At 50.9% G+C, this 568,661-nt stretch overlaps 13 protein-coding genes and 1 long non-coding RNA gene across 42 annotated transcripts; 7 read left to right on the forward strand and 7 right to left on the reverse strand.

The window, feature by feature from the left end:
- Positions 1-5,434: 5,434 nt before the first annotated feature.
- Positions 5,435-111,636, reverse strand: ACOT7 (acyl-CoA thioesterase 7). Of its 3 annotated transcripts, none has more exons than XM_048824965.2 (10): positions 111,526-111,636; positions 94,335-94,452; positions 87,061-87,217; positions 75,332-75,423; positions 64,403-64,517; positions 59,750-59,764; positions 58,365-58,451; positions 41,784-41,900; positions 25,625-25,809; positions 5,435-7,573 (listed from the first exon to the last, which is right to left on the reverse strand). In XM_048824965.2, the coding sequence occupies exons 1-10, from the start codon at positions 111,576-111,578 to the stop codon at positions 7,469-7,471; spliced, it is 1,044 nt and encodes a 347-aa protein (XP_048680922.1). In that variant the 5' UTR covers positions 111,579-111,636; the 3' UTR covers positions 5,435-7,468. The 3 variants fall into 3 exon arrangements, with proteins under 3 accessions (XP_048680922.1, XP_074977083.1, XP_048680923.1); XM_075120982.1 differs by lacking the exon at positions 111,526-111,636 and adding an exon at positions 98,169-98,203; XM_048824966.2 differs by lacking the exon at positions 59,750-59,764.
- An 18,661-nt stretch (positions 111,637-130,297) lies between these two features.
- Positions 130,298-132,712, reverse strand: HES2 (hes family bHLH transcription factor 2). The gene is made up of 4 exons (XM_048825234.2): positions 132,474-132,712; positions 132,213-132,308; positions 131,211-131,304; positions 130,298-130,859 (listed from the first exon to the last, which is right to left on the reverse strand). Exons 1-4 carry the CDS (start codon positions 132,567-132,569, stop codon positions 130,579-130,581), a joined length of 567 nt encoding a protein of 188 aa, XP_048681191.2. The 5' UTR covers positions 132,570-132,712; the 3' UTR covers positions 130,298-130,578.
- A 21,093-nt stretch (positions 132,713-153,805) lies between these two features.
- On the forward strand, positions 153,806-231,410 carry ESPN (espin). Its single transcript, XM_048825235.2, has 14 exons — positions 153,806-154,299; positions 160,586-160,779; positions 182,004-182,190; positions 182,904-183,086; positions 184,112-184,243; positions 187,020-187,239; positions 190,186-190,457; positions 202,779-202,940; positions 203,604-203,811; positions 218,185-218,330; positions 220,246-220,521; positions 229,965-230,044; positions 230,137-230,148; positions 230,353-231,410. Exons 1-14 carry the CDS (start codon positions 154,006-154,008, stop codon positions 230,498-230,500), a joined length of 2,514 nt encoding a protein of 837 aa, XP_048681192.1. The 5' UTR covers positions 153,806-154,005; the 3' UTR covers positions 230,501-231,410.
- LOC125624489 (espin-like protein) lies at positions 222,485-230,044 on the forward strand. The gene has a single exon (XM_048825230.2). The coding sequence runs from the start codon at positions 223,899-223,901 to the stop codon at positions 225,600-225,602; it is 1,704 nt and encodes a 567-aa protein (XP_048681187.2). The 5' UTR covers positions 222,485-223,898; the 3' UTR covers positions 225,603-230,044.
- A 2,091-nt stretch (positions 231,411-233,501) lies between the features above and the next one.
- TNFRSF25 (TNF receptor superfamily member 25) lies at positions 233,502-250,241 on the reverse strand. 3 transcript variants are annotated; one of them, XM_048825231.2, is made up of 10 exons: positions 250,101-250,241; positions 241,787-242,018; positions 241,279-241,410; positions 240,910-241,062; positions 239,789-239,867; positions 238,122-238,180; positions 237,457-237,543; positions 237,258-237,295; positions 236,485-236,650; positions 233,502-236,277 (listed from the first exon to the last, which is right to left on the reverse strand). In XM_048825231.2, the coding sequence occupies exons 1-10, from the start codon at positions 250,128-250,130 to the stop codon at positions 235,991-235,993; spliced, it is 1,263 nt and encodes a 420-aa protein (XP_048681188.1). In that variant the 5' UTR covers positions 250,131-250,241; the 3' UTR covers positions 233,502-235,990. The 3 variants fall into 3 exon arrangements, with proteins under 3 accessions (XP_048681188.1, XP_074977169.1, XP_074977170.1); XM_075121068.1 differs by having other exon boundaries at positions 237,436-237,543; XM_075121069.1 differs by lacking the exon at positions 241,279-241,410 and having other exon boundaries at positions 237,436-237,543.
- A 1,773-nt stretch (positions 250,242-252,014) lies between these two features.
- Positions 252,015-385,289, reverse strand: PLEKHG5 (pleckstrin homology and RhoGEF domain containing G5). 10 transcript variants are annotated; one of them, XM_048825215.2, is made up of 22 exons: positions 384,833-385,289; positions 335,350-335,426; positions 284,963-285,092; positions 284,377-284,479; positions 283,623-283,683; positions 278,145-278,236; positions 277,039-277,175; positions 275,962-276,125; positions 264,930-265,115; positions 263,663-263,833; positions 261,383-261,478; positions 260,847-260,897; positions 259,818-259,967; positions 259,611-259,721; positions 259,382-259,531; positions 258,864-259,001; positions 258,657-258,776; positions 258,259-258,391; positions 257,520-257,635; positions 256,621-256,778; positions 255,416-256,354; positions 252,015-255,079 (listed from the first exon to the last, which is right to left on the reverse strand). In XM_048825215.2, the coding sequence occupies exons 1-22, from the start codon at positions 384,876-384,878 to the stop codon at positions 255,070-255,072; spliced, it is 3,339 nt and encodes a 1,112-aa protein (XP_048681172.2). In that variant the 5' UTR covers positions 384,879-385,289; the 3' UTR covers positions 252,015-255,069. The 10 variants fall into 10 exon arrangements, with proteins under 10 accessions (XP_048681172.2, XP_048681174.1, XP_048681175.1 ...); XM_048825217.2 differs by lacking the exon at positions 384,833-385,289 and adding an exon at positions 339,281-339,470; XM_048825218.2 differs by lacking the exon at positions 384,833-385,289 and adding an exon at positions 338,904-339,231.
- Positions 385,290-387,674: 2,385 nt separating this feature from the next.
- Positions 387,675-401,486, reverse strand: NOL9 (nucleolar protein 9). 4 transcript variants are annotated; one of them, XM_075121080.1, is made up of 12 exons: positions 401,379-401,486; positions 399,210-399,432; positions 398,002-398,129; positions 396,820-396,958; positions 396,096-396,192; positions 395,150-395,247; positions 393,720-393,881; positions 393,151-393,445; positions 390,395-390,506; positions 389,785-389,962; positions 388,437-388,570; positions 387,675-388,020 (listed from the first exon to the last, which is right to left on the reverse strand). In XM_075121080.1, exons 1-12 carry the CDS (start codon positions 401,484-401,486, stop codon positions 387,907-387,909), a joined length of 1,788 nt encoding a protein of 595 aa, XP_074977181.1. In that variant the 3' UTR covers positions 387,675-387,906. The 4 variants fall into 4 exon arrangements, with proteins under 4 accessions (XP_074977181.1, XP_048681186.2, XP_048681185.2 ...); XM_048825229.2 differs by lacking the exon at positions 401,379-401,486 and adding an exon at positions 400,204-400,515 and having other exon boundaries at positions 387,675-387,962; XM_048825228.2 differs by lacking the exon at positions 401,379-401,486 and adding an exon at positions 400,204-400,515 and having other exon boundaries at positions 387,675-388,017.
- Positions 401,487-401,525: 39 nt separating this feature from the next.
- Positions 401,526-412,873, forward strand: TAS1R1 (taste 1 receptor member 1). Of its 3 annotated transcripts, XM_048825225.2 has the most exons (7): positions 401,526-401,847; positions 403,523-403,641; positions 405,398-405,704; positions 406,243-407,037; positions 407,769-407,981; positions 408,624-408,744; positions 410,307-412,873. In XM_048825225.2, exons 2-7 carry the CDS (start codon positions 403,550-403,552, stop codon positions 411,227-411,229), a joined length of 2,451 nt encoding a protein of 816 aa, XP_048681182.1. In that variant the 5' UTR covers positions 401,526-401,847; positions 403,523-403,549; the 3' UTR covers positions 411,230-412,873. The 3 variants fall into 3 exon arrangements, with proteins under 3 accessions (XP_048681182.1, XP_048681181.1, XP_048681183.1); XM_048825224.2 differs by having other exon boundaries at positions 401,526-403,641; XM_048825226.2 differs by lacking the exon at positions 401,526-401,847 and having other exon boundaries at positions 403,556-403,641; positions 405,403-405,704.
- Positions 412,874-419,103: 6,230 nt separating this feature from the next.
- Positions 419,104-431,673, forward strand: ZBTB48 (zinc finger and BTB domain containing 48). Of its 2 annotated transcripts, XM_048825005.2 has the most exons (11): positions 419,104-419,230; positions 420,382-421,086; positions 422,282-422,562; positions 424,859-424,970; positions 425,920-426,012; positions 426,665-426,751; positions 427,145-427,299; positions 428,018-428,154; positions 429,249-429,413; positions 429,997-430,085; positions 431,313-431,673. In XM_048825005.2, the coding sequence occupies exons 2-11, from the start codon at positions 420,385-420,387 to the stop codon at positions 431,607-431,609; spliced, it is 2,118 nt and encodes a 705-aa protein (XP_048680962.2). In that variant the 5' UTR covers positions 419,104-419,230; positions 420,382-420,384; the 3' UTR covers positions 431,610-431,673. The 2 variants fall into 2 exon arrangements, with proteins under 2 accessions (XP_048680962.2, XP_048680963.1); XM_048825006.2 differs by lacking the exon at positions 429,997-430,085 and having other exon boundaries at positions 431,313-431,491.
- Positions 431,674-435,499: 3,826 nt separating this feature from the next.
- Positions 435,500-459,180, reverse strand: KLHL21 (kelch like family member 21). Of its 4 annotated transcripts, none has more exons than XM_075121029.1 (6): positions 459,077-459,180; positions 456,359-456,440; positions 448,216-449,240; positions 444,711-445,116; positions 440,283-440,355; positions 435,500-438,455 (listed from the first exon to the last, which is right to left on the reverse strand). In XM_075121029.1, the coding sequence occupies exons 3-6, from the start codon at positions 449,231-449,233 to the stop codon at positions 438,162-438,164; spliced, it is 1,791 nt and encodes a 596-aa protein (XP_074977130.1). In that variant the 5' UTR covers positions 449,234-449,240; positions 456,359-456,440; positions 459,077-459,180; the 3' UTR covers positions 435,500-438,161. The 4 variants fall into 4 exon arrangements, with proteins under 4 accessions (XP_074977130.1, XP_074977131.1, XP_048680960.2 ...); XM_075121030.1 differs by lacking the exon at positions 459,077-459,180 and adding an exon at positions 458,731-458,742; XM_048825003.2 differs by lacking the exon at positions 456,359-456,440 and having other exon boundaries at positions 459,077-459,174.
- Positions 459,181-459,424: 244 nt separating this feature from the next.
- On the forward strand, positions 459,425-468,766 carry PHF13 (PHD finger protein 13). 2 transcript variants are annotated; one of them, XM_048825011.2, is made up of 4 exons: positions 459,425-459,628; positions 462,982-463,083; positions 464,001-464,553; positions 466,129-468,766. In XM_048825011.2, the coding sequence occupies exons 1-4, from the start codon at positions 459,590-459,592 to the stop codon at positions 466,353-466,355; spliced, it is 921 nt and encodes a 306-aa protein (XP_048680968.1). In that variant the 5' UTR covers positions 459,425-459,589; the 3' UTR covers positions 466,356-468,766. The 2 variants fall into 2 exon arrangements, with proteins under 2 accessions (XP_048680968.1, XP_074977132.1); XM_075121031.1 differs by lacking the exon at positions 459,425-459,628 and adding an exon at positions 462,517-462,817.
- A 212-nt stretch (positions 468,767-468,978) lies between these two features.
- THAP3 (THAP domain containing 3) lies at positions 468,979-473,792 on the forward strand. 3 transcript variants are annotated; one of them, XM_048825014.2, is made up of 4 exons: positions 468,979-469,124; positions 470,454-470,646; positions 472,380-472,475; positions 473,233-473,792. In XM_048825014.2, the coding sequence occupies exons 1-4, from the start codon at positions 468,994-468,996 to the stop codon at positions 473,524-473,526; spliced, it is 714 nt and encodes a 237-aa protein (XP_048680971.1). In that variant the 5' UTR covers positions 468,979-468,993; the 3' UTR covers positions 473,527-473,792. The 3 variants fall into 3 exon arrangements, with proteins under 3 accessions (XP_048680971.1, XP_048680973.1, XP_048680972.1); XM_048825016.2 differs by having other exon boundaries at positions 469,018-469,108; XM_048825015.2 differs by lacking the exon at positions 468,979-469,124 and adding an exon at positions 469,783-469,995.
- Positions 473,793-474,267: 475 nt separating this feature from the next.
- On the reverse strand, positions 474,268-549,869 carry DNAJC11 (DnaJ heat shock protein family (Hsp40) member C11). Of its 4 annotated transcripts, none has more exons than XM_048825007.2 (16): positions 549,735-549,869; positions 537,282-537,411; positions 531,011-531,084; positions 524,863-524,964; positions 501,736-501,864; positions 498,937-499,059; positions 492,644-492,717; positions 490,286-490,475; positions 488,580-488,665; positions 482,239-482,355; positions 480,724-480,879; positions 480,364-480,433; positions 479,277-479,334; positions 477,591-477,733; positions 476,658-476,787; positions 474,268-475,960 (listed from the first exon to the last, which is right to left on the reverse strand). In XM_048825007.2, exons 1-16 carry the CDS (start codon positions 549,804-549,806, stop codon positions 475,935-475,937), a joined length of 1,680 nt encoding a protein of 559 aa, XP_048680964.1. In that variant the 5' UTR covers positions 549,807-549,869; the 3' UTR covers positions 474,268-475,934. The 4 variants fall into 4 exon arrangements, with proteins under 4 accessions (XP_048680964.1, XP_048680965.1, XP_048680967.1 ...); XM_048825008.2 differs by lacking the exon at positions 549,735-549,869 and adding an exon at positions 549,140-549,344; XM_048825010.2 differs by lacking the exon at positions 549,735-549,869 and adding an exon at positions 549,122-549,344.
- Positions 476,784-497,595, forward strand: LOC142069535 (uncharacterized). The gene is made up of 2 exons (XR_012665408.1): positions 476,784-477,106; positions 496,645-497,595. It is a non-coding gene; the product is annotated as an uncharacterized LOC142069535 (long non-coding RNA).
- Positions 549,870-568,661: the final 18,792 nt, after the last annotated feature.

Genomic DNA, 568,661 nt, shown 5'->3' on the forward strand with positions numbered 1-568,661 from the left:
AAAAGGAGTGGATTTCTTTCCCCTTTCACTCACGCTAGTTGTCCCAGGCTGGGTGTGGTTTGCCTCTGGCAGTACCATCCCTGCTGTTCTCAGGTTACTCTGTCCTCAGTCTGCATCTACTGGAGTAGGTTAAACACAAAGAGAAGAGATACATGCTCCCTGCCGTGCCACTGTATTTCCGTTCCATTGCTCAATACTGCTCGAGCACCTGGCACTGCACTGGATTTATAAAATGCCAGCACTTGGACTTCTTGTCCTTTTGATTTTTAGTTTGAAGGCTGCAGCCTGTATTTCTCCAGGGCCTGTCACTGTTACTTTTGTAGTTTAAAGCAAAGGAACCAGACTATGTAATATGTCCAGTGGGCCAAAATTATCCTTGGTGTATTTTCATTGACTTCACTGGATATACAGGCCAGAGATGATTTTGTCTCCAGGTTTAGATTTACTGTTAGCAACAGCTGGCTCTTGTTTTATCCTCAGTAACATATTCTGCAGCACAAGGCATTGTGTATATTGTGCACTGGCACTGGACTGGTTTCTGCAATGTGTTTTCCTGCTTTTGCATCATCACCATTATTTACTGATTTAGGGTTTTTTTCAGGGTCTATCCCAGAATTAGGCTTTATTAAATCTGCAGCCTCTTGAATTGCCCACACCATGCACCCGCTCCCAGGAATCCCCACACTAAACCAAGCTCTCCGGACGGCCCGCTCCCCAAATCCCAGAAAGAAAAGGTGAGCTTTGCAGCCTGCCTAGAAAATTAACAAATCTATTTGGATGACACTTTTCCCAAATGCAAGAACTGTTACATGTGTCAATAGACCTGCTCAATACGTATAGTGATTAACCCCCGTTCTGCAGCACACAGATATTTACAGCGTACCATAGCTTCTGTGTCTACTACACGATCACTCTTCTCTACAACAGCACGACATGCTGAACTGCGCAAGTCCTGCATTGACTGGTAATCCTCCCTCGAGAGAACAACCTTTAATTTAATACTTCCAAGCCTCTGGACATGCATCAATTGGCAATTTTATCCTGATGCATCTGCAGGAAAATATTGACATGGTCTTAGACTGCTCATTTTGTTCTATTCAGTTCCGCAGATCCCTGTTTCCCCAGCACTCTCGCTGAAGTTTTTGTATCTCCCTGCCTTAGTTCATGAAATGCCCTGGCTTCTGGTTTACTTAGTAACAAGCACTGAGATGTCGCCTTTTAGACCTTCTAATTTTTTCCATAACCTACTATAGCTATTTAATGGGGTCTTTCCTCCAAAGGCTCAAATTGTCCCAGCCTAGTTAGCGTGCACTAGATCTGAGCCACTTCCAAGTCAATACACACAAGTACAAGGAGAACCCAACACTTCAGGACTGCAACTTGGGCAAGGATCCTAACGGGGTCTGGCTGATCCTAAATGAAGCAGGTGAGAGCAGCAGTGAGCACAGCCAAGTTCTCTGTTCTGCTCCTTCCTGCATCAAAGGTATCCGCGCCAACCTCTCCATATCTTCTTGCACTGGCCTCAAATCCTTATGTATCCTGGGGATTCACCCTAGTTAAAACCTCATGGCCTCATTCAGTGCCTCAAGACAGCCATATTCCACTGCATTTATGGAGCTTCTTCATGTCTGCATCCTTCAGTCCACTCACCTCGGTTGTTTGGCCCAAATCTCATGGAGCTGGACTCATTCAAAGGCTTTTCCAAACCCAGGACCACAGAGTTCCCACCCAGGTATAGGACTCTGCAGCCAAGCCATTAAATGAGCCCAAATGAACCTGTTAGGCCCTGCTTGGCCTGTCCAGGGGTGGCCATGGCTGTCCCTGGGACATTCCTTGGGTTTTAAGAAAAAGGAAACCATGGGAACAAATACAAGTCAAATACACAAGTGTGCTTTAACAGCAGAGTTAACTAGGTATTGAAAACATGCATGGTAGCAACTCCATCTGCAAACCATAACCAGGTGCTATTGCATTACAAGAGTGCCATCCAGGCCCAGAAAACAGTATTAATTCTGAAATTACAGTAAGGTAACTGTAAATACTTCCTCACTTGTTAGCAGTAGCTATTAATGCACCAGATAGTGGCTGTCGTTCAACAGAACACCGTGTCAATATGCGCCATTTGCAGCACTCAAATGATTTCAGCTAGTGGAGTTGATCCCATTGCTTACTTGTAATGTGTTAACATCCCTGAGGGCTCGCCAAGCCTTGCTCTTTGGGTGTTGATCCTACTAATCCTTGTATAAAAGTGACAATCACGGTTTACACAGCAGCTCAGCTGGTTGTCTAGATTTGTTTCTTATGATGCTCCTGAATAAATCCTGGCTTAACAAAGAGAGACTGCTGTATTTATCTGGAAGGTATCTGTATCTTACCCCAACTGAGTTAAAGAATCCACTCCTTTATTTAGCCAACCTGATGGCATGACCCCCTTACACGCCTGCTCTCCATTTCGGGTCATGCTTTGTGCAATGTGGAATGATTGCTCCTAATGGCAAAGCAATCAATCAGTGTGGAACCTACCCAGTTTTTATACCGAAAATTCATTCTGAGGAAAGCACATGATGACAGTCACCTTGTAGAAAGCTAGCAGGTGCCTCTGGGACAGCTATTAAACATTTTGGTAAACTGTTCAGTGATCACTAGAGAACTAGAAAACCCTCTTCTCCAGCCAGAGATATAGATAAGGGCCAAACGTATTGAAATGAAACATTAAACTGACCTGAAATCGAACTGCCTCTTTTAAACCATTTTTGATGTTAAAGAAAAATCACGTATGATTTCTCTTCATCCCCTGACCCTCCTTGTTTGTAATTTACCTGGTTCTCTTCACTCCCCGGCTCTGGCTAAATGCCAATGGGCACAAACAGCCCCTGTTCAAACAGGTCTGAAGATCTCTCATGATGTTCACTCTTTGCTCACGTTAATGTTGAACTTGAATGGAATTCGGATGGGTATAGAATAGATAAATCCGCTCTTAACAAGAGCTCTGGAGTCCCTATCTCAAATTGCTAAGGAAAAATGCATTAATCTAGGACAACAGAAAATCCAGGGTAACATTCATTGCCAAGGAAGCCAAAAAGTTTGATGGAAGAGTCTCTCCAACATGAGATCTGGGCTACTTGAGATGAATGTACAGTAACATGAAAATACTGAAGTGACATTGGTACATGCTCAACAAAAAGTAATGCTACTGTATTTCAATTGGCTTAGGTCATAATTTAACTTCTGACTCATTCACTTTAATTGGCATATAACTTCTGTGTAGCAGTACTGCAGGGCTTCCATAAAGCAGTGAGATTTATTGTGCTCTAGACTTTAGCTAAGGATACGCCAGGCTTTCCTGTGTAACCTGTATATATATATGGGCCATAAAAATTTGCTCTGAGCTGTGACTCCCTATGCAATTGATGTACTAGTCATTACCTCTGTTCATAATTCTGCTATTACATCTCTCTATATTAACGTCGGCATGGTTCATATCCTTGATCAACAGGACAAATAAAAATATCCAGTAATTTCTAGGAATGTATTGTGGACAACTTTTGGTTTCAGAAGGTGGAGGAAGTAATGAGGGGGACAGCCCTTTGAGACGTAATTCTGATGATCAGGGAGAAACTGGTTGAGAACCTGAAGGTGGCAGGCAATTTAGGTGACCAGGTACTTAACAAAATTAATATTAATAACAAGGAAGGAGGAATGCAACCAAAATAGGGAAAGAAGGGGATAAAAGAGCATTTTGATAAGTTAGATGTATTCAAGTCAGCAGGCCCTGATGAAAGTCATCCTAGGGTACTTAAGGAACTAGCTCAAGCAACCTTGGAACCATTAGTGATTATCTTTGAGAACTTCTGGAGGACGGGTGAGTTTCAGAGGACTGGAGAAGTGCAAACATAGCACCTATCCTCAAAAAGGGGAACAAAAAGGACCTGGGAAATTATAGGACAGCCTATAATTACAAATTATTGCAACAAACTATCGAACAATCATTTTGTAAGCACCTAGAGGATAACAGGATTATAAGCAATTGCCAACATGGATTTTTGTCGAGAACAAATGCCAAACCAACCTAATTTCCTTCTTGGACAGGCTTACTGGCCTAGTGGATGTGAGGAAGCTTGATTTTAATGACATTCTCAAGGACAAACTAGGGAAATGTGGTCTAGATAAAATTATAAGGTAGGTACAAAACTATAAGTCCATTCAAAGAGTAATTATCAATGGTTTGCTATCAAACTGGGAGGGGTACTGCAGAGAGCTGTACTGGGTCCAGTACTAGTCAATATTTTTCATTAATGACTTGGATAATGGAGTGGACACTATTCCTATAAAATTTGCAAAATTTACTTAGGAAATTTACTTAAGAAAAAATCAAATGCACAGCTGCAAAATGAATAACTAGCTGAGTGACTACTGTTGAAAAGGACATGAGGGTTACAGTGGATTACAAATTGAATGAGCCAACAATCTGATGCAGTTGCAATAAAGGCTAATATTCTGGGGTGTATGAATGGGAGAGTTGTATGTAAGATGGGAGGTAACTGTCCCACTCTACTCAGCACTGGCGACGCCTCAACTGGAGTCCTGTGTTCTGGGTGCCACACTTTGGGAAAGATGTGGACAAATTGGAAAGTCCAGATAAGAGCAAAAAAGAAAAGTGATAAAAGGTTTAGAAAACCTGACCTATGAAGAAAATTGTCTAAAACTGGGCATGTTTAGTCTTGAGAAGACTGAGGGGGACATTTGTTAAGTCTTCAAGTATGTTAAGGGCGATTATAAAGAAGACGGTGATCAATAGTTCTTCATGTCCACTGAAGATAAGACAAGTCATCAGCATAATCTGCACCAAGGGAGATTGAAGTGAGAAATTAGGAAAAACTTTCTAACGCTCAGGGTAGTTAAGCTCTGGAACAGGCGTCCAAGGTAGGTCGTGGAATTCCCCACCACTGGAGGTTTTAAGAATCGGTTACAAAAACACCTTCCAGGGATGGTCTAGGTTTACAGGGTCCTGCCTCAGCACAGGGGGCAGGACTAGATGACCTCTCAAGGTCCCTTCCAGCCCTACATTTCCATGATTCTCTGACTGGCACACTCACCTGTCAAGGCTATGTGTTTTCACCTCTTTTACCTGGTTTATTGAGGAGATTAGAGTTGTAATTTCAATGCAGCTTCTAATGAGAGCTTCTTAACCCTTGGGGGGGGGTGAGTGACCACAACACTAATGACACAAATGAATTCCACGGGGATTATCCGAAGACACTCAGTATGAAGAGCACTGCACATTTTAGTCCTGCAGCTCCTGTTCCAGGGGCATTTCCCATTCAATCCAATGAACACATTAGCCCAAGTCTAACCCTGAAGAGAACTCCTGGGACACCTTGGAATGATTATTTAGACCACACACAATTTCTGAAAAGAAAAAAATGACACCCTATTTCCTTCAGCTGAAGACTGACCGACTTTATTCATGTCACAGTGCACCCTAAATAACTTAGATGTGCACATAAATATTACATAGATTTGAATGGAATGAACTGAGAGTCCCATACAATACTGAGTAGCATTTATACTTGAGTAATATAAATAAGCTTTGGTGTACATATTTTAGGACATACTGTAGATCAACACTGCATTACAAAAAGTCATGGCCCTGTGTATTCTTTGGTATGCCCGTTGCTTTCTGTGCCACTCCACCTATGGCAGACTGGAGTTATTTTATTGAATGGTGTTGGAATGAATAATACACGGTGTACAGTAACCTGGTAGTATTTACTTGGACATAAATTCAATTTTATGCTGCTCCTACATATTCAATGTGCCTTTTAGAAACATAAAACACAGCTGTATTGCAGAACTTGGCCTTTGGGAAGCTAGTGGTTTTGGGGAGTAGGCATGGGCCTTTGGCATCCAGAAAGGCACAGTAGTTTGCCTGGAATTATGGAACAAATATTAGACTGGATGTTTCTGCTAAAACTGCTCAGTAGTTTAACAAAAAAGTGTGGGCTGGATGAATGGACGATAAGGTGGATAGAAAGTTGGCTAGATTGTCGGGCTCAACGGGTAGAGATCAATGGCTCCATGTCTAGTTGGCAGCCGGTGTCAAGTGGAGTGCCCCAAGCGTCGGTCCTCGGGACGGTTTTGTTCAATATCTTCATTAATGATCTGGAGGATGGTGTGGATTGCACCCTCAGCAAGTTTGCAGATGACACGAAACTGAGAGGAGAGTTAGATACGCTGGAGGGTAGGGATAGGATGCAGAGGGCCCTTGACAAATTAGAGGATTGGGCCAAAAGAAATCTGAGGAGGTTCAGCAAGGACAAGTGCAGAGTCCTCCACTTAGGACGGAAAAATCCCATGCACTGCTACAGACTAGGGACCGAATGGCTAGGCAGCAGTTCTGCGGAAAAGGACCTGGGGTTACAGTGGACGAGAAGCAGGATTCGAGTCAACAGTGTACCCTTGTTGCCAAGAAGGCCAATGGCATTTTGGGATGTATAAGTAGGGGCATTGCCAGCAGATCAAGGGACATGATCATTCCTCTCTATTTGACATTGGTGAGGTCTCATCTGGAGTACTGTGTCCAGTTTTGGGCCCCACACTACAAGAAGGATGTGGAAAAATTAGAAAATGTCCAGCGGAGGGCAACAAAAATGATTAGGGGACTGGAACACATGACATATCAGGAGAGGCTGAGGGAACTGGGATTGTTTAGTCTGCGGAAGAGAAGAATGGGGGGCAGGATTTGATAGCTGCTTTCAACTACCTGAAAGGGGGTTCCAAAGAGGATGGTTCTAGACTGTTCTCGGGGGTAGCCGATGACAGAACAAGGAGTAATGGTCTCAAGTTGCAGTGGGGGAGGTTTAGGTTGGATATTAGGAAAAACTTTCACTAGGAGGGTGGTGAAGCACTGGAATGCGTTACCTAGGGAGGTGGTGGAATCTCCTTCCTTTGAGGTTTTTAAGGTCAGGCTTGACAAAGCCCTGACTGGGATGATTTAGTTGGGGATTGGTCCTGCTTTTAGCAGGGGGTTAGACTTGAGGTCCCCTCCAACCCTGATATTTTATGATTCTAATTCAAAAACTGATTTAAATTGGCATCATTACGGTTCAGATTTAACATTCAATTGTGACGAATGGTGGCACAGCTCAGACTTCAGAACGATTGTTTCAGTTTATGTGTGAACGCAAAAAGACAAACACTCCATCTCAACGCTTGAGTCATATCTGAAAGGCTCACTTTAAAAAAAACAAAAAGGAAAAACTTATCTTCTGGAGTACAATTCTGCCGCACAGAATGAATTCTGCCACCATTTGCACAGGTACAGGATCAATGAATACACAGGGCCCAATGAACACTTCATACAACACGAGTGAAAGGTTAGTTTTATTTGTCCAAGTAAATATTTCTAAAGTGGATATGTTTATTTCTAGGCGGCTCTGCCATAAATATTTAGGTCCAAGATGAAGGGTCATTGTTGAGTGAGCGGTTGCATCTGTGCCTGCCTTTTGGCTTTCGTTTGAAGATATCTCCCTTTTCCATCTTCAAAACGTCTCTTCTCATCTTCACTTTCTACCTGTTGATCAGAAAATCAAAAACCTGAATATTATTTCTGTTCTCTTTTGGATGCTTGCGAGTCTGACAGCGAGCTCTTAGCTTACTTCATAACAATTCAGTCAACATTCTAGTCTGCCTTCCAGCCTGAAAGACCCCAAGGACTTTGCAACTATGGGACAGATTCTGACCTCAGCAGCACCAGGGCAAATCTAGGGTAACTCCACTGAAGTCAAATGGAGTTACTCCCATTTACTGCAGCATAACAGAGTAGAAACTATTGACAGGAATCCGATCATCCACCCCAGGGAGAACAAGCATAGGAAATGGCTTGGAGAATTTATGCAGGAATTTAAGATAAAAAAGCTCTTCCATGAATCTTAGGGGTGAGAAATGAGTGCACTGCAAGCCCGAGTGGCCACACGTAGCAGCAGACAGTCTCTGCCCGGCAGACATGCTTATTTCTCTATAGTTCAGAGATGGAGGATATTCAGCAAACTGACCCACAGCCAACAAGTGCTAAAAGGAGATCACCTTCAAGAGACGCTTCCAACTGAATGGCACGCAAACCGCAGGAGCCATGGAAGGTGCCCTAGTGTCATTAAGAACAGCCCTCAGCCTCCCGTGCAGGCCACAGACACACCTTTTGTAGGAGGGGAATGTTCTGTTTTGAACGAAGATCTTTTCTTAGTTCAAAAGCTGTGGCCCTTCATTGCTTTTTAAAAGTCGATCACCAAATAAAAGCCCTAGGAGCCCTGCAGCCGCAAGGAGGCCAGCAGCCTGAGATTCCTTAAGTTAAAAGGCAGCAAGAGTGGAAGTTTGTCAAACGTTACAGGGAATTCACTTATTTATGCACAGAGATGTTTGTTAAGTGGGTTAGCCAGGAAGGTAAATCAATTTCTCAGACACGTATGGCAGCTTTTAATTTCTTAGCCAAGTACACACTGCCAAGTCCCTTATGGGATAACATCTTCATGGCCATTCATTTTTATAAATTACTGAATTTGTTACACTTTAGGTACAATTTACATGGTTTTATAACCACTCTGCAGAACACTTGGCTGTAGGTAACCATGCTAATAGGATTTGGATGAACGAATTCATTTCACAATGAAGAAATGCATCAAAGTTATCCGTGATTTTGGGTTACAATCAGAGGCTAGCAGCAAGAGAATATTAAAATCATATTCTCTCTCGTTTAGACAGCACCAGGGTGAATGCTGCACTTTCCAGACAGAGCCCGGCACAACCCCAGACTTCGGGAACTTGCAGTCCAAGGACTCAAGCCTGCAAACCTTTATGCACATGTGTAACTTAGTAGTATCATCAACCCATAATGCCTCCCCAGAGCACCCACCTTTGGGTCCATCAAGTCCTTTAGGACCGGATGGTGAGGTCCAACACATTGACATTTCTGCTACTGGCTCTAACAGAAACAAGTCAAACCTCTTGGAGCCCAAACAAATAGGTTTGTGTATAGTGAAAATATCCTGCAGGAGCTAGGAGACCAAACCAGAGCAGGGAGTCTTTACTCCCAGATGTTTCAGAGTAAGAGGCTATTGGCAAAAATGACTAGAATGAGCTTTTGAATGTATGGTTATAGCAAACCCTTCCTCTCACAGACATCTCAAACTGCTCTCTACATGCCCCCAGGTCCCAGCCTGGCAGCCTCCCAGCCAGCAAAACAGCAGCTCTGGCACAGTTCAAACGCTGGGGCGAGTTCTCTTCTGAAATGGGCAATAGAACCACACAGCTAGAGTTGGTTTTTCCAAGTCGCTTTATTACGTTCCCCACCCCCCCCTTTCTTCAGTGTTGTCTATGGGATGGGCATTTTCTTCAGGCTGCTATGCCTAGCCTGGCCCAGTAAATGGGAGTTGAGAGTGGGGCAGAAGGAGGTCACTTATTTATAAGCTACTGAGTAAAAAGCCCCTAAAACCTTTGGCTTAAGTTTTCAGCAGAAGGCTCATCTATAACGTGTGTCTGCAATCCCTTGTCACTTGGATAAACTCATGAGCTTCCCCTCAAGGCTACGTCTACACTGCACACCCCTGTCAGTGGTGTAGCTCCATGCTGCAGTGAAAAGCAGGCTAGCTACACATGTCCGTGAAAGGCTCTGGCAGGGGGGAGGCTGAGCTTTTCCGCACCTTGGGAGTCGTTCCCCGATGCCATATTCTTTTCCTGTGGTGGGCAAAGGCTCCAGCAGTGCGGAGACAGCAGGACACTACACAGGAGAAAACAGCAGCACAGATGGGATGCACAGCTTAGGCAACTGGGGAACCACATAAGTTACATACCGTGTCCGTACTTTACTTGTCTTAAGCTATGCCTCACTGTCTATACTGCTACTTAAACCCGTGCTTGGGGCTTCCCGAGTACATGCTATGCATGCCACCAAAAGAAGCGTGCAGTGCGGGTGTAGCCCAGCAACCAGTGAAATCTTAGACTGGAGACTCACACGGCTTTCCCAAGCAATGTTCATACCAAGATTATCCAAACACCACGTGCAGAGACAAATCTCACATGCCAAGCGTGCCCTGGCTTAAAAATCTGTCAGTGCAAGAGACATGCAGGCCAACCCTTCATGGCTTAATTGCAACCAGCAAAGGGGACGTTCATGGATCACATTTATTTATTATGCATCATCTTGGTCCTGTTTTTCAGCCACAAGAACAGCAGTATGAATGGATTGTCGCTTTCAAGGATGCTCCTTGCTGAACCATTAGCCTACATTCTTTGTAAACAATGGGAAGCTTTACTAGCCATACAGGTAGTAACAGCGCACTAATTGACAAGACAACGGCCCTGTTGAGGAAGAGGAGTAGAGAGAAGCTTGTTTTCTGCGTGGGCTCCACTCTCCATTATTGGTTTTCCTGGCTGTAAATGACAAACAAGTAAACAAACACGACTAATTTAGCTGAAGTGCTCTGGGAGGTGAACACCGCTCCCGAGGGAAGGACGTGATTCTCTCAAAGCGCCCTGTGTATACACCATGGATATCCAGCAGATCCAACTGGACTCGGTACCTACAGTTCTTCCCGTCTGGAGCGTGTGACCAGCAGTAAATGCAGGGGCTCAGAACAGCCTTCTTAAAACGAAAGTACTGTTAGTGAACCACAGGAGCAAAGCACTAGATGAGACGAAAAGGATTTTAACAAAAGGTTTTTTTATTATTATTATTTATATGCTACAGCTTTATTTCAGTGTCCACTTCACTTTTCTGGTTTGGGCATACAGGCACATCGATCTTACCTAGAGGCTTGCCATTCCTTAGCAGAAACTCTGGGCAGGTCCCACTTCCCAGACACCCCACACTCCAGAATCTGGGTTCACCTTGGCTTTCCTTTGTCCTTAAATCCAGACAGCAGCCCTCTGACGCAGGGTTTGTATACACAACAGTTGTGTCAGTCTAACTAATGTGGCTCAGGGCTGTGAATCAGCCTCTCTCAGGGAGGTGGTTTTATTGTGCTGCCGACAGCCCTATTCTGTGCTCTCCCAACAGCAGAAGGCAGCTGCACGATGTGGCGCTTCTCATGTAGACTAGCCCTTATTTTCCAGGGTGGGACCTGTTGCCCCAAACCCGTTTGCTCACAGGGGGTAGAGTCAAAGCAAAAGGCTCCTGCACTGACTCACACCACCCCTAATATTTGCTGAGAGAGGTCTTATCTCACGTCATTGTGTTGCCTTCCTGTTCGGTTCCCAACCCCCCTGGGGGTTTAGTCCAGGACAGCCATACAGTAAATATCCCATTAACCAAGTCAAGAAACCGTATTCTTAGCTTATTACACAGCAGCTCCATCTCTCCCACAGTGGGATCCAAATTAAGTCCTGATTTCAGTCCTTTGCCACCAGCCTCATCTGTCTAGCAGTTGACTGTACATATCCCTCTGTCAACACTGCTCATACAGCCATTGTGCCTCTGATGGCCACTTACAATTACTTCCCAGGTTGGGACAGGTGAGGGAGGTTGGTAGGGCTTGACAGGCACTCAGAGGAGTGCCTTCTGTCCCTGCTGCCATCGCCACTCTATCAGGGGATGGGCAGGAGAAACAGAAAGGCCATCTCCCAGCTGGAAGGGGCTCAAGAATCCCGCTGGAGAGACCTTGTGTTGCTCTTAATTCCCTGTGCGATGATTGATGGGAGCTAGCAGAACACACAAAGGCAACAGAAGCTACTAAAACACTTTCACAAACTCAAGTAACTGTTACCCCAGAACAGTGGGGCTGCCCCAGGGCCAGGGAGCCCACAGCCCACATGGACAAATGACCATCCGCACGCTGCTCACCAGGAGGCTTTTGCAGAGCCGGCACAGAGTTTGCGTTAATGCTGAACAAGCAGCGACCTCTCCCCCGAGCTGAAGTTGAGGGGACTAGCCTCCGAGCAATCCTGGAAACATTTCTTCCTACCACTTGACTTATGGAAGGAACTGCCAAGGGCAAAAATATAACCATGAATCATCCGTTCAAGGGGGAATTGGAGGGGGTGGAGGCGACTGACCTGACTGAACAGGAACTCCGATGCATCCGATGAAATGGGCTGTAGCCCACGAAAGCTCATGCTCAAATAAATTGGTTAGTCTCTAAGGTGCCACAAATCCTCCTGTTCTTTTTGCGGATACAGACTAACACGGCTGCTGCTCTGAAAACTGAACAGGAAAAGAAACTCCATCTCTAAGGGGAAAATAGTGCACTAGTTTCACAGAGATGAAGGGCAGAAGGGACCATGAGATCATCTAGTCTGACCTCCTGCCTTTCACAGGCAGGAACATGTCACCCCGATGTGGAGCCCAGTGACGAAACTAAAGCAGTTTAGTCAGCAGGAGAGTAACTGTTGCGTGCCCCAGGCTGAGAACAGGAGAGACTGAGGCCTCTGGAACAGCAAGGGCTCAAATAGGTGAGAGATGCCTCGAGGATCCCAGCCTGTGACCCGGGCCTGTCACTGCAGAGGAAGGTGAAAACCCCCAAGGGTCCCTGCCAATCTGACCTGGGGGGAAATTCCTTCCTGACCCCAAATCTGGCGGTCAGCTGGACACTGAACATGTAAGCAAGACACACCAGCCAGGCCGCTAGAAATAGGATTCTCTGGACTAGCCCAGACAACTGGCCCACCCCAGCTGGCATCCTGTCTCTAGCTGTGGACAATCTCTGATGTTTCAGAGAAAGGTGGAAAAAACAGCCACCCAGATTGCAAATGGGTGTTTGGGGGGTGGGGTGGGGAATTCCTTCCTGACCCCTGCAAGTGACATGCTGAAGCTCTGAAGCTTGAGACTCCAAGGCCAGATGGGACCACCACAGACATTCAGCCCGTACCCACGTCCACTGTCCCCAGCCTGCAAACCTCTCCCAGACACAACTTTCAGAAAGATATCTAATCTTGTCATAAAGACTCCAAGAGCTGGAGAGCCCACTGCCTCCCCAGTAAACTGTTCCACTGTTTAATCACCCGCACTGCTAAGAAGCTGCATCTTATATCAAAGTTGAATTGAATCTTGTTGCGCCTCTGTCAGCAAGGTTGAAAAGCTTCTCACGATCAGATCTCTTTTCCATGCGTCACGATCAAGTACCTCTAAACCTTCTCTTCAGTACGCTGAATACATTTAACTCCTTAAGCCTTCCAGCCCCCGGACCACGTTTGTGGTCCTCCACTGAACTCTCTCCAATATCTCCACATCCTTCTTGAAGTGTGGTCACCAGAACTGGACACAGTATACAAGCAGCAGTCTTACCAGGCAAGACCACTTCCCTATCTCTATTCGATGTTCCCCTTTTTATACACCCAAGGGCCCCATTAGCCCTTTTCGCCACAACACTGTACTGAAAGCTCACACTGAGAGGATTATCTGCAATGACACCCAAGTGCTTTTCTGAATCACTGCTTTCTGAGACAGACTTCCATCCTGTATCTATAATTGGCATTCTTTGTTCCCCGATGCACGTACCTGGCATTTGCCTGTATTAAAGTAAAAGGCTAATGGAGTGCCCATCTTTAAAAAAGGGAAGAAGGAGGATCCTGGGAACTACAGGCCAGTCAGCCTCACCTCAGTCCCTGGAAAAATCATGGAGCAGGTCCTCAAGGAATCAATTCTGAAGCACTCAGAGAAGAGGAAAGTGATCAGGAACAATCAGCATGGATTCGCCAAGGGCAAGTCATGCCTGACTAATCTAATTGCCTTCTATGACGAGATAACTGGCTCTGTGGACGAGGAGAAAGCAGTGGACATGTTGTTCCCTGACTTTAGCAAAGCTTTTGACATGGTCTCCCACAGTATTCTTGCCAGCAAGTTAAAGAAGTATGGGTTGGATGAATGGACACTAAGGTGGATAGAAAGCTAGCTAGCTAGTCAAGCTCAACGGATAGTGATCAATGGCTCCATGTCCAGTTGGCAACCGGAATCAAGCGGAGTGCCCCAAGGGTCGGTCCTGGGGCCAGTTTTGTTCAATATCTTCATTAATGATCTGGAAGATGGAGTGGATTGCACCCTCAGCAAGTTTGCAGATGACACTAAACTGGGAGGAGAGGTAGATATGCTGGAGGGTAGGGATAGGATACAGAGGGCCCTAGACAAGTTAGAGGATTAGGCCAAAAGAAATCTGATGAGGTTCAACAAGGACAAGTGCAGAGTCTTGCACTTAGGACGGAAGAATCCCATGCACCGCTACAGACTAGGGATCGAATGGCTCGGCAGCAGTTCTGCAGAAAAGGACCTAGGGGTTACAGTGGACGAGAAGCTGGATATAAGTCAACAGTGTGCCCTTGTTGCCAAAAAGGCCAATGGCATTTTGGGATGTATAAGTAGGGCATTGCCAGCAGATCGAGGGACGTGGGGATTGGTCCTGCTTTGAGTAGGGGGTTGGACTAGATGACCTCCTGAGGTCCCTTCCAACCCTGATATTCGATGATTCTATGATCCTATGATCATTCCCCTCTATTCGACATTGGTGAGGCCTCATCTGGAGTACTGTGTCCAGTTTTGGGCCCCACACTACAAGAAGGATGTGGAAAAATTGGAAAACATCCAGCGGAGGGCAACAAAAATGATTAGGGGACTGGAACACATGACATATCGGGAGAGGCTGAGGGAACTGGGATTGTTTAGTCTGCGGAAGAGAAGAATGAGGGGGGATTTGATAGCTGCTTTCAACTACCTGAAAGGGGGTTCCAAAGAGGATGGATCTAGACTGTTCTCAGTGGTAGTAGATGACAGAACGAGGAGTAATGGTCTCAAGTTGCAGTGGGGGAGGTTTAGGTTGAATAGTAGGAAAAACTTTTTCACTAGGAGGGTGGTGAAACACTGGAATGCGTTACCTAGGGAGGTGGTGGAATCTCCTTCCTTAGAAGTTTTTAAGGTCAGGCCTGACAAAGTCCTGGCTGGGATGATTAGGTCGGGATTGGTCCTGCTTTAAGCAGGGGGTTGGACTAGATGACCTTCTGAGGTCCCTTCCAACCCTGATATTTGATGATTTTATGAAAATACATTTTATTGGATTGTTCCATTTAACCAGGTGATTCAAATCACTAACAGTAAGCTGTCCCCCTCCTAGAAACAGTCCTGCTTATTGATACTTCCCTATTGTCAGCTACATTCTGGGATTATCTGTGAGACAATTTTAAATCCAGCTAATGTGTTAATTCCATAGAATTCAAATTTTTTAATCAAAGTATCATGTGGTAGTAGGTCAAATGCCTTGGAGAAACCCAAGTATGCCATATCAGCAGTTACTTCATCAGCCAGATCATGTTTTATTTAAGACTATAAGGTGGGAACAGAAAAGCACTCACTCAGATGCACAAAGGAACAACAAAGACTCAGGAGAATATTGTGTGTGGTCCCACCTGTGTGACTCTGGGATTTTAACATCAAACACTAGGCGACTGAGAATCACAGGACCTTAAAGGCTTATAAATTAAAGTTCTAACTAGTAATACTAATGGTGGGCATGTTACCAACCCCCGAATTCCCTCAACTAGCACATGGCAAAAATTAAAGGCAATGCAGCACCTGGTGCAATTGCCTGGGGGAATCGATTAAAAATGTATAACCCTGAACTACATGGGAACAATACAGATTAATTATTAAATTATTGCCCAGAGATACACAGATGTATCTGCCAGTCAGCTCCAGGAGCTGCATCTGACATGGCTGCTCTGGGCCTGCCAGGGACGGGAGCTACTCTGCAGCTGAAACATATGGGGCTGAGATCAATGTGGAATGTCAGAGCCCCCAACCAATGACCCTAGAGTGACTCAGGACACTGCTGTCTGCTACAGCACAAGGGGACTTGTCATCCTTTTGATGTTAAAAGTATATTCACCCACATATTTTGCTGATGTTGCATCATCTGCCCACACAGCCCCTAATGACCTAGTATGGAAACTAAATCATGCTCGACGGAACACATGGAGGTGCTAACTTTTGAGTGAAATGAGACAAAAAGTTAACACCAACTCCAACCACTGTTTTGTTTTTATCTCTTTGGGCACGTTTCATCTTGCATAGCAGGGCAAGTCCCATATCAGATCTAAGGTGAACTCCAGAGGTTTTAAAAGAGACTCAGTGGAGATTTGGTGCAAGGACCAGCATCACCTCATCAGCTGAAATAGAAATTCTGGCCTTGGGGTTGCCAGTATCTCTAGTTAAACTGTAAGCACTTTAGGGCAAGGACAGGAGGATTGAGATAGAGCAAGAGACATGCTTCCTACACAGACTGCTGGCTAGCAGTGAACACCTGACCTGGAGTGGCAAACTCTGCTTCCCTTGCCCGGTAACATGCCATGCTACTATGCCATGCCAATAGAGTCAGCCCTGTCCACTCCAGCACTAGATGGATCACATTCACATTCTCTGCAGTACACAAGGGTTTTGATGTCCCTTTCCACTGGACAGAATAATACGGATGTAAAAACCAGCTGTTTTCTAAAAGCAATTACAAAGTAAGCAAGAACATTCCTTTCCAGAGCAGATGCTCACTACTGGGGAGCCAAAAAAACCTGGCTCGCCTCCGGATTCAGCATCCTCCTGTGACTGGAGTTTCCGCAGTGTTTCTGAAGCGTCTGGCACACGGGGCCAGCTATGCTGCACTCCAGCAGGCTGCTGCTCAAGAGCGGCACAAAGAGCTGGTGCACACACCTAGACAGGCACCCTGAAGGCCGAGTTTGGGCTGGCTCTCAATTAGTAACGTGCCATTAAAATACAAGCCCTGCTGGAGTGTCCCTGATGCCCTGGTGGTATCAAGGGGGTAGAAGGACACACGCAGCCAGGGTAAGGCTGAGTCCACACTTCCATTTTTCAGACTTGAGGGGGAAAGGCCTGAGCTGGTAGTAGCCTGGCCTACAGCTATATCCAATGGGAGCGAAGGGCCTGAAAATTCCAGTGCAGGCTAGACCAAGGTCTTCAAAGGCAGCAGGCTGTTTCGTTCCCCTGGACCGAACAGAGGAAAGATAGCAGCCCTGCGCCCTGGCCAGGGCCGCCTGTTTCGCCTTGCTGTCCTCCAGGGAAACGGGGGCCAGAATCTGCCCTGTGGGAGCAGAAAGCTTGGCCTGCAGCATGGACTACATGCCTGTTAGCACCTGCAGATATTTTACATTATTCAAGTGACGCTCAGAAGCCACCACTCTGCTGCTTTTCTCTTGCTACACTGACAAAGTAATGGGAGACGAAGTGCCATCTTGCAGCCCCCCACACTCCAGCTGGCTCTGGGAGGTCACTCCCCTCCTCCCTATAAAACACTTACTTTTCAGAAGACACATGCATTTTTAGAATGCCAAGTACAGCTGCAGAGAAAACAAGCGAAGGAGTCTCTGGACGAGTCCGAGTGTGTCTGGCTAACAGTGCCATGCAGCAGACAGCACAGCTCATCCACTTTACCACAGACCATCTGAGCTGGCTACCATTTGGCAGTAAATACACCAGGGAAAAGGAAGGGAGTGGCGGGCTGGATCTCAAAGCAATACATGGAAATCTACAATTTCACAGACTTTAAGGCCAGAAGGGACTATTATAATAAGCTAGTCTACCTCCTGCATAACACAGGCCAGAGTTTTACCCAGTGATTACTGCATCAAGCCCAACTATTAATGGACAAGATACAGCATCCTTTAAAGAGCAGCCCATCTTGACAGACTCCAGGTGGTCAATTTACCACCTCCCTAGGTAATCTGTTCCAATGGCAGATTTACCCTTGCTTAATCTGCGTCTTATTTCCAGTTTGTCAAAGTAAGGGTGGGTAAAGAACAGAGCTCCACAGAAAGGCCACAAAACTGTCCAGAGTCACAGGACCTAGTGCCAGGAGTGGGCTTAGAACAGGGGTCCAGACCCAGACCCAGACCCAGACCCTGCCCTATCCACTCAACTAAGCCGCCAGCCCAGACTTCCAGGCAAGCAGGGCTGGAGGTTCTAGTATCTGTTGGTACTGCCTCCTACAAAGGTCCCTTGAGAGGGCCATTAAATGCTCCCAGCTCTGCCCCAGGCCTGGAAGGCAGCCTGCTTAGTGAGAGCAGCTGAGTTTGGCCCAGAATTCTCATCTCCCATATGGTCTCCAGCCTGGCCCCACTGCGTGTGGGTGTAAGACTAATCTACAGTGGAAAACATTGTTCTCATTTTCCAATAGGAAACTTGCAAACAAAACGCTTTGGCATTTGCCTTTCCTGTGTGTGATTTGAGAACACACCCTGATAACTTGGCATATGAAATAAGTAATGAAGTTCACAATTAGCAGAGTCAATAGCCTGTCTGTTTTAGAATGAATGGCTGTCTAGGCTGATCAGGGCTTCGAGGGGTGGGCAGAACAATTTCCTGTAAGCCTGACAGTTACAGACCTCTTTAATTAGTGAAGTCATACAGAGAAACCTCACTTGAGTTTATAATGGGAAACATAAGGCGTCTCTGGATGATAATGAGTGCAATTAAAACTTGTGTCCAGATTATTTTAGATATTTAATTGAGCAGGGCAAGCGAGGTACTGCCGAGCTCTGCAATGACTTGCACCCTGTGCAAACCCACTGTGCCAGGCAACAGCCAGGGCAGAATTCAGCCCTATGGCCACAAACATGTATGGTCACGAGGCATGTGAAATGCACTGATATTAGCGTCCGGGGGACATAAGCACGTTAGTGATGGTTAGCTGCTGGAAGCCACCATTCCCAGCCAGGACCTATGTGAAAAACTCTGGGCAGAAACTGCCCAAGGCCTTTTGTTTAGCATGTGGTAAAATACCCACTCATGTGCACCGCTGAGGTACAGCAGAGTGGCACTGGACAGTAGATGCCACATCGCTGCCTGTTAAGCCACCAGAATTGACATGACTTTGCACCAGCTAACATGCTGCACTTCCTATAGGTACAAGGCTTAATGAAGCAACATCTCATGGAAGATGCTGGAACTCACTGCAAATGACATTACTGCACAAATATCCCAGTGCGCATCATCCCCATCCCATTCCCATCACTTTCTAAAGGTTGAATTAAATTGCTCATATTGGGGACTTTCAAAGCAGAGGAAGAGGCTGATCTCACCATCAGCCCAGTTCTTAAAATAAAGATGCTCTTATGAGTGGTAACTAATCTCATAGGCCTTATCAGCAACTCTTTTTAAACCAAGCAGACCCATGTGAGAGGCCGATGGAGAGAATATGCTGCTGAAATATGAACTCCCACAATAATGAAGTTGCTATTTATATTTCACAAAACAGGCTCCTAATCTGAACATTAAAACCCAACAGACTTCCTGCTCCTCTTCTGGGGCTTTGCTAAATGAGTTCTGCTCTGAGCTCTGCCGTTACTGGATAAATGTGCCGGTAGCTCCATGCAATGCTCATTTACAGCACACTGCTCTTAATCACACCCAACGAGCCTGCAGAAAGGGAGTACATCATCTCCAAAACCCTTTCATTTTTAAAGTAACGTGCTTTGCATGTTTCCTTAAAAGGTCTTTGTGCTCCAAGGTGGTCCCGCTATCAACAATCCCAGTGGCTAAGCACAGTCCAGCTAAACATCTCCTCTGGGACTTGGAGGAGGGATGTTGCACATTAAACAACTCAAACACTAGCCAAATACTCCCAGGTGGTTAGTCTTGAGTCTGTGTGATTAATTGTTCTTTCCATGGGTAGAAAGAAACCAAATATGGGCACAGAGTGAAATCCCCCCAAAGCACTGCTTAAATCCCATGTGAGCCCTCCAAACAGGGTTTAAGGAGAGCATGGGTCATGTGCAGGCCCTCTGCTGAGGAGGTAATTCCAGCTACTCACCAAGGATAGGGAATGTCTGCTTAGGGGTCTGGGCCAGGATTGGGAGTCAGGGATCCCTAAAATTCTAACTCAGGAAGTGGGGCATGTAATACAGACCAGCTGCACAGAGTTTGTCTTCTGATCAAATCAGATAATGGTTGTGAAGTACTATATAAATGCCAACTATAAGCTTGATAATGACTCCATTTGCTATAGACCTGAGCGGACTCGGGGGAGAGAAACAAGGATGGGAGGAGGATAGAAAGCTCAATGTTCCTAAGTCAGCTACATTTTAAAATGCCTGTTTCAGAAGTTTGAGGGCAGCCCTCTGCTGCCTCATGACACACATCAACAGGATGCAAAGAAAGTAACTTGACAGACAAAGGCAAATTCATCCAAATGAAGATAGTTGGTGCCTAAAATCTCCACAGTTGATATAAAAGTATTTTCCCTGTGGGAAAACACTGAAAATGTCTGTGTGAGAAGGACAGCCACATCGGACACACATGTGATGGGCACACTGTGAAAACACAAACAACCTGAAATGGCCCCTTTACAATGTAACAGGACAGGCTCACTAGAGCTGGCTGTGCCTCAACAATCTAACAGAAGCTTCAGGTGCCCCAGTTGGTGGATTTTAGATGAATGCAACTCCTACACAAATCATATTCTTGATGTATTTTGAACAATGTCTGTTCACGTCATTAGCAGAAAAGGGCTGCAGTCAATGATTCTATAAGGGTACTAGTAATTGTCTGGAAGAACAAGCAGCCAAAACTCCAGCTTAGGGCAGAAACTCCCTTTCACTCACCTCTGGTGTGCTTCTGTATCATAGGACACCATGAGATCATTCCGATTCTCCTCTCACCTTGGGGCAACTCCCTGACTTCACTGGAGTTACTCCCTCCAGACATACACCACTATGGACATGTTCCAATCAAGCCGCTTATAGCTCACCGTAATGCTGGATTTGGACAGATTCACACAGCCCCTGAACAGGATTTTAATATACAAGCACAGTGACAGAAATCTTTTATTTTTAAATCTCAATTGGAGAAACGCCTCTCAGTTCTGCCTAGAAAGAATTGGCTGATACAGTGCCTCACACACCCACTTCCTTTAATGTCCAGCAGGATTTCACCTTTGCACAACTGTTAATAAGCATAATTTTAGGAGACCCATTGTGGCTGACAGTGTCAATATATATTAAGGTCACCAGCGCATATGGTTGCGCATTAAAGGCTTTGCTAGGTAAAGCAGTAAAGACTATCCGTATGAGTTGATGGTTTTGAGGGGTGATCCTGCTTCATATACCCCTGTCTACTCAACAGTCTGCAATCCAGAGCTCAAGCAGGCAGGATGAGTATGGTGCTGTTTCCCCCAATATCATTACAGCCAGCTATGCTTTTCCAGCTGGAGGGAAAACAGCACTTCTTTTAAAAGCATTCAATATGCAAAAAGAACTTGAAGTGGGAGATAAGTTTGACATCATCAAAACCAGCATGGGAATCATGTTCTGTGGGTGTTGATACAGGCATCAGGATGATGCTCAAGGTAGCACAGAGCAAATCATGAGCTTTGTGATGTCAAAATTCTACTAAGTTACTCTATAATATTCAAAGGAACAAGTTCACAAAAAATAGCACATTTCATTCTAGTAACATTCGCATTCCTTCAATTATTCAGCAATTTGAAAAAGACCTCATGGAGTTTAATTTCAGCTAAAGACGGTAACCAGAACAATGTAAAGGTCTGAAGCAAAAACATGAGTGCAACTCTCTGCAAGCAAACCAGAGGATTTTTGCAGCCCGTTACGATAAAATTGACCCAATTCTCCCCTCTCACACACTACTTTTCACCAGTGTAACACCACTGCAGTCAGTGGTGAAAATCTTATGGCTCATTCTTTAAGCCATACAGTCCTCTACCCTCTCTAAAATTGGGCAAGTTAAACATGCAGTATTGTATCTTCAAGAGGCAAATACATGACTGCAGGATGTCTCGCTACCAGATACTTGAATGTGAGTGTCTGGAATTATATAAAGCCTCTAGATTTAGAGACTGGGAAATGACTTCTTCACTCATTGCCTTTTCTTTCTGACGGACAGGATCCCTGAACTGAAAGATGTACAGCTGGCCAGACTACAAACACTTATTGCCCCATAGAAATGGAGTGTTTTTATTAGTTTGTTGTTGTTCAGACTTTCTAGCTGTGACTTTAAAAGCCATAGCACCCAGGAATTGTAACAGGTGACTCACCTCGAGGAGCGTGGCTGGCTCTGAATGAATCCAGGCAAGATGGAAGTGATGTTTGGTGTCCCAGGACACCAGGCGAGTGTCATTCAGTATCCAACCACCCCACAGTGGGTCCCCAGCTACAAGCCGCTGTATAGTAAGTTACCAAGTGAGACAGTCATTTCATTGTTTGTTTTTTTCATCTTTCAGATAAACAAAGAGAATATATGGACCCTACAGAAACTAGCCCAGAAATACCATGCAGGGCCCCTTAAAAATGTATGGGATAAGAGTGATAAACAAACAGAGACCCTCAGACCTGTCAATATACAGCTTCCACTCAAAGAAAGCATTAAAGAGCAGCAGCTATCAGGAATTAAAGCTTCTTCCAAGCAGCACATTAAAAATGTATACAACAGGTAAATACAGGTGTGTAAAAATACATAAATGCTACTCTGCTGGCTAAGTTATAATTAGCCGACAAAATGCTGGAGTGCAGAAGGGGATCTACATGGTATAAAATATTAAATCAAGAAATAACTCCAAGTCAGCAGTGCTGCATTATATGTCAAAGAACGGTGGATCAGGGGAGCTAAAAATAGACGGGAAGGCTGAAGCAGAATTGACAGTAGCAAATGGGGAAAGGGGTTCATCAGCAACATACAGACATGGGATGAGCTACAGCTCGGGAGGTTCCAGGGGGCCAGATTCCTTGCTTCATTCATAAAACATTCAAATCTCTACATAAGCTTTTACAATTAACAAAGGAAGAAACGTGAATGAAGCTGAATTCAACATGAAACAATGGATGTTACCATTCTCTGTATATATAAAATCTCCCCACTGTATTTTCCACTGAATGCATTCGATGAAGTGAGCTGTAGCTCACAAAAGCTTATGCTCAAATAAATTGGTTAGTCTCTAAGGTGCCACAAGTCCTCCTTTTCTTTTTGCGGATACAGACCAACACGGCTGCTGCTCTGAAACCTGTCAATGTTCATACTTAAATCTATTCATTTTGAAGGCTGGCAAGACTGACACTTGCTTTGGAAACTCTTATTTATGCTTATATTTTTCTGATGAATAACTGAAGGAAAGAGGTCTTGTTGGACAACAAAACCCGAAGGACAGCACATAAAAAGCTGAAGTCTGTAAGATACTTGGTCTTTAATGAACAAGAAATGAGAAGCTTGTAACCTTGAAGCAATGAGCCGAACATTTGTTTTTAGAAAGACATGTTTGCAAGTGCAGTTTGAAGGCTTTGTGTTAGCTGTTTACTAAAGACAAACCTCCCCACAGCATTTCAAGTGAAAGGAACAGCTACAGACACTTCTAAAACCCTTTGTGCTGTGGCAGCGACCCTCCAAGGAGCTCTCGCACCCCTGGAGTCATCCAGATCACGACAGAAAAAATCAAACATTTTGCAAAGGTATTTTGGGCCTTGCTCCCCAGAATTAGGGTTAGGAGCCATGTCATCTTTGTCCCTGTGTGTTTGTACCACTGGTGAGCTGGTATCTATCAATGAGATGCAGGAGCACAGAGGCAGGAATTCAAGTACAGGTGAGGTTTCCCCAAACTACAAAGGGCAAAAAGTTTGCCTTTCCTTTCCCATGACTCTGAGGGGGAATTTGCCCACTCCAGTATTTATAAAGCAGTCAGCGACAGCTAGGAGAGAACATGGAAATGGAAGAATGCAGGACAAGAAGTGATATGGCCAGTGATGTTCTGAACTCATTCAGCTACTGCTCCCCAAAGAAAAGCAGCCGTGACATTACTGGCTCGCTCCTGGTTCCCCCTGGCTCCAGACCAGCTGAATCACCCAGAGCGCTGGGGACAACTACTCCCTTGCCCTCTCAGGGTAGCATTCTCTGCCCTAGGAGCTATGGCCATTTTAAACAACAACAGTAGAATACTGAGGTGTAACTGCATTAACAGATCGGACAGATGTAGACAGTTATCAAGGCTAAATGAAACTGGCACAGCAGAGCAGAAATGCAACACTGGACAGCGAGCGGACGACAGCAGCCAGAATTTGGCAAGTTCACATGCTAGCAAGTAACTCACATTCACATACCTAAGGCAGCGGTAACATTTAGGGCGTAGGGCAGGGGCAGGCAAACTTTTTGGCCCTTGGGCCACATCTGGGAATGGAAATTGTATGGTGGGCCATGAATGCTCATGAAATTGGAGTTAGTATGTGGGAGGGGATGAGGACTCCGGCTGGGGATGAGGGGTTTGGGGTGTAGGAGGGTACTCCAGGCTGGGACCGAGGGTTTTGGAGGGCGGGAGGAGGTCAGAGGTGCAGGCTGTGGGTGGCGCTTACCTCAAGCAGCTCCTGGAAGCAGCGGCATGTGCCCCCTCCAGCTCCTATGTAGAGGCACAGCCATCCGCAGGGGCCTCCCCTGCAGCTCCCGCAGCAGCATGTCCCCCCTCCAACTCCTATGGGGAGGCGTGGCCAGGTGGCTCTGCACGCTGCCCTGTTGGCTGGCGCCACACCTGCAGCTCCCATTGGCTGTGGTTCCTGGCCAATGGGAGTGTGGGGGTGACGCTTGGGGCAGGGACAGCATATGGAGCCCCCTGGCTGCCCCTACACATAGGAGCCGGAGGGAGGACATGTCGCTGCTTACGGGAGACGCGCGGAGCCACAGCATGTGCAGAGCAAGGCAAGACCCTGGCCCCACTCCCCAACCACAGCACCAGAGCAGGGCAAGCTCCAGACCCCGCTCCCCGGCAGTAGCTCGAGGGCCAGATTAAAATGTCTGCTGGCTGGATGCAGATGCCCAGCTGGCACTGGGAGAGTCATCTATAAATAACCCCTTTCTTACCTTGCTGTCCAGGGGCTCCAGAAGCTGCCCATCTGTGTGTGTGTGGGGGTGGGGGGGTGGGAGAGAGAGACTACCTGGAGTTGGTTGTGTGTGTTAGATCCCCTTAAAGAGGGATCAAAACCAAGCAGAGAAACACCCAAACACCCTGCAGACTCAGCTTTGGAGAACTGCACAACCCTGGCGTGGCTCCTCTTGGCACGTCTCAAGGCAGGACAGTTGCCTTTTGCCTCCCCTGGGCATCCAAACTGTGACAGTGAATCAGCCTGCTGGGACATTTTTCTTGTGTACTCAGTGGTTTCCTAGCAATCACTGTGGCTCCGCAGGCCAGACAGCCAAAGCTGAGTCAAGGGCTCCAAATGTGGTCATAGTCTATCGCTGATCTCCTGTGTTATTCTGCAGCAAAATTACAGGCTTAAGATGGGGAGATGCCAGGAAAGACGTGTGGGCTTTTGACCAGACCTGCTCAGCCCAACACAAATACGAGTCTGACCAGAGTAGCTAAGAACAGGAAACGTACAGGAAACATGAAGCCCACTGGCCAGGCAGGCTCCATCCTCCCTAACACCATGACTCTCTTGAAAATTGGCTCATTCGAGTGATTCTAGCCTCAGCACAGAAATAGCCCAAATCACCCTTTTCAGAGCAACGGGGGCGACCAGAAAGCACTGGGTAGTACCTTCTGTTTGTGAAAGGAGCGAGGCCTTACAACAAGAAGTTATTCTTGTGCTGCTCCACAACCCGGGGCTTCACATAATGCAGCACAAAGGTTGAGCTCTTTAAATGAAGAATTCTTACCACCAGCTGTGGAACAGGTAGAGGCTTCCCCTCCTTGCTCAGGGATACATAGGTAAAGAATGCACTGACAGCGCGATATCTTTCTTTAGGCTCATCAACAAAAGGATCAGCATCAACGAAGACCTCAATCTCCATGGATTTATTGCTCGTGAAGGTCATGCGTCCGGAAATAGTAATGATACAACCTGCAAAACACAGATGGCTTGGTTAATCAGTGGCTCCCACAGTGGCAGCAGGAAACAATAGCCATCCATTACTTAGACTGTTAAAACACTATACGGCTAAATGGGCTAACATTAGGGTTAGGAGCAACTGAAAGGCTAGACCGATTTTTTGTTAGGTAACAAAAGAGGAACGACAAGTCTTGGAATATTTCTTTCCAACTGTCGCTGTTATTTTTGTTTCCCTTTCTCTGGTTGTGGGAATTTCCACACTCCAGGATGGCACTAGCCAGCTGAGAGGAGTAACTGATATCTTGTCTAGCCAGGCAAACTCAGTCTCTATCTGGAATGTCTGCAACCAAATGCCAGTCAACCTACAGTACCATATCCTTTATTAAGGTGTCAACAGTCAACCTCCACTATGGAGCACCTTTCACAACAGGCTCTGACTGCACCCCGAGCACCCGTGTGAGCTAAGAGACATAGCGATTTCTCCCACCACTGAAATGCATCCATCTCTCAGGCAGAACATGGCTGCTGTTAGCACAAGAGCAAAACAATACCAGTTTAGGACAGGAAACGAGGAATACAATTTACAACGGGAAGCTCAGGGGGAATTTAGGGAGGTAAGATATTTGGAATTTGGTCATATCATGGCAACTCCACTATTCTACTAGCAGTGCCACAGGAGCTACAAAGGACGACAAGAGATCGGGATTTTGGTTTTGTATCTTCTCTGTAATACAGCATTGCTTCCCATCACCATGCTGGGGCAATGACTGCAAGGGAAGAGTAGCACCAACCGAATCACAAAAACACCTTCCTGGAGCGTCCAGCCAGGCAGTTTCCCTTCAGTGCACAGCTCTGAACAGACCCAACTAAGCCTGAGAGATCAGATAGGATCAAAGCACAGGGGGTATGGAGTATGGCTGGAGGAGTTCACGTACACGGAAACTAGAGCAGAACAAACATTGGCTGCATAATGACATTTGTTGAAATCTGCCTGTAACCTGCTGACCTGAAATGTAACTATTAATTCTAGGGCCAATCATTCTGGATTTTAACCGAAGGCATAGTAGGTAAACCACGTTCCACCGCATGCACGGATATCAAAGCGAGTTAGTTGGGATGTGGAGCTGGATACTTCAGCAGAGAAAATGGAGCTGAGCTCTCCCAGGACTGGTACGAGGAGAGGTTTTTCTGGGATGGGAAAGAAGCTGTAGTAGTGTGAGGGACCTTGCTATGTAGTATATTTAAATATCAGTCCTGTGCTTAAAGGCAGGAAGGGGTTCTTTGCCATATCATATTTCGGCAATGGGTCAGGGCGACAGGGGCTCCACGGCACTGAAAAAGGTCCATGTAGCTTTAAGATCTACCCTGGGCTGATACTCAATGTTCTGTAGCAATAGCAGGAGAGATGGGGCATGAAGGCAGCCTTGGACAGGCTGTTGCACACACAGCTGTAATGACAGTGCGTCCAACATCAAAGCATTGTACAAACGTTAGCCAATCCTCAACCGCCCACTGAGGCAGGTGAGCATGAACCTTCTTTCAGAGACAGGAAACTGAGGCACAGACACACCAGGTATGTCCAGCTCCCCAGAGTTCAGGCCTAAAACTTAGGTGTTCCTGTTTCCCAGTCCTGAGCTCAATCCATTAGATCACAGTGCTATGAGGTCTGGCAATGGGGGAGGTTTAGGTTGGATATTAGGAAAAACTTTTTCACTAGGAGGGTGGTGAAACACTGGAATGCATTACCTAGGGAGGTGGTGGAATCCCCTTCCTTAGGAGTTTTTAAGGTCAGGCTTGACAAAGCCCTGGCTGGGATGATTTAGTTGGGATTGGTCCTGCTCTGGGCAGGGGGTTGGACTAGATGGCCTCCAGAGGTCCCTTCCAACTCTGTTATTCTATGATTCTTTGATGCTAGAAGAGGAAAGAGGAGATGCACTGTTTGTATACCAGGACTATGGATGGACTCCCCTACACACTTTAGGCCACGACTGACTGCCTCAAGCAATGAGCATGCATAATATGGCAGCTTTTGGGGGCACAGCCCCATGGAGAGGCCTAAAGTCCTTCTACCCCATCGCCCTGAGAAAGTGTTCTGTTTTGAACACACTTCCCACATTAGGGACATTCCTGAAAATACACGTCTATGTGGAACAAAACCGAACAGGCGGAGTCTCTGGCAGACTCAGGAGATGGTCTCCACGTGCTATGCAGACAGAACGCATTAGTCGTAACTAACGGTTCGCAGCATACGGGTCTTTCGGAAAAGTTGCAGTTCACCATAGAATCTGAACTTGGAGTGCTGCAGCGAGTCTCTCTGTTCAGTCTCCCGCCGAACCTACTCCTCATTCGCGTTGGCTTAGCCAAATGCAGATGCACTTCACATTTTTAACAATTAAACTTTTTTTTGAAGTGGGATTGCACTTTTATTTCAGTACAAAAATACAGTCTCTGCCCCTTAAGTGGAAGAACCAATGCAGCACATGGACTAGTGACTAGTAATTTAGGAGACAAATAGTTAAGGGAGGAGATGTGCAGAAAATCAGCGACGGATAGATTCACCTAATGAGTTTTGATATTTAAAAGAAAAACCAGCAGGCTCCCCATGCTAATCATTGCCATGACCTATCATTTGAAACCTACTTTGTAAGATGAATAAGTAGAAATGAATTCCAATATATTTCACTTATAATGGAACACAAATACGGTCAAACTCCACAATGAAGATAATCACATTTTCTCAGAACTGTTACAGAACAGCAGAATACATACCAGACTGCAGTAATGTAACTTAAATAGCAATCAGTGCTAGTTTGGCTGTATGATAAACGTACTGCAGGTCAATTGTATTAGAATCTCTTTCTGGACTATGGGGCTCCTGTCTTAGCTTCTTTGTTTTCTGGGACTCCATTACATCCTGTTACTGTAACATTTCTGTGCACATCTTGAGACCAAATGAAGGTAGGAACTGCCATATTAGAGCAGGCCAACGGTCCATAATATCCAGGCTCCCATCACAGGCCACAGTCAGTAGCTGATGCCTCAGAGGAAGCCAAAGTTCAAACCGAACGTGCACTGTGCTTCACATGGGGGACCAAGCCAACTCTCCAACACATCCCATACGGAAAGAATGGCTGCACTATGGTACACTGCAGCGCTCCCTCTTTCTCGGGTTCTGAGGTATGGAGAAGGACAGAGTGCCTTCAGGGTAAACCTAATCAGAAAGGGGAAACACCACAAGGATGGACACCCACAGCCTTCAGCCACAAGCCCCTTACCTAAATGGAGAGACGTCATCTTGCCTAAATCAAACGATTGCCAGCTATAAAGTCCAATGGAACAGCACTGCAGAGCTTACAGCACCAAAGTAACACTCAGAACCTTTCACCAGGGAACAGGGACAATGTTTTGGGCACGTACAGCCCTTTCCCTGTGCATCGTGCCATGAAAGGGTAGGCACAAATTGCCACCTCATTTCTACCATGCTAAGGTGCCTCGGGGCTTGCCAAATCATTTAGGTGATTATGAAGTGCTTATTGAACCTATAACTGTGAACTCTCTACAGCTGTCACTGAGTTAATGCAACCCACCAGCATGAAGAATCCTACACACTGACATGCCGAAAAGGATATTTCGCTTTCAATACATGTCATTAACAAGGGTCTCATTTAGGGATTTATACTCACTGCATTCTTGGTAGGATGTTCCAGAAATCCCCCAACAGACAAATCACAGATATTGAGGGGGGTGAACTTTGCTTTTTCCAAGTGCCAATCACACCAAAATGTCTGGCATCAAACAAGTCCTGACAATGGCTAACCAAACCTTCACAAGGGAGATACAATCCCAAGAGTAGATTTCTTGAAGTATTTGCTGCTTAAATTACCTTGGCCCTATAGGAAAGATTTTTCTCTGTGAATAAGGGGTATGGTAAAGTTACATGTGTCTGGAGCTGCTGGATTAACATCAAAATTTAATATAATCAACTGCCAAACATTTCAAGACTGCCTGTATTGCTTGACTAAGATTGCAAATAGCTGTAGGAGATCATGCGTGTTTACACAACACCTTGAAACCACGCACCAGACTACACAATAGAGCACCGTAAGTATGTTATCCAAAATAGTTACTATAAAAGGTAGTAAACTATTCCAAAGGCATTCAAGAATGCATGTGATCTCACTTAGGATTGAACAAAGGAAACCTACAAAGCCACAGAATTAAGTCCTTACTTCCTGTAGGAAACAGAGACCTCGCCATCTTCCACTCCAAGGGCAGGGCACACTTCAACTGTCCTTCAGCATGAGCACAGAACACCACGTGTATGACGTATTTACCACGCGAAAGCCCTACCAGTACAAAACACTCCACTGCACATACAATTCTCCCCCTGGGAAAACTAAGAGAAAGCAAACCACCCGTAACAGATGGCAGTCGCGTTGCTTGATGAGCTACTGGAAGCTCGTTGATGAGGTGGCTTAGACCCCAAATGGAACCAAATTAGGCTGCCAGCAGTAGCAGCTGGAAAAGGAGCAGCAGCTAAAACCGTGAAGTCTGCTTCTCTTCCAAATGACACAACTGGCGAAGTATTGATGGCATATCACCAGGTATAAATGCAAAGAAAAGAGTGTCGCTTCTCTCAAGCTGGTACAGTCGATCCCTACGTAACATGCACATTACGTGCACGAGGGGATCTTGTATACTTCAGACGAAAAAAAAACTGCTTGAGCCAGAGGAAACAAAGTTAGGAATTCATTGAAAATTACAAAGCAAAGGCCAACTGAAGTGGGAAAACATGTCGTACCCTGCACTGAACGAGCCGGACCCAAGTTGGTCTCATGTGACGCTCGTCAATGTAGAGTCATTACTTGAAAAATCGTTACAGTATAAGCCCGTCCATGGTGGAGCTGCCCCTCTAAATTTATGTAACTTTAAACTCAGCTGTCCAAGCTGCCACCTCGAGGGAATCCCCGCCGGGTAACAGTCAGTCTAGCACAAACAGGTCTCGGGAAGAAGGGGCAGAAAATGGCCACCATTTTTTCCCCCCTTACCCTCACTCAGTGAGACAGTGTCTCTCATGCTCACACATACAGAACAGCAGCACTGTTAATCAACTAAGCAACGCAAGCTCTGTCTTAGAAAGACAGTTATTTGGATCAAGAGGTGAATTCACGTTCATTCCTTCCGGTTTGAAAATTACGCTGTAAAACACCCCGCTTCCAAAACCCACAAACATTCTGGCTTAGGAGAGGGAGGAAGGAGAGAAAATGGGCAATATTTTTTTAGGAAGTTTCTCTGTGGGTAAAATTCATCCCTCCCTGTGCAGAGGCCAGCACAAAACCTATGAACTACTGATGTCCCATTTATGCCCTACTTTGGAGGACTTAATCACAGTCCAGGACCTCTGCATAGGGATGAATCACTAAAATTTGCAGGGCCTGCAAATATCTGGGAGGAGTGAAACTAACTGGAGCTAACTCTGAAATAGACAAAAGTACATAAAAAGCTGGTTTACTTTTCTCCCCCTCCTCCATGGTATTTTAGGGACCAGAGTGGAGAGAACAGAGGAGGGGGAAGAGTTTGAGGTTTGATTACTTTTAAAAAGGAGAGTATGAAGCTGGCAGCATCTCTCGCCCTTTTAGTTTGCTGGAATTCTCTCTCTTCACTCACAGATAGCTTGGAGGGTCAGCAGGGCTATGACTGTAGGCTCAGTAGTATCCAATTCTAAGGTCTCTCCACAAGACAGAGCCTCAAAAGGTAGCTGTGCAAACAGACCCTTCATTTTTGGTTCTCCAGCTAAGTCTAAACTGCATGTCCTGCTTTAACCTTCCCATCCATCTGGTATCTTCACTGCTTTACGATTCCTTTGCAGCACTGCAAGCAGCATCATTACTGAGACTAGAAACAAGGAGTCCACACAATGAATAATTCACAGTCCCAGCGAATGCAGACAAGCCTTCTTGGGAACCCAGCCTCCCCTGTGAACCTTTAGCCAAAATTCTCCATTTGTGACACTGGAATCACGTTCCCAGCTGACAAGTCAAACACAGGATTGTGACCTCAGGTAGGGAATAAGCAGGAGATGAACCTCTCAAAGCACTGAAAAATCACATGCTCCTACAAACGGGCCTACAGGGAAGAAACAAAGGAGGCACTGTAGGAGGTAGAGACCACTCTGAACAGAATTTTTCTGAACAGACTCTTCTGTGATATTAATAATCTGGGATTTTATTGCTCTTCCTGGAAAGTTTCTCTGCCTTCATTTTGTTTATTTCATTATTTTGTATTACTCTGCACACTTTGCTCCTCCTTCAGCAAATCCCGACTGTGCCAGGCTGCCCTAAATATTGCATGAGGGAGTGACTCAGATGTGCTAGCCGTTTGGTCAAAGCACTGTAAGCTTTCAAACTTGTGAAGAACATAGGATAATAAATAAAGCTGTGTCTCCCCCTGAGCACCCAGGAGATGAATGAGCATTCCAGATAAGGCCCAGCCATAACTGCCTGGATCCTGCACGAACCCAGACCATACTCTTCCAGATATCTGCTATGGAGGACAGGAGAGGGGGCACACCATTGGAGGTGGCTATGGGTGACGGAAAGGGAATGCTCCACCAGACAATACAAGGCTACTCCAGATTAAAATAGTTTATTTACAGTTGTTAAAAATCAAGCCCAGGCTCACATCAGCAGCCAGCACTTCACAACTTCCTTCCTCCAGTCCAAACCCCAGTGGTCCTGAGCATTTGTCACCTGCAGCCAGCTTGAAGGAGCATCAGTCTGAAATCTAGGATTTATTTAAATAAAGTTACAAGCAGTTTCTGGTACCTCACCAGCCTGAATCTACCTGCCTAGGAAATCTGTTGTAAAAGCACAAGCTAGTTTTTAAGAGATGTTTCTCTCTCCTCTATTGATGGATGACGAGACTCATACAGGAAAAGGGAAACTACTGACCAACTACCCCGGGGAGAGTGTGAAACTGGCTACACAAAGTGCTGCCAAATGCAGAGTAAACTGAAAAGAGAATTTTTTTTCTTTAATCCTGTAGGAATCTCAGGACAGGGCTACACTTGCAGATGTAGAGCGCTTTGAGGTAAACCCACCTTCGGAGAGCACCGTAGGGAAAGCGCTGCAGTCTGTCCACACTGACAGGAAGAAGCACACTAGCGTGGCCACATTTGCAGCAATTGCAGCGGCATTGGGAGCGGTGCATTGTGGGCAGCTATCCCACAGAGCACCTCTTCCCATGCTGGCACTGTGGCTTGTGGGAAGGGGGGACAGGACCCAGAATGCCCTGCACCAACGCCCCGTGATGCATCAGTTCACATCCCAGCAATCCCTGTGCTTCCATCCACATATGGCGCCATCTTTCAACATTTTTTGTACTGCGCGTGCTGTCTTCCCTTTCGGTGTGCGGGAATGGAGCCCGAACTGCTGAGGAGTACGCTGACGAGTCTCGCCAGCACGTCACGTTTGGCAGTTGAGTTATTCCTTAAGATCCAAAGTGACAGTGAGGACTCAGACGATATCGACGCAAGTAACACATACGACACAAGATTGCTTTTGGCATTCACAGACATGCTCACCACCGTAGAACACCACTTTTGGGATCGGGAAACAAGCACTGAGTGGTGGGATCACATAGTCATGCAAATCTGGGATGACGAGCAGTGGCTGCAGAACTTTCGGATGAGAAGCGCCACTTTCATGGGACTGTGTGAGGAGCTCGCCCCCACCCTGCGGCGCAAGGACACGAGATTGAGAGCTGCCCTGACGGCGAAGAAGCGGGTGGCTATTGCCATCTGGAAGTTGGCAACTCCAGACAGCTACCAGTCGGTCGCTAACCAGTTTGGAGAGTGGGGAAATCGACCATTGGAATAATGTTGATGCAAGTTTGCAGGGCCATTAATCACATCCTGCTCAGAAGAACCGTGACTCCTAGTAATGTGCATGAAATTGTGGATGGCTTTGCACAAATGGGTTTCCCTAACTGCAGAGAGGCGATAAAAGGCACACATATTCCAATTCTGGCACCAGCCCACCTAGCCTCCGAGTACATTAATCAGAAGGGGCATTTTTCTATGGTTCTCCAGGCGCTTGTGGATTATTGTGGGCATTTCATTGACATTAACGCAGGGTGGCCCGGTAAGGTGCATGATGCATGCATCTTTCAGAACACTGGCCTGTTCAGGAAGCTGCAAGCCGGGACATTTTTCCCCAGACCAGAAGATCACTGTAGGGGAAGTCGAAATGCCCACTGCGATCCTTGGAGACCCCACTTACCCTTTAATGCCATGGCTCACGAAACCCTACACAGGGAGCCTTGACAGCAGCAAGGAGCGGTTCAACATCAGGCTGAGCCGGTGCAGAATGACTGTGGAGTATGCTTTTGGCTGTTTAAAGGGCCGCTGGCGCTCTCTGTATGGGAAGCTGGACCTGGCCGATGACAGCATCCCTGCGATTATATCCGCATGTTGTACCCTCCATAACATTTGTGAAGGAAGGGTGAATGATTCACTCAGGCATGGAACTCGGAGGTTCAACATCTGGAGGCTGAATTTGAACAGCCAGAGAGCAGGGCTATTAGAGGGGCCCAGCGTGAGGCTGCAAGGATTAGGGTTACCTTGAGGAAGCAATTTGAGGCTGAAAGCCACCAGTAATGTCTGGTGCCCTGCACGGGAGTGGTTCCATGGTAGTGCTCTGCCTGCATGGCTACGAGTGCCTGGATAGAGTCCTCTTGGTGCTTCATTATGCTTATCAGCTGATCCGTGCTTTGCTGCCGGAGCACCGTGCTTTTGTGCTGGCGTGACTCATTCTGCTGGCAGATCCTCCTTTCACTGTCCCACCACTCCTGCACTTTTTGATTTTCATTACTTGAATGCTGCATTACTTCATGCAACATGTCTTCCTTGCTTCTACGTGGCCTCTTTCTGATTCTTTGGAGTCTTTCGGCAGGTGATAACACAGTCAGCTGAGATCTCAAGGTTGCATCTGTAAAGGCAAAATGCAACACTTGACAGAGGCAGCATTGTTCACAACAGACAGAGCAATGATTCCCCCGTATTTAAGGGCAAGCACAGTCTACACAATAGCATAATTTGCCCATCCCAAAGCAAGCGCACATAACCCACGGGAGCCCCAAAATGGTGAGTAAGCACAGGGTCAAGCGTGACTGATTGTTTCATGGCTGTACTGTCCTCTGGGTATCTGTGCCTTGTGGAGAGCCAACAGCGGCAGGGGGCCCCTATACTGAACACTGTCCCCACGTTTTCCACAGGAGTTCATCCTGGAAGATCTCACTGCTGAGGGTGACCTGGGAAGCAAGGGACAGTCTTCTACTGCAATGCGGCTTCTGCCCTGGCCCACCTGCAACTTGCCTGTGTGCAGCAATGGTCCTCCCGCCCCTCACGGCACAGTGGCATGGACAAGTTAGCCTTATTGGGACAAGGAATAAAGCGGCTCTCCCAAGAAACCTGCACAAGCACATTGCCCAAGTTCTGGATGAGACCTTTGAAAAGATCACTGAGGCCAATTACTACGATGCGAGAGAGCAAATCAACGCCCTATTCCGCATCTAGGCATGCATGCAGCCCTAACCCTCCTAGCCCCAAGAGCCCGCACTTTCTCCCCAAAATAAAAGCCGCTTACCGGGAACCTCCTCTGGTGTTTGTCCTTGTCCAGGCACCGGCCACTGCGACTGGCTACCTTCCTCCTGGCTTGAGAACAGCCCCTGGCTGCATGCATCTAGGGATTCTGGGGTGTCTTCCTCCACCTCAGCACCCTCGCTCCCCCTTTGCTCCTCCTCCTCCTGCCTTGTTGAACTGGGCTCTGAAGTGTCCATGGTGGTACTCAGAGTGGAAGTGGGGTCGGCCCCAAGTATCGTGTCCAGCTCTTTGTAGAAAGGGCAGGTCGTGGGGGCAGCACTGGAGCGGCTGTTTGCCTCGTGGGCTTTGTGGTAGGCATTCCGCAGCTTCTTCATTTTAACCCTGCACTGCAGTGCGTCCCGGTCATGGCCCCTTTCCATCATGGCCCTTGATAGCTGCCCGAAGGTATTGTAATCCCTACGGCTGGAGTGCAGCTGGGACTGGACAGCTTCCTCTCTCCCAAACACCGATGAGGTCCAGCACCTCGCCATTGCTCCATACTGGTGCTCGCGTGGCACGTGGAGGCATGATCACCTGGAAAGATTTGCTGAGAGCACTCCATGCCTGGCTGAGCAAACGGGAAGGGGATTTTCAAAATTCACAGAGAATTTAAACGGTGGGTCTGATGGTTGGTCACCTGAGGGCAGGGCAGTAGAGTTCAAAGTGATGACCAGAGTGGCTAGAACTGGCATTGTGGGACACTTCTGGAGGCCGATCAGAGCGCACTAATAGACCAGGGAGTCCACACTGGCACCATGGCGCTCCAGCGGGGTGCACCAAACGTTATTCCACTCACCGAGGTGGATCACCAGCAACACTGTAGCCGCGGAGTCGGAGCACTCTACGTGCCTTGCCAGTGTGGATGGGTAGTGAGCTAGGGCTCCCGGGGCTCCTTTAATGTGCTATAACTCACAAGTGTAGCCAAGCCCTGAGGTGTTAATTGTAACAATAGTAGGTAAAAAGAAAAGGAGTACTTGTGGCACCTTAGAGACTAACCAATTTATTTGAGCATGAGCTTTCGTGAGCTACAGTAGCTCACGAAAGCTCATGCTCAAATAAATTGGTTAGTCTCTAAGGTGCCACAAGTCCTCCTTTTCTTTTTGCGAATACAGACTAACACGGCTGTTCCTCTGAAATAGTAGGTAAATAATTTGCAGGAAGAGGTGCGATTTCCCTTGGGGCTGTCCCTTTTACATAGGGCAACAGCTAGAATCTCTTGTAATGTTCTAAGTACGACTTCTCTTGCTCCTGGACTGAAACGGCGACATTTGCCACAGTGCTGGCACACATGATACAGAATAGGTAAGGAACAGGTGGGTTTCTTGAAGGGAAGGATGCTCACTGTCAGCATGTGGAAATCATTTAATTTGATCCAACCTGCTTCTGAAATGTCAATAGTTATTTCTGCCTCATGTCTCCTACTGCACCCCCCAAAAACAAACTCTGACAGAGTCAGAGCACTCATTGGGCACGTTTTCCAGGTTCTCTGTAGCTCTTGGAGACTTCCACAGTGCTCAACAAAGACATACTGAGACACTTTCAATCCTGGTGTAAGTGGGAGCAAATCTATTCGCGTTAGGGACACTGCAGCACCATTCAGCAGGTCTGAATTCGGCCAACTGCTTTTATTGAACTGGCCATTGCACCGCCACTGAGGTTCTCCATTTTAAAGCACTGGGCAGCAACACATGAAGAGAAGGCAATTGCTATAGTCCTGAAGGTTTCTCTAACCAGATGGGGATGTCCCCTTTGGGAACTCCAGCTAGAGTCTCCATGGAGCGACAATATGCCAAAGGGATGAAGCAGCAAAAAGGGTAAAAAACATTAACTTGCCCTGACCCTGGCCTGATGTTGTACATTACAGACATCTAACAGCCCATTATTTAAGCTAGATACGCTTCAAGGAATTCTGTCCCAGGAGATGGCTACGAAACACAAAGGAATAAGACTGTTCTGTGTTCACGCGGGGACTCTTTCAGTCTGAATTTACAGAAATTTTCCACTACGTCCAAACTGTTAATTGAACTGGGAAAGCCTGGGTTTTGGGAGACAGCTTCTCTCCACTCAGGGATGAGGCAATCTGACCCACATTTTCTCCTGTAAATGGCTTAAAAGCTATTTAATGAAATTTAACCTTTTGTTTTTTTTAAACATTCCTATGCAATTTCAGCTCCTTAAGGAAAAGAGGTGTTTTTCTTTACATTTCAGATTTTAAACCAACTGAAGCCAGAAGCAGAGCAAGTGACCTGTATACTAAGTTTACATTTTGTAGCTTCATGCATTTCCCTTAGGGAAACACATTATAAAAACAGAGCGTGGAGTAAAAGTGATCTCTGAAAAGAGCCATGATACAGTAGTAGAAAAAACAAAGGAAATGCCCAAGATGGGGTTGAGTTTAAAGGTAACATTTTCTAAAAAGGGACATTTTTCTTTAATCATACGAGTGCGTCCACAAGCACTGGGCCTGACTCTGGAAGCAAAACTCCCCTTGACTTAAACAAAAGCCCACTCAGTCCTGTAAGCTTAGGCCTGGGTTTTGTGGGAGGTTAAATAAGAGCTTCTTTTCATTTTCATGAGAGTCCTGAGGGTGCTGCTGATTGGATGGGTCATGCACTCCACATGAAACCCTTGAGTTAGGGAGAGGGAAAGACAGCCAGTTGGCAACTTGGGAGGTGTTTTATACTTTGTTATTTAAGGACATTACTCAATGAAAGGAGCTACAGTAGAAGTCCTCGTTTCCATTCTGATTTGACACATCAATTACTAAAATCCAAGAAACCGCATGTTCAGTTGGCACCAACAAATCACAATGTACCAACCTAAAAATGTTAATTTGCCCACATTTTGGGGAGAGAGGTAGACTATTCGGCCACTTCCATTCAGATGTAGAAGTGTACGTTAACATAAGAATGGCCATACTGGGTTACTCCAATGGTCCATCTAGCTCAGTAGCCACTGTTGGGAGACAGGATGATACCAGATGTTTCAGAGCCAATGAACAGAACAGAGCAATTATCATCGAGTGATCCATCCGGACGTCCAGTCCCAGCTTCCGGCAGTCAGAGGTTTAGGGACACCCAGAGCATAGGGCTGCATCCCTGATAATCTTGGTGCCACTGATGGACCTATCCTCCAGGAACTTATTTAATTTTTTTGAACCCACATACATTTTTGGCCTTCACAATGTTCACTAGCAACAAGTTCTATATGTTGACTGTGCATTATGTGAAATACTTCCTTATGTCTGTTTTAAAAACTTGCCGCCTATTAATTTCACTGGATGACCCCGGTTCTTGTGTTACATGAAGGGATAAATAGTTCCCTATTCGCTTCTGTCTGACCTTCATTTGGTAGGGGGAGAACTTGTAGGTGACACACACATTGGTGATAGGACCTTTCCGGTCACACCAAAAAAATGCTATCTAAATTAGGGTCTCATAAAAACTCTGGGCAGACTTTGATGGACACACTCATTTGTTACGCCAAATCCCCAAGTCTTTACTCAGGCGATGGAGTTTTGGTTTCAGAAATGAGTAAAGACTTCATAATTTGGACTCTACTGGTGGTAGTTAGGACTTCAATTTTATTAGCTTTTAAAACAAAGATTTGCTTGAGTTTGTCTCCAAAATTACTTTTCTGCACTGAAAACAGTCTGTGTCCAAAGCAGCTCCTGTTGGAGGAAGAATCCTATTACAATCCTGATTTTTAAAATTAATTGCTGGAGAAAGTTCCTTACTCTCTTGAAGTTTGTATTCATAAAGATTTCCTTTAAAAACCCCAGCACACTGTGTAAGTTCAGTCTGAAGGCATCTGCAAACTTTCCCTGGGATGTAACTTTAGCCAAATCATACTCTAATGACATGAGTTTACTGGCTATCGCATGTTCCTTTCCACTCATTTTTAAAGCACAACATTGGGTTTCTCTGCATTGTTTTTATTGCAGGATATTTTAAAAACTCATTTTGGCTAGAACCCTAAAAACATCCTGTCTCTTCTGAGCAGCTGGATAAAATTTTGCTATGGATGGAATATTTTCTAACAAGAACAAATCACATTAAGTTTACCATCTGCACACTATACATTCTAAAATGGTTGTAAAAATCAAGGCTACTAGAAAAAAAGATTTTGATTTCATTACTTGTTTTTGAATGTGCAGTTTCTCTGCTCACTGAGGGAGCTGCATAATTATAGATTAATGCTGACATTAATCATGCCCCTCTGAGCTGGAATTTTGAGAAGCTGGTATTTCAGCCGTTATGTAATTTTCTGAAATTCCCCACCAGCTCAGACCTGAAGAGCTTTGTGTGTCTCAAAAGCTTGTCCCTCTCACCAACAGAAGTTGGTCCAGTAAAAGATATTACCTCCCCCACCTTGTCTCTCTACCAGTTCAGAGTAAGATATGAATGGCTCACGACCAACACTTATACACGGTAAAGAAACTGGATCCCTCCAACTTTGGGATTCCATTTCACTTACAGACCAACAACAACATAGGCCAACTACTTTTACAAATGAGCTAACAATAAACTTGGGAACCTTAAACTCAACTGGGCTAGACACTAAAAATCATGGTATTAATAAAGACACTGGATTTATTGCATATTACACAACAATCTGTAACCCACTAGCCTCCCTTTTTGTCCTGTGGCTGCAGGGTTAACCCTGAATGACCCCTAAGAATGCGTTAACTACCCATGCTAAACAATCTGTTCCACCTTGCATGTAGCATTGATGCTGGGAGTACCCTTCCCAGACCTGAAGAAGAGCTCTGTGTGGCTCAAAAGCCTGTCTCGTTCACAAACAGAAGCTGGTCCAACACAAAAGATATTACCTCACCCACTGCTGCAAATATCCAGCACTCATTTCCAAAGTAACAGAAGGCAGAATTCAGAGTAACCACTGTTTTAGTCTGTATTCGCAAAAAGAAAAGGAGTACTTGTGGCACCTTAGAGACTAACCAATTTATTTGAGCATGAGCTTTTGTGAGCTACAGCTCACTTCATTGGATGCATCCATATGGATGAATATCACCTACTCCCTTCACCCCTATACCAGGTTGGACAGTCAATGAGCTTATACATCGTTTTATGTCAGCAAATCAGATTTTGGTAAAAATGTGTGTCCTGAAGTGACAACTCAAAATCTCAGTTATCCCAAACAACAACAAAGTCTGCAACTTGGGGGGGACTGGTCACACTGAGGCCTTGACAGCCTGTGCAGCAATACAGAATATCCAGGGTTGTCAATTTTAGACAGCAAAGGTGAGTGTTAGGCAGACACAGAATTTCACTGATTCTGACTGAATACGTACTTCATGGTGCATTTAGCAGTGTCATTTATTTAGGTAATTTGTAACAAAACTGCACGATGTCAGGCGTTCGTTTCCTTTAGTTTAGCACTGGCAGGGAGTACCTGCTGTGTGCAAGATGGGAACCGAACCGCATGAACTAAATGTTAAGTCGTCTAGGGAGCCCATACCAAGCTCATACCGCAGACATTCTGCTTGCTTTTAAACCCACATGTGCTGCTCCATTCAAGCAGATTGGGTTGCATGCATGTAAATGAGAGGGAAACCGGCTCATTTAGTCTTTTTCTGCGGCATGCTTTCACCTCAGGTCAAGAAATGCTGCAAGCCTGACTCCCCACACGGCAAGGGGGAAACAACTTCATAAATGCTTATGTAAGCCCAAGTGCCCAAAAGGTGGGGGGGCCTGTCTGAACAGAACGCCCACAGAGCTCTGCCTCCAGCATCCATATCCCTAGAACCGGAACTTGCCCACAGGAGTACTGCAGTGTGGTCAGGAGACTGGGTTTCCTCGTTGACTATTTTTATAAACAGGAAACACACCAGGAACACAAGACACAAGTTAATTTGATAACTATGGTTAATGAAGTTCTCTTTTCTCAAGTAGATAAAACATATATTGTCTGCCTGAAACATGTCTATGAACTGTTTTTATCTGACAACAAGTAGTCAGAATGACCATTACCGCTCCTTGTGACAGGGACGCCATCCCTACGCATGTATAGATTACCTATTATGGCCTTGGAATCCAATGGAGTGGGATAATATTTCAAGATGAACATTTTGGCTCAGTTTTACCAAATCAAATCCACTGGGACCAGTCTAGCAGCTAGGGCGCAGCACCAGACTGATTTCTCCAACCCGGTCTGCCTGTCTCAGTCTCGTTTCTCTGGCCACAGACTGGGCTTTCCCTTCACTTGGCTCCCTAGCAACCAGACGGGTGTCATGGTGGTGTCATGACGGTGCTTCAATGCAACACTAAGAACGTCCAAAACATTTAAGGAGTGGCTTATCCCCTTATGCTTAGGGCTGGTCCTTTACCTTTTTTGATCTTCTCATGGAAGTTAATAGCATCCACAGAAGCTGTGACAATGTTGGTCTTACAATGGCGAGCAGCTACAATGCCAGCTACCTCATCCATTAACTTCATAGTGACACCTGCAAGGGGAGAATTACAGATTAGTGAACAAACTGAAGACAGGGTGATGTTCCTCGACTCAACGTTCTTCTGAAAAACAACAGCAAGATACATTTCAAAGAGGACAAATTGTAAATGAAGAGTTAGCTACTGCCATGTTTCCTGCACTCTGAACGGGCATTCACTCTACCCCCATTCTGCAGGAGGCTAAACTCACTCGAGTGGGTGGGGAGTCGTCTCTCTGGGGCACAAAGGGCAGCAGACTGCGCTCTCCTCTCCATTGAGATGCTGGGAAAAGCTGACCAGGGTTGGGTTTGGGTTTGGTTTGAAATGAGGAAGATGTGAGCAATAGAAATTCCACTAACTAAACTTTTACAGTCTGTCCTCCAAAGAGGCCAACATACACTTGGCTTTGGGAATATACTCACTAGCATCTCTGCATCGTTTATTAAGAGACTACTGTACCAACTAGACACTTCACAGAAGTAACCGACTGGCATGGCCCCTGCCCACAGGCACTTAAATTGTCAGTGTAGCCACGAAGCAATGTGTATGGTTGACAAACCCTAGAAAGGATGGATTGACAAGGAAGCAGGATAACAGGAATACGCCCCCACAGCCAGCCAGCCTGAAGGCACAGGTACATTATAATAAATATCTATAAACTGCGTCACTGACCCCTTTATTGCAGGCATCCCACAAGGCATGACTGTCCAAGAGGGATTCAAATGGTACTGGGTTGTGAAGCAGGTCAGCAAGGGCATTCCACAGCCGGTTATACTCTGCATGTAGCGCACGTCTGCACTAAAAACTTAAGTTAGCCTAGGTTAGGTTGACTTACAGCCACCACAGCAATTACTGCGTGGTTCACGTCCACACTACCCTCCTGTTGCTGGTGCACTTCCATTGACTTAGAGGGGCGGTGTAGGGGCTGCCCTGAGGCTCCTGGCTTCCTGCCAGGCTGTTGCCTGGGCTCCCTGGCCCCCGCAGGAGAACTGCAGCCGCTGGGGTTCTCTGCTCCTGTCCCCATGAGCCCGGCAGCCACCCAGCAGGGACCAGAGAGGGGCAGCCATGCTCCTGGCAGGGAGCAGAGAACCCTGGCAGCTGCGGTGCTCCCGGTGAGGAGCTAAAAGCCTCGGGGGACAGGCCCCTGGCTCCCAGCCGGGAGCCTCAGTGTGTCTGGGTTCCCAAGGGGAACGGGGAGCTAGGCCCCTGGGAGGCAGCCCAGCTGGGAGGGAGGAGCCTGGGGGCAGACTGGCTCTAGCTGGAGCCCCTGCCCCACCAGGCTTTCTTATCAATTTCACAGCTCTAGTATGGAGCCATGAAATTGACAAGAATGACAGCCCACAGCCAATGTAAGTATCCCGCAGTGTCTACCCGGCCACTGCATCGCCCTCCTACATCGACATAAGCCTTACACCTCTCGTGGAGATGGAGTTATGTCAGTTTAATAGGGCGCTTACACCGGAGGGAGCAAGGCTGCAGTGTAGACACTGACATAATTAGGTTGAAGTAAGTTGCCTTTTGTCGACCTAACACTGTAGTGCAGATCAAGCTTAGACTTCATTACTAAGCAGTTCAAGCTTTAAGGTCTCATGTGGCATAGTTGTATACTGCTCCCCAGTTATCAGAAATCTAATATGTTAAGAACACAGTCTCTGTTGCCTTTCACGGGCCGAGGGATTGTTCATTACACTCGCAAAAAACAAGTGAAGGAAGCACTGATCATTTGCTTGTCTACCCAATGTTTAGCCATTACAGACACCTTATTACGTAGCCTTTTGGCCTGACAACACGGCTTATAACAGCAACAGAGTCTGTGATTGAAAAGAACAGAGATGCAAAGGAGACCCCACCCTGCTAATGGATTACAGTTTATTTTATTAATTCAACTCGTATCAAATGTGACCTGTAGGGCTCCATTCTGTGGTGATAAAGGCAGACCACCACCCAGCTTCTCTAAGCACTGCTCCGATGTCTGCATACACCAGGGATATTCAGAAGCAAATGGTCTGTCCTAGAATATGCTACAAGGACATATAGTCTTTAAATCATAAATTGCAGGTTTCACAGCCATCAATTGCTAAAAATACTGTCGCGGTTTTGTTAAAAGGCACTGAGGCAAAAAAAAAAAAAAAGCGGTACTGAGCATCCTGAAATATATTTAGCACAGTCTTCAATCAAAGGTAACCTGCACTTCACCTCAAAAGCTCTTATTCCCACTATACCCAATGGATGCGAAAATGAAACTATCAATCTGCTGTTTATCTGCAAGTCGGGTAATTTATGCCTTTTACTTCATGTTTTCACACAATCAGATGACAGATTTGTGACCCAGTTGTACAGTACTGCAAAGAACGGGCAGAGAAAATTTTTCAGGTAATCCAAGCTGAATCTTCGAGTCACTGCCGGCAGAATAACCATGTGAACCAAATGACAGACAGAAAGATGGACCAATAAACATGGAGGATCTTTGTCTAAGGTATTTTGTGAGAGTCAGCACTGTGCTGCATGCTCATTTTGGGATAAAACTACAAAACAACCGGAAACTTAAGGGCGCAATCCTTTTGCCAGAGACCAATTACCAACGGTCACGGCTGTTCTCTGCTTTGGACACGGACACACTGGCATCCTCCGACTCTGGGGACAGAGGATAAGGAATTATTTGTATTACCCTGATCCCACTGAGCTAGGCCCTGTAGAAATACCTGCAGAGATCTCCTGATCTGAAAAGCTTGCTGTCTCACAACTGAATGGTTTATGATGATAGAATGGAACAACAGCTAGCAATGCACAACTGTTTGAAGTGCAAACTCCCCTAACCTTACAGGGAATTCAGCAGAACTGCTCAGTTTTCTGCTGTCCAGTGTATACTAATAGAGAGGGAAATCAAGTAATGAAGTAAAATGAACTGTACCTTTTCAGACATCACCCCCCCGCCCTGACACGCTCACCCCCAATCCCAGTGCTCCTCATGCTCAGTTCCAGGACATTTCTTCCTTCCTGCAGATGCTGACTGCTCTGCAACCACTTACAGTCTTTCCAGATGCTGGTGCTTAAAATAAATTGTTCCCAATGGATTTCTACCAAAATTCCATTCCTGCTCATTTAATTTCATCCAACACATCCCTTCCACTAGGAAGCTTTTCAAACACACCGCGCCCAGGAAAGGCCTAACAGCGTTTCCACTAAAAGAAGGTTGCCACTGGTGGCTGAGACTCCTGCACATTGAAGGAGTTGCAGAACCAAACTCTGGGGCACCAAGCTCAGATCCTTAGGTCTCTCTTTTAACCTCATTCCCTTGAGAATTCCCTCAATTCCCCATCTGTAACATGAGGATAATACCACCCCCTCGCCTCATGGTGGTGTTGTGAAGGTAAGTGTTTGCCAAGAACTCAGATACTATAATGATGAGTGCCATACAAAAAACCCTTGATGAAACTGATAATTCTGACTTCAGAGCAGGGCTTGAATACTACACAATAAATAAGGTGCGCACACTGAATCATGAGGATAAAACAAGATACTGAATATCTGCTCACTGGAGTAAGCACCATCCACCCTGTGCACTTAGTGAGGCAACCTTAATTCTTGCATCTCCTAAATTTTGAGTGCTTGATTGTGTAAGCTTAATACTGTTCTTTTAACAGTTTTTGCATCAGATTTCGTGGATTTTTTAAAAAGCAAACTGAAAAAAAAACAAACAAATTCCTTCATGTGGAATCATACCGACACACCCACATGGTTCATCAGCAGGGTTGGAACCTATAGATCCACTGCACAGACCTCTGCCACCTGAACTGAGTAACTGATAGCAGTAGTAGGCTGTCGCCCACTTTGTGTACCAGCACTACTGGGAGAGGAGACACTGCCACTGGGTCTCACAGATATTTTTAATAGCAGAGGAATGGAGACACTCAGGAATTTTGGGTTCCATTTCAGGCTCTAGTGGGGAATGTGCTCTAGGACAGACTTCTGCCCTTTCCTGCCAAGCTTGATCCCTCCTGCACCCTCCCCTCAAACCTCTCCAGTCTCTTCCCCACCCCCAGCTCCTTGCGCCAGTCCCATTCTCCTTGCCTACCCAGTCCCAGGCCTCCACTCCCAGCTCCCGGCCCAATCGGTCTCTCCTTTCCCCTCCCCTCTAATCCAACACTTCCTCCCCAGGCTTCTCATTCACTCAGTATCCCCTAAGCACATCCCCAGCTCCTCCCTTCTGGCTCCTTGCCTCAGACTCTTTGCCCAGCCAGTCCCAATTCTCCCCCAACTCACAGGGGGACATTCAGCCTGGGGCACACACAGGGCATGCCAAATTTCAGCCCAAACAGCTACAGTTTGCTCAAAAGTTATAAGCACCTGGAAACAGAGTCTTGTAATGGAAGGTGTCAGGCAACATTGAGAGGCAGTGGTACCAGCCCCTTCTCTAGCAGAAACCTGCTGCCACCCTATCTGTACTAACAGCGCAGCAGGTACGAGACATTTCCTACAACCCACTTCCCACAGATCAAGGCATTTAAAGCACGTTCCCCCTTCTTTCGAGAAATGAGCGCTAAAGTAATAGTGAAGTCGGACCATTCATTCTTCACGGCGGTCTGGATGTCTGGTGAAGGGAACTCACCTTCTGTGGATAAGCAAGCTGTTTTATACAGGCTGCATTTATCATATTCTATTGTATGTAAGATGCTATAAATAGCTTAAAGATTCACTAACACAAGGCAAGTCTGCCAAGTACAGTTTATTAAATATGTCATTTTATTCCACTGAGATTTAGCCCTGCTTGGCCTAAAGCAGAGCACATTGTAAGATTCCACTGACAGAATATCTAACGGTTACTAAAAATAGCACAGCGCTGCAAGCATGCGAAAACGGTGACATCCTCTCCAGCTCCTTTTACTGCTTCAAAGCACAGGATATGAGCTATAAAGTAATAAAATTGCATTTTTCTTCAAACAATAGTTTTTCTACCAAATATGGACAGTTCAGGGAGTAACATGGAGGTTTAACACCTTTATTTCCCCACCTCAGTATCTGCAAGCTTCTCAGCAGCGCTGCTGGAACAATTTGTATAGTGGGGATGCTGAAAGCCACTGAACCTGTAAATCCTGTATATAATGGAAACCACTTCAAGCCAGGGGATGCAGCAGTGCCCCCAGCACCCTAGTTCCAGCACCTATGCTTCTCAGAACAAACAATATTAATCCACATTCCTGACAGCATTGTGGGGATCTTTGACTAAGTGCGGAGGAGAAGTATTTGTGCCATTCCTCTTCTAGTCAATGAGAAATTCATAGGAGAACTCTCAGTATCTCTGATTAAGCACTAGACCAAGATTCTGAGAGAAACCCAGAATTTACTGTACGCTCTGTACCATAAGTGCTGCTATGTGAACTGTAAATGTGCGTGCAGCTGTAGATGTTTTAATCTGTTTTCCTATTTTGTTACGCACATTTGTAGAATGCTTTGGGATCCTGCAGGATGGAAGGTGATGTGTACAGTTACACAAAGCCACACACTGATCTATGAGCAGTCCCAGGATAGAGAAAGATTTTCCCCCAAGGCCAATATTCTTCTGCCCCAAAAATCTCTCTGCACTTTGGATTATGGAACCAGAAACCCAATATTATATTCCGCCCCCCTTCATACAAGCAAAATCCAGAAAGATACTAAACTACTTGCATCTCTGAATTTGACCCAAAGTGGAAGAGCTCTCCTTTTACATCCAAATTCAATTACATTCTCTATACCCACTGCTCTCATTACAACTGTCAAACCTGGTTAGAGCAGAAAATGCCATATCAAGAAACGGAGACTTAAAGAAAATATTTATTCTTATAAAATAAACAATCCCTCGCTATTTTTCACGTCTTCATTCTGGATCTTTGGCTTATGCTGCACCCTCTGTTAGTGCCAGAGGGTTGAGGGGTGTAGGCTGGATGTTACCTACGCTTTTGTCCACTGCAGTTGGTATTGATCTGACCTTTTTACAGTGTATTTGGGAACTCTTATCTACTTTCCCTTTCTGTACACACCTCTTTCCAGGTTCACACTGTAAATCCTTGCCATTTTCTTATTTCTCAGACAATGGATGCTGCCAACCAGGGGAACATTACTTCAGCAAATTACAGTAATTGCATGTTCTGTATTTATAATCTGAGATTTGCAACTTAAAAGATAACATAATTGTAGGATTTACATTACTCAAATGTTCACTTTGTTCTTTCCCACATTAAAAAAAGCAGCCGTGCTTGGCCTAAATGTGAATCCAAACATCTGGTACTGCAGATATTTTTGAATGTAACATTTAACTGTCTGTGGATCTTAAATTTTGACAGCATGTTGACTACCTTTGAAAACATTGTTAAAAATAGATCCTTAAAACAACTTTTCAAAGGCATCTGATGTATGACTAGGTCATGTTTTTCTACAAACAGGAGCTACTGGAGCGTTCTGAACTCATGAGCAATGCCTAACCTTAATTTGCCAACACAGTGAAGAAAATCTTCCCCTTTTACTTATCAAAAGTTGGGTAACTGATGAATTGGGAAGAGTGTGTCTGTATTATCTGTATTCTAGCAGTGCTTAGTCATTCCAGTCCTGGCCCTACAGTCCATGCTGCCAGGTGCTGTACAGACAGCACACAGTCTTGGTGTCAGATAGGAAGACAACACAGATGAATGGAGTGGGGGAAAAAGAGGTAACAGTGAACAGAGCTTAGTGGGGAGGAAGAGGGAGAAGTCTCAGCTCAGCACTTGCCAAAACAAATGCCAGATGGGAGTGATTTGGAGGCATTATGCCAGGGGTAGGGTTCAAGGAGAGAGAACGATCTAACGGTAAGCATTATAAGACTAAAGAGTAGGACTGGGAGAGGAGAGTATTTCATTTATTTTATTCCATTTTTGATTGAAGGGTTTAGTTTTTTTTAATTAATAGCCTGATCCAAAGCCCACTGAAGTCAAGAGGAACACTCCTGTTCATGTTAAAGGGGTTTGGATCAGGCCATAGAATAGGGAACAGCATGCAAAAAACCAAAATACCTGCCCCTGATTCTAACACTACACACCAAAAGGATTTCAGATTACTTTAAGGCACCCAAAGTGCCTTCTAGGCTTTTAATGGGTGAGTTAAATAAGCCCCTCTGAATTGGGGCTAAAAGTTTATAAAAAATGTAATTATATTTTATATATAGATATTTTTAAAGTTATCAAAATATCTGTATCAAAAGACTTCTTGTGAATTATATATAATTCACAAGAAGTCTTTTCTAGCATATTCTCACTGCTTGCATCTAGGGGGAATACTGCAGCACGTTTGTACCTGTATTTTACAATTAGGAGCCTCGCTGCACTTCTCTATAAAAGGCTAAGTGGTGCCTGTTCGTGCCATTAGCAAGCTGAAGATTTCTACTGCTACAGAGAGGCCACCCCACCAAACAACGGTTGGCAAGAGTGGGACTTGGGATTTCACTCAAATGCTGAATATCTAGATTAATTTATTCCAGGTTATCTCTCTCCCCTCCCCCCCCCCAACACACCCCTCCTCACAACAGGAGCTGCCATCACAAGATGGATTGCTAGATTGACTTAGTTTCATTTTGGTAAGTGCCTCCTTAAACTCAAACTGCCAGTCTGTAACTGGTTACACTGATACCCCCATTCTACACTTGTTACAGCAATGGTACAGTTGGGAGATTATTTTACCTTTCTTCAATAGCAGACCACCACAGTGGTTAGAGCTGGACTAAACCCAAGCTCTGACTTACTCTATAAATACCATCTGATTCTGCTTGAAGTGTATTATACTACTTGTCACTACACAGTGTCACTGCCATTTGCTGTGCATGATATTCACTGTGCATCCTCTTAACTTACTTTTAAGGGAGATTTGGGGGGGGGGGGAGGGGAGACTTTGCTGAGTTTTCCTTAAACCCAAAATAATCAGGAGAAGCATATTGATTTAGGCACCAAAGAGCTGCCAAGTGCTGACAAAGCTTTGGGCAGGAAAGCATTCTGTTGGGGAGAATAGAGACACGGTAATGCAGTTTTTACTTCCAGGAGATACGGAAGTCTTGTCTTCAGGCTTCCCACACATCCATAAAATGCACCAGAACTCAGCACCTCTGGAATGAAATATCAAGCCAGACACACTAAGGCCTCATTCAAGCGGCAAGGACATTCACTATGTGAGTTTAATTAAAATGGCTAACAAGGAGTCAAAGCCCAACAAGTACTTATACATGAAAGCTTCCAGGGAAACAGGTGGCCCAGAGACAATACATATGCATGAAGTGTTAGCTGGTTAAACAGAGGATAGTGTGTCTCAGGAACTGATCACACACACCACACTGTTCAAGAAGAATCTCCTGCACCAGATGAGACAGAAATGCCAAACTCTGCATATGCAGTCACTGAAGAAACCTATTAAGGAAATATGGTTGAAATTAGCAATTGGGTGGATTGCTGAGACTCACTGCCACTGGTCAAGTGGTCCACGGCAAGTGTGTAATGGAGTCTGTCTCCTGCGCTAGACAGGTGTCCATGTGCCACAAAAGCCACGCTCACAACTGTCACCAGAGGTGGCTCTTGTATTCAGGCTCTCCCAGCGTAGCTTGCAAGGATGAAGAGGGGTGTCATAATGATGAATGGCTTAGCACTACAGCTGTTTGCTTGCATCCCATCCTGTACACTGGAGTTCCAGTTATGAATTCGCTCCACTTCTCATGCCAAGTGATTTAAGTTCTCTCCCACAGAAACACCAGTGTTACGGGTATAGTTACTGATAGCAGCAGCAATGCACATGTCCTAGTTGTGGGAGAAGCAGATCCCCTATCCCACATTCTGGTTCTCATCTAACTAATCTCCTTGATCAGTCAGAACAGGCTTCATTTCCATAGCACAAGGATTGCTCTGGAGAGGGAGATAACAGTTTAGTACAGACTAGCTCTGAAAGAGACATATGTGCATGTCTCTGCTTTTCCACGTTAGCCATTATTGCTAGCCTGTCAGAGACAAATGAAATCACATTAACCCTGATTTAGAAGAGGGCTTTAAATGCAGCATCCCATTACTCTTTAGCTAAAGCCAATTAATCACACCCCCAAAGGGCCCATCAAGTCCCTTGTTCAAATCACAACAGCTACTTACTATGACCAGCTACACACAGAAATCTCAGCCAGCGCCTGTGTGCAAGCAGCTCTGTGTAAAATGGAGACACTGACACTTGCAGGCCAACAATGGCTGCACAGAGACAAGTGTTCCAAAGCTGAGCTTTGTGACGTAAAGCATTTACACAGTTTATGGGACGTCACTGACACCCAATACTTACTGTTCAGCCTCTTCAACCCCATCAAGGTTGGGGAAGGTCAGCATTATAAGACTGGACCCTTATTACATAGAAGTCTACATTGACTTCTTCTGTGTAGTGCAAAGCACCCAGCATACTGACCAACAAGGAATGGGTCAGCAGACCCCGCTTCTTCGTACCTGACAGGCCTTACTCTTTCCCTGATCACCATCAGCCCGCTCTCTTTTGACACTGTTAAGGAAGCTGTACCTGCTGGAGCCAGCACTTCCTCCCTTTGATTTCTAACAAAGTGGACTCTGATGGGGTCTGGCCAGAGTCTCAGCCACTCCCTATAGACATGGGATTTCCTTCTTCTAGGTGCTGGTGGAGTAAAAAGGAGATGTGTCCTGTCTGAAGGGGGCCAAATGGGCTTTATGCAGCAGTTTCTCCTCATGAGCAGGCTCCAAACACCAACAACAGGCAGGAATCTGCCTCTTCTCTCACAGTCCGAGGGACTAGCAATGAGAGAGACTTAACTCAGCTAGTCCATCTGCATGTAACTCCTCCCCTTTGCCCAAAGGAAGGCTATTTCCTACAGTGCGTTGGCTCGAGTTAGACCATCAAAGCAGCTAAAAAGTCAAAGTGCCCCCAAGCCCTGGTAATGATGTAAACCTTCCACTCGGCTGCCAAGAGATCGGGACTGCCTAAGCAGCAGGCTAGAACCCGTGTTTGCTGAGAAAGCATTTGGAAAGCAAGGTTCAATTTGTCATCGCTGTTACGGTTGAAATGTTCTTCAGGGATCTGGCCCCTGAATAACCCCCCGAAGGCAGGGGCTTAATGCACAGCAGAGTATTAGTCACTGTAACGAGAATGGCAGAATTCGGCTTCAAGTTTTGCTCTTTTCAGGGCTCCCTTTCCCCCTTGCTGACTACACACAACCCAGTCATATTAAAAGTATCCACAGGCAACAGATCATGTGAGGCCTCAACGGGAAATCAATATCTGTAATAAGCCTGGGAGACAAAAGCAACCAAAAGCAACTAGACTAACTCTGCCCAAGTTTAACTCGACTCCAAAGTCACCGTGCAGGGCTATCAACTCAAAGAAGCCTGGCAGCCTTCAAGCTATGCCTGCCCTATTAGAATTAATGTGATAATGCCTGCCCCTCTAGGAGCATCCCCTTTACTTTCCCCACTTCCCCCCCACCCTCCAAGGGTTCAGTGTGCAGCAAGCTCCCTGTGGAGGAAGCCATTCCACTGTGCTCAGCATGTCCGCCAGGGAGGTAAGGTCATTTAACCAGTATGCATTCTTCCCTTCAAACCTCCGAACTGAACCAACTGTTGGCATGGAGTTCTCCGTCACCATTGGCTGAAGAATAACCCGAGACCCAGTGCTGCACAGCCATAAGGCTGTCCCCAAACCAGTCCACCACGCACAGCTGAAGTAGCTGTTCTAGACTGTTTTGGGGGGTGGACAGAGGTAGGATGTTGCCAAGCTGTGTTACATCCTGAAGCAAGCAGCCACACAATAAACAGGGCTTTTAAAGGGGACCCTGACCTGCCTTCCCTTAAATGCCAACATAGTCACTTTATAGGAAGTGCTTGTGTTCCCCAGACTGTTTTAATTACATAATCCCAGGCGGCAGAGGAATGCTTGGTAATGACGAGTTACTATAGTAATCACTCATTTTATTAGCATCACAAATGGTACTGACTCACCTGCCGGAAGATACAATATTTCTTCCTTTTTGATTAAGGAAATCTCTCAATAATGGAACCACCACCACCACTGCTCTAATTGTTTCAACTTTTACATACACAACTGCAGTTGCACTGACGAAATCACAGTTTGATGTTAGTGACTCCAAGAGAGCACTAACCACTGTGACGAACACAGCATTAACTCGGTCAACTGCAGACCTTACAGTGGCTAACTCACTCTGTCATACACAGTCCAGCAATATTGCAATCCCAGTTTTCAAAGGAGTCATGATGCAGGCTCCCCCAAATTGATATTAGCTTAAAAAGAATTTTAAGTTTTCATTTGCCTTCTGTTTACACCTTTCAGCGTCCCTCAGATCACATCGTGAAGCTGGTCTTTACCACCAAGAGTGCTCGAAATGGACATTTTTAAAAGGAAAGCGGAGCTCCATCAGCAACATCGTTCTGCATGGAATGGTTATTTATTCCATTCGCCGATCGCTCCTCCTTGACATCAGGGCGGAAAGAAAAAACACAAACCTTGCAAGGGTTGGCACCACCACGTAAGGCGCCCAGAAAAATCAACGTTCCTGCACGCAGTTCCAGAGCAACAGCTCATTTCTCCACTAGCTACAACTGATCGTGCAGTGAAGAGTTACTCCTACAGAAGTGATTACACTAATGCTCTGTTACAAGCTCCCAGCTGCTCACTGAATGCTTTATATGTGTTCTCAAACAAGACTTCGCGTTCACAGCCCAACAGGGCAATAGAGGGCCCCTCGCTTGTCCCTATATGTAGCTTGTTGCTACTTATTTTGACTTCAGAAAGTACAGAAAAGAGCTATCCGTTCCCTGCTCTGGTCCCCTGTGCAGGCTTTCCTGAGGATTCCCATTACTCAATCCACTAATTCCTCAGCCCTTAAGTACATGGCAAAGGGGCATGGAAAAGGAGCCAATTGCTATGGTGAGCAGAATCAGAAGCAGGCATACGAAGGAACCCTTCTATTGAAGAAGCCAGCAAAAAAGGAGGGAAAGAGCACTGCCTGCTTTAAGTTAGTCTGGGTTCCAACTCACTCCCTTTCATCTGAATTTAGTTACTCCTTTGAGCCCTCAGAGCCCTCCAGCAGCTGGGCAGCATAGCTCAGTATTTCAGAAAATGGATGAGGACACCAGGACTGGTCAGACAGCGCAGAGCAAACCCTTGATTTCAAAACCTCCATGCTCACCAAGGCAGAGACTGGAGCAGAAATTCAACCTCCTATGGAAGTATCCAATTAACATTACATGGGACCCAAATTCTTGTTGAACAAGTGAATTGAGATCCAAAAACTCAATGGCATGTCTGGTTACCTAGCCATAATGCGATAACTTCTGAATCCGGTACATGATCAACTCCTGAGTACCAGGGAATGTTCTAGGCATCAATGGAAAGGAGCCTGTTGAGTTTGGTGACAGATTTTCATAGCTCCCATTTGATGCGGCAGTCATAGGAGCACTGGGAGAAAAGAATATGGCCAGTCACCACTCACTCCCTCAAGTTTGTTTGCATACTTCACTCCCATTTGTTGAAATGAGTCAGCAAATGAAACTGCAGGTCAGGACTGTGGGCTTCGGCAGCCGTGGGGGGCCGGGGTACAGGACTGGAATAGCAAGGCCTGCTTCAGATTAGGATCTACGTTGGCTGAGTAGAATAAGGCTGGAAATTTGCATGACGTCTCCCTTCATACTATGACTGACTTAAGCAAGATCATTTACCTTTCCCAGCACTAACATTAACACGGTTGCATATGAAAGAGAAATGAGAACCAAGTGCGGTGTTGGCTTTCACTCCTTTCGAAGTGTATGGAGATGTCTGACAGACAAAGGTAGAGTTAGGAAGGGGAAGCGCTTATATGACAACTTCTTACAAACAGAGAAAAGCCATTTCAAAAACTCCTCATTTTAATGAGCTTGGGGAAAATGCCTTCACTTCCCATCTATTAATTGAGTAAGAGCAGCAGCTGAAGACGTTTGAAAATGCAAAAGCAAATTAGAATGAATAAGTAAAGTTTCAAATGAATTTTAAGGCAAAAACTTGTAAGCACAGATTAAAGCTAGAGTTGAATTTAAACAAAGGTTCACACAGTACACTGAACATCACATTTTCACAGCAGACATCACTCCACAGCTTTAGTGGGATTTTTCCAGGACCCTGTGACTTACACGGGGTTTTAAATAGAACATGGTGCTGTGTTTGCTGCAGCATCTGTTGCTTTATGCCACTTAACCCTCACAGCTGCTAATTATACCTTGATTTCTGGGGATGATATCCCAGTTATATTTTTGTTTAGAAGAAGAGCAGGAAACTGGATACATTTGCCTGTACAACCCTTTTGAAATTGCAGGTGCTCAAAACTGAAGGCTTTCATTTCACACGTTCTGGAATCAGACCGTGTGCATCTTCCACAATGTGCTATCAGCAACACCATTCTGCTTGGAATGGTTATTTACTCCTGTAACACTTCCATATTCTCTGATTACTCTCGTGACAAGATCCAGAATGAGCAATGAATTGGGCCTGATTACATCTGCATACTGGAGAAAGTAGAGCCATCAAGTTGGTTTTGCTTACTAGCAGGTTGGACTTAAATTTGTAAACTCAAAAGTAAGGGTGTTGCTTTCTCCCGCAATTCATCCAAACAGTTTTATTCTCTCTTCCTTTACGTTAAGACAGATTTGATTTGCTCTTATGTGATCAGTATTTAAGGGCACACCTCTCAATTTAAAAACTAAACTCTGCTCTCATTTATTTCCCTGTCAGCTATCAAATTCTCTTCTACATGGGAGAAACCAAAAGTTTAATTATTCACTATTCACATCAATTGAATGTGGAGGTATGTCTGGCTGCATGTTTCTGCCATATTCTAGAGCTAGATGTTAGTCACCTCACCTTTGAGTTCCATCTATACAGATGGCGTACACATTTTAGATTACAGCATTGGCCGTACTATGTCTGGTTAAGACGTGACTGTGCAGAGCTTTTGTTAGCCAAAGGCACCAGACTGTTTCCCCCCCTCAGTGTATACTTCCTTTGCCAGAACCCTTATAAATTAATATGCTATAGTTTATATGCAGAGATTTCCAATGGACAGGCATTGCTGATGACACTGCGAGCGGATCTACCCATTATAAAAAGTTTTTAAACTCTGTTTAAGAGCTGTACAACAGATACTGCCGAGGGATTTGGAAGATGACACATGGCAGGGAGATTGCCCTGTGAGAGTTGTTGTGAAAGTAATTTTGACTTGGCTAAGTTATGACACACAGAACCCTATTACATAGCCAGCCCTGGTGACCCATTAAAATGGGGGCATGACCCACTTTTGGGGTCCTGACCCACAGTTTGAGAACCACTGCTCTAACCTCAATATACATAACTAAAGCTACTCTCTGGATGCCTGATTAACTAAAGAGCATATTAAAATGTAGTAGGAAGGTCAACAATAAGTGAGGCTAAGGGCTTCTCCATTTCTTCAATGTGGCTATGCCCCAAATCTTTAGGGCTGGTTCCAGTGGCTGCAACAGGAGGAAGACACCTGGTTCCCCACACTAGAGTGAGGTAATGAAGACATTTGCATAACATGACACATTAGCAAACAAAGAAGCTAACTGAATATCCCCATGCACTTTAAGACTTTACAAGGAGCAACGCTGCACTCCTTCCATGTAAATAAAGGGGCATGACCATTTAATGGCTCTGCAAAGAAAGCATTTATTGAATTACTGCTTCACTAGAGTGTCTGATTTATTTAGTTTCAGATTCCTTTGTAGGTAAATGAGAAAATTGCACCATTCCATTATCTTGAGACCATTACTCTGTTTATCCAGTCTCAATACTCCTGCACGGCATGCGCTGTTCTCTACTGTAGTAGATGACTGTGCTTGGTGTTATTAGGCACAGCTTATGAATCAATTGTATGTATCACACTAAACAAGGAAATGGTGCATTGTGAAGCTGCTGCTAAACAGATCCCAATTACCAGTTGAAAAGGGAGCATATGTCAGTAGAGGCTTTTTGCATAAATTGACAAAGATGTTGCAATTATAGAAAGTTGAAGTAATTTAGCATCTAAATATTCCTTTCTAGTCTGAATGTGAGTTAACAGGCACTTGAATGTTATTGATCCTTCCAGAATACCAACAGGAGTGGCTCATGCAGATATCAAACTCCGAACTAGTGAATAAGTTTCACACATTGGTACATTAAAGTTGCACTCATTTTTGCATGCAAATCACGTTATAAAACTACTGTTTGAAGTGAGCCGAAATCCAAAAACCAAGACGCACGAGGGTAAGGAGAAAGTGTCATGCAACAGCATCCAAAGCAACAGGGTCACCATTTAGGTGATTTTATTGCAGTTAAAGTCACTAAAACTGAAGTACTAGGAAAATCAGAGCTGGAAAACCAGTTCCTTCAATACAAGGGAAATACTTTACAGTACAGGCGTTAACAAATCCAGTTCCTATAGAAGTACATACCACACACATATATTTAATGATGTAGCAAATCTGTGCATATGCGTTTAGAATTGATGCAGCACCGTGGGTACGCAATATACTCTCCTTGGGCAGCACTTGCAGAGCTGGTATCACACATGGTTACAAGCCTCACTACCAAAGTAGATGGGAATTTAGACACTTCTCTCTGAAAAGTGCTCCTAGTATCTCAAACAATTCTCAGCACAACCTAATCTAGTCTGGCCTCACTGACTCACTTTGTATCTTCACACAGTGCCTAACATAAGTGCCTGGGCCACAACAGGGGCTCCTAGGTGCTACCACCCTACAAATAAAAAAAATATGATATTTTCCCACTTCTGTTCTTCTGTAAGAGCCCCCAAGGGCCTGTTTACACAGCCCACGGCAACGAGCCTCCCAGCCTGGGTCGACTGACTCAGGTTGGCAGGGCTCGCACTAGCGGTCTAAAAATAGCTGTGCAGACCGCACTTCGAAGCGGTGGCTGGGGCCGCAGCTCAGGCTCAGAAGCCTAGGGACAGGGCTAGCTTCAGAGCTCAAGCTGCAGCCCACAGCTTCAAAGCCCCATTTACAACAGTTTCTTAGAGCGCTAATGCAAGCCTGCCAACCCAAGGTTGCTGACCCAGGCTGGGAGCTCACTGCCACGGGCTGTGTAAACGGAACCCAAGTCAGAGTGTGATTACATTCAAGGCTCTTAATACCCAGCATAAATTTATTTCGGAGTGGTAGCCGTGCTGGTCTGCATCAGCAGAAAGAACGAGGAGTACTTGTGGCACCTTAGAGGTGAACGGAGATGCATCTGATGAAGTGGGCTTTAGCCCACGAAAGCTTATGCCGAAATAAATTTGTTAGTCTCTAAGGTGCCACAACTACTCCTCGCTCTCTCTTTAAATTTATTGTATTTTAGTTCTTGCTAAACAACGGCTGGGTGGTTGAGTTCTAAAGTTACACATCACACACCGATGCAACAGTGGTAAAACCAGAGCCACTCACCTCCATGTACAAATCCATGTAGAGTGCAGTCTGAGGGGCCCACCAGATGGATCAGGCTGGACTGGCTATAGCCCACAGTGTACGGTTCTACGGAAAGAAAAAACAGAGGTCAGACCTACTATATATAAAGGATTCAGACTCTAATCATCAGAATTCCCACTGACCTACAAGAATGCCATTAAGAGCCTGAACCAGACTTTTTAGCTCACCTTGTACGGGACAAAAATCTTTGTGCTACCTTATTAAAAACTGCGATGTACATTTAAAGTCAGCAAGTCTTTGAAAAGAGGAAATGGCACGTGACACACACAGGTTCACTGTGGTCAAATGAAACCTCTTTCTTTAAGCTACAAATTTGGCTTTATTTTTAGTCTAGATCTTCAGAATAAGCTAACATTTGAAAATCAGTAGTTTTAAAGTTACTCCTATTTCCGTTTGGCAATTGCATCCTGAGCGGAGCCACCTTAACCAAAGCAGCCCTGAATCGAGCCCATTCTTGCCTGCCTGCAGCCTCACAGGATACTCCTGCTCTCAGCCCAACCTCTACTGCCCTTGCTGTTCCACCAAACTGCTTCTTGAAAGGTCTTCCAGTTCAAAAGGGACCAAAGACCTGCAAAATGGCTTCCGCAGCCAAGCCCAATGTAGAAGGGATTAACTTCAACATTTCTAAACCTCAGTTTGGTGGGAGAGAACAAGAGATTGGGGGGGGGGGTGCCGCTGATTTCAGCGTGCGCGCGTTTGTTTCAGTGCCATAGATCATAGAAAGGATTCTGAAAATGTGCTGGGAAACCAATATGTTAAAGAACTCCGCTCGCAGCCCAGCATTAACATTTCCTAGTCTTGTACCCACTTGTCACTGCAGCTGCAACTGGTATCTGAACTGATCACTGGTGCGCCATACGCAGCTGCACTCAAGTGTCTAAGTGAAAGCTTTTGCCCATATACGCTGGTTAAAAAAATGGCTTTTCAAAGCCTATGTTCAGTGAGAAGTTTGTATGAACTTTGGCTTATACTGAGAAAAAAGTAAATCTGGTAGACAATTGCCTGCCATTATGGCCTTCAAAGGGAAGCTCGATAATTCGAGTAACAGAAGAACAAATAGAAAAGGAGGACTTGTGGCACCTTAGAGACTAACCGATTTATTTGAGCATGAGCTTTCGTGAGCTACAGCTCACTTCATCGGATGCATAGCTCAGGAAAGCTCATGCTCAAATAAATCGGTGAGTCTCTAAGGTGCCACAAGTCCTCCTGTTCTTTTTGCGAATACAGACTAACACGGCTGCTCCTCTGAAAGAAGAACAAATAGTATTTAAAAATCTCCCCTTAATGTGTATTTGCCAGCTACAGCCACACGACACAGCGTCAATTAACTGAAATAGCCTTACCTTTAGTCTGTCTATCTGTGAGGCAAGGAGAGCAAAGAAAAAGGGTATATAAGCAGCTTTCATTATCTAGGTACCCTCTTTTAGCAAACAGATATGGACGTCAGCCCCCCCCCCCCCCCCCAACGTGAGCTAGAACTGCAGGTCTGCAGAGACAGTTGCACTGTGACGTTGCAGAATTCTATCTTCATGGGCTCGAACAGCAAAGGAATTCAGTGTTGGTAACAGACACTTTATTGGGAGCCCCAACCAATGACGTCTATCCACAGAACAGTTACTGCACAGCAGACAGGCAGGCTTCTCCATGCCAGCCCAATGTGGAGGAAATGCCCATGAGTAGGAAGACAAGTCAGCCGTCCGCCTTCATGCCCATTCAGTTCTACATCTGTTTCAACTCAGGATTGTCAGTGTCTATTGTGACGGTGACGTCTAATGTAGACACTTATCCAATTTCACACAGGCAGCCAAATGATAGTTAATGGCTTTCCATCGCTGCCAATGTGGGCCAGATTTGAACCGGGGGCTAAAAAGCCTATTTCACTGTGAATCCCCTAATCTACCCAGCTCTTCACCTTAGACACTTTTTGGAACAGGTGTTGATACCAGTGTTTGAGCATGTCGCTGCCCAACTTGCATTTCCCGCTGCTGCCATTTGGGACAGGAGCTGCGGGGAGGGGGAGTACAAAGCCTGGGCAGGCCAGTTCCCCCATCACCTCCGAGCACAGGCAGATATCATTAGGAGTATTCAGGCTTTCATGCAGCCAGCTGCGGTGCCAACGTTCACACTTATTAAAAAGTTACGTTTTCCTGATCTTTATTGAGGAAAGCTTGTCACTGCTGTAAAAATTAAGCCATTTCATCTTCACCTGGATATAGACATGTGGCGTAGCAAGCGAAACGGTTTATAAAACCTTTCGGGCTCCGGAACGAGACCAAAGGAACGCAGTTGCCCCTTGTGACTTGTTGCTAGGCAACTACTGTCCAAACGCCTGAAACCTTGTACTGTTCTCAAATTTTAAAGGTAGTTAAAAAATTAACAAGCTGAAGAGAAAGAGCCTCTATTCAAAATGGCAAAAATAGTCTGCATGCCATCTCTTTCATAACTCCACCTCAGAAAGGGACTTACAAGTTTACTTGGTCACATGCTCTAGCAGCTTCTCAAATTAGATTTCAAATCTCACAGCGTTATGTTCGAGTACAGACTCTCAGCCAGAGCCCTTGAACAAAGCCAGAATTGTCTTTTCCAATCCACAGATGCACACTCTTGGATTGCACATGCTAGGCTACGTGAGGGCTATAAATAGTCGAGTGCAGCAGCTCAGCTCCTCAGTGCTCTGAACTTCCAGCGTCAAACCCAACAGCTCCCTGAAGACAAGCAAGGCAGACGGAGGGGCGGTCTCTGAAGGGGCAAACTCAGGAGGCCTCAGGCTACAGGTAAGTAACCTAGTTTAGTCTATTCGTTTTCCCACCTGGAGACTAGTGGTCTGGGAGACTGGAAACCACTGCCCTTTTACAGTGATGGGCAGACACACTCCTACCCAAGTGCATGGAGAGTTCTGGGTTTCTGATTACAAAAAAGGCATGAGTCCATGGAAAGTTTCCTGTTGGCAATAACGGAGGCAAGAATGCCAAGAGGATAATGGCTTCCTTAAAGTGAGCTCTCTCACCTGGGAAGCAGCACTTTGCAGGAGCGAGGAAACAAGCAGCTCTTATAAATCACTCACTAAGGACACAGCGGGGCAGAGCCTTTTAGAATGGCATGACAAGTCACCTGGGCAGCAAGAAATCAGACATGGAACCCAAAGCCGGCTGGCAAGTCAGAATTTCTAAGCCAAAGGGACAGCCAGTATGATCATGTCCCTCATGGAATGCCAGGAGAATTCCAGATGCTCTTTGACGATCTCCAGACACACCTTGACAACTCCAGCCAAGAGTATTTGATCTCATAGCTACACACTGGATCTCCAACACTGGTTAGCCAAGTCCAGGAGTTATGTTAAGTGGCATACAATGGATTTCTTCAGCAAGTACACGCAGAAGGAAACCTGATTCTCCAGCAACAGATGAGTAAGATGCATAAGTGAGGGAGGCCATTCAACCATGCTATGGGAATGCCCAACACACAGATTCAGACAGAAATGAAAGTTTTTCTACTGAAACCAAACTCTAGGTATTGCAATTCTCACGATTTTATGACTAGCAATTGTGGGGCATTTACCACCTGTCTTATGAAAACATGACGACAGACCCAACTCACGAATTTTCCAACTCACCAATACTAAAGGCGGTCACCATCTCCCATTAACAGGACTGGGGTTGAAGCCAGCAGGATGGCTGGCTGCCACCGCCCACTGATTTCAGTGACATTGAAGCCCTGGCCACAGGCAAAATGGCTGCCACTGCACAGTTCAGGCAGCGAACAGGACAGTCCGAGGAGCAGCAGACACAGTGAAAGATGAATGAGGCGCAGGGGACATGATGGGTAGTGGGGGAAGCTGAAGAGGGTGCAGAGAACAGTGATGGGATGGCAGCTCCCCCATCTTGGGGGTAGTGGTGGGGAAGGGGACTCCTCTCCAAACAGGCAGGAGAAGAGGCAGTGTTTCCAACTCTCAGGAACCGATTGCAAATCATGGGATTTTGGCACCTGCAGGAGACACCGTTACGGTGATGCAAGAAGCTCCTCAGATCCCACAATTTTCAGGGATGGGCATAGGAGCAGAACTCTGAATGACAGCCTTGTGGTGGAGCGGATAGATCTGCCCTGCCGGCATGCATGGCACTAGATCAGAGAGGGCCCTGGGGCAGCAGGAGGCAGGGGACTCAGGGCAGTGGTGCCCCTGGGAGACAGGCAGAGAAGACACTGGGCAGCAGGAGGTAGAGAAATGTTGTTGCGAGGTGAAGACAGGAATGTGAGAAGTCAGCTTCTCCTATCTTGGGGCCAGGAGGGGGTAAGGGAAGTCTTCATCTGAGCAGCCAGAGAGAGGTATGTATTTTTGTGCACATTAAAAGGTTGACTTTTCAACCTGAAATTCTCTCTCACACATCGGCAGAGGAATAGAGGAGAGTTAGAAGTCAAGATGATTTAAAAAAAACTCGTTTTTTAGTCTGATTTTTTGGGGCCAATCATGACTGATAGCCTGAGTCATGAGCTTTGATCTCTTGAGGTTGGCAATACCTTATCTTGACAATATCCAGGGAAAGATCAGCACATCCTGGTCTGAACAGCCTTTAAAAAGCAGGAGGAATGAGCAGGGAATCATCCTTAAAAGGTCAGGGTATGCAAGGAATAGAACTAGTAATCTCGAAGGTCAGGTACTGATGGGAATGTCTGGGGCCCGGGCTGTAAGAGGCCAGTCTGTCAGGCATAGCTACAAGTACATCTGAGTGGAATGGGCAGCCACAAGGCGTGTGATTAACACGTCAGGGTGGGAGCTGAACATGGTCTCTTACAACGCCAGCCTTGCAGAAACAGGAAGAGAATGAACTGCAGGGCTGCCCTTCTTGTAGCCTAGAACAGCAGCCTGTCTATTTGCAGGCATTCCCAGAGCACACATCACCTGCGGGGAATCACAAGGTAACAAGAAGGAATATGGAGCAGTGGTAAGTCCAGGGAAAGTGTTCTACGACTCCTGGGTTTATGGACTGGGAAGACAGGTCCCACCTGCAGTTTGAGCAGGATCTTACATGGAAAAAAAAAATCTATGAAGAACAAACATGCCAATATTAACCCTAAGAACCATTTTCCTCTATCAGTAAGTCATGGAAGAAGTTCCTCCTGAGCCCTTCTACCAGGGACAGGAGGATGAGGTGAGGGGAAATGGAAAGGTGGGATGAGGCATACAAGTGAGAGAGAGAGAGAGGGGGGCGGGGGGGTGCTTGGCTAGCCTTTAAAACTGTACTTCGTTCCACGCCCTCCGAGCTGGATACCTCACAGTCTGAGGAGGGCAGACAGTGTTGCCTAGTGGATAGAGCAACAGAATTTGACTATCCCTGGCTCTACCACTGGCCAGCTGGGTGACCTTGTGCAAGTCACTTAACTTCTGTGCCTGAGTTTCTCCACCTGTAAGATGGCAGATCTGATCCTTCCTCCTTTGTAAAGAGCTGAGATCAATGGATGAAAAGTGCTCTTTAAAGACTTACTGGCAATACACTGGGTAATGTGTCAATACACGTTCTAAGCAGTATGAGGGTAACAAAACAAGGCTGAAAATTCAGAGGAAATGTGGGTCCCTATCAGTAAAGTGCAGATCTCCACCACAGCCCAAAGTCAGCATGTTATAAGAACTTACAGAACAGGTTTTTCAGTTTCTTCCCCAGAGTCCTAAGTTAACTGCCCCACAGAGATGGAGGCCTAAGTCCGACTCTGGGGCTCTCATCCTGGAGTCTGCAAACAAGTTTTGGGGGTTCCAGCCAGTCCCACCCTCTTCTTTTAGGCAAACGGGAGTGGGACCCAAAACCTTTTTTGGTTACAACATGGAGTCTCGGGACGGACAAGGTGGAGAATTCGTGTTTTGGTGCAGTGAAGACCTTGTTCTACCAAGTTAATACTCTGTCTTATCCTACTAGTTTGGAAGCCTGAGATAAGGAGTGTGTGAAGAATTTTGCAAGCTAAATAAGGATTTCTTAAGAAATCACCACTCTGGCTGACTGCATTACCTGGATTGATTACAGGGAAGATGATGTCCCCATTTCTCTGTTTAGTTACCAGTCGTTCCAGTTTCTGCTCTTCGTAGCGTTTTTTTCCTTCCTCTTCCAGCTCTTTCCATGCATACTGAAGGGAAAGAACACACAGGTCACACAGTTACACCACAGAGGAAAGACCAAAGATGTGTGACTGGGGATCCACAGATGAACAGGTACTGACCTCAGTACTCAGCCAGATGCTGAGAGATTCCATGGCTGCCCTAGTTGTCACATAAAACCAGATCTGTCCAATTACTATTAGTGCAGGGCCAAAGACGCACAGCGCCATGCTGGTTTGTGAGGGGGGAAAATGGGTGTGTGCACAGCCATTCGCTTCCTCCTCTATGCCAGAATCTCTAGTGTTCATCAGTCACTCGCTGCCAGGCGTTCCTGCCCTTGGAGGTGTCACAGGTTGAAAGATTCAGCCACCTTCAACGCAGCCAGTCAGTTTAGTTAGCCCCTAACCGAGGCCATGCACATCTTGTTCACAGAATTCATTCGCTCCTGGGTACACATATACCTTGCTGGTTTTCAGACTGATCGACTTCCTTGCTTCATTTAGGGGACAAAAACTTTGCTACTTTCTCTAAAGAGGACCAAGGCAAGTAAAAAGGAAGCTACACCTGGTGTGCCTGCAGACAGACCACAACAGTTCATTTCTATAAGTTATGTTTTCCTAGGGTCTACAAAACAATGCAGCTGTTTCATTATGGTAACACACCGTCTTTGACTGAATCACTGACCTCTCCAAAGTACTGGAATAACCTGAGCACACCTTGTACATGTTCTAATTAGAGCTGTCGATTAATCAGTTAAATCAAGTGATTAACTCAAAAATGAATCGCAATGTTAAACAATGGAATAGCAATTGAAATGTATTAAATATTTTGCAAGTTTTTGTATATTTTAAAATATATTTCAATTACAACATAGAATACAAAGTGTACAGTGCTCAACTTTATATTACATATATTTGCACTGTAAAAAGAAACAGTATTTTTCAATTCACCTCATACAAGTACCGCAGTGCAATCTCTATCATGAAAGTGCACCTTACAAATGTAGATTTTTTGTTACTTAACTGCATTCAAAAACAAAACAATGTCAAACTTTAGAGCCTACAAATCCACTCAGTCCTACTGCTTGTTCAGCCAATCGCTAAGATGAACAAGTTTGTTTACATTTACAGGAGATAATGGTCACCTGAGAGTGAGAACGGGCACATGGAACTTTTGTAGCTGGCATTGCAAGGTATTTACATGACAGATATGCTAAACATTTGTATGCCCCTTCATGCTTTGGCCACAGTTCCGGAGGGCATACTTCCATACTGATGATGCTTGTTAAAAAAAAAGAATGTGTTAATTAAATTTGTGACAACTCCTTGGGGGAGAACTGTATGTCTCCTGCTCTGTGTTTTACCTGCCTTCTGCCATATATTTCATGTTATAGCAGTCTTGGGTGATGACCCAGAATGTTGTTCCTTTTAAGAAAACTTTCACTGCAGATTTGACAAAATGCAAAGAAGGTACCAATCTGAGATTTCTAAAAAGGTAGCTACAGCACTCAACCCAAGGTTTAAGAATCTGAAGTGCCTTCCAAAAATCAGAGATGAGGTGTGGAGCATGCTTTCAGAAGTCTTAAAAGACCAACACTCTGATGCAGAAACTACAGAATCCAAACCACCAGAAAAGAAAATCAACCTTCTGCTGGTGGCATCTGACTCAGATGATGAAAATGAACATGCATCGGACTGCACCGCTTCGGATCATTATCGAGCAGAACCAGTCATCAGCATGGACGCATGTCTTCTGGAATGGTGGTTGAAGCATGAAGGGACATACAAATCTTTAGCACATCTGGCATGAAAATATCTCGCAACACCGGCTACAACACTGCCATGTGAATGCCTGTTCTCACTTTCAGGTGACATTGTAAAGAAGAAGCAGGCAGCATTGTCTCCTGCAAACATAAACAACTTGTTTGTCTGAGTGATAGGACTGAGTAGACTTGTAAGCTCTAAAGTTTGACCTTGCATTCAAAAATAAAACCTTTTTTTGTGCATAATTCTACATATGTAAGTTCAACTTTCATGATAAAGAGATTGCACCATAGTACTTGTATTAGATGAATTGAAAAATACTTATTTTTACAGTGCAAATATAATATAAAGTGAGCCCTGTACACTTCATATTGAAACTGAAATCAACATATTTGAAAATGTGGAAAACATCCAAGAGTGTTTAAATAAATGGTATTCTATTACTGATTAATCGTAATTAATTTTCTTAATCGCGTGACAGCCCTAGTTTAACAAATTTTCAGCAGCACATAGCTACAAACAGTGAGACAAGTGTACCTTTCAGGAATCATTCATTGTTATAATGATGAAATTCTTAAGTATTTTGCTGCTGACATTTCATTTCAAAGTTGAAAGAGAATAAGTCTTAATTATAGACCTGTCAAGTACAGTTACTTCCAACTCTTTCCAAAGCGTTTACAGTACAGAACAAATAGTTATCCATTTCAAACAGCAAAATGTCTCTGTAAAATCCCTCAAGCTACATTCAAGCATTTTCCTCATTGCATCTCCCCCACCTCCCCCCCACAACTAGAGCTAGAAAACCAGCTTCTGACTGGACAGAATTAGAAGCACTATCAAAAGGCATTAAATGGAAGAGGCACCAGTACACAGACCCTGTTTGTGCCTCTCACACAATGCAATCTTAAAAGCACTGATAATGGGCTCCGACCTCTACAAGAGGTAAACAAACACTCCTTGCCTCAAAGAGCGTACAGCCTAAGGAGACAGGTGTACAGCATCCGGGACACAGGATGCGCAACTCCCATTACAAGTAATTCCTAAATCCCAATTGCAACGAGAAACTTGTTCTGAAGGCTTTACCCAACACGCACGGGCAAGTCAGAACAATCTGCAGCGGCCACTAGTTTAAAAGAGCGGAATGCTCTGGTGGAGTTTTGACGGAAAGCACCTGCAGTGTAGGACAGAGCTTTCAGCCAGAACTTTAGGGGCGATTTCCTCGAATGACACTATTTCCAAACACCTTCTCGTTACTGCAGCAAAGCAGCGGCAGCCTGCTAAGCATTCTTTCATTGTCAATGCGAAACCCTGAAGTACAATCTCTCAGTCTGTCGTTTGGTCAGATCTCATTCACGGTTTGCACCAAGACACTGAGGTGCTTCTGAAATCTATATTCCGCAGGAGAGCATCCTGGAGATGGGCTTAAACTCTGGCTACTTCCTGGAACAACTGCACATAAAACACAACAGTTGTCCTTTCTGGGTGAAGCAAGGATGCTTCACTGTCAGCTTGCTAAAGCCCCAATCCCCCCACAGGGGACACAGCGCTCCATAAAGTGGAGAATTAATATTGAAAGGGACAGTTGCTCCAAGCTAATTATACATTGTTGATCAGAGACTTAAATGGGAACATGAAAGCTGCCCTCTTTCAGGTGCTGTTCCTTTGCTTGGAAAGCTTTGGCTCCAGATGGCAGGGCTGGAGTCATACAAAATTTCTTTTATGTAGCTCCAGATGTCAAGGAAAGAAACAGGCAAATTGTTTTAGTACAAGGAAGCTGGCATGTGGGTTACTCATTCTCCTGGGGTCCTCTCCCCTCAGAGGAGGGGTAGCACATGTCACTTCTGAGAGTGCTACAGATGAAGCCTCATTCACACTGCTGGCTATTCCTTCCAAGTCCATTCCCCCAGCTGCCTCCTAGCACACTCTCAGAGGACTGTCCTGGCGAAAACAAGGTTGTTGGAAGGACTTGTCCCTGAATATTTTTTCATCCCCTAAAAGCAGACATCGGAGATTCTCTCAGGCTTTGCCTGCACTCTACGATCCCCAAGCAGAGTAGCTGTATCTGTGCCAATCACTAAGCCTAGACAAGGGCAAGCCAGGTTTTGCAGAGAGAGAGGAAGTAGCTGCTGCCATTGTTGTCTAAAGACATTAAGAACATGGTGGCCATATTGGGTCAAACCAAAGATCCATCTAGCCCAGTATCCTGACCTTCCGATAGTGGCCAATGCCAGGTGCCCCAGAGGGAATGAACAGAACAGGGAATCATCAAGTGATCCATCCCCTATCACCCATTCCCAGCTTCTGGCAAACAGAGGCTAGGGACACCATCCCTGCCCAGCTTGGCTAATAGCCACTGATGGACCGATCCTCCATTAACTTATCTAGTTCTTTTTTTCTCTGCAGTATGCTCATTCTGCTGCGTGCGCCAGTGTGTCTTGTTTTCAGAAATATAAGAGGTAAATGCTGAGTCAAATCCTGCTTGGCCACACCCACTGGAATTGTAGAAAAACTCCACTGGAGTTAGTGAACAACTGGAATTAATTGGATTTACGTCACTGTAACTGACCAGAATTTGGCCTACTTTAGAGTTATCGGGGGGGGGGGGGGAGAAAAAAAAAACCCACCACTCACTCAGAGCCTACCACTGATCTGACTAAATCGTCCTTAGCAGCTCCCAGCTGAAAAAAAAAAAAATTACTCCTTTGCCATCCCCTGCCCCACCTGCTCTGGTCTATGTGGAGACAAATGGGCAAACCTGAGCGACTGTTTACTGTTTTGAACACAGTGTATCTGGCTGTGTACAGATAAAGGAATGCACAGTCCCTGTGCTGGGGGTGAACATCAGCTGTTTAAGCTAGACTATTTAAATTAATATTCTTCACTCAGGACATTGTGGGGTGGTTCAGCATTTAAAAGCTGTAAGTGGCTTTTGCAAGGGAATTCTATGCCTATGTAAGAAGAGGGAAAGAGCATTTCAACTTTATATAATGAATAGCTGTGTTAGCTTGGTAATACTATCCCAAAATGTAGTTTCTATTTCACTTGAAAGCCTGGAGGATACTAAGCAGTGACATCAGTTAGCTATGTAGCCCTGACACTGGAGTGATGGCTTGCTTGATCATACACTCAGTATATTGGAATGACAAAACTCCCCCCATTAAGACTTTCTGCACATGACCCCATTTGCCCAGCTACTGAACTTCACTAGCAGTCTAGTCAATCATTCTTTGTGACAAAGAAATAAGATCAGTAGCTATCGCTCATAGGGTGCGGGTTGGGAGCTCATTACGGCCATTTCAAACAGAGTTGCCTGTCCCAGTGCTCGATAGGGGCAAAGTCCTATTAAACTAAAACAGTTTCTTTTCACAGCCAACCACACAAGGGGACAAGTGCTTCCCTGCTTTTGGTATTGCTCTCAATGCCTGGTGTGGCATACACTGCCGCATAGCTGCTGTGCCCCTCAACACATTGTACAGAACAACTAGGTAGTCTACTCAGTGCAGTGGGGCAAGCAGAAATGTCTCTGCATTATACATCTTGACCTTCTGACACTTACCTCAAAACGTAAGATTCTGACCATTTCCAAGGTTAACAAGTCTAGCTCTGCTCACTCAGCTTCAGCAGCTAGGATTCTTTGTCCATTTCAGTTACTAAGAACAGGTCCCCAGAAGAAGTGTAAGCGTGTGTGTTTTTAAAGAACAATCCCCTCTTACTGCATATTATGCTTCCCAACAATGCAGAAGTATCAGTTAAATCTTATGATTTCTGGTCATTACCTCCAGCAAAACAGATTAGTCCAGGGAGAAGACCCTTCCCCATAAGAAGCTATTACAGTAACTTTACTACACTAACTCCATTGTAATTAGCTTCATTCCAATACCTCTCATTGTAACTTTGGGTTTGGGTTCTAAGGCTAACCCTATGTCAAAGAGTTTTCTTCCCCTTTACCATTTTAATAAATGTTGCTCAGGAGTCATTGAATTCTCTCCCCAGGGAAGAGTTGAGCGAAGCTTTTAAAAGCCACACAGGCAAAATTATTGTTTGCCCGAAGACTGGAGGTGGGTTGTAGGAAGATTAGAGGATACATATGAATATATTAGGTCTGTTGTTCTAGTGCTGTCTAACTAGTTTTCTTCCCATGGTTCTGCTTCCCCAATGAAGTGCAAAGCCACTTTTAATCAGTGTATGAACTTCCTTTCAGCTAAATCGTATTTCCTCATAGAATATCATGACCGTGCCCTATCCAACAAAGTTAGTGCTTGTTTACAGGAGGGCAGCAGAATGGTCTTATTAGGTGTTCTCGGCTTGGGGGTGCTGGAGAAACCTGGTGAGTACTCCAAAGAAAGGTACAACCATTTAGCAATAACTGAACTGGCTTTGCAAACTTCTCCCAGCTCCCTAATGGTGGTGGTCATCTTGAAGAAGAGTGACATTTGCCATTCCCAGCATGGAAGAAAGTCCCTGCAAGTCTTATGATGTATCAACAGTGAGTTAACAGTAAGAAGTGTTTAATATTAAACAGTGTTCAGACAGGGAAGTGCTTCCCATTGTGAAGCCAGCGGGGAAACTGGTGCCCAGCCTCAGCCATTTGTCTCCAATGCTGCTAACATCAGGACATTCCCTTTAGTGCCGGAGGCAAGTGTTGGAGAAGGACAAGTAGTGGGTGGGGGGAACTAGAGTATCACAACAACAGGATTAGAAACTTTCTAATGGAAGTTTATGTGCTACCTAACCGAGTAGGTTAGTGAACAAGTGATGGTGGCCACTGCATTCCAGATCGGTTTGCTGGCTATAGTGGATACCAGCACAAGGCTCAGGAGCCAATTTCAAACAATATGCATTGTGCAGTGGGGTAGCTACAGCAACTACAGGTCCTATTATGCAGCACTTGATCCTGAGCAGAAAAACACACCTCTATAGTTGAGATGCCGGCAGCTGAACTTGCTCAATGCTAACATAACAAGGGGCAGTTCTCTGGCTCCTACTAAATTGCCTATGTAATCTTCCAGAATTTGCCCTAGTGATGCCCTGGACAGAGGAATTCCTGCACTTATCCTGAGGACTAAGCTAGGCTGCCTACGAGATCAACTTTTATCTCCATCATTTTCAGCAAACAGACCTACAGATGCCAGTCTAGAGCCCAACAGAAGCAAGATGTCTAAAGTCTTCGGCCCGAAGAGGGCCGCCTCTCCAGGTGGATGTTTGACTGCCCACCGCTCTCACATGGAAGACGTGCAGCACAGCAGGACCCTATTAGCTCATAGTCAATGCCCTGTACTCACAGTTCAGGTGTGCCGATAACTTTGGTCGGCACAAACAAATCAGAAAGTTACTAGAGAGGACTTTGCCCTATGGCTAGTTAGTTTAGCATGGCATTTTTAGAGACATGCGGAGAATAGATTTAAGTGTAACTTTCTCCATAAATTACACAATAGCAATGGCTCTGGAGAAGCCTGGTATCTTTGGTGAGTCAATGAGCATTAACCACATCATAAGACTAGAACTCAGAGGTGAGAACCTGGTGGAGTTACACATGGTGCTGACCACTCCTGAAGGAGTCAAGTCTGCAGCCCAAGACATATTAGAGTGGGTATCTAACAACATCTGCCACACTTCAGGGTACTTTCTTACAAGTCACTTTCCACACGCGACTTCCTGAAGCAGTCACCTTTTAGGTTGAAATTTTCCATGCTTGGTCTCCTTGCCTCTCTCACCCACCCGAAAGATCCAAATAAATAAATTGAGCAAAATTGCATCAGTACCAGTCCTGAAGAGAATACAGCTTAGGCAACAGCAGCTTCTCACCAGTAAAGAGAGTTTAAGTACTGGGTAGGCAGATTGTCCCTTGCCATTTTGATTTGGAGAGCACATTCATACATGTGAGGGGGAACACGTGAAAGGTAACCTAATGCCCTAATTAACATTTTGCTGGCAATAGCACATCTATTATCAGGCCAATATCAGACATAACAATGGCTTTTACTGGAGACTTTAATACATTATATTAACTCAATTAAAACCAAGACACATCAGCCAGCTCATTCAGACCTCAGAGGTGTAACTGTAAAGAACTCAATTAAGTTTGGATGGGGTAACAATGAAACCTCATTTATCATCTAAATGAGGCATCAACCTCTTGTTTCAAATGGTTATTTGGGCTCTGACCAAGACGACAAGTTAAGATGGGTTTTGAAACCCTCTAAAATGACCAAAGTCTGAGCTTGACAAATTGCATAAAAGATCACAGGAAGAGTAGGGTTTTAAGTCCTTTCAGATAGGGTAAGAGGAGAGGATGTTTGGGAAACTGACTCAAGTCCTTAGTACTCTGGAAGAAGAGTAAAATACCAGATAAATAAACTTATTCTGATCTGGAGGCAGAAAGGAGAGATGTGTTTGGTGTGAGATGTAGCTTGGCAGGGAAAATGCTGGAATCACAACTCTGTGCTCAACAAATCTTTTCCAGGTAAGAGGTATATGAATCCTCCATCCTGCTAGATGAAATATTGGTCACTAACATACTGGCAGGGGACTTCAAGGACTCAAGAGTTCCTGGAAGGAGACATCCAAGTACAGGAAGAGAGAGAATGTGCTACCCGAAGTCTGAAGCAAACAATTGCTGAGTAAAGAACAAAAATATCCCGCTTTAATCCTCATTAACAGGATTAACCTCTCTTGGCAATGCAAATCCAATGCACTCAAAAGTAGAGTAGCTCCAATTACTACATTGGCAGAGCCAACTGAAGAGCTGTGTTGATGTTTACAGTTCCCTTAAGACTCTGCTAGGCAAAGAATGAGTTTATGTCAAGGCGCCTGACATGCCAAAACATGGAAGATCATTTGGAAGTAAAATTATGCACCCAATCATTAGTTATGAAACACCACAGGTGTGCATGATTCATTAGGGACTGGAAGGAGAAAGGCCTCACGCTATCAGAAAGCAAAATGTAAGACCACCACCACAAAGGAAAGGTCACTTCACATGTAAAAGTAAGTGGTTTACTACATTTAGTATTCACCAGTGAATATAAAGACTTTGGCCAGGACAGGAAAGTCCATAAATCTCACTTTTGAGGCGACCTGCAATTTCACTAGACAATTACACCTGTTTCCCACACCTCTTTTCTTTAGTCTCACCTTCCAGTTTTTTTCTTACTATTCTTAACCTTTAAGAACCTACCTAAATTCTTCACCAAGAGCCTGATCCAACTCCCACTGAAGTCAATGGAAAGAATCCCACTGACTCAAGCAGGCCAAATTGGATCAGGCCTCAAGTCCCAATACTGAGCAAACCAAGTCAACGCTTTGGCAGAGAAGAGCTGGGAGTAGTGGAAAACCTTCCTCAAAACCTGTAGCCCCAGAGAACTCAGGTATTTCAAACTTGACATTTTGGTCACTCAGTCATATCTGACTGGGAGGGGGGGGCGGGGGGGGATATTATATATATTTTTTAACAGTAGAAGGGGTCAACCAAAAGATATTTTAGAGGACTGCATACATGTTAGAACTCCGATTGTAGGAGAAGGAGAATTACAAGACATATGGATGGGGTGAAAAGCTAATTCTAACTTGACAAAGTATTTTCTGTTTTGATGGGGTGCCTTCCCCACCCTGGACTCTAAGGGGTTAATAGAGCCCTAGGGAGGCTGCGCAGGAGGCAGCCAATCAGGACCAAGCAGGCCCATATGAAAAGGGAGCTGCAGGGCAGAGGAGTTCAGTTCTCTGCTGGGAGTCTAGGGAGGAAGGACTGTGTCTCTGGAGAGCTGAGAGAACTGCCAGCACCCTGGACAGAACAGTGCTGCGAGCAGGGACAGGGGGAGTGAGAGAGCGCTCCTGGCTGGCTGCTGCATTTGCAGGCTGAGGCCCTGAGACAAGGGCAAAGAGGACGCTGGGGCCACGAGGAAGTGTCCAGACAAGTTGCTGCAGTAGCCACTAAGGGAAGTGGCTGAACAGCAGACTGCAGGTCCACCTAAGTGTGTGGCACGGGCAGAGGGCTGTGTCGCTGAAGAGGATGATGCGGTCCTTGGAGAGACGTGGGCCCTAGACCAGGAGTGACAACAGCAAGACACCACCTGAAGAGGGCACAGAGCTAATTCCCAAGACGGCCAGCAGGCAGCACCACCATGGTGAGAGAACCCTGTTACATATGTACACTTAGCAGGTGATTCGTCTAGACTAGCTAGAGATATTTTCTGGCGCACACAGGGTTGTACAAAGCATTTCCCTGAACATATGTTTATTTAGAAGGAGAGTTTAGGATGAGTCACTCATTTATTTTTACATCCTTATCCTTAAGGATTTGTCACTCTGACACCAAAATACAGACTCTGTTTCATCCCTGCACTTTAATTACTTGAAAGCCAAAGAAAGTTATTCTAGAGTCATTTTGTTGCTCTTCAAAGCACAGCTATTTTATCCGGTAAGTTTAGTACCAGCCTTTTTGTGGGTTGCACACAGGTACTGAACCCCTTCCAGGTCTACGCATCTTGGTCGCTGTATCTAGAGAAAATAGAGCTCAAAAGTACAGTCTGTGGCCTCAGAGCATCTACAGATCCTTCTGGAAACAGCCAGTTTGAGTCCTGAAGAGCAGCATCCTCTCCTTCTGCAAAGCCAAGTCTGTCAGCTCTCCCACTTAAAGGAGAAAGGAGAGACTTCAATCGCTTAATTTATGCCTTGCTCTCTTGCATTAACTGGTTAAGTCTCACTTGGCTATGGCGTAAAGAAGTTCATTTTCTGTGGTGCAATATTTCCTGAGATCACTGCCACCTGCTTCAGTACCCTCAAAGTGGTGAAGATACAGTAGTTACATTAGTCAGAGCATCTTTTCCTCAAAGAGGAGTGAGGGGGGAGAGAGAAGAAACACAAAACTGCCCACACCCCTGAAATCGGACATCGTAATAGCAAAGCTAGTATTACTCCGATGCTGCACCTGCTCCGACTGGCCTGGAGGGAGACATGTCAACTTTTAGTTAGAAAAATGAACGTTAAGAGTCTGGAATAGAATACGCCCTACTCCAAATCTCTGCAAACGCATGCACTAAGTTCTGAGTGTAAGGATTCTGAGCGAACGTATAGGTAGCTACCTGAATAGGAGGAACTTCCAGGACTTTGTCCACGTTCTTTAGAGAAAGAGGCACATACCACAGAGTTGCCCTGTTAGTCACCCTCTTCGCACCTTGAAAAGAAAAGAGAAAAGAAGTGTTAAAAATACAGATACATTGGAAACACCTGGCAGTAAAGCCTGTGTAGCACTTTAGGAGCATAAATTCTGTACAAGGAAAGCTACGCTGAGGGTGATGGGTAACGAAAGCAAGAAGCCCAGATATAGCAGCTAATTTCCTGGAGATGCACCAAAGAGATTGGAGAATGGCAAAGAGCTGTATAAACCATTAATTAAGCCTCCCAAGGCCGAGGGCTTTGCTCCAGTTGATTATCTGGTGTTCCCCACATAGCTTCATGTCCTCCCTTCCCCATGCTCGTTCTATAGGAATACACAGGGAGAGCATCACTGAGGACACAGCCCACCCCCCACATCCCTCCCGGCCAGGGAATGGGCTTGAGGAGACTTCTCTGGATGCCATGTGCCAGCATCAGAGAAAGAGCTGAACAATGGCAGAGAACCATCATCATGTTTTCGCTTGTGAGCATGGAACGCTTGCTACAGCGGACCTCTTTGGTACCTGTCGTGTCTGAGCTGCACACGAGCAAGCAGCTGATCACCAAGTGACACTGTCATGGCTTAAGAGACTGAGGCTCCAGTATAACATTAGCACATGCTGTGTTCTGACCCCCCACTCAGTCTATTATGCCACATTGGGTCAGACTGAGGAATTCCAGGACTGGCAGAAATGCATGCGCCAACCGCTGCGTTCGGCAAGAGATGGACAGGAAGCTATCCTGCCAGCAATGCTGCTTGAACCTTCCAGAGCAGCCCTACAGACAGTTAGCGCTTTGTCCCTTAAATGTGTAAGTGTAGCACGTTGTTTAGTGACACAGGCCCTCTGACCGCAATGTTACTGCTAAGTGGCACCTTGACCTGCTAAGCAGGGTGACCTCTTAAAAAGCAGATTTAAATGCTAATGATTGCTAGAAATTAGCTGAAACAAGCATCCAGTATAATGCAAAGGAGCTGGATTTTATCAAGTGCTGCAGGGGCTCATTAGCTTCTGCTGAAGGTTTAGAATGCTTAGAATGTGCACTGTACATGAAACAACCACTGAGGTGGAAGATCACAGTTCGTGTTTAGAGCAGGGGTTGGGAATTCATGTGTTTAGTGTTTATTTGCACAATTTCTAAAAACTCGTGGTTTAATGAATCCTACCTTTGGGGAAGCATCTAAACACAATACATACAGGTATAAGATTAGCTGGTGGAAGGATACAGAGCAGATGTGAAAGGAGACCAGATGAGCTCTCGCGTTGTTCTTCAAAAAAAAGTCAAAGTCATGTTTTCAGTGCCAAATTAGCTCTGACACTGAATTTAAAAACTCCAAATATCTTGCCAAAAAACCTTATATAACAAAATGTGGAATTCCTTCTGACAGGATTATTTTATGTCTAAATATTTCCAGAAGTCAAATGGTCAATGACTCCAATGACATCAAGCTCAGAAACTAGCATCTATGGCGCGTGCAAACTATTCAGCCAAGACAGAGCTGTTAGCTAAATGGACGGTAATTCACCTCTGGTCTGGGCACTCAATCACATGCACTGGCCTGCTGTCAATACAGCCATTAACAAGCCAGCCGGGGGGGTGACGGATCCCGGGCTGACAGATCTTTAAGTCGGAGACAGGTGAGGCCCATCTACTCTAGCCCTGCTGAAGTTGGCTGTGCCATCTCCTTCCAATATTCCCAGCAGCAAGTTCTGCATGTTATAAAACAGGAGAGTTTGTGGCATGCCAGGCAAACTGCAGAGGAAAGCATACATCTAGAATCGGTAGCATTGTGGCCTCCCTGTGCAGCATGGGACCCTACATCATCTCTTCTTCACAGTGGAGCAAGCACCAAACTGTAGATGCAGATTCCCAAGTGGGGATCTCAGCCTACACAAGTGAGAGTCATTTCTATACTAGACAGCGAGGTTCTCATCTGTCTGAAATTTGAAGGGTCAAACTCCAATCGTCCAGCTAGCCCCCAAACTGCCCCACACGGCTCATTGTGATAAACGAATGCCTAAAATTCATTGGAAGGCCATGGGGGACATTAGGAGAGCGCACACTCTGGAGTCAGACACAAAAGAACTGGCAATAGGACCTGGCAGTGAGGCAGTGTCTGGGTGGGTGCTCGAAGCACAATCAGACTTCAAGGCACACCCTCCCCTTACTTTAACTACAAAACATCTGACTTTCATCATAACAGTTGCTGCTGACTATTCTTTTAATGCCTGCAACAAATAAGCCTGTCCCTGTAGCCTGGAGACTAGTCCAAGCCAGCACTAGGTACCTGTATCTCTAGTCCCCTGCAAGAGACCTACCTAAAAAAATTGGGAGCTTCAACAAAACGTCCCCAGTAAAGAAGAGGGTACCCAGACTTCCCAGGCTTACCTTACAAGCCTCTCAAACATCAGCTTGGCTTCCTCCAAACCTTTCCCGGCAACAGGAGGCTTTCCCTGCAGAACCCAGGGCCTGGTTTCACACCCTGAGCAGATCTACCACGAAAGCAGGCTACCCACACAAGAGCAAAATATGGGTACAAGAATGCACTGAGCTTGAATAGATGCTGCTAAATCACATTCATTAGGCCAGGTCCTGCCAGGGCTGCACATGAACTTCCTGTCACTAATAGAAATGCTGCATTTAGCTACGATTCTGCATCATTTTTCAACTACAGGCAAATAATATGGAAAACGTTTCTGCTGCACTTTGACTGAGAGTGGACTTGACAACACGCTTTTGGGAATAAGAATCACTGTTACACCCAACTAAAACTATCCTGACAAGATGGTTACCATGGCAACCACATGAGCAGACCCTTTTCAGGCCTCTGAACAATGTGCACTAAATTATGCAAAACAAGTTCATTAAAAAATCCCCCCCCCCTTCTTTAATAAAAATCATCAGAACTGTAATTCCCAAGGAGTATTTTAAGTCTCAAGAGCTGCACTTCTCTTCCAGTGTAATTCTCCCGCAATCAAATCCATATACGTTTACTATTTTGCTATTTAATATTACTGTTGCAAAGCTGACTGTGTTAAGTATAAAGGCATGTGCCCGAACTGACTAGTAAAATGGAAAATCCTGGCATTGTTAGTGCTGCAGGTGAGAAGGAGGGGAGAATTGGGAGAGGAGGCTCTCTTGCTTTGCATGGTATTTATTAGCTGACAATTTGTAGAAGAGGAGATTGAACCTGTAGACATGCCTCTCGCTAACAAACAAATATTTTCTGCAAAGGAATGGGCATGAATGGCCATCGCCAAGAGCAGCCATGCTGACCCCCAAGCCCCACATAAATTAAATGCCTACAGGGATAGTAGAGATACTCAAATTCTTTCTGAAGCTGGATGCAGGAACACATAATGGTCAGCTGTTCCTATGGCCGAGCAGCAACATTTACAGTGCCAAGTCTCCAAAACATCTCCCAACCCTCTCTTCCACTGCGTGGTTCATCACCATTATAATGGGGTCACTGACAATACAGTATGCTGCAGCAGCTCCCCGTCTTAGCCAGAATTTTCTTTGCGCCAGCAGCCAGCATTCAGACCTCTGCTGCCCCTTGCACACACTGCCACATCGACCTGCTGTTCTTAATGTTAGTGACGCTCTTGCCATTAAGCTGCTGCTGTTCTTGGGCAGAGCCTGGTTTACTGTTGCTTTTCCCTGCAAGTGCTGCTGAGGTGATTACCACGATACTCACAAAGTGACTCAGTCTTGTCATTGCCAGACCTGCTTTTACACCTGCCTTCTATTGGTGGTCTCAGGGCTCCGAGAACAGCAGCAGCTTCACAGGAGAGTCAATGCCCGAAACGCTGCGGCCTTGTAAAGGAATCCTCTACCCAGCTGTGCTTTTAGGTGATCAGTCTCTCGCCCCTCTTCTGAATAGCAGTACTTCGAGTTTGCATAGCTGGATCTACTTCTAAAACAAGGGGTTTAGGTAAATCAGGAAGATAGATGTGGCTTTCAAGGCTACTGCTATGGATACTCTAGGCAAATGTCAAAGCAAAATTGTTCCTCATCATGATGCTCTTGTATGAATGAAGCCACTGGAAACAAGGGTAGACTGTGTAACAAATTTGGTTAGATCTATAAACTCTGCTTTTGGATGCAAATCTCTGGGACAGCAAGCACGAAGAGACCTTTACTGCATAAAGGTAAGACTCCTATCTTAGGTGTGTGGCTTCCATTATCATTTCAGAATGCCTCAATCTTTAAAGCATTTATCCACCATCTCTGTGAGGCCTGGAAGTGCCATTATCCCCATTTTACAGATGGGGAACTGAGGCACAGAGAGATTAAGTGACTTGACCAAGATCACACAGGAAGTCCGTGGTGAAGGGCAGAACTTAAATTGAGTCTGAGTTCCAAGCTAGCACCAAAACCATCCTGGGCCTTCTTGCTGCTCAGTCTATTCTTCAGAAACTGTAGTTGCTGACTTCAAGGACACTGAGGCACAAATCACTCCAACTGTCAAGGAAATAATTACTATAAGGTTTATTTTACCAATACTTACAGTAGCATATCATTTAAAAACATCAGTTGAATTAGCCAAAGTGCATGAAGACAAGTGAGAAAAGTTGCTCTAGTAACTCTAGCCTGAAATCTTACATCACATTCACAGCAAAGCAAAATCACTTAAGTGTCAACAAACTCAAGAAAGGTAGGGTTTCATGACTGTTCCAAATACTGCAAGTCAACAAACATCCAGGCCTCTGGCTCATTGACAGAGCTGCGGGTTATTACTCTGGACTATTAGCCTCAGTATGGATGCCCCCGACACGGCTTTTCCTGTGTACCATTTCGTTAACACGGAGGCAGCCACACCAACGGTAGTGCAGGTGTAGACGAGGCATTGGCAGCTGGCGGCTTTCTTCCCTGAACCACGTCATCTAGCCTTGCTGGGAGCAAGGTTAAATGCACCGACAGGAACAGCAGTGCCTTGTCTATGCTAGAGGGCTGTGCAGTGGCAGGGAACTCGCAGGACATTTTCAGAGAAAGTGAGGTGTAGACACAGCCTTATACTCAACAGAAGGGGAAAACCATTCAAGACTATTGAACTAACCTGCACAAACCGTTCCTTAACGGTAATACCCTGTAATCCTAGAACAGTGGTTCTCAAACTTTTGTACTGGTGACCCCTTTCCCATAGCATGCCTCTGAGTGCGACCCCTCTTATAAATTAAGAACACTATCTATTTAACATTACAAATGCTGGAGGCAAAGCGGGGTTTGGGGCGGAGGCTGACAGCTCGCGACCCCCCACATAATAACCTCGTGACCCCCTGAGGGGTCCCGATGTCCAGTATGAGAACCCCTGTCCTAGCACATCTCTCACATGAGGCTCTTCAGCTACTTTTAAGACATATACTAGTTAGGATCCAGGTGAGCAGTATATGAAAATACATTCAGGACCTGATAGCTTAGGCCCTAAGTGTAGGCTACATTAATAAAAAGTTTAGTATTTATAAGAGGTTTCAAAAATTTTCCCTAGAAACAGTTTGGATGTAAACATTTTCTTTCAGTGTCTGCATCTCCCAGATGGCAGCACTGTGACAGAACAAGAAAAACAGAAGGTGAAAGAGAGTAATTTTTTTACACTTCTCTCAGACTGGTAGCGCAGACAAACTGCAGCAGTGGTGAGATAAAGCGTAGGGTTTTCAGATGCTTTTCACCCTGCGACAGTGAACACATTACTTTGCAATCCATTGATCAACCAAGCAAGAAACCCCTCTCAACACACAGGATGCTGAGAGGCTTCTGAATGACTTGCATTATGAAGGCAGCACAAGGCTAGGGAAACTGACTACACAGGTGGTCCACCGTCCCACTTCAGGCACAAGGGAAGGGGACAAGCCATGAACTGGATGATAACGAGATGCTCTAATATGCTGCATCACAAACAAAAAAAATCCATAGGTTAACATTGAATGAGAGAGGAAAACCAACCATTAGTTTCTCTTGATCTCTTTCACTGGAGGGACTGGTAGGTTCGCACAGGTCTGGAAGGGTTTGACATTAACAAAAGGTGTCAGTTAACAATGTCTGCTCAGATTAGCCGCCCAACCCCCACACTGGCTCAGCCCTCAGTGCTACAAGAGGCAACAGGAGACACAGGGTACTATACAAACAAGATTTATTTTCATCTAGTTGCTACCTTTAAGCGCCGCAATTAAAATAAAGGACATTTCTGCTTTGCTCAAGAGTTAGACAATCTCCTCCAGGCCTATTACTCAAACAGAACATTGCATCAACTCCCAAGCTCAGATCCAACACTAGTGTTTGTTCTCCGCAACCGTTCACATTACTAGATTGAGTAGCAATTTGTTTGCAAAAAAACTTGCTTAAAATGGAAATGATTTGACAACCTTTTGATGCAGTTTTTAGTTTAGTCCTTTGCTTCTCTTAAAATCAAATGATGTCAAATCTAATCTATTCGTTTGTTATGAATAGCTTAGGCTGAACTGCAATTTCCACTGGTTTCCTCATGTGAAACTGGGGATTTTAATATTTTTGCTGTTTAAAGTCACAAGATGATGAAACTTGAGGGCGAAACTTTTTTTAAAGTCACATTTTCCTGACAAACTAGACTAACAATTTAAAGCAGCAAAATCATTGTACCTAATTTCAAGTTTTACTCTACAGGATATATTTAGATTTTTTTTTTTTTTTTACCCTGACAGGAGTACAACGCACATGTCTGAAAAAATTCACTAGAATAAGTATCCACCTGCTAGAGAAGCGTGGGGGCTGCAACAACAGAGCAACTGACGCTAAATCATGGTTCTGGGAAGAGGGGGTGGCTCCGAGAGACAGGGCTGAAGGCGGATTAGTCAGACACCAAACTATGGCAATGAACAAGACCTTGTGCAAGCAAAAGGAAAGTGAGGAGAACAGGAAGACACTCCCTTCCAGATGGAGTTACTATGTCTAGCCACAGGGGGAGCCCAATGGGGATTGTAACTCTTCCCTTTCCTTAGCCCTAATCTGGGATGAAGGGGTGGTCACCCCCATTGGGCCTTCTTGCTAGCACATGCCCAAATCCACACAGCCCTGCTGCTATATCTCCTCAGTTATCTACTGTAGTTTGCAGACTGGGATGTTGTCCATTGTGAACTGTACCGAGATCACCAGCATTCCAGTGAGAAGGCCAAGAGGCAGCAGGTTTTCAAGAAAGCTGCAGACAAGCGCTGGTTGTACCTGTGTCCAGCAGGCCAGCCAGAGCCTTCACGGAGCCCTCTGGAGACAGCGTGCTCTCTTCGCTCCCCTTATTGCCCGCCCCCATGCATTCATACCGCTAACAGCCAGGGTCAGACCAACACTGAGGGTTGGAGAAAGCTAAGAAGTCTAGCCTGAGCCAGCAACACTTCACGTCAGGCCATTCAGAGTCCCCAGTGTACATGCAAGAGTCAGCAGTTTCCCAGGAACGTGTGTTCCATGTACACAGACCATAGTACTAGACAGAATGCAGGAGGTTCTGCACAGCGGAGCTCCTCCCCGCCCAGCCACCCCCCTTGAGGGCACGTCTTAAGGGTTTCAGCTTTCGGCGGGGATTCCGGGGCGCTGCACGGCACAATCTGAAGGTGGGGAGTTTCCTACGTAATGTTAGAATAGATAAGAGCACCTATCTACTCCCAGCCAGGTGCTGCGAGTAACAAGGCAGGAAGGACATGACTATCAGCACACAAGCTCTCTGCTAATTTTAATAGTTTTCCCTAGAAGCTTTGAGTGTGAAGGAGCCTTCAGCAGTTGGCTGGTACCAGCAGCTTCTGACATTTGGGTTTGAAAATTTTGGGGGTTTTTTTCCCCTTCTGTATTGGAAAGAGACCTGTAGGACTTTACCAGAGCACACATGTACCAACAGATTAGGCTTAACAGAAACCTTGGAATCAATTAGGAAAGTCACTTCTCAGAGCGCAGACACGCCAGGTCTGCAGCGCCGCTCTGCCGAGAGACTCTGACACAGGGAGTGTTGTGCTTATGTCAACGCAAACACCAGTTTAAGAGAAACGTAAAAAGCTTGTGCACGTAGCCTCCTGCCGTTGCCATGTGGGAAGATGAAAATGGGTTACCATGGTTACTACTGCCTGGGAAGAGAATATTCAGCTCAAACCAGAGCCAAAGGTTCATCCTATTAAGCTACAGACACCATCCTGATTAACTAAAGCCTGATGCTGCAGCCGAGTCTGCAAAATTAGTACTACGTCTAATGGATCAGAACAACCCTGCCTGAAAATTTAAATCAGCACACAGCCATTGTTTGAGTTCCAAAACCTAAAACACGTACAGGTATTAGAATCCCAGAGCATGGAGTGCAACAAAGAGGGAACGTGGTACCTGCTCCAAATCTAGTGTAGACAGAACATTCTGATGCAGATAGCAGATCAGATGCCAGGGCAACTTAGAGGTGGGGAGAAATCACACACCGTCATTAACATACAGCATAGATGGCAATAATTTTTTCTTTTTTCCTGCCCATCCTCTCATCACTATTAAAATGTAAAACTAAATATTTACTGCGTATGCTGTCAACACTCAGTTCTAATTAGACACACAAGTGGAACACTAAGAGCACACCACAATGCGGGGCTACTCTCTTCAAAGGAAGAGAGTACATTTTAAAGAAAATCATAGCACCACATTTAACTGCAGTCTTCTTTTGTGGCCATGCATTTAAACCTTCACTGCACTGAGAAAACAACTGCAACCAGAGCCAAATGGAGTTCTGACCATTTCAACAGCCCTGAAAGCGTGTATGGTGTTCACACACTTGGCTTGCCCTGAATGCGTACTTCCCTAATGGTTACATAAACACTGGTGCTACATAAAGAGCATCGAGCAATCCAACTACATTTAAAGACTTCAAGCAAACTTGTCAGGGCTAAAGACAGACTCGTAAGGCACAGGTATCACCCCCCACTATGCCCCTACTGCAAGTCAGGCAGGCTTAGAAAGGGAAACAAGGAAAGATTCCTTCTCCACCAATGAGAAGAAAATTCTGACCACCAGGAAAAAAGCCAGCATGAAATAGGAATTCAAAACCCGAGAGATCACTACACCTGAACCAGGCAAGAGGGAGAAGACAACAAAGAGGCAATCCAATCACTTTTACAGCAAAAGAAGGCTTTCTTCAGAGCTAAGTGTTTTGCAAAGCACTGCTCTCCTGCCACCCTGCTCTAGCTTGAAGTCCCAAGCTGCCTTCATCAGCCATGTTATCCTTGCCACATGGCCAGCATGTTCCACCAGAGTAACTCTCACTTCAAAGCCCATCTGTACAACTAGAGACATGGTAACGTCTCTAAGGTGCCACAAGTACTCCTTTTCTTACTACACATACTGAATCTATTTCCCTATGTTAAGTATCCTCACACCTTCTTATCAACTGTCTAAATGCCATCTTGATCATCACTACAAAAGTTTTTCTCCTGCTGATAATAGCTCAATTAATTAGCCTCTCTCAGTTGTATGGCAACTTCCACCTTCTCTGTATGTGTATTATATATATAATCTTCTTACTATATTTTCCATTCTATGCATCCGATGAAGTGAGCTGTAGCCCACGAAAGCTCATGCTCTAATAAATTGGTTAGTCTCTAAGATGCCACAAGTCCTCCTGTTCTTTTTGCGTCTCATTCTCCTTACCGTTGTATAATCACGTGTTCAGTTACTTCGCAGCCTGCACATGGAAGAGAAGGCAGCCAAAGGGGCTTGACTTGTGCAGCACATCTTTCTTCCCAGACGCAGCACTAAGTCTTAATCATCATGCAGACATTACAGCAGTAATGAAACTGAACTCTCTGCCACCCTGCCTTCTAGAGAGACAAGGGGGGTGAAGTAATAGCTTTTATTGGACAACTTTTGTTGGCAAAAGAAAGAAGCTTTGAGCTACACAGAGCTTTTCTTCAGGTCTGGGCCAGGTCTAGCCCTTGTGTCTCTAATATTCTGGGACCTACATGGTTACAACAAGACTGCAAACAACCCTGTCTTCTAGGCTTTTATCAATTCACCTGCTAGCTATAGTCTTAGATTGCATCAGTATCACTGGCAATCTAGCTAACAAGAATAGACTCAGGATGACCTTACAGCACACTGCTAGTGTCATGCTACATCCTAGTTCTTCTGTACCACTGAAGATCTGTTGGAGCCTTTCCCAGGAAAACGTGCGCCAGAGAAACTTAATACTCATTACAGAGCTTTCCCCATGGACTCCACTGGCCCACAGAACTCATTCGGTCTTGGGGCTATTCTACCACTAGGATTGCTCATACAAAATATGCCTTTGTTAGCTCAAGTATCTTCATTCTGAAACTTGAGGAGATTACGGAGGCAATGGCAGACGTGATCACTGGACAGTGACATCTCTGGAACCTTGGATAGTTCCAAGACGTTAGCTTGGCTTCAAGACATGGTTAAGGTTCCAGCTAGGCTACTGCTTGGCATCATGTTGTAACTAAGTCAGAGGACAACTACATATTAACCAAACCTCCTGAGGTGCATAGCGTAGGCAGGCCCTTAGGAGACCCTTTTACACACATTTACCCACCCGGTGCGGAGATCACAGAGCGAGGCAGGGAGAGGAGGAAGGGAAGCCACCAATGGGAATACGGAGCTTGCCACAGACCCCTATTTAAATTGCTTCACAGTCCACACAGATTCTACTGGCCAGAAGGAAAGGAAAGGAAAAGCCTTTCGCCTAGGGAACAGGATGGCACCAGTGCTGGCGTGCTGGGAGCACTCAAAGGAGGAAGAACTGGGCTTAGGGGATCACTCCCCTCCCGCAAATACGGACTGAAGTGCCCAGGAAACCCTGACTGGCGAGTTCTGGGATCTACTCAGGAGGCCTCAGCGCAGAACGTGGAGCGACGACATGAAGGTTACATGGATCCCAGCAAGAGTCTGCACAGGTGCGCTGAGCAAGACAAAACTGCCCTTTCACTCTTCGCTGAAATGGCCCAGCCACCTGGAAACCATCTCTGTAGCTATCATTGCACAGTCTCCAGGTAGAGGCCAATCAGGAGGCAGCTACTGCACAATGGCCCTCATCTCAGAAAGGGGAGTTCACCTTTCCCAGCACACCCAAGCACAGACTGCCACAAGCCATCCTGCTGGACTTCTCCAGAGAGGCAATTCCTGTTAGAGGACGTTAACTTAGCTGTTCATTACTGTCCAAGACCTGCCTTACCAGGCCATTCAGCCTTTGCCTATTAGTCTCCAGATTCATTCCCTAGGTTCCTCTTGCTCCAGGATCCCCTCCTCAAGGTGAGCTGCTTGGGACTGGCGTTTCGTATCTCACCACAGTGTTCAGAGTACAGCAAGGGAGAGTCCATACTGGAGGGGACTGGTAAATTATTACCAGCTACGACAGATTATCAGAGAAGGATGCTGTCAGACAGATGGAAAACCCGCGCAGCCAGCCAGTATTCAGTTGCTGATTGGTGGACAGACAGAAGCAACTGGGGAGCAGCCATCATTTTTATTGGCTTTCCAAATATGAAACTGAGGAGAGCTTTTTCGACTGCCCCTCAATACAGGGCTGGCAATCAGGCTCCTAGGACCCCATAAGGCAAGAGCAACTCTCCTGCCAATTAACCTGCTTCATGCTCTCCCGGGAACCAACTTCCCCAGAGCAAAGCAAACGGAACATGGCAGCCTCAGGAGTTACCTGTGAGGATGTTTTCCGACAGCACGTTGACTTGAACTTCCACGGAATGTTTGGAGGTGTAAGTGATTTCCGCACTCACGTGAGCCACTTCACCAATGCACATGGGCGAGAGGAAGTCTGTACGCTCCACACGGGCCAGCGCAGACACACAGTGCTCCTACAAATTGCAGACAAACCATGGTTAGACAGTGTCCAGTGCACCAAACCCAGAGTCACAACAGAAGTGCGTACAACCACCGCCAACCAGACCCAATGGCAGAGTAAGAGTTGGAATACCCCATAAAGGCAGAAGCTTGTCCCTCAAGCTTCCTAGCACACCGTATAAAGGTAGGACCACTAACTAACTAGGAGCTCTTTACAAAGTCCTGCACCATCCACAGTGCTGCTAAGGGCTCTCTGAGCTTCACCAATGCAGACTGGTAACCAGTACAGTATTGGAATTTGGAGTGGGGGCAAGAGACCCTCTGTTTAATTGAGCCAGACTTCCCACCATAAGAGGGACTCCACCTAAATTCCAGACTCATTTAATCTGATCTCCCATCATTATCTTGGTCCTGGCATAGTCCAACACTTTAGATCACAGCCAAAGTATAAAATCAGGCCTGGTTCAATTTTGGTGAGGAGATCTCAGTCCAGTAGAAGTGGTGTCGGATACAAGTGAAGCCTTTCACTCATTAAACACAAACATACTGTTCACTGTCCTGGGACTTTGCCAACCATTTTGTTGATTTAGGGGGGTTGGTTTGAGGGTGGTTTTTTTTTAAATTTTTTTTTTTTAATTCTGGCTCAGAGCTAGCTTTGAACGAAGATTTACAGTTGGATTACATTTGGTGGCTGCTGAATGAGATTAAATTAAATTTGTGGACTGTGCACACAACTCCGATTTTGTTTTGCCACTGCGTGATCAATACATCTATAAAAGAAGGAACTAATGGCGGGAACAGGAGCCCACTGTTCCTTAGGTCTTGTGCATACGTTTAAGAGGCTGCCGCATGCTACATGATTACCAGAGAGCTGGCTGATAGGAAATGCACTTAAACCCTTATTATTTGCATTGGTGTTAGGAGGGGTTTTTCTGATCACAGAAAATGGAAACTAAACAAGCCATGGAAATCAAGGTACTTAGAGAGAGACAGAGGAACACAGAGGCCTACCCCCAACGAACCAGCCAGGGGAACAGAGAAGAGTAATTTTGCTTTACTATTCAGGGTGTTTAAGTTGCCACAATTTATACAATAAGACATTCGTCCAACCTCAAGAGCCTTCCTGGATTATGCACGCATAGAGAGGAATTCAATTCATTGTTCTGGTTTTGCTCAAAAAGCCCTATTCCAGGAGCAAAGTGAGGGGCTGCAGCACCACCTGCTGGCAACTCAGTAAAGGAAAAGGATTTTGTAGGATTGACAAGATTTTTATTTGGCCAAACTGTAAGAAACACGCACTGACTGTGGGGTGCTAAAATGGAGACTCATTTTTCAGAGGTGCTGCAAGCCGGCAGCTAACATGGGCCCCATCTGAAATTGTGGGTGCTCAGCACCTCTGGAAGTCAGATCCTAGGTCTCAAAGGGGTACCCTAAGATTAAGGCACCCAAAGTCAGTAGATGCTTTTGAAAATCTGGATCTTAGAATTGTGAAACTGAACTCTCTCCACCTCCGAGAGCAAACTCAGTCACCGAAGAGTTATTAGCTAATTCTTATTGCCAACCTCAGAGTCCATCCTGCCCTGTGGCAAGGAGACCTTCGTTTCTACACAGCAGTTTTGCCTGCACTTGAATTATCAGTGTCGTTTACCTACAGCAACCTGGCTCCACATGCAGGCCTCCAGCCCCCATGACAGACACTCATTGCTCCACTAGATCCCGCCAGCACCTGCACTAAATGGGTTCAGCTACAGCCCCAGCGGCCCCTGTTAGTGCTGCAGAACCAGGCTTGGCAGAACCCCCCTTTTTTGGGGGTGGGGGTGTGCAATTGATTTGAATTTTTCCAACATAACAGTTTTTACAGTTGCAAGAAATTAAGAGGGGGAAAGGAGTCAGAGCTGGGGTTAGGCAGAGCTCGCAGCAGGGCTACAGAGGGCTCCCAGTACTGACAGCAAGGGGCTGCCCCTGTGAGGGAGGCCGCACTTGTGCTGATTGTTACCAAGTTTTTCATCCATTTCAGTGTGTGGGCTGAAATCGACGTTTATATCAAATCCTGCCAGGCCTCTAACCCCTCTCAGCCAGCGTTCAGAGCCACTCTGATTTCTGAGATTCTCCAAGCACACTGCAAAGGCAGCCTGCTCTCTGCATGCCTGGCCAGCGGTCTGTGGAAGCAAGAGACCAGTTAAGAGGAGCTGGTCAGGCTTTTAGGGCAAAGGTAACAGACCAATGTTGCTTAATGAAAAAAAAATGGTGAGTGTCACTTTTAATAAAACACTTAATGACATGAATAAAGCATCTCTAATATTAAACAAAGAATAAAGCAATACAACTATCAAATCACCAAGTTAGTTCTGATACTGGAGTGGAATTGAGCCAAAGTAATGCCAAAAATTATCAATCCTTATATAAATTTTAGGAAGGACTCTTCTGTGGTGGCTGACTATCTGGTTATAGAGCCCAACTAAAGAATGTTACCAAATATATAATTTGAATGGAAATATCTTAACACTGAAACCAAATCCCCCAATGTCTCCCCCACAAAACCAAAGAATTATAAAGCTTTCTTCTTAGACTTCATTTTGCATAACTAACACTGCCCTCCTATCCAACCCCCCACCACCCACCCATAATATAGTATAGACCAACAGAACATGCCTGATAAGAAGTCTGACAACTCATTTAGCAGACAGATTAACTGTCTGAGACTCGAGGTTGACACAGAACACACTTTCTTTATGAGACAATATTTAGGGCTGTTTAAAACCTGGAAACACTTTCAGGTGCTTGCCTGGTGTGGACTTTAGGGATGGGGTCACACAGACATGCACATAACCTTTTACTTCTAGGGTGTGGAAGTGACAAAAAGGGAAAATATACATAAGATAACAGGGAGTTCGGCCTCTTTAGCTCTCGCAGTTTCCTGGACACTCAGAGTGGGAGATGGAACTGCAGCCAAGGAGTGAGATGGTGATGTTCTGCTGGCACAGTGCTTCTTGCTAGAGGGCGTCCTTCCAGTGCATGGAGAGATGGGTCAGAGGCTGGCACAGCTTGTTTCATGTGGTGACTTCCTCTCCGCAAGGAGATCAGTCTTGGAGACAGATTCCAGAATCTCTCTCAGGTGTTGACTAAAAAGGCTTCTTGGCCTTACCCTTGATTCTTACAGTTTGCAAACTTCCCGTACAGCACCTCCCTCCAAGGCCTTCAGACAAAATCAGGTGCAAGGCAGACCTAACGGCCAACAAGTTGGTCTAATCAGGTTTGAATCAGAATCCTCAGAAAGCACCAGTTTGGAAAAGGCTTACTTAAATCAGCAACTTAAAAAATATTAAGGGTTTTACCAGACACTATGTCTGACTACACTCCCTCCCCTGCAAAAAAAACAAAACAAAAAATCCAAACACATGAGGCCACTTTTGAGGAAAGTGACAGAGTCTTAAAATGACACTATGTCACCAGTTTATGGAAGTTCAATATACCAATAGCTAACTGGAAAAATCCTAGCAACAAAGCCAGTCACTCAACATTCATTCAATCAGCAAAGTTCAAACTGATCAGTTTCATCATCTCTAGTTTCTTCTTCCACCTTCCTCTTGTAGAACTGGGCTGTACGTCAAACAGCTTATCTGAAATCTTCATCTCACTAGAGGAAAGCTACTTTGAAGTCTACCAAGATGAACACAACTTTGAAGTGCTATACAGGATCTGTATTCCTATAGAAGCTAGCTGTCCCCAGGGGAGAGGTATATTGAAAGTGCAGGGGGTCAAACCAAGTTGCTGTACATCTTTCAGAAAAAAAGGGCCCCATTCAGATGCAGCCTAGGGGCCTCCAGTCAGACTCTGAGCCTAAAATTGGAGCCATCCAGATAGACTCGTGCCCACCTGGAGCCCCTGTGAAGTCAACAGCCATGCAAAGATCGGCCCCCACGGATCAGATTGCAGGATCAAGCTCCATGGAGCAGGCTGCTCCACTGGCATCTAGCTTAACAGTTCTAGGTTAAGGGGTCTGCAGTTCCCAAACCTGCCTTCTGCCCGGAGTCGCCAGATCTAAGATTTGGTGACTAGGACATGTTGCAAGGAGCACCTTCTCCCTCTGCCCCGCCTAACAAGCTCTGGGGCCGGTGCACTAAGTGAAGGCTGGGGAGACCTTAGGTAGATGTTTCCAAATAAGGCTTTGCTGGGGCTGAGAAGGGTTTCTGGATGCTTGTTTGTAAGAATGTATTTTGTTACCATTTGTAGATTTATTTGTTTACACTTTGTTCGTATCCACAGGCCTCAGTCAGGACCAGAGCCTCATCCTGCGAAGACTGCATTCACAGGCAGAGAAGGGCCCTGACCTGAAGTAGCTAGCCATCTGCCTTGTATTAGCCGAGAACAAAGAGAAGGGAAGAGGGGCAGGGTTGACACAGGTAATTAAGAAGTCATTCAATTCCATAAGCTGGCTAAGATGCAACTGCTTCAGTTAAAGTCAGAGACAAATAATCAGCAACACCCACAGGAAGTCTCTAGCTGGTTATTCCAGACAGTGTTTCCCTTTGTTACTGATAGGCCTCTTAAACTTGTAGTTATTACTTTTCATAGAAGTGACTCATGGCCTCTGGTATACACAGTAGTGATCAATGCGACAAGACACTATAAGTGTGGCAAAGACTGTTGAAGGATATAGCATATTGTATTTGAGACCGACTAGGAACCTGGAGAGATGATACTGTAACACAAAAATAGGCAGAGTTATGGCATCTCAGACATGTCTACACAGAGACAACCAGGAAAGTTATTCAGAATTAACTAAAAGTATGAATTTGAAGTAGATAAATTAAACCACAATAAACCCATGTGAACACCTTAATTCCATTTAGCTTTTAATTGACTCAGTGAATTAAGCTACACTGAAGAAAATTAACCTAATGTAAAGAAGGGTAATGTAATTAATTTAAATTAACATAAGCTTATGGAAAATAGACCCTGTCACACTAGCTTGATATATTTTTTTGATGCAATTATAAGTTTGGTAGATAAAGGTAACAGTGTTGATGTAACAGGCTTCTGTAAGGCATCTGACTTAGTACCAGGACATTTTGATTAAAAAGCTACAGTGATATAAAGTTAACAGGGTGCACATTAAATGAATTAACAATTGGCTCACGGATAGGTGTTAATGTAACTGTAAATGGGGAATCACTACTGAATGGGCATGTTTCCAGTGGGGTCCCACAGGGATCGGTTCTCGGCCCTACACTATTTAACATTTTTATTGATGACCTGGAAGAAAACACAAGATCACTGATAAAGTTTGCAAACACAAAAATTGGGGGACTGGTAAATAATGGAGAACAGGTCACTGACTCAGAATGATCTGCATTGCATGGTAAACCATAAGCAAACTATGCACTTTAATACAGCTAAATGTAAACGTATACATCTAGAAGGAGAATGCAGGCCATACTGACAGGATGGGGGACTCGATCCCAGGAAGCAGCGATGGACAAAGATTTGGGGATTGTGCTGGATAATCAGCCGATCATGAGCTCCCAGTGCGATGCTGTGGCCAAGAGAGCTAATGTGATCCTGAGATGCAGAAACAGCGGAATCTCAAGTAGGAGCAGAGAGGTTATTGTACCTCTGTATTCACCACTCGTCTGACCGCTGCTGGAAACCTGTGTCCAGTTCTGGTGCCCACAATTCAGGAAGGATGTTGATAAATTGGAGACTGTTTCAGAGAAGAGCCACGAGAATGATTAAAGGATTAGAAAACCTGCCGTTATATTGACAGACTCATGGAGCTCAATCTATTTAACTGACCCCTTAACCTACTCTATTAACATGATGTACCTATGTAGGGAACAAATATTTAGTGATGGGCTCTTCAATCTAGCAGAGAAAAGTCTAACAAACCACTGGCTGGAAGTTGAAACTAGACAAATTCAGACTAGAAATAAGTTGTAAATTTTTAATGATGAGTGGTTAACCACTGGAACGATTTCCTAAGGGGTCATGGCAGATCCTCCATCAGTGACAGATATCATGCAGAGGACAGCAGACCACATGCACTCTGTAACAAGTTATGCAAACATCTCTGCTAACAGCAATTTAAAAGGATAGGAATGTACTAAATTCAACAACACTGCTCCAAGAGCGAAGATACACTACATTCCAGTGGCCAGGGCAGTGACCAACAGCTTATTTCCCCAATACCCACCTTTGAATAGTCCAAGTTTGAAAGGTGACAAAAGTAGCTTGAAGTCTAAGACAGCCCTTTAAAGACTTCAGAAGACAGGCCCTTTTGGAAAATCAATAGAAAGATCACAGATGTGCTGTAAGCCTTGGAAGGTATCAGTCCTGTCTAGCTTTGGGCATATCAATTCGCTGTTAGAGACAAAAACTTCTGTTTCCGAAGTGGGGAAAAAAGGGGAAGAGAAGAGACTGAGTGAAGTACAGTGCTTCTCTCTCCAGGAAATCTCAAACCTTGGGAGATAACTCACTAACAGAGTATACTCCCAGCCACTCGCAAGGTTTAGGTCTTCTGAACTTTAAGGAAGACAGGGCCATTCATTTTTAAATGAAATGGAAAGAGGGGAAGGAAATTGCTAGTTTCACCCCTAGCATGCCAATAGAAAGTGCTGACATCTGAAACTTCCGTGTTTTCCACTAGATGGCATTTCTAAAGAAAATGACACCAACGAGATACCAGATCAGACACCTATCTATGTACAGAGTTGAGGGCCAGATGCCTCACTCACATTTACTGCCTTGGGACTGATCATGCAAGAAATGGGAGCTAAGGCTGCATGACTAAGTGAAGAGAAGCCGGAAAGGCAAAGGTGAAGGTTACAACAGCAACATAACCACAGTAAACATCCTGTACAACACAGACAAACACCATCATCTACAGAGAACCACCACGGGAATGGGAAAGGCACACACGCTACTTGATGTGGGGACATGAACGTTGGTTGCTGCCATGATTTTCTCCCATCCTTGCGGTTCTCTTCTTGTGATTTTCAATGAAACATGGACAGACTCACTTGGGTCCTTCCAAGTTGTTGCCAAACAACATGGGGCTGGGCAGTTTTACATTTGACCCTGTGTCAACAGCTGCAGCTGGAATGGACGCTATCCGGCCGCAACAGTACGTACCCCTGCCTGGGAATTGCAATGTCGGGTGCTGATGATGGCACCTGCCTCTTCGATCATTTTCAGGATTGTCCCTCCATGGACATTCCCTGCGATGTTTGCATCATCCGGACGCATTATCCTGCAATGGATGAGGAAAGATATAATATCTCACACTTCAATTCTTATCCCATGCCCCCTCGCCTAGAGAGTTGCTGGAGAGCCAGCCAGCCTGAAGAACGTCACAGCACAGCTAATCCCTTCACTTCCAGTCCAACTCCAGCCACGGTGCCTTTCCCAGCAAGAGGGAGAAGTGCAGCAAACCAGCCCCTGAAGCGAGCACAATTTAACCTGAGATAATAGGACTGAAGGGAGTAATTCAGAATGCAGTGGATGGGGCAGGCCAACAGAGTTTCCTGTTAATTTCACTTTCTGCTTCTTTTACAACTAATTTAGTGCTGGTGAAAGGGGCCAGAGTCCCAGACAACATCCCAGCCCTCCTCACCCGAACCCCATTTGTCAGAGGATCTTGAAGTGCTTTACCAACTGTAATTAACCCAGCATGATCATTCAGTACAATCCCCATTTCACAGAGGGTTAATGAGGCCTGGGGCCCAACCCCATACCAGTTAGTGACAGAAGTAAGAGCACCCAGATGGCTTAACTCCCATTTCCCAATTGACCAAGCTCCCTTCCCAAAAGTTGGGAGGAGTTTGTTTCTGCTACGACATAATTCCCGACAGACTGTTTAGAGAAAGCAAGATCCCTCCAAAATAGCATAGCTAACAGGACAAGTAGCCTCTGTCAAAGCCTACAGGTCAGGTACACAGCTGTCAACAGACCTCCCTGAAAGACAATCTGTCCACACTAGGAGCGTGGCCCAAAGCAGACAATAGTCAACAGGACCAGCCACTTCGCCCCCACCAAGTGGTATCAAGAATGGCTTAATTGTGAGCAGAGGGGACCAAAAGCATAGTCAGCACCACATCCTACCAGGACTTGGCCTCACCCTCCATAACAAGGCAAGGTGGTTGTGACACACTGACAGCACAGCTCAACAAGCTGAGAGGGTCACGGCCAGCAGCGGCGCATTCTGAGAATGTGCGTCCTGTAGAAAGTGACCTATAGGTTTCACAGTGATATTTAGAGAGTCTTTGAAGCACACAAGCAACCCCAAGTGAGCAACAAACTTAGCTAGGTGCTTTTTCCATCACAGCTTTCAGATAGACCATATGTGCGGTGGACTAGTCATTTAATGAAAGCCACCCAGAATGCCACTACGTCACAAGAAAGCCCCTTCTCCACATCCTCCCAGGGAGGAGAATTCCAGAGAGTGGTCAATGTAATTGCCCCTGTGCTCCTGCCATCCAGATGGCAGTAGCGCTGTGAGGGATCACGACTGCTGTACCCATCCCTGTTCAATTGAAAACAATGCAAAGTAAAATCCATGGTAACCATATCTTTTCCCCTCCCTTACCATAACTATGGTTACCAAACCACAAAACCATGTTAGAGATAGCGTGTCAAACACAGTGATGGTTAGGCAGTTTGACACATACTCTCCGGCAGATATGATGAATCAACAATTCAGGCTCATTCCAGGCAGGAAGAGGTATGATGGTCTCTCACTATAAGCCAGAGTGAAGTCAAACGTGGCATCCCTTGCAGAGTTATGTGTAACGGAGCAGCCTCCCAGCTTCCTGTGCCATCACTCTCTTCAAATCCCACCTGAACGCTCACCTTTGTGAGGTTTCTTACACTGATCCTCTCACCAATGCTGGATCTGAACCAGAGGCCGCAGACCCAGGGGTGGAGGAGGCTAGACCCCCACTCTGGAAATACTGCGGGGACTCCGCTCCTGCATGAACTTGTGCATGCCAGAGAGGGGCAAAGGTGAAAGCAGGATCCAGAGGGGCTGGAGGAGCTGCCATAGCAAAAAGGAGTGAGCCAGGGAGCAGGACCTGGACAGACTGGAGAGGGCCTGGGAGCATGTAGGAGCCCCTGGGATGATACTCCGCCGCCAGGAGCCAGCAGCTTATCAACCACATACACCCAAGTCTCAGTACCTCCCACTCACCCCCCTTCCTATCCCTCTGGCCCCCATTCACAGGGAGTCTCCTCCCTGACTGCTCTGGACCGTCTCATGCCTGACCTGTCACCTCTCAGTCTGTTTGAAAGCTCTTCAGGGCAGGTCTGTTTTAAGGCACTGTGTCAGGCCATCACCTGCACAGCAGATCAGCTTTTAAAGACCCTGAAAAACTAAAGCTGTACCAAACACCCCTAGCAACTTCAGCATCTCATTCACTGATCAGACTTCTGCGAGACAAATCAGATGTAAGCTGCGGAAGCCATTTCCAGATAGCATTATCTGGACATACTATATAAAACAGAACAGGTATTTCTCTTTTTAACAACTGCATAGCTGGTAGCTTTATTAATTATTATTACTACTACTATTATACAAAATGGTTTCCAAAAAAAGTTCTTTTAAAAGAAAACCAATCCACTTGACTAATTGTGGATTACTGGGTTGATGGGTTTAGGAGGTGGGGGATCACCACCGGGCATGGCTGCGTTAGGCCTCAGGTGCAGAAATCAATTCAAGGTGCAGCTACTTCTCCGCAATTTGGGCCACATATACTGGAGAGACAGCACCTGAGAGGGATGGACCGTTGGACCAATCCGACCTGTTGCGAACACTTTCTGTATTCATAGGAATTAGCGTAACGTAACAGAACCAACCCACGAGCACAGTATTTGCTACTAGAGCAGCAGCTGGCGTGGGCACTGCTAAATCAAAGAGTTGAAACAAAGTGCAGAAGACTTCCAAACCCACAGCAATTGCATTCTACAGTTCCAGCTGGATTTCAGTGCAGGCAGTCGCTTATGAAAAGCTGTCCCCTTTGAGGGGGAGAGCAGGATGAATAACTGATTTTTTTTTTTATTTGCTATCAGTTCCAAAAAATTCAGGTCAAACCAAGTTCAAATGGTTTGGGAATTTTCAGCACATCAAAAACGATCTATTCTGGGTCGAGTGAAACAAGCTGGCTGATCCGAAACATTTTGTTTCTAGGTACTTTTAAAAGACTAGATTCACGAAACAGGAGGTGGTGGTGCTTGGCATATAACCTTTAGCCCAGCGGTTAGGGCACTCACCTGGGGTGGAGAAGACCCAGGTCCAAAGCTCCAGGCTATAGTGCCTCTCACTAGCCCAACGACTATTCATGTATTTGATATGAAGCACCCTCCCCACCCAGAATGCCCAATATCCTGGTGATCAGAGCGCTCACCATGTGGGGAAGGGGTGCCTACATTCAAATCCCTGGTGCAGAGGGAGATTCAAACCTGGGGGAGTGCCCTATGCCCTGGGCTAAAGGTTGTCAAAAGGGCACCACCACCACCATCTCCTTGTTCTCTGGCTGTGGTAGGGATGGCAACCAAGTCCCCTTGTTGCCATCTAGTTCCCCTTCCCACAACTATTCGGGAAATGTGTCAAATTCACAGATATCTCCAGGTCAACCAAAACTGTTTTACTGGGGAGCAAATAATCTTTTGTCTGAAAAAAACCTGCCCAGCTCTTGTGAGCACCTGGAACAACCCCCCCCCCCCCCCCGTATAGATTTATATGCAGCCTGACAGTCTAATCTGCTACAGCCACACGGCCTAGAGACAAGACTGTCACTGAGAACTTCCTCCTTGAGAGATCAGCTATAGCTAGACTAGCCCCAACTGCTTTCACTATTTTCTGTCGTCCTTGCCTAGGAGACTCGCACATTGTAGTTTTCATTCGTACTCCCAGTTACTATGCAGAATTCAGACACACACAGAGTATACAAGAGAAGCATAAATGTCCCATACCCGATGAGCTGACAGGCCATCCTTGTGAGGAACAGACCGAGTCTTTGAATCTGTGTAACTCTCCAGAGTCAGACCTGGGACCGGGCTTGGAGTTAGACTCATTCATTATTTGCATCACACACCACAGCTGGTGATGTCATTTCTGCTGCTCCAGCTCAGTCACAAATACCAAATTAAGAGCCTAGTGGCTTCCTGTGTTGCTCAATCAAATATAGGAAGATGGGTCCTTAGCCAATCAGAATGACGAGCTTAAAACTAGCTTGTGATGGAAAACCTTCTGTTATAAATAATTACAAAAGAGTCAGTCCCCAAAGCTGTTCCTTCCCACAGGAGATCCAGTCCCTACTGGGCTGCAAGCAGCTGGCTGCAGTGCTGAACACACTGCATGCCCAGGAAATGCAAACAAGGGCCTGACAGGCAGTTTGCCAGGAGTCCTCCCACCCATTTCCCAGGGCCACCCCCACTTTGCACCTGAGGTTTAGTCAAAACCCCTGCTACATTTGCTTCTGGGACTGCACTGATGGATGAACAGAAATCCCTGCTTGTGTCCCCGGTCAGCCAGCTCTGTCCTCAGCCCGCAGATCCAGGGAGAGGGGCGTGAAGGCTGCAGGACTACACCATCCACACTGGCGCCTCAGCACAGAGATCCGTGTGGAACAGGCTCCCCACATCCATGTGCACAGAGCACTGGATTCCTCCATTCCAGGAGTTATTCCCCCACCCCGGGCTATTCCTGCTACAGCAGTGGATAGTGCACCTAGACAGCAACCCATCCCAGTTCTTAACATCCAACGGGTGCAGGAGAGGATCGGGGGACGATCAACAACAGTAACATCCTTTAAAGGCTACACAGAGAGCAGAGACTCATAGAAGGGACCTGGATTCCTCACATCCTCCGTTTGGTTTGAAGTCCAAGCACTGCCCTGCCAGAGCAGACCATTGGCCCAACTAAGCTGGTACCTTGCCCCGGCAGTGGCCAATACTAGACAGTCACACATACATCACCACGTCAGTTTTACTATTCTGCAAGTTTCTCCCCTGGCCTTGTGGTGAGGCACTTCTGCCCAGAAGCACTAAATGACAAGTCTCCGCAAAAGAACTCACCCCTCTTAGACTGGGCCTGATCCTGCGTGGAGAGAAGCTCCTGCCACTCCCATGGCTGATGCAGATGTGCAGCCCCTCACAGGATCAGACCCTTGTGGGACAGAGGAGGAGCCATGAGGAAAGAACAGGTTTCCCTTTTCCTAGCTTGCAGTCACTTAGTTAAGAATTGCAGTCATTCAGCAAGAGGACCAATCTTTTGTGTTCAGCCACTAGTGAGCTTCCTTAAACCAGGGGTAGGGAACCTACAGCCCGCAGGCCGGATCCAGCCCTTTGCTCATTTTCATCCAGCCCGCAGGCCACACACATTCAACTCACCCGCCGCGGAGTGCTGGTGTGCCCTGCCATGGGTGGGAAGTCCCAAGTCTCAGCGCCCCCCTGGGCAGGTGAGTTGAATGTGTGGGGCCCACCATTGATTTTTTCAGTTGGTCAGTGGCCCAATACAAAAACGGTTCCCCACCCCTGCCTTAGATGACAAGTTTGGAAGCGAAGTTTATATGGGCATGGAAGAAAGAGACAGGCTTTTCACAGAGGCTACATAAAATGATTAATTTCCCTCTGCATCAGACTAACTGACCCTCCCTCCCCCAAAAAAATGATTTGTTCGTGCAAAGGTCTTGCCTAACTAGAAAAGCCGGCCTTGCCAGGGCAGGTGGAGTCATGACAGGTTTAAGGGCTTCATGTCAAACATTTCCTCCTTCCTGTCATTTTCTAGCTGGAGGAATAGCACTCCACGCCACACCTTTACAGTGGAACCAAAGCCTGGGTACACCTAACACTTAGGTCACCCTAGCTGCTTTGCTCATGGGTGTGAGACATTCACCCCCTCCCCCCCCCCGAGGCTAGGTCTACACTACAAGAGCTACAGGGGCACAGTAAGGGACACTTACTACAGCAATGGACGGGATTTGCCACCCCTTGGGAGGCAGTAGCTAGGTTGACAGAAGAAATTTTCCACTGACCTAGCTGCGTCTGCAGCAGGGGTTAAGTCACCCTAACTATGTCGCACAAGCGTGACATTTTTCTTAGCCCTGAGCGATGTAGATAAAGCCAACCCACGTTTTACGTGTAAACCAGGCTTGAGACATACAGTTAAGCTGACCTAAGCCCCGGTAGAGACATTCCGGGGGTTGATGGAAGAATTCTCCATCATCCCAGCTCCTGCCACTTGAGGGGTGGATTTACCAGTGACAGGAAAAACCCCTTTCGTCGCTGTAGCAAGGGTCTCCAGAGCCAGCGCTGTGCCACTGTAAAGTCTTCAGGTCCTCCGACCTAAGGAACGAGCTAGATTCCAGTGGAACACAGTACCACCTGCAGCTCCATCTCTTTAGAGGGTCTGGTCTCCGGAGTCTTCTCCGCTCTTCCCCCATGTCATGGGTTTAACCAAAAACCCAAAGAACTCCAGACTTTGTGAGAGCCCGAGGTATGCCTGAGATGGCAAGTGAGACGCCTGGACGCAGCTATGATGAGAAAGTCACTGGATTACACAGCGCTGCTCATTTGTTAATCTGTACCTCTCGCATGAGCCAACAATTTCAGGTTTTTGATGCTAGTGCAGATTGGTTGCCCTGGACAAGTCAGCAGGATGGAGTAGAGGAGTAAAACTACTTGTAAATACCTCAAGAGTCTCCATTTCACGAGACATGCGACAGCAAGTCTAGCATGAGCCCACAGGAAATTACCTCCTAATCTCACTGGTTAGAGTCCCTACCTGGCACAGCATCCTTGTCACAGGCAGTGACCCCTACTGCTAAATGCAATGGGAAAAACAAAGCATGGCACATAATCCCATCTCCCTCACCCACCTTGGGGAGAGGCCTGCTGATCTGATAGACAGCGTGTTGAATTAGCTAGCTGGAAGTCTGAGGGCAGCTGCACACAGCTCACTTTCTCCATCCCAGTTGTTCCAATCCTGCTCAACCATTTCAAAACCATGAATAAAGCTGTACAAACAATTGTACAACTACGCTAACCAGTTACAGTCTGCCATGGTCCAACTACAATTGCCATTTGAGCGCCTTCAAAAACAAATTTACAGTCACATTTTACATTTAAAAAGAAAAGGAGGACTTGTGGCACCTTAGAGACTAACAAATTTATTTGAGCAGAAGCTTTCGTGAGCTACAGCTCACTTCATCGGATGCATTCAGTGGAAAATACAGTGGGGATATTTATATACATAGAGAACATGAAACTATGGGTGTTACCATACACACTGTAAGGAGAGTGATCACTTAAGATGAGCTATTACCAGCAGGAGAGGAAGGGGAACCTTTTGTAGTGATAATCAAGGTGGCCCATTTCCAGCAGTTGACAAGAACATGTGAGGAACAGTAGGGGAAAAAAATAAACATGGGGAAATAGTTTTACTTTGTGTAATGACCCATCCACTCCCAGTCTTTATTCAAGCCTAAGTTAATTGTATCCAGTCCGCAAATTAATTCCAATTCAGCAGTCTCTCGGAGTCTGTTTTTGAAGTTTTTTTGTTGAAGAATTGCAACTTTTAGGTCTGTAATCGACTGACCAAAGAGATTGAAGTGTTCTCCAACTGGTTTTTGAATGTTATAATTCTTGACGTCTGATTTGTGTCTATTTATTCTTTTACATAGAGACTGTCCAGTATGATCAATGTACATGGCAGAGGGGCATTGCTGGCACGATGGCATAGATCACATTGGTAGATGTGCAGGTGAACGAGCCTCTGATAGTGTGGCTGATGTGATTAGGCCCTGTGATGGTTTCCCCTAAATAGATATGTGGGCACAGTTGGCAACAGGCTTTGTTGCGAGGATAGGTTCCTGGGTTAGCATTTTTGTTGTGTGGTGTGTGGTTGCTAGTGAGTATCCGCTTCAGGTTGGGGGGGGGGGCTGTTTGTAAGCAAGGACTGGCCTGTCTCCCAAGATCTGTGAGAGTGATGGATCGTCCTTCAGGATAGGTTGTAGATCCTTGATGATGAGTTGGAGAGGTTTTAGTTGGGGGCTGAAGGTGATGGCTAGAGGTGTTCTGTTATTTTCTTTGTTGGGCCTGTTCTGTAGTAGGTGACTTCTGGGTACTCTTCTGGCTCTGTCAATCTGTTTCTTCACTTCAGCAGGTGGGTATTGTAGTTGTAAGAACGCTTGATAGAGATCTTGTAGGTGTTTGTCTCTGTCTGAGGGGTTGGAGCAAATGCAGTTGTATCGTAGAGCTTAGCTGTAGACAATGGATTGCATGGTGTGGTCTGGAGGAAAGCTGGAGGCATGTAGGTAAGCATAGTGATCAGTAGGTTTCCGGTATAGGGTGGTGTTTATGTGACCATTGCTTATTAGCACCGTAGTGTCCAGGAAGTGGATCTCTTGTGTGGACTGGTCCAGGCTGAGGTTGATGTTGGGATGGAAATTGTTGAAATCATGGTGGAATTCCTCAAGGGCTTCTTTTCCGTGGGTCCAGATGATGAAGATGTCATCAATATAGCGCAAGTAGAGTAGGGGTATTAGGGGACGAGAGCTGAGGAAGCGTTGCTCTCAGTCAGCCATAAAAATGTTGGCATCACCGATGGATTGTAGTTTCCTCAGAAAGTCAGTGGTGTCTCAAAGATAGCTGGGAGTGCTGGTAGCGTAGGGCCTGAGGAGGGAATATACATAGCCAGACAATCCTGCTGTCAGGGTGCTAATGCCTGAGATGATGGGGCGTCCAGGATTTCCAGCTTTATGGATCTTGGGTTGCAGATAGAATACCCCTTGTCGGGGTTCTAGGGGTGTGTCTGTGTGGATTAGTGCTTGTGCTTTTTCAGGGAGTTTCTTGAGCAAATGCTGCAGTTTCTTTTCGTAATCCTCAGTGGGATCAGAGGGTAATAGCTTGTAGAAAGTGGTGTTGGAGAGCTGCCTAGCAGCCTCTTGTTCATATTCTGACCTATTCATTACAGCACCTCCTTTGTCAGCCTTTGTGATTATGATGTCAGAGTTGTTTCTGAGGCTGTGGGTGGCATTGTGTTCTGCACGGCTGAGGTTATGGGGCAAGTGATGCTGCTTTTCCACAATTTCAGCCCGTGCACATCGGCGGAAGCACTCTATGTAGAAGTCCAGTCTGTTGTTTCAACCTTCAGGAGGAGTCCACCCAGAATCCTTCTTTTTGTAGTCTTGATAGGAAGGTCTCTGTGGGTTAGTATGTTGTTCAGAGGTGTGCTGGAAATATTCCTTGAGTCGGAGATGTCGAAAATAGGATTCTAGGTCACCACAGAACTGTATCATGTTCGTGGTGGTGGAGGAGCAAAAGGAGAGGCCCCGAGATAGCCCAGCAGAAGAATCTGTCCTAAGAGTATAGTTGGATAGATTAACAATATTGCTGGGTGGGGTAAGGGAACCACTGTTCTGGCCCTTTGTGGCACGTAGTAGTTTAGATAGTTTAGTGTCCTTTTTCTTTTGTAGAGAAGCAAAGTGTGTGTTGTAAATGGCTTGCCTAGTTTTTGTAAAGTCCAGCCATGAGGAAGTTTGTGTGGAAGGCTGGTTTTTTATGAGAGTATCCAGTTTTGAGAGCTCATTCTTAACCTTTCCCTGTTTGCTGTAGAGGATGTTGATCAGGTGGTTCCACAGTTTCTTTGAGAGCGTGTGGCACAAGTTGTCAGCATAGTCTGTGTGGTATGTAGATTGTAATGGATTTTTTACCTTCAGTCCTTTTGGTATGATGTCCATTTGTTTGCATTTGGAAAGGAAGATGTCATCTGTCTGTATCTGTATGAGTTTTTTCATGAAGTTGATAGATTTCCACTCCATACGGCTAAATTCAGTGCCTTGCACAATGACAGGTTTCAGAGTAGCAGCCGTGTTAGTCTATATCCGCAAAAAGAAAAGGAGTACTTGTGGCACCTTAGAGACTAACAAATTTATTTGAGCATAAGCTTTCGTGAGCTACAGCTAACTTCATCGGATGCATGTAGTGGAAAATACAGTGGGGAATGAAGGACAACCCATCAGTCTCACAGATCTTGGGAAACAGGCCAGTCCTTGCTTATAGAAGACCCCCAACCTGAAGCAAATACTCACCAACAACCACACACCACACAACAAAAACACTAACCCAGGAACCTATCCTTGCAACAAAGCCCGTTGCAAACTGTGCCCACATATCTATTCAGGGGACACCATCATATGGCCTAATCACATCGGCCACACTATCAGAGGCTCGTTCACCTATCAAGTGAATGTCATTACACAAAGTAAAACTATTTCCCCATGTTTATTTCCCGCCCCCCCATACACACTGTTCCTCACATGTTCTCGTCAACTGCTGGAAATGGCCCACCTTGATTATCACTACAAAAGGTTTCTCTCTCCTCCTGCCCATCCTGCTGGTAATAGCTCACCTTACCTGATCACTCTTGTTACAGTGTGTATGGTAACACTCACTGTTTCACGTTCTCTGTGTATATAAAAATCTCACCACTGTATTTTCCACTGAATGCATCCGATGAAGTGAGCTGTAGCTCACAAAAGCTTATGCTCAAATAAATTTGTTAGTCTAAGGTGCCACAAGTCCTCCTTTTCTTTTTGCCGATACAGACTAACACAGCTGCTACTAAATGTAAAATGACAGGTTTCAGAGTAAGTCAAAAGACCAGACCACCCTATATTTTAGATCAAGTATCATTGGCTATATTAAAGCAGTCTGTACATTTCAGAAACAATCATTTGTAATCTTTTCTCTGTAGCTCTACCAGGCAACCCCTGAAGGGAGCTCTCACCTCAGCAAAACTAGCAGGAACCACAGAAAGCTGCTGTAGGCATCTCAAACAAGACCTCCAGGACCTGGATCTAAAAATGAAAGCTAGGTGCCACACCTCCCACTCACCTTTTGGGCTTCATGTTAATATGCAAAAGTTTCACTCCTTTCTGAAAGGTACGTATGGATAGCCGTACCTTCAGCATTCTTGCATTAGATCAGTGACTGATTTCAGCATAGGAAACGCATGCAAATGAAGTCCTAGAGAATTCTGTGGTTGAGCAGAGCCCCTATCTGCTTAGGAATGATCACATGAAGTTGTGTAGAGCATTCCAAGTCCTCCATGCAGACTATGTATTTAGAGAGGAATATGTTCTGCTCTCGTCAGAGATCTTGACAATACAAAGTGTCCTGGGAAGAGGGATTCCTCTGAAGCTACACAACAGAACTTAAAGCAACAACTAAATATTTTACATATTTATAGCAGGGGCGGGGGCAACGTTCACCATCTATTTCCTCGGGGTAGGAGGGGAGAGCAGAGGGGGTATTTAGACAAAAGTTTTTAAACTTGGAATTATTTGTAACCATTTCTTTAGACTACATAGAGAGATTGTCCCCCTCCATATCACAGCACTCTGGAAGATAAGCTTCCATCATTCCCGGAGAGAGGGGAGTAAAGATCCTTAGGAGCCAGAAGACCCTTCCAGAGTTTAACAATGTGTAGATCCATAAGTTTCAGGCATTTTGGTGTGTATTTTTTATGAAAAAGCAATCTGCAAATTTTTGCTCAAATGTAGTTTTAGGTTGTTTTTACACACTGGAATGAGAATTCTTAGTTATAGCCCAATAAGCCACACCCTTTTTTTCACAAGCATCAGATGAAAGAATGGATCATTATGTAGTGTTTTAGAAAACATGCAAGTTAAATCAATAATGCAGATTCCATTAGTCACTGGACTTTAAGATACTGCTTTTAAACTTCCACGTTGCTTTATACTGGCTGATCTCAAGTAGGACTGAAAACATTTTGTACTTCTGTAAATAACTATTAGTTTATCTTCAAAACAGTCAGTGCCAAGAGGTGCAGGTACCTTCTCAGTTATCTGCTCCCTACAGTCACCTCTACTCTCCAGGACTTGGCAACCCTGTTAGAGCTGCTAGAGGGCTCTGTATACGAGTCCTGAGGAGCTCGAAACATTGACAAATGCAATGAAGGGTTTGTGCCACCGCACCAATGGCCCCTGCTGGTCACAAAAGGGAGTGGCCATGTATAAAGTATCACAAAGGCTGCAGCACAGAGCATGTGTTTATCTCCCTCCAGTTGGGATCGATCAGCAACCTTTCAAAAGAGCAGTGCCACTCAGTCGGCCTATAAATGCTAGGCAGCGTCTGTCAGGGGCGTAGCCACAGGTGGCCTGCGGCCACCCACTTAGCATCCAGGCCCAGCCAGGTTGAGCAGGGGTGGAATGCTGCTGCAGCAGCCCGGCACATCACTCGGGCACCTAAAACGCAGGACGGAGCTCTGCGCCCGCCCTTCAGAGAGCTACACCCCGACAGCTCTGCCCTGCCATTGTCCGAGCCGCCCCATGCACCTGGCCCAGCTCAGCAAGTGGAGCCCTGTGCCCAGGAGCACCAGGGCTAGGAACAGGGAGCAGCATCAGGGGAGAAGATGAGCTAGCACAGTGTGTCATTGCCCATCCACCCAAAAGTTGGGGTCCCTCCAAATTTCCACTCCTAGCTACGCCACTGTATCTTTCACCCTTGGGGCATCTTATTAAAAATAGGGGGAAGTTTGTTGAAATAAAAGATCATCTAGAATTAAAACTACTTACCAAGCGAGACCAGCAGCAGCATGTGATCTGTTCCGGTCTAGGGCACAAAGATCACTTGTTGTACCACCCTGGACAGACAGGGCACTAGTATCCCGTACTGCAGCTAAAGAATTAGCTCAGCCTGCTTCCCCAGTGATACCTGCCAGGGAGGGAGCAGCCTCCCTCCACATGCAGAGTAAAATCAGAGTCGTATTTGTTGTCACTGCATTTAAGCCAACTGCCCGAGCAGCATCTATACCATTCCGAGGAACGGACAGACTACACGCTGAACCAGCGCGGCTTAATGCATCTCCCCCCACCGCCCTTTCCAACAGGAGATGAAGGTCTGGCCCTGGCCTTTTAACATAAATGCTGCTCCTAGTGTGGCCATGCAAATAAGCTAACCTGCAGGACACTGGAAGCAGAGATGGAAAGCTAGCCTCCTACTATACATCCTCACAAACCCCATCTGCACTCCTAGCAGGCCCTCTACTTTACCATCCTCATTTCCACCTAGCCTCCATCAGCTACTGCCATTGCACATACACGTCCAGTACGTGTCTTATTCCAACGTAAGATGCCCACCAAACCTGCAGCAAAGGGCAATAAGGGACTCAGGACATTTCGTTCCAGAGCCTACCGAAAGTCCTCTCCAAAACTAGCCAACTTACCTAATGTCAAACAGAGCCATTCATTTTGTTAAGAAGGAGCACTGCCAGGTTAAAAATCTCTTAAAAACAAGTTTGCTCACCTTAGACTGCTGAAATCAAGTTTTTAGGACAAGTCCTTTTCCGTTGTTTAGGACGCCACTGGTTTATGTTCTACACGTAACGCAGAGTTACCCAAGAATGCGGATTAGTTGGTTTCACTTTTTAGAGACTCACCACCAACGTTGGTGGGGTGAGTATTGCAGGGGACATTAGCAAACAGTTTTATTAAAAGTTATCGTGTATTTTACACACCCAAACCTCATCTGTGACTCGAAATGGACCCTGACCCTTTAACAGTACAATGCCTGTGTGTAAAGCAGCAACTCCCCTGAGATTTGTAATGCGCTGTAGAGACGAGCATGGTTTGGCACGGAGGGCATTAACCCAAGAAAGGCTTCTCCACCCTCCCTGCTTCTAAGAGCTATTGACAGGCTCCCCCTGCAGAGGGTTGATACAAAGTTCAACACCTGCAGCTGAAGCCTGGAGTCCAACACGCAGAGAATGTGCCAGCAGCTTAGTGGCTGCAAAAGTTACACTAGAAGTTTATTCACCTCCAATGCTCCCTGTGCCACATTGTCAATACCTGCAAGGAAGGCGAAAGTGCAGCAGGTACATTGCCACTGAGATACTGCTGAATTTCACCCATCCTGATCAGTTTCGTTCTCACTTCCCCAGCTGTGTTTGATCTGAAAACAAACTTATGAAAATACTGGATTCTTTATACCAGCAGGTGCCACTATAAAGATCTCAGCCAACTTCACTATCAACAACCAAACCTGTACCTCATAAGTTAATTTATACTCCCCAGGGTTCCCTTTCATTTGTATGACCTCACAGTCATTCATGTCTACTTTAATCAGAGAATTATTGGCCCACTCAGTTAACAGCAAAGTTCACTTATAACCAGTACTTGCCCAGCAGATGCCCTGGCTTCCTTCAATTGCATCAGCACTATATTGCTTAGGTTTTGTTAGCAATTGGGGCAGGGAGTGTCAGTCATTTTCCCAGCTCCTGGGAGCAGTTCAGTACATGACAGCCATCCCAATCCTAACCACTGGCATCTTGCTTCAGTTGTGCAATAGTCCACTGGTAAATAGGAATTAATGAAAGGATGCCAGGTCAGATAGGGCTCCCTGTAACAGGGAGAACATGTTTGTTTTTGATTTGGTTTAAAAAAAAAATCTTCCCTTAAAAACAAGAACACACAAATGTTGTAGTTTAACAGTTATCTTGATTATTCTACCAGGGAAGTGAAATGGCTCCACTTCCAGATCATGGAAAAAGAGAGCCCTGAATAGTGCCCTTCACCACTGTTGCACTAAGAAGAAACCTTGCAAGAGCAAGAAAGGGACAACGTAATGGAGCATGCTGAACTGGGTCAGTCTTTAGTGAGAAGCAAGTTCTATTGATCATGGTGGGCATGTCTTTTGCTTTAAATCTACCGCAGCACTCCCCACCGTAAAGGGCTCTCAAGAAATCCTCTTGGCAGGAACACCTGTAACCACTGCCACACAGATCTACACAATCCTGTTCACAGGGAAGGGAGAGAAGCAACCAGGTCTAGGAAACCAAGATCAGCTACAGGAGCATCCCCACGGGAGAGGTAGCATTGTTTTTGCTATAAACTGATGCCATTTAGTTGCCTGGCATTTAGATACCAAGACAAGAGGCATTTAAATCAAAGCTCAGCAAGAATGTTTATTTGGTTTTACCTTAGTCACCCTCAGACTCCTGCAGAGACCACTTCAGGAACACAGCTGCAAACCAATGCCTAAGGTTAGGCCACACTATGGCAATGTTACAGCAACAGAAACAAAACCATGCTCCAAACTGGGTCAACATCAACATATACCAAATGGGATTTAACTGTAAACACACAAAGTGAGACCATCTTACACAAAATGCATTTTCTTTAAGTACTACAGTCACGCAACTTCATCAAGACTTTACAATAGCAAAGGAAGTAGCCACGCCTTTGCCACACTACCCCCTCCTCCTTCCATCCTAGACAGTGAGCTAGAGAAGGTATGGTCTCAATCTGCAGTCTCTCGATACATTAGAGAGAACAGGGCCTCCTGAGGAATTCTGTTCAATAAGGGACCAAACCCCGTAGGAGAAATGTTATGCATCTAAGAAGATCAGGTATTTATTATTATCTAAAACTCAAAACCTTGCTAGGTGCTTTACAAACATTTAGAATAGATTTACAAACATGGATTTAGCTAGACCTCTTAATAGCACAAGAAGATGAAATCCAGTGAGTCAGCATAATTTAGGAGAGAGTGGATTACAACAAGCTATACCAGTGAGTTTCTCAACTGAATTCTGATCATAAGTGCATTTAGATAAAGGCCCCTGAGGAATAAATAGATTACTATACCCCCAAAGGATGCTGAAACCTCTTGCAGCCTGTTTTTAAAGCCTAATTATTCCCATGTGCACATTACTAAAGATGCCAGGAGACAGACGCCAGAGCAATTCAGATTCGTCCAGCTTGCGAGTTCCAGTTAGCAGACTGGGTCTATTGATCTGGCCACCGGGAGGGTTTTCATTGACAACGTTCTCGGCACACGCATTAGAGGCAGTGACCGCCTGGTCCCGGCACCCAGTCACTACAGACAAGCACCGCAGGGCAACGGAAGCGGTTTGTACCATTCGCATTCTGCGCTCACCAACACCTCCCATGCCCCTGCTCACCAGCACGGACTGGGCAAGCGGGGGGCAGAAAGGTGAACCGACTTGTCTGCAGCCACCCAGCTCATCGCCTGCAGAGTGGAAGGAACCACAGTCTGGTTCACAGCCACGGCTCCCCTTCCGCTGGAGGAAGGGCACTGGCTACAGGCCCCTGGCCCGCCACGGCCCGCGGTCTCCGCGGGCACCAGCGCGGCTCCCAGGGTTTCTGGGGCTGAGGGAGGCTCCGCGCCCCCGGGTCCCAACGCTTCGCCCCCAGGGGGCCCAGGCTAGACTCACCCCACTCCTGAGCCCGGGAACCATGGCCAAGGGCTGCCCCTCGCCCGTGCCCAGCCTGGGCCGCCCAGTGCCCTGGGCCAGGGTCTGAGCCACTGGGACCAGAGCAGCGGCTGTCCCGGACACACACACAGGGGCTGTGTGTGGGGGGGGAGAAGGGGCTGCCCCCCCCGGACACACACAAAGGGGCTGTAGGGGGAGGGGGGGAAGAAGGGGCTGCCGCCAGACACACATAGGGACACGGACACAGGAGCTGGGGGAGGGGGGAAAGGTCTGCTCCCCCCCCGCCAGACACACACCGGGGCTGCGGGAGGGGGGAAGGGGCTGCCGCCCCCCCCAGACACACACACCGGGGCTGCGTGGGGGGGGGGAAGGGGCTGCCGCCCCCCCCCAGACACACACACCGGGGCTGCGCGGGGGGGGGGGGGAAGGGGCTGCCGCCCCCCCCCCAGACACACACACCGGGGCTGCGCGGGGGGGGGGGAAGGGGCTGCCGCCCCCCCCCCAGACACACACACCGGGGCTGCGCGGGGGGGGGGAAGGGGCTGCCGCCCCCCCCCCCAGACACACACACCGGGGCTGCGCGGGGGGGGGGAAGGGGCTGCCGCCCCCCCCCCAGACACACACACCGGGGCTGCGCGGGGGGGGAAGGGGCGGCCGCCCCCCCCCCCAGACACACACACCGGGGCTGCGCGGGGGGGGGAAGGGGCTGCCGCCCCCCCCCCCAGACACACACACCGGGGCTGCGCGGGGGGGGAAGGGGCTGCCGCCCCCCCCCCCAGACACACACACCGGGGCTGCGCGGGGGGGGAAGGGGCGGCCGCCCCCCCCCCAGACACACACACCGGGGCTGCGCGGGGGGGGAAGGGGCGGCCGCCCCCCCCCCCAGACACACACACCGGGGCTGCGGGGGGGGAAGGGGCGGCCGCCCCCCCCCCAGACACACACACCGGGGCTGCGGGGGGGGACGGGTCCATTTCACGCCCGGGGTGGGGTGCGGTGCCCCCCCCATGGCTCCCGGGCCCAGGCTCCCCCCGCCCCGGGCCGGCGGCGCAGGGACCCCGCCCCCGTCACCTGCTGAGCTGGATGGCGGCCGGGCCGGCGCCCGCGGAGCCCCGCGCGGCCATGGCGGCGGATCTGGGCGCGGCCGCGGACGCTCGGGCGGCCGGCGGCAATGAATGGGGGGCGGGGCCGGCGCGGGCCCCGCCCACCCCGCGCGGCGCGGGCCCCGCCCCCGGCCGGCTCCCGGCGCCCAGGAGCCCCGCCCCGCGCAGCGTGAGGTCACGGTGCTGCGTCCCCCCCCGCCCCGGTGTGACGTCACCGCCCCGCGCAGCGTGAGGTCACGGTGCTGCGTCCCCCCCCCCGCCCCGGTGTGACGTCACCGCCCCGCGCAGCGTGAGGTCACGGTGCTGCGTCCCCCCCCGCCCCGGTGTGACGTCACCGCCCCGCGGGCGGGCGCCCGCCCGGCCCCTCAGGGGGGAGCGCGTGGCCGGTGGCGGGACCTCACCCTGGCCCCGGTCGTCTCCCCGCAGGGTGGAACCCGCCCCCCCCCGCCGACGTAGTTAAGGCGACCGAACCCCTGGTGTAGACGGCGCTGGGCGGCGGGTTAACCACGGGAGCGGCAGAAGCCCTCCCCCGCCCTAGCGAGAGGCTGTCCCGGAGCCGGGCCGCCGCAGGCCCGCTGCTGCAGGGCGTTCAGTGTCAACGTAGCCGCCGCCGCCTCAGGGGAAGAGAGAAGGGGGGGCCTCGTCACCTGGGCGCGCCCCTGCGGGGGTGTGATTCAGGGTCACCTCGATCGTTCCGTTACAGCTCGTGTTCTAATGGTAACCGGCCTCCCCGTCCGCCCCCCGCAGCCTGTCGGTCCGGCTAGTGGCCGTATCCGTCCCCCGAGCCGCTCCGGCTAAGGTAGCTGCCGGGGGTGCTTGTCCCTGCGACTTCCAGGCAGCAGTGTCCTTGGGGCTCTCACGCCCCACGGCCCACACGCGGAACAAAGACACGGACTGAGGAGGACGCAGACAGTTCTTCATGCAGGACAGCGAGGAGGGTGCGGGATTCTTCCCTGTGGTGTAAGTAGCTCCGACCCTGTCATAAATAGAAAGGGGAAGCTAACCACCTTTAAATCCCTCCTGGCCAGAGGAAAAAACCCTTTCACCTGTAAAGGGTTAAGAAGCGAGGATAACCTCTCTTATACTTTCCTCGACAAGTATAACCTCGACAAGATACTTTCAAAAGCTGGGAAGAGGGAGAACGTCAAAGGGTCTGTGTCCGTCTGGGTGAGGCTTTTGCCGGGGACAGAACAGGAATGGAGTCTTAGAACTTAGTAAATCATCTAGCTAGAGATGCGTTAGATTATGATTTCTTTAAATGGCTGAGAAAATAAGTTGTGCTGAATAGAATGAATATTCCTGTCTGTGTGTCTTTTTCGTAACCTCAGGTTTTGCCTAGAGGGATTCTCTATGTTTTGAATCTGATTACCCTGCAAGGTATTTACCATCCTGATCTTACAGAGGTGATCCTTTTCTTTTCACTGTTTCTCCTATTAAAGTGTTTCTTTTCAAGAACTGAATGCTTTTTTTTATTGTTCTAAGATCCAAGGGCTTGGGTCTCTGGTCACCTATGCAAATTGGTGAGGATTTTTACCAAACCTTCCCCAAGAAGTAGGGTGCAAGGGTTGGGAGGATTTTTTGGGGGGAAAGACGTTTCCAAACAACACTTTCTCAGGAACCCAGAGAAACGTTTGGTGGTGGCAGTGGAAAACCAAGGGCAAAGGGTAAAATAGTTTGTACCTTGGGGAAGTTTTAACCTAAGCTGGTAAAAGTAACCTTAGGAGGTTTTCATGCAGATCCCCACATTTGTACCCTAGAGTTCAAAGTGGGGAAGGAACCTTGATAGACCCATTAGTCTTTATAGCTGAAGTCAAACGTGTCAGCCACAATAGTGAAGGGAGAGTAGATCTGTGTCACACTTGGGTGACTGGGACTGTACCAAGTGACATGCGAGGGGCATGACAGCAGCTAACCAATTTACAACTAGAGCAGATTGGAAAATTTTCACTGAACCAAATTTTCATCAGATAAAACTATTTAAACAAAACCAGTTTTGTTTGCATAATATCTCCATCTCGCTGACATTTCCCACCAAACAGAAATTCCAAGTTTTGACCAACTCCCTTAGTAACACAAAATTGTCGTTCTTAGAGGGCGTCAAGTTCTGGCCCTGCTCTCCTCCCCCCAGTGAAAGGGTGGTAGTCACCAGTCTTTTTCAGACAGCGTGGAGTGCAGGAAGTGTGTGCATGCTGCTTCAGGTGATACGGTCCAACAGAGACACCTAGAGTCTGATCTCACACCTGTGTGAAATGTCACTGCTGCCATCTGACCCGTGCTCTCAGGATACGGAATGATCTCATCAGGGTGAAGCACAATGCTCTGGTTACAAGAACAAGAAATAAAAATGAATGACTCACTCTGGGTATTAAATTCCTGCCACACCAAGTTCCTCAGTCTTTTCAGGAAAGTCACTATGCAGCTCAGGGCTGCTCTTCTTAGGATTAACTTTTCAGATCACAAGTCAAACACTAACAAGCTGCTTCTGTCTTTTCTTGGAACATAGCAACACAACCAGAACCAAGAGTGGGAATTTAATGTTCTTAATTATCTGACAAAGAACGCTACTCTGTAGGAATTCCAAATTGAAAGTCATTAATTGCTTCTTCGTGTCTAGCTGACCTATTGTCATTTCATAACTGACACCAGTTTTCAACAACTAGGAGGAATAGCTTAGAGACTCCATTGACTTGAATGGGGTAATTCCAGTTTCACACCAGTGCGAGAGCAGAGTCTGTCCCTACGTGCACTTGCTGCTGAATAGTCATTGTTGAAAGTGATTGAAATTTGATTTCAAACTCAAAGAGAAGTCTACACAGCATCTCATATTTCTGCTAAGCATTCCTGCCCAAGGCTTAAATGTTTGCTAGAGACTCATACTCCAAACCATAACACAGGCAGCTCTAGAGGGATTCCGCATCAGGGAGCGGGTGTTGCAGGTGAAGACCAGAAGAAAGATTTTGTGTTTATATTTCCAGAATGATAACTGGCCCCAGCTGGAAAGCAATGTGAAGGACAGTAGTATTATGCTCTCTGGATCCTCAGACTGGCTGAATCCACTGTGACATCTTATACATAGGCACAAAAGAGACGCAAAAATCATCATTTTTCCAGAGTTGTAGTTTATATTACAATACCACTGGCATCAGCATTAGTTAACGGCCAATTCTGCAAGCCTGGCTGAGTCTGGGTAATGATCACTCTTACAAGTGAACTGTTCCACTGACACCAGTGAAACTAAGTGCTACTCACAGTGACTAACTGTTGCAGAAATGGGCCATAAGGTGACTGACTGGAACTTATTTTTAGAGAAATAATTAAATGGATATTTCCATCTAAAGCTAATGTCTCCTTCCAAACATTGCTGGGAACTCTCCCTTTCTGCTCATCTCACTCACATTAGACTCTTGTAACTGGACTATGAAATGACCCACCTTGATCATCACTACAAAAGGTTTTCCCCCCTGCTCTACTGCTGGTAATAGCTCACCTCACCTGATCACTCTCTTTGCAGTGTGTATGGTAACGCCCATTGTTTCATGTTCTCTGTGTATATAAATCTCCCCACTGTATTTTCCACTGAATGCATCCGATGAAGTGAGCTGTCGCTCACGAAAGCTTATGCTCAAATAAATCTGTTAGTCTCTAAGGTGCCACAATTCCTCCTTTTCTTTTTGCGGATACAGACTAACACGGCTGCTACTCTGAAATCTATTAAATGACTAACACCATTCCATCCCTCTTCTCTACATTTCTGGGGGCTTGGCTCACCACTACGTTACTCCAGTTTTACACCAATGTAACTCCAGTGGGGTACCACAGCAGTGAACCAGGCCCTTAAGTTAGAACATTTTACTTCTGTTTAACAAGTTTGATTCCTGCGCAGAAAAGAGACCAGGCTTTATGATTATTGTAAGCGGCCAGTTTATAAGTACTTACCCTCTGCAACTCACTTGCACCTCCCCGGCACAAGGTTAGCTTTCTTGTGCTATGCTGTATCCTCTGCAGCAGCAGCCATGACTTGGTAATCGGTCTCCATCTTGTGTTAAAACTGCACTTCTTTTCCATGTCTATTTGTGGATTTTTCTCTGCCTCATCTATTATTTAAGGCCTCAGTGGTTCTTTCATTTTCTAAAATGCCAGTTATTTGTACTGATTCACAGTTGGTCTGTTTTCATTTGCATGGTTTGCATTTTATTTAAGACTCTAAGAACTTCAGTGGAAAGATCCATGGGAAAGAAGCAGAACCTACACCCCTCGCAGTATATCTGTCTACCTGCCTGTCTATCTTACTGCTTTGCACTGCTTCCTATCACCAGAGTATTTGAGTGCCTTCCACAGGAAGTGATGGTTAAGTCCATGGAGCATGGAGTCTCCGACACTTCTCATCTTTGGGGTAAAAGCTCTGCTTGTGGAAGGTTGCATGATTTTGAGTTTGTACATTTTATTCATGTACTCTGGGGGGATTGGCTGGGGTTTTGGGGGGCACAAGGGGTCTTCCTCTCACCATTTCAGCTGAATGCCAGGAATCACCGTGGGGTCTCAGCGTGTCAGTCTCTTCCAACCCTGGAAAGGGGAGAAGCAAAGAATGAATGTGCTTAGTAACACACACTGCTCCACAAGCCATTGGCCTAACTTCATTCAGAAATTCAAGTTGCCTGAAGTGGAGGGAGTGAAAAGCTTCTGGGATTTGTAGTGACACAGGGAACTGGCTGGAATCCAACTGGCAGCCTTTGTGAAATGAGTCAGTGGTCTCAGCACACTTCCTATTGGGCAGCTGCCCATAACAGTAAAAACCCATTTCCACAGGCCTTTTTACACACTAGCAAGAGACACGGACTAAACGGCAGTGGAAAGAAAAGGAAGCAGCTGCCACCTGCAGGAATTCTGGCTCCAAAATCTAGTATTCCTCAGAGGGCCTCCAGCCCCAGTCCCTCAGTGCTCTTGTCTAGGGCGCCTGTGGGGGCTCCAGGCAGGGTCTTGCCCTTGGTTAGGCAGATCCTGAGCTAACCCAGAAGGATACGCATAACACATGAGAAGCGGGAAAGGCCAGTGTAAACAGAGGAGATGTCTCTAGAGTGAAGGGATACAGAATTTCTGGCTTGGGAATGGCAGGAATTAAATAAATCTGCACTGGAGAGGCAATCTGGAAATCTCCTGAGTCAGCAGCTGTAGGGAATCCAGGAGCATCTTAAAAGTCTAACTAGTCCTAGCAGCAACTGGAGACTGGTACTGTGTATTCTGGTTCATTGCCAGGCAGTCACAGTCTGGCATCAGGAGGGAAATCAAGAATGAACCGTAAGCTGGCCTGTGAAATAAAATATTTATAAGGAATCAGCCATTCCTCCTGAAAATAGGAAAACTGACTGACACAGTGCAGCTGATACGGTGCAGAGGGTTTAGTTAGAAGTATTGGATGGAAGTGGGGGTCCTGTATCTGCTTGGCAGCTATTGGGATTCATTGTGTGGTGGTGTGGTAGAGGGGAGGTCTTCAACACCTAAGTGCCAGGAGTAGAGGATATGGGTACTTTCAGAAACCCCTCCTTTGGGAGTTGACTCTCAACAATGCATATCTCAGGGATCAATCTGAAAAGCTGCTGGATTTCTTGACTTGATAGAACATGCATTATCTCACTAATCTACCTCACCCAAGTGTTCAGGGCACCCTACCATTGGATCTTCATTAGACTGAATCATAATGCAGTAGGATAAAATACACCTATCTATGCTGAAGTCATCTGGAGAAAAAAGTGTGGTATTTCTAGGCAGCATGCCAAGGAATCGATCAGATGTGGGCAACACACAGAAAAATATTTTTGTACTAAGATGCACCCCAACATAGGGATTGAATGCAATCCCTTTTGTGATTAAAGCAAACAGCTTAATTATAAATAAATGCCAAAAAAACCCCTTGAGTTGGGAAGGGGGAGGGGAAGTTCCAGAAATGGAAAGGTGAAGTTTCCAGCAAAGTAATTGGAGATATGTCCCATATGGCATGTGTTTCACTGGGGGGGGCTGTAGAACAAACAGTAAAACATTAAAGTACATTCTTTTTTTTAAAACCAAAAATCCCGAGAAGACATGTTATATGCACAACCTGGGTGAGTGAACTTTCCTCTGGGTTTCACAAGAAGATCTACATATGTAAGGAAAATAGGGGAAAGTAAGTGAGTTTCAGTGCAATACGGCACATTGAACCAAATGAGAATAAAGGGACTCTCTGCTAAGTCTGCAGCCTTACATGCTAAGTTGTATTCCGTCATGCCTTAGGAGTTCCCTGTCGGATTTTGACAATGAGCAGTGTTAATTTGCTGTAAAACATTCTACATAAAATGGAACCTGAAAAGTACATGTACAGTCCCACTGCAAATAAATGTAATTGAGAAAACCTGAAATACAATGTCTCCTAATACTTAAAGAAAGTCTCCACTGTGTGTACTTGCAAAGGAACATGGTGAATTCTGCAACCTGCTGAACCTTGGAAGTTCCACCTCCACCGTCCTGTGAGTCATGTATCAAATCTAAATAGCCAGGAGCTCTGGCAGATGGTTCTGTACAAATTGCCAGCTCTCTCTTCTGGCTGAATCACTTAAGGAGAAATTTTCCCACTAGTTCCACCCTCTTACTGGACATGGCCAGCTCGTGTCCTGACTGACAACACCTAGAGGCTTACTGGTTAGCATGCACCCAAATCCACTGTGACTGTCTGGACATGCAGACTTGCTCTTACACAAATTTTCCTTCTACAGGGAATGAAATGGCACCATCCAATCCTTTTAAGCAATTACCAGTCTTATTACATTTCACTGGTTATCAGACCATTCTTGGAAGGGCACACACTTACACTCAAACCCAGATTGTCAAGACTTAGTGGCCAAAGGTATTTGGCCAAGAACTCCACCCAGGAGTCCTGATTCCCAGCTCTGGCCCCTGCTCTACTCACATTCTATCCCTAGGTTATAATGCATTAGCACTTAGCAGAAAACCTAGCTTTTCCTCCAAACAAATTCTCAGCGTTGCTGTCACTGTTTCAGCTCTACGACTAGTATCAATGCTGGCCATGCTAGTGCAGACAGGGTTCCTACAGGTTTTTTTACCACCATGCTCAGGGAGGTAAAAATGCCAGCATCTGATCTGTACTAGGGCTCCCTCCAGTGCTACACTAGTGGAGCGGCATTGGTGGGAGCAGAAGGAAGAGGTGAGAGGGAGGAAAGCTAGTCTAGCTAAGGCCAAAGAGTCACTTACGCGCCTGCGAACAAAACAGGCTCAAGAATGATGCAAGCACAAAAGGAAAAGCAATCCATGTAATCGAGATTCTGGGGGGGACCAGACCCTGGTGGATCATTGCACTACCAATGCACACACTGCTTATCAAAGACACATCCCAGACCTTGATCTTTTCCAAAGCACCATTATTAGACCTGGCTTTATCTGCATTACAGGGTCCACTCTAGACAGGCAAACTAGGCAGCTGCCTGGGCAGGCATATTGTCTTGGGCAGGCTCTGACTGCATGACCGGAAGAAGAGACCATTACTGAGACTTTAAAGGAGATAAGTGAAATTTCTGGCCTACCCACCTTGACAGCGTCTCCCTGTCACTCATTCACACCTGGAAAACATTGTTAAAAGGAAACACAAGTGTAAGGTTCACTCTAATTTTCCCACGTCTCGCCTAGTGTTAGACGAGCAGAGGCAAAGTGTAATTATACAGTTTGAGTACCCTTAGGGCAAGCTGACATAGGCTTCGTGCACCAACTCATGGCAGTTTGAACTCCTGGAGGGATCTCATTTGTTAAAGCTGTTTGCATTGAGTTTCAGATGCATTAATGGATTATGAAAGACACACCAGACCGAAACTGTGATCCCAGCTCCACTCGCAGGCTCAGGGAGACGCTGTCAGGCTGCAGGGGTTATGCATGGAGATGGTGTGATGCTCATTATGGGAGTTTCCCTGGCAGAAGATTTCCAGGTCAGCTTCCGACTGTTCCTTTGAACTCCAGTTTTTTTTTTTTTTTTTTTATTCCTTTGCCCCGTGGCAGGAGCACCACTGATTTTCCTCCCCACACGTCAGGGAATAATATGGAAAAGGCTCTGGCTTAGCAATGGGAAAAGTTCAGTCTACTCTGGATAAGCACCCAAAAATTCCAACGCTTCTCTGAACTTTAGCTAAACTTCTCCAGAGTTGGCTTGGGGCTGGAGGACTCCTGAGATTAGGTTTCCTCTAGAGATTTCTGCCACTTCCACTTCTGGTCCAGCTGGAAACTAGCAGAGAAAACATCCCAGCATTTCAGACCCATGACCAAGGCTTGGCTCAGGTTTGGTTCTAAATGCCAGCACAGGAGTAGGAAGCAAATTTCACCCGACACACCTGTTCTCCTGCCCCTAGATCACTGGGATCATATGGGGATTGGGGCTCGCTCTCTCTGCATACCAGCCCAACCGTCTTCAAATGAAAGGCCTGCAGGAGGGGAAAGAAATCCTTGTGATGCTCCCTAGATCCTTCCCTCACAGGGGCTAGGTTCATATCTCCTGCAGAACAAGCAGGGGCTTCCATTCCTCAGAACCAGGAGAGTGCAGGAATCCTTGGGGACCCAGGCCATCAGCATGGGGACCCCAAAGCCCCTCCAGCTGCCTGGAAGTACAGCTCCATAGTGCTAAGGAACTCCCCTGCTCATTGCTCTGCAGGAAGCCACCCTTAAAGGGTGCTTTCCACAGCGGCTGCAGGCCGCATCAGTATTTCAGCAGTCACTGCTGCTCACTGGGCAGGAGGCTGGGTAGAGGGGCACATACATCCCTAGACCCATTTCTACACACAGATCCCTGGACACAAAGGGCCCCCAGGAATCTGGTCACAAACACAGGCCATGCTGTGGTAGCAGCTGGCTCCCCTGGCCCCGGGAGTGGATCCCGGTGCTGTGGGGACAGTCACCTCCCAGGTGTTCACAGACTTACTGGGAGGCTCTTGCGCTGTAGCCCTTCCAGGGAGCAGTAGTTGCAGTATCTGGAGCCAGGCTCAGACAGAGGCACCACCTGCGGCAGCCGTCTCTGCAGCACGTTGACCCCATGCCATGCAGAGCGGGCAGGTCCCTGTGGGGCAGGGTGCTGGGCTGGAGATGCCCAGCCGGCAGAGACACTGCACTTTCCAGCAGTGCTACTGTTGTGTGTGTTACAAGAGGACCGAGAAGCCCCCAACCCCAACGTGCAGACATATAGCAAGAGGCAATCCCCACTCTGAGTTTGCAGTCTGCGTAGCTCTTCGCAGGCCTGCGTCACGTGGCCTCTGCAGTCGATGCTAGATCAGCTGGGAGCAGGGGACCAGCCATCAGATCCACATCTGACCACAGGTGCTGGTGCATTGCCACAGTCTCACTGCGGTTTGCTTGTGCAAGGGGAGCTGGACCGTGTGATACTGCTCTGCCCTGGTGCTGCCAAGTGCTGCACTCACCTGATGCTTCCTGCAGGAGCCTGGTGGAAGTGAGACACGCTCACCCAGACATGTGCGTGTGTTGGGGCCAAGTCACCATGCTCCTTTCCCACGCTTGTGAAGCTATTATTGAAAGGCTTGTTACCAATCCCTGCGGTGCCCGAGGCGTGGCCCAGCACCCTGGAAACGTTGAGCGAAACTGCTTACTCACTGGGAGCCACTGTGGGTGGCTGAGCTGCCGGTCTCTGTGCTGCAAGTCTGGGCAGCTCTCTGGAGCCCTGCAGCGCTGAACAGAGCACCGCTCCCATCCAGGAGCGCCTGCAGCCAGAGACACCAACAGACACCTGGCAACAGAGTGAGACACTGACAGATTATCAGGCTCACGGAGGTGGACAGACACATGTGTACCCATCTTTTACAGAGACAGAAAGACAGCCCCAGTGCAGACTGGAAAGTTCTGGTTTGTCTTTACATCCGTCAGAGCTGTAGGAAATGAGAGAGGGTTGGAGTCTTCAGCATACAGAGGATTCCCACGGTCAGAGTGCAGACGCCATGCACATTCAGTCCCGGTGCAAGTGGGTGCAGCATCATGGATGTTGATTAGATGTCTGCAATCCCATTGCCCCAGGAGGTCAGAGCTGAATGGCTACAGCTTGCTCTCTTTCCACATACACAGGGCCTTTCCTTTTTAGGGGAAGTCCTGCATGTGGACTGAGCGCACTCCATGGGATTGCCGAGGTGGTTATACCTAGTGACTGACAAAGGGAATAGAGGGGGTTACATTAGGGTGAATTCAGAGTATCCCCACTGAAGGCAGCAAGAAACTGAGATAGAATGGAGCAGAATTTGCCTAGTTACCCCTCGTAATGAGCCATTTACCCATCTTACCCACACCTAAAGAAACTCATATTTTGACCTCTTCCTCCCTGTGCCAGAGTCAGGCTAACCAGTGCCAACATGCAGCGCGTCTGAGTGCTTGGCAGCCAGGGCTGCAGAGAAGCGGTTTCACTTGTACGTTCCGTCACAATCGGTTTGACCTTCTGGATCATTTGCGCAGGGAGACAAATATCTCAAGTCTTCAGATTAGGCGTTTGTGGAGCCCTGGGCCAGAGCAAGTGGGGGCCCCTCCCCACCCGTTCTGCCTGCAGTCGCATCCCCCCCAGTGCTCCTGCCAGGGAGCAGGGGCTTGTCATGCTCAGCCCACCCAGAGCTCCTCCATTTTTCTGAGGGGGCCCCAGGGATGGGCCCCGTGACTAACCCACCACTGGCAGGAAAGAACCGAACAGGAGAAACCCAATGACTGTCCAACATGCTGTTGACATGTGGTGTGTTCTGTTTTATATTCCAGCAATATAGTCCTTCAGTACAGAGCCCACATCACAATATTCCCTCAAGGGACGCAAAGAAATCCTGAGCTAGGAGCTGGGACTTGGTGGCTTCCTTTCCAGTGGGAGAGACAAAAACTCACCACAGGAACAACCCTGTGTAAAAGCTGGGTTTACCTTGGATGCTGAGTAAAAAGCAGGAGCCAGAAAAACAATAAGGCTGAAATAGTCCCTCAGAAACAGCTGCTCCCTGGCTTGGGAAGATTCCCAGATGTCAAATTCCAGGGGAGTATTTCAGATTCCCTGGGAGAGGCTGAACATTCAGCTGGGAATACCAGCCATGTCCCACAGGTCACAGCTTCAGGCAGAGTTGCCGTGCCGGCCGGTCTAGGCAGTGCGTTGGGCACTGGCCTGCTGCACAGGGCTCTTGGGCTGGTAGAATAAATGGGCTTTGTGGCCTTGCTCCAAATAATCGAAGCATTCCAGACACAGGTGACTCCGGGCTTGGCTGTCAGTGATGTCGCAACTGAGGCAGACACACCTTTGACCCCTAGCACACAGCTAGAGCAGACCTCTCTCTTCAGGGGCTTTGTATCAGCAGAAGAGGTGGCTCTCCCCACTTCTGGAGAGTAATTGGCCTTTTGTGCTCTGATGAAAGTTACTTGCCCTCAGCTCCAGGCCTTGTAATGCCACCTGAGGCCTGCAGTGGTGGCCTCTCCCTGCCATTGTTAATTAAGGGTTTCTATTGTCTGCAGAGACACCTGCACTGAACAAAACCTTTTGGCTCATGAGTCTGAACCCCCACTAGCATTTCATTGTCAGAGAGATGCAGCTCCCAGAGCAGCAACAGGAGCTGTCAGGCCTAGGGAAGATGGGCTAAAATTCCCCACCATTGCTCCCCTGGCTCAGCAAGGTTAAGCACCTAAGACCTGGCTTTCAGAGGTGCCCAGCACCTACCTGCAGTTCCTTGCAGAGTCAGCTGGAGTTTTGCTTATCCAGCCCCCCCTGAAAAATCAGGCTCAGCTTGGCAAGATCTTGAGCGTGGTATTTACATCGCCAGCCACAGCTAGTGTCCCCTCTGCACTAAGGCCTCCAGGACTGTCAGAGCTGGTGGTAACACTGGGAATTTTTTGTAGAATTTCTCCTGCAACTTAAGAAGTGTTTCTGTCTTTAACACTCAGGTGCCCAACTCCCAGTGGGGTGCAAACCCCAACTAGATCCATTTTACCCTGTATAAAGTTTACACAGGGTAAACTCAAATTGTTCACCCTCTATAACAGAGAGATGCACAGCTATTTGCACCCACCAGATATTAATACATACTCTGGGTTAATAAGTAAAAAGTGATTTTATTAAATACAGAAAGTAGGATTTGAGTGGTTTCAAGTAGTGACAGAACAAAATGAATTACCAAGCAAAAATAAAATAAAAACATGCAAGTCTAAGCCTAGAATAATAAGACTGAATACAGATAAAAATCTCACCCTCAGAGATATCCAGTCTGTGAAAGAATCTTACTGAAACACCTTCCTAGTCTGGGCACAATCCTTTCCCTAATGCAGCCCTTGTTCCAGCTCAGGTGGTAGCTAGGGGATTTCTCATGATGGCCACCCCCTTTGTTCTGTTCCACCCCCTTATGTGCCAAAGCCATAAGGTGGGAATCTTATGTCTCTGGGTCCCCCCCCCACCCCCTTCTAAATGGAAAAGCACTAGGTTTAAGATAGATTCCAGTACCAGGTGACATGGTCACATGTCCTGCGACAACCCCCCCCCCCCCCCCCCCCAAGCCTTCATTCCTCCCACCCTGACACACAGGAAGGCCTGCCTGCAAACAGAGCCATCCACGGTCAATTGTCCTGGCTGATGCCCCCCCATCTAGATTCCCAGCCACCATTAATGGCTCACACTTTGCATAAATACAACAGGACCTCAGTTATATTTCATATTTCTAGTTTCAGATACATGATACATTTATACAAATAGGATGACCACACTCAGTAGAAAAGCTTTGTAATACCTTACAAGAGACCTTTTGCATGAAGCATATTTGTTATACTATATTCACTCATTAGCATATTTTTATAAAATCATATAGTGTGCAACTTCACAGTAAGATTCTCTAAAAGCGGTCTCTTTGGTGTGAGATCTAAAATGCAATCAACGTGGGGTAAGTGCCTAGTGCTTTGAGACTGGGAGTAACCTGAATTATTGCTGTGAGCCTTGATGTAAGGGACCTTCTATCACAAAGGTAAGATTACCCCAAGTAGCAAGACAGACCAGAGTACCTCAGGGCACTGTCTGTGACGCATGGTTAAGCGGTTATGGAGCCTGAAGAGTTACACTTGATAATTGGTTGGTGAAATCTAAGTATAGAACTCACCACTAATTTGGTGTTTGTGCCCTGATTCTTAACAGTCTGCCCTGAGGTTGGTATTCATGCTCTTGAATCACTGCAGGACAGCTTGACAGTAGTACAAACTTTCTACTGGTAAACGGCAACGATCATTTCTTTACCCATATGTATTGCTGATCAGAGAACATTCAAAGCTTCTGAGAATTATAAACTCTTAACCAAGTGCTAATTCACATTAGAACCATTTACCTGTGTCCTCTAACACTAGGTAGTTGTTTTTTGCTTCAAAGCATTTTACAAACATGAACCCTCACAACACCGCTGGGAAGTAGGCAAGTCTCCTCATTCTCCTTTAACGGAGGCAGAACCATTAAGTGATCAGGACAACACCAGAGAGGGCATTGGTGTCAGAGCTGGGGTTAGAACGCCAGTGTTGAGGGCTCCCAGACCTGTGACTGAATGAGGAGTTTGCAGCATATCAGTAAGGAAGCTCAGCAGCAACCTTCTGTGTGGGCTGGATTTTTCTCCCCATCATGGATACATACACTCATATGTTCTTTACTGGCCAGGAGCCAATCAGTCAGAACTCAGTCTAAGGCGGCTCTGCATCTCCGGTGTGCCCAGAATGGGGGTTATCTTCAGGCAGACAGATTGTTTGGAGCAATTAATTGTTGGGAGTGGCTGACATCCTCCTCCTGTAGGCTGCTCTCTCTCTGCGTTTGGAATCATCTGTTCAAATACCCAACAGTCTAGTGAGCAAACAAATTCAGAGATGCCCATAGGGGAATTCTCCTGTGTCAGGGTCACTTTCTCCAGCCCTGCAAAGATGCCATTTCTAGGACATGAATGCTCTAAAGAGGGATATCATCCCACATGAAGTGAGGGTCAGTCTGCACAGAGAATAGTCATTCTAGCCTTCACCATGGTGCCCTGCTAGCCCAGCATTCAAACGGAATAAAAACCTTTCCTCTCAAAGGGAAGAACTCCTCTCTCATTGCAGAGCCAAGCCAATGCAAAGGCCGTCTTACTGGCCCTCTTATCTGATGGCACCTGCACTGAGCCCAGGTCGAATGGGCCCAGCTAGGGGAGATGGTTAGGGTCCGATTGTCAGAAGCCCGAAGCACATGTAACTCCACTTAGAGCCAAAGGGAGTCACATGTTCACACCTCAGGGGCGGGGGGGGGGGGGAAGAGTTAAATCAGACCCTGGAGCATCTGCCTCAGTTTCCCCTTGTTTGCCCATTAAGGAACAGCATCTCCATGTCAGATATAGTCGCTCATCTCTGGGCATAGTTTACATAGACCAGCTCCCCAAGCTTTTATAGTAACACCACTCTTGACAAGCCCACACTGAACACACAAAGGGGTACAGCAGTTCCTCCATTCACCTCTTCAGGGGCAATGCCTCCAGGTCACCTATCCAAGAGTTAATAGCAGCACTGTGTTCCCAGTCCCTTCCCCCCCAATCTAGGGCCTCACTCTCCAGGCTGCCAACCAGAGAGCAGCCACATTCTGGACTCTTACCACAACCCCCCAAAGTCAGGTCCCACAAGAGAGGGGCCCCACCCTGTTCCACTCCACAGGCCACCCTGCTGAGACTTCTACCCCTGCTCAGAGCATAGCCCTCCTCTTGCTCCTAGGCTCAGCTTCCCCCAGCCTTTTGTCCAGGGCCACAGGTTGAACCTTCCACTCATCAGGGGTCCCCAACCTCAGTCAGTTCTCACCAGCAGCTCTGTTTCAGCTCCCATCCAAAATCAGCTCCCTCTTCCACATCTCCTGAGCAATTCTCAGTAGCCCTCTCCATTACTTTCTGACTCCCCCTAACCACCAACACTCTTATCCCACTGAACTCCTCACCCTGCAGCCCAGATGCCCTCTTTTAAGGTCAATTGGAGGGGGGGGTCAGCTGACCAGTCACAGGTGCACTGGCCTCTTCCCCCTTAAAGGGCTGTCACGGAGTCCCTGGGCAATGCTCTGGAACTGCTCCCCATGAAGCCAGTCAGGACTCTGGGGCAGTCTCCTTTCTGTGAGCAGCCTGTCTTCAGGACACACAGCTCACACAGCTTCCACCTTCCTGGGTCTGACCTCGGAGCATTCAGCCTCCTCTGCCCCTCCGTGCGCTTCCCCCAGCGAGTCCGCTCAGGCGGGGCTCCTGGGGAAGCCAGAGGGTCCTGCCCCCCAACTTCACAGTCAGACGTGACTCTCAGCCAGCCAGTAAAACAGAAGGTTTATTAGACGACAGGAACATGGTCTAAAACAGAGCTTGCAGGTGCAGAGAACGGGACCCCTCAGCTGGGTCCATTTTGGGGGCAGTGAGCCAGACAACCACGTCTGCACTTCACTCCATGTCCCAGCCAGCCCCAAACTGAAACCCCCTCCAGCCCCTCCTCCTCTGGGCTTTGTTCCTTTCCCGGGCCAGGTGGTCACCTGATTCCTTTGTTCTCCAACCCTTCAGCTTTCACCTTGCAGGGGGGGAAGGGCCCAGGCCATCAGTTGCCAGGAAACAGGGTGTCGGCCATTCTCTGTGTCCAGACCCCTGCACACACCTGCCCTCTAGGGCTCTGCAATGATCATACACCCTTACCCCACCACCTAGATACTTAAGAACTGCATAGGGGAAACTGAGGCACCCCCACAATATTCGGAGGAAACATTAAGAACAGGCCCACTTCGTCACAAGGGCCAGTGTCACCCTTTGACGTCCCATTTGACAGGTGAGGAACTGAGTCCCAAGGTGGTGGGGTGACTTGGTGTGATGATCTGGGGAATCTGTCTGTACAACTTAAGATATTGTGCAGTTGTCCTTATGAAAACTGATGTAACATAAAATGCCTCTGTATCTAGATGTATCCACCATTGCTGACAAGCCTGAAAGCATGTTTCTCCCAAAGTAGATACAATGGAGAGTAGTTAGATGTAATGACTATACTCTGGCAGGTCAGTAGGTATGCTAAGGATGTTAGCTGGAACTGGGAAATGCCACTTCCTCCAGCGTCTCTGAAGGGGGGCTAGAATTTGGGGGGGGGGGGGAGTGGAAATTAACAGCGGCAGGACAAAGAAACCAGGTGTTGATGGTGGGACTCAGACAGATACAGGAAGCTTTGGGCAGGAGAGAAAGAGATGGAACATAGGGGTTGGATTTAGCTGTGGAACCAGCCAAGGTCAGAGAAAGCGAGTGGCCCTAAAGGGAGAAAGAGGCTCCCTGGCTCAGAACTCAAGCCATGAGCTGCAACAGAAGGGTCCTGGACATCTCAGAGGACGCCAGCCTAAAAAATGCTCCAGGGTGGTGAGGAAACTGAAGCAGGTAAATGCCCAGAGGACATAGATCAGTGTATTTCTTATGTCCTTAAAGCAAAAGTCAGGGTGTTGTGGAACGCTGTGCGGAGACTATCTGTTAGCCTGTGGACCCGCCTGGAGTGCTGAGGAAGGCTGTGTCTCAGCTATGGGGGGAAACTGAGGGTCTGCGCTAGGAACAGGAGCTAGGCAGTTGAACCCAGGAGGAACTCTGCACCCAGGGACCCTGCCTGGACTCGGTTCAGACTCCGCAAGACCCAGTAAGATGGATGCCCTCAGCAGCCTGGTGAGATGCCAAGAGGGGGCACCTGACTACATGCGTGACACTTGGCCAGGCTCACACAGGGTGTCTCTTGCAGAGCCAGGAACTGAACACACATCTCTGTCCAGTGTCTTAAGCACAAGGCCATCCTTCCCCACACATCGTTCCAACCTCCCCGAGACACCAGAGCGTCCAGACACTCCTTGCTCTCCGGGGCCACAATAATTTCCTTCAACCTCCCCTTGCACCTGGAGAGCTGAGCTGGTAGCGGGGTTGAGAGAGCTCATGAAGATCCTGACCCACAAGCTGGGTCTGCAGTATGGATGGGAGCAGCACAGAGAGGGGAAATGTTTGCATCCTGACATGCAGCTGCTACACCTCTTGCCCACAAGCCGCATGGGTGAGCGTTACATGGACAGACGGGGGGTGGGCAGGGCAGCATGGGGAGAGCGAATAGCCATTAACGGCCCTAGGAGCGTATGGCTCCAGTTCTGCTGCTTGGCCCTGACAGAGACACAGCTACTGCGCCAGCCACCCGCTGTTGTGGGCAGAGACAGAGGCGCTGTGCACCTGTGAGCAGAGAGATGCGGGCGGGCGGTGTCCGAACTCTGGCCTGTGCATGCCATGTGGAGTGCCCCATCTCAGCTCCACGCTGCTTGGGGGAGAAGGTTGGCACAAGAGGTTTTGGAGTCTTTCCCCTCACATGGGAGAGGAGGAGGTGATTGGACTGTAATTAGAAAGAGGAGGAATGACATGGTGGGTTGTGGGGTCTGCAGCTCAGGTCCCTTGCACCATGTGCAGCCCCAGGGTGAGGACTCTGCTGTGCCCCAGTGTAGGAACCCACAGCATTTGAGATCAGCTCCCCTGGTTTTTAGGTGAGTGCCTGGCTATGGGAAGGACTAAAAACTTCTCAGGCCTGGACAGAATTTGACTCAATCTCCAGAAACTGCAGGGTTTGGTGTAACTTTCAGATTCCCTCCCCCTCTGCCCTTGGGCCCAGCCTACTAGGGCAGGTTGTTTGTCTGGTTTGTACCAATCTACTTCCCCTCATAAAGAGATCTATAAGTGTCTGCCACCTCCAGGCCTGTCTAGCTGGAAGTGCTTGCATACCGAGGACCATGCTCCCCAAAGGAAGGGGTGGTCCATCTCCTCATAGCAAGTATAGCAGGTTTATACCACTGTCATGCCCCTGCCCTGCCATGGCCATGTATTTGCAAGGGTCCCCCAGGAGGCAAATTCAAGGCCTGAAAAAGGTTCTGGTTTGCCAACCTGCAAGGTTAGGGACAAGACCAGACATGACCTTAGTAGCTGAACAACACAGGAGATGCCAGAGCATTGCATCAGGGAGAGAGTTTGTGCTGCAGCATGTTGACGTAATTAGCGTGATGCCTGGCTGAAGCTGGGCTGAGGGGCAGCAGCTGCTCAGACACATTCGGGCAGCTATCAGGATGCTGCTGCTGTTCAGGGCCTTCTTCTTCGAGAGCAGGTTGGAAGCAGGTTTGCAGGACTGACTTTATAGTAAACGTGTTTCACACCTGTACTAGGACAGGCTAGGAATATTCTTCCCAAGAAAAGCATTCATTTCTCTGAACACAGATGCTGGGAATTTTAATCTGATTTAAATTAATTAGCATTTCCAGCCCCCCCAAAGCTAAGCAGCCATCTCTGCCACCTTTCTAGGCTCCTGGACTCCAAAAGGGCTAAAACTCACATTCGTGAGCCCACAAACTACAGAGAACCAAAACCAGTGAGCAGACAAACCCTTCAGGCAGGCAGTGTTTCACTGGAAACTGCCAGGCCAGTTTTTGGTTATAAAAGAGAAAACCTTGGGATTTCTGATTCATAAAAAAATAATATCTACAAGTAACCTCAGAGCTGAGAAACTGGACTTTAACACTGCAATAATAATGTGCACTGGGGGTGGGGGGTGTGTGTGCAGGGGAGAGGCAGGCTTGCATCCAAAGCACTTAAAGGTGAGTAAGTATTATCAGCCACAATTTACAGCTAGGGAAACTGAGTCAGATAAATGCCAACATTCAGTCAGAGCATTTTATTTGTATGAAAATATAAAGTGTCTCCCGCATATTAAACTCCAGTGACTCCAGAGCAAGGGCCAGTCAGCCTCTGGCCAAGCAAGCAGTGTGCAGTTCACAGGCCCAGGAGACACCCTTTGGGTTTCTGCTTCACCCCACTGCCTTGTCACCTGCATGGGGCCAAGTGCTGAGCTCTCCTGGCCCAGGCGGGGCTCTGGCAGGGGCTGTACAGGGATATTTACACCGGGGGGGCAGGGGGAAGAGGGCGATCAATGTACAAATAAATAGCTGGGCTCCCCTATGTACAGGCAGATGTGCGCAGAGTCCACCGCTCTACCAGGGCCTCCAGATGCTCGAGTTTGCAGCTTGGGGGTGGGGGGACGAGGCCTCCCGCAGCCCCCTGGCCAAGCTGGCTGGCCCTGCCCTCTGCCAGGCTGGGCACGAGTCCGTGGGGCTGCTGCAGTCCTGGCAGCTGCTGGGCTCAGCGCTGGTCCTTTGCAGGTGCTCCAGCAGGCAGCTGCCGGAGTCTCTGCCCAGGAGGTGGGACTTTGCCAGCAGGCTGGTGAGGCGGGACAGGCAGGCTCGGTATCCCTCGCGGTAACTCTCCGCTGGGTCTGGAGGAGAGAGACAGCGAGTCAGTGCTCAGCCGTGGAGCCAGGGCTGCCTTGGCAGGGGAGCTTGGCCAGCCCGTGGCAGGGAGAGGTCCGGTCCCAGCGGGTACAAGGGGAGCCTGCCCTGGCACGGAAAGGGGCCCAGGGCTGCAGCGGCAGGTCAATAGAGTCCGATCCTTGGCAAGGGATAAAGGAAGGGGAACTCCGGGGAGCAGGAGCAACACGTGGTCTGGCTGGGGGGGGTTCCCGGGGAGGGAGGGGATTCCCCAGGCCGAGCGATTTGAGGAGCTGGCCCTGTCCCGCGCTGGGCCCGGCTGCGCGCAGGTGTCTGGGCTGGGAGGAGCCAGCACTCACCTGGGGCGGGAGGGCAGGGGACCGGGATCTCCTTGAGGAACTGCACGGTCATCTCCAGAATATCCGCCTTCTCCAGCTTGGAATAGCGCGAGCTCTGCGGGAGAGCGACAGGTCAGGCGGCGCCCGGCCCGAGGAGCGCAGCGCCGTGCGGGCCCCGAGAGCGCAGGAGGGAGAGCGCAGGGCGCAGCGCGGTGCCGGCCCTGTGGGGGACAGGGGGTCAGGGCGCGGTGCCGGCCGGGGAGGACGCGGTCAGGGCCCAGCGCGGTGCCGGCCCTGGGGGGGAGCGGGGGATCAGGGCGCAGCGCGGTGCCGGCCGGGGGGGACGCGGTCAGGGCGCAGCGCGGTGCCGGCCCTGGAGAGGGCACAGGGGGTCAGGGCGCAGCGCGGTGCCGGCCGGGGGGGACGCGGTCAGGGCGCAGCGCGGTGCCGGCCGGGGGGGGACGCGGTCAGGGCGCAGCGCGGTGCCGGCCCGGGGGGGGACGCGGTCAGGGCGCAGCGCGGTGCCGGCCCGGGGGGGGACGCGGTCAGGGCGCAGCGCGGTGCCGGCCCGGGGGGGGGACGCGGTCAGGGCGCAGCGCGGTGCCGGCCCGGGGGGGGGACGCGGTCAGGGCGCAGCGCGGTGCCGGCCCGGGGGGGGGACGCGGTCAGGGCGCAGCGCGGTGCCGGCCCGGGGGGGGGGGACGCGGTCAGGGCGCAGCGCGGTGCCGGCCCGGGGGGGGGGACGCGGTCAGGGCGCAGCGCGGTGCCGGCCCGGGGGGGGACGCGGTCAGGGCGCAGCGCGGTGCCGGCCCGGGGGGGGACGCGGTCAGGGCGCAGCGCGGTGCCGGCCCGGGGGGGGACGCGGTCAGGGCGCAGCGCGGTGCCGGCCCGGGGGGGGGTGTCAGGGGGTCAGGGCGCAGCGCGGTGCCGGCCGGGGGGGACGCGGTCAGGGCGCAGCGCGGTGCCGGCCCTGGGGAGGGCAGGGGGTCAGGGCGCAGCGCGGTGCCGGCTGCTGGTACTCACGTCTTTGCCGATGAGCGGCAGGATGAGGGTCTTCAGCTGGTTCAGGCTCTCATTGATGCGGGCTCGTCTGCGCTTCTCCATCAGCGGCTTGAGGGTCTGCGGGCACACAAGGGCACGGGTCAGTTCCGGTGCAGCGGGGGCACAAGGCGGGCGCGCGAGTCAGTCCCAGGGGAGGCGGGGGCTACATGGGGGGTGCGGAGGCCGAGGAATGTGGGGGCGGATCCGAGGGGACCCCAGTGCTAGAGCGCGACCCTCGCTCACCTTCCGCAGCTCAGTGGCCTCCCCGGGTTTCCTGTGCGCCCCCAGCCTGGAGCTGTAGCTCCGCGCCGCCTCGGGCGCTGCGCTGCGTGGGGACATAGGTCCGGGGCAGGATCGCTGGGAGCTCGGTCCGGGCAGAGCTGCTGGAGGCGGAATCGTGCTCCCAGCCTGGGCTGGAGCTTTTTATGGAGCCGCCTCCGCTGGACCCCGCCTCTCGCCTTTGTTACAGGGCTGGGGAGGGACGCCCGGGGCAGGGCTGGCTCCTGAAGGAGGCCCCGCCAATTAACAGCCGCCCCCTCTGCTGTGCCCTGGGCTCAGGGCACTGGCTGCAGGTTAGCGTGCAGCCCGGCCCATCACCTGCCCGGCTCTGGTCTGTCCGCCTCGCGGGGTGCGAGTGGGTGTGCCAGGGGAACCCAGCAGCCCCATCCTGTCCCCACTCCTGCAGCCAGCGCCAGCTTTCCGGCCACTCTGCGGCGTGCATTACGCGCCGCCTGGGAAAGCGCTCGGGATTCGTGCCGGCCCCCCGCCCCCCGACGGAGGTGTGCACAGAAGTACTTGCAGACACAGGCCGGAATATTCGGGGGGTCCCTCTCCTGACACGTGCTACGCGCCCGGCTCTGAGCAGGCGTCTCCGCAGTTTAGGACGCGGGTGGACCTCGTGCGGGCACAAAGCTCCTTTCGGGGAGCCCCGCTGCCTCCCTCAGCTCAGCCCCGCCGGGGGGACGCCGGACACGCGGGGGCCCCGGCTGGGGCCGGTCTGCGGCATGTGGGAGGCTTTGCTGCGCGGCGCGTGTTGTCTCCGGCCCCGCGGGCGCAGCTGCCCGCGCCGCGCTCCGCGCACAGTGACCCGCGGGACCAGCGGCCGCTCCCTGGGCCGCCCCTCGGGGACGGCGGCGTCGCTCTCGGCTCCCCAGGCGCGGGCGGACAGGGGGGCACAGAGACGGGTGGTTTGCCCCGGCTCCCCCCGGCGCAGCCCCCGGCCCCGGCCGCCCGAGCTGCTGTCCAGGGTGCTGAGCGCAGGGCCCCGCACTCGCCTCCGGACGGGGCCGCCTCAGGGACCGTCTCCCGCCGCCCGGCTGCTGGGGCCGGGTGGTTCCGTCCCTGCCCCCGCTGGGAGCCGCAGGGAGTCAGCCCCGGTCACCCCCTGCCTGGGGAGGGGGGCTCTGACCCGCACCCCGGCACGGGCAGCAACGGGCCCTTGTGCGGCACCGCCGGGGTGTTGGCCTCCCGGGGCTGAGCTCGGCCCAGTAGGGCTGGCGGGGGGGCCGTTCAGCGCAGCTTCAAACCACCACCTGCTGCCCCGCGAGGGGAGGGTCCGGGGAGGGCGCTGAGCGAGGGCCTGTATTGCTGAGGGGGTGGACAGCTCCCCCAAGGACGGTTAGCGGCTGCAAAGCCCCTTAGTTAACTGCTACCAGTCAGCCGGGAGGGAAACGGGTCCCGCACCTGCAACCATGCAGCCAGGTGCAGGTGTCCCTTCACCCCTTCCTGCCAGGGACTAATCTTTACAGGGGAAACTCCTTGTCTGACAGTCTCTTATGGTACCAAAGTGCATTAACCGTCCTTCTGGGGGAAACGAAGGGGCTCTGAGCCGCTGCTGCGGCTGTTTGGCAGGCCTATCCTCTCTCTTTTAAGGACACAACAAGGCGGAGAGGGAGAAGAGACTCGTGAAGACAGAAAAGGCAGCACCTGTCTTGAGGGCTTTCTTTCCTGAGGCCTAGCTGCTGGAAAATGAGAGACCCAACCCAGCACAAGGGCCTGTCGGCCATTGGCAGCTCATTTTAAGGCCAGAAGGGACCATTGTGATCATCTAGTCTGAGCTCCTGTCTAATACAGGCCAGAGACTTGCCCCAAAGAAGCGCTGGAACAGATTTTTCAGAAAGACATCCAACCTTGGTTTAAAACTCCTCAGTGATGGAGAATCCACCAGGACCCTTGGTCAACTGTTCCAGTGATTAATGGCCCTCACTGTACAGAGCCTACGCCTTCTTTCCAGTTCTAGATTTCTAGTCTAGTGATACCAAGTCAAATGCCTTACAGAAGTCTAGGTATATTATATCAACACTGTCACCTTTGTCTACCAAACTTGTGATCTCATTTAAAAAAATAAGATATCAAGTTAGTTTAATAACTAACATTTTCCATAAATCCATGTTGATTTGCATTAATTATATTACCCTCCTTTAGTTCATTAGTAAGCAAGTCCTGTACCAGCTATGCCATTATTTTGGCTGGGATCATTACCAGGCTGACAGGCCTTTAATTACCCACGTCTACTCTTTTAAAAAATTGGCATTACATTAGTTTTCTTCCAGGCATCTGGAAGTTCCCCAATGCTCTGAGATGAATTGAAAAATCAACATTAATGGTCCAACGAAGCTCTCAGCCAGGTCTTTTAAAACGCTTGGTTACAAGTTATCTGGGCCTGTTGATTTTTAAATGTCTGCCTTTAGTAGCTTCTGTTTAACATCCTTCAGTGATACTAGTGGAATGGAAAGAGTATTATCATCCCCATATGATGAGACTATATCAGCTGTTTTACCCCAAGTACGGAGCAGAAATATTTATTGAACCCCTCTGGCTTTTCTGCATTGTTATTGATAATTCTACCACTTCCATCCAGTAATGGACTGATACCATTCTCAGGATTCCTGGTGTTCCTAATAGATTTTAAAACTTCTTATTCTCCTTCCCTTTGCTGGCCATTGATTTCTCCTTGTGTCCCTTGGCTTCCCTTATTTTCTACATTTCTTTACTTGTGATTTATATTCATTACTATCAACTTCCCCATTTCTTCTATTTGTTATGTATTATTTTTCACAGCAGCGTTGAGCTGTTTAAGGCGTTACATTTAGCTTGTCTTTCCATTCACATTATCACACCAGTGTTGCAAAAGGTGGCATTGTCTTGCTTGGCTAAGCCAGACTCTTATGGGACAGGAGACAGAGCATGTTAAACAGGAAAGAGCAGCCGTGTGGTAGGGAAGGGGACGGGGCACATCAAAGGGGCTCACATCCAAGTGCTGTTCAGGATTTTGCTCAGTCCAGTGGAAGGGTGATGTCATCTGGTTTCCTCTCTCTGGGCAGGATATCTTTGGGAATTACGACAGTTAAGTCTCAGTGGGGTGATGGCAGGTCCCAGGGCCAGAGGGCAGCGGCGCCTGGTCCCTGGGCTGGGGGTTCCCGGCCGCTCTCGGCTCCCCAGGCCCACGGGGGGGGGCACAGAGACAGCTGGTTGCCCCTCGGGGGGAGAGTTTGCCCAGGCTCCCCCGGAGCAGCGTCTCCTGTCAGCACCAGCCCCCGGCCCCGGCCGCCGCCCGCCCGGGCTGCTGACCAGGGTGCTGAGCGCAGGGCCCGGCGTGAGCCTCTGGATGGGGCCGCTTCAGCGACCGTCTCCGGCCGCCCTCGCCGGGTCTCTGCGCCGCAGGATGTGACCCACGGAGGCGGCCGGGAGCCACTCGGGCCTCACGCGGCTGCCGGCGGGAGCCCAGGTCCGACCCCGCCGGAGCCCCGCGCCAGGGAAGAAGAGCAGCAGCCTGCGAGGGCCGTGCCCAGACGGGACGGTGCGGGGATGGGTGGTTAGAGCTAAGCCCTGGCACCCGGGGGTGCCCCGGCTGGGCCCGGTGCTGGCTGCGAGGCTGAGCAGCGGGGTTTGGACACTAGCCCGGAGCCCTGAGCTCCAGCGTGGTACTTGGGACCCCGGGGCGGCCAGGGCTAGCGAAGGGGGGGCCAGGGCTAGCTAAGGGGGCATCCAGGGCTAGCTAAGAGGGGGAGCAGAGCTAGCTAAGGGGGCGGCCAGGGCTAGCTAAAGGGGGACAGGGCTAGCGAAGGGGGCATCCAGGGCTAGCTAAGGGGGCGGCCAGGACTAGCTAAGAGGGGGAGCAGAGCTAGCTAAGGGGGCGGTCAGGGCTAGCTAAGGGGGGACAGGGCTAGCGAAGGGGGCATCCAGGGCTAGCTAAGGGGGCGGCCAGGACTAGCTAAGGAGGCATCCAGGGCTAGCTAAGGGGGGGTCAGGGCTAGCGAAGGGGGCATCCAGCCTCCCAACAACCGCTGGGCTGGTGCGGCCGGCAGATTTGCTCCTGGGGCTGGGGCTGCCCGTCCGCGGCGGTGGAGGGGAGCCAGGGCAGAGAAGTCACCTCACCACGCTCCGGCCTGGCCCGGGGAGGGCGAAAGGATCCGCGGGCGAACGAGGTTATTCCCCGGGCGGGCCCAAGCTGCCAGAGCCGCCTGTGGCCGGGGGCAGCGCGGGCGTGTTGGATCACAGCAAGGTCAGGCCCAGCAGGTCCCGGGGTCACTGGAGTTAGTGCCCCGGCCCTGTGCTCGGAAGGGGCTCTTGGGAAGGGAGGCGAGGGTAGGAAACATGCCGCCATCTGCCCGAGGCAGCGGGGGGCCCGGGACAATAGCGCCGCGCCCAGACGCTTCCCTGAGCAACTGACAAAAAAGCTACAACTCCGGGGGGGGGCGGGGGGGCCTCCAGTGCAATAGCAGGGGGCTGCCTGGGTCTGCTGAGAGCCTGGGCCAGTCGCTCCGACCCATGCAGCGCAGTGGGGTGTAAACCCCATTGCTGGGGGAGGGGGTTGCGAAGCCCACCCCCGCTGGGGGTCTGCATGTGGCAGGAGGGAAGGAGCGCAGTGGGGCTCTCCCCCAGCAGACACCCCGCAGTTGGGGTCGGTAGTGGGCACCCAGTGCCGCCGCCTTTCCTCTCCAGCGGAGGGGGCCTTGAGGCTGCCTCGGGGGGCGATGGGCGCTCCGTGGGGCTGCCCGCCCCTGTCTAGGAAGAAGGCAGGGGGTCTCTGGGCAGGGAGGGGCAGGGACTGCCCCGGTGTGCCCAGGGCCGCGGCTTGCCTGTTCCGGCCCTGGACCCAGTGGGGGTTGGGCGGGATGCAAGCGCCGGCGGCTGCCTGGGGGACTCGTCTTTCCTCGGGCTCTCCTGAATTTGTGCCTCAGAAGCAACCCCGAAGAGCTGCCCAGGACCGGCTGGCTGCGCTCCCAGCTCGGTGCAGCGCCGAGCACTCCAGGCAGGGCAGGGGCAGTCAGAGGCTGCTGAGCTGTCAAGAGCCACCAGCGGGGGCTGCTGGGGAGCCACTTCCGTCCGGGGTTCGCGGCTCGCCGAGCCTGTGCAAAGCCAGAAGCTCCCCCTGGGTTTCTTTCCTTTCGCTCCTCAGCCCTTGCAGCCAAGCCCCGGCCGTGACAGACCCGTGGGCTGGAAGAGAGACGGGGCTGAAATCCGCGCTCAGCCCTTCTCTGCAAAGCCAAACGCCTCGAGCGCCCCGGGGGCCGCGATCAGCTTCATCCCCGTGCCCTTGGAATCGGTCCCAGGGCGACCCCCGCCCCAGACAGCCGCCGGAGCAGCCACAGGATGGGGGGCACGTCTGCTGCCCTAACTGCCGCGAGACAGACAGACGGACAGACAGACAGGCCGCGATCGCCTCCCCACGCTGCCGGACAATGGGGGGCGGGGGGAGGATCTGACAGAGAACCAGCCCCGCGGGGCAAGGCTGGCTGGGGTGGGATCCAGGCCGTGACAGCGCTGGCTACCGGGATAGATAGATAGATAGATAGATAGATAGATAGATAGATAGATAGATAGATAGATTAGATGCAGAATCTATCCATCCCCATACCCCCCACTCCCCCATCTAGCTGTCTGTCCATCCTCCCACTATCTATCATCTGTCTATCTATCTATCTAATCTATCTATCTATCTATCTGGATTAAGTATAAAGCCCATTACTTCCCACACAACTCTCCTAAGTGGGCCTGGGAAAGGCCCGGGGAGGAACCCAGGGCTGGAGAGGGCCTGCTGCCAGTGCCCCATTTGAACCGGCCCTGGAGAGTTACCAGGGCGGCAGGGCAGGGCTTGGCAGCTGGGATTGCTGAGCTGAAGCCCCAGTTCTGGCCCTGACTTTCTCTGTGGCCTCTCCATCTCTGAAGTGGAGATAGTGCTTCTCTCTGCCGAGGAATGTATACCCTGTTCCTCTCTGTTGTATAGAGAGATTTCTGCAAACCTACCCCGGGGACATCCGGCAATATCTGTAATGCCAAGTAAGTTCCACCTACTGTAAGTGCGAGGTCCTATGCTAATGCTGATGTATTCTATGTATTTCCAAGGGTCCCCTCCCTGGCAGTTTGGACAGACGTTGGCTCGGTACCTGGCATTAGGGTGACCAGATGTCCCGATCTTATAGGGACAGTCCCGATATTTGGGGCTTTGTCTTATGTAGGCACCCACCCCCTGTCCCGAATTTTCACACTTGCTGTCTGGTCACCCTACCTGGCATGTCCCAGCAGCGGTAGAGTTCTCCACTCTTTTCTCTTTTGTGGCTTCTTATCAGAGTGGTCAGACCCTCCATGGAGCCAGGAGACTCTGCCCATCCCTTAGGCCGTTCTGCTGTTAGATGCAGAGAAATGTCAATCCAGTGAGAAAAGGGAAGACATAAAGAATAAAATGACACAATCCTTCCTACACCTTTGTAGTTAAACTGTCTGGTGTTGGGCTTGCTGAGATATTTCCCACTCATCTTATCCTGAACAACCCTGTCCAGTTCTGGGAGAACACTTCATCCAGTTCTCTGGGCATCCAACAGCTCAACTCTGGGCTCCTCACTGAGGTTTCCTCACTGGCATACAATCAAACTACACTTGAGTTCAGGCTGAAGCGTAGGGGCTGGGTATAGGGTATACCACACATCCAGCGTACATACGTTTGTCTTTACACTTGCATTTGATACTATTGGTTAACACATCGTACCCTACACTTTATGATTGGTCTGCCAGTGTTTGTAACCAATCCCTGCACAGATCATGAACTGTCCACGGTCTGCAAAGCATGCTAGTGAGCAACGCTGCAGCTGAAAGCTCATCACCCCTCGTACTGGCTCATTATCTACTAACTACGTTATTCACAGGGCACTTGTAAGTTTATGCATTGTCCATTGCTAACCTCTGTGTCCTCATGTTGGTTTTCTTTCATTATTCATGCAAGGCCTACACCTGTTGAAAGGCCTAGGTCCTTCCCGGGGGCCCAGAGCTTGCATTGACGTTGGCTGCGGGGAGCCTGGGAGCTCACTTCAGTGTAAAGGGAAGCAACAGTCACTCTCATGTCATGTGCAACTAATGAGGTAAATATGTTCTGCTTCCCTTGTCTGTAGGCGGAGCTGAAACTATACAGTGCTGTCATTTCTGGGCACAAAGGAAGGCCAGTTCCCCTCACAATAGTCCTTGGCCAGCTACTTACTTACACATTCAGACTTTAATTTTAGAGCAGTTGCTTAGAAGATCAGATCAGATGTGTCCGTCCTGAGAGAGAGGCCTTGGTGGCTCTTGGCAGGAAGGAACAGGCTAGCTAGAGATTGCTCTCCTCCCGTCTTTGGAGGGCCAAAGATTACTTTACAAAATACAGTGCTGCAGCCGGGCTTGTCCGCTGGTGTGTGGGTGGAGGGAGAGCACATGTCTGGCCCCTTCAATCTCCACTTCCACTGGCAAGCGTATGCCTTAGAGCCCCACCCAGTGATTTACACCTTGCCCTAAAGAAGAGAATTCATTCCTGGAAGCTGACTGTGCAGCAATAGTCAGAAAACCAAGTGACACCAACAGAAATCCGTGACATTGTCCAATGTGCTGCCCTATACCGTGCGTAGGAAAATAATCTCATTAACACCCTTCTGTGACCTGGCGCTGGGGAGTTCACACTGGGTGTGTTTATGCCTGAGGTTTACTCCTTTGCTTTTGCTTACTCCTTTGCTTTTGCCTCTGTATAGATTTCAAGAGAGTTTTATTGCATGTTTGGAGGAAAGGGCCTTGCCACCACGAGAATGACACTCACGACACTCAGTATCAGAGCTTGAGAGGCTGCGGATTTACACAGAAAGGTCAGTGATGCTTGTGGATGGAGAAAATGGAGCTTTGATTTCTACCAGACAGATTTATACAGTGGTCACCAGGTTTAGCGCAGAGATGGGCAGCCAGAAGGAAAAGCCCTGAGCACTTGTCACATCCCCTGGCACCCTGGGACACCCTCATTTCTCCTCTGTGGCCTGGGGCTTGAGGGGGTTGTTCTGAGTTTTCAGTGGTTTAGTGGCTAGCACCATCTTGTGGTGGAAGCGTTTAATGGCTACATCTGGGATTCACCATGATGGGATTCAGGGGACTGTTCTGAGCTGCCGTATCATCGACGTGGTTCTGAGCAGACCACGTAAGTGCTGCTGGCCTAGCAGGGAGTGTGGTCAAATACGTCTCTCTAAAACATACAAGCAAAGGTTTATTAGAGACATGATGGAGGCAAGACCAGGGGCCTCAGCATGGGAAAAGCCTCCTTTTCCCCATCCCCAGCTGGAAAAGGCAGGCAGGCTCAGCAATGAAAGGGTCCAGTTCTGAGGTTTAGAAGGAAACCGAGTGATGCAATAATGATCATCTGCCTGGAGATTTAATGTCAGGGGCTCCTGGAGCGAGATTTAACCAGCGGGGCCCCGCGCTCTGGCCTGCCTCATTTGTTCCACATGACATTTCTGCAATGCAAGGGGCTGCTCCAGAGTCAGCTCCTCTGCAGCTCTCCACTGCCTCAGAGCTGGTTTGTGCTTGCGAGGAGAACATCCTGCTCCTGAGCGAATGACAAAAGGATCTCCAAGGCCAGCTCAGAACTGAGAGATGCCCAGCAAAGGCCTGCAGGCTTCTCTGGAGGGACTCAGAGGTCACACCTAGCCGCTGGGCTCTGCTGTCTGCAAAGCCAAGCCAGGTGCTGCCAGGCCGGGGCAGGATCAGAATCACCTTCAGCAGCTCCACAGCCAGGCCTCCGCAGCTCTGCCGCCCGCTCTCAGATCCCATGGGCGGTGCCATGACCATCTTCTCCATCCTTTGTGGGGTCTTTGCCGTGGCCAGCACCATCACCTCGCTCTGCACAGACTGTTGGCAGGTAATATGCACTTTGGTGTCCTTTCTGTCCCATCTGGGAAGGTAAATGCCACTGGGCTATGGAGACCTCCCTGCTGAGGCGGGCTCCTGGGCTGGTGCGTGCACTCACACGGGGCAATGCAGCATCCCTCAGCAAACTCTCCTATCTGCCCTGGGTCGTCATGCCTAGGAAATCCCCAGAGCAGCATGAAACCCCCCAGCCTCTGCTCTGACAAACATGCCCCATACATCAAAGAGGAGCTGTAAATTCTAGTCTAGCCAGGTTCTTACGCAGGGCCCATCACCGTGGTATCTGAGCACTTCCCTCGCTCTCCTGAAGAATGGGGCTTGTCGGGATCTACGCAGACTCTGGGTTGGTGTAATTAGCCGGCGCGCTCCAGACAGCACATTCAGAGCAGAACTAGGGTGGTGAAGTGGAGCGATGAGGCTTCGCTGCCGTGGAGTCACTCCAGCCCGGGTTATTGAACGAGCACTGCATACTGGGTACTGAGCTCTGCGGAAAATCTGGCCCCAGCTGGTGGTGCTGAGCCTCGAACTCTGGGCCCCACGGGAGCACATTATAATGACCAGTCAAATGCTGCTACTGACCAGAGCTGAAGAGTGTTGTTGGCAAACAGGGCCTGGTGCTTTCCGGAGAGCGTGGCATCTACCGCCCATACAGGTGCTAGAGCAGGCCCTGAGGGAGGCCAGGGTCTGAGGACGGTAGAGGAGAGAGTTAGAATAAAAGCAGGGTGTCTTGTATAGCGTGACGGGATAGTCAAGGGGATGGGGGGAAATGCGATAACACTTTCTTTCTCTCTCCTGGTGAGAGGAAACCCTGATGTTAAACCAGGCACCAGGCGGCTGTACTGTACGGCAGGATATGAAGCCCCATGACTTGCACCTTCTCCCCTCTCAGATTAACAGCAAAGGCTCAGTTGTTCTGAGCACCCGGTGTCGTGGCCTCTGGAGAGAATGTGTCTGGGACAAGTTTGTGAAGATCTGGACCTGTGATGTTTTCAACTCCTACCTGAATCCACATCCAGGTAACAAAGAGCGAGGCCCTGAGGCTGATGTATCAGAACACAACAAATGGTATATGAAAGGGCACTCAGCCCCCCTGCCCAAGGATTTAGACCACTCGCTAACTACCGGGGTAGGCTGAGCCCTTCCTGTGGGACAGATTATCTCACACCCACTGCTGCGTGGTTCTGCACCTTGCTCTGAGCACCTGGCACTGTTGGAGCCCAGATCTTTTGCTAGAGCGGCCTTGGGGCTGACCCACCCGCTGTTCTTGTGTTCCTACCAATAGCACCTACCCTCTGCGCTGTGGGGATGACTTTCAGTCAGATCAGAGTGCTGCAGACGGTGAAGTTCTACAAATAAAACTTCATTCTAGAGTCAGGGAAACTCCGTGCAAAATGGGGCTTTCCAGAGTCTCTTGACATGGGGCCCTTCCCTTCAGCCAGCCCACTGTCCCACTCCAGAAAGCTCCTGGTCATTTTCCTTTGGAGGGGCACATTCTTCCCCGGGACACGGGGCTGGGGAGAGAGGCAGGAGGGCGCCGCACCCAGCTGACTGTTCAGAGCAGGCGAATCCCCCTTCCTAGGGCTAGGTGGCACTGCGAGACAGAGGCTAAGCACTGAACGAGGAGGGGAGGGCGCATACGCGAGAATGCCATGGACTTCGCACGCCGAAGGCGGGAAGCAGAAGGCCGCGGATGAGGCTGCCAGCCTAGCAGGGTCTCTCGAATGGCTCATGGTTACACCTGAGCAGTTGGTACAAGCAGATGCGCGCTGGCAGCTCCCGATGCGGAGTGAGGCCTTGACTACTTCTCTGTGTTCCTGGCTCATCTGTGCTGCGCCGAACGCCATTGGTAACACATGTTAAAGCCTGCCAGCTGCACAAGTCCTTGCTTCCTGTTTAAATCCTTCAGCCCCACAGCCCACACACTGTCTGTCCCCAGCTCTACAGCTCATCCGAAAAATTCACAATGTTGGCACCCCTCTCCCCCTGGCTGGAACAACGTCCAGGAAATTGCCACTGATTTTTCCCATTTTTTGAATGTTTCATTCAGTCCATCAGCGGATACTGCACAGCAGTCACCACTGATCTGCAATGGGGTCAGACTGGTGGCCAGCACCGTAGCCCGTTACCACCCCCTGCACCGTCCATCCTCTGCTGGTACAGCCCTACATCCAGGACTGCACCCACTAGCCCCCCGTCTCTGGGCACGCTCTCTAGCCCTCTCCTGCTCATGCTTTGTTTGCTTCTTTTTATAAGCTGCAGTCATTCTCACACGGACGCTGCTGATCACTTCCAGCATCGCCAGTGCTGGGGCATTCCTCTGCCTGCTCCTGGGATCTGAATATCTCAGCTGCTGTCAGGGGCCTCTGGCTAAACAACGCTGTCTCCGCCTGGCTGCCGGACTCTTCTTCCTCGTAGGTAGGTTCTCCCCAAACTCTAAAATAAAAGCTGTTAAAACAAATGAACTCCCTCTAGGAGATGCAAAAGGAAAAGGAGGACTTGTGGCACCTTAGAGACTAACCAATTTATTTGAGCATGAGCTTTCGTGAGCTACAGCATCCGATGAAGTGAGCTGTAGCTCACGAAAGTTCATGCTCAGATAAATTGGTTAGTCTCTAAGGTGCCACAAGTCCTCCTTTTCTTTTTGTGAATACAGACTAACACGGCTGCTACTCTGAAACCTCTAGGAGATGCCATCCCAAGTTGTGAAGCTGGCTGGGTGCCTGAAAGGGCGTGCGAGGTCAGTCAGCTAGGGAAGACCACACACACGTGAAAATGCCCTCACACGGGTGCATGTGTGCCCATGCACCTGGCCATGTGGCCATTAGGGACGGTCAGGAAATAATTTGTTTTTTTCCACCATGAAAAAATTCAATTTTTGTCAAAAGTTTTCTATGGAAAATGTTAATGTAAAAAACAAAAACTTTCCCTTTTCAGTTTCCACAAACAAAACAAATAAAAATTTTAAAATCAAAATCAAACTATTTGAAAATGGTGTGTAGGGATAGCTGTATGGATATGTGTAGGGGTAGCTGTATGGATAGCTGTGGGGATACCTGTAGGGGTACCTGTGTATGGATAGCTGTTGGGGTACCTGTAGGGGATAGCTGTAGGGATACCTGTAGGGGTATCTGTGTATGGATAGCTGTAGGGGTAGCTGTAGGGGTATGTGTAGGGGGTAGCTGTAGGGGTAGCTGTGTATGGATAGCTGTAGGGGTACTGTAGGGATATGTGTAGGGGGTAGCTGTAGGGGTAGCTGTAGGGATATGTGTAGGGATACCTGTAGGGGTAGCTGTGTATGGATAGCTGAGTAGAGGTATGTGTAGGGATAGCTGTAGGGGATAGCTGTAGGGGTAGCTGTAGGGATAGCTGTAGGGGGTAGCTGTAGGGGTACCTGTAGGGATAGCTGTAGGGGTATCTGTAGGGATAGCTGTAGGGGTATCTGTAAGGATAGCTGTAGGGGGTAGCTGTAGGGGTATCTGTAGGGATAGTTGTAGGGGTATCTGTAAGGATAGCTGTAGGGGGTAGCTGTAGGGGTACCTGTAGGGATAGCTGTAGGGGTATCTGTAGGGATAGCTGTAGGGGTATCTGTAAGGATAACTGTAGGGGGTAGCTGTAGGGGTATCTGTAGGGATAGCTGTAGGGGTATCTGTAAGGATAGCTATAGGGGATAGCTGTAGGGGTATCTGTAGGGATAGCTGTAGGGGGTAGCTGTAGGGGTATGTGTAGGGATAGCTGTAGGGGGTAGCTGTAGGAATATCTGTAGGGGTATCTGTAGGGATAGCTGTAGGGGATAGCTGTAGGGGTACCTGTAGGGATAGCTGTAGGGATATCTGTAGGGATAGCTGTAGGGGATAGCTGTAGGGGTACCTGTAGGGATAGCTGTAGGGATAGCTGTAGGGGTATCTGTAGGGGGTAGCTGTAGGGGTACCTGTAGGGATAGCTGTAGGGGTATCTGTAGGGATAGCTGTAGGGGGTAGCTGTAGGGGATAGCTGTAGTGGTATGTGTAGGGCTCAGACACCAAGATCTTATTAAACAGACTAAGCCCGGGATGACTCCAGCCCCATCACACAGCAGGATGGAAGGTTATAGGGCCCTCCGCCGAGATGCAGGGCTGTTCCCCAGAGAGGATGGCTCTAGACTGTTCTCAGTGGTAGCAGAGGACAGAACGAGGAGTAACGGTCTCAAGTTGCAGTGGGGGAGGTTTAGGTTGGATATTAGGAAAAACTTTTTCACTAGGAGGGTGGTGAAACACTGGAATGCGTTGCCTAGGGAGGTGGTAGAATCTCCCTCCTTAGAAGTTTTTAAGGTCAGGCTTGACAAAGCCCTGGCTGGGATGATTTAATTGGGGATGGGTCCTGCTGTGAGCAGGGGGTTGGACTAGATGACCTCCTGAGGTCCCTTCCAACCCTGATAGTCTATGATTCTCTGATTCCCCTGACTTAGCCTGGCAGCTGGACCAGGTGTGCCCCATTAGCGCCAACCCTGGGCGTAAGGAGGTTTAAGCCTCTCTCTCTCTCTCTCTGTGGCAGAGGGAACCAGGGTCAGGAACAGGGGGGTCCTGCAGGGACCAGCCACGCTTGGGAGCAAGAGCGGACTGGACGTTTATGTTTGCTGTTATGAAAGTTGAGTTATAAAGAAACCCCAGGCAGCGTGTGTGTGTGTGTGTTCAGGGGGAAGCTGAACAAGTCTGTGTGTGTGTGTGTGTGTGTGTGTAGGGGGAAGCTGTGCTGTGCTGTGTGTGTGTTTAGGGGGAAGTTGTGCCATGCATGTGTGTGTGGGGGGGGGAAGCTGTGCAGTGTGTGTCTGTGGGTGTGCACACAGGGGTGTGTGTAACCATGTTAGGAGCAGAGTGGAATGCCACTTGCTTACAAATATCATAAGAAAAAGCTGGAACTCCCCACACACGTTTCTAAATGATCATTTACGACAAGATCTGAGGGTAGCTGGGGAGTGTCTCTTCTTTTCACCCTCTGCCCTTTCGAAATCTCCCCAGGGGCCCAGCACACATCAGGACCTACCCAAACTCACATGCCAGCAGACAGGAGGTTTTGCTCTCTGGGGTCTACCCCAAGCCTGCGGGAATCACAGAGTTCTCTGCTTTGTTTCAGGCATTTCAACCTCTGTTGGGGTCGTAAGATACTGCGTGTATGTCTACTCCCTGCACCAGTACGAGGTACTGTCACCAGCACCTACTGTTCGTTATTTACTGAGCCCCCCCCCCCCCCCCCCCGGTCACCTGGCACTTTACATATACGTAAGAGACACAGCCCCTGCCCCAGGGAGCTTACAATTGAGTTCGGAACCAGACAAGGCAGTTCAGACACAGGATCTGAGGGGACACAATGAGCTGGAGCTGCCATAGGAATAATGGTGTATTGGTCACTTTTGAAAGGCTTCACATAACGCTCATCCACCCATCGCTTTGATGAATGAGCTGGTTTTTGACTAACAGCTGTTTTGGTTTGGTGCTGTCAGCAAGAGATCTGTCTGGGAGGCTCCTACAGATCCCGTTCAGGTCCCATCCTAATCTGAACAGAGGGCAGACAGAGAAGTGTTACTGACCCCACTCTTTGGGAGAGGCCCAAGGGATCCAGGATCACTCTATGTAACACAGGGCAAGCACCATGCAATGCATTTCTATTTCCTTTGGGCCACACCACGCTCTCTTTATGCACCTGCACCCTTAGCCAGCTAACTAGGGCTGTGAGAGTGTAACTGGGTGCAGAATTTGGCCCTCCGTGAGTTCATCAAATTCAGCCAGTTGAATGAATGAGGAGCCTCACAAATATCGTGTATGACAACAAAACACCACGCTGGGGAAATGCTCCCTCAGCAAATCTGACCCACCTCAGGACCTGGGCTTTCTACCCTTGCAGACAGTTCGCCTGTGGTAGCTTTAACAATAGATGTCATTCACCACTTTTATGCTGGAGCGAGTGGAGTGACCCCAGGGTGACCATGACACATTTTCTACTGCTCACACTCAGTTGTCTTGGCATTTTGCTTTTGTTTTACAGGTGTCTCTAAAAATCCCAGGGTTCCCAAGCTTTGAATACGGCTACTCCCTATGGATGGCTGTGGGGGGCAGCCTAGGGGCTATTGTTGCAGCTGCTGTATCCTGCTATGAAGTCCTGTTTACAAAGGATCCCAGGGCAAATGCAGTGAAGGAAGTAGCTGAGAGAGGGTGCACTGCTGGCTTGGACGTTGTGCGTACGTATGTGTGAGCGGGAAGAGATTTCCTGAGCCTGAGGACATCAGGCTCGGAGGACACTGAAAGATTGGTGATGTTTGACACAACTCTGTGCTTGGAAAGGCTGGGAGATCTGCTTTGTGAGCGTTTCTCAGATACTGTTTCCCATGGATTAGGCTAAAGTAAGGGATACATTTGACATGTTTCCCTGCTAGATTTCTTTGGTATCTAAGGTCAGGTGGAACAGGCCATGCAACGTATCCCCCAGCTCTCCTGGCCTATGCTATTCGCGTATTGCTTTGGCCAGCTTTGCATGCGTTAAATAAGACGTCAAACTAAAGTTTGAGTCCAGGCAGGTAAAAGCTATGTGCTGCTAATTCAGTGCTCTGCGCTATCATATGAGCCGAGAGAGACAATGGGACGTGAACACTTTGTCCGTAGTGCCCAATATGTCATCACATTCCCTTTGGTTTAGCCTTTGAACACTCCATTTTCTGCCCTGCTTTTGGAAGTTTTCCCCTACTTGGCACTGGTGAGGCCTCAGCTGGAGTCCTGTGTGCAGTTCTGGGCAGCGCGCTTAAAGCAAGATGTGGGCAAACCGGAGCGAGTACCCTGCAGAACCACAACAATGGTGCAAAGTGTAGAAAACCTGACCCACGAGGAAAGGGTCAAAAAACTGGGCACAGTTAATCTTGAGAAATGACCAGGGGGGGACTTCCCTGGCGCTACCGCCGACCCACCGCAGGACAACTGGGCTGCGGTGCCCCCCCCTTCCCTGAGGCCCCCGCCGCCTCCTCCACTCCACCCCCGGCCCCCGAAGTTCTCGGCTGTTCGCTGTGTCCCTCCTCCTCGAGATGGGGGAGTGAGGAGTGACGCGGAGAGCCAGCAGCTAGTGGACAGACGAGGCTCAGCCAGACTCTGGTGGCCGAGGGATGTGGGGGGATTAGGGTCTAACTCTCAGGATAGTGATGCTCTGGAACAGGCGTCCAAGGGAGGTTGTGGAATCCCCGTGATGGAGGTTTTTAAGACCAGGCTGGACAAACCCCTGTCAGGGATGGTCTGGATTTCCTCAGTCCTGCTGCAGCGCAGGGGGCTGGACTTGATGACCTCTCGAGTTTCCTTCCAGCCCCACATCCCTATGATACACTTCATGGAGCCACACTGCTGTCTGGGGGTGGAGCCTGAGAAGACTGAGGGTCACAGGGTGCTTGACCTTGTTTAAAGGAAGCCTGATGCAAAGGGTGGTTGTTGGTCCTGGGTAGCGCGGGGAGCACTTTCATGTGGGGACATAACGTGTCATATAAATGGTGACACTGGCAGACCAGATGCCAGCTCATGCCAAGGCCCCCATGCCTCCAGGGAGCCCTGGCTTCTAAATAGCCGGAGCCAGTCTGGCTCACCTGTGTGTTCGTTTTGTTAATATAGGTACTAGCATGATAAGAATGTGTTTCGTGTTTCGACTTTATTGAATGCTTGCGAGTTGCTGCCTGAGTTCATCTCACGTACGACAGCTGTATCTCATACTGTACGGTAATATTCGAGCTGCTGTACTGAGAAAATCTACGTAAGTCACCGGACAGGAGAGAGACATTAACTAGTGTGGCGTGCTAATCTGCAACAAACGTGCTACATCCTGCCCCACGGGAAAGGTCCCTGGACTCCGGGTGGACAGTTTGGGAGGATAAAGAGGATAACAGATATTTGCCCTCCCCCACCATGAAGATCAGTCATGCAAGTGGATTTCTTCCGTCAGCTGATCTTGCAGCTCAGAGCACAAGAAAGGAATCATAGAATCATAGAATATCAGGGTTGGAAGGGACCTCAGGAGGTCATCTAGTCCAACCCCCTGCTCAAAAAGCTCAAAAAGCAGGATCCATCCCCAATTAAATCATCCCAGCCAAGGCTTTGTCAAGCCTGACCTTAAAAACTTCTAAGGAAGGAGATTTCCCTTCATCCACAGAACCAGTAATCTCATCATAGAAGGCGATTAGATTAGTCAGGCATGACCTTCTCTTGGTGAATCCATGCTGACTGTTCCTGATCACTTTCCTCTCATGTAAGTGCTTCAGGATTGATTCTTTGAGGACCTGCTCCATGATTTTTCCAGGGACTGAAGTGAGGCTCACTGGCCTGTAGTTCCCAGGATCCTCCTCCTTCCCTTTTTTAAAGATTGGCACTACATTAGCCTTTTTCCAGTCATAGAATCATAGAATCATAGAATATCAGGGTTGGAAGGGACCCCAGAAGGTCATCTAGTCCAACCCTCTGCTCGAAGCAGGACCAATTCCCAGTTAAATCATCCCAGCCAGGGCTTTGTCAAGCCTGACCTTAAAAACCTCTAAGGAAGGAGATTCTACCACCTCCCTAGGTAACGCATTCCAGTGTTTCACCACCCTCTTAGTGAAAAAGTTTTTCCTAACAGCCAACCTAAACCTCCGCCACTGCAACTTGAGACCATTACTCCTCGTTCTGTCATCTGCTACCACTGAGAACAGTCTAGAGCCATCCTCTTTGGAACCCCCTTTCAGGTAGTTGAAAACAGCTATCAAATCCCCCCTCATTCTTCTCTTCTGCAGGCTAAACAATCCCAGCTCCCTCAGCCTCTCCTCATAACTCATGTGTTCCAGACCCCTAATCATTTTTGTTGCCCTTCGCTGGACTCTCTCCAGTTTATCCACATCCTTCTTGAAGTGTGGGGCCCAAAACTGGACACAGTACTCCAGATGAGGCCTCACCAATGTCGAATAGAGGGGAACGATCACGTTCCTCGATCTGCTCGCTATGCCCCTACTTATACATCCCAAAATGCCATTGGCCTTCTTGGCAACAAGGGCACACTGCTGACTCATATCCAGCTTCTCGTCCACTGTCACCCCAGGTCCTTTTCCGCAGAACTGCTGCCTAGCCATTCGGTCCCTAGTCTGTAGCTGTGCATTGGGTTCTTCCGTCCTAAGTGCAGGACCCTGCACTTATCCTTATTGAACCTCATCAGATTTCTTTTGGCCCAATCCTCCAATTTGTCTAGATCCTTCTGTATCCTATCCCTGCCCTCCAGCGTATCTACCACTCCTCCCAGTTTAGTATCATCCGCAAATTTGCTGAGAGTGCAATCCACACCATCCTCCAGATCATTTATGAAGATATTGAACAAAACCGGCCCCAGGACCGACCCTTGGGGCACTCCACTTGATACCGGCTGCCAACTAGACATGGAGCCATTGATCACTACCCGTTGAGCCCGACAATCTAGCCAGCTTTCTACCCACCTTATAGTGCATTCATCCAGCCCATACTTCCTTAACTTGCTGACAAGAATACTGTGGGAGACCGTGTCAAAAGCTTTGCTAAAGTCAAGAAACAATACATCCACTGCTTTCCCTTCATCCACAGAACCAGTAATCTCATCATAGAAGGCGATTAGATTAGTCAGGCATGACCTTCCCTTGGTGAATCCATGCTGGCTGTTCCTGATCACTTTCCTCTCATGCAAGTGCTTCAGGATTGATTCTTTGAGGACCTGCTCCATGATTTTTCCAGGGACTGAGGTGAGGCTGACTGGCCTGTAGTTCCCAGGATCCTCCTTCATCCCTTTTTTAAAGATGGGCACTACATTAGCCTTTTTCCAGTCATCCGGGACTTCCCCGGTTCGCCACGAGTTTTCAGAGATAATGGCCAATGGCTCTGCAATCACAGCCACCAGTTCCTTTAGCACTCTCGGATGCAACTCGTCCGGCCCCATGGACTTGTGCACGTCCAGCTTTTCTAAATAGTCCCTAACCACCTCTTTCTCCACAGAGGGCTGGCCACCTACTCCCCATGCTGTGTTGCCCAGCGCAGCAGTCTGGGAGCTGACCTTGTTCGTGAAGAAGGAGGGAGATAGAAACCCCTAACAAGAAGGAACTGTGTCTCTATGTGGCTTGGACTCTGGGGGAGGAGGTCTCTAGGCATAGGCAAGAGATCCCCAGCTGCTCAGCCGGGGTTAGCCCTAAAAGTCATATAAAGCTTGCTGATTAGAGAAGTCACTATTATTATTTTTTAATTAAGATTGTAACTCGTTTGTGTGTGTGCCTTTACCTGCACTAACCTTGTCAATAACTCTCTTTTTCTTTTCCTACTTAATAAATCTTTAGATAGTTTATTATAGTACTGGCTATAAGCATTGTCTCTGGTGGGGTAAATGACTGATCCTTTGGGACTGGGAATAACCTGAATATTGCTGTGATCCTTGGTGTAAGGGACCATCTTTCACAAAGGCAAGCTCACTTTGGTTGTTAGACAGACCGGAGTATCCATGGGGACTGCCTGTGCCTACCTGATCAGGCTGTTAAAGTGCCTGAGGAGTTTACAGTGGATCATTACTTGGTGAAATCTAAGTACACAACTCACATCCATTTTGGGCTTCCGAACAGTCTGCCCTGACATGGGACTCGCTCTTGAGTCCCTGCGGGCAGGGTGACATGAACAAACTAGGGAGAGATCCAGTGGCCAGCAGACCAAACTTCTCTTGTGTAGCAAAGAGTCTTGTGTAATTATGCACATGATCCGGTTTTATCAAACCCCAAACAGCTGCCCAGTTTGGCCGTATCTCCTTCACAAGCAGGGTTCTGGTCACATTAGTGTTAGAGGAAGGCGCTCCTGCAATCACACGCAAACTAGAATAGGCCACATGCTCCTCTGGGTGTGCAGTGTCCAGCACATGGGGGCCCTGATCCTGAGTGAGGCCTCTGGATGCTGCTGTAACACAAATAATCACCATTATAATTACCACTAGTATCCACATGTCTTTATCCTGTCATAAAAGCTCTACGTTTGAGACAGGGAACATGAACAACAGAAGCCACCAGATGGCACCTGTACAAACAGCCTTCATCTCAGTGTGGCAGCAGTGCACAATCTTGGATACAAGGTTGTGTTGTTGTGAGTTTTGTGATGTGATTTTCTGGGGGGAGCTGTGGCAAACAGCAAGAGAGTTTTGCTCTCTGCTTTAATCGCTCTAGCCAGAGCAAATTCTTGGGGCAGAGTTGTTTCCTGGGAACCAGGCATTGGTGTTGGGCTGAGGTTCCTGGCGGGGGGCGGAGGGGGGTTGTCTGGTGCCGTTAGTGACTCGCTCTGTTCTAGGACTGGTGTATCTAGACTACACCAAGAAAAGACCCCGACTCCCCATCACTGATTCCTCTTCCAATGGGACACCCCTCTACAAGGCCCTGACATCTGTAACCCACAACACCGTGTGACTTCAGGGACCTCACATGCCACCGACAGGGTACAGCTGAAGGGTTGGGGGGGTTATAGGCAGGAATCTAATTGGGCCACTTGCAGAGACCAGGGAGGGTCAGTAAGCAGGGAAAGGGCCACAAAACCACTGGCTACATGATCCCCCCGCTCTAACTGGAGTAGGGCCAGCCCTGGCTCCAGCCAACAGCCATGCAGGACATGGACTCCCCTGCCAGAGGCACAGAGCTACCCGCCTGTGGGCCCTTCCCCACGCCCTGGGCCCTGCTAGTCACTGGGGCATTTCCCCTCCCCACAGCTCCTGCCAGCCCGGAGTGCAGGGACTCTAGCCAGGTCCCCCGGCAGCAGGGAGCCAGACAGTTTAACCCCTTCCTGGCCCTGGGAATTAGCAGTGGGGTGTCAGCAGGAGGAGCTGGGCGGGAAGCGCAGGGGAGGGGAAGATCACAGCGGTCCCTGCGATTCCCCAGACAGACACTGAGGGAAGGAGGAGCCGTCCTGGGGGTGGGATCGCTGCGAGCTCCTGCCGCCGCCTGGCTGCTGTTCCCCGGAGGCAGGGCGGGCTGCGGAGCCGGAGGGGAGCGGGGCTGCTGGAGTCTGACCGGGGGGACGGGAAGTGCCAAGACCAGGGGCCATGCTGCGCTGTGCGACTCGGAGTGCCCGGGAGCCCCAGCCAGCCTGACAGCCGGAGCGAGAGACCCCGCAAGGCGCAGGTCCCCGGGCAGGAGACACCCCGGGCAGCTCCTCGGGGCGCAGCGCAGGAGGGGTCCGGGGGCGCACGGGGCAGGAGAGGTCCCGGGGCAGGAGAGGTCCCGGGGGCGCAGCGCAGGAGGAGTCCGGGGGCGCACGGGGCAGGAGAGGTCCCGGGGGGCGCAGCGCAGGAGGGGTCCGGGGGCGCACAGGGCAGGAGAGGTCCCGGGGCAGGAGAGGTCCCGGGGGGCGCACAGGGCAGGAGAGGTCCCGGGGCAGGAGAGGTCCCGGGGGGCGCAGCGCAGGAGGGGTCCGGGGGGCGCACAGGGCAGGAGGGGTCCCGGGGCACAGATCTCGCAGTGCCCGGCCGGCAGCTCCTTCCCGGGGCTCGCTGGCAGCGGCCACCTCCCGGGAGCTAAGCGCCCGCCAGCGGCTCGGCGCTCCGGGCAGCCCTATGGCGCCCCCGGGCTGGTGAGGGGCCCGCGGCTCCGGCTCCCCCGGCCGAGGAGATGGCCCTGGAGCGGGCTCTGGTCGCCGCCCGCCAGGGCGACGTGGACACCCTGAAGGCTCTGCAGGCGCAGCGGCTGCTGCAGCCGGGGCTCCGGGACCCGCTGGGCGCCTCGCCCGCTCACCACGCCGCCCGGGCCGGCAAGCTGAACTGTCTGCGCTACCTGGTGGAGGAGGCGGCGCTGCGGGGCAACGGCCGGGCCCGCAACGGGGCCACCCCGGGCCACGACGCGGCGGCCACCGGCAGCCTGGCCTGTCTCCAGTGGCTGCTGACCCAGGGAGGCTGCTGCGTTCAGGTGGGCACCGCGCGCGGCTTCCCTCCCCCGGGGCCCAGCCCCACCCTGCCTCCAGGGCTCCTGGGGCCGCCTGCTGCGGGAGCCCGGGTGTGCCTGGGTGCTGGGAAGCTGGGGCCTCTCGCCTGGCGGGGCCCGGGACCAGCCCCCCCTGCCCTGGCCCTCTAGCTGAGGACGTGCGGGGCAAGCAGCGCTCCAGTGCTGGGCAGTGCCCCTCTAGGCGGGCAGCCGCACTGGGTACAGGGCACTGTGGGGGCTGGGCAATAGCCTGGCGCTCCTGGCGGCACCATGGAGCTCTCGGATGGCTGCAGGCAAGGAGAATGTAACCAAGGCTGGATTAAGGGGAGCGGGCGCTCTCCTGTCCTGAGCTTCCGCAGCGGCATGGCAGGCAAAGTGGAGACTGGCCCAGCTGGGGTGGGGGGTGTCTGGACACGGGATTGTTCACCTGTCTTTGGGGAATGGCGTCGCCTGTGTCAGAGAAGCTGGTTTCCACAAATGCAAGAGGCCTCTGGCAGGATGGTCCCATGCTGGCCTCCCCGCGCACCAAGTAGCTGTTTCCCCAGGGCCTGCTGTTGGGTCCGCCTTGCTGGAACACAGTTAGCTCCCTTGTGCGGGGCCTTGCCTGGAAGCTGACAGCCCTCCATGGGTAGGATAGCAGTGGGCTGAGTTTGGGGCCAGGGCCTCCCACACACAGTCACTTCCCCTCTCCAGGACCCCACTTCCTTCCCCCTGCCTCCCAGGGTGTCAGGGAGCTGCTGCAAAGGTGCCGTGTACACTAGGAGAGGCCCTGGACTTGGATGGTGGCTGGAAGCCCTGCTAGGCTCTGCCAGGCTGTGCCATGTCTCCAGCCCCACGCATTGCTAAGGTGGGAGGATGGTCCTGCTCCTCAGGCCCCACACGGTGCCCTTCGCTTTGGTGCTGGATTCCAGCCCAGACCTAGACAGAAGGATGGACGATGTCTGGGTGACACCTCATCATCACTGGTATTTCTGGAGGCCCTGGCCCCAGGCAGAGACAGCAGCGCAGGCCGGGCCCAGGAGCTTGCACTCTGACTAGCCACTGCAGCTAAAGGGTGGAGGGGAAGCAGGAGCACAGAGTGGGAAGGGAGCTGGTGCTGAGAGCCCCGCAGTCCCACAGCGTCCCACAGCCTTATCTTCCTCGCCTGCCTGCTCCCTTCCAAGCAGGAGTCCTGGTGCTCACTGGTGATGCAGCCTGCCCTGTGGACCCACGGGCTGGTCCTAACAACCAGACGTGACCTTTACCAAGCACTGTTCATCATCTCCACAGCGCTTTACAAACAGTCACTCCTCACTCGCCGCAAACACCCTCCCCTCATGAATGCAGCAAATTTCACCTCTCTCTTGTCTTGTCTGTGCGTTGTCCAGGAACAGATTGTGAGAGTTGCTGATTATCTGTTTGCTGAAATTATCAAATTATCAAATCAGTTTCACCCGCAGTTTGCAAAGTGCAGGTGGCTATGGAGCTCATGTCACTAACTGACAGCATCAATTCCAAATTGTAATCTTCACCGTTCACATCGTGTGGGTTAATTCCTTAAAACAGAACAGAACTAATGCCACCGGCCTGCCCAGCATGGTGCAAGCTGTGAACTGCCCATTTTACAATCCACGACACAGCCTGAAACGAGCTGCCTTCAGGGCATCAAGGGTTGATGCTAAGCAGCCGTTTTCGGTGGCCAGTTGTGCTAAGAAAAGTCAGGGCCGCATATGTTCACAAGAATCGAGCAGGGTCAGGCTGAAAGGTGCTTTGCAGCATGGACACATCCACGGGGTCAATTTCCCTCTCTGCTCAGGTCTGGGAAGCTGCTGCAGATGTGTCAGCTCCACTTTGCCAGAGCTGCGGAGGGAGGGCTGTGCCTTGCCCCACAGCGGGAGCCAGTGCCATAGTCACGATTGGAGCTCAGCAGTCTCTGACTCCCAGGCCTGTGCTCGCCGTGCTGAACCGTGAGCACAGGACTTTTATTGATCGCAGGACGGGACCAAGCTCTGTTGTGATCAGCAGTCCCGCCCGGAGCCACCCACGCTTGGAGCCGGTTAACCTGCACTGCCAATTTCAGGGCACTTCCCACAGTGCAGGTGTGTCAGGAGAACCTGAGCCTTTGTGCCTGTGTGAGGAGAGGGGACAGATGACCAGTGTCGTGCCTGGGCCACACCCCATTGGAAACCCTTTTAAAATGCAGTGGGGAGGAGTTATCCATCAGACCTTCCAGAGGGGGCATCCCAGGGCTTGCAGCTTGGGCGCTTTGGAAGCCAGACCCATAGAGGGTTGGTTTCTGCCATGCAGCCATGATATTCAGAGCCAGCTCGGAACTTTCCCTGTGTCCCCGGGTGTGTGGATCAGACGCATCGCGGGGGCAGTCAGCCTGGGCTGGGCCCCGGACACGGTGGGGCCTGGCTGGGCCAAGGGTAATGGGTTCTGCCCAGCTGGTTAACAGCTGCCTCTGGGCTAAGGAGGCGGGCAGGGGCGGCGGAGGGGGTGGGGGTGGGCGGGGGTGGCAGAGTGGGTGCATCAGCTAGAAAGACGAGGACAGGACAGGTGGCCCAGCAGGCGAGGCAGTTGATGTCACAGGCTGGAGGTGGGTGAGGGACTAGCTAGCACAGCCAGCTAAAACACTCGTTGGAAATTGGTGGCGTGGGTTGAAGTGGGGCCTAGGTCCCACGCAAATGACTTTGGTCCCAAGCTGGTCACCGGCAGGGACGTGTCCACCACAGACGCAGTCTGCCGGACTGGGCCGTTTCTACTCCGGAGAGGCCCCGGGCTGTGATAGCAAGGAGCTGCAAGGGAGAACGTGAGTGTGGAGTTACATTCTCCCGCACTGTGTGGAGAAGATCACTCAGGACTGGATGCAGCAGGACTTGCCCTGCCCACTCCTCCCCTCCAAACGCACACGATGCGTTACAAGTCCTGCCATCTCCAATAGCCAGTCTGCTGGAGCATCGCAGACACTGTCTCCTCCAGTGCCCCATTCAGAGGCACCAGGCACCTCATCGAAATTGTGCAACACTTGAAATTCCCTGCAGTCTAATGACCTTCAGAAACCTCGCCCTGGACCCAGAGGTGATCGGGAGGAATGTACTCGGCAATTCAGTGGCACAGGGGCTGAATCTAGTTTTTACGCAGCTCGTATTGTATTTACATACAGTGGCTCTTGCATATGAATGTTATTGACTTCAGCAGGTGTTTACTGGAGCCCAGACCACAGGGTTTGGCCCTAGTATATGCAAGGATAAAACCAAATAAAGTTACTATTTCCTCTAGGAGTTCAGTATCCCCAGAGCATCCGGTGTGTGATTGCTGGGGCTGGGTTACTCAGCTTAAGCTCTGTTTGTTACTGTTCTTGTCAGTCAGGCAGTCAAAGTTCAGTGATCAGATTAAAAGCTGGCCGCAAGGCTGGACCCAGTATTTCTCTGTGGCCCAGACATTGCTGAACCCACTGAAACTAACGACAAGCACCCCAGATTCCTTCCGCACAGCGTGGCACGGTTTTGGAGGCAGGAAGGCTGAAATGTAAATGGTTCATGCCTTTGGGTAGCACACTGCATTCTGTCTGAGTGGTTCTTTCACCTCAGTATGCAATCAGTGCAGACACTTGAGGGATAAGCTGCTTGCATGATGTGGGTTGAGAGGTGAAAACATGTGATGTTCCTGTGATTTAAAAAGCCATCTGAGGAGGGGGGAGAGATGATCAAGCTGGAAGGACAGGCTCAGCACAATTAGGAGCCATCTTGGACGAATTCCACTTGCTGTTCTACATTGTCATGAGCGCTGGTGACCGCAGTGGGGCTGTGCTGTAACCAAGGGACTGCATGCCAAAGCAGCCAACACAGCATTACTCTTCTGCTGTGGCCATGCAGTACAATGCCAGCTTTCCCTGGGGCAGGACCAATGGAGTGGTGGAATGCCGTTCCCATTAACAGGCAGGTCAGTGCCCAGGAAGAACAATCAGCAAATTATCCATTCACAGGCAGAAGTATCAGTTAAGGGGATGGCTGAACATACACTCCCAAATGTGCTCTCAGTTTAAATGTAACAAATTACTGGGTAGTAGGTCTTGAGTGTCAGTGGGTTGCACATACATTCCCATGTAACTCAGAGGTGCTGTCATCTCCAAAGATCTGTATGTTGCTATTTTTAAATAGCCCCTTCACTTTCACCTGGACGTGCTACAGCATGTGGAAACGACCCAGCTCATGTCTCAGCATTAATGGCTAAGTGCAGTTTTGCCAGCTCCCTACATTCAAGAATCATGAATCAGGCCCCAAAGATCATGAGGCCAGCTTTAAAATCATGAGATATTAAAAGAATAATATATGTTGGATTATTTTTCTTTGTCTTCTTGAACATGTGGCCTGAGTGCACCATAAAGGCCAGAAACCACTCATGCATAGTGACTTACCCACAACTGAGGGATTAAAGAACCTTTTTCATATGCACATGCTCAGATTGCCTGGCCACGTGGGCTGGAAACTGCCTTTTTGTTAATGAAAGCTCAGATCCTCGTATAATCACCTGACTCCAGGAGCTGGGTCTTTAAGTCAAACACCCAATATCATGAGTCTTGCAATAAAATCACTTGAGTTGGCAACACTGTGATTAAACACAGCAGGGAGAACTTGTTTAATCCTTTCTGCTCTGGGATTTTGATGAGAGTCAGTTTCCTGAGATCAATACATGAGGGCTGAGGAAAGGGCAGGGGCTCTGGTAACTTGTGCAGGGCAGAGCTGTAGGGCCAGGGCCCGGCAATCTGAGCATGTGAATATGAAAAAGGTTCTTTATTGCCTAAGTTGTGGGTAAGTCACTATGCACGTCTTACAGCAGCCACATCTCTCCTCTTCAGTAGCTTAGTCCCATTCCTCACCTTCTTCCGACTTTGGGGTTCTAGATGCCCCAACAGCATTTCTTGCAAGGTCCTAGCTTGTTGTCGGAGTTTTGTAAGTCTCCCCAAAAGCACTTGGGTTATTGCACTATGTGAAAAGTCACCAGATGAGAAGCTGGAAGAATTAACAGGCTCAGATGCTGGGGCAAAGCCAGTGTAATTGGGTCTCAGCAATGTTAGTAGTCATGGAACTTTCAACGCTGACTTTGTCCAACCAAGGCCTTGTTTGCAGAAGTGCACGTCCTTCGCGACTGAGCAGGCCTAGCGTTTGGCACAGGTTCAAGGTTCCCTACCTGTTCGGCTCATTTCTTTTTTGAAGTTTCTCAGGAGATGGCTAAGGTCCCAGACCTAGTGCTGTACTGGGCTCTGATGCCCTGATTCCAGCTCTAATTCACGATGAGTAGCTCTTACGCATGCAGATAGACCCAGTGGGCCGAATATTCCGACCTGGCGAGGCTGGGAAGGGAGAGCGAAGCTCTCCTATCCTGAGGCCCTTCAGAAGCTGCTTTGTGGTTTGTCCCTGCATGGCTTAGAGCAGCCCATGGTGATGCTCTGGTGCTGGGCTCACTGGACCACAGCCCTCGCACCCAGCCCTGTATACTGGTGGCTAAGGGCACTGCGTCGGCTCTGTGGGGTTCCTCTGTGTCGGGGAGTGTCAGGAGTGCAGTCACAGGGCGTTCTGTCTGGAGCAGCCCAAAGGGATGAGAGGTGGGAGTTCAGAGGGTCTCACAATATCCAGTGTTTGCTTCTAGCCTGCACGTTGTCTCTCTGTGCCCCCAAGACTGGCAGAGTGGCAACCACGTTCCTTTGGATACTGGCTGCTTTGCTTTGGGTTGCTTTAATAGCTTTGTGCTGCTCCCTCTCCCCACGCCCATCGGCTCCCATTTCATAGGTGGGGTCTCTCCTGCAGCTGTTCTTGCCTTCCGCATCTGTGAGCTTGGTGCTACTGAAGGCCTCTCTTTGTCCCCAGAACTGGTGCAGCCTCCCCCCCCACCCTGCCGTTGTGCCTGACCTCTGGCCTGGAGCGGCTGTCACACTCCACTCTAGCCCTTGGCCTCTCGGCTGAGTCTCCCAAGAAGGATGCTATTTATTTATTTAATACCAGGGGGGTGTGTGTGTGGGGGGGGGTGATGTGGACACCAGGAACCTGGCTCACCCCCTGACCGCGTCTCACAGAGGCCACTGACCATTCGTGCGAGACGCTCGGTGCAGGATGGCGCTGCAGTTTCCCAGATTTGCAGCCATTGATAAAGCACTGCTGCTAACCAGGGTCGGAGGATCTGCCACGGTTGTGTGCATCTGAGTGGGCAGTCCAGAAAACCTCGCCACCTACTCATTGAAGCATCGCGAGGAGCGGATCGTAATAGGAACTGTCTTGTTTCGTTTCTGCAGGACACAGACAATTCCGGTGCCACCATCCTGCATCTCGCAGCCCGCTTTGGTCACCACGAAGTAATAGACTGGCTACTGCGATTTGGAGGCAGTGACCCGATGATAGCCACGGACACAGGAGCGTTACCTGTTCACTATGCTGCAGCCAAAGGAGATTTCCCTTCATTGCGACTTCTCTTAGGGCACTGTCCAAAGTAAGAGAATTTTGTTTGTAGGGGATGGATTTGCAGGGAGTTCAGGTGGTTGGTTTTGTGTGTGTGTTGGCCTTGTCAGAGTATCTAGAGCAATTATAGCGTTTAGTTGTTCTTCAGCTTGTGCACAATAGAGGTAACCCAAGTCTTGGGTTTATGGAGTCCACACTGCTAAAGCTGTAATTACAGCACTGCTAACATTTCTGTAACTTTGCCCTCCCATCCTGTAGTGAAAATTAATGTGCCTGATCTTATGGCAAATTTGCACATTCATATTAAGATTCCCCTTTTTATACATTCGTACAATTTTCATCTGATGCATGGTTACAGCTAGTTTTATTTTTGTAAACCAAGCAAAGGGCTTTCTTACCCAAGGAAAGATTCCTTAGGATCTAATTCTCGAATCAAATCTAATTTTCCTTAGATTGTGAATTCCTCGGTGCCAAGACTGTTTGAAAACATGGTGGGCATTGCTGAGAATAAATACTAACAAGAACATAGTAGCAAATTTCAACGTTAACTTCAGATTCCAAGTCGTATGAGTTTTTCGAGTGTAGTGTGAGTAATGAGAACCCTGCAATGCCTGGATTGCTAAATCCATACGTGCGGATTCTCCACCCCGTGGGACCTGGCTGTAGCCACTTACACCGGTGCAAACTGCATGTAAAACACCACCAGGGAAGAATCCTTCCTACAGGTGCTGGAGAATCTGGCCCATGGTGTGTCTTGCACTGGTCAATTACATTACAATCCTTTTGAGTCTCTTTAGTCCTTTCTTCCACAAGTGGCAGGATACTGTGTAAAGTGCTTGCTGAACTGTATGTGCCCTGTGTCTTCTGCCCTAGGGCCCCATCCTGCCAAGGCTAGTGCAGGTGAGCGACTCTTTTCACAGGACTTGAGAGCTCTCAGCTGAATAAAGTTACTCACCTGCCTAAGCCTTTGCAGCATCTGGCCCTAGTGAGGCTCATCTGGCTTGGACACAAGGCCATTCAACAAACAGTCGGCACAGAGCCTGCTTTGGCTGCTAAAAGAATTGTTCTCATTTGTAAAACCTGGGCTTGCTAACAACATGACAGCTTTATCACAGTAGGAAGTCAAACGTCCGTTGTTTATTACCCTAGTAACAAAGGGCAAGAGGCTGGATTTTCACTTTTGATGGAAATATTGCTCCCTGTTGCAGGTGGGGCTGAGGAGGATTTGTTCCCTGCGCTTTTGGAACTGGGCGATAACACAGTCGCCTTTGTCCAGGCTATAGTTATGTAAATGGATTAGGCTGCCCTGCAGGATTAAAAAGGCTGTTCCAATGTGTGGAAAGACAAGCTTCCGCCTTGTTTAAGGAATGTAGACTTGTGAGAGAGGGCTGCGGACGTCAAGGCCCCTGTGTGTTTTCAGGTGACACATTGTGTGCATGGTAAAGTCCGGGAGTACTGGGGTACTTTTCATTGGTTATTACAGAGTAACCTCAGAATTCCAGGGTGCTCTGAAAACAAACCCGTTCCTGGGCCAGTGATAGCCAGCGCTGCTGGTTATGGCCTAGCATGGCCCTTCCATTCTAACTCCTGCTTTCTGGTGCTTAGAACTTGCCCAGATCCAAGCTCGCAATCAAACCCCATGATGTTGTCAGAAATTTGGGACAAGCTCACTGTTGACATGAGTGTGGCTCTGGTGATTTCCAGGGAGCTATGCCCATGTATGCTGTGTGTGTGTGTGAAACCCATCCTTATGTAGAGACAGCAGAAAGTGTAGGGAAGCCGTAAATTCCACATAAATCCTATAGTGGTGTCCAGACCTAGGACTGGCCCTCCACGGAGGGGGGAATTTCACTTGTGCTGATAATCTCTGTTCTCTGACCATGAGCCTCTCTCTGGGTTTAATGCTCCCACCTGGTGATTAAAACACTTAGACGTCTGTCCCCAAAATAGCTGCATTCTCTTTGCAGCTGGGAATGGGGGTCCCAGCTCTTGACTGGGACCCTATACAAGTTCTCCCATAGCCTGCTGGATGTGGAGCCAAAATGCTAGAAGGTCAACAAAGAGCAAATATAAAATGATCAGGGGTGAGAAAAGCAGGTTTCCCAAACATCATGGATCTGTGCACTGCAGATTACACAACTTCTAATCTTATTTTCCGTGACGGGCTGGAGGACGGGGTTATAAATACCCTGCAGCTCTTTGGGGAACGCGCATGGTAATTAACGGTCACTCACTCGGGGACTTTTCCCAGGAAGATTCTTAACAATGCAAACACACTTTTGACAAAGCGGAATAGAATCAAATTCTCAGTAATGACAACATCCAAAATGCAGCCACCTCTGGGTCTTTAGTGAGTATCAGCAAACCCCACCCTCCCCCCTGAACAGCTCCCACTCATGTAGCAGCAGAATGTGGGAGAACAAAGTAAGTCCCTTCCAGTGTAACTCCTGGCAAAAACACCAACCCCCCTACCCCACCCCACCCCACCAACTGGGCGCAGGGACCACAAGGCAGCAAGCGATGATTCTGGGTCATAAATAAGGCGCCAACAACTCTGATAACCAAGCACCATGATGAAAAGTATATGGTGGGCAGGGCATAAGACGGGCAGGGGAGGACAGCCACATGAGCCAGATGTGCTCTTGTGTGTCCAAGAGCATTGCACAAGTCTGGGGCCTTTCGTCGGCCGGCAACGTGCACTCCAGATCCCTTGGAGAGGGATGTCAAAGCTGGTTAAATCTACCCAGTTTTCCCACAGCAACATACAAATGCATTCGAGGCCTTGGCCAAAGCCAGTCTGCAAATCATGGCTCAGGATAGCTTTCAACTGATGCACTGTCCAAAGAGAAGTGGTGTGTTAACTCATGGGGTTGGCTGGGAACCATGTGCTGACAACCCTAGCATTGACTGGAGGTCTGAGAGCACCCACGGGACAGGATTCCTGCAGGAGGTGGGGCAGGCGTGTCAGCTATCGCTAGCTGCATTGATCACGGTGAGGGCCAGGACAGCTGTGTGGCGGGGCAGGATACCCTGGGATGCCCAGGGACACAAAACCCAACCCTTCCTTAGCGCTGGTAGCAGACAGAACTGTCCATTGCTTGTGCGATGGCTGCGATGGAAATACAGATAGACAGAGACTGTCTCTGTTTATTGATAGGCATTTCTATGGTACTCAGCACCAGCCTTCACTCTGCCCCTGTATCCTCACCCACCTTCCACCCGTGGGACTCCGTGTGTGTTGGGGAGGGGTCAGGATGACCTTTGTGCCACGCTGGTCAGGGGCTGCCACGTTTGTCAGCAGATGTTTCCCAGCTGATGGGCAGTGCAATGCCCAGGACTTAGACAGGGCAGGCAGAGGGGCCCTGGGCTCAGCATCTCTACCCCTTCAGATGACGCCCCATAGCTGATGAAAGCAGTGTGCTGGAAGGCTGCCGAGCAGGACACATCGACACCCCAGCCCCATCGTCCCTCCCTAATGGACAGGCCGGCAGACGTCTCTCCGGTGTTCCAAAGCCCATGGAACCCAGAACTGCCCCGCGCCTGCATTTCCCTGGGGATGGAGAGAGCTGCTGAAAGGGACCAGTGGAGACTGATGGGATGTGAACTCGAGCCAGGAGAGCTGGCCGGGCCTGTGGAGGTGAAAGAACACCCTTCATGGGGCGGGCAGGCAGTTGCCAGCAGAGCAGGAGGAATATGCCTCCTGCAGGAATGTTTGCAGGGGAAACCCTCCTCCTCTGCTGGTTCATTAAAACCCCTCCCGGGAGAGTTCGAAGTGGGGAATTTTCAGGGCAAGGGGGTTGTGTTGTGAAATATTTTGAAACCTGACGGATTTTGGGTGGGGTTGTGGGCGAAAGGCTCCTGCCCCCAGCCCTCTGCGAGGCCCCAATCGAATCAGGAGAGTCAGCCCCTCGGGTAGCGGGTGGGAGGTGGAAAGGGTAGGGAGGAGTGAGCCTGCTGGCACTGGGTAGCAGCATTGCCCTCTGTTTGGGGGCTGGCTGTCTCACCTGTGCAGTGCTCCCCCTCCCCCCGCCCTAGAGAAATGGGCCTTAGAATAAAAGGCCTCAATGTGGAAAACACAATTCCTGGGATGGCTGTGTCACTGCGGGCTGGCTGCTTCAGAAGAATCAGGCCTAGGTGTGTGCTGGAGGCTGGATCCCAGATCTGGCCTGGCCTAGCCAGCCCTCTGTCCCTCGCATGGCTGGCGGAAGGACGGGAGTTTCTGCCACAGGCAGACGCACGGAAAATAACAAATCCAACCCCCCACATCCAGGATTGTCTGTTCTGGGTCTACCCCAAAAGCAGTGGGGGAGAAGGGGATATTTGTGGGTAGGAGAGAGAGGCATGGCAGGGCTTTGGCTTCTGAGAGCAGAGGCAGGTGTCTGAGGTTAGCCCCAGAGTTATCGGTTATTCAGGCTGAATGTGAGAATTTGAGGCTAGAAATGCTCCCCATTTCACAAGGAGGAGATGAATCTGAACGTCATTTGGGTGTCACTCCAGCCTGGCCCTGTGAGAATGGCTGTAAGGGCAGCAGGAAGCCTGGCTTGCTCCACTTTTCCTGCTTTCACAGGAACGGAGGGAATTCTTCAAGTGCTGTGTAAGAAATATTTACCACTGGCGGATTTTGCAGCTGCTCTCTCAAAGGGACGTCCTCACTCAGCCTCGCATGCCACTGCAGAAGCTTTTGAGAGCTGTGTGTCCACCTCTGGTAGTGCTCAGGCAGGCAGGATCCTTGTGGGTGCAGCAGCTGGCGTGGGGGGGCTCAGAGTGCTTGAAATCTTGGGTCTGGGGGTGTGAGGTGATCACAGCAATAGCTAGGCCAGGAGAGGATTCTGACTGGCTAGGGGAAGTTTAAATAGCCAGGCTCTATGGAAAGCCAAGATAGCAAATGTAAAAGTAGCCCACGCCCTTTAAATGCCAAACCTCCACCCAACAGGGCTTCCTGCAGCCAGGTCTAATCTGTGCCTCCTATCAGCCAAGCTCCAGAGTGCCCGTCCCACTGCTCCCAGGCTCTGGCCCTCCTGGAAAGCTGCCTGCTGCTAATGAGGCTCCCTGCTGCCCCCCACCCTGCTAGCTAGCAGAATGCACTGGCTTTTGAAGAGATGCTTTAACCCCATCCCTGCCGGAGCCTGCTTGGGTCTCTGCTCCCCAGCAGATCGCTACAGCAAGCCTGACTATAGAAACTTTGTGCAGCCCCGGGCCTGCCTGCCAATGTGACAGGAGTGTGCTGGACTCCCTCGGGTTTAGCTGCATGTGACTCATTGGCTACATTCTGCGTACCCCTGCTGCGGAAGAATAAAAATCAAGAGCTCCAGCTCCGAGCCGTGCTAAGGCCCCTCGAGTGTTTCCATTCGGAAGCGCTGGCAAAGCCACATTGCACAAGCCTCATGAGGGGTTTGATAGCATGGGCTCGCTACGGCCGCTTTTTACATACGCAGGCTGGAAGAACCGAGATCTAGTGAGAGCAAAGCCTTTGCTGGCTTGAAGCTGACCCGTTAGTTGATGACAGATGACTGGTGAGGAGGCTGCTCTAGAACCCCCCTGTGCATTGTCCTCCCGCACATGGAGTCAGTGTAAGGTCTCGTACACAGGTATGGAGCCAAGCCACTGAGTCACTAAAGTATTCACTGAGGTTGGGAAGCGAACTAGGTGATGGGCCAGAGGACACACCACTCTGGCCCTGGGGACACACCACTTGGTCTTTGCTCTGCCGACGGATGGTGTGTGCAGAATCTCATCTCTGCACTGGGTGTGATTGTTATGGAGCAAAAGGAACACAAAGGCTCGTCAGAAGGTTGGTTAGACAGTCACCAGCGCACGTTCCTTGACAAGACAGAGTCGCTGGAGTGTCTGGAGTAGTTTTGCACGTTTTGCTGTCTATTATACACATCACGACTCTGTTTGTACAAACAAAGGAAAGGGCCAAAATATTTTTCTCTTTTAAATGAACAACAAAATGTGGTTTTAATGTTTCCACCCCACAAATTGGCTATTACAGCTGGAGAGCTTGAAGTTAAGATCAAGAGGGAATTTACCCTGATTGCTTTCCCATAAGCAGCAGCCTTTCCTTTGTGTATATTTTATATCCTTAATGAAAATCTTAACCAAATTATTGTAGTAACCATGGCAATTGCTCTCAGACGCCGTCACTGCTTTGGGACCAATGTGTGTTCAGGCAAAAACTTTAACAGGACCCTCTCCTGGTGCAGCCACCGCCTGCAAAGTCTTATGCAAAATGTGTGTGCACCTTTCCTTGGCTGCCCTGGACTAGCGGCCTGCGGATCAGGTTCATCCTGCAATCCACTGATCTGAGAGCAGCGCAGCAGCAGCTGCTGCTAATGCGTTGACCTGAATATTCCCCGAATTCCAGCTATAGTCAGCTCCCCTGGGGGCCGGAAATGGGGTCAGCGTGCAAACGTATCGGATTTTCACAACTGAATGAGTAGTGTCCTGGCTATGCCCATGCTATTGTGGGAGCACCAGAACGAGCATGACTTGCACAAATGCACCCCGTGCCCTTTACGTTTACATACTGTCTCCAGCACAGGGAATCAGACCCTTCCCAGCAGATTAACCCATACAGGTAAATACAAGTAAACTAAGTGGATTACAGTGTCTCAGGCTGCTGGCAGTGCAGAGCTCGCTGTGCAGCTTCTAGGCGAAACGCCTGAGCCCAGACAGGCGAGGGAGCACGCTAGGAGCCTGCACGCATGGTGCCCTAGTTAGGGACGGGGCAAGGCAACGCAGATGAGCTGGAAAGAGTCAGGGGCTCCACTGGGGCAGGGAGGTTGTTCCAGACCAAACTCACAAACTACAAATGGGAAGCTCGGCAGTGGAATCATTGACTGTCCATGTAGTAAGACTCCCAGCAAAATCCATGCAGGTGATATGGCAAAACCCCAGTTATCAGTGGGAAAAGACTTCACAGTCACCCCCCCAACTCACTCAACAGAAGAAGGGTCCCGGAGTTTTGCTAAGTAGGCTCTTAATTAAGCATTTCTTGGTCACAGCCCTTTTACATTTAATTTTATGCTTCTCCTGCAGTTACTTTTGCTGTGAGCACCTGCCGCCTTTAGTTAAGAAATCCCATCAATTATTTACTGCTGTGCTCACAGTTCTTCCTGCCAACTGCCCGATGGGAGGCTCCATTACAAGCCTTGAAATTCTACCTCTGGGAGCCGCAACACCAGCTAACGGGCAGGCTGCAGCGTTACAGTTCAAATGGGGAGGAACAACAGTGTGTTTGTATCTGTATTGCAGACAAAAGCTGTGCTGAAAGACCAGGAAAGGCTGCAAAGTCAAGCACCCAGAAGCTAGGAAATGCCAGAATTAAGGCTCCTTTTTGCACCTGAGGAAATCAGTAACTGGTAGTAGTAGAAGGTTTTTATCTTCTCTGTGGACTAGTCACGAGAGGGCAATGAGCCGCACCATTTGCCAGGCAGCAGGGGAACGTTGGGCCTCAGGAATCCTGGATTCCATTCCATGTTCTGGACAGGAGTGTTCTCTAGTGGCTACAGACCCTTTTGCCCCCTCATTCCCCCCCCCCCACACACACACAGACACACCCTGCCCCCTGCCCCCTCCAGTTTGTTCCTGTTACCCACCACCTGGCTTTACCTCTGCCCCCACCTTCTGCATTCACATCAGATTACTTCCTCCTTCTCCGCCATGCTGCCTGAGCTTTTGTGAACTGATTTTCCGAGCTCAGAACCTGGCCAAATTTGGTGGATTTTTACAGGGACAGGAGCCTTCCTGAACACAGAATAATAGCCCATGCTCACCCCCTGCCCTGCTGCTTTTCAAGGGCCTGCTCTGGAACGTGAAGCTCCTCAACAAAACAGCTGTAAAATTTTTTTTAACCTTGACCAAACAAACCATATTTTTCCTTTATTTCGTTTTTCATAGAAGTGCAGGACTGGCAGGGACCTCGAGAGGTCATCTAGTCCAGTCCCCTGCACTCAAGGCAGAGCATGGACATGGCTGAACTGATTTTGCTGAAATTTACCCCAAAGAAACAGCTTGAGGCAGATGCCTGGTCTGGAAAATTTCAGCCCAAATGGTTATAGCGTGACAAAGTCATAAGCAACTGCAAACAGGCACTTCTAATGGAAAGTGCTGGGCAACCTAACTACGCTAACAGAACGCTAGGAACCATCAGGAAGAGGACAGATAAGATGACAGTAAATATCCTAACGCCACTATATAAACCCACGGCACGCCCACACCTTGAATACTGCACCCAGGGCTGGTCACCCCATCTCAAAAAAGATATATTGAAATTGGGAAAAGCACAGAGAAGGGCCCACAGATGACTGAGGGTCTGGAACAGCTTCAGCAGGAGGAGAGATTAATACGACTGGAACTGTTCAGCTTGGAAAAGAGACGACTGGGGGAGGAGATGACAGAGGGCTGTAAAATCATGACTGCTGTAGAGAAAGTGAATGGGGAAGTGTTAGTTACCCCTTCACATAACACAGGGGTCACCCATTGAGATTAATAGGCAGCAGGTTTAAAATAAACATCAGGGAGTGCTACTTCACAATGCACAGTCAGCCTCTGGCCAGGGAATGTTGTGAAAGTAGACACAAAAGTATAACTTGGTTCAACAATGAGCTAGATAAGTCCATGGAGGATAGGTCCTCCAATGGCTATTAGCCGAGATGGTCAGGTACGCAACCCCACGTGCTGGGTGCCTCTGAGGCTACCCTACAGCGTATGTCGGCAGAATGTATGTGGCTCAGCGGGGTGAATAAATCACCCCCCTGAGTGATGCAAGTTACACCGACACAAGTGCTTGTGTGGACAGAGCTTCTCCCAGCAACACAGCTATCTCTGCTTGTTGGGGCTGGATTCATTAAGTCGACAGGAGAGCGGCTGATAGTTCAGAGAAGCACCCAGGCTCTGGGACGTTCTTCTGAATGACTCTTTACGGTGTGCCAATTGCTAGCACGAGTGTGTGGGACTCCCCGCCCCTCTGAGTGTCTGTTGCACCAGCCAAGCCACAGGACAATAACTGGTGGGGGTGGGTCTGGCTTTTCACATCTCATTCGCCCGGGTTGAGTGAGATGCTCAGGGGGGATGGGCATGAGCCAGCAGGCTGCTGGGTCAGCCCAGAAATGCTGGTTTCATGCTCTTTGCTCCCAGAAAGCCAATCCCTTGGGCTTCTACAGACTGAGCTACCAGGAGAGACTCCATTGCTGGGATGCTGGTGCCACCTTTCCCTCTACCTCCTGGCACAAGGGGAAGCATTCCCAACAAGCACTCCCTGGCCCTCCGAGCAATGGCTCGTTTCCAGAATTTGGCATACGTCTGAGCTCAGGTGCCAGAGTTCCTGGGTACAAGGTGGACCTGCTGGCCTGTCTGGCCTCACCTGCTGGCATGGGTGCCAATGAGCGGTCTGCCCCTTGTATTTCTAAAGGATCCTTCACTATGGGCACCTGCTGCTAAGTACCAATCTGACACATTGAACCCCGAAATGAACTATAGCTTCCAGCTGCCTCTGCCCCAGACTGTGGCGCTCAGAGCAGGACCAGGCCAATCCCGCCCTCTCTGCTGAGTTATTTCTGCACTGGGGAGACTGTATTCTAGGGCTGCTTATTGCAGCAAACAGTGAGATGTAAAGACCCCTAGGTTTGCTTTTGGAGACATTAGCCAGCTCCCGCCCACATGCTGTCCCCAAGCTGGGGCCAGCCTGAAGAATGCATTAAACTTTAACGATTAAATGAATTTAACTAGTATTATTAGCAACAGTAATTTAAGTTATTAATAGGCTGCTGCACTCCCGCCGCTACCAGGTTAGTTCCGTTAAGTCTCAGGACGTTGGATGGAGCTCTCTTGGTTCGGGCCTCCTAAGCCTGCCCCTAATCTGCACACTTTAAACCCGCTCCCTGCCACAGGCTCAAGCTGCAGGCTTTGTCTCGTTAATTCTTAATCAGCTTGGCTAGTGGCGATCGCTGGGAACAAGTGGCTGGTTTCCATCCCGCATTGTTTGCTGTGATCACTATGGTAACCGGCAGAGCGAACCTGTAGTAAGCTAACCTGGATGGAGGGCCAGGGCTGGCTCTCCTTCGCCCATGTGCCCCTGTGGTCTGGGAGTGGGCGGGGAAGGGGACACGGCCTACTCCCCTGGCAGAGGATAAGCCCTGATTATTTGTAGGAGTATCCGGTGCAATCCTCTGCCCCTCCCCTCCTTTAACTCTGCTCCCTGCCTCTCCTTAGCTGGGATGCCTACCCTGCCTCCTGGCTATGTAGCACCTCCCTTGGTTTTGCTCCCCCTTAGCGGCTACAGACCCCTCTGCTGAGCGGCTCAGATACAGGAGAATCAGGGGAGCAGCCTGAGGCAGGGAGGGATTATCAGCAGCCTGGGTGATGGTAGGACAAGGGTTCGTGGCCTGAGTGAAGGAAGGGAAAGTTCAGGGACAAGCTCTCTGGAGCACAGGAGAGAGGCTGCCCTCTTGTCCTGGGGAGCAGCAGGAGTCCAGCCCTTCCAGGCTTCTTGCAGGCCCTGGCCATGAGCCTGGGCCTGTCCGGGGATCGTGGCCTCAGAGGTTGTCTCAGTGCAGGCCGGAGGCAGTGGGGCAGCCCCCGGCGCTGAGCACATGGCACGTCTCAGCCTGCCACGCTGGGTTGGCGGAGGCAGCCTAGCATGAAAACAGGGAGAGAACGATGCCCACTGGATTCCCTTTGCTCCTGGACACGTGCTTCGCCCCTTGCGGGCGGAAAGAGCTGGAGATCCCTACTAGGATGAAATTCGCGCCCACGCAGAAGGACAGGACAAACTTGCACCACTTCAGACCTGCTCCAGTGGGAGTGGGGTGATGTCTAGGCCTGGGACCACTCCCCGGAGAGCTGCCTCTTTTGGTGACAGGAAACCCCCACTGCGCTGGCAGCTGCTCCCAAGCACTCCCGTTGAGCTGCAGCAAGGGGGGGCGGGGGGTCTCGAACCGCAGGCTGCAGCTACCCAGCTGATAATGACACTGCCCGTTACTGTGTCTGTTCCGGCTCTGAGGCTGCTGCTTGTCTCACTGTCGCCTCCTGGAGCTGGTGCAGAGCAAGCTGTGCTCTGCCTGGGGGTTGGGCAACGCCTGCCCAGTTTTGCCCCAGTGTTTCTTGCAGCCCCTAGCCACTTTAGAGCGACTCTAGCTATCGAACCCCCAGCACAACGGAGCAGGTCCCCTAAGCAACGATTTACCGCAGTCTGTTAGCCTGGCAGCAGGCCCAGGGCTGTACCTTGTGCAGCAGGCTCCTTCTGCTCGTGCAATGAGGAGAAATGGCGTATCTGAATGGCAGCAGGGCCCCTGCTGGGCTGAAAGAATAGGAGCCCCCAGTGGAGCGTGCCCTGAAATGCCCGAGCGTGATCAGCACTCAGAGCTGTTCATTCACCCATGGGGACAGCGAGTTCCAGGCATTCCTGGGCAGCGTCAGCTCCTCGCAGGGTCATTGGCACATTTCATCCCAGACGTAAAGTTGCCACTTGCAGCAAATGCCGTTTCGGGGTTTCAAAAGGACATTTTACCTTGTTCAAAATGGCAACACTTTGCTTCCGGGGCCCTTCAATTTCCCCAGCAGTCAGTGCAGGGGGCACCTTTCACCCAGGGTCTGGGAAGCAGAAGAAAGGCCCTTCCCCATTTGCCAAAACTTGGGTCATAATCCAGCCCATCCCCCAATGTTTTGCTGGAGTTGTTTTTTAGCCTGGAGTCTGTGAAGTGGAGCGCAGGGTTTGTACTTCAGATAACGGCTTGACCCCTTCCGCCTCCCGCTGGGCAGCGCCCGCCGCCAATCGGAACCGAGCAGTCGAGCCATGTGTGCACAGGGATGTTTCCAAAGCCAGGCCCAGGTTTCTGCACCTGAGCAGTGTTGCACCGTGTGCCCTTTCCCAGGTGCCCTTTGCAGAGGCCGCATTCACCCGAGTCCTTCCCAGCATCTCCACTGAACAGAGCTGCCGGTTCGTTCCTCATGCCCTTCTGGCTCTTGCGCCTGGATTGCTCACATTCTGCCCACGGGAAATGGCAAACCTGAGCACGCTCAGAACCAGCCCCAGCAAATGTGATATTAGCGCTCCAGAGCCAGATTCTGCTGTCACTGCCACCTGTGTAAATCAGGAGTAACCAGGCTGAAGTCAAAGGAATTGCACCAGAGGAAAACCAGCAGGTGGTCAGAGTCAGGCCCTGTGCAGGTTCACTCAACGCAGTGACCATGACCCACCCATCTCCCCCAAGAGGTGACCACACCGGGTGCAGCTCTGGATGATGGTGGGTTTAGCACAGACCGTCAGTGCTGCCAGGGTATTAAACAGACCGGGTGTCCCATGGGCAGACCAGACAAAGGTACGAGAGAGCTACAAAACCCAGCAGCTGGTGCGGAGACAATCCGGAGGTCACTGGCATATGGCAAAGCACTTCACTCACACATTCAATTTGCCGATAGGCCCAAATCATAGGCTGCATTAAGCAAAACTGAACCTGCACAGATTAACCCATTCTAGATTACTTGGGAACTGGCAATTATGGATTTAAAATGTGCCCATTCACATGATTAGCAGCTAATCCGGCCAAGTGCCATTAGCCGTGAGTTAATTAACAGATTTAAAATGTTAAAAAACAGAAGAGCACTTAAGTGCTACCCACATGTGGGCCCTTTGCCTGCACATCCATATGCTGCTCTGGAAGCACTGGCCAGGAAGCCTGCGACAGGCGTGGTGGTGGGCACCGGGTGGCAGGAGCTGTGGTACGCATGCAGGGGCGGCGGTGGGCGTGGGGCAGTGGGCACAGGGTGGCAGTGTGTGGGGTGGCAGGAGCTGTTGGCATGCAGGGGCGGCGTGGGGCAGTGGGCACGGGGTGGCAGTGTGTGGGGGTGGCAGGAGCTGTTGGCATGCAGGGGCGGCGGTGGGCGTGGGGCAGGGGGCACGGGGTGGCAGTGTGTGGGGGTGGCAGGAGCTGTTGGCATGCAGGGGCAGCGGTGGGCGTGGGGCAGTGGGCACGGGGTGGCAGTGTGTGGGGGTGGCAGGAGCTGTTGGCATGCAGGGGCGGCGGTGGGCGTGGGGCAGTGGGCACGGGGTGGCAGTGTGTGGGGGTGGCAGGAGCTGTTGGCATGCAGGGGCGGCGGTGGGCGTGGGGCAGTGGGCACGGGGTGGCAGTGTGTGGGGGTGGCAGGAGCTGTTGGCATGCAGGGGCGGCGGTGGGCGTGGGGCAGTGGGCACGGGGTGGCAGTGTGTGGGGGTGGCAGGAGCTGTTGGCATGCAGGGGCGGCGGTGGGCGTGGGGCAGTGGGCACGGGGTGGCAGTGTGTGGGGGTGGCAGGAGCTGTTGGCATGCAGGGGCGGCGGTGGGCGTGGGGCAGTGGGCACAGGGGGAGGGGTGTTGGGCGGAACATCCAATACTGATTGACTGCAAAGGGCTGGTTCCAGCCTCCCTGGAGGTGTCACCACCTGCCCGCCCAGAGAGGGCACGAGACCCTGCCCCTCCCGCTAGCTCCCCACACATGGAAGCAGTGACTGTGCTCCCCACAGGTCGCCCGAGCCCTGGGTCCAGGGCAGCCGCTGCACCTCAGCTGCAGCCTCAGCCCTTCTCAGAGTTACAGGGATCAATTATTAAGGTGCCTGGGATCTTTTGGATAACAGAGCAGAGTATTTATTGCTCTTCCTTCTTAAAATATTCAACAGGTTTTTATTGAGGGCTCAATAACCCAGCTCCCTGTGGCGAGCCCCAGAGCCAGCGTATTCTGGGGGCTCTGTAGAGACACTGGCTCCAAGTGCTGGTTTCTAATTGGCAGCCCCCCAGGTGTGTTCCTAGCGTGCGTGGCACTTGGGCTGGTCGGAGCTAGCACCAGTCGCTGCATGAAATCCAGCACCGGCCGGCTAGGAAATGAGTCTGGGTGGTGGCTGCAGATCCCATTGAGCAGGTCTCCACACCCGCGAAAACACCATCCCTGCTGGGCAGTGGGGCTGCGGTTGGCAGAGCGTCCTGGATACATGCACAAGCAGGAGGCACCCCTGTGCAGGGGCCCTGGCTGATCAGGAGGGCGGCTATGGGTGAAGCTTGTGATGCTGCTGCCCGCTGCCTGCCGCGGGTTTATCCTGAGCAGGCCGCGGTCCTCTCTGGAGCTGCTCTCAGCCTGGCATCCGTCCCGACCTGTTCCCTCAAACCCCATGCAGAGCGCATGGCAGTGACCCAGCGACCGGCTGCTTCTCTCTCTGCATCCCCCACTACCTTCAGTGCCACCTCCGGGGCCCAGTTCCCTTCCCAGGTGCCACGGCCTACAGGAGACCGTGCACCGACATCACATTCTGGTCTCGTCCCTGGTGTAACACCCAAGGCCCTAAAATAGACCCCACCAACAAGCAGCGGCTCAGTGGTGACAACTAGGGCTGAAGGGGAAATCACCAAATTCCTATTCCCCGGCTCCCCCAAGCCGTCGCCTCCTGCCCCTCCCTTCCCTCCCCCATACATTGGCCGGTTTTCTCTACCAGCCACACCGTGGCTTGACAGCCTGCTCAGTAGCAGTGCCAGGCCCCCTCCCTGGCAGGACGGGCTTCGCCCGATCGCTTGTGTGGAGCTTTTACAATCCCAGCAGCCCCCGGGCAGGGCGTGCAGCCGCACCGTGGCTTGACACAGGGCCAGGCCCCCTCCCTGGCAGGACGGGCTTCGCCCGATCGCTTGTGTGGAGCTTTTACAATCCCAGCAGCCCCCGGGCAGGGGGTGCAGCCACAGCCCATTTGCCCACCCCCCTGTTGAGACAGGGAAGCAGGCTGGAGTTCTCTGTCCTACAGCGACTTGCTCTGAGTTCCCGGACTTGAGGCAAGGCCTGGGCAGGGAAGCACCTGGCACCGCGGGCTGAGTCATGCTCGGTGCAACTCCACTGAATCCCAGGGATTTACATCGGCGATAGATTTGGCCCAAAGCTCTTTGCTTCTAATGATTGTGCAGAATAAATGTGCCCTTTTGGGGCCAGTCAGTCTATTTGCAAAGGCCACTTGCCTTGCAGCCATGGCTTGTGGCTGCAGCTGGGCGATGGATTCGCACCGCTCTAGTGCTGTCCTGTGGTGCAGGCTGTGAGCGCGTGAGTCTCTGCAGCCTTGGGGCGGGTAACCTGCAGCCATGTGCACTGGAGGGAGGAAGGAAGCCGTAGGAGAGCGCTGAAAAGAAATCCTCAGGAGCAATGGGCTGCAGCTGTGAGTTCAGGTGCAGGGGAGCTGCCAACTGTACGCCTAGCGCGGGGCGATGTGGTGCCAGACCTGGGCATGAGCAAGTGGAGAGAGAAAAGGGGCGGGGGACGGAGGGAGTGGGGCGCCTGGCGCCAGAGGACAGCCTGTAGCCCAGCTGAGTGTAGTTACCGCCTAGATACTGTCCCTAGGATTGTTGGCCACCAGTGGTTAGCAGCAGGCTACTAATAGCAGACCCTTGGTAGCCCACTGGTCTCGATTTATCCTGATGTCACAGGGCTTTCACTGGGGGAATTTCTTCCTGGTAAAGTGCTGAGCGCTGGGCACCTGCCTTCAGCAGAGCGGCATCCCGTGATCCCTGGGACCCAGGCTGGGTCCATGCAGGCCTGGCCCGTCGGCGTTCCCAGCCCCGACGCAGTGGATAGCAAGCGCGGCTTTCTCGGAGTTGGGCACTGCCCTAGGGAGTTTCACTGGCCCTCTGTGAGTGCTGGGGTAGTTTGAACAGGTCCCCGTGGCTTTCAGGCCGCTGAGCCCAGAGACCGCTCCCTGGGAGAACGGTGTTCAGAATAAGCTCTGGGTGGAGCGGGTGGGGCTGAGCAGAACACCCCTCCGTGAGCAGGTTAACTGCTGAGAGAATTGCTGCAGTGTGTGTCGGGAGGGGTCTCCCCCCATTCCTAGCTCAAGGAGGGCACTGCCGCGTGGCAGCTCTGTTCCCGGGCTGTGCTGCCGGCTTGCCACGTAGCCTCGGCCCAGCCGTCCACTCTGCGTGCCTGTTGGTCCCGCTCTCAGAGGAGGAGGAGAACTGTTCCCGCCACCCCGGCTCCGGGCAGGTGGCGCTGGGGAGACATTCTAGCGCTGGCAGGGAAAATGCCAAGGGTGGCACTGCCCTGCGCTGGGCCTGGGGGCCAGGTGTGCTCAGGGCATGGCCTGGGGAGGGGGCTGGAGTGAAGGAATTCTTTGTGCTTCATCGCACCCCACCCCAGCATTCCTGGTCAGTCCCTGTGTCTGCTGGTGAACTCGGGGGCACCGGGCTGTAGGCGAGGGCCTGGCTGGGCAGCACCTCCCATGCCCTGGCATTGCTGTGTCCCCACCTGGCATTAGCCCCCAGCAATAACATGTCATGGGATTGGTCAGCTCAGTGCCAGGCTGAACCCGTGGAGTGTGCTGGGGGATGGGCGAGGCCTGAATTTGGACCCGTTTGGATGAGCCCCCTGAGCTGCAGCGGGTGTCCTGCATTCATGGCCGGCTATCCCGAGGGATGCCAGCCATTGTGTGGTGCAGCTGCTCCTGGATCCCAGCTGAGCTCACGTCTCAAGAGCCCTTGCTATGGGAGGCTCCCCTCGCTGTGCCAGCTGGCGTAGGGCCTTCCCAGTTGAAGGGGCATTGCTCGCCGCTGCCTAGTGCTTGTGCCCAACGCTGGCATCTCCTTCGCTCCCCTTTCCCAGGGCAAAACTCACAGTTCTAGGCCAGCTGTCAGGGCCTGTCGTACAGCGGGCTGCCCAGCTGTCCGTGGTCTGCGTGATACTGCGCAGTGAAGGGCCCTGCAAAAGCAGCGTGTCCCAAAGTGGAGTCATACTCCATGCAGCCAATTGCTTCCCCTGGGGAGGGAGAACGGAGACCCGCCACCCTCTCAGCCCCTCCCCCCGCAGTCCGTACTGCAGGCAGCGGGAGCGGTGCTGGTGGAAGGAGTGTGGGATCTGGCCCTCATGCCCATGGCCACTGCCACGCTGCCGCTTTGCCCCACTGCACGGCAGGGCTGCACGGGGCTTCACTGCGACAGGATGGGGCTGGGGGGATCTGCGGGCTCTGAATACCGCCTGCCCATCGGCAATGTCAGGGCCGGGGCACCAATGAGACTGCGTACGGAAGTGCCAGAAGCCTAAAAAATAGCTCGTGACCATATTAGCACATCCCCGCAGAGCGTGTCTGAGGCAGGCCCTGCAGAGCCCTGCTCCGAGCCGATCAGCCAGGGACAGTGGTGGCCCTCAAACCGGCCCAGTACCGAGCCTGGACACTCAGGGCGGGCGGGCGGGCTTTGCCCCCCTCAGCTCACTCTCTGCTGCACTTCTGGGTCCCAGCTGAAAGGGAACCAGAGCTGTGAGCTGAGGGGGAGCCCCGCTGCCATGGGGGCCTCGCCTTGCACCCAGCCGGAGGAATCCCAGAGCTGAGGCGATTCTGCCAGCTCCTCTCGTTGCTAACACTCGGGTTGGGCGTATTGTTCAAGCCACCAGCCCAAGTAATTACTGTCATGGAGTCCCCGGGCGATGCTCGGGAACTGCTCCCTACGAAGCCAGGCAGGACTCTGGGGAAGCCTCCTCTCTGTGAGCAGCCCTGTCTGCAGGGCACACAGCTCACACAGCTTCCACCTTCCTGGGTCTGACCTCGGAGCATTCAGCCTCCTCTGCCCCTCCGTGCGCTTCCCACAGCGAGTCCGCCCCGGCGGGGTCCTGGGGAAGCCAGAGGGTCCTGCACCCCAACTCCGCAGTCAGACAGGACTCTCTGCCAGCCAGTAAAACAGAAGGTTTATTAGACGACACAAACATGGTCTAAAACAGAGCTTGTAGGTGCAGAGAACAGGACCCCTCAGCTGGGTCCATTTTGGGGTGCAGTGAGCCAGACAACCACGTCTGCCCTTCACTCCATGTCTCCAGCCAGCCCAAACTGAAACTCTCTCCAGCCCCTCCTCCTCTGGGCTTTGTCCCTTTCCTGGGCCAGGAGGTCACCTGATTCCTTTGTTCTCCAACCCTTTAGCTCTCACTTTGCAGAGGGGAAGGGCCCAGGCCATCAGTTGCCAGGAAACAGGGTGTTGGCCATTCTCTGTGTCCAGACCCCTTCACACACCTGCCCTCCAGGGCTCTGCAAGGATCATACACCCTTACCCCACCACCTAGATACTTCAGAACTGCCTAGGGAAAACTGAGGCAACCCCACAATATTCAGAGCAAACATTAAGAACAGTCCCGCTTCATCACAATTACATTGCTGGGTGGGTTCTTCATCATCCCAATTATTTCATTACAGCTTCTTCCTCTGCTGTGATGGGCAGGGCCGGCCGCAGTGTCTGTGTTTATTGGACGCCTAATCTGCTTATTTGAAAATACTGCGAAATTGCAGTGTCCAAAAACAGCCGAAGGAACGAGATTAGCCTAAGCACACTTATTAACGGGATGACCTCCTGTGGCGGCTGCTGCATCTGCACGGGGAACAAGGGAAACGCCGAGCGAGAGCAGAGCAGAGGAGTGTTAGCCTCGGGGGCTAACACAGGCGTAATGCACCCCCCCATGGTCACACATGGCGCTCCCTTCTGGAGGACGGCTGGGTGGGGGCAGTGCAGGGGAGGCTGCTCCCCCTGCCTGTGGCATGTGCTCTGCTGTCTGCAACAGGGCCCTCTCAGCCTCTCTGTCCTCCTGGCTCCTGCCTGCCCTGAGCATCTCCAGCGAGCTGCTGCATCCTTCCCTGTGCCCGGCCTGTCTGGGCATCACGTCATGCCAGTCCCCACAGGATCCAAGCGCTCAGCCCCTCACTGGAGATTTATCCTTTCCCCTCCCCGATTCGTGTTCCCCGGGCTCTGGGCCTTATCCTGGCCACTTCTCCTGCTGGGGTGCCTGTGTCCCTGTAGGCATCTCCAGCCCACGTGCCCTCTCTGCCAGCACGGCCAAGTGGTGTGGGGCGTGTGCATGTCCAGGCAGCCTGGGGCACGTGCCTGGGAGGTGTTTGGGAATCCCAAACTGTCTGGGAGGATGTGGCATTATTTAACCGGTGTGGAAGCTCTGCACCAACCCCTTCAGTGGCTTCCCCGGCAGAGCAGCGAGCATCCCAACGAACATGTAACAGCCCCTGCCATGGGTCAGCAGGGACTGAACCTAGGGCCTGGACCACTAGAAAGCTCAGCTCTCTTCCACCAGAACTACAGGGGTAAGTCTGGTAGCTGCTGCAGGCTTTTATCCTCCATGCAGACCAGCCCCTAGAGAGGGCAATTAAGTGATGTTGTGTGTGACACAAAGCACCCCTATAGTCACACCCTACACTCTATTGTAATGATCTTTGTACGGAATATGCTTTGTGAGGTTTCATTTGAAAACGAATAACTCTGATCATTAATATTTGTGTGTGAGGTATGTAGGTGGTGGGTGTAAGGAGTGGTGGCTATATGCTGGAATTATCACTAGAGTGCGTTTAAATCAGGCGTGTCAGGAGGAGTTGTCAACAAGGTTGACTAGACAACGGCCTGGTACACTACCGAGCTAGGGCGACACAAGGCAGCTTGTTGACCTAACTCTGTAAGTGTCTAGACTAAGATTTCGCTCCCGTCGACGTACCCACCCCTTTACACTGATGTAATAACTCCACCTCCACAAGTGGTCAGAGTCAACGTCAATGTAGTTAGGGGGATGCAGTGTCCGTGCAAACCTGCGTCGCTTACGTCAGCTGTGACTGTCGGTCCAAGCGCTCCGGGTGAGGATGCACGCTCTCGACACAAGGAGTGTAATGTGGACACTCAAAAGCCATTTCATTACGGCGGTGGCTCCATGCAGATGTACCTTAGGTTGACACAATTTTGTAGTGTAGTTTTACTTTTCCGAAGAATCCATTTCAAAGATTTACTGGTCTATAAAGATGAGGGGGAAGGGGGCTGGAACTCTAGTGATAAGCTATTGAATCAATGATTGTATCCCATATTACCGTACTACAACAGTGGATAGAGAGAGGTGTTTTCTGAACATTCATGACACGCTGGTGGCTGATATCTTTGGGACTTGTCCATAGTGTTGCTCTATGAGGAAAGAGGGTTACTGAATGATATTATGCTTTAAAGTCTGTGGCCAAACAGGGAGAAATCCCTCCCACAGGAGGGAAAGTCACAGCTCTCTACCTGTCTCCTGTGTAAATTAAGCAGGGTGGAATGAAAACAGTGGAAGCTCCATTGACACAGAAATCATACGGGGACAGGAAGCCCACAGAAAGGGAAGAACAGCATGAGGTCATCCTGCCCTTGAAACAAGTCCATTGAACTTTGGAAGACATAAGCCAAGAGAGAAGCCACCCTGGCATCCATCACTAGACAGATACCCTTGTAAGCTGAGAAAGATGGGTCCTTGGGCCAAGGGGGCTTAAAGTCTCTGGGAACTGAATGAGAAACCTGCTTAGGCAAAGACTGAACCTTGCTGAATGTGCTTTTGTGTCTTTAGAGGAATGAAGGGCCCCTTAGTTTCTCTGATCTGTCCAAGAGAGGGCTGGCTATTGCAAAGCACACGGTTTGGGGAACATTCGGGATGGGGAGTGTGTTGGAGTCACCTTGTTGGTTGCAACCAAGGCTGGAGGGAGCCAGAAGGGGATGGTGGGACTGTAGCCAGGCTGCTGGGGTCGGAGCTGCTGGCCCAGGGCTGTCTGCTACACAGACACTCAGGGCATGGCAGGGCCTTCCCTAGGGGGATGCGGGTCCCAGGACAAATCAGCCCCCACTGGCTTGGGTGCCCCACTCTGCATTGGCATCAGGGCCCCAGGCGTGGGGCAGCAGCAGATCCCCGGGTGTGCAGGGCCGGCAGCCTGGAGCCCGGGGGTGCTGCAGCCACACACCCGCCCCCTGCTCCCCTAGTTCCCACACTTATGTCTTCCGGGACCGACTGCACTGGCCCACGGGGCCCCCCAAAGTGCGGGGCCTGGAGCGGTCTCCCCGATTCGCCCTACCCAAGGGACGGCTCTGACTCAGGGTGTGACCTGCACGCTGGTAGGCTGGTTGGGAGTGTCCCAGGCTGGGAGGTGCAGCGGCAAAGCATTGTGAGGCACCCAGGGTTACAGGCAAGGGTTGACACAGCCTCTCGCTGGTCCGGACGGCACCTGGAAACCCGTCACAATGTGTCAGACCCACGGGGCGGTCACCCCATAGCAGGGCGCAGGGCAGCTGAGCCAGTGTGTTGTACCCGGGGGGCTGGGTCATGCCATAACAGGGCAGGAGGCATCTCCCCATCCCTGCTGACAACCGCCTGAGACCCAGGAACCCAGAGCAGTGTTTTCCCCCGGCTGCGTGACTTCGTTTGGGGCGGGGCAAAGGAGATTTAAAGCAACCAGCTCCCCAGCCTGCCTTGTTCTCATTTGCAGCAGTGTCAGTGCCCAGACCAAGAACGGTGCCACTCCCCTCTACCTAGCCTGCCAGGAAGGCCACCTGGAAATCATCCAGTACTTGGTGAAGGACTGCGGGGCAGAGCCCCACGTGCGCGCCAACGACGGCATGACCCCGCTCCATGCGGCTGCTCAGATGGGCCACAACAGCGTCATCGTCTGGCTGGTGAGTCCTTCCTGTGCCAGGCCCCTGCAGCCACGGCCGCCTGGCAGGCGATCGCACCGAGGGCGGTCTGGGCATGGGGTGGGAGGGGCTTTGGGGGCGGGGTTGAGAACAGGAGCTTTGCCTTGGCGACGCCGGTGTAATTGCACATGGTGCCGGGGGGCGCTCAGCCCCGAGCTGGGTCACGTCCCCATTTCCAGGCCCGTGGAATTTGCACCCAGTGTCACAGGGCGCGCAGGGAGCTGAGGCTGCTACAGATTAAAGGGCCGTGCCCGCGGCCGTGCGGGAACTCGGAGCCGGGCACCGCCCAGACCCTGTCGAAGGGCTTGTCTGAGCGGCAGCTCGCTCTGGGCTCGCTTGAACTGGCCTTGACTCTGCGAGAGTACCAGGGTCAGCACAAGAACAGCTGACGGGGGGCTGGTTACCCCTGCTCCGAGCAACTTGCGCTGAGCCCGGGCTGCCGCTCCTGCACCGGGTGCCTGCCACGCAGCCTCTCGCGCTGGTTAAGGCTCACCTTGACGTTCTGGTGCAGGCGGGCCCCAGTCGCCCTGCCGGCGCGCCCCCCCGAGCTGCCGGGGACTCCAGGCTCCTGCTCCGTTGGCCCAGAGACGCCAGGCACTGCTGTCCGTCGGAAGGCCATGCTGCTGGGGTCCTGGCTGCTGCAGTGTCACTCCATGGACAGGGCTTGGCCCACGCTGCCTCTCTCCATTTTACAGATGAGCTTCACCAGCATCAGCCTGTCGGAGCAGGATGACGACGGGGCGACGGCCATGCACTTTGCTGCCAGCCGCGGCCACGCCAAAGTGCTGAGCTGGCTGCTTCTGCACGGGGGAGAGATCACCACCGACCAGTGGGGGGGGACGCCGCTGCACGACGCAGCTGAGAACGGAGAGCTGGAGGTCAGTGTGGTGCGGGTGAGGCACAGAGCGAAGCTGCTGCAGGCTTTGCCCTGGGGGGGGCTGAGCTGTGGGAGGAAATGGAGCTGCCTCGGGGCAGATCTGATTGTGACAAGAGTTGGTTCTGCACTGGGAAAGCTCCAGTCAATGAAAATATATCAGAGGGTGAGGGCAGTGATGGCATCCTGCCACGGCACCAGTCCACACTGAGACAACACCGCCCTGCCACAGCACCAGTCCACACTGAGACAATACCGCCCTGCCACGGCACCGTCCTGCCACGGCACCAGTCCACACTGAGACAACACCGCCCTGCCACGGCACCAGTCCACACTGAGACAACACCGCCCTGCCACAGCACCATCCTGCCACGGCACCAGTCCACACTGAGACAACACCGTCCTGCCACGGCACCAGTCCACATGGAGACAACACCGCCCTGCCACGGCACCGTCCTCCCATGGCACCTGTCCACACTGAGACAACACCGCCCTGCCACGGCACCGTCCTGCCACGGCACCAGTCCACACTGAGACAACACCACCCTGCCACGGCACCAGTCCACACTGAGACAACACCACCCTGCCACGGCACCGTCCTGCCACAGCACCAGTCCACACTGAGACAACACCGCCCTGCCACGGCACCGTCCTGCCACGGCACCAGTCCACACTGGCACAACATTGCCCTGCCACAGCACCAATCTGCCACGGTATCACCCTGCCACAGTATCTCCCTTCCATGGTACCACCCAGCTATAGCAGCCCAACACAGTATCAGCCTGCCATGGCACACCAGCACAATACCATCCTGTGTAAGACCCTGGCATGGCACTGTTCTGACGCACCATACGGAGTGGGGTCTGGCCTCACCCCCTCCCTGCCACCCCAGTCCGAGTGTGGCTCAGGTTCATCTTGGGTCAGGTGTGTAGCAGCCCCTCCCTCGAACTCTCCCCCAGCTGGATCGTGCCTGAGTGGGATCTGCCCCTGCCAAACCCTCCATCACGCCTTCCTTGTATCTCCTTCCAGTGCTGTCAGATCCTCGTGGTGAATGGTGTCAACTTGGGGCTCCGTGACCAGGATGGCTACACGGCCGCTGACCTCGCTGATTACAACGGGCATAGCCACTGCGCCAAGTACCTCCGTACCGTCGAGAACATGGTGCGGCCCCGCACGCTGCCAGCTCCCACCACGCGGCCCCTTTGCTCTGGCTCCCCCATTCAGAGAGGCGTCCCCCGGGGCGGGCACGAGGAAGAGTGTGGAGCAGAGAGGCAGGCAGAGGCTGGTGTAGGGACTGGGGCACACGAGTACCAGGAGGGGCATGGCTCTGGTTGCATTTTTATCTCACGTTTGCTAAGTTCAGACACAGGGGAGCGGACTTCAGAAACCGCTCAGGGCTGGACATTCAGTAGCAGCTGGGCCAAGTGCCTTCTCCTAGCACCAATAGGCTCTGCCTCTCCTGCCAGACCTCAATCAGTGTCCCAAACTCACCCGTAGAGCCCAGAGCCAGAGAGCGGGGGATGGCCGGAGCCCCCCAGCCAGTGCCAGCCATGTACCAGTGGAGCCACCTGCAGGCGCTGCCCCTCCCTCCAGAAGCAGGGCCCTTCCCGTACACAGACACGCCCACTCCCAGGTCCCGGGGCCCCCAGCCCACTGGAACCAGGGCCCCTGGCCTCCCTCCTTGCAGAGCCCACTGCCGCGTTGCTCATTGCTGGATTTTCCACCAGCCCATTGTGCTCAGCAGCAGCTGATTTGCTGGTGACTTGCCGGCTGCTGCCGGGCCCCTTTGTTGCCCGTTGTTGCTGCGGGGTGGGAGCACCACACCCCAGCTCCCGAGGGACGCTGTGCCCAGCCACGCTGCAGGAGCTGAGCAGTCGTGGTGTGTTTCCCGGCCCCAGCTCAGCTCTGCAGAGACTCCAAGGACGCCATTCCTGGAAACCAGTATTACTTAGGCTTGCTATTTACGAGGGCCAATGAGCGCCTGGCAGCTGGACGTTACCCTGAGCAGCGGGCATAACGGTTGCCCGGGGGCTCCCTGAGGACCTGTGGCACGTGTACTGGCCCCGTGGCGGGAGCCAGGCTGCTGCTGGTTATGAGCTTGTGCCCGGCTGCTCCGTGAGCCTGTGCCACAGCGGGTGAGCGGGCCGCCGAGGAGGAGCGTCCCCAAGCCACTGGGCAACCATTAGCCCAGGCAACGTAAGCTGGGTCTCTGGGTGCTGGGGAGGGAGGGGCAGGAGGATGGGGGCTCCTTGCTAGCTCTGCCCAGTCAGTGCAAGTGTTTCTGCAGCCGTGCCAGGTGCAGCACAGGGTGCCAGGCCGGCCCTCAGGGGGCGGGGCTCCTGTGCCCCCTCTCAGGGGATGGAAACTGCACCTTCTCTCAGGGCCTTTTGCAGCGAGACTGAGGAGAGGCTGGGCAGCTCTCACCTCCCCGCACGTTAACCCTTTGCTCACCAAAGTCCTGTCCGTTGGCACATCCTCTCAGTGACAAGGCGGAGCTCTCCAGACCCACAGGTGCTGTTCGTTCACAGGGCCAGGACCGTGCTCACTGCCTCCAGCTTCCCAGAGCAGGAAGGGTCTGTGGGTGTGGGGCCCTTGCTGGCAGGGGCAGCTGCCGCATTGCCAGAGCCCTGGCCGGTGCGGGATTCAGGGAGCAGGAGATTCCCCTGAGAGCATGGTGTCCTCCCACATCACCACGTGGCCTGAGGCGAGGGGCTGGGGTCGTGTGTGGCACCCTGCTGGCTCTCAGCGGGGACTGGAATCTTTGGGGGGAGGGTCTGGCTGATCTGCGAACTGCACCCCTGAAAAATCCACACCCTGGAGCGACACAGTTAAGCCATCGAGTCCCTGTTTAGACAGCGCTAGGGCGACAAGAATTCATCTGTCAGCTGTCTCGTGGAGGTGGATTAGCTGAGCCGGTGGGAACCTCTCCTCTGGGTGGAGGTGGGGACCATGCTGGACCCCTACAGTGGCGCAGCTCTGCCGTCATAGCCTTTCAAGTGTAGACAAGCCCTGAGACGCTCACTCCGCTTCTGCCGCGTCACTCATTCAGCGGGGCAGCGGTTACGGTCTCTAGTCGTTAACCCACGGCGACACGGACACCTCCTGCTGCACCACACGCTGGGCACCTCGCCAGCCCAGTGAAAGGCAGTTGGTATAAAACGTGGGGAGCAAAGCGCCCCCCGGGGGTTTCTCTCCACAGCTCTGGCACTTGTGTCTGACCCGCTCACTGCAGGGAGGCCAAGGAGGAGCTTCCATCCCTGCAAACACTTTGTATGCCCCTTCCCTGTTAGCAAAGAGAGATCAATCCAGTTCTGGTCAGTGAAGGGCCAGGAAGTTCATGCTTTGGGGTCTAGTCAGTCCCTGGGGTGCAGGCCCCACAGAGGGGGGAGCTAGGCACAGTGCGCAGGTTGCCGGGCTACTCACTGGAGGAAATTTTTCCTCTGTTTTGGAGAACAGAGGCCCTGGGCCTGTGGATGCTCATGTGCCTCCCCCCGGAGCAGGTGTGAGCAGCACCGGGGGTCTGGGACAGGCAGTTCATTGGATCCCCTCCAGGATGGCACATCACGGGCTCGTGGGGCTTGCCCTGATGGCTCCAGGCAAGTCCCATTTAGGCAGGTCCCCCAGAGTTCAGCAGCTCGGGTTGGTGGCTCTGGGGTTCAGCCCATCTCTAGTTACGAAGTGTGACTTGGAGCCAGCAGGCAGCAGATTTGCTGTCAGCTAATAAAACTTCTGGGCGTTACGAAAGCAAGGGCCTTTCCGGGCGCGTCTCTCTGCGTGGCCCCAGGCAGGATTCTGCTGATTCCAACCGGTGCCGCTCAGTTGCCGGTTCTCTCTGGAGCTGGGTGCTGAGGTCCCACCATTGGCACAAAGTGATGCTAGTGAATTCCTGGCCGCAGTGTTTGCCTGTGACTAACCCCTGCGTGTGCTTGGCCTGCAGAGCATGGAGCACAGAGTCCTGTCCCGAGACCCCTCGGCCGAGCTGGAGTTCAAACAGCCCGATTCCGGTATGTCTTCCCCCAACACAACCATGTCTGCGCAGCAGGCTCACTTCGACCTCGGCTCGCCAACCAGCACCCTCTCCAACTACGATTCCTGTAACTCAAGCCAATCCAGCACTGGGGACAAGAGGAGCAGCCAGCCCGCGGGTGAAGGCTCAAGTAAGTCCGGCCCCGCAACAGGCTCCTTCTGCTCTCGCAAAGCTACTGCTCAGAAGCATCTGGAGCACAGAGTCTGGCTGCAAAGAGAAAGCAGCGGGCAGGGCTGGGGGCCAGAGCTGGGCACTGCAAAGCCCCCCAGGCCCTGCTCACATCCAGGCCTCTGCCCCTCTAACGACAATGGCACAGCCCTCTGGGCGTGGGTCAGAAGAGGTGAGGCTGGATGTCTCCGAGGGTCTGCACTGTCTACGCTGCAGTTAGACACCCGCGGCTGGCCTGGGCCAGCCGCAGATGTTAGCTGTAGTGCAGACATCCCCCGAGGGACGGGTAATGTGGGTATTGGTGCTAGCTCTTCCCTCGGGAGCCTGCCCCCTGGGTCGACAGGCCCCGAGGCTGAACTGCTTATAGGGCCAGCGATGGTGAATAAGGAACGGCGGGAGCTGCTGTTCTAGAGAAATGTCTAACGCTGCGTGAGACTTGGCTGGCCATGTGGCTGGTGGTTCTGGGCTGTAGCTGATCAGGAGACAAGGATTTGCACAAGGTTTCCAGTAGCTGTAGTGACCTGCCTGGCATTGTCTCTCGTCTGCGATGCCCCAAGAAGTGCGAAAGCGCTGGCCCCTCGTTCATGCCACTCTCCCGATAGGGGGTGCCACAGGGCAGCCCCGAGCTCCTCAGGTACATCACAACAACCAGAGCGGGTGCGGGAGCGCTCCGGCTGAGGCGCACGGCGTGAACGGGCCAAGCTCTCTGGAAGATGGCGGCGGGGGGAGCGCGGGTGAGGAGTTGGTGAGAGTTGGGGCTGGCTGGACGTTGCAGTGCCCCGGCGGTTGGACTCCGATGCTGCCTCCTGCCAGCCGGGCCCCCCGCTCATTTTTGCCAAGAAATATGGTGCTGAATCTCAGTCAGTGTAACTCAGATGGCAACGAGAGCTGCTCCTGATACTGGTATGTGGAGAGACAGGGACCTGTCCTGCCGTTCTGAGCAGCTGGAGGCGTTTGCCAGAAGGAGGGACGAGGTGTCAGGGGTGGGAGGACGCTTGCTATCTCGGCACCATTGCCAGCACCGTGTCCAGTTCACTGCCTGTGTGCAGCCAGGTCTGCCATGCGGGAGCGCTCAGTGTTTTGCTGCGGCTGAAATACTCAGGGTGGGCACTGACTTCTTCACTGCCATCTGGTGGAATCGCCACGCCTGCATCGTGCCAGGCCCGTCAGCTCCACTCCCCCGGCCCAGGGCCAGGAATGTTAAACCACCTGAACGCAACCAGTGCTGGGGTGTTTCCAGCCACAGACTCCGGGCTCCATAAATGAAGCTGCTCTTGGGCTAAGTTCTGGGGTCAAAAGTCATTTGTGGCCAGCGCTTGGCACGCACGGAGTTTCCCAGTGGAATTTCTGCTGCTGTTACTGATTAATGCTTCAGTGCCCTGGGGGTGATCTGCACTTTGCAGATGCGGTCCCTGCCCGGAGGCGCACACACACTCCCCAGGTGGGCCAGGGTCCCGCACACGCACTCCCCGCTGCAGTGCTGACTAGGGAGAGGGGCCCCGGAGAAGCATAACACCAAACCATACGGGCAGGATCAGCTCCAGGTCAGATGAGACAGGACATGACAACAGTCAGGGGAGGGGTGGGATCAGCAAGGAGACTTAGGCTTCGCTTCTGCCAAGGGACGCCCAAAAGGACCCCATTAACGAGGGAGCCCGCCGCAGGACCAGGCAGTAGAGGGTCACAAGGCCAGGTGCCGCTGAATTCAGTCGAGCGCATCGACACGGCCCTGGAAGATATTAGCTCTCTCAGCGGCTTGCCCCACTGATGCTGTTTAAAGGCATGCTGCTCTTCACTCAGCTTGGCCAGGGCAGACAGACCCGCCATTCCCACAGCTGCCCCCCACCAGTCACTCTCTGACAGCCACAGTCCAACCAGTCGTGGGTCCCCGGTGCTAGCCCAGTGGCCCCTGCTGAGGGCCCTTGGCACTGGAGGGGAGCGTTTATTGTATTAAAAACCTGTTTTCAGGGCCTTTATTTAAAGCATCCCCTGGTTCCTATTACTTATCAAACGTGGGTTTGAGCCGCATTGTTTGTGTGATGGACAGAGGGTGCCAAGGGCTGTGAGTAGATGAACCATAGCCCCTCCATGTCTAACAGCCACAGCGGTGGCCTCTCTCTTCTCCCTTTGCAATTTGCAGGCACATCTGCCCTCTGACTTAGGCTGGACTTAGGAAACGCTCCCCAGACGTCTCTGCCTCCGGGGGAGCCACAGGCAGGGCTCAGGCCGTTTCTCCTTTCAAACCTTCCCAAAACGTCTGTCTCCTGCCTGCCCACTGGGTTCTGAGCCCAGAGGTTCTCTGCAGCACAGGGGCTCCCCAGCTTGGTTGAGTAGAGCTTGTTCCCCTGTTGGATTATTGAGACACCCCGCAGTGAGCGTGGGCCTGGGCCCCAGCCCTCTCTGGGTGGCGTTCAGCAGCCTGCCAACAGGGCCAGGGTAGCTGGTTCCGGTGCTGGAAATGGTGCCCAGTGGGTTGGTGTTGGGTGTTAGGAAACAAGACGAACAGGACAGGGCTGGCTCGGGACAGCACGTACTGGCCGAGGCCGGAAGCTGATCCCCTCTGTGCTGCCCCTCATGCGTGCAACATGACCCAGCAGCATAGGCCAGGCCAGGCCGGGGGCAGGCTCAGACCACCTCTTCGCTGTGCCGCGCGGGGCTGGGATGGGAGCACAGCTCTCTGCTCGCTGCAGGGACCCTCTGCAGCGCCCGGGATCTTTGCTCGCGGGCAGGGAGCCGTTCAGGACACTCTGTGATCCAAGGCCTCAGAGTCCCTGCCTGTGAGCCGGGGCTGCTGCCCGGAGTGCCGGGGCAAGAGCTGTAGCCATGGCTGCCAGGCAGGCGGAGCGGCTTGCGGGACAGAGCCCCAGTGTCCGGCTGCCGACGCTGACGTGGTTCGTCTCTCCTACAGGGGGACGCGAGACAACAATCACGGACATGCAGACGTACATGGACATGCTCAACCCCGAGATTCGGCCGAGGGATGGCAAAAGGGAGGGCGAGGCGCCCCCGCCACCTCCCCCGAGCTTTCCCCCTCCTCCCCCACCCCCCAACTCCAAGCTTCCACCGCCTCCTCCCGGCTACCCAGCGCCAGAGCCCCCCGAGGCCCAGCACACGGCGGAGATGTATGTGCAAGCGAAAAACAACCTGCGCCACGTGGAGAGCGAGGTGCTGAAAAAAGAGGTAATTCCCGTGATGCTGCAGGGTCCTGAGACGCCACTGGGACAGGGAGGCACTTCAAAGGCACCTTTCCCCGCTGGGGGGCCAGACATTTCCCCCCTGCCGCAGGTGCCATGGCCTCCCTGGGGTTGGTGTACCGTAGTGCTGGGTGCGCCCGGGAGGGCAGCAGGGCTCAGCTGTGCGAGTGGTGATGGTCCTAGTTCCACGCCAGGGCTGCGGGCAGAGCTCCAATGCTCTGTGGGCAAGCAAGGCCGCTGTGCGGCCCCCCCAGGTCAGTAAGCAGGCCCAGGAAGCGCGCCGTGGTGTGGCGGGAGGAGGGGGTGGTTGATTCAGGTCCTAGGACACATGGAGAAGATGCCCCTGTCCACTCCCCCCAGAGCCAAGGGTCCATCTGCCATCCGTAGCCCAGCTGCTTGGTCCGTCCCAAGGCTCAGACTCCCGGTGGGAGGCTCCTGGGCAGTCTGCTGGCAGGGGTGGGAAGGATGCTAGCCACCCTCCCACGCAGTGGCTAGTAAAGCCCAGAGGTGTTGACGGCTGCGGCCAACAGCCCCAAGGAGGGGAGGGGTTGACAGGTCTGACCAGGGCTGCTGGTGGTGACAAACGGCTCCCCTGTGCCAGGGCGCCCCAGAGCCGCGATCAATCCGTCGATGGCACGTTCACTGGCTCTTGGGTGGGGAGGTTAGGGTTAGTGCCGCTGTCCCTGCCAAGCCTTTTCTCTAGGCTGGGGCCAGCACAGGGCAGGGCAGCAGGGCGCAGGGTGCGGAACTGGGCACAGCAGCAGAGCGAGAGGCCAGCTTCTGCCCCGTGGCTCAGTCCTGGCTGCAATGTGGCCTGTCTGCTCCGCAGGGCAACTTACAGCTGGTAAAATTCTGCCTCTGATGCTGGAGCCTGGCCCTGGGCATTTGTCTGTTGTCTGCCCTCTGCCCTCAGGGGGCTGCCACACCCTCCGTCAGAGCCCCTGGGAAACAGCCTTCGCCCACAGCCACGGCTTGCCCCCTTCCCGTTCCACGTGCGGGGACGCTCTTCTACCAGAGTCACCTCTGCACGATGGATAAAGGGACGAGCTTCTGTCCCCTGCTGCGGGTGCTCCCAGGCCTTGCTGCTGTCGGGTCTGGGCCCTGGCGGGGGGCTTCCCAGACCCGTATTGCAGTCTGAGGGGTTTCTGCTCCTCAGAAGAATGTTTATTAGCCAGGGATAAAAGTGGCCTCTAAGTCCTGACCCGGTATTCCAGGGAGCAGGATGAGCCCCTCACTTCCCGGGACATGGCTGGCGCTTTCCCAGCCTGCCCTCAGTGCCTGGGTATCGTCAGGACTCCCAGCTGTGGGCGATTGCAGAGGTGAGCATGAGGAGTGCCTGTCTGATGGGAGGCCGGGAGCCTGGGAACCACAACAGTAGCTCTTTGTGCAATTCCTTGGCATCCGCACCTCTCCCACAGGCTGCGTTTGGAAACGTGATGGCCGAGTTTCTAATTTGCCTAATTGCGCAAGGGCTCGTCCAGGCTGGAAGGAGGCGATTACAGCTCAGAAGGCAGCAAAAAGCTTAACCTTGCCCTTTGTCCAGAGCCATGCCCCGACTGCGCCTGGCCCCCAGGGACAGCACCCCCCTTTGAAGAGTGCCGCACGGCCAGCCCTGGAGGCTGACGTCCTCTGCATCCCCACCAAATGGCTCTGGCAGCAGCTGGTCCTGGTCTGTGTCCCTGAGCCTCGGCCCCAAGGACCATTGTCAGGGTGCAGCAAGTTCAGTCTCCCTGCCTCCTGCCCCCATGCTCTTCGCTGGGATGAGGCATGGCTGTCGGCACAGGCATGAACACAGAGGGTGTGAATGTGGTGCCCTTTGGGACTTCACGGCCATGTGCCTGGTGCTGTCTGCCAGCACAGAACCCGGACGGCAGGGCCTCCCAGTCAGGCCTGCTCCAGGGCAGCAGGGGCCTCAGCACAGACACCCCTTGACACAGACATCCCTGGGCTCTGGGACCCACCTGTGACACATGAGACTGACTGGAATGAAGCTGCCTCTCTGGCCAGGCTGAGAGGGCTCTAGTTCTGGTGCACAGCCCCATGGCAGGCCCTGGGATGCCAGGCAAGGGCCTATCTGGCGGTGCTCTGGGCATGAGGGAGTAGCTGGCAGCGCTGTCTGGTCTCTGACATGAGTGAGCATTCATGCAAGAATCTAGTCCTGAACTAAGGAAAGAATCCTGCTGCAGAGCTGAGAAGCTACAACCAATGCTCAGGGCCTCGCTGGCTGCAATAGCATAGCACAGATGACGTTGCTAGAAAATAAATACACAAGTGTCCAGTTTCTCTGCAACACGACCCCCTGGCAGCTTAGTGCAGAAGCGACAGTTCAACGCTCAGAAGGCTCCGGGGCTCCTGAGAGCCAGCAGCAGCTTCCTGTTCCAGTTAGCTCGAGTCCTGGCCCGAGGACAGGAGCGTTTCCTCTGGAGAGCCCTGGCAGGAGCAGGCTCTGGGTTGCTGGACATTAGACTGAAAGCCAGCACCTACCAGCCCCAGGAATGGCAGGTGTAATGGCACTCCGACAGCCTCACAGGCTCCTCTTGGGTGTGGGGACTGTGGGGCTGGCAGTGAGAGGCACGCGTTTAACTGGCAGTGCGTTAGCAGGGGACTTCTCGTGCCTGTTTCTGTTGGCTGGGCCCTGCGGGGTGGATGGGCAGCCTGGGTGGGTGGGAAACACCCCAGAAGGCACAAGCCAAAGCTGGACCACAGTCTGGAAAGCTGTGATCCCCCACCTCCTGGGTGATTGAGGACCCCCTATCCCTGCTCACCCTCCCTGTACAGGGGACACCCTTGTTTCCCGCAGACTCAGTGCTATTTGAGCAGCAGGTGCTGTGACAGTTCCTAGCCACACCGCCTCCTGGACGTGCCGCTATCCTCAGGCCATCGCGCCTGGGGGCACAGCTGTTTGGAGGCTGCCCAAGGCAGCGGATGTTCCAGCAAGCAGAGCAGAGCTGACATGCCAATGTGTTCTGAAATGAGCCCAATGGCCATGGGCGAGCCCAAGACCCTGCTTCCCTCGAACCGAACCCCGGTCTGGAGCTCCAGCTGCTATCGATGGGTCTTACCCTGATTGCAGACACTGGCCTGGGGCTAGCCCCAGTCCTGCAGACTGAGTCAGGGTAGGGCCGAATTTGGACAACCGGCCCTAGGTGGGTGTCCGGTGCAAGGGGAGTAGCAAATGGCCAGAAGTGGCCCCTGCACCACACTGTCCCTTTCACACACACAAATCCCCCCAGAGCCAGACAGCTCCTGTAACAGCTGAGCTGGAGCGCCCCCACGTGAGTCTCTAGCCCTTTACCCAGCTTTCCCATGGACCGGTGCCCCCTGAGGAGAGCCCACCCCAGGCGGATGTGCCGCTCCCGGGGGGAACATCCAACCAGGGAAATTGCCCTCCTGCATGGAGTATCAGTTGGTTGGAAATGTATCCCCTCCGAGGAAGCTTTAATGATGCCTCCCCTGCATGCTCCCTCCATGTCCAATGTCTGACTTAGCCCAGATAATGATCCCTGCAGCTGGAGGCTCATTAACTATTGAACACACAGCCCAGAGAAAAGAGAGCCCAGCAGCTGAGCCAGCCGGCAGAGAACGAAAAAGCCACTTGACAATGAAATAGACAAATAAGAAGAATAGGGCAAAAATGCCCAGGGCTGTAAGGTGAGACACAAACGCTGCAGGGCAGGAACCGCACGCCACTTCCAGGCATGGGGCACGTCTTCCCAGTGCGGGGAGAGCTGCCCAGGCTGTCTCCCTCCCAGCCGATGCTGCCCTCTCCCCTCTGCCGCACGCCGCCATCTGCAAGACTAGTGCCCACAGTGGCTTGGGCAGTTTTATTTTTTAATCTAGTAAAGAATCACTTTGAGTCCCTGGTGCCACTGGGCCTTATTGTACATTTGCAAAGTACATTTGCATGTGCCACGGAGGGCTCGTGTGAGCCGTTATGGATGAGGGAGATTCCGGAGCCACAGCAGTCGGGAGAGGTGCTAACCTCTGTGTGCTTCACCTTCTTCCATTGTTCATTCCTGGGGTGCATGGGGGACGGGATCCCTGCCCAGGAAATGGCCACTCGCGTCCCGGCCCCGTTACGCCGCCTCATGCAGCAGACGACACGTCTGAAATCCTTGGGACTAAATGGCTATTGCAGCGTGCACATCAGCCGGCTGGCATGCCACGTTCTCGGCTATTGGAGCCGGCGTCCGGCATGGCCTGGGGCTGAGAGGCCTTTCATGCAGCGTGCACATCAGCCGGCTGGCATGCCACGTTCTCGGCTATTGGAGCCGGCGTCCGGCATGGCCTGGGGCTGAGAGGCCTTTCATGCAGCGTGCACATCAGCCGGCTGGCATGCCACGTTCTCGGCTATTGGAGCCGGCGTCCGGCATGGCCTGGGGCTGAGAGGCCTTTCATGCAGGTGCCGGTAGCAGAGGCAGTTCAGCCCTTCCGTTGAGACTCGTGTGATCCACGGCTCCCCGCTCCCAAGGGTGTCCGTGATGGGGACCAGCCTGAGGGGTTCTGCCTTTCCTCGCGCCCCTGCCTGGCAGCTGCGACCAAACAGGATGGGAACCTCGTGCTGCCCCTGCGATGTGCTGCAGTCACAGCAATCTGTCCTGGGCCTGCTGGTGTCTTGCTCGCTCGATTGGGCTGAGAATCGCCGCAATGCTGGCCCACGCTCCACTCCGGCTGGCAGAGCAGGCATCGGGGCCAGTGACGGCGCTACGCTCCCTGCGGGGCTGGGCTTGTAAAATGTATCCTGCTGCGGGGCATAAGGGGCAGATCCCTCTATACTTGGGGGCCGAGGCGGGGGGTGAAACCCCAGTCAGGGTATAAGGGGCAGAGCTTGGAGGCTGGGGGTGAAGCCGCGCAGGGAGACCCAGCTGCCCTCTCCGGGAGAGAGATGGCATGAGGAGATGGCACTCTCGCCCTCGCCCCCTTTCTACTTCCAGGCCCGCTCCAGTAACTGGCCACCCAGGTTACAAGCCACCAGCTCCCCTTCCGGACGGGGGACCAGGTCTGATGTAGCTGAATGCCCCTGCCGCTCCCAGCAGAGAGTGCACGTTCTGGCCCGACTCCTGCGCTGGTCCAGGGCCTTTCTCCTCTAGCACTGGCTCCAGTCTGGCCCCATGAGCCCGATGCCCATGTGCATTCCCCTATGGCAGTCACGGGGGCATGTCTGGGCAGGGAGGCGTGTCCTGGTTACAGCTCCCATGCTCAGAATTTCCTTTATGGTGATGGACTTCTTGCTGGGTTTGCTTTTTGCCGTGGGGCTGGGGTGGGGACAACGTGCTAGCAGGATACTGGTGTGTTGGGGGGGCAGACGTACACCCAAGTGCAGTTTGCTTCTGTTGCTCTGAGCCACGTTACGCTGTGATCAGCACCAGCTTTTGTCATTTGTTAAGCCTTGTGGTGCCGCAGATACTCCTCTGGGAACCCCAGCTGTATCCTTCTAGGCTGCATCTGGCTTATCTCCTGCCACAGGGGACAGTGACCCCAGCCCAGCAGCCAGAGCTCACAAACACCCAGTGGCTCCCATTGTTCTTGGTGGGAGAGGGGTTCTCCTTTGTTCTGAATGAGAGAGGGGTTCTCTCAATGGGAGAGGGGTTCTCCATTGTTCTCCACTGAATGCTCACCATTTTGGAAAGTGAGGTCATTGAATGATAGATTCTTAGATTCCAAGGCCAGGAGGGGCCATTGTGATCCTCTGGTTTACTCTCATGCATACACTCCTGCCCCCAGACACCAGATCCTTTGCCCTAGCCCACCTGTGTACCAGCACCCCTCCTTCCATCACCATCAACTACTGGACCCACAATAACCTGTAAAGCTATATCTAAATAGATGTTTTGTGGCCAACTGAAGCTAGTTAAAGTGGGTGATTACAAAGTGGCAGAGTCTGCAGGGACTAGCGTGCAGGGTGCAGGATATTTTTCTCCACTTCCCATGCTGTGTTACTATCAGCTCCCCAGAGCTGTTCTCATTGTCTCTTGGGCAGCACAACCATAAGAGGCGGGTATTAGTCTAGCTGCTTTGAGATTAGCAAAGTCAATAAATACTCAGCTCGCCTGTGCACGGCGAATGCCTGTACTGCTGCCCAGTGGCTTAGCACCATTGTATTTCCTAGCGCACCCTCCATTCATGGGGTCACAAAGGCTCCCAGAGAAGCAAGGGTCGGAGGGGAGCCTCACACAGCGGAAGTGTCTGGCTCAGTGGGCGAGGGAGTCCCCGCTGCTTGCCTAGCAGCGTGGAGAGCAGCAGCGAGGGTGCGTCAGGGCGGCTACGCCAAGCGAGGTTTGACGGGCATGGAGCGGGTGGAGAGTAGTGTCATGCAGGCCTGTTTGCTGCCTTGGGGGAACAGACTGGGCTTCTCGCAGGATTCTGAGTTATTGGTATTACCGTAGTGTGTCGGAGTCCCAGCCACGGGCCATTGCCCAGGCACTGAACAGAAAGCTGGGCCCTGCCCCTGCCCCAGAGAGCTGACAGCTGGCTAGAGCAGAGAGCCAGCATTCCCTACCCGGCCTGCCCCCTGCTCCCAGCCGCCCAACGGGACCCAGGCCTTTAGCACGCAGACGGCAGGGGCTGCTCCACTGGGTCATTCGCAGACTCCTTGGGCAGGGCCTGTTTTGTCTGTGTGCGCATGTTAGCACCCAGCAATGCAGGGCCCCGATTCCCAGTCCAGGCCGCAGGCGCTGCTGCAGCGCAGACGATAAATACTGCATTGGAGCCCGGGCTGTTCTGTGTGAGGAACCCGCGAGCCCCGCCGCTGTGGCGCCCCACACATGCTCCCGGGGGCTGGGCCAAGCGCCCAGTGCGGAGAGGGGAGCGTGGCAGGCAGGGGCTGGGCCCAATGTAATGCTAGCCATGCCTGTCGCAGTGCTGCTGAGAGATGCCTGCCAGAGATGTGTCTGCACTTCGGGCCAGTGGGAGGGTGCCAGGGTAATGCGAGCTGGGTAGCGAGACGGTCAAACTGGAAAGAGCAGCATGGGGAGCCGGCAATTACCCACCCTGCAGAACGGGGGTTCAGAGCTCAGGGAAACGGGGCGCTGGCCCCCTCTGGAATAACAGAGCCCGGGGGCATCTCCCGCAAGGAGCACCAAGGTGCAGACATAATGGACGGACCCTGTCCAGGCTGGGACCAGCGGGAGTGTGGGCAGGGCCTGCCCTTACCCAGGGGGCTGAGTGAGGGGCGAGGGGGGAGCGGCTGGCAGAGTCCGAGCCAGGGTCTCTGGTGCTGATGGGCAGAGACAACAGGTGAGCAGCCCCCCACCCCCCAATTCCTCCTGCCTCTGCAGTCAGTGGGAACCCAGCTGTGGCATCGCCAGGGCTGCAGGAGCCGTCCTGCAACGAGCCAGCAAAGCCCCTGCAGCGTTAGCCAAAGGGGGCCAAGTGCCCTGCAAAGCCGCAGGGCTCAGCCACCTGGCGTGGGGACCATCACACTGCACTTAGCGAGGGACACAGGCCTGGGCGGGATCTCCCGGGTGACAGAGTCCAGCCCCTGTTGTCACAGGCAGCCCCGTCATCTAACCCCCTTCACAAACATGGCCAGCTCATTAGGGCCCCCGCTCCTGCCATTGGGAGGCTGATCCCACCCCTCACCCCTCTGACGGTTACAAACATTCTCATTTCCAGCTACATTTATTCCTGGCCCGTTCAGTCCCTTTGTCAAACCCCTCCGAAAGCAGAAGCCTCCTTAAGCCCCCCACCCTGCCCGTAGCGAGCATCTCTTCAACAAAGCCCGCACAGACAGGAGGGGCTTGACCAAACCGTGCACCGCTTCAGAGCTGGCCACGTTCGCGCCAGCTGGCCTGTGCTGGGGGCTCTGTGTGCCCGGAGGAAATTCACTGGCAGCAATGCAGCCATGCCATGCCACGCCAGCCCCCATCGGCACGTTGATTTAATTGGGGATTGGTCCTGCTTTGAGCCGGGGGTGGGACTAGATGACCTCCTGAGGTCCCTTCCAACCCTGATATTCTGTGAAAGCAGGGCAGACATGGCGCAGCTGAGGTTAGCGTTTGACCCACACAACAGCTGCACTCGTGTCATGATCCCACTGCCCCTTTCCAGGATGCGGACTGGGCCTGCCTTAGGTTGGGATGTCCTCAGGTCCGGGGCCGCCCCTTGCATGTGTGCGGAGGGCACAGAGATTGTGGGTGTTTCACAGACAAGGCCAGTGGCATCTCCTGGGGCTCGGGGCTCGCATTGACCACCCCAATGGTCCCGGGGGGCAAGCCTGGGGTGGGCCAGAACCACATTAAAGATACAGAGGGCAGGGATGCTGTGTGCAGAGCAGGTTTTTGAGATGCCCATTTTAAGGTTAATCTTTAGTTAAAGTTTTGTGAAGAGAAATGGGAGCTGCTGCCCCATGATTGGCTAGTGACTCTCAAGTGATGTCACTGCCAGGTGAGCCGATAGGTGTGGGCAATTCATTCGAGAGCTGCTGTAACCGGAGAGGCTGGCTCAGATATCAGCAGGTGTGCTGAGGCCAGGTATCGGGTGGCACTTTTGTTTCAGGCTGGCAGGTTCAGTGGGTCTTAGCCTCACTAGGCGCAGGTAAGAAGGGCTTTTACTTTACCCTACAGACATTGCCTGGGGGTGGAGGGTCTTTGCTGGGCTCTTTCCCTCTGCTTTGCACTCCCACGGACGCCCTGGTCCTTCACCCTGCAGCGCTGGGTCAGGGAGCGTTTGGTGCCCTGCTACAGACTGGGGCTGGGTTCTGCAGGATGGGCCCTGAACACAGCCAGGGCACTTCTGCAGGTGGTGGGTTGCATGGGACAGTGCTGGAGTGTGCTTATGTTGTTGCAATGACAGTGGCTAGTTGTGGAGGGAGCAGAGTGGGACTGGAGGAGGAGGACTTGGGGGGGTCTCCTGTTAGCACCACAACTGTGCAGCTCATGAGGGGGGATGCTGGTGTCTCAGTAAGGGACTCCTGGGACACTTTCCCCCCTTGTCTGTGACCCACCCCGTATGCCCCTGAGGAGGCAGGACTGAGGAGCCATCCCAGTCATCCCTGCAGGTATGGGGCTGATCCTACGGGGCTATCAACAATGACATGAATTCATGCCTGGCTGGCCTCTGTGTGCAGTGCCCAGCGAGACGGGAGGTAGGAGCTTCAGGCGCAAAGGGCTGTCCAGTGATGCAGGTGGCCCCTGTCTGTCTGTCTGTCCTCGTGGCCCCTTTCCTCTGGGGAGGACGCGTGGGCTTTGTGGCTGGCACCAGAGTGTTTAGCATGTTTGATTCTCTCCTTCCGTTTCCATCACCTGCACTGTTGAGCCGATGCATCCTCCATGGTTTTCTCCATGCCCCCCTGATATCGGTACGCAGAGTAACACGGGGGCGTCTGTCAGGGAGGAAGGGAGCACTGAGCTCACATGCTGTCCGGCCAGCTGGACCCTTGTCCCCCACACATCTCTTATCTCTGTGGGAAGCAAAGCTCTGTGCGGCTCGCATGAGGGTCGGTAGGGCTGCAGCAAGGGCCTTGGCTAGCAGGGCTCCTGCAGCACATCAGGCAATCAGATCTCTGTTCATCTGTGAGCCCTCTAGCTCACCAGTGCCCAGCCGGGCCACGGTACTGGAACATGCTGCCGCCCCGTTAGCATTTCTTTACTAGTGGTTTCCATCCTCCCCGGTCATTTATATTTTGGGAACAAAAAGCGAGAGATCTCCTCAATGCAGCCACCAGCCTGCTTGTTTGCAACACCCAGAGCGCAGGAGGCTGGCAAGAGTTGCCATCTTTAGCAGTTGCCCTCTTCGCTTTGCATCAGCTGCTGGCCAGAGCTGAGGCCTGCAGCAGCAGTGGATAGCGAGGCAGTCAAGGAAGCGTCTTTTCTTCACTCACAGAGCAGGACTTCAGAGCCAGTTGCCACTAGCCACCAAAATCTCTGGGTCCGTTTGGAGAACACAGCCCCTTGGCATTTGAGTGTCCACGCTGTGCATTCGCCAAGGTGTCATTGGATCTGTATTTCCTTGCTAAGGGCCACATTCTGACCTTAAAAAGAACAGGAGGACTTGTGGCACCTTAGAGACTAACCAATTTATTTGAGCATAAGCTTTCGTGGGCTACAGCTCACTTCGTGCTCAAATAAATTGGTTAGTCTCTAAGGTGCCACAAGTCCTCCTCTTCTTTTTGCGGATACAGACTAACACGGCTGCTACTCTGAACCCTGTCGTTCTGACCTCAGTTGCATTATTCTGGATTGTGATTGATTTAACTGAGAGCAGAATTTGGCTTTGAGTCCAAAGGAGACTGTGTGAGCAGCACGTAGGCAATTACCAATGCAGATTGGTCTGTTTAACGTTCCAGTCATACAAATCATGGCCATGCAAAATCGTATGCAAGGGGGAAGAGAGATGAATGCAAATAGCCTGGCCTCTGGAACAAAAAAGCTTGTGAGCTGGAGTCAGGGACTCTGAGATTCTCTAGCAAAGATGCAAGCAGCAGTTCTCAGCTGTGCTGTGTGTGCGAGCCCCAAGGCAGCAGTCTCTTCGGGCTGCCCCTGTCTGGTTGCAGGAAGGCTCACACTTGGGCAAGGGGAGACTCTTTGTGCCCCAGTGGCTTAGCACAAGGCCCCTACTGTGTTCCCAGCTCACTGGCTCCACAGGGGCAGAGATCTAGGTCTGGTATGTATCTGTCCCCCCTCGTCATCACTAATGTATTTACCCCACCACATCGGTGTGCAGCAGAGCAGGGCTAGCGAGCCCATTCCACAGAGGGGGAACAAGACACAGCCAGACTCACCCATGGAGTCTATGGCAGAGTGGTAACTTGAACCCTTGTCTCCTGAGTCCCTGCCTGGTGCCCTAACCATTGGGCAGTTCTTCCCAAGAGCACATCAAACCTGGCCTGGGGCAGCTCTCTTGTAGCAATGCAGGCCAGCTCCCCAAGGGCTCAAGGCCAGCCTCCAATTGCAGGTGCTTACAGCATCGTCCTGTGTCCCTGCAGTGTGATCACGGCATCCTCCCTACCCCGGCTTGAGGCTGTCCCGCAGAGAGCTGTCCCCGGCTCAGCACTCTGCCCCCTCGCCCAGCAGAACTGCCTGGTAACTGTCCCTGTAGCCATGCGCATGAGGAAGCACGCTCTGGAGAGTAATGAACCCTGGCTCAGGCTCCAATAGCCTCTGGAAAACAGCTAGTGCTGTTTCCAAGGATCTTTGTGCTATTACCTGCCTCATAAAAAAATCCAGGCCACTCGGCTGTTCTGCGCACAAAGCCCTTGAGATCTGCACCAAGGCGATTTAAAGCTGCTGCTCCCAGCCCCATTATGTAAGAACATGGCCACTGAAAGCAAAGTTTGGGGCTGTGGGAAGCGCCCGGCTCCGCTGGTTTTGCAAAGGGATAAGCTGCCCCAGCTAATCCGCAGGGGCTGGGATTGAGTGCTGTGGCTCCTAAACTCTCCCCAAAAGGGGTTACGAAAACAAAGATTCTACCAGGTTCTTAGTGCTGCGTGCAGGGCAGGTCTCAGGGCCCTCTGTGGCTTTATGGAATTGCATTCCCCTGCTCTCACCTCAGCAGCTAGACGCTAGAGAGATGAGCACACCAGGAAAACCTAAAACAGTCAATGAGATTTTTCAGTTCACTAGAAAATTACCCATGATGTCTCCTGCTCTGGGACCTAAACCTGCCACCGTCACAGAACGGATGGGGTATCTAATGCTGATAAATGTGGCATTTGGCTCAGCGTTCTGAATCCCAGCTCCGCACATGGAGTATCGGCCGGGCTGCGTTCAGCTACTTTGTTATTTATCGCACGAGAGGCACAGAGGAGCTCTGGGAGATATTAATGCAAACTACATTGCTGGCTGTGTGCTGGAAATGGAAATGATTAAACAACTGAAGAGCAGCTCAGAACCGGGTTATTTCTCCAGGTGTTCATCTCTCAGTGAGTGGCACTGGAGCGGTCAATGGACAATGGCCAGAGTGCCTTTTTGTTCGGTGTCTGTAAAGCGCCCAGCACATTGGGTCCAGAGCAATAACTGGGGCTCCTAGACCCTCCAATGATCCCAAGACATAGAATAGCCCTGGTGGCATTCACCAGCGCGCGGGGTGCAGTGCTACGAGGTGTGCCATGGAGCAAATGATGCCTCTGTGGAGGAGGGTCTGGCCTCAGTTTCCCTGCATGACCCGGGGCAAGTCACATTGTGTCTCTGGACCCCAGTTCCCACCCGTGCCGGGTGAAGCTGCTCCTTCCTCCCCACCCTTGTCTATTTCAAGGCAGGGACAGTCTCCCACTCCATGTATTGACAGCACCCAGCAAATGGGGCCCTGCTCTCATCAGGGGCCTCCCCATCCCTCCCGTGCAAACGCTGCTACCCCTTGTTGCTTGCAGTTATCGACACACAACAGCAGCCTGGAAGGCCTCCGGCGGGTCGACTCCAGCAGGAAATCTCGGAACTTCAGCAAGCAGCCCAGCACTGGGGATTACTACAAACACCTCGACAACAGTGTGGGGGAGCAGCCTGGCAGCTGGAAGATGGCACACAGCGAGGAGGTGAGCCGCTAGGGCCGTTGCTCCCACCATCCACCCTTCAGCTGCTTTTCTCTGGGGCCCCCAACCCTCAGGGCATCGAGCCTGAACTCCTGAGTGAGCTCCCGGCATCTGAGCGGGTCTGACTGGGCAGGGCAGGCCGCCAGGCAGATCCTGTTCGTACAGACATGGACCTGCCTGGCTCAGGGGCTGGGAAGCACAGACTCCCCCTCTCGGGGACCCGTCCAAACCCCAGTGCTGGTGACTCTCCAGGGCTTGTATGAAATGAATTGGGGGGTGAGGGGGGGGGCTCAGCCCAGTTCCCACTGCACAGATGGCCGCATCGCAAAGCCCACCACCGCAGCTGGCATGAACTGGCCATCTCGCCAGCAGCCTCAGCCGGGGCCCAGAGCTGCCTGGGGCCCAGCCCCTGCTGCGTTGCCCCAGAGCAGCGTGTGGGGAAGCTGCCTGCTGGCCCTGCTCTGGGGGGTGGGCTTTGGCCTCCATTGCCAGCTCTTCCCAGCAAGGGGACTCATCACAGCCCCAGCTGGGAGGCCCTCAGGCCCTGCCACAGGCAGCAGCTGGCAGGGTGACAGCGGGAGGGAGTGTTTAGCATCGCCTGACAGTCGCACTTGCTGGACCTTTCTTTGGCTGTTTTCAATGGATTTATTTGTTGGTTTGTTTAAGGCGTCTCTTCTTTCCAACGACGACAACGTGCACAATGGGAGTGCAGCTGAGAACAAGCCCTCTGGGGAGATGACGCCCCCGCCCCCTCCCCCTCCTCCTCCTCCTCCTCTTCCTGAGAACATCTGTCCTCCACCCCCACCCCCTCCACTGCCAACGGAGACTCAGGTGCCCTCTTTCAGCCAGCGCCGCTCGTCTTCTTCCACTGGAAGTAAGTTGCAGAGCTCTCTGCCGCACATTCGGGGCCTCCTCTGGCTGGTTTGACACCCTGGGCTCTGATCTGTGGGCTGGTAATGCAGCTTCCTGCCAAACGAGGGAGGAACCCAGGGTTGTCAAGTAAAATTGCTGGTTTGTTTTCAGAATTCCCCCCGCCCCAAGGGCTTCAAGAGCGATGTAAAATGAGTGGGAACAGGTAAGCTCATCAGAGCACACCCTGCAAGAGGCTTTAGCTCTGGCAGTCTGGGTGCGGCACCGTATGTGGGGCTGTTCTTTCGGACACACGCTAGTCCCTGTCTCTAGGAGCTGTCCCTCCGTGTGCAGAGATAACACACTGAGCGAGGGGGGAGGCAAAGGCTAACATACATAAGATTATGCAGGTGCTCTGCTGTACATGGTCCCTGCTATTTCTCTGCGGGGCACATGGGGACACCCGGCCAGCTTGCAGCCTCGCCCAAGCAGGTTTATGATTGTGGCACAAGGATGTTTGGGATTTTTCGTGCATGGAGGGGGACAGGTGGGCGCTGGGATCAGTAAAGAGAGACACCGAGTCAGCTGACATACCTCCCAACCAGCCTTACTGTAGCTGCCATTTACCCTCAGAGGCTTGAGACTAGCAACAAGCCATGGTTAGCTCTGTCGCATACAGACAAGGGAGGAGGTGAGTCCCTGCTGCCAAGAGCTTCCGTTCTAAGTAGGCACAGGACACGTTGCGGTTCACGTCCTGGTTCCTTTGCCTCTGTGAATTGGTGCCTAACCTTTGTCACCTGAACTAGCCGGAGGGCGAGCGGAGGGTACCGCTGCAAAGTGTCAGAGAAAAAGGGACGTGTCATTAACACTCAGGATGCTACACTTTGATCTTTCTAAGTGGTTTGTCTGAGTGACGCCAATTTCAGGCAAACCCAGCCCTGCAGCCCCCTTGGAGCTGGGCCCCATGGCAGCCAAGTAGGAGCTTCCTCTGTGCAACACACCTCATAAACAGTCTCCAGTTATTTGTTCCTGACCCTGCTTCCCTTCTGGAGCAGCTGCCAGGGTTTGGGTTTTCTCTCGGCACTGGGGGCCCTGCTGGGGAGCTCTCCCTGTGCCCCGAGGATGGCACAGCTGGAGATGGGCTGGCACATGCATACCGCAGCAGGGAGCCGGAGGCAGTGGGGTGTTCAGACTGAGCAGGCGGTATTGCTGACCTACTCTACCAGGCCAGTTGGCTCCTGTCCCCACTGGGCACTGTGGCTCTGGCTGCCACATACAGCACTTCAGGTGATGCGGGGTCTGTCTCTGAGTGGCCCGCGGGGGTTGGGATGTGGGAGCTCTTGGTAAAGACAGCGCTGACCCCTGGGGAGCGACACTCTCAGATCCTCACATGCCTCAGCATTCCCTCAGCGGATCGCCGGTGCCAGTGACCGGGGAGCCATTAGGTCTGTCCGCCCAGCCCATGGCAGGGGGTCCCCAGCCCAGCTCCCAGAGTGGGGCTCACGCTGGCCCGCTGACAATAGCGGTATAGACAGCGCTTTGAAGGTGCAGCTCAGACCCCAAAGCCTAGCGAGGGGGATGGGCATCCGAGCCCAAGCTACAGTCCAAACCGCATCTCGAAGCAAGCACTAGCCGGAGCCCAGACCGGCCTGATGAGGAGCTGCCGTGGCTGCCGGGCAGTGCAGAACGGCACCCTGTAGCCTAAGGCTTTATTCTGCAGCTGCCACTGGAGAAGCTGCACTTGGATCCTTCCCTTTGTACCCTCCTCTGGGAGCCTGGATGCGTCTGGAATGGGACCGCGCTCCTGCCACAGGGAGCCCTCGGGGACTGTTCCCAGAGCCCGGCTGAGCGAGCAGAGGGGCCCTGGGAAGCCGCTCTGCTGGGGGTCCCCAAACTCAGCTAGGGTTAGAAGAGGCAGCCTGGAGCTGCCTGCTCCCTAGCAGGGGATGCACCCGCCAGCCTGGAGGAGAGCAGGCCCCCAGAGAAAAAGGCAAGTAGCGGGTCCCTAGGCCCTGAATTACACAGCCCGGCTGGCAAAGCCTGCAGTCCAAACCCACCATGCGCCCCTGTGCCTGGCAGTGGCAAGGCTGTTTGCCTGCAGACCCTGTCACCAGCATGAGGGGCTGTGGGGCCAGCCCCTTCTGCAGGGTGTGTTAGCATGGAACAGTCAAACAGCTTGCCCCTCTGAGGGCCCCCCCCATTCCACTGCATAGCATCCCCCTCCCTTTCCTGCCAATATCAATCGATCCATCCTTCCTCCCTCCCTTTTGCTATCAAGCTCCCCAGCCTCAAACCTCCTCCTTTTGTAGAGCTGGGGAGGTGGCCCTAAGGACCCACAGCTGGCCCAGCCCTGGGCCCAATATCCCTGCACTCAGAGGCAGCAGCTGGGCTTCTTCCTCCAGCCAGGGGGAGAGGGTTAACCCTTCCCTAGCCAGCCACCAGTCAAAGCCCAGGGTAGCTGAACAGACAAGCCAGGCTGTTCAAGAGCCCCAGGAGTGGCTCAGCCGTGCTGCTGTAAAGCACCAGACCCAAGGCCCCCTCCTTGTCTTCGCTCGCAAACAGTGTGTTTGCATACGGTGAACGTCCTCATGTAGACAAGAGGAGGTGTCCCTTAAATCTGTGTGAGCTGGTCGCGGTGACCCCCCGGATCCTGCCGCATCCCCCATCCAGCTGCCCTAGGGCAGGCAAGGCCCCCTGACCCCCCGCCCCTGCAAGACTCTGCAAGGCTCCCCTGACCCCCCGCCCCTGCCCGGCCCCTGCATTGTCCCTGTGCCCAGCACTCATGCTGCTCTTCTCAGAGGGCAGGGCTGGGCTCGTCAGCATTGGTGGGGGTTGGGCTTGGTGCCCGCAAATGGGGGGGAGCTTTAGGCACAGACAGGACACAGGTGCCTGCACCCTCTGCATTCGGGGCCTGCCTGCTGGGCAGTGGGGCCTGCAAGAGTTTTGCTTTGTGCCATCGGGTCACAGAGCTGGGGGGCAGCTAGGTCACAGCCAGGGTGGGGGAGGAGACGCTACCAGGGCCTGCTGCCCCCGTCCCCGTCTTTGGGGGTGTCAGGTGTACAGTGAACAGTATTGATCGTGTGAGTGACTGTGGAGGGGGCAGGCAGAGGGGGGCCCCTACAGGCCAGGCAGAGAGGGGCCCCCAGAGGGGCAGGCAGAGGAGGCTCCCCTGGAGGGCAGGCAGAAGGGGGCCCCTAGGGTGTCAGAGTGAGGCCCCTCCAGAGGGGCAGGTTCTTTCAGAGGGAACCCCAGAGGGGCAGGCAGTCCCTGCCCCAAAGAGCCACCAGACGCAATAGACCAGACAGACACAGGGTGGAACGCACCAGCAGGGACCTACATGATGGCAGCAAACGGCATGTCAGTGTCAGGATTTATTGGTTTGTTTCTTTTGGGAAGGTGGGGGGGTTACGTAGGAGGGGATCAGCTACATGGAAAGAACAGGGAAGGGAGGGGCGGGGTTGAGGGAGACGAGGGAGGGGAGGGGAGAGTAAGGGTGCAGGTGTGGAGTGATGCTGAGGTGAAGAGACCAGGGGGAGCGGGGGCAGAGAAAGTCCAGTCAAACTGTCGGAAGGTCTCGGAATACCCAGTGGCCCCTGCTCTGGCTGGTTCTGGTCCTACCCGCTGGGGCTCTGGCTGGCAGCTCTCCACAGTTCTCCCCCAGGGCTACATAGTGGGGAGAAGGGCGGCAGCTCCTAGGTGCTAGTCCCCCCAGAGTGGGGTGGGGTGGGGGAAAAATCTCCCTTGCACAGTTCTGGGTCATACAGAGTCCTGGGAGAAGGTGGGCCCCCCAATATAGTTAGCCTGTGGAACTCACTGCCACAAGATATCATGGAGACCTACCACGGGCAGGACTAGCCAGGAGCTAGCCAGAGCCATGATAATGAGACCACCCAGAGCCACAACAGGCAGGGTTAACAATGTCCCATGATAGGAAGAAACACCCCCCATGGCAGGTTATCCAAGCATTGTCCGTTAGGGGGTTTCTTGCCCCATCCTCTGGCAGCTGGTGCTGGCCCCTGGGGGAGACAGGAGACTGGGGCCTGTGGGCTCCTGGTCTGATCTTACCTGGCAGGTCCCTTGTTGCTCAGATCCAGGTTGCCTGCAGACCCACTGGGCGCACCTGCCACCATCCATCAGCCCACAGAGTGCCCTGGGGGTGCTGTCTGGTGACCCCATGTGGCACTTTGCTGCCTTGGGGGCTCCTGTGCTCATCCAGTGGGCTGCAGGAGTTGAGTGTCACCCACCCCAAGGGGGATTAGCCCAGCGCTGCTCCTTGGCACCTGCACAGAGCCTGTGCTTGCTGGCCTCGGGAGAGCTTTGCCTAGTGACCATCTCTGGCATGTGTTAATTGCAATGCTCCTGTAGGGCATTAGGGATGTTTTTCCCTCTGCTCGCTCGCTGGCCTCAGGGTCAGACCCACAGAGCCTGCCCCACGTCCGTCGCATGACGAATCTCAGCCCGTCTGGCTGTGTCTTTAAGAGGCAGTGATCAATTGGAGCTGGCAGCCCAAGAGCAGCAAGCCACTGGTGTCCCAGATACCTGAGCCTGCAGCTGTCAAGATTGTCTGAAGCCAGTTACTCTGTAGGTGTGCCCTGCACGGTGCTATATAACCCCGCCGCAGAGCTGCTGCACTGGGGATTTCTGCTGCCCGCCACCCTCCTGACGGGACAGAGTCATGACTGTCACATGGGCGACACTTACGGAGATCTCCTCGTCCTCCAAAAGGCTGGCTCCCCTCACGCCTCTCCTGAAGAAACTGCTCAGGATTAATGGTAACTTTTGGCAGACCCTGCACCACACCCGGGAAACAGTAGCTAAAATAACAGCGTGTGCAGGCGATTGCCTGTAACGGTGAATCTCCTCCAGCAATACCGGCACGTTATTAAACCAAACAGAGCTTTAAAGAAAGGTATCCTTGCAGATCAGATATGCTTTGATTGAACAGTACAGAAGAATAAAGGGGACTTCTAAGAATAGAGACACACATGCAAAATCCAGCCAGAGACAACTGACAATGGCAGAGCAAACTGCCACTTAACTTAAACCTCCGAATGTGTCTGCTCGCCAGTACCCCCCACCTGTGCTCCGGTGCGGTGAGCCCTGTCAGCAAGGACTCTGAATCGCGCTTTCCTCTCGAACCCACTCTGCAGCTTTCAAGGCTCTCTTCCATTCGTGGGAACCTGCTATGACTGGCTCAGACCCCCAGGCTGGCAGACAGGGGAAATATTTCTTAACTTTTATTTTAAAATAACTTGAAAACGTTAGCGTAAGTGTCAGCTTATGAATTTACGCAGCCTTGCGTTGGTTCTCTGTGGCAGCTAGCAATGTTCCCCCTTGGCCTCACTCTCACTTGTGATTCTAGTTTTCCTTTTTTAACCTTAACTCCATGGGCTTGTCTGTCCTCTTCACTGGGGTCTGCGTGGTATTGCTCCTTTCTGCTCGTACCCACTTGTTCTCCCTGCTGGCTGCTTCTCTTCTCTGTCTTGTGGGAGCCAAATGCCTCCTCTTCTAACTGCACTTCTCTGCTTCTCTCTCTACCTCCTAGAAGGAAAAGCTTTGGGGCACAGGAAGAGACCGAGTAAGTCCTGCAGCTGTTTTACCATCCCTGTGGGAAGTCAGCAGAGTGCCCAGAGCGTGGGGGGGGACGAGGGAAGGGAAGTGCCCTGGCTCCTTTCTACTAGTCCCTTAATGGTCAGTGTCCGGTTTATTCTCCCCTCCTCCACAGGGAAGGCTGATGCTATTTGCCATTAGGATGGGGGCTATTTAATGACTTGAGGCCCGCTGGTGATTGCTGGGGCACACACAAATCTGATCAGCTGGGTGGGGCACGAATGGCGCTGCAGAGCCCTGCTGGTATCCTCGGGGCAAGGAGCTGCTGTGTCAGCATGGCCCAGGGCACCTGTCCGCTTGATCTGCTCTTGGCAACAAACAGCTGCTCCTCCGAGACCCTCAGGCTGCCAGAAAGGACCGGGATTTAGGCACTCAAACTCTGAATGCCTCCCATTACTTCTGTAAGGCCAAGGACACATTCCAGCTTCCCTCTCGAGCTGCCCAGCCAGGACCCAGCAGGGAATATCTCTTCTCCCCACTTTCCTGGGTTACTGTACCAGCATATAGGAGAGGGGAACATGCACAGAGGATCCAAACTGCAATCCCCACCCCCCTTTAAGCAGCCACTTTACTGTAGCCCCAAGGTTTCCAGTACAATTCAGCGCATCAACACCCCCAGGGAGGGCTGACCCTGAAGACAGGTCTCAGAGAATGTGTGGGGCACCCCTGCAAACTACATGTGGCTGTCAGGGGAATAGTTGTTTTAGTAAATTTGCTACTATGTTTTAGCCACTTAAATACTGATAGCAAAGTAACACACCATCCCTCTGCTAGTTACCTCTTCAAGCTGCCCTGTCGGGAGTCGTTTCCGTCCATGCATCGTTAGTGCAGGTGGAGGGCTTGTTCATGTGGGAAAGCTGCTGCTTGCTGCCACGTCGCCCTGTCTGGATGGCTAGCTGGTGGTTATTGTTGCTGGGGGGGTAATTTTCCCTTTCTGGATGTGGACTAGCCAGACCAGTGATGCAGCCGTTTGCTCTCGGCAGCTGCTGCTCGGGGACTTGGGTGCAGTTTTTACTTTCCAACACTACTTTCCAGGTGGAGGGCACAGGAGCTGGAACGAAGCTCGTGGCAGTTACTCACTGTTGCTACCATGAGAAACTGCCCCCCTCCTGTTGGGTTAGAACAGCTGTTTGTCAGCAGCTCACGCCTCTGAGCTTTGCCCCATGTCACTGGGCTCAGTCTCTGAGCCTTTGGAGTCCTTGTGTTTAACTATTAACAAATAACCTTGTCTCGACAAATGGCAGTGACATAGCAATCGCCAGTATAAGTGCTTCATTTTCTGGCGCAAACTAGATATTCAGCATCAGCCCGCTGTCATTTCCACGGCCCGCTCACTGCACTTAGAGGGTAGTAAATCCCTTTGCCTCTGCGTCTCGCTTGGCCTAGTGCTCCCTGCTAGAACACTGAGCTACGCTGCCTTAGTGCTCTGTTGCCCTGGGCTCCCTAGAACAGGGACTTTCTGCCCACCTGGTCCAGCTGCCTCTGCACAAGCTTTAGGACTCCAAGGGGCTCTTTTGCTTCCTGTTCCATGGAGTGGTGAGACTCCACAGGGGAGCATGGGCTGTGGCTACAGGGGGGTATCGTGCCTGTGCAGCTCCATGCTAGTACTTGCAGACAGACCCCGTCAAGAGAAAGGCCATAGGGTTTAATAGGTCTGCTGGCAGTCGGATTCTAGAGAAAGTGACTAGGTTTCTCTTGAAATTGCTCTGAAACCCCGTAGCATTTAATAAGGAATGAGATCATTTCTCCAGGCTTGTTTTTAGCCACCCTATAGAATTCCATAGCAGAGTCTATATAATACTAATGGGGGATTAGAAACCCTATGGAACAGTGACCACTTTTGGTGCCATTCTAGAGGCTTTTCCTGTAACAGACGGGTAGTTGTACCTAGCTGGTGACCCAGCCCTTCCCTCTAACTCTGCATGTGCAATTCTCTCCCAACTCTACTGCCCGACAAATATCAGCCACGCTTCAAGCCCCTGTGTGTAAAGCGAGGCTCCCACATTCAGAGGGAGGCATCAAGTTTGGCCACCAATGACGCATTGGTTTGAGAAGGACCATTATGTGGGACTTGATCCTCCTCCCAGTATCGTGAAAGCTCCCAGTGGCTTCAGTGGAGCAGGATTGGGCACATACCCAGCCCCATGTGCACTGTGCATGTTAGCAGATCCGGTCCCAGTGCCGAGAAGCTTACAGGCTGGATGGAGGGGAGCTCTGATGAGATGCACTGAGCTGATACCTCCAGATTAATCTGCTCTTTAAAAGGAAAATGCTGGAGCCAATTTTCCAGGCTCTGTCTCATGAACAACTGTCACGGAGTCCCCGGGCGATGCTCTGGAACTGCTCCCTATGAAACCAATCAGGATTCTGGGGAAGTCTCCTCTCCGTGAGCAGCCTGTCTGCAGGGCACACAGCTCACACAGCTTCCACCTTCCTGGGTCTGACCTCAGAGCATTCAGCATCCTCTGCCCCTCCGTGCGCTTCCCACAGCCAGTCCGCCCAGGTGGGGTCCTGGGGAAGCCAGAGGGTCCTGCCCCCAAACTCCGCAGTCAGACGTGACTCTCAGCCAGCCAGTAAAACAGAAGGTTTATTAGATGACAGGAACATGGTCTAAAACAGAGCTTGTAGGTGCAGAGAACAGGACCCCTCAGCTGGGTCCATTTTGGGGGGCAGTGAGCCAGACAACCATGTCTGCACTTCACTCCATGTCCCCAGCCAGCCCCAAACTGAAACTCTCTCCAGCTCCTCCTCCTCTGGGCTTTGTCCCTTTCCCAGGCCAGGAGGTCATCTGATTCCTTTGTTCTCCAACCCTTTAGCTCTCACCTTGCAGGGGGGAAGGGCCCAGGCCATCAGTTGCCAGGAAACAGGGTGTCGGCCATTCTCTGTGTCCAGACCCCTGCACACACCTGCCCTCTAGGGCTCTGCAAGGATCACGCACCCTTATCCCACTACCTAGATACTTAAGAACTGCCTAGGGGAAACTGAGGCACCCCCACAATATTCAGAGGAAACATTAAGAACAGTCCCGCTTCATCACAACAACTACAAGCTGGGTCCAACTGAGGACCTGCTTACTGACCTGTCGGGTAGTCGTCCACGTGCCCGCTTCTCCCACGTTGCTGCAGGGGCCTTGGTTTGTGCCCAAAGAGCCAGCGAAGTGGGTGCAGAACGATGAGTAGCATCCCCTCTGCTGTGAAACTGGCCCTTCCAGAGCTGCTGACAGGAGCCACAGCTAGATCGGGGGGGAATTCACCTCAGAGGCCAAAGGACAGAGTGTTTCTCATTCTGGCCGTGAATGTCTTCCCCAGCCCCTTTGGATACAGCCCCACTCCAGGAATACAGCTGTGCGCTACACGTCATGGGCCGTTGAGGACAGTGTCCATTTTACTGTGAGCATGCCAGGTACCTGCTGCCAGGGAAAGGGCCCCGGGGGCAGCTCCTCTGCCAGGGTAACTGGCACTGCACCACAGACCCATGCTGGCACGAGGAGCTGGCTGCCGCGCCTGGGGAAACGGACTGCACCTACTGAGGCTGCTAGTCCCACAAGCCCCCTGGTACCACCATGGTCTCTGTTCGGGGGGACCAGGTGACTAACCCCCTGCCATGCAGCAGGAGACAGGCAGAGTCAGGGGCCCTAGCCCCTAGCACCGTACTACAGAGACACACGCTCGTGCCATGTTAGGCTTGATTGGCACTGGGAGCTGGCGTTAAAGTGGCCAGCCTTGCTACTATGAGCAGCTGTGCAGTGCGCGAGAGAAGGCCCTGTGCCTGGCACCGGCCTTTCCACTCCCACCACAGCCCCCCTCCAGCTCCCCTGGCGTGGCAGTTTCCCTCAAGGAGCTTTAGCAGGTGGGGCACAGGAGTCCAGATGAAAATAATTGTGTTTAATCACCAGCCGGGGGCTGGTCTCCCTCTTCCGTATTGGAGCTGTTTATTTCCTAGCCCACACCTTCACCCTGGGCTCAGCGGTGCAAGGCGTGTGTTAGGAGCCTTGCCCCGTTCACATCACTGGGAGTGGGCTCACACACACACAGAGCAGCTTGGCTCTGGGAGTTTAGTTGGCCCAGGAAAGGCGGGGACCCCAAAAAGCTGGAGCAGCAGCAAGCAGGAAATATCTGCCTAATGCCAGAGGCTGCTCTGTTGTGACAGCAGCCTGGAGCTCCAGGGCACCACATGGAGAGGGGCAGTCCTCGCTGTCCTCCGGCGAGGAAGCGGCTGGCCTGGAGGGAAGAGCCCTCACTTGGCTCCTACAAACCCAAAGCAGCTCCCAGGGGCAGGCCTACAGCTGCTAGGAGAGCTCGTGTGCGTGTTTATTGGCAGTGGGTGACCGGGCACTGGCTGGTTAATCTGTCCTGCTTTGCGGTGGGTGGGGGCTGATGGCTGCGTTCCAGGAGCTGCCGTCTGATCCCTTCCGGACGGTGTAGGCCCTAGCTGGCCGAGGTGGGCCCTGCTGGCTCTAACTCTGTGCTGACTGAAGTGATGTGCTGCCAGGCTGAGCAAGGATAGGGTGCTGACACATCCAGGGAAAGCAAACAACATGTTGAAAGCAGCTGGACATTTGTCAAGCAGGAGCCGGCTGGTGCAGCTGTGCTCTGGGGCAGGAGGGTTTCTGGGCTCTCCGATGCCTGGGGGCTGTGGGGTCAGCAAGAGCCTGGTTTATTAAACTCCCTTTGACTGGCTAACAAGCTCTGTGTGTGCTGCGCAGAGACCGGCTCATTGCCGCCTGTGCAGGATCTGGGGTTCGGACGCTGGCGGGAGCTGGTCCCTCCCCAGGTGACGCAGGGGTGTGGTGGGGTCGGCTGACCTAAACTCCATTCTCCGCCACCTTTACCCGGGGCTGCACTGCCATGCTCCCTTTCCAAAGGGACAGTCAGCAGTGCTGGAAACTCGGCGGTTGGCAGCACTGGCTGGGGCAGCAGGACCTGGCCCCCCCGACCCAGCACCCACCCCAGCAAGTGGCAAGGAGGAGGCCGCAGGGCCCATTCTGTGTGCACCCCAACAGGGGCCCCAGTTGTGCTAATTGACTCGGCCTGGTTGTGAGGGTCTCCCCACCACACCCCACAGTTTAACACTCCTCCAGGACCACACAGCTTGGGGGCACCCCAGGGCAGAGCAGACCTGCCAGGGGTGTTTGCAATGGGCCAGCAGGACCCCTTTGCAATCTGTCTGCACATCCCAGCTCTGGGGAAACGGAGCCGAGCTCTGACCTGGGCACTCGCTGTCCCATGTCCAGCCTGACTGGGCCAGGCAGGCACCTTGGCCCCTCACTGAGAGTTTGTACGAGTCTCCTTCCCCTGAGCTAGCCAGGCCCAGAAGTGGGAGGGGAGTAAATGGCAGGGGACATAGTTTGTTTTAAACAAACACAAGTATTTGCAATATTGAAACACATCAAAGGTCCCACTTCCACTGCCCGGGCTGAGAGAGAGCAGGACGGCAACACACACAAGTAGGGTCGGGTTTTCCAAAGTACTCGGCTTTAGCCCAACTCTGCTCCCCTTGAAATCAGTGGTAAAACTGCCATTGGCGACCAGGGAAAACCCCTCCCTGAGTGCGCCATCAGCCTCGGTAATTTGGATGCTGGTAGCAGCGTGGGGCCACGATCCAGGTCGCGTTGCAGTCCAGGCAGCAGGGTCAGACTGGCGGGTGAGGAAATCAGCGTGACCGTCCCTTTTACTGAAATTGCAAAGTAACGGCTGGCCCCAGGGCTGGGCGCTCAGTGTAGCCAGTGCTGTCGGTACATGAATGGGACTGGGGTGCCTGGTGCAGCTCTCATAGCCCACACGCTGAGCTGCATCGGGAAGAGCAGCAGCAACTGGGCTGGTTCGAGCCCTGGCTCCTTAGGAAACCCCTAAAAGCTCTAAGATGAATCCCCTGCAGACTGCACAGTGGGGCCTTTGTGCGTGTTCATACGGCCAGCATTAGCTGGACACGTGAATACCACCATGTCTTTTGCCATCAACAGCTTATTACTGTTTACAGTTTGGCAGCCGTTCAGTGCTTGGTCTTATTACCACTGAATCCAGGAGGATTTGGGGGGCGCAGCAGACGCTTAACGACGTTTCATTTTCCCAAGTGGGCCATTAAAGCCAAACAGCCTTTTGTCCACTTGCGCAGCCTCAGCCAAGAAGGAAACGCGCTTCAGCCCATTCATTCGCTCCGGCAGGAGGACAGCTGGGAAAGCACTCTGCCTCCTTGCCACATACCGGCTCATTAGGAGACTCCACTCACATGGCACAGGACCTATGGTGGGTAAAAGGGCTGGCGAGTTTTGTCGACCGGAGCATTGGGGCTGCATAATACGCACAGCCGTAGACAAAGCAAAACAGGGCAAGTCTTTGCAAAGAGCAGCAAGAATTCTTAGCTCGCACAGAATATTAGTGTTTCCAACTGCTGTAGAGCTGTTAGCTAATTAAGCTGTAGCTAATGGTTTGCCTGCAAGAGCAGTGGGACCAGGTACTGCTGATAGGTTAGATGATCAGAACGTCCTATAGAAACAGGGCTACTTGGCTGCAGGGCAAACTCATCTCCCGTGTATGCTGAAGGTTTGCTTTGTGGGGGCTGAAGGCACCCAGCAAGGGGAGAATAGTTCTGTAGATACTGCCAGCAACCAACCGGACAGGCATCTTCAGGCACCAGGTGGCCCTGCTCTCCTCTGGGCTAGCCTGGCCCTGGCAGGGCTGCGCTCAGACTGGATTTCACTGTTTAGTGAAGCTCAAGAGCACTAGAAAGTTGGGCTTACCTGGCTGACCTTGTTCTGACCCCGCAGCTGCCGGCTTTATCCCTTCTTAACCTTACCTGACTGTTGCTTCACACATGGAAGGCAAGTATGGGGTTGGTAGCGAGGGATTGGGCGCGGGGCACGGGCTTAGTGGCACGGCAGTGCTGCTGGCAAAAGAGAAGCCCATTGCTGAGTCAGCCTGCCAGCAGAGCTCAGCGCTCGTGGGGCCATTAGGAACCGGGCTGCCCCTGGCTGCCAGGCTGGGTCCATTTCCTGACTTCCCGTGTGAGTGTGCTCGGTTTTATTCTTAGCCAGTACGTCTTTAACTTTGGCTGCAGAGTTACTGCTGAGGCTTCATTTCAGAAGTGACCAGTCAAGACAGGGAAATCCTGCTGCCGCAAAGGCAACAGGGCTGTCGAACGATTTCCAGGGTGTGCAGCTCTCTGGCGGAGCCCTGCTTCGCGGGCTGGAGGGAGGGGGCTGCACGGTGGAGATGCTGGTGGAGATGCTGGTGTTTCCGCAGGCTCTGTAGGATCAGCTCGTGAGGCACAGAAAGAGCTCTGGGTCTTAAGGGCAGCACACAGCCAGCTCCTTCCTTTGATTGCCTCCTTCTCCACTCAGCCCATTGGCGACTCAGTGGAGTTTGCACTCTGGAGGAGGTGGTGCCGTCTGGTTTCCTGCTTTGTGTTTTCTGGTATCTGAAAGGCTTGCAGACTTCCCAGTGCTGAGTCCAAGTACTGCCCCACAGCAGAGACGGCTCCCTGTGGCTCCGAAACAACCCCGAGCAGTGAGGGCCCTTCCCTCCCAGTAATTGTCTGGGGCCACACTTGTTCTGGATCTAGGAAGCCAGGATTTCGCTAGGGCAAGAGGAGATTTCTCCCCTGTGGATATTCCTCTGCGGGAGGGGGGAATGCTCCGGGAGCCCCGAGAGCTGCATGATTTGTCTTGTTGTGGTGTTTGGGGGCCCAGTCATGAACCCGGACCCCACTGTGTTGCGCTTTAACTACATGTGAGCATCTTTTTAAACTTCATTTTCCTTGTCTGCTGAGTAATTAGGTTGTAGCACTTGGTGTAGAATCAGTTGCATTTCCGAGGGGCAGCGCGTTGGCAATAGGAGCAGCCAAGGAAAGGAATTCATGAGAGATTCCCCGTTCCAGCCTGGGGAGAGGGGAGGACACCCCAAAGGGAGGTGTTTGGAGGTCATGCCTGGGCGCTGGCCCCGCTGGGGCTCGGGGTCGTTTCAGAGCAACAGGGAGCCATCTCCGTTGTGGGGCAGTAACATTGTGAGGAGGCAGTTGGGGGAACTATCCCCCCACTTGGCCAGAAGAGCCCTAGGCCCCAGAGCAGGATGATGCTGGGGCAGCAGAGCACTGCCTGGCTTCACCATGCCCACACCCCATGCAAGTAAAACCCCTTCCTGAGGACCCAGCAGGGGTGTGATTCCTGAGCCCTCTGCCCTGCACAGCCCACTTGAGCTGAGGGTGAGCTGGCCCAAAGCACCCGAGGCGCTAGGCTTAGCCAGAGGCAGGTGTAGGGGAAGCAGCTGCAGGAGATGGCTGAGATTAGACGGTGATTCATCTCCAGGTTCAGAGTTCAGGGTGGGCAGGTTCCCCAGGTGATTTCAGATGGCTCAGAGGGTGTCTTCCCTCCCATCTGATTGTGGCCGGGGGCTGTAACCAGACTCAGCTGTTGCAAGGCTGGGCCCTGCCGTCCATCAGCAGGCAGAATGCAGCAGCTCTGGGACCTGTGCCAGCTGCCTCGCACTTTCAGGGTTGGTTTTGACCTCTAATGCCCCAGGTGCTTGGGAGCTGCCTGCGTGGGCAATGCCTCTTCCCCGTCTCGCTGCAGGGGAGCTCAGCCGCAGCAGCGGGCCTGGAGCGAAGCTGCCCACAGGGCCCCTGACTCTGCGATTACTCTCCCCCTGTTCAAAGTGGCCCGAAACTGCTGAGCTCCAAGGTGCAGTTTGGGGCCACATCCGCTGGCTCGGGGCTCTGGGGGGCCAGGCCTAGCAAAGCCCTGGGGTGAGTTTGCTGTGAGTCTCCTCACCACATCCCCTCTTCCTCCTGCCAGGTTCCAAGTCGTTCAATATGATGTCCCCAACCGGTGACAACTCCGAGCTGCTGGCAGAGATCAAGGCTGGGAAGAGCCTCAAGCCGACTCCGCAGAGCAAAGGCCTCACCACTGTCTTCTCAGGCAGCGGCCAGGCAGGGGCCAATGTAGGTGACTGGCTGGCCCCACTCCACTCGGGCCCCGCTCAGCTCCACGGGACGGGGAGCTGGGTTAGGAACTGGATTAACTTTTTAATTAAGGGCGGCAAATTTGATTGGCTGCAGTTGTCACAACCAGCTGGAATCCTCAGCAAAATTTAGCATGATCCGCTTTGTGCTGTAAGCAGGGAGCCGCTGGGGAGGGGGGGCTGGGGGCCCAGGAGGGAGGGCACTTTCCACAGGAGACAGCCGCTGCTCCCAGCCCTGGGGAGTCATGGGCAGAGATCTGCCCTGAATGGGCTGGGTACTCCCGTGCTAAAACCCAGGCAATGGCAGGCCTCCCCCCCCCCGCAGCCCCTGAGCCCCCTCCCCACAGAGCGCCCTGGCCAGGAGTCAATGTAACCTTCCCCCGGGAGCCAAGCACCCAGCAAAGAAGGGGGCTTACCCCAGCCAAGAGCAGCTGTTCAAACAGGGACACCAGCCCTCCTAGGGAGTGCTGGGGTGGGGAATCCCCAGAGCATCCCCGGAGCTGGCTTGGCCCCCAGACGCAGGGCTGCCTGAGGCCGGGGGCCGCTGTGAGGCTTCCGCATGGACGGGTTCAACAGGTCTGACAGGAAAGAGGCTCCTGTCCCTGGGCTGTTTGAGCCCTCCTGTAGAATTCAGTTCTGGGTCTCACGCTGCACCCCAAGGCCCCAGGATCTGCTGTGCCAGGCGCTGTACAAGCACCGAGCGAGAGGCAGGCGCTGCCCCATACAACAGATGCTGGGTGAGGGGAGGAGAATGGCAAAGCTCAGCACCACTCCGGAATGGCTCAGACACCTGGAGGAAGGGGCTTGGTCCCCACGGCTCCCCAGCACAGAATGTCCCTGTCACGGAGTCCCCGGGCGATGCTCGGGAACTGCTCCCTATGAAGCCAGGCAGGACTCTGGGAAAGTCTCCTTTCTGGGAGCAGCCTGTCTGCAGGGCACACAGCTCACACAGCTTCCACCTTCCTGGGTCTGACCTCGGAGCATTCAGCATCCTCTGCCCCTCCGTGCGCTTCCCACAGCGAGTCCGCTCAGGTGGGGCTCCTGAGGAAGCCAGAGGGTCCTGCACCCCCACTCCGCAGTCAGACGTGACTCTCGGCCAGCCAGTAAAACAGAAGGTTTATTAGACGACAGGAACATGGTCTAACACAGAGCTTGTAGGTGCAGAGAACAGGACCCCTCAGCTGGGTCCATTTTGGGGGGCAGTGAGCCAGACAACCACATCTGCCCTTCACTCCATGTCCCAGCCAGCCCCAAACTGACTCCCCCTCCAGCCCCTCCTCCTCTGGGCATTGTTCCTTTCCCCAGGCCAGGAGGTCACCTGATTCCTTTGTTCTCCAACCCTTTAGCTCTCACCTTGCAGGGGGGAAGGGCCCAGGCCATCAGTTGCCAGGAAACAGGGTGTCGGCCATTCTGTGTGTCCAGACCCCTGCACACACCTGCCCTCTAGGGCTCTGCAATGATCATACACCCTCACCCCACCACCTAGATACTTAAGAACTGCCTAGGGGAAACTGAGGCACCCCCACACTATTCAGAGGAAACGTTAAGAACAGTCCCACTTCATCACAGTCCCACACACCGGACTTACTTTGTAATGACAGAGGGGACAGGACTCAAGCAATTTTTTAACTTTCATAACTGACGCAGCAAATCTAGAGGTGCTGGGACTCTGAAGTGCCGGGCCCAGAGGTGCCGGGGCTCAGCCCCAGCAAGCCCTAGCACAAATTAAGGACTGCCAGCATGGGGCAGAGGGAGTCCACGGATGACCAGGATCTTGGGCTCCCTCCCGCGGGGAGAGGGGTAGCTTTTCTCGGAGCGAGCGCCTTCTCACGTAGCATCTCCCTTGTGTCACGCCATTCCCTGAACTAAAGCCCTCTCCTCTTTCTGCCATCCAGCTAGAGACTGCAGCTTCCTCCCTGTCCCCCGCAAGGACACTCACCCCACCGACCACGCCCGACACAGCCTCCGTCCCCTGGGCCACCAGCTCCCCTGAGCCGGTCATCAACGGCAACTCGCCGCTCATGGCCTCGGGGCAGCCCAGCCAGCTGGACATCGAGTCCCTGATCCCCACCCACGACGAGCAGGGGCGGCCCATCCCCGAGTGGAAGAGGCAGGTGATGGTGCGGAAGCTGCAGATGAAGATCCAGGAAGAGGAGGAGCAAAAGCGCAAGGTAAGAGGGAGGGGGGCCCTCCACGTGCTGGAGTGCGGTGTGCTGTGACCATCCCCTGCCGTGTGCTGTGACGGGGCCGAGGCTGCGAGAGGGGCCTGAGGCAGCCGTTCTAACCGCCCTTGGGTTGGACCCGGCGGCTCAGGGTGACTCAGAAAGCGGGATGGGGAAACACAGGATGGCCAGCTGGGCTGCACAGGGCAGGATTTGGGCCTCTGGGACAGGTAGAGGAAAAACCCCTCATCCCTCCCAGCCGGCAAAGTGCATTATGGGAGAGGCAATCATCAAGGCTTGGTGCAGGCTAGCAGCCCTGGTGCAGGTTAGGCTGGTTCCAGGCAGCAGCTCCTGGTGTTGATAAAGCTAAACAAGCAGGAGTCATTACACGTGACCAGCTAGTAGAGAAGGGCATCCAACAGCGCCTGCGACTTTATCTCAATGGCTACAGGAAAAGCAGACAGCCCAGCGTCTAACCCATAAACCACCTGTTAACCCCCAGTTTCCCTTGGGCCTATAGGCAGGAGTTCAGGGTTTTGCACTTGCAGAAACACATCTTGCATTCTACTCAGCATTGCCCAGACAGCAGCTGCAAGCTGGTACGCCATCACATCCACTCACTTAGGGTGTTCATCAGAGAGTGCTGGGGTCGGGGTCTGACTCGACAGCCTGGCTCCCCCACACCTAGGCCCAGAGGGGCCACCCCCAGCAATGAGTGGAGAGGCTCCCACCTGCTCTGGCTCAGGTGCCAGCGAAGGGATGGGTCATGCCATCCTTGCTCACACCAGGGGGAACCGCTCAGCGAGTACATCAGTGAGGCTCGGTACGACAGCGGGAGGCCAAGGTGCACTTGTGCAGCACGGTCTGTCTGTACCCACGCACACCCTGCTGCGCTAGGGCCCAAGCAGCCACACTAGGTGTGCACTCATTACTGACACACCCAGACAGGCTTCCGTCCTTCCAGGCAGCCATGGTAGCCCTACAGCGGGAAGAAGGCTTTGTGATGTAAAACCTCCCCAGAGGCAAGCCGAAGCCACAAGCCATCCCAGAGCTCAGTCTTTGCTAAGCTGCTTCTTGACTGCGGTTCCCCAAGGGCTGCAGAGACAGGATCCATGGAAGGCAAGGCTGGCTGGCATGTCCTGGAGAACCAGAGCAGGGCCACATAGGAGCCACCCGCAGTTCAAGGCATGTTAGCATGAGAGACAGCCCCAGGCGGAAGGAACATGCAGTCTGGCTGACACCTTTGTCCAAGAGCAGAGGCAAGCGAGCGGCTGCTTTCAGCCCTGCAGAGACGCTCGCTCTCATGTCAGCCTGGGCTCGTTGCAGAAACCAAATGCGGAGCAAAGTGGGTAAACAGACTGGGCAGGGAGGCCAGGGGAAGTATCACGGTCAACCCGTATTTAAGACCTTTGCAGATGAGGTGGGTGTTCCACAGCATCGACTCGGGATTTTCTCGTTAGCATGGGAGGCGCAATAGCTGAAGTACAATGGTGAGGTGATGGGGACAGCGCCAGACCCTAGGAGACCCGGCCACAGCGCGGGTCCCTCTGGAGGAGTCCGACTAGTAGCATGAGCAGCAGCAATCTGGCTCCTGGCGAAAGGAAAGAACCCTTCCCCCAACTGCATGAACATCCGCCTTCGCTGGACAGAGCCCTGGGGAGCTGGGCCCCTCCCTCCACTGCAGCGACATTCCCACCGGAGTGTGGTGAGGGTTTGCACCCCACAGCACCTGTATCGACTCCCACCACGGGGCTCCCCCCACCCTGGCACAGCGTGCGTTGCCTTGCTCCGGCTGGATTCTCTGAAGAGGGAGGCTGGGCGGAGATTTCTGAAGCTGACCAGACAATTGATCAGTGTCCCACGCACGGCCCCCATCCAGGGTAATGGGGGTTAGTGCAGCTAGTGGGCTTTGAGAAATCTCAGCCCTGACTGATGCAGCAGGAAGCTTTTTATTAATGGAACGGGCTCCGGGGTAGGTAATCAGGACCACGGCTCAGCCCCAGGGCTGCTGTAGGAGCTGCCAGAGCATGCTGGGTAAGGGACTAGTGACCTGGCAACAGCCATGCCAGCTGGACTCGGAAATAGAGGGAGCTCACAGCCGGGGCAGTAGCCAGAACGGTCTGCTAGCCTATCCTGGCAGGACTTGGCCTGGTTGTGTCCTCATGGGGAGCCATCCTTCCTCAGACTCCTGCTCAAATGGATCTCAGCAGTTCTGATGTCAGCTCCATTTGGCTGGAGCCACCTACCCCTGGCAGGGCTCTTACAGCTGTGTAAATGGTCAGTTGTGAAGGATTCATTCTAAAGAAATCCATTAAAACCTACCATAAAACCCTGCCACTGCGCAATCCCTCCAGCCAGGCCATCTCAGCGCTGTTAGAAAGTGACCCTAAGAGTCAGTGATTTGGGGGTGCAAGGTATTATTGGAGCTCTCAGCTTGAAAAGTCTCTTTTTCTCCAGTTGGTTTCTGGGCTTGGATTTTCGTTTAGACACAGTTTGTTAAGGCCGAAGCCCAGTCTCCAGTGTTTTCCTTCTGGGCGTGCAATACGTGCCTTGTTCACACGGAGGACTTGCTTCCCTTCAGAAACGTTTGACCCGTTAAGATTTGTGTGTGCTGTGGAGAGTTCTGCATGAATTGAAGCATTCTGCATGAGGCTGAGCTCTTTGCAGTGCTCTGGTCAACTCTGAGATGCATTTAAACTGCAGTATTTAGCACATGCGGGGCTATCGAATATGAGCTATGCCTGTCACCGGAGCTGAAAGCTGATCACGTATCAGCCATTAACAGCTGGTAGAGGGTACCCACTCCATCCGAACCAACGATCGCCCAAGCTGGGCAGCGGGACAGAGCTGCCATTTTCTACTTTAAAATGAGGACCGAGGGGAGGTTTATGAACAAAGCCAAACCCCTCAACTCTCCCATTTCATACGGAGAAGATACTGCAGGTTTAAATGTCTTACATGGTCATTCAGTGGTGTAATGAGTGAGCGGTTCCTGGAAGCATCTGCTGCTGTATCCTTTGATCAGGGACTAGCAACAACATATTCTTAGCAAAGTTCTCTCTCCAGCAGAGCGTGCGCAATGCAAACAGTAAGGCTCTCTCCTCCAGCCTCATTCCCTCACTCCATTTGCTTTGTATCGTCTGCCTTTGTCTACACTCCCCTGCCCTCTCCTTGCGCTCAGTATTTCCAGCCTGCCCATTGCCATTACACCACTAAGGACATGTAAAGTCTAGAGTGTGTGCAGAGAAAGGACAATGTGGAGCTCTGTCCTGAGGGAGATGTTTTTTCCCCCCCTGCCTTAGCTTGGGACCGAGAGTTACTACAATCACGAAGGCTGGAGGTATTCCCATGCACACAATGGCATTCTGGGACCCTTCGGACAGCTGATGACTGAGGAGGACATAATCCGCATTGAGAAGCAAATCGAGAGCCTCCAAGTGATGCACAAAGTTCAGAAGGTGGAGACGGAGCTGGAACAGCTGGAACACGAAATGCAGCAGCTCCTACCACTCTCTGCTGCCTTGGCAAAGGAGCATTTCACGGCAAACCCCAAGCGCATGCAAGGCCAAGCCGATGACCTCCCGGCCTGGTGCAGCAAAATCTCCACTCTCCTAAAGAGCATGGCCATTCTCCTGGCTATGCTTGGGGGCAAGGCAGTCAACCTGGCAGATATGGTGAGCCCCGACACATCCGAGCACACGAGACAGGCCGCGAGCACCTCGCCCAAGGCAGCACCGCTAAAAGAGGGCTCTGCTAACATCGGGAGATCGCAGTCCTTCAGCTGCACTCGGGAGGAGGTGGAGAAGGAGATTGTGCAATATGGTGTGTCGGTGAAGAACCTGAAGGCCAACTATGAGTTGCACACGCAGTGCCAGCTGCTGGAGGCTGTGTCCAGCAGGGTGTACAAGCGGAAGAGGTCCCTGCCTGTGGGAACCATGCCATACAGCTACGGCCGAGAGCCCATCCTGGAGGAGGATTATATAACGAGCAGCGATCTGTTCAGTGCACTAAGCGAAGATGCTGCAGCGGATGGCATAGAGCCACCCAGGACGCTAGAGCAGGCTCCCTTGCCCTACTGCGAAGCTGGGCCCCGGCCCTCCAGAGACACAGAGACACAGAGTGCAGCCACGGAGCCTTTCGGGGAGGCCCTATTTAGTGCCGACCACCTGACCAGAAGCCTCCCCGTGCAGACGGAGCTGAGCTGCGTGCAGGATTATATTGACATGCGGAAGGAGCGGATCGTCTACCTCTTCCTGGAGCACTGGAAGAAGTGGACGTTCACCGAGTCGGTTAGCCACGCTCGCCCCAAGAGGAAAATGGGGCTCGCCGAAACGCTCGACTCAGAGGTCAGCGCCCCGCTCCCCATGGCGACCGGGAAGAAACCCAGCGAGGATGACCGGCTCTTGTACTTCATGAAGCAAAGGCAGGTGGTGGGGAAGCTGATCGCCCACTGGAGAACCATCATCAGCCAGGTCCCGACGCGGCAGATCCGCCGCCTGAGCCGTGCTAGCATGTTGTACTGGCCCGAGCACTTCCTGCCGCGCGTCTGTGGCTCCCCAGCAGCATACGGCAGCCTGACGCTGGACCTCTTCATGCTGGGCTACTTCCAGCTCCTGGAGATGAGCATGAGCCGCGAGGAGAGGAAGTTCCGGCACCTTCTGTGCTACGAGATGTTTGACCGGCTGGGCAGCCACAGCTGGGAGCTCATCCGCCAGTTCCACAAGGTGGTGATGGAGGAGATCGAGGCCGGGAAGCGGGACTGGCTGGATGGCTTCGAAGATCTCAAACAGGAGTTCTTTGGGGACAGCCTGGAGCCGGAGCCAGCGGCCGCAGCGGAACCAGAGCTCCCAGCAGGAACCCAGCCTCCACTGCTGCTCCATCAGGAATCCTCCCAGAGCTTAGTCAGTGATGCCCCACAGCCCGCTCCAGCGCCCGATGAACTGGGCCTTGCCCCTGCCCCTAAGAGCAGGGAGAGCTCCATCCAGCTAGTCTCCGAGCTAGGGGAGTTCAGCAACGAGGACATTTGTCGCTACATAGACCGTAGCTTCTCCTTCTGGAAAGAGAAGGAGGCGGAGATGTTTGATATCTGAGCGCCCCCCCAGCAGTGCCCAGCGCACGCTGTCTCAGAAGCAGGCAGGGGCCTCCGTGCCCTTGCCCCACACGGCTCACAAGTCGCAGGTAAAGGCGATCGCATCCTCTTTGAGGTGGGATGTTGGTCCATCTCATAGAGGGAATTGCTGGCTGAGAAGCAGCTCCAGTGACAGCAGGGGACAATCAAACGTGCGCCGGCCCCAGAGGACTTGACAAGGGCTGTTTGGCTCAGTTAATTAGTTGAGGGACCCATTGTATTTCCAAGATGAACTGAGCCCAACCTGTCTGAGCCCAAGACAAACTTTGGGGAGAGGCCTGTAATCATTTTATGTGATGGCTAGGTGAAGAGCTATAAAACAGAACAAAGAAACACATATTCCCCGGCTGAACCCAGTACAGGATTCTACTGGGCAGACTAGGGACTCTGAATAGAAACAATTTAGTATTCATATAAGTAGCGTCAGAGGGGCCCCAATCCTGCAGTTGTTACTCAGGCAGAACTCCCATGGGCTTCAGCAACTTGTGACCTCAATGGCAGTTTGGTTTGCATAAGAACTGCAGGATTAGTCCCAGAGTCTGCACTGCTCTGTTGAATCCTGAATTCCCTACATGGACCGTCTCAGAGTCCTTCTTTCTCAAGAGAAGCTTCTTGCGTGCTCCCTGCTGGCTGAACTGACCAGGGTGCGACTGTAACCATGTGTCACGTGACGCTGTGGCTGTTTGCCGTTTTCCGTAGGAGGTGGTCCATGGATTTTCCTCTCGAGCAGCGTGTACATTTGCTGTAGTTCTGAATTAGCTGGAGGAAGAGCTAATCCCTGACAAATGTACTATGACACAAGCTTCTCCAGTTTTCTGCATTTTACAGACACTTCTTTAGCTAATGTTTCCTTTAGCTGGGAAGAGAGTGATTTGGGAGTAGGAACTGGTATGAGCATCCCCATCCTTCCTCTGGCGAGGCGGAGGAACGCACCAGTGTTGCCCTGGGTCCATACTGAGCACAGGCTGAGTGCTGTACTAATTGGTCTCACAGTGCATGGTTCTGCAACCAGATTAGCAATTCCGTATCATGTTAAAGCCGTGTGGAGAATTCCCTTTGATGCTGTGTGCTTTCAAACTAAAGACCACTTGGACCACATTGTTCTTTGAAGATTCCCAAGAGTCCCAAGCTTGCCCTAGTGGAATGTGCATGGCTTGGAATGGAAATAGGACCAGAGTGTTTATTGTATAGACATTTGGAAATGAGGTTTGCTTTAAATGGGGGGAGGGTGTGTCTGTGCGCGTTTTGCATCTTCCCTGACACTGCTTGTGACAATGAAGGAATAAAGCTCTCTGCTCTCGGAAGGGAGTGTCGAGGCTGTTTCAGTGGGATTTGGGACCCTCGACACCTTGCTCTGGGGCACTGGCTGTTCCAAGCCAAGTGTCCTGCAAACACCCAAGGAATAGGGCCAGATGTATATTTGTCCTGGTGAATGTGGCCTGAAGCCCAGTGCCCAGCGACTAGCCTGGTTCCTGCAGCATCAAAACAGCCAACTTTAAAGAAAGGAAAAGATGGGGGGTGTGGGGGAGGGTGGCATATAAAAATCCTTCACCGTAGCTGTGCCAGCAGCAGGAAAGCCCTGAAGGACGGCACTCTTGCACTGTCAAGCAGCAGGTTGGTTTGGTGGTGAGAGCATGGCTTGGTCCTGCTAATGGGAGATTGTGCGGGCAGCCCCGTGTCTGACAAGCCTCACTTCTGCTAACACTGGGCTGTTGGAGCCCCCAGCCCAGGGAGTAGCCCTGAGGGTTCAAGCTTCCATGGGCCAGTAATCAGGCTAGACAGCAGGGATGAGTGATCCAAGCATAATGTGTGGGGAAACTTCCATCTGGCATGGCCCTGTGGGCCCGATCCTGCTGCCAGTGGTTTCAGTGGTGGCAGGGTTGGGCCCTGTCTCATGGAGACACACAGATGAAACCAGGACCAGCCTGAATGCTGCCCCAGCTCTGAGCTCGTAGGGCAGGATGTAGTTGACTCTAACTCCATCCCAGTCACATTTCAGGGCCTGGTCTGTTGCCAAGCCTGGTTCCAAAACCCGCTGGGACACGAGAGGGGCTGTTCTCCCAGCATCCCCAGCACAAGCCAGGAATTATCCAAGAGCTCGCTCCCATGGGACGCACCAGCCAAAAGAGGCTGGCAGACTTTCCGGGGCTGCGAGCGTCGCTCTTCGCAACCAAAGCAGGAGTTAGACGGCAGCAGAGCCATGCCACGGAGCGTCCCACCAGGTCACGCCCCCAACGCTGCCTGAGAGGCTGGGGGCTGGTGCAGGCGAGAGCTCGCTGACTCTTCTCCCGCTGATGCACATAAAAGCGGAGGCACGCAGTGGTGAGAACCGGCTCCTCGGAAACCATCAAGCGACCTGGGAAAGGGGGAGTTAGGGGAAGGGTTGCTCGCTCCACAGGTGCTGCCTCCGATGCGTGGCACTGTTGATTAGTCAGGACATGTGCCGAACCCTGGACTTCCCACATGGCTTTAGTCCTGCCCAGCCCTTCGATGCCAAGAGCTCGGCTGTTGCCTGCGTTGTGGTCAGAGTGCCCCAGAGAAGAAGCCATCTGTCTGTAGCCAAAGGCGACCGGTCCCACACCAGGCCGGGTTCATTCTTTCAGTCTTAGGGGAGTGGTTTGGTTGGGGGAGCAGTGATCGGCTGTAGGGACATGGGGCTGAGCCCCGAGAGCCGTGTCTGACAGCAGCCAGCGCCACGTGCCCCAGGGGAAGGCATAAGAGGCCTGCAGCAGTAGATCTGGAGGAATCTGCGCCCCCACACTGGGTCCCATCTTGGTCGCCCATCGTTAGCACTTGGCTGAAGACTGAGGCGTAAGGGCCAGGATCCCATCCTGTGGAGTTACTCTGCGATCACACTGCTGGGACGGAGAGCAGGCCTGGCCCTGCCCGTTCAAATCTATCTCTGGAAGTAAAGGCTGAAAGACGGTCCTGTTGGCCAACTCTTTGGTGGCCCGGGGGAGGCTGGTGCTTTTAGTCCCATTCCCTCATCAAACACTAAAATAACATCCCCTGGGCTAGCACTAACGGGCAAAGCCACCAACTGCCCAGAGGGAGGATGCTGAACTAACCTCTCCCATCCCAAAGGGGCTCTCCAAGGCAGGGTGAGGCAGAGTGCTGGGGAGACCATGGGAACCTTGCACTGGCTACTGCCTAGGCTGGACCAGTTTGGCCCTGGCTGCGTGTGAGCTCCCCTGCCAAGCAGTGTTGAGATCAGCCATCGCCAGCTTGCAGCAATCCTCCACCACTCTTCCTCTGGCTCGAGTTCACTGAGTCACACAACCCATCCCCTGCCGTGGTCCCGAGAGATGCCCCCAGCTGTGCCTGAGAACTGTCCTAGCAAGCTGGACAGAGGGGCTGCGGACACACCCACCCACGCACACACAGCTCGTGCAGCAATGGACAGCAATGGACTGGGAACGCTGGAGGGATTATTTGCGAAAAGGCCCATGTGGCGTTCCCAGCCAGCAGAGGAGCCCGGTGTGTAGCCAGCCAGAAGCAGGGCATGCATCTGCCCCTCCATGCGGTGCCATTTCTACTTTGCTCTTAGGCAGGCCCTAGGCAGGATGGTGCCCGTACAAACAACCCTCCAGCTCCTTCGAGGCAGCAACCTCTGCTGGCCGCAGATCCCATGTCCCGCTCAGCACGATGTCTCCTGTGAATTTCAGCCCTTCAGCAAAAGTGGAGCATTGAGCTCCTGGCCCCTTGCCTAACGGCTCTGCTAAGCTCTGGCCAGCCCCGGGTACCAGGAGCTATCCAAGTGTCCCTCCTCTCCAGTCCAAGCCGCTCAGCTGAGGAGATTTCTGCTGACTTTTGGCCAGGTGGGGGTGCGTGTGTTAGTGGGGCCTGGCCCTCCCAGAGCTGTCTGACTCTAGCCACAGCTACTCCCTGTTCAGGGCTTGCTGCGTCAGGGAAGTGGTGGTGCCTCGCTCTCCATTGCTGTGTTCCCTGGGGTGAGTTGCACACCCTCCTTTCTGGGGGCAACGGCCCGTTCTTTGTAACCTTCCATGTGTCCTCAGGGTTCTCCCCTGCCCTTGGCAATGGTGGCACCTCTGCCTTTGCCCACAGCCTCTTGGGTCAAAACTCCTCCAGATGCTTCATCGCCACCTGAGAGCCATGGAATTCCCTCTCCCCCTTTGGCAGCCCTGCCCAATCGACCTGCCATCTCCCCTCGTCGCTGCTTGGGCTGGTCCAGCTCCATAGGGCCGGCCTAGGCGAGACGTGCTCTCCAGCCTAGTCCAACCGATCAGCTCTCCTGTCCCTTCTGCCCTCTCTCCAGCTCTACAGGTGCTCGCTGGCCTCCTTAATGCCTTTTACTGTCTTACAGGAGAAGGAAGAAGAAGCTCGCTTGGCCACCATGCCAGCCTGGAGGCGAGAGATCCTGCGGAAGAAGATGGAAGAGGAAAGGTGAGCTGTCCCTGGGCTGGGGCATGACAGTGGTTGTCCAATAGCTGTACCGCTGGGAGCTAATTGTATTTTCTTTCTCCTTGTTTTCACAGAGAGCAAAAACGGTGAGTCCTGCTTCTCCATTTACTTCTCAAGTAGCCTAAGAACCCAGTATGTTCACTCCTGGCCAGGTCTTTGTACCCTGGCAGGGCCAGACTAAGCAGGCTTGTGTGCTTTGCTTTACTTATACCCTTGCTCCACACCGACCAGTTCAGCCTCAGGCGGCTCTTTGCAACCAACACCCCCATGTTTGTTTTGTTTCTAAACAGAAAAGAGCAAGAAAAATTGAAGCGAGAAGAGGCGGAGAAGGAGAAAGAGCAGTCAGAAAAGCTCAGGACTCTTGGGTACGATGAGACAAAACTAGCCCCCTGGCAAAGGCAAATCATCCTCAAGAAAGGGGATATAGCAAAGCATTAGGCGCTCAATATTCCATTGCTCCTCTTGTGAAGTTAAGAACTTTCTTCCTTAACGTGAGCTGTTCAGTAGGCCGAGGAGGGGCCAGCTGCTCTGCCCCGCTGCAGACACTACCAGCTGAAAAGTCATTTCCTACCTAATGGCCTAGTGTCCATCCCTCTAATGAAATAAATGCAATAAGTGTAACCACTAACATATCGCAGAGAACTCTGTCCCTGTCTAGCAACGCCCTGGTGTTCCACGTCCATAAACAACTTAGCTTGAAAGAGTTTTAGGGCATGGGTAAGGTTTTCAAAAGTGGAACTCACAAGTGAAATGAAGTCAGTAAGTAGCTGTGTATGGGATCAAAAGAAACGCCTCATGACTGTAAATATGGTCGACTCTGTAGCCTGTTCTGTTCCACATAAAACCTTCCCTTCACCTTAATACGAAACAGCATTCCTTTAAGTGTCCCCTTGCACAGGCTTTCCACTCCTTGTCAGTCATTTGTTTACCATAAAATATACTTTTACCAGGAATAGTGGAGATCCTACAAGGCTATGCAGACAGGCTGAACGTTGTGTGTACATAGAGTCAGTTGCTACTAATATATGTTCTGTTGGTGCCCTGTAGATGCTGGCGTATAGACCATGCTTGGGTGTCATTTTCATTTTGCAAAATGGACATTTTAAAAGAAAATTTATAGTTAAAAACAGTTCTGTGCCCCTGTCAGGCTGATGCGAGCCGTTTCTTCAGCTGCCATATTACGTCTAGCCCCTGCTCCCGCATTGGCACCATGGCCATTAGAACAGGGGGGGTCCGGTCTGTTTTCTGTACGTTTTTGTCTGGTGTTTCCTGGAGCTTCTAGAGGGAGATTTTCAGCTTGTTTCTGACCTAGAACTTCTACATCTTCACCAATAAAACACTAACCACCTCCCGGCATTTCCTGTTCCCTTCTGTGGTCCCCTCTCGCCCGCCACACAACGAGCTCTATCCACGCAGCCCAGGGCCTGCTCTCCGAGCGCCTGCCGGGTGTGCACCGGGGCATGAGGCCAACAGGCCACGGAGTGCCCTGTGCGCTTAACACCAGCCCCCAGCCGGCTGGGCCTCGTGGCATTCCCCCAACAGCCCCTCTCCCTTGGTCCCAGTGCCAGAGCGCCAGCCTGCGGGAGGAGGGGCAGTGCTGGGCGTGTGCCCTCACCGCCACCCTGGCCCTGCGCCTGGGGCAGCCTCTCCCCCCACAGGGAAGGGGGAGGCCTGTTGTGAATCCCTGGGGGCTCCCCTGCATCCATGCTGGGCCTGCCTGGATGCTGCCCAATGCAGTCTCAGAGCATGGCCAAGACATTGCTTCTCCCACCTCACTCCAAGGCTTACTGGCTGGGCCCAGCTCTCCTCCAGCCCCCGCCTCCCCGACAACCACTCTGCTGGCCCCTGCCCAACCCTCCCCTCCCCACGGACCCCTCCCCTGGGCTCTGCCCCCGCAACCCTCCCCTTCCCGCACTGGGTTCTGGCCCCTGCCCAACCCTCCCTTCCCTCCTCCCCGCCTCCTCCCCTGGCTTTCCAGGCCCATGCCCACCAAACTTCACCCCCGCCCCCAACACTCGCTGTGGGTCCGGGCCCTGCCTTCCAAGCCCTGGGCTCCTGTCAGTGGGTTTGTGCTTAGTCTGGGATCCTGGGCAGGGTGGGAAGCCCGCACTAGCTGATAACCCTGCAGCCAGCCTGAGCATGGGTGCCAGCCCTGTAAAGCTGCTGGGACTTTCCATGCCTGGTGCGGGGCTGGCTGAGCAACCTGCCCAGTGAGTCACAGCCTGTTGCGGCCCCTGCCGCATGGGCATCTGTTTGTTTTCAGGAAGAAGGCACCAGACATCCACTGATACCCTTCCCCCTCCAGTCCCAGGCCTGGGCAGGTTCCAGCGGGTCACTTCCAAGCCCAGAGGTGGGTGCCCAGGGCCCCAGCTTCTGGGATTGCCCACCCTTACTCCACCCGGGGAAAGCACGGACCAGCAACGCAGAGAGCACTGAGCTGCCCCTGCCAAGGAGTTGGGGCGGGGGCGGGGGTCAGTTCTGCTTTCAATTCGGTCACATCCAAGACTTAAATTAGCCCCCCAATATTCATTCCATGGCAAGGGCAGGAACAAGTGACCAGGGGCAGGACCCTGCCAGCACAGCCCAGCTGGGGCAGGCCTGCCCCTTCTCCAGGGAACTGCTTGGGCACAGGACACCCCCTGACAGCTTCTGCCAGTTCCTTGATTTTCTCTCTTGTTGACGTGGATTTTCTTTGGCTATGAACGTGCAGCACTGGGTACAGATTCCCAGCGCCGACCTGCTCCCAACGGACCGGACAATGCCTCTTCAGAGCAACAGACCCGCTGAGGCCAAAGACAGCTCATGAGCAAAGGCCGATTCCACCAGCTGGAAAATTGATATTATCTAAATATAGACTCTGGGAGAGGCGACAAGGACCAGGACTTTGCCCTGCTACAGACACAACCTCGAGTCAGCTCCCGCGGGGGTACCGACCTTTTGGTTCCAATTGCATCTGCCCCTGCCACGGACTCCTTCCAGAAGGCAGCATCCTTTCCGTGTCCTCCTGTGGCAGGGCAGCTGGGCCCTTTGCATTCCTGCCTCTCTCTAGTTAGCTACCCAAACTTCAGATAGAAAAAGCCAAGCGAGGGGAGGAGAGCAGGACCTAGGCAACCCGAGTAAGTGGGTTTGAATTGCCCTGAGCCAGCTTGCTAAATTCATTAAGGCAGCCCAGAGGGGAGTCTAGTTCATTTAACAGTAATTAGTTAGCAAATATTATCATTAGCTAAGCACTAACAAAATTAACCACGTGCATTGACATCAGCCCAGCCCTCTGGACTGCATTTCAAGAGCCCCCCAGCATCTGCTTGGTTCCTTGGTCCATGAGGTATTTGGGACTGTCCAGAAATAAGGGATTGGGAGCAGCTGGTTCTCCCCAAGCTCAGGGACGGGGGATTTCCCGGCCTCCAGCCCCTCCCAGAGGAAAAGCCACACCTGAGGCTGGGCAACACCACACAGATTTATTGTCAGTTACAGACACAGGGGAAGAGCCCTGTCCCCGGTCCCTGTCCCCCAGCTCTGCTGTTCCCTGCAGCATTCCAGAGCCCACTTTAACATGCAGCCCCAGCCTGCCGCAAGGCAGCCTGTGCTCCCAGGCCCAGCTGGAGCAGAGAGACTTGCTCAGGAAGGTGCTGGCTGCTCCTTCTCTGTACACGGAGACACGGCTCACTGAAGCCCCTAGCACTAGGAGCTGGGGCACCTATGGTCTGACCTCAGTGACACTGAGCATCTCCAGCTCCCCTGGGGCTCAGCATGACCTGCCCCACCACAAACACCCATCATTAGGCACCCTCTCCTTAGCAGAGACCCAGGCAGGGCTTCCCCACCCCTCTCCCCAGCAAGAGGGCTGAGACCCCTTTTCAGTTATGAAGCAGCAGCAGTGGGTGTGACATGTAACCAATTCTGATCGGTTTCCTCAAGGCAACATGGGGTATAAATAAGGTACAAAACCGCCACCTTTCCTCAGCGAGTGGGGAGAGCCCCCAGCTCGGAAGAGGCACCGACCTGTTGCAGCACAAGAACAGAACGAGTCTGCCCCTGCTACTGCAGGACAGAGCCAGCAATACAAATAATTGACATAAAATGTCTACAGAAGATAAGTAACAATACTTACTGGTACAGTGCTCCAATCCCCCCGCCCCAGCCCTCCCCCGGGGGCTGCTGGACTAACGCACTCACAGCTGAGCTGGCCACTGGGGGATTGGAAAACCTGCCCCCACCTGGGCCGAGCAGAGGCCCCAGGTGGCAGTAATCCAGCCCAGCTGCTTTTAAAGGCTCCCACGTGATGGGGGAATTTTGCAGATTGCCAACAAGGCAGGTCTCCTGGGCCATGCCACGCCACCCAGCTGCCTGTCCCTTTAAGGCTCTGTGCAGAGGTGTGTTCTTTCCGGGGGAGGCAGCATTTTTGGCGAGCATTTTTCTTCCTGAGTTTGGCCACACAGGCACGCACACAAAGTGCCTTTTTCAGCAGAGACGGCAAGCCCTGGAGTGAGGCTCCTAGAACAGCTGCCATCTCCCTGGGGTGGCTTAGAGTCACTAAGCAGGCTGGGGGCAGGCGAGGGACCCGGGTATGGGCAGTGGGGAGCCCCAGGGGATGCTGAGCCCATAGGGAGCACGAGAGGAGTCACCCCTCTGCTTCATCAGGTGCTCGTGTTGTCGGGTCAGCACTGAGCACAGGATGAGGCCCCTCAGCTCAACTCTGATCTGGCTTGGTCCTGAGCCCCTCCTCCAGAGAACCCTGGGCATTGACACTAGGACCAGCCTGTTGCTGGCAGCATCTCCTGCCCCCGGGGCTCAGTGAGCTCCGCTGCCCGACGCAGGTTAGCAGCATCCCACACAGGGAAATAGGGCCAGAGCGGTGAGCTGACTGGCCCAAGGTCATGCCCTGACTCAGCAGCAGGGCCCAGGGGACTGCCTGGTGCCCTGACTAGCCAGGAGACACGCTCCCTTCCTTAGCCAATGGGATCTAGGAAGCTGCCCAAACTACCAGCCACGGCTGGGAGAGTTAGCACTAAGCTGTCAGCAGGTGCTCCAGCCCTCCTGGGCTTCTCCTGCAGCCCCCGCACTGGGCTGCTCCGTGGTGCTCAGCCTAGCTATGGCTGCTTAATGCAAACCAGTGCGGGAACGCTCCATGCCCTGTTTCTGGGGCTGGCTGAGCAGGGTTTGATTTGCAAACCTAGCAGGATGGGGGAGGGGCTTTCCATCAAGCCCCCGATTCCCGCTTCAGAGGGAAAGCTGGGGTTCCAGGAGAGGGCCTGTTGCGTCCTGCCACTGGGCACGGCCAGGGAGGGCGCAGAGGGCTCTCCAGGGCCTGCGTCCTGTGGGGCGGGGGTTCTGGAGAGGCCCGTTTGGAAATGGAGCCCAGCTGAGGCTGAGGGCCGAGCGAGGGAAGCGTGACTCAGCAGCACAGAGGCAATGATGCTGAGACCGACCCTCTGCCTGCCTTGGTCGGCTGCCACCACCAAGTCTGTGGCTCCAGGGGTGCATTGCTCCCCCCGCTGTCCTTCGCAGGGTGACCCCCGGCACAGCTCTGCTGCCATCCGCACACCCGGCTCCTCGCGGGCGGAGATGTGAAGCCAGGTGGCACTTGCAGGCTTTCCTTACAAGGGGAGGGAGTGGTGCTGCCCGCTGTGTGTCCCCTCTCGTCCCAGTGCCGCCATTGTGCAGAGGGGCCTGTGCTGGCCCCGGGCACAACACTGCTGCGGGCGTTGAGAGACCTGCCCTCCCGCACTAGGGGCCAGGGACGCAGCTTCCTGGATGTAGAGCAGCAGCCAGACCTGCTCCTCCAAGCGCCAGGCCACAGCGACAGCAGGGCTGGCTTCACTGGCCTGGGAGAGGCCTTCTCCTTCCCGTCCCAAGTCAGAGCCCATGGAGGGGAGCCGGGGAAGCCAGCCCTGGCTAGCAGCCTCAGCCACTCGCTGCTGGGCAGGCTCACGGGCACCTCTGCAGCCGCTGCCTCAGCTCCTCAGCGCAGCCGGCCAGCTCCATGCGCTCCAGGGCCGAGAAGATGGACTCCAGCGTGGCGTTCTTCTGCTGGTACCACCTCTTCAGCATCTCGTACTGCTGGTCCCGGACGTGGGTGAACTCCAGCTCCACCACCTCGATCTCGCCGTCGTGCAGCTCCAGCACCCGCATGAACTCCTTCCAGCGCCGCACGGGCACTGTGTTGATGATGTCGTACAGCTTGCTGCCCTGCGGGAGAACGCCAGGGAGGGGCCCTGCGGGACAGCAGAACAGAGCGTCAGCCAGAGCCCGGGGCACAGCAGCCCTGCAGAGAAGGAGGGGCTGAAGGGGAGCCAGCGATGAGCTGTATGACATGCCTGTGCCAGCCCCGGTGCCCCGGGTGAGGGGCTTGGATGGTGGCAAGCCGCTGGGTGGCTGTATGTGCCGTGGCACAAGGCGCCTTTCTGCAGTGCGTGGCTTACTTGCTGTGTCCTGGGGCTTGGCGGGTGACTCCCAGGTGTCCTGGCTGCCGAGGGGCCTGACTGGACAGGCGTTGCCGTTCATTTGCGATGGCTCCGTGATCTGAAGGTGGAGCAAACCCTGCGACTCCAGGGGCTTTTCTGCGGTGCCAGACGGACACGCTGAGACCTGGAACAGAAAGAAGCCACTGTTTGCGAGGGAAGCCTTGATCTCTTGGCGGGCGGGGAGCCAGCAGCCGGGTGCGGCAGGGCAGGGGAGAAGTCTGCCGAAGGGGCAGCTCCCTACCGGGCCGGGGCAGGGGGTGGGGGCTTCCTGGCTGGGCAGACACCCTGGGCTAGGTTAAGTTGCTCTGAAATAAGAGGGAGAATGTGCCTCGTCCATTCAGTCCCCAGCCCCTCTGCTGAGGCTGCCAGTGAGGGGGCCTTGAGCGGGGGTGGGCACCTGCTCACTGGGAACTAGCTGAGACCCATCAAACGCATCTCCTCGTGCCAATGACCAGCCTGCAGGGGAGAACTACGGCCCTTCACCTGGATCCAAACTAGCCATAAATGGCTGCAAATGCCCCCAGCCTCCAGGTCGCAGCACGAGCAGGGCCAGCAGCCACGACCATCCCAAGCAGCGTGGGGGGGTGGGGGGCTGGGCGAGCACTGTCGTATGCCATGGGCAGCCAGACCCCGCATGGGCCCCGCCGATGGCGCAGGCAAAGGGTCGCAGTCAGCATGCTCAATGCATTTAGGCCCAGGCCAGATCCTGTGTGCCCGGCCTGGGCTCTCACCTGTTGCAGCCTCGAGTCTTTAACTGCTGCGGCCTCACCTGCGAGGAGAGAGACGGAGCCATTAGTCAACTCTGAGCACAGGGCCTCCCTTAGCCCAGGCCAGGGGCTCTGCTGTGCAAGACTCCGAGTCGAACGCGAGGGGAAGGCTAATCACTGAGACATCGCGGGGGTGGGTTACCAGCTGCTGGGGAATCCTTACTGAGCATCTTCCTCTTGCGGTAGATGACGAGCGCTCCCAGGAAGAGGGGCCCCATGAGGCCCAGCAGGACGTACTCCAGCCCGAAGCCTGAAACAAAGACGCAGGGGAGGTCCCAGCTCAGTTGCCTGCAGCATGCTCTGCTCACCTCCCCCTTGAAGCCCTGGCGCCAGGGACAGCCTAGGCAAGGCTGGGGTCGCTCCTGCCGGTGCAGCTGCTTTGGGGTCTTGCCCAGCAGTGCCAGAGTTCAGCCTGGCCGCAGCTCCCGGCACACACCGCCCTGGACACCAGCACAAGGGGCTGCCTGGCTCAGGAATCACAGGACACTTACTCAGACCAGGCCCTGCCCCAGCGAGCCGCAGGAGGGGGCGGGATGGAGCCGCAGCGAGGTTAGCTGGAGGCCGGTGACGAGCATGTGGGTTCCGGGGGCTCGATACCACTGCTCCTGGCTAGGCAATGGTGCGAGGAGGCAGGGCCTCCCCTGAGCGCTGAATCCCTGCAGTACCCGCCCCAAGCTCCCCCCGAGTAGACCTGAGTTCGCCCCTGTAGGCCAGGCAGAGCCCGCAGCCCCTTGAGCACATCCTGGCCCAGCGCCCGCCCCTGTCCTGACACCCCCCGTTCCTGCCATGCCATGCCAGCGCCTCCCCATGAGCCACCCTCCCACCTACCTTGGCTGCTGCCACCACATGGCCTGCCACACGCTTCGCCGCACTTCTCGGGGCTCTGGCTGCAGAGGGGAATGGTGAAGAGAAACAGAAAGTGGGCGTCTAACCTGTCCTTTCCCAGAGTGCCGGGAGAGCGAGCGCCTTGGCACTAGGTCCGGTGTGGCTCGGTCAGGGCCAGTGTCCCACCGCCAGCCCTGCCACGTTCCATGGGCGGCTTTGGAGATACCTTCCCACGCCCCCTGGTGCTCAACACCAGACAGCTGTTTGGTCTGACTAGGGGCTTGTCTACACATGACAGTCAATGCAGATTAAGGCAGGGGGTGAATGGCAAGTGTACTAGCTGGGCCTGACCAGCTCCATGTGTGGCCACTCCGATTCCAGACCAAGGAGTTGTGACGAAGTGGGACTGTTCTTAATGTTTCCTCTGAATAGTGTGGGGGTGCCTCAGTTTCCCCTAGGCAGTTCTTAAGTATCTAGGTGGTGGGATAAGGGTGTATGATCATTGCAGAGCCCTAGAGGGCAGGTGTGTGCAGGAGTCTGGACACAGAGAATGGCCGACACCCTGTTTCCTGGCAACTGATGGCCTGGGCCCTTCCCCCTGCAAGGTGAGAGCTAAAGGGTTGGAGAACAAAGGAATCAGGTGACCTCCTGGCCCGGGGAAAGGAACAATGCCCAGAGGAGGAGGGGCTGGAGGGGGAGTCAGTTTGGGGCTGGCTGGGACATGGAGTGAATTGCAGACGTGGTTGTCTGGCTCACTGCCCCCCAAAATGGACCCAGCTGAGGGGTCCTGTTCTCTGCACCTACAAGCTCTGTGTTAGACCATGTTCCTGTCATCTAATAAACCTCTGTTTTACTGGCTGGCTGAGAGTCACGTCTGACTGCGAAGTTGGGGAGCAGGACCCTCTGGCTTCCTCAGGAGCCTGCCTGGGCGGACTGGCTGTGGGAAGCGCACGGAGGGGCAGAGGATGCTGAATGCTCCGAGGTCAGACCCAGGAAGGGGGAAATTGTGTGAGCTGTGTGCCCTGCAGACAGGCTGCTCCCAGAAAGGAGACTTCCCCAGAGTCCTGCCTGGCATCATAGGGAGCAGTTCCAGAGCATCGCCCAGGGACTCCGTGACAGGAGTTAATCAGGAACAATGCGACATGTAGACAATCCCCATGTTATCTGGAGTGTAGCCCTAGTCTCTGTTCTCCAGTCCATCACCCTGGTGTCTGCACATGGCTCCATGTCTTGCACACACAGGCTCTGCTGGATGGGTCACGTCCGTTTCACACCAGGGGGTTTTGCGAACCCCAGGGACTGGTATTTGCTAGTGACAGTGTGAGTGGTCAGCCAGTCACCTGAGAGTGCTTCTGCTCTTGGATGGGATGACTGAACTGTGGCAGGTGAGCATCGCAGATAAGGCACTTCCCAGCCTGAGTTTGCTGACAAACCATCACTGTGAAGTTCTGGGGCTCATAACTATTGTCCCAGCCTGCTGGAGGGCCCCTGCCCAGCGGGAGGCATGGAGACCACCAGGGGCGCAGAGCTCGCCTCATTAACAGCTGGACTGGCATCTGCAGCCAGTGTGCTGAGATCTGCCGGGTGAAGCTGCCCTGCAAATCCCCTAGGATGGTGTCTAATGGGAGAGCTGTAGGGGGAAGCAAACCAAGAAAGCCCAGGGTAGTTACGTGGCACATGCTCGGCACTCGCTGCCCTCCAGGTAGAAGCCAGGCTGGCAGTCCCCACACTGGGCATCCTCCTCTGAACCTGAAAGACATTGCACATAGCTAGCGCCTGCCAGCGAGGAGGGGTGTGGCCTGGGGGTAAGGGAGGCAGGCCTGTCCTCGCTGGCAGGCTGCAGGTCAGCAGGGGCTCAGCAGCTGGCGTTCGGCACATGCTCCTGGGCTAGAGGGACTGGGTGCTGCTCAGTGTCGGCTCAGACACCGGGCGCTGAGCTCACACCACCAGGTGCTCGCCTAGGCAAAGCTGATCCCTCGCCCCTCGCGTGGGCTGTAGGCCGAGAGGGCGTCGGAGATGGCAGCCCACCACTGAGCAGCACTCCCTCAGCCAGCTGGGCCATGGCCTGAGGCCACAGCGAGCCTGGGGGGGGGGGCACAACGCAGCGAGGCTGGGGGGGGCAGGGCGGGTGTAGCAGCTTGAGGGGCAGTGGGGCAGCAGGGCAGGCGGAGAGCTGCTCGGAGGGCAGTGGGGAAGCGCAGGGGACAGCGCAGGGGGCAGGCGGGGAGCTGCTCGGAGGGCAGTGGGGCAGCGCAAGGGACAGCGCAGGGGGCAGGCGGGGAGCTGCTCGGAAGGCAGTGGGGCAGCGCAGGGGGCAGGCGGGGAGCTGCTCGGGGGGCAGTGGGGCAGCGCAGGGGGCAGGCGGGGAGCTGCGCAGGGGGCAGTGGGGCAGCGCAGGGGACAGCGCAGGGGGCAGGCGGGGAGCTGCTCGGAGGGCAGTGGGGCAGCGCAGGGGACAGCGCAGGGGGCAGGCGGGGAGCTGCTCGGAGGGCAGTGGGGCAGCGCAGGGGGCAGGCGGGGAGCTGTTCGGGGGGCAGTGGGGCAGCACAGAGGGCAGGCGGGGAGCTGCGCGGGGGGCAGTGGGGCAGCGCAGGGGACAGCGCAGGGGGCAGGCGGGGAGCTGCGCGGGGGGCAGTGGGGCAGCGCAGGGGGCAGGCGGGGAGCTGCGCGGGGCTCAGTGGGGCAGCGCAGGGGGCAGGCGGGGAGCTGCGCGGGGGGCAGTGGGACAGGGACAGCAGCAGGGGCCAGTGCCAGGATCCAAAGGCAGGCAGGCAGTGCTCTGGACACTCACAGTTCTGCAGGGTGACCCTGCCCTTGCACCTGCGGCATTCCTGGCAGGTGAAGTCTCTGCAGGTAGGGTCCGTGCACTGCCGGAAGTGGCCGGCCCCACAGCCGCACTCGATGTCGCTGGTCTCAGTGCAGTTCTTCAGCACGACCTGGGAAGCTGAACACAGGACAGGCTTCCTGAGCGGGCCTCTGTGCGGAGGGGAGGGGAAGGGGGCTGCTTCCTTCTCAGACTGTGGCCCACGTTCCCCAGGCTCTCTCCTGCCCCTCGAGGGCCCCGGCCAGTGGGGTGGGGAAGGGCTGGCCGAGAGGCTGGCGGCTCAGTGCTAGGGCGGCTGGGTTCCCGTCCCAGCGAGGGGCCTGCCCAGCGCCTTACCTTGCGCGTGGCACTCGGAGCACTTTCGACATTTCCGCTCCAGGTTCTGGAAGGAGAGGTAGGTGCCGTGCGGGCAGCTCTCGCAGGCCGTGTCATAGCCACGGCTCGTGCAGGGAGCCCTCATAAACGTTCCTGCAAACAACACCAGCCGGGGTGAGCGTGCGGGTTAGTCGCAGGTGCTGTGCAGGTCGGGGGTGGCCTGGGATACCCAGGGGCTCGGGCTGGCTGACTGGGTCGGCTCCTCCAGGCCAGCAGCAGCCTCTGCGCGCCCCGTGATTTGGAGCAATGCCCTGCCCCTGCCCCCCCATTCCTTCCTGGAGGGGGGTCCTCGTGCCGTGACGAGAGCAGGGAGCCCTGAGTCAGGTCCGGGCGCTGCCCGTGGCGCCTCTGTAACCTCAGCAAACCACTGGCCCAGTTCCCCGGCGCACGGGGCCGGACTCGCTCCTGTTTGCAGAGCGCTGAGCCGGGCACAGCCTTGGTGCTGGGCTGGGGGTGTGCTGAGCCTCACCTGCCGGGCACTTCTGGCAGCAGAGCTTGTCTGTCGGGTACCAGAGCTGGTCAGCCGCACAGTTGTTTCTAGCCACGTGTCTCTTGTGCCGCTGGTGATGGTGCAGCCCCACTGCAGAGTCAGCCGGGCTCCTCGCCCTCCTGGGCTCGCTGGCAGCCCCGGCCGCCCGTGGCTTCGGGGTGCCCAACAACGGGAACCCACTGCCCGTCAGCAGCAGTGCAGCCAGAAAGCCCTAGGAACAGAGAGGGGAACGTTGCCAGGGACTGGAGCTGCTGCACCCGCCAGCCCCGCGCCCTCTGGGAGCCCAGAGCTCAAACCGAGGGGCGGCCACAGGTCAGCAGCAGCAGCCAGGCCTCAGCTCGCAAGAGGAGCCTTCAGCTAACGCTTCATTAGCTGGCCCTGGTTTGACACTTGTAGCTCGTGCCCAGCCCTGCACCGAGCGCTGGGGCGCCGAGGGTGGGACAGGCTGACCAGAGCCCACTGCCTCATCCCACCCAGGCTCCAGCGGAGTCCAGAGCAGCAGGTGCTGTGATCGCTGCCCTCCGGGGGACCCTGTCGCATGGGAGCCTGGGGGAGGTGTAACCAGAAGGAACCTTGGAGCATCCCCCACGGCAGTGCAGGAGTCAGATGCACTCTCGACTCTCCCAAACCAGTGGGGAGGGCTGGGGCCTGGGACTGAGGGGGCCTAGGTGCTATTCTTGGCCCTTCCACACCTGCTGGGTCACCTTGGGCAAGTCACCGTGGAACCGGCTGCACCCTGTGCCTCAGTTTCCCCTCCCACCCTTTGTCTGCCTCGGCTCTATAGGGCAGGAACTGTCTCTCACTGAGGGTCAGTGCATGGCCTGCTATAATGGGGAGGGGGCCTGGGGGCTGATCGCAGCTGGTGCTACTGTTCCAGTAGTAAGTGATCAGCCCTTGAAACCAAACCCACTTGGCTTAGGTGAGGGTGCCCCAGCTCCTCCACTAGAGGGAGTCAGTGCATTGCAGCTGCAAGGGGCCTGTGTCCTGGAACAACCATGGTCCTGAACCTCACTGGGAGATGCGGCAGGAAAACCCTGCACCTGGGCCTGGGGCTAGCATGGTGCTTAGCCCACCCAGCCACCCTTGCTCCCACCCCCAGGCTTGCCCTGCCTCTCAGCCTGCGTGCTGTCAAACGCAGAGCCTGATCCCGCTGCAGGTGCCCAGCTGATGTAAGGGCAGGGCTAGCTGTCCTGTGGCGTAGCAGGGGTGCCAAGTACCCCACTGGGGACCACTCAGGGGGTCAGGAGAGAAAGCCGGGCTGGGGCCATGGGTGATACGTGAGCCCAGCTGGATTTAGGGCCTGAGTTTGACTGAAACATCCCTACGTCAAGTCCCAGCCACTGCAGCTGTGGACTGCAGTTGGGGCTTGTTTCCAGGCGCTGCCCCACACCCAGCAGGGCAGGACACTTGCTGGGTTTGTTACTGAAAGGCGAGCTGCTCAGCAGTCACTTGACTCCAGGAGCTGGAGCTTTAAGAACACACCAAATAGCATGAGGTTCGTGCTAAAATCACCCAAGTTGGCAACACTGCTGGGGCCAGCACCTGCATGAGCCAAGCTGCCAGCGAGGAGCACTGCACGGAGCCCTTCCTGGCAGGGCGGCTGTGGAGCACTCTGCATGACTAACCCACCAGAGCACTCAGTCCCCTCCCCCTGGGAATGCCCCCTGCCAGCCCCTGCTGGGTATTTTCCCCTGCCTGTGTCAGCCACTTGGCGTGTGGCATTTGCGCAGAGCAGCCTCTGGCTCACCGAGCCACTGCAGGGAACACTGGGTGCGGAGGTGCCTGGCCGGAAGCAGGGGCGACCTCAGGCCAGGCTCCTGCCAAAGGTACAGATTCTGGTAAAGGAGGAGAAATGGGCCGTGTGGTTAACACTGAAAGGGCACCGAAAAGTGTTGCATAAGCATCCTGGGGCAGTTGTTCCTGTAAGTGGCTCTGAGCTAACCACTTTCCTAGGAGTCGGCGGGCACGGTGCTCGTGGCAGCAGGCTGCTCAGCAGAGCGGAAGTGGGGCTCCCAGCCCAGCTAGCGTGCTGAGGCTGTCGGCAGGGCCCCGCCCCCCACTGCCGCGGCTCCAAGAAGGATGCTGTGCAGGCAGGATGCGACCGCCCTTCTGGGCCTCCAGCACTCCCCGCATGCCGCCCGACAGAGCCAAACTCAGTACCGGGGTGGGACCAGACCCATCTCCATGGGGGTGTGATATGGAGCAGCGGGGCAGGGTTGGGCACAGGCAGGACTGGGCTGGCAGCGGCCAGGCCAGGCCACAAGCAGCCTCCTTTCTGCTGGGAGCCAGGCGGCAGCGGGGCCGGTCTCACGGGTCCCATCCCAAGAAGGACTGTATGTGGTCTGGCAGCAGCCAGCTCCCTGGCGTGGCAGCGTACTGGAGCCCGGGGTGGGACGCTCCCGTGTCCTGGTGTGGAGACAGCCCCCTGCAGCGCCTGCAGGCCCAAGCGATGACCGGGGGCGCTGGCAACCCTGCTCAGGGATCCCCTCCCACGCACAGGGACACCACCCAGCTCGTCAGCCCCCGGGGTCCAGCCCCCTGTTGCCACAGAGCCACAAAGCCACTGCGAGAGCCCAGGGATCCCCCAGCGCAGGCCCAGGGCCTGGCCCATCCCCGGGAGGAGCCCTGGTGTAGGGCAAGCCCAGCAGAGAGCAGGTGGTGGGCCCCGTCAGGCAGGCACAGGGCCCTGCAGCCCCAGCTCAGGGCATTGCCAGCACCAATGAAGGCCAATGGCATTTTGGGATGTATACGTAGGGGCTTTGCCAGCAGATCGAGAGACGTGATCGTTCCCCTCTACTCGACATTGGTGAGGCCTCATCTGGAGTACTGTGTCCAGTTTTGGGCCCCACACTACAAGAAGGATGTGGAAAAATTGGAAAGAGTCCAGCGGAGGGCAACAAAAATGATTAGGGGACTGGAACACATGACATATCGGGAGAGGCTGAGGGAACTGGGATTGTTTAGTCTGCGGAAGAGAAGAGTGAGGGGGGATTTGATACCTGCTTTCAACTACCTAAAAGGGGGTTCCAAAGAGGATGGATCGAGACTGTTCTCAGGGGTAGCAGATGACAGGACAAGGACTAATGGGCTCAAGTTGCAGTGGGGGAGGTTTAGGTTGGATATTAGGAAAAACTTTTTTACTAGGATTTGGTGAAACACTGCAATGTGTTCCCTAGGGAGGTGGTAGAATCTCCTTCTTTTGAGGTTTTTAAGGTCAGGCTTGACAAAGACCTGGCTGGGATGATTTAGTTGGGGATTGGTCCTGGTTTGAGCAGGGGGTTGGACTAGATGACCTCCTGAGGTCCCTTCCAACCCTGATATTCTACCTCAGCAGCTTGAACCTAGCCAGTCTGAGCTGGGCATCTCTGGCTGCTCCTTTACTTCCTGGCCACCCTGCTCTACCCAGATCAGGGCAACCGGCCAGCGCCGCGCCCTACCTGAGTCTGTGGCCAGGCCACGCTGCGCGGGGCAGTCCTGAGACACAGCCTCAGCGAGTGCGAACCAGGCCCCATGGCTCTGCTTTAAAACGAGAACTCGATACGCTCCGGGAGGACAGGCCCATCAACGGCTATTAGCCAGCACGGGCGGGGATGGTGACCCCAGCCTCTGTTTGCCAGAAGCTGGGAATGGGCGACGGGATGGATCACTTGGTGATCACCTGGTCTGTTCATTCCCTCTGGGACACCTGGCATGGGCCACTGTTGGAAGACAGGATACTGGGCTAGATGGACCTTTGGTCTCACCCAGTCAGGCCGTTCTTATGTTCTTTCACCAGCAATGTGGTGCCATGCAGAGATGGTGCCCAGGCCCCTGCCCCTGGGGCACCATGGGCAGCTTCTGGGGCTGCTAGACTGCTCTCACATATGCCCAGTGTGTGCCACGCAGCCACAAGCAAAGCCCTGCCTTGGCCCCCCTTATTCCCCTGGAACAGGGCAGGGATGTGTGTGTTGCTGCCCTCCCTACAGGGCTGGAGAGCTGCGGGTAGCATCATGGCCAGGTCCTGCCCCAACAGCACTAAGTGCCTCACCAGGGACAGGCTTTGCCTCTCCCCAGGGCCCTGTTCCACTGGCATTGACTGCCCCCCCCCCCCCCCCCACGGCCCCATCTCCTCGCTGAGGCGGCTCCACCTCCCTGAGCCATTGGGGCTGCTCCCAGCTGTTCAGCTCACTGTGGCTGGAGCTAGAGGCACCCCGGGGCTGCAGGGGCACCTGGGGGGGCGGTCTCGTGCTGCCAGTGATTTCCCGCCCCCCCCGGGCGGGGGAGGTGTGGGGGCTGCTTTGGGGAAAGGGGGCCCCTGCAGCTCTGAGCTCAACCACTGGCATGGGACACTCAGCGGGAGTGACAGCACCAGCCTGCGCGTGTGCCTGGCATTGTGGGATAGCGTTGCTGGGCCAGCCCCCACCACACGGCCACTTCCACTGGCCCCAGGGCAAGGAGGCGTCGCCCCGTCGGCCTGGCCGCTGGCCTTCAGGGCTGGGCAGCAGGGAGAGCCCAGGGCCTCCCATGGGACATGATTGTGTCACTCGCTGTGCTCATGGGCTGGGGCATTCGGGGCTCCTTGCCTCGCCTTTCCCTGCCCCACCGTACCCAGCCCCTGCCCCAGAGCTGCTCTGCTGGGTTAGGCGGAGACCATGGCCGTGGGAGGGGGCCACGCTGGGGCGGGCAGGGCAGCAGAGGGTTAATGTCAGTCTCCTATTTAATCTCTGCCGTGGTGCTGAGGTGATTTCCTCCCTTAGAGGAAGCCGGGCCCAGCTCCCCCTCGCCTCTGATGGTATCGCACCAAGTACGTGCCGCCCAAGTAGGTCAGGGCTGCACACCACCTCCGGAGCCGCTGGGGAGCGCCACACCCTGACAGCCCCGCAGGGAGGGGAGCAGCATGCCAGGGCCAAGGCCACTGGGCCCAGCTGCGGGCTGGGCTGACCCCTCTGCGGGGCACCAGGGCACTGGTGGGTCTCGCGCCCTGGTAGTGCTCAGTGTTTAGTGCCCGGGGCCGCCCTGCGGCTCAGGGCCTGTTGTGCTGTGGGCTGCATGCACACACACGCACCCACACACACACATGAGCGCACAAGTGCACCCCCACCCCCACCCCCCAAGAGCTGACGGTCACCAAGCCCTCAGTGCGAGCGCCTCGAGGTAGAGGCTTTGTGTTGCGCAGGCAGAGCCTGGCGCAGTGGGGCCCTGACTGGGGGGGCAGAAAGGAGGGGGCTCCAGGCACTGCAGACCACAACACAGCCATACGAGCCAGCTCCACGGCGTGGCCCACCAGCTCCCTGAGTGGCTCCGGCGGGGCAGCCAGCCCACACTCCAGCACCGGCCGTGGGGCCAGCTGATGGGCTCTGGCCCTGACTCCCTTCCTCCTCAGATGCATGCCCAGCCCACCGGCCACAGCCCCTGACCCCGGGTAGGAGGGAGCCTGCCCCAGGCGAAGGCCACACGCCCGCCCCCCAGCCACCACAGAGCCTGGTACATGGTGTGTTGTCACTCTGGGCAGGGACGCCACAGACATGGGACAGCTGGGTCTGGTCCTGGCCCTGGCGCCCCTGGGCTGTCCAGCCCCGGGTCTGGTGCCGTCCAGCCCCTGGTCTGGTGCCCAGGATGTAACGCAGACCCTGCTGGCTGCCCACCCACCCAGCGCCTGGAGATGGCGGCTGAGCACAGGCCCCGCTGGCCCACGGCTCTCCCCGCCCACGCACCGAGCTCCCGTGGCACCAGGCAGGCCAGCGTCAAGCCCCCTTGCTCTCCCACGCACAGCTCTCCAGAGCCTGGCCCCCCAACCCCCGTGCCAGGGCAGGGGATGCCCTTATCCCCAGAAAGGCCCTCGGCCACTCCACAAAGGGGCTGCAGGGCCCTGCCAGCCCCGCCACGTGGGTGTGGATTCCTGGAGATTCTGGCCCGTGGGCGGAGTTCCGGGTGAAGATAGCCCCGATTAAAGGGCTGCATCATTTTCTCTTAAATCTGTCACAGCTGTGCTGGAACCTGCCCATGAACTCACCCATTTGCATAGCTCCATGATCAGATCGTGGCCTGGCGCTGGCAGGCTCGGGAGGAGGCCTGGGCCCCTCCTCCCGCCCCCCTCGCTGAGTCAGTGGTGCCTTGCTGAGTCGAGGTGCGATCTTCCCCCGGGCGGCTGCTGCGGCTCCCACTGCCTGCCTTCGTGTTTCCCCGCTGGGGAACGGGCCATGTGCCCGCTCGGTGAGGGACAGGGCAGGGCCTGCTCCCCCAGCCAGCTGCACCCATCTCACACGCTGGGCTGCCCTGAAAGGAGCCTCGCGCCACACGCCATGGCCACGCTCCCTCGCTTCTGCAGGCTCACACCCGCGCCCCCTGTGGCCTTGCAGTCCCCCCGTGGCTGCACAGTCCCATCCCTCAGCCCCGTCACCCCCTCGCACTCCCCACTCCGTCACCCCAAGGTGCTGCTCAAGTGAATTTCCAGCGGAGAGCCCCGGCCTGAGCTCTCACCCCACTGCAGGCAGTAGCAGCCCAAGGCCCCCACGCCCCTCCCAGCCGAGTGCTGAGGGGACGGGGAACCTGTCTCCTCAGCCTCCCTGCTGAGCTGGCGCCTGGTGGAGCCTTTTCGGCCAGCTGCAGCTGGCCTTGTCCTGGCAACGCCAGCCAGCTCGTTGCCCCACAGGGTGCCAGCATGTGCCCATGAATGAGCCACGCTGGGGCCCAGTCAGCCACTGTCTGTCAGAGCCAGGTGCAGAGCTGGGCTCCTGCTCTTCTCCTCGTTCCCTTGGGGCAGAGAGCTGCGGAGAGGGGAGCTGGGCAGGTGCTGCCCTTTTAAAGAAAAGCACTTTTGCCTAAGCAGGCCCAGCAGGGCGGCAGGAAAGCAACCGGGCTGGAGCAGGGCTGGGCGGAGGTGGGGAGCGGCACCTGTGGAAGGGACCTGGAGCGTCCTGCCCCGAGAACAGCCCTTCCAGGCTGGTAGCAGGGGCTGAAGTCAGTCTTTCTGTCCCCCCAGCGCGAGCGGCTGTGGGTCCAGTGCGCAAAGCAGGGAGGGGCTCCAGGCCAGGAAATGCAGCTGGTAGCCCCAGGCCCTATCGCCCAAGCAGAGGCTGGACAGAAGCACCCTGGGAAGTGAGCAGGCCCCAGCCACGTTCCTAGGCTGCTCCTACAAGCAGGCAGCCAGTGGGGCAGAGCCGGCTGCTTCCCTCCCCAGCCCCATGCAAGTGAGCCCAGGGCGGCCCCCAGGCTCCACAGGTACATGGCTCGGCTGGCACAGGGAGCATGCCGGCACCCGAGCCCGGCTGAGCGCAGCCCCCTGCACCAGCTGACCCCGGTCCCACCCCGCCGTAGCTTGGTCTAAAAAGTGACCTTTGAGCAGGACACTTGACGGCAGCCCTGCACGCAGCCCGCTGGCCAGAGGTGGCACGGGTGCCTGGCCAGGGTGTGAAGTGATGTAAAGCACTAAACCCCAACTTCCTGCCAAGCCAGTTAGAGCGCAAGTCCTCACTGCAGCAGGATGCAGGACTCCGCCAGGCCCCCCAGCACAGCCCCCTTTCTTCGTCTGTAAGCGCAGGACTCGGGCCTCAGCCCCTGGACTCTGACAACAGCAGCTGGGCTGCCCACGAAACACCCCATCCCGTGTCCTCAATAGCGCCTACGGTCTCCTTATTGCTCATGTGAACCATGATGGCACTCAGCAGCCAGGGCAGGATGGGCTGGGTGCTGTGCACACATATGGGGTGGAGACACGGCCCCTGCCGCCAAGAGTTTGTTCAGCCTGACACACAATACAGCAAGCTTTGCTCTCTGCTGGCTGGCTCAGTGTGCTTGGGCACTGTTCAAATGCTACCACAGCACAGCCCAGAGGCGGCTGCATTTTAGGGTTGGGGAAGTGATCCTGGCATACCTAGTTTGTAAAGAGCTCCAGAGCCCTCGGGATGAATGAATTTATGATTATTGTTAACTTGGGGCGGCTCCCCCACACTTTCATTTTCTCTCCTCCCTGTCTTCCCTTTCCTGGAAAGCCCCTGGGGCTCTAAAGCAATGCCTGCATCAGTGAATTCAGCTGCCTTCCTGTAAACTTCCCAAGATCTCATGGGGGCATCAGCAGTCCACTGACTGGGTCCCTCATGCCTGAGATACCAAGCAGCAGCTCAGACCGAGAAACCAGATTTTGGCCTGTAGGAACCAAACTAACCGATGCAGAGATCTGGCCCTCATCCCCAGCCAGATCTCCTGGCCTCTCCTACTTCCCCCTAGCTTCCCAGAGCAAGGCTGCACCAGCCCTGGGCGCTTCCTGCTTCACTCTAGAGCAAGTGAGGAACATCCCAGAGTGAGCAGGACTTACCCCAGCTGCCTTCAGGGCCCAGCTCTCCATCCTCGAGCCCTAGAAAGCCAGCTCATGCCGGGGCGGGGTACGGGGGTTACTCGTGGGAGCTGGTCACAACCCAGCGGCAGAGCGAGGCAGCAGCTAATCCATGCGCTCAGTAACCCCCCTGGCGACGAGTGAGCTCACACCCGCTCAGCTGAGGCTTTTACACCAAGCCCTTGTGGGAGGAAATCCATTTCTGGAAATGAGTCCGGGGGGTGTGAAACCACGACAGCTACCGAGGGCGGTGCGAATGCGGGGAGGGGCCTAGCTGGCATGGAAGCAGATGGGCAGGGGGAGGGGCGGCACAGCTGCAGGGGCTGGTGCTCCTGCCCCTCCCTGCCGGGAGCCAGCCCCCTCCCACATGTCCCATAGCCGGTGAGTCCCAGGCCCAGAGCCTTCTCCCAGCGGGGCCGGCCTGGGGCTCTCCTGCAACCCGCCTCTCCAGGGCAAGCACTGCCAGGTGGCAACTAAACATCTTCACAGCCCAGCCAGCCCCAGCCCCAGCCCCACACAGTGAGGGCCGACCCTGATTCCCAGAAAGCCTACGGACACCTCACCGTGGGGCTGTGGAGAAAGGGCAGCTCCACCCCAAGCAGAGGGCAGCGAATGCACCCGAACACTACCCCTCAGCCCAGGGCTCCAGCCCATCACCCTGGCTTCCTGCACCACAGCACGAGGTGGGGCCGGGGCCCAGCCCCCTTCCACCTGTGGCTTTGCTCTCCAAGGCCTGGCCTGGGTCCTAGCACGCCGGCCTCTGCCCGCCTGCCCTCACCAGCGATGGCCAGGGAGGGCTCTGGACCCCATTTTTGGCTGGAAACTTGGAGCTTTCTGTGGAATGCAGGCACATGTCACAAAAAGGGGTTGAGTTGAAACCCCAAATTTCAGGTGGGGGATGGGGACTCATACGAGGGCTGGGAGTTTTCCCAGGGAGCCATTAAACCCCCCAGGCCAGCACAACCACAGCTGCCCTGCCCCTGCCCCAGCAAGGGGCTCGTGCTGCCATGGAGCCAGGGAAGGGGGAGACTCTAAAACTCAAGAGAACCTGGCAGTTTTATCAGCCCGCCTCGTCTCATAGTCCATCAGCCCAGAGCCCTGGCCCCGTGCTCCCGCGCAGGACTGCAGAGAAGCAGCCGAAGGTTCATGCCCTAGCCTCTTGCCAGGGACGCTGGCACCATGGGTATAGTTTGGGGGGCAGAGGCATTGCCCCCCAAAACTGCAAGCCTTGGGCAGGCATGGAATCCCCCCCCACCACACACACGCATGGCCTAGTTGACCTGCCTGGTGCTGCTGCCCTGCCCCAAGGTTAGAAGTCAAACCACCCCTGTGGCTGGCACCTGGGAGCAGAGCCGTGGGCGGTCTTCTCCCGCAGCAGGTGAGTGAGGCTGACCCCCCGCACTGCAGGCCCAGCTGGCAGTAGCCACACGCCACCCCTACACCAGCTTCTGCTCCTTGGGCCTAGCGCCATGGAAAAGCACAAAGGCTCATGGGAGAACGGCTGGAACTGGACCCCCAGGCTGGGGCCTGCCCCATGGTGCCTAACCCCAGCTCTGCCACCTCCCAGCATTCACGGGACCCAGGAAGCTCAATGCCTGGTGCTCTGGAGCTGGCGTGCCCGAAGTAGCCGGGGCTGGATTCTAGCCATGCCAAGATGCCTTCTCACCCCTCTGACCTGTGGAGGATACGGGGCTGGAACAAGGCTCTGCACCTCACCCCGTGTCAGGGGCAGGGCTGGAGGGCATACGCGATGGCTGCTCTGGTTTCCCGGGGGGCCAGGTTGGCTGGCAGTGTTTTGCGTGGCCCCAGAACACAGCCAGCCGCCCGAGCAACTGCCAGCCAGCAGCTGCAGGGCCCCCACCGCACCCGCACCCTTGTTAAAGGACAAACAACAACTGAGCGCACACGCACTGTCTTTAATGGTTCACCTGGGAGGCAGTGGCGGCAGGACGGGACAGCACAGCGCAGGGATAATGTTCAACGGACAAGATGGACTAGCCCCAGAGCCAAGAGAGGACTCCTGCTTTGCACCCTCCAGGGCAGCCCGGGGCCCAGCCATTCAGCTACCTGGGGCAGGGAGGAAAAGGGGAGGCAACGCTGCTTCCCTGCCGCAAACCAGCCAGGACGCAGCTTCAGAAAATCAACACCAAGCTTAATAAATATGCAACTTTATATACACACATCCCTGGGTGAGCGTGCCTGCCCGCGGGGCTGGGAACGACCGGGCAGAGGAATCTGCCACCCAGCCGCCATGTCCCTTCCCACTCTCTGCTGCCATTCTGCAGCAGCCTCCACGGCCTGCTGGCAGCCAAGTGTAATGAACTCCCCAGCAGTGCCCTGCCCTCTGCCATCCAGGCAGTACTGGCCCCAGCTGCAGAGGGCCTAGGCTTAGTGCAGGGAGCCCAGCCAGGAAGGAAAAGTGGTCCCCCTCCCTGGGGCTGCAGTGGGAAGCGTTGGGGTAAGAGCTTATTGCCACTGGGTGCTCGCTGCACAAGCCTCCTGCTGCTGCTCCAGAGACCAGCTCTGGTGGCCAAAGCGTTGCCCAAAGGCAGGGGTCTGAGTGAGGCCTACGCAAGGCCCCCATGGCATTGCCCCCTCCCCAGCACCGTGTGCACTGACCAGTGTGGGAGAGTGGTCCAACGCTCCCTTCCCACCCGCGGGAACACTAGCCAGCACAGGGCCCTCCGTGGCCCCCCGCTCCCCACAGGCTCCTTTGGTCTCTCCCACACACCTCCATGCTAGCCACTCCATACACAGCCCTTCCTGGCCTGGCTGCCTGCCCGGGATTCCCTGTAACAGCCACCAGCTGCCCGGAGGACCCAGCCCCCCAGGAGGTGGGGAGCCCCCAGCCGCACCCCTGCAGGAGCAGCGCACCCTCAGCCGAGTAGGGCAGCCAGCAGGAGAGGGACCCTGCGGCCCAGCCCCCAGCACCACTGCCCCGCCTTTCCTTCCCGCAAAAAGTGAGGCCGGGAGCCCAGACAGCTGGAGCTGGGAGATGTGGTGCTGATGGGTCCAGCCATGCCCCTCCCCAGTCTGACATCACCCCCACTCCCTGGCCTGCCCCGGCTTCCTCCACCTTCCTAGCCCCTGTGACCTTGCCACGCCCATGGCCAGCAGGACACAGCGTCCATGGCAGCACCCCGCTGCCAGTGCCCCTCACTGTAGCTCTCCTCCCTCTTCACCCACTGCCAACGTTTGGATCCCTTCCTCAGTAAGCCCATCGCCACTTCCTGGAGCCAGTGCCTGAGCTACCCAGCCCACCGCCTCGGTGACAACGCAGCCCCCCAGGGCGTTATCCTCAGTGGAAAACCACATTTCGGGGGCTTTGGTCATGCAGGAAGAAGCAACTCACCCCAGCAGGGAGCCGACAGAGCAGCCGTGGTGGCTGGCGGTGGGCAGGGGCTGCCCAGGTCTGGCTCCTTGCTGCAGTGCTGGAATTTAAAGGGGCTTTTGCTTCTGGCTCCTGCAGCACAACCCCCTTCAGGACACAGCTGCCATCCTCGGGAGAGCTCCAGGGTGCCCAGGCCGCAGGCCGCAATGGCATGTGAGCTTAGAGGAAGGGGAAAAGTTCTGGCTATTCCCCTCTGCCCCTTCCCTTCCAGCTGTAGGTGCTGTGTGCTGCTGCAGGAAATGCAGCTTACCACAAATAAAGTGCACTCCGAACCCCCTGCTCCTGGGCCTTGGGCAGGTTTCACCCTGCAGCCCTTGCGACAAACAGCTCTCTGCAGAGACGGTTCACAGAGAAGTGGGAAGCTCGACGATGGGGTCCCAGCAGGCGGGAGGTCCCAGTCTTTGCTGTAGTGTTTGGCTTTTGCTGAACCTGATGCAACGTGGCTTGTGTGTCTCCCCCATTGCAACAGGCCAGCGGTGCATGGAAGGCTGCAGTCACACCTAGCTCACAAGCCCCAGCCTGCGCTGCCAGACCCTGGGGCGTGGGGTTGTCAGTTCGGAGCTGGCCGCAGGCCTGCGGCAGGACAGGCGAGTTCGGAAGCCCAGCAGAGCCCTCTGGACCAGGGGCGCTCCAAGGATGAGGTGGCAGCACTGGTCCCTGCTCACTGACTGCCAGGAACTCTCCGAGCACCGCCCAGGCCAGCAGTGTGGGGCTGGGCTACAGCGACCGATGTCTGAGAAGCACAGGTCCTGTAGGGGGCGTCCTCTGCCCAACTTCGGCTCCAGAGTTCTCAGGCGTGGCTGCAGGGGCTCCCGGGATTCAAAGTGCAAAGGAGCAGCTCCCGGCCAGCCCCGGTCCTAGGAAGGGCTCCCTGGCCAGCCCAAGCGCGTCCACCTTCAGGGAGGAACCCAGGCCACGGCTCCGTGGAGTCTGTCCCCAGGCACGCCACACTCCCATAGACGCACACACATGTACGCACTCCCCACACGTGCCCCCCCACACACGTACACTCGCATGCACTCCCCACACACACACTCCCCACACGCGCACCCACACACGTGTACATGTTCACACTCCCCACACACACACTCCCCACACGCGCACCCACACACGTGTACATGTTCACACTCCCCACACACACACACTCCCCACACGCGCACCCACACACGTGTACATGTGCACACTCCCCACACACACACACTCCCCACACGCGCACCCACACACGTGTACATGTTCACACTCCGCACACGCTCCCATAGACGCACACACATGTACGCACTCCCCACACGTGCACCCACACACGTGTACATGTTCACACTCCCCACACACACGTGTACATATGCACACTCCCCACAGAGACATGCATCCGCGCACGCACACCCTATGTCCACACACCTGTGCCCTGTCTCTCTCCCATCCACACGCAGCCTTGACACGCTCCTGGCCGCTGCTTTTGGGGCCTGCAGCCTAACATCTCCCAGCGCCCTGGGCGCTCATGCTCCATCGTCGGGGGTTGGTGGAACTGGCAGCCCTGCTCCTCTCCTGGAGCCCCTGCAGCTCTCAGACCTCCCTGCAAGAGACAGGCAAACAGAGGCGCTCTTAGCCGGCTGCTCTCGGGAGCACACACAGCCCCAGGGCACCTCCCCCCACCGCAGGGAACTGAGCTTAGAAACGCTGAGCCACGGGGCTGCCACTCAGGGAAGGAGACTGACGGGAAAAGCCAGACTTTGCCCCATGCATGTGCCCTGCCACGTGGGTGAGGGAGATCTGCAATGGCCCAGCCCCTGGGGCTGCTGGCGCCAGCTGGCTGCGGCCCGGCAAGCGTCCTTGTGACTGTGCAAAGAGGCCCATGGGCTCCCCGCACGCGCCCACCCCGGCCAGGCCAAGCGAGCCCCGTGACACTCACGAGGCGGTCAGCGTGGAGTTGAGGAGCAAGGTGGTCCTGATCCTGTACAGCTGAGCCAGGGTCAGCTTGCGATGCTGGGCCACCTGCGGGTCTGACAGTGTCCGGTGCGCAAGGGGCGGCTCCTGGCAGCACTCGGGAGCCCCCTCGGGCCCTGCTGGGGGAGCATCCTGCCCAGGCTCTGCAGGGGAGGCGTCGCTGCTCTGGGCTGGACAAGCAAAGCCCTTGGCGCACGCCAGCTCCTCGGGCTCGGAGAGCTCTGACGAGGAGCCACCGCTGCTGCTGCTGCAGGTGCTCGGGCCCAGGCTTCGGCAGTCCGACCGGCCACCCTGGCTCCCGGCGCCCGCCCTGCTAGTCCTCTGGCAGCCAGCCGGGGCCTCGCGCCCTGCACGTCCTTGGCTGGGGCCTGCCAGGAACGTGGCCGGGCCCGGAGCCGTGAAGAGGTCGCAGAGGCTCTTGCTCTGGGCAAGGAGGGGCGAGGCTGGGATCAGCTGCAGCAGGCTGGCCTCCGACTTGGACTTGAGCGCTTTCCCCTTGCAGGGCAGGAGCTGCACGGGCGTCCTGCGGCGCAGCTTGGGCGAGGGGGCACGCTGCGCCTGCGGGGGCCCCCCATCCTCCGCCCCTGGCTCCAGCTGCTGCGCCTCAGCAAACTCCTGGATGGAGGTGGGGGAGAGGGTGCCGTAGGCACTGTCGATGGACGCCGACCTGCAGCCGCTGGGATCCAGCGTCAGGCAAGTGGAGCTGAGGGGGGCGCGTGTCTCTGCAAGCTCCCCGCCCTCCTCCAGCAGTTCCCGGGTGGGGGTGGTGGACGAAGCGGTGGTGCTGATGGAGGTCTCGTCCGACTGCGAGCTGAATGGCCCCACTTCCAAGTCCGGGAAGGAGCGCTCCTCGCTGGCATCCACCACCACCACTGAGATGGTCTCCGTGGAGCCGCCGGAGGGGCTGCAAGAGCAAGGGGAGAGTCAGCCAGGGATGGGGGCTGGGAGGGACGGAGGGCTCCAGGCTGCGGCACACTGGGGCGGGGCAGGAGCGAGGGGAGCGGCCAGCACTGGGCGTGATGTGTGCTTGGGGCCCTGATGGCACGAGGTGCCAGGCTTCTCCTGCAGGGCCGTGCAGCACCTGGCATGCCGCATTTCCCGGCTGGACAGCCCCCTGGCCCGCACTGCGCGTGGCCCCTGAGCTCTGACGGGGGGGCGGGGGGGCTGTACCATTGTTGGGAGTCCAGGCTGTCGCTGCTCCTGCGCAGGATGGTGGGCGAGCTGGCTGCCGAGGCCCCACTCTCCCCGTCCTCTCCCTCCTCCAGGCTCTGCAGATGCTGCCCTTGGCTACGCTGCTGCTCCTGGAGACGCAGCTGCTGCAGCAGGTTCTGTGGGGAAGGGGCAGGACACAGAGTAGGAACGGGAGAACACGGCCGTCCCCAGCTGGGGCGCCGATCCCCATCCCAGACCAGGGGCTCCACACCGGTCAGGGGCTGTGTGCTCACCGGGACTGCCCCGGCAGTGGGCCCGGTTCCCAGCAGCCTGCACACAGCCTGAGACATGCTGCCCGTGCCCACACGGGTCTGCTGGCTGTGGAGCAGAGACGCAGCACTGCCATTGGCAGCCCCCGGGGAGGGGAATGGTAAAGGAGGGAGATTCACTGCAGGGCATGACAGCTTGCACCACTGGCCCTTCCAGGGGAAGCGTGCACTGTCCGAGGCTGTCTCCACTGCCAAAAGTGGTGAGACTGCAGCGAGATAACCAACGCCTGGGAGTGACTGTGCTTCAAATGCTCCTGGGGACAAGGTCACCCTGGGGGGAGAGAGGTGACACCTCGGGCAGCGGTCGGGCTGCCTGTGTCCCTGTGTGCACCCAGTCTCTCTGCAGGTCTGCCTGCTGCTGGCAGAGCTAGGAGTGCACAGGGCAGGCCTTGGCTGCGTCTCCATTTCCTTGTCTGGCCCCCTCTCAGAGAAGGGCACGCGCTCTGAGCTGGTGCCGGAAACCCCAGGCTGGTGCCGGCACTAGATGAAACGCCCACCGCCTCTCAGATTGGGGATGCTGCAGCGGCTCAGCACTGGCCTGGCGGAAAGGTGCTCTGCCTGGAAGGCAAGTGTTTGCTCCTGAATCACCTGTGCATTGTACAGTGCCTCGATCCAGCCGCGGCACAGGGACTGCCCGCTGGCCTGGAAGGTGTAGGCTCCCACGGCGCTGCGCAGCTCGTTGAGATAGATCAGGAGGAAGGAGCCTGCAAGGGGGACAGGAGGCAGCAACCAAACATGAGCAAAGGCACCTCCCATCGGCCCGGGCAAGTTACCGCAGACACGGTGAGTGCCCAGCACAGGGAAGCAAGGAGACACGCCAGCTCTCGGGACAAGGCCAGGAAGGCACCAGAGCAGCAGAGTGAGCAGGGCTCTGGCCATGCGTAGTCAGAAGGGGCCTAGTGCCCAGGCCCCAGGGACAAATCACGCTGCAGCCTCTGTCCTCGCCAGAGCCCTGGGGGCGACGGTGCTGTCGTGCTGCAGGAGGGCAGGGTGCAGAGGCTGTAACAGCCCAGACACGAAGGGCAGGAGCCAAGCCATTTGCTCCCCACGCTCCCAGCCCTGGGGTTCCTGGGGCTGGGAGCACTAGGGGGTCAGTCTCTGTGGGGATGGAGGGAGAGCCCTGTGCCCTGGCAGCCTCAGTCTGCCAGCAGGGAGCGGGATTCAGTCTCCTGCCCACAGGCTGGCAGGACAGGGGGAAAGAGAGAGAGAGGAAGCTCCTCCAGCTCGGAGGGGCTGCGAGGGGCTAGGGGAGATGCTCTGAGGAGAGGAGCCCAGGGGAGCTACACAGCCAAGGCCCGGCTCTTGGATCCCAGTCCCGCATGCTCACCGGGGTCCTTGAGCTCCCGGCAGACAATCTTGTCCACGAGCAGGGGCTGCCGGATGACCTTGGTGCGCTCAGCCTTCTTCACCGGCTTGGTGATGAGGAACAGGTCCGTGAAGAGGAAGCAGTAAACGTCCATCTGGAGAAGGCAACAGCACAGGGCTCATGGGATCCTGCTGAGCAGCCAGGCGCTGGGGCAGGGGGGCAGGTGAGACCCTGGAGGTCGTGTTACCGAGCCATGCCCACAGGAGCTGGTTCCCAAGACCAGCCAGCTGCGGGGCGAGGACGGACGCCTGCTGCACCCTCCACCCCCAGCTCATCAGGCAAAGGAAGCCCTGGCTGAGGTAACTGCTAGGCCGGTCCCGGGGGCTGCTTGGGAGCTCTGCTCTGGCCGCACTGCTCACCTTGCTGTCTTTACCTTCCTTCATTTTCAAGCTCCCCTCCAGGAGGAGCTGCCGTGTGTCCTCGGGGGAGGTGCCCAGGATGGGGGCCGTCAGGTCCAGGCGCAGGAACTCCTTCAGGAGCTGCCAGCAAGAGAGAAAGGACGCAGTCAGGGGGCATGGGGCAGGGGCCAGCCCGGCTTGCACGCCCCCTGCCCACACAGTCCATACCTTATCCACCTCCTCCGTGCTGCTGTCCACCACCTCGTAGGAGTCAATCCGGCTGAGGATGGCCACCAGCCTCTGCTGCTCCTGCCGCTGGCGCATCCGCGAGTTCACGTGATTGATAAACCGCTCCACGGAATTGATCTGCCACAAGGGGAGCGGTCAGAGGCGCATAGGGGAAACTGGTGGCTGGCAGCCCCTGGCACAGCAGGCGTGACGAGGAGCCCTGCCCCAGGCCCCGTGCCCCACGCCCTGGTCCAGCAGGCTTGGCAAGGAGCCTGCGGAGGCAGGAGGCAGAGTCTGGGTGACCCTGCCAGGCACAGCCAGCACTGGCTGCAGACTGGGGACACGGCTGCTTGCGGGGCACCGGCCGCCCCGGCCCTGGGGAAAGGGCGCACGGGAGCCCGCGGCCAGCACCAAGGCACGGCCGGGACGCAGGCTGCCCGCCCTCTGCCGCTGACTTGGCCGGCAGCAGCCTACCCGGGGAGGCACGGCCCATCCGCCCGCACTCCCTGGCAGGTTACCATGGTGATGACAGCGTCCCGGGTGCAAGGGTCGTCCGTTTTCTTCAGCACCGACTTGAGCAGCAGCGGGTACTTGGTGAGGCGCTGGTGTGGCTTCACCAGCATGTCGCTGAGCTTCAGGCGGTTGCATTGCTTGTGCTTCTCTGCCCACTGGAAGCAGAGACAGGGGCGCGTTAGCGGCTCGGGGGCGGCGCGGGCCGGCACCGGTGCGCCTGGCTCCAGGCCTTACCGTCACGTAGGCCCGGAAGAGGTCGCTGTCCCGCAGCTGCGTGCGCATGTACTCCAGGCAGGCCTCCTCCTCCATGCAGTAGTGGATGTAGGGCTTGAAGAGGGAGCCAAACTGCAAGGCAAAGCAGAGCGCCCGTCAGAGCCCAGGGCGCCTCCCCGCCAGGCGCACCCATGGCAGAGCGAGCGGCACCTGCGGCCTCACACCCACCATTTTGAATCCCTTCAGGAAGTCCACAGGGTCCAGCAGCGCCTTGGTTTTCCTGGCCTTCTCCAGGACGGGGGCCATGACATTGCCCCACAGGGCACGGTGCAGCTGGATAATCTCCTGGATGTTGCTGAACAGACGCTCAGCTTCCACCTGTAAGCACAGCAAGGGGTGCAGTGGGGCCCTGGTGACACCCTGGCGGTTCAGCCCTGGCAGAGCACACAGGGGCAGGGTTTGCCAGACAGAGTGGCTGGGATCCCCATGCAGCACTGGGATCCCCTGCTCCTGGGCCTCCAGGGCAGCTGCCCAGAGCGGCACGGCCCGCGTTGCCCTGCCCAGGGGAGACGGGCTCGCTGCAGGAGGCACTGGGCACATCGTCGCCACACGCCCTGCGGTGGGTGTGAGGCCAGGCTACCGCGCAGCTCAAGGACCGTCCATTAGCTCGAGCAGAGCTGCTGGTTCAGGGTCCAGAGGGCCAATTCCTCCCATTAACGCGCTGGGAAATCCCTGTGTCTCTGCTGCAGGCTCCCAACCTCGCCACACGACACCTTCCACCCTAGGGCTCCATGTCAGCCCCAGTCTGACAGCAGGGCGGGGCCACCCAGAGAGCTCCTCCCAGTGTGGGGCGGGGCCACCCAGAGAGCTCCACCCAGTGTGGGGCGGGGCCACCCAGAGAGCTCCGCCCAGTGCAGGGCGGGGCCACCAGAGAGCTCCTCCCAGTGTGGGGCAGGGCCACCTAGAGAGCTCCTCCCAGTGTGGGGCGGGGCCACCCAGAGAGCTCCTCCCAGTGTGGGGCGGGGCCACCCAGAGAGCTCCTCCCAGTGCAGGGGGGGCCACCCAGAGAGCTCCTCCCAGTGTGGGGCGGGGCCGCTTGGGGGCCGGGGAGCTCCTCTCAGCATGGGGCGCGGCAGCCCAGGGCCCCTCGCTGGCCCAGAGCGAGGGGCAGAGGCTGGGACTGGCTTATGCCTGCGAGGACCCTGCATGCGATGATGGACTTGCTGCCCCGAGCCCCGGGGGTAGCTGGGCCCTTACCTCACCCAGCAGCCCTGACTCCTGCAGGTTCAGCAGGCAGCAGAGGAAGAGCTGCAAAGAGAACAGAGAGCAGGCAGTGCAGAGCCGGCACATCCGACCTCCCTCTGCGCACGCCCATGCCCCACCGGGCCACCAGCGGGGGAGGATCTCAACAGGCTGCAGCTCTGGAAGGGGGTGTCCCTCCCTACTGGGGGCCGGAGGCTGCATGATGTGCAGGCCGTGACGGACACCAGTCCGACCCAGCCCAGCTCCAGGCTGTGGCTGCGAGCCGATGGCCAGGCACAGCTGAGACCCAGCCAGGGGCTCTTGGATGCTGCACTGGTGAGCGCAGCGTACAGAATAAACTAACTGCTCCTGGCAGAGACGGAGCCAGTGAAAGCTGCCCTGGCTCAGCCCTCTGCCCCCGGAAGGGCACGTCACAGTCTCCTGGCCTCCAAGAGTCACTGGCCTAACACCTGTCGTGCACCCCACAATGGCTTGGCAGGAGCCTGGCTCTGCCCGTTCCCAGGGCCATGAGGCGGGCAGGGCAGACTCACGTCTGTGATCACTTTCAGCTTCCGGATGTAGGTGGCTTCTGTTTGCAGCAGCTCCCAGACGGCCTCCTGCTGGTGGCACTGCCGGCGGGTCAGGGCCTGGCGAAGGGCAGAAGGGTCAGCACCATGGGGCTGCGGGGGCCCCTCAACACAGTGCGATGTTCCCACCGAGAGCAGGACGGACAGGGAGCGAGCCTCCTGCCTGCAATCGTCTCCCGCGCACGAGGCAGCCTAGCGCCTCCCCCAGCCAGGACGTGAGGAGAGGCCCTGTCTCATGGGCCCAGCAGAATCCACATCCCACAGGGCAACATCCCAGAAGGGGGAAAGAGGCCAAGGCACTGAAATGTGTTTGGGAGGAGGTCTAGCTCCCTCCTGCCTGGCCACCTGGGGGAACAGGTGCAGTGGGCCCCAGCCAGCCGCCCGCGGCGGGGAACAGGAGCAGTGGGCCCCAGCCAGCCGCCCGCGGCGGGGAACAGGAGCAGTGGGCCCCAGCCAGCCACCCGTGGCGGGGAACAGGAGCAGTGGGCCCCAGCCAGCCGCCCGCGGCGGGGAACAGGAGCAGTGGGCCCCAGCCAGCCGCCCGTGGCGGGAAACAGGAGCAGTGGGCCCCAGCCAGCCGCCCGCGGCGGGGAACAGGTGCAGTGGGCCCCAGCCAGCCGCCCGCGGCGGGGAACAGGTGCAGTGGGCCCCAGCCAGCCGCCCGCGGCGGGGAACAGGTGCAGTGGGCCCCAGCCAGCAGCCCGCGGCGGGGAACAGGAGCAGTGGGCCCCAGCCAGCCGCCCGCGGCGGGGAACAGGAGCAGTGGGCCCCAGCCAGCCGCCCGCGGCGGGGAACAGGAGCAGTGGGCCCCAGCCAGCCGCCCGCGGCGGGGAACAGGTGCAGTGGGCCCCAGCCAGCCGCCCGCGGCGGGGAACAGGTGCAGTGGGCCCCAGCCAGCCGCCCGCGGCGGGGAACAGGTGCAGTGGGCCCCAGCCAGCCGCCCGCGGCGGGGAACAGGTGCAGTGGGCCCCAGCCAGCCGCCCGCGGCGGGGAACAGGAGCAGTGGGCCCCAGCCAGCCGCCCGCGGCGGGGAACAGGTGCAGTGGGCCCCAGCCAGCCGCCCGCGGCGGGGAACAGGTGCAGTGGGCCCCAGCCAGCCGCCCGCGGCGGGGAACAGGTGCAGTGGGCCCCAGCCAGCCGCCCGCGGCGGGGAACAGGAGCAGTGGGCCCCAGCCAGCAGCCCGCGGCGGGGAACAGGAGCAGTGGGCCCCAGCCAGCCGCCCGCGGCGGGGAACAGGAGCAGTGGGCCCCAGCCAGCCGCCCGCGGCGGGGAACAGGAGCAGTGGGCCCCAGCCAGCCGCCCGCGGCGGGGAACAGGAGCAGTGGGCCCCAGCCAGCCGCCCGCGGCGGGGAACAGGAGCAGTGGGCCCCAGCCAGCCGCCCGTGGCGGGGAACAGGAGCAGTGGGCCCCAGCCAGCCGCCCGCGGCGGGGAACAGGAGCAGTGGGCCCCAGCCAGCCGCCCGCGGCGGGGAACAGGAGCAGTGGGCCCCAGCCAGCCGCCCGTGGCGGGGAACAGGAGCAGTGGGCCCCAGCCAGCCGCCCGCGGCGGGGAACAGGAGCAGTGGGCCCCAGCCAGCCGCCCGCGGCGGGGAACAGGAGCAGTGGGCCCCAGCCAGCCGCCCGCGGCGGGGAACAGGAGCAGTGGGCCCCAGCCAGCCGCCCGCGGCGGGGAACAGGAGCAGTGGGCCCCAGCCAGCCGCCCGCGGCGGGGAACAGGTGCAGTGGGCCCCAGCCAGCCGCCCGCGGCGGGGAACAGGAGCAGTGGGCCCCAGCCAGCCGCCCGCGGCGGGGAACAGGTGCAGTGGGCCCCAGCCAGCCGCCCGCGGCGGGGAACAGGAGCAGTGGGCCCCAGCCAGCCGCCCGCGGCGGGGAACAGGAGCAGTGGGCCCCAGCCAGCCGCCCGCGGCGGGGAACAGGAGCAGTGGGCCCCAGCCAGCCGCCCGCGGCGGGGAACAGGAGCAGTGGGCCCCAGCCAGCCGCCCGCGGCGGGGAACAGGAGCAGTGGGCCCCAGCCAGCCGCCCGCGGCGGGGAACAGGAGCAGTGGGCCCCAGCCAGCCGCCCGCGGCGGGGAACAGGAGCAGTGGGCCCCAGCCAGCCGCCCGCGGCGGGGAACAGGAGCAGTGGGGCTGTAGGAGAGTTGCTCTTGCCCAGCCTTTTGGGAAATCTCACCCCAGGACCACAGCACCCTGCTGGGATGTTCTGCACCAGCCAGAGCCCCCTCCTGACACACGCCCAGCATTACCTCCGGGCCCTCGATGATCTCCTGCCAGCTGTCTTCCAGGCACAGGCTGGTGTCGTCCTCCTCTTCCTCCCAGGAGTCCTGGTCAAAGCGGAGCTGCTGGGGGAGCTTGGGGAGGCCGAAGACGCTATAGCTGTGCAGCTTGCTCTCCAGCTGCTCCATCTTATCCATCTCCTAGCGGAAGGGAGCACAGCTGGCTAAGAGCGCACAGCGGTGGGCGAGGGGGTTGCTTCCACTCGGAGGGTCCCTCTCCCATTGCCAGCGCTGCCCGCTCAGGAGCTCACAGACCCAGCTTCCCGCTGGGAGAATTCCTCCCGCCGAGGGGCTGCAGAGCCTGCACCAGCGTCCTGGAGCACAGCACCTGCCCGGCCAGGCAGGAGAGGAGGCTAACGGGATGGGGCAGGCGGCTGAGGCCCTGGCATAGGGGATTCCCGGCCTTTGGCCATCACTGGGCCTCGTGCCAGGATGCTCGGCAAGGAGCCCCAGGCCAGGCAGCTGGCGTGCAGCGGCAGGCCCCTGCAGAAGGCCTGAGTGACTCACAATGGGCACCTGCGGGAGCCTGCCTCAATCCAGCCCTGGGGCTGAAGGCCACAGAGAGGACAAAGGGCACAGAGAGCTGAGGCAGACGGGAGGTTGCCACTCCCTCCCCAGCTGTGCCCCGGCTCAGCAGCAGCACCGAGCTCTCAGGCAGCAGCCCCTGGTGGGCTCCAGACCCCGCTGCTGCTCTGCTGAGCTCTGCCGCAGCCAACACACCCCACCCCACCCCACCCCACCCCTTTCCAAACCCAGGCAGCTCCTGGCTCTGCACAGGTCTCCTTAGCTGGGCTGAGAGCAGCCAAAGAATCCCACCAAGTGGCTTGTCCAGGAGGTGCCTGCCGCCAGCTCTGGGGTTAGGCCCATTTCTGCCAACTTCAGCAACCTCTGACCTCCTGTCCCAAACTAACCCAGCGCCCCAGCAAAGTGCATGGACCGGCCTTGCCCAGCGGGCAGGGGACACAGGCCAACACCTGCCAGAAGCTTGGAATGATGCTGCCCCTCCCAGACACAGGCGGTCAGCGCCATCCCCCCAACAGCCCACAGCTCTGCCCTGCAGAACCTGGCGCCCAGGAATTCCTCCCTGGGCAAACAGCCCCAGATGGCAGCCAGCAGAGACTATGGAGTGGGGGGGGGGGGGCGCTGCTCCGAATTCCACTCAACAGCAGAAATTTGGGAGCCAAGAGCCCCTGGCAGCAGGGACAGGCCCAAGCCTGGTGCCAAGCAGCTGACGTACCCGTCCGAAGGGACCGGTGCTAGCACCGGAGCCAAAGAAGCCACTGAAGCGACTGGCGGCCCTATTCTTCCACGTATCGCTTCCATTGCTGGGCAGGGAGCTGCTGAAGTGCTGCAGGGGGTCCTGGCCCGGGATGCTGGAATCGCCCAGAAACTCATTCATGTTCTTCCGCTTCCGCCCGGGGGCCTGGAATTCCAGAGAGACACACCTTAGGGGCTGCTGAGAGTGGGGAGAACTCACACAAACAGCCCCGGGCAGGGGCCAGAGCTGCCCCATCCGGCCACCAGCCTGGCCTCTGCACACCTCGGTGAGCCAGTAACCCTCCAGCAGCAGGTGAAGGAGGCGGACGGCAGCTCAGCCTGCCAGGAAGAGGGCGCAGTGCACAAAGCCCCCAGGGCTGCCCCAATCCCTCCCCAACCCACAGCAGGGCCTTGCTAGTCTTGGAGCAGGATGGCCACAGTGGGCTCCTGTCCAGTCCAGGTGCCACCTGAGTGACACCCTGGCTGACGGTGCACAGAGCCCTGCACCAAGGCCAGGCGCGGGGGCACCAGCCCCGAGACAGCCAGGCGTCCTGCCAAGCAGGGCTGACATGATCCCAAGGGCTCTGGGAAGGGGGCTGTGGCTGCAGCCCAGCGCCCTGGGACACTGGCTACATCTGACCAGAGCCTGCAGGAGCTGCATTCGCTACCAGGAATCCAGTCACCCACCGGGCAGAGAAACGGGCCAGAGAAGAAAGCCAGCCCCAGAGCTCTGCTGCCATGAGGCTGTGGGAAAGGACTGGGTGGAACTGGCCCTCCAAGGCAGGCAGCGAGACCGCTCACAAAGCAGAGCGAGGGATGGGTGAGCAGATGGGCTTAGGTCTGCGCAGTCAGCCAGTGCGTAGCTTGGCCCTCCGAGCCCCTCACAGCTCTAAGACCCCTCGGACATGGAGCGAGCAGCCCAGGGGCTGCACAGCCTCACCTTGGCCGGAGCAACCCTGCGCTCATCCCAAGGGTCTCGCATGCAGGACAAAGGCACCAAGTTCCTTCCAGAGGAGCAGCTGCAGCTATGCAGGCCAGAGAGCAGGTGAGGGGGAGCCAGCCCAGGGAGCTCTGAATGCCCAGCCCCATGACTTTGGCTGAGTGGGGAGAGGGGGAGGGCTGCTCTTGTGTCAACAGTATGCAAAAAGCCTCCAGTCGTCAGGAGCGATTGCATTGCTGAGTGGGGAGTTCGTGATGCCCCGGCAATGAGACATTCCTCTGGCGCGGCACCTCCTGGAAAGCCAGGGCCTGCAGCCATCTGCAGGCATAGGACAGAGGTGCTAGGAAACCCGTTTATCCCACCCCCCCAGTGCATTCTCAGCCTGCCTCTCAAAGCTGGAGTTAGCTCAGACCAGCCCTGAGCAATCATTAGCCAGAAAAGAGCTGCCAGGGCTTGTCTGTCTCAAGCAAGGCTCCATCCTGGCTATCAACTCCTAGAGATTATCCCCAAGGAAACTGCCTGGGGCCAGCCCCGGTAGGGCCCGGGAGTCTCAGCCGGCTCCCTTCCCCATGCCAAGCCATGTCTGAGCCCAGCTCCGCCTGGCTTTCCAATGCCCCCAGCAGGTTCCACTCCCAGCTGCAGGACCTGGCTACACAGGGGGGCGAGCTCAGCCGGAAATTGGCCCCCTACCCCTGAAAGCTCAGCTGGTTCCTCATCCTTCAGACCCTTTGAATGCCTCACTGGGGTGGCCAGCGGGGCCTTCCCAGGCAGCCGCTCTGCCTCCTGCGCAGAGCACACCCCATGCGCCCAAACAGACCTGGCCTCTTTCCCCTTGTCTGCTCCTGGTTCCCTCGCTCAGCAGCAGAGCACACAGGAGCCTACGCGCACACGGGCAGGGGCACATGCGTGTGTGCACAGAGGGCACGGGTGTGGGGCCACGTGCACACACACACACCCCCCCCAGTGATGCTCGGGTGGGCTTTGTCTGTTCCGTGCATTTGCTCCCACACCGGCTGCTCCTGGGGTACATCCGAGGAGTCAAACACTCATCCAGACCCTGGGCTATGTTTTCATCACCCTCTGGCAGCTCTGTTCTGAGCAGCCCAACTCGAGCTGCCGGGGGCCTGAAGGTGCCGCATGCCCGATGGCTGCCCGGGGAGCTGCAGGTCCTCAGCCCTCTGGAACCAGGCCCCAGACGGCTGGAGCTGGGCTCCAAACAGGCACCCGAAGGTCGTGGGCACGTGGGGAAGGTGGCTCCAGCTGGCTGGCTGTGTGAACACCCTGGTCTAGTCTGTCGTAGGCTCTCCTCACTGGGTCCCTGCTCTCAGCAGGGCGGAGACTGGGCGCTGCACCCACACTCCCTGGGAAGGGGGGCACTGCACCTCAGCAGCGCTTGCAGAGCAGGGTTCTGGGCATGGCAGGGACTGGAGCCTGGCCTTGGCTTTCTGCTCATCAGAGGAGCACTGAAAAGCCAGCAGCGTGGCGCATGGGGGGCTGCTCTGCAGTCCCCTAAAGCCCCACGGCAGCCATGAGCTGAGCTCCCTAGAGGGCTCTGCTCCCTGCATCTGTGACAGCCCCACGCAGTGCAGAGCAACAGCTGACAGCGAACCCCTCTGGGGCACCAGACTCCCAGCCGCCTTCCTGGCCCAAGGGAGACACCCAGAGCTCGCCGTCACTCCCAGGCACGCACAGCGGAGATGGCAACACTCTGGCAGGCTGCAGGCTCCCGGCCCTAGCACAGGCCAGGGGTTAGACACAGGGCCAGGCGAGTAGCCAGACACGAAGCCTCAGCCAGCTCAGATCAACCCAGCGCACTTCAGGCTCCTTCCGGTCCCGGCCACCTCCCTAAGCTAGACCTGCAGCTCCCCCAAGTACACAAGCTTCTCTATCCCCCTCCAACTCTCCCTGCAAAGCCACCGTCCACCCACCCCTTTGCTGGTTTCTTGCAGCTTCCAGCAGCCTGCAGTCCCTGCCGGGCCAGCCCTGGTATGTCTGGTGCTGGGAGGCCACAGGGGCACGATCCAGCCAAACGTCTTGCCAAGTGGGGGCCAGTTCACTCCTGGGGCCTGGCTGCCAACTGCGGTAACTGCACAAGCCCTGCTGCCTGCCCATCTCCCCGCACGCAGACACAGGCCCAGCCAAGCCCTGGATCAGCCCCTCAAACAGCAATTGTGACAGCAGACCCAGGGCAGAGTTCTGCACATGGGCCAACCCCCAATTTGGGGTGTTCAAGCCATGGCCCTGCCCATCAGGGCGGCTCACCCCAATCTGTGCCATTGCAGCCAGCCCGGTGTGAGCCTGGCCAACACGCCCAGCAAGGGGCATCGCTCAGCAGAGCCCTGCCACTACTCCACAGCCATGCTCCTGCAGGGGTTTTGGGGTGCCAGGGGAACCCGCCCCTGACGACAGCTGGCTGCATTTCCTTCCCCTGGGGCAGACGTGCCCGTCACCACAACGTCTGAGTGTCACCACAACCCAGCTGGGGCGCTGAGGGGCCGCCCAACGTCACAGGGAGCCCGGCGCAGAGCCAGGAAGAATTGTTTGTTTTGGCTAAGCCTGACCCAGGACTCCTTTGCACCAGGGGCTGAACACACAGAGATCCTGCCCCAAAGACCTTACAGACTAAGTAACCCAGATGTGCTGAGTCCCCAGGAGCCCACCCTCCCCCCTGGCAGTCCCTGAGCACAAGGCAGGGTTCCCGCTGCTGCTGTGTCTGGCTCTCCGCTGGGGTCACTGCAGCCCTGGACACTCTGCTGAAATCCAGGCAGATACCCAGAACATCAGCACCCTGCCTGCCTACCGCCCCGGACACTCACCTGGCAGCCCACGTCCATGGGGCACACGGACACAATGGCCACGTCCCTCTCACTCCCAGAACACAGGTGGGGCCAGCTCTTCCCAGCCATGAGTCGGCCAAAGGCCATGCTGATGCTCAGGGGCTTTTCCTTCATGCCAAGCGGTGTGGGGCAGGGGCAGCCCAGTCCACGCAGAGGGCCAGGCAGCGCAGGAGACGATCCCCTCTGGGGACCAGGGCTCCCTCCTTAGCACTGAGGCAGAATGGGAGGCCCAGGGAGGCCCTGAAGGGCAAATGATCCAGCCACAGGTCCACAGTGCCAGTCTCACCGGCAGCCCGACCCCACGCAGACAGCACCCACCCGTTCTGAGCATGAACTGCAGGGGCCGGGGCTGCCTCTGACAGCCACACCCCGTCAATCAGCCTGTTAGCCAGGTGAGGGACACCTGCCCTGACAGGAGAAGCCTCTGCTGCAGGGAGAACAGCCGCCCAGGGAGCGAGGTGCAGGCCTGGGCCTGCAGCGCAGCAGGCAGGGGAGCTCTGTCCTTTCTTGCTCTAGAATGGACCCTGGGGCAGCCAGGCCGGGGCGCCCCCGTGACCACAGCACTCCTGGCCCAGCAGCTTCTCAGCTGCTGCGAGGGCTGTGAGAGAAAGGATGGAGAGCCACACCTAGGCAGCATACAGGGAGCAGCCCCCGCTGGAATTTCCCAGCCTTCGGGACAAGTTGGACACACCGAGGCACCTGTCCATCCAGCCGCTTGCTGGCGGAAAGCCCATGGCGCATATGAATGGCACACACAGGAACTAAGATCCAAACCCCACCTCCTCGCCCAGGGATCAGGGAGGGCTGCTGCCTGCCGGTACACGGGTCTGTCACCGGGCAGCTGGCCCCCCACCACAGCACTGGGGCAGCCTGCTCCCCTCTACCCTGCTCCGCCCTCCCACCCAAACACATTCCCTACCAGAGGTTGCTCTACCAAGGCATGCAACAGGAGATCAGGGAGCCGTCCTGTCCCTTGGCAGGGAACGACTTTGTAACAGGTCACCCCAAAAAGCATGGCCCAAGGAACAGAACCAACCCCGTGGCCATGCTCTGAGCACACGGCTGGCACCGGGACACCTTCGCTCAGGCTGAGCTGAGGGCATGCCAGCTAGGGCACTTCTTAGCTTCAGGTGGCACGTGACCAGGAGTCCTCATCGAATTTGGTCCGTTGGTTGGATCAGCAGCTTCGCTGGCCCAGGCTGGGCACTGACGGGGAGCACGATGTGAACACTGACCCATGCCCCCTGCTCAAACCACCAAACCAGGTGTGGTTGTGTGGCAGGGGGCTGGCCCCTGGGTGCGGGGCCCTGGCACGTCTCAGCCAGAGTCGGAGCTCCTGACAGCACTGACAATCTCCACGCAGCTCGTGGGCGGGGTGCAGCTGGGCGGGGTATTCCTCGGGCAGGGACCACACTTCAGAACACAGGGGCGTGGCTGGGAAGTGGGTGCTGCAGGTGGAAGGGGAGCGCCAGTGATGTGGCAGGGGCGAGAGCAGGCGATGAGGATGCCGCAGGGGGAGCCCCAGCAAGGCGGCATGGGTGGGGGGACCTGCAGGGACCTCAGTGTGGACTCGGGGAGCAGTGAGCTCCCTGCAGAACCTCATTTAGGGTGTGACCTCTGCCTATCATCTCCCATGTGTCCCATGTCAGCAACTGGCCGCTGGCTCTTGCAGGGGATCCGTGCTCCTGCAGACACCCGGTGAAGGGGCCAGGACTCAGCCACCCGCTCACCCTCTGGCCCAGGTGGGCAGGGCTGGGTCCCAAGGTGGTCACTCACTTTCTCCATGCATCCTGGGGCCTCCAGTCCCAGGTGGCCTCCAGCCGTCCAGCAGCACACTGACTCTGGCCCTTGCATCTTCACCCTCCAGCCTGGCCTGGGGCTCTTGTTAGGGGCTTTGCTTTGGCGACACTCCAGCCCGGCCCCCTCCTGTCCCGCCAGCGCCTGGCAACGCCAGGCTGTATGTGGCCTGGCCATCGGCTCTGAGAGGTGAGCCTCCCCCAGCTGAGCATTGTAGTGGTGGATCCTCGCAGCCACGAGCCCTGGTGGCACAGCCAGCTCTCTGGGTTGCGGGGTCCGCAGTGGGCTGACGCGGGCGGGGTAGCTCCTCTCTGGCAGCTGGTCCTGGCCTTGGGCAGAGGGCTCAGCACGGAGTTAGGTGCGAGGGCGTTTTGCTCCTGCTGGTGCCTGGCCCCACAGGGAGAGGCAGGAGAGTCCTGTCGTGCCCAGACTGATGGCTCGAGAGAACGTGAGCAGCGCCTGGCTCACACACGCAGGGCTTGCCTGGGAGCAAGGTGTTTTCCAAAAAAGGCCCCAAAAACAAGCTGCAGAAACATCTTCAGGCTGAATCCATGTCCCCTGTGGCAGCAACCAACTAGCCGCTTGTGTCTGGGAATGGAGGGGCAGCACCTGGCTGGGACATGCTTGCTCGAGGGGGGACAGCAGCAAGCCTTCTGCACAGAGATCTCACTTGCCGGGGCAATGGGCTGGGAACGCAGCTCCACGGGTGCAGCTCACCTTTGATACCGAACCCAACCTTGGGAAAACCGGGCACAGACCTGGAGAGACAGTTCCTGTTTGCCCTGATCTACGTCAAGTCTCAAGACTCCGGGGCACGCCCACTAAGGAGAAAAGTCACAGCACAGGCCCGCAGCAGCCCCGGCGAGGCCAATGGGAGCTCAGCTTATCTCGCACACTGCGCGCCTGCGGCATGGCCCTGCCCCGGCAGTGCACGCTCAGCTTTATGTGGCTGCTCATTCGCATGCACAGAGGTTTACATAGCTCCACACACCGGTTTATGTGGCTGTATGCCATGAGCCATGCAGATAAGCTGAGCCCAGCCCACAGTGATGGTTGGGGCGATGAAAGGTGCTGAGTGATAGCGCATTACCCTGCAGGCTGAACTTAGAATCGTAGACTATCAGGGTGGGAAGGGACCTTAGGAGGTATCTAGTCCAGCCCCCTGCTCCAAGCAGGACCAACCCTGACTTCCACTGCACTCCCCTTGGGGGGGGTGTGGCCCCGCCACCGGGAGATGTTTTGTAATACCTGGGCCTATCAATTTAACCTCATTGCAGCTCAGCTGTAGAAAGGGAGTGAAAGTTCCTAAGAGGTCACAATAACCTGTAACAAATGTTGATGAGAAAAGGGAGACAAGGATGGAATTAGTCGGCTGCTGGCAGAACTCCAGGGCTGTGTTCCAGTCACGCCTGGTGGTGTGTTGGGAAGGAGATCGACCTGGTGACCAGCATAGCGAGGGGATGGTTAGTCCACCCACCCCTCCCTTCTGGAGCTCTTCAAAGAAAAGGAAGACTTGGGGGGTGGGGGGGATTAGCCCAAGGAGCTGTCTGCCGAACCCACTGCCGTGAGCTGACCAACCCCCACCCCCATCCCCGCCGCCTCCTGGGACCATGAGATTTCCCATAACACCTGCATCTTTGTCATCCTAATCCTAAGAAATGATTTGGCCAGGCCAGAGAGGGACCCAGATGACATCACCACCTCCGCTGGCTCCCACTCAATCCCGAATACCCCCTGGGATTTGAGACGGTCATTCCCACCCCCCACCCTTGTGTGTTCTGTTCCTTCCCACCTTACTTTTGTTCTCTCCTGTCCCCCGTCTTTTTCCTTCTGTGTAATACGAGTCCGGCTTAGTCAGCCAAGACTACATTTGGCACCCCGCAGCAAACCTGGGACCAGAGAAGCAAGTAAAAGCAATGCCCAGAACAGCCTGAGGCTGGTACAAGTTTGCCTGGGCTTGGAGTGGTGGATAAGGCCGTGGGCTGGGCCTGTGGTTTTCCAGCAGCCAGGCTGCGAGTGCAAATCAGCACCAGAGCCAGAAGCCGCGTTTTGTTTCTTTGCTGGACTTTTGTCTCCCCTTTTGCGGGTTTGTCTGGTTTGTCTTTTAGGAAATGGGAACAGACTTTAACAGAAGTGACAGCTCCAGCCCACCTCAACTAACTTCTCCTCTTTCCCCAACAGGATGGTCATCCCACCTTTAATGCCATCGGAGAGACTGCCAGGTGGGGGTTCCTTTAAAAGCTCTCCAGTTAACAGGACAGGGAGCCAGGGCTGCTGTCACAATGACCGTTTTATTTAACACTTAGCATGCTGAATGCTTTACCTCTTTTCCCTTCTGTATCTTTAACAAGGGCTAAAGGCTGTTCACTGGGGTGTTTGCCATGGGAGCAAGCGGCTGAGCTCTCCTGATACCAAACGCCAACCTAGTTTAACACTGTTTCATGTGGGACAGTGACTGGGTACGTTACCTCCTTTGACTATCTGGGCCCATTTACTCCATCGTATGTTCTCCCATTCCTCTACACGCAGCCCTGGGAATTCACTCTCTGATTTCCCCATGGAGCTTGCTGATCAGCGGCCCAGACGTAGCGTGGTTGGGGCTGCACAGAGAGGCAAGACCACCTCTCATGGCAGACTGAAGGCAGCCACTTCCCGTCACTCCCTGCTGGCCTGGGATGCACTGGAAGGGGCAGGCTCCAGTGCCATGCCCCACTTCCAGCCCCTCCAGGACACCCCGCCCAGAGGTTCCTCCCTTTACTTAGTACAAGCCCCTCTCCCTGCTCCATGTGACTTGTCTCAATAACACCCCAGAGGGGCATGTGCCTGGCCTGCTACCTGCTGATATTAGCTGCATGTGAACTGACAAACCCCTCTTCTCCATAGCCCCTTCAGCCTGCCCCAACTCCTTACACTGTATCCAATTCATGTCACTCACGGCTCCTCCCATGAAATCCTCCCTCACCCCCCCAGCCAGCAGGACAGCTCCCCCCTTGGGCACTGGCATCACACCGTCAGGAGCAGGCTTTGGTCCAAGGCTCAGGAGCAGGAGGCAGCCCCGTGCTGAGGTCAGGTGCAGAGCAGCCGCGGGGGGTGGGGGGGAGAGCTCGCTGGGGTTTATTCATAGGGCGATTAGGGGTGGGAAAGCAAAGTTCCCAGAATCAGGGCCAGCCTGTGCTGGGAAACAGGCCCCGAGCCATGCACCGTCCAGCGGGCTCTAGCCGCGTCACGCTGGGCTGACTCTCTCACCATCCTGCGCACGGAGACTCCAGCCCCCCTGGGAGCATGCACCTATCGCCGCTCCCGGGTGCAGGTTTCCCAGAGGAGGTGGCACTAGCTGGGGGGGTTTGCTTTGGACAGGGAGTGGGAGAGCCAGCATGGGGGCTGCCCCAGAGGCCTGAACCCCCACAACCCGGGGGACACCAGGCACACAGCCAGCTGGGCTGGCATGCAGAGCCCAGTCAGACATGCCCCTGTCACCGAGTCACACTCACACATGGCAGAAATTACACACACTCAGGTCTCAGTGTGGCCAGGAAGAATGGCTGGGACTGGGCCCCCACCCCCATCTCATCCGACTCACTCCTGAGCCCTCCCAGGTGCTCCCCCCACGGAGGCTGTGCTGGGAAGACCCACGGACCAGTGGGGCGCTGGCCTAGATGGTCGTGTGCCCCCGCACCACACAGTGCCGCACGGGCCCCAGGCTAGCCAGGAGGCAGAGCCCAGCCCAGATGTGGGGGAGACGGAGCTGCATCACCAAGCTCTTGGGGGATGTGACCACAGACGCACGCTTCCTCCTCAGCTTGGCAAATGCCAGCTGGGTTAATGCCACAGCTGAGCCGGGCTGGCTCCTCCCTGCCCTGTGCCCCAGCTCTTGCTGTTCCCCCCGCCCCACTCCCAGCCCTGCCCTCACCCTTGGAACTTGGGAACCTCTGCTGGCACTCACACTGGCCCCCCTCAGCCGCTCCCCAGCAGCGCCCCGACACTGCAGGGGGAGCAGGTGCGGACGCCTGCCTCAGGCTCCTCTCAGCAGAGCCTTCGCTCAGCAACCTGGTTCCTCCTGGGACTGTAACTCTGGCAGCAGCCAGCTTGGGCACTTGCCTCTCTGGGCTGCAGGGAGAGGAAGCTGCTCCAGCCCAGCTCTACCCCCGATTCCCAGCAGAAGTCCCAAGCACCTCACACAAACCCAAACATCCTCCCCAGCCCCAGCATGGCTGTCGGCTGGAGACATTATCCTGCCCCAGCAGGAATCTCTTGCATCGTGTTGCTGCTGCATCCCTGCCCAGAGGCAGCCGCATTTCAGGGCTCAGTGTGCACAGAGGCTGCAGAGGCCTGTTAATGACCGGAAAACAAGCCCATATGTCAGGAGGTGTCTGCGCCCTGGAAACCATGAGCTGATCCACGTGAGCATCATACCGCCTGAGCAGCACACACCTAGCATTACCGCTGGGAAGGAGATTTTCTCCAGAAGTTTTTCACCAGAAAAAGCTGATTTTCCTGGACAGGGTCAGGTTTGACGAATTGACGTTTTGAAACTGCTGAAAGATCCTGTCCCTATGTTTTCAAAATGAAAAGTTCTGGTTTTCAGCTCAAACTGACGTCCCGTTTCGAAACGTAAGTGTATTCATAATTTTTAAAGTGTTCAAAAAATGAAAAAGGTCAAAATCCTAGCAACCCATTTCCACCGACAGGCGCCACAGCCATTCTGACAGTCCATCCCGATTCCCACTGGGAACCTTGTCTGAAATCTCCAATCCTCTCCATTTCCTGCCCAGCTCTGCCTGGAACCCTGGGCCTTTCCCTGTGCCGGGCAGGGCCAGCTCTTCCCAGTCAACATGCAGCCCTGTGGGCCAGGCAGGCAGGGGACAAATGCTGCTGATTGCTGGATGGAGGAGCTGTTTGTTGACTGAGATTCCCCTTATCAGGCAGAAGGCTTTGGATAAGCTGAAACCTTTGCTTGCCAAACAAACAATTGCCCATCAACAGCTCCATTTATTGTCTATATCTGATCTTATCGGTTTGCTCCCTGATAGGGAGAGACATCCCCGAGACCCAGCTACAGTGCTCAAGGTTCAGCAGAGAGGACACAGCACCCCAGGCCCCAGGAGACAAAGAGGGCCCACCGTGATGACCTGCCCGACGCGGGCTGGGCCACTCCGGTGTTTCCCAGCAAGAACCCCACAGCTCTACAGAGAAGCTCCGTTGTCCACGGAGAGGTGAGCCCCGCCGTCTCAGTGTCCTGCAGCGTCAGCTCCTAGAATTCAGCTGCCCACTGCTCAGTACATCAGACGGACTAGTCTCAGCAAAGTGCTTGGTACGGGGCCGCACACAGTCACCTCCCCACCCCACCCAGGTCCCAACAGCTCCGCTGAGCCCCCCGCCCGGCCGCCGCCCAGGTGCCACAATGGCCCTCGCTGCTGGTCAGCCACCTCCCAACTCACCAGGATGTCCACGCTCTCCCGGCGGAAGGGCGGCTGGTCCAGCCTCTCGCCAGCGGGGGTGAAGAGGAAGGTGGAGGCGGAGCCTGAGGAGCGCATGATGGGCAGACTCAGCGATTTGAAGTCTTTCACGGCCTGCTCCACCTTGAGCTCATCGCCGGGTTTGGCTGTGAGGGGAGCACAGGGCAGGGGGTCAGCCGACGGGCACCAGCCTCAGCACCTAAGCGATTGCTATGGGTAGCGGAGCGACCCCCGTGGCTCCTGGCCCAAGGGGAGCACGGCTCACGCAGTGTCCGTGGCACGTGCCAGACGCGCACATCCTGGGCACACGGCTCTGCAGGCTGCAATGGCTGCCCAGTCCCAGCGGGTCCCCACCATGGCTGGGCGTGGCAGACCCTCCTACCTCCCCGGGGGCTGCAGGAAGCCCAGGTCTGTCCCAGTCCGTTAGCCTGAAGCCTAGCCGGATGGCAGCACAGCATGCCCAGCCCTGGCAGGAGCCCACTGGGCACTCGCCCTCGCTGCCACACAAGCAGAGTGCACTCCAGGGGGCTTCATCCTCTCCAGGTGCGGACGCTGGGGCACTGTTCAGACGGTGACCCCTGCTGGACACTGCAGGAATAACGCTATGCCCTGCCTTCCTCCCCGACTCCCCCAGGGGATATGGAATGGGATGTGCAGCCGGGAGCCACTTTGAGTGAGGCCTGGCCCCCTCCCCCAGGTGCAATCTCAGCCGCCCCCACCCTGCAGGCTGGAAAGGCTGCTTGCGCTGGCCCAAGGGAGCTCAGCACCGCGAGTCCTTCTCTCGCTCCCTGGGCAGAGGCTGGATTTGAACCACGCCAGCCCTGACTTGGGCTGAATGGGAACCTGCGTCCCAAGAGGGGAAGGTCCCAAACCCCATTCCCTATGCAGCCCAGGACGCCATGGACCTAGAGCCTAGAGGGCAGCAGAGCCAATTCAAACGTCCCCCCAGAGCCACTTCCTGCAGCGCCTCCTTTGCTGCAGGGCAGTGCGTGGGCTCTGCGCTGGGGGCATCCCCCCTCCCGCCAAGCCATGGGACACACGGGGCCGGGCGGGGCGCACCTTTCACTCTCAGGTAGTGTCCCCCAAAGCGGTACGCTTCGAAGCTGAGCGACAGAGGCGTGTTGGACTGATCCAGATAAATATCCACCTTCGCCAGCTCGATGCCTTTCCTCTCGAACCCCGGCAGCAGCACCTCCCTAGGGGCAGAGAAAGAGACATCGGCCCAACTTCCTCCCTGCCCTGGGGCTGGGCTCAGGGAAGAGGGTCCCGCACCCACTCAGAACAGGAGCGCTGGCCAGGCGCACTGCGTGGGGAAGGAGCTCGGCGGGCAGCGCTGGGGACACGCACAGGGCTCCTGCTGCTGCCACCACTCACCACCCTGCTGGCCTGGGAGCTCAGCGACGCTCTCCCCAAAGCAACCTGCCTGCGAGCAGGCCTGTGCCCAACACACAGCTCAGCTGGTGGCTGGGGAGCAGCCACGGCTCCCACACAAGGGCACCGCTCTCGGCTCTGGCCAGCAGCTACTCGGCCTCGGCAGCTGGCTAGAGCCACAGACACCCTGCTCAGAGCACATGGGAGGAGAAGCTGGCGGGGGACTCTGCAGGGTAACCCGTCACTGCTCCTGGGAGAGGAGGCTGAGGAGATGGCTCTGAGAGATGATGCCCATGGGGAACAGAAGGGTGGCAGGGACCCAGGTTGGGCACGGAGCAGGTTTCTCCATGATCGCGTGGCCAAGTCAAACACAGCAGCCTCCCGGGCACCCCAGACAGGCACAGTGGGTGACAACTCCCTGATGCAGCTCCAGGACACCCCCCAGCAAAGCTCCACAATGGGCAGTGCCAGTCCTGGGGCCCCTCCATTGCTCAGTGCAGGGTGAGCCAGCAGGCCCTGGGCAGGGCACCTATGTGCTCACTAGTCAGCAGCACCCGCCTGCGCCCAGGGAAGCCAGGGCAAGAGGCCAAAGCGAGCAGGGAGCTTCGGGGGGGCGTGGAGCACTGGGCAGTGCCAAGAGCACATCAGCTCCTGGATCAGGGTTAGAGTCCACAGCTGACCACCCTGGGACCCCGAGCCTCTGCACGGCACCCGGAGTCACAGGCCCACTCTTTGCCCCACCCCAGGAGCAGTCCCAGGGTCCCAGCCAGTCTAGCTCGGTGGCCACGACTCACCCCAGGGATTTCTTCTTCATGGCTGGGACGATCTCTGTTTCTATGTCCACATTCAAATCGAACTTCAGGGTGAAGCACTCTTTACTGGGGTCCTGGGGTAGGGGGCAGGAGTTAGCAAAGCCGTTGCCCAAGAGCCATGGACCCAGAGCCGGCCCTCCATCCTGCAGGGTCGGTGCCCCCAGCTTTCACCTGCCTGACTGTGACGAAGTGGGCCTGTTCTTAATGTTTCCTCTGAATAGTGTGGGGGTGCCTCAGTTTCCCCTAGGCAGTTCTTAAGTATCTAGGGGGTGGAGTAAGGGTGTATGATCATTGCAGAGCCCTAGAGGGCAGGTGTGTGCAGGAGTCTGGACACAGAGAATGGCCGACACCCTGTTTCCTGGAAACTGATGGCCTGGGCCCTTCCCCCCCTGCAAGGTGAGAGCTGAAGGGTTGGAGAACAAAGGAATCAGGTGACCTCCTGGCCCGGGAAAGGAACAAAGCCCAGAGGAGGAGGGGCTGGAGGGGGGTTTCAGTTTGGGGCTGGCTGGCACATGGAGTGAAGGGCAGACGGGGTTGTCTGGCTCCCTGCCCCCCAAAATGGACCCAGCTGAGGGGTCCTGTTCTCTGCACCTACAAGCTCTGTGTTAGACCATGTTCCTGTCATCTAATAAACCTTCTGCTTTACTGGCTGGCTGAGAGTCACATCTGACTGCGAAGTTGGGGGGCAGGACCCTCTGGCTTCCCCAGGAGCCCCACCTGAGCGGACTCGCTGGGGGAAGCGCCCAGAGGGGCAGAGGAGGCTGAATGCTCCGAGGTCAGACCCAGGAAGGTGAAGCTGTGTGAGCTGTGTGTCCTGAAGACAGGCTGCTCAGAGAAAGGCGACTGCCCCAGAGTCCTGACTGGCTTCATGGGGAGCAGTTCCAGAGCATCGCCCAGGGACTCCGTGACAACTGGTGGCAGCGGTGGGATGTACTGCACCCCGTGGATGGCGCTTCCTGCAGTAAGTGACTGGGGAGCAGTAACACGAAGGGGGATTGCCGAGGACCAGGCCTGCTGAAGGCTCAGAGAGGAGCGGTTTCGGGGGGCGGTTAACCCCTGGGAGTGTGTGACCAGCGAGAAGGACTGTGCAGTAATGGGGTCCCCCTGGGGACTGCAGTGAGCAGTCTCAGGGGCGGAGGAGCCTGCAGCTTGGCCCGGGGAGAGAGAAGGACTTTTGCAGTAACAGGGTTCCCCTGGGGATTGCAGCAAGCAGTCCAAGGGGCGGAGGAGTCTGCAGCTCGACCCTGGCAAAGAGGTGGTGACCTCGAGAAGGGCTGGCACACTAGGGGTTCTCCCTGGAAACCGTGGGGAGCTGAGAACACACGGGCCTGTGAGTCCACAACAACTTGGGAGGAGCGGAGTGATGGCCTGTCACCGTCTCCTTAAGAAGGACATTGTAACCCTGTGCAGAAAGAGAGGGTTGAGCGTTGGAAAGTTCACCAAAGCAGAGTTAATCGTGCAGCTGGAGGAGGATGATCGCTCTAAGGAACAGATTCCTGACCCCAACTGGGGCTATAGCAGGATCTGGGAGCAGCTGGAGCGGGAGCCAGGCATCGCCAAGACTCCTGTCCCCGACCAGACGGGGGTCTTCACGATCGGGTTCCCCATCGGGGGATCGAGACGGACGGGATTGGAGCGGAGTCTGAGAGAGCAAGAGGACCGTGGGAGACAGCGAGAGCCCGAGAAAGAGCTGCAGAAGCAGCAGCAGGATGAACTGGCGGTGGTGGGGCGGAGAGGCCGAGGGGACCTCCCCGGGGTGAGTGGGGATAGATCCCGGGGGGCCAGTTCCGCAGGGAACCTCGAGACTAAATTGCTGCCCCTAGTTAAGGGGGGGGGTGTGGATGCCCACCTCACTGCCTTTGAGCAGGCTGGAGATCTGAACCAGGGGGACCCTGCGGAAAACCCCGGTGTCTAGCTCCCTTGCTGGGTCCCAAGGCCACAGACTCCATCAGCCAGATGGGTGGGGAGGTGGACAGGCTCCCACTCCTGACCCCAACCTATATGTCTGTGTGGAGTTCCCTGGGGTCAGGCCCCTCGGACCCCCAGTGGGAGCGGAAGGGGATGGTCAATGGGGAGACATTCCTGGGGTGGCGAGATCCTGGGACAGAGAGAACTGGTGTCAGACCCTGGGTGGTGCAGCCTCAGAGGCTGAGGGCCTGTGTGAGCTGGGTGAGGGTCCCAGGGACGAAGCCCCTCGCCCTGCCTATGGCCCAGATCCCTGTGCAGACCCAGGAGGGGTGGGGCTGGCTGGCCGTTGGGGTGCCCCAGGACACCAGCTGCGAGACCCTGTTGTGGGGTGACTGTGTCTCTTTGGGACAGGATCCAGGCCCTGCTCCTGTAACTGCCGAGGGTTTGAATTTGAATCCAGGGAACCAATCGGTGGAGAGGGAAATGGTCAGTGAAAATGCAGATGACCTGGCTGGCAGCAGGGAGGAGCCACTAGGCTCAGGCTACCTGCCTGCCTGTAACCAGACCCCTGGGACTCGGTGGGACAGAGAGATGCTCCCTGCCCCTTGCACACCAGACTGGGGACTCTCGCTGGCTCTGATGCAGTGAGGAAAGCAGTGGCCTGCCCCCACTGGGACAGCAAGGGCAGTGCTGAGCACAGTGGGAGCTGAGACCCCAGCTGAGTGGGGGGAGACACAGGCAGGGCAGGGGATCTGTGGGGAGTGGCAAGGTGCTTGGTAAGGGAAGTTTGGATGAGCCTAGGCAGCCTTGTGAGCTGATGGCTGTGTCCAGTCAGCAGGGTGGGAAGGCGAGGAGAGTGGAAGATGAGAGTCCCTGGACCTTACCTGTTAGCTGGGTGGAGAATTGGGACAGTGAAGGAAATGGGTCTCTGTCTGTCAGGGGTATTGACTTGCCTATGGAGGGAGCTACCCTGATCTCCAAGCAGTTGTCTGTGACCAGCCTTGTGTGCTGGGACAAAGGGAATGAGATCCCAACCTGTGTGTCTGGTAAAGGAGAAAGTGTGTCCGGCTCTTCTTGGTCTGTGGAGCAGACAGAAGGGGCCTTTCAGCCTGTGATGGTTGAGGGTCATGCAGTTGTCTCAGAGCTGGTTCTGGATTCAGCTAAAGCCCAGGAAGGGAAGGGTCCTAAGTTTCTGTCTGCTCGGGAGAATGGCCCTGTAACTAGGTCGCATCCAGTTAGGGTCTATGTAAAATCCCCGAGACCAGACAATTCTGGTGCTTGTATTTTGCCTGTTGCTAGTGTGTTGTTGGAAAGGGTGTAGCAACTCTGTCTAATCAGGGTGAGATCCTAGCCAGGGCACAAGGAGAGCAGGAAGGTGATGTGATTGTGGAACCTACTGAGGGTGTGGAAACCTGTAGCAAGAAGGAAAAGATTCCTGAACTTGTGTGTGGCAAAGGGAAGGAGAATGCTTCTAACCTTTTATCTAGGAAGTCTGTAAGTTTGCATGAAAGGGGATTGTGTAGGAATCCGCCTGATGGGCCAGAGGTGATTCTGGATGTAAGGGAGACCCAGAAAGAGTCTGTAGTTGCTCAGGAAAGTGTTCCCCTAGAGCAAGCCCTAGGTAAAGAGGGTAAGAGCAGAATTTCTGGGAGGGGGTGAATTGTTGCATAGAAAAGCCCTCGGGAAAGGAATCCTCATGGAGTCTTTGCAAGCAGTTTACTGCCACTGAAGGGTGTGAAAGTGATTTAATCAAGAAAGTTTCAGTTCCTAACAGCCAGAAATTTTCTGTTGTGAATGGATCCACTGACTTTCCTGTTGAAAGATCCAGTGTGGAGAGCTTTGAGAAGGTCTCAGATGGAGTGAAAGCTATTAAGAAAGGTATACCGTCCTATAACCAAGTGGCTGTGTTTGGCCAGCTTGTTGGGGAGACAAGGTTGTTGGGAAAGGGATGTCTCCATGCTAGTTCTGTAAGTGAACAGTATGTGGCCCAGGTCAAGATGGGGGCCCTTAACCAAGAGAGCCCGAATTGCAGCCCTCCAGACTGGAGCTCTGGGAGAAAACCCAATCCCAGTTTGACCCCCTGGGGTTTTGGGGTGGCCAAAGGGCATGGGCTGCAGAAACCTTCCCACATGCAGCCTGCTAGTGCTATCGACCACCCCCGACCTAAGGGAGGGCGTGAAACTGGAAGGGCCTGGTGTAACTCCTACCAAGGAACGGGAGAGATGCTGGGGCATCCATGGGAACATTGGTGGCTTCAAACTTCCCCAGGTCACCGGGTAAAGTGACCCCGCTCAGTTCGATCTCGAAGGGGGGAGAGATGTGACGAAGTGGGCCTGTTCTTAATGTTTCCTCTGAATAGTGTGGGGGTGCCTCAGTTTCCCCTAGGCAGTTCTTAAGTATCTAGGGGGTGGAGTAAGGGTGTATGATCATTGCAGAGCCCTAGAGGGCAGGTGTGTGCAGGAGTCTGGACACAGAGAATGGCCGACACCCTGTTTCCTGGAAACTGATGGCCTGGGCCCTTCCCCCCCTGCAAGGTGAGAGCTGAAGGGTTGGAGAACAAAGGAATCAGGTGACCTCCTGGCCCGGGAAAGGAACAAAGCCCAGAGGAGGAGGGGCTGGAGGGGGGTTTCAGTTTGGGGCTGGCTGGCACATGGAGTGAAGGGCAGACGGGGTTGTCTGGCTCCCTGCCCCCCAAAATGGACCCAGCTGAGGGGTCCTGTTCTCTGCACCTACAAGCTCTGTGTTAGACCATGTTCCTGTCATCTAATAAACCTTCTGCTTTACTGGCTGGCTGAGAGTCACATCTGACTGCGAAGTTGGGGGGCAGGACCCTCTGGCTTCCCCAGGAGCCCCACCTGAGCGGACTCGCTGGGGGAAGCGCCCAGAGGGGCAGAGGAGGCTGAATGCTCCGAGGTCAGACCCAGGAAGGTGAAGCTGTGTGAGCTGTGTGTCCTGAAGACAGGCTGCTCAGAGAAAGGCGACTGCCCCAGAGTCCTGACTGGCTTCATGGGGAGCAGTTCCAGAGCATCACCCAGGGACTCCGTGACACTGACCATCAACCCCCCAAATCTGGGCAACTCCATGGCCCCCTCCTTAGTCCCGGCCTGTCTCCTTGCACAGCTGTGCCAGAGCTGGCAGGGGAATCCACCCCTGGTAGGGGGTCCCGCAGACAGCACGGTTGGCACAGGCCTAGCTATGCAGTGAGAGCCGCTCCAGCAGGAATCCGGGGGATGGAGCCCTCGCTAGAATTGGGGATGGGGGCCTGTCACTGGTGGGGTCACCCACACTCTGGCTCTGTGAGGAGCTGGGACAGACAGACAGACTGCAGGCAGGCTACGCTCCCCTGCTGCCCTTCAAACCAGAGCTGCTGAGCGTCGGACCTCACAGCATCCCAAACGGCTCTGGGCAGCAGCCAAGCGAGGCCCCCCTGTCCCAGCATGGGACACTTGCTCCAGGGCTCTGGTTCCATGCCCAGGCCCAGCAGCCCGTCCCCAGAGCCAACTGCCAGGGCCCCATGAGTCACAAAGCAAGAGACAAAGCCGGGCTCCTTACATCCGTGTGTCTGCGCCGGGCTTTCTTCTTGGGGAGCTTCAGCGCCGAGCTCTTCTTGTCCCTACACGGCACAAACACAGTTACAGGGATCACCTGGCACACGGAGCCTGGGCCTGGCACACGGAGCCTGGGCCTGGCAAGAGCAATGGCGGTCAGAGAGCCCCATCCCCCACCCCACGCCGGGACCCAGGGTCTGAGCAGACTCCAAAGCCCCAGGGAAAGCAGCAGCTGCTCCTCCCTATTACTGTCACTGGAACCCGACTCCCAGCCACATTACACCAGGCCCCTTCACCCCATGGTCACCCCAGCTACAGCCAACGGGAGCCGAACCTCCTCGCCTGGAGTAACGTCCCATACGGCCCCTGGCACAGGGCTCTGACCCACTGCGCAGGATCCACGAGTTAGGGATCAGCGGCAGCGAGAAGGGAGGGGGAGCAGGGCAGGGCAGCAGTTGGGGCTGGAGAAATGAGCAGAGGGTCTCAGGTGACCCCCTGCACAGAGATAGCCAGCGCTCTACAGTGGTTCATTCAGTCTTTGAGACAAGCCCCCGGCCCTGGGGAGGCATCAGCGCATCCAGACCATACTCTGCAGCCTTAGACCTGGTGTCTTGATTGTTAAGTGCAGCTGCCCAGTGTCCCCGTACCCAGGTCCCCCTGCCCCTTGAGCCCCGGCATCCGCTGCCTCTGGGACCCATCTTGTCTGCTGCCCAGGAGACGGAAGCACCACCGCTAGCCCTTCACATGAACATACTCACCCTTTCCCATCCACTAGCCCTTCGTCCTCCTCCTCCACGTCGGAGGCAGGGCTGGTGCGTGGGGGGCATGACCGTGTGGATACGTTCCGGGCCAGAATGGAACCTGCAACCAGGAATGACGGATGAGTCACCCAGGAGACCGAGCCCCGTCAGATCCCGGGCACAGGTCGACTCCCTAGTCCCTAGGCTCAGCACTCCTGCCCGGCAGCTCTAGGGCTGGGAGACTGGGGCCTTTGCAGCCGCATGGGGAAACCTCTCCTGCTGCCTCTGCCAACAGCCCCATCGCTGCTCCCTCCGCTGACAGGCCGCGCCATCCACGAGGATCCGTTCCCCTGCCTGGTGCTCTGCTGGCAAGAAGCCCTGCGGAGGGGCATTTGGCGTGGCAGGGCTTGAGGGGAGCATTCTGGGAGGCTGAGCCCTTGGGAACAGGCCCCCAGGACGAGAACAGGGCAAATCCCCGCAGCGGGGAGGAGGAGCCCCTGGGACGAGGCCAGCTGAGGAGGGAGCACCATCGCTGACCGTGCCCCACGGGGAAGGAGGGTTATGTTCACCAGGCCCCAGCCACCCCCAGGGCCAAGGCTCTCACCTTGGGGGGGCAGGTCGAAGCGGATGTGCCCATCAAAGTGCATGGTGCCGTGGAACTTGTGGTCACAGGCCTCACAGAGATTCAGGGGACTGCTGTGGTTCACCTGCTGGCACTCGGCGTGGTGACATACCTGCAAGAGGTGAGAGGCCATTGGACAGAGCCCTGACCCGCTACCAGCGGGCTGGAGATGCAGGGTGAGCCAGAGACCAGGCTGCCTGCTGGTTACACCAGGTCCCTTCACTGCTCCCTGCAGTAAAGGGGCTGCAGTGCCAATGGATCCAACCACTGGGATTTCCCCGGCAGGCAGAGCCAGACACCTTCCCTGGCATACCCCCGTGCCACCGCCATACGGGCCCCAGGCTATGACCAGAATGGGCTCCAGCTACCGCCCCCTCCCTGCCCGGGGGCAGGGCAGCCAGGCACAGCCCAGAAGCGGTTCTAACCCACAGCGTGGTCCAGCTCCTGGGCCTGGCAATGAGAGGGGAGCCCAAAGGCCCCTGTGGCTGCCACCTACTGCCACTCCCAAGGGAAGGAGCATCATGCCCTAGTGGAGCAGGGTGGCAGGCCTGGGGCCGGCCAGCCCTGGTTACTAGGAGCCACACCTGGGAGAGGTCAGGTGATTTCCCGACAAATGGGCAGGAAACTGCAGCAAAGGGGGAGTGTGCTCGGAACAAGTCAGGGCTAGCCGAGCCTCCTGGGAGTTAGGTAGGGCCTGGGAGTGGCCTGCCAAAGGAAGGGCCCTGACAGACACCTTGTTTGGGGTGGGCTGATGGACAGACTTGGTTCTGGGATTTGGAGTTAGGTTTGGGGTTTATTTTATATTAATCAACCCAGCCCCCAAGGATGGGTATTTGTGACCACAAAATCCTGGGTGAAGTTTTATTTGACGAGTCCAAGGGGGGAAACTGAGGCAGGCTGCCTGTAGCATGACCCGAGGGGACGCTCAGGAGGCCCACTTACACCAAGCTACAGGAGCTTTCTGGGCATCTGCAGTTAGTCATCTCAGCTCTGTCTGCCCCCGCAGCCTACACTCACATGAAGCCTCCCCCAGGGTCAGGTCGGGCTTGGCCAGGCCAGGCCACCTGCAGCCAGCATGGGAGATCAGGGCACAGCTCAGCCCTCTGCTCACAGGCCAGCAGGGACGACAGGCAAAGGGAACTTTTCTCTCTTGCACAGTCAAATCTCCTGAGCTGTTAGAAACTGCCCATCCATACGACACCAAGCAAAGGCCTGGGCCATCCCGAAGGCACTGAACCTGAGACAGATAGACAGACTGAGGAGCAGGGCATGGGCTGTCCCTCTACAGAGGCTAGAGCCTCCTGTAGCCACTGGACTAGGAAGTGACGCTGCCTGGTTTCTGCCCCCTCTCTCGGAGCCCCTGCTCCGCTCAGCGCTAGAGGGTGAGACCAAGGAGCCATCCCCATGGCCCAGCATCCCTGGGAGGAGAAATGTGATCAGAGGATGGGAGGGAGGCAGACAGACCCTTGCTGGGAAAAGAAGTGCTGGCCCATCACACTCTTGTCCTGTTGTCACGGAGTGTGGGGGAGTCCAGGCCCTGCACCCCTCTTCCTGGGATTCACTGAGACTCTCAGCCAGCCAGTAAAACAGAAGGTTTATTGGACAACAGGAACACAGTCCAAAACAGAGCTCAGTCAAGTCCTTCTGGGGGAGCAGGGAGCTTAGACCCCAGCCCTGGGGTTCCCTGCATTCCTCCATCCAGCCCCAAACTGAAACTCTCTCCAGCCCCTCCTCCTCTGGGCTTTGTCCCTTTCCCGGGCCAGGAGGTCACCTGATTCCTTTGTTCTCCAACCCTTTAGCTCTCACCTTGCAGGGAGGAAGGGCCAGGCCATCAGTTGCCAGGAAACAGGGTGTCGGCCATTCTCTGTGTCCAGACCCCTGCACACACCTGCCCTCTAGGGCTCTGCAATGATCATACACCCTTACCCCACCACCTAGACACTTAAGAACTGCCTAGGGGAAACTGAGGCACCCCCACACTATTCAGAGGAAACATTAAGAACAGTCCCACTTCGTCACATCTCTCCCCCATTCGAGATCGAACTGAGTGGGGTCACTTTAGCTGGTGACCTGGGGAAGTTCGAAGCCACCAACGTTCCCATGGATGCCCCAGCATCTCTCCCATTCCTTGGTAGGAGTTACACCAGGCCCTTCCAGTTTCACGCTCTCCCTTAGGTCGGGGGTGGTCGATAGCACTTGCAGGTCACACTTGGGAAGGTTTATGCGGCCCGTGCCCTTTGGCCACCCCAAAAGCCCAGGGGGTCAAACTGGGATTGGGTCTTCTCCCCAACAAGCTGGCCAAACACAGCCACTTGGTTATAGGACTGTTTAACTTTCTTAACAGCTTTCACTCCATCTGAGACCTTCTCAGAGCTATCCACACTGGATCTTTCAACAGGAAAGTCAGTGGATCCATTCACAACAGAAAATTTCTGGCAGTTAGGAACTGAAACTTTCTTGATTAAATCCCTTTCACACCCTTCAGTTGCAGTAAACTGCTTGCAAAGACTCCATGAGGATTCCTTTCCTTAGGGCTTTTCTATGCAACAATTCACCCCTCACAGAAATTCTGCTCTTACCCTCTTCTCCTAGGGCTTGCTCTAGAGGGACACTTTCCTGAGCAACAACAGACTCTTTCTGGGTCTCCCTTACATCCAGAATTACCTCTGGCCCATCCGGCGGATTCCTACACAATCCCCTTTCAGGCAAACTTACAGACTTCCTAGATAAAAGGTCAGAAGCCTTCTCCTTCCCTTTGCCACCCACAAGTTCAGGAATCTTTTCCTTCTTGCTACAGGTTTCTACACCCTCAGTAGGTAACACAATCACATCATCTTCATGCTCTCCTTGTGTCCTGGCTAGGATCTCACCCTGATTAGACAGACTTGCTACACCCTTTCCCAACAACACACTAGCAACAGAATTGTCTAGGCTCTGGGATTTTACATAGACACTAACTGGATGCAACCTAGTTACAGGGCCATTCTCCCTAGCAGACCCAAACTTAGGACCCTTCCCTTCCTGGGCTTTAGCTGAATCCAGAACAAACTCTGAGACAACTGCACGACCCTCAACCATCACAGGCTGAAAGGCCCCTTCTGTCTGCTCCACAGACAAAGAAGAGCCGGACACACTTTCTCCTTTCCCAGACACACAGCTTGGGATCTCATTCCCCTGGTCCCAGCACACAAGGCTGCTTGGAGACCAGGGTAGTTCCCTCCACAGGCAAGTCAATACCCCTGACAGACACAGGCACATTTCCTTCACTGTCACACTTCTCCACCCAACTAACAGGCAAGGGCCAGGGACACTCAGCTTCCACTCTCCTCGCCTTCCCACCCTGCTGACTAGACACAGCCCTCAGCTCACAAGGCTGCCTAGGCTCATCCAGACTTTCCTTACCGAGCACCTTGCCCCTCTCAACAGATCCCCTGCCCTGCCTGTGTCTCCCCCCACTCAGCTGGGTCTCAGCTCCCACTGTGCTCAGCGCTGCCCTTGCTGTCCCAGTGGGGTAGGCAGCGAGCTCGCTGCTTTCCTCACTGCATCAGAGCCAGCGTGAGCCCCCTCCGGTGTGCAAGGGGGGCGGGGAGCCCCAGGGGTCTGGTTACAGGCAGGCAGGTAGCCTGAGCCTAGCCGCTCCTCCCCCCTGCCAGCCAGGTCATCTGCCTTTTCACTGACCATTTCCCTCTCCACCGATTGGTTCCCTGGATTCAAATTCAAACCCTTGGGAGTTACAGGAGCAGGGCCTGGATCCTGTCCCAAAGAGACACAGTCACCCCACAACAGGGTCTCGCAGCTGGTGTCCCCAACAACCAGCCAGCCCCACCCCTCCTGGGTCTGCACAGGGATCTGGGCCATAGCCAGGGCGAGGGGCTTCGTCCCTGGGACCCTCACCCAGCTCACACAGCCCCTCAGTATCTGAGGCTGCACCACCCAAGGCCTGACAACATTTCTCTCTGTCCCAGGATCTCGCCACCCCAGGAATGTCTCCCCATTGACCATCACCTTCCGCTCCCACTGGAGGTCTGAGGGGCCTGGCCCCAGGAAACTCCACAGACATATAGGTTGGGGTCAGGAGTGGGAGCCTGTCCACCTCCCCACCCATCGGGCTGACGGAGTCGATGGCCTTGGGACCCAGCAAGGGAGCTAGACGCCGGGGCTTTTCCGCAGGGTCCCCCTGGTTCAAATCTCCAGCCTGCTCAAAGGCAGTGGGGTGGCATCCACATCCCCCCCTCCTTAACCAGGGGCAGCAATTTAGTCTCGAGGTTCCCTGCGGAACTGGCTCCCCGGGGTCTATCCCCACTCACTCCTGCGAGGTCCCCTAGGCCTCTCCGCTCCCCCACCGCCAGTTCATGCTGCTGCTGCTTCTTCTGCAGCTCTTTCTCGGGCTCTCGCTGCCTCTCACAGTCCTCTTGCTCTCTCGGACTCAGCTCCAATCCCGTCCGTCTCCGATCCCCCGATGGGGAACCCCATTGTGAAGACTCTCTTCTGGTTGGGGACAGGAGTCTTGGCAATGCCTGGCTACCACTCCAGCTGCTCCCAGATCCTGCTATAGCCCCATTTGGGGTCAGGAATCTGTTCCTTAGCGCGGTCATCCTCCTCCAGCTGCACGATGAACTGTGCTTTGGTGAACTTTCCAATGCTCAATCCTTTCTTTCTGCACAGGGTTACAATGAATGTCCTTCTTAAGGAGACGGTGACAGGCCCTCACTCCGCTCTTCCCAAGTTGTTGTGGACTCACAGGCCTGTGTGCTCTCAGCTCCCCACGGTTTCCAGGGAGAACCCCTAGTGTGCCAGCCCTTCTCGAGGTCACCTCCTCTTTGCCAGGGTTGAGCTGCAGACTCCTCCGCCCCTTGGACTGCTCGCTGCAATCCCCAGGGGAACCCTGTTACTGCACAGTCCTTCTCAATGGTCACACACTCCCAGGGGTTAACCGCCCCCCGAAACTGCTCCTCTCTGACCCTTCAGCACACCTGGTCCCCGTCAATCCCCCTTCGTTTTACTGCTCCCCAGTCACTTACTGCAGGAAGTACCATCCATGGGGTGCAGTAGATCCCACCCCTGCCACCAGTTGTCACGGAGTGTGGGGGAGTCCAGGCCCTGCACCCCTCTGGCTCCCAGCCAGCCCCAAACTGGACCCAGCTGAGGGGTCCTGTTCTCTGTACCTACAAGCTCTGTTTTAGACCATGTTCCTGTCGTCTAATAAACCTTCTGTTTTACTGGCTGGCTGAGAGTCATGTCTGACTGCGAAGTTGGGGTGCAGGACCCTCTGGCTTCCCCAGGAGCCCCACATGAGCGGACTCGCTGGGGGAAGCGCACAGAGGGGAAGAGGATGCTGAATGCTCCGAGGTCAGACCCAGAAAGGGGGAAGCTGTGTGAGCTGTGTGTCCTGCAGACAGGCTGCTCACAGAAAGGAGACTGCCCCAGAGTCCTGACTGGGTTCATGGGGAGCAGTTCCAGAACATCACCCAGGGACTCCGTGGCACCTACCCATCTCACCCCTCAGCACAGACCCCAGCCCCCCTCCCTGCCTACAGCTCAGCACACTCCTGCTACCCACCCCACCGTACTCACGGCTCCCAGCTGCTGGGCCAGGCGCCCCCCATGCTGCCAGCTGGACGAAGCCCTAGATCACCAGCCTCACTTTCCTGGGCCGATAGCTATTGTATCCCATACACCCAGCACGCAGAAGCAGCGGCCGGCTCGCTCTGGAAGCTGCTTTGTGTTTGAAATATCGGTGTCCCCATAGCAGGACTAAGGAAACAAGTGTCTGCAACGAAACAATGCTCGTGAGCCGACCCATTTCCTCCGATTGTGCGCTGGGCCTGAGCCTCCTTCGGGCCATGACACAGCGAGAGGGGTTATTTTTAAACACACGGCTGAGGCCTGACCATGCCACGCAGTCTGGGTCCCTCGGGGCCAGCGCTCACTTGCCTGTCAGCTGTGGGGCATGGCACCTAACACGCTCAACATGCGCTTGGGTTCAGAACCAGGGACTCCTCTGTGCGAGGACCCTCCTGCTGGGGGCTGTCCAGCGAGCATCCAAGCCTCCTCGGGGAAGCACCCCTTAGCCACTTGCCGGGTGTCCGTACTGGCCCAGCCCCATGGTTCCCCCCATTCAGCAGAGACAAGCCAGCCCGACCTGCCGTACATGGCATCTCTACTGCTCTGTGGGGCGGGATCTCTCCCTGCCCCCGCCCGCCCCACAGGGAGCAGAGCAGCAGGAACAGGCTCTCCTCCACTGGCCACAGCCTGGACAGCCCCAGCAGCATGCAGGCATGTCATGCCAGGGCATCCCACAGTGGAGCAAGGTGCACAAAGGGCTCAGGCCTGCACGCTGGGCGACGGGCTCATAGTGCTGAGCTCCCTCTTCCTGCCAGCAGCTGCAGGAACAGCCTCAGCGGCTGCAGCCAAGGGAGGCCATTAGCACACAACTCACAGTCTGCGGGCAAGGTCAGGCTGTCCGCGCAATCCCCGCTCAGCCCAGACAGCAGCGACAGGGGTAGGATATGGCTGGCGAGCCCCCAAGCACCTCCAGCCCCGGGCACTGCCCGAGAGACCGGTGTAGGGAGGCAGGCTGCAAGGGGCTGTGCAGAACATGGCCTGGGCTCAGGGCTGGGGTACCCAGCAGCACCCTGTGCCTATGGAGTTAATCCCTGGCACGCTGGTATATCCAGAGAGCTGCTCAGAAGAGAATCCGGTGGAGGGAGAGACTGGGCCAGGGGCCTGCCTGCAACAGGGCCAGGGGTCACCTTTTGGGCTGGTTGCCAGGTCTGGGACATGCAGTCAGGGCTTAATCTGTGCCAGGGCTTGGCAGGGCTGAGCCCCACGAGGCACCTCTCGGCTTGCTGCATTCGTAATGAGCCCTGGCACCTCTTTCATTACAAATTAACCTCTGCCTGTGGCTATGGCCAGTGCTGCACCCCGGCGGAGGGACCCCTCCCTATGTAGGGTTGGTCTGAGCCCCTGCAGCCCAGTTACCTGCACAGCAAGGAGGTCCCCGTTGCAACCAGCTTGCTCCCCTCCCCCACCCTAAGCTTGTCTGGGGGATCCCCCAACAGGCCTTGGGAGTGCCACCAGCTTTCATTTCACGAGAATTCACAAGAGAGCTGCAGGATTTTCACCATTCTTCACTACAACATGCAGATTTGACACCTCGGGGAGAGGAGTCAGGCAGTCAGAGGTGGAGTCTGCCTACATTCATGGCCACTCAGGACGTTTTTGGCCTCAGAGCCGTTCACGCTGGGGCTCCCGTCATGACAGCTGGAGAAGATGACACACAGCGAGGGAGGCAGGCCCAGGCAGGGGCCAGACAGAGGACACGTATGGCCCTTGGGAACACGGAGGATAGCAGGAATGCTCAGTCCCATCTTCCTGAGGCAGGACTCCCCGGGGGGAAGCAGAGGGGGCCTGTCGGTCTATGGAGTAAGGCAGGGGAAGAGTCCACCCCACACACCTCCAACCCCACCCCAACTTCCTGCCCTCCTTCCGATCCCGTAGGTTCCCACCCCACCCCCCACCCTCCCGCTGACATCAGGGCTGAGGTGCTTTCACGAGTCCAGAGGCTGGTGCTGTGACGAAGTGGGACTGTTCTTAATGTTTCCTCTGAATAGTGTGAGGGTGCCTCAGTTTCCCCTATGCAGTTCTTAAGTATCTAGGTGGTGGGGTAAGGGTGTATGATCATTACAGAGCCCTAGAGGGCAGGTGTGTGCAGGGGTCTGGACACAGAGAATGGCCGACACCCTGTTTCCTGGCAACTGATGGCCTGGGCCCTTCCCCCCCTGCAAGGTGAGAGCTAAAGGGTTGGAGAACAAAGGGATCAGGTGACCTCCTGGCCCGGGAAAGGGACAAACCCCAGAGGAGGAGGGGCTGGAGGGAGTTTCAGTTTGGGGCTGGCTGGGGACGAGGAGTGAAGGGCAGATGTGGTTGTCTGGCTCACTGCCCCCCAAAATGGACCCAGCTGAGGGGTCTGGTTCTCTGCACCTACAAGCTCTGTGTTAGACCATGTTCCTGTCGTCTAATAAACCTCTATTTTACTGGCTGGCTGAGAGTCATGTCTGACTGCGAAGTTGGGGGGCAGGACCCTCTGGCTTCCCCAGGAGCCCCACCTCAGCGGAGTCGCTGTGGGAAGCGCACGGAGGGGCAGAGGATGCTGAATGCTCTGAGGTCAGAACCAGGAAGGGGAAAGCCATTTACAACACACACTTTGCTTCTCTACAAAAGAAAAAGGACACTAAACTTTCTAAACTACTACATGCCACAAGGGGCCACAGCAATGGTTCCCTCAACCCACCCCGCAATGTTGTTAATCTATCCAACTATACTCTTAGCCCAGCAGAAGCAGCTGTCCTATCTCAGGGCCTCTCCTTCTGCCCCTCCACCCCCACAAACATGATACAGTTCTGTGGTGACCTAGAATCCTATTTTCGACATCTCCGACTCAAGGAATATTTCCAACACACCTCTGAACAACATACTAATCTACAGAGACCTCCCTACCAACACTACAAAAAGAAGGATTCTGGGTGGACTCCTCCTGAAGGTCGAGACAGCAGACTGGATTTCTACATAGAGTGCTTCCGCCGACGTGCACGGGCTGAAATTGTGGAAAAGCAGCATCACTTGCCCCATAACCTCAGCCGTGCAGAACACAATGCCATCCCCAGCCTCAGAGACAACTCTGACATCATAATCACAAAGGCTGACAAAGGAGGTGCTGTCGTCGTCATGAATAGGTCGGAATATGAACAAGAGGCTGCTCGGCAGCTCTCCAACACCACTTTCTACAAGCCATTACCCTATGATCCCACTGAGAGTTATCAAAAGAAACTACAGCATTTGCTCAAGAAACTTCCTGAAAAAGCACAAGATCAAATCCGCACAGACACACCCCTGGAACCCCGACCTGGGATATTCTATCTGCTACCCAAGATCCATAAACCTGGAAATCCTGGGCGCCCCATCATCTCAGGCATTGGCACCCTGACAGCAGGATTGTCTGGCTATGTACATTCCCTCCTCAGGCCCTACGCTACCAGCACTCCCAGCTACCTTCGAGACACCACTGACTTCCTGAGGAAACTACAATCCATGGGTGATCTTCCTGAAAACACCATCCTGGCCACTATGGATGTCGAAGCCCTCTACACCAACATTCCACACAAAGATGGACTACAAGCCGTCAAGAACACTATCCCCGATACTGTGACGGCTAACCTGGTGGCTGAACTTTGTGACTTTGTCCTTACCCATAACCATTTTATATTTGGGGACAATGTATACCTTCAAATCAGCGGCACTGCTATGGGTACCCGCATGGCCCCACAGTATGCCAACATTTTTATGGCTGAATTAGAACAATGCTTCCTCAGCTCTCGTCCCCTAACGCCCCTACTCTACTTGGGCTATATTGATGACATCCTCATCATCTGGACCCATGGAAAAGAAGTCCTTGAGGAATTCCACCATGATTTCAACAATTTCCATCCCACCATCAACCTCAGCCTGGACCAGTCCACACGAGAGATCCACTTCCTGGACACTACAGTGCTAATAAACGATGGTCACATAAACACCACCCTATACCGGAAACCTACTGACCGCTATTCCTACCTACATGCCTCCAGCTTTCACCCTGACCACACCACACGATCCATCATCTACAGCCAAGCTCTGCCATGTACATTGGTCAAACTGGACAGTCTAAACGTAAAAGCATAAATGGACACAAATCAGATGTCAAGAATTGTAACATTCATAAACCAATCGGAGAACACTTCAATCTCTCTGGTCACTCGATTTCTGAACTCAAAGTGACTATCCTTCAACAAAAAAACTTTGAAAACAGACTCCAGCGAGAGACTGCTGAATTGGAATTAATTTGCAAATTGAATACAATTAACTTAGGCTTGAATAGAGACTGGGTGTGGCTAAGTCATTATGCAAGGTAACCTATTTCCCCTTGTTTTTTCCTACCCCCCTCCCCGCCCCCCAGACGTTCTTGTTAAATCCTGGATTTGTGCTGGAAATGGCCCACCTTGATTATCATACACACTGTAAGGAGAGTGATCACTTTAGATAAGCTATTACCAACAGGAGAGTGGGTTTTGTGGGGGCGGGGGGGGGGGGGGGGGAGAAAACCTGGATTTGTGCCGGAAATGGCCCACCTTGATTATCATACACATTGTAAGGAGAGTGATCACTTTAGATAAGCTATTACCAGCAGGAGAGTGGGGTGGGGGAGAGAAAACGTTTTGTAGTGATAAACACCCATTTTTTTCACGGTCTGTGTGTATAAAAACATCTTCTGTATTTTCCACAGTATGCATCCGATCAAGTGAGCTGTAGCTCACGAAAGCTGATGCTCAAATAAATTGGTTAGTCTCTAAGGTGCCACAAGTACTCCTTTTCTTTGTATGAGCTTTGTGTCCTGCAGACAGGCTGCTCACAGAAAGGAGACTTCCCCAGAGTCCTGACTGGCTTCATAGGGAACAGTTCCAGAGCATCGCCCAGGGACTCCATGACAGGTGCATCCTGTCCGCTCCCTTCTATGGCACCACAGCCTGGAGCATCCCCTGGGCTTCCTGGACTATCTGGGTGTGCGACTCAGTGCTGGCCAGTCCAGAGAGCCCTGCCCCAGCAGGAGCTGCACCGTGCTCTCTACTGGGAGCTGCCTTTCTAAGGGCCGAGCTGGGCCATGCCAGGAGTCTTCCTCAGTGTTGGGCTGATGGGCAGGCCGTGCTGAGCTGGGCCAGGCCAGGACCCATCTTCCCCAGGTGGGGCATGAAGCCACATGGAGCTGGGCCAAGCCAGCAGCAGTCTCCTCCAGGCTGGGTTGGAAGGTGGTGCCATACAGAGCAGAGCCAGGCCAAGAGCCGTCTCCCCAGGCTAGGCCGGAGGGGAACGGTGCTGAGCTGGTCTGGGTTATGATTCAACTCCCTGAAGTCTCTTCCTCCAGCATGAACATCTGTTCCCGCAAGTTCTCCTTTCCAGGCTCTTCCAAAGCTCAGACCCTTCCCCGGACTCCGCCAGGGGCAAGCAGCCCCGTGCGGAGTGCGGCTGGAGAATCAGCTCTCCTGGCCTGCACTCCCATGGGTATAGCCTGAGCCTTCCCACACAGCTCCAATCTGCTCCCATGCCCTGAACCCCAGCTCCCATGCTCCCCACCCTCAGTCAGCACACCAGGGAGGCGCTCAGTTCTGGGGAGGTGCAGTCACAGAGCAGAAAGCACTAGGCTATCTCAGAGGTCAGTGCAGGCAGCTCGCAGGATGCTCCCTGCAGTGCACTCAGTCCCACCAGGGTCAAACCCGGGGCCCTGCATTCACTGCACTCCAGTGACGATGGGCTCATAGCAAAGGGACACAGGCCCTGGATCCGCACCAATGACAGGCTCAGAAGGGCTGTGGGTACCACTCCTGGGCCCGTGATCACCCCATGGTGCCACAGAGCCCACCGCTGCAGGGTGCAGATCCACCCTGAGAGGTGCTGCCACGTCCAGAGAGCAACAGGTCTAAGGAGGGAGGTGGAAGGGGGATGCAGAGCACTGCCCTGCACTGGGACACCCACTAGCCCACAGAGCCAGAGGCTGAGCCGGGGTTAGTAGTCCCGCAGCACCTGGGCCTCGTTCCCGACGCCACACTGGGGCTCTGGGGTGGGGCATGTCTCTCCTCGCCGAGGCACACAGCCCAGCAGGATCTCTGAGTACAGCTCGTCCCGTCCCTCCCTGCCATGTCAGCTCACATGGCTGGTGAGAGAGGAGCCGAGCAGCTCGGCATGTCTCCTGGGACAAGCCAGCCAGATGGCCTCTGCGGCCAAGGGCCTCTTCCGCGGCAAGCACACCTGCGCACCGCCTGTGCCGGGACTGGGAGTGCCTCTCCCGGATAACTCCAGCGACCACATGCACCCAAACAGGTGCCTGCCTCGCTCCCAGACGCGCCCACAGCCCGAAGTCAGTGGCCCCAGAGTCGGACTGCGAGTCACTGAAACCTCAGCCCTGGTAGTTTCAGATAAAAAGACCAAGCTACACACTGCGGTGACCAACTCTGAGCCTTGGGCAGGTCTCCGATGCTAAAACCAGAGAAAAGCAGCACTAGAGAAAGCGATCACAGAACTGGGGCCTGCAACCAAATGTTCAGCACAAGTACCTCTTCCAGCTGAGTCCGCCCGAAAGCCACACAGTTCAATGTAAATGTGTGCACCTAGACCAGAGACTGCCGGCCATGCTGACAGGGCGGGGGACTCTACCCCGGGAAGCAGCGACTCTGAAAAGATTGGGGAGGCGGGATAATCAGCCGAACATGAGCTCCCCGTGCGATACTGTGGCCAGAAGAGCTAATGCGACCCTGGGATGCAGAAACGGGAATTTCAAGTAGGAGCAGAGAGGCGATTTGACCTCTGTATTCAGCACTTGTGTGACACTGCTGGAATAGTGAGTCCAGGTCTGGGACCCACAATTCAAGAAGGATGTTGATAAATTGGAGAGGGGTCAGAGAAAAGCCACAAGAATGATTAGTTTCATGGTTTGTATGTATAAGAACATCTTCTGTATTTTCCACAGTATGCATCCGATGAAGTGAGCTGTAGCTCACGAAAGCTCATACTCAAATAAATTGGTTAGTCTCTAAGGTGCCACAAGTCCTCCTTTTCTTTTTGCGAATACAGACTAACACGGCCGTTACTCTGAAACCTAAGAATGATTAGAGGATTACAAAACTTGTCTTGTGGTGATAGACTCAAGGAGCTCCATCTATATTGCTTGACAAAGAGAGGGCTAAGGGATGACTTTGATCACCATCTATATGTATCTACCATGGGAAACAGAAATTTGATAATGGGCTCTTCAGTCTAGCAGAGAAAACTGTAACACAGTCCAATGGCTGGAATTTGAAGCTAGACACAGTCAGACTGGAAATAAGGTGTAATTTTTTACCAGTGAGAGCAATTAATCAGTGGAACAATTGACCCAGGGCTATGGTGGATTCCCCATCACTGGCCATTTTTAACTCAAGACTGGATGTTTTTCTAAATGATCTGCTCTAGGAATTGCGTTGGGGCAGGTCTCTGGCCGGTGCTATCCAAAAGGTCAGACTAGAGGATCACGATGGTCCCTTCTGGCCTTGGAATCGATGACATCTCAGAAGCATCAGAGCCTGGAGTTAGCCAAATGGTATCCACAGACTGCTGAGCCTCCTGTGTCCTGCTGGACCAGCCTGGCCCACAAATGCAGCTCCCAGCAGGAGGTGCTGCATGTAAAACACCCCTCTGGGATGGTCTGTACACGGTGTTTGCATCAATTTGGGGGAGGAAACAGTTAAATTGATGCAAAAGCTGTGTGTAGATCAGGCCTGATTGGTCCCTTGGAGACCAGCTGGAAGGGAAGTAAGCTAGGCCAGCGCTAGTCAGTCAAAATGCCATGCAATACAGAGCATGGGTGCAAACAGAGCTCCCAATCTGGATCCCTACGTATTCAAAGCCATAAGGGTTTGGCAGCTCTTCCTTACTGAACAGTTCTGTTCTTATGCTGAACCCTTGCAAATAAAGAGCAGGGGACTTGCCTCAGGAGCTCATCACATGCTGTCTGGTGCGGGGCTGGGCTGTGAGCAGATCAGCACAGTGGAAACCACAAGCACAGAGGCCCAGCTGGGCTGCTGATCTGGTACTTTTCCCTGGTGGCTGCATTTTATACTTCAGAATGTAACATTTCATTCATAAAAAATGAAGACTCAAGCCCTCAAGGTTGTATAGAAAACCTTCAAAATGTGAACTGAATGCAAACTAACCCAGCCATATCTACAGAAAGCCTACTATGAGAACTGCCTCTATTTGCCTCAGTGTTCATTCTGAAGACTAATGATGGCTATTATAATGTCAAATTTGTTAACTCTTTCTCTGCTGATTGAAGCAAGAAAGGACAATCACTGTAAGAAGATCTACACAATGAAGATCTACATGATTTTGGCATCATGAATGGGTGGAGCTTGGATAGTGGGCAGAGCCTGGGAGAGTACCACCATTTACTTTTCCCCCCGCTAATCTGATGCCAGGGTCACTGGCTTGTGAGTGTGCACACCAGTTACCTCCCTATACACACAGAGTTACACTGGGGGCTGATGTACACACCCATACACACACAGCTCACCTGGAGCTCACCTGGTGATACACACACACAGAAACACACACACACACACACACACACAGAAACACACACACAGTTACCGGTGTGCATGCTCAGGGATCTCCTGCCCCTGTAGCCTGCTCAGGGCAGCACTAGGGGTTTGCAGTAGCAAGAGGAAACCTGGACATGGATAAAGCACAGGACTCCTGGGTGATATTCCAGGCTCTGCCACAAATATCTTGTGTGCCCCTAGGGAAGTCATTTAAACATTCTGCCAAAAGGGGACCATCCCCACAGCACCCCCTGCCCACGGCAGCTTCATTCATTAATGGTCAGAGCGCTCTGAGCTCCTGGATGGAAGTGAGCAGAGACTGGCAGAAGCTTCTCCTTATCTAACTCCCCCCTTCCATCCACAGCTCAAAGCCCAGGTGCAGCCCTGGGAAGTACTTTAGCCATTGCAGATCTGGGGATGTAGCTCTGTGCCTTCCCCGCATCCCGGCCACAACTTTCCACAATCCAAAGTCCCCCAGACACAGCCAGGCTCTCTGCCATGCAGCCACAGGGTTCTCATAGAGTGGACCAAAAAAAAATAAAAAAATCTGTCTGTCAGATGCGAGACCCGGGCTGCACCTGCAGCTGCCGCCAACTTCCCAAGACAACACAATCTCCATGCTCCAGGATGTCACCAAGAGCCAGGCCAGGCATCTGGCTGGGGTCATCAGAGTCAAGGGGAGTCAGCCCAGCGAGCAGCTATGTGACGATGTGACTCAGCAGGGAGGGGGGAGTGTTGACCTGGGAATGTGCCCTGGGGATGGGAGACCTGAGAGCCTGTCACCTGAGCCAGGAGGGGGAGGGGGAGGTAACACCTCTGCCCAGGAATGTGAACAGAGGCTGCAGCAGGGAACCTGCTGGGTGGATTTAGTTGGCAGTTTGGAGGCTGGGGGGAGGAACACAGGGAACCCCAGGGCTGGGGTCTAAGCTCCCTGCTCCCCCAGAAGGACGCGATTGAGGGGTCCTGGTTGTACCCACAAGCTCTGTTGTGGACTGTGTTCCTGTTGTCCAATAAACCTTCTGTTTTACTGGCTGGCTGAGAGTCTCAGTGGATCCCAGGAAGAGGGGTGCAGGGCCTGGACTCCCCCACACTCCGTGACAAGCTAGGAAGCCACATTAGCCCTGATCGGGCTGACAGTTTGGTGGCCAGGGAACATGCAGTATTTGCAGCACTGAACGTCTCCACACAGATGGAAGGGAGTCAGGGAGGGAGGTGGCCTGCTGTAGGAAGTGAATGTGAGTTTGAGTGCGGCTGGGATGTCTCTGCAGGGGGGCCAGACACACACACACACACACACACACACACACACACACAGAGGAAGTGATGGCAGCACACAGGTGTCACCTCCAGCCAAGAGGGTGGAGAGCACAGATCTGGCACAGTTCACGGCAAGTCTAAGGCCTCTGAAACTCAGAGGCAAGCACAAACCCCGCCTGGCTGAAGCAGGGGGAATGAGGCAGCTGCAACTCCAGCTCATTGCTGAATTTTTAAAGCTCGCAGCAACTAGGAAACCTAATGCCAGTTGCCCCTGGCCCGAGCAGCAGGAGCAACCAGTATCCTTTGCCAAGGCAGACTCAGGGCTCATGGAAAGACAAACTACTAATCCCCTGGCTCCAGACTCACCTCTGGCCACAGCAGCCAACAACAAACGCAGCACCTTCAGCTTAGCCAGCAGCGACCACCCCACAGGGAAGCTCCACGATCCACAGGGCCGCCTGTCTCTTCCAGAGCCGGAGACTTTCCTGCAGTCCCCCGAGCCAGCCAGACAGCCTGTGTCCTCCGCGCAAACCCCACTGACTCATCTCTCCGGGAGGGTTGGGTGGAATCTCAGCCATGACCGAATGGTGACTAAGCAGGTGAGGCACCTCTTGGATTTGAAATGAGTAAGATTTTCAGTGTGCTCTCCATCTGCTCTTCCTTGTTTACCCAGACAGGCTTCCACTCCCAGGCCCACAGCCCAGCCTAGGTACGGTACTCTCGCTGCATGTGGGGGGGTCTGAGTCTCTGCCCCCACGCCCTCCGCTGCTCCAGCTCTTCACTCCCTCTCACCCCTGTCAGCCTGCACTCACAGCTGGAAGGTCAGCCTCGCAGGCTCCTGCCAAGCGACACCTCCTCCAAGGAGAGCTGTGGCCCAGTAACTACCCCGTGAAGACCGGGTTTCTGACACACTCATCTGCGTACGACAGTCAACGCTGCAGCGCAGCCGCATGCATGGCAAGTGTCTGGTTTGCTGTGCAGTCTGAATGTGGCACCCGCTCCTAGACTCCACTGAGTGGGATCTGGTTACTCCTCGGTTCATGGCCTCTGTGTACAAACACCCGGCGTGTTCATGCCCCAGAGAACCGACAGCCTCACCAACGACCCCGAGGGGAGCAATTTCACCGGAGGAAGTTGAGGTCGCCTCACTTTGCACTGGCCCTGAGCCTGCTGTCCTGGGGCGCTCTACACCCTGCAGCCCTGCTCCCAGCCGGCTGCAGGCGTATGGCCCGAAGGAAGAGGTTACAGCCAGAACACACAGTCCCGCCGCACTGAACCCTGCCCACAGACAGATGCTCTCACTCCACTGCGCAGCAAGGACTGAACGAGAGGCTGCAGGGAGCTCGCAGGGCACCCCCCGCGGTATAGTCCCCAGCTCACAGCCCGGTAACTCGAACCAGCCGGAGAGGGGAAAACGTAAACTGAGCCCATTTTGTGAGAATTGTACTGGCCTTTGCACAGTCCATTCGACTAACTGACCTGGAGCCCCCCAGTCATTAGTGAGGGGTTGGTTACGGGAGCAAGGACTGCGTGTGCATTTGATTCGGGCCACGGTCTCCTAACGGCAGACATGAGTGCAGGCGATTGGATGATTTAACTGGGAATTGGTCCTGCTTCGAGCAGGGGGTTGGACTAGATGACCTTCTGGGGTCCCTTCCAACCCTGATATTCTATGATTCTATGATTGAGCCTCACTGCTAACACTCCCGCTGCTCACTTCACCCTGACACCGGGCAGAAGCAGAGCGCCGGTCCGCTCTAGCGAGACAGACACGTGTGGAGACAATTCGCTCTTGTTGTTGGGCTTTCTAGGGTTTAGTTAGTAAAGGCCAAACAGCTGAATTTTAAAGACCACCAATATGGGGAAGACACCAGAGAAATAAAAATCTATGAGGCAGAGGTAACTGATTTTTGACAAAATTATGTCACCTGCAGCCTCTCTGAGCCTGGTATGTGCTGGGCCTTCCCCCGTCAGCCCCCCTTTGCCGTTAGATTTAGCTGCTCCACAAATGCATCACATGCTGCCAACGATCACCAAGGCCCTGCCACTGCCAACACTCCGCTCCCTGTGGTCGGTACACAATGGGATCTGTCTGGGAAGTCCCCACAGTTGGTACTGGAGACCACATCAATACACCACTGCCAGAAGGAAGCCGCATACCAGCATACCCCTGCCCCCAGCAGCCAGAACCTCACCCCCACCCCAGCACAGACCTCACCCAGCTCCTGGGGCCCTTGGAAAGCAAACCCTGAATTGTATAATGCAAATGGGCAAAGCCAGTGGGAGCCTTCACATGAATTCTCCCTTTTGGCTCACAGACCTAGCCCGACAGAGCTTAGGTGGGAGCCTCTGGCTGGAGCCCCAACGGGAGACCGTCCACCTCCTCTCCCAGGCACCCATTTCTCTCTCAGTTGTGCAGGTTCCATGCCCACCCCCCCTTTCCGCTAGCTGCTGCACCAAGCTTTCCCCAGTGCCAGCACAGGAACCGTTCTCCCAGCAGAGCCCAGTGGTTGCTGCAGACGCTCACACTGGCTCTCCTTCCAGTCAGCACACTGCCTCCGAGTGCTGGGAGCACACAAGGGTCCATGGGATGCCAGGCTGGGGGGCAGGGAGACTTGTTCGTTCCCTGATAATGCAGCATTATTCCAGCTGTGGCTCGTCCCTGGGCGCTGGGGAGTCACCCTGAACTCACTAAGCACTGACCTGTTTCTAACAGGGGAGGGAAGTCGGACATGAAACCCACCCTGCCCTCCCTCACCTCCAGTCACTTACCTTGCTCTGCAGGACACCCCAAGCCCACGAGACTCCCCTCCCTGAAGCTCCTACAGCCCTTGGGGAGCAGGGCACTGGCTGCCCCAGCAGGGAGGTGGCTGCAAGAACAGCAGCAGCAAGGCCGTCTGCTTGCCTTCCTTCTGCACCCGCCTGTGCCAGCGGGCAGCAGCTCACCTGCACCCCAGGGCTGCCCCAGCACACCCAGCCGAGGGATCAGGACACATCAGCTGGCGCGTCTCTCTTGCCAAGGCCTTTTGCGATTCTCCTTTGCATCCACAGAGCAGCTTGGCAGCTCTGAATGCAGCCCCGCACAATGGCCGGGAATCCTTGTGGAGCGGCCCCTCCAAGAGATGCCCCCCGGAGGCCAGGCCCCATCGCAATGCCTAGACCTGCTCCTCCAGCAACTAACCAGCCACTGGAATTCAGCCTTTCACGCCCCAGCAGGAGCCTCACATAGCCATTGCCATGGAGATGCGCAGGGCAGCTGCTGCACATGGTGCTAAGGGCCAGGCCAGCCGTTGTGAGACCAGCCAGATAAGGGCAGCAGGAACCACCTCCCCCCGCACACCCACGCAGCAAAGCCAAAGCCCAGCTGTGCCCCACTGCCATGGCCTCAGCGCGGCCCAGTGGTTCAGAATGGGAGCCAGGACGCCTGGGTTCTGGGTAAGCTCTGGGAGGAGTGTGCTTTGGTGGTTACAGCAGAGGCTGGGACACGGGCACGTGGGCTTGGGGCCTACACTGGGTACTCCCCTGCCCCCTCGTCCCCCGTGAGGCTCAGCATCCCCAGCTGGAAGATGTGGGTGATTTCACACCTGGGTTGGAGGCTTTGCTGATTAATGCCCATGGAGCTCACCCAGCTGCTGGACACTGCTGACACGTTACACACAGGGCAGCCCTCGACTCCAGGCCACGCCTGCCCCTCACACAGCAGCACCCCAGGCGGGAGCTCTGCAGGTTCCTCTGGGACTCGAGGGTAGAAGCAGGGCCATCTAGCCCACCAGCTGTGGGTTTCACCCCAGCCCAATCCCCTGGCCCTCCGTCAGTGCTGCCCCCAGAGTTGCTCAACAGTAACTGTGTCTGTGGGGCTGAGCCAAGCTGGGGCTGCCCCTGCTGCAGAGACACAGAGAGAAAGTAGTTCACATGGGTCGAGGGGGCCTGCGCCCTCCTGAGCTCTGCAGCCATCTGCCCTCCTGGTACCTGCGTCACTGTCTCCCACGTGGCTAGACACAGACAAGGCTATATGCTTGGGAGCACCTGGATTCTTGCCATGGGCAGCCTGCTCTGCTAGTACGTCACGGCCGCCTTGCGTGCCAGGGCCTACTCCCAGCGCTCGTCATCCTGAGGGGGTGGTGGCTGTGGCAGGTAGCAGCAGCCCCTCCCTGGCCCTTAGGGGCTGTGCTGCGGGGGCAGAAACGTGCCCCTGTAAGCAAAGGCAGGTTCCCAGAGGGGGGCTCTCCCCAGGGACAAGCCCGTGGCCAGCAGCGTCAGGAGGGGAGCCTGTGCCGTGGCCTCGGTGGGAGCTACCCTCGTTAGGGAACAGGGACGCCGCAGGCCTGCAGCTGCCTAGGTGTTTGAGGACATGGACTCTGGCTTCGCCCAGGTCCCTCCACGCCCACAGATCAGCACCCCCATTGCTGGGCACGCTCAGGCCTCTGTGCCTAGCCAGCCTTGGACACAGACCTCTGAAAGAGAGCCCCGCAGAGCGAGGACCCCGGGCGTCAGGTGAGATCTGACACCACAGCCTCTCCAGGCCAGAATCCCGAGGTCCAGCTCGGGGGCCCGCCCCAGAGCCCTGGCAGAGCCCAGACACGCTCGTTAGTCCCTGCTCTCTCTGAGTCACCACAAGCATGTTGTAACAGATACCGCAGGCCAGCCGGCTCGAGCTGAATGATAAACCCACAGCAGGACGGCTGGGGCTGGGAAGCACCCGTCCCAAGAGGCGCTCAGCTCCGGCCTCAGGAGACTCCCCCTCTGCTCCGTGTGGCCTGAACTGCTCTGGGAAGGAGCTCCACGCTGCTGGCATGGGGCAGCTGGCCAGGCCTGTCTGTGCGAGGCTGCTGAGCGGCTACTGTGGGCCTCAGCCCAGCTGTGTGCATTGGGGCAGAGCAGCTTGCCCCACCTCCGATAGCACTTACCACCCATCCTTCCCTGCTAAAGGGCTCAGTCAGCTTGTGTCCCTGCCTCCTGGGGGTGCAGATGCTGGGCAGGTGGGGCACTTGTTTGCTGTCTGCCGGAGCACCCTCTAAGGCAGAAAGAACGAGCCCCAGATAGGTTACAACTGACCCCAGGGCTCAGCCAGGCCCCTGCTCAGGCGAGACTCGGCCCCCCCTCCTCCTCACCCCAAGGAGAGGCCAGACACAGCCTGAGGATGGCGGGCAAGGCAGCCCCAGATAGCAGTGCTGGCCAGAAGCAGAGACAGAGCAGGGGGCAGGCTTCACACCACCAGTGCAGTTACGTCCTGAGCTACAGCACCCCACTGTGCCTCGCCTGCCCCCAGTGCACCCCCCTCCTCTAGGGACCCAGTGGGCTTTGCACGGGCAGGGACTAGCAAACCCTCAAACTTCTCTCCCGTCCCCCTCAGTCTGGACTCAGCTGACGGAACCAATCTGAGTTCTATTCACTGGCTGCGCTCTGAGCTCCCAGCTGTGGGGCGTGCGCCCTCCCATCCCTGCGGGTGCCTGGGGAGGGACGTGGCTGGAGCCCAGACTGGGCCTTGCAGAGCCCACGCTCCCCAGCCTCAAACCAGCAGGTGCCCCCGCGGGGCTCCGCCCCTGAGGGCTGGATGCACTTGGCCTGGCTGGCTGAAGGCAGCCCAGTGTCCCTCCGCCAGCGCCCCTTTGCTGCACTCCGGAAGTGGCCACTGCACAGGGCGGTCGGTAGGAATCCCCTGCACGGCCACTCCACACAGGGTGCGCAGAGAGAGACACCCGCCACTGTGGCCTCAAGGACACGGGGTCCAGCTGGACAAGGAAACGGCTGCTCCAGCCTAGGCTGACAGTATCCAGCCCTGTGGACAGCTGCCAAATGGGTCAGGCTCTAGAGCCCCCAACAGGCTGCTCTGCTGTGCAGGTGGCAGCTAGCCACCGTGTTCACCATCAACAGAACAAACCGGGCCCTCCGGCACCCTGCTGGGACTGCGGCATCTGCCGGGGGGAGGGGGGGGGCAGCCACATTCTCTTGGGCCAGCTGGGAATTAGAGATCGCAGCGCCAGCCTGCCCTCCAAGTGCCCACGTCAGCAGCTGTCACACTTTGTGCATGAATGACCCAGCACACAGGAGGAGCTAAGGGGCCCAAGCGATGGCCCGAGGGTAAACTGGCAGAGGGAGCACATGCCTGCCAAGGCCAAATCAAAGAGCCAGGGATGGGAAATAATCCCACTGTGTGTGAGCGGCTGATACCATATCCGGTGGTGGAAAGACATGTGCAGATCCGTGCTACATGGAGAGAGAGCCATGCATGTCCCGGGGTGTCCCTCAGCACTGCTCTGCTCTAGCCGTGGGTCCCCTCCATCCTTCCCCTCTGACATGCGGACAAGACACCATCTCCAGCTTCTGCACCAGTGAAGGAGAGCTGTGGATCCTCTTGGCGCACAGTCCCTCGAGCCTGGCCCGGTCCCCTCCCCACACCGCAGGTCACAGCTGGAAGGAAGCTGCTCTGGAGCTTTGGCTGTGTGCAGGAAGTGCGGGGGCGGGATCGCCCCCATCCAGTCCCAGCGTAGGGCTCGTCCCAGTGACCACAGATGCTGGGGGTTAGGAATGTCCCAGCAACGGTAATTTGCGGTGATTCCTGCCTGTTCTCTCAGGGATTAAACACGCCACGGTTGGGCTGCATGGACAGTTACGTCACCCCAGGGACTGACGATGGGCATTCAGCATGAGCCCCTTTGGAAGGGTGTGACGCAGCGGGGAGAGGGGATTGTTGACCTGGGAATGTGGCAGGGGAGTTTCATTGGGGATGGGAGACCTGAGAGCCTGTAACCCAAGCTGGGGGGACACCTCTGCCTGGGAAACTGGACAAAGGCTGCAGGAGGGAGCCTGCTGGAGAGGTTTTGGTTTCAGTTTTGGGCTGGGTGGTGGAACGCAGGGAACCCCAAGGCTGGGGTCTAAGCTCCCTGCCCCCCAGAAGGACTTGACTGAGCGGTCCTGGTTGTACCCACAAGCTCTGTTTTGGACTGTGTTCCTATTGTCCAATAACCCTTCTGTTTTACTGGCTGGCTGAGAGTCACAGTGATTCAGAGGAAGAGGGGTGCAGGGCCTGGACTCCCCCACACTCCATGACAGGGGTGCAGTGCACAGGTCAGGCCCCTTAGGGCAGGGGGCCACCTCCAGCTGTTTACCAGTAGCCTGCATTCTGGGCATGCCCAGGGAGGCAGTGGGCGGGAGAGCACACTCCCAACTGGATCCTGTCTGTCTCTGAGGGATGCTTTGCTGCAGAGCTGCACTGCATGGAAAATCTCCATGGGCAAGGTCTGCACGGTGGGGCTCAGCGCATCAGGCACCCTGCCTCGTGTGTAGCCTGCGCAGAAAGCAGCGGGCAGCAGAAGGGGGAGGAGGCTAGTCTGGGCACAGCATGGAGACCTGGAGCCTCTGGCCGCAGCATGCAGCAACCCCCATCTCTCCCTTCCCCCAGCTGTAGGAGGAGCTGTTGGCAAGAGCGACCCATCAGCATCCAGGAATGCTTCAATGTGCCTTGTGGCCGTACTGTGCGAACTCCCCCGAGGCAGCGGCGAAGCCTGAAATCTTGCATGAAGCTGGGGGAACACACGACTGGCAGCTTTGCAGCAGGGGCTGGCTGTGCCGAGCTGGGTTCTGGGCAGAGGCTGCGGGCTCGGTGCCCTGCTCGTGGGAAGCGCGCTCCCTGTAGCTCTACAAGCATTGCCTCGCTTTACCCTAGTGCTGCCGCGTCTGCTGCCCACACGGAACCGGCGCCAGCGGGTCAGAGCAACTTAGAAATCAACTGCTCAGGCCCCGAATTCCACCCCCACACACACACAGAATATCCCAACAAGCAGGTCAGAATGATCCCAAGAAACCAAATGCAGCTGGTCATCCAAACTGATCCGTACACACCCTGCCCTCCCCGCCCAATCGCGAGCCTCTCTCCTGCAGTCCGGCTCTGCGTCAACGCTCTCCACGCACACAAGGTGTACGGCACTTCCCTCCTGATGCCAGCACACAACCCACCTTGCTAATTCCAGAGCTTCCTGAGGACCCCTGAACATGCCACTGCTGAGTGGCAAGAGCCAGTTGTTGTGTTTGCACCTTGAAACAAACCCTGTAAGGGAAAACCATCGGCGCTGGCCTTGGGGCCAGGGTCTGGTCCAAAGAGCAGGAGCGCCTTGCAGCGACTGCCTCTTTCACAGTTCACCAGTCTCTGCATCAGACTTTTCCAGTGATGAGATTTATAAACACATCCCTGGTGCTAAGGTAGTGGACCCAGTAGAGAGGGATGCAACCCAGGCCTGTGTAAGCAGATGCAGATACCCACGGGGGGTGGGGGTTGCAGTGGATGCAGCTGTGTGTCTGAGCTGTATGACTTGTCTCCGACCGCAAGCTCCTCGGGGAGACCAGAGCTCCACGGTACTACAGCCAGCCCAGCTGTGTGCTCACCAGCCCAACTGTCACCTCTTGCATCTCATCTCTAAGAGCAGCCTGGAAAACGCCCCTGAACATCCAGCCAACCTGCCCAAGGTGCCTTATGCCACAACACACCGAGAGTGCTGGAGACGACCTGCCTGATAAACCCAAGCGCAGCCCAGGGAAGCTTTGTCCACAACAGGCTAGAAAAATAAGGAGTCGGCTGTTGCCAAAGGTTCTGAGTCCAGCTGGAGCTAGCTGCAGCTTGTCATTTAAATCAATTGTGCACTTGGAACCAGACCCCGTTGTTGCTAATTAGTCAGGAGGATCTGCTGAAAGGAAGGTGGAGAAGGGAAGGGGCAGTCTGGGGACCGGGGAGAGCCCTACGGAAACGCAGCATCCTGCTTTCCCACTTGCTCGGAGTTTGCTGTCACCGACCGCTGGCAGGAAGCAGCAGATTGGTTTTATTCTCTGCAGAGGCTGGATTTCCAGTTACGGGGCTAAGGCAGGAGAATCCACAGCTCAGCTGATGGCAGCCCATCTGGCGGTTGCCCTGAATCCGCTGGACTGAACGTATGTTTCACCCACATTTGAAGTCCCTCCCAGCCACAGCCTCCAGTGTTAATATTTACTGAGCCGGGGCTCCATGCTCAGCGGGGTGCTCCGTGCTCAGCATTCAGCCCCATGGCTCTTGGGGGCCCCAGGCATTGAATCTAGTTGGTCACATTTCCTTTGCCCCAGCTTTGTGGTGTTAGCCAAGGCCCAGCTTACCCACCTGCCAGGGGAGGACAAGGACCCAGTGCCTAAGCCCTGGCTGCTGCATGTGTCAAAGGAGCTCCCTCCTGCATGGTGTGCCTTGACCCTGGAGCTGACCCGTTCTGTGTGCTGCCCAGGGATCGGCTGTGGCAGGGATGCCCCCCAGCTCCAAGGACCCACTCTCTGCCCTTCCCACACGCCAGCCGCTTGGGAGCCCCACAGAAAGCCCCGTGCTCCAGCCCCGAGATGAGTGACTAACACTGGCCATTCAGAGACTCACCAGTCCAGTGGGATCCCGAGGGGGGAGTCCCTGGCTCCTGCCCTCCGAGCAGGCCCTTGCATCACTCACGCTCTGCCTCATCACAGCCCTGTGCTTTGCGGCGTCTGGCAGGCAGCGCTCGGCTCGCTGCCGACCCTGCGCCGCCCCCAGGCAGCTGAGTCCGGAGCGGGGCTGAGTCCGGAGTGCCGGGGCCAGTGCTGCCCTGCAGCGGCTGGCGTCCCTGCATCCCCTCCCTCAGACGCACCCGGGCGTATGTGCAGGGGAAATCAGCGGACACAAAGCCATGCTAAAGCTGGCAGCCGGATAATTAGGGCGGTCGGACTCTACCACCCCCTCCCAGGAAGAGGCAGACAGCTGGAATGTACCATTCATCCGCCGGCATCTGCCCGCGGCACAATGACAGGGCAGGAAAGAGACACAGGCCCGTGTCACAGAGCGAAGTCAAGTCTGCCAAGCGGAGCAGCCCTGGGCCCGGGAGACACAGAAACGCACAGAGAGCCCAGTGTGCATTGCCCAGAGCCACCCCCACCCCCGGCTGCAGGCAGGGGAGTGCTGGACTCAAAACCCAAGTCCCTGGGCCAGACGTCCCCTGCAGGGAACAGCAGCCACAGCAAGCGCTGTGGCTGGAGTCGGGGCAGAGGGCAGCAGGAGGGGACACCCAGGCTTCCCCCGGCCCATTGCTGTTTGTGTGGTAGCAGCATCCAAAGGCCACAGCACGCCAGGCATGGTGCACAGTGCTGGACTCCTATAGCTTCAATCAGTCACTGGGGACGAGCCCCAACTCAAACCCAGCCCCAGAGCTTTGCCCCGGGCTCACAGCCAACCGCAGAGCTTCCAGCCACCCCGGGGTCAAAAGTCACCTGTTGCCCCAAACCCACACAAGGTTGGCTTGGAAATATCTTTAAAAACAAATGCTGGGGTTAGTCACATGCCTCCTGGAGCTGAAGCTTTAAGTAAACCGCCACTGACTATCAAGCAACTCGTCCTGCAATCTCAAGAACTGCCTCCCCCCGCCACCCCCTTGCACGCTGCCTGGCATTATGACATGTCAATTACCTGGCTTCACGTTCCCTAGGCCAGCAAGGAGCAGCTGAGCCCGTGCTTGCGAAAGCCCCCTCCCAGCCCGAACGGCAGCCCCGAGTGGCCCAATGGGGATGCAGTCCAGCTGCTGCACTTTTCACTGCCTGAGCTCTTCACAGATACCCGCCACCTAATGCTCCCTGGCCCTTCGGCACAGCCACCTTGTCATGACGAGGCAACCAAAGCCCCTTGCTCCCAGCCCTGTGCTCAGCCACTAGGCTGGGGCTCTCCCCCCTCTCCATACCACGGCCCCTGTCCCAGAGGGGCCTCCCAGGTCCCCTGCCATCCAGACAGGTTCCCCCGCCCCACATCACCTGGGATGGGCAGGAGAGCTGCGCCCCCAAGGCAGAAAGCCCCTGCACTGTCCCTGGAGATGCTGCCATGCCCATCACTACAAGGAGTAGGAAGCAGCTGAGGCTGGGTTGGTCAGTGAGTCCTGGGAGGCCCTGGGATTTTACAAGGGCACCAGACGCAGCATCCAGGCTCATGCCCCATCACACTGCAGTCGCCATCTGGGGGGAAGAAACCTGTGAGCGAGGGGCTCCATGCTGCTGGGCTGGGAGATCCCCACCCTCACGCCCCCCTGGAAGGCTGTGAAAAACCAGGCACACTGAGAGGAGAGACACCAGCCCGTGCTAACTACCTGGCCAAGTGCCTCTTGGGGTGCAGGAGTCAGCCTCGTGCTGTGGGCAGGCAGCCCACGGGGATCACCCCAAGCACCCTGTGCTCTGGGAGGATAAACAGCCTGAAGTCAGGATGCCTGCTGGAGCTTCTGAGCTGAAAGTCCACCAGAAGCCATTCCCGTGGGAATTCCCGAGGTGCCTGCTCCTGGAACGGCCCTTCTCCCAGCAGGACATGCAGCTCCTTGTCCCTGACGCCCATTGTATCTGCCCCCTGCCCCGAGACGAACAAACAGAGACGATCTGCTGAGCTTCCCCTGCAGCATGGGGGCAGCAGAGGCAGATTACGGTTTTGTGGGGCGCTGGGCAGGAGTAAATGGGGGCCCCTCCCCACCCCTTCCGCCTGCAGTTCCCTCTGCTCCCCCCGCACTCCTGCCGGGGAGCAGGTTGAGGTGGGGGGTGCCCATTTTTCCACGGCCCCCAGGCACGGGCCCCACTGGCTAATCTATCACTGGGGGGGGCAAGCACTCTGGGCCTTGCAGCCACACAGGTTCCCTGGCCGCTTTGGGATCCGATTGCAGAGAAAACAGCTTCCCCTGTGCCCAAAGCACAGCCTTCCCCGTTCGGCGCGGTGCTCATTCCAGGCTGCTCCACCCAGCGATGCTTCCCGGGGGGAGAATCTCAACGCAAGAGAGGTTCTGTCATCCCCGTACCGCTGCCTCACTGAGCTCCCCACCACGGCCACAGGGATTTTACTGCAGCCAGACCCATCCCCATCCTGCAGCCAGGAGCCCTGCTACCGCGCTGCTTGACTGGGACTAGCAGGCAAAGAACCTGCTGGTTAGTGACTCCACCTTCACCCCAGCTTCTCCCCCTGCCCAGCTCCGCTCCTGCTTTCTCAACCGTGTCGCTTCCCCTCCACGCCAGGGAACTAACCCACTACCCTCTGCCAGTCCCCTGTCGGCCCCGTTTCCCCAGGACACTGCTGGCAGAAGGGGCTGCAGTGTGTCCCTGGGGAAGTTTTGGTTGGGAGGCTGACTGGAAGTCACGTCTAGTTAAATCCATAGCAAACTAACTCCCGCCCCAGTTTCTCCTCAGACAGGAAGCTGCCTGCAGCAGGAAGTGCATTTCCCAAGTGTTGTCAGTGCCTCACACAATGGGGTGCGGACACGGACTAGGGGCACGGCTGCGACACAAGCAACGGGGAACATCTCCAGTCTCCTGGACACGTTGGCCAAGCCCTGCCTAACCCCTGCAGGAGTTTCTGGTGCTGTCCAAGTTACAGGAGAAACATGGAAGCGAAAGAGAGAGGAGGATTCTAGTCATGTCCCCGGAGCAATGCAGGATCGATCCCTACAACCGGCAGGGCTGCAGCGTGAGAATGCCCCATTGCAGCCGCCCACCGGCAGCCAGGAACTGGCCCCACGCCGTAGGGAAATCAAACCCCCCTGGGCAGCAGCACAATGGGGTGTCTGCCATGGGAGAGGCAGGAACTCGGCGTTGGTGGCACCGAGATGAGATCAGAGTGAGACAAGCCCAACCTCCGCCCCCCAGAAGCACAAATTAGAGGGCACAAGCCATGAAGTTTCAGACTAACGCAGAAAAATTCCAGTGCCAGCAAAACGCTTCCCTGAGCTCCGTGCACCTCCCTGCAGCCAGCCCAACCCCAGACAAGGAAACTCCAGGGGCCATGTCACCAGGGCTCCTCGCAGATGGGGCAGCACACGTCAATGCCCTGCATGCCAGCTGCTAGCGAGCGCTGCCATCTGCTGGGATGCTGCTGGAAATTCATTCACTGAGCTGCAACAGGCCTCATACTGCATCATCTAGGAGCAGGCCGAGTCAGCGGGGACTCCTAATCCTGCCGAAAAGTCACAAGGGGCCCATAGGACCTGTCCTGCCAACCAGCACAGAATCATCCCTCTGCTGCACGAGGTTCTTGTGAACCACATTCCCAGCTAGTCCTTTTTCGAATCTTGCAATGAGTTCCGGTGGGCAGTTAGGTCCTGCCGAAAAGGTATGTTCATTGATCAGTTTTACATTTATTGGTTCTCAATTTCAGCAGCTAGCAGGGAGTTACGTGCCAGGAGCAGCGTGCATCTGGCACTAGCTGCATGGACAGAAGCCATTCCCTCCCTGCAGAATGAGCAGGCTGTGCTCGGAAAAATGCGACGGACTGATGGGTGCTGGTCCTGCCATGGCAAAGCAGCTCTGTGCATCATGCAGGACACAGCTCTGCCAGGCTGCCGTGAGGATACAGCCCCTGGGAGGAGCTGCCGTCCTAGGCTGGGGATCGAGTTTCTAACTGCTTAGCCAGGACAGATGGGAAACTTTCCATGTAACCCTCCCCAAGGCCGCTCAAGCCAAGCGCACAGCGACAGTGCAGGGGAATTAGGGCGCCTTTAATCTCCATCACTCCAATTTGAGCTGGAGCCCAGGACACGTCAAGCTGAGTTCTGTAACCTCCACTGAGCCCTTTCTGCCTCTCTCGGTCCCAAGCATACAACCACCCTGGAAGAGTGGGGCTGGCGGTCTGTTCCGCGCCAGCCAAGTGGTCAGCTCCTTGCGTAACCACTCTGAGAACGAGTTCACCCATCCCTATTGCTGGCTCACCCGGGGCACAGTGCCCCACTGCCCAGCCACCACGGCCAGGCTTGCTCCTAAGGGGTCCAGGCAGGCGACGCGGTGCACACAGCAGCCAGCGTAGTCAGAGTTCTGTCCTTCTTCTCATCTGGAGCCGCATCTCCTGCCTCCACCCCAGGGTACCCAGAGCAACACGGGGCTCCCACTGGAGGGGCAGTACCCTGTGTCCACTACAGCCTCCAGCAAAGAAACCGTGGGCCCCCCCGTCTCCTTTACTGCTCTCTGCAGGAGAGGAGCTCGACCCCAGCGTGGCCACCAGCCTTGGCTCAGACCGTGGCAGTTACAGGGGCCTGGGACAGTCCTGTCCGCCCTGAAATGGCCCCTTCCTAGGGCCTGTCACCTGTGGGTTACAAAGCAGGGCTCCACACCCCATTTTACACATTGGTAGCCGAGGCTGCACATGCCCCAGTGAGTCAGTGACCTGGCGTCTGGGCTCCCAGGTCCTATCCTAACCATAAGTATGGCTAGGTTAGGTCCCCGAGGTCATGGAAGTCACAGGGGCTGCGGGACTCCAGGGACTCCAGCTCACAGCCAGCGGGGGCCTGGCAGGGTTCCAGTGACAGGCAACAAGGGGCCCCCTGCAAGGTTCCAGCGATGGGTGACAGACTCCTGAGGGGGCCCTCCTCAGGGCTCCAGGGATGGACGACAGCCTACACCTCGGGTGAGTGGCTGGGGGTGTCCCGTTTTCTCTTTGGGAAATATAGTCACCGTACAGCTCCCAGCCGCTGTGGGCAGAGAGGGAACCCCAGAGCTCCTGGGCATCACAGTGGTGGCGGAAACTAGGGAGCTGCAGCAGCAAAAGTCACAGACAGGTCACGGCTTCCATGAATTTTTGTTTATTGCCTGTGACCTGTCTGTGACTTTTACTAAAAACAACCATGACAAAATCTGAGCCTTAACCATGAGACCCCCAGCCTCCCATTAGGAGAAACGTCCAAATGGTTTCACCAGGTTGCACAGTGACCCCTGAGCCCTATCCTGTCTGTGCATGCCACCTGTGCAGAACACATGTTTCCTCCTGGCAAAGAGGGCAGGACTCTCCAGAGGTTCTCAGTACAAATCCTGTACATCAGATGGGGACCTTGGACCATCCTTCCCACCCCTCGACTCTCCAGGGCTGCCAAGTTCCCATCACAGATAATTCCTTCAGGACCCGCCTCGCTACAGCTCTCGGCTCTTTATCCCTGACAAGTGACACAGAGAATTTGCCTACACACTCTGCAGACTAGGCCCAGCGCCATCTGTAAAAGCCCCCCAGTGTGGTCCTCCCCGACTTATTTACATCTCCACACCAGCAATATAAATAATGATCATCACATGCCCCTCTGGAGTGAAAGCATTCTGGAAACTTGCCCTTCACACTCCACAAACACAAGCGATATATGTTATCTGGGTGCCCAAATTAAACAGTGGATACTTCTGCAAACTCTTAATTACCAAGTCTCGTAACAACCTTGTTCAGCACAGCTGGTGAAAAACGACCACAGGTCTGCAAGCAAATTCTAGTGTTAAGTAAACAATTACTTGGGTCAGCATTCTTCGGGCAGATTAATTCTTAGCCAGAGATTTGGTGCTGCAAATCATGTTCTCCTAGTGCTACTTGATCAAGTAACTGTAGGATGAGTAATAAAGGGGCAGGGTTATTTCACTTATCCTGATGTTAGCTCCTGGAGGAGACTCGTGGGAGGCTACTGGAGTAGCCTCTCCTGAGAAAGGAGCAGGCCCAGAGGCCTGAGGTGGCACTAGAGGCTGGTCTCCTCAGGTTTCTGGCACCAGCACCTGTTCTCCAAACCAAAGAACCTCAGCCTAGGCTGGCCCAGGCTCTAGCCTCAAGGCCGACGAGAGCAGAGCCCTGCCAGGTTAGTAACTAAAGGTGCTTCTGTAGCCGAGTTCCCTGGCACAGGCTGGTAAGGAGCCCTCCTGCATTTTGCTCTGCACAGAAGGGCAGCATGTCACACAGAGCAGCTTGCATTGTTGCTCCCCGTAAGTCCCATCTCCAGAAGCGTCCAGCACTTCCATGCGGGTATAAACAGAGCCCTGTTGCAACCTTCAGGTGGGCTGCTCGCTCAGCCCCCGCACGCTGCATCACGTTGGTGCCCAGCTGAAGATGCAGAGAGAGTCTGGAAAGGGGCGGATACAGAGTGTTGCGGGGGAGCCTTTTACGTGTCTGTGGCAACTAATCAGCTGTAAATCCAACTGCCAGGAGCAGCCTCCTCCCAGGCTAGGGCAGGCGAGAACATTGGCAGCCGCTCACTCAGGCTCGTGGTCTCAATTGCTGAATGCAGCAGAGTACAACAGCCTAACTCAGCTGACCGCTGTGCCAGCGGCCCACACCTCCTGCATTATCCTTTGAGCGCTGCCTGCCAGGGGACAGAGTGGATCAGCCCAGATCCCAGATCCCTAATCCCATCCGAACCGTATGCTCGCTGCGTGCTCCCAGCCCAGGGTCGCCATGGACCCATGCAGGTGCAGTGAGACCCGCAGCAGGTCAACCAGTGCCTCCAGTGAACCGCAGCAGGATTTGGTAGGTCTTTGTCTATTATGAGCCTGGCCTCCTAGCCTAGAGGTGCAGAACTCACTCTGCAGTGGTGACAGCAGAGTGACGGGCCAGCCCTTCCCCGCTGCTCCTGCTGCCAGTGTGACGATGTGACTCAGCAGGGAGGGGGGAGTGTTGACCTGGGAATGTGCCCTGGGGATGGGAGACCTGAGAGCCTGTCACCTGAGCCAGGAGGGGGAGGGGGAGGTGACACCTCTGCCCAGGAATGTGAACAGAGGCTGCAGCAGGGAACCTGCGGGGTGAGTTTAGTGGGCAGTTTGGAGGCTGGGGGGAGGAACACAGGGAACCCCAGGGCTGGGGTCTAAGCTCCCTGCTCCCCCAGAAGGACGTGATTGAGGGGTCCTGGTTGTACCCACAAGCTCTGTTGTGGACTGTGTTCCTGTTGTCCAATAAACCTTCTGTTTTACTGGCTGGCTGAGAGTCTCAGTGGATCCCAGGAAGAGGGGTGCAGGGCCTGGACTCCCCCACACTCCGTGACAACTGGTGGCAGCGGTGGGATCTACTGCACCCCGTGAACGGCGCTTCCTGCAGTAAGTGACTGGGGAACAGTAAAACGAAGGGGAATTGACGGGGACCAGGCGTGCTGAAGATTCAGAGACGGTTTCGGGGGGCGGTTAACCCCTGGGAATGTGTGACCAGAGAGAAAGACTTTTGCAGTAACAGGGTCCCCCGGGGGATTGCAGTGAGCAGTCCCAGGGGCGGAGGAGTCTGCAGCTCGACCCTGGCAAAGAGGTGGTGACCTCAAGAAGGACTGGCACACTAAGGGCTTTTCCTGGAAACCGTGGGAAGCTGCCCGGCCTGCGAGTGGCCAGCAGGGAGATGTACGCTAAACGCCTTAAGAGTGACCTGGTGGAGCTGTGCAGGCAGAGGGGGCTGCGCATCGGGAGGTCCACCAAGGAACAACTGATTGCCCAGTTGGAGGAGAGGGATCGCTTGGATGACCCGATCCCTATCCCTGAGGGGAGCCGCCCGGCAGACGCAGCGTGGGCCCTGGGGCCTGACCGGGCTGGGAGGGGTCAGACTGCTGCCGAGGACATCCCGAGACCCTTCCTACCTATGTCTGGGGGAGGGGTTGGGGGAAGCCCAGCGAATACCGAGGGCACCCTGACCCCAGCACCCAGCAGGGGATCCTCCCGGCGGAGCTCCCCATCCCTGGAGCGGAGGCGGCTGGAATGGGAGAGGGAGATGAAAATGAGGGAGCTGGAGGATCATGAAAAACAACGTCAACATGAGCAGGAGGAGAAGGAGAAACAACGTCAACATGAGCGCCAGGAGAAGGAGAAACAAAGACAGCACGAACTGGAGCTGGCCAGGCTGAAGAGCAGTGGGGCCCCGGCTGTGGTGAATGAGGGGGGACCCAAGACTGCAAGGAACTTTGATAAGTGCTTCCTGGCCCAGCGTAAGGAGGGGGAGGACATAGATAGCTTCCTGACGGCCTTTGAGAATGCCTGTGAGCTGCACAGGGTTGACCCTGCAGACAGGCTCCAGTTTCTCACCCCCTTACTGGACCCCAAAGCCGTGGAGGTGTACAGCCGGATGACAGGGCCGGAGGCAGGGGACTATGAACTGTTCAAACAGGCCCTGCTCCGTGAGTTTGGGCTGACCCCCGAGATGTACCGGAGAAGGTTCCGGAGTCAGCGTAAAACGCCTGAGGTCACCTACCTACAACTGGCCAACCGGATGCAGGGGTATGCCCGCAAGTGGACAGCGGGGGCCCGAGCTAAAGAGGACCTGCTTGACCTAATTGTACTGGAGCAGCTGTATGAACAGTGCCCTTCCGACCTGAGGCTGTGGTTGGTGGACAAAAAGCTCGAGAACCCCCAGCACGCAGGGCAGCTGGCCGACGAGTTTGTGAACAGTCGGTCAGGGGGTAGCCGGGAGGAGTCCCAAAAGAACAGGCCCCCCCCGATGCAGAGAGAGAGTCACCAGGGGGCCTCCCAGCGGGGAAATAGGGAGAACCCCCTCCCAAGGGGAACGCCTGGCATCGGGCCCCTCCGACCCGCTCGAGGGGACCAACGTGACCTGAGCTGCTATCACTGTGGCCAGAGAGGCCACGTACGGTCCCAGTGCCCTGGGCTCAGGGACAAACTGAGCAGACCCAACCTACCCAGGGTTAACTGGGTAGGGACCCAGCTGGACGAGGGGCAGACGACTCAGGCAAGGGGGGCTGCCAGTTTACCACCTGCCCCGGAGGGAAGAGTACCCCAGGCCAGCTCCACCAGAGGGCTGGAGGCTCTGGACTCAGGGCGCTCAGTTTACAGGGTGGGCGCGGGGCTGTCCCTCCGGAGAGAGTGCCTTGTTCCCCTGGAGGTGGATGGGAGGAAGGTCAATGGATACTGGGATACGGGTGCGGAGGTGACGCTGGCCCGGCCCGAGGTGGTGGCCCCAGATCGGGTGGTGCCCAACACCTACCTGACCCTGACAGGGGTGGGTGGGACCCCATTTAAGGTGCCCGTGGCAAGGGTACACCTGAAATGGGGGGCCAAGGAGGGCCACAAGGATGTGGGGGTACACCACCATTTGCCCACTGAAGTTTTGATGGGGGGAGACCTAGAGGACTGGCCAAGCAAGCCCCAGACCGCCCTGGTTGTGACCCGTAGCCAGAGCCGGCGAGGGCCACTGCTCCCTGACCTCGGGGAGGGTACCGCACCGGAGGCGCAGGACCCTACCCTGGTGGGAAGGGAGGGCCGAGGGGCACGGCTCAGAGAGGCTGAGGCTTCAGACCTGGCCACTGAGGGGGAACCGGTCCCCATCCCTTCCCCAGCTGCTGAGTTCCAGGCCGAGTTGAGGAAAGATCCCTCCTTGCGGAAGCTCAGGGACCTGGCCGACCTCAGGGTGGTACGGACCATGAGGAGAGGCTGCCAGGAGAGGTTCCTGTGGGAGAAGGGGTTCCTATACCGAGAATGGGCTCCCACAAGGGAAGTAGAGTCCTGTGGGATCAGGAGGCAGCTGGTGGTCCCCCAGAAGTATCGCCGCAAGCTCCTGTACCTGGCCCATGACATCCCCCTCGCAGGGCACCAGGGAATCCGGCGCACCCGGCAGAGGTTGCTACAGAACTTTTACTGGCCCGGGGTCTTTACCACGGTCCGGCAGTATTGCCGATCCTGTGACCCCTGTCAGAGGGTGGGGAAGGCCCGGGACAAGGGGAAAGCGGCTTTGAGACCTTTGCCCATCATAGAGGAGCCTTTCCAGAAGGTGGCCATGGACATCGTGGGGCCTCTCAGCAGGACGACCCGGTCGGGGAAGAAATACATTCTGGTGGTGGTAGATTTTGCCACCCGCTACCCCGAGGCAGTGCCCTTAGCTTCCATTGAAGCAGACACCGTGGCCGATGCGCTCCTGACCATTTTCAGCCGAGTGGGGTTCCCCAAGGAAGTCTTGACAGACCAAGGCTCCAACTTCATGTCGGCCCTGCTCCGGTGCTTGTGGGAGAAATGTGGGGTCCGGCACGACTGGGCCTCAGCTTATCACCCCCAGTCCAACGGGCTGGTGGAGAGGTTTAACGGGACGCTAAAGATGATGCTGAAAACCTTTATGAACCAGCACCCACAGGATTGGGACAAGTACTTACCTCACCTGCTGTTCGCGTACAGGGAGGTGCCACAGGAGTCTACCGGATTTTCGCCTTTCGAACTGTTATATGGAAGGAGGGTGAGGGGCCCCCTGGACCTGATGAGAGACGAGTGGGAGGGGAAGGCCACTCCCGATGGAGAGTCAGTGGTGGAGTATGTCCTGATCTTCCGAGAGAGACTTGCTGAACTCATGGGCCTGGCCAGGGAGAATCTGGCCAGAGCCCAGAAGAAGCAGAAGGTCTGGTATGACCGCACGGCAAGGGCCCGTGCCTACGCCACCGGGGATCCGGTGATGGTTCTCATCCCAGTGAGAAAGAACAAACTACAGGCCGCCTGGGAGGGCCCTTTCAAGGTCGTCAAGCAGCTCAATGAGGTAAACTATGTGGTGGAGCTGTCGAACCGGGCGCACCACCGCCGGGTGTACCATGTGAATATGATGAAGCCATATTATGCCAGGGGGAATGTGGTGTTGGCCGTGTGTGGACAGTGGGAAGAGCAGGGAGATGACCCTTTAGTGGATCTATTCCCTGGGACTAGAGCTGGTTCCCCCCTGGAAACAATTCCCCTCTCGGATCAGCTAACCCCTGCCCAGCAAGATGAGGTCAGGGAGGTGCTGCATCCGTACCGACAGCTGTTTTCCAACCAGCCTGGACGCACTAATCTGACTGTCCACCGGGTGCAGACAGGGTCGCACCTGCCGATAAGATGCTCCCCCTTCCGAGTCACAGGGAAAACTGCTCAGGACCTGGAAAGAGAGGTCCGGGACATGCTGGCTTTGGGGGTGATCCAGCCATCTGCCAGCCCTTGGGCCTCGCCGGTGGTGCTGGTCCCCAAAAAGGATGGGTCGGTCCGGTTCTGTGTGGACTATCGGAAGCTCAATGCCATCACTGTATCTGATGCCTACCCCATGCCCAGGCCGGACGAGCTCCTAGACAAGCTGGGAGGAGCTCGGTACCTTACCACCATGGACCTTACAAAGGGCGACTGGCAAGTGCCGCTGGATGCAGATGCCCGGCTGAAATCGGCCTTTATCACCCCTCTGGGGCTCTGTGAGTTCCTGACCCTGCCTTTCGGCCTCAAGGGAGCGCCGGCCACCTTCCAGCGCCTAGTGGACCAGCTCCTGAGGGGGATGGAGAGTTTTGCCGTGGCGTATATTGATGACATCTGTGTCTTTAGCCAGACCTGGGAGGACCACGTGTCCCAGGTTAGACAAGTGCTGGACCGACTCCAGGGGGCTGGGCTGACTGTAAAAGCGGAGAAGTGCAAGGTGGGGATGGCGGAAGTGTCTTACCTGGGCCATCGGGTGGGGAGCGGCCGCCTAAAGCCGGAACCAGCCAAGGTGGAGGTGATCAGAGACTGGCCCGCTCCCCACACCAAAAAGCAGGTCCAAGCCTTTATTGGGATGGCAGGATACTACCGAAGATTTGTGCCTCACTTTAGCGCCATAGCCACCCCCATCACTGAGCTATGCAAGAAGGGGAAGCCAGACAAGGTGGTCTGGACCGAGCAGTGCCAGGAGGCTTTCCGGGCGCTGAAGGAGGCTCTGGTCAGTGGCCCAGTTCTGGCAAACCCAGACTTTGACAAGCCCTTTGTGGTGTTCACCGACGCCTCCGACACGGGACTGGGGGCGGTGTTAATGCAGGAGGATGAAAAGGGGGAGAGACACCCCATCGTGTACCTGAGCAAGAAGTTGCTACCCCGGGAGCAACACTACGCAGCCATCCAGAAGGAGTGCCTGGCCATGGTGTGGGCCCTCAAGAAACTAGAGCCCTATCTCTTCGGGCGGCACTTCACCGTGTACACCGACCACTCGCCCCTGACCTGGCTGCACCAGATGAAAGGAGCCAACGCCAAGCTCCTGAGATGGAGCCTGCTCCTGCAGGATTACGACATGGACGTGGTCCACGTGAAGGGAAGTGCCAACCTGATAGCGGATGCGCTGTCCCGGAGAGGGGGCCCCGAACTTCCCCAGGTCACTGGTCACAGTGACCCCGCTCAGTTCAGTCTCGAAGGGGGGAGAGATGTGACGATGTGACTCAGCAGGGAAGGGGGAGTGTTGACCTGGGAGTGTGACCTGGGGATGGGAGACCTGAGAGCCTGTCACCTGAGCCAGGAGGGGGAGGGGGAGGTGACACCTCTGCCCAGGAATGTGAACAGAGGCTGCAGCAGGGAACCTGCGGGGTGAGTTTAGTGGGCAGTTTGGAGGCTGGGGGGAGGAACACAGGGAACCCCAGGGCTGGGGTCTAAGCTCCCTGCTCCCCCAGAAGGACGTGATTGAGGGGTCCTGGTTGTACCCACAAGCTCTGTTGTGGACTGTGTTCCTGTTGTCCAATAAACCTTCTGTTTTACTGGCTGGCTGAGAGTCTCAGTGGATCCCAGGAAGAGGGGTGCAGGGCCTGGACTCCCCCACACTCCGTGACAGCCAGACAAGACACAGTCGAGCTCTCCATGGATGGAGGAGCTGGGAAGAACGACCCACATAGCGTGGAATCCCCAGGGCCTGGAAACACACTCCGCTCCCAAAGGAATCCCATCGCTCCTCTCCTGGCACTTCTTCTGGGGTCATGGCATGCCCAGGAAGCCTAGGGCACTCCTGGGGGTGAGGCACAGCATCCCCAACACTTCTACACAGAGCAGAGGGAGCTGCAGCTGGCAGTCGTGCCGATCCACAGGGTGGCCCAACCAGACCTTCCCATATCCCCCAGCGACAGCACTCTGACTGCTCAGGGCTGCCATCACCTCACCCTTCCATCTCAAATAGCATACCCTGCCTGCACCCTCCTCCAGCGCCCTGGCAGCCCGTCACTCAGGCCAACACGTGATCAATTCACTCTCCAGGTCTCACGTCTGAATCGTAAGGAGACATGACGAGAGACACTGAAAAGCTGCAAAATCCAACCCATGTCCCCACTCGACCAGCCAGCCCCACCCCTCCTGGGTCTGCACAGGGATCTGGGCCATAGGCAGGGCGAGGGGCTTCGTCCCTGGGAACCTCACCTAGCTCACACAGCCCCTCAGCATCTGAAGCTGCACCACCCAGGGCCTGACAACAGTTCTCTCTGTCCCAGGATCTCGCCACCCCAGGAATGTCTCCCCATTGACCATCACCTTCCGCTCCCACTGGAGGTCTGAGGGGCCTGGCCCCACGAAATTCCACACAGATATATAGGTTGGGGTCAGGAGTGGGAGCCTGTCCACCTCCCCACCCATCGGGCTGATGGAGTCTATGGCCTTGGGACCCAGCAAGGGAGCTAGACACCAGGGCTTTTCCGCAGGGTCCCTCTGGTTCAAATCTCCAGCCTGCTCAAAGGCAGTCAGGTGGGCATCCACATCCTCCCCTCCTCAACCAGGGGCAGCAATTTAGTATCGAGGTTCCCTGCGGAACTGGCCCCCCCAGGTCTATCCCCACTCACCCCTGGGGGGTCCCTTGTGCCTCTCCGCTCCACCGTCACCAGTTCATGCTGCTGCTGCTTCTGCAGCTCTTTCTCGGGCTCTCGCTGTCTCTCACAGTCTCTCACAGTCCTCTTGCTCTCTCGGACTCAGCTCCAATCCCATCCATCTCCGATCCCCCGATGGGGAACCCCATCGTGAAGACCCTCGTCTGGTCGGGGACAGGAGTCTTGGCAATGCCTGGCTATGTCACGGAGTCCCTGGGCGATGCTCTGGAACTGCTCCCCATGAAGCCAGTCAGGACTCTGGGGCAGTCGCCTTTCTGTGAGCAGCCTGTCTTCAGGACACGCAGCTCACACAGGTTCCACCTTCCTGGGTCTGACCTCGGAGCATTCAGCATCCTCTGCCCCTCCGTGCGCTTCCCACAGCGAGTCCGCTCAGGCGGGGCTCCTGGGGAAGCCAGAGGGTCCTGCACCCCAACTTCGCAGTCAGACGTGACTCTCAGCCAGCCAGTAAAACAGAAGGTTTATTAGACGACAGGAACATGGTCTAAAACAGAGCTTGCAGGTGCAGAGAACGGGACCCCTCAGCTGGGTCCATTCTGGGGGGCAGTGAGCCAGACAACCACGTCTGCACTTCACTCCATGTCCCAGCCAGCCCCAAACTGAAAACCCCCTCCAGCCCCTCCTCCTCTGGGCTTTGTTCCTTTCCCGGGCCAGGTGGTCACCTGATTCCTTTGTTCTCCAACCCTTCAGCTCTCACCTTGCAGGGGGGAAGGGCCCAGGCCATCAGTTGCCAGGAAACAGGGTGTCGGCCATTCTCTGTGTCCAGACTCCTGCACACACCTGCCCTCTAGGGCTCTGCAATGATCATACACACTTACCCCACCCCCTAGATACTTAAGAACTGCCTAGGGGAAACTGAGGCACCCCCACACTATTCAGAGGAAACATTAAGAACAGTCCCACTTCGTCACATCTCTCCCCCCTTCGAGATCGAACTGAGCGGGGTCACTTTAGCCGGTGACCTGGGGAAGTTCGAAGCCACCAACGTTCCCATGGATGCCCCAGCATCTCTCCCATTCCTTGGTAGGAGTTACACCAGGCCCTTCCATTTTCACACCCTCCCTTAGGTCAGGGGTGGTCGATAGCACTCGCAGGCCGCATGTGGGAAGGTTTATGCAGCCCATGCCCTTTGGCCACCCCAAGAATGTCTCCCCATTGACCATCACCTTCTGCTCCCACTGGAGGTCCGAGGGGCCTGGCCCCAGGAAACTCCACACAGACATATAGGTTGGGGTCAGGAGTGGGAGCCTGTCCACATCCCCAACCATCTGGCTGACGGAGTCTATGGCCTTGGGACCCAGCAAGGGAGCTAAACACTGGGGCTTTTCCGCAGGGTCCCCCTGGTTCAAATCGTCAGCCTGCTCAAAGGCAGTGAGGTGGGCATCCACACACCCCCCCTCCTTAACCAGGGGCAGCAATTTAGTCTCGAGGTTCCCTGCGGAACTGGCCCCCCGGGATCTATCCCCACTCACCCCGGGGAGGTCCCCTGGGCCTCTCCGCTCCCCCACCGCCAGTTCATGCTGCTGCTGCTTCTGCAGCTCTTTCTCGGGCTCTCGCTGTCTCCCACAGTCCTCTTGCTCTCTCAGACTCAGCTCCAATCCCGTCCGTCTCGATCCCCCGATGGGGAACCCGATCGTGAAGACCCCCGTCTGGTCGGGGACAGGAGTCTTGGCGATGCCTGGCTCCCGCTCCAGCTGCTCGATTAACTCTGCTTTGGTGAACTTTCCAACGCTCAACCCTCTCTTTTTGCACAGGGTTACACTGTCCTTCTTAAGGAGACGGGGACAGGCCATCACTCCGCTCTCACAAGTTGTTGTGGACTCACAGGCCCGTGTGTTCTCAGCTCCCCACGGTTTCCAGGGAGAACCCCTAGTGTGCCAGCCCTTCTCGAGGTCACCACCTCTTTGCCAGGGTCGAGCTGCAGACTCCTCCGCCCCTTGGACTGCTCGCTGCAATCCCCAGGGGAACCCTGTTACTGCACAGTTCTTCTCGCTGGTCACACACTCCCAGGAGTTAACCGCCCCCCGAAACCGCTCCTCTCTGAGCCTTCAGCAGGCCTGGTCCTCGGCAATCCCCCTTCGTGTTACTGCTCCCCAGTCACTTACTGCAGGAAGCACCATCCACGGGGTGCAGTACATCCCACCGCTGCCACCAGTTGTCACGGAGTCCCTGGGCGATGCTCTGGAACTGCTCCCCATGAAGCCAGTCAGGACTCTGGGGCAGTCGCCTTTCTGTGAGCAGCCTGTCTTCAGGACACGCAGCTCACACAGGTTCCACCTTCCTGGGTCTGACCTCGGAGCATTCAGCATCCTCTGCCCCTCCGTGCGCTTCCCACAGCGAGTCCGCTCAGGCGGGGCTCCTGGGGAAGCCAGAGGGTCCTGCACCCCAACTTCGCAGTCAGACGTGACTCTCAGCCAGCCAGTAAAACAGAAGGTTTATTAGACGACAGGAACATGGTCTAAAACAGAGCTTGCAGGTGCAGAGAACGGGACCCCTCAGCTGGGTCCATTCTGGGGGGCAGTGAGCCAGACAACCACGTCTGCACTTCACTCCATGTCCCAGCCAGCCCCAAACTGAAAACCCCCTCCAGCCCCTCCTCCTCTGGGCTTTGTTCCTTTCCCGGGCCAGGTGGTCACCTGATTCCTTTGTTCTCCAACCCTTCAGCTCTCACCTTGCAGGGGGGAAGGGCCCAGGCCATCAGTTGCCAGGAAACAGGGTGTTGGCCATTCTCTGTGTCCAGACTCCTGCACACACCTGCCCTCTAGGGCTCTGCAATGATCATACACACTTACCCCACCCCCTAGATACTTAAGAACTGCCTAGGGGAAACTGAGGCACCCCCACACTATTCAGAGGAAACATTAAGAACAGTCCCACTTCGTCACAGGCTACCACTCCAGCTGCTCCCAGATCCTGCTATAGCCCCATTTGGGTCAGGAATCTGTTCCTTAGAGTGGTCATCCTCCTCCAGCTGCACGATTAACTGTGCCTTGGTGAACTTTCCAATGTGTAACCCTCTCTTTTTGCACAGGGTTACAATGTCCTTCCTAAGGAGACGGTGACAGGCCCTCACTCCGCTCTTCCCAAGTTGTTGTGGACTCACAGGCCTGTGTGCTCTCAGCTCCCCACGGTTTCCAGGGAGAACCCCTAGTGTGCCAGCCCTTCTCGAGGTCACCTCCTCTTTGCCAGGGTCTAGCTGCAGACTCCTGCAATCCCCTGCAATCCCTAGGGGAACCTTGTTACTGCAAAAGTCCTTCTCTCTCCCAGGGCCAAGCCGCAGGCTCCTCTGCCCCTGAGACTGCTCATTGCAGTCCCCAGGGGGACCCCATTACTGCACAGTCCTTTTCGCTGGTCACACACTCCCAGGAGTTAACCGCCCCCTGAAACTGTCACTCTCTGAATCTTCAGCACACCTGGTCTCCATCAATCCCCCTTCGTTTTACTGCTCCCCAGTCACTTACTGCAGGAAGCGCCGTCCACGGGGTGCAGTACATCCCACCTCTGCCACCAGTTGTCTCGAGTCCCCGGGCGATGCTCTGGAACTGCTCCCCATGAAGCCAGGCAGGACTCTGGGGAAGTCTCCTTTCTGTGAGCAGCCTGTCTTCAGGACACACAGCTCACACAGCTTCCACCTTCCTGGGTCTGACCTCAGAGCATTCAGCATCCTCTGCCCCTCTGTGCGCTTCCCACAGCCAGTCCGCCCAGGCAGGCTCCTGAGGAAGCCAGAGGGTCCTGCCCCCCAACTTTGCAGTCAGACGTGACTCTCAGCCAGCCAGTAAAATAGAGGTTTATTAGACGACAGGAACATGGTCTAACACAGAGCTTGTAGGTGCAGAGAATCGGACCCCTCAGCTGGGTCCATTTTGGGGGGCAGTGAGCCAGACAACCACATCTGCCTTCACTCCATGTCTCCAGCCAGCCCCAAACTGAAACCCCCTCCAACCCCTCCTCCTCTGGGCTTTGTCCCTTTCCCGGGCCAGGAGGTCACCTGATTCCTTTGTTCTCCAACCCTTTAGCTCTCACCTTGCAGGGGGGAAGGGCCCAGGCCATCAGTTGCCAGGAAACAGGGTGCCGGCCATTCTCTGTGTCCAGACCCCTGCACACACCTGCCCTCTAGGGCTCTGCAATGATCATACACCCTTACCCCACCCCCTAGACACTTAAGAACTGCCTAGGGGAAACTGAGGCACCCCCAGACTATTCAGAGGAAACATTAAGAACAGTCCCACTTCGTCACACAGATGGCCTCAGTTAGGTCCTGCTTTTGGGGGGTTGTTTTGGAACCCACCTTTCTGGGAAAGGACAATGTTGCTGACTGTGCAGTAGAGCGAGGCCTGTGCAAAGGGGCGCGTCCTGCATTGCTCTCTGACCACCAGACACAATCGCAGAGGGCAGTTTGTTTCCTAGCAGAGAAGTCCAAGCATCCCCTGCAGTTCTGGTCATGCCTGTGTCCCCTCTCTGGGCTCTGCCGATACAGCACCCATCTGGCTGTGTTAGCCTAGCTTAGATACTCCCATGGCCCTCATTAAGGAGTACCTGAGCACCTCACAATCCACTGTAGAACATGGAAGGAAGTACTGATATCCCCATTATGCAGATGGGAAACTGAGGCACAGACAAACTGATCTGCATGAAGTCTGTGGTGGAGCAGGGAATTAAACACAGGTTTCCAAGTCCTAGGTTCATCCCCTAACCACTGGGCCATCCATCCTCTTGTTTGCCATCCTGGGTCTCTTGTGAGTAGAAACAGCCAGTCCTGCCAGGCTGTGAGGAGGCAAGAGGACGAACATGGGGAAGTTGTGATCTTCACACTTGTTCCACTCCTCAAAACTGACTCTGAAGTGAATGCTGCGAAGGTGAAAGGCCAGGAACCTCTCCAAACCCTTGCCCAAATGCTGCTTTACTAACGTAACTAACTTCCCCCTTTAAACTCATCCTTAAAAATAGCTGGGGAGTGAAAATCCTCAGAAATCTGTGCCAAGAGCAGCTCCCTTTAAGGGTCATTGCTTCATTCTATTCGTCTTGCTCCTCTCAAAATCCAGCACCTAATTCCAGCAAACAGAGCAGCCCCACACGTCTGCTTAGAACAAAAGTTCCTAGTGGTGTTGCCAAGGTTTTAAGACTAAACAACAATATCTCTTGTGGCTTTAAGAATTTTCACATCTCACCCTTCCAGCAAAGGGCAGGAGCCACTGCAAATGAGCCGCAAGCCTTAGTGACAACAGATTCTAGGCCCCTTGGAAAACCTGGGTGCTAATTGCCGGGGAATGTCCTGAGCAGTGAATTGTTCCATCACCTTCAGGGGGACATCACCCCATAAATCATCCGAGAATCCAGGAAATTCAGGATGTAGCGGGAGGGAAGAAGGAGCACTCGGCAACACCGCATCAGTAGCAAACTGCCAGCTGCTCAAGTGAAGCATTAGCCAGGGCTCCCTAGAATGCATTTATAAAAACCTGCCACACTTACCTGGAATAAAACGGTCACCAGGAAATAGCCAATGTCTGAAAAGCCAGCGGAAATTTTAGCTGCCTGTAGATTCAGTGCAGAGGGGGAGCAGAACATTCCCAGAGCAAGCTCCTGAACCAGCAGAGCTGGTTGATCAGTAAGAGATAAGATGCCCTAAATCCACTCAAGCTTTACATTAACGATCAATTAGATTAGGAGGCGAGATCCTCACTAGAACTATTTCTGTGCATGGGCATGTGGAGATCGACGCACTGACTGGGCTGGCCACTCTCCCAGACCCACTTGGATGCGGGACCAGTAACTCATGTGTTCCAAAAGCTGCTGATGAGAGCAAGTTAAACGTTTAAATGTGTAACACAAACTCCCACTGGAGAGAGAGAGAGAGGGAGGGAGAGAGGGAGAGAGAGAGACTCCCCCTCTGCAGCACAGTGACATAGGGTCAAGGAGACAGGGCTGTGCTGTCCCAGGCTGAGACTTTGTACCAGGAGATGGAAGAAGAATGCAGAGCTGCAAAGTCATAAACCGTCTTGCGTGGCATGCACTGTATCAAACACACCCAGTTAGCGGTGACTCTAGGTCCCAGCAGGCAGCAGCCCCATTCACGGAGTTGGGAAACGCTCAGGGAGTGGTGATGATGATGACGTGTGTAAGACACACTGGGATAAGTTTCATGGTGAAGACACTTCCACAGTTAGCGTCAGCTGTTACACTTGGCCTCCACTCTGCACTGCACAAAGGCAAGAGCAGTTTGCCTGTAAACTTCCAGGAAGCCATTCCTAGACATGCAGCTATGCAATTCTCCTGGCCAACAGCCTATAAGGGCCTTGCCTCTGGGAGAGGTGGATCTGAGGAATCATGAGCTGTAGAGAGGTTAAAGCCCTTGTCGCTCACTGTGGCTGTGTGCATCTCAGGTTTGGACTGAGAATTCCTTGAGACTTTCTGGGGTGCCTTAGGGAAGTGTGACAGGCCCCTGGAGTAGGGTCACCATGAAGGATGGGAATGGTTGGGAAGTTGGTAATGGGCTTTGGAGCTTTTCACTCCCAGTTCCCCATCTGTTTCTGAGGACACTTCTTTCTGGTGAATACCTAACAACACCATCTTCACTTCTCCCCACTGTCTGGGCAAAGGTCACTGGCACATTCAGAAATAATTTTGCAACTTGCCCAAATAAACCCAAGAACTAAACACAAATGGGGAAAGCAACAAGCCTCAACATACCATTTAGCTCTGCTGCTGACAGAGACCCTTGCCCCATCAGCAATTCTCTCCCACACTCCCAGAGCAGGACTCTGCCATCTCAACAGAGCCTGGCAGTCCCACACCAGCTCCGCTCTGACACGCTGCATGAACACCTGGCCACTACGGCCCCATGCCCCATTTGCACACAGACATGGAGCCTATCTAGACAAACACCTGTGATGTCGCAGACATGGAGCTGCATTTCTGCTAACTCCAGACCCCTTGTGTGATTCCAGACTCCCGCTGCAAGTGATTGTAACACTCCTGTGAATGGGTTACAGCTGGCAGCAGCCCAGACGGTGGCCAGGAGGCTGGAACAATTTGTATGGTGGGGGTGCTGATGATGGGAACCATGTATTTGGTGTATGTTATTACTACTTCAAGCCAGGGGCTGCAGCACCCCCTAGTTCCAGGACCACTGGAGGTGGCATGACACCATGCAAGGCAGACTCCTGCACCTTGCACCCCATTTTTAGTCTGCCAGGGGGCACCACCCTCCCAGAGGTCCCTCCTCTGCAGGCTGTGTCAACATGCAAACTAATTCTTTCCCTGCAACTAAACAGGATGAACAGGCTCAATTAGATTAGCTTGAATTATATCGGATCAGGAACAGCTGTGATGGTGAAGTTAAATCCCAGCTGGACTCTCCTTGGGCTGCTTGCTCTAGGGAGGCTGGAAATCACTGAAGAGCAAGCACAGCCCTCCAGTGCCTCTAGGGACTGCTGCCTAGGCATCTCCACTGGGCTCTGGGGTGACAGCATTAACACAGAACTCCCAGCCTGTCCCTAGAACTGAGCGCCTTCCTCCCGGCCAGGCTCAGGGGTGGAGCGTCCTGTGCAGAGAGCAGATGACCTCATCTCACATACTGTGCCTTTGATTGCTGCCCTTTCCTTTGTTCTTTGGTTAAAACTCGCACACTGTGCTGAGCAGACAGTCTGTGGATAAATGGAGATTTCCTGTGCATGCTCGAAAGACGCATTAGCTCATTTTCCAGTCTCTTCTTTAGCGCTGCTGTAAGTACCAGAGCAGAAGCAGCAGCCCTCTGCGAAAGCTCCACCTAGCCCCGAGGGAGGGGCCCTGGCTCTCACAATAATCCCATTGTGTGTGGGAGCCTGCGACCTAGGGCTCTGCTCCCCGTGTGGGGGGCTGCACAGAGCTTGGCACACCTGGAGCTTTCCCAGGCACCTCTTTGGGGACTTGGGAACAAGCTCCATTCATGACGAATCCATGCCAGCCACGGAGCTGCAGGGCCATGTGCCATATTAACAACCCACCGGGAGCCCAGGAACTAAGGAATGGAAAAAAAATCACGATCATTCTGCTATGCAGAATAGGTTAAAAACAGGCTTCACTCCCATGCCCACTGCTCATCCAAGACAAGCAATCGCCCCACCCTGCCGACAACAGAGACAACCCTGCCCATCCCCTGACACTGCTGCACACAAGCCCCGCAGTGCTGGGGGCTAGGGGCCTGAATTCACCGGAGCAGGAAACCCACTTGCTGACACATTGCCAGCCCCATTGCATGCGCCAGGCTCTGTAAGAGCTACTGGAAAGCTCCTACTGCCAACCCGCAGGAAATCACAGCCATTGGTACCCAAACCACCCCATCTGCCCTGCAAACTCCACCTAGGGAGGGACACACTGGCCCCAGGTCTTTGAACTCTGCTGCTGGCAGCCGCCCCCCTCCCTCCCGCTGGGAAAGTCAGAGGCATGGATCTGTGGACCGTAGGGAAGGCAGCGCGGTGCGCTCCATAATCAGAGCGCTGCTCCACGCTCCCCTGCCGGCTTCCCTGGGCCAGTGTAGAGGAAGGGCTCACAAACAACCATGGCAGAGTGTTCAGGCCTTCTCCTCAAGGGACATTCCTCACTGCAGAATGGCACCCTGGCCCAGTCACTAAGGGACAGAGCACTCCTGCCCTGCAGGTCACCAGACAGACAGACAGTGCAGCAGCTGAGATAACCACCTCTGGGTTCCAGGAAGGAGAGCAGGAGATGCAGCGTCACCCCTGGCAGGCAACGGTCCGTGCACACTCAACGCCCAACATCTGACTATTGCAGTTTCCCATCCTGGGGCAACGCTGTAAGTGACACGAGGTGGGCTCTCGGCTCACAAGTAGTTGATTGTGTACAGCATTCAGCAGCACTACAAGGGAGCTTGGCAGGGGATTTATACGGGAGCTGCTGACACTGAACAGAATCCGCTGCTACCCCAGATTGCTTTCAGGTTCCAGAGAGAACATGCAACTCAAAGCTCCCGGCAGATGGAGTGTCTGAGAGCTGGAAGGCCAGTGGCTGGCCGTGTCGTGCTCCTCGCTGAGAGGGTAAAATTAGCAGCCTGGCTGACGTTCCCTGTCTGGAACACCATTTGTTTCCAAGGTAAGTACCGTAAAGGCAGTCTGTGGTCTCAGCAGCCCCAGATCCCCAGCCAATGGCCTGGCTTTATGCTTTCAACTAAATGGCTAATTTATAAAGAGTCAGCAGCTAGCTGTTAAATGGCTTCTGGCCAGTCAGCTTTACTCCCCAACTTTACTAGTATAGTGAGACTTAAAAGAGCCAAAATGAAAGTGCAGGAACTGATGTCTGCCCCTCGTTGTGGAGAGTACAGACAGACACAGCCTAGGCTACACTGGGGACAGCACTACAGACCATACAGCCGTTAAAAATCTCTCCCCTTGTCACTTGCAAAACCCACCCCAAGGTGGAAAATGCCCATTCCCTGTGTACGAGCTGAATGCCCAGCAGGACATTTCCAGAGAGCAGGTATCTAGGGGCAGGGAATATTTTCAGACACAAGAGCATGTGCCTGTTGCCCAAAGCCCTCTAGACCCAGATGCAACAATTAAAACCAGCTCGCCAAAGTGTCTGCCTAAGAAACTCCCCAGACTCACAACTCCCACTGCCAAGAGCACAGAGTGGCGTCCCACAAGTACTAACCCCAGGCACTGGAAATGCTGCCATGCACCCATTCTAGCCAACAAACAGAACCTTCCGTCCCGATACCCAGAGCACTTCAGGATGCCCAGCTACTTAGATAGTGTCTTGCCCCAAGGAGCTCATCTCCTCTTTAGTGGCCAGTCCCAAGAGAGAAGAGATGGCTGAAAAAAATGGGAAAAACATTGCCAAAAAAATTCCAAATTGTTTCTGGTTTGCAGAGGTAAAGTGGACGCATTTTTCACAATATTGTAACTGAATTTTTTATTGAAAGTTTTTGACATTGTAATTGAAATTTTTCTTTATCCATAAGCATATGGTTTCAGTAAATGAAACATTTCCACAATAACTTGAATAAAACGGTTGATTAAAAAAATGCAGAAAATTGTATGAAAAGCAATAATGTCAACAATTTGTTGTGCTAGGTTTTGCTTTAGAAAAGAGCCCATCTTTGGACAAAAAAAGTGTGTGAAAACACACACACACAGTGCTTGTCCTCCACAGATCTCACAAACACACACGGCTTGTCCTCCACAGATCTCAGAGCAGCGCAAGGGTGAGGAAGATTGGTATCACTATCAGCATTTTGCAGATTGGGAAGGTGATTTGCCCAGGGTCACACAACAAGTTAGTAGCTGAGCCAGGATTACGTCAGGGTCTTCAGACCCCCAGCCAAGATGTCTGCACTGCCTCTCTCTGTTTTATTCTGATTGCTAACCCCAGACAGGGTTCCCTGCTGCAGGCAAACTGGAGAGCACATATGAAAAAGCCAACCTGTCCCTGCTCACATGTGGATGCTGTGCCAGTGGCCCATACCAGAGCACTACACCAGTTTTATGGTTTGAGGCAGTTTCTCTCTCATTGCAGCAGGGGCCCCAGGAGCAGAGAGAGAGAGTCCAGCTGTTGCCAGACACTCAGGCTGGGCTGAAGCAAGCCGTGTGACCTCAGGGTACTTGTCTCATGCACCTGCTCCACCCCATTCTCCCGCACACGCTGCCATGGCAGAGAGACATGTGTCACATGAGTCGGCATCAGACAGCTGCCAGGGAGACGTGGGTCTCCGCAGGTAAGTACAGCAGCAGATACCTTGGAGCTACTGTATTTTCCACTTTCTCTAGGATCCCTGGCTCTGCACTCAGACCCAGCTACTCACATGGGGTCAAACAGCTCCATCACCAATTTTAGAGAAGGCACCTTAAAAGCGAAAGCAAAAGGAAAATGACAGCCGGCCCCGGTGCGAACATTCTGTGGGCCCCTCTGGCTCCAGCCAGAGAGGATCCTCAGACAAGGAGCCAAAGAAACTCAATAGCCCATTTGAAATGACTCATTTGCCAGCTGCCAGTGCCCGGCTCCTGTGACTGTCTGGAAACACGATTCTGTTGGCAAGGGCCACAAGGAAGAACAAAGTGACATAATGGGGCTCACATAAAACTCACTGACATCTTGGTTTGCAAGGCAGGGAGAGGGGGTGGGAAAGGGTGGTAAGTGCTGTCTCCCCAGACTCCTCTTTGCACTCACTGGCTATAGAGACAGACACTTCCCTCTGTCACGCTGCCAAGAACACTTAAGCTCCGTAAGAAGCCACTGAATGATCTGGCAGCCCTAAATCTCCGTGGAGAAACCTCTTCCTGATAAGATGGCTGGGCTTTGCTAGCTCCTGGGAGTCATTCATCCAGACGGAACTGGCGGTGTCGTCACCATCTCTGGGAATGGGAACGCCGGCCGCACGCATAGGTGCCCACCTCAATCCAAATGCTTGTGTGGCCTGTGACTCCACCCTCAGCCCACCTCGCCCAGGAGGGGCAGGAACAGCTCTTATGCTGGGGATGGGAGATGAGGCCAGATAGCCAGCTGTGTCTTTAGCACCCACTTTAATAGTTATGGAGCATCAAGGCAGCTCTGAGCTAGAAATATTCCCTGCCTCCCGGGGAACCCCCCCGAATCCCCAATAAAACCCCCCAACGCACCCACCCACACACCCCAGCCATAGTACCTTGAGAGCCCGCCTCTTGTCAATGCAGTCAGGGTTTTGGCAGCGCAGAACCTTGTCCTCTGTTAGAGTCCGATCATCTGGAGAAGAAGGAGGAGGAAGTTAGCCATCACAGAGCGGGGTGGAAGGGACAGCCAATGGGCAGTGCTGTGCAGTCATTCCCAGTCTGGATTAGAGCTGGTGACCCCCAAGGTCACGGTCCCTGGAGCCAGCCAGCCCCAAGGGTCACACTGCTCCCCTGTGGACAGCAGATCTCTGCTGGAGAGAGACTGTGCTGTGAAGCCCAGCTCCCGTGGCTCTGTGCTGCAGTGACTAGGCAGAATGGCTTTAAACATAGGCCGAGGTTAGACCACCGTTTGCAAACTAGTTCCAGCAGAGCCTGGCTCCGTTCACTGTGGCCAAACCCAGCGACCCACGCCCTTGGCAGTGGGGGCGCCCACACTGGGTGCAGTCCTGGGGGGAGTGCTTCACACAATGGAGCTAGAGCCTAGCATGGGAAGCACCTTATGCTTCTCGTTGGTCACTGCTCAGAACTGGGAGGAAGGGAGCAGAAACCCACAGGGAACATTGTCGGAAGAGCGGAGCTGCAGCAGCAAACCTCCCTGAACTGGCTGACTGGAACAACGTGTAACAGTTACACACCCACACGCTTCCTAAGGGCCCACGGCCAGAGGCACCCACACTCGTGGGCACATTAGAAAGTGTAGGCTTACGCCATTTATTTTCAAGAGGGAGGGGGTGGGGGCAGCTGAAGGAAGGGGGAGAAAAGGAACCAGACGCACGAGTACACCTGCCGGGGAGCTCTGTTCCTCATCACCAAGCAGTTTGCAAAGTGGGGCAGGAGCAATGGAAACTATTATCCTGCCTTATGAAGTGCCACTTCCCAACCCGATAAATGACACTGGAGACCCTCCAGAAACTTGAAACAACTCGGTCGGCTGCTCCTGTATTCGGAGCTCAACGTAAGGATTCTGAGCTGCCTTTAGCTACTGAGGTGGATCAGAAAGTGTCCACAAAGCACAAGTGATCCCCAAACCTGGACAGTTATAACTTCAGGGATAGATTTGTGCTAGTGGGACTGAGCCTGACTTCCAGCAGGGAGCCGACAGGATGGGAGTTCTCAGCTAATTAGGTATAACTGCAGCCTGTGCCTTCCCAAACCTTCATCTCTGTCCATCACTGTAGCACAGGGTACTTTCATACCACCCAATACCCAGAAGTGAGCCCAGATTGCAGCTCCTGGACTGTGCTCCAAAGGCAACTGTTGTCAATGCACTTACTGGGGAAAAACAACCCTCCCCAAATTCATAGGGCAGAGATTAATCCATCTTTCGCTCTGAGCCTCCAAGATTGGCAACATGCAGAAAATTGAAGCCAAGTGGCAAAATTTGATCAACATGGCAATGGGCTGACAGGCTGCACCAGGTCGGTCCCTCTGCGGTGCTCTTTGGTACTGGAGCATGATCCAGCTTATAACCCTCAGAATTCATTGCTGACTGACTTCAGAGACTTTACTGGCTACAACACTAAGCCCCTGATTATACAGAGACGAGATACCATAAACAAAGAGCGTTTAAAAGGCCATTATCCTCGGTCCACAGGCAGCGTCAGGCCAAGCAGCCGATTACGTCTGCTGCTGTTTTGCAAGGACTGACACGCCACAGCTCCTCTCCACTTAGAGCACTGACCGTGGCCAAACGGGCTCCCATTTAAGGAGTGAGATGAAGTGTTGACGCCTTCTCCTTTTAGCCCCATCTCTGGGCTTAGTGCTCCGTTCACCTACTCCGCAGTGCGAGGCCTAGCCCCCAACATTCTCCTCACGCCCCACAATCTCCCCTGCCAGCGGCTTCGCAGCCAGCTTTCCCGCTCAGAATTCCGTTCTAGGTGGAGGTTGTATCCAAGTGGCAGGCTGGGAGCTAAGGAGCAGTGAGTGCCCTCTTCCAAGGGAAAGTGGGTATCTTGACCAGCAACTTCAAGAAGGGCGAAGGGGGCCCTATGCTTGTGTCTTCAGGAAAGCCTCTGCATTTGGTCTATCGTCTCTTTCTGCACATTGTCACTAATCTCTACACAGCCACTCACCTTTGCTTGGGGTTTGTGCTCTGCCCTCTGCCTTGGTTAGCCTAGTCCTTCTGCTCTGCCACCAACATCTACTGTCAGACGTGCCTGCCCTCTCACTCGGGTTTGTTGCCGAGTCAGGCAGGGGTTGCGTCCTTGCCACCTGCCTCAAGAGGACGGTTTCTGTGCACTGGGGTGGGCAGAGACCTCATCCTTACTGTGCTCTGGTTCATTTCAATGCGTGTCTCTGCTCCCCCCACACCCCAGCTGCAGAGTCCCCTGTAGAAATCTGATCTTGCTGAAGGGTGTAGACCAGCAGGTAGATCCCGAGGTCAGAGGCCTTAGAAACACCCTAGGCAGATCTCTGTCCCTGCCAGTCCGTTAGGTGGCAAGGATGATGGTCGCACAGCCAGGTGCTCCAGCTCTGTTCCAGATCTACCCCTTCCCCCAGTTACCCCTTCTGCTCTCCCAGAGCAGGGAGGGCTGGCCTCTGTGCGGGAGCAGAGACAGCCCAGCGAGATCGCAGCAGCAGTCAGGGTGCCCGGCACAGCTGCGGACTGGTCAGGGCTAGGACTGAGGGCACATGCGTAAAGCTTCATGGGACTCAAAAGGCCGCTCTGACCAATGAAGCGCGCTAGGTCCATCAACTCCTGGGAGTGTGGGGGAGTCTGAGTTTGTGCTCAACTCCCCAGAACACACCAAGGGGCTAAGCAGCAGCACTGAACCCTCCAAGCTGCAGGCTGGCGCTGTGCCAGGAAAGGTGCCACCTTACAGCTGCTGGTCAGTGGTTAACGATGCTCCACTGTCCAGAGCAGGTCACCCCACTGGCGCGCCTGGCAGAAGTCACAGAGCTTCGCTATAACCCACTCCAAGAATGCCACGGGCTACCTATGCAATGACACTGCCAGCTCAGCCCCGGCGCAGTGCGCAGCCCAGACCCGGGAGCTCACTCAACCCCGCACCCTGGGACCAGCGCAAGGAGATTTCCAAACACACAACAACACGACCACCTCTCAGCGAGCAGCCTTTGCTGCTGGAAACCGCCCAGGGCAGCAGCGTGTCTTGGACTACACAGGATTGGTCTCCTGTAGGACAGACAGACGCACTGGGCATTTGTGACTGTCAGACATTTTCAAGTAATGACCGTTCTTTACAGATCCTCCACAGAGATTTGGCCTCTGAGATTCAAATCCTGGATTATTACCCATGGCTAGTACCCAACTCATCCTTCGGACGCTCGTTTAGAGAGCAAACACACTCTGCTTTTAGGCATAATGAATCTTTACAGATAAATCAGACGGGGATGGAACCCAAGCGTAGGATCCAGGGAAGGGTCCCCGGAAATTTTATCTGATACCATCTAGGCAGCTCTTGTGCTAAAAGCAACTCCCTGCTGCTGTACTGGTCCTGGGCCCCAGTCAGAGAAGGGCTGCAGGGAAGTACAGGCAGGCAGGCATTTCGGTCACTCACCAAGACAAAACAGAAACCCTCCTTTCACAAACCTTTTCCAGAAGGCGCTCCAAGCTCCAGGAGGCTGCAGCTCCCCTGTGAAGCACCCCCATAGCAATGAGATCATTGGGTGGGTTTACGAAGCCAGCAGAGAGAGACTTTTTTCAAAACTGTTTTGGGGACTCGGTACTGTGCCCTGAGTTTCTCCAGTTGCGTCCCTTTCCCACAGAACCTCCCTCAGTGGAGGCTTTGCAGGGAATAAGGCAGTAGCAGCTTCTTATTCAGCGTGGTTTGCAGTTTGTATTGTTATACAAACGTGGCAGAGGCAGCCAAGTGTCAGCCCCAGCAGCGAGGGCAGATCCTGTCTCCTCCTCGGGAGGAGAGCTGCCACTATTCTGTTTCCAGCCCTGAGGAAGAGCCCAGCACTCACCCACTCATGAAGGAAGCCGTAGGGATGGGGTCTTTCCTGCTCCATTTGATCCAGGGCACTGAGTAGGAGCTGCAAAGGAGCAGGAGGAGAGTTTCCAAGCCGAACACGTCAGGAAGGAGGAAGCGGAGCTGGGAGATGCAGACACAACAGTGCACTGAGGAAATGTGTTTATCTCAGACTGCGCCTGGGAACACAAGAACTAAGCAGCAGGAACTGAGCCACGGCTCCCCGTGCAGCTCTGCTGGGTGACAGACCTGGGGAGGAAGGCAGCAAAGGGAGGTTGTGACCTCAGAGGAGACACCAAGCTCAGGCAGCTCCAAAAGGAGCCACAGAGGCATGCGTCAGAGAGGGAGAACAATGACCAGGCTTTACTATTACTAACAATACGTTAAGTCCCACCTACAAGCTCCATGATCACAAGCCACAAATAAAGCCAGTCCCTGCCCCAAGGCACTTACAGTCCCCGCTCCGATCCTGCAAACACGTCCACAGGGGAGTAAGGTGGTGCACACAGTCACCCCATGGAGCCCAGTGGGACTGCTCAAATGCATCCAGCTTTGCTAGGTCTGGGACTAGAAGACAGGCCTAGAGGAGACAAGCCTCCCTGGGAGAGGCAGGGGAGGGCGGGGGCAGTTGGTCAAGGCAGCAGTCTGTGGAAGATGAATGGGAAACCCTAATTTATCGCAGACAGAGACGGGTGTCTGGGAATGCAATGCTGGGCACTCTCCTGCCACCTCTGCCTCAGCGCTGGAGACCTGCCCGAGGAAGTGACGGGGGTTACGGGCAGGAGAGAAAGAGTATCCAGGAGACACAGCTCAGGGGCTGGAACTGCTCCCGCCGGGGATGGGAACACTGGACTTTTCTCAAAGAGCAGCAAGATACTGAAGACCATTTCTCCCCGAGGAACAAGGTCGCGAAGGAGTCAGCTGTTAGAGACAGTAAAGCTGGTGACAGCAGGGCTTGCCCACCCTGGGTCCACAGCAAGACTGAGCATGAAGCTAGACCTATATTAAATCCTACTTCCAGTCAGGGCTCCTGGGCACCAGGGTCACAAGTGGGAAGGACCAGATCTTCCTCCCCAGACCCAGTGCTAGGCTCAGGTGAGCTGCTCCCATTTAGCTGGCCAGCCCCATCCAGCTATGTCCTGTATCAGCAACGCATGGAGCCTCCCTGCAGAGACCAGACCTTCCTGCCAGGAGCACCAGGAAGCGGGATTCCCATGGAACAGGTGGAGGTATTGGTCCAGACAGCAGGACAGCCAGCTGGCATCACGGCAGAACCCGAGCAGCGGGCCCTCCCCGCCCCCCCGTCAGCACCAGTCACGGACCACGAGAGCAGCAGCATAGTTTCTGGGCTGGCTTTTGCCACCTGCTTCAAAGAAGCGGCCAGGCGAGTGCCCCCAGCTGTTTGACAGGGACTCACACACCCCTCAGGCTTTGCACACCAAACCCCTGGTGCTCCCCCGGGGGAGACAGGAAGATCATTGCACTGCAAATCCCAGATCAGCTCCTTGTAAGCTGCCTTCTACAAGGATTCCACTTTCCCAGCTCACACAGGGTGCCTGAGCACCAGCTGCCCGAACGCATGGCCTGATGCTCTAGGGTTGCACCATCCCCCTGGGATGCCGCAGCCCCCGCACCGGCCTGCCCCCCACACAGCGGAAGCTGCCCCGTGGTTTCGTCCTCCCATTTCACCCCAAGCAAATGGAATGCTTAATACAAGCCCGCTTGACGCGGCTGAGTCGCAGCCTGCAGGCGCGTTCCTCGGCTGAGGCTGTGCAGTGCCTGGCGCCTCACCCACCGTCCCTGGCGCCTGCCCACACTGCGCCCGGCTCCAGCTAGTGCCATCAGCAGCGCCCTCAGCGCTTCGCCTTTGCAAAGGCTCCAGCCTCTCCGTGGCGAGACTGGCCGCTCAGGCAACCGGCGGAGTGAGCGCCGTTCCGCTGCAGAGTGCCAGGGGCTAGCCGGGCTGCGTGGTGCTCAGCACAGCCCCCGAGTTCCTCATTTCAGACAGGCCAGCGCTTCCGTGCTGAGAGCAGAGCTATCTGTTTTATTCTCCTGGACGAACAGGCCCCAGCCCCTCCGCTAAAGGGCCATCTCACTGGCACCTGCTGCCTTCCCTTCTCCCCAGAACAGCACATGGGAAAACCAAGCCTCATCCGAGCTCCCAGACTCAGGCTGGCGTGCGAGGAAGGATGCCACAGAACCACACCCCGCTCTGGAAAGCCATGTCACCCTCCCACTGCTGCTGCACAGACAGCCTGTGTTTAGCTGCCACACGGCGAGGCTGAGGTAGGGAGAGGGATGGTTAAATCACTCTCAGACCTGGGGGCAGGGCCTATGCCTGGTCACTGGGACCGTAACACTGCAAAGCCCTAGGAAATATCCCCTTGGCCACTGGGAAATGGACTGGAGGGGCCCTTCCCATCCCTGACATCTCTGGTTCTCCGCAGAGAGTCCTGTGTGAATGCACCAGGGTGGCTCTTCTCAGCCAAACTCCACAGCTAGGCACTGCTGGCTCAGGGCTCAGTGAGCAGACAGCACTGCCCCCGAGCCATGTGGATGTGTTTGAGAGGGGCATGTGGCCTTAGTTGGAGTCGCGTGTCTCCTTCTTCCCTAGCACAGCCCAGCACCTTCTGTTTCTCACCCGGTGCGTGCGGGAGGTCACAGAGTTTCAGTTATCAGGCAGCAGGACCTTTGGGGCAGACAGAATTACCCTGAGGTGTGAACAAAGTGCTGGAGGTTGCGACAATGCCAGTCTGGGGGAGATGCGCTGTGTTGGATGCCGCTCCCCCTCCTTGCCCAGCGTGGACTGGGGAAGGCAGCCAGAGGCAAGGAGCCTTCAGACTGGAGAATTATTCAAATCCATCCAGGTAATCTGTCCTTCCCCTGGTCCAACCTACCGAGCTGCTGCATCCACTGAAACCCACTAAACCCGCCCCTGATACAACTCAGCTTCCGAGCTGTGCAGTGAGTGGCTCCTGGGAACTGGGGGCTCTTTTAGTCTGGTTTTGTATTTTAGGGTCACCTGTAGGTGCCTGATTCTTCAGTTGAGGAGAGTTTCTGCAAAAATATGACTCTGCATAGGGATGTGGCAGCCAGTGGCTCTTCGCTGGTTAGCTGGATCTGGGTTTGTATCTTCCAGAGACCACTAGCCTCCTGGGCACTCTGCCTAGATGTCCAGGCTCCGTTTGGCTGAGAGAAAGGCCAGACGCTTCCTTTGAAAGCACGTTACACAGAACAGAGAGAAAGAGGGTCCATGTAACTCCCAAGGGAGCGGTAGGGCCTCCATTCGCGTGCAATTTATCCTGTTTATGAGAGTTTTATATACACATGTGCATGGATAATCATCATAGAAACAAACAATATGGGAACAGTAGGAACAGATCTAAAGGGACTCTCTGAAATGGAAAGAATGGCAGTAAAAGAGAAGGGAAAGGAAACGGCTGTCTGGAATCTGGTATATCTGTTATACAGTCCTAGACTATAATGAGTATTTGCATGGCTCTTCCTCATATGCATCATTTCTAAAAACTCCTCCCAGGTCTCCTGGACCTTTGTCAACTCATCAGCCCACAAGCATCTCACCACCTCAAAAGCAGCAAGATTTCCTGTGCACTGAAACTAAGCTTTGAATATCAGCGGAGTCAGACTGCAATTTACAATACAGACTAACAACCAGAGTGACTGGAATTGGAATTCATGCTGTATTTCCATTAATCCTTTAGAGGCTGCAGAGTCGAGAGATTGGCATGCTAAGGATTCATTTGCTGGCAGTCTGGGGAAAGCCAGTGATTTAAGGGTTAAGCCAGCAGTCTAAATCTAAGGTTTTTCTACAGAAGGTTTAAGTTGAGGTTTAAGAATTCTAAGAGGATGTATCAAATGTTGATCTAATTATTCCATGGGGGAAGCCAGTCCCAGAACAGTAACATGGACTCAAAGGGAATCCACCTCCTGTAGAGACAGTCCCACAAGGTCTCTCTCCAGCTTGTGGCAAACCCAGAGGTTGTGCAACTAGAAGAGTGGCATTAAGGAACACTGAGTGTCTTCTGGGTGAACCTCCCCAGGGAGAGCAATACCAGCTCGCATGCAGAACTGCCCAGGGTTCATACATGGCAGGGTTCCAAAACCCAGACATCAGCTCCCTGCTCCTCTCCCACCCCTGGGCCCTGCCAACAAGACAAACAAATACGTTTCTTCTCCTCTCAAGCTGATGGTGGAGGAAATATCTGACTGCAGGCTGAAAAACTGTTTTTCAAACATTTTGAAGTAAGAGGCCGAGAGGAGCAGAGCAGAGAAGTCCTTTCCAACTCCCAGGGGGAACTGCTGGCACGGAGCTCGGTGAGCCGCAGTGCGTCGGAGCACACAGGGCTGCTGTTTGTACAGATGGCAGCGCTGCTGCGTTCAGGGCAGGTTTGTATTTAGCACCTAACCAAGTGTATTACAGCCTCTCTCTTCCTGCCAGCTTCACACGGGGTACACGCAACTTGACCGTAGCTTGGATTTCCCTTTGACCTGCCGCTCTGGGCCCCAGCTCCAAAAATGTCCAATAATCTCAAACACAGCAATGGGCCAAAGCTGCAAACCTTCCCTAGCATGGAGATTTTATCAATGGGTCGCAGAGCAGTGGGAACCACAGCTCAGTACAGAGAATCTGTATTTACTCACAGGTTAAGGAACACAAAGGAGCCCCGAGAGAACGAGACATGGACATCCTTATTGCAAAGGGACGTGGCCAGTCAGCCGTGGTCAAACGTGGCTCAGGCTGCAATGTGAAAGTGGACGCAGTGCCAGCATCCTTGCCAAGTTCCAGCTCAGGTGATTACACCCTGCTGACCTAAATCCCTTTTCACTTCTACTGGATGCAGGAGTCTTCACTGCCTGTCATGAACCATCACACAGTGATGTTGTGCACCGTCAAACAGCTTCTGTGTTACGCCACAGAGGTGACTTTAATTCAGTGGCATATCCCTTACCTACCTTGCTGGGAGGCTCAGCTCATCAGGGTTTGTAAAGAGCTGTGAGATCCTCAGGTGAAAAGCACTAAAGACAAAGGCTTATCAATGAAGCTGTCCCACTAACAGCAACAAGCTCTCCATATGAATCCACTTGTGCCGGGCAATACACAAAGCTGGCTCTGCAAAGGGGAGCATGTCTCCATGGGTCTACTCTGTCCCCTTTCCCCCAGCTCCAGGCTTTGAGACGTCCACCCCCACACCACATCTCTGCCCTTCAATGGGAGAAATGCTGCTTCCAAAGACATGCAGTCTGGGTTACACTCACTCGCCCACATGTCGCTTGGAAAACGACAGGGAAGAATGGCCCATAACAATGGGCCTCTAACCAAACCCTCGATGAACACCCTCCATAACCAGAAGCTTTGCTCCAATTCATCATCTCATGGGACCCCTGAATGCACAGGAGACTCATTGTCATCAGACTGTCACCACCTCGATGAATCTCTCGCTATCTCCCAGCAAAGGGCTGCTGGAACCACCTAGGCACATGCTGTCATTTCTGGCCAGGGCAGAGAAACCAATCCTGAGGCTGCAGCTGCCCCGGTCTGAGACCCCAGACAGCTGGTCTCCAGGAGAGACGGGGTGAAGAAGTGGAAGCGACTGATTGGTTTCAGCTACTAGTGAGATGGTCCAGCGTCTGCGACTAGGGAAGGTGAGGTGAAGAGCCAGGCTGCTGGAAGGGAGTTGAGCCTGGCAGAGACAGGCAACGCAGAACAACAGAGGCCAGAAGAGGCCCCAGAGCTGTGTCAGCCAGGCCAGGAGCAGACGGAGAGAGGAGTAAGCACTGGGACAGCGACAGAGTTGCGGAAAGCGCTTTGCTCATTACCAAAGGCTCTGGTGGATCTCACAGGTTTCCCCTATGTCCCAGGACAGAATCCCCTCCTGCCAGAGGACTAAGTGTGTTCAGGGGAGGCAGCATCCCTAAAATTTCCATGTTCAGCTCAGATACACAAAGCCAGCACCGACCCATTCAGAACGGGGCTTTCCTGAGGGTCCTCTTGACTTTATCACCCTGTATTCTATGGCCCCAGTGGTGTGCTGGGCAGATGCAAAATAACACAGCCCCAGCTGCCAACAGTGAACGATCTAAACTCAGACGGGATGAAGAGGAGGGAGCGAGGGATGGGGAGGGAGGTGAGATCATCGCAGGGTTACTCAGATGGAAGCAAAACATGGAAAAAGTTAAAGTTAAGAACTGTAAAAATAATAGCTCCTGCCCCTTGTTGTGGGCACCGCACAAAGAGTGACCATCTGTGAGACTTAACAACAGAGAGAGCAGGGAACCAGGCTATAAGACAGGCTCATCTGGAATGACCTTCATCGAGTAGTCAATAAATACAACAGGCACTTTATATGTAGCACTTTCCATTCACAGAGCTCCATGCCCATCAGGGGGGTTAGCACCAACAGCCCATGTACAAATGGGGAAACTGAAGCCTAGAGTGACTGGCCCAAGTCACACAGGGAGTCAACTGCTGAAACGCGACTAGAACCTAGATCTCCTGAATAACAGTCCCGATTCCACTGGACTGTTCTGCTACCCCACTGGCATAATTCCTTCCAGCCCAAAGGGATCCAAGAGTTTTATACTGCTGGAAAAGGGACTGTGGTTTGTACAGTGCTTTGTGTTGCTAGGATGAAAGGCGCTCTGGCAATGCAAAGCAGATACAAACGGAGTCTCGTTACTTGGCCAGACTGGGATGTGCCTGCCCTGAATACAGCTACCAAAGCAGACGGGGTGGTGGAGCTCAGGAAATACTCGGAGGGATCTACCTGCTGCCAAAGTAATAGTTAAGTAAATAATGAAACCAGCTCCTTAAGAGGGTCAATTCACATCAGGCCTCTTTCCTTTCTCCATCTGTCCCTTTCATCTCCCTCCATCCCTCTTTCCTCCCAGCCCATGACCTTCTCCTGCCAGGAACCAGGAGCCACAGAGCAATTGCCCAAGAACAAACAACTGCTTGTGCCACTGTCTGGACAGTGGCGATTAGCTAGTAACAAGCAAGGAAGTGGGCTAGCTAACACTCTGGGAAAACGCAGCTCTTGTGTCTGCAAGATGCAGCAGGAATCAGGGCCCCCCAGCCTCTGGTGGAAATCTCTTCAGTGAGTAGATTCCATGGGGGCTCCCAGGTAACTTGCTAGAATGCAATTCTCTTGGCCCAGTCCCCAGCCCAGCCTATGGGCTGCTCAGGAGGCAGCCAGGCTTTGCTGTCACATTAGTTCTGGAGGAGGAGAAGAAAACAAGCTTTTACTCACTTAAAGCAGCTTGGGAGGAAGTCAGGAAAGATACCGGCACAAAGAGCAGAGGCCAAGCACGCTGGAGGATGCCAGCACCCAAAGGGCTAGAGAGAGGCGCACAGGCACTGCCAGGAAGGAGCAGACCTGTGGCCCATCGAGCCCAGAATTCCACCTGTAAAATGGCCAACACCAGGTGCTTCAGAGGTAGGGGCAGGAAACCTCCTACTCCCTCGTAGCTAGAGATTGATTGAAGCCCTGAAGCAGGAGGTTTGATCTCTGGCAAAATTCATGCTTTCATTGACTCTGGTTATTCTCGTTATCCCTGGGCTGGCCCATCCCTGTCAGAGCCGTGGGGCAGGCGGTAAACTTCCCTAGAAGTTTAGGTCACACAGCAACTCTTGTAATCTGAACAAGTCTAGGTCATGTAGCGACATCTGTGTCCCAGGGCTGGGGCTCTCGCCTGCAACTCAGACCCATCCGGGCTACCCCCTGGGCTGTACGGCACCAGCCCACCTACCAACTCAGTAAATGCCCCAGCATTCAGAGGCCCAGATACTCTTGAGATAATGGTACAGAGCCAGCGGGAGATTTCTGGAGGAAGACTTGGAGACTTTAAGGCCAGAAGAGGCCAGTCTGGCAGGCCACAGGGTTTCATGCTGAAGGGGTTGGGGTGACCTGGCATCAGTGCCCACGCACTCGGACAGGTTTCAGCGCAGCTTCAGCATTTCAGCCCTCTAGCCCGCTCTCAAAACGGCCCGCATTCTGCGAGGGCTTGGGCAGGCAAAGGACCTTTCCCAGGGCTCCATGGAGTCGGCGAGCAGGAATCAAGCCCCTGGGGGCAGCCCTGCAGCCTTGGTGGCACTGCCATCAGAGACATGGCTGTCAGCACGCGGGACAAATGGGGATGTCGGAGGGGGCTTCGCGCTGCCTCTGGAAGGTGCAGGGAATAAGGGAGTCAGACACTGGAGCAGAGACCCACGCACAGTTCTGATGGAAGAATTTCACCACCAGGAATAAAGCCTGGGTAACACAAAGATTCCTAAATCCACTGGCAAGCGAGCCCCAGAATGGGTTTACAATCTGCTTTAATCCAAAGCAGTTCAACTGGTCTTTAAGACAAATCCTATTGTGAAGCTTTTCTTATGCGCCATGATGTATAGTTTTAAAATGGCAGCTCTGTGGTTGTTCATTCCAAATAAAGTTGTTTCAGACACTGAAGCAGGCTGCCCCTGGCTCAGCTGGTGCCCAGACACTGGCCAGAGGTGAGTGGGTCAGTGGGAGGGGCAGGGGGATGCACAATATTGCTCAGATCCTACTACCACGGATCTGCGGCGAATTAAAATGATGTGTCTGTGTAATAGCAGGGCCCTGCCACATCCTGACAGCCAGCCAGGGTACCTGTCAGCATCAGCCTTGAGGCTTATGCTAACATGGGTTTAGGGCAGGCTGGAAGAGCAGCGGCAGCTCATAACAAGCAGCTGGCAGCGCCAGCATGCTGCCCTAGCCAACCCCAGAGGACCTGAGAAGGCCAACGTCTCAGCTGCAACCCAGAGCACACCGGGATCGCTCCCCTCAATCCTGCCAAGCAGAAGGAACTGTGGCGTCTCATGGCACTGCTGCTGATGGGACAGCAGGAAAGCAGCCCAGGGGGAGTTGGGGTCACTCAGTGGCCATGTGAGATGACAGGATGTGGCTGGCAGGAAAAGGAAGCCAGAGGGAGAGAGATCCCAGTGCTGACAGCCTGAATTCCATGCTCGGCAGGCTCTGCAATGAAGAGCCAGGGTTGACATAGCAAGAGCTAGAGTAGGCCAGGATTGATGGCACCGGCGGTGGGATGCAGAGGACACAGTACTGGAACAGCAAGGTGTGCCCTGGGCCAGGCTGGAGCCTGAGTAGCGCCTGCCCACACGCTGGTGGCTCAACCTGCCCAATGCTGACAGTGTTAGTGGAGGTGGAGAGGGTGCAGGCAAATCTCTCCTGCCTGCGGCAGCAGGCTCCTCAGGGCAGCAATGTCACATAACCAGCCTTCCAGGGTCAGAGGGACCCCATTCTCTGCCACAGGGCTTTGCCTCTGGCTTCCAGCAGCAGAGGATTTCAGGGGCACGCCTTATGCCAGCGTGGAGGGGAAGGCGGGCCAGTGGCGTCTCTTGGAAGGGGTCACATACTGCAGCACCGGAAGAGCGCTAGACGCTCAGACCTGTTGTCAGGCGGGCCGCATGCCAGCCACTTAGGGTTATTAGGCACAATCTTAATCTGGGCTGAGCTGATAAAGTTAAACTGCCTGCCCAGAACTAATCACCCTAAGTAACTAGCCGTGTCACCGTTACTTAGCCGGGATCACACAGAACAGCGCCGTTTAATGAGGCCTTCTGTGAACCAGGTTGCGCTGCCTGACAGGTATGGATTGGGGAGGCTCTTCCCCTTGGTCTTTCCTCCTCAGCTGCTGCCTCTGCGCGGCACTCCCTGCACAGTGCCCACGAGTGTGTTTGCAGTGCCAGGTTTGCCGACGGTGCTCACAGAGGAAACAGTAACAATGGCAATAAGTAGCAGACCTGGGAAAAGCTAAATACAAAGTGCCTGTCTCATAGCAAGAGGGAGGGACAGGTTCTAACCTCAGTGCAGAAATGTGGACCTGATATAGCAACCACAAAGGTGGGACCCAGTCTGACTCCCACTGAAGCCAGTGGGAGCTTTGCTGTTGACACGGAAAGGGAGCAGGATCATTTGAACATACCTAACCCCCTGGGAAACAGCGGGGAGAGGAGCCAGCAGGAAGTTCATGTGGCAGGATGAACTCTCTTATAACTCAGCCGAATGGCGCAGTGGAGAGGACTCCCCGTATATTTTGTTTAGTGGGGTGGGCGGGAGGCACCAGCCCCACACATTGCTACAGATCCCTGTTCTGTTTCAGTTGACAGGCACAAATCTGACCGTTTTTCTGGGGAAAGGGCCCCCTCCAATGCTTATTCGGGCAAGTCCTGCTCCTCCAAGAGCTGGAAACCTCACACCTGTACTCCAAAAAGGTACCAGTCCCCTCCCACTTCACACATCCCATACCTGGAGACCTCTCCATCTGTGCAAGCAGCTCTCTCCTCTCTAAAGGGAAGCAGCACCCCAGAGAGGCATGGGATTAACTAGTGTCAGTTAACACTGAAGTAAGTATTTGGGGACACGGGCAGCAGTTAGGACAGCCTGAAATTCTGCAGGAATTCCGGAAGTTTGCTGGGATTTCCCCTCTTTTGCCTATGTTGCTAAAACACAAACTCCTCGTTCACCTTCATTTTCACCAATAAAACCAGGACTCTGCATGAGCCAAGAGGGAGCGGGACACGGGCCAAGACCGGGGGGAGATTTCATCAGCAGAAAAACTGCCTTTTGTCCTTTCAGAATATGCACAACTGCAACCAAAGGCGGCCACCATTCCACTCTGTATGAAGCCAGTAAAAACCCGAGACTGCAGTTTCCACTAGCAGGATCCATCCATCCCCCCCACCCCCACCCCCCACACCCCTGCCTTCCAACAGCTGTGAGACTTAGATAAAATCATTCATTCATCATTCAGCCCCTGAAGTGTGAACAGACAGAGGACTTGTGGCCCCAGGGCTGTGAATCCAGCACTTGTAAATTCTCTCAAGAAAGAGAAACCTCTGGGAGCTATGCTGGGAGTTAAGGGGAAATGTAACAATGAATACTCAGGAGAGACAAGCTGTGTGCCTAAGTTCTGCAGAAGGGGTAGCCCTGCTGGCTGCACACAGCTTCAGAAATCGTTGCTAGGTATTGGTGCGGAAGAGACTTTACAGGCCTGAACCAGCCACCGATTCCAGATGGAAAATTAAAATGTATTTCTCAAAGGGAATTTGCTGCCATGACTGGGCCTTTTCCAATGGGAACAAGTAGCCCCTTCCTATGGAGGGAGCCACGCGGGAGTAACAATCATTGTCCACCTAAGCCAAAAGACTGGCATAGTCAGTAGTTAAAATGCATGAACCAAATGCCCTGCAAAAGCATAATTTTCAGGCTTGAAAGGGACAAGAAAGCTCTGAACTCTATGGTTCCTGTGAGCAAGTTTCAGCTCGTTGCTATTAGGAGCAAGTTCCTCATTTCATTGGAAGAAAATGATCCACCACCTTTGCACACCTGACTCCTTCCAGAAGTCGGTCTCTGCAGGAACAAAATCTTACCTTGGCTCTTTTCCTATTGCTGCCTCTTGGCCCCAGCAGTCAGCCAATATCCTGGGCCTTGCTGAGTTGTTTCCATTAGGAGGAGAAACAGATTATATGAGTCAGATATTTCTTTGGTGCCATCCTGTTTAGTTACAAAGCATAGACATCAAGTCCTTTTTTCCTGGACACAGTAGGAACACACGGCAGCAAGGGGTTTCCTTGCTCAGAATCCCATGCTGCCTTTCCAGCGAATAAAGGGCCCAAAAGAATCCCAGCTTCCACGTTCATCACTACGACTCTACCTCATCATCTCTAGGCTTCCTTATGTGTCTGTCTCTCTTTCTATCACAGAAACAATGCCGCAGCCTCTGCACTTGCAATCAGTATCCAGGGAAACCCCTTAGCTTCTTGTTCAGGCCCTGCCATGTTGGCCCATGCCTTGGGCAGTGGCTTCTATCAGTTATAAAGGGGTATTTATTTGCTCCTTCATTTAGCCTTCATCATAACATTATAAAGTTTGAGGGAATCGTTGATGCTAACGAGAGAAGAAACAAGAGAGAGACAATGTCCTCCCGAAGGACTGAGGTCTCTCCAGAGGCTGCTAGGAAAACGGAACACAAAAGAGGGTGACTAACTCCAGGGCCAGCAGCTCAGAATTCCTCCCACTCTCTGCAAAGGGAATTGCATCTCTCCTCCAACAATTACTCCAGTGGCCCAGAGCAGATACATTTATGGAGCAGAACTGAGCTCCTAGGCAGCTTTCAGTGGGCTTGCGGAGAAGGAGCCATTGCAATCAGTGATGGCATGACTGGGAGGAGAGAAGAATGGACTCAGAACAGGCTGCTGGGACAGCCTACTAGAGTCACAGGCCACAGTCACTCCCGTGAGGGCACCGTGGGGAGTCTGTGTCACGTATGAAAATCCTTCAGCTCAGCTCCCTGGGGGTGTGGTGGTGCTGGGAGCAATCTTGTCCTCCTAGAAGGGCTTTCTGAGTAACATCACGCAGCCTGAATCCCCTGGGACCCCTGTTTGAGAGGCAAGGAGCAAAGCCATTTCTGGCCACACACAAGGACCCAGTTTGTTCAGATTTACAGAGCCTCGTACTAAGTTTCAGGAGGGATGGGAAAGCACAGTGTGTAGGAACGAGTCTGGGATGGACATGGGAGCCTAGCTCCCAGCTGGGTGCCTCAGGAGGGTCAGACTAGCATGATTACTGCTTGTCTAGAAAGGGGTGGGGTTCATAAACCTGGCTGATATCTAGTGAAAACCAAAGGCCTGCTCCCCACGAGCTGCCATGGCCACGATGAAGCAAGAGGAAACATGTCTCACAGTAACATCCTGCCCAACACTGAGGCACTTACAAATACCTGAGTCAGCTGCAGTGCAGCACAGGCTTGCAGCACTAAGTCCACAATTAGCAATAATATTACTGTGCCTGCAGGAGATAGCTGGACAGCATGCACCTTTCCGGTTTAAAGGGCAAGCTGCCCTCTGCAGCAGTGGTTGTCAACGCACGCCTGGGGGTCCATCGACTCATCTAGAGATTTGCCTAGTTTTACAACAGGCTACATAAAAAGCATTAGCAAAGTCAGGACAATCTAAAATTTCACACAGATGACTTGTTTATACTGCTCTATATGCTATACACCGACATGTAAGTGCAATATTTATATTCCAATTGATTTATTTTATAATGACATGGTAAAAATGAAAACCTAAGTAGTTTTTCAGTAAGAGTGGGCTGTGACACTTCTGTATTTTTGGGTCAGATTTTGTAAGCAAGTAGATTTTAAGTGAGGTGAAACTCAGGAGGCACGCAAGACAAACCAGAGTCCTGAAAGGGGTACAGTCACCTGGAAAGACTGAGAGCCCCTGCTCTGCAGGACTAAGCTGGCCACACCCTGATCCCAGGCTTTTGCCCAGCCAAGGCCTGCTTCTAGGACTCCAGAGTCCTGTGTCCATTTTGTCGCAGTGGGAAGAGCTTGTTTACGGTTTCCAGCCTGGGGCAGCAGGGTAACATCACAGACTTGAGTCAGGAGACCAGATGTCCCGATTTTATAGGGACAGTCCCGATTTTTGGGTCTTTTTCTTATAGAGGCTCCTATTACCTCCCAACCCCAGTCCTGATTTTTCAAACTTGCTGTCTGGTCACCCTAGAGCCGAGGATGGGTCCCGATTCCAACGAGAAACCGTAGAACTGGAATTAATTTGCAAACTGGACTCCATCAGATTAGGCCTGAATAAAGACTGGGAATGGATGGGTCACAACAAAAAGTAATTTTCCCTCCCTTGGTATTCACCCCTTTTTGTCAACTGTTGAGAATAGGCCACTTCCACCTTAATTGAATTGGCTTGTTAGCACTGACCCCCCACTTGGCAAGGCAATGCCCATCTTTTCATGTGCTATAATATATATTCTGCTTACTGTATTTTCCACTCCATGCATCTGATGATATATTATAGAATATATATTATTTTAGCCCACGAAAGCTTATGCACAAATAAATTTGTTAGTCTCTAAGGTGCCACAAGGACTCGTCGTTGTTTTTGCTGATACAGACTAACACAGCTTCCAACCTGAAACCTATCAGAGAGCTGAGAAACCTATTTGCATCTATAAATAAGCCCAGACAATTTGCTTGCAAGGTGCAGCAGGAACTCCTTTAGCTTTGTCTGGGTTTCAGGTTCCTTCCCTCACCTGTTAGCTCCTTCAGAGAGGCATCCTCACATAGAGATCCCCCACAGCTGAGGGGAAGAATGCATAAACAGAACCTAAGCACTACGCTCTTCTTGTCAGAAGCCAATCCTCTTTCTGCAAAATTCAAACTGTAGCCCAGTGGGCCAACTTACCTGTATTATATTCATTGCTTTGTTATTCTGCTTTATTATATTTAGTAGTAATGCAAGGAACCTACAGGCTTTTATCCTAAAGATTTTGCTTTAGTAGACCGTGAGGCTTGAGGCCTATAACTTTTGGTGTAGATAAAGGCAAGTAACTCGTAAGTTATAGGGAACTGAAAGTAGCATGCATGAAAGTAGAGGGGGAATTTTGTCTAGAATACCAACATCAGCCACCCATAGAACATAGCTGACACCAGCATCTGGAAGGTTCCGGACAGAACGTCCAACCACAAAGGCGTCCATGGCAACAAATTGAGGTGTATGCTAATAGGGTAAAATCATATATATACTAACCTATAGAAAACGGACACCTTAAGGGGAGGAAATACAAATAAGGATTTCTATTGAATATGCATTGGACATGGTAACGTCAGCATAACCTACTATAAAAGTAACATCCCATGGGCAGCAAGTAGCGAGATGTAGACCTTGGGAGGGGCAAGAATGATAGCCACCAGGGAAGAGGAGGACGGTGATGGTGATGAGAAAGATAATAGTTAACATTCCGGGGTGGAAGAATGACAGTCCCAATGTACTTTCTGTATTATCTCTATCTGCCTTGTTGAGTTTAAGTGTGTGTATAACTTTGCTAAATTATTAATAAATCTTTATCATAGATTTATATATATAAAGAGTTCCTACGGTGTGAGTGTTGCACCTGTGCACCTCGGGGTTCCCAAATTATATGTTAATTTTACAATAATCTAACTGGGCCTGATCTTGGGACAAGAACCTGTTAATCCTCAAATTACATTTGTATATACCCAACTTTGGGTCAGACTACAAAACAGGATTTGCTGGCTCCCGCCAGCAGAGGGGCACAGCGTCATGCTCAGGTCACAGATTAGCAGCATACTCTCTTGGGTGCTAGAAACTGGCGGTTATGAGCCTTATAGAAACCAGAGAGGTAGTTAGTTCCCAGGCTGTGGAGATGTAACTAATCAGCCTAGGGAAGGTACTACAGCATGGACTATTGATCATTTTCTGACAGCGCCAAGCCCCACCCCTCTCAGCGGCGACCAGTAGAAAGCATGGGCTGAAAATGGCACAGAAATGACTTAAGTTCTGCAATGGAAAGAAAGTCCCTAGGGACCCAAGGAAAACACTGTTCTGAAGAGGCTTAGCAGCAGGGTCAGCTCAGGGAAACAAGGAGGCTGACACATCTGGATGCCAACAGGCAGGGTTTGCTTTGGGTGTGGAGAGGTTATGTGCACTGTTAAGCGGAATTGCATCTCTGAGATGGGACTCTTTGTTTGGAAGAAGTAATCTGGGGCATCTTCGCCCTTGGCCCGTAGCAGTGGTTCAGCCTAAAGCTGACCCATTCCCTACAGCGACGGCACCAACTCCCCTCTGCACCCAGAACCTGCCCTGCTCCCTCTAGTCCTCAGAGCTCCACATCCTCAAACCAGAGCCCAAATATTTGTTCCATCACAGCAGAACCATCACCCATCGGTGGCTACTGGAGGGGAGAGGAGGGTACGGAACACACAGGAGTGGCGACAGGAGGCCAGTGGACGTGCCTTGGGGCTCTGGAGTCAGGACTAGGGCCAGCAGGTGCAAAGCCCTCAGTGCCAAGCAAACACGAGACTGCTGCTGAGGGGGCCCGGTCCAATTGCTGTATCTGAGAAGGATGAGAGAAATGTGTCTGTTGTGAAGCTTTGCTGCCCACACTTTGCAATCATTCCCCGGAGAACACAATAGCCGCTCTGTGCACGCTGCATCTCCAGGCCCTCTGACAGCCTAGTAACAGCCTCTCCATTGGCTGGCCCACCGGAATTACCATCTCACTTGACCTATCAGGAATAGCGATGGGAGCAAGGCAGGAATCCTTTTCTATGGCTAAGAGAAAGTTGCTCAAAAAACAGGGAAAACTTGCAGCCCTGGGATAAACAGGGAGACTCAGAGACCTGTTTTAACCCATCTCTGCCTTGTGAGCAGGAGAAAGGAAATTAAAGAGTTTCCTTCCTGCATCCCAGCCACCTGCTGCCCCAGGGATTTAATTCTGCTGCTTTACAGGGAACAGAGGAACTTTGACTATTAAACAGTTTAGAAAATGAATTTATGATCCCAAGTCAGCAGGATGAGCAGGGTGCAACCAGGACAGGGCGTTACACCCTAAAAGTCAGCTCCCTGCGTCGGTCACATGCCAAGTTCCAGTCAGGAGTCCCCAGCAGAGGACCTCTCAGATCCCAGACAGCATCCGTAGTCCCGGTGGCTGCTCGTTTGTTGGTTATCATAACGAACTGTTTCAGAGCTTGAGCAGAGAACCCCAAACTCCGGTCTTGGCAGGAGAGGAGGTTTTCCTGGTCCCCACTTAGAGCCCCTCACCCAGGGTGATACAGACAAGCATGGCCACTGGCTGCGGGCAGTTCCCTAAATACTAACCGAGGGCAGAATGCGTCCTGAGAGCACAGTGAGCTGGAAAGCATTTCACCATCATACAACTCCTGTCCCAGGGATGATGATTTTTCACCTACTGTTTGAAAGCCCAATGGCTGTTTATTTTATCACACCCCTGCTGGCTTAGTGACTCAGCAGCGAAACGATGGTAGGGCCACTGAGCGCCAGGCCCTCCGCTGCCCTGGGAGGCAAAAGCATTTGTCACGACCAACTTTATTTACATCACAGCACACAACAATAACTTACTATCAGCTAAATATTTGTTTGAACCGAATGCGAACATTTATGCAACAAGTTGGACGGGCACAGAGGCCAAGAGCAATCTGTCTCTATTAACAGTAGCCAAGTGTGGGAATGGCTGTGTTTATCACTGCCTCTGGAGAGAGGTCTGTGCCAACTACGTGGCATCGACAGTGAGAAGAGGATTGGAGGAGTGGGGACACAGCAAGGGCAGGACAAGGGCCTGGAGGTGGGAGCTAAGAAGAGCAGCACACAGACAACCTACAGCACACCGGGAAAGGTGCAGTCCCCGCAGCTTGGAGACTGAGGTTCCCCATCTACCACTAGAGGAGGCATTGCATGGCAGGTACTGCAGCTTTCCCCCGCCGTCCTCACCCACCACCAGGGAGTAACACTCGCCCGTGGTTGTAGGCTCCTAAGTCACTTTTGAATATGGGACAAGGAAGGGTTTGAGAATTTTACCCATGGTGCTTTTGCCATGCAGGACATCTTTCCAGCTCAGACACTCCAAGTACTTTCCTATAGGCCACACAGACACTGGCTTCTAGTCACTATGGACCTGGTCCGGATTCAGATCAATACTCAGGTTAGTCCATTTTCTGATCATTCCCTTTTCCTTTGGGCTTTGCCACATGCTCTGGAGATAACATTCTTTATTTGCAGTTGAAACGTCATTTTGAAAACCCTATAGACCAAGATCGCTCCATCCAACAGTATCTATAGGGTGCCTATCATGCCGCTGCACACCAGGTCACCTTCAGCGCCAAGCTGGATCCCGGGCAGGAGTTTCCAGATTCCAGGCTGCCTGAACCCCAGCAAAAACTCGCGAACTCCAGCATGAGTCTGCTGCCTCATTTCATGTTCTCCCTTCCCCTCCACCCGCCGAACCGAGGCCGCCTGGCTAGCCCAGCATTGCCGTTTGAGGCTGCGCTGCCCAGGGCTGGAAGGGAGGACTGAGGAGACATGATCTGAAGCATTCTGTGCCCACCGCACTGAGACTCATGAACAGCCACAGCTGCCACCACACACCAAGTATGTGAGATGTTTCACGGAGAAACCGCTTTAGGGCCAAACCCGCACCCTTCACACAAGCCATCCATCAGTCCATTAGAAGGCAACGATTGCCTCGACCATCCTGAGCCCAGACTGGCTTTAAAGACCTAGAGGTGAAAGGCTCCATATACAACCCTCAATGTTAACGACCTGCATTGGGGAGTGACCTTTGCCCTCCCCAAATTATAGCACGCCCAACCCTTCCAAAGCTTCAGAAGATGTAAGAGTTGGGAAGCAAGCTGCAGCCACACTTCTACACCTGCAGAAAGTGAAGTGAATTAGTAACACTGCCTAGAGCTGGGACAGAAACTCCTGGGCTCACCACCCCATCTCAGCTTACGGTCTCTAACAGCCTGAGTATTCCCAACATTAGCCAGAATTCATGCAATCAGGGAGGCAGATCTTGCTGCATCACCACAGGAGTAGAATCCCTTCTCCTTTGTTTAGTAACATGAGCCCAGCAACCAGCTTGTTTAGTTTTAGAACTTTTCACCCCACTACAACTGCACTGAGACACATCCTAGAAGGGGAAAAGCATCATTACTTTTCAGCCTGCCCAGTGATCTTTTCATCTGTGAGCTGAAAAAATGTCTGCACAGTTGCTGGCTGGCTGTGCACAATCAGAACAGCGGTGCACACACTTGCTGTGTGACCTCAGCCCCTGCCTAGCATGAGCCTTCCACACACACAGCAGATTTGACCTACCACCAAGATCCTCAGTAATATCCAGAGTGGAGCTCCAGGAGAAACGTTCCACTGCCCCATACTCCAGCTCCTTCAGAGCAGTTGGCAGAGTTTCCAGCTCATATGCGCCCCGCTTTTTCCAGTACAGAAACATACTGGAGAGAAACCTGGAGGTCTGCTGAAGCAGTCAGTATTTCTGCCTTTACTGCTTGGTGACCAGGAGGGGGTTAGCGCTCAGCTGCGTGGAACTGTGCCCGCAACATGTTTCGTGGGATGAGCAGGAGGAGGCCAGGCTTCAGCTCTGAGGAGCAGGTCCTGGTATAAGGACAAGTGCCGCATTCATCCTGAGCAATGGGAATTCTGGGGTGGCGGAGGGTGCTCCTAGAAACAGACCAATGCTCTGGGAAGTGGGGCAGACAAAGGGCCTTTCTTGAGCCTCCCACAGACATTTCACAAATTTCACTTTCCATCCTCTATGAAAGAAATTCAGCTGAGGAGACAAGACACATTTGTGATTATTTTAACCACTAGAAAGAACAGGGCTGTTCAGCAATTCTGCTGTTACAAAAAGTTTTCAAAGGGAAGAATGTGTCCCCCCCAAAACCCTACTACGGCACCTTCCTTCCTCAAAGGAAGCTCACTCTACAAACCCAACAGTATCGTCATCGCCTGACGGGCACAAACAACGGGAGCTTTGACATCCGCTTCACTGCAAAAAAAAAAAAAAAAATCACTGATAATTTGCAGCGATTTGAAAAGTTGGTCTGGTGCCAGGCTAGTGGACTGCAAGCAGTAGCTTATATGACTAATGGAAGCATCAGTGACTGAAATGGACAGATTCCCAGCAAAAGGGTTTTCCAGATGGAGACAGCATGCTTAGCCTCTGGAGAGAGAGAAAGGGGTTCTAGCATAACTCACCCTCTGGCTCATCCCAGAAGAATCAGCCACTAGCTGCTCTGGAGACCTGCCCCACCCTGGCTACAAGGAGGGTGCCTGGGATCAACCGGAATCCAGACATGCAGAGAACGTGCCCGTGACCTCAAGCAGTGAGGCAACTGAACAATCAAGGGGACAGGCCTGCTTTTCCACTCCGGTGAACTGGTTCCATGCCCTCTTCTGGTTGTGCCTTTCTCTCCGCAGCTCATCTGAGCAGTTAAAGCACCTCAGGAAGGATCTGAGAGGGAGGAGGGAGCATAGCCTCTTGCTTTTGTTTGGTTGCTGAATTTTCTGCTGGACCATGAAGCTCAGCAATACACATTTCCTAATGGCTCCTCAGAGGCAAGGGGGGCAGAGTCATGCGGAGTCCCAACCTGACAACATTCCAATTTACACCTCTTTGGTGAACAAGCGTGAGGCTGACACCCTTACAACTGGGGCTCAGACACCATGGAGATGAGCTTGGCATACAGACTGGCACAGAAACAGACCAGATCTGTCCTTCAGCTTGTCTTTCAGAGGAGAAGCAGTGGGCCTTGAGCTCTAATGACAGCTGTGCCACTGACTCCCTGCGTGACCCTCGGACAACTCTGTGACTTCGGTGCCCCTCTGTAAGATGGGGCCACGCACACAGGTGTCAGGAGTGCACTAAGATTTACCTCATGAGGCTCAGACTTTCCAGACAAGCAATTAAGGAATTGCACATACAACACATTAGGATAAATAAAACTGGATATTCCAGAATCTTATCGCAAACTACAGACTATTTGCATTTTAAAAAGAACAATTCAGTTGTAAGGTACCTTTTAAATATAAATTTACATTTGTTCCAATTAAATAAGTGTATAGGAATTTTCCATTTTATATAAGCTGTATCCCATAAAGAGGTGCATATCTAAGAAGAAATGGAAGCTCAGAGGCAATCCCTGGTGCAGGACTTGCAGAGGAGAAAGCTCTTGCATCGAAGTCAGAATGTGCAGAGAGGCAGACAGCAGGTCAGTACTGGACCAGCAGAGACAAGGGCTGAGAGATCTGCTGGACCAAGTGCAAGGAGGGTCTGAAAAGCGAGGAGAGCCGTTTTGAAATGGATCCTGAAATGAACCAGGAGGCAGCAGGGATATCTTAAAAGAGAGGGTGAGGTGCTCCCATTCCTTTGAACGTTCAGTAAGGTGAGGCAGGCAGCAATATGCGCACACGCCGGAAGCTACTGAGAAGGGAGTTTGAACAGTCAAGGCAGAAGAGGCGCCTGTCAATGGAGCCAGAAGATTCCTACTCCCAAGGAAAGGGAAGAGCTAGGAGACTCTCAGACACAAGGCAATTAAATTCATAGCTAGAATATAGCACACACATACTGTAGCGTGAGAAATAGCAAGCCAAGCTGCCATCTGATTCAATTTGAAACAGCTGAGTCCTAAATCCCTCAAACACGGGTTCATGGTGGAAAAAACTGACAATCCTTAAGTCATAACTGCCCAAGTAGGCGCCAGGGCATTGGAAGAGCTCATGGCAATGCGAAGCTGCCCCAAGAAAAACATTGGATGGAAGATCCAATGGGTGAGGTTATTTCAAATAACCACTTTCAGCCGTGATGACGGAAAGGCAAGTGGCAGGCACAGCCCGGCACTGGGCAGAGATGTGCAGGTTTGCGAGTCACTGTCAATGGGGAGAACCCGGAAGAACAATGGTTAAACCAGAGGCTTTGGGAGCCAGCAAATGTCACCAGCGCTCCTGATGCCCACCCTGAACTCAGACACCTGGTTACGAGAAAAGTATTAAGACTGTGGTAAAAAATTGTTCCAATTCACCCTGGTGCACACAATGGAATTCCCCCACCCCCACCCGAGCAAACAGGAGAGGTTTGTACAGGGTTTAAAAACTGCAGCAGCAAAGAGAAAAAGACTCAGGTCCACAGACTGCAGCTTTCTGCAGGGAGACCCCCTGGAAAGTGACAAGGCAAGGCAATAAGAATCCCAGGTCACAGGGTCATTTATCTGAAGATGCTCAAATGGAAATTGAGAGGTAGGGTCATTTTCACACTTAAAAGCCCTTGACTGCCCCTTAGATCTCTGGAGTGCCTGAAGTTTGTACCCTTCCCTTCACACCTAAACGTATTCTGTACCACTCAATGCTCCAGAAACATCTCGGAAAAGCAATTTAAAGAAGCGCTCTAGAGAGCCCCTCTGAGCATGTGATGGGGTGGAGCAGAGCTGGGCGGAAAGCATAGCCCCAAGAAGCCAGCATACCTTTCAAAATACAGTTCCCATGTGACAGATTCCCTAACACTGCCCCAACTCTGGCTGTGAGCCTCTCTCAGGGGCCTGTTTCAGAGTAACAGCTGTGTTAGTCTGTATTCGCAAAAAGAAAAGGAGTACTTGTGGCACCTTAGAGACTAACCAATTTATTTGAGCATGAGCTTTCGTGAGCTACAGCTCACTTCATCGGATGCATACTGTGGAAACTGCAGAAGACATTATATACACACAGAGACCATGAAACAATACCTCCTCCCACCCCTCTGTCCTGCTGGTAATAGCTTATCTAAAGTGATCATCAAGTTGGGCCATTTCCAGCACAAATCCAGGTTTTCTCACCCTCCGCCCCCCCACACACAAACTCACTCTCCTGCTGGTAATAGCCCATCCAAAGTGACCACTCTCTTCACAATGTGTATGATAATCAAGGTGGGCCATTTCCTGCACAAATCCAGGTTCTCTCACTCCCTCACCCCCCTCCAAAAACCACACACACAAACTCACTCTCCTGCTGGTAATAGCTTATCCAAAGTGACCACTCTCTCTACAATGTGCATGATGATCAAGGTGGGCCATTTCCAGCACAAATCCAGGTTTTCTCACCCCCCCACCCCCATACACACACAAACTCACTCTCCTGCTGGTAATAGCTTATCTAAAGTGATCATCAAGCATTGCACTGTACTGTACCTGCTGCTCCATTCAACGGTACAGTCCTCATAGCTGGGACCTGTAACACAGGCTGTTTGGCTCACCTCGCCCATTGTATAGCAGCCAGCTCACCAACGGTCACAGACCTGGGTGTGAGCGGTCAGGCCGAGTGGTCAGCCAGCATCGAGGGCCAGAGTCAGGAACCAAGCAGGGGAGCAGGGCTGGAGCAAGGTTTGGAACAAGCCACTCACAGGAGCAGTGTAGCTGACAACGATTAAGAGCACTTTTCACTGCAAAACTACCCTGCAAAACCTGAACTCCATCTACAGCCCCCTCCTAGCGATGCCGTGATGGGAATAGCTTGTCAGTGCAATGACCAGTTCCGCACGTTGCAAGCATCAGTAGCTCCCTCCTAGGTGGGTGTGAGCAAGGAACGCATAATCGGACAGTGCACTTGGCCTGCACCTACCCTTTCACAATAGCCATGCCCTATGTCTGGCAGCTGGCTCACACATTCAGCAGGGCTGTTGCTGGGCATGCTGGATTTCCCCTGGTTTCCCGAGTTTCACTGTCAATGCAGATTTTAAACGTTGCCAGAAGAAGAATAAATGGTTTGGTAGGCATCACTGCTCGGGTCAGAGAGTGGCTGGGCCATTGGGAGGGTGCCGCAGCAGTACAGAGGGAACAGGCTCCACAGGGCTGTAAGGGGCAGGGTATTTTGCAACTGATTCACTCAGCTTTACCTCTCATGCACAGGGTCAGCCTGGGATCTAAGGCAGAAGAGGCTCCTGTCAGTGGAGCCAGAAGACTCCTGCTCCCAAGGAAAGGCAAGAGCTAGGAGACTCTCGGACACAATACCAGCTGGGTGCATTGTCTGGGAAGGACATCGAGGCATCTGACAAAAGGGCTGAGCAGTTCAGCAGAGCTCAGCACCAACTGCCAGGCCGCTAGAACTCCAGTCCCGGCTTAATGAAAAGATATTTTTGCAGATGCCTACCCGCCTACAGCTCCATATTGCAAGATTTACGAAGGGTCACAAGACAGCCCTAGTGCAACAGAAAGCAACCGAGCAACGTGTGTGTCTTCGTGGTACAATCGCCTGTGGGGCGAGGGGCGATCAGGATAGTACAAGTGCAAGGTGAACACCCCAACTGAAGAGAATACTGTGCTGTATCACAAGGGCTGGCGCGTCCCTGGTGTGCAGACACCCCTGAGCAAAGCTTAAAGGATTCGTGAGCATATCCAAGGCCTCCAGGACGTACGTCTAGAGCGTGATGTGCGACGAGGGCCCGCTTGGTTGTGACCCACTATTGGATGGAGGCCCTCCAGCGCTCAAAGCATGAGCGTCGACAGCTTGAGCTCCAGGAGGATGTCCTGTAGCAGGGAGCTGTAGCCTACTCATGTCCTCCGTGGACTGGCAGGCACAGACGGACACGTAGCACGTACCGACATCCTGCAATCGTCACTACTGCCCTCCCCGCTCCTCTCCAGCTGCTCTGCCCTCCGGGGTGGCCACAGCCCTGTTCAGAGAGACTGTCTTGTACTAGTGACACTGCACATCGGGACGGTCAGGCCGCCTTGCAGCCAACCACGCAGAACCAGCTCTCTGCTCCGTCAGTTAGTGGTCGACCTGCAGCAGGGCCTGTTCTGAGCGCATCCTTTGGAAGGGAAGTTGGTGCAAAGCACACGTAACCGTCTATCCCTGCTAGTCCCAGAAACCAAGGCTGCAGCTGAAGAGATGCTCCAAGACCAGGGTTACCTAAAAATGTAGCTCATGGGCCAGATGAGGCCCACAGCTGTCCCCTCCTTATAACCACGGGGCAAATACCAAGCTGATTAAGCTGTAGCTTTTTGCTGACCGGGGACTCAGCCAACAAGCAATTTCTATCCAGGAACAAGGAAGCTCACATACAAGCAAATGTAGTTATTCGCGCTCAAGACTATTATGCATATACATGTAAATTAGGCACAGACCTCTGGCTTCTGGCAAGCTGCCAATTCAGCCCTCAGTGCCAAAGTCTGGGCATCTCTGCTGTGGGCCAACCATATGAAAAGCAGGCAAAAAATACAAATTCCTGGAAAGTTTCAGGTGGGAAGAAGGCCAGTTTTCCAAAACAGCCTTTGACCTAAGAATATCAGACCATCCTGTCACGACACCTGGGCAGAGCTCCCCCCGAACCCATTGCCTATGGAGCTGAAATGCTTGCAGCTGAACTTAAGTCACACTTCCTTGATCTTCTCTGTTTTTCTCATCGTGCTGCCTGTAATGTGCCCCAGTGTCTGTGCCAACTCCAAACCCTCACCTTAGAGAAAGTACATGGGACCAAAGGCAAGACTCTGAATGCTACTGGGCAGGTGAATGGATTTGCTTACCTTCAGCTGGAGGGAGTCAGACACAAAAACAACCAAATGTTTAAAAAAAGAAAAGAGCCTCCCCACTTCCATCTTTGCACTGTCCTTGTTTCGGCACACCCATCAGCTGTGCATTACACTGCTGTCCTGGCTTGGGGAGCCAGGGTATCACCAGGGTCACTCCCAGACAGCCATAGATTAGTCGCAGTTTACATAAGTCCCAAAGAAAGGACACACAAGGTGTCAGCTTCAATGAGGAATTAATTTGGTCTCGGAGGCTAATCAGCTCAGCCGAGTTAGATTTTCCTTCACTTTTAACTCCTCCACATGCCCTGCACTGTGCCATCTCAGCCCAGGGTAAGGAAACTTCCTCTGACAAAGTGAGCCAGACACAATACTGTACACGAGGCGAGAGCCAAGCACCAACCCGTGCAACATACAAGCCACTTTGGAAAACAGCCGACACTTCGTGCTTAAGACTCAGATCAGTTCTGACAAGCATCCCTCCTCCCCAAGCCAAGGTCGGTTCTGTCCTCACCTGTACATTTGCTAATATCCCTTCTCAGGTCTCACTAGGCCTCAGTCTAGCAGGATAGCCAGCTATGGTCTTCACTGTTTGTTCTCCAGCACTCCCACAAGGCCAGAGTTTGCACTGTATTCTGTGACCCAGCCAAGCCCAAGGAAGCCTGAAAGCACAGGAGGGTCTCAATGGCCAACAGCCCACAGCGACTCAAAGGGAAGAAGAGAGGACTTACCAGACCAGAGGATGTGCCGGGGGGAGTTTGGGGTGTATTAGAAAGAGATCCCCTAAGGTCTGGGGTTAGTATGGGAATTCTGGAAGGTGTGACTCTGAGAAGCCCTGCACAGTTTACCTACACTCCTAACAAAACCTCTCCCCTTCCATTCACCGTCCCTTCCTTAAGCTTCCCACAATCCGGCTCTCTTACTTCCACCATACCATGGCCTGGCTGCTTCTGAGGATTTTTCTATAATCACCTTCATATCCCTTTTCTGGTCAGCCATGCCGCATAGCTGTTCCATTTAAAATGTACTTGATTTCTGGCTTACTGCCCCAGACTTCTTATTGTAGGTTTGTCTCCATCAAACCACATTTTCCATATACAGACTCAGCCACTGAAAAGAGCCAAATCCCTCTCAATTCAATCCGCCTAGGCAGACTTCACAAGCTTTTCTTTTAGCTTGAAGTTCTCTATTTGTTAATTGTCTCAGCCAGTCTTCAGGCCTTTGTTTGGGGTGTCCCTTGTGTAAATTCAAGCATCTTCAAATTCCTGGAAGACACAAACTCAAGGGGTTCAAATACCCAGAAGGACAGAACCAAAGTACAAAGCGACCAGGAGGAGTTAGGCAGAAGCAGAGTAACAAGGGAAGATCCTGAACTAATTAAGGTGAAGCCCTACACCCAGGAAGATGAAAAACAAAGTACCGAGGGGGTGGGAAGGAGAGGATAAGGGAGGACATGATAGCCGTTTTCAAATACTTGAAAGGCTGCCATAATAAAGATGGAGAAAAGTTGTTCTCTCTTGCCACAGAGGGCAGGACAAGGGGAAATGGGTTAAAACTACAGCACAGCAGATTTAGATGAAATCTCAGGAAAATCTTCCTGACTGTAAGACCAGTCGGCCAACGGAACGGACATCTGGGGAAGCCATGGAAGCTCCTTCACTGGAGGTTTTGGGTGGGTGGTGGGTAGCCATCTCTCTGGGATGGTTTAGACACAGCAAATCCTGCATCTTGGCAGGGGGTTAGACTAAATTAGGGGCGGGCAAACTTTTTGGCCTGAGGGCCACATCGGGTTTCGGAAATTGTATGGAGGGTCAGTCGGGGAGGCTGTGCCCCCCCCATCCACCCCTCCTTGCTTCTCGCCCCTGATGGCCTGCCCCCCCCCCGGACCCCTGCCCCATCCAACCCCCCCTGTTCCCTGACAGCCCCCCCAGGACCCCTGCCCCATCCACCCCCCCCGTCCCCTGGAACCCCTGCCCCTGACTACCCCCCACCACCCCATCCAATCCCCCCTCCTTCCTGACTGCCCCTCCAGGACCCCTGCCCCCATTCAAACACCACCCCCGTTCCCCAGCCTCTGACCGCCCCAAGCCCATCCACACCTCCGCCCCCTGACCACCACCCTGAACTCCCCTGCCCCCTTACCGCGCAGCACAGAGCACCGGTGGCTCCGTGCCGCCCAGAGCCTTGCGCCGGTGTACTGTGGTAAATTGCTCTCCGTAACTGCTACCAGTAGCACATTCCTACACGGAGCAGGTTATTACACTACACTGGCAGCATGGCGCGCTGCGGCTGTGGGGGAGGGGCCGGGGGCAAGCCTCCCGGGCCAGGAGCTCAGGGGCCGGGCAAAAGGGTCCCGTGGACTGTAGTTTGCCCGCCTCTGGACTAGATGATCCTTGCCGTCCCTTCTAACCCTGTGGTTCTAGGACTCTCCCCAGCAGGCACACTCACTGCGTTAAATGAGTTAGTGTTCAGCTTGCAGTCTTCTGTCCTAGCCTGATGTAAGCCCGTAAACGAGCCCTCTGGCTACTGCTGAGAAGGTGTAGGATCAGCAGGGAAATGTTCACAGCTGGATCTCCATTTCTACGGTCTAGTCCAAAATCGGAGTTTGATGACCACAGGTCTATGCTACTATTGCAGGGGCACTAACCAAACTAAGGCTATTTGCTTACCAAAGAGAAGACTAATGTTAAGCAGAGAGCCCGTCCTGGAGTTTGGTCCCCACTCTCACAGCTGGATACCTGGCAGGACAGTACTGCTCTGGACTGTCGCCAGTTCTCTGTGAAGTCGAGTCCCAGATGGCTGTGACTGGCCAATGTACGGGCGAAGCTGTTAACTATGAAACTACAGACTGTGCGAGTTTCACAAGGAGAAACTGAACTAGGAAGAAGAGGGGAGGCAGAATATGACAAACTGATCACTACTTCACAGGAATTATGCCAAAGTCCCTCTCAGGGGACAGAGATGTGAGTTACCCACTGTGACCACATAGGAAGAAGAAAGTATTAAATTCAAAGTGCCTAATGCAGCCACACGCCCCCTGCCCAGGAACAGCCTCCTTCAGAAGACCTTTAACTTAACTGCGTAGAACCCTACGCTCAGCAGTTTCCAGTCTGGGCAACTCCACTGAGCATGTCCTTGCTCCATCAGCGCGCTGGCAGGGTTCAGGATCAAAGAAACCAAGGTGAATCACCACATTTAAGCAAGATAAGATGATGGAAAACTGTAAGTGCCCTTGCATGGGAGCTATAGACTAGAAACGTATACTCCTGCCCTGGCCTCTCCTTGAGGGCAGGCCTGTGACCAGTCAGCTGCCCACAGACTGCACGGGCAGAAGGGACCATCGTGATGCTAGTCTGACCTCCTGGATCACAGGGTGATAGAACTTCCCCAGAGCAGAGTTCTAGAGAAACACCCCAGCTAAATCAGATCAATGGGGCTGAACACATTCGTAATGGCGTCACCAAGGAAACAGAGGCCAGCTGCACCTGGCAGACCACGTCTGAATGAAAAGGACTCTCCCAACTGCACCTCCTCAAAATAAATACTCCCAGTGCTCATTCTGACCCCCAGGGGCTGTCCCATCAATGTAGTATGGAGGAGGACGGCCTAGCTTCTGCAACAGAAAGAGGCCCTTTGCCAATCATTCAAGTTATTCCCTGAAGCAGATTCTCTGTTGGAAGCCAGACATTGCATTTCTTCGTGCTGGTCAATGCTTGTTTCTCACTCTCAAGATTATCCTTTAAAAGGAAACTGACAAACCCCTCCTTTGGGCAGCCTTTATTCGTATTATATCAACATGCTGACGCCTCCAAAGCCAAGTGGGATAGTCCGTCTGTAAGGGCAGAATTGATCCTTTACTATTTAACTTTCAAAGGTTACCAGGCACTGGTCCACATCAAAGACAACTTCTCCCTGAATCAGAGATTCATCTATTGCAAAAGGCTACAAATCTCTTTTATCTGCTTCAGAACAGCTCCTAGGCCGAGAGTGATTGTTGGCTTAGGAGAAAGAGACCATTGCCACCAAAAAAAGATGAAGGGCAGTTATCACAAGGCAACAGTTCACTCGGACACCCACTTTTTTTTCCCTGTGGCATTTCTTCCCTCACCACCACCAGACATCCAGCTGTGCCCCCTCCTGCTCAATCTGAGAAGCAGTGGGAGCTCATGGTTACAGCAGTGAACTTTAAGTCAAGATTTCTGGGTTCTATCACAGCTCTGCCATGTGGGAAGCCACTTCTCCCTGCCTGAGAGTTTGCCTCTGTGGGATGCTTGTGATTATATGGAGGGTTGTGAGGCTTCACTCGTTATCATTTCTAAAGTCCTTGGAGACCTCTGGCGTGCCAGAGCGTTGGGATGAGACAGCGGTGTCCTCTACCACCCAACAGGCTGGGGAGTGCTGCAACAATTGGAATCAAAACATCAGAAGGAAACTGGATGCTCTGTGGCTCTCCGACACCCCAACATACCTCTTCCCTGACAAAGGTGTTAAAAAGTGGAGCCATTCGTCCCCAGGATTCTTCCCATCCGTTTTTTTTCCAAGCAATAAAAAATTCCAAAGAAAAGCAAAATGCTTAGTGTAGCCCCTGTACAACTAGGCTGTGAAAATGGTCATGAAGACTCTGGTTTATGCATCAAGCCACAATCTGGACAAAATATTGGATAAGGGGATTTTTTTTGAGTGAGAGAGAGGGGGTGTGGAGAGTTCTCCAAGAACTGAGGAGGACACCAGGGTGACAATAACGTTTGCAGTTATATAAACACACTCCATTGGTATTTGTAATTATATAAACTATGGTTTCCTCAAATAAGCCCTTCTCCTATTTACACAAAATCCTCTGCAACGAACAGCCAGCTTGACATCCTCACTCTCAGAAGGGCTGCAACGCAGGAGAAGAGAGGTACTGATGGAAAATGCATGCAGTTCTAACAGCAGAGGTTGAGTTTACTGGGAAATGCTACAGTGGTTTTAAAATAAAATAAAAACCTTTGGCCTACCTCCATCAAAATCAGCCTGAGGGAACCCTGCAGCAAGGGGTAAGCTAGACTCATGCAGGAACTGCAAAGCCTCCTGTTTCCTAAACACCAGACTTGTTCCTTTCTGCCCAGGTTACCTAACACACAGCATGAAAACACCCTCCAATGTGACAAGCGTCTCTAGTCTTCCTGTCCTCCTTGCCTCAGAAGCCTGATTTAACTGAACAAGGGAAAGGGATGTTTCAGAGTGACAGCCGTGTCAGTCTGTATCCGCAAAAAGAAAAGGAGGACTCGTGGCACCTTAGAGACTAACCAATTTATTTGAGCATAAGCTTTCATGAGCTACAGCTCACTTCACCGGATGTCACCTGTTATCCCCAACTGGGTGTTACCTGAACTCCCCATGGGACACTGAAGGGACTTGCTTCGGTGAGGGAATTCTCTGAGACACTAGTTCAGAGAACAGGGAATTCTTGTAGCTTTATGTATCTGCATGAAACCATGTTCATTTACAGTGTCCCTCCGAGGGGGCAGAAAGGGGCTTTGTTCACTGTACATCTTACGAACCAGCACCTTAGGTCTGACTGGTGATAGGTCAAGCTGGTCAGAACTTGGGATTTTCTCTCCAGAGAAATCTCGGCATTTCAAGTTCGTGTTCTAACTGGAATAAAAACCCGGAACATTCAGAATTTCTTGAAGGTTGAAATTTTTGAAAAAAGTTAGTTTTGTGTCAGTCAAAGAGTTCTATTTTGATACAAGCCAAATGTTTCATTCTGATTTTGACTTATTTTAATTTAGAACATACGTTTCTAAATAAAAAGACATTTTGAAATGAAAAAAAACCAACCACCACTCCATCCCAGTGTAGTTCAATTGCTCCATTTTGATTTACTGAAACACGTCAATATTTTTTCTCAAAACAAAATTCTGTCGAAGTCACCACATTCCCGTGGGACGTTTAGATGAAACACCATTTCCCAATGGAACAACTTTATGTTGGGAAGTTCTGATCAGCACTAGCATTGGCTGCGTAACTAGCTGTGTGGCTGAAGCAGTAATCAGCAGCTCTTTAGGCCTAAAGGGTGGTAGGAACAGCCTTAGGCCTCATTTACACACGGCAGCTGCACTGGTTTTAAGTCAGTTTAAGGACTAATATAGCTAAACTGGTGCAAGACCCGGTGTAGATATATTCATCAGTTTAAACCTGGATATATGTGTGACGAAGTGGGACTGTTCTTAATGTTTCCTCTGAATACCGTGGGGGTGCCTCAGTTTCCCCGATTATTTCTTAAGTCTCTAGGTGGTGGGATAAGAGGGTGTAATTGTTGCAGAGCAAAGGGCCAGTGTACATAAATGGCCGACACTCTGTCTCCTGCAAAAAGAAAAGGAGTACTTGTGGCACCTTAGAGACTAACCAATTTATCTGAGCATGAGCTTTCGTGAGCTACAGCTCACTTCATCGGATGCATACCGTGGAAACTGCAGTAGACATTATATACACAGAGAGACCATGAAACAATACCCCCTCCCACCCCACTGTCCTGCTGGTAATAGCTTGGCCCAACTTGATGATCACTTTAGATAAGCTATTACCAACAGGACAGTGGGGTGGGAGGGGGTATTGTTTCATGGTCTCTGTGTGTATATAATGTCTACTGCAGTTTCCACGGTATGCATCCGATGAAGTGAGCTGTAGCTCACGAAAGCTCATGCTCAGATAAATTGGTTAGTCTCTAAGGTGCCACAAGTACTCCTTTTCTTTTTGCAAAGACAGACTAACACAGCTGTTTCTCTGAAACTCTGTCTCCTGGCAACTGATGGCCTGGCCCTTCCCCCCTGCAAGGTGAGAGCTAAAGGTGTTGGAGAACAAAGGAATCAGGTGACCCCCTGGCCTGGGACAGGGACAAAGCCCAGAGGAGGAGGAGCTGGAGAGAGTTTCAGTTTGGGGCTGGCTGGGGACATGGAGTGAAGTGCAGACATGGTTGTCTGGCTCACTGCCCCCCAAAATGGACCCAGCTGAGGGGTCCTAGTTTCTGTACCTACAAGCTCTGGTTTAGACCATGTTCCTGTCGTCTAATAAACCTTCTGTTTTACTGGCTGGCGGAGAGTCCCGTCTGACTGCGAAGTTGTGGGGCAGGACCCGCTGGCTTTTCCAGGACCCCACATACTCAGGGTTCAGATGATCGCCATATTTGGGGGCGGGAAGGAATTTTCCTCCAGGGCAGATTGGAAGAGGCCCTGGGGTTTTTTCACCTTCCTCTGCAGCGTGGGGCACGGGTCACTTGCTGGAGGATTCTCTGCACCTAAAAATCTTTAAACCACAATTTGAGGACTTCAATAGCTCAGACATAGGTGAGAGGTTTATTGCAGGAGTGGGTGAGTGAGATTCTGTGGCCTGCATTGTGCAGGAGGTCAGACTAGATGATCATAATGGTCCCTTCTGACCTTAATGTCTATGAGTCTATGAGAGCATAGCTGGGAATCAATACCCTGCTGCAGTTACAGGCTGCTGCTCACCTCACTATGTTGGCTTATTTCCTTTCTGGTCAGCACGGAGGAAGCCATTCTGTTCCTGGAGTGCTTACATCTTGGAGTGGCCTGGAGGACTCTCTGGTATACTAGAGCCAGAGGGCACACCAACTAGTGAGAGGCAATTCCCAAAAGCTTTGATTAAGCACCCCAAAGTTTGGATGTTTACCTGAATTTCTCTAGCCTCCAAACCTTGCTAATAGCCTCCTTCAGGCATGTCAGTAGCACCAGCCCGGCCAGAAAATGCAGCTATGAACACTGAATATGTTGTAACCTTCTCACACACCAAAAAAAGAGTTCAAATCACATGTCCGATTTCACCTGAGCTGGTGCATTCATCCCTAAAGAGAGGCTCTGTTTTCTAGTACCTGGTGAAGGAAGCACTCTCCTAACTGCAAGGCTTAAGTGCATGAGTCAAACCTCCCTGGCCTCTTCCAAACTTCCAGAGCAGTAGAAATGAAAGCTGATTGGTCCTGCTTTGAGCAGGGGGTTGGACTAGATGACCTCCTGAGGTCACTTCCAACCCTGATATTCTATGATTCTATGAACAGCACAAATGGCCCTTCAGTGTTTTGCCTTTTTGCAAGAGGAATGTCTGGCGCCAGCTAGGCCAACATTACTTTTAAAATGGAAAACTTCTAAATTATGCATCTTGCAGTACAGCCGTATCTGCTCTGAGCCTCCTCTGGCTTCAATCTGTAGGACCCTGGACAGATTTAGTGGCCCAGATTGCACAGCTTCACACAAACATGAATGATTCTCAACCTTGGAAGACCTTATTGTATTGATTTGGTATTATTTTTGAAATGTTTCCATTCTGAAGACTAACACAGCATCTTCTTATTAAACAGCTTTGCTCCATGTGGGTGAACTCAGAGGCCTACCGGCTGAGGTCAGTGACCATAGTCAGTTTTTACTGCTTTTTAGTCCATTAATCCTTGCCCAAGCCTGGAAGCTACACAGCAATGAGGCAGCCCCAGAGCCCTAGCCGGAGTTGGCTGGCACGGGCCAGCTGTGGGTGTCTAGCTGCTGTGTAGACACATCCAACACTGACAAGCATGCGGAGCTGCTCCCCACAGCAATGCCACCAGGGTCACTAAATCAGCCACTGGGGGGAGCTGTTTCCAAACTGTCCAGTTAAAGGGGCCAAAGAGCTGTGGAAATTTACACCCAGAGTTAAAACAGAGGGTTTGTTTCGGGTACAAAAGGTTGAAAGGCATTTGCAAGGAAGTCATGGAGTGATATGGGGAGGGGCAGTGCCTGGAAGGTGAGTTATGGTGCTTGCAAGGGTCAGAAAGGCAAAGATTTCCAAAAGAGCTTTTACGTTAGCAGCAACAATAACTGAATGATCCCTCCCTCTGCAGTGCCAGGAAATCAGCGTGGAGAAAAGATGTGCTCTCCAGAGAGAGTCCAGCCCCGGAGACTGGTTTGAAAAGGAAAACTGGGAGACCAGGGCTGACCTGGGTCACTGAGTAGGAGTGAGGCTCTGGGGACATTTAGGGGAGAGGTAAGTAGCCTGAAAACAGGGCTGGGCTGTTTCTATCCCAGCTGCAAGCCCAAGGAGGACACATCAGTTAATTGCCTCAACTCCAGCTCCGAGGAAAGTAGACAACGAAGCCAATGGAAATGGGCAAAAGGGAGTTTGGGAGAACACTGAGGTAGCTGGGACCATGGTGTCAAGGCTTGTCTAGACAAACAGCAGGCGGGGCTGTAAATCAACTCCCACAAGCCCATCGGACACTATCTATCTATGTGGCACCTGCTGTCACGCACTCAAGAGTTCCCTAATGTGCACTGATCTCCTCCCCTTTGAAACAGTGCACACAAGGGAACTTTTAGTGGACAACGCACAGTCCACATAGTGTGCGGCACAGTCAAGCGCCACAGATTTACACCCCATCTTGCCACACCCTGTTAGTCTAGACGAGCACCCAGAAACTAAACTCCACACAGCACCAGGCCCAGAGCAGAGATTCTGGAGCAGCTTCCAGCGCAGCATGCATTACAAACAGGAACTGGCATTTCCACCTGAAAGCCATTTTGGATTCCGGCTGACAGCTCTGCTCCTCCACTCCGCTGCGAGGATGGATTAGTGAGAGACAGCGATGTTCTATGCCCGTCATCCCTGAACCATCAAGGAAGAAAAGGCAGAGCTGCCAACAGTGCACAAGTAAACAATGTGTCAGACTTTTTTCTTCTCTTCCCAGTGGTGCGAGTAAGCCGGTACGGTCAGGTACACTGCACCATTGAGACATTTACTGCCGGTACGCCATACTGGGAAGACATTCCTTATCTGCTGAACACCGCAGGGCTCTCCCAGGAACCGCAGTGGCGAAAGGAGCAGAACATGGGGCCGCTGGGCAGCCCCACACCAGCTCCTCCGGCAGGCTGTACTGCCCCCAGACAGGAGAGAGGGTTGCGTGGAAGGGCTGGGGGCAGTACAGCCACGCCGGAGGAGCTGCTGGCGTGGGGCTGCCCGGCGGCCCCACGTTCTGCTCCTTTCGCCGCTGCGGTGTGGCAGATACCGATTTCTATCCGTGGATATCCGCATCCGCAGGTATCAATCTGTATCCGCGCAGGGCTCTAGTCACAGAACAACTTTTGTGAAGGAGGGGAGGGGCACAAAGGGCAAGTGCCCCTCCCCAGGCTCAAGTGACCCCACCGGCCCAGGCGGGGAGAGGGAAGAGTGGGGCCAGAGCCTCTCCCCTTCCAGCCACGCTGCCCGGTGCGGTGCCGTACTGCTGCGCTGCACCGGGCAGCATCCAGGAGTGGCTCTGGGGCCTGGCCACTAGGAAGAGCAGCCAAATGCCAAGGGGAGCCGGTGCAGTGGGAGGACAGTGCCCCCCCCTTTAGCTGGTTCCCCCCTTTGTGTCCCTCCCATGAGTCACCGTGCTGGTAAGAGTTAAATTCTACTTCCACCACTGCCCCTTCCCCATCTAGGGTGGGATTGCTCCTCTCGTCTGTTAGTTATTCTGAGGAGGAGAGCAGCTTTGCTCTGCAGGCTGCAGCCAGGAATCAAGATGTGCTCTGGGTGGGTGATGCTGACAATTCGATTTAAAGAATAAAATAGTGGTTCTCATTTTTAGCTTATCCACCTGCTAGTTAAAACCAGATGGTGCTGCTTTCAATTCCTGCTCCCTCTCCCCCACCCCAGAGGGCAAGCACCGAGAGCCGTCTGCAAGCTGGGGAGGGGGCTCTGCGGAGAAAGTGGCTGCAGTTGACAGGAGAGATCAGTTCGTCTATGCCAGGCCCCAGAGACCTTGCATGAGAAACATCTTTTCATGCGAAACTGCAGGGACCTTTGTCTTTTTTTGCTTGTTAAAGAAGGGGCAAACACTTCTAGGTTTTGCTAAAAGATCAATTGTCCCATTCTCACTGCTACAAATTAAACTCCTGAATCAAAACAAAAGCCTTGAAACAACAGAACACACCGCGAGGGAGCTTAAAAAATGATCCAACTTGTAACTCGACGTGCCTCCCGGTTGTTGCCTGGCAAAGGCCCAGAGAGAAGTTTACTCTATTAGTGTTTAAGGAACAACATTTGAAACATTGCCACAATCTGAAAAAAAAAACAAAAAAAAAAAACACAACATCCCTGAAGCAGATCATAACACCACTGAAATAATTCTTCCCACAAGGACTCTAGAAACAAGTTCAAACAACATCAGTCTCTCCTTGGCAAAATTCTCTCTGTCCTAGCGTTCACATTGTTGGGTGTTCGCAGTTTGTGCTAACAGAAGGTAGACACACACACGTATAAACTAAAGGAAAATTTCATTTTTTCCTATTTTGAAATCGCTAAAAGGAAGACATTTAAGGCAACTGGATTCCTGAGTCACATTAAAAACTCTGTAGCTCCCTAAAATAGGAAAAAGCCTGGCAGGAAAAGTGGGATGGGCGAAGAATGTTCCAGTTCGATAATTTATCAGTGTCTCCACTGTTTTCTTTTGAAACAACACATGCTTGGAATAGCTTTGTTGTTCTGTCTGTACTGTTTGACAAAAGGGGAGCCCAAACTTCATCACTATCCACTTTTATTTCTCATCTAAGCTTAATATATACTAAAATATTTCACACTGATTAGTTTACTACACCACAGAAGTTGTTAAAGTTCGAAATGATCTCTCTGTTTTATTATAAATGTGTTGAACCAAAACTTGATGGAGAGCCTGACTGAGGTACTAACGGCTTAGTTTTTGGGGATTTTTTAAAATTAATAAATGGTGCAAGAGAAAATGTAAAGATCATTAAGTGTCTGAAAATTACATCATTGCAAGCTCTTTCCATTTCCCTGGCTACTGCCCACACATCTCCTGCCCCATTAGCAGCAGCCAGGTGCACAGGGAGAATATACACCTGGACCATGTCATATTTTCAGCCCTTGCAAAGAGCATCTTTTCAACACAGGTTGTTATGAACACAGAAAGAGACACCAGAAAGTTTTATTCAGATAAGAAAAAGGACTTAGTTAAGCAAAGGCAGACTATGGATAAAACCACATAAACTTACATAATAGCTAGATTATGTGTGGCCATTACTAACTCCTGTCACCTTCAAATCAGCCAAGCTAGCTAGTGTTCCTGACTGCACATTAATTCAGTAACACTGCCCTACATTTCATCTGTGCACTTGTGAGAGTTTGCATATACTCACCCAGCATCCAATGGGGAAAATGAGTCATTCTGTAGCATATTCATATTGTCTCATCAGCATTTTTAAACTTTTTTTTTTTAACCTTGACTAACCACAAGTTAACATAAGTCAATGTCCAGAATGGTTTCAGGTTTCTAAGCTTTGGAATAGCAGGTCTTTGCGTTTCTGCTTATATATCCGCTGGCTAATGATTTAGGGAGAATGACATGGTGAATTAAATGCACAGTCCTTAGCCAAGCTGTGTGACGAGAGACAGGGTTACTGCATGTAAGAACTCAGAGGAAAACACCGAGGAAAGGAGAGGAATCACTTCATAAGGTGGGCACAAACGATATGCATTTTAATACAAAGAACCTCAGTTATGAACACCTCGGGAATGGAGGTTGTTTGTAACTCTGAACAAAACGTTATGGTTCTTTCAGAAGTTTACAACTAAACATTGATTTAATACAGCTTTGAAACTTTACTATGCAGAAGAAAAATCATGCTTTTAGCCATCTTAGTTTAAATGAAATAAGTATTTTCCTTACTTTGTCAATTTTTTTTTTTAAAACTTTCCTTTTTTTAGTACTTTATGTTAACACAGTGCTGTCCTGTATAGTATTTGCTTTTGGGGGGGTCTAATGCCTGACTGCATACTTCTGGTTCCAAATGAGGTGCTGGATCAGTTTGCAACTCTGAGGTTCTACTATATGGCTAAATGTAAATGGATACAAATGGAAACAAAGAGTGTAGGCCGTACTTTAAAGATGGACATCTCTATCCTGGGAAGCAGTGACTCTGGTAAAGTTTTGAGGTGGTGGTGTATGGTTAATCAGCTGAACACGAGTTCCCAATGTGACGCTATGGCCAAAAGGGCTAACGCAATCCTGGGATGCATCAACAGGAAAACCTGGAGGAGTAGACAGTATGCAGTGGTGTTGTAGCCATGTCGGTCACAAGATATTAGAGAGACAAGATGGGGATATTTTTTATTGGACCAACTTCTGTTGGAGAGAGAGAAACAAGATTTCAAGGAGAAATTACTTTACCTCTGTATTTGTCACTGTTGCAACCGCTGCTAGAATCCTGTGTCCAGTTCCGGTGTCCACAATTCAAAAAGGATGTTGGTAATTGAAGGGGGCTCAAAGAACAGCCATGAGATGAGTTAAAGGGTTAGAAAACCTGCTTTTAGCAGGGGTTCTCAACCTTCTTCTTTCTGAGGCCTCCCTCAACATGCTAGAAAAACTCCAGGGCCTAGCGGTGGTGGAACACTCGGGGCTCCGGGCCATGCGTGGGACCCTGAGGCATAGGCATAGTTTGACTTCTATTTTGGGGCAGGGGCAAGGGCTGGCGGGGCTCTGGCCAGCTCTGCACACCGGGGTCCAAGGAAGCAGCACCACCTCCACCCCCTGGCTCACCTGAGCAGACCACCCACCTGTCTGGGGCTATGTGCCAGTGACTACTCCCGAAGGGCTCTGCTGTGCCCAGAGCTGCCCGGGCATCTCTGACTGTCTGCGTGAGCAGTCAAAGGGGGCTGGGAGCTGAGGAGCAGCCACAACCCCGGGCACCAGCAGCAGATGGGGGAATGCCACGGCTGTCCACTCCATGGCACCACCAGCCAGAGGAGTAGCTGCCCCACACTGCCTGGCTCCAGCTTTCTGCCTAGGACCTGGCCAGAGGGTGGGACCTGAGGGTGAGGAGGAGGATGTGGAGGAGGACTGCCCCACTCTGGGTGAGGCACTGCAGTTTGGGGGAGCAACACCCTTTTGCCCCCTCAACTCTGCCCACTGGCTCAAGGTACCTTCCCATATCAGGTTTTCAGCCCTCCCCACTCCGCTCCTGGCTCGTAGAGGGGGAACTCGGGGTTTCAGCCCCATGCCACTCCAGGCGGCAGGGAAGGGCAGGGGGAGAGCTCGGGGCTTCAGCCCCACTGAGGGAGAGGGCGCATCGGGTCTTGGGGCTTCAGCCCCACACTGCTCCTCGCTTCAGCCCCACTCAGGGCACCGGGTTTCAGCAGCAGGGCTCCGCAGACCCCCTGAAAGAGCTCACGGACCCCCGGTTGAGAACTGCTGCCTTATAGTGACTAAATTCCTTGAGTCTAGCTACTCAGCTTAAAGCGAAGGTTAAGGGGTGACTTCATTATAGTCTATAAGTACCAACATGGGGAACAAATATTGAATAATGGACTCTTCAATCTATTAGAGAAAGGTCTAACTCAACCAATGGCTGGAAGTTGAAGGCATAAATTTTTAACAGTGAGGGTAATTAAGCATTGGGACAATTTACCACAATCACAAGGAGTAATGGTCTCAAGTTGCAGTGGGGGAGATTTAGGTTGGATATTAGGAAAAACTTTTTCACTAGGAGGGTGGTGAAACACTGGAATGCGTTACCTAGGGAGGTGGTGGAATCTCCTTCCTTAGAAGTTTTTAAGGTCAGGCTTGAGAAAGACCTGGCTGCAATGATTTCGTTGGGGATTGGCCCTGCTTTGAGCAGGGGGTTGGACTAGATGGCCTCCAGAGGTCCCTTCCAATTCTATGATTCTATGGTGGAATCTCCACCACTGGCAAATTTTAAATCAAGATTGGACATTTTTCTAAAAGAAGATCCGCTCTAGGATTTCTGTGGGAGAAGTTCTCTGGCCTGTGCTATACAGAAGGTCAGACTAGATGATCATGATGGTCCCCTCTGGCCTTGGAATCTATTAATTATTGAAAGTGCATCTAAGAAGGTACAACTAGGAGCAAAGAGATGAAGTGAGGAATGGAAAACCCAGGCTCTGAATTTTCCGTTTCCTGAGAGGCCTATTGGACTTCAAATCAGGCCCGGAAGGAAAGTACTAGATGCTGCATTGTTCAATCCAATTAGAAACAGTAATGGAAAAGCACTTGTGACGACACTGCAGAAAACATTCTTACATGGGCTGGAAGGCGGATGAAATTATCGAACAGATCTTCTCCACTGGTAGCTCCTGCTGGTTTTCAGAGTTGCAATGGACACAGCAACTTAATCGCAGGTAAGAAAGTTCAAGATACAGGACTGGGGAAAAAAACCCTGAAAAGGACAAGGAGTTAAAACTGAGTGTTGCCAGAGTCCAGTGGGCTGGGAAACAAGGGGCAGTCCAACGTTCAAATGCTATTCCATGGCCTCACCACCAAAATGTACACATCCGGGATTCATACATTGCAGAGATTATCCACACACAACACACCGTGTCTCAGCTTTCATTAGCAATACTATTTATCCCAAGCATGAGGGAGGCCCTTACCTAGATGCTAACATCTGTAGGCGGCTACATATAATTCCAGCTTTTACTATTCCAGACACAGTGATGCCAGTGAAACATGCAGTAGAAAGGTTTCAGAGTAACAGCCGTGTTAGTCTGTATTCGCAAAAAGAAAAGGAGGACTTGTGGCACCTTAGAGACTAACCAATTTATTTGAGCATGAGCTTTCGTGAGCTACAGCTCACTTCATCAGATGCATACCGTGGCAGTTTCCACGGTACGCATCTGATGAAGTGAGCTGTAGCTCACGAAAGCTCATGCTCAAATAAATTGGTTAGTCTCTAAGGTGCCACAAGTCCTCCTTTTCTTTATGCAGTAGAAAGTTACAGAACTCAACTTCCACCAAGGAGAGAAGCCCTACATGGAATTGTGGCCTCACGCACCATGCGCCTTCATTACATTTTCCATTGCACAGTTAAGCTGCAGACTATTATTATGGGTTAGTTCCTTGCCAAGTACCTTTCTCCTCCCAGCAATTCTGGTACTAATGCAAGAACGTTTATGTCAAGATAATGGGGACATTTTTTTCACGCTCTTGATACTCAACTTTTTTAAGTCACCTTGGGGATAGACCAAACCTGGAAAAGTTATAAGCACCTGAAAGTGACTGAGTTAAAACAGAAACAGACCGACGGACAGTGCTACCAACATGCAGCTACTCGGGGGGGGTGGAGCACCGCAGCTGACTAGCACAGCACCTGCTACATGCCAACAGAAGGAGGCAACGTTTTGGCTGAAGTCACTGGAACAGACCCCTCCTTTTACGGTGCCCTACAACAGTGACCATCCACAAAGAGCAGGCAAGACCTTGGGATTCCCAGAGCCCTCACCCCACGGTCAGTAAGAGTCACACCTGCAGACTGCTGTTACCGCTGTCTAAGAGATGGATCACTTTCTGCCACTGAAAGAAAAGGGCCTGGGTTTTGTTTTCTTCTTTAAGGTCTCCCTGGAACACCCCCCACAGAAAGCTGCAGGGAACTCCAGGGCAGCTGCCATGGAGCCATGAAGGGCAGAGTCTGTCCGGCCTGGAGGACTCCTTAAAAACAACATAGGGGGGAACATTATTACAGAGCATGAATCAGGCTAATGGGCATGAAGCAGCCCTGCGAAGAAAGGCTTTAGCTTCCAGGGTTGAGAATTGGTTCCATCCATTATGCTCAGAATGTGCTGAGAGACTTAGGGACTGGAGATAAATTGCCAACAGTACTTTCATTTGGAAAAAATGTAAATAGCAGCATTCACTTCATTTTGAAGACTGAAAAAGCAATAATCCCTAGTTCTTATCTAGCACTTTTCATCAGTAGATCTCAAAGTGCTTTACAAAGGAGGTCAAGATCACTATCCCCATTGTACAGATGGGGAAACTGAGGCACAGAGCAACATGACTTGCCCAGTGTTACCAGGCGGCCAGTGACACAGCCAGGATTTGAACCCAGGTCTCAAGTTCCCATCCAGTGCTCTATCTTCTAGGCCAGTGGCACCCAAACTTTATTGGTTCACATCCCATCTTCTTAAACTACTGTTGGGAAGTGAATGGATGGAACATCAAGCTCACGTACCACCAGTGGGATACGAGTCCCTACTCTACACCACTCTAGATACCTAATGCAGTATTTTATAAAGCTTGAGTTGACCTCAAAAGTTAAAGAGGGTTTCCCGTTAATACCCCCCCCCCCAGATGTGGGACATGGTATGCAATGGGAGGGCACTATTATTCACGGAGAAGACTTTTAAAATGCAGATAATTCCTGCATTAGCGTAAGAACAAAAAGGGAGGTGCCTACAAGAGCAACTGCAGAAGCTAGATTTTAGCTACACTAGCCCAGGGGGCTTCTGAGACTGAAGGGTTTCCTCATCTGTGCTACATTGATGACATCCTCATCATCTGGACCCATGGCAAAGAAGCCCTTGAGGAATTCCACCATGATTTCAACAATTTCCATCCCACCATCAACCTCAGCCTGGACCAGTCCACACAAGAGATCCACTTCCTGGACGCTACGGTGCTAATAAAGCAATGGTCACAACCACCACCCTATACCGGAAATCTACTGACCGCTATGCTTACCTACATGCCTCCAGCTTTCATCCAGACCACAGCACACGATCCATTGTCTGCAGCCAAGCTCTACGATACAACTGCATTTGCTCCAACCCCTCAGACGGAGACAAACACCTACAAGATCTCTATCAAGCGTTCTTACAACTACAATACCCACCTGCTGAAGTGAAGAAACAGACTGATAGAGCCAGAAGAGTACCCAGAAGTCACCTACTACAGAACAGGCCCAACAAAGAAAATAACAGAACGCCACTAGCCGTCACCTTCAGCCCCCAACTAAAACCTCTCCAACGCATCATCAAGGATCTACAACCTATCCTGAAGGACGACCCATCACTCTCACAAATCTTGGGAGACAGGCCAGTCCTTGCCTACAGACAGCCCCGCAACCTGAAGCAAATACTCACCAGCAACCGCACACAACAAAAACACTAATCCAGGAACCTATCCTTGCAACAAAACCCGTTGCCAACTGTGTCCACATATCTATTCAGGGGACACCATCATAGGGCCTAATCACATCAGCCACACTATCAGAGGCTCATTCACCTGCACATCTACCAATGTGATAGATGCCATCATGTGCCAGCAATGCCCCTCTGCCATGTACATTTGCCAAACCGGACAGCCTCTACGTAAAAGAATAAATGGACACAAATCAGGCATCAAGAATTGTAACATTCAAAAACCAGTTGGAGAACACTTCAATCTCTCTGGTCACTTGATTACAGACCTAAAAGTTGCAATATTACACAAAAAAACCTTCAAAAACAAACTCCAATGAGAGACTGCTGAATTGGAATTAATTTGAAAACTGGAACCCATTAACTTAGGCTTGAATAAAGACTGTGAGTGGATGGGTCATTACACAAAGTAAAACTATTTCCCCATGTTTATTTTTCCCCCCTACTGTTCCTCACACATTCTTGTCAACTGCTGGAAATGGCCCACCTTGATTATCACTACAAAAGGTTTCAGAGGAACAGCCGTGTTAGTCTGTATTCGCAAAAAGAAAAGGAGTACTTGTGGCACCTTAGAGACTAACCAATTTATTTGAGCATGAGCTTTCGTGAGCTACAGCTGATGAAGTGAGCTCAAATAAATTGGTTAGTCTCTAAGGTGCCACAAGTACTCCTTTTCTTTTTACAAAAGGTTTTTCTCTCTCCTGCTGGTTAATAGCTCACTTTACCTGATCACTCTCCTTACAGTGTGTATGGTAAAACCCATTGTTTCATGTTCTCTGTGTATATACACATCTCCCCACTGTATTTTCCACTGAATGCATCCGATGAAGTGAGCTGTAGCTCACGAAAGCTTATGCTCAAATAAATTTGTTAGTCTCTAAGGTGCCACAAGTCCTCCTTTTCTTTTTGCTGATACAGAAAGTATGTATGTGGCTCCATCTGTCCCTTAGTCACTAGGCACCATATCTGGAACAATGGCCTCAATAAAAAGGCTATCAAGGGGGAAGCAGTAGGATGAAAAGGGGCCCACCTGTTCTTAGCGCAGGAAAACATTTCATATACACAATTAGATCCCACACCATTAGCTTAGCCAAAAGCTTGTGTATCCCAAATCTATGGTCAGGCCTGGGTTGTAGAGAAAACCCCACCATGACTCAAAGACCTCTATCCAAAGGCCTTTGTGGAGAAGTATTGCATTGTACACCGCTCTCCAGGCTGTGCAGAAGAAACCCTTGATATGACAAGTCAAATAACTAACCTTAGTGCTGCCCCAGTTGCTACACGGCTTCAGGATACTGCTTAGTCCATTTGTAGGTCACATTTCATTTGTGTTCCCAGTTAGATGGGCTAGGATGAACGTCCCAATGAATGGGTAGGTAAGAGTGATCTGTAGGTCTGTTCAAACAGGTTTGCCCCAGGTAGCCCTTTCATCAAGGAAACATTCACATGCAGTGGGTTCGTGAGGGTCTAAGCAAAGCTTTGCCCCCTTCCCCCCCGCCACTTCACTGATCAGAATGCCACTTGCAACTTTTGCACATGAAGATCTGAATAGTCTGTGCTTTCCTAGAACTTTTAAGCACAAAACAGGTTGGTAAAGTGCACGCAAGGATAGAACTAACCAGGCCATCTGAACAACAAAAGTGAGCTTCTGTCAGTTATTCACCCTACTGCTATTCTGATTCTCTCTGAATCGCTACCCCTGCCCTGAATCCAAAGAACGTCGAAGTTACTGACCTGCTAAAGGCAGATGCAACTGCCACCCATGCAAAGAAAGAGACCCTCCAGCAAGATATATCATCAGTAAAAGTGATATACCAGCCCCAGCCTTTCCTTAAGGGCAACCATTTTGGCTTGTGCTCATGCAGGATAAGGCCCAGTTCTCCCTTATCATAGAATCATATCAGGGTTGGAAGGGACCTCAGGAGATCATCTAGTCCAACCCCCTGCTCAAAGCAGGACCAATCCCCAATTTTTGCCTCAGATCCATAAATGACACCCTCAAGGATTGAACTCACAACCCTGGGTTTAGCAGGCCAATGCTCAAACCACTGAGCTATCTCACCCCCCATGCATTATCTGAGAAGGTTGTTGCATCTTAGTCCAAGGTCATTCAGGAGATGAGCCAAGAGAATTTGAAACATTTTTGAAAGATGTTCTATATTACAAAGGCTCCCAAATCTCACAGCTTTCCCCCTTGTTCCTTTGTATGGATTTCCCTTGGCATGCGGACATGGGGCCATATACTGGGTGGCTGGGAATTCAGCTCTTCCACTGAACTGTATAGCACTACTCATTGACAAGGCAGCGCCTGCCTTTAAGCACCAACAATTATGGTTTGCTTTGTTCTCTCCCTAAGAACGGCAACAAAATCAGCGGTCTTTGCTTCCCTCCTTCCTACTGGAAAAGTTCTCCATAATTTAGAGCCAGACCTTCTCATTAGCACATCACTGCTAATTCCCTCTCACAGTCCTCTGAAGCCCTGCAAAGCTCTCAGCTCCTACACCATTAACTCATTACCACACTGATTAACAAGCACACCTTTGGAGAAAACTGAGCTATTAGCAGCTCACTGATTAGTTCACCTCTGTCCAAGCTGAGTATTACTGAGAATGGCAGCTCCCTGCCTTGTGCTGCTCACACGGAGCATATGTGGAGCTTTGGGTTTTGGTGCAGAAGAGAATTTACTCACTCATCCCCAGGCGTAGATTGAGCCAGCTCCGAGGGGGGGGAACCATACTTGGTCAATACCGAGTTCATAGTCTTCAGTGTGTGGCGGGGCAGCAAGGGACCCTGGCTGCACGCTCCAGCAGTTCCTGCAGGAGAAAGGACCCCCGTTAACACAGTAAGGGGTACTGCACACAATAGACTCCTCGAAGCAGAGCGGATGCCCAGAGAGCTGCTCAGTGATCTGCTCACTGCAGGAAGAGTTCACTCCACTGCTCTCCTCCCCAACCCACACTGGAGAGAGCTTGCTTTCTTGAGCTGCTCCACTGACATGAAAAGCAACATGTGTTTGGCCTCTGCCAGTTCGTTTCTTCCCAGACCTGGAGCCCCTCGGGTGCTGTATATTTTAGTGTCGGCTTCTCAGAGCCACGCACTTCACTTGCCTTCTCATTTGGGTTTCCTGACTTCCCTTCTCCACCAGTTGTAACGCCCCCTCCCCCCACCGTTCTCTCCCCCTCTGCAGTTCAGCCACCATCAGCCTCCAGACCGCACAGCCTCCCACCACTTGCCAGGTAGGGAGGATTTGACATTTCGCAGCTGAACTTCGCCAAACCTGCTCCCCCCAGATATTTTCATCCTCCACTGAAGCCCCTTTCAAAAACCCAAACCACAGACCACTGAGCATCACAACAGCAGTAGGATGGGTTGCCACAGCAACCCAGCTGCTCAGAGGCAGAGAAGCAGCATAGTGCCCCTTGTTCCACCCTCCCTCCATTCAGACATGAGGCTCTGTCAGCTCTGACATCACAGACACAGAGCAGACGTCCCTTTCACAACTGCAAGTTTGTTTCCTTTCTGCTCCCCTGCCCGCCCTTGTTTTGCTAGCAAGCCTTGGCTATACCTTTAACTTGGCAGGGTCGCTCTGAGGGGGCCCTGTGCTTCACAGGAGATTTTTTCCCTTGCTGAACAGATGGCCCCCATATTTGTTTTAGCCACTGTTCAGGCTAGTTTGTCATCCAAGTCTTTCCTGTACTGCCAGACCCAGCCATATGGGGAGAATTAAGACTGGATTAAGTTAAAGCTTTAACTCTTTAACAGGCAGCAGCTCAGCACAGACTGTCCCAGGCCCTTTTCGGATCCATGTTTTCCAGTAAAATCAATCCCTATTTCATTCACAGGTACACACACATTTCGGAAGTGTTACTGTCATATGTGAATTTCCTAAAGAACTAGATGAAAGCATTTCTTGAGTTATTCATAGCTGCTATGTTATCACAGCCCAAGAACCTGAAACTCTGAACAATACCACATCCTTCCTCCTTTAGGAGCCTAAGTGTGACCTGAGTCAAGAAGTTTGCAAATCGGATACAAGTCCCAAAGATTCCAGATTTTGCTTCTCAGAAAGACAACTTAGTCTCACTGAGGTCACATAGGACTGGAAGGCACCTCTTGGGTCACCAAGTTCAGTCCCCTGCTATTGCCCATAATCCCCTCCTTTAATCAATGTATTGTCTCCATGCTTCCCAAACACCAAACCGAGAGTTAGGAGGAGACTGTGGGCTTGCCTGCACTGGGAAGTTTACTGTTGTTACCAACAGGTTTAAGCCAAACCAGTCCTAAAAACAGTTTAACTGCAAATGTAGACAGGGCCAACCTGTCTTCAGCACCTTTTGAAAAGATGCAGTTGAAAGCCACAAGCAATTTTTTTAGTGTAGACAAATTAAGACCCCATTTACCAAAGATTGTTCCTTAGACACTGTTTCTAGATCCAGTAAACAGCTCTCCAAAGTGAGATGACAAGTTACTAGCCAGCATTTAAGCTTTTAAGTCTACTGTAACCAAACCTTTACTCAACAATCTGAAAGAATTAGCACCCCAAATTGAGGACTATGAAGTATTTACTCTACCTTCAAACCATATCATATTCCACTAATTGCCCATGGTCCAGCACTTCTCAGAGGAAGCAGAACTTAGCGGGACAACGTTGTTACCGCTAGTGGTACATGTACATGACAAGTTTATCCCTATTCCATTAATATTTTAGCCTCCAACATCACCAGTTGATTTAGAAAGATGTGGGTAGTTAGATGCAGTAGAATCAAATCTCTCCCCAAAATACACATTTGGATACTTTCAGGCTTAAGTAAAAATAATACCCAGGCACCAAAGACAGGACAAACCAAGATAAAGGTTATTGTTAACCAGAACATTTTCTCAATAGTATTCTAGAAGCAGTAAGTCTATTGACATTGCCTATTGCCACCAGAACAGTTCCAGCTTTATCCTGGAGTTTCACTGGATTGGAGATGCAAGCTGTCTACACTCTTAGCAAGCTTAGGTGAAGTCTATTAGTCACTTCTCTCCCCATCAGGTTTTCTATGGCACCCACCACTAAGTGCCCTCTCAATCTGATGTAGCTTTAGCTATGACAATTCAAGGCCACAACATTTGACAAGTGACCCGACCCCCTCTAGTGGCCTTATTTGGAAAGTTATACACGGTACCTTGAAAAGCTACAGAAGTGTTTACAAGATGATACTGTTTTTCGTATAGAAATGATCCAATTTAATAAAAGACATGAAATTAGTATCCATAGGGGGATAGTTAAGTCACTGCAAACTCCAGGACTAAAGATCAGAAAGTTGGGATGCCACTAACTTCTAAATAAGCAATTAGGTTGAGATCATCAGTACACTGGAATTAACCAGAGATTTAAAAAAGTATCTTTCCATGGCATCCTCTTCCTATGGCTCACAGTACAATGGAGACACTTACTCAGAGCACATCACCCTCAGGATAACTAGGACAGAGTGAGCCCAGCTATACATGGGTCAGTGTGGGATTTGAAAAAGAAACTGAAACTGAAGTCTTTAATAGATGTTTACTATAAAACACAAAGGTACATAATGGAAGTATAAAAAGTAAGCGGTTGGCAGGTAAGCACTACACAATTTGCACCGGATGATAAATGCTCTTCCTCACAGTTCTGTGGGACCTTTGCTGGTTCCAAGAATGTGCCAAGTTCTCTGGGAAGCTCCCTGGCCCCTTATTATGAAACAAACCCTGTAATTCATTCTCTCAGAAGGCTTTAAATGGAGATTATCTACTGTGTTCTCTTCTCTTGAGGTGCTTCTTCATTTTCAACTTCCCAGCTCCTGAAATGTCATAATTGTATTCAGATGTCACATAGGGGATCTCCCCTTCAGTTCCCTGCTGAAACACACAAAGACAAACTGAAAGACACTGCCAGTCTGAACATTACTTTGTTCTGTTTCATTTATGCAGACTGACAGAATTTAGCGGTTTACCACTGGGCAGCTCTGAGAATCATGTACTGCAACACACAAGATTTTAAAAAGTAAGTTTAAAATTGAAAATAAAAATCGCCACTTAATTAGTTTGTTAATATATATAGAGAGAGCATTTAACCAGCTTATGTACTGAATACAAAACGTTCCTATCTTGGAGCCCTAACCACCAGTTAATACACATAAGCCTCCCAGCTCACGCATGCCTTATAATACAGCTGATTTAATACAAGAAATAGATCTAATACCTTCTAATTAAAATACACGTCACCCTGCTGTGTAGGTAGAAGCGGTCTGAAGATCTTCATAAGTCACCCTTACCTGGTTTGTAAACACACAATCTGGAATGGTGATATTTCCCAGCAGCAGACAGTTTACAAGTCTTAAGTTTTCTGTAGGTACTGGAGTCAGAATATGGTAAAGCCTCCTCTCCATGTCAATCCCTCGGATAATTCCTTTAAAATATATTTACAGTTCAGTCTTAAATCCTCTGAACTATGGAAGGATGCACAATCACTGCATAGTCGAAATTCTTTGCATAGGCTAGTTATTTCTTAAAGTAGTGTTTTAGGTTTAAGCAGGAATCATGCCCTAGACAGAGGCTGAAATATGATTTTCTTGCTACTCTTGTGATTTGTCTCCCCTACCCTCCATCCCCTTTTGGTCATGAAAAACCCAAATACCCCAGATGTCAACTCCAGGATAGTTTTTTCCAGGAGCAGCAACAGAACCTTCAGATTTTCAAGTAAAATTGCTGTGTGTTTTCAAAACAGATGTACAACACACATTAATGCAATGTGAAGTTGTATAGCTAAAAGTCATTAGAGGCAATGCAAATATTTAGATTCAAAACGGCAACATCTCCTGCTATGGTTTGTGATAAAATGGTATTTGTCATTAAATGTACATTAAAATAGAACTTTTTTAAAGAGAGAACAAAGGATACGTGCATAATGCAGTCAAGTAAAAGTTGCAGGGGAACACCACTCTTTGCACTTCTGGACTGATTTTCCCTGTGCGACTTTAACATGGCTTCAACTGTTTAGAGAACTCCCCCCAACACACACTCCTTGTTTGTGGCTATGCTCCTGCAGAGCTCCAGGGAACCCTGAATGCTCAAGACATAGAAAGCAACTGAGAATTGTTGCATCAAAACCAGACTTTTTTCAAATTAAGTAGAGATGAGTGCTTAGTGAGGATTAGGCCCAAGGTAAGATTCAGACTTCAGGCGACTTTTGCTGTAGCCCTGTTCAGAGAAGTGTACTTATTTCTCCCCCCTACAATAAGAATATTTTACCCCCAATCCACACAGGTTGAGACATCCAAATGGATTTTGAGCACAACTTCCTGAAGTTGATCTTAAACATCTGAACCCAAAGGAAAATAATGTATCAAGTTATGAATAAATACAAAGACTACAATGGAAACTGTTTTGCGATCTTAACTAATCACTAATTTAAGACAGAGGGCTCACAAGCAAAGGTTATAATGGAAAACAAAACCTGTAGAGAAGAAGCAGATGTTTATTCTTTTACTCTACTCCTATTTTTCAAGTTACCTTTAAAAGAGTGATTAAAAACGGTGATTCCTTTATGCTGCAGTTTCAACATATGATCAGACGGGACAATTTAGTTTACGCAATGCTAAAGTCTCCCCAGGATTCACTCACCGAAGCCCAAGCAATCACAGACTGGTGTCTGGGTAAGCAAGACTGGCCCATCAGTCTGACATCTGACCTCATCCAATATCCTGCAGAGACCGACCCAGCTGGCATTTACTGAATACATGATGTGTGTAGGAGCAACATCAGTGTGAATAACCCTGAGCGCAACAGCATTGAAAGGTACCTACAAAATAAGCCCCAGATCATTAGTTCAACTTGAATTTAGTTCTGAATTGCAATAGACACATACTTTTAGTTATTTCTATCATCACTATATGCAGTGTTTTTGTAGCCATCGCTGTACACAAACTGAAATCTGCTGTACGCTGTGTGCCTACCTACATCAGTGACAACACAATACTGTAATCACAAACGTCTGACCAAGAGACATGTAAAATCTTTGCTATATACATTTCAGGGAGTGCTGGCGTAAATGTTAACCTGATAGAGATGTTTTACAAGTGGGTTACTACTGCTCCTAGCATTCGGACAGGGTCTTTTTGTTGACAGTTCCGTAAAACATTTAGAATATAGCAATTTAGATTACTAACAATCAGCTTTCTGAATCCAGTCATCAAAATGGCATCTTCAATTCTTTCAGAAATGGTTAAGTTACCTGATAGGGAACCAAACTATGTAAAGGAAGTACTGATTTTGTTTCCAGAGGCTGCAGCTGGCCAAGGTAACCTAACATTGCCACATCCCGGAGGATACTGCTGTGGACCCGTCTAGAAAAATAAGCAAACAAATCATGCAGAGATGAAAAACAATCATGTTCTAATTCAAACATAAGCACTTACTCAGACATTTCAGAATTTGCAGTGTGATATTTTTATATTCACTGTTTTAGAAGGTTTATTTTAAAATTTCTGTTGTTCAGACCTATTTAGAGCTATGTTTTATTAACCTTGTGGTTCTGAGATTCCACAGTTCAGTTGCAGGATGATATTATAAGGCTGCTTGCTTTAGGCAGCAGTCACTTTTTAGATTCTGGCTCTCTTCTCCAGTGCTGATAGCCAGGAGAATTTTCCATTCGCCAATTGTGACAAAGGAGAAGAAATGATGGTCTGAGCCAGTGACCCAAGTCACTCTTTATTAAACAGTTCTTTAGTGAAGGTTTCTGGGTGAAGTCAAACACCCATGCATACCCCCAATATCAGAGAAATGGAAAGCAAGTGCCAGGATGAGAGCCAAGGAGAGACAGTTGCTGACGCACGCAATCTTTAGACAAATATTGGTTATTAAGTTTGCCCTTAAACCATCGTAGCTAAAAGGCATATTGAAAAGCTTCAGGGTTTCTTCCTGTCCACAGCTCTACATACTCCTGGAGAAATTACGCGCTACTGCATATGTGCATAATTAATAAGCTGCACATACTTTTATTTTTTGTGCAGAAAAAAGCTTCTGCCAAAATGTGGCTTCAGTTCCGCCTTTTGCCCATCAGAGGGCGCTGCGGCGCAAGAACAGCAACAGCTCCCAGCAGAAAATAACTTCTGCAGTTCTGCCTTTTGCCCACCAGAGGGCCCTGTGGTGAAAGAACACAGCAGCAGCTCCTAGCCAGATGGGGAAGAGAAAGAGCCTGCCTTCGTCACAGCACCTGTCAGGACAGGTCAGGAGACAGGGCCTATGGGGAAACCGACAGCATGGGGCTGCTGGGGGGGGGGTCAGACAGGGCCAAAAAACATTTCCTGACTCTTTTTTGTCGTCTGTAGTTAGACATACTTGCTGACAGGTATTTTGAAATAATGACCAAAAATAATTGAAACTGGTGTGATTATATTGTGTTATTTTGACAAATAAAACATGCAGAATTTTAAAATATGCAGAATTTTAAAATATTGTGCGAAGAATTTTTAATTTTTTGGCGTAGAATTCCCCCAGAAATATTTACTATATCAAGATTAGGGACACTGTTCACTCTAATTTTTCCCACACATGTGCGGAATTAATTTTATTACGAGCACCAAATATGGAGGTGATGTGTGATACATCACCTCTATATTGGTGCACATAAGAAAATTCATGTGGTGGGGTGGGGCCGAGGGGTTCAAAGTGTGGGAGGGGGCTCAGGGCTGGGGAAGAGGGTTGGGGTGCATGGGTGCAGGCTCTGGGGTGGAACTGGAGATGGAGAGGCTCAGGACTGAGGCAGAGAGTTGGGGTGTGGGCTCTGCGGTTGGGCTGAGGATGAGGGGTTAAGGGTGCAGGCTGCCCCAGGGCTACAGCAGGGAGAGAAGACTCCCCCCAGCTCTCTCCCGGCAACAGCACCTGGGCTGTGGTGTGGGCCGGGGGAAAAGGCACCCTTCCCTGTTGCGGCAGCTCTGGTGCTGAGTTGGGGCACCCCTCCTCAGCAGACGGTTGGCCCTCCCCTGACCAGGTGGGTTCCCTGAGTGCCCACGTGGCACTTAATAGTCTGTTATGCGGCCACACAGCTTACAGGAAACTTAGTCCTGCATGGCTATTAAATAGTTTCAGCAAAGCAAAAGGCTTTACTTTGCCATAAGTGCAGTTCTCTGTTAAATCACTAGTGAAGGTTGTTCCAGAAACATACACAAGGCTACCATTGCACTATCAGTCTTGCACTTCTCTCATGAACTGATAAGCAGAACAGGATGAAATATTTCAAAACAAGTTTTTCATCCAAAAATGGCTTCTGAAATTGACTTTTTGCAAAAAAAAATTAGCAGTACTGTCAATGTTTTAATTTTTCATGAAAAATGTAGTTTGATATTTTTCAAAATCAAACGATCAAAATTATTAAATAAAAACTGGTAGTTATTCCAAGGTTTTAAATACCATTTTTTGAAAAAACTATTAGAATGTCCATTTAATGGATTTTAAAACCAAGAGAGACCATTATGATAATCTAATCTAACCTGCATAAAATATGCCACAGAACCATGCCAAGTAAATTCTACATGACAGCCACAACTTCTGTTTAAGCTATGGATACTTAAGAGATTCTAGTCTTGATTTAAAGATGTCAAGTGTTGACAAATCCATCACATCCCTAGGTAAGTTGTTAGAATTGCTAATTATTCTCACTGTTAAAAATGTGGTTTGTTGTCTGAATTTCTCTAATGTCCATTTCCAACCACTGGATCTTGTTATGCCTTTTTCCACTAGATTACAGAGCCATCTACTATCAAATCTCTTCTCCATGTAGCTACTTGTAGGTGCTTCGACACTACGATGACTGTGCCATACAAGTACCTGAACAGATGCAAGTGTGGCTCTGCGAAGATAACATCAGATAGAGAGCTCTGCATTGTGCATTTACTTTCAAAATTTAGTGACTATGAATGACATGCTGAAATGCAGACAAACTGCTGGAAACACATACTCCATGGCAGGAGCAGTGGCTTTTGTACTTACGCTTCACCAGCATTCCCTGCTCCAGGAAATTTTGGTTGTACGCACAGCAATTTATGCCCTGTAGTCGATGTTTGAAAGTCGCTTTCTCCTTCATACTGCTTCCAATCCTCCATTCCACTCACGTCCATGCTCTTACACTTGCCCTGTAGTTTGCCTTTTGTATGTAGGCCAGCAGCAAGATTAATATATTCTGGGGTAAAGCGAGGCATATCCTTAAAGTCTTCCACACTGATCTGAACAATGTGACTGGGTGACAGCAGTCGAATGATATCAATCAGAAGCAGCAATCCAACACCTTTGGGAATGGGGGGGGAGGGAGAGAAAACACAGTTTGCACAATGTAGTGCAGTCACACCAGGTAAGCATCTTGCAGAGCTGAACCTTGGTTATTAGAGACTCAGGAGTGTCTCTCAATGGTTGTTAGAGACTTAAAATAAACTCACACAGAATTAGAGTCATATTTCCCAGTCTCAGAATAGCTACAAAATGTGCATTATGGCACATATACTGTTAAGATATAGTATTAATCTTCTAATGCATCTCCAAAGACTAGATGTACGCTGGCTTACCTTTCACCCATCCCATTGTATTGATGACCAAAGGCACTTCTTTCTTGTAGGAGTTAAACACATACTTTACTGTGTCAATATATCTTTCGGTATCCTGATCACAACTAGCTTCTCCATAATACACCATTTTACGTGGCATTCGCTGATGAGTGAATGGTGGCCCTGAAAAAAGACACACCGAAGATTAACAGTAAATACTTGGGAGATTCAGTAATTCAAAGAAAGCGGCCATAAAGAGTTAGCAAAACCCCCAAAACTCCTGAAGCACACATGCTCAATCCTTTTCTATACTGATGGAAGTTATTCTTCCAGTTGTTTCATCTTTTTTGGAAAGACTTGTGCTTTAAGATTTTCTCCACTTGCTACCAATGAACCTTCCTCTGCCCTGCAGATCATTTCCTTTCAACTCTGAGTATACAGTCAAAGACAGTCAGTCTGGACGTCTGGGTATCAGAAACCTGATAAATCCACTAATGTGGTATGGAACTATACAATTCTTAAACGTATGAGTTTATAAATTAATTTAGATTAACTACTATTCTAGAAGACAATCTGAGCAGGGTAGCAGTTTTTGGTCAGGAAGTAAAAAAGGAACCCTAAATTGGAATGACAAAAGGACTGTGTGCATTACAATTTAGTAGTGTAAACACATTCGTTTTTTTCCTCCATGATGACAGAGCAGCCCAAGGCAAGCAGCTGATCCAAATAGTAGACCACATCATTTGGTGCCTGGGAACCAAAGCTCTTTGGAGACATCCAAGGCCATACCTATTAGCAGGTTTTCAAAACTTACAACAATATTCTTCCCTCTTTTTCCCACCCCAAGCTTAACAACTTTACAATTTAAAACCAGGGTGAGATGTTGAAACTTTTTTTTTAAAGCACAAACCCCAGAAAGTTCTAGGGCCTTTTACATTTTAAAACATGTACTTCTTTGACCCACACCACTATCTGCATATCTCAAAAACATTAATAAACTTATCCTAAAGTTTCAGTGAGGTATGCAAGTATTATTCCCACTTTCACAGATGGAGAACTGAAACAGAGATTAAATGATTTGCCCAAGGTGTCACATGAAGTCTGTGGCAGAGAAGGAAAACTAACTCAGGTCTGCTATATCCCAGACCAACAGCATATATAAAAGATCACCCTCTCCACCCACTTCCATAAAATATGTAAAAACCAACACGGGAGAATAACTTGCCTGGTAGTTCTGATTTCCTAGAGATAGCACCTTGGAGGATTTCACTCCCGGGTCTTAGCTCCTTACCACAAGATTGGCAGACCTCCTTCACTTATAATGTTTTTTGAACTGTGAGTAGAGGTAATATGGTTCTGTTAAGACACAGGAGTGAGAACCCTGCATAGTACCTTTAGAGAATAAAAATATATATATTTTTCTGGTGATAAGAATATAGCAAAATACATACCAAGACATGGCTCTGACACATTAATTAAGGAGACACAGCCAGGTGGTGTAAACTCTGTCTGTCCCAGATCACATTCCAAATATTCAACACAAGGAAGGCTACAATAAAAGAATAACGATATTTTAAGAGGCACTGCATATTAGCATCTGTGTAAATAAAACAGGACAGCATTTTACTTAGAATATATCAGGAAAAGAATCCAACTCTGACAGCTTTAAACACAATTTTGAAAATCTCAGACACTGAATAAGATCACTAGCTTTCTGCCTCCTCCCTCTATTTGACAGACTGTAATGATCAGGCAAGGACAAACTATAACTAGGACTCCATGTGCATCACGGAGGTCGCAGATTCCATTACTTTGTGCAACCTCCTTGACTTCTGCAGCGTCCAGGGCCAGCTCCTCAGGTGGCCTTGGGGACAGCCACACCAGCCGCTGCTCGGGCAGCTCCTGGCAGCTGTCCCCGGGCAGCCGGCTGGAGCAGCTGCCATCTGCTGGTCCTGGGCACTCCTGGACAATTCCCCCACCTTCACCCCCCCCACAAGCAGCCGCCCCCGAAGTTTTAGTCACAGGTATAAGTCATGGACAGATTACAGGCTGTGAATTTTCGTTGACTGCCTGTGACCTGTCCATGACTTTTACTAAAACTACCTGTGACTACTTGTGTAGCTTTAACTATAACCAACTACAACACCAGGCAGCATGCATGGTCTGGACCAGCGACAGCCCAATACCATTCCAGACTTGAGCAGAGAGACTGCCAATCAATGCCAAATTGCACAAGTGGTACAGACAGATGGCGACTGCCAATTACATCAAGCAAAAATTGTAATTTTCAAAAATATCCAAATTTCCAGTAATTATTTACAAATAATCCCATCAATTTTTTCTTGCCCAGATCATAGAAGATTTGAAAATTTGAGTCTTATAGGATAAAAAACTCACTGATTCAGCAACAGGTTAATGAGATATCTGTTAAATGTTGATTTTCCAATACTTTTTGGGCCACACACCAGAATGACAGGACAACCATCATCTTCCTCTGGAAAAATAAACATACCCTGATATGGACCATTACTACAAATTAATCTCATGCATCCTACTCCACCAAAGTTTACAAAAATTTAATCTCAGGAGCTGAGCATTTTCATTGAAAGAGCAGTTTACATAACATGGGTTTATATTTGCACTTGGGAACCGAACAAGATAACTGTGTTTAAAGGTGAAGAGGGTATTGACATATATAAACACAAAATAAAAAGCTTTCTAAGAGGGCGGACTCCAACACAAAACCAAAACCTTGCAAAATTCTACTGGCCTATGGGAAATTATTTGGGGGGTGGGGGAAACTGATACCCGCCCAACCCCCACTAAAATCATCATAAAGGCACATTAGTCTTGGTGGCAGATCAGCAAGGCAGCAATAAGCCTTATGGGCGAGATAAACACTCCCTCCTGCCCTCTAAGTACATCAAAATGGGGTAACTCACACTCAGTTTGGTTCAGAAACTCCCCCAAGACTTGAAATTTGACCCAAGCTTTTCACTATTGTCAGGGCATGGTTTCACAAGCATGAACTTAGGAAAAAAACTCTGAGAAAGGAGCTTTTGCTCCTGTTATATCTCTGCAAAACTTAACATATTCAGTTCCATCAATTTAAGATACTCACCACAACACGCTTGTATTAACTCTTCAATTGCCGAAACTGAACTCTCTGAAAAAATCAGGCCGCTTTCAGGATCACGTTTTCCAATACCAGTAGAAGCTAGAGCTGCATCTTCTGGTGTGAAGCAAGGACCCCTTTGTCTCTAGAGATCAGCAAGCATATAGCAGAGAAAGGTTTTAGCAAATTCATACATAACAATACAAAATAACCCCAGAATAACTCCTACTGTCTTATAGCCTGGACAGTGGTACCAGGACAGAAGGATTTAGTCACACTATCTTCTCTGTTCTAGTTCTACAGAAGTCTTAAGTCCAAGTGAGAGGAAGAAAGTGATAGGAACAAGGTCTTATCTTCATTGACATTCTACTTACTACAGCAAATGGCACCTTATAAATACCACAGACAGATATGTCTAAAATGGGAAGAATGATAACTCCTTTATAAAGCACTTGGAGCTCTACTAGGTATTATTATATACAGGTCTACAGCGCTCAGACCATTATAAACCATGGGAAACCAGCCTTATAATTCAAAGGCATGGGAGCACACCTGAAAGTCACATGACAGACATAGGATGATGACATGATTGGAACATGAAACAAGGTGCTCTGGAAACAATAATGGGGCTGGGCCAGTCAAGTGGAGCTGCCACCAACTGCAGACAGAACAGGAAACACTAGAGGGCTGGGGAGTGTGGGGAGAAAAGTATGGGAAGACAGTAGCAAGAAAGTGACTGGAACAAAGGACTAAGAAGGATAAGTAGTAAAAGAGGAAGTGAAGTTCCGGCAAAGGATAGATCCATGTGTCATATATATAAAAGAATGAATTACAACTTATGTACACGGTTATAATTCCATCACTGATTCAGCAACAGGTTAATGAAATAGCTGTTAAATGTTGACTTGAATGACTACATACATGATTCAAGCTTTGGTCTTATGGTAAATATCCAGAATACTTCTATGGAACGGTACCCCCTTAATTCACAATTCCTGGAAATTAGTCTGAATTTTACAAACATAACACATGCTTTTTTTTCCTGACCCATATATTTATTGCTCCATATACCACTGATCTTCTCCTGAAGCCATGCACATTTTTCTTCCTCATAAAACAATTCCCATAGGGTAAGCTTGAACAAATGCAAGATTTCCATTAAGTAACCAAGTGGAAGACGCATTTCACCTTTACTCTGAAGATATGGGAGAACTCTGGGTGATTAAGAATGAATCTTGTAACCGAGGTATCCAGACCATCCAACAGCACCACGGAACACAAAGGGGCAAAATTTTTCATCAGTTTAATTCTAGCAGCTGCAAGATGACAACAGTTAGTCTTAAAACACTATATTTCACACAAATTAGAGTCAAGTCCAAAACTGATACAATGGACAAATACTTTTTACATTATCTGACCTTCATAATACCTGTGAGGTAGGTATCTCCCCATTTGACAAATGTGAAAAGAGAAGCAAACATCTTATGTGATTTGCCAAAGAAGTCAGTGATGTGCAGAACTAGAACTCATGAGTTCCTATTTTCCAGTCCTGTACTTTAAAAAACAAACTACAGAGCTCCATGGAAAATGAGAAAGTATATTCGTATCCTAAAGTAAGGCAATAAACAACACTCAGTCATTTTCATTGCCATAAAAAAGTGATAAAGACGATCTTGAGAGTTTGCCAATTACTACGTGTACAACTATAGACCAAATATTTGTGTGTGTGAATTTACTGTGGGACAGATGATGGCTGGACAGCCCTAAAAACTGTAGTACCCACTGGACAGATACAGCATGAAACACATCTCTCCCCTCAGTCCAGGTGATCATAATAGCTCACCTAGTCTGACCTCTTATGTAAAACAGGCCCTAGAATTTCAAACAGTGATTCCTGCTTTTAGCTCAACTTGTGGTTGAATAAAGCACATCTTTTAGAAAATCATCCAGTCTTGATTTAAGGACTGCCAGCAATGGAAAATTTACGACAGCATTTGATAATCTCTACCAATAGTTAACTACCCTCACTGTTAAAAATTTGACTCTAATGGGAAGTTATTCTGCTTTGCCTCTACAGAAAACAGCCAGAAAAGGCATCAACAGCAATAGTGATGATGAGGACATGTCACTAGACTGGGACCACCCTAACTCAGTTCACAGAAGCCACTGAATAATGTCAGGTGAAGATGACTTCTGATCACAACTCTAGTCTACATTCAGAATGGTGACAGAGAGATAAAAGGCTTATCTCACTACAAGGTCTCTGAGATTCTTCAGTCTGCCCCAAAGCAATTGGTAACAGGTAGCCCTACATGTAACCAGCCCTAATAGTACGGCTCTTCAGCCCCCCAAATAGCAGACTCCTCACCAAAGCACACTGCTCAGCCCATGCTTACCACGTGGCACATGATGGGCTCTGAGCATCGCCCTGGCTGATATCCTCATCTCCTTTTTCGATTTCTCCAGCGTCTCGTAGATCACTGCTTCGATGGTCAGGGCAGAGTGGGTCTGAGGGGAGAAGAGGTCGTAGGGAGGCTGCTCCTGAGTGATAGTAAATCCAAACACTCGGACTGCACCATAGAGGCAGGTCAGGCGGCATTTCCCAGTGAAGGTCAGCTTCTGCAGTGGGGAAACAGGAGACGAGATACTGACCAGGCTTGAAGACAGGGCGGTGCTAGACAGACAAGGGAGAGACAGACCCTGCCCTGGCTGTTCACACACAAGAGGCGCTGAGTTTCCCACCCCGCCCAGGAGCTGCCCCCCCCCCACCCACCCCATCCCTGCTCCCGCACTGGGCTAGGGCCCAAAGCCACTGCACATCTTCATCCCCCCCAACTATTCCCAGCTACCCCACCAACAGCCCTCCCGCCCAACAGCCGCCCCCCAGCACCCAACGGCCGCCCCCGTCCCCTCCAACGGCTGCCCCCTCCATCGCCCCCAACGCCCCCCTGTCCCCTCCAACGGCTGCCCCCTCCACCCCCCCTCGTCCCCCCCCCAACAGCCACCCCCGCGCCAGCCCTCCCTTCCCCTCCAACACCTGCTCCCCCGCAACAGCTGCCCCCTCCATCGCCCTCCATCCCCCCCCAACGGCCGCCCCCGCGCCAGCCCTCCCTTCCCCTCCAACACCTGCTCCCCCGCAACAGCTGCCCCCTCCATCCCCCCTCGTCCCCCCCCAACAGCCGCCCCCGCGCCAGCCCTCCCTTCCCCTCCAACACCTGCCCCCCCCACCAACCCCTTCCAACGGCCGCCCCCAGCACCCAACGGCCGCCCCCGTCCCCCCCAACGGCTGCCCCCTCCATCCCCCCCCAACGGCCGCCCCCGCGCCAGCCCTCCCTTCCCCTCCAACGCCTGCCCCCCCCACCAACCCCCCCCAGCGGCCGCCCCCAGCACCTGGGCGCGCGGCAGCAGCAGCACCGCGGCGCCCTCTGTGGCCTCCACCGCGGCGAGGCCGCGCGCTGCCGGGGCCGCCTCCCCGCCGCCCGCCGGGCCCGGCGCCTGCAGCAGCCCCGCGCGCACGAAGGAGGCGGCGTATTCCCGCCACGCGTCCCGGCCGGGCCGCTCCCGCCACTTCCGGGCCGCGGGGCCCGAGCCCGGGCCTCCCTGCCGGCGGCCGCGGCCCAGGCGCTTGCGCGGAGGCTGCGCCCGGCGGGCCGCGGGGAAGCGGCGGAGAGCGGGCGGCCGGGGCATGGCGGCCTCCACAGCAACTCTCGCGAGAGTCGCCCCAGCCGGCGAGAATCGGGCGGGGCCCTCGGGATCGCGCGAGACCCGACTCAAGCGCCCCCCCGCGGGGTCAGAGGGGGCGTCCAGGCGGGGGGGGGGGGGGGGGCAGCGGGGCCGCGACACGGTGCCCCTCCCCCCCTCCGCGCGCGGGGCCGGGACACGGGGCCCCCGGCCCCTCCCCCCCGCCGGGCTGCCACACGGGGCCCCCGGCCCCTCCCCCCCCGCGACACGGGGCCCCCCCGCCGGGCCGCCACACGGGGCCCCCGGCCCCTCCCCCCCGCCGGGCCGCCACACGGGGCCCCCGGCCCCTCCCCCCGCCACACGGGGCCTTGGCCCCTCCCCCCCCGCCACACGGTGCCCCCGGCCCCTCCCCCCGCCGGGCCGCCACACGGGGCCCCCGGCCCCTCCCCCCCCGCGACACGGGGCCCCCCCGCCGGGCCGCCACACGGGGCCCCTCCCCCCCCGCCACACGGGGCCCCCGGCCCCTCCCCCCCCGCCGGGCCGCCACACGGGGCCCCCGGCCCCTCCCCCCCCGCGACACGGGGCCCCCGGCCCCTCCCCCCCCCGCGACACGGGGCCCCCGGCCCCTCCCCCCGCCGGGCCGCCACACGGGGCCCCCGGCCCCTCCCCCCCCGCGACACGGGGCCCCCCCGCCGGGCCGCCACACGGGGCCCCTCCCCCCCCGCCACACGGTGCCCCCGGCCCCTCCCCCCCGCCGGGCCGCCACACGGGGCCCCCGGCCCCTCCCCCCGCCACACGGGGCCTTGGCCCCTCCCCCCCCGCCACACGGTGCCCCCGGCCCCTCCCCCCGCCGGGCCGCCACACGGCCCCCCCCCCACACACACCGCCCAGACCCCGTAGACCCCTTCCCTGGCCTGGGGCACTAGGCGTGTGTTTGTGCCGAGGCTACTCCTTGACCCAGGGAGATGGAGCCGCAGGATGGGCTCTTGCATCCACACTAGGGGAGAGGCCAAGGCTGGGCCCAGCAAGGCACGGCCCGTGCAGCCCCACTGACCCCCACTCCCTCCTGCTCTGCGCCGGGGCTTCTCCACCTGTGTTCCTTTGCGCACCTTTAGCAAGTCTCAAGTGGCGGTGCAGACAGCTGTTGTCTGTATCTGTCCTTGAATCCTGTTCAGCGAGTTTTCAGTCTAAGCCTTGTGCGGACCCCTTCGACGTAGTCCACTGACCAGAGACTGAGAACCACGGCTCTATACAAACCCAGAGCGAGGGAAGGACACCACTGTGACATGAAGCGCTCTCTGGACTCTTCCCTGCACCTGCTTATTAGTGCACAAAGTCTCCAGCCCAGGGACGGTCTGTACTGACGTGTCTTGTATGTTGTTGGCACCAAAAAAAGAAAAGTCCCAGCTGCACGCTTTCCCCTCCTCAACCTGCACTCCCCATTTTCTGCTCTTCCTCAGAGTCCACCCCAAAAGGGGAGCTCATCCATAAGCATCTGTTAGACCTGTCATAAACCCCAAAGCTTATGGTCAATGAGCAGCACTTATTTGTCAAGTGCCGGCAGTGAATGTGTCCCCTTCCCCAGCAAGCTTACTGTCTCGAGCAGTGGTTCTCAAACCTTTTTTTTTCTCCACAGACCACTTGAAAATTGCTGAGAGTCTCAGCGAACCACTTAATGATCTTTCCAAATGTTGTTTGTACCGTTAGCTAACTATGGTAAAGCGCTTTGGATAAAAGTGCTACATAAAAAAAACCCTTAATAATTAAATTTTTTTGTTCAACAAATAAAAGCACACAACTCAACTTTCTAATGTGATGGATGTGCCCTCTCTCCCCCGCTGCAGCAGCCCCTGCGCAGGGGTTGGGAAGGAGGGGGTCACTCCCTCTCTCCCCCGCCGCAGCAGCCCCTGAACTGGGGCTGGGAAGGAGGGGGGTCTCTCCCTAGCAGCTGCAGCCCTGGAGCTGGAGAAAGTCTCCTCTTTCTCTGGCCGCTGCAGCCCTGCACCTCCCAAATTCCCCCCACCCCCTCTTCTCACCCCACTGCCCTCTCCCACCTACCCACCATTTCCCCCAAGGCCACCACCTCACCTTACATGTGCGTCTTCTCCAGGGTCCAGGCACCTAATTAGTGGAGCCATGCTTGCATAGTTCCACTAATTAGGTTGGTGGCCCTTCATTCTCTTGTGTGCAGCTGCCCAGGCGTGCACCTTAAAGGGAACGATCTGCAGACCACCTGAATGGAGCTCGCGGACCACTGGTAGTCTGCAGACCACAGTTTGAGAACCTCTGATCTAGAGAATACACATACCATATAGAGGAGGACACACAATGGTAATTTATCTTTTATTACCTTTGTGAGCCTCACTGAAGAAGTAGTTCATTAGCAGAGATTCTGATGTACATCACATACTGGCTTTCTTCTCTTTTCCCTCTCTATTACATGCAGAACATAGTGCAACATATATAGTAGTTATATAAGAACACTCCTAAATGCCCATAACAAAAGCCCCACACAGCCCACTCTACTTCCTAAAACACTCCAACATCAGCTTGTTGAATGAAACTATAAAATAACTGCTCAGTTTAACGTGAGAGGGAGGTGGTAGAGAACAACTCTAGAGAGAGTATCCTCCACGAAGATCATGACCTAGTTAATTCATGCCATTTCCACTGACCACAGGGTCTGGGCTCACCTGCAGAATATTACAATAGATAAATCCCTGGTTGGTTTGTTATTTTTACCTCAAAGCAAAACTTCCTCCCTTCCTGGGAAAGTGTGAAGTCCTAGTTCCTGGGTACATGTTGTATCAGGGGCATTTGCGTATGTGTAAGCTGTCTATGTAAATAGTCCAAGGTACTTCAGGATCTGAGATCCTAACATTGTCTGAGAGGCAGTAAGTGTTGTGTCCATTATACGCTTCCCAGCCCCTTCTCCAGAGAGCTCTGTGCCAACAGCATGATGCTTTCTCCTCCATTCATTTTATATTTGTATCTCTTGGCTCCATGTTATTGGGCTTTCATATGCCAGAACACGGGGCCTTCTTCTAACTTCAGGATGGACGGAGATTACACGATTGCAGGATTTTTCCGACTGCATAGCTACTCAACAACAGTGAAATCTAGACCGGAAGTTGACATATGTGACAGGTAAGTGAGAAGGGTAGGGCTTGGCGCTGCAACAAATACTATGTATCAGTACCTAGATACTACAGTTAGTATGTCCAAGCAGGGGGTATGCTGTAATCACTGCTTAACATGCTGTCCAGTATTATCTCATTGCTTCCTTGTACTTGCGGTCTGTCTGCTAGATCCACCTGTTGCCTCTCATCTTAGCCTTAGATTTTAAATTCTTGGAGCAGGGCCCGTTCTGTATTTGTACAGCAGCTAGTACAGTGGGGCTCCTGCAACCTAATACAATCACAGTGACCAGAGCTTTAGAAATGTGGTTCGCCTAGATTAGACAGACACAAAGAAGAAAATCATATTTAGCAGGAATAGAAACAGGAGGGGAAATGAGCAGGAAAAAGAAGTGGAACAAGAAGTAGGAAAGCAGATATTGGACAAAGAGACCCACTGCAAATAGACAGGAAGCTGCAACAGAGAAGACCCATGGTGGGCTGGGAGTTGGGGCATGCAAGGCTCACCTCTCATTAATAAAATGACAATAGTCCAAAATATCGCAGCTTAGCTGGTGCAACTGCGGCCATTACTGAAGAAAATCTCTGCTACAGCCAATATCCACTCTGTGCCATCAGAGATCTGGGGAGATGCAGGTGGTTTCTCCTCCTCTTGTGCAACCTAAGCAGGAGAAAGGGAGCAGAACAGGGCAGTGAATCTGCCCCATAGGATATTGCATAAAGAGTTGCTGAAAAGGAAAAGGACCTAGGGGTGACAGTGGACGAGAAGCTGGATATGAGTCAGCAGTGTGCCCTTGTTGCCAAGAAGGCCAATGGCATTTTGGGATGTATAAGTAGGGGCATAGCGAGCAGATCGAGGGACGTGATCGTTCCCCTCTATTCGACATTGGTGAGGCCTCATCTGGAGTACTGTGTCCAGTTTTGGGCCCCACACTTCAAGAAGGATGTGGATAAATTGGAGAGAGTCCAGCGAAGGGCAACAAAAATGATTAGGGGTCTGGAACACATGACTTATGAGGAGAGGCTGAGGGAGCTGGGATTGTTTAGCCTGCAGAAGAGAAGAATGAGGGGGGATTTGATAGCTGCTTTCAACTACCTGAAAGGGGGTTCCAAAGAGGATGGCTCTAGACTGTTCTCAATGGTAGCAGATGACAGAACGAGGAGTAATGGTCTCAAGTTGCAGTGGGGGAGGTTTAGATTGGATATTAGGAAAAACTTTTTCACTAAGAGGGTGGTGAAACACTGGAATGCGTTACCTAGGGAGGTGGTAGAATCTCCTTCCTTAGAGGTTTTTAAGGTCAGGCTTGACAAAGCCCTGGCTGGGATGATTTAACTGGGAATTGGTCCTGCTTTGAGCAGGGGGTTGGACTAGATGACCTTCTGGGGTCCCTTCCAACCCTGATATTCTATGATTCTATGATTCGGAGAGGGGCAGTGGGGATTTGAACTAATAGGTAAGATCTGATGTGTGTTGTGTAACAATAAATAGCGGCAAACTCAGTGTAAACGTACAAAAAGAAAGATGTTTGTGCTGCTGGTCTCCTCATGAATCCCCTGTGAGCAATGGTACATGTAGCAGAGGGGGGCACAGACAGGTGAAGTGATTTGTCTGAGGTCACCTAGTGTGTCAGCATTAGAACTCCAGGCTGCCTGGCTCTTGGACCACATTGTTGTTATGCCAGGCATTGCCCAGGGTGCATCTCCAAGATTCAGTGAAGCCTTCACATCTCTCTCTTGCCTCTGCAATAACACTTGTGTTTCTGCAGAGCAGCCTCTGTAAACAGCCATGGCTACCACCTGTTCCAAGCCATGAGACTCGCCATCGAGAAGATAAACAACTCCAGCAGTCTCCTCCCCAATGTCACTTTGGGCTACGAGATCTACAACACATGCTCAGAATCTGCCAACATGTATGCAACGCTGAGTATCCTTGCCCAGAGCAGGCAACACCATGTGGAAGTGCTCAGCAACTTCACACACTACCAGCCCAAGGCTGTGGCTTTGATAGGACCAGACAGCAGCCACTTTACCCTCACCACTGCAGCTATCCTGAGCATCCTCCTTATGCCAGAGGTAATCAGTAGCTTGTCTGGAGCAATGCCAAATATATGCCGTAAGCGATACGTTATCTGTGGCAGGGTCAAACACAGGAGCTGATTAGGGTAATACTGATTAATCAGAAGAAGGACAGGAAGTGGGCTTGTGGTTTGGAGTGGAGGTGGCTGGAGGATCAGTGCTCCAAGCAGGTGTTGCGACCCCTATGGTCCTTTGTGGCATGTGGGACTCAGTCTCGGTGTGACTCCAGAAGAGGTTAGGCTCATTCCTAGCGCTGAAAACGACATGCAGCATTGCTGCTTACTTGGTTGTTTTTTGAATGTGTGTTGCTGCGGCTACCACTTCCACATGCCCTCCAAATACCAATCCCCTCACGCCCACAAGAGTCACTGCTGACGCTGGTTCCTCCTGCCGGTATCGTTGCTCGGTGCCAATCGCCCCCCTGCTCCTCGGGTAATCACTGCTCAGCACTGACCTCCCGGCGGTACCAGTGCCCATCCCCCTCTGCGCAGTTTCCCAGCTGGAGACACATCCTTTCCCTGATTCCCTTTTGCAGATTAGTTACGAAGCCTCCAACGAGTTGCTGAGCCTGAAGAGCGCCTACCCCTCGTTCCTGCGCACCATCCCCAGCGACAGGCTGCAGGTCGAGGCACTAGTGCTGTTGCTGCAGGAGTTCAGGTGGAACTGGATTGCGGTGGTGGGCAGTGATGATGCCTATGGCAGGAACGGGATAAAGACCCTGAAAGAAGTGGCGGCTAAGCATGACATCTGTGCCGCCTACCAAGGAATCATCCCCATGAAGGGGGGTGCCAACAGCCCAGAGTTGAAGGAGATGCTTAGAGTCCTTGTGGAGACCGGTGTCAATGTCACCGTCGTCTTCTCCAATGTGGACAGTGCTACAGACTTCTTTGACATGGTGGTTCAGGAGAACGTGACGGAGAAGGTGTGGCTGGGCACTGAGGCCTGGTCTCTAGCCTCAGAAGTCTGGAGCATCCCCGGCATCCACAGAATTGGCACGGTGATTGGGTTGTCAGTCAAGCAGGCAAAGCTTCCAGGATTGGAGGAATTTGAATCTGCCCATGTGAATTCAGAGAAAAGTAATGTAGCCATGTGTGCCCCTGATTTGGGTGCTGAAGGGAGCAGTGGTGGGAGCAGCAGCAATGAGAGTACCAGCCAAGGCTGCAATCAGATCTGCACAAGGTGCCACTCACTCACTTCAGCGCCCCAGACGTTTGACATTTGGGCTGCCTTTAATGTGTATTCGGCGGTGTTTGCTGTGGCCCGTGGCCTGCACAACTTGCTGGGTTGCTGCTCGGGAGCGTGCAGCAAGGACAAAGTCTATCCCTGGCAGGTGAGTGGGTCACTGGGAAAGGCCCCCTGCTCTCTTGTAGACTCTTGTGAGAGTCTCCTTGTGTGAAGCTGCATGGGGGCAGCCCAGAGCTCAGGGCAGGTTTGACTATGCTGTAGTGAGAGGCAGGGGACTGGAAGTAGAAAGGAGCAGAAGTATAAGCATCTAGCAGGATGAGCAGGTGTCCAGCAGCTCCAAGATCTACCTGTGAGCTGCATGCTGTCAGAGCACCGATAAGGTTTCAAGGCTGGTGAATTGAGTCCCAGAACAGGCCAGCACGGCTCTGCCAATGGGCCTCACCCTGCTCTGGAGAGACCATCCCTAATTAGAAGAGAGGATGGATGGTAGCTGGGGGCCTTGGACACCTGGGTTCAATTCTCTGCTTCCCTATAGACTCCATGTGCCTTTGGGATGCCACTGACGATAAAATTTTCAATAGCCCCTAAATGACTCAGATGCCTCCATCTCTTGAAAGTCAATGGGACTTAGGCATTTTTGAACAATACACCACTAGTCTCTGTGCTTCCGTTCTCCAGCTGTAACATGGGGATAATAGCACCACCCTGCCTCCGGGTGGTGGGGGAATTCATGAGGAAGAGGAAAGCAGCAAAGACTTGAACCCTCCCACCCCGTTAAGGCCCTAACCTATCCCTGACTGGGGTCTTTGCCCAAGTGGCTGAAGCTGTGTGTGGGAATCTTGGGTCTTTTCTGTCTGTGGCCTTTTTGTTTTCCAGCTCCTGGAAAAAATCAAGCAGGTGAATTTCACTCTGCAGAATAGCAAGGTGCTTTTTGATGCCAATGGGGATCCCCTGACAGGCTATGACCTCGTCATGTGGAAGTGGACTGGCCTGACCTGGTCTTTTGATGTGATTGGGTCTTTCCTCCAAAAGCCAGACGGACTGAACATCAACCGGGATGGAATCCTGTGGCATACAAAGGATAATCAGGTACCACAGCATCTGAGCTGCATACTGGGAAAGGAGTGGCCTCAGGAGCTTCGGGCAGTAGCACCAAACGGGGAGTTTCTTAGCATTACAAACAAAACGAACCTCCCCTTATTCCTGAAACTTGACCCTGCATAAAGCTCTGTGTCCCCGGGGTTGGGGAAGCAGAATCCTGCAGGCCGGGAGGGGCCCGCCTCACCACTCCTCCTTCTGCACTGAGTCACGTTTTCTGGTCATGGTCAGGTCTGCTGCATCTCCACGGGTCTTTCCCTTAGCAGGGTGAAGCTGGGGCGCTTAGCATCTCAGGGTGCAGGCTCTGCAACAATCAGGGCTGGCAGTACTGGGAACAGAGAGCTGACAGGCTCCTACTTGCATCTTACTTTTCAGAAAAAGCTCTCTCAGGAAGAACCACCCCAGGTATGCCCTTGTGCTGCCCCTGCACACTGCCCCTGCATCCCACCCGCAGTCCCGACCCCTTTCCTGGACATTAAGATGCCTAGAAATATAAGGAACAGCCCTCTGGTGAGCAGCCTGCGCTGGTCCCAGGAACTCAGCTCTGCTCGGTCAGTGCTGTTTCCTAGCGGGCCCTAGCTGTGATGGGGGCTTTCTCTTGGCAGGCCTGACCCTTGCTGTGCTTTCATGTAGGTGCCTATGTCAGCTTGTTCAAAGGTCTGCGTAAAAGGAGAGAAGAGGATGCAGGTGGGGCTTCACCAATGCTGCTTTGACTGCGTGGCCTGCCCCGCAGGAACCTTCCTGAACAGCAGCGGTCAGTAGAACCTGAGGCAGCTCCTCACAGGGGTCACAGCCAGGGCAAGCTGGTTAATCTTGTTCTGCCATTCCAGTGTTCCTATCCTGTGCACCTGGCTCCATGCTCCTCTTGGACACGCTTACTCCAGCCCTTCTCTGTGCTCCTTGCTTTCTCCTTCTCCTCCATCCTGGCTGCAGCAGTTTTCTCTTCTCCTTCTCCCATTCCCTTCCCCTTCCTCTTGCGGGGCCTGACGACGAGCGTTTGAGATGCAAATGGCCCAGTGCAGCTTGCGCTCTGGCTTCTCCATCTGAATAGCTCTCAGAAGGGCTGCTGTGCTGGGAGTATGTAAATTCCGGGTCTCCCCCGCCCTCCACCCAGTGCTGGCTCCAGTGCACTCCTGGATAGTGCTGGGAAGCTGTGGTTTCAGATGGTTGCCGGGAATCAGATGAACAGGTGAGCTGAAGCTGCCTGACTCCTCTCACTGTGAGCTTTGGGTGGGGGGAGGCAGGTGTGACAGCTGCTGCCTGCCCTGGGAGGAAGAGCCTGCCCACTGTTGTCTTTGTCCTGTTGATGGGGCAGGCAGACAGACAAACCCAGAAAGAATGAGCAGCCCCAGGTGGCAATAAACACCAGGGTGGAATTTGGTTAGTGGCTAGTCGATGGTGCTGGAAGTGATATGAAAATGCTTGGGTGCTGGGGGCCAGGTGGTGCCCTGGGCTGACTGCAGGATTAGCTGATCCCCGCTGTGCCAGCCACAAATGCAAACCTATAGCAAGAGAAAGTCTTCAGCCCCTTCACTCTCACTCAGTAGATGCTAGCAAACTCCACGTTCCACTAGAGCATGAGCTTTGTGCAACCACCAACAGTGAAGAGCCTCAGGAGTAAGTTACTCAGTGGCCTGGCTGGGTGAACAGCCCTGCACCTAACTAGCAGTTGGAGGAGAGAGCAGCTGCTGCAGACATGCCAGCCTTTGTGGGGCTGTTGCATCTGCTGGAGCCCACATCACACATCCCTGCAGACTAGCTGCATGAGCTGTGTACTTTACCTCAACCAGGACTCCAGCTGGGACCCAGGTGGTCTGTAAGCCTTAGTTCACTCAGCTAAGCCAACAGCAGCTACTGCCCCTGACTAAGCTGGGGGGAGCCGTGCTGAGGGAGGCCACTCTATAGACCAGAGCTCTCCCATTCCAATTCCTTTCCATATCCTGCCACAGACACCCCAGTGGTCTCATAGGACCATTAATGTCACAGGAATTGCACCCACTCACTCTAGGGCTGAGGCCTTAGGATTTGTCACCTTTTATACTGTCTCATTAAACCTTGTTTGGAGGTGGTGCACATTGATCCCAGGTCATTAAAGACCCTAAGGCACTTTACATAAGGGCTGGGTTGTTATCCCCAGCATCTGTGCTCCACCTCAGAGGTAACTGCATCCCAGTGGTGAGTGATCCCTGTACACAGCTTGTTAAGTGTTTTGGGATCCTTTCAGGCATGAGGTGCTATAAGGTGGCAGATCATTATTACCATAACCAGCATGGTGTGTGAGCAGCATCTCAGCTCTTCCATTCCCTTCCTCTGCAGACCTCTACAATTGCCAGCCCTGTGGGACAGATCAGTGGGCCCCAATGAAGAGTGAAATCTGCTTGAATCGGACCACCGAATTTCTGTCCTGGGCTGACCCCGTCTCCTGGGCCTTGCTGACTGCCATCACCCTTCTGCTGCTGCTGCTGGCAGGGACAACTGCCCTCTTTGCCCAGAACCTCACCACGCCAGTGGTCAAGTCGGCAGGCGGCAGAATGTGCTTCCTCATGCTGGGCGCTCTGATCTGTGCCTGCTGCAGCCTCTACTGCTACTTTGGGGAGCCCACCTGGCACACGTGTCTGCTGAGGCTGCCCATCTTCTCCATTAGCTTCACCATTTGCCTCTCGTGCATTGCAACCCGTGCCTTCCAGATCGTCTGCATCTTCAAACTGGCGTCTAAGTGGCCTGCCTTCTATAGAGCCTGGGTGAAGCACAACGGACCCAACCTGTTCATCGGAGCCTGCACAGTCACCCAGGTGGCGATGTGCCTGGTCTCGCTCAGCATCAATCCCTCAGTGCCCAGGAAGGACTACACGACCTTTGTGACGATGACCATCTTCCAGTGCTCGGAAGATGATGCTGTGTGGGGGCTGCTCTACAACACAATGCTCAGTATCTGCTGCTTTGTCATCAGCTACATGGGGAAGGACCTGCCTGAGAACTACAACGAGGCCAAGTGCATCACCTGCAGCCTGCTTATCAACTTAGTCAGCTTCATCTGCTATCTCACCACCTACATCTTCTACCATGGCAAATACCTGGTGGCCATCACTGTGCTGTCCAACCTGTCCACCCTGTCTGGGATCTTTGGAGGCTACTTCCTCCCCAAGGGCTACATCATCCTCTTCCGAGCGGAGCTCAACACCACTGAGCACTTCCAGATGTCTATCCAGAGTTACACCAGGAAGAGCAGCTCAGACTGAGCTCACAGGCGGGGGAGCAGGGAGACTTTGGGATTTATATGGGGTGGATGGGGGGAGGTCCCTCACAGCTGTTGAATTCTGTGCTCTCAGCATCCCACTGTGGAGGAAGAGGGTGTGACAGAGATCTGTGCAGGGAGCTGCAGGGGGGCTCTAGTGGGAGCTGGGGATGAGATGGGGGGTGCGGAGGGGTGGAGTGAAATGAGCTCAGGCCTGTGACTACCTGCCACCAGTAACTGATCCTGCTGGGCTGCGAGGTGAGAGTAGCTGTGTGGGAGTTGGGATGGAGGGGGTATTGGGCAACATACCCTGCAGGGGGCACATGGGAGCACGCAGGCCACATGGGGTCTGTGCTGTGGGAGGTGGCAGCAAGAAAAGACAGACTGGAGAGCTCCCATGTTTCAGTTAGAACAGGCGTTGACAAAGCTGGGCCTGGGGCCTTGCCTCACTCCCAGCCAGCCTGTGGGGTCAGGGACAACTCATCTGCCATGCTCTTCATCTTCCTTGTGAGTGGAAGGCCGGCCCTGTGACAGAGCCATGTGCAGGGGGCCTGTGCAGGGCACAGAGGTTGTGACCCCAGAGCCTAGTGGGTGAGGGAGTTTAGGGGCAGTGAGGTCAGCCCGGGGCAGTAATGCTTTGCTCTCCCCTTTCGTGGCTCCTTCCCACCTCCAGCCCTCCAAGGGACAGAGCTTCCCAGAGCCGCATCCACACCAGTCCTGCTGCCAGCACCAGGGCTGCACTTTGTGGCAGCACAAGACTGGCTCCATGAGCTAGTGCACATCCTTAGCCAGGCTCCATGGCTCCAGCATTTCAGGAGCACTAACTCCCACTGTTACACCCTGCATGGAATCCTCATAGCCGCAAGATGGCAGCCCTGCATGCCACCTGCCCAGCTGCAGCGTAAGTTGCAGGTCACAGATCTGGAGACAACAGTAGGTCCCAAGGGGGCCACATCCTCCAAGACAAGACTGCTGTAGGGCATGGGGAATGGAATGGATGACACAAGTCATTATACTCTATCCTGGCTCTTAAACACCTACCCTCAAGAGACAGATCTGGGCTTCTCTTTTCTCCCTACTAAATGGATGGAATACCTGGTGAGTGGGGCTGGGTGGGGGACGGGATCCCCATGAGCCCAGCACCTCGGAACAGGAGGCTCTTGATGATTTGCTCATGCCCCTGGAACTGAGTGGCCCGATAGTCTCTCAGGCTGGTTACCCAAGAGACGTGAGAACAGCTTCCTGGGAGGCTTGGACCACTGGCTTTGTCAGCTCAAGGTGGAAAAGGAGGGGCTGAGCACACTGGCCAGCCTAGGATAAAAACGCCCCTTTTCTCTCGGGTGCTGATATGGGTAGAGAGGGGGGCTGGGAACATGCTGCTGCTTCTCAGCACCAGGCACCCAGCACCCACGCACAGGCTCATTCCCTCCCACGGGACACTATGGGACACTGAGCAGAGGTAACTTACATAGCGGGCACTCAGATCCAGTCCTCATGCTCTTCTCCCTCAGCATCTGAAGCCATTTCACTGTGCCCTCAGCCCCTCCCTCTCACCTGCCCCACAAAGTTCTGACCTTAAGTACTATTTTGTCAGATAATTTTTATTGTTAAACTGCCATTAAATATAACACAGGAGAAAAAACACAAATGTCTCTCCAAAAACAGGTGGCAACAGCACCCAAACGGCCAACAACAGTCAATCAAACTTCACTGGAAACTCACTCACTGCTGCATTACAGCCCATAGTTAGCCCCGCTCCTACCCCTGGGGAGTTACAAGAGCCTTTGCCAACAGTGGCATGGTGACTGGCTGCAAGCTGCAATTCCCAGGGTCTGCTGGATTTGCCCAGGGAGGCTGAATGCAGATTTTTGCTCCTCTTTCAGGGTGAGTCACTCAGTTGTCAGTTTCAGCTGAGAGCATCCAGGGGCATAACATCTGCCGCCATGTGTATGAGGTTCCCTTCCAGCCAAGTATGCCAGCAATGACCAAGGGGATGGAGCTGTTCTGCCTGGAGCAGTTTATAGCCTGTCCCTCAATGACAAGGGGCTCTTTCTGCCAGGGCCTCCAAAGCCCCTCTGCGTTCCCTGCGGCTCTGGGACAGGCTCCCACCCTGCACTCAGCAGTTTGCTATTTGTTGCCTCATGCTCCCCGAGTGATGCAAACTGCAGTGCCTCCTGCAAACTCCAGGCCTAACCTCCACTGTGCTGGGAAAGTGCTCCCCTGTGGATGGGCAGGAAGCCAACCGAGCTTTCTGAATGAGATACGCAGGCTGTTTGTCTTCCTTGGATGCCCAGAGCACACTAGTCACCTCCTTGCTCCAAAGAGCTCCTATTCTTAGCTCAGTGACACAATAAGGTCATCACCAAGGTCTGTGGTGGGAGGGAGCCTGGGGAGAGGAAGGACGATGATGCCAATAACACAGTCATGCTGGGATGCAGAAAGATGTGCACACACAAGGAACGGGCTACTGAGGGAATTTGCACAAATATCACATGCTCACCCCCCCATTGCACACTCACCTCCCCCATTTCACACTCTGCTCACTCACATAGGTCAATGGGCTACAGGGTGTCTCTCTGGCTTCACGGCCAGGCTTATGGCTTTTTCAGGGAACAGTTTTATTCTTCACTATAAAACCTAGGCCAAACAGCAAAACCCACCAACCCCCCCCCCCCCTAGTTCTGGCCACCAGGGGCTCCTGCTCCCAGAGGCTTTTCCCCTGGGGTCTCTTAACACTTAGAGGGAACAACACAGCCTTCAGCAGAAGCCCATCTCCATCCTTCCCACCTGAGGCAAAGTCTTCACTGCCACGTCAGTGTAACTTTTTCACATGTAAGTTACACCTAAGCGCCGGTGTGGACGGTCCTATGTCGGCAGGAGAGCATCTCCCAGTGCCTCTCGCAGAGGTGGATTCATTGTGCCGACAGGAGAGCTCTCTCCCGTTGGCCTAGAGTGTCTTTGGCAGGCGCACGGCTGTGGCTTGGTTGCAGCTGTGCCGATGTAGTGCTTCTAGTGTAGACTAGCCCTGAGTCACCTGGTGGCTTGATAATCCCTTACTCCCTTCCCAGATGGGCCTGATAGTTGAACAGGGCTACTTAGCACAGGTGCCGACTCCGTGGGTGCTCCGGGGCTGGAGCACCCCTTGGGAAAAATTGGTGGGTATCCTGTACCCACCGGCAGCTCCCTGCCCCGCCCCAGCTCACCTCCGCCTCCGTCTCCTCCCCTGGGCGCGCCGTGTCCCTCTTCTCCCCCCCTCCCTCCCAGCGTTTGCCGCCGCAAAACAGCTGTTTCCTTGTAGAAGTTCCTGCTCCTAGTAAGTGGAATTACTGAGCCCTGAGACTACCAGAGCAAGACAGGCTGCAGATTTTATACAATGGACCAGATTCTGAGACTCCCACTTGTATTAAGTAGCACCTTACTCAGCAAACAGTCCTACTGACTTAGATGGGCCCTGTCATGGAGCGAAGTGCTACTCAACCTGAAATAGGAGAGCAGAATCTGGCCTAATAGCTGCACAGATTTTGGAACAGTACCAAGCTCATCACATGGAAGGATATTTTAATGACAAGTCCTTGTAACATACTTAAAGGCTCCCCATGTCCAGCCCAGAACCCTTGGCAGGAAGCTTTCTGCTCTCCCATAGCTGAAGCTTATTTTATTCCTTGTCTATTAAGCTGTCATTGCTAACTGTAGCTATTGCAAACATTCCTGTGCTGCAGAATGCAAATGGTGGGTTGTTACAATGTTTCATGAGCTGCCAGACTCAATAAAAAGAAATCGCTAATGACAGCCCGTTTAATTACAGATTCTCCTTTTTTAGGTCACAACTGAATATTCACTGAGTCAACCAGAGGGAGCAGGGCTGCAATAACTAAGTCACAGCAAATACCAAAGGTGGTCAGTCCCTCCATACGGACGTCAAATGCTAGCAAGTAACCGACTCTCCACGAAACAGCTCTATGCATAGGCCTGGAAAGGTGTCCATGGTGCTAAATGCAGGAGTCTAAATAAAGCCTCCAGCTGATTCCCTGCTGATTCTCCTTAGCAACAGAGACCCAGGTCAGGCAGATGCTATAGCATGTTGCGCTCAGTGAGAGGAGAGTTTGATGCTCTGAAGCCTCTGGCTTTTGAGACACACAAATCCACGTTAATTAATATCCACATGAAAAATGACAGCTATTGTGATAGGAGTCCCTGTGAGTGATCGAGGTCCTGACATGGCCTTCGTGCCTGCCCATCTGAGCACCTCAGAGTCATTCATGGATCTTTATACTCACTACATTGCTGGGAGGGTGTGGAGCATTAGCCCCGTTTACACTGGGGTAGATCAGCACAAACAACAAGGAGTCCTTGTGGCACCTTAGAGACAAACACATGTATTTGGGCATAAGCTTTCATGGGCTAGGACCCACTTCATCAGATGCATGGAGTGGAAAATACAGGAGCAGGTATAAATACATGAAAAGATGTGATTTGCCTTACCAAGTGTGAGGTCAGTCTAACAAGATAATTCAATTGACAGCAGGATACCAAGGGAGGAAAAATAACTTTTGCAGTGGTAATGAGAGTGGCCCATTTCAGACAGTTGACAAGAAGGTGTGAGTAACAGTAGGTGGAAATTAGTATTGGGGAAATTAGGTTTAGGTTTTGTAATGTAGATTAGGTGACTGCTCCCAAGTGGCTGAGCTGAGAACTGAAGTCAGGTCTGTTGTGTGGCAGGTCAGTGCCCCATCCTCAAGGCATCCTTCCTAAATGACACACAGCACCATTCCCCAGACTTAATAATGAACTGTACTGAAAACATGCAACAACTTCTGGCATCTTCACCAACACCAAAAAAAGGGCTCAATTTTTTTTTAAAAACAGTGATTTCAGCCAACAGAGATGATTGCACAGAAGGGTCTCCTAGCACAGGGCCAATGCCACACAGACTGTGCAAATCAAGAGAGGTAGAAACTTACATAAATGGCCCCTTCTGGATGAACAAAGCAGGCATTTTGTGCCCAGACCAGTAATAGCGCGCACAATAGCATTCCCATATCACCATTCAGAGAGTGCAATTTAGACAGCAATGCTTCAAAGTTTGGCCCAAGCAGAAGGGAGAAGTCTGACAGGAATATACATAAGAGTCAAGCACTGGAAGGAAAGGGCTCCTGAAGGAGAACCTTGACCCCAGAAATTAAAAAACAAAAACTAAAAGTCCTGGACCAGGGCAGTCATGCCCCATAAGAGCTGCCTTGTGGAGACTTTACTGGCCCATTGCAAAAACACTCACCAAAGACCCACCCCAGGCAGCACTGCTCACTTTGCTCAGCTGATACCAGTCCTTCTGAAAGCAGAGCTGGAGGCTTTATAGTACACTGGCATCCTAAAAGGAGGCTCTTCCTGACTCCCAGGATATCTGAGAAGGTAAAAAAAAGTCAGGGATGGGAAGGGCTTTGGCAGTGCAGTGAGAATCCTCTGCCCATCTCTGATGCCCTCCACCCGAGGATCTCAAAGCAACTTATAAGTATTAATTAACCAACACTCCCAACCCTCTCTAAGGCCATTGTGGCTAGCATTACCCTCCCCCTTTCACAGATGTGAGGAACAAGACGGAGAGGTTACGAGACTTGCCCACAGCCAACAACAAGTCAGTGCTGGGAATAGAACCCAGGCTCCCTGACTCCTGGTCCTGTACTTTAGCTAATAGAAGATACTTCCTCTCTGAATAATGTACCAGGGACGAGGACAATAAGCACACACAATGCCCTCTCCTCTTCAGGTGACAGTAGCCAGAGAGGCTGTGTTCACATGCAGCATACTCTAATGGAGAAGCTGTCTAGAACACTCCTTGATTTATTTAGTGTTGCTGGCAGGACCCCGGCAACAGGGAGAGAGAAAACACCACAGGCTGTTCACAGGCAACCAAGGCATCCAGGAGTGCCAACATAACTCTGCCTGAGGCCTTGCATCAGTTTAACTAAATGGGTTTAATATCACTGACAATATGCTGACAAGATCTAAAGTGGAAGCCTGCCATTTGAGAGAGACATCCATTATCATACATAAATAAAGGAGAACAGTGGCCCTGCAGGATTCCAGCCAGACTCCAGAAAGTTGCTGGGTTTCCCTTGTGACAACAGCTCTGTGCATTATTTCACTGAACTCTTTGACGCAGAAACACACACACACAAAGCAAAAGGTAATTCTGATCCATATCAGAGGTCAGAAGACAGTGATTCCTTCCAAACCTTTCAGGCACCTACTCAACCCACAACAGCAAATGAGTGTTCATTCTTCCCACAGCTGAGAAGATGAGGGGTCGGATTAACAGCAGCAGTGAGCAGCTCAGGAGGCTCCTGCACAGAGATACCAAGGACCAAAAACCACATCCTCAAACTGGAGAAAGGAGACATCCTGATCGTAAAGTGAAATGAACCATCAAAGCTATGCATGGGTCTCATTGTCTGTTGGTGAGAGTTGGTGCAGCTATTTTGCCTTCAGTGGAGCTACACCAGTTAACACCAGAAGAAAATTTGATCCCAGAACTTGAAACTTCAAATTCTGGGCCGTCCATACTGGGTGTCACACAGCCCTCTCTGAAAAGATTCTCAGCCTCAGCTACACTGTGGTTTGCAGCCTCTCGCTAACACATCGCTAAAACCCACTTCATCGGATGCATGGAGTGGAAAATACAGGAGCAGGTATAAATACACAGCACATGAAAAGATGGGAGTTGCCTTACCAAGAGGGGGATCAGTTGGTAAGGCAACTCCCATCTTTTCATGTATTTATACCTGCTCCTGTATTTTCCACTCCATGCATCCGATGAAGTGGGTTTTAACCCACGAAAGCTTATGCCCAAATAAATGTGTTAGTCTCTATGGTGCCTCAAGGACTCCTCGTTGTTTTTGCTGATACAGACTAACACGGCTCCCACTCTGAAACCAGAAGCCTTTTAGATGGTCTCTGGGGAATCGCTCCCTGGAGTTCACACTTGCTCCTCTCTTGTGCTTTCTGACAAATCCCAGGAGCCATGGTCCTCCTTTAAGTCTGGTTCCCTTTCAGTGGCATCGAGAGCCAGCACCCCCCACCCCGCCATGAACCTGCAGGAACCTCGAGAATTTGTTTGCTCTCCAGAGGGGCCAGGGCTGTGATCACTCAGGGCTTTCTTCCAGTGGAGAGCAGGGTTACATCGTCCGCCCTGCTCAGGGGCTCTGGGCACAGCACTAGGCCAAAGCCAGCTGCCACAGGCACGGCCAGCGGCTCCCTCCGCCATCGCCCGGCAGGAACAGCGCAGGGACCACAGCGAGCCCGGCTCCAGCACCCCCCAGGGCACGGCTTGCTGCTGGGGGGCGGGGGGGGGCAACGGGTTTGCCCCGGTCATGGGGGGGAATTGGGGACAGGACTCAGCTGTGCCCCCCACTCACAACCCAGGCAACCCCCATGAGCCTCCCAGGCCCCGCGCTGCCCCTAGCCCCACAACCCACCCCCCATGACCCCTATCCTCGCTCCCCCCTTCAGTCCCCCCAGACCCCCCCGTGACCCCTATCCTCGCTCCCCCCTTCGGTCCCCCCAGACCCCCCCGTGACCCCTATCCTCGCTCCCCCTTCAGTCCCCCCAGACCCCCCCGTGACCCCTATCCTCGCTCCCCCTTCGGTCCCCCCAGACCCCCCCGTGACCCCTATCCTCGCTCCCCCCTTCGGTCCCCCCAGACCCCCCCGTGACCCCTATCCTCGCTCCCCCCTTCGGTCCCCCCAGACCCCCCCGTGACCCCTATCCTCGCTCCCCCCTTCGGTCCCCCCAGACCCCCCCGTGACCCCTATCCTCGCTCCCCCCTTCGGTCCCCCCAGACCCCGTCGGGACTCACAGGCCCCGCCCCGCCCCGTCACGTCACGTCACGTCCGGCGCTTCCCCAAGATGGCGGCGGCCCGGCTCCCGCAGTAGCCGCGCTCGGTTCCCTGTCGGGGCCCTCGGGCGCCCCCTGTCCCACGCCGGTGCCGGGGCCCGCCCGCCCGCGGAGGTGGGGGGACCTTGGCGCGGGGCGGTGTCCCCCCCGGGGTGGACCGGAGGGGTTGGCGGGGGGGGAGGCGATTTCCCCCCCCAGGGGCGGGCCGGACCGGACCGGACCGGACCGGAGGGGTTGGCGGGGAGGCGATGTCCGTCCCCCCCAGGGGCGGGGTGGGGCGGACCGGAGGGGTTGGCGGGGGGGGGAGGCGATTTCCTCCCACTAGGGGCGGCGCGGACGGGAGGGGTTGGGGGGGGAGGTGATGTCCCCCCCAAGGGGCGGGCCGGGGTGGACCCCGGAGGGGTTGGTGGGGGGGGGAAGGCGATTTCCCCCCCCAGGGGTGGGCCGGGGCGGGGCGGGGCGGACCGGACCGGAGGGGTTGGGGGGGAGGTGATGTCCCCCCCAAGGGGCAGGGCGGGGTGGACCGGAGGGGTTGGCGGGGGGGGGAGGCGATTTCCCCCCCCAGGGGCGGGCCGGACCGGACCGGACCGGACCGGAGGGGTTGGCGGGGAGGCGATGTCCGTCCCCCCCAGGGGCGGGCCGGGGCAGACCCCGGAGGGGTTGGCGGGGGGGGGGGAGGCGATTTCCTCCCACTAGGGGCGGCGCGGACGGGAGGGGTTGGGGGGGAGGTGATGTCCCCCCCAAGGGGCGGGCCGGGGTGGACCCCGGAGGGGTTGGTGGGGGGGGGAAGGCGATTTCCCCCCCCAGGGGTGGGCCGGGGTGGGGCGGACCGGACCGGAGGGGTTGGGGGGGAGGTGATGTCCCCCCCAAGGGGCAGGGCGGGGTGGACCGGAGGGGTTGGCGGGGGGGGGGGGAGGCGATGTCCGTCCCCCCCAGGGGCGGGGTGGGGCGGACCGGAGGGGTTGGGGGGGAGGTGATGTCCCCCCCCCCAGGGGCGGACCGGAGGGGTTGGCGGGGGGAGGTGATGTCGTCCCGTCCCCCCCAGGGGCGGGTTGGCGGGGGGGGAGGCGACGTCCCCCCCGCAGGGGTGGGCCGGAGGGATTGCGGGGGAGGCGATGTCTCTCCTGGGGTGGACTGGAGGGGATGCCTCCTGGGGAGGGTGACCTGGAGCCTCCCCCCCCCCCCCCGGCTGCTTTCTTTTCTGCCTCCCCTGGCAGCCCTTGGCCCAAGCGCCGCTGGCTCACCCCCACCTCCTCTCCTTGCAGACCATGGATGGCTCCTTTGTCCAGCACAGTGTCCGTGTCCTGCAGGAGCTGAACAAGCAGCGGGAGAAGGGCCAGTACTGTGATGCTACCCTGGACGTGGGCGGGCTGGTGTTCAAAGCCCACTGGAGCGTCCTGGCTTGCTGCAGCTGCTTCTTCCAGAGTTTGTACGGAGATGGAGCCTCCAGCAGCATCATTCTCCCTGAGAGCTTTGCGGAGATCTTTGAGCTCCTGCTGGACTTCTTCTACACTGGACACCTCGCACTTACCTCAGAGAACCGGGAGAAGGTGCTTGTCGCTGCCAAGGAACTTTGTGTCCCTGAAGCTGTGGAGCTGTGTCAGAGCTTCAAGCCGAAATGCTTTGATGGCAGTGATCTAAACAACCGGTGCCTTCACGAGAAAGGTCCTAGGGAAGATCTTAATGGTCACTTAAAGCAGCCAACAGACTCGGACGGAGAAGAAGCTATCAAAGCCTTGTCTAAAGCTAATGTTGCTAGTGAAGCCAGCCCCAGCTGCTGCACTAGGAGAGCCAAACTAACCCAGGGACCAAGTGGGAGCCCGTCTCTTCTTAGGGAAAGGCTTAAAAGGGCTGTTAAAACAAATGCATTGAGCAATTCAGGTGAAGTAAAGAACACCCAGGAATGTAAAGAAATAAAAAGGCCACCTAAAAGAGGAGGCACTGAAGACAGAGGCATCAGCAATGAGGTGGTGCGTGGAGCATGTCCTAACAGGGTTTCTTTTATGAACTAAGAAACTACTCTCCTTAGAACTAAAGGTTTAAAACTTAAGCAGGGAGAGATTTGCTCCTGAAAACTGAGCATCAAGCATATAGGATGTCTGCTAATCTCAACAGAGCCAGTGTGATAAGAGGGCAAGGATGGTGGTTTAAGTACAGGAGTGGGACTCAGGAGATGTGGGTTCTATTCCTGACTCTGCCACAGAATTGCTGTGTGTCCTTGAACAGGTCACTTAATCTCTGTGGACCTTAGTGTCCCCCCATTTGTAAAAGAGGGAAAAGGTTGACCTATATCTCAGGGAGACTGAGGCTTAATTGACTACTATTTGTAACTACTTTGAGCTCCACAAATGCAGGCTATTACAGAGTACAAAGTATTTGATACTTTTCATATTAATTGGGTTAATTACTTTCCTAGAGCAAAGCCAACACACCTGAAATTCTTAATGAGTTTGTGTATTCAAAAAGGAAGAAACTGGACATCTTAAATTAAAGAAGTACTTTGGCTCAAAGACATGATAAAATTTCATTATGAAGTTATTTTAAGGTCAGGAACTTCAGAACCACTGAACAGAAATACCTTCTTGTGCAGTGTATATTGGCCCTTTGAGAGTCAGTATTTCAGGAGGCTAATGAGACACACTGGCTGGAGTTTGAAGAGGGCTGGGTAACTCTTCGATGGCTAATAACTGTTTCTATACGAGCTAAGATAATGGGTTCAGGGTGTTGTTGGCAAAGACAGGGACTGATTCCTGTGTACAGCAACAGAGTTTAGTTTCGTTAGGTTTTAAAAAAATCAGACTAGCCAGGAAGCAGTTTACATCAGCTGCTGCAAAAGATGCAGAGATACTTGTCAGGAGGCGTGTGACTGGGTGAGTGTTTGCAGGGTGGGAAAGTTATCCTCTTACAGCACTAGAACAAGCTAAACACGTACAGTAGACAAGAGTCAGACTCTGCCCTGTGGGAGTTATTGGGAAATGTTCTTAGTCAAATCCACTGAGTTTGTTTTATTTTCCTGAGAGCGTCATGTCATCAGACAATGGTGCTGTCCACAAGCTCCAGAATTTAGCTGACTTCTAAGATATTGCAGTACCGCTGTAGATACGATTTCTTGTTCTGTCTAAGGTGCTCATTGAGTTAACGTAATGGCTCCCTGTTCCATCGCAGTGGGAAATGCAGGTTGTTCAAGTCTCTGATGATGTGGCAGCAGAAGATGATGGAGAAGTTCATGAGGAAACAGGTGAAGATTACATTCCTGAGAAAAAGACCCTGAGGACCAGAAAGAAATCAAATTTGGCAAAAAAGCCTCTCAGTTCGGAGCCTGCAGGGAATGCTGGGCTGGTAGAGGCTGGGACTCCTGGGAACAGAAAAGGTACAGCTGTGCCGGTTGAATGCCCCACATGTCATAAAACCTTCCTCAGCAAATATTATCTAAAAGTGCACAACAGGTAAACATTCTGATTTTTATTCCTGTACCTTACCCACAGTAAGAGGGACCTGTGCCCTGACTGGCTTCCCGCAGGGCTGGGCTATACAGAGCAGTCGTGCTGAGTAGCTGAACTTGAGCTCATTTCTGAACTTAAACACACGGGTTTAGGCTATGAAATAATAGTACTGGGAGGCAGGCGAGACCTGAGAGAATAGTCTCTGCCTGTAGGAGTCTTTTACTTGTTCAGAGAAAGCTCCAGTTCCAGGATGGAAAACCTCCTGGGGTACTGAGGATCTTTGCTAGAGGAAGCACCTAGTCCTAGCATTTCCCAGCTGCCTTTTTACGTTTTGCTGGATCACATTTCCTGTTTGCAGTTGGCCAGGGGCAGATACCAGTAAGACCCTCCGTATTGACTCTTGGAGTCACTTTTTGGCATTGTGACCCTTTCAGCACTGACTGGGGTACTGAACCCAGCTAGCTGTTAGGGCTTCAGTTGGGGGTGAGAAAAACAACTTCTTGAAATGTGCTGAATTTATGAGTGTCTGAAATGTCTCTAAAGCACATCCAGCCTGCCATCTGATTTAATCTGACACTCAAGCTCCCACTGGGGAGCAAGGTCTGGGGCTTGATCCGCTCCAGCTGGGCAGTGGGGTCGGGGGCCGCTCCGTTCGCACGTGCTGCGACTCCAGGAAGCAGCAGCATGTCCCCTCTCCGGCTCCTACGCGTAGGGGTAGCCAGCGGGCTCCGCACACTGCCTCCGCCCCAAGCCCCTCCCCTGCAGCTCTCATTGGCTGGGAACTGTGGAGCGGCGCCTGTGGACGGGGTAGCGTGCAGAGCTGCCTGGCTGCACCTCCGCATAGGAGCCAGAGGGGAGACATGCCGCAGCTTCCGGGAGCTGCTTGAGGTAAGCGCTGCCTGGAGCCTGCACCCCGATCCCCCTCCTGTGCCCCAACCTCCTGCCCCAGCCCATCCTCCAAACCCCTCAGTCCCAGCTTGGAGCACCCTCCTGCACTCCAAACCCCTCATCCCCATCGCCTGCACCTCAGCCAGAGCCTTCATCCCCTCCCCTCGCACTCCCCAGAGCCCCCTCCTGCACCCTGAACTCCTAATTTCTGGTCCCACCCTAGAGCCCTAACCCCCGGCCAGAGCCCTCACCCCTTCCTGCACTCCAACTCCAATTTCATGAGCATTCGTGGCCCGCCATACAATTTCCATACCCAGATGTGGCCCTCGGGCCAAAAAGTGTGCTCACCTGCTCTAAAGGTTTGAGTAAATAACTCCTCTCAAGCCTCTTCCACTCTCTCAAGTCTGGGCTGGAGATCAGTATAGCTCGAACGGAGATAAGAGCTTGTCTGTGTCGAGGGGCTGTTACAGGAGATGCAGCATCTGGGAGCAGATCTCAGCGCAAGTGCGGAGGAACTGCCACCTGTTAAAATTTGATCAGCCTCTGTACGTGGAGCTGCCTAGACTTGCTTGTTGTTAAAAACAACTTTAAAACAATCCTAGAGCCGGAGGGTGAATGGAGCTCTTAGCCCTATAGCAACAAGGGAAAAATATGGTGTAGGACTTCAGAGTGGTAACTAATGCCTAAAGGGAGATCTAGCCCACAGTAGCCGCAGGAGGAGGGTGCTCCAGGTTCCTTCTTTAAAATGCAGACAAGGTCTGTGACAGTCACCTTAGTTTCACAGGTCAGCATTTCCTACCTTAAACTGCAGCATGTTAGTGGGGGACAGAGAGCATGACTGAGATGATGGCTGTCTTCTGGAGAAGCCAAGGGTGAGTATTCTGCAGGAGAGCCTTGGTGAACTGATGCTCTGAAATACCATGGGAGCAGCAAACCGGCTTCCTAAAGGACAGCATTCAGAAGGGTCTCTTAGGATTTTAAGCTGTATTCTAACAACTTTGACCACAGATAATGTGTTGGTGTGAACAACATTTAACTATGTCTGAGTTTATAAAGTTTTTATTGTCCCCTGGCTCCAAATAGCTGGCTGAAAATGAGCAGTGCTTCACTAGCCTCTTTTAAACTAGGCTATGATGGGGAGTGTGGACCTAGAAATGACACTGAGTCGAGTGAAGGTCCTGTAACTGTTCATGAAGCCTCTCAAGCCACAGGACAGATTTGGTTAATTGTGAAAATAACCCATTGTCTCTGTGAGTCTGCTTCTCCAGTGTAAAACAGTTCAGACTACTAGCATCCTGGCTGTAACTTGCGATCCTGTTGTGTGAGTGGCTCCCTAATCTGTCCCAAGGAAATATTTGTCTTTGCTATTAAAGACTGAGAATTACAGATACTCTGTTTGTATTCCTTTTAGGAAACACACTGGAGAAAAGCCATTTGAATGTTCCAAATGTGGTAAATGTTATTTTAGGAAGGAGAATCTGCTGGAGCATGAAGCTAGGAACTGTATGAACCGTTCGGAGCAGGTACTTCTGGGAACTGTCAAGGGAGGAGCAGGAGACAGCAGCTGTTAAATTGTTAAAGCAGCAGCTCAAACATAGCATGTCTACAGCCACTTGCTTTGTTTGCTTCTTGCCTAGAGCTGTAACCTGAGCTGTCTATCCAGAGAAAGACTTCTCTGGGGGTGCCATGTGGTAAGAGTTTGGGTCCAACACTGGGAGGCTAGAATAAAATAACTTCTGTTTAGATTAAGGAGTTTCTATAAAATGGGACATTGTGTGCATTGATGCTCTGTGCAGTGCTGGGTCTGTTACATCCACTGCCTTTCTGTGCTGATGGGAAGTTAGACAAACGCTGGCTAGTTTAGAGAAGGATGTGTCCCTCTGGCAAACCAAGGCCATCTCACCAGGAAATAAACACTAGGCATAGCAGTAAATCCTGTGAGTTTGTCCATTTTGCTGGGCAGTTGGGAACATGAGCAGAATTAGAGCCTCCACTGCAGCGTCCTAGAACCAAGATCAACCTCAGCCATTGAAATTCAGAATAACATTGAAACTACTTCATCTGTCCTCTGCTGTCTGCCAGCTGAGCTTCCTGCGGAAGCGTGTACCGGTCCCGTGTGGGCCGTGGACAGTGACTTGCAGCAAGAAAGCGAGGGTTGGTGCAGCATGTGTAGTCCCCACTTGCTTTGGTTTGGGTTTTTGGGACAAATATTGGAGTTTGGTATAACCCGAATATTCTGACTGTGTATTATAAAGAGGACATAATGTTTACAGGTCACATGCCAAACAGTGTCCTAACCGAGCTCTCAAACTGTGAGGAGTCTGCATTCTGATATGCCCCTGTTTCCTATGTCAGGTTTTTGCTTTATCTTCTGTCCCCTTTGCCTGTGTCCTTCCTTTCTTGCCTCTCCATAAGCAGAGCTGCTTTTTCATAAGGGTCTCGCTGACTATCTCCTCTCCTCCTGTCTTTCAGGTTTTCACCTGTTCAGTCTGCCAGGAGATATTTAAGAGGCGAATGGAATTACGGCTGCACATGGTGTCACACACCGGGGAAATGCCTTATAAGGTCAGCACAGTGGGCCCTTGAGCATTCCTGGAAATGACTGAGAGATGCTGTCATGAAAAGAAAGAGGGGCATGTGTGCAAAGATGCCTTTCTATTCTGGGGTTGAGGGACTGACCACACCCAGCCAGGCCTTGCACTGAGAGCATGCACCACCTTGTGGCAGTGACTCCAGGAATTTGGGCTGGTGCTGTGGATGTGCATAGGTCACTGGGCTGCTGCCTACACCTTAAGAATATTGTTTTGGTTTATTCCCTTCCTTTTATGGCAGCTGCATTTATCCTGTGTCTTAAAGTACTGATCCCACCGATCCCTTCTTCCTGTCGCCAGACCATAGATGTGCTCCACGTATCACTCATCTCCTTGATAAAGGGTGTGTGTCTTGGAGGGGAAAATGCAGCACAGAGCCCAAGGATTATAGCCTGGGTGTGAGTGCCAAGGATGCACCTGGAGCTTTGGGGGCTTGCGTGTGGTTACATGTAGGCAAGTGGAAAGGCATTGGGGAAGGATTTTATGTCTTGCATCTTTTCTCTTCTTTCTCCTTGGCCAAGCTCCTTTGGCCTCTCTGCATTAGTGAAACCGTAAGCTCTTCTAACACAGTTACGGTAAATTATCTGGAAATGGCCAGAGGCTGACTCTTGTCTCATGTATTTCAGTGTCCCTCCTGTGTACAACAGTTCATGCAAAAGAAGGATCTTCAAAGCCATATGATAAAGTTACATGGTGCTCCAAAACCACATGCGGTAAGGAGGGGCAAGACTAATGTGGGGTGGGCAGAGCTGACATTTTGGGAGTAAAACATGGAATGGGTCGATGGCAATCTTGAATTATTACAGAGGGAGGAGGGATGCTAGTGCAGTGGCATGAGGCAGTGATGGATAATCAAAGGATCCTAACTTTCATCTGGTCCTAGTGTGGTGGCGTGCCAGGCAAAGAACATCAGCTGGGTTGACTCTGTAATTTAGAAGCTGGCAGCCTCTAATCCTCATCTGGAGGAGACCTGTGTCCACCAGAGGCTTGGCCTGGGCCTGGCGCTTTTGCTCTTGGCTGTAGTCTCTGGGAAGTCAGTTCCCTGAGCGCGTGACAGAACTCCTGCTGTTGGCCGCTGATCCTAATCCCTCCCTGTGGACTTGTAGTGCTCTGCCTGCTCCAAATGTTTCCTGTCTCGAACGGAGTTGCGCCTTCATGAGGCATTCAAGCACCGAGGAGAGAAACTTTTTGTCTGCGAGGAGTGTGGGCACAGGGCTTCGAGTCGCAATGGCTTACAGATGCACATCAAGGCTAAACACAGGTAAGGCACAAGCGTAGGCATATCCTTCAGCCCCATCAACTGTCTGTCTTCCTTGCCGACCTGCTGATCTCTGGAACACATTGCAGGGACCAGTCCTGCAGAGGCCAGGAGATGGACTAGGCGAGACAGGGATAGGCACCACCCCGTTGAGTGGTCTTGGCCCTGGAGGGCAAATTATAAAGGCTCCTTGAGAAATAGTACCACGGAAGGCCAGCACTTGGTTCTGCAAGAACTGGCCAGCACTGCCTCTTCCCCCAGAGATGTAGCTTACCCATATGCTGTTTGCAGTTTGTGTGGCTTCCGTTGGCCCAGTCTGTTCATTGTCTTTGGAAGCTGATCACCATGAAGCCAGATACAGTAATTGCCTGTTCTTTAGGTCACCGACACATTTCAGCACTGTTTTGTTCATGCTCCCTGTAGTATGGGTCCCTAGAACTTGCTGTAACATCTGAGGGCTAAGAGACTCTGGCTTCTGCTCTTCGTACCTATCGACTGGTCTAGGATATTAATCACAGTTCTTGGACCTCTTCAAGTCCTTGTTTTGAGGGAGGTTTGAAACAGGATTGAATTCGGGAACTTTGGAACAGCGGTGAAAGCTGACTTAACTCCCAGGGGTCTAACCCTTCTAATGGAGAGCTGTGGGTCGGGGTTGTTTCCCCAACCAAAGAGACTCTTCAGGACAGGAACAAACTGAACACGGTTCTCATTGTCCTTCCAGAAACGAGCGCCCTTATGTGTGTGAGTTCTGCCATCACGCCTTCACCCAGAAAGCCAACCTCAACATGCACCTCCGCACGCACACGGGCGAGAAGCCTTTCCAGTGCCATCTCTGTGGGAAGACTTTCAGGACACAAGGTACAGACAGGATCCTTTGCTTGGCTTGCCAAGCTGGCTGTCGTTACAGCTCCTCCTTCCAGCCCTTGGAGAGCTGCAGCACTTGGTGCACATTATTCCACTGCCAGGGCCCAAGCACTGACTGTGTTGGTCTTAACTCCAGCCCTGAGTGTTACCTGAGCAGGGGGTGTTCTAACGGGCCAGACCACAGGTCCATCTGGTACTCTGCCTCTAGCAGCATCAGTACCTGATAGCTTCAGGGGAGGGTCATAGTAAGCAAGCCCTAGTGAGACGCTGTACAATTCTTTCCTGCCCCCTTGGGGCTCATACTGTGTGATACTGCCTCAGGAATAAGAAAAGGAAAACATAATAAAAGCTAAAACCTCTTACCAGCTGGGAGGGAGGGAGAAGTGGCCTGTGGTAGCCAGACAGTATGGCAGCTGCTTTTTTCCCAGACTTAAGGCCAGCTACCAGAAAAGCATGCTGGGAAATAGCAGCTAAGGGAAGAGTTGAAATCCCCCTCCCACCTTTCTGGATGTTGAAATTCTAGGAGGGAAAATGTATCCCAGTGTTTTCAGAGCTGAAACCTGGTATATTTGAAGACTTTTTTTTTTTTTTAAACGTATCAAAAGTAAAATGTTCAGCTGTTTTCCAGACATCAGCTGTGTCCTCTGCTCAAAGTTCACTGCATGTCATGGCAGTGCTGAAGTAGATTTTATAGGCCTATCCTAGCGCCTAAATAACTTGTGCAGATTTTTTAAGATGTTACATATTTCTGTCCTTTTTGAAATACAACATTTGTCTCCTCCCGTCTGCCCGTGCAGTGAGTTCCATAAGTTACTGCACGAAGCTAACAAATTAACTTACTTATTTCATTGAGCATCCCCTTATTCTTCTATGCCTGGACACTGTGGAGGAGAGAGACTGACCACTCTTCCAGTTAAGGTATTGGGAACCATAAAACAGTGAATTCCCATTTGCATCTTTTCTAAAACCGTTAAGAAAATAGTGTCTGAAGGCTATGCAGGCTCTGTAGCGGGCATAAGAAATGGCAGGAACTCTGTGGTAAAGTTTCTGTACACGAAGGATAAATTTCTTGTCTTTCATCTGTATAGCAAGTCTGGATAAGCACAACCGCACACACACTGGTGAACGCCCCTTCAGCTGTGAGTTTTGTGATCAGAGGTTCACGGAGAAAGGGCCCCTTCTGAGGCACATTGCTAGCAGGCATCAGGAAGGAAGACCACATTTCTGCCAGATCTGTGGGAAAACATTCAAAGGTAATGCCCATTAAAGCAATGCTGCTGCATCCTCCTGCACAGGAGTTATGAGGCCTCTAATTTGCCTTGAGCCTCTTTGTCTTAATTCATAGTGACCATGCAAGTGCTTGTCAGGGAATTGGGACATTCTGTTTGCCTGCTGTGGCAATCAGAGGCAAATACATGTCCGACTCTTGAAACTGATTGCAGAACAGAAGTGGATCCAGTATTTCTGTGTTTTGTCGAACATTGAGTCTCTTGCAGGGATTCTTACGTCCATTGCTGATGCAATATTCAGCAAAACTGTGTTAGTGAAAGCAGAGCAATGGATGGGCAGGAAGGGGAGAGAACCCTTCTCCTTCAAGCTTTCCTGTGACTTAACTGGCCAAGTTTGAGGCTTCAACTCTTCAAAAAGGAATCTCCCTTTCACCATGTCCTGAGATAGCAGGATTGTCATCATGTCCCTTGCCAGGGTAACATTTCCAATGTAGCTCAGGCCTATGATGGTTTAACTCAAGAACTCTTTGTTGCAGTGTTCAGACCATGCATTGTTGCCACGTTCAGCCAAGTGGCTAATAAATGGTTTCTAACTTTCCCTTCTCAGCTGTTGAACAGTTGCGTGTCCATGTTCGCAGACACAAAGGAGTGAGGAAGTTTGAATGCACTGAATGTGGTTACAAGTTCACCCGACAAGTAAGGGGTTTTCCTAATTCCACTTGCAATGAGCAAGTCTAAGCTCGGTTGAGTCACCAACTTCCTATTTGCAAAGAGATGAACAGAATTAGTCTTATAAAGTGAAAAGAAAAGGAGTACTTGTGGCACCTTAGAGACTAACCAATTTATTTGAGCATGAGCTTTCGTGAGCTACAGCTCACTTCATCAGATCTGATGAAGTGAGCTGTAGCTCACGAAAGCTCATGCTCAAATAAATTGGTTAGTCTCTAAGGTGCCACAAGTACTCCTTTTCTTTTTGCGAATACAGACTAACACGGCTGTTCCTCTGAAACCTGTCTTATAAAGTGGTGTATTTCTTTGGGAGGGAAAACACGGGTCCTAAACTGAAGCATGTTCACTGTCCTTTGTAGACAAGAATGAAGCAGAGCAGCACTTGGAGTGTCTGAGCTGCCGACTGCTCCGGCAGGGGTGAAAAGGGCAGTGCCAGTTAGTACCCTTGTTCCTTTGACTAAGTTTTCCCTCTGTAACCCCACCAAAATCTCATCTCATTTACTAAAACCAAAGTCCTTGGGGAGGGAGAGAGGAAGCAAAGGAAGAGATTTCCATGGACAGGTGACATCACACTCAGATTAAAAACCCCAAAAGAATGAAATGCTTTAATAAATATTTGAGGCAACCATACTATGAAAGCAGGTCACTAAACCTAAATCTAGTGTGAAATATGGGCCTCTGCTTTTTGCTCCCAGCCTGGGTAGTGGCTGTGATGGATGATAAACTAGTGAGGATTGAGTCCCTGCTAGAGCAGCCTGGAAGACTTCAAAAATAGGACTTTCTTTCCTCCTAGCTCTATCTGCCATTCCCTCTGCACAGCTGGAATCCTGCTCCATGGCACTGCTTTGCTGCCTTAAAGAGAAAAGACTAAGTTACCACCTTTTCTCTTCTAGAGGAAGTGTTAGAGACAGAAGTTTCTATGGAAGAGCTACTCCAGCCTTGTCTTCTTACCTGTTGCCATTTCCCCCCCTTCCTACAGCCTTTTGGGAGGAGGGGGTCTGTTCTCCTATAGTTGTGAATTCACTGTGTGCATTTATTTCCCTGTGTGCTTTCTCCACCCCTAGTGCTAATTAGACCCAACTTCTTATACCACCGACATTCCTGCACCCTGGACCTTATTCCTCACCAAGAGGAGACTCTGCTGTGCATGTTTTAGGTGGGTAATGATGGACTTTGATTGCTCTTCTTTTAAAGGCCCACTTGAGGCGCCACATGGAGATTCATGACAGGGTTGAAAACTACAACCCCCGGCAGAGAAAGCTGCGGAACCTGATCATTGAGGATGAAAAAGCTGTTGTGGTAGCACTCCAGCCCCCCCATGAATTAGAGGTGGGGCCCGCAGAGGTCATTGTGGAATCCCTCTCTCACAGCTCCCTGGGGGAAGCGATCCCTGTACAGAGACTATGTTCAAATGAGACCTTCTCTATGACAGATGTTATTGAACAATCTCTTATCATTACTACAACGATCCCTGAAGATTGTGAAACATAGCACTTATGTCCTTGTACACACCTTTCCCTCTCAAAAGATAAATAAAATGAAGTGTTAAGTTGGACTAACTGTTCACAAGGGCTTGATGTCTGTGTTTCAAAGCCTACATTCTCAAATGCCTCTTGCTTTAAAAATATCATACTCATACTGAGCTTTAAGGGGTGGGGAATAGTGTCTAGCTAAGTGCTCAGCTGGCAGAGGGGCACAAACTAGGGACTTGACAGCTTACCTGTTAATGAACCAAATGTAAGTGAGCAGAATAAATCTTCCCAGGTTGACAATTTTGTATTCCCTTGTGCCTATTACTGTCAGCTACCTTTTCAAGAGAAGAACCTGACTTTTGGAAAGATGTTGCCTTTTACAGACTTGTTTAGAAAAGTAGTTTGCTTTGGGGGGAAATGCAGCCCCCCCCATTACTCCAGCACTGTGGCAGTAACAAGCAGAATGCCTCCCGTAAACCATCCTTCTGGTAGGCATCAGTAGATATAATGAAACTTCACTCCTTACAACTGCCATACTTGATGTTAGTGTCTATGTATTGGTCACACTTGCGTACAAGTCCATGGCTCTTGATCTCCCTGAGGCAGCTGGGTTGAAGTGTGGCTTTATACAACCCAATACCATGAACAGCATACCAAACTTAGCCTTCATGTAAGAACTAGGTAAAGTTGTTTAGTAATCCTATTTTTGCTAAGGTGACTCCAGCACCAGCTTTGGATAGTTTAACTGAGGCTGCATTTATCAGAATCACCTAAGCAAATTAAGTACCCTGATCCTACAGAATTTTAATTGGAATTAGGTATCAAGCTCCATTGAAAAATCACAGGTTTAATGACTAATAAAGGAACAGCAAATGCATGAAAACTCAAAGCTAATCAGTCTCTCCAAGAGTGCACTTACTTTACCACCACTGCCTTGTTAGATCAGTAATGCAGAAAGACCCTCTAAAATGTTCGCTCTCTATGGAGAGATGAGCCTAATACCTGCTATGAATGAGATTGCAGGAGGAAAAGTGTGATTGTGTATAGTCCATGTATGCAATATTGTAGCTGTGTTGGTGCCAGGATGTTAGAGATCAACTTGTTGGTGAGAGAAACTAGCTTATACAGAGCTCTTATTACCTCACTCCCCCCCCTCTCACCTATATTCCACTATCTCCTTGGCCATTAACTTTTTATCTGGCTTGGAACCATATGCAGGCATGGTCTGTGAGCCTGTACTATAGCTACAAGCTGTCATTTTGGTCAGAGGAGAATCAGGCCAGGAAAGGCACATCCTCCTGCCAGAGCTACTCCCTCTCCCTACCCTGCTGGTGACAAAGCACACAGCTGGGGCTTTTTTACACTGCTGCTCTCATTTTGGGGTGTTGGCAACCAGCACAACTTCAGAGCTAGAAGGGAGAGTGGGCCTGGCTCACACTAGACAACATGCAAGGTAAGGGTTTAGCTCATCTATCACTCTGAGAAAGTCCTGGAACAGACTTGGCACAACAGCTGTTTGATTGCTTCATGTAAGGGCAGTTCGAAATGTCTTAAGTGAAGGCTTGACATTGTAAATCATCAGCAATTTCTTTAAAACAGGTGGCTTTTACGTGCTGGTGCTTTTAAACTCAAAATCACTATGTGTACTGATCAGGGACAGACAGTTGAGATGATTTAAGTTATCACACCTCTATCAATACTGAGTTACTCATTCCAACCACAAAAGGATGCATAAAGTAAAAACCCACCAAAAAAAAAACAAAAGTTCTCAGCTGTTTAACAGTTATGGTACGAGGCCGATGAGCAACTTTGCAATCTAGCCGTACTTTGTCTACAGGGCTTGTATCCTTAAGATAGGCATGGTCAACTTTTTACACTGAGGGCTGTCTGCACAGCTTGTGAAAAGTCATGGTGTGTGCTTAAGGGTACCAGACTCTGACCATCTCTGTCCATTAACTACAGCTGTTGACAAAGCACCTAAATTTAAGATGCAAGTTCTCCAGTAAGAGATACCTAGTACATCAGCTGTGAGGCAATTTAAGGGAACTGAGAATTTCAATAACTGGACTACTCGAAGCCCTTGATTCCTTTATAAAAAGCTTTTATAAAGGCTGAAAGTTGCTTTGGCTCTGAAGTAGATGTAGTTTAAGAAGTCTGTCAGTGCACAAATCAGAATTCAACCAATCTATGCTCGAGTATTTCACAAGCAGCTGATTGGATTCCAGAATGGAGTACAGATGAGAGAACTAACTCTTCCAGGGTTCGTTCTTAATTGACACTATACAGTACCTTGACCCCTCGGCCTGAGTTTCTGGTTATCGTAAACTGCTACTCTTAGAATACTAAATTACTCAAGTCACATAAAGTGGGACCATATATGGCAGCGGGACCATGTAAGTGTCTGCAGTATGAGCAGTACTCAGCCTGTGACAGCCATGCAAAAGACATTTTAGAATAGTTCATTTGTGATAGGAAGGCAGGAAGCATTCTAAAAATGGTAGTGGAACAAAAATGGGATGTGTTATAAGTGTACTTAATAGTGACTAACAAACAGCTTGGAAGAGAACTCTTAAATCATACTTCCTCTATGGGTGAAGTAAAATTACCCTTCAATGTCTTCTCTTTGGAAAGTGACTATTTAGTTTAATAAACATGCATCAGATAGAGAGCCACCACAGGCAAATTAACCCTATCAGATCTAGAACCCTCTCTGCAGTCACAGAGCTGAACAAAACCTTTACAATTTTACATGTTTTATTTAGCTTGATCATTTCAAAGAAGTTTAAAAACGAAAGTATGAGAATAAAAATCCAAAATCTGTCAAAAATGTAAAATGCCTTTGCTTCAAAGGATGGTATTTAAACAGTATTTAAAGGTTTGGACACAATGAAAGTCTACAAAAAAGTTAAACACAAATCTAATTATTCAGCTGGTTTTGGAACGTCAAGATGGCAGGTCCAGCAGAGGCACTACAGTAGGAGAATGTTCTACATAAATATACTTTAATAGTTCAGCATAAATACTTTACCATTCTACTATGCAAATTAAGTTATACTAAATTACAACATGTAGGCAGCAGTGCTCCACATCTTAAGATGGACTTGAATACATGTCTTAAATAACTGGCACCCTATTGAGCACCACATGGTTGTGTGTATCACTCCCATTACAATAACTGCACAAGCTCAGTGGAAGAGAGACTGACTTGAAGTTTCAGTTTAACTTTTGTGGGGACACAAATTGCTTGCTGGCATAGTATTCTACAGCCAGAAGTGAAGAAATTGCATCAATTCACTGCATTCTTCCAAGGAAATAGGCAAGCTTCACCAAAATGAGCCCTGTATCTTGCTTAACATTCGCTTGAGAACTGAGCACAGGAGCTAAAAGCATATTAAATATATTTTCAGGAACAAAAACATGTTTATAGAGCTGTAAGCCTCAAATAAGAAGCTATCCCATATTCTTGCTTGCACATCAGCTAAACAAGAGCTAAGGGAGAGGGGAATACATAACAGAACTATCCTTTCTTTGTAGAAACAACGAGGGGTCCTTGTGGCACCTTAATTGTTTTTGCTGATACAACCTAACATGGCTACCACTCTGAAACCTCTCTTTTTAGATTTCCAACTGGTTACTATAAATTTGTGATACTAAAAAGCCTGACTGAAATAACAAAATGGTCCACTGATTGGTATTCCCAACTCCCAAGTAGGAAACTCAGTGAGGTTACCAAAACAAAACAGGTTTCAGAGTAACACGTGTTAGTCTGTATTCGCAAAAAGAAAAGGAGTACCTGTGGCACCTTAGAGACTAACCAATTTATTTGAGCATAAGCTTTCGTGAGCTACAGCTCACTTCATCGGATGCATACCGATGAAGTGAGCTGTAGCTCACGAAAGCTTATGCTCAAATAAATTGGTTAGTCTCTAAGATGCCACAAGTACTCCTTTTCTTTTTGCAAAACAAAACAGAAGTTAAAGTTTGCCAAATCTATCAAGTTGATTTATTCAGTCACTTTGTTCCACCCACTGTGAAGTCTTGGTAGACTGAAGTCTACCAACACAAACTAGTTGTTCTATAACCCTGTCTTAAGCTACATTCTGGTAAGGCACTGTCAATTACCTGTCAAAGTTTAAAAGTGGTCCTAATTCAGGATAATGGGAAGAATCTCTGCTGAAAGTTTGCAATAGAGAGAAAGGTTTCAGAGTAGCAGCCATGTTAGTCTCTATTCGCAAAAAGAAAAGGAGTACTTGTGGCACCTTAGAGACTAACAAATTTATTTGAGCATAAGCTTTCGTGAGCATGAAAACTTATGCTCAAATAAATTTGTTAGTCTCTAAGGTGCCACAAGCACTCCTTTTCTTTTTGCGAATAGAGAGAAAGTGTTCCAGAGAGAATAGACTCAAGAGCTCAAGAGAAAATGCTTTCTCCCTTGGGAACTTAGGACATTTCAGTGAGTTAGGATATCCTACAGCATCTTCCAAATGAAGAAGCCTAAAGATTTGTGTGATTTAATATCTGGGTTTGTCATGAGTAGGTGAAGTTTAAATTCATACAGTTTTCCCACTGAGAAAGTGCACAGCTACAATCTTACCCACTGTTTCACTTCATCATGCTTTCCTAAGAGACATTAATGCTTGTTTTCAACTAGATCATGCAGCATTTTGAAATTTAAGAGCTCTGTAGCAACAGCCAGACATTCAATCAAAAAATTAGCAGGAAATTTCCTCTTCCATTGAAATCTGCTTGCTCAGGTTAAATACAGGAAATAGAATTAAGCCTGCCAGATCACTTAAATCTGAAAGCAGAACTTACTGATTACAAAAGCAATAGAGATCTAAAGAAAATTCAGTCTCTGTGAACTAACTAAAGGCCCTGATTAGCATTTACCAACTGCTCAAAAATTCCAACAGCTGCTTTAAATTATTCTGATGAAGGTCAATTCTCATGTGTAATATTAACATTAGTAGGTTCTATCACTCAACAAATTGATCCATTATAAACCGTAAATTTACCTTAGCTTAGCCACAATACTTTATCAAATGTTTGAAGCAGCATAAAATTATTTTTCTATATACCAAATACTGTGTAATAAATTACTTTGCTCAAATCCATGGGACAGTTCCCAAGGAAGCTCTTCTATACTTCCTCTCTTTAAATAAGTTCTCCCCTAAAAATACCATTCTCATCTACTTCCTTAGTGTCTAAATGGTGAGAATACACCCTCTGCATTTTACAGTGTCCCCAACTACTATCCAGGGCCTATCTGCTCAATCTAGCACAAATTTTGCCATTCTTGATAAAAAAGAGTCAAGTTAAAGTCTTGAGAGCTTATGGAACATCAATAATGAATAGCAAATAACTTCACGAGACAAGACCACACTGCAGAGATTTCTCTGCCAAGTTCAACTGCAGACTAAACAATTTGATAGAAATAAAAATGTTATCCAGATTTGAATGTCGATGGAGGTTCTTCTCCAAGAGATCTTTGACATGAGCCCCCAGCCTCTAAAGTCTCTCCCCACTCTTCTTCTCAGATGGATATTTGCTTAAAAAAAGAAATTGAAATGTATTTCACATTTCCCTCAATCTAAGTTTGTGAATGTGAATCATTTTTAAAATGCAAAGTTTCTAAAGAAACATTTTTCTAGTAAGGACCAATAAAAGCACAAGCTGCTTGGAGTAATGAAAATTCTGTATAAAAACTTACAGTACTGTACGGGTTTAACAATTAATTTATCACACATTTAAGGTAGCGGGGGAGGGAAATTTCAAACTTCATGACTCTCAACCTTAATATCCTTGCACTGACCTTTTTAGCAATTTAATAGGTTCTTCATGAAAGCATGAAGAGTGACCAAACTTTATTGTGGCTCTCGGCATATTTAGGGCTAGATATTTATATCCTCATATCTGCACATCTATAATGAACCCAAACTTTGTGGGTGGAATTTTCCCTCAGACCATATTGGCAAGGACCTGGGCAAGTGGTCTATCTTCCTCTGGAGCACCGAGCGGAGTATTAGATCTGAAGGCATATCTTACCAAACCAATCTCTCCCCTTTCAGAGAGCCTCTGGTATTAGCAAACTTTGGTCCTTCCTCTCTGCTATGTTCCATAAACCCCTCCACAAAGAATGGAATTTGGTGGCAAATATGAAATGTTATGATGTGGAAAGATGCTGACTGCAGGGTACTATTGACAGCTGTCTGATCAAAAGCTTCGCTACGCTGCCTGCAATAGTGGTGCTTGAGTAACAAGTGATTCTTTAAAAATATCTTTTTTCCAGAGTTCTCATATCAGAGCTTTTCTGTGATTAATGCTGCACCTTCTCCATCCACAGAAAAGTGCTGAGGGACAATGCACCCAAAGGGGCCTGTAACTTTCTGCCAACTATGCTTCCTACAACAACATTTTAATCTTTCGGGGTTTTTATTTCCTCCTGCTTGCAATTACTGATCAATCCATTTCAGAGTTTCCAAGCACCAGTTTGCCTCCTGCCCTCCCCCAAATTGACACTGGTTAATTGTAATGAATTCACTTCAAACCATAGAGATAAGTTTTTCTACTGTTAACGTAACTCATTAAGATTCTGATTATGCAGATTCTGGCGCTGCCTGTTTAGGTTAATGGCATTATCCAGAGCAATACTGTCGTCATCTTGTGTAGTTTGTGGCATGAACTGTCGGAATATGCTGACACTTCCATGCCAGAAGGTAGGTTCAGGCAGCCGTCCCACTATGCTCCACGTTCGAGTTTCTGGATCATAAGCTTCCAGCACATCCGAAAGTTCAAATGTGTTATCGTAGCCACCAGAGACATAGAGCTTCCCACCAAGCACAGCCAAGCTCCCTCCAACGTGAACCTAGAATTAAAAACATGTTATTAGAGAGGACCACCCTGGCTTAACAAGGAGATCTTCAAAGACCTGAAACTCAAAAAAGAGTCATACAAAAAGTAGAATGTAGGTCGAATTACGAAGGAGGACTATACCAAAAAACAACAGAAGCATGTAGGGACAAAACCAGAAAAGCCAAGGCATAAAACAAGATAAAACTAGCTAGGGACTTAAAGTGTAACAAGAAAACCTTTTAAAAATACATTAGATGCAAGAGGAAGATCAAGAATAGGGTAGCTCCATTACTCAATGAGGAGGGAAAGACAATAACAGATAACACAGTAATGACTGAAGTGTTAAATACCTTTTTTGTTTCAGTTTTTACCAAAAAAGTTATCAATGATTGGAAAACCAACATAGTGAATATCAGTGTAAATGGGGTAGGATCTGAGGCTAAAATAGGAAAAGAACAAGTGAAGAATTACTTAGACAAGTTATATGTCTTGAAGTCAGCAGGGCTTGATGAAATACATCCTATAATATTTAAGAGATCTCTGAACCATTAGCAATTATCTTTGAGAACTCATGGAGGATGGAAGAGTTCCTAGAGGACTGCAGAAGTGCAAACATAGTGCCTATCAATAAAAAGGGGAATAAGGACAACCCAGGGAATTGTTCTCCTTAACCAATGAGGACAGGACATGAAGTAATGGGTTTAAATTGCAGCAAGGCAGGTTTTGGTTGGACATTACAAAAAAATTCCTAACTGTCAGGGTGGTTAAGCACTGGAACAAATTAGCTAGGGAGCTTGTGGAATCTCCATCACTAGAGGTTTTTAAGAACAGGTTTTACAAACTCCTGTCAGGGATAGTCTAGATAATACTTAGTCCTGCCTCTGTGCAGAGCATTGGACTAGATGACCTATCGAGGGCCCTTCCAATCCTATATTTATATGATTATGCCCATTTAGGTAGGTACGCTGATATCTAGCCTAGCAGATCGTCCCAAATTTGTGGGTCCTCTGCTATTGCTGGCAATTGCGGCTCTGAAACAGGTATAGTGCTCACAGGCCCCAGCAGGTGACACAACAGACACCATACCGTCTCCAACAGATTTTCCTATCACCTTATTGAATTTTGCTTGTAATACGCTGCCAACACAATTGTAACAGAACTGACAAGTCCCAGCCAAATGGTCAGCAGCATTAACTCCAACTAAAGGAGCTATAATCCAAGAACCACAAAACAACAAGATACAAACAAAGATCTCTGCTAACCTATGCAGCTGCACCACATGATGGTTTGGGCACTTATGGCTTGTCTACACTGTGCATTAGTCCACAATGGAGAGGAACTGGCCCACGTGGACCCTGCTAGCGTACACTAAAAGTTCCCAGGTGCATTAATGTAGTATCGTATACTACATTATTGCACACTATACTTTTAGTGCAGGCCAGTTAGTGCGTGACACCCTAGTGTGCACTGGAATTTATACCCTTCTAGTGGCACCTTAGAGAGTAACCAATTTATCTGAGCATAAGCTTTCGTGAGCTACAGCCACAAGTACTCCTTTTCTTTTTGCGAATACAGCCTAACACGGCTGCTACTCTGATACCCTTCTGGTGTGAACTAATACACAGTGTAGACAAGCCTTCATCGTTCTCTATTTGTTATCTAAACTACAACTGCTCTGAAGCAAGGACTACCTTTTGCTGTACATGGCTGAACATATTGTTAGCATTCACTGAGTTTATTTTGTGTTGTGTCAGTGCTTAAAAAATTAAGTCACTCCCCTACCCAAAGAAGTTTATAGTTTCCAACGGTTTTTTAAATGAACTCATTGTCAACATCCTACCTGAAGCATAGGAGGGATTTTGTCCCATTCATTCTTCATTGGATTGTAAACATCCACTTCGGCAGAGTCATCTCTATAAAAGAAAAAAGGAAACCACTATTCAGAGAGCTGTAAAGGCTCCCCCCATTTCATCAAGCACAGGTGAAAGTAGTCCAACCAAGTGTCTGAAGTGCTACATTAGCACTTTTGCTTCCACCCTGTTACATTCACAAACCCATGTGCACACTGATCAAATTGCACTTGCACCAAGACATGAGATATGGTGCACACTTCAGACTCCTACATGTGGCTCCTATAACGCAGCATCAATGGCCAGCACAGAAATCAATGGATCTACATAGCCCCAGGTGCTGAAGAGCTATGTATTAGAGTGGGCTGCATCATTATGCATAGGAATTCTCCTCACTACTTGTGAACTGGTGCTTGTGTCCAAAGAATGTGAATAGCACTTCTGTGCTTCTCCAAAGTCAAAACTACACTTAAAAAAATAAATTCTGGTGGAATGGATTTTGAAAAGATTACCCAGCTGGACAACCTAGTTGGGTGCAGTGACCCATACACTGGAGGCAGAATGAACCCAGAACACTCAGGCGGTGTTTCTGCCTTCCCCTGCCTACAACTGCCTCATGGTTATTCAGCCCTGGTGCCTGCCCAAGACAGGATGCAAAATTATTTGTATTACAAATAGTACCTAGAAGCACCACTGTGCTATGCTGATAACTGCTGGCCAATCCTAAACATAAAATTTGCACTTGTGGGTCCCACTACAGATAAATTTACTGCAAATTTGTACCTGATAAAATAATCTGGCTTTGGTGATACGAGTGCACAAGAACATCTTAGAAAAATAACTGACATTTTGGGGTGACTTAAACCTCTCCCCACCTAACATTAACACTAAAAGGATCCATGTTGGATTGAGACTTCAGCCAATGCCAAATTTAAACCGGGGTGGGGGTGTCAATAAAGGGTGGAGAGAGGTCTGTAATGGAAGAACTAACAGCAGCACTATAATCCCATAAGGCTTCTTTTACCCATTCCACTCATGAGACAGGAGTGTGACAGCAACAGGTGAGGGATTATTGTGACACAGAAATGCAATTTGCTGGCATACGAATGTGGAGATTACAAGGTCTGGGTAGTCATAGCAGTACTTAAAGTAAATCCAAGAAAGTACTATCAAGAATGAAGTTAGAAGACTACCTAAGAGTACAAAAGAATCTTCTACTTAGTTCAACCACTAATTAATTTGAGCTTCCATTTTAACTGAATCAGTCTCAAGAACTAAGTTAATTGAATTTAAAGTAAAAACTATGTACTGTATTAGAATCCATTTCAATTGGTATAGACATCTTTTATTGGATAATTCAATCTCTGGCTATAAAGTCCTTTGATTAAAGTTAAAAATTTGAATGAGAGAAGAAAAGTGAGTCCAAGACAATTAAAACTGAGTATTGTATTTTTCAGACATTGTTACTGACTTTCCAAGAACTACCATGTCCTTTGCAATCTACGACAAGCACTCTAGTGATGACAGAGAAAACAAAATCATCTGCTTATTCCAATCAAAGCGATAGCAACAGAGTGTCTCGAAATAAGAGGAAAGTGAAATAAATAAGAGTCTTTGCAGACATCCCAGAGCACCACCTCTCCTGATGGCTATTCATTTAGAAGCCATCAGGCTTATGAAAGGGTCTGCTTAGTATACAGCAAAATCCAGGTTTCTGAACTATAGTTATAATTAGTTAAAAACAGGATGGATTTATTTAAATCAATGTAATTTAAATACTTGATTTTAATCACCAATCAGGAAACCTTGATTTAAATCAAGGATTTTAATCTTGTTTTGCATTTGTACTTTAGTTATTTTCTTAAAGAAAGTTGATTCTCACTGGTTGTTAATGATTAAAACATTGGATTTGCAACTGAATATAACCTTTACACTAAATTTGGTGCTTCTTTTTGTTAACCAGGAGGATACACTATATTGATACACTTTAACCAAATATAAAGCTTAACTTACATTTATTCAGACTCTTAAATTTTACTTTTTTATTATGTTAGATCATTTTTTACTTGTGAGTTAGTGTCAAGCTCAATTTGGAAATTCTGATTCAATAAAGAAGTGCACAAAAATCAGCACTTTAATTTTTGTATTAGTTAAGTAAAATTACCTTAAATGTGCAGATACATAAGAAAAAAAAAGTACATCAAAACATGTTCTGCATTTACTGATTTATGAAAACAAAGTGTTATCTGTAGTTAGTGAATTGAACTGATTATTTCTGGTCCTCATTGTCCTTCAAGAGTTTGGAACTAGTTTATCTCAACCTCTCACAACCAGTTTTTATGTATAGATTGGAAGAAGAAAGCAAGCTTTTCTCCTTTTTCCAGTGTACATTTTTTCCCTTAACTTTGACTGAACTAGTTATAGAACTGATCTGAATATACTGAAACAAAAAAATATTCTTTGTGTATCTGCAGAAGATCCTACTACTGTCAAAAGCTGATTAAGCATGTCAACAAACTCTGGTTATAGGTGCTTAGCCAGTGACTTTCACCAGTTCAGTGGTTTAATTTTCTGTAAAACTTCAGCAGCAAACATGTGCTGCTTATTATTTTAATTTAATACAGTTTTAATATATTATTGTAAGTTTAGACCTTAACATAGGTTGTTAATTTCAAAGTTTATTTTTTAAAAATAAGCCTGTATTTAATTTAAACAAAAAACCCCCTCAGATTTAAAATTAAAAAAATCTGATTTTTAAATATTTTCAAATCAATTTTTATCCACTGTGATTTAAAAAAAACAATGAATAAGTTTCCTTATGGCTCCCAAGGTACATGCTTCATAACCAGTTTCCTTAGTTTGAACTACTTTCGGAAACAATCTCGGAGCAGAGGTGTCTATGCAGAGGAAAGATGGTCCATGGGAGTCAAGCATTTAAAAATCACACTGGTTTAATTCAATTCTATGAACCTGAAGATTCTAAACATCTTAAATACACAGAGATCTCTTCTTCCACCTGTTGTCTACCTCAAACAGAGCATTAATAGGAGTTTCAGGAATTCAAGTGAAGAGCGAAGACAACCCTTTTAGTGATACTGCTTTAAAAATCCTAAAGTTGCTGTCAAGTTACAGCAGAGAAGTTATCATAGTTTACAATGTTTGTTGTCACTAACAGTGCTGCATGAGGCAAATACTTCCAAGAATGAAAGTGAAAACATACTGTTTGCAGGCTGGGAGGGAAAACAGGAGCAAGAATGATTCCACATGCTTGTCCGCATAAGAACAAGGCATTCCCATTTCAAGGTTGTTTCTAATACAGAAGTAACCCAAGAGACTAGTTTTGCTGTGATGCCATATTTATTACTGTAACTAGGGTTGGTTGTAAAGAAGAGAGAGAGATTTTATTCTCACTTGAAGAAAAAACCCACCTAAACTGAAAGTTAGCAGCTTTGGTTAGTAAGTCACCCTTTGATCCCATGTATATGACCTATTGTTTTGAGACTGTCCTCATAAATTATCAGAAAAATATCCCTTTTGCAGCATTTTTTTGGGGGAAGCGAGGAGGGGGTGAAGAAGAGGAAGAATTTTCCCTTTGCTGTGTCAGGTAATTTTCTCAGCTACTTACCCAATGAATCATCAATGACTTCCTACTGCTGCAGTACCCCCCCGATAGAGGTGTGTATGGGCCAACTACTCAACTGTTAGAAATTCTAAACCTTGACCTACCAGTCTGCTGAAAACAGCAAGTAAAGCTGGCTCTGGAAGCGTACAGGATGGATATTCTGATGAAAGAACCTTTTCAATATTAGTTGAATACTGAAAGAGGGAGAGGAATAACGTCAAACAGCTGCTGGAAGCCAAGATGTTGGACTGAGCACGAACAAATCCAAATGCAGCAAATAAAGATCTTGGATACAACTTACTGCTTTAAGGAAACCCAAAGGTAATAAAACAAAATTTCTGGGGACTATTTTTAATGTACATTTGCTCATGCACAAAGACAATACACTCCACTAGATGAAGTGTTTCAGTGATGGAAAGCCTTTCAGTTTATTTTTTAAGTGGATAAGTATTTGAACCATTAGAACTCAACACATAATGGTAAATCCTGGTTTAAAAAAAACAAACCATTTCATCTCATGTTCTCTTATCATTACACATGTGCTATCCGCTGTACAATTTAATATTTTCTTGGAGCTTATTCATATGTGTGTGTGTGTATTTAAAGTAATAGTAGAACTGAATTAAAGCCAATAGAACTCAAGGATTCTACTTTAAAGTAGATTTCTCCTCAGTCCAGATTTGTAAAATTGCCTCCGTTTCCCAAATTGTGGATTTAAATCCAATCCTTCTACACTATTTCTCAAAAAAAAAATCATTCTATAGTGGGATGGGGTGGGGGATACATTATTACTTACCTTATAAAGTATATAAGTCCATTAAGAGTCACAGTTTTTGGTGCAAAAGACCACGGAGGCAGCTGTCCACAGTTCACGAGGGACCAGAGGTCAGTTTCAGGGTCATAGCATTGTATAACCATGGATTCTTTGCCTGCTAGAGAGCCAATAGCAAAGAGTTTGCCACGACAAGATGTGGTAGAACAGTTGTCCATTGGGTACAACATAGGCTGCAAAGCCTCCCAGGCGTCTATGGAGTGGTCATAACGTTCTGTGCTGTCTGAGGCTATAATATACAACAGTCCATCCAAGACTGTAGAGCTGTGGTATTCTCTTGCTTTCAACATTGGAGAAACTTCTGTCCACTCATTCACACTGGAGTTGTATCTCCAGACACAGTCATAGAGCCTTGACCCATCTGATCCTCCTACAGAAGAGAGCACATTTCATAAGTAAATATTTTGCAATATAGCCCATTGGGGGGGGGGGGGTGGAGAGGAAGACAGACTAGGGGTTTTATGTAATAACTCAGTCCTTTATTAGGAATTCAAAAATGTTATTACTTTCCAATACTATAACAAATTTTGCTACTTCCCCAGCCTACTTGTTATTAAAATATTCAGGTACAGGAGAAAAATGGCAGTTTGTTTCACAACAATTTTAAGGCTAATGGTACCACTCAATCTCAAATTTGTTTGGAAATTTCGAAAATGGGCCTGTAACTTTGTCTCCCATTTACTCCCAGAATCTCAGAGTAGATTCCCTCATGTGATGCTCAGACGAAATCTGATGTATTATCAACTCAAAACACGTATCCCAGATTTGGCTAACTTCCTAACCATTTTCTCCCTTCCCTATTTACAACCCTCACCATATCCCTGATGAGAGGGCTTGGAGCTGGTGACCCAATACAGAGCAACTTTCAACAATGATTAATTAGCCAGCAAGTACTGATAAGAGTCCAACTAACACTTCTATAATAGTTGACAATGATATCAGTGGAGCAAATCTAGCATGCAAGCTCCATAAACTAAAGAACAACCTTAGACACCTGACCCCACTTCACTACTGCCTCATACAAAAATCTGCTTCTAAGCTTTTCCTTTACATCTCTTTTCCTCTGAGCTACAACTGTAATGCGAAATACAAAACAGTTATCCATGCATCTTCAATGACAACAGACCCTGTATGCAAGTACAAGACTCTTGGAAGAAGTCAGCAATCACAAGGTGTATGACAAAATGCTTGGCATTCAGAATTCCAGGTCAATCAACCTTGCATTGTTTTTGAATACTACCATATGTGACTTTTTCTTTGGATGCAGAAATAATACAAAAGTATTCCATTTTAGCACATCATCATGTTTATGACATTACTTAAATCACAGGCATGCTTTTTGTTAAGTCAGAGATTGAACAGCTTTCTGTTCACTTAGGCCGGGTCTACATACAACCTTTATCGGTATAACTATGTCTGTTCAAGGTGTGAATTTTGTTGACATGGTTATACTGGTAAAAAGGTACATCATACAGTATAGCTTATTTCTGTTTGGGTCCCCTTACACTGGTATAACTGCACCCACACTGGGAGTGAGGGTGAGATGGGAGGTCGCTGCTTTATACTGGTATAGTTAAAGTGGCAAACTGGTATAGTTAAACTTGACAAACTGACAAGAGCCAGGGAGTACACTAGAGAAAGAAACACAACTTTTGCCCTTCAATACCATAAACGCACTGCTGTGCCAAGGTTAAATGACACTGAGAGTCATTGAAGTCCAGAGTATCAGAGGACTTTCTGGTATGTTTCTACCTTGAGCGCTGTGACGAAGTAAGGATTTTCCCTTGTTGTGTTGTATGCGAGTCTTACTATTTAGCCTATGTGAGTTTTACTGTTTTGCATGAATATTGAGAATGCTTCAGTTTCCCTGTGTGCTGCACCAATACCTCAGTGATAGGAATAGGGGTGTGTGACTTTGGCTGAGACCTTAGGGGCAGGTGAGGCTGCTCTAGCTGCCTGAACATATGCTATGACCAGTGCCCTTCGTAACCGGAGACCCAGGAGGGGGATGCAACCAGATGACACTCTGCCCAGGAAGTGAGACAAAGACAAGGAGGAGGAGCAACGGGGATGCTGGCAGTCTACTTGGGTGGACCGGAAGAGGGAGAGTCCAGGGCTTCTGGCCCAGGACTCCCCAAGACGGACTTGGCTGAAAGTCACTGATTTCTGTGCTAACAAATTCTGTTCTACGCTGTGTTCCCGTCACCTAATAAACCTTCTGTTCCAGAGCATCACCTGGTGACTCTGTGACAAGCATACATGGTATACTTTGTGTTGCACCCTGTTATTTACTTTTCTCTAAGTTCTGCTTTTCTTAAGTGTTCTCAACACAGCAGGAATTTGAAAATGATCTGAAATCAGACTCCTACCCTGTTGTCTTGGGAAGTTACACCAACATGTGTCCTGAAATGCTGTCTACATACTCACTAGTATTAGTCATTATGAATCAGCTGCCTGTCTGAGATCAGCTACTAAATCCATCCCAAAACGAGAATAACTACAGAAAAGGAATCCCTGTTGCAAAATGAAAACTCGCATTTATGCCAAACATCTGAATAGAACTTTAGACATGGTCCATTTGTGAAAAACCAAGAACCACTGTAGGAAACCTAAATATTTTCATTACACATTTAAACATTAATGTAAGCACAAAGTGGAAGAGTCTCCTGGATGATGGACCCCACACATTAAAAATAAAGTGTTCAGGAGGTTCCTTCTGCAAACACTCAAGTAATATATAAAGTTGCATACATATTTATTTTCCTGTTCACTTCTGAGTTCCAAGCCAATTAGCACAAAATTAGAACAAATCTGACCCATAAAGTAGCTTATAACCCCAAGCAGAACAACAAAACCATTTCAGGTTTACCAACACGCTGCACTAGCCTGTACTTAGAACCAACCACAGAGCCCTGAAGTCTGTCACAATAGAAGTGTATACAAATACCTTTACACAGACTTGTACACAAGCCTCCGCACAGAACAAAGTGTTACTGCACTGTGGAGAAGCCAAAGTCCCTTTGAAACGGGCTGTTGGAATGCGTGTCTGCTTACAACGTATGCAACACACTCGTTCAACATTTTCACAGAAGCCAAGGAATCATTTCCCCTGGCATTTAGCAGAACAGAATGGTTTCTGAGTCTTTGCAAGAGACACCCTAATTATGAAGGCAGATCTCATTTCAAAGAATCATTACTCTGCGAACCCAAAACAAGCCATGCTTAGCCCATCCTGGGACTAATGGCAAAGAAAAGAGGGAACTTTTTATAAAAATACTAGTGCTTTGAAAAGTCAGGGATCTCATTTCTGGCCTCTTCTACAGCTTTGCCGATGCCCCTTGATCTTTAAACCTAAAGCCGTCCCCCCATCCCTTGACAGACTTGGGCTCCCTCCAGAATAATGCCCAGCTGTGGCCCTTTCCCCAGACAACACTGCTCAGGGCATCAGATCCAACGTGCCCATCCTTACCTGTCACGTAGATGTCATTGCCCAGCGCCGCTATGCTGTAGCCACCACCCAAGTGCTCGGGAAACTCAGCCAGGTAGCGCCAGTGCCCCGTTCGTGGGTTGTAACAATCAACGGTGACCAGCTCATCGCAATCACGGTCGCAGCCACCAATGAGCACAAGGATCTCTGCCAGGCCGGTAGAGGGTCGTGGCCGCATGCGAGCACATGGCCCCTGGTCGTGCCGGTCATAGCGAGCAGCCTGGAAGTCGCGGGCCTCCCGCAGGAGGCGCAGACAGGGCTGACAACGCGCCACCAGGGGCTCGCCCTCCACATGTGCCAGCAGGTAGAAACGGCGCACGAAGGGCAAGCGCACGTGGGCCAGGAGCTGCGGCAGCAGCGGGGCACGGGCAGCTAGGTCAGCACGCACCCAACGCAGTGCCAGCTGGAAGGCGGCCTCCTCCTTGGGCACACACAGCTCATCGTCCTGCAAGTAGGAGATGAGCCGCGCCAGCGGCAGCCGCTCCAACTGCGTGCTCAGCTCACCCACATGGCGCAGCACAAACCGGTGAGCGGCAGCCGCGAGGGCTGGGCAAGCAAAGGCCTCTGCGAAGTCCTGCATGTCCAGCGCGTTGGCCGGCTCCAGCTGCCGGGCCAGCCAAGTGCCACACGCCTCCTTCACGGCCGGGAACTGTAGTAGGTCGGCGGCGCGCAGCAGCCGCTCCGCGATGTCGGGGCCCAGCTGCCCCACCCGACCAGTGTAGGCAAAGTCGAGCAGCAGTGCCAGGCACTCAGGGTCCACCCCATGTAGCCGCACCCGCTCGGCCCGGGACTCCCGCAGTGACCCGCCGAACATGGCACGGAAGTAGCCAGAAGCTGCAGCTAGCACAGCTCTATGTGCCCCAAACTCACAGCCGCCGGCCACCACTGTCACATCAAGCAGGCTCCGCTCAGAGCGCAGGGCACTCAGACCCCGCAGCAGTGCCACTGCGTGCGCTGGTTCGCCTGGACCCCCACCTCCTCCTGCCGGGCTTGGTTCCATAATATGCCTGTGGAGGAGGCAACACACAGCAAGTTAGCATGAGGCTTCTCAGGCACTCACAGCCCCCGTAAGGACCAGACCCAGCCCACACCACACGTGGCTCCTGCCCCCACCCCCTGGTCATCCACCCCTTTAACTCCTAGAAGCCCAATGGGCCTAGGCGGCAATCAAGGGCAGAGCCCACAGGTTAGTACACCCCCTCCCCCACACACTCATGTCAGGGACAGCTGCTCTAGTTTAGAATATTCCCATCAATAGGGGGAAGGGGCCTCCCGAATGGATTCCATCCCAGCAGGGAGACTCAGTTTATACAGGGTTCTGTAGAAACCACAGGGATTCGGCAAGCTTTCCTCTGTGGTGAGGGGGTTGCTTCTGGAGAATTGCTTTGCAGTCACAGATGCACCTAGCAGAGCCTCACACTTGAAAATCAAGGCAGGTGAAAAGACCCGTTGTGACCTTTTTTTAAAAAAAATATTGAGGATGTCCAAGATTGTTTGAAAACAGGTCTGGCACGTAGTTTTCAGTTTATCCACACACAAATGGTCTCAATTTTCTACACTACAAACTTCGCTGGGGAAGAAGAAAGGTTAGCAGGATAAACGCACAGCACATGAATTTATCACTTCTAGTAGCCTTTCTTGGTTTCAAATAAAAGTTTTGCTCAAATGTAACTAATTTCTTTAAAAAGAAAAGGAGGACTTGTGGCACCTTAGAGACTAACAAATTTATTTGAACATAAGCTTTTGTGAGCTACAGCTCTCTTCAACAGATGCATTCAGTGGAAAATACAGTGGGGAGATTTATATACACAGAGAACATGAAACAATGGGTGTTACCATACACACTGTAATGAGAGTGATCAGGTAAGGCGAGCTATTACCAGCAGGAAAGCGGGGTGGGGTGGACACGACAACACGACGACCTTTTATAGTGATAATCAAGGTGGGCCATTTCCAGCAGTTGACAAGAACTTCTGAGGAATTCCAATTCAACCCAACCCACTATCTAAAGACACTTTTGGGGACTGGTTGTTATTGTCAGAATTTAGTAAAGGAAGAAATAAACATTACAGTAAGTAACAGTTATTTAAATGGGCACTGAAAACAAATGGAATGTTACAGAAGAAAAAAGTGGGGGAATTTCTTATTCCATTTAGAGAGAGCACCTGCAATCTGTACTTGCAAAACACTGCAGTCTACAAAATTGAATATTTTACTTTACTTCACAAAATGGACAAGTTGCAAAGACAAACTCAATTACAAGATACAGTTTCTCACTGAACTGTAACAATAAAGCTATGTAACTACAGGTCAGCACATACTGTTTCAGTTGCTTTTATAAGTACTCTGGTACAAGTCATACAAGCAATAAACATTTTAACAGAATCAATGAAGCGTGCTATTGCCTACAATAATGGCAATCCCATTACTTGACAAACATTTAATAATAAAATACAGAAAGTCAAGCTTGAGCAATCAAAGTATATTACTCATCGGTAAGGCTACGTTTTAGTCATGGGTATATTTATTAAAAGTCAGACAAGTCACAGGCAGTAAACAAAAATTCACAGTCCATGACTTGTACTATACACCCCTAACTACAGATTAGGGGGGTAGCCCTGGGAGGTGCTGTGGGGGTGGCATGCAACCCAGAGTTGTGGGGGTGGTGAGGGTTGGCGGGGCTGGCAGACCCCCCCAGGCTCCGCACAGCTCCCCAGAAGCAGCCGGCATGGAGGGAAGGCCGGGGGGCTCCACGCACTGCCCCCGCCACGAGCACCTGCTCCACAGCCAATGGGAGCTGTGGGGACATGCCAGCGCTTCCAGAGAGCCCTCCTGAGGTAAGCGCCACCCTGCCCTGCAACCCTCTGCCCCAGCCCTGAACCCCCTCCCACACCCAAACTACTGCTCCTGCTGGGAAGGCGTGGTGGCCCAAGATTGCCCCAGTAGCGGCCAGCGTGGCTGGCCCAGGGGCTGCCTGAGCTGCTCGGACAGCCCCGGAGCCAGCTGCACTGGCCTCTGCAGAAGTCATGGAAGTCACAGAATCGGTGACAGACACACAGCCTTACTCACTGGCAAATACATTTGTTTTCTTATTTTCCCCATTCAAACCTTCCATTTTCCCTCTTTTGGGAAATCCCTCTTTTCCTCATTTGGGGATCTCTGACAATCTAGTAAGAGTTTTTTGAGTGCTCAGTTGCAGGTTTACAAATGGGATAATAATATATTCTTAGGAAATAAAATAAGGAGTTCTGTATGCATTCTACTATCTGCACTGCAAATGTATGCTATTAAAATTCCTTGCTAGATTCATTCTGCAGGACAAGTATTTTCACAGAACTGTAACAAAATTAAACCTTTAAATGCCTGATGCTGCATTCTTTGTGCACTCCAAACACCCACTGTAGTCAGGGAAGTGAATAGCTCCCTTCACACCAGATACTCATCTACAAGGACTGCTGTGCACATGCAAGAACTAACACAACCCACAGAGATTTAGTATCTTTCACAAAATGCAATGTATGGTCTTCATGGGATCAAAGGGACAAAAGCCCACGCTAGACGCCTTGGGGTGGCACAGCAACAACTCCTTGTTCTGGCTTCAACATCCACAACATACCGCAAATGGGAATCTATCTTAGGACATTAACAAATAATTACAGCCATGTGGCAAAATGTCTCCACAAATGAAGTCCCTCTCTGCAAGAATTCTAAATACTACACAGACTAATTAACAATCTAGTCTATGAAATAATGTCTTAAAATATAAATATAATTATAAAATAGCTTAGTTAGTTTAAAGAAAAGGAGTACTTGTGGCACCTTAGAGACTAACCAATTTATTTGAGCATGAGCTTTCGTGAGCTACAGCTCACTTCATCAGATGTTTACCGTGGAAACTGCAGCAGACTTTATATACACACAGAGAATATGAAACAGTTAGTTAGTTTACTCTTTTCTGGATCTAAGCAGGACTATAGTAACTATGGAACAACCTTAGGAACAATTTAAAGAAGGGGGGGGCAATAAAAGGTTCATCAAACGGAAACTGTCCTCAAACCAGGGAAACAGGATGAGATGAACAGCCTTTAAACATTCCTACCTACATTCCTCAAATGTGGAGCTTTAGCAAGATGAATTACATAACGTGCTATCAAACAACTGCTCAGTATTTTCTACACTTCAGTCTCATAATAGATATTTTAGAAAGAGAATCCAGATTTAAAGTTCATAAGAATAAGACTGAACTGGATTTGGACTGTATATTGACAGAGCAGGGTGTATTGATTTAAATCAAAGCTTTAAATAATTGATTTTAATCTTGTTTTGCATTTGTACTTTTTAGTTATATTCCGGACAAAAAGTTGATTAATTGCTTGGTAAGAAATAAACACGTGGGTGTGCAACTAGATATAATCCTCACACTAAATTTTGTACTTTCTTCTAACCGGGGGGTAAATAAGCGTGTACATGTAGTGTAAGCAATTATATAGTTTAACACATTTATTCCAATTAATGTTTGCATTTTGTATTATGTTAAATGATGAATGATACATTTCTTATTTACCAGATGATTTTTTTTACTTGTGATTTGTGTAAAGCTCGATTTGGATGCAAAAAGGACATGAAATTTGAAATGCACAAGAACATTTTAAAATGGATAGATAAATAAAACTAGCTTAAATGTGCTGGATATATGAGAAAAAATTAAGTATCAAAACTTGTCTGGCACTTAAAAATGATGAAACAAAGTATCTGTAGTTAATGAATTGATCGGATTGTTTCTGGTCACTTTTGTGGATCTGGGTCCATGTCCTTCAGAAATTTAGATCTAGCAGATCTCATCATCTCATACCTCATTTTTAATCAAACTGAAAAAGGAAAAGAAGCTTTTCTGACTTTTCAGTCACAGTCGGCTTCTCAACTTGGAAAGAGCTAGCAACTGAACTGAACGGGATGAATAAACTGAAAATAAAATATACCCTCTGCACCTGCAAAAGAGGCTACTGCTATGAAAAGCTGGCTTAGCACTTAAAATCTGGTTCCAGATGCTTAGCCAGTGATTTCCTCTAGATCAGTGGTTTGATTTTCTTTAAAACTTTGGCAACAAACGTGTATTGCCTGAACTTTTTTTTTTTAATTTAATGTAACCAATTAATAGATTTTAGTAAATTTAGATTTAACACAGATTGTCAATTTCAATGTAATTTCAAATATTTTTTTTAAAAAAGTATTCAATTTAATAAATCTGATTTAAATAATTTTTTTTAAATTACTGATTTTCCCACCCTGTTTGAGAGAGCATATGTACATAAGCTTCATAATTTTATAAATACCACTACCTAGTCCTGCATCCATGCCATCTGGGGCTGGGATTTTGTCAGGTATCATATGTAAGCAGTATTAGGCCTGGTCAATATTTGCATAGGAGACCACCATTTGCAGCCAAAGCAAAAATCCAAGTGATGGCAGAAGTGATATGGGTGCTTTAGTATGGGATGCTCTTTCCTCCAACTCGGTGGCTGGGGTCTAAGCTCTATGGGGCTGTGAAACTGTCAGCTGGAAAGGCAATCTCAAGCTCAAGACCCTGATCACTTTTAGTCATTGAAGGCCTGTGCATTTTTTGCACAAGTTAAGGTGTTAACCCTAAAGTCCTGGCTAAATTCCAACTCATATTTACATTGTCTTTTTAAATCCTCCCATGTGTATTAAATTTGTTTTTTCTTTACTAAGAAAATTCAGCTGTCATACAATGGCTGCTGCATTCCACTCTGGCGAGTTAAGTGATCCCTATTCATACTAAACCTAAAGCATCTTGGGATCTTTCTGGATAAAAGGGTCCTATATAATGTATAGCATTAAATATATTGCTTATAGGATACAAAAGTAATTAGGATGCCTTTAAACAAACAGTATACTAACTTATTATTACATTAATTGAAATGCAGCAAAAGCTTAGAAAATAATTTAAAGGAAGGAAAGTTAAGTTCCTACAACTTAGGAACTGCAATTTAAGATACAAATAATAATAAAACCCTGCTCAGATAGGAATCCTAATGGATATCAGGGCCACATTATGCTAGGCACTACACAAACAAAGGCTGACACAGTCTCTGTCCTGAACAGTTTACAATTTAATAGAAAAGATAAAGCATGGAGAGGAGAGAGATATAACAAACCAGCAGAGTGAACAATATGATGTTCCACAAGTGTCATGCTAGCGCCACAATATTTTTTGGGGGGTGGGGCAGAGGGGATTATTGGGAAGGAATCAGAGAGAGACACAAAGGAAAGGAGAGAGGGCACCGAAGGGGGCAGGGATAAGTGAAGGGAAGAAAGGGAGCATTGGGGGGGCAGGTGGAATAAGGTTGAAGTAAAGAGACCGAAAGAAGGAAATGGACAGTTAATAAGCAAAGCAGAAAAACTGTCTAGAGGATTTTGATGGAGGCATTTGAGGTTGTTCGTTAAGGGTGGTGGGCTCATCTAGGATATGCTATTAAGTGGACCATATTGCAAAGTGGTTTGGGCAGAAAACGGAATCAAATATTATGGACATTTGTGTTTTTGCTATGTTTTACATATTTTTAACATCTTAGATCGAGGTCTTTAATACATTTAATGAAAAAGACAGAAAGCCATGTCTCCTTTACACAGGAATTGTTAATCAGTCCAAAGGAGGAATAGCGGTAATATATAGAATGATGGTAACTGATAGCGGGGCATTAATGCAGGGGTAGGCAACCTATGGCAGGTGTGCCAAAGGCAGCATGCGAGCTGATTTTCAGTGGTACTCACACTGCCCAGGTCCTGGCCATCGGTCCAGGGGGCTCTGCATTTTAATTTAATTTTAAATGAAGCTTCTTAAACATTTTAAAAACCTTATTTACTTTACATACAACAATAGTTTAGTTGTATATTATTAACTTATAGAAAGAGACCTTCTAAAAACATTAAAATGTATTACTGGCATGCAAAACCTTAAGTTAGAGTGAATAAATGAAGACTCGGCACACCACTTCTGAAAGGTTGCGGACCCCTGCATTAATGCAACAGACTCTGGCACTAAAACAGTTTTTCTCCAGCTCCCATTTGGCAACAGACTTGGTCTCACATTAGAAGAGATTGAACGTATTCTGGAAAAGTCTATCAGAGTAGAAGATATGACTGTGTAGAGCTGGCAAAATAGGAAATGAGACAAGTCAAACAGCAAAAACATTTTAAAATAATAGCACTTTCTCAGTATTGAACTAATCCCAAAGAATTAGAAAATTAAAAAAGAACCAGTGAGAGAAAACATCTTACAGAGTTACATAAAACAGATATGTTGATAGTTTTTCTGGAAGAAATTGAACCCTGCAGAAGAAAAGCAGTGGAATTACTAAATGGGCTAGCCTGGAAAAGTAAAGTAAAAGGAAAGTGTGGTGCTTCTGAGTAGACATGGACTGAGTGTTCATATCTATATAATATTTAACAGAGTGCAGTTTTGTTTCCTAATTTAAAATGGATTGTTATGTAAATGGAATTTTTTTATACCTTCCTCTGGTGGTTCACAGTTTACTCTATCATCCTAAGAAGATAAATAAAACAATTAAAATAGCCACTTGACGATTGTTGTATAGCAACTAGCAGATACGGTTTTCCAGAGCTGTGCATATTCATACACATATGATCACTGTAGTTTGCCCAAGTTCCGTTCCAAGGGGAATCCCCTTTCCCCCAAAAGATGATAGAGGAATTCAGCCTTTACGGCTCATTCAAACATTGATCCTTCTGCAGACATTGCCAACAGAGAGACCAGTTACTAATAAAGTTTTGGTTTTTTTTCCATCCTGATATCCACAGTGGGAACACTATTGTGACCGCCAGCTCTTTTGTTTCAGGCCACCATATACACATCAAATGTGAACTGCTTTCAATGACTACCTCAGCTTTCTTTAACAGAGAAAACATATAATTTCAGGTGTAAGATGCTATCTTGCTCTGAATCCTGAAGTTTCAGAGAACGAACTTCAACTAATAAGACAGCTGTAAGAAAAGCTGACAGTGGCAATAAACCTGAGCCGATGTTGCTAGATTTAGGATGTAACCCCATGTAGTTTATCAAGACCAGCAGCACAAACTTTCTCACCTAAAGTATACATAAAGTTGCTGTACTTGTGATGGAGCCAGGGTCAGAGGTCCTCTCCAATCAGCATGGCATAGCCAGTGCACTGAGGGTATTTGCAAAAAGAAGAACGTGAAATAATGTGTTTCTTTAAAAAATGTAAGTAGGTTTTCATCATGACTCAAAAGGAATCAGTTGCCTTTTACAAACAAATACTAGGATATTTGTCACATCTCATTTCTAAATTAAGTTATTTTTCAAAAGTACTTTGGCACAAGAGTGGATTCTTCAACAATATCTGTACAGTAACTATTGATCAAAACTCAAGTTGCACACAATGCCTGCCTTTCCTCCCTGATGATCTTACACATTAATTACTAGACTCACCACCTGATTTCCTAAATTCCAGAGCAAGGCAAACATGCAGGTACACAGGCAAAAAGGCAGTACTGTTCCTTGCCCATAGATGGGCTGGACACACAGCTATTAGCAGCAGCATTCCCAGCTCTAAGTAGGTGCCGGCACATTACTGTCACAGACAGGAAGTGTCAAGAAAGCTAGAACAGTCTGGAACTTAAAGTGCAGAAGGCTACAATCATACAAGCTTACCGCTCAGAATTTCACATAAAATTTGAATGATACATGCAACATGACTCAGCGTCTGTTCCTCATTAACGTTATAATTTAGTACTACACTAATATGATTCATTTGCTCTTAAAAAAAAATTGTGTAAGTGTTTTGAGAAAGTTTGCCAAAGCTGAAGAAGTCTAAAATTAGACCTATCTGCTCTGTTTTGTTTGGTGAGCAATCAATCACATGCTCCTTGTGTGTCCTCTCTTCTCTGCCCACCCCTTTCTACTGAACAGTCAAAGGATTCAAATGTGCAAGAAAAACTGAGGAAGGGGCTCCTCATCAAGCTTCAGATACAGAAAAGGAAAAACAATGAGGAGTCCAGTGGCACCTTAAAGACTAACAGATATATTTGGGCATAAGGTTTCGTGGGTAAAACACCCAGTTCTAACTCTGCCACTACAGGGGAAACGGATTGACTTAAGGAAAAAAAGAGCAAGAAGATTTAGTTTGACACTTTGAAGAAAGTCCTTCTAATTTAAAGTTTTGCTGTTGAACCCTGAAGAACCTGTTTTGCACCACTTTATTTTGTTGTTCACAGATTACTAACACCAGGGCATGGTTCTCAAGAGACTGGTTTGGTGAGATTTTATTATATGCCACTCACTTTGTGTTCGGTTACAACAGGGAATTTAATTTGTTTTTATTACAAGTAAAAGTCAAATTCTTTAAAAAAACAAAAACAACTATTGAAAACTGTGTGCTACAGATGCTCATTATCTCCACATAAAACAGGGGTCAACAACTAATTAGTGTTTTGGAAAAGAGGTATCTATACATTAATAACTCACAAGAGTGTTCCTTAAATCCTGGATTATATTCTGGAATAATGACAGGTTTCAGAGTAACAGCCGTGTTAGTCTGTATTCGCAAAAAGAAAAGGAGTACTTGTGGCACCTTAGAGACTAACCAATTTATTTGAGCATGAGCTTTCGTGAGCTACAGCTCACTTCATCGGATGCATACCGTGGAAACTGCAGCAGACTTTATATATACACAGAGAATATGAAACAATACCTCCTCCCACCCCACTGTCCTGCTGGTGTCCTTCTGGAATAAGATTTTCCTTGGCTGCCAGGTGCTCAGGCTCTTTAGCTAACTGAACAATTTGCCCAGAGACACTTTGCAGAATCTGATTCTGTCGGTGTATAATTTCAGTGGATAATACTGATTTTATTCTTAAGCCTTTTTTAAAACTTTTGTTGATTTAAATTTTCACAGTTGTGCAAAATTATGGGGGAGAATCAATTAGTTCACGACAGGCCCTGAGAGTCAAAAAAAAAAAAAAAAAAGCTTTCGAGCTGTCAAAACGCAAAATGTCAATTCGCATGTCAAAATATAGAAAGTAAATAACCTTAAACGAAACTCTGATAAACGGTAAAGCAATATGCGTCATGCTTCGCCTGCCCATTTTAATGATCGATGGCAATATTCTGAGAGAGTGTGTGTGAGTGTGAGTGAGTGAGAGAGTGTGAGTGTGTGTGAGTGTGTAAGGGAACGCTGGCACAAACTGTGAGTGTGTGTGAGTGTGTAAGGGAACGCTGGCACAAACCTAGCCCTCCCGACCCGCGCCCCCGCGCCCCACAGAGAGGATCCCAACCGCACACCGGAGGGGCGGGAGAGCACGAGGCAGCGGGACACCGCGAGCGGAGGACGGCGGTTCCCGTCTCCCGGAGTCCGAGCTGACCGGACAGCTCTGCCCCGGGTCTCCCTCCTCCGGCATCACCCCCTCGGCCGGCCCCATGCGGCGGGGCCACGGGCTTACCTCTGGCCCGAGCCCCGCGGGCCGCGCGGCTGCTCTCGGGGCATCAAGCGACGCAGGCGCCGGCCTCGCGCAGGGTGGGGGAGGGGAGGGTCTGAGGGAGGCGGGAACGCGGCGGGCCCGGCAGCGCCTCTCACCGGGGCGCGGCTTGGCGCGCGGAGCCCGTCGGGGGTGGGGGCAGCGGCACGCCCCGGTGGCGCGCCCCGCCTCGGAGAGACAGGCCCCTGCGCGCCGGCCCGGCTGCCTCGTGACAGGCCCTCGTGGGGGCAGGCCCAGGGGAGGAGCCTCCCCGTAGCCCCACACGGCCGCGGGCGAAGGGAACAAGAACCCGCTGCCGGCCCGCGCTTACCGCTCCGCGCGCCGCCGCCACCGCAGCACCCCCAGCCGGCGGGCCTGAGGGAGCGGGAGGCATGCTGGGGGCTGTAGTTCTCTCCGGGACTACAACTCCCGGCAGCCCCTGCGGCGAGCGCCGCCGGAGCCGCTCGCGGGGAGGGGAACTACAACTCCCGGCAGCCCCTGCAGCGAGCGCCGCCGGAGCCGCTCGCGGGGAGGGGAACTACAACTCCCGGCAGCCCCTGCAGCGAGCGCCGCCGGAGCCGCTCGCGGGGAGGGGAACTACAACTCCCGGCAGCCCCTGCAGCGAGCGCCGCCGGAGCCGCTCGCGGGGAGGGGAACTACAACTCCCGGCAGCCCCTCTGCCTCACACGGCGCCCGCCCCCTGCCCCTCCTCCCTCCCACCGGTACCGGGCGGTTCGAGGTGTCGGCGCTGCCGGGCGAGATCGAACTGATTCGTCGGTATCGGGCCCGCGCTCCGGGCAGCCCCTGGCCCCACCTGCCCGACCCCGGCCGCCTGCGCTGGGACATGGACCCCGACCCCTGCGCCTCCCCCTTCCCCCCTGAGGTGAGCCCGGGGCCGTCTCCCCCCCGCCCCCCTCCTGCCGGAGCCCGGGACCTGCTCCGCGGCAGCCGGACCCCCCGCTCAGGGGTCCCCGGGGCCCCTCAGCGATAGCCGAGCCCCGGCCCCTCCCCCCTCAGGGACCCGCCCACCCCAGGGCCAGGGATCCCCCACCCCCACCCGAGATCCCCCGCCCGGCCCCTTCCCCCCCCGGGATCCTCCACCCCGAGAGGCCCCCACCACCCGAGGTCCCCTACCCGGCCCCTCCCCCCCCGGGGATCCCCCTTCCCCCCCCGGGATCCTCCACCCCGAGAGACCCCCACCACAAGAGATCCCCCGCCCGGCCCCTCCCCCCCCACGGGATCCCCCACCCCCACCCGAGATCCCCCGCCCGGCCCCTTCCCCTCCCCCGCCCGAGAGTTCCCCGCAGGATCCACCCCCCGAGATACCCCCGGCCGAGAGGCCCCCCACCCGAGATCCCCCGCCTGGCCCCTCCCCCCGATATCCCCCATCCCCGGCCGAGATCCCCCGCCCGGCCCCTTCCCCCCCCCCCCCGGGATCCTCCACCCCGAGAGGCCCCCACCACCCGAGGTCCCCCGCCCGGCCCCTCCCCTCTGGGTATCTCCCCCGGGATCCTCCACCCCGAGAGGCCCCACCCCCACCCGAGATCCCCCGCCCGGCCCCTTCCCCCCCCCCCCGGGATCCTCCACCCCGAGAGGCCCCCACCACCCGAGGTCCCCCGCCCGGCCCCTCCCCTCTGGGGATCCCCCCCGGGATCCTCCACCCCGAGAGGCCCCACCCCCCCCCGAGATCCCCCGCCCGGCCCCTTCCGCCCCCCACGGGATCCCCCCCCCGAGATCCCCCGCCCGGCCCCTTCCGCCCCCCACGGGATCCCCCCCCCGAGATCCCCCGCCCGGCCCCTTCCCCCCCGAGATCCCCCGCCGGGTCCCTTTTCCCCCCCGCCCGAGAGTCCCCCCCCGAGATCCCCTGCCCTCCCCCTCCCCCCCCAGGATCCACCTCCCTGACCGAGAGGCCCCCCACCCGAGATCCCCCGCCTGGCCCCTGCCCCTGAGATCCCCCACCCTCACCCGAGATCCCCCGCCTGGCCCCTCCCCCCCAGGATCCCCCACTCCCACCCGAGATCCCCTGCCCGGCCCCTTCCCCCCCCACCCGAGATCCCCCGCCCAGCCCCTTCCCCCCCTGCCCGAGAGCCCTTGCCCGGCCCCTCCCCCCACTGGAGATCCCCCACCCGGCCCCTCCCCCACCCCCACTGGAGATCCCCCGCCCGGCCTCTCCCCCTCCCGGGACTGCCCCCCCCCCGAGAGGCCCCCCACCGAGATCCCCCGCCTGGCTCCTCCCCCCCGGGATCCCTCACCCCCACCCGAGGTCCCCCACCCGACCCCTTCCCCCCCACCCGAGATCCCCCGCCCGGCCCCTCCCCCCCAGGATCCCCCACCCAAGGTCCCCCGCCTGGCCCCTTCTCCCCCCGGGATCCCCCATCCCCCCCGAGATCCCCCGCTCAGCCCCTTCCCCCCCCGGCATCCCCCGCCACCCGAGATCCCCCGCCCGGCCCCTTACCCCCTCCCGGCATCCATCCCCCACCCGAGATCCCTCACCTGGCCCCTTACCCCCCCCCCCGGCATCCCCTCCCACCCGAGATCCCCCGCCCCGCCCCTTCCCCCCCGGTACCCGCCCCACCCGAGATCCCCCCCCGGATCGCCCCGCCCAGCCCCTTCCTGCCCCTGGCATCCCCTCCCCACTCGAGATCCCCCGCCCGGCCCCTTCCCCCCACCGGCATCCCCCCTCACCCGAGATCCCCCGCCCAGCCCCTCCCCCCCCGGCATCCCCCTCCACCTGAGATCCCCCCCCGACCCCTTCCCCCCCAGGGATACCCCATCCACCCGGGGTCCTCGGCCCCCCACACTCAGAGATTCCACCCCCTACCCCAGCGCCCCGCCCCTCAGAGATTCCCCCATGGAGTTTCAGAGTAGCAGCTGTGTTAGCCTGTATTCGGAAAAAGAAAAGGAGGACTTGTGGCACCTTAGAGATTAACCAATTTATTTGAGCATAAGCTTTCCTGAGCTACAGCTCACTTCATCTGACCCTCCTCCTCCCTGCCCCTCCCAGCTCCCTTGCCCCCCAACCAAACTTTCTAACCCCCATGAGTCTCCACCCTGGGCTCTGACCCTCTTCCTCCTTGGAAATTCTCCCCCTCCCAGTGCCTGGAGCACCACTCCCACCCAGAGAGCTGCCCCTCCCAGCTCAGAACCCAGGGCTGAAAGCCCTTGCTGAATTTGGGGCTCTGATCCCCATCTACACCTCTCCAAACCCTCTTAGAGCGCCATTTCTTGCACCCTCTTAACCACATCTGAGCACCCCCATCACTGGGATTTAATCCCCTCTGCCCAGGAGTCAGAGCCCCTTGTCCAATTATCTGGCCCCCTTCAGAGTCTTCCACCCCATGTCTGCTGTCTAATCCTCCTCCCCCATTACAGATGGAGGAGACTTTGCTGTTGCTTCCAGTGCTGTTCCCCATGCAGGAATGGCTTCTTTAGACAGTGACTTTCTCTGGCAGCGTCCAGTGCCGACAGGGAAATAGGGAAGATTGCAGGCAGGGAGGAGAAGAATTCTCAGTAGTTTGTCTTGCTTTTTGACAGTTCAGTTCAAAGTGTGGGTTGGGACTAGATACAAATATATTCCGTATTCTTTTGTATTTCGTGGGGATGGAAGGGTTATCATGAAACTGGGCATTGGCTAGTGCTTTGGGGTCTCAATACAAAAATATAAAGAACTGTAAGCCCTGAAGAAGTATTCTGTGTCCAGGCAGACTCTCCATGTGTAGTTAGTCTGCTGTTTCCAGGAGCTTTGAGTTCTGGGTAGGAGCCATGATATAGACTTTGCACTAGAAAGAGAACAGCAATCAGTGAATTTAACTTATTAGTTACATTAACAGGGTGTACAGCCTTCACGGAACCCAAACTGCTATTTTAGTGACTGGTTAGCTTCTTCCCTGTCTTTAATAGTTGACTTTAAAGAAGCATTTGTGTTCAATACAATATTAGACCTCAAAGCCGTTGGAGACCACCGCTGGAGACAGGCATGTGGCAATACCTAGATGGGGAGCCAGACAAACTTGAGAATTCAATTTCAGCAAAAAGCCCTGTCAAGAATGTTAAATCACAGGATTGCCCCAAGGTGCCCTCTCTTGCATTTTGATTATATAAGAGACACTCTGAAACTATCAATCTCAGAAGTGGATACCCATGTGTACAAAATCCTTATGCTGTCTCTGATTTTACATTATAGCTGGTTTGTTCAGAAATCTCATATTAATATTCCGGTTGCTGTCTCTTTAACAGGATTTTTCTCCCAGCTCCAAGAGACACAGAACTGTGGAAGATTTCAACAAGTTTTGCACCTTTGTCTTGGCATATGCTGGCTACATTCCCTACCCACAAGAGGTAATGGTGCAGCAACTCGATCCTTATTTTATTTCAGGTTCATGTTGCTATAGCTAGTGCTGTTGAGAGGTTAAATGTTATCAGAGTAACAAGCATGGTATAAATACCTAGACAGATAAAGTGGATGTGTGTGAAGGGTAGGGTCCTGTAAAAGCTCCTGATGGGACAAAAAGGAACCCACTGGCCTGTAATATTCCGAAACAAATTATGGAACTTGGCACGTAACTGGATATTGTCAGCCTCCCGCCTGAGCCACAAATGTCCCTACACTTATAAAGTTAAATGTACTCCTCAGGCTCCTGGAATATGATGTGATCCCTTCTTTAATCAAAAGTGAGGCAGTCCAAACCCCTGTCTTGCTTGAGGGGACAGAAAAAAGTTTAAAGGTCAGTAAGTACCATTTCTGTTTAAATTATTTGATTGGTGAATGATTTCTGTGCAGTGTAAAAATATTATGTTAAAGGTATTCATGCCAGAGTCCCCTCCCCTTTGTATCCTAGGCCTAGGCAGCCACAAATTTCAGATTGCCACACAACCTTTAAAATGAGCCTATTGTTTTCCTTGGCTGGAATTCCCAGCAGGGGCTTAGGATACAAAGCACTTGGAAGAAATTGGGAGTCTAGACTCCCGGAAACACTTTACTGAAAACTATTTTGTGCCTTTAACACTCAGCTGTACCTGTCCGGGACCACAGGTAAGGATGAGAGAAGGTAAATAATGTAGGCTAGTGACTGAATGGCAGCTGGATAAGTGGAGATTATCTGATTTTTAGTTAGACGAGAGGAAGCCTATTTTGACAGGTATAGATCCTTCCCCGTCCTTTCACTTCAAAAAGGTGGGTGTAATAAGTGGTTGTTTAAGAGGTTTACTATCAACTCTAAAATGATATTCACATCTGGTCTCTTAATATTTTCTAGGAGACCCCCTTGAGGAGCAGCCCCAGCCCCCCCAATAGTACTGGAGGTACCATCGACAGTGATAGCTGGGACCCCCGATTCAATGACCTCCCTTCTGCTGTCTCCCTGCCAGTCAAGAGCAGAAAGAGCTTTAGTCAGCTCAAGCGAGCAAAACCATATGTTTCCCTATTCCAGCGGGCAAAACCGAGCAGCTTTCTGCCAGAGCGAAAGCAAACCGATAAGATCAGAAAAAAGAAAAAACTGAAGAGAAGAGAAACGGAAGCGCCTGTGGAGGAAGAATATGGGAGGAAGCTGCTGAAGCTGGAGGCAGAGGATTCTTGTGTTGAGACCCCCATGAGTCCCTCATCTGAGGGCGATCCTCAGTCTGTGACTGACCATTGCTCAGTATGGGACTCTGACACTCCTTCCAATGTCTCGTACCCTCCTGAGACTTCTGAGCAGGGCATGGAGATACAGAGCGTGGGCAAACGCACGGTCATACGGCAGGGCAAGCAGGTTGTGTTTCGGGACGAGGATGGCATTGGTGATGATGAGGACATTATGGTGGATTCAGGTAAATGACCCTGCTAAGGGGAGATATTTGTGAGGTGTTTGGTCAGATTGAGATCTGACTATCATCTGTCTATCTAGTATGTTGTTAGCGCTCAACTCCTCTATAAAATGGGATAGTGCAGATCTGTCTCCCGGGGGGGTTAAGGACAAAATTCATTAGTGTTTGCAAAGCACTTTTAGATCTTTGGGTAGAAGTGGATAGAGAAGAGCAAGGAATATTTATTGCTTAGTGACCTAGCACCTGAATTAAGCTTTCCAGACTCTGAGGTGAGGGTTTCTTCCCATAAGCTGTGTTTTCTGAGAGGCTTAATGTAAACTGAACAAAAAGTTGGAAGCTAGTTTTGGGAGTAGAGCCCTTTTCTTTCCGTATCTACTCTCTGGGTTTGCTGAGATTCTGTCCTAGAGCAAGTGCAGGAGGCAATAGAGGGTGTAGACTACAGCTTCTGGCATGCCCTGGAAGGGGCTTGTCAACATCCTCCTGCTGGACATTCACCAGGCTGCTGTATTTGGGTCCCAGCACTGGGCCCATGAGCTCTTAAGCTTTCTGACTCTGAGCAGAGTTCAGGCACTGTTTCTAGGCACACTTTCAGGGTGCACATTCACTTTCTAGCACCCTTTTCTGAAAGCAGAGATTCTGCGATCCAACTGCCTAGGCCTTGAGATGAGTTCTGTCTTTCCCGAAACTCCACAGTTGCTTCACATCCTGCCTAGAGCTCTAACTGTGGGGGCATTCTGGCTTCCAGTTTACTTCTTCAGGGACACATGATCATTGAAGCAAATGAACACACAGTTTGCAGAAGGTTTCTAACACAATTACTCTACATACTGATGTAGGCAAAATAAAAAACAGCTACAAACCAGTCCCTGCTTCACTTTTCTCGCCACTCTTGAGTGTTCTTTGGGATTTGGGTCAGCGTCCTTTCAGGGTGTCCAGGATACTCTTCCTACAGCTCACGGCGTCTCCTCCATAATATGGAGTATCTTTCTCTCCTGCAGGCAGCTTCCTGCAGCCTTAGCTGGTACTTACCTTCAAAAAGTTCCTTCTGTTACAAAAGCATGGCCCTTTGTTGCTTTCTCGTGCCCCAAGCTTCTTTTGTCTGTCTGACCAGCCCAGTCTCTGTGTTTTAAAGGGCTGTACCCATACCTCATCTTTGTTCCCTCCACTGGGGAAATTCCATTCCTTCAAACTCTAACCTTTTGCAGAGAAGTTGGAGGAAAAATGGTTTTATCTAGGATGCAGTGACTCTTTTGTTCTGTACAGGCAAGATCTGTTCAGGTGCTGGTAGTCTTTAATGACTGACCTATTCATAGATAGATATGCAGGGTCCACTCCCATCTCCTGGGCATAAGAAGTATGAGGCAAGAACACAGTGCAGTTTACCATAAGGGCTTCAATGTACAGAGTTCATAATTACAAACAGAACTCATTGGCTGTACAGTGACAGATTCTGCAAATCATCACAGGCCTGTAGGGACTGCCTTTAAACCAAGGAGTAAGTTTGTGCTAAAAGGGAGAGTTCAGCATGCAGCAGGAGGAAAGAAGTAATAGTTTTAACTTGCTGTTTTTTCCTTCCAGATGATGATTCCTGGGATCTCGTCACCTGTTTCTGCATGAAACCTTTTGCTGGACGGCCAATGATTGAATGTAATGAGTGTCACACCTGGATTCACCTCTCCTGTGCCAAAATCCGCAAATCAAATGTCCCAGAGGTCTACGTCTGCCAGAAGTGCCGGGACTCCAAGTTTGATATTCGCCGCTCAAACCGCTCCCGTACGGGTTCACGCAGGCGCTTTCTGGACTAGTGGAGGGAACTACCATGCTGGCATTCTGCTTGGGCAGCTTAGCCATGCAAAACACAGAACTCCAGCCAGGGGGGCAAGGAGAGCTCCTCTGAACTGCAGTTGTTCAGGCAAAAGTGTCTGTCTGTGTAATCAGACATAAGGTATTCAATGTCTTTGACTGCCAGAGCTGGAAGAGGCCTGCTGGCCAAAACTTCTGCTAGAGACTGATTAGCTAAAGCAGGGACACACTAAGCACCCCAGGTTCAGTGGGGTTTCGTCCAGTTCAGACTATGAATGGGATGATGATTTGGGAGTGTATACTTTCGCCACCTATCAGTTTTCATCCCACTGGGAAAGTGCTAAGAAAGTGCAAGACTTCTAGGTGCTGAAGAAAAGAATTATCCTCCAAAGCAGGAGCAGGAGGAGAGAAATCTCTGAAGAGTCTGAAAATAAACAGCCATATGTTTTATTGTAATACTAGACCTGTCCGTTTGTCCATATGAATCAATCTTAAGAATTTCTGAAGGCTCCTTCAGCGTGAGCTTGAATGCACGTTTAACTTGCATGTGAGCTGCCTCCCCTTCAGCTGGGTAGTAGGAGAGTATCCACTGAGTTCTGTGATTTGGCTTTGTTTCTGGTAAAACCAATTAGTTCCCAAAGGTCTATGGACTGTTGTCTTTAAAAGAGAGATACAGACCTTTCTTTTTTCTGGGTGGGGTGTGCTTGAGGTGGCCATGTCAGTTTTCTTCCTTAATTGAGCTGAGTCCTCTTAAAACCATTTTCATGATTTTGTTTTGCATGAGTGGCTCAAACATGAGGTCGGGGGCTGCCATCCAGTCTGTTCCACAGCCCTGTGTGGTGTCTCATTTCACAGATCTCTGCTGAAAGGCATTGTTTTAAGAGACACCGATTCCTTTCCCGCCTCCAGCCCAGAAGTAACGCTTGGGCTGCACAGTTGGCCTTGATAAATTAAAATCTAGGAATTTAGACAGGCCTAGTTTGGATTTGGGCTGTCCCCATCTGAGTACTTGGGCTGGGTTTACCTGCATTTTCATTAATGGTTTCCTGGGTTGGATTTGTAAATGGGAAGATTTTATAATCTTTGAACTGGTGGATGCACATATACAACTGGGAGCAAATGCATGCATTAGGGCATCCAGCCCAACCTGGATAGATGGCCTATGCAACTGGCAAGGTCGACTGCAGTTGAGAGAACAATCCAGAACTGCCAAGGATAAGGGAATGCATTGGGACCAGAAAATGTTTGTACCTTGTGACTGCCCTTTTCAGGAGCAGTGAGCGCAGTTGTCACTGGTCTAGAGAATGGTTCAGGGAAACAAGACTGATACGTGAGGCCACTAAGGTGCAGGCCTTTTAAATGACCAAAGTGAGAATACATTGTATTTATTGCACAAACTGGATTTTTGTTCTTGAGAGAATTCTCCTAAATCATATGATGCTTAATGAACAATGGATATCCTGTCCTGTCAGAATATTAGATGAGCGGGAGTCACTAACTGATCTTCATTTATATATGAAAGAAGATCGAACTGCCAGGAATCAATGCACCAGATGCTCTGTATCAGACTGCTACATTATTTGAATACTGATTTATCAGGAAAAACATCCTGGCAGTGTCAAGGACCCCCTTTTGGACTTTAACACTAGGCTGCGCAGAGCACTGGAACAGATTGTATAGCATAGTCCTACAATGCCCAGGGGCTTGATTAGATGGGACCTAATGATGGAAAAGATCCATTACTTTTTATCATTGATAGAACTGCACTATTTTATTTTACTGTCCATTTAAAAACTTGGTGCGGTTTGAAAAGCCTATAACATGAATTTGATTTATAGCTGCAGCGATTGAAATCTGGTTTTATAAACAGCTCCACTAAAATCTAAGACAACCAGGATACACTACCTACCAGAAGCTAAATGGAACCAGGAGTTTGCCAAAGATTTGCCTCTTAGGGCTGTCTTCTGCAGCCAGATAAATAACCAAAGTTTGCAAGTGTTGCTGTTTTCGCTGCAACATAAAAGGCTTTGGAAGAAGATTCTGTTCACAGTCTGTGTAAGGGTTTGACCTGATGCAAGTGTTGGCATCTTTGTGGCTACAGCATGTCTGCAGTACGACTGGACCACTGTAGGATAAGTTCCTATTGTTTTATGGGAGAAATACAAGAAACTGCCAAGTGAGCTGCCTCTGTTTCTTAGAGGTTCATGACTACTTTTAACTCTTTTGACTATTGTTCTGTTACCTTTGCAGATTTACCCCCCAATAGATGGTGTCTGACAACCCCAGCATGTTACAATGTTAGGTAGATGGAACAAACATCTCCATGTGTTTTGAGTTAATCATTTTCATCCATGTGTGATTACAAGTTAATTCAGAGCTTTATTTTTTCATTAAAGGTCGTTATTTTAACAAATGGTACTTTTTTTCTTAAAAATATGAAGCATCCATTAATGTGATCATTTTCTCCTTGCTTTTTTCCTCCCTGGGTTGGAAGTTAGGCTTCTATTGTTTCCACGGGGGACAGAGGCCCTAATAAGTGTCCAGTAGGGCTAGGTGGAGCTTGCAATATACAAAATCAAATGAAATGGGGGAGGGGGGTGATGCAATCAAATATATACAACATATCTTGTTCTTTAGCCAATGTCTGTCCCCACCTACTCCTCCAGCTTTTATGACCTGGATGACACCTTGGATGCATGGCGGAGTGGACCCTGGAGAGAAGGCCTGCAGCTCAATGCAGGGAGGCCAGCGGCCTGTGCGAGGGGAAGAGGGTGAAGCTGGCAGTCGGGCTGGCATGGGGGGCAGAGGGTTCTGCGGTAACAGGCAGGCGCAGGGCGGGGACAGAGGGGCAAAGCCCCGCGGAGCGAGGAGAAGCAGCTCGTTTGGGGGGCGGGGGAGCGGATTTTGGCAGCTGTATTTTCTTTGCCAGGGAGGATGGGCTGAGGGCAGGCTGGGCGGCCAGGGGCCTGGCACAGGGAGGGCGGCCAGGGGCCTGGCAGAGGGAGGGCGGCCGGACTGGCGGGCCTCAGGCTCCTGGGCACTCTTTTACCGCCCCAGCTGCTGCCGCCCTGTAAGCGGGGGGCCTCCGCTCCCCCACCAAGCAACGCCCGCCCCGCAGGGGGCCGGGGCCGGGGCGCGGGGCGCTGAGCCGCCCAGGGGTCACGGGCGGGGCAGGGGAGCCGGCGCTCGCGGTCGTTTCTCCGCGGAGCCCCCCAGGGGCGCGGCCCAGGCGCAGCAGGGGGGGCGCGAGTGACCCCCTCGGGCGGGGCAGCGACTGCTCGAACTACAGCTCCCAGCCTGCCCTGCGGCCCAGAAACTACAGCTCCCAGCCTGCCCTGCGCACAACCCGTGACGTCCAGGGGCGCTGAGAGCAGGCGTGAAAGGAAGGAGAGGCGCGATGCATGCTGGGAAAGGCTGTCATTGACGGGCGGAGTCTCGCTCTCTGCCCCGGGGCGGGGGGGCAACCAGACCGCTTGGCCCCCGCGCGGGAAATCCGCCCCGCTAGGGGGCGACCGGGGTCCGAGGAGGGGCGCAGCCATCTTTGTTGGGGGCAACGCGCGGGGCGATGCCCAAATCGTGCGCGGCGCTTCGGTGCAGCAACCGCTATAGCAGCCGCCGCCGGCAGCAGCTCACCTTCCACAGGTACCGCCCGGCCCCGGCCCCGGCCCCCTTCCCTCAGGTACCGCCCCGCCCCGGGCCCCCCCTTCCCTCAGGTACCGCCCCGCCCCGCCCCGGGCCCCCCCTTCCCTCAGGTACCGGGGCCCGGCCCCGCCCCCTTCCACAAGTACCAGCCCCTCCCCTCAGATATCGGGGCCCAGCCCCCCCCCCACCCTTCCACAGGTACCGGCCCCTCCCCTCAGGTCTTGGGGCCCGGCCCCTCCCCACCCCCCTTCCACAGATACTGCCTGGCCCCTGCCCTCCCCCCAGCCACAGGTATGGGCCCCTTCCCTCAGGTATCGGGGCCCGGCCCCGCCCCCTTCCACAAGTACCGGCCCCGCCCCCTTCCACAAGTACCAGCCCCTCCCTGCCCCCCTTCCCTCAGGTAGCGGGGCCCGGCCCCTCCCCCAGGCCCGGCCTGCCTCACCCCGTGTCTCTGGCAGGTTCCCATTGAGCCGGCCCGAGCTGCTGGCGCGCTGGGTGGGGAACATCGGCCGTGGCAATTTCCAGCCCAGCTCGCACACGGTGCTCTGCTCGCAGCACTTCCAGCCGGACTGCTTCAGTGCCTTCGGCAACCGCACCAACCTCAAGCCCAACGCCGTGCCCACGCTCTTCGCCTTCCCCCGCACCGTCAGGGTGAGCTAGACGGGGCCGAGCTCTAGGGTTGCCAATTTTGGTTGGATGTATTCCTGGAGATTTCATCACATAACAATCTTTAATTAAAGATTAATTCCCGGAGACTCCGGGCCAATCCTGGCGGCTCAGTAACCCTACTGGGTTCAGGCTCTGGTTGTGGGAGAGGGGTAGGAGCTACTGGGTGGAGCAGGGGCTGTGAATGGGGCTGTGTGAGACACTGGGGAGCTTATTGGCCACTGCGCTCCCCCCTTTCTCCTTCTGTACCATGGGGACAACATAACTGACACTGCTCACAAAGGGCATCACTTTATTTCACATATCGTGTGAGCTGTTCTTCAGTGTCCCAAGTGCTTTGCCCCTTGCATTAGTCAAGGAGTCACACCCTGTTATGGATTTTTATGATAGTCAATTCCCAACCACTGTTAACCTACGCCTGCTCCCACTGAAATCAGTAGTAAAAATGCCACATCGAGTGGTCCGCTCTAATCGTGTGTTTAATGCACTTGGGCTGCTGGCAGTGCTGGGAAAATACTAAGTGCTCCCGTTAATAATAATTAATCTTTAGCCTCTCTCCTTACACTTAACTTGTCAATATGCTGCAACAACAGATTCTGATTTCTAACCTGTGAAAGAGGTTCTTGAAAAATGGTATCCTGCACACAGATTCCCTCGTCCTCAAAGTGAATTCCCACACATTTATTCATGCAAACCATATATGTTTAAAATACTGACATATGAGGGAAGCATGTTCCACTATCCTTGTAACAGTTTAAATACTACAGAAGACAAAACGATAATCACTCTTGGCTAGAGTAGCCACAAGTTCTCTCCCCCTCAGTTCTAGCTAAAAACCTGAAATGAGTGCTATTATACCAACAGTCCTACCCCTTCAAAAGTAAAGGGGGAGAAGGTCCTACCAGGTCTCAGGGGGATGCTAGTTCACCTGGAATTGATTGTGGGTTAGTTATAACTGATCTTACATAAACAGAGTTTATGCATCTATACACATCACCCAGTCTTATTCCCATTGTGCTTAGTCAAACAGAGGAAGTTTTTGTTAAAACCTTGTGTGAAGCTTAAGGATACAATATTACATTGTCTTGAGAACTGTGATCATTTTTTACTGCTGTCATTTTTCCTTGGAGAGCCAAGAATGTTGCATGTGTTTGCCTTCCAAATGGGAGTCAGACTTGGGCAACAATTAACACTAGGATTCTCAGAAACGTCACACTAACCTCAAAGCCTTGTCCTTACTATAGCAAATCAGGAAGGAAAAGAGTCCTCTATCTGATGCTGAGGATTCCAGATTGCCTAAGGTATATTTGTCCCTTCCAGCCTTTTGCATCCTTTTTTTTTTTTTTAACCTGAGGGCAATGCTGCATTTTGCTGTAGAGCACATTATGATTCTGTCTAGGATTTGGGGTCCTTTCTCACTGAAATACCCCCTTTTTGTAGATACTTGTCTAATATGCCAAACTGTGCGAAGTGAGTATTTTCACTGGATGGCATTGGAGCAAGCTAAAAATTTCAGTCCCAATTGCTTATCACTTCTATTTTAATTCCAGTTAGGAATTTTGTACTTTATGTTGAAATAAAAATGAAGGCCTAAAGGGAGCATATGGCTCATTTACACTGACAGTCTCTTCTGGAACAGAAATCACTTGAAACTTTAACAACAGGGGTGTTGAAAATAGGAGCTGCTTGAGGTTGGGTAATTCTCCTGGTCTCTTTAGGACTTTACAAGGACAGAGGATGGAAGGAGATTAGATGTAGAAACTGTTCTGCATCAAGAGCCCCAACCCAGTACAACAGAGGAACCAATAGAAGAGGTAAGAGTTAGTCACTTTACCTCATATCTTAGGCAAAATCAGTTGACAGTTACACACAGCTGAGCTCAAAGCACTACAGAGATAGGGAAACAGAAATGAGTGAATGTTTTATTACTTCATATGGAGAAGAACTGGCTGTAGCAGACCTCTACACTCTTGTCTTGAAAACTTAATAAGATTCTTACAGAACTGGAGAGCAGGCATCTGTTGAGCTTTGGTGACTTGACCTTGCTTCAAGAATAATTCAGTTTTCATGAAGTATATTCAGGGGGATTGGGTAAGAGCCCAGCCACTGCTAGTTTCTGGGGATTTGACTTCAAACACAGAAGGTCCCACGTTAAGAGAGTTCAGTGCTGAGCTTTGGGGATATCTGTCCATTACAAAAACTACTATACAATTTGCTGAAAAAAAATTCTCTAGGGGTCACAGCAGGAACTGGGGAGTCAGGAGACCTGGATTATATTGTTGGGTCTGCGACTGACTAGCTGTGTGTTGAGCAAATTGCTTCCTCTTACTGTACATTGGGGAGAATGCAAACCTAACCTGTGAAATATGGAGACACTTCAGTCTCAGAGAGACAGGCAAAGTAGTGTGACTAGTAGGAAAGCTTCTGCTTGACTCCCTGGATTGGAATCGGGTTGCTCAGGATGTGGTACATTAGTCATGTTGTGGAAGAAGCTTGCATAGTGTCTCCCTGTATAATACCCATCTAGCCAATCTCTGCATTCCTCACTTTCACTCCCTGTATTCTTTTCAGGTTAGTACAACTAAGGCAACAGAAGTGGAGGGCTGGCTACTGCAATCCAGGCCCCCAGTGCAGAGACAGCACCCAGTTCAGACCTCAGATCACAGCTATGCTGTCAGTGACCGTGCTTCCTTAAAACAAAAACTCTTCCAGGCACTAGAGGAAAATGAAAAACTGCGAAAACGCCTGAAGGTTAAGAGCATGGCACTGAGGAGGATGTTTGTGCGGCTCCAGGCCTGCAAAAAGGAGCAGCAAAAACACCAGGCCAGACAGCCTCCTGGGAGGGAACAGGGCCTGACTTTCTGAACACTTGTCTACCAGCAAGAATTGTGGTTCGACAGGCTGCCGACTAGAGTATTTTAATAGTGAGTAACCTACTCACTACTGTTTCTAATGAGCATAGCTTAAAGTTCACATACATCATAACTACCCAGCATGCACATGGTCAAATGAGAACTAGGGAAGGAAGCTTGGCTGAGAAATACCATGTAAAAAATTCCCCAAACCCGCACTTCTTGCCTCAGCATTTGTAATCTAAATGCCTTTATAATAAAGAAAGAATGCCAGGTGCATATGGGTGTGTGAGAAAAGACTCTGGGAACTTTTCTGGCAATTACATTTAGTTAAGCTAATGTTAATTATAAGAAAAAATGACTATGACTTAACAGCAAATGTTTTACTGCTATTTTATACGTACCACTACTTCGCACCTCAGCCTTCACTCAATTCCCACACAATCCTGTTACGAGAAATTCTGTTACAGTAGCCACAGCAACATCGTTCTAAGCACCCTACAAACACAGATGAGACAGTTCCTTCCTAAGAAGAGCTTACATCTGAGACTAAGATACAATAATAAAATAAAAAGCTGGTGAGAGGTGGAAGAGTTGATGCACATTTGAGTATTTTATTGAAGATACTGGCATCCTGCCCAGCCATCATCACTTAGCAACTTACTGTAAAAACCACCATTCACACTGGGTCTTGAGGAAGGATTTGCAAGAGGCCAAGCTTATATTTATAAAAATATAACTAACTCACCACCCACAGCTTTCAAAGAGGATTTATTATGACAATACAGTGTTTTCTCTTCCACCAGCTTTAAACAAGGTGACGTAATCAAAGTGTGGAAGATCCATCTGCAGCAAAGGAAACACCGGGCAGTTTTCAACTGAAAATTGATTGAACACAAAATTTATTGCACAGTTGACACTTAGCTTCAGATCAAAGAACACTGTGAGATGGTAGTGAATGAAATGCATTCCTAGAACAGGCGCTGTTCACGCATAAAAAGGTGAGATTTTTCTGATAAAAAACCTGGCAAGCAACACTTGATTGTAGGAGCAAGGAGGGGAGAGATAATCATCAGCTTTCCTGGAATAGCTGTGATAAACCTGCTCTTGGACAAGGACTATTGCAAATGAAATTCCCTGATGTGATTTCACGCTTGTGAGGGGGAGACAGGACTGACATAAGTAAACAGAACAGCAGTTACACTTCAGAAATAAGGGGCCAAGATGCATGTCAGGAAGTTATTTACTCCAGTAATTAGCAGTAGCAACAATGCCTCTGTCAATACATGCTTCTTTCTAAATCTCCTGCATATAAGTGATGAAGGCCCACCCAGGACTGGCCAAGAGCAGAACTACGTTTCAGTGCCTGTGTAATAGCCACCACTCTCCCTTTTATATAAATATCTAAAAGTACTAAGATGCCAGATACTTAATAGTGCTATTTCCAGCAGCCCTGCTGCTTTCAGCTAGGTTGGCAGAGCAAGAGTGCACCTCGCTGGAGGTCAGGTAAATCACAGGCAGGGATTGTATCCTAAGGCTATTCGAGGGAATCTAGCCACTCAGACAGGTGGCAGTCTCTGTTTCGAAGTTTTCAGTTCCTCCTCCTATTTGGCACATCTCTACGCTTAAAACAACATGCAGTCCTTGGGTGAGGAAGAGCAAAATTAATTTGACATGGACAGTGGTTATAATCTATAATTAATCTGGAGTAGTACTAGTGCTTGGAACAAATGCTACTAGCAGCTGGATCGAAGCATGCTGAAAAAGGTCCACGTGATTAGGAAAAGCAGAGAACTTCATTCCAAACATACTTGTCCTTAAACAAAAAGTACATTTAAATACAGAAGTGGGGTGAACAGCACATCCTCTGTCCAGTAACCAGATTGACAGAGAGGATTCTTAGGAGGTGGCCACAAACTTCACTTTCCCCTTAGGAGCAGAAAGGGTTAAATTAGCTACTTGTTTTCAGTTAACTTAACCCCAACTCTGTAAGCCTGAGGGAAAGTGAGCGCCAAGAGCCTCCTCCACTTCCCATCTTGCTGACAGGGAAAGGAAACAATGAGACTGGACAAATGAGCTGCAGTTAACTCACAGCAAAAAGGGCTTGGACACATGACAGCTAGGGCTCTCCCTCTCACACCTGCCAGGCAGGGGATGGGCACACAGAGAGCACTGCATGTTCTCAGCCATGTTCCCTATTGGCTGCCAAGCCACAATCCAGGGCAGTATTGCCTTGGAGGTACCTGTAAGAGCAGGTTTTCTCGTTACCCCTTAACATAATTGGTATGACACCGCCTTCTATATGGATCATAAAAATAAAAACATCTCCGTTTCTGTTTCAAACTTGTAGAATCCAGGGGGAAGGTTTTGCAGCTTCTGTTGATTCAGGTACCATACATGACACCCTGTTTTCTCACCACATTAGCCATCCGCATCAATCCTGTGAGCTGTTAAGAACAAAGGGACTCAGTTCATGTTTGTTAATAGAGATGTCCTAAATTCTCAGCAACATTTACCATAGGGTCATTTGCAGAACAGAATTATTAGCAGCAAAGGAAATCACTGAATGCAAGACTCTCACCTACTATCAAAAGAAAGAGATTGATGACTCAGAAACCATAATTTTTCAAAAGGATAGCACACAGTCTGAGGTGCCAAGACTGGTTTAGAAAGGACTTGTACTCTTTAGCCAAATCACAATGCAGCTATTCATTAGAGAGACATCCAGAACAGGCAAAGAGTCCTGTGGCACCTTATAGACTAACAGATGTATTGGAGCATAACCTTTTGTGGGTGAATATCTGACGAAGTGGGTATTCACCTACGAAAGCTTATGCTCCGATACGTCTGTTAGTCTATACGGTGCCACAGGACTCTTTGCTGCTTTTACAGATCCAGACTAACATGGCTACCCCTCTGATCCAGAACAGGCTAACTCCTCAGAGCTAATGGTACCAGTGTCCCTGGAAGAGCACTTGCACAATTGAGACATCCCTACCAGCAACAGCAAGGCATCACTGATGCCAGATACTGGGGTGGAGTGCACCCCAGTGAATTGTGGGGGGGCCTGAGGAGATCCTGTCCTCTCTGCTGGAATTGGGGCTTGGTGACTGAAAGAAGGAGAAAGCAATCCTTGCTACTTACATTGCTTTGGTATCCTAAGGGCCTCGCTGTCAGCAGACATCACTTGATGTAGAACTCCCCGAAACTGATACAGCACTTTCAAACTCTTCTCTTCGCCCACACAAGGGTCATAGAACCCAGGCAGGCCAGTCTTTAACAACAAAAACAACACACTGAGCACTCTCACAGCTCTTCCACTCGTGCTTTTAGGTTACAATAGAGGGAGTTTTAAAAGGAGTTGAAGCTGGTCTCCTTCACAAGGGACACCATCAACACCAACTAACTAATGTAAAACATAAGTTAAAAGACACTCTCAATTACACCTGTCTAAAGGCTGGTTTTATAATTTAATTTTCCTATTTTATTAAGTATTTTTCTCCCCCTGCAGCTGAGTGAGAGACTCTCACAAACAACAAGGGAAACTGACTGTGTAGGGAAGTCAGCAGAAGTGACTAAGAAGTGCAGCCAAGGTAAAGTAAATTCAAAGTAAATAAAAAAATAATTCCCCCTCTAATTTTTCTGCTAGTGGTTTTAGGCATTATTTATAACAATAGCAGGTAAATAATTTTTCAGACATGTAATTTTCAAGATGACAGTGTCCCTTTAACATCCAACATTAGCTAAATGCATCTGATTCTCCCACTCACCTACAGTAGTTATTATATATCTGATAATATAATTGAGCGAGGCCTTCTGTTCCCTATACAAGCCATGGACATTCAGGAAAAGAGTCAGCTTTGTTAAGAGTTTAAATAACCAACATTAACACCTATCATTTAAGAGTGCTTTAGAGCAGCTCCTTCTGTGGATGCACTTGTTCTGGATTAGAGTTTACTTCTGGTTTGTTTGCCTGCACTCTGCCAGGGGAGGATGCTGTTGTGCAGGACTGAGATATGCAGGGCCAGCAGCAAAGGTGAACACCCACAAGGCAATTAAGCACATGTCATTGCATACCTTGGAGGCCTCTGTGAGGATAAGCTTAGAGTCCTTCACCAAGCACTGCAGGGGCACAGTCACATCTATGACTTTCACCTTCTCGTTCTTCCTGCTATTGTCATTGACAAATTTCCCATACCAGGCGTTCACTACAATCAAACCTGCATTCCACACAAGAACAAAGATATGGCAAAAGGCTCCCCCAGGTACCTGTAGAGAAGCTGATGAAGAGATCAGCCCACCCCTTTTCCTAGCATTCTTCTCATACTGCCTGAGGGAACCGTTTTCAAGAAACAGTGTTGGAAGGGCAAATAGAGAGCTTGCCTCAAAAAATTTCAAAATCATGCACAATGCTAGGCCAAGTCCAACCTGGGAACGAAAGGAGTGTTTCAACTAGGACGTAAGGAAAACTCCTACACTGACCCGATCCCCTATAACACCAAATCAAATGAGTGGTGAACCTCCCCCAGGGACTGAGGCACAAACAACAGCCCCCGAACCCCACTTCCCCACCCAGGGCCATCCCAAGGTAGAGCCACAGTGCCACTTTAACAGTTGTCATTAAGATCTGGCGTTAACCTAGAATAGTCATAAAAGTGGCAACTCCCACTTCTCAGAGATCATTTCAGGCTATCTGCAGACTCAGGAAGATGTCACGACATCAATTATCCTCACTTCACTTTTGGAACATTATCTTTGCAAGTGTAAACCCTAGGACATTAAAGAATTAAGATTCTAGATCACGGGTGAGCAAACTAGGCCTGCGGGCCACATCTGGCCCGCCAGTCGATTTGATTTGGCCCTTGAACTCCTGCTGGGAAGCAGGGTCGGGGGCTGCTCCACGCACGCGTGCCGTGCCTCCATGCAGCTCCCAGAAGCAGTGGCATGTCCCCCCTCCAGCTCCTAGGTTTAGGGGCAGCCAGGGGACTCCACACACTGCTCCCGCCCCAACTGCCACCTCCACAGCTCCCATTGGCCAGGAAATGTGGCCAATGGGAGCTGCAGGGGCAGCGCCTGCAGACAGGGCAGCACACAGAGCCGCCTGGCCACACCTCCGCATAGGAGCCAGAGGCGGGACATGCCGCTGCTTCCGGGAGCTGCTTGAGGTAAATGCCCGGAGCCTGCACCCCTGAGGCCCTCCCGCGCCCCAACCTCCTTCCCTAGCCCTGATCTGAACCCCTCGATCCCAGCCCGGAGCACCCTCCTGCATCCCAAACCCCTCATCCCTAGCCCCACCCCAGAGCCTGCACCCCCACCCCAGAGCCCGCACCTCCCCACCCCGTGCCCAAACCCTCTGCCCCAGCCTTGAGCCCCCTCCTGCCCTCTGAACCGCTTGGGCCCAGCCTGGAGCACTTTTCTACATCCCAAATCCCTCATCCCAGCCCCATAGCCCACATCTCCAGCTGGATCCTGCACCCCAACCCCCTCCTGCACCCTGAACACCTCATTTATGGCCCCACCCCTGAGCCCGCACCCCCAGCCAGAGTCCTCACCCCCTCCTGCACCCCAACCCCAATTTCATGAGCATTCATGGCCCACCATACAATTTCCATACCCAGATGATGTCCTTGGGCTAAAAAGTTTGCCCACCTTTAATACCTACCTTCCACTTCTCTCCCCAGCCCTTCAATCTCTATAGGGATCCCACTCCCCATTCCTCTCCTCAAACCCTTCAGAACAAGTAAGTTATGCTGCACTTTTTACCCATCCTGGCTTCCTCTGCCTCAATTATCCTCCGGACGGACTCTTGCATTAACCGAACCTGCCACAACACAAAGGACAAAATAAAATTCAGCAGTCAGATTCCATTTAAAAAGAGATATGAACTCCAAGTGGGAACAGTTTCCTTTAGCTCAGAAGGCTCACAAGGGACAAGTGAATTAGGAAGACACCTGCAGACCAGGGCCTGGGCATGGTCTCAGAGCTCACCTGAGCATAAATATGAAAATGAAGATGAGAACAAAAACACAGGAAAGGGGGAAATGCCTCAAACTGCCCTGGGATTGCGGCCACAGGGCATGGGAATGTTAGGGACGACAGGAAGGCTCCAAGTCCATGTCTGGAGATCACCCAATCCATGGGTAGAGTGTCCCACAGAAATGAAAGATTGCCAACAATTGTGGCTTGTGGGAGGCTCTGTATTCTGTTGCCCTCACCAATGACAGCAGCACACTCAGCCACTGGGGTGAAGGGCAAGACTCAGTCTTACTTCCTGGGCTGGGGGGCTGTGAGAGGTTCTTCCTCCTGTGCTGCCGCCGCCCCCCCACCCCTCTGACTGGGTACTGCCTGGCAAGAGATGGGAACAGGGAGGAGCAAAAATAACATCCTGTGGCTCACCATGGGGGGGGGGGGGGAGGGCAGGCACACAGAGCTGCCATAAGACTCTTGACTCTTTCTGCCCCCCGTCTCTACTGTGAGAATGGCATTGGGTCCTGAGGGGAGGTGGAAAAGCTCTGCCTGCTGCTGCAGCGGTCATGATTGGCTATTCTTCCCCAAGAGGCAGACAAATGTGGAATGCAGCCAATCAGGGAGGGGATTTTTCCCCCAGGCAGGGCTAAAATTTCCAAGAGGGCTGGAGCTCCTCACATCATCAGTAGACTGGCTCCAGCCCTGGCAAAAATCACACCACTCAAAATCTCAAGAATTGACAACACTGCAGGCGGTATGCGTTCTGCAAATGAAAATGGGGACACAGCTGGAGAACAAAATGTGTGGCATATGCTGTATGGAACAATATAACCAAGGATGAAACTAGCAGGCAAGACTGGGGACAGAGGAATGGACGACTTACTGCAGCTTCCGCCTCCTGCTTCTTCTGTTGGACATCACTGGCGGTACTTTCCCTTTGTTTCTCCAACTCTCTGACATGAGGAAGTTGAACACCACATTAGTTATAGGCATTAAATACGATTCAGTGCAAGGATGCACTTCCCATGTCAGTGCCTTAATGCTCCTACTGACCTCAGTCAGGCTGGTTTCAAGGCCTGCGTTGGAGATTCTTTACAGCGATCATCCTTCAGGCTCCCCATTTTAACTCCCAATACAGCAATTGTACTGCAGAGAAATGCCCCTAAACCTGCCACCCCGCTTCCAAAAGCACCTGAATAGGAGAGCCCAGCTCCGTATTTAGAACACATGACCTCAGACTCACTTCTCCTTTTGTGCCCTGAGGTAGGGTTTGATGATTAGCCTATGCATGGCAAAGTAGATAACTAGGGGTCCCACGGTGGCATAGAAAACAGCACTGGGTAGCAGCTGATCTGTCAGGTGGACAGGAAAGAAGTAGGTCTGGCTCGCCCTGTTCAACCTAAAACAAAGAAGAACAAAGCAGCTTATCAAAGCAAGTCTGGAGTTCTAAAGCACACAACAAAATATGTTTAATGGCGGCCAACAGTGTAGGCTCCAACTCAGCAGCAGCAACCACCAGAGGCAGTGGGATAGTCTGAACTCTGAACCCAAAGGTGAAGAGCTCATGGACTCAGTCAGAACAGCAGCAATGGAGAAATCTGAAGCCTGGCAGAGCCCTTACTTTTAAGGAGCAGGTGTCTCCTCTGGAGATACTTGGTTGGAGCTGCAATGATGTTCTGCGGTCTATTTAAAAAAATCTTGAGAGAATCTCTTGTGGTCCCAAGACTCATTGGGGAAAGACACAATCACCCCTTCCAGAGGGAAATCAGGAGCAGTTGCTTACTGTGAAAGAATCTACTGCTGCACTGTTCCCCACCATCGCTTCCTGGATTCCTATCCAATAAGGCCAGGAACGTTACTGGTCCCTGTACACATCATGAGATAACCAACGTTCAAGGTTACATAGGAACAGAGGAATGCTCTCAAAAGAAGGATCATATTCATGCACATGCCTTGCAGGAAGGAGAATATTAATGTTCATCAGATGCTTATGGTCAAATTTATTTGAGCAAGTTTGTCATGATCTGAAGTTTTATCACCAGGGGAATCTCCTTCCTTTAAGGTTTTTAAGGTCAGGCTTGACAAAGCTCTGGCTGGGATGATTTAGTTGGGGATTGGTCCTGCTTTGAGCAGGGAGTGGGGCTAGATGACCTCCTGAGGTCCCTTCCAACCCTGATATTCTATGATTGTGATCTTAAGTGTTTTTGGATAGGTTCTGCAGTGTTGTCATGCCCTCTGCTGGCAAAATCAAAATTTGCACGAGAGTCTATCAACACAGTGTTCTGTTAGTACCTCTTTGAAAGCTGCAACATGTTAACTCCTAGGGAAAACTGATATATTCTTAACTCTAGCAATCTAGGTTGGTCTGAATTTTTGCCTGTGTGTAAAGCTGTGGTAACTGGAATGCAATTGAAGATATTTTAAAAAACACCTCAGTATCTATCCACTTACAGTAATTTGCTAAGCTTGATTTTTAGAATGCACCCTCAGATATTTTTAACATACTTACACACTAATGCCAGATGAAATGCTCAGCCTCCAACAGAAGTAGGCTTAGAGGGCCACATCCCTCTATTAAAAGTGAGAGCAGCTGCAACCTGCTCCATTTTATGGCATGTACATGCATCACAGTCTTTGGGTTCCTGTTGCCAGTATGCCTAAAATACCTTAGCTTGGGTGCCCCAACTGAATGCATCAGACACATGAATGTGTGTTACAGTCATAGCCACCAACATCACAGTTATAATCTTGAACTGACTTGATTTTCAGAGACACTCCCTGTGGAACACCAACACTGACAGTGGCTCCCAAAATACTGTGTCTGGAAATCTTCCTCTCTGCTCCATATTCCACTATGGTCCCAAAGAAACCTGCCCTAGAATGACAAAACCAGAAAACAATAAGACAAGAGCAGTGTCTCCAGTTTCACTTTTAATATCCAATTCTGTTTATTGTAGTTCACCATGTATCACAAAGGAGAGGTTACCAACCTTGTGCAGTAACTAGAGTTCTTCAAGATGTGCGTGATCAGAGATTTTCGTCAGCAGAGTACACGGGTCCATGTCTGCGCCCTAGATATCCTTGTGCTCCGGTGCAAGGGTGTATGGGTGGACAGAGGGGATGGAAGAACTGCCTCCACTCCAATTCCTTCTCAACCACGGAAGTCTAGCAAGATTGCAAGGCAGATGGGAAGGGGCAGGGGTAGTGGAGCACCCAGAGGGACACATCTTGAGGAACTCCAGTTACCATACCAAGTCAGTCACCTCCCACTCTTCTTTGAGTAGTGTCCCTAAGGGGTCTCACTTCAGGAGATCCTGAGTGTGGAAGGAGCGTGCTGAGGAGGCTGATTTAGTATGGATCATAGAACAGGGTCACCAAAAGCCACATCAGCTCTGGAAGCAAGCACAGGAGCATAGTGCTGGAAAAACATGCACCAAAGATCAGGTGGCTGCCCCGCAGATGTCTGAGACAGGATGTTTTTCTGTAGGGCCACTCTGAGATTGAGCCCTAGTGGAATAAACTATCCTTTTAAGAGGGGGACAAACCACCGAGGCTTCGTAACAGCTTAAGAAGCATCCTACAACAGTCTTTGGGTGGAGAATGGATGTCCTTTTATTCATTCCACGACAGAGCTGAAAAGCCTTGGGGAAGCCCTAAGGGGGTCAGTTCTGTCGCAGTAAAAGGTGAGCTCTTCTAACATTCAATGTATGGTGGCTCATTTCTTCTCTTGAAGAGTGAGGCTTGGGGTGAAACACCAGTGGGTGAATCTCCTGATAAATGTGGAACTCTGAAGAAACTTCAGATAGAAAGCGAGGGTGTGGATGTAGTGTCACCTTGTTACGACAGAACACCGTATACAGTGGGTCAACCATCAGGGCTCCTATCTCCCCAACACCTTTCCTGGCTGAGGGACAAAGGAAGGAGGGATCAGCTCCCCATAGGTTCAAACTGAGATTTCTTCTGCACATTGAAGACTAAACTGAGATCCCATGGTGGAGTGGGTTTTTTGACAGGAGGAAAAATGTTGAACAGGCACTTAATAAACATCATCACAATCAGGTGTCTGAAGAACTGAAAACTCAATAGGGGGGTGAAAAGCTGTGATGGCAGCAAGGTGAACCTTAACTGAGCTCAGCAATAATTCCATGATTTTTAAATTTGGCAGATAATTGAGAATGTGCATCACATGAGACTCAAGAGGAGGTATAGATCAGTGGAAACATTTCCACTTCTGTAGGTAGGTTTTCCTTATAGTAAGTTTTCCACTGAGATCTTTATGTGGTGTGATATGCACCAGTTGCACTGTTTTTCTGACTTCGAACAAAAGGATCTTTCTCCTCCTTACCAAATGATAGAATGCATAGCTGCTCTGTTGGCCAGCATTATTATGACTGGGTTCCCCCAGATGTGGGTAAGGAAGGGCTGGCAAGTGTAACAAGGATTTCCTCAGCTGGTCCATTTGTCCTGAGCTGTGAAGTCCTGGAAGTGTGCACCCCAGCCCAACAGGGAAGCACAGTGGTGATGATCCTTGTGGGAGAAGGCTGTGACAATGGAACTCCCACACATACCTCTTTTGGATCTTTCCACCAAACTGCCACCCTCACCACTACAGGCCGCCAGTCCTGGAGCTCCCAGGTGCCATGGGAGCTGGACCCCTCCTCTCCCCTCCCGCAGCAGGACTCCGACTCTCATTCCCTATCAGCCCCATTTTGTCACAGTTATTTTTAGTAAAAGTCAGGGTCAGAGGTCACAGGCTTCTGTGAATTTTTGTCTATTGCCCGTGACCTATCCCTGACTTTTACTAAAAATAACTGTGACAAAGTCTTAACTTTAGTAGTTAGTAAAGGGACGCAGCACAAGGCTGCTATACTTAAAGGGTCCTTGGGTCGGGACAAGGAGCAGTAGGTGGGACTGCACCCCCCCAGCCACTAGAGGAAGTAGCTATGCCCTAAGGAAAGGAATTAGAACTCTGGCACCCCAGGGAAGGGGGCCACACTGGGACTGACTCAGCGGGGAGCTGTGGTCAGAGAACTGAGTCCAAGAGGGGTGGCTTAGCAGGAAGGCTGGGGGTCACTGAGGACTCAAATAGAGGCAAAGATTCCCCAGGGAAGAAGCCCTTGGGGTGCTGCTCAATTCCAGATAAGAAATTTTGCAACCTAGCCAGACCACGCAAGGGTACTGTGATGGGCCCTCTTGGGCTGGTTAAAGACTGAGTCCAGGAGGGCTACAGGAAGATGCACCAACAGAGGGGGTACTGCGATAGGCTGCAGTTGGACTAATTAGGGGCCTAAGCCTTGGGAGGGCTGCAGGTTGACGCCAACGGAGAGGGTACGACGATGGGCCCTGTTGGACTATTAAAGGCTGAGCCCAGGGAGGGCTGCAGGAAATTGAGGCCATTTTTGGACTGTGTACCCCAGAAGGGATTTGTTGGTTTCACACACAGACTGTGTGTGACTTAGCTGGGGAGTCACTGAATACCCACCTGACAAATGCATTCATTAACAGCCTTGACAACAAGGGAGCTGGGTGTAGGGTGGAAGAAAAAAATATACTCCAAGCCTCTGGGTGGTATATAATATTTTTGTCAGTCTGTTTACACTTAGGTAGCATGGTAGCTGGAATTTGCTGAGCCATAAAGGCTGCGGCCAGCAAACAGACATTGATTTGGTATCTCACATGTTGATCAAAAAGCTAGTATAATATAAAATTAACATGGCACACATTAAATGGATTAAAAACTGGCTAACTTATAGGTCTCAAAATATAACTGTAAATGGGGAATCATCATCAAGTTAGTGTGTTTCCAGTGGGATCCCGCAGGGATTGGTTCTTGTCCTGTGCTATTTAACATTTTTATCAATGACCTGAAAGAAAATATAAAACCATCACTGATAAAGTTTGCAGATGGCACAAAAATTGGGGGAGTGGTAAATAGTGAAGAGGACAGGTCACTGATTCAGAGCAATCTGGATCGCTTGGTAAACTAGGTGCAAGCAAACAATGTGTTTTAATACATCTAAATGTAAATATGTACATTTAGGAACAAAGAATGTAGGCCCTATTTACAGACTGAGGGAGTCGTGGTGGACAATCAGCTGGACATGAGGTCCCAATGTGTTGCAGTGGCCAAAAGAGCTAATTTGATCCTGGGATATAGAAACAGGAATCTTGTGTAGGAAGAGAGAGATTATTTTACTCTGCTTTTGGCACTGATGCAACTACTGGAATACTGTGTCCAGTTCTGGGGCCCACAATTCCATGTGTTAAATTGGATGTTAAATTGGAGCAGGTTCAGAGAAGAGCCACAAGAGTGATTAAGGATAAGAAACATGCAGTGTAGCGATAAACTATCTAGACTGAGTTCTTTGAGTCCAACAAAGAAAAAGTTAAATGGTGACTTAATTACAGTCTATAAGCATCTACATAGGGAACAAATATTTAATAATGGACTCTTCAGTCTAACAGAGAAATGTCTAACACAATCCAATGGCTGGAAGCTGAAGCTAGGCAAATTCAGACTTAAATAAGGTGTACATTTTTGACAGCGAAAGCAATTTAACCATTGGAACAATTTACCAAGGGTCGTGGTGGATTCTCCATCACTGACCATTTTAAAATCAAAATTGGATGTTTTTCTAAAAAATCTGCTTTACAAATAATTTGGGGGAAGTTCTATGGTCTGCATTATACAGGTCAGACTAAATGATCACAATGGTCCCTCCCTTCTGGCCTTTGAATCTATGCATCAATTAAATTGATGGGCAAGGTGATTTTGCCCTAAGCAGACAAATGGAGGATGTCCAACAGGGAATTCTGGGGATCCTTCATCTCCTCCAGTGGAATTTGTAAAGTCTCTTGGAAGGTATCCATTTCAGAAGATCTTGAAAGGCCTTGAAATCATAAATATTCAGCATAAAATGGCAAGGAGGCACAGTAGTGTCATCTGGTGAGAAGGAAAATTTGTGGGAAGGTAATCTCTCTTCTTTCTCTTCTGGCTCTTGGTCCTCTGAGAGATCCTCCTGTGGAGCAAGAACCAGGGTGGCGGTTGTTGATCCTCACATGCCCTCTTACAATATGGGACCCAGTATACCTGGTCACCATCAGGGGCCCACAGATTCCAATAACCCCACTGTGGTGCAGTGTAAGGGAGGGGGCAGAATCCCAGGGTTGCCAGGTATCTCTCCGGTTGGAACTTATTCCTCGGGGTGCACCTCAAGGGAGGGAGTCTGGAACAGAAAAGTAGAGGAGCCTTGTATGGACACCTTGGAATCAGATGAGGTGTCATCGCCGTATCCACCGGTGCCAGTGCTGGAGGCCAGAGAGGCCCAATAATGGCATCAGTACTGGAGACCAAGACTTGTTTGGCTGGTTAGATGATACCAGAGGATGTCTCAGTACTGGCTGGAAATCCTTCTCAGTAGCCTCAGAGTTTGTGTGTGGCTGGTGACCATGATGGTACTGGAGGACGAGTCACCAATGTCAATGGCAGGACCAGAGGTTAAGTAGATTCCGGAAGGTAAGTCAGCACTGGCAGAGCGTCTCTCTGGGGACCCCTCAGCAATGGTGACTCAGATGCCTCCCAGTCCTCATGGAACAGAAGCCAGTATGGTACCAGGGACTCTGGACAGGGGCCCCCACAAGTCAGGTGGTAAGACCAATCCATGCACCCTTCTTGGCTGGCTGGCTGGCAGGTACCAACCATGATTTCAGCTTGTCCTTAGAGTCCTTGTGTTTCCAAGGCACCGAGTCCAGTGCCAATGCCGATGCCACTTGAGGTTGTTTACCTCACAGTTTCTCAGTACGCAGTGTTGTCTTTTTAGCCAGTGCCAGGATCTTGGTTGGGGGCGGGGAGGAGGGGTTTGAGTGTCGAGAAAGAGCCTCGGCAGTACCTGTGTTGGGATGTGAGGTCTCCTGAGGCCTGGACCCAGAGGTGACTTTTCTCTTCTCTTAAACCATTCTCCAGAATGGGATATCTCCTTTTTTAGGGTCAGAATGGTTCTAAAGGGGCCCCAGGGTCTTTGCTTCCTGCCACAGCAGTGATGGTGGCCAGAGCTCTCTGCGCAACCGAATCTGACGTATTGTGCGTGACTCAGACCTTCCAGGTCTCGGAAAACACTCCATCAACACGAGTTTTAGTCTGTTCTCCTTCAGTATTTTAGACTTGCTTTTAAATCCTGAGTAGATCTTACATTTCGATGGGATGTGAATTTTTCCCAGGCAGTTGACGCACCTGAATGTCTGTCACTGCAGGGAAGAGACCTATGGCAGGTCTGGCAGGGTTTGAAGCCAGGGGTCTTGAACATAACCCATTACTCGAGGCCATGGATTGTGGCCCAAGAAGAAAAGAAATAAGCAGATCAGGCAAATGAAACAGGGGGATGCTAAAGTGTGCTAAACAACGGGAAAATATATAAAGAAAATCACTAAGAAGAAACAGTAAAAGACATGCAGCATGCCATGTTGCTAACTATAGCCAACACAGCAATGCTCTGTCTCAAGCTGCAGGTAGTTGAGACAGAACTGAAGTGCCAGCAGGGCCATACCCCCACACTATGCCCTTACATTGGAGCACCAGGATACCTAGGGTGCAGGCGCAAACTCTGCTGGTGACAGTCTCCAATGAGGAGCACACAGGAGCATGCACATCCTGAAGTGGAGCTGCCACAGGCAGACTCGTCGAAGAAATAGCAGCAAATTAAAACAGGAAACAATATGGAACAAGAAAAAGACGTGTTTAGGGGCTGTTCGTTAGTGAGTGATTAACTATGTAAATACAGGACCTAAATGGAGGAGGCCCTTTTCAGTTAGTACAGTAACAAACTGGCAAGGCTTTGTTGGTGATGATACACAGATATCAAAATAATACAGGTACAATCTCCCCAGCTGAAGAGGACAAAGACTCATCTTAGCCCCAAGACTGTGACCCTTCATTTAGTCAACCTTAACAGAGAGAATTAAAAATCAAGGGAAGCAGCTCTTCCACCAAGAAATACACAGGCATCAGAGCACAAACTACACAGAGGTACAGCAGCAGTAACTGGGTTTCCTTGCCAGATGCTCTGATGCAAGCCCCACAGGAGCATTCCCACTTATACTCACTTGAGGGAACCTTTAACCCGGGTTTGATCCTCATCCTGAAACTTATGCTGGTAACTGATCATCATGAAGGAGTGGGGGATTCCGAGCTGAAACACCAGAGAGGCATAAGTTCATGGACAAGCTGTATCAGCCACAGCTGAGTACTCCACTGATGTCCTTTCCAGTCCCTTCTGCAGGGTAGACATCACCCCAATAGCTACCACCTGCATGTCACAACCCTCCACCTGTGCTCACAGTGTCACTCACTGAATTTTAGACTGTGCCCTGTGAAGCCTTCACTTGGGACTGAGAACGAAGCTGAGCGGGGCTTTGGAACAAGAGCGGGACTCTTACAAAGTGATCTGCAGAACAACAGTTGGAGAAGTGCTGCCTTGAAGGGACACTGTCAGCTGGTTTAAGATCTCATTTCATTGCTGTTCCTGGGAAATTTCCAGGCACCACTAGTTAGCAAAACTGATACCTGCCATATGATCCCAGACAAATGGGGCCATTCTGAAACACCCTGCTCCCCACCCAGACCCGTAAGTCTTTACATTAGTGTGATCACATCAGAGCAGCAGGTTGAGTGTTCATGCCAACAGTCTGGGAAAGCGCACGCATGCAGACAGGGTGGGTGGATGCACTCATTGCAGTGCTCAGAGCACTTTGAGGGTACATTCAGGAATGGCAAGTATCTCCATATGGCAGGAAGATTAGTGTCGCTTTCCACAGAAGAGGCAGAATCAAGGCTGTTCTCAAGTGTCTCCTGGAAACATTGGACTGGGCAGCAAGCATATCAGGTGATCTAAGCACATTCCCAAGCGACTGGGTCATTTCTGCGAGGAACGTGCTGCAAGATTTCTGGCTCTGGTGAATTAAGTGGCTGCTGTAGGAACATTTCTAACTAGTACAGGAGCAGCAAGAAATGTGACAGGTCTATAGCCCTGAAACTGTGCTTTGCTCTTTCTGCAAAACATTTAAGTAAATGTGTTCTTCCTGCTGAGAGAGACATTTCTGCTTCCATAGACACCTGGACGTGGTGTGTTTTGCTGCTCTGAATGCTGAGGGGAAGGTTACGTGTTCTGCTGAGCAGAAATCACAGACTGTCAACGTGTCATTCAGGAGTAAGAGTGCAGCGGCAGAATCTGCTGCTGGAATTCAGAGCAAACAGCTGCTTTTCAATGCATTCTGCAAAAAGGGAGTTGGAAAAATTGTTTTGAGCAGAGACACAAATTTTAGGGTGCACCAACCTGAGAACTTCCCTTTAAGCTCTTTTGCTCCTGCTTCTCTCTCGCCCCCCCAGGAGGAGGAAGGAACACTAACTTAATGGAAATCAGTGGCAACACTGCTATGTCCATAAGCCAGCTGAAGGGACTGAGTAAAGTAGCACAAACTATGCTCCAAGAAATGAAACAGTCTCCCAGCCCAAGGAAGCTGAAGCCTGACACATTGCTCTCCATATCTCCAGCACATGAACATTATGAGCTGTGTCCTCCAGCTCACTACCACAATACTAGCCATCTGTTCTCGGCAGGGGGCTGCAAAGTGAAGGGCTAATCCACAAACCCATCACACTAATTAAATTCAGACAGGTGCTAATTACATAAATTACTGACAGAGGTTATAATGGAAAAGGGGCAAGCTACCTTCCAATGGGCACTATAAGAGGCAGCTCAAATATCAAGAAGGAGCTTGCTCTCCATTACGAACAACCCTCCAAGTCTTACCTGCAAGGCCACTGTGAAATGACTGGTTTTGGTATCCCGGACAATACTCGTATTCATGGCTGACTGGATGCCCCATCGCCACTGTAAATAGCCCATTGTGTTCTTATCTAGGTTCCGTGCCAGGACAGTCGTGAGGCCTGGTCGGATTCCACGGGACGAAAACTGAAGAGCACAGTTTGTGGTGATGAAGCTGCAAGAAATAAGGAGAGCATCAGCAGCAGTAAGAACAGAGACTCTCCTGTCACCCAGGAGCTTTGGCATGCAGGACTCTCAAGAGACACTCGCTATCCTTCAGCTCCAATATCAGCTGCAATCAGTTCATACATTAGACACTGGCAGCACTGTAAGCCCCCAATTCGGTCAATCATGTGATAACATTAGGGCCAGCCCAACAGGAGTGCAAACACTGGCAAGGAGGCTTGCCTCATGCTTACTGCGCAACAAGTATGGACTCAGTTCTGTGGAAACAGCACCACCACCTGCTATGGAGGCCTCCTATTGCTGCCCAGCAGCTCCCCACCACCAGGGTGAGAGGCAGCAGCAGTACGCTCTCGAGGGGCCCACGTCACAATCTGGGCTCTGAGAATGGGATGTCTGAAAACCAGAAGGGCTCAAAGGGAAGGAGACAGCACTGTCACCAATGAGAAAGAGGCTCTAATGCAAAAATGCAGTCAGCATCTAGCTTGTACTTTTCTGCACAAAAGGATGGTTCTGGTCATTTGCAAATCACCACCTGGCAAAGGGCAAACCGTGCATTACTTCTCTAATCTCCTTTCTTAATGTCAGAACCTCTCCTGCACATGTGAGTCCCAGAAGAGCCCTGGATGCAGAGGCCAGGAGTCTGGAGAATGTCACTGAGCATTATTTCTGCACAGCATCATAAGGCTTGTGACAAAGAGATCTCCAGAGCTTCGCTCCCTCTTCTCCCCACTTCACAGAAAGCCATTCCTGTAATTTACAGCTTAATGATATCCCACAAAGCAGCCTCTATTTCCTAACCTATCTGACCTTCAAGTTCATCCTCTGAAAAACCAAGGTGTCTAGCAGTTCTACTTTCCCCCTTCCTCCCCTTTCAGATAATTAAGAGGAGACTTAGTTACACTAGCCTTGTTCCCTTCTTGGGAGCCTGTGTCACTTGTACATGCCAATACCAGCCTGCTTCCTTTACCCTCCAAACGGAAAAAAAACAAACAACCCTTCCCTAGTTCTCTCAAGTATCCCAAATTGAGCTACTACCCCTTCTCCCAGGTGGAAAAGGGGAACTGAGTCACAGGCTTTGGGTTCACTTTGAAAATAAGCAAACTGCTGCCTCCAAACACTCCTACTGGTGACAACACTGAACACAGTGGATCAGATGTGAGACAGTCACAGACACATGCTTTGTCATGCTCTCATTTATTTCTGGGTTGTTCTCTTTAAACAAAAGGAAACGAGGAATTTAATTCAAACTTTTAAAATTATGCTCTCAGAACTGACTGCTCCCTTACAAATCCTGCCTGAGAAGTGGCTGTTTTCTACTGAGCTACACAATCCTGCTGATCATTCAAAAGAAGAAATGAAGAAGTTGCCTTTGAAAGTTGTTTCAAAAAGTGAAAAATATGCCTCCTTCTGGTTACAACATCTCAATAAAGCTGAAGCTGGGTACGCAAAGCTTCACACGCCAGATGAAATAGAAGAACTGAACAGCAACCATCTCCACAGTACTCAATCCCTAAAGCAATAACCACTGTCACAAAAGAATAATAAAAGTTATGAAAAAGCATCCGTTTGCTCCCTCCATTAAAACCGGGATCAACTCCTGTTTTTTGCCATGAAATTAACTGTAACAGAAATACTGCACTCAAGGAAATTAAGAGCTTGGATGGTGAAGTGGAGAAAAAGAAGTTTTGACATAGAGCAACCAGCTGCTCCCTCTGGTTCGTGTGTGTGGGTTTTTTTTTCCCCGCTATGACTAAAGATAACACTGTCTAGGAGTTTCCTCCCAGTCTGGTTTCTTCAAACGCTTGACTCTGGACCAAAGTCAGACTCTTGTGTTTAGGAGATCACAAACTGTCATAGAATTGACTGTGAGAACATAAAACCGGCAGTGTGACCTCCTTACAAGAGCAAATATAGACCAAAGATGGGAAAGGACGCAATCCTTGCTAAAACCTGCAGAGTACAGTTAAAATGCATGGTACCAACAACAAAATAAAATAAAATCTAAGCATTTTCTCTCATATGAAAGTCCTCTGTAAGGTTTAAATTGGACTGCCATGTTCTATGTGATAAACAAATCCAAAGTGAATATGAAAGGGCATTTCAGTCTGGAACATTCATGAACAGGGCTATAGAGTAGTAGCTGTTTCTTATATTTACCATCTTGGTGTAAGATTACGAAATATCTTCAGACCAAATAGAGGTCCCTGAAGGTCTCCAGCTCCAAACTCTAACTGTTTAAATATAAGAGACAAAACAGTTAGAAGGGAACATCTTTCCCAGTAGTTGCACAGTACTGTCTATTCTATTTACCATTGCCTTACGCTATAGGCACATTAAATACCTCAACATAGCACAAATCATTCATGTCTGTTCACTTTAGCAATCTGTCTTTTCTATTAGTGTTATGCTCAGGAACACAAAAGGTCTCAATTTGTATACTCTCAATGACGATAGCAAAAAAACCCTGCCAATTATACAGTCAGAGTATTATAATCAGAACACTGCCTGCTCCAATCACTACAGCAACAACACGAGAACAAGCAATCGTTTGGCCTTGAGAGGCCTCCTTTCGTTTTTAAATTTTGATGTTTACAGGTTCAAGATATTTTCATATTCCTGTAACTGAGACCTCCAACTCATTGAGTCCACTGAACAGCAGGTAGATGGTGATCACTACAACCCAGGTCAGATTGGAATGGGTGATAGAGAGCTGGAAGACTCCACATCCTATTCCTACCCCCATGCCACTGTCTGATCTGGAGGTTCTCAGAGAGACACCTCCTTACAGTTCTTAGCACCTGTGACGCATGACCAGAAGGGTTAAACATCCTGCAAAATAAATAACCCTCAAAAGACACGTGGAGGGATAATGTTTGTGTATTTACATATGTGTGAATAGGGTCGACAATGTAATCAACAGTCCCTGTCTATGCTGTATGTATAGTTCAGAGATCAAAAGAACATCCTAGCATTTAAATTAATTGTAAACTTGGGATATCTCAGTATTCATCTTTCTTTGAAATGTACTGTGAATGGTGGAAGAACAAGCAAATTGCCTTATGTTAATTCTTTAGCTAAGTACCAGCGATGGACCTCCTTCAAAAGTCATCCTAATTACCTTTTGTTCCCGGAGGAACTCCCAACTTGTCAAAAGAGGACATGAAATTGTATAAAAGATCATTGGATCCTGATTCTGTTGTCTCAGAACTGCTTAAGCTTCATCAGGGGAAGTTTGAGTCGCAAGATTGAGGTCCCAGTTATGCTGGTACACCCTGAATATGATATTTGAACACTGGACTATAACCTCTGAACTGAATTCTAAAGGAACTCTTAGTAACAACAAAGCTCACCATCTCTGCTATGAATCTAAACCTCAATGAACTGAACTCACGTCTGTACGTATTGATCTTTTAACCATACTCTCTGTCTTGTTTGAACCTTTTCTTTTATATGATGAAATAAGATTTTCAGGAATATTTGATTTAGGTATCTGGATGGAAACTTGAGGCTGGATCACTTTAAGGGAACTAACAAATTTATTTGAGCATAAGCTTTTGTGAGCCACAGCTCACTTCATCGGATGCATTCAGGAGCTTATGCTCAAATAAATTTGTTAGTCTCTAAGGTGCCACAAGTACTCCTTTTCTTTTTGTGAATACAGACTAACACGGCTGCTACTCTGAAACCTGTCTTTAAGGGAACTGTGTTGTTTAGACTTCTGAGTAACCAGTAAGGTAATAAAGAAGCTGTTTTATGCTAGCTTGGTAAATCTAAGTATTGGAATATCCACCAGCTTTATGGGGATTGTCTGCCCCGTTCTTTGCAGTTCACCCTAATTGAGGAATCATAGCTGGTCCCCATTGGGACCCCAGTCACAACACCATTGTCTCTAATGCTGCATTATCGGATTAGTATATGACAAAATGCTGAAAAACAACATATGGATCCTTGGATTCTAGAGGAAGCTGGTATTTCAGAGACAGGACAGTGATCTTGTAGCCTGGATTAAATATTTCTTAGGTCTTTCCTTTTGAACCACTTTGGGTCATTAAATGTTATTGCTACAAGCTAGATCACATGGGCACAATTTGCACTGAAAGGTACTAAGAAACTGGGAACTTTTTGTGTCATTAAAGGTAATGGTCCAGTGTCCTGATGTACACTTCATCTTAAATAAACAAACGTAGACTTTAAGCCATCTGAAGCCAGCCAACCCAATCCTAGGGTTTGTGACTTCGAATGTACACTGCGCATCTTCTAGAGGCCATGGGTGGCATTCCAAATTAATGGCCATTGAAACTCACAACAATATATATGCACGGATTCACCCAAACTGGTCAAGCCAGCGTTACATTGAGCTTGGTATAGCTTTGCCCCTCCAGCTTTCCTTCTCCCTGCGCCCAAATGGAGGAGAAGTAAGTGTACATTATTATTCATAGCTAGTGCTTCACAATCTGAGAGCTGTACAAACTAAATCAATCCTGACACACACCAGGAGGTAGCTAGGCAGGCATTGTTCCAGTAGTGCAAGCAAGGACTCATACACCAAGGGGGGAAAGTGAATTGCCCATGGCCGCACAGCAAGTAAGTCGCAGAGCCATGATAGCAGCTCAGAAGTCCTGTCTCCCAGTTCCATGCTTAATACATTACTCCATACTGTGAACACAGTAGAGCTTGCATTTGGGCACATACATGCAGTGCCTTGTGTTACAGAAATCCTCACAGACTCCCAACCTGCCAGTCCATTAACTTCCACCACACAAACCTGCATTTGGAATTAGCATTTTAGTTTTGAGGAACTCCAATTCCAGGACACATTTGCTTTTGTTCCTAAGAGAGTCTTTAGCAAACTCCATGACACTGCTTATGAATCTAGGTCTCACTTTGCAGTTCAACATCCTGAGAACACAGTGCTTCCTATAGCGACTCGTGAAGGCTGGGCACTCAAGAGAAGAAGCTGGCTGCATCTCTAAACGAATGGTGTTCTGCTGGTGACAGTTTAGAAACAGCTATTCACTCCCCCAGCTTACTGGAATCGGGGTTTCTGCCAGGTGGCACTCCCTGGATAAGAATGACAGGCCTCCCAGCCTGGGGTGACAGGCTTGGGCTTGCACGAGGGCTCAAAGAATAGTTGTGTGGACAGTGCTTTGAAGCCCACCCTCTCAGAGCCTAAGCCACAGCTTCAAAGCACTCTCTACACAGCGATTTTTTGAACCCTAGTGCAAGCCCTGCAAGCCAAACCCATCACCCCAGGCTGGGAGACTTGCTGCCAGGAGCTATGCAGACATCGCCTAAGCGAGTGGAACTAAGAACCAGTGCCAACATTGCCACCACCAGCTAGAAGAGGAGCTGCAGGGACAAGAAAAAGGGAGGAAAACAAACGGTGTTAAAAACCATCAAACCATACTTTCCAAGCCAGATCTCAAAGCAGGAACACAGGCCCTGCAATGTACACAGAAGCGGCTCAAGAGCCTCTTTGAAAGCGAAGATGGTTTGGGAGCAACCTGATGGAGGCACCATCTCAGAGAAGGGAGACCTACCGCTGAGTTCCACTCACACACCAACATCCTCAGTGCTAGTACAGGGAAGAGTTCACCACAAGAGGTTACACTCCATTGCAGAACCCCCAGCTACTAGCTCCTTCTTTAAAGGGGTTATCTATTGTCACTAGCTTTCATTCCAACTTTGTTTTTACCTCTGTGGTCAGCCAAAGGACCTCATTCCCAAACTTGTGAAGAGGGGCTAGAAGCAGGAGGATTCCCTGAAATAGGTGATGCCATCCAAGAACCGGCTGCTGCCCTCTGAAGATGCAAGTCCTTGGCTTCAATGCTTATTTCTTTGTATTTGCATTTTGTTCCACTGCATTGTTTATAGATCTCACATGTGACTGGAGGGAGTCCTCAGGAGTCTCACGTTAAACCCTGTCAGCACATCTGTTACAGCACAGTATTGCAGTCTGTAGAATGCTCTTGCTGTTTCATTTACTAGTCTGGGTGACTTTCAAGGCTGCAATTCAATGTTAATTTGGCACTGTTCAGTCTCATCAGCAGAAACAGTTGTTAAACTGGCTACCTTTCAATAGGAAGAAATTCCAGAATCAGTTCTTGTTCCTTGAGTCCTTGTTCTCTTAAGTAGGTTTATTATACGTTTATTTACAGGTCATTTGTTTTCCATCAGATTCAGAGTTCAGTGACCAGAGACAAACTCTGTCAAGTACAAACTCACTTTCCAAATAAATCCCAAGGGAAACGGAGATAGATGGGAGGAGGAACTGCACGTGACTGAAAAGATGCCATCTATACAACTGGACCCTTATGTCATACTGAGCACTATAGCTATTGCTTTTGGATTCCTATGTGTACTGCTTATCACAGATTTTCTAGGACTGTGAAGTATCACAAGCTGGAGTTTGTTACCCTAATTTTAAACACATTTAAGGTACTGGATTTGTCTCAGTTTGTCTTCCTCACCTTCTGAAAAGGAAAGAGGAGTAAGGTCACTGAGTATTGGATCTTGATGTCTCATAGCTCTTGGAACATGCAACAGGAAGGAGTCTTGGATTTTGTACAAGGTGGGAATTTGTAAAGTTGGAAGATGAAATAAACTAAAATCCCTCAACCTTTCTGTGACAGATGACAGACTTGGGAATTGTAAAGAGTTCAAAGGACTTTAATGAAAATGTGCCAGACAAGCATGGGCTTTTGGGACAATACATATTAAATGGGTTCCCTGGGGAATCCCCGTGGAGTGCTTAATGCAAATGCCACAAATCTGGTTATGCAAAAAAAACTCAGCCTTTGGAAGCTAAACCTGAGGAGAGGGCCATCAACTGGTGATTACCTGTTCCTGCATACTAGAGATCAAAGGCCTAAGCTGTATAAAGAAATGCTGAGCTGCTCAGTCTGGGTTCTGGTTGCTGATCTAAAGACTGATATGAACTTGTAACCACAAGTTGTGGAGTTTGAAGGACTGACACCTACTAGAGCCCTTGTTGGAGTTGGGGGTTCCCTTGGGGATAAGTTGTTTAGCATGCATATAGATTCTTTGATTGTTTTGAGATGCTTTCTCTGTAATGCTTTTACCTTCAAAATAAATGTACTTGCTTAGAAGGAGCTGAGTAGTCATTTGTAACTGCTCACAATACACTGGTCAGAGGCCTCACAGGAAAGCAGAGTGCAGGCCCTGGCCCTTTAGGTAGTCTGGCTTGCTGGGGATATCACAGTGTGCATCAGTGAGCTGTGCAATCTTAAAACACTGGTCAGAAAGGAGTGACATACAGGTCTGCACCCAGGAGAAGTGCTGGTGGGGAGCCAGAAACCTTTACGTGGGTGCCTTTGAGGAACACAGAGGGGAAAATACAGCTGCAGTTACCATAAAACTCTGACACTATTTCTCCAGAACAGCCAGCATCTTTGATAGCTGCAGTGTTGTTGTAGCCATGTTGGTCCCAGGATATTAGAGAGACGGGGAGGAGGGGGAAGTAATATCTTTTACTGGATCTACGTCTGTTGGGGAAAGAGAGAAGCTTTTGAGCTACACAGAGCTCTTCTTCAGGTCTGGAAAAGGTACTCAGAGCATCACAACTAAATACAAGGTGGAACAGATTATTTAGCGTAAGTAATAAAGACATATTCTAAAGGACCATTTAAGGTGAAGTGGCCAATACACCCACAGTCATAGGACAAAAAAAGGGGACTAGTGGGTTACAGATTGTTGTAAGAATCCATAAATCCAGTGTCTTTTTATTAAGACCATGATTTTTAGTATCCAACAAAATATGAATTTAAGCTACCAGACTCCTCTTTTGAAGGTATCATACAGGTTTCCATTGAGGATGAAGACTGAAAGGACAGATATGGAGTGATCATTTTGCGAAAAGTGTTCACCCCAGAGTGATATAGTGGTTTGGTCTTTTATCACTTTTCTGTGAGAGTGCATTCACCTTTGATAAGCAGGTTTAAACAATTTTCTTGACTAAACAAATCAGACCCTGCTAATCAAACTGACCTAGTGGATGTAACCAAGCCACGTAGATGCCCTGAAAGATCAGAAAGGAATGCAGCCATCTTCAGCTGAACCTGCTGCCACCACACCCTCTGCTGAGAGATGCCTCATATCAAAGCCACTTTCTTCAGTAATACTTAACTTCTGTTCTCATAGAGAGAGAGCCGGTAACTGACAACGTGGGGCTTGCAGCTATTTATATCACACTTGACTGGAGTCAAGTTGGTTTTCCCTATAGCTTTATGTGAGCAACAAAAACCCGGTCTGTGGTCTCAGGCAAGTAGCATCCAGTGCTCTGAATAACTAGTCAACCAAGATTTCTCAAACTCCAGCACAGTTTCTTCATTTTGGTTTACAACTTACTGCATAAATGGGGATAAAGAACTCATACAACTGGCTAGAAATAGGCTGGTGGGAAGAAAAAAAAACACAGTTAATGCTCCTACCTCTCCCCATCCCTTGGGGGATGTGACCCGTCTAAGAGCAAGGTTAATTGATCCACCTCCATTCCCATTCTGGGTGGAGAGGCTACCGGAGAGTATCGCTGTGTCTGTGGCAGTCAGTGGAGCCTGGAAAATAAATTTATTGTGAGTGGATTAATCTGAGTTATTAGCAATCTCAATTACAAAAACCTAATGAACACATTGCAAGGACATAGCCAAAACTGCACATGATTGGAGAGTTTGTAAGCATACAGGGACATGTAATTATTGAAACAGTGTTACCTTTCTCTCAATTCCTGTTCCTGGGTATTTGAACTGTGTGTAGCCACCAGACTAAGTTCTATAGTCAAACTTTACAAAACAAGAGTGCAGCATACAGATAAGTGGCACTCTTACAGCACAAAACAACATTATTTGCACATTTATGCAAACATACTTACAACCCTACACCTTGCACTGTGATCCTGTCAGATCTCACAAGTCATACAGGGTCACACTGGATTAATACCTCAGTGGGAGACCTTTAAGGAGCATCAGAGTGAAGCAGCAATGCTCAAATAAATTGGTTAGTCTCTAAGGTGCCACAAGTACTCCTTTTCTTTTTGCGAATACAGACTAACACGGCTGTTCCTCTGAAACAAGTAATCATGATAATTCACCATGTGGCACTCTTCCTATTGGTCAGTACTGACCAAAATGGGGTGGATGAATGGACTATAAGGTGGATAGAAACTTGGCTAGTGTGACGCAGCAGGGAGGGGGGAGTGTTGACCTGGGAATGTGGCAGGGGAGTTTCAATGGGAGACTTGAGAGCCTGTCACCTGAGCCAGGAGGGGGAGGTAACACCTCTGCCCAGGAATGTGGACAGAGGCTGCAGGAGGGAGCCTGCTGGGGGGGGGGGGGAGGGGGGTTAGTTTCAGTTTTGGTGCTGGGTGGTGGAACGCAGGGAACCCCAGGGCTGGGGTCTAAGCTCCCTGCTCCCCCAGAAGGACTTGACTGAGGGGTCCTGGTTGTACCCACAAGCTATGTTTGAGACTGTGTTCCTATTGTTCAATAAACCTTCTGTTTTACTGGCTGGCTGAGAGTCTCAGTGAATCCCAGGAAGAGGGGTGCAGGGCCTGGACTCCCCCACACTCCATGACAGCTAGATTCTCGGGCTCAATGGCTCCCTGTCTAGTTGGCAGCCGGTATCAAGTGGAGTACCCCAAGGGTTGGTCTTCGGGCCGGTTTTGTTCAATATCTTCATAAATGATGTGGAGGATGGAGTGGATTGCACCCTCAGCAAGTTTGCAGATGACATTAAACTGGGAGGAGTGGTAGATACGATGGAGGGTAGGGATAGGATACAGAGGGACCTAGACAAATTAGAGGACTGGGCCAAAAGGAATGTGATGAGGTTCAACAAAGACAAGTGCAGAGTCCTGCACTTAGGACGGAAGAATCCCATGCACCGCTACAGACTAGGGACCGAATGGCTAGGCAGCAGTTCTGCAGAAAAGGACCTAGGGGTTACAGTGGACGAGAAGCTGGATATGAGTCAACAGTGTGCCCTTGTTGCCAAGAAGGCCAATGGCATTTTGGAATATATAAGTAGGGGCATTGCCAGCAGATCGAGGGACGTGATCGTTCCCCTCTATTCGACATTGGTGAGGCCTCATCTGAAGTACCGTGTCCAGTTTTGAGCCCCACACTACAAGAAGGATGTGGAAAAATTGGAAAACATCCAGCGGAAGGCAACAAAAATGATTAGGGGACTGGAACACATGACTTATGAGGAGAGGCTGAGGGAACTGGGCTTGTTTAGTCTGCGGAAGAGAAGAATGAGGGGGGATTTGATAGCTGCTTTCAACTACCTGAAAGGGGGTTCCAAAGAGGATGGATCTAGACTGTTCTCAGTGGTAGCAGAGGACAGAACGAGGAGTAATGGTCTCAAGTTGCAGTGGGGGAGGTTTAGGTTGGATACTAGGAAAAACTTTTTCACTAGGAGGGTGGTGAAGCACTGGAATGGGTTACCTAGGGAGGTGGTGGAATCTCCTTTATTAGAGGTTTTTAAGATCAGGCTTGACAAAGCCCTGGCTGGGATGATTTAGTTGGGGATTAGGTCCTGCTTTGAGCAGGGGGTTGGACTAGATGACCTCCTGAGGTCCCTTCCAACCCTGATATTCTATGATTCTATGAATGCCCCAGTGTCCTTTTTACTCGGGTCAGAAGTGAAACAGAAGTCTTTGACCATTCATGCTTATTGAAGTGCAACCTGTTGCTTTGGATTTGGGTTCTGATGCCTTCAGGAACTGCCAGGCAAATCAACCAACTCTATAAATCCAGTTTCAGGTAACAAGGTAGTGAGACTCCTGGGAAGGCGGGGGATGGGACCCACACTGGAGCACATTCTTAAATACAAAGGCCAGTGTTTGTCCCTGAAATTTGTGTTTACATTTTAAACATCGCTTTGAAAATGTGTTTGAGAAATCAAGGCTTAGCCCAGCAGCCAGCCTGTTCGAGCCAAGGAAACTTGCTAGCAGGGGAGGCAGAGCTTTTGTAGCACGCAAACTGGAGCCAAAATTCCAGCATTTGTGTCCTAAAAAATGTATGAGATCGTGTCAACACATGATCCCACTGTAACTGAATCTCCACGCCCCACTCCCCTAAAGCAGGTAATTGCATCCCTTCCCTTCATAAATAAAGATGAGAACCTCCCCCGCCTCCCCCCGAGCCGTGTTCCGTTTTGTGGTGCTGTGTGCTGTTATGCCTCATTAACTCAGAACCTTCTTTATACTCGCACTGGTATTTATTTCACTTTACCTCAATGGACTGGGATATGTGCATTTTGTTAATTTCAATCTGGGGAAAGCTGCTCCCTGGAACATCTTCATATTCTTCATCATAACGATCAAAGAGGTCAGTAGCATCTATTCCAACACTAATCGTTCCCTGGGGAGAGATAAGCAAAACAAGTTCCTAGCACTAATATGTTCAATGTATGTAAGCTAAAGGATTCCTCCTCCTTTATAGACATATTACAACTTAAAAACATCAATTCCCCCCCCCGCCCATTTTAAAATGTTTCCCCACACTTCTGCTGAATAAAAAAGGCTCCCACAAACAAAGCAGGAAACTGAGTGATTATGCAGAGAGATGGCAAAGCATTGTCAGAGGCACAAAATAAACAAACTGAACAGACTGAAATATTTACTGTGTTTTTTATAACAATAGCAGATAAAATATTTATTTAAGATGTTACACAAATTAGAAGTAGGAAGAACATTTTCAGACAGAAGAGGAATTTTTATTTCCTCAGAATTGACTGTCCCCCTTCAATGTTGTAAAACCAACCCACTGATTTTGTAATTAATCTTCTCTGAAACTGAGCTAGAAGTTCACCTCCTCTTCTGAAATATTTGAAACAACCTAAATTTGAGCTGTGTTAGCTGGTTACCACTGATCAGATAAGTCACATGCTATTGGCTCTGTTCCATGATTGAATGAATTTGATTCTTATAATCAACAGGAGTGCTTGAAGAAGGTAGCATTTTAGGATATGTTTAGGAGGTGTTAAACCTTTTCCTCTCTAGGCCACAGAGGCCCTGCCTGAGAATCAGTCCTTTTGGCTGGCTGCTGTTGCATTCATACAAATAATTGTAGGTTTCAGAGTAGCAGCCGTGTTAGTCTGTATCCGCAAAAAGAAAAGGAGGACTTGTGGCATGTTAGAGACTAACAAATTTATTTGAGCATAAGCTTTCGTGAGCTACAGCTCACTTCATCGGATGCATACTGTGGAAAATACAGTGGGGAGATTTATACACACAGAGAACATGAAACAAGGGGTGTTACCATACAGAATGTAACAAGAGTGATCAGGTAAGGTGAGTTATTACCAGCAGGAGAGCGGAAGGGAGAGAGGGGGAAACCATTTGTAGCGATAATCAAGGTGGGCCATTTCTAGCAGTTGGCAAGAACGTCTGAGGAACAGCCAGGGCGGGGGGGGGGGGGGGGAGAGGGAATAAACATGGGGAAATAGTTTACTTTGTGTAATGACCCATCCACTCCCAGTCTTTATTCAAGCCTAAGTTAATTGTATCCAGTTTGCAAATTAATTCCAATTCAGCAGTCTCTCATTGGAGTGTCTGTTTTTGAAGATTTTGTGTTGAAGAATTGCAACTTTTAGGTCTGTAATCGAGTGACCAAAGAGATGGAAGTGTTCTCCAACTGGTTTTTGGATGTTATAATTCTTGACGTCTGATTTGTGTCCATTTATTCTTTTACGTAGAGACTGTCCAGTTTGGCCAATGTACATGGCAGAGGGGCATTGCTGGCACATGATGGCATAGATCACATTGGTAGATGTGCAGGTGAACGAGCCTCTGATCGTGTGGCTGATGTGATTAGGCCCTGTGATGGTGTCCCCTGAATAGATACGTGGACACAGTTGGCAACAGGCTTTGTTGCAAGGATAGGTTCCTGTGTTAGTGGTTCTGTTGTGTGGTGTGTGGTTGCTGGTGAGTATTTGCTTCAGGTTGGGGGGCTGTCTGTAAGCAAGGACTGGCCTGACTCCCAAGATCTATGAGAGTGATGGATCGTCCTTCAGGATAGGTTGTAGATCCTTGATGATGCATTGGAGAGGTTTTAGTTGGGGGCTGAAGGTGACGGCTGATGGCGTTCTGTTATTTTCTTTGTTAGGCCTGTCCTGTAGTAGGTGACTTCTGGGAACTCTTCTGGCTCTGTCCATCTGTTTCTTCACTTCAGCAGGTGGGTATTGTAGTTGTAAGAACGCTTGATAGAGATCTTGTAGGTGTTTGTCTCTGTCTGAGAGGTTGGAGCAAATGCGGTTGTATCGTAGAACTTGGCTGTAGACAATGGATCGTGTGGTGTGGTCTGGATGAAAGCTGGAGGCATGTAGGTAGGAATAGCGGTCAGTAGCTTTCCAGTAATAGGATGGTGTTTATGTGACCATCGCTTATTAGCATCGTAGCGCCCAGGAAGTGGATCTCTCATGTGGACTGGTCCAGGCTGAGGTTGATGGTGGGATGGAAATTGTTGAAATCATGGTGGAATTCCTCAAGGGCTTCTTTGCCACGGGTCCAGATGATGAAGATGTCATCAATATAGCGCAAGTAGAGTAGGGGCATTAGGGGACGAGAGCTGAGGAAGCGTTGTTCTAAGTCAGCCATAAAAATGTTGGCATACTGTGGGGCCATGCGGGTACCCATAGCAGTGCCGCTGATTTGAAGGTATACATTGTCCGCAAACGTGAAATAGTTATGGGTGAGGACAAAGTCACGAAGTTCAGCCACCACGTTTGCCATGACATTATCGGGGATAGTGTTCCTGATGGCTTGTAGTCCATCTTTGTGTGGAATGTTGGTGTAGAGGGCTTCTACATCCATAGTGGCTAGGATGGTGTTTTCAGGAAGATCACCCATGGATTGTAGTTTCCTCAGGAAGTCAGTGGTGTCTCTAAGACAGCTGGGAGTGATGGTAGCGTAGGGCCTGAGGAGGGAATCTACAGAGCCAGACAATCCTGCTGTCAGGGTGCCAATGCCTGAGATGATGGGGCGTCCAGGATTTCCAGGTTTATGGATCTTGGGTAGCAGATAGAATACCCCTGGTCGGGGTTCTAGGGGTGTGTCTGCGCGGATTTGTTCTTGTGCTTTTTCTTGAGCAAATGCTGCAGTTTCTTTTGGTTATCCTCAGTGGGATCAGAGGGTAATAGCTTGTAGACAGTGGTGTTGGGAGAGCTGCCTAGCAGCCTCTTGTTCATATTCTGACCTATTCATGATGACGACAGCACCTCCTTTGTCAGCCTTTGTGATTATGATGTCAGAGTTGTTTCTGAGGCTGTGGATGACATTGTGTTCTGCACGGCTGAGGTTATGGGGCAAGCGATGCTGCTTTTCCACAATTTCAGCCCGTGCATGTCGGCAGAAGCACTCTATGTAGAAGTCCAGTCCATTGTTTCGACCTTCAGGAGGAGTTCACCCAGAATCCTCCTTTTTGTAGTCTTGGTAAGAAGGTTTCTGTGGGTTAGTATGTTGTTCAGAGGTGTGTTGGAAATATTCCTTGAGTTGGAGACGTCAAAAATAGGATTCTGGGTCACCACAGAACTGTATCATGTTCATGGGGGTGGAGGGGCAAAAGGAGAGGCACCGAGATAGGACAGATTCTTCTGCTGGGCTAAGAGTATAGTTGGATAGATTAACAAAATTGCTGGGTGGGTTAAGGGAACCACTGTTGTGGCCCCTTGTGGCATGTAGTAGTTTAGATAGTTTAGTGTCCTTTTTCTTTTGTAAAGAAGCAAAGCGTGTGATGTAAATGGCTTGTCTAGATTTTGTAAAGTCCAGCCACGAGGAAGTGTGTGTGGAAGGTTGGTTTTTTATGAGAGTATCCAGTTTTGAGAGCTCATTCTTAATCTTTCCCTGTTCGCTGTAGAGGTTGTTGATCAGGTGGTTCCGCAGTTTCTTTGAGAGTGTGTGGCACAAGCTGTCAGCATAGTCTGTGTGGTATGTAGATTGTAATGGATTTTTTGCCTTCAGTCCTTTTGGTATGATGTCCATCTGTTTGCATTTGGAAAGGAAGATGATGTCTTTCTGTATCTGTACGAGTTTTTTCATGAAGTTGATAGATTTCCACTCCATATGGCTAAATTCAGTGCCTTGCATAATGACAGGTTTCAGAGTAACAGCCGTGTTAGTCTGTATTCACAAAAAGAAAAGGAGGACTTGTAGCACCTTAGAGACTAACAAATTTATTTAAACATAAGCTTTCGTGAGCTACAGCTCACTTCATCGGATGCATTCAGTGGAAAATACAGTGGGGAGATTTATATACACAGAGAACATGAAACAATAGGTGTTACCATACAGACTGTAAGGAGAGTGATCAGGTAAGGTGAGCTATTACCAGCAGGAGAGCAGGGGGAGGGGGGGGGACCTTTTGTAATGATAATCAAGGTGGGCCATTTCCAGCAGTTGACAAGAACATCTGAGGAACAGCGGGGGGGGGGGGGGGGGAGGAGGAGGAACAGTCTTTATTCAAGCCTAAGTTAATTGTATCCAGTTTGCAAATTAATTCCAATTCACCACACAACAGAACCACTAACCCAGGAACCTATCCTTGCAACAAAGCCCGTTGCCAACTGTGTCCACATATCTATTCAGAGGACACCATCATAGAGGCTAATCACATCAGCCACACTATCAGAGGCTCGTTCACCTGCACATCTACCAATGTGATCTATGCCATTATGTGCCAGCAATGCCCCTCTGCCATGTATATTAGTCATACTGGACAGTCTCTACGTAAAAGAAGAAATGGACACAAATCAGACGTCAAAGAATTATAACATTCAAAAACCAGTTGGAGAACACTTCCATCTCTTTGGTCACTCGATTACAGACCTAAAAGTTGCAATTCTTCAACACAAAATCTTCAAAAACAGACTCCAGCGAGAGACTGCTGAATTGGAATTAATTTGCAAACTGGATACAATTAACTTAGGCTTGAATAAAGACTGGGAGTGGATGGGTCATTACACAAAGTAAAACTATTTCCCCATGTTTATTCCCCCCCTTCCCCCCCCCCCCCCCCCCCCCCGCCCCGGCTGTTCCTCAGATGTTCTTGTGAACTGCTGGAAATGGCCCACCTTGATTATCACTACAAAAGGTTTTCTGCCCCCCCCCCCCCTTTGCTGGTAATAGCTCACCTTACCTGATCATTCTCGTTACAGTGTATATGGTAACACCCATTGTTTCATGTTCTCTGTGTATATAAATCTCCCCACTGTATTTCCACTGAATGCATCTGATGAAGTGAGCTGTAGCTCATGAAAGCTTATGCTCAAATAAATTTGTCAGTTTCTGAGGTGCCACAAGTACTCCTTTTCTTTTTACAAATAATTGTGTCAATTCCACAGTTGTGAAGGGGATAATCAGATCCTTGTCTCTCTCACATAGCTGCCTCAGTGGAAAAGGGCTGTGGGAATCTTCTCCTGCTGCTGTGTCAAGCAGCGTCCCATCTTATGTGAAATATACCACTTCCAATAGACCATCAAGTATATGAGATTAAAATTTACCTTCCAAGACAATTTGTGAGAGGGAAACTCAATGGTTGGATGTTTACAGAAATCAAAACACAGCAGGAGCACGTATATGGAAGTAAATTCTTTTTTAAATCTGTGCAGATACTCAATTGTTTTGCTGAGTTATCTATACTGGAAATGCATGGAAAATGGCAGCGTGTTTGAAGGTCTCAAGATGGTGTGTTTCATCCTTCATTTATGCGGTTCTCACAACAAATTTTTGTGGTCTCAGAGTCTGGCCACCAACTGTTGTTGGTGGCTGCTATGACACTTTTTCCTAAAATACTTAATTAACTTTAGGAAAAACAAATAAATATGTCCATACACATGTCCAAATGACAGTAATTTATTTATGTAGGGTTTGCTTTTTTTTGGAGACTGAATAATAAAAATAATGTACAGTTGTGTCCATTCTTTACTGGACCTAAACAGAATAGAAACACAAATAAGGTGCTTTGTGCATTCTTGTCTTTTTTGATTGTTGTTTCTTTTTCTTTTTTTTAAGACTTGCTGGCTAGTAAGTCTGCTCTGTGAAAAGGGTTATTTGTACATTTGTTAATATCACTTTTCAGAGAAGCAGACTTGTTACTTAGCTGGGAGGCAGTGAAAGGGGATATTAACAAACATAGAAATATCACTTTTCACAGCAGACTTACTCAGCCCTGTCAAGCCAGGAACCAAATTAAGCCTTGGATGGAGATGTGAGTAGGGAGGCAGCGGGGGTGATGGCGTGAACGGGTGAGGGGCTTGGGGAGGGAGCAGGGGCCAGGGGCGAAGAGAGGGGTAGGGAGCCCGAAGCCCTGCAGTTGGGGGATGGAGCTCACCACTGCGCAGCCAAATCCTGGAGCCAGAAGCCCCACGGTTGGAGCCTGCTGTCACGCAGCCACATCCTGCCACCCACCACCCCAGAGCTGAAGCCTGAGCCCCACCATCCCCAGGAAGATGGGAAACTTATCCCAGGCTGTCTGCTTCTCCAACGTTTGTGGCTCCAGACGGGACAGGGCCCAGCCTCAGGGAAGGGGCCGCCACTCCCCTCCTCACACCCCCAATCACCACTCAGGAGGCTGTGGCCGTAGGAGAAGCCCCTGGTGGCCACATCTGAGAAACACTGATTATGAGTTTGCATTTCAAGACTTAGAAAGGATGGTTCTAATCTTTTATCTCTTTGTGAAGCAGCACACACTATGTTCACCGTGTAATGCAAACTGTTTATGTAAACATTTGTGATGAAAAGCGAGAGATGCTATGCAACTGCTCTGAGAACTAAATACTGATGTCTCCTGATGGAATGAAAATCCAAAAGTATCAAGAAGAAGGCTATTTTCTGTCACTGTACATTGTATTTACTGGAAAGCTTCATTAGGATTGTTGAACTTCTTCCGTGATTTAGAAAAGTTGTGCTAAAATTAAACCCAATGCATGCATTGTAACCAGAGTGAAGGGTTTAAGACAAAACTGAAATTAGCCTACTGATTTCAAGATCTAAGAGAATTCATAATCTATTCCTACTTTTTGAGTGGATCTTCCACACAGCAAAAGAAGAGAAACATTTTAAAAACAGGAAAACGTGACTGTAAAACGATAAAAATTGCCAGGACACCTCAGGTACAGTACCCAAACCATTTTTAAATCATTTTTTTAACCTGACTGGATTTCAAGTTGGTGTCCCTTTAACAATAGTAAATAATAAAATTAAAGGTTTCAGAGCAGCAGCCGTGTTAGTCTGTATTCGCAAAAAGAAAAGGAGTACTTGATGCATCCGATGAAGTGAGCTGTAACTCACGAAAGCTTATGCTCAAATAAATTGGTTAGTCTCTAAGGTGCCACAAGTCCTCCTTTTCTTTTTAATAGAATTGAAACTAGCTTTACTTTGTTTACAGTAGCACAAAACATTTGCTCCCAAACTTTACTTGGGGAAAAATCTACTGTTTAGGAACGCTCCTCAGATAAGTCACCTTTGAGTGCATCAGCTTTCCAAAGTCTACAAGTAAAAAGAAAAGGAGTACTTCATCCGATGAAGTGGGCTGTAGCTCACGAAAGCTTATGCTCAAATAAATTGGTTAGTCTCTAAGGTGCCACAAGTACTCCTTTTCTTTTTGCGGATACAGACTAACACGGCTGCTACTCTGAAAAAAGTCTGCAAGTGTTTCTCAAGTTTCCATCCTCTCATACCCTGTGCTGCTCTTTGAAACAATGCCAAAGAGTTGGTGACTAGGGAAGCTCTGCAGCACTCTGCTGCTGCTCCAAACCTCTGGGAAGTGAATAAACAGAATAGCCAAAGGAAGCTAAGCAGAGATTTCAGGCTTAAGTGCCAACCACACTTGACAAAATTCCAGAGTGTGATTGATCAAGCGATATTGTATGTATGTGAGCACTGCTTTTAGCAATATAGAGAACTCTTCTGATGCTTTTCTGCTGCTCTTCATCTTTTGCAAATGCACTGGTCATAGCTGCAGAATGGGATGATTTTCCACATCCAATGTCCAACCTCAGCAGAGTGGTTTTGCTACAGCTTGTAACCCACTTTCATATTCTACGAAATACGCTTTTAAAAACCTGAGTTACCAAACTTCAGCAATGAAGAAAGAGTATTTTGTTGAATTTGGATTGTGAATAAAGACAGAAAGCTGCAGCAGCAAAAGTAAAGTGTAAATAAAAAAGCCATAAATTGAAGACAGGTTTCAGTGGTAATTAATATGCAAACTAGATACCATTAACTTGGGTTTGAATAGAGACTGGGAGTGGCTGGGTCATTACACATATTGAATCTATTTCCCTATGTTTAGTATCCTCACACCTTCTTGTCAACTGTCTAAATGGACCATCTTGATTATCACTACAAAAGCTTTTTTCACCTGCTGATAATAGTTCATCTTAATTAATTAGCCTCTTACAGTTTGTATGGCAATTTCCACCTTCTGTGTGTGTGTGTGTGTGTGTGTATATATATATATATATATATATCTATATATATCTTCTTATTATATGTTCCATTCTATGCATCTGGTGAAGTGGGCTGTAGCCCACGAAAGCTTATGCCCAAATAAATTTGTTAGTCTCTAAGGTGTCACAAGGACTCCCCTTTTGCTTGTGAAATGAGACACATTTTGCTTGCTCAAACTTCTGTCTGATATTCAGACTGCTGTGTAGTCAAACTCCCGACAGAGTTTAAATCCTGCTTTACTTCCACCTACATTTCTTGAAAATGCACATTTTTCAAGATGAAACAGATTTGCACTATAAAGAAAATCTTCTTGTAAAGTAATTCATTCTAGTGTGTTAACATTCTACTACAATGTAAAAAGATCCCACAGCACTGACAGTTCTTAACTGCACCCCGCATGTGCTAGTCCTTCTCTGCATGCAAGCCTAAGGCCTCATCAGTAGGGCCCTACCAAATTCACGGCCGTGAAAAACGCATCACAGACTGTGAAATCTGGGCTCCACCATGAATCATAGAATCATAGAATATCAGGGTTGGAAGGGACCTCATGAGGTCATCTAGTCCAACCCCCTGCTCAAAGCAGGACCAATCCCCAATTTTTGCCCCATCCCTAAATGGCCCCCTCAAGGATTGAACTCACAACCCTGGGTTTAGCAGGCCAATGCTCAAACCACTGAGCTATCCCTCCCCCAATGGAAATCATAGAATATCAGGGTTGGAAGGGACCTCAGGAGGTCATCTAGCCCAACCCCCTGCTTAAAGCAGGACCAATCCCCAATTTTTGCCCCAAATGGCCCCCTCAAGGATTGAACTCACAGCCCTGGGTTTAGCAGGCCAGTGCTCAAACCACTGAGCTATCCCTCTCCCTAATTTTAAAAAAAAAAAAAATCATAAAATAACAAACCTGAGATGTGTGGCTGCAGAGCCCCGGCCCAGAGAGGGTCAAGGGTCAGAGGGGTCACTGCGCACACTGAAATTTGGTCTTCAGTGTACTTTTACCCTATACTATACAGATTTCACAGGGGAGGCCAGGGTTTGTCAAACTGGGGGTCCCAACCCAAAACGGGGTCACAGGGGGGTTGCAAGGTTATTGTAGGAGGGATGTGGTATTGCCACCCTTACTTCTGTGTTGCCTTCAGAGGTGGCTGGAAAGAAGCGGCTGCTGGCCAGGCACCCAGCTCTGAAGGCAGCACAGCCAGCAGCAGCGCAGAAGTCAGGGAAGCAATACCAGACCGGGCCACCCTGACTTCTGCGCTGCTGGCTTCGGAGCTGGGCGGCCGGAGAGCGGCGGCTGCTGTCCGAGGGCCCGGCTCTGCCGGGAGCAGTGCAGAAGTCAGGGAAGCAAGACCAGACCGGGCCACCCTGACTTCTGCACTGCTGCTATCAGTGGCACTGCCTTCAGAGCTGGGCTCCCGGCCAGCAGTTGCCGCTCTCCGGCCGCCCAGCTCTGAAGACAGCGCCGCCGTCAGCAGCAGCAGATACCACAACTGCCCTACCATTTCTGACCGTGAAATTCACCAAAATGGACTGTGAATTTGGTCGGGCCCTACTCAGTAGCTACTCTTTACTGAGGAAAATCAACATTACTCACCTTAGTTTTTTCTCAAAATTTAGGATAAAAATCAGAGAAAACTTTTGAACCTTAGTGGTTTCTAAACTTAAAAATGTAATTCTCTCTGGAACAAGATGATCATCTACCAGACATTTTTGAAGAAACCATCAAAACCCACATATTTTTATGAATCATTCACTTGATACTTATTGCTTTTTATGGACTCTATTTGCTTTTTCTCGCTCTCCTCCTTTGTCAATTATTATATTGATATTATTTAGCTCTCAGTGTCCACTGGCCCACTCCAGTAACATCATAATAATTTATGAGGTCATTTTAAAGAAAAAGCGAATCTATGAATGAAAAATAAATCTGAAGAAGAGCTGCAGTACTCGGGCTTTTTTTTAATAGATACAGTAGAACCTCAGAGTTACAAATACCTCAGGAATGGAGCTTGTTCATAACTCTGAAATGTCATAACTCTGAACAAAATGTTATGGTTGTTCTTTCAAAAGTTTACAACTGAACATTGACTTAATACAGCTTTGAAACTTTACTATGCAGAAGAAAAATGCTGCTTTTAACAATCTTAATTTAAATGAAAGAAGCACAGAAACAGTTTCCTTACTGTGTCAAATCTTTTTTTTAATCTTCTCCTGCTATTTTTTAAATAGTTTATGTTTAACACAGTATTGTATTACATTTCCTTTTTTTTTTTTTGGTCTCTGCTGCTGCCTGATTGCATATTCCAGTTCCAAATGAGGTGCGTGGTTGACTGGTCAGTTCGTAACTCTGAGGTTCTACTGTATCTTTTACCTGTCCTCACCTTTGTCTAATTATTAACTATATAGATTGAGTCCTGAAAATTACTGTATTTTTTTTCTCATTAGCATTACTTTGGACGTCATCAGATTTGTATTTGGGGTTTCTTTTTCTACACTAGTGGTAGTTGTAAAAATACTCACCTTGACGAAAAACAGCAGTATCTAAAGTTTCAAACCTAAAGCAGTCTCATTGCATATAAAGTCTTTGGAAGATTACAAGAAGCCAGGTGCTCCTTATACTATCTTAACTGAGTATTCTGGGGTGGGGAGTTGTCCCTCAATGTTTTTTTTTAAGCATATTTCAGCTCCTGCCTTCCACAAGATGCATTTCACTGGATTATGAGCCTATGTAGTAGATTCCATAAAGAAATTTTCCCTACCACCAAGTAGGTGAAGTCACTCTCAAACAGCCTATTGATCTTGGCAAGGAAACTGGCTCAAATACAAGCACAGACAAAGCAACAGATGGTACCGTTAAAAACATAATCAAAGAACGACAGCACCCCCTATGCCACTAGAAAGGAGAGAGAGAGAGGTCGCTGCTACCAACAACTCACCGTCAGCCACCTGTTCAGAGAATATAGGAGAAAAGAAAACAACATCCTGAAATGTGGGAGCTGCACATGAGCAGTAAGAATGAACTAAGAGTCCTACTAGAAAGTTAAATCTGCACACACGGCAGCATGCTGTAAAGTGCAAAATTTCAGTACGAAAGGGAGTTATTAACACAGCACCTCAGAGCAGCCTGCATTATGGACTGATCACCTGAAAGTCTCTCTAATAAATACACGTGTTTTTGAATCTTATAAGCACAACACACGACTGCTTTTTAATGACCTCTTTTTTGTTAGAACTTTCCTTGAAAGTCAGCTTTAAAGTACTTTAGAGTCTTTTTCTCTATCCATCTCCCCAAAAAATACGTCTCATGCAATAGCGCATCGAACAGAGCCCTCCACAGCCTCGCCTAGATTTGCAGGCTACCACTTGCAAGCTGGTTGAAAGTAGAATTAAAAATTAAAGCCACATATACTGAGTGCTGGAGCCAGCATAATACTCCTCACAATATCCTGGGGCTGAGAACTCAGGACAGAGCCTTGGAAAAGCTGGCTATAAGCATATTATAGAATACAGGGTACTTTCTAAAACAATTTATAACCATTCCACTGCTTTCCCACTTCCTGAGGTCATACTGTGTGGGCAAGTCAAGAACCTTTCACCCACCATTTAGATGAAACTAGGTACTCCAAACAGTGCTGGAAGCACTTTAATAGAGAGAGATTGCAGGGAGGAACTCTTAGAATCAAATTAAGACCATAAAATTGCTCCCAAATGGAAACCTTACCATCAGGTTTCTAAAGGTATTGAATATTTACGGCCAAGTTATAACCCCCAACAACAGGGTGTATGATGAGAACTGTGACATATCCTCCAATATAATGTGGATGACATATTACTACACTGACAAGATCCATGCCACTTCTCCCAGTTAGACAGGATTAGGTCATCTCAGGATTTAAAAATATAGATACCTAAAATCAGAACCTTTGTCATGACTTGGCAGGACATTCCATCAGATGCAGCCTCCCTTTTAAATGGGCTCAGCACGGGGTCATGCACCTGAGAACTCTCATTTCAGCAAAGCCACAGGAATAGTTTTAATTATACTCAACCCTCTACTTGTGAAAATCCAGAAAGACAGAGAACTGCCCCACTTGACATGGTCTCTCTCTCTTACTTGGAGAGTGTGTGGTGCAGATAAACATCCTCTAAGTCTAAGTCACAACACCAGATGAAAGTTTTACCTCTTTTCCTTCCTAGAGCGGGTATAATTAATTTAAATATATCGATTTCCAAGTTTATACAAGAGAACAAAACCAGCAGGATTAATTTAAATTACCCTGGTCTTCTGAATCAGCTGGGGGTATTTTTGATGCCTAGTATTAGGCCGATTAATGCACTATACTAGAGGAGCATGCAGCTGACTTTGGTCTGATAGAGACCTTATGGATTGACCGAACACAGTACTCAGATGTCCTTCTCACCAAGCAATGGGGACAGACACATCTCACATCCACTTAATGCCCCTACAGTACGGAATCCATTGAAAGAATATAAAGAGGGGATTAAAAATACATCTGTCAAACTCTATGATCCCTCCCCTATGGGAGTGATGGGATTTCACCGGGGTCACACTTGGGATTCCCAGCTATTCTCAAGACCCCATAAACTCTGTAGCAAGATTGATCTTAATTCTGCAACAGGACCCCTGCATTGTAGTACCTTAGCATAGCTACAGTTGGAGGTTTTTAGCGAATTAACTATGAAAATGAAGAATATAGTCAGAACAATATCCAATTATTTAATTTGATATTAAATTCCATTTTGTATGCTGTCCCATAATTTATAATTTTTAGTATGCTGCAAATTTTTACACTGAAAACAAACAACAGTATCAGAGAGATTTTTAGGGGGGAAAATGGAAATTTTAACATCTGACACAAGGACAACTGGGGAATTTTGGCACCTGAGAAAGTGGAGGAGGCACTTTGGGTTTGCAGGATATGCCCGTGTGTTGAAGGTCGTGGAGGCTGGAACTCAAGTCCCAGCAGTGCGACAGATGACCTCTGTCAACGTGGGCAAGTCATCTGGGGGAGATTTTGCAAAGGCACAAATTCCCATTGCAAATCAATGGGAATTGGACACCCTAGCTTCCATTTGGGCCTCTGAAAATCTCCCCCTTTCTCCGTGCCTTGTTCCCCTTCTAAAACTGGGATATTGATACTTCCTTTCTCCCACCCTTTGTTGGTCTTATTTAGATTGTCAAGTCTATGGGACAGGAACAGTCTCTTTTTAGGTTTATGTATAGCACCCAGTGCAATAAGGCCCTTATCTCAGTTTAGGCCACTAGATGCTACCATAATATAAACAAATTTCTGAATTCAATGTTAATTTTGAAATCTAATTATGAAAATGTCAATGTCAGCACCCCACAGAGATAAACTGAGCAGGTCACAACTTGCCCAGAGCTACTGTTTCAGGCTGTCTGCAGACTCAGGAAGTCATCACTGCTTCTGTTTAGACTCATTTCAGAGTAGCAGCCGTGTTAGTCTGTATCCGCAAAAAGAAAAGGAGTACATGTGGCACCTTAGAGACTAACCAATTTATTTGAGCATGAGCTTTCGTGAGCTACAGCTGTGAGCTATAGCTCACGAAAGCTTATGCTCAAATAAATTGGTTAGTCTCTAAGGTGCCACAAGTACTCCTTTTCTTTTTGTTTAGACTCAGTTGATGTTTGAAAGTTTCCTTTACAATTATAAGGGCTAGACTTGTTTTGTTTTTTTTCGTTTATTTCAGTGAACGATTGGATTGTACAGCACAATCCTGCAGCAAAGGATGGATTCGTACATTCCACGGCCACAGAATCACAGAGTACATGAGGTCCTGGTTGCAGTATCTGTTTACATAGTAAACAAGGAAAGATGTCTGAATGAAAATGCATTTATTTATATCAAAGCTTCTTGGTCTCTGAGGGTATGTTTACACAGCACCTGGGAGGGCGCCACCCGCGTACCCAGGGTGTCCAGTGGGTTTGTACTTGGGCAGCTAGCCCGTGCCACCCCCCACACTGCCACGGCCAGACTGCTGTTTTTAGCACACTAGCTGGAGCAAAGCTAGGGCATCTGCTCACCCACACGGGGAAGCACCCTCCCAGCTGCTGTGTAGACACATCCTAGAAAGGAAGGATGGCAATTTCTGGAATTCATCTGCAAGGAGCTCTCTTATTTTCTCTCTTCTCATGTTTTACTATTATTATTTCCAGGAGAAATGACAAATCTGCTAGGGCAGTGCTTTCCAAACCAAAACATGCCAAGGACCCTGTCCCAAAGAGCTCATAATCTAAAAAGATTTTGTCAAGCTTGCTACTGATGTGTTGCAATGGCTCCTATATAGGAAAGCTTTATAATAGCTCAGACTGCAAGTAACATCCACTTATGACGTCACAATCACTTTTATGGAAAACAGCTGAGATAATAAGAAAAAATTGTGTCTTCACTGCAGAGTCATGCAAGAGGAGGAAACTCAGTTTAGGTGAAAGCTTTCTTCCGACACAATATCCCCCAGCAATGTTCCACTTTTCCTTAGCTATTATTGCTAATTATTGCAAAGGAAATGGCTTTTTGCATAAGTGTAATGTGCCTGTTTTTCAGGGGTCTTCAGTGAAATTCCCTCTTCATAATTTTCCTTTTATAAAAAATGTGGGTGCTTTTTAATTAAATAATTTTGCAAGGAGAGTGCTTTACAACAACAAAGACACAATTTCCATCATGAGTCTTCCTGTAAAATGTAATCTGTCCCAGGGAATCACAAAGCTTGAACTGGGAAGGTGCCAGTTCTATGAATAAAGCGAGCGAGACAGTGAATCAGTGATCAGCTAGTCATAGAAGAAAATCAAGAAACAATCAAATAGTGAGAGTAGGAATGTAGTAATCTGTGTGGCAGGCATTGTCTTACAAGGTCAGAGAGATAAACTGGTGACAGAAGCCCCAAAAGACAGAAAATCAAGCACCAAATAACCCTAAACATAATACTCTATTCCACAAGGAAACAGTGCAAGGTCATTAAAACTGGATTAATAAAATCAGGGGGTTTGATTTGGACCAGGATGTGTTCTGCAGCACTTTGAAATGGCTGCAGCGTTCAACTACCAGATTTAGGTATATTGATTAAAAGGGAATTAAAATAATCAATACATGAAATTACAATAGAACAAATTAACCCAGCTGCAGAATCTATGTCTAAAAACAGGCAAGAAATATAGATTAAGCATGCAAATAAAATATCTTATAAATCTGTCTGACACACTGGTCAACCAATGAAGGGTGGTCAAAATAAACTCCAGCATCACCTGTATCCTACCAAGTTGATCATCACACTTTTATGTAGCCTGGTTGGGAAAACTCCTTTTTCACTAAATTTTCCCAATTTTGTTACCCACTGGTGGGGTGGTAGCTTTGGTGGAAGTACTACTGAAGACAAGGCTCCAAGCAGGGTTAGATGGCACGAATGTTACAATGTCACCAGCCATGCCATTGCTAACACTGGTGGAAGCAACCAAGAGATATTTTAGATCTAAAAGCTAATGCAGATACAATGTCTTTGGAGGATCTAGTTTAGTGCATGTCTTTTCTGCTGTACCTCTCCTAAGATGGTGGCGCAGGAAGAAATGAGGTATTTTTCCACATCGATATGAACACAGTCACCATGCGATATTCTGTAATCTTCAGCTACGTGACAGCTGGAGTGTTTTACATATTATTAATGTAGGCCTTCTAGAACTATTTTATTATTTTCTTTTTCTGTAAGATTGCCCATCAAAATTTGTTTTGTTTAAGCCAAACTGAAGTGGGCATCGGACTAGTATCTGAGTCAGCTGCTGGCTAATGCACTCAAGAAAAAGCTAAATTTTGATCCCAGTGGAGCCCCCCCACCCCCCCAAAAAAAAAAAAAAAAAGAGGCAAAGGTACTCTGCTTGTGAACCAGAATTGTAACCACAGAGAAGGAAGTAGTATTCATAAGATGAAATACTACAGAATGGCAAAAGAAGGAGCAGTGAAAACAGAGATGGCTTAATTTTTATTTATTCAGACATGTTAATTATACCCAGAGTAGTATCAGAGAAGAGATTCTTCCCGCTCTTTCTTGCTTCTATGCATGTGATGAAGTGAGCTGTAGCTCACGAAAGCTTATGCTCTAATAAATTTGTTAGTCTCTAAGGTGCCACAAGTACTCCTGTTCTTTTTGCGGATACAGACTAACACAGCTGCTACTCTGAAACCTGTTCCCTAGGGAGAACATTCCTGCAAGTTGACGCATGTGAAGAAAAAGGTGGTGGGAGCTGGATAACCCTCAAAGTATCTGTATTCTCCGACACAGGCAAATAAAGAGATTTGCTCTCTCCAAGTGTGAAGTATTTCCTCTCAAACCAAGTAACTGACTTTCCAAACCCATCAGCACATCTCAAAAAGCAAAAACAGAACTCTAAAAGCAAATAACCCAACTTAAAATCTGCCAAACTGCCTATATCTGGGTATTGCTCAACATTTCTGGTTAGAAATGCTTTATTTAGCTGGAACCATTTTATAGAACTAATAAAATGTTAGACATTTTAAAATAGCTTGCATTCTTATGAAATGATCACAGCTGTGCTACCTAATTCCACAGGAACGCTGCCTAGAGAGACATTTCCATAGAATGCCAATAAGCAATTGCTGTAAACACCCAGATGGCTAATTTTATAGGAGGACACAGAGGCTCAGGCTTACACTGCAGCTCTACTTTTTATTGCTCACAACTACTGTGAAACACCCAGAAAAAAGTGTCAAATTCCTAAAGTCACAGAGAAGCATTATATGGCAATAACCAACCCCACACCCCCTGTCTGTTCCCCACATTCCTCAGAATATCCATTTGCACCAAACCACCCTGATTTGCAACAAGGATGTTTCCAATTTCTTTAGTTTTATCCATTTTCTGGAATCCATTTTCTGGTTGGAATGCCATTGATAAGAGATCATTAAGGTTGGATCAAAGGAGCCAATGGGCCTGTTTTCAATCACTGGCTGTCACTCCTGTTCTTTTGCACAGTTTGTTTTGTTTGCTGTGCTCTCTTCACCTCAGCTCCCACTCAGAGTGTATCTTTGGTCCCCACATTCACGGTAAAATAAACCCAGTTGCCTCCAGGCTCCTCTGAAGCCACACTGAGCTTCACTAATCTGCCTCCTGATTGTCCCATATTTCAGGTTGAGGCTAGAGAGAGAAGACTGAGGTAAAAGAGCTATCTGATCTCCAGAAGACTCGGTTTCGCCAAGGGAAATACAAAAGAAGGGCATCTCAAGTACATTAGGGATTCATTTAAAACCATTGTTTTGGCTTTGAGATATTTCCAGTGGTTTTTAATACAGAAGTTCTGATTTTATTAAGACCATAAAGGGAAGAGTTCTTCCATTTTACCCTTTGTGTATTAGCAGAAAAGCTCCAGTGAAGACCAAAGCACATGCAAGAAGAAAAAAGATTTCTTCTGAAGGCAGGGAGGAGAGGAAGAGAAGAACAGGAAAGTGAGCCTGTGGGCAAGTGGCACAGAAAAACATTGCTCAGTGGACTGACAATAATTTGCAGACTCCTGTATATTGACACAATTTTTTATGGTTAATTTTTATTTGATTTTCCAGTGATAACATAGGTGGCACAGAGAAAAACTGCCACAAAGGAAAAATTAAATTACATACTGTAAAACAGTTTTTGTCCCATGGGAATGAGCAGAGCATAAACTGTTCTTCAACAACATGAGATATGCCGACAGATAAATCTTAGTATTCATAGAACAATTCGTGTTTAGTTGTCCCTATATGGCAGAGAAAAAAGGAGAGAAAGCTACATCCGGGGAGCTGAGGAAGGAATGGAAGCTGCAATATCATCTCAGCTAAAGTCTCAAAGACACAGTTTAGCGCTAACGTCCTTTCTGAGCGACAGGCGAGACACACATATTTATCATTGCAGCAGACTTATCAGATCAGGGTAGGTGGAGTGGGAAGCTACATCATCAGTTGAACTACACAAGACCAGTCTCTACGTAGCCAAGTCTAATGATGGATTAGAGAAAGAGAAATGTAAAATCAAATCAAGTTCTCCCTACACACGCCTATATTAAGAGAGAGGAAATGATACCACAACAAGTGACAGGCACCTAGAGTCAACCTCACACCCTGTCACTGCTCTCACTCCCCTCCCTAAAAAGAAAAGGAGTACTTGTGGCACCTTAGAGACTAACCAATTTATTTGAGCATGAGCTTTCATGAGCTACAGCTCACTTCATCAGATGCATACCGTGGAAACTGCAGCAGACTTTATATATACACAGAGAATATGAAACAATACCTCCTCCCACCCCACTGTCCTGCTGGTAATAGCTTATCTAAAGTGATCATCAGGTGGGCCATTTCCAGCACAAATCCAGGTTTTCTCACCCTCCACCTCCCCACACAAATTCACTCTCCTGCTGGTGCTAGCCCATCCAAAGTGACAACTCTTTACATAATCAAGTCGGGCTATTTCCTGCACAAATCCAGGTTTATAATATATAATAGTATAATAATATATATATTATTATATATAATATAATAATAATATTTATAATAGCTCATCCAAAGTGACCACTCTCCCTAATTACGCAATAAGTCAGAGAGAGACCAGACAATAAAGGACAGTTACCAAGCCCCTTATTGATGGTATAAATATTTTCTTCTGTTTTTAAAGATTTAAAGAAATATAACGTTTAATAAAATGTTCTGTTTGCTCTGCCTCTTTGCCCATGTTGGCCTGAGACAGTAATGGTGAGCTCCAGGTGTCCAGACACTGAAGCCAGCATTTGGTCTGCTGGCTGTTGTTAAGAGGGATGACAGCAAGCCACATCGTGTATCCATAAGAAGAGGAGACAAAGTTAGAACACTAGGGAAGGAACTCTGGATAATTTTAGTATTATGACAGGTGCGGAATTGTGCAGAAAAGTAAAGTTTTGGTGCAGAAGAAGAGTTGTGTATTATAGTGCAATTAATTTACCAGACTCATAATAGAATGAAGCGGGCAAGGAAAATAACAGTGCAAAATATTAAACATGTTGAATATAAAGTATCAAGTGCAGAAAAAAAAACAAAAAACAGTATTGCATTTTACCTTAACTCCTCACTGGATTATTTCCATGCATTAAACAGTATCTACAGTTGTTCCTGATTTATTCCAGCATAAGAGTGCTTTCCTCCTGTTTAGTTTAACCCACTCTGAGTTAAAGTAAACAGGAACAAGGAATTCCTATTTTGGAATAAGAATGTCTACACATGGAGATGGTCTGAAACACCTATTGTGCTTTAAATTCACACACTACCTTAATCCGCATGAATTGTCAAGCATAGGAAACTTTTAAAGGGATACTACTCTGATGGGCTGCAAAACATTACCCACATCCATCTTAAAAAGTATATTTTCGTATCCCTGGTAATATAAACACTATCATTTCTCCAAGACAGCAGTTGCACCAGTGTAGAATCTTGGCGGATGAGCTGGATGACCCAAGAAACAAGTTAAATCACAGGTTTCAGAGTAGCAGCCGTGTTAGTCTGTATCAGCGCACTGGGACTACGGGCATTAACATGGTGATGGTGGCACTGCAAGAGCCTTCTTGTTACACTACGAGCTACCAAGCACACAAAACCTGCACTTCACTGTTTCTTAATGCAGAGTTTGCCAGCCCCAAGCTAGCTTGTCCAACGCTGCATCTTGAAGACAGCTAAGTTTCTCTCAATTAAGGGGGCATTTATAAATAAAATGGAAGTTATTTTCTCATCCAGGGATTTCTATCCAATTGGAGAAATTCTCTTTGTCTTAATAAAGGAATTTAAAATGTGTGCCCAGGGGCAGCAGGATAGAGGGGGTGAAATCTAAGCTTACGATCATGATTACATCCCAAGCCTCACAGAACTTGATTTCTAGCCTCGGTTTCAAACATAGGCACATAGGGGTTTCTGTTATTTTATGCAAAATAGTTTAAAAGCCAAAAACTGAGTAATGTTTGGGAAACCTCAAGCATAAATTAGGCTAGCGCAGCTCCAAGAGATTTAACTCCTAGGTATTGTGTTACTTCACTGCATAACAAGTGAATACCATGTGGCTCAGGAAGCTTTTAAACAGCAATAGCTGGTAATCTCTGCTATACTCCTCAGCCTTGTCTTGCTAAGTGTGGCTGGATATCAAGCCAATAACCCATCAGGGCCATCAGGATCCCGAACTACTGGAATGTCCTCCTACCCTCAGCAGGGAGAGGAGAAAAAGCAGTGGATGGCCACCACGTTTGACTTCATCTTCCCCACAACACACACACAAAATGTTGCTATGAAAACTTGTTATCAACACAAGACTTTATATCCTTGAGTGTATTTAAATAACTAAGCTTCAGCTATGATGGGGGTCATTTAGGTACCAGTTTATTACAGCTCAAGCAGACCCAGAGCTAGGAACAATGCACTGGATAGCAGCTGTTGTAGTAAGAGTATGATAAAGTTCTCTCAAAATGGACACTAACTGTGCTACTGGCAAGATCCCAAAAATATTCAGGTTTATCAGAGAATCTAGGACTGGAAGGGACCTTGAGAGGCCACCTAGTCCAGTCCCCTGCACTCATGGCAGAACTAAGTATTATCTAGACCAACAGTTCCCGGCCAATGGGAGCTGCGGGGGCAGCGCTCAGGGCGGAGGCAGCAAGTGGAGACCCTCTGATCCCCCAGGGCAGCAGGGACATGTTGTCCGCTTCCAGGAGTGGCGCGGAGCCAGGGCAGGTAGGAAGCCTGTTCTCCAGCGTGCTGGGAGGTAGGGGAAGGAGTTGAGGAAGGGAGAGAGTGGGAGGAGTTTCTCAGTGAGGCCCGTGGACCCCCTGGAGTACCCTCAGGGACCGCAGTTTGAGAAACGCTGATTGAGACCCTCCCTGACAGGTGTTTGTCTAACGTGCTCTTAAAAATCTCCAAGGATGGAGAGATTCCACAACCTCCCTTGGCAATTTATTCCAGTGCTTAACCACCCTGACAGTTAGGAAGTTTTTCCTAATGTCTAACCTAAACCTCCCTTGCTCCAATTTAAGCCCATTGCTTCTTGTCTTATCCTCAGAGGTTAAGAAGAACAATTTTTCTTCCTCCTCCTTGTAACAACCTTTTATGTACTTGAAAATTGTTATCATGTCCCCTCTCAGTCTTCTCTTTTCCAGACTAAACAAACCCAATTTTTTCAATCTTCCCTCACAGATCATGTTTTCTAGACCTTTAATAATTTTTGTTGCTCTTCTCTGGACTTTCTCCAATTTGCCAACATATTTCCTGAACTGTAGCACCCAGAACTGGACATAATACTCCAATTGAGGCCTAATCAGCGCGGAGTAGAGCAGAAGAATTACAACACTCCTGCTAATACAGCCCAGAATGAGGTTCACTTGTTTTGCAACAGAGTTATACTGTTGACTCATATTTAGCTTGTGGTCCACTATGACCTCCAGATCCCTTTCTGCATTACTCCCTCCTAGGCATTCATTTCCCATTTTGTATGTGTGCAACTGATTGTTCCTTCCTAAGTGGAGTACTTATTGAATTTCATCCTATTTACTTCAGACCATTCCTCCAGTTTGTCCAGATCATTCTGAATATTAATCCTATCCTCCAAAGCAGTTGCAACCCTTCCCGGCTTGGTATCATCCGCAAATTTTGTAAGTGTACTCTCTATGTCATTATCTAAATAATTGATGAAGATATTGAACAGAACCAGACCCAGAACTGATCCCTGCAGGACCCCACTTGTTATGCCCTTCCAGCATGACTGAGAACTACTGATAACTACTCTCTGGGAACAGTTTTCTAACCAGTTATGCACTCACCTTATAGTAGCTCCATCTAGGTTGCATTTCGCTAGTTTGTTTATGAGAAGGTCATGTGAAACAGTATCAAAAGCTTTAATAAAGTCAAAATATACCACATCTACCGCTTCCCCCATCAAAGAAAACTATCAGGTTGGTTTGACACAATTTGTTTTTGACAAATCCATGCTGACTGTTCCTTATCACTTTATTTTGCTCTCTAAACTCCACCTGGAAGATTTCTGCTACGCAACTGATTTGTCAGTTGTCTTTCTTTCATTCAGTTTCAAAGATGCATTTGAATGTATCTCAGCACACCTGTGACAGGGGAAACCTGTCAGAGAACTGTAGGGAGTTTCACTTTATTTGGAATATTTGCATAGGACTCAGAAGTTCCTGTGTTTGGAATGTTTTCTCAGGGTTCCAAGAAAGATTTTTACTTCTACATGTATCTCACCAATGAAAGCACAATGAATTCTCCATAGAGGAGAACGTTTTAAAACAATTCACTTTACTGTAAACCACATATACTAAATGTTTTTTTCCCTGAATTTCCTTATAAGTTGCAGCATTATAAAAGGGTGGGAAAAACTGCAATAAATGACCCTGTTAGTTTCAGATCACTCCTCTAGCCATTAAACCTGTTATGTCTAACAGTTTAAGGCATAGGTGCCAACGTCTCCTGACACTGGTAGGTGCTCGACCTCTCCCCCACCCCACCCCCATTCCAAACCCTTCCCCAAAGTCCATGCCCCAATTCCGCCCCCTCCCTGCCCCACTGGACTCCTTCCCCAAATCCTCGCCCCACCTCCTCCCCGCCTCATCCCCCGAGCGCTCCACATTCCCGCTCCTTCCCCCTCCCTCCCACAGCTTGTTATGCCGCGAAACAGCTGTTTTGTGGCAGCAAGTGCTGGGAGGAGAAGCGGGGATGCAGCGCGCTCGGGGGAGGAGGCGGAGGCAAGGTGAGCTGGGGCAGGGGGAGATTGGCTGCCTTGGTGGGTGCAGAGCATCCACCAATTTTTCCACGGAGTCAGCGCCTATGGTTTAAGGCTTCATTCTTCATCAGACCAGATGTGTTTTCTACTTTACCTTGGGATTAGTTCGCTGCTGAAGTCTCCTTTCTTCCCTCTCTCTCTGCAAACGCTCAAATTCTTCTCTAATTTCAGCTGGAGTTCTCCTCCTCTCCACAACCTGTGCACAAAGGAATTAAGAAACCAAGGTTAACAGGTAATAGAACATCCAGCCAACAATCACAGACAACTGAATCTCTGATGGGATTTAGAACACTCCAGTGCTTTTCACTCCCTTCTTAGATAAGATCCCCTTTCCTGCCACAATATGATTTTTTCCTGTGATCCATTGCGAAATCAAGCCACTGTGTTTTTATTACTTTATTTATTTAGATTTATAATTCAAGCACCTATTCCTGACCCAAAGTACTTTTTACACAATTAAAACTATACAACACAAATAAGAAAAATCTCTCTCTATATATACACATGTATGTATTTCAGGTATCTGAGAAGCAAGGTGGCTGAGGTAATATATTTTATTGGACTATCTTCTGTAGTGAAAGAGAGAAGCTTTCAAGTTACACTGAGCTCTTTTTCAGGTGTGGAAAAGGTACTCAGAGTGTCACAGCTAAGTGCAAGATGGAATAGATTGTTTAGCATTAGGCGTTAATACATATTGCAGGAGACCATTCAACGTGAAGTGGGAAGTTAACACTTCTGCAGTTACAGAACTATGAGCGTTAGTGGGTACAGATAGTTGCAATGAGAACATAAATCCAGTGTCTTTATTGAGTCTCTGATTTTTAATCAAAGGAAAGTTATCAATTTAAGCTCCCAGGCTCATCTTTTGAAGGCATTCCTTTGAGGACAAGGACTAAGAGGTCTAATATATCTGGCAGTTCCAACAAGGTATAATGATATTCATATACCATACCAATAACCCTATAACTGCCCCACACAGAAGAACTCTCTCACTCTCTCTTTCAATCAAAATGAAATATTTATTTTAATGACTCAGAGAGACTGGTCTACTGATGTGCTTACAGGTGAGCATGTGTAAGTGTTTGCAGGATCAGTGCCTAATGATCCTATTTTTCATTATGAAGTTCATCTTCAAAAGGAAGTTACATTCGGGATAACCACATCGTTCATTTAAAAGAAGAAACAGGGCTAACTCTGCTGACTTTTCAAAACAGACTGCTAACTCTCATCTGCCTCGCACCCAGTTTTAACAGTGCTTCCACTAACACTTATACTGGAATTTTATCATGTGGAAGTTCATGGCTTCAAGCAGGATGGATAAAAATCAATGACAGGTTTTTTTCCTCAAAAAGCATTTTATTAAAAAAATCTGATTTAAATAAAAAAATCTTAAAAAAAAAACCTATCTAAAGATAGTTTTAATTAAGACACATTATAGCTCAAAGATATCTCATCATGGAATAGGGATTATAAATTCTAATTCTAAAGTATGAGACAATATATTCATGTAATGTTTAAGAACAGTTTTGTAAATGAGTTCCAATAGTTCATGGATGAGGGACCCAATATTATGGGGTTCCACAGGCTTCTGAATAGATTATTTAGGTTAATCTTTCTATCTACCCAGTGGGACTCAGTGTTCAGTCCAGAAGATAAAAGAGATGCTTCGTTTTGCAGTTCTCAAACTGGATTCGTCTCTCCAGAGGTAACATGCTTGTTAACAGCAAAAATGTTTATAAATAAATAATATACAGAAGTGAGACATAGCAGACCTCAACTCGATTGTCCCTCTGCAAATTTGCATACACAGAGTCAATCCCTTACCTCTCTCTAAAAGTGCAAAGTTTCAGAAAGTTCAATTAATAGAAGATCGTTAGGGGCGGAATAGATCTGGACAAGGAGAAGAAGTCTGGAGATAAATGTGAGAAGCGAGGGACATATGTATGTTTTGTTAAAATATTATATGTTTGCTGTTGACAAAAAAAATCCAGAATACTTAACTTTGTTGTTTTAGTTAAATAAAATAATTTGAATGCCTGTCTGGCAATGGTCTCCTCCTAATACAGCATGGCAAGAAAATCCTCCAAATATTAATGATTAACCTGCTGAATCGGAGATAGTTCACCTCCCAACGACTTCATAAATATCTACTTCAATTATCTTTGGTAAATGAAATAACCAAACAATCATTCATTTTCTGATATAGTGTAGCTGTAAAACTAATCTGAAAAATTTTCAAAATAAATCACTGTTTTTAAAAATATATAGTGTGTACCTTCTAAAAATGAAACCTACGTCTATCTCTGAGTTGTAAAGAATATGTATTAAGGTTATCACAACCAACAAGAATGCACTTTTATGTAGAAAATCATGGTTAAATTGAGTCTTTCTGACTAGTGATTTAAATCAAATCCACCCTGGCTTCAAGTGAGATACACAGTGGCCTCCAGAAATGAATGGCTGTCTCTGAAGTTCGGATTCCTGTGTTGGACATTTCACTCCAGCACTTGTCCCTCACCTTCACCTACTCCTCACGCACAGAGGATTATGGAATTTTGTGGAAAGGGAACCCCGATTCCAATAGGAACCATGCAAAAAATGTAATTGTATAACACATTCATATTCTGTCTCATAGAACACCAGAATGGAAACATACCCCCTTATTCTCTTCTCTCCATTCTACCTCATCTTCCCTCCACTTCTGTTTTCCTTCTTTAATCTTCCCCACTGTCCCACTATCTTTTACTCTGTCTCCTGTCTTTCCCCTGTTGTACATTCTTCTATTCTTGACTTCCCTAAGCGCTAGACTTTCCCTTCATCATTTGCCTTTTCTCCTCTACTTCTCCTTACACCATTTCTCTCCTCCCCCTTCTTTTACCTTCTCTCCTATAGCATCCTTTTCTTCCAATATTTAAAAGCATAATGCACTGGTCTTGGGCACCCATCAGCTGAGGAAACATTCAGCTTCACAGAAGAAAGGGTTACAGTATTTGTTCAGCTCTACAGGGCAGAGAGACAATTAAAATATATGAAATCTCAATGAAGCCAGTCTCCCATCCCTTCACCCCAAAAAGAGATTTGCACTGTGTTAAGCTGGGCTTTGAAAAACTGATGGGAAACCCACCAGGCAACGATCAGCCTTTTGAAGCCAAACTTTGTGGAGGAGGTTCCAAGGGTCCCTTGCATATGAATCTGAGGCATTAGATGTTAGATATCAGCTTCAAAAACTGCTGGTGGTAAAGTCTTAATTAAGCATGAGGTATGGGAAGGACTTGCACGATGCTGACTTTAAAACCACTTTACAGAAACCCGGATATTAAATCTGTCTTTCAGAACTATGTAGAAGACACGTTTGGCAGGTAATATGCTTTGCCAAGGCCAAAAGGGTGAGATATGTTGTGGAGAATCCCAGCTGCTTAACCTTTGCAAGTTTGAATTAAGAACTCTTAAGTTACTTTTTCTCTGATTTTCTTTATGACGTAAGGAAGAGGAAAAGGTTCCATAGGTGTCAGTTCACCCAATTTCTAGTCATCAGATTATAAAATGAGTTAAAATTCAGGACACATCCTGCATGGAGGCTAACTGCAAAGTTTCAAATGCTTGGCCTGTCCAGTTCTCATGAGACTGAAAAGGTCTGTTTCATTCTTTTATATTCAACCTGGCACTTCATTTGGATTCTCAAGGGCCACCTATATCCACTACTGTTTATATTTACATACCAGTCACCAGAGCCCATAACACAATGATGAACAGCGGAATAAAACTAAGTAATTTAGGGCTTATCTACACTACCCACCAGATCAGCGGGCAGCTATCGATCCAGCAGGGGTCGATTTATTGCATCTAGTATAGTTGCGATAAATCGACCGCTGAGCACTCTCCCAGAACGAGGAGCACAAGCGGAGTCTATGGGAGAGCGTCAGCTGTTGACTTACAGCGGTGAAGACACTGCAGTAAGTAGATCTAAGTACGCTGACTTCAGCTACGCTATCCATGAGCTGAAGTTGCGTATCTTAGATCAACCCCGTGCGGTAGTGTAGACAAGCCCTTATTTGTAATTGGGATACTGAAAATTAATAGCCTTAGTCTCTACACATCCAGTGTCTAGGTTATGCACGTAGAAAGCTGAACAGACCCAGAAAGAATTTAGCAATGGAAATCTAAAATACTGGTTGTGATCTTCCATATAATCAGTATTGCACTGAGGCTTTCACTATCTATACGTATTAAATATGAGAACTTATATTAATGTAACATAAGGTTGCATTTTTAAACAAAAATCAAGAAATGTAAACATTAAAGTTCTACACATATACCCCATTTTGCCTCAAATATATCCATGAAAACCCTTTTAAAGTCTATAACAGCTGGGTGTGAAACACTATTTTTTTCAGAGCAGCAGCCGTGTTAGTCTGTATTCGCAAAAAGAAAAGGAGGACTTGTGGCACCTAAGAGACTAACCAATTTATTTGAGCATGAGCTTTCGTGAGCTATGCATCTGATGAAGTGAGCTGTAGCTCACGAAAGCTTATGCTCAAATAAATTGGTTAGTCTCCAAGGTGCCACAAAGTACTCCTACTCTATTTGTGTTCATCACTATTCACCATTTGTGGGTGAACTTTAATTGATGCCTCTTACTGCCAGATTACAGGACTGGACAACAGGGGAAAGGGTAACTTGATAGTCACCCTATTCTATTCACTCCCTTGGAAGAATCTGGCATTGGCCATTGTCGGAAGACAGAACGCTAGATGGACCCTTGGTCTGACCCAGTATGGCCGTTCTTATGTATGCCCTGACTTTTCAACGTCTAAAATTGCTACTTTGATGAAAAATTGTGTGTTTAATTCAATGAAGAAATTTAATTTGCTTTTTTCCGTTGCAAATTAGCATGAATACAAGGACTCTGGGTGGACTTCCTACTGAAAGGTTCAGTTTACAAAGTGTATCCCTAGCATACATCAGAAGGCTAAAAGTCAAAGGAAAAAATGCAAAACAGCCATGCTAAAAACAGGTATCTTCTCGATCCAGGCAACTGTGCTCAGGGAAAACATGTGCCAGTTTCTCCAAATTGACCATATTTCTGCTACCAGCACCCTGGTGAAAATATATGGCAAAATCTAAACAAATACTGTAACCCTTTCTCCTGTGAAACTGGATGTTTCATCAGCTGATGGGTGGTGGACCAAAACCGGGAGGGATTTCATCACCTGGAACAAGAAACCCCAACAGCTAAAACCAAACTAAAATCAGATGCTGTAACATGAGACCCATGTGGGACAATAGGAACTGAGGTAAGCAGTCAGAGAAGTGACTCTGTTCGATATTAGTATTCTCGGAGCAAGTGAAACGAGTGGACTGGATGCGGAAGACTCCATTCAGGCAGTATCACGGTACTCTACTCAGGAACGCAAGATGGTAACCACAATAAAGTTATATAATGTCACCGTGATAGCCACAAAGTTATATGCTTCTGAAACTTGGCAAATGTTAGAAGCCCACAACAGGAAACTTGACGCATTCCAGAGATGTCTGCAGAGAATACTTGGTGTCTCCTGGTGGGATAAAGTAACTAATGCTGGTGTGCCACAAAGGACAGGTCAACACACTCTAAAGACAATGATTTGAGAAAGAAGGCTGAAGTGGTTTAGGCATGTTGTAGAGCTGTAAATAAAAAAAATGACCCAGCCACTCCCAGTCTCTATTCAAAGCCAAGTTAATGGTATCTAGTTTGCATATTAATTCAAGCTCAGCAGTTTCTTGCTGGAGTCTGTTTTTGAAGCTTTTCTGTTGCAAATTGCCACCTTTAAGTCTGTTACTGAGTGGCCAGAGAGGTTGAAGTGTTGGGGAGGATAAAGAGTGGATAAATCCTCTTTCACAGCACTTTACAGCTGCTTCAAGAAATCTTTAATCTCACAGACTTAGCTGATTGTGAAAGTGTTTTAGATGAAAGACATTTGCATGGGACTGGAAAGACACCGATGACACATTTGTCTCAGAAAGATGTTGCTTTTCATGGTAATATTCTATTAGGGAACTCTCTGAATGTCAGATTTATTATACCCCTTTCAAAAAAGAAGAAAAAAGCATTACTTGAAAATCCATCGAGATGATCTCAATGTGAGAGGTAGAAATAACTAAACAAGAGTGCCTTCAAATAGATAGTTTTGATATCGTAAGTATTTCAAATTAGGCTGGATTTAGCCCCTTTTGTGAGATATAAGGAAAAGAATTTTTCTTACCTCCCATCCTTCCATTTCCAGTCCTCTCCTCCCATATATGTCATAAATGGCTCTTGTCTGTGGATCACTAAGCACTGCAAATTAAAACCAAACATACTCAGAATACAGAACTCAGTTTTCAGTCTTTCCTTCAAAATTCCAGCAAATATATCAATGACTATTTCAAATAAAAACATAGATACTATAGACCAGCTGTAAATAGACACACAAGGCGTCTTCCCCTGCTCCACAAATGATTTTCTACACCTACACTTACTCACAGGACACACTAACGTCTCTATCCACTAGATATATATCCTTTAAATATAAAAATAAAAGGACAAAAACTCTGACAGAGACATGCAGATTAATATAATCTGCAATTTTTAAATCACAGAAGCAATATTTTTTAAGACCAATGAAACACACACCTTCTAGCGATCATCCATAGGACCATTTCCTATTTCATCAGTTGAGCACAGCACATTTGTACGTATTCAGGCATTGAATCTCAATTCACAGAGCTTCAGAATTTGTTTTTTCTAAAAGGTTTAAAGTACTTTAAAACATAAAAAATCCCAATCACAAAGGAGCAAAAGCAAATAGCTGAGTAATGGCAATAATTTTCCCAGCAGCGACCACATCCCTGAAGAAAAACCTGTGAACACCTGCACTCAACTCATCTGGTGAAGCAGCTTCAGGAGGAACCAATTGCTAACAGAAAGCACAAGTCTTATCCCAGCTATGTGGATGAAGTAAGACTGAAATATTCTGAACAGAATGTAATACTGCCACTGGGTGCACACACCGATAGCACTGTGCCACGGCTGATTTTACAGGCTGCATGGTGATACCTACCCACTTTTCCAGCAATGAGCCCAGAAGCAGCATTTTGGTGCAATTACACGAATATAGCAGAGAGGTTTTTCACTAATATCTAACTGCAGCAGGAGAATTTACAAAATTCCATTCAGAATGGCGTTTCAGCACACACAACATTAGGTATTAGTCTGTATTTTTTAAATCAGTCCAGACACACACTTTTATGGTTTATTCATCTCCTCCTCTTGGTACAGAAAGTATGGCATGCTTTTAGTCACAAAGCTACTTCCTAAGGCAGCAGTTCTCAAACTGTGGGTCGGGACCCCATTTTAATGGGGTCACCTGGGCTGGCGTTAGACTTGCTGGGGCCCGGGGTCGAAGCCCAAGCCCCACCACCCGGGGCCGAAGCTGAAGCCTGAGATCTTCAGTCCTGGGCAGCTGGGCTCAGGTTACAGGCCCATCCCGCAGGGCTGAAGCCCTTGGGCTTCAGCTTTGGCTGGCTCGTCCATCTGGGGTGGTGGGGCTCAGGCTTTAGCCCCCCTGCTTGGGTGGACTCAGGCTTTAGTACCCCCTCCTGGGGTCACATAGTAATTTTTGTTGTCAGAAGAGGGTCGTAATGCAATGAAGTTTGAGAACTGCTGTCCTCAGCTAATTCCTATTTGTCCTATCTACACACCCAATATCACTAAAAGAAAACCAGGTGGCTTCCCCCAACTTCTCAGCAAAGATTTAACAGCAAAGGCAGGACTGTTGTCAGGTCCCATATTATTAAGACCTCATTACTTTTACAAAATACATCTTGGTGCATTTGCATACTTCTGAGTATTTTGGATTCTTTTTTAAACAGAGAATCACAGTGATACACACTGTAGAAAGCCTTCATGCTGATAGAATTTCCATCTTAAAGGCCTTGATTTTTCAGAAAACCGTAACATTCCCTTAAAGGTTTTTTTGGGGAATTGATAGATTCATTTGACCTTTACTCCAAGTTCACTATTTTGCCTGGGAATTTCTTTAAACTCCCATTCATTTTTAGGGGGCATGCCATCATACTATTTGGCTTCCTTCCTTCCACTCACCATACCAGATTGACCCTGTTCCATGTGGTTCTCTGCCTGCTACACCACCCATGACAGCCATGCCCACCTGGGCCATGAAGAAGTCATAACATTTGTACTGGGCCATGAACACCTTGTGAAATGCCATTTAACCAGATGAATATCATTTATCATTTAAGTGAAAAAGCACATATATAATTTCAAACTCCTGCAAAACTCCAAACCACCAAGAGAATGGGTCAACCCATTTTAGTAACATGAACAAAATATGAACAAAAAAGAAAGGAAAATCTTCAGAAAATGAATTCAATCTGTGAACTCCCCTGCCACAAACGTATCCATTCCAAAAGTCTTCTGTACTTTACGCTAAGCTTCCCAGAACAGTTCGACCATTGGCTAAGATTTCAGTTGGATTGTTTTGGATCTGGTGAAGCTAAGGAGAGGTATTAGTGTTAGGTTTAAAAAAAAAAAAAAATCAGGTTTATAATGGAAAATTAGCTTCAATCTTAACTATGGAGAGATTAGTGAGCTAGTCACCTCTCCTAGCTCGGTACTCTGATGTTATCTGATTAAAATATGACCATGTAGATCACTGTTGCTACCACTGTTGTATAATTGCAACAAATCTTGTACGAATTATGTCAAGTAAGCTGTCTATGGAAGGTTATGATTTGCTGAATACGATTATGCTATTTGTATACATGTATCGTTTTTGTATTTGAAGTTATGAGTATTGGCTCTAGATCTGGATTTCAAACATTTGCTCCTGCGGTAACGTCCACGAAGTATTTAGCCTGCACATCTTGAAGGGACTATTCAAATTAAGTGGCCCATTAATAAAACACTTAACTCACAATGGAAGATGCCTATCTACTCTTAATGGAATTTCCTTCCATGAGTAAGTGAGTCATGCATGGACATGTGACTTGCTCATGTGATTCCAAACTCCATCTTCTACTTGTAATTTTCCACTAGCTGTGCTGAGTGCTTTGTTTGAAACAATGGATTTCCCTCCACATGGCAGAAGCTATAAAAGGCACTAGAAACATGTCCATTTTGCCTCTTTTTTGCTCCAACCTCTGAACTATGGACTTATACGAATGGGAGCATCTAAACAAGGGACTGAAGACCTTCCAATGATTTGGAAGCAACCAGAGACTTGACTTAAGCCAGTAGTTTATTCCATCACTGCTAAAAACCTGAACCAATAACTTTGCAATTATTGTATGTATTTGATTCCTTTAATGGATTTTAACTCTTACCTTTCTTTCTTTTTATGAATAAACGTTTAGATTTTAGATACTAAAGAATTGGCAACAGCGTGATTTTTGGGTAAAATCTGAGTTATGTATTGACCTGGGTACGTGGCTGGTCCTTTGGGATCAGAAGAATCTTTTGGTTTGATGGAATTGGTTTTAAATAACCACTCATCGTTAAGTCTAGTGTTTTTGGTGGTGATACAAGGACTGGAATACCGAAGGACACTGCTTTTCTGACTTCTTGTTAGCCAGTGTGGTGAGACGGAAGTTTACTTTTGTTGCTAGATTGGTATATCTCATAGAAGAATAACCTCCAGTCTTGGGGTGTTTGTGCCCTATTTCTCAGCAGTTTGTCCTGAATTTGGTATTCTCAGTTGTGACCCATGGAGGCATGGTTACAGATACTATTTTTCATATGTTGTTGGTAGTGGGTTTTAACTTTTGTAATGCCCAACCTTATCTGTAAAGCCATTTGATGCTGAATAAGCAACAGTTTATGTTTAAGGTTGCAACACATAACAAATAAAGCCAGGAAATTCAAAGAGAAAACTGACCTGTTTACAGCAGAATGTCAGCGCTCTCTGAATTTCCAGAACAAGATTTAAAATGCAATTTTTTTTTAATTGAAAGATCCTGAGTTTCCATTCCCCATCATCACCCACTCAAGTTCTTCAGTGCTTTTTTTTCTTTTTTTAAGTGAGAGTTTCCATATATTCTCAGGCCTAATTAAGGATGATGTAAACTATTCCACCCACGTTCAAGTCTAATGGGGAGAAAGAAATGCTGACTTTTCAGAAAACACAGGAACCAAATTTCTTTAGCTAATTCTCTGGGATTTAATAAGGAATCATTTATTCACTGTTTTGCTTTAACCTTCCTCCAGGCTAAATCACTGACTGTCAAGTTTGCTGCTGTAGCAGTTTTACCACAGAACAATCCGACTAGCTCCTAATTCACTTACATTTCAGTTACTTCTCCCCAAATCTCCAAAACGTTGTAAGATAACTATCAATAATTCAGACAACTACAAAACTGTATCGGCCAAGTCCAGATAACAGAATATAATCTGAGGGAAACAGTTTCAATCAAATCTTTTGCAGAAATGGATTCAGTACATCTGCCCCTGACGGCAGATCCACATCTGGTAAGACTAAATTGTCTCACCTACGCAGATTCATCACCCAGCACATTCTGACTGTTTCACTGGCCATTAAAATCTCATTTTTTGGAAAAACAGTGAATCGAGATACAAAATTAGCTTTTATTTGTGATGTGAAAAGTCTTTATTTTAGAGAATAATAGTGTTTCCTTTCACTGCCTCTTAACTGTGCCATTTCCCCTTTGGCTAGTAGGGGAACCCAGGCCCACCCTCTATACTGGGTCCCAGCCCAGGAACCCTATGACAAGCAGGCGAGGTCTGCATAGTCCTATCCCTTACTGCCATATCTGTGTGCGACTTTCTACCTTGCCTTGTATCACCCTAACAGTGACTGCAGCCCCTCTCTCTGCAGCTCCTTCTACTCCCAGCTACTGGGCTTTATACTATGTTCCGGCCCAGCTGAGCTTCTGCTTTAATTCATCCTTTTAATTAGTCCCTAGCTCCTCCTCTAGGTGCAGCCTAGGCAGTAAATTTGCGCACCTAGCCACCTTCATCCCTTCAGGCCTTGTGTGTGGTGGACACCCCAGCACACTCAGTTACACCATCAATAGCATGGAATACCAACAGTATTTACCTAAGAGAGAGTTAAATTCATTGTTTGTACAGTGCTTGGAGAACCTTGGAGGGGAAGACGTTACGTGCAAAGTACTCTTGCTATGTCGTCCTTAACTAGGCCTTTGAATGTGTGGAAATTCTCACTAAGAAAAGGATTGAAGACCTCAAGGATACATCTGCACTGCAGCTGGGACTGTGCTTCCCAGTGCAGGTAGGCAGATGCATCCTACTACTTGAGCTAGTGCTATAAACGTAGCAGTGGCGGTGGCTGGACAGGTGGTGACTTGAGCTAGTCACCTGATCCCCTGGGTACATACATGCTACCATGGCCACACTGCTATGTTTAGCATGTGAGCATGAGCAGACCTAGCGTATGTTTCTCTACCCATGCTGGGATACACAGAGTGGGTGACCGGGAATGGAAACTCAGGACCCTTCAGTACAAAGAAACAAGCTAAATTTGCCTTTCAATTTGAAGTTTTCGAGCACTGGTCTCTGTTCAAGGTAGATTTTTTGAAAAGTTTAAACAAAACTAGAGATTGAAAAAATTAGTTACTACATTATAAAAACATTCTTGCAACTTCTTATTTATTTAAAAACAGCTCTGATGGCTAGGGACCGAAAGTTGACATTTGACCTGGAAACAGCACTTTTCTGATTAAAAGTGCTTCTGTTAGAGAGACAATTGATTTGGTTTTGACCAAGTTAGGACATGTGCAAACACACGCATGCACAGTACATTTTGCATGGCATTTTCTCATTAAATTTATATACGATAGAGCTAAGGAAGGGTCACAGTAAGCATCCTGCACAGTTAACTGCACAATGAAAAATTTAGTGGAGCTGCACATTGAATGAAGCAAGGACTCCACATCTTATTGTAAGACTCCTTACCTCATTCACTGAGCACATTGCAAAGGTATTATTCTATGTTGTGATAATCTGTAGTATGATGTACAAAAACCCATCTACTGCATACTTTTCGTACAAGTGACTTTCATATAAACTTTTCACAATGATTTTTCATGCAATTGACTTTCAGGAGGTCTGGCCGACATGAGGTAATGCACAGAATAAGAAGGTGGTAAAAATGTGGGTTTTATATTGTGATTTAGCCATAGCTGGCAATCTAGACAGGTAAAAACCCATTAAAAATAACTTGCAATAAGAGATTATAAAAAATAAGACCCTAACTGGATCCCAGTTCAAAATGCAACTCCTGCTCTTCTAATGTACTCATTTTCCATTCATTGGGCACATACTAGTTTCAAAAACAAAGTACTGATTTTCCAAAGCACCAAGTCAAAAGTGCAAAATTAACCATCATCTTTAAAGAGCACAAAGGAATCTCTCTTTCTCTCCAGACTATACAATGCAAGCATCAAAAATCCAGCAACTACTATGAAGACAGTTTCTGCAAATCTAAGCCTTCCACTGACCTTCATAAGCCTGGTGAACAAGGTTAAACAGTTGCTCAGCTTGTGTTTTGAGCTCTGGGTCTCTGTGCTTGTCTGGATGGTACAACATACATAGTCGGCGATAGGCAGCTTTCAGCTCTTCCTGAGAGGCCTGTGAAAAGGAACAAAATTCATTTAGAGCACAGACAATGTTGTTTAAGCATTATTATCAAAATCAGCCCTGAAACGGGAATCCATCAGACACATTCCAGCATATTTAGTTATACTAAGTACAGAGTAAAATGAAATTATACTTTATTACTTAAATACAGCTTTTCACATGGGATAATAAAATATTAGCACCAATTTTGATTTGACATGTTTTCCAAGCTGTCACAACGGTACCAGCTTGCATACCTGAGTGTAAAAGCAGGACCCAGTAACAAAATAATTACCTTTGTGTGCATGTTATTTTAATTAGACCAAGCCAGCATGTTCCCATTTCAGTTTTGTGTGGCATGGGATAGCTACAGCCAACTCTGAAGAAAGACTATAAAATCTCAGGGTTTCACACCAGACCCCTCCTGTATTTTAATTCCAAAACGTCAAACACAAATCAACTTTGCAAAAACAAAACAAAAAAACTGTGGACATTCCACATTCTGCAACAAAAGTTGGAGAGTTAAGCATAAAATTCCACAAACATCTCTCTGCTGTAAACTGTGACAGTAGCTTTCCCACGTAGCAAGACCAGTACTCCCTAGCTCACAGGCACATAATCCTCTCTAGACAGACAGACTAGTCCGGTAGCAATTTGAAGGACAAACAAAATGAGAATATTCCACTAAACACATGAAGAAAAATTTGCTTCTTTACTGCATCCACGCTGGATTGTTTAGATACAGCCTGGCTTCACTCCAATGACATTTGGTGGAGACAGATTTTGAATGGCTCTTTAGGAATCAATGGAGTAACAAAACATTCCTGCCTCTCCAAAATTATGACAGCAAGACCGAATTACTAGGTTATTCATACTGTGTAGCATGAGACAGGAGGTTGGCTTTCTGCGGGAGGGATGGCTTCAGAGTCCAATTGATGTAACAGCATCACAAGCATTAGCTGGGTTCCCTTTTAGTAACTGTGGTCACCCTTCCACTATGGCAAAGGATCAAAGAGGTAAGATGCTGAAGGGGTACAAAGATTAACATGTGAATAAAGGGTCACAAAGAAAAATAATTCATGTTTATAGAACACTTTAAAGGCATTTATTTAACTAAATTCCACTGACATTTAATGCCTTTCAATTACTAAGGTTTGCACAGCTGTTTACCGCAAACAAAGGTGTCACAGCATTTTGTGCTTCAACCTAATCCCCTTTCTCAAGTCAGAAGTGATCAAGAGAAAACGAAGAGTCAGGCTCTACCTGACAACTGTGTTCATTTTAATATGTAAAATGGGATGGACACCATTGTTGTGAGCCGTTAGAGCTACTTCTCTCTTCTTCAGGTTCTTCTGTTTCATATGAATATTTCCAAGTCATATAGCAGTAGGGTGATCTTCTAGACTTGCCTGGCTCAAGAAAGCAAATGTACCAAAAGAGCAGTGATTTTTCCTTCTGCATCCCCTTGTGCTCTCTTGGCTATTAAAATGAAACTAGATGAGAAGAGAGTGGAATATCCAGTTCCACTATGACCTTTTAAAATCAAATTAATGATAAATGGCTTAATGTGCTATTGATTAATAGAAATGAGCGGTTTCATTTTTCATAAATATCATGTTCACTAAAATGTTATATTGGGCCTTTCATCATAAGTGAATAGCTAAGGTCATTGGTTCAATATTTCATGAATGATAACTCCTTTGAAGCCACTACAGAAATACTGACAACATTTCAAATTATAATGAGATACATAAGTCACTAATAATGATGTTTTAAGTTACATTCTTATTAATAAAACTCTGAGCAAAATTAAGGTGCATTATCCCCCTATTTGGGGATTAAACAGATTCATTTAGTGTCTCAATCATCCAGTTACATTTTCATAGGGTCTAAATCTATTGTAGATTAAATGTTTATATACTAGAAAATTGCTAGTGAATGGGTTTAGTCTTCTCATCAGGACTGTGAAGTTCAGTGGCCATCTATTATTTTCAGATTAGGTGCTACACCATACTAAATTGAGTTTCCTTTCTGGAATTCGTTTCACACTATCACCAAGCTGACGACAAGAAAGATGTGTGCGTTTTGATTTTCAAAAAGGATTAATTAAAAATATTCTCTTTCAATGTGTGTTCCTTTGGATAACATTCTAGTCCAGTTTCATCTGCATGCTGCATTCTAACATAGGATTATTGCAATTATAGTGTGTGTACTGAGGAGTTTCTTATGTAGCTAAATCAAGCCCTTAAGGCTTTGGTGGCCCCAAATATTTATGTAGCTCCCTACTTCATATTCTTAACCCTTTAGTCCTGATGTGCTCATACAAAATGACATGTCAGGAACTGATCAGAACTCTAAGGCCCCATTTATAAGAAGCAAAAAGGCACTGCAAATTATCACTGATGGGAACACTGAGCTTGCAAAGCACGTACTGCACCTTGCAGTAAGGCTCAATCTTTTTTTGTACCAGTCGTCCCAAGCACTGTAACCAAGATTTAGCACATGTCCAGCTGAACCAGAACAATATACAACAGTTTCTCAATCCATTTACAGGAAGCTTTGCAGCTACACCGATTTGGGTCAGACAACACGGTCTCAAGTGCCAGATGATATACATCTCTACCCTGTCCTTCACCACATACAACCACACTACCACCACTAACATGGCCCAGTGCTTGGACAAAATCAGCTCATGGATAAAGAACAGCTGGCTGATGCTAAACCTGAACAGAACAAAACAAATGATGATGGTGGGCAGAGGAAAGCCCTTTGAAGAGTATGCAGCCTTGGTGCAGTCTCCTTTGGTTGAAGGTGGACATCCGCAATTGGTCTATTTGGTCCATAGTCTAGGAAAAGTCTTGGATTCCTCACTGACACTATATTTTCACACAGAAAGCATTAGTCACAGATGCTGCTATCACCTCGGTTGGCTAGTGACCTTTGTCACTGCTCGGCAGGACTACAGCAACGTGATATATCTGGGCAGGAAGTATTCAGCACTTAGGAAACTCTAATTAGTACAAAATGCTTCAGTGCATCTCCTCAACAACAGAAGCTACTATGAGCCCACCAAACCTGTCCTCTGCTCCCTACAACGTGCCCTCGTTGCCAAGAAGGCTAACGGCATTTTGAGCTGTATAAGTAGGGGCATTGCCAGCAGATCGAGGGACATGATCGTTCCCCTCTATTCGGCACTGGTGAGGCCTCATCTGGAGTACTGTGTCCAGTTTTGGGCCCCACACTACAAGAAGGATGTGGAAAAATTGGAAAGAGTCCAGTGGAGGGAAACAAAAATGATTAGGGGGCTGAAGCACATGACTTATGAGGAGAGGCTGAGGGGACTGGGATTGTTTAGTCTGCAGAACAGAAGAATGAGGGGGGATTTGATAGCTGCTTTCAACTACCTGAAAGGGAGTTCCAAAGAGGATGGATCGAGACGGTTCTCAGTGGTACCAGATGATAGAACAAGGAGCAATGGTCTCAAGTTGCAGTGGGAGAGGTTTAGGTTGAACAGTAGGAAAAACTTTTTCACTTGGAGGGTGGTGAAACACTGGAATGGGTTACCTCGGGAAGTGGTGGAATCTCCTTTATTAGAGGTTTTTAAGATCAGGCTTGACAAAGCCCTGGCTGGGATGATTTAGTTGGGGATTAGGTCCTGCTTTGAGCAGGGGGTTGGATTAGATGACCTCCTGAGGTCCCTTCCAACCCTGATATTCTATGATTCTACACTGGCTCCCCATAGAAAATCATCTCAAATTCAAGGTTTTGGTCCTTATCTACAAGGTACCTCACAGCCTGGGCTAGTGCTACTTAAGGCTGTGGGATGAAAAATGTGGTCAACTATGTTCCTTTGACACAATAGGTAAAGCTCATTTGTACAGGACATAGGACTTCTGCAGAGGCCAGTTTGAGACTGTTGAATTAACTCCCCCAGGAACTAAGGACTATCACAAACCCACACCATCTTACATCTTTCTCTGAAGCACTTGATATTGGCCCTTCTCAGAAACATGTACCGGACTTTCTAGGCCCATTGGCTCATCTGTTTCTCTCTGTGTCCTTATACTTCACTGATCAACAAAATATTTGAGTGCCTCACAAATTGATTAAAGTGAACACAAGATAGATCCCTCTCTTTTTCTCCCCTTCCGTGAATCAGTTCACATTTTCCTTTATTTTAAAATTGTAGATTTGATGGGTCTATTGAGGGAAGGCTTGGTTGAAACCATGCTGTTCACATTTTGCTCTGAAGTTGGTATACAGCACTTCATCTTGAAAAACATCTTTGCCTGTATGTCCCTAATGACATCTGCACAGCTCTGGGAATAATATCCTTCACGAATCACTACAAAAGAACATGTTAACAAGCACAAAAAGCCCTTGTTTTTGTAGGGCCTGTGAAAAATATGGCTATGTCCTGGACAAACCTTACTGAATTAAGCTGAACTTTATTTAAATAAATTTAAGTATCTTAGGAGCTGATCTTAAAAATGCAAATGTTTGTATGTTATTGTGGGCTTGTGTGCAACTTGTCAAAGAGACATGACTAATATAAACTTTGGGAAGTACTATGAGCTAAAATAAGAATGAACTGCTAGTTAAAGAGGTTTCCCAGAATGCAAATATATCTTCTCCGATTATGCAAAAATTCAGCCTTTGAAGCTTTGCAAGGTGGGATATCTGCTGATCACTGTCACATGAGGACAAATCAAGGACCCAAAAACCATATAAAGTAAAGCACAGATTTCCTGGTTGTACTTTCGCTGAGCAAAAGATGTAATGAACTGGTAACCACAGGAAAACCCCTGGGTGGGGTTTAAAGGACTGTTCACCAGCCAGAGCTCTTGTTGGAGTAAGGGGGTGACCTCTGGTAAACTTATCTGCATGCATGTAGGTTCTTTTATTGTTTTAATGTTTTTTCAGTAAAGCTTTTACTTTAAGAATAAATGTGCTTGCTTAGAAAGAGGTGTAGTAACTTAACTATAGGAATTACACTGTTTCCTGTCTCCAAGAAGATAAATAAAGCAGGGTTGCTTAGGCAGTCTGACTTTTCTGAGGAATTCACAGTGTAGGTAGAGATCTATGCAGTCTGGAAATACCAAGTCAGGAGAGAGGGAGATGTGTGTCTTCACCCAAGAGAGGCAACAACTAGAGAGCTGAAAGTTGTAAGAATGGGTCTGTGATGAAGTGGGACTGTTCTTAATGTTTCCTCTAAATACTGTAGGGGTGCCTCAGTTTCCCCTATGTATTTCTTAAGTCTCTAGGTGGTGGGATAAGGGGGTGTGATTGTTGCAGAGCAAAGGGCCAGGGTACATAAATGGCCCACACTCTGTCTCCTGGCAACTGATGGCCTGGGCCCTTCCCCCCTGCAAGGTGATAGCTAAAGGGGTTGGAGAACAAAGGAATCAGGTGACCTCCTGGCCCGGGAAAGGGACAAAGCCTAGAGGAGGGACTGGAGGGTGAGGCAGTTTGAGGAAAAAGGTTATCAAAAAAAAAAAAAAAAAAAGTTGAGTAGCCACGTGTTTTAAAACACCTAAACAAAATGAACAGGGCATGGAAGGGAAAACCATTTTTAAAAACTTTCAATCCAGATGGGGAAAAACAATCTTATGTTGCATTCCATTTCCGCCTCCCTTTCTGGTCTGTTTATAGTTTATAAAATGCTGATCCTACAAATGCACATGTGAGTAACTTAAGTGTTCACCTCATCAGAGCCTTACACTGTAATTTTCTCAGGCAGGGACCTGTCTCAAATGCTTGTAAAGCAAATAATATATTTGTGGGCACTACATAATTTGTTTTTATTTTAATAATCTACAGTGTTATCAGTAACTTTAGGAAAGAAGTTAATTTGAAATATATGATTATGTCGATATCTGTTTATCAGAACACTGATTTCTGCTTAATTAGAAACACAGGGAGGGAAGAAGACAAACCAATGTCTGCCAAACAGAAAGAGGAAAATTGGTAAGGAACAAACTGTGATTTTCATCTTCTAGGAAAACAATCAGACTATGGAGAACTGGACCTGGCACACATAACGTGAGGAGCCATATAGAAAGCATGTCCAATTTCACATTCTGAACTCCCAGGTCAGCAGAGGCTGGCAGTGCTGTGAATGATTTAAACAACTGCTATAAACAAAAATTTCCAATAACCGCAATAAGAAAATTCATGCCCGACGTGTCATGTTTTTACAATGAAATTCTCCTTCCCATCAGCTTATTTTTGAATACAGACTACGCAGTTTCCAGTAAACATTACACAGTAAGAGGTTTTTAGGAAGCTTTCCACAGTGCTAATGAAGAGTCAGAAAGGAGGCACTTCTACCTTAATAACCTTAACAGCATGGTGATTTCAATGACAAAACACGCCTAGGATTTGGGAAGAGATATTTTTCACTCAGCTGTACCACACAAAAGGTGGTAACCGAACTAATGCAATCAAACATGAGTTTGTTCTTTCCTTCTAACTTTTTAGCAATCTTTCTTTAGCAAAATAACTGCTGATATCACAGCAAGAGCTGTACATTAAGTTCTTAGTTTCAAAATTAAATAGGAATTTCTGTGATGTATAGCTTTTTCTTTCTTTTTTTTTTTTTTTTTAAGAACTCATTTAAAATTTATCTTGGGCACTTTGTTTTTTGCCAATACAAGTAGTCAACAGATCCCAGGCAGAGTGAACACAATCTCTTTTCTATGCACACTAGAGCGTGGCCACCTTTGCTACTAAATGAGCCAATAAACTAAAACAAGGAAGTTTCATAGGTGCAACTCTTAGTCCTTAAGAACTTACTTAATTATTCACTTCTTTCAAAAAATCTCGTCAAACTACTGTAGAATCAGAAACTAACGAAACTGTGACTAATAAAAATGTGACAGGATTTCAGTGGTTAGAGTAGAGTGGGGAGTCAGGACTACCGGGTCTTATTTCCAGCTCTGAAAGTGATTCGTTGTGTAACCTCTGGCAAGACAATTCACCTTTGTGTACTTCAGTTCCCCCATCTCTAATATGAGGATAGTCTCTACCTCATGAGCCCCATAAGTTAGTGTTACTAAAATTAAGTTCCTTGAATAGAAGTTTCCATAGAAGTATCATTAATTGACTTTTTTGGGTACTCCAGGGTTCAAATCACCTTGAAGTGAAATTTAACTATGAAACTGATAGCAACAAGAAGAGCAACATACCTATAGCACAAAGCATGCAATATCAGTTCCAGCTGTGCTTGTTCTTGTTGATCCATTGTTTACGAAAAGAAACCTAGTTTGTTGTTTGAACTTTGCTGGGAGTAGGTAGTATTAGTTCTTACAAGCTATTAGAGCTGCTACAGAAACAGCTGCTTAGCACAGAAGGATACAATTGAGATTCACCGTATTTGTAGCTTACATACAAATTGGATAATTAAATTAGATGAAATGCATTCATGCAATTCCTATAAAAAAGGCATGTTGCAGAAAAAAACTTGACCTGTAATCAACCAACATGCAGTTCATAATACATTGCATACTTTTGGGCAAGACTCAAAATATTTGTTTCCTTATTAGTTTTTTGTTTCCTTATTATTTGTTTCCCTAATAGTTGTAATTGATTTATTTGGGATTTAGTGTGCAATACCACCTTACAATGCTGTACACACATGCTATCTTTAGTTTTAAGACACATACAGTTTCATTCTGTTACTCAGAGAAAGGCCTTGGGCACCTGGTGCCATAATAACTCTAAGACCACGACTTTCTTTTTACAGTAAAGCACTTTCCAGAGCCTTCTTTTGGGCACCGCACACAGTTACACCTCGGTTGCAGATAGATCTAAAATTCATAAAAGCACCTTTACCAGATGTACACTGACAAGCTGACCCAATCTTCCATTGGGCCCAGCACAGAATTAGATGCAACAGAATCTAGTTCAGTCTAGTTTTTCCATTGGAGGAAACGAAAATGCTTATTAACCCAGAGACCAAGTAGATTCTATCCTCCTCCCCACAAATCAGACATGGGATCTCTCTAGCCTAGTCTCGGACAGGGGCCAGCAACAGCAGCTTCAGGGTGCTCGTGGCCCTACAGTAGGCAGCAAGAGAAGAGACCAGTCCAGGGAGAGGGAGTCTGTGTCACTGAGAACTTGGAAGAAAATGATCGTAATTGCTTATGGATCAATGTCCTAACAGATAAAGCACAAGATGGGGTACTAGTTGTGTCTGCTACAGACCACCAAATCACACTAGGAAACAGGATAACTGGCTCCTTATGTGCCTATCTACAGTGTGCAGGGAGAAAAAAAACTGTGATCATCAGGGATTCAAATTTGAATGACATATGCTGGAGCTTTCATGCTTCCAGTATAAAAACATCCTTGGAATTTCTAAATATTATAGATGACAATTTCCTAACTTAACAAGTGTTGCAACCAACATGGGGTAATTCTATATTAGACCTTCTCCTAACAGATAATGAGGCACTGACCACAAAACTAAAAGATAGTGGTAGCTTAGGTACAAGTGATCATGACCTGATCATACACACACACTTGGTGCTTTAATACGGCCAATTTCAAAAAGCTGAAAACAATTATGAGCCAGTTCACCTGAGAGGAAGAATTTAAACAGAAAAATGTGAATGATAATTGGGAATCATTTAAGAATTTGCTAGATGTCCAGAAAGCCACAATCCTATAACTGAGGAAGAAGGCTGTGCTGGTTAAAAAACCAACCTGGTTTAAAAGGGAAGTGAACGCAGCTGTAAAAAATTTAAAAATATATAACAAATGTAAGAAATGGGAAGTTGATAGTAATAAATATAAACAAGAAGTTAAGAAATGTAGAAATTTGATAAGGGAAGTCAAGGGACACAAGTAGAAATCTATTGCCAGCAGAGTTAAGGACAATAAGGAGAAGTTTTTAAAATATATTAGAAACAAAGAATCTCATCAATGGCATCGGTCCATTACTAGACAGAAGTGATAGAAATATCAATAATAATGCAGAAAAGGCAAAAGTGTTAACTAAATATTTCTGTTCTGTATTAAAAAAAGAAATGATGCAGTCTCATCATATGGTGATAACACTCTTCATATTCCATAACTCTAGAGCAGTAGTCTCCAACCTTTTTATGCCCCACGTCACTTTTTGAATTTAAGCACAACCCCGGATCTACCACACCTGTTCCCCGAGGCCCCACCTTCCCCAAAGCCCCCCTTCCACCCCCCCTCCCCCTTGTTCACTGTCCCCCACCCTCACTCACTTTCACCAGGCTGGGGCTCGGGAGCGGGTGCAGGCTCTGGGCTGGGGCTGAGGGATTCGCAGTGTGGAAGGGGGCTCTTGGCTAAGCCTGGGGCAGGGGGATGGTGTGCAGGAGGAGGTGAGAGGTGCAAGCTCTGGGAGGGTGTTTGGGGGCAGAAGAGGGCTCTAGGCTGGGGAGAGTGTTGGGGTACAGGAGGGCGTGCTGGCTCTGGGAGGGGGGTCAGGGCTGGGGCAGGGGCTTGGGGTGCAGGAGAGAGTTTGGGGTACAGGAGGGGGTATGGGGTGCTGGCTCTGGGAGGGGGCTCAGTGTTGGAGTGTGGCCTCCCAGCGGGCAGCACTTACCTCAGGCAGCTCCCTGTCAGTGGTGCAGCGAGTCTAAGGCAGACACCCTGCCTGCCACAGCCCCACGCCACTCGTGGAAGGGGCCAACACACCCCTGTGGGGGAGGACACGTGGCTCTGCGCGCTGCCCCTCTCTGCAGGCACCGCCCCCAAAGCTCCCATTTGGTCAGAGTCCCCCATTCCCGGCCAATGGGAGCTACGGGGGCAGTGCCTGCAGGCATTAGCAGCACATGGAGACCCCAGGGCTGCGGGGACATGCCCTCCGCTTCTGTGAGTGGCCTGGGGCCATGGCAGGCAGGGAGCCTGCCTTAGTGGCAGCCCGCTACACTGCCGCAGCCGGAGATCGCGATTGACCGGGAGAGTCCCCAGGATCTACAGGTTGGTGACCACTGCTCTAGAGAATGTTAACCAGCAGTTACTAAGGTTAGACATCATTAAATCAGCACATCGAGATAACTTGCCTCCAAGAATTTTACAAGACTTGGCTGAGGAGCTTGCTGGACCATTAATGTTGTTTTTCAATAAGTCTTGGAGCACTAGGGAAGTTCCAGAATACTGAAAGAAAGCTAAGGTCGTGCCAATTTTTAAAAATGGTAAAAGGGATGACCTGGGAATTAAAAGCCTGGCAGCCTGACACTAATACCAGGCAATGGAATGGCAGATGAAGGACTTGATTAATAAATAATTAAAGGAGGGTAATGAAATTAATGCAAATCAACAATGGATTTATGTAAAACAGATCCTGTCAAACTAACTTGATATCTTTTTTTAATGAAATTACAAGTTTGATTGATAAAAGTAATAGTGTTGATGCAATAGAATTCTGTAAGGTGTTTGACTTCACACTGCATATTTTGATTAAAAAATTAGAACAGTATAAAATTAACATGACACTCATTAAACGTACTAAAAACTGGTTAACTGATAGGTCTCAAAATATAACTTGTAAATGAGGAATCATCATTGAGTGGGTCTGTTTCCAGTGAAGTCCCACAGGGATCGGTTCTTGACCCTATGCTACGTAACCTCTTTTTTCAATGACCTGAAAGACAATATAAAATCATCCCTGATAAAGTTTGCAGATCCCAAAAATTTGGGGAAGGGTAAATGGACAGGTCACTGATTCAGAGTGATCTAGATCCCTTGATAAACTGGGTGCAACGAGTGGTAAGCTGGGCGCAGGGAAATATGCATTTTAATGGTTTAATGTAAATATATACATCTGGGAGCAAAGAATGTAGACCATACTTAGAGAATGGGGGACTCTATCCTGGAAAGCAGTGACACTGAAAAAGATTTGGGGGTCATGGTGGATGAGCTGAACATGAGCTCTTAATGCGACTCTATGGCCAAAGAGCTAATGCGATCATGGGATGCATAAACAGAGGAATCTAGAATAGGAGAAGAGATTATTTTACCTCTGTACTGGGAACAGGTGCAGCCACAGCTAGACTACTGTGTCCAGTTCTGATGCTCACAATTCAAGAAAGATGTTGATAAACTGGAGAGGGTTCAGAGAATAGCCACCAGAATGATTAAAGGATTAGAAGACATGCATATGTGATAGATTCAAGGAGCTCCATCTATTTAACCCAGTGGTTCTCAACCAGGGGCACACAGAGGTCTGCTAGGGGGTACGTACATCAGTGTATCTAGATATTCACCTAGTTTTACAACAGGACACATAAAAAAGCACTAGAAAACTCAGTACAAATTAAAATTTCAAACAGACAATGACTTGCTTATATTGCTGTATATACTATACACTGAAAAGTACAAGATTTATATTTCAATTGATTTATTTTATAACTATATGATAAAAATGAGAAAGCAAGCAATTTTTCAGTAATAATGTGCTGTGACACTTTTGCACTTTTATGTCTGGTTTTGTAAGCGAGTAGTTTTTTTAAGTGGGGTGAAACAGGGGGTACACAAGACAACTCAGACTCCTGACAGGGGTACAGTAATCTGGAAAAGTTGAGAACCATTGATTTAGCTTGACAAAGAGAAGGTTAAGGGGTGATTTGATTAATCTGTAAATCACCACGGGGGAACAAATATTTAATAAGGAGCTCTTCAGTCTAGCGGAGAAAGGTACAAGGGGACCAACGGCTGAAAGCTGAAGCTAGGGCTTGGCTACACTTACATTTTATAGCGCTCTCACCTGCTGGCGCAGGGGTGTGGAAAACCACCGCCCTGAGTGCAGAAAGTCGCTTTACAGCGCCAGTGTAGACAGGCTCTGAGCGCGGGGAGCCATGCCCGGGACAAACTCGGACTGGAGAGGCCAGGGAGGCGCGCTAACCCCGGAACAGCTTCCCCGGGGCCGGGGGAGCCTCCGACCCGGACCACGCCGCACTCAGCACTGCGGGTCTGAGGCCGCTGCCCGCCCTAGCACTGGCCGGGCTCGCCGGGCCCGCCCCGCCTTGGAACGGCTGGCCCTCGCGGGGAGCGGGGCGGAGCCCGGGCGCTCGCTCCAGGCCCCGGCCTGCCCCGGAGCGAGCGCCAGAGAAGGGCGGCTCTCGGGTCCCGCCCCCGCGCGTCCTCCCCTCGCCCGCGCCAGCAGACGCCCCGGCGGGAGCCTGGGGCGGGGGCCTGGGGCCGGGGCAGGCACGGCCTCCGCTGGCGGGCCCGCACGAGCCGCCGGAGAGGGGGGGCCGCCCGGGCACCGGGGTCATAGTCCCGGCCCCAGGCCTCTCCCTCGGCCCGGCGCCCCCCACCAGTGCCGCTGCGCCCCGGCCCGCGCGGCCCGCCGCCCTCACCTCCCGCCGCACGTTCAGCAGCGAGTAATAGTCCTCGTTCTCCGGCACCTCCTCCCCCAAGGCCGCCGCCATCTTGCCGACCTCTCACCCCGCGCCGGGGCGGGACTAGGGGCGGAAGAGAGCCGGCAGAGGAGGTCGCGCCACCGCCACAGCGCCCCCGGCGGAGCGGAGGGGCATCGGGAGGCAGTGCGCACGCGTATCGCGCACCGAGCGGGCGCGGAGTCGGCGCACAGGCACATGCGCGGCGGGGAGCACAGCGGCCGGCGGGCGGCAGAGATCACGTGGGGCAGATGTCAAGAAGACGGCGCGCGGGTGAAAGGAGCGAATGGGCTCTCCTCTAGTGCGCATGCGCTGCGTTCCGTCCGCTCGCAACTCTGGAGTTGGGCGGGAAGAGGCTGGGAAGGGGGCGGGGCCGCATCGCCTGAGCCCCGTGACCCCGCCCGTGAGGTCCGTGCCCCAGGGACTGCCCCCCCCCGGACCCCGCCCCTTTGGTCCGCCCCCCCGGGACCCCGCCCCCGGGACCCCTCTGCCCCCCCCGGGACCCCTCTGCCCCCCCCCCCGGGCCCTGCGTCTTTGGGCCTCCCGGACCCCGCCCCCTGGACCCCTCTGCCCCCCCCGGGACCCCGCCCGTGGGACCCCTCTGGCCCCCCAGGGACTCCGCCCCTCCCCCAGCCGAGCGGGCCCGCCCTGGTCCCTCCCCGGACCCTGCCCCCTGGACCCCTCTGCCCCCCTGGGGACCCCACCCTGCCCCTTTGGTCCTCCCCCCCGCCCCCCGGGACCCCGCCCCCTGGACCCTTCTCCCCCCCCGGGCCCCGCCTCTTTGGGCCTCCTGGACCCCGCCCCTGGACCCTTCTGGCCCCCCCCGGGACCCCGCCTGTGGGACCCCTCTGGCCCCCCAGGGACTCCGCCCCTCCCCCAGCCAAGCAGGCCCGCCCTGGCCCCACCCCGGACCCTGCCCACTGGACCCCTCTGCTCCCCCCCGGGACCCCGCCTGTGGGACCCCTCTGGCCCCCCAGGGTCTCCGCCCTTCCCCCCCTCCCCGGGCCCTGCCTCTTTGGGTCTCCCGGACCCCACCCCCTGGACTCTTCTGCCCCTCCCGGGACCCCGTCCTCCCCCCCCCCCCCGGCCCTGCTTTCATCCTGTCTCTCCGCAGGGCGCAGCCCCCGAGGGAAGGAAAAGCGACTGTGTCCCCTGCTCCCCCGAGAGGTAAATGGAGAATCCGTGACCCCCACCAGGCCGAGCCTGGTCATTCATCCCCGGGTCGAGTTACTGGGCTCTGCCTTGCTGCGGGTGCCCGGCTCCTTCCTCCAAGCCTGAGGACTTTTGCTGGGTTTCTCCTCCACAGGTGGCAGAAGGTCCTTCCCATCGGAGTTTTCAGTACGGCCGTGGTATTTCATAAACACCTTTTCCTAGAGGATGAGGCACCATCCGCTTTTTGTTTCCTCATTTAATTGCTTCAGGTAGGGTTACATACCTACAGTCCTGTATTTGGAAGGGTAATTGTCATGTATATGTACGCCTCACACTTCTATTGCAAAATCTAATTAATTTAAATTGGGTGCCCTTCCTTTGTAACATTATTAAAATGCATCTGTTATATAATGTAAAATATGTACATGTCTGGGAAATTACACAATTGCAAAAGGGAGTCTGGAAAAGCTGGTTAAGAAGTTTGGAGCGATGTAGTCACCTGGTTAATACTTCTCCAACCGTCTCTAATTTTGCTATAATGTTGTTTCTCAGAAACCTTCAGCAAACATCCATTGCTGTTCCCCACTTCTGTACTACACCTGCTGGAAAACTCTAGCCACTTCCTTGCAGGTTGGAGAAATCAATTTCTTTTCACTTCAGTCCTTCTTAAGAGAAAGTGTGGAAAGTCATCTTTGCCCTCCTTGAAGCAGATCTCAAGTCTTTTGGTTTATGTGATGTCCAAGGTAGATTATAGTCCCTTATAGGATTTTGGAACAACCAAAGTAAGGACAAGAACTCAAATATTCACACACTTCATGCTGGGACAGGATAATTTCGGTGTATGTAAGCAATTAGATGTAGACTTTGAACCAGGATCCATGTTTTTAAAACCGATGCTAGCTTTTTATTAGAGACATATCCTAGTTAGTAGCACACCAAAAATCTAGTTCCAAGTTCTAACCTTGCCTTTGACACTGACTCCTCTGACCTTTAGCAAGTTACTTCACTTCTCTAAGTGCAGAATGGGGATAATGATACTTATCCAGCTCACAGTGATATTGTGAGGTGTAATTAGCAAATGTCTGTAAAGCATCTGCAAAATGAAAAGTGCAAGATTTTATATACATACTGAGTCTCAATATATTAACTCCAGACGATTGCTGACTGGGGACACAGAAGCATGCAGTTGTGTTCTGCCTTGAGAAATCTAGTATTTACCATGACTTAACTGCTCTCCTTTCATTCTTCTTCTTGGAGGTAAGTGCAGTTAGCCCTGTTGTACCTGGAGCCTTTTTGTACCCTTGCAGATTTTTAGACTGGGGTTCCCTGAAGTATAATAAATACTTTGCCCACTGTCAAGCTGGTTCTACATTGAAAATGCTTTATGCTCCATCTTTGCTCTCTCGTCCATGTCACGTGCCAGACAGAATCATAGAATATCAGGGTTGGAAGGGACTAGTCCAACCCCCTGCTCAAAGCAGGACCAATGCCCAGTTTTTGCCCCAGATCCCTAAATGGCCCCCTAAAGGATTGAACTCACAACCCTGGGTTTAGCAGGCCAATGTTCAAACCACTGAGCTATCCCCCCACAATCATGTTCCCTGACTGGGAAACGAACTTGGGCTGCGGCGGCGAGAGCGCCGAATCCTAACCCCTAGATACCATCAGACCTGACTCAGGAACTCACTAAGAAGCAGCATGGTGGGAGGATGGCAAAATCTTTTGATGAACCTCAGATTGTGCTTCAACAAGGGCACCACTCACGCAATTTCCAGACAGGATAAATGTTCCTGGAGTGTCAGTCCTCCCTTTATCCTTTATAGGTTGTTTAGCTCTGGAGCAGTTTGGAATGTGATTGGATAAATAGAAGGCCAGTCATAAACATAGTCCAGGGCTGAGATGTGTTTATTATACACTTCCATCTTGAGGAGATGGACTTTGTTTTTCTCCTTTTGAAGAAGCCAATTATATAATGGGAGAAATAATGGAAATATAGTTTTGTAGCACACAGAAGAACCCTCACAGCAGAACATCTGACAAAGCTCAGCTTCATATTTCAGTTCCTTGCCCTACGGATTTGCTGTATTCTCCCCATTGAGGTATAGTCAGAAAGAAAATGATATGACAGCAGTAAAGCAAAGTCTGAAATCTATTATCACACTCTTATCTTTAAACAGAAGTTACAAGTAAATGTATTCTTATTGTTCACATTCAGAATGACACAGACTGTTTGCTCTCATAGAATAGAAACTGTCTGGGTATTTAGGAAACTGCCCCTGTGTTTAACAGCTTCACAGCCCTGCTGTGCTATACTCAGTTTATCCTGGAGGTCATTTGTTTCCCTTTGAATGATAGTGACATTACTGGGAGAGGCAGCTGAGCAATCTGTCCAGGCTCTTGTGTGTCACTGCTGAATCTAAGCCCTTCTCTATAATTCATAAAGAGAAATTACCTATAATCTTTTTATTATTCTCTTGTCATTGAGTCAAGACAGGGATTTAGTGCTATTTTTATCAGTTTCTGACTGCTCTCCCTTCTTCTGCACACTTGGATAGCAGGCTGACTCCGTGAGACAGGGCAGAAAACTTTGCTGAATATGGTCATTTAAAAATCATCTTCACAAGGAAATCTCTAAGCTTCCAGCAAATCTGCAGCATTAGTATCTCAGTCTCCATTCCACCTGCCTCCCTGTTGTTTACTGACATAAAAACAAACTAACTACAGGGTGGCTACAAAAACTGCTTAAGAGTGATTCAAAATCATTAGCTTCAAATATGTATAGTGGTCAAAAGGCCCAATGCCAGTCTATTACTATTACATGTGTCTCTAACTTAAGGGTGTAGGTGCATTTAAGTCACTCGGTAATCTCCCCTTTAGGGCAATAGAGAGATGTTCACCTGTAACAGCAGGTGCTCAGATATCATGCTGAGGATGTAGTATAAAAACCTGAAGAGAAAGAGAGAGGTTGGGTTTCATTTTACTATAGAACCAAATATGCCTATGGGAAGGAATCCACCTCTCTCCCTGTTGGATTAGGGAGCAAGTCCCAGTGGCGGTTTTACTCAGCAGCTTATTTTGTCCCACTAAAATACGCAGCAAGACAAAAATAACACAACTTCGAAGGTAGTTTTAAACTGTGCATTTTCCTGAGATGACAACTTCACTCATTTATTTTTTGATGTGGTATTTTGTTTTTAAAAAGTGTTTGAACTCCGTGTATTTATCCCTTCTGGTCACTTCTCAGTTGAGGTAGTTGTTTCCTGTTATCATTGTCTACCAGCAAAGTAACCAAAAATGCCAGCAGGTAAAGAAACATACTGATAGTGGATATGATGTAAGAAGCAAAAGAGAGCAGAGTGAAAACCAGGAGGGGTGAAAGCCAGCAGAGCACAACTCATTTGGGTGCTCGGTCCACAGCTCTTAGAAATCAGTAGTTTTTAGATGAGAGAAGAAAAGGAGGAAGAACAGCCATAGTTGTCCTATGCATGATCTGTGTTATAGGTGGCCTGACAACGTTATCTGACTGTCTTTAGCTCCCTAGACACAGAACATGTTGGAAAATTAGTTTAGAATGAAAAGAGGAAAATTACCCAGTCCTACCTCTGTCCCATATGGCTGTCACATTCGAAGGTGAGGGGAGCTGTATACATACCTGGATAGACAGCAGCACCAGAGGGCTCTTTGATACATGCAAGATAAAGGGAATGTTTAGTGTCGCTTGTCAGCATCACTCCTGATACAGTTGGCTGTATGCATTGATGAGAGGACAATTGTTTCTCCATTAGGTTAACTACATGATGAGTCTGAAAGGACTTTTCTAAACAAAAGTAAGCTCTATTTCACAAAAACTACTGCTGATGTGTAATTTACAAGAATTGTTTGAGAGAGATCTTGGTGTACTGATGAAATAATATTACTAATCAAAGTCTTTGATCAATCAGTACAGAATACCAAGGTGCGGAAAAGAATAATTGCAATATAAAGGAAAGTGAGATCCACAGCAACAGAAAAGTTAGGAATGGGTGAGTTATTTGAGGGCCAAATCCTGTTCTTAGTTGCAGCAGGGAAAATCCAGAGTAATTCTATTCAAATCAACAGTTACACTGGATTTACATTAGGAAGCTGAGAGCAGAAATCTGCATGCACAGTGTTTGGTCTCCAAAACAACAAACCGACTGTTTGGGTGACAAATTAACCACCAGAGGGCACCCATGCAGTCCCATCAAAATATTGAACTGTACAGAAAAATTCATGTCACAATGTATAGTGGCCTATGAAATTCAAACAGAACAACTCCCTGGGCTCTACACCAAATTGTGACTTGCTGTAAAACTTAATGACAGGAAGATTTTGTTTTCTCTATGTGTTGTTGCTTTGACAAGGATACCATGAAGCAAAATAGGGGCTTTTCTTCCCTTTAGGCTGCATAGTGCCCTATAACTAGTCCCTTGATTTCTGTATGTTATATTAGAATGAGAGCTCTGCCCTGTAAGATAGACAGGTGCTAAAAGAAAACTTAATAAAAGTATGATTTCATGTGAAGATGAAGCCATGGTTTCCGACACCAAAGTTCAGCCACTTTGTTTTGGACTTACCATCATGGAAGCCTTACTTGAAAACAATTAAAAGGTATGTTCAGTCTTAAGTCAACTCTTCTGGTCCCAATGCAGTTGATGAAGGAATCTACACTACCACGCGGGGTCGATCTGAGATACGCAACTTCAGCTACGTGAATAGCGTAGCTGAAGTTGATATACTTAGATCTACTTACCGCGGTGTCTTCACCGCTGACGCTCCCCCATCAACTCTGCTTGCGCTCCTTGTTCTGGTGGAGTACCAGAGTCAACAGGAGAGCGCTCAGCAGTCAATTTATTGTGTCTATATTAGACGCGATAAATTGACCCCCACTGGATCGATCACTGCCTGCCAATCCGGCAGGTAGTGCAGACAAGCCCCTCTGAAATCAAATAAGTTCCTCAATTCAGAGCAAGCTTTCCATGAAGGCACATTTTCAGGAAAATCCAGTAAGAATTAATTCATTTCCCCTCACTACAGAGGAGTCATCCAACTATTTAGCAATACACATCTCCTGACTCAGCACACCTACTAGATTAATTTTTTCCATATGATTTTAGAGTGACTTGGTCTGTGCTAAAACACAAAAATAGTGACTAAAGTTCTGAGGTTTTGAATTGCCATTGCAGCACCCTATTTCCCAGAGAGTTTTGTCCTATACTGATAGTAACAGTCATGCTTTTTTTCTAATGTGGCTGGGGAATCACATGATCCTTAGGGATGTTAGTGACAGAAAGTTACTGAGAGTTCTCTCTCTCTCTCAGATCTTTCCAACATGTTGCTAAAAGACACTGTCACTAATTACACAGCTGACCCTTTCCACTGTAGGAAATTGTTTTGCATTCAACAGATTGACAGATATCTCATGGGAAATTCTGAAGGCCATCCCATCTTGGGTCAGATCTATTTACACTTTTCCTTCGTTCTTTATATGCATGAACACAGGATCTCGATGGCTTAAGGGGTAAATTCAGATGCTTTCTAAATAAATGAATACAAAAAGCTGTTCAAGAGCCAAAATTAATATCAGGAAAAATGACTAGACTTCCAAACTACAAATGAATACATTTTAAAAAAAGATATTTGATGTTTCCTTTCTACTGACCTTCCAAAACTTCAGTTCAGGATATAGTGTTTAAGCAGCTCCCTGTTCTATGTGATTTGTTAGTGATGCCATCAGCTATAGCAAGTGAAATACAACTCTGGAATCAACTCCTGGATGAGTAGATCCTTACTCTTCTCAGTCATGGCATACCCCTCACATTGCCTCTCCCAAGCCTTCCTAGTTTAGGAGATTAATTTCCGATTCCATGTTATAAGTAGCCTTACTAGTTTTCTGCTGCAGCTCCAACAGTTTTCTAAAGGCCATGGAACATAGATGTCTTCAGTGCCTTCACTCTTCAGATTCTTTCTACATGCTGGTACATGCCAGTATGTTTCAATGGATTAGGCATGACCCACTTATAAAGAACAGATATCATCATCATCATTATTAATCTAGAGCCATACATTGCTATGACACTTTCTACCAGATAGAAAGAAACATGTTCCCTGCCCCCAAAGAGATTAAATACTAATGAAGGTAAATCATCATGACCTACAAGAGCCATTCAGGAGAAGGAGAGGATTACTGATGATGAGAAAGAAAGGGGGAGGATGGTATGAAGTGGTTGATTTTAAGGAGAGATCCTGAAGAAGAGGAAGACTGTTTGGTGGATGAGGACAGGGACAGTTTTCAGGGTGAAGTGAGCAGAATGATAGAACCAAGTGAGAATGAGAGAGGTGATAAAGGGAGCCCTCCTGTTTAGAGAAGCATCATGTTGGGCCAGTACTGTCACAGAAGAGGAACTTTCTGCAATCAGCCCCATTCTCAAAGTCCTTGGCATCTAAGCCCAGGTGAAATGGACCGACTTGAGAGCAGGCACAATGCCATCCTACTACGTGATCCTGAATAAAGGCATGCTGATGAGGGGTGGTGTACGGTTTTCAGAGACACTAGGGTTCTGCACCCATGCCTGGAAAATCCATAATTTGGCTCACTTTTATCTTAAGCAGAAAAAAGCATTCATGTATGTGCCAGTCTGTGGTCTTAATGACCTGACTTACTGTGCAGAGAGGCTTCTCAGCAGAGACTATCCACTTTCTGCTGCTGAAGAGCCAAAGATAACAAGTTTTTGCCCTTCCTCCAGCCAACTTTCATCTGAACTAGTGGACAGTTGTGACGAACCATTTGCTCTGGTCTTGTATACATGGTAAGAGCATTTGATCTGGAGTCTGAAAATAGGCCTTGTTTAGCAGATTATTTCAGCAACTAGACACCTCCACTCTTCATTGGAAAATAGCCCCTGCACAAAGTATTTTTGCTAATATTAACTTAAGTTCCACTTCAGATGAATGGAGGGAAAAACTAGAAGATCCCATAAATTCTGCGGAGCTTGTCCAAGATGTCAGATTACCACCTGATGAAGATTCTAGCTCCTAATGATTACAGCCATCAACCAGAGAGGAAGTGTATGCGGACAGGGCTTTCAGGGAGAGTACCAGGGTTAGACATTGTTACACTGTTAATGTAGTGTTATCTAGGGGCTCTTTGGCTTTAATGAAGGGTGAAGCTTTGATCAGAGTTCTTTCTTTAAAAAAAAACAAAAAACCCAAAGATCTAGAGTTATATTCTACCCATTGTCCTATCACCAAGATTAATGTTGACTGCCAAATTTTAGTAAAGGTCTTCTTTGGTCCCAGTTGCTGCTATTAGGAGTCCATGGAGAGAATGTCTCTTCACATATAAAAGATGCTATTGATTTCCTGTTACTATTATCCTGACATATGCAGTGTGTGTCTATGGAGCAGTGACAGTCCTCCATCACTAGCTTTATGGAAAAGGAATGGTTATTGAATCTCTTCCCATAAAATATAGTCTCTTTTTTTTTTCCAAAATTTGCCAGGCCCCCTGGGAATCTTTCACATTATCTTTTTGAGCAAATTGATTTTTCATTTAGACTTTGTAGGCCTATTTTTTTTTTTAATTTGGTTCATCTGTGATATGACGTGTCTTTCTTAACTGTAAGTAAAGTCTGGTTTTCTGGAGCACTGTTATTGCTTCTGTCTCATAGAAATAAAGTATGATTTTAAAATTCAGGACTAAAAAAAAAAAAAAGGAAAGACATTTGCATGTCACATGTCATTTCTTTGTGCAAGACACAGGCCCTGATTGCTCCATCCTTCCAGGCAGATCTCAGAGGATATTGACAGCATTTTCAGCTGCATGCTGGTAAATATTGGGTTAGTGCCTGGAACCAACATAGTGGAGGCTGATCAGAGAATTTCAACTGAATGCATGTGTAGCAGAGGACACAACTAGCAAAAAACAGCAGTTCAGGGAGGGATGGTCTTCACATTTGAAAAAGCAAATTAAGTAAAATATTCTTTTCAGTGTGTTCCTCTGTCTTGCAGATGGAAGATTATGGGACCTTTTCATTTTAGTGACGAAAAAACAAGATGAATTAATATGTGACTGGTAGGATGACAAATCCAGAAATGACAGTGCTCCTGAGGGAATGAGGGGCAGTAAGGAAGATAAAAGATACAATTAACTGAGCTTCTTTTGGAGCGCTGGAGAATTCATCTGCCCCATCCGTCTGGCCAGACACTGTAGTCACCTTTCCTCCTCAGGCAGGTGGGCATAGCTCAATACACTGTAGCCATTCCTTTTGCATTTCTTCTGCTCTTCAGCTGAGATGCCACCACCCAAATGAGGAAGAATTAGTTTTTCGTTCAAAAAATACCCTCCTCAGTTCCATACTCAGTCACATTGGTGCCCCTCGCTCCTGATCTGCAACACACACACACGCCTCTCTCTGACAGTGCACCTTCTAATTCCAGGCCTGGCCCTTTTCTCAGTAGGCTGACAATCATGACATTGCTTAGTGACATTTTGTGATGGGAACAAAAAGGCAACTAGGCGATGAGGCCAGCAAACTCATTTCACTTGTATCCAATGGAAGCCTCCAGAGGAAAAAAGGTTAGTGCACTGCTCCACTGTGCCATCATCAGACTTAGTAATGAGTATCTGCTGTGCACAGTATAAAATGTTAGAACTGGCCTGAAAACAGCAGTAAAAATTAATTTTTATGTCTCTGACACTTTTCTTTCTTTTTTTAAATAATGTTTTATGTAAACCCTTTTGTTTTGCTCAATGGAATAATTTATTTGCCATTTAATACTGAGAAATTATCTTTATAACTGAGGCATGATGGTTCATTTAGGGATTAGGAAATAAGAAGCAGATTTAATCACACCTGCAGAAGACCATATAGTGGAAGGGCCTTCATAATGGGCATCCAATGGCAGCAGAAATAGCTGAGACAACTGAAAGGAAGCGAGAACATCCTTATTAGTCATGTAGTCCTCCTTGGAATATTTTCATGCTTACTTACGGAAAAAATATTTTCATCTCACAAAAGTCAACAGCAAAAAAAGTTCTTCTTGAAAATATTTCAGGTGTGTAATAATTATCTGCTTGCTGTCACCCTGTGTGTCATCTCTTCTTGGCAGCAGGAGTGCAGGGCAAAGATGGGTAGCAAGAGAGACAGACTGAGGGGTGAAAGGCTTGGTATGTGTAAATAGTAAGGGTCCAGTCTACTGGTAGACCTCTTTGCAAACCAGAGAACCAATGGGGGACTTGTCATAGTTAAGCTACCAGCTGTAACTTTTCACCTTTGTGAAACTATTTTCAGCCCATGCATGGCCTGGTGCATTGCATGAAGTGGGACAAGAGGAGTCTACAGTCCCTTCAAAGTTCTCCTTTCAGCATCAATTCTCTCCTAGAAAGAGATTGTTAGTGAAGTTTTGAATATGTCAGAGGTAGTTTCTTCAGCTTTGGTGTTACCAGCAAGTCTGAAAAATCCAATAGCTCAATATGCACACAAGGTATCTGGGAAGAGAATTGTTGGCCTTTTGGTGACCTCTGGCACCTGAAACTCTGCTGATTTAGTAGTTTCCCATGAAAGTTCAATTTGTGCTGCAGTGTGGTATAACCCAGTAAACCCATCAAGTGTCTTGAACATTTCAGCTGAATGGACTGACAGCCATAAAATGAACACTGGAATATATACTCAGATCTATCTTGCTACTTTAAAACATTGCGTTTAGTTGCAAGGAGCCTTTTTCAGACTCCATATAATTTAATCATAAAACCAGCCTCATATTCTGCTTTGGAAGTGAGGAACATATATTAATTTTTATGCAGATCTTATGTTCCATTTATAGCCCGTAGGATTTTAGGATGTAGTAATGGGTGAAAACTGGGTATTTGTGTTCTCCTCCGTACCCTCCATGTAACATTCAAAATGAGTCAAATTCATTCCTCCAGGGATTTACTGTTTTACCCCATGCTACAGCACAAATTGCCCCACTCTGATTAGAAAAACTCTTCTACTCCATAGGAGTATTATCTGAGCATTATTGCACAGTGTATTTTGTTTCCACTTGATAAATTACCTACACATTAGGTGCTCCATACAGTAGGTCCTGTAATTCTTGTTATCATAGAATCATAGAATATCAGGGTTGAGCGGGACCTCAGGAGGTCATCTAGTCCAACCCCCTGCTCAAAGTAGGACCAATCCCCAACTAAATCATCCCAGCCAGGGCTTTGTCAAGCTGGGCATTAAAGACTTCTAAGGAAGCAGGTTCCTTCCCTCCTAGGGAACCCATTCCAGTGCTTCACCACCCTCCTAGTAAAATAGTGTTTCCTAATATCCAACCTAGACCTCCCACATTGTAACTTGAGACCATTGCTCCTTATTCTGTCAGCTGCCACCATGGAGAACAGCCTAGCCCCATCCTCTTTGGAACCTCCTTTCAGATAGGTGAAATCAGCTATCAAATCCCTCTCATTCTTCTCTTCTACAGACTAAATAATCCCAGTTCCCTCAGCATCTCCTCATAAGTCATGTGCTCCAGCCCCCAATCATTTTTGTTGCCCTCTGCTGGGCTCTTTCCAATTTTTCCACAACCTTTTTGTAGTGTGGGGCCCAAAACTGGACACAGTACTCCAGATGAGGCCTCACCAGTGCCGAATAGAGGGGAACGATCACGTCCCTCGATCTGCTGGCAATGCCCCTACTTATACAGCCCAAAATCCCATTGGCCTTCTTGGCAACAAGGGCACACTGCTGACTCATATCCAGCTTCTCGTCCACTGTCACCCCTAGGTCCTTTTCCGCAGAACTGCTGCCTAGCCATTCGGTCCCTAGTCTGTAGCTGTGCATTGGGTTCTTCCGTCCTAAGTGCAGGAACCTGCACTTATCCTTATTGAACCTCATCAGATTTCTTTTGGCCCAATCCTCCAATTTGTCTAGGTCCCGCTGTATCCTATCCCTGCCCTCCAGCGTATCTACCACTCCTCCTAGTTTAGTATCATCCGCAAATTTGCCGAGGGTGCAATCCATACCATCCTCCAGATCATTTATGAAGATATTGAACAAAACCGGCCCCAGGACCGACCCTTGGGGCACACCACTTGATACCGGCTGCCAACTAGACATGGAGCCATTGATCACTACCCGTTGAGCCTGATGATCTAGCGAGCTTTCTGTCCACCTTAGTGTCCATTCATCCAGCCCATACTTCTTTAACTTGCTGGCAAGAATACTGTGGGAGACCATATCAAAAGCTTTGCTAAAGTCAAGGAATAACATGTCTACTGTTTTCCCCTCATCCACAGAGCCAGCTATCTCATCATAGAAGGCAATTAGGTTAGTAAGGCATGACTTGCCCTTGGTGAATCCATGCTGACTGTTCCTGATCACTTTCCTCTCCTCAAAGTGCTTCAAAGTTATGTTGAAGGCACTTTGTGATACACGGGAGATAGTTAACTTGCACCATTTTAGTGCAAAAATATATGTTGATCTAGGTCACATGACAAATGTAACTATTCAGAGTTTAAAATACTATTATTTAAAATTAATTTTCTTCTTAAATGATTTATGAAATTATTATAATTTGAATAATTCACTGCATAGTTAGACTATATTATGTGTTGGTTCAGTTCTACATTTGGTAACAACAGAGCTGAGATTGCAATTGCAGTTAAAATAAAAATTGAGTGACAGAAGAGACTTATTATAAATCCTTATTTTGGGACGTTGATAATTTTGCTGGTTCATATTAGGCTGAAATTCAGAATATACATTGGCAGCCTTGATATATATTTTTCAGTTATTCTTATATAATCCAGTATAAGTCCATTCAATCATTTGTGAGTTTTAGAGCCTTTTAAACTAAATCAAGTAAATTTTAAAATCTCATAAAAGTGATGCACCCATAGCACCGGACAGGCCAAGAGTGGTATAGTTTCACCACACCATTCTGCCGATTTGCCTCAGTCCTAACCTCCATCCCCGCCCTCCCCCCCCTCCCCCCACGCACCCTGGGCCCACTGTTCCAGTCCGCAGTCTGCCAGGGCATCTGTGTTGGCTTGCAGGACTTCTACTATTCCAGTACTAGAACAACCTGTAGTATCTGGGGGAGGAGGAGGAGGTTTTTCAGTATCCAGCGTAATTTTGCTAATTAGTTCCACATAGTTTCAAGAAATTTTACTAATCTTGCCGCGGGAAATGAAATTTAAGAAAAAGACGTGGTGTTCCTGCTGTCAGCCAGCCAATGGCCACGATCAGCAATGGCTCTGCCAGCTCCAGCGTCAGGGCACGTGCTGTCAGTTAGCCAATGGCCACTAGCCATGATCAGCAATGGCTCTGCCAGCTCCAGCGTCAGGGCACGTGCTGTCACGTCAGCAGTGTTCGGAATACTCAGCTGTAGCCATATTTGGCTTCTGTATAAGTCACCGATTCTGGCATCTTTGAGTTTTTTGTGTTGCCAGCTCTTTACTGTTTCTTCTTTTCTCCAGCTAGTGGTATTATACAGGGACCCTTTGCACAGACAGTTGCCTTTCAGAAGCCTCCTTTTTCTCAAGACTTTCTCAGTCTTCAGTTCTTGCAGTTTTAGAGGAAGCATTAAGGAAATCTATACATTATTTTCACTGACTTATCATGCTGCTGCTTATCTTCCTTGAGTTAGCAGGAGAACACAGCACTAGGCAGCGGTCTGTTGTTGATCACTTAGGTGACCTGATCTGATTGATAGAAACTCAAAAAGGAAAAAAACTTGAATCAGTTCGTTGCCGCTCGTTCAGTATTTTGTATCTCTGTGTTATCATTTGTTGTGCATTATCTTGCTCAGACACAGGTGGAACTGTTCAAAGTGCTTGATGTTAGGCTCATATGTAGCCCATGTGTCTCACAAGCATGCAATAAAGAAATGTGAATGACTCATTTGTTTACTTTGATCTTAATGTTCAGCCTGATTTCTTTCATCTTCCATAAATTATTTGTCAGTCAAAGTTTTAAGACATTGTATCTGGAGATTTCATCCTCAATCACAAATACAAGATGGTTGCTGCCAAGACACATGAGGGGCAGTTAGCCTTTCTCCAATTTGGAAATGTTTGGTGTGACATAAAATATTCCAAGAAGACATGGACACAGGAGCTTTATAGATGAATAAGGTGACAATTATCCCTATTGTACTAATCATTTCTGTTACTACAAAGGGAGTCTGGAAGTACTTCCTCCAGGAAGTTACAGACATTGCTCATTAACATTGAGGAGTCCCTCAAAGCAGTCTTTCACTTCAGTATTTGAGGTGTTGGCTCCAAATGTCTATGCTTGACAAATTTGCTATGAACCATTTAAGCATCTTTCAGAGTAGCAGCCGTGTTAGTCTGTATCCATAAAAAGAAAAGGAGTCACAAGTACTCCTTTTCTTTTTAAGCATCTTTGCTGCAGATAAAATAGGAATATTGTAACTGAACATTCTAATTTGAAAATATGTATCTGTGGAGATACTTTAATATATTAATACCTGCCCCATAACGTGTTTCCAACCATTCTATTTCTAAAAATAAAATAAATTATATTTCTTTCATAAACTGGCAGCTGATTAGCTCAAGTGAAGAACAAGTCTTTTTTTTTTTAAGAGAGCTAGACAGACATAATGTAGCTTTCTCTAAAGTGGATTACTGGCCCTCCTGCACCAACATCCATTGCACAGAACCAAGGGGCTTGATGAGTGATTGATTTATAATCATTTGATAAATGTGGGCTTTTGCAGTCAGTGCACAAGCAAGAAAAGTTAGAGAACTGGAAGTCAGACATTTTTCTCCAAATGCCATTGCACCAATTACTCCTGCCAAGGGGAGAACAGCATCTTCAGCATTTCTTAGTCATTGTTCCCTGTGTAGATCTTATTTTTAATGGGAATGCCTGCGTGACCACTAGGGATGAAACTCTGAGAAAAATCCTGTCATTGGTTGAGGTATAATGGCCCTAAGAATCTAGTTCAGTAAACACGGGGTTCTTGTGTGCTATACTTTCCCAATGAAGTGCACGCTTTGGGATTAATTAAATTCTTTTCTATCTGCATGCCACTGTAACCTTTCTTTTATGCGTTTTAGGGGTTGCACAATGTAAAAAGTCAAATCTATTATCTGCATGACTCCAAGCGAAAGAGCCGAGATAAAATTATGCATGTCCTTTAAATGAACAAGGCAGAAAACATTTAGTGTTGCATATTCATTTAGAACAAAATGCAGTTGTAGAAGAATCAGGTTAACAACCAGGAGCAAGCCAGGTAAGGCTAACCTTCCTGCACACACCAAGGAGGTGGTGCCCTGTTGCGCAAACTTTGTTCTAAACCAGCCTGAACTTCGTAGAGGTTAAGCCGTGTAGTGATCTTACAGCCTTCAGTTTCCTTCATTGTGCTCTCCATGGAGTGTAGTTTCTGTGGGTTGTTGTTAAATAACATTTTTTAAAGTATGTAAATTTTTTTCAATCCATCAGTTATGTAAATAAGACACTCAGCCTGTTCAGGCCTTGGATTTGACACATGTTTAAGTTTCAGAGTAACAGCCGTGTTAGTCTGTATTCGCAAAAAGAAAAGGAGTACTTGTGGCACCTTAGAGACTAACCAATTTATTTGAGCATAAGCTTTTGTGAGCTACAGCTCACTTCATCGGATGCATACTGTGGAAAGTGTAGAAGATCTTTTTATACACACAAAGCATGAAAAAATACCTCCCCCCACCCCACTCTCCTGCTGGTAATAGCTTATCTAATAGTGATCACTTTAGGTAATGGGAAAGGGCATTTGTTGACACTGCTGCTGCTAGGTATTTAGGAACAGCAGTGAGTCCAAGATGGCTCCCAGACTTCACAGTACATTGACAGTTGGACAGCAGCTGCCCTCAGTACAGAATGGAGTCACAGCTCCAGCATGTTCCTCAGAGTATTGCCCCTTTCCCATCAGCATACCTCCATCTGACCCATCTTGAGTTTGAGCCAGATACTTTTAATCCTAGTGCTTATTTCTTCTAGGCACTAGGACAGCTGAGTATTCTGACATGTATTATTTTTGAATGTGAGAAGGATGGAGAGCTGCATGTTAGCGTATTGCAGGCATCAAACACCATAGCATCTGACCACCTCCCCTAGTGGTCTAACATATATGTCAAATAAGGAAGAGGACAGGATTACAGGTCTTCACCCTTGCAAGCCTCAGGAAAAAGTGTAACAATGATGGTGATAGATAAATAACCCTCTCAACAAAAAAAATGAGGAGTACTTGTGGCACCTTAGGGCTTGGCTACACTTGCGAGTTAGAACACATTAAAGCAGCCCCAGGCACCCTAGCTCACTACCCATCCACACTGGCAAGGCATGTAGAGCGCTCTGACTCCACGTCTAGAGCCCTCCTGGTACTCCACCTCGGCGAGAAGATTAATGCTTGTTGTGCCTTGGCTGAAACGCCCGGGTGTCAGTGTGAACGAGGTGTTGCATTACTGCGCTCTGATCAGCCTCTGGAAATGTCGCATAATCCCCTTAAGTCAAGTGGCCACTCTTCTCATTGTTTTGAACTCGCTGTAGGAATGCGGCTATGCCCTTTGAAAACTCCGTTTCTGACAGCTGGCTGCTTATCTGCTCCGAGACAAAGGGGGGATCTGCTGCTGTCTGAACTTACAAGACAGCCTGCTGACATGCTCTCAGCCCCCCCTCCCCAAAACCCACTCTCTCTCCCCCCACATACACACAGCACACTCCCTGTCACACTCCACCCCACCCCACCCCCATTTGAAAAGCACGTTGCAGCCACTTGCATGCTGGGATAGCTACCAGAATGCACTGCTCTCTGTGGCCATTGCAAGAGCTGCTAATGTGGCCACTCCAGTGCACTTGTAGCTGTCAGTGTGGTATTTAACTCACACTGTTAGAAGTCTGTAACTGATAGAAAACACAGCCGTTTGGATTCTGATGGGTGCTAGCATGTTTGAACATATGAACCCAATCACGTTCTGACAGGATTCACCTTAACTGTAGGGGCTTATGCTGATTTTTCAAAGACAAATTAAGAAAGCTCCACAGGTTATAACACCTGACACTAATGGTCACCAGTTGGGTTCACAGACAGACCTCACAGCATCAGTCTTGAAATGTCCCTTTAGACAGTGGTTTATGTCCAAATAAACTCCTATTTAAATCACTGAAAATCTTTCTGTTGACTTCAGTGGGAATTTGATCAGGTCCTGCTCTAGCTAGGATGCCTTCTCTGGTTTTGTGGAATCAGCAATGAAATCCCATCCTAGTGTCTGTGGTTAAGACCTATGTACATTCTGATGCTTTTAACTGATTCTGATTAATCATTAATTCTCCAGGTGTATTAACTGTTACTTTTATTATAAAGCTTTTAAAAATGCTTGGACAGGAAAAGGTATTATACAAGTTTAAATGATAACACTTGGTTGCAGGTTCCTCTGCTTAACCAGCAACGAATTTGAAAAGAGTCATAAATTTGTTAGTCTCTAAGGTGCCACAAGTACTCCTTTTCTTTTTGCAAATACAGACTAACACGGCTGCTACTCTGAAACCTATAAACATAAAAGTTAATTCTAATTTTAATAATTCCATTATCCATTAAAAAGAACTAATTTTGTGCATAATTCTTATCTTACAGAGCACATGGTAAGCACGAGACCATCTCCCGATCCATGAAGTCAACAGAAGTTATTCTAAGCAGGTGCTTGTGGTTAGTGGAGATGAATTAGTTGTGTGTGACTAGCTCTTGGAGGATGCTGAAATGTTGCTAAGTATTGTATGGAATTGCATTTTTTAGCACCACATGAAAGAGAAAGGTATGGTCATTCAGATCAAATTTTACAAATGTGCATACCAAGTTTTGCATAAAAGTAAACAACGCTAAAGTGAGGGACATCATATTGGTGTAGGTATTAAGATAAAGTTATGCTAAGTTATATTTTTAGAAGATATGGTGCATTGTTTTCCTGGCAGAAACAGCCCTTTAGAGAAACGTTAACTATAGACCATGCACATCACTTAAACACTAAACATAACAGTTCATACGGATTTTTTTTTCCAATTTATAGTTTGATAAAGAAAGGTAGTCCATATAGGTGTATTCTGTCCAGGCCCACAAAACCACTTTTATGATTTGGACAAGTTCACACTTCTGGTTTTACCTTTACACAGTCCCAGGCAGAAATATTTAATATTTAACACTCTGTATCCGTAAATAATTGATGTGCCTGTCTTAGCGACTGAAGATCAGTAGCAAATTTTATTTTTGACAAGAGTAATAAGGTTCTCTTGCCTTCTTAGCTTTTTTATATTACATGTTAATTTTCACTGTGCTGTTGAGAACACGGGATTGACTTCTTCCAGTTTAAAATAAAGAGCTGTAGCATTCCATTCATTTTGGGAAAGATCTTTAGGGGAAAACCAGGATACCCTTTGGGCAATTCCAGCCATGGAGCATTACTATTTCTGCACTTTTGTCAGTACAAGCCTCCCTGCTCTGACATCACATGAGAAATAATAATTGTAATGCTTCGGACGATTTTAGACAAATCCCCATCTACACAGGAGGAGGAGATCTCTGTTCTTTTTGTCGAAGCAAAATATCTAACAATTTCAGTTTGATTTACAAGAAACACTGCATGTGTGAACTGATGGAGAAGGGTGGTCTTATGTTTAAGAGACTGTGTTGGGACTCAGGAGATTTGGGTTCAGTCCTTCACTACAAACTCCCTAT

Source organism: Caretta caretta, chromosome 18 (assembly GCF_965140235.1).
Source record: "Caretta caretta isolate rCarCar2 chromosome 18, rCarCar1.hap1, whole genome shotgun sequence".
Taxonomy (NCBI): domain Eukaryota; kingdom Metazoa; phylum Chordata; order Testudines; family Cheloniidae; genus Caretta; species Caretta caretta.

Coding starts and splice junctions, on each gene's coding strand:
- TNFRSF25 (XM_075121068.1), bottom strand. CDS start 250,130: ATGGAGAGCTGGGCCCTGAAGGCAGCTGGG. Junction 241,063..241,278: donor CTCCGAGTGCCACGCGCAAG/GTAAGGCGCTGG, acceptor TCCTGTGTTCAG/CTTCCCAGGTCGTGCTGAAG. Junction 237,296..237,435: donor TAAGGATTCCCCAGCAGCTG/GTAACCCACCCC, acceptor CTCTCCTCGCAG/GTGAGGCCGCAGCAGTTAAA.
- PHF13 (XM_075121031.1), top strand. CDS start 462,722: ATGTGGCAATACCTAGATGGGGAGCCAGACAAACTTGAGAATTCAATT. Junction 462,818..462,981: donor AATCACAGGATTGCCCCAAG/GTGCCCTCTCTT, acceptor TCTCTTTAACAG/GATTTTTCTCCCAGCTCCAA. Junction 463,084..464,000: donor ACATTCCCTACCCACAAGAG/GTAATGGTGCAG, acceptor AATATTTTCTAG/GAGACCCCCTTGAGGAGCAG.
- TAS1R1 (XM_048825224.2), top strand. CDS start 403,451: ATGATGCTTTCTCCTCCATTCATTTTATATTTGTATCTCTTGGCTCCA. Junction 407,982..408,623: donor GGCATACAAAGGATAATCAG/GTACCACAGCAT, acceptor GCTTTCATGTAG/GTGCCTATGTCAGCTTGTTC. Junction 408,745..410,306: donor AACCTTCCTGAACAGCAGCG/GTCAGTAGAACC, acceptor CTTCCTCTGCAG/ACCTCTACAATTGCCAGCCC.
- ZBTB48 (XM_048825005.2), top strand. CDS start 420,385: ATGGATGGCTCCTTTGTCCAGCACAGTGTCCGTGTCCTGCAGGAGCTG. Junction 426,013..426,664: donor CCGGGGAAATGCCTTATAAG/GTCAGCACAGTG, acceptor CATGTATTTCAG/TGTCCCTCCTGTGTACAACA. Junction 428,155..429,248: donor GAAGACTTTCAGGACACAAG/GTACAGACAGGA, acceptor TCATCTGTATAG/CAAGTCTGGATAAGCACAAC.
- ACOT7 (XM_048824965.2), bottom strand. CDS start 111,578: ATGGCCGCGCGGGGCTCCGCGGGCGCCGGCCCGGCCGCCATCCAGCTC. Junction 94,453..111,525: donor GCCGCCATCCAGCTCAGCAG/GTGACGGGGGCG, acceptor CATCCATTGCAG/GATAATGCGTCCGGATGATG. Junction 64,518..75,331: donor TGGAAGTTCCTCCTATTCAG/GTAGCTACCTAT, acceptor CTTTCCCTTCAG/TATGCATGGAAAGAGCTGGA.
- DNAJC11 (XM_048825007.2), bottom strand. CDS start 549,806: ATGGCGGCGGCCTTGGGGGAGGAGGTGCCGGAGAACGAGGACTATTAC. Junction 480,434..480,723: donor CTCAGGGCACAAAAGGAGAA/GTGAGTCTGAGG, acceptor TCCTCATGTCAG/AGAGTTGGAGAAACAAAGGG. Junction 479,335..480,363: donor AGCAGGAGGCGGAAGCTGCA/GTAAGTCGTCCA, acceptor GTGTTGTGGCAG/GTTCGGTTAATGCAAGAGTC.
- LOC125624489 (XM_048825230.2), top strand. CDS start 223,899: ATGACTGAGGAGGACATAATCCGCATTGAGAAGCAAATCGAGAGCCTC.
- THAP3 (XM_048825014.2), top strand. CDS start 468,994: ATGTCTGTCCCCACCTACTCCTCCAGCTTTTATGACCTGGATGACACC. Junction 469,125..470,453: donor GCCTGTGCGAGGGGAAGAGG/GTGAAGCTGGCA, acceptor TGTCTCTGGCAG/GTTCCCATTGAGCCGGCCCG. Junction 470,647..472,379: donor CCTTCCCCCGCACCGTCAGG/GTGAGCTAGACG, acceptor TGGTCTCTTTAG/GACTTTACAAGGACAGAGGA.
- HES2 (XM_048825234.2), bottom strand. CDS start 132,569: ATGTCCCCACGCAGCGCAGCGCCCGAGGCGGCGCGGAGCTACAGCTCC. Junction 132,309..132,473: donor AGGCCACTGAGCTGCGGAAG/GTGAGCGAGGGT, acceptor GTGTGCCCGCAG/ACCCTCAAGCCGCTGATGGA. Junction 131,305..132,212: donor TGCCGCTCATCGGCAAAGAC/GTGAGTACCAGC, acceptor GCTCTCCCGCAG/AGCTCGCGCTATTCCAAGCT.
- KLHL21 (XM_075121028.1), bottom strand. CDS start 458,774: ATGCCCCGAGAGCAGCCGCGCGGCCCGCGGGGCTCGGGCCAGAG. Junction 445,117..448,215: donor CAATGACATCTACGTGACAG/GTAAGGATGGGC, acceptor TCTCTTCTGTAG/GAGGATCAGATGGGTCAAGG. Junction 438,456..440,282: donor AAATCCCTCCTATGCTTCAG/GTAGGATGTTGA, acceptor TTTTAATTCTAG/GTTCACGTTGGAGGGAGCTT.
- ESPN (XM_048825235.2), top strand. CDS start 154,006: ATGGCCCTGGAGCGGGCTCTGGTCGCCGCCCGCCAGGGCGACGTGGAC. Junction 182,191..182,903: donor ACAGCGTCATCGTCTGGCTG/GTGAGTCCTTCC, acceptor TCCATTTTACAG/ATGAGCTTCACCAGCATCAG. Junction 183,087..184,111: donor CTGAGAACGGAGAGCTGGAG/GTCAGTGTGGTG, acceptor ATCTCCTTCCAG/TGCTGTCAGATCCTCGTGGT.
- PLEKHG5 (XM_048825215.2), bottom strand. CDS start 384,878: ATGGTTCCCCCCCCTCGGAGCTGGCTCAATCTACGCCTGGGGATGA. Junction 335,427..384,832: donor CAATCTACGCCTGGGGATGA/GTGAGTAAATTC, acceptor CTTCTTCTCCAG/ATGATCGGACTCTAACAGAG. Junction 276,126..277,038: donor ACACTACCTGAGAGTGAAAG/GTGCGCCCCGCC, acceptor CTCCCCTCACAG/CCAAACCCGGCGATGAGCTC.
- NOL9 (XM_048825227.2), bottom strand. CDS start 400,500: ATGCCCCGGCCGCCCGCTCTCCGCCGCTTCCCCGCGGCCCGCCGGGCG. Junction 399,433..400,203: donor TGCTGCTGCCGCGCGCCCAG/GTGCTGGGGGCG, acceptor TCCCCACTGCAG/AAGCTGACCTTCACTGGGAA. Junction 396,193..396,819: donor GTTAATACAAGCGTGTTGTG/GTGAGTATCTTA, acceptor TTATTTTTCCAG/AGGAAGATGATGGTTGTCCT.